The 464,802-nt window shown below is 35.7% G+C and overlaps 6 protein-coding genes, 1 long non-coding RNA gene and 28 other non-coding genes across 40 annotated transcripts; 3 read left to right on the top strand and 32 right to left on the bottom strand.

The window, feature by feature from the left end:
* Positions 1 to 29,603: 29,603 nt before the first annotated feature.
* Positions 29,604 to 30,358, bottom strand: LOC123680419. Its single transcript, XR_006747514.1, has 2 exons — positions 29,839 to 30,358; positions 29,604 to 29,786 (listed from the first exon to the last, which is right to left on the bottom strand). It is a non-coding gene; the product is annotated as an uncharacterized LOC123680419 (long non-coding RNA).
* A 722-nt stretch (positions 30,359 to 31,080) lies between these two features.
* On the bottom strand, positions 31,081 to 31,152 carry Trnaw-cca. The gene has a single exon. It is a non-coding gene; the product is annotated as a tRNA-Trp (tRNA).
* A 5,089-nt stretch (positions 31,153 to 36,241) lies between these two features.
* Positions 36,242 to 36,313, bottom strand: Trnaw-cca. Its single transcript has one exon. It is a non-coding gene; the product is annotated as a tRNA-Trp (tRNA).
* A 213-nt stretch (positions 36,314 to 36,526) lies between these two features.
* Positions 36,527 to 36,598, bottom strand: Trnaw-cca. Its single transcript has one exon. It is a non-coding gene; the product is annotated as a tRNA-Trp (tRNA).
* A 5,090-nt stretch (positions 36,599 to 41,688) lies between these two features.
* Trnaw-cca lies at positions 41,689 to 41,760 on the bottom strand. Its single transcript has one exon. It is a non-coding gene; the product is annotated as a tRNA-Trp (tRNA).
* Positions 41,761 to 41,974: 214 nt separating this feature from the next.
* On the bottom strand, positions 41,975 to 42,045 carry Trnaw-cca. Its single transcript has one exon. It is a non-coding gene; the product is annotated as a tRNA-Trp (tRNA).
* Positions 42,046 to 42,260: 215 nt separating this feature from the next.
* Trnaw-cca lies at positions 42,261 to 42,332 on the bottom strand. Its single transcript has one exon. It is a non-coding gene; the product is annotated as a tRNA-Trp (tRNA).
* A 214-nt stretch (positions 42,333 to 42,546) lies between these two features.
* Trnaw-cca lies at positions 42,547 to 42,618 on the bottom strand. The gene has a single exon. It is a non-coding gene; the product is annotated as a tRNA-Trp (tRNA).
* A 214-nt stretch (positions 42,619 to 42,832) lies between these two features.
* On the bottom strand, positions 42,833 to 42,904 carry Trnaw-cca. The gene has a single exon. It is a non-coding gene; the product is annotated as a tRNA-Trp (tRNA).
* A 215-nt stretch (positions 42,905 to 43,119) lies between these two features.
* Trnaw-cca lies at positions 43,120 to 43,191 on the bottom strand. Its single transcript has one exon. It is a non-coding gene; the product is annotated as a tRNA-Trp (tRNA).
* A 215-nt stretch (positions 43,192 to 43,406) lies between these two features.
* On the bottom strand, positions 43,407 to 43,478 carry Trnaw-cca. Its single transcript has one exon. It is a non-coding gene; the product is annotated as a tRNA-Trp (tRNA).
* Positions 43,479 to 43,693: 215 nt separating this feature from the next.
* On the bottom strand, positions 43,694 to 43,765 carry Trnaw-cca. The gene has a single exon. It is a non-coding gene; the product is annotated as a tRNA-Trp (tRNA).
* Positions 43,766 to 43,980: 215 nt separating this feature from the next.
* On the bottom strand, positions 43,981 to 44,052 carry Trnaw-cca. The gene has a single exon. It is a non-coding gene; the product is annotated as a tRNA-Trp (tRNA).
* Positions 44,053 to 44,267: 215 nt separating this feature from the next.
* Trnaw-cca lies at positions 44,268 to 44,339 on the bottom strand. Its single transcript has one exon. It is a non-coding gene; the product is annotated as a tRNA-Trp (tRNA).
* A 215-nt stretch (positions 44,340 to 44,554) lies between these two features.
* Trnaw-cca lies at positions 44,555 to 44,626 on the bottom strand. Its single transcript has one exon. It is a non-coding gene; the product is annotated as a tRNA-Trp (tRNA).
* A 215-nt stretch (positions 44,627 to 44,841) lies between these two features.
* Positions 44,842 to 44,913, bottom strand: Trnaw-cca. Its single transcript has one exon. It is a non-coding gene; the product is annotated as a tRNA-Trp (tRNA).
* A 214-nt stretch (positions 44,914 to 45,127) lies between these two features.
* Positions 45,128 to 45,199, bottom strand: Trnaw-cca. Its single transcript has one exon. It is a non-coding gene; the product is annotated as a tRNA-Trp (tRNA).
* A 215-nt stretch (positions 45,200 to 45,414) lies between these two features.
* Trnaw-cca lies at positions 45,415 to 45,486 on the bottom strand. Its single transcript has one exon. It is a non-coding gene; the product is annotated as a tRNA-Trp (tRNA).
* A 215-nt stretch (positions 45,487 to 45,701) lies between these two features.
* On the bottom strand, positions 45,702 to 45,773 carry Trnaw-cca. The gene has a single exon. It is a non-coding gene; the product is annotated as a tRNA-Trp (tRNA).
* Positions 45,774 to 45,988: 215 nt separating this feature from the next.
* Trnaw-cca lies at positions 45,989 to 46,060 on the bottom strand. The gene has a single exon. It is a non-coding gene; the product is annotated as a tRNA-Trp (tRNA).
* Positions 46,061 to 46,275: 215 nt separating this feature from the next.
* Positions 46,276 to 46,347, bottom strand: Trnaw-cca. The gene has a single exon. It is a non-coding gene; the product is annotated as a tRNA-Trp (tRNA).
* A 215-nt stretch (positions 46,348 to 46,562) lies between these two features.
* Positions 46,563 to 46,634, bottom strand: Trnaw-cca. Its single transcript has one exon. It is a non-coding gene; the product is annotated as a tRNA-Trp (tRNA).
* Positions 46,635 to 46,849: 215 nt separating this feature from the next.
* On the bottom strand, positions 46,850 to 46,921 carry Trnaw-cca. Its single transcript has one exon. It is a non-coding gene; the product is annotated as a tRNA-Trp (tRNA).
* Positions 46,922 to 47,136: 215 nt separating this feature from the next.
* Trnaw-cca lies at positions 47,137 to 47,208 on the bottom strand. The gene has a single exon. It is a non-coding gene; the product is annotated as a tRNA-Trp (tRNA).
* Positions 47,209 to 47,423: 215 nt separating this feature from the next.
* Trnaw-cca lies at positions 47,424 to 47,495 on the bottom strand. The gene has a single exon. It is a non-coding gene; the product is annotated as a tRNA-Trp (tRNA).
* Positions 47,496 to 50,650: 3,155 nt separating this feature from the next.
* On the bottom strand, positions 50,651 to 50,722 carry Trnaw-cca. Its single transcript has one exon. It is a non-coding gene; the product is annotated as a tRNA-Trp (tRNA).
* A 214-nt stretch (positions 50,723 to 50,936) lies between these two features.
* Trnaw-cca lies at positions 50,937 to 51,008 on the bottom strand. The gene has a single exon. It is a non-coding gene; the product is annotated as a tRNA-Trp (tRNA).
* A 14,043-nt stretch (positions 51,009 to 65,051) lies between these two features.
* On the top strand, positions 65,052 to 236,151 carry LOC123680417 (nitric oxide synthase-like protein). 3 transcript variants are annotated; one of them, XM_045618309.1, is made up of 20 exons: positions 65,052 to 65,390; positions 88,982 to 89,115; positions 103,648 to 103,810; positions 150,851 to 150,942; positions 169,549 to 169,830; positions 189,843 to 190,017; positions 191,365 to 191,661; positions 201,447 to 201,541; positions 201,597 to 201,846; positions 211,557 to 211,627; positions 211,942 to 212,085; positions 215,480 to 215,654; positions 215,876 to 216,031; positions 218,568 to 218,805; positions 225,948 to 226,114; positions 227,018 to 227,228; positions 229,012 to 229,099; positions 229,154 to 229,421; positions 231,926 to 232,117; positions 232,209 to 236,151. In XM_045618309.1, the coding sequence occupies exons 1-20, from the start codon at positions 65,259 to 65,261 to the stop codon at positions 232,314 to 232,316; spliced, it is 3,438 nt and encodes a 1,145-aa protein (XP_045474265.1). In that variant the 5' UTR covers positions 65,052 to 65,258; the 3' UTR covers positions 232,317 to 236,151. The 3 variants fall into 3 exon arrangements, with proteins under 3 accessions (XP_045474265.1, XP_045474266.1, XP_045474267.1); XM_045618310.1 differs by lacking the exon at positions 211,942 to 212,085; XM_045618311.1 differs by lacking the exon at positions 231,926 to 232,117 and having other exon boundaries at positions 229,154 to 229,396; positions 233,502 to 236,151.
* On the bottom strand, positions 78,301 to 88,941 carry LOC123680418 (cilia- and flagella-associated protein 299-like). The gene is made up of 5 exons (XM_045618312.1): positions 88,698 to 88,941; positions 85,967 to 86,144; positions 82,626 to 82,731; positions 79,800 to 79,891; positions 78,301 to 78,486 (listed from the first exon to the last, which is right to left on the bottom strand). The coding sequence occupies exons 1-5, from the start codon at positions 88,847 to 88,849 to the stop codon at positions 78,316 to 78,318; spliced, it is 699 nt and encodes a 232-aa protein (XP_045474268.1). The 5' UTR covers positions 88,850 to 88,941; the 3' UTR covers positions 78,301 to 78,315.
* A 577-nt stretch (positions 236,152 to 236,728) lies between the features above and the next one.
* On the bottom strand, positions 236,729 to 236,801 carry Trnar-ucu. Its single transcript has one exon. It is a non-coding gene; the product is annotated as a tRNA-Arg (tRNA).
* A 2,072-nt stretch (positions 236,802 to 238,873) lies between these two features.
* Positions 238,874 to 269,483, bottom strand: LOC123680205 (CD63 antigen-like). 2 transcript variants are annotated; one of them, XM_045617993.1, is made up of 6 exons: positions 269,274 to 269,483; positions 269,107 to 269,190; positions 245,483 to 245,677; positions 244,158 to 244,340; positions 242,972 to 243,178; positions 238,874 to 239,292 (listed from the first exon to the last, which is right to left on the bottom strand). In XM_045617993.1, exons 2-6 carry the CDS (start codon positions 269,164 to 269,166, stop codon positions 239,218 to 239,220), a joined length of 720 nt encoding a protein of 239 aa, XP_045473949.1. In that variant the 5' UTR covers positions 269,167 to 269,190; positions 269,274 to 269,483; the 3' UTR covers positions 238,874 to 239,217. The 2 variants fall into 2 exon arrangements, with proteins under 2 accessions (XP_045473949.1, XP_045473948.1); XM_045617992.1 differs by having other exon boundaries at positions 269,249 to 269,450.
* Positions 262,164 to 281,891, top strand: LOC123680204 (odorant receptor Or1-like). 2 transcript variants are annotated; one of them, XM_045617990.1, is made up of 8 exons: positions 262,164 to 262,245; positions 262,307 to 262,441; positions 275,549 to 275,798; positions 276,229 to 276,457; positions 280,697 to 280,796; positions 280,853 to 280,957; positions 281,581 to 281,736; positions 281,787 to 281,891. In XM_045617990.1, exons 2-8 carry the CDS (start codon positions 262,421 to 262,423, stop codon positions 281,832 to 281,834), a joined length of 909 nt encoding a protein of 302 aa, XP_045473946.1. In that variant the 5' UTR covers positions 262,164 to 262,245; positions 262,307 to 262,420; the 3' UTR covers positions 281,835 to 281,891. The 2 variants fall into 2 exon arrangements, with proteins under 2 accessions (XP_045473946.1, XP_045473947.1); XM_045617991.1 differs by lacking the exons at positions 262,164 to 262,245; positions 262,307 to 262,441 and adding an exon at positions 269,515 to 269,645.
* A 4,754-nt stretch (positions 281,892 to 286,645) lies between these two features.
* On the bottom strand, positions 286,646 to 447,022 carry LOC123680400 (serine/threonine-protein kinase 32A). Of its 2 annotated transcripts, none has more exons than XM_045618283.1 (11): positions 446,958 to 447,022; positions 416,651 to 416,761; positions 376,203 to 376,258; positions 334,080 to 334,245; positions 326,624 to 326,783; positions 309,983 to 310,020; positions 303,894 to 304,055; positions 302,534 to 302,679; positions 296,165 to 296,290; positions 289,527 to 289,739; positions 286,646 to 287,354 (listed from the first exon to the last, which is right to left on the bottom strand). In XM_045618283.1, the coding sequence occupies exons 2-11, from the start codon at positions 416,697 to 416,699 to the stop codon at positions 286,911 to 286,913; spliced, it is 1,560 nt and encodes a 519-aa protein (XP_045474239.1). In that variant the 5' UTR covers positions 416,700 to 416,761; positions 446,958 to 447,022; the 3' UTR covers positions 286,646 to 286,910. The 2 variants fall into 2 exon arrangements, with proteins under 2 accessions (XP_045474239.1, XP_045474241.1); XM_045618285.1 differs by having other exon boundaries at positions 289,602 to 289,739.
* An 814-nt stretch (positions 447,023 to 447,836) lies between these two features.
* On the bottom strand, positions 447,837 to 448,205 carry LOC123680209. The gene has a single exon (XM_045617999.1). The coding sequence runs from the start codon at positions 448,203 to 448,205 to the stop codon at positions 447,837 to 447,839; it is 369 nt and encodes a 122-aa protein (XP_045473955.1).
* A 14,185-nt stretch (positions 448,206 to 462,390) lies between these two features.
* Trnal-caa lies at positions 462,391 to 462,468 on the top strand. The gene is given in 2 exon segments: positions 462,391 to 462,428; positions 462,433 to 462,468. It is a non-coding gene; the product is annotated as a tRNA-Leu (tRNA).
* Positions 462,469 to 464,802: the final 2,334 nt, after the last annotated feature.

Below are 464,802 nucleotides of genomic sequence, written 5' to 3'. Positions count from 1 at the left end.
TTAATTTCGATTAATTACAGTTATTCTACAATTGAATCCAAATTCAATAGCCACCTTTTCATTCAATCAACTGTCCAATGTGCCTAGGTATCCCACGAATCATGTCATCAATGAAATTTTCAGGCATTAAAATATGTCTGTTCACTTGTCTCCATGTTTAATGGATTTTGAAACCATACCTCTATCAAAAACTGTGAGGTTCAGTTTATTGAAGGTTACAAAAGGTAGTAGTTTTAAGAAGAGTTTCAAGAAATTTTAGAGGAGTATGTCGAGGAAACAAAATTTCTACGGCGAACATAACTACTATACAGATTCCAATAAAGAAGGGAATTTTCCAAGGAGATTCATTGGGTCCCTTATGGTTCTGAATGGGGCTGAACCCCCTTTCTAAACAATTGCATGCTACTGAAAAAGGTTTCAATGTCAAAGGTAATAAAAAAACTATTGCATTTGCTATACATGGATGACCTAAAACTAATAACAGGCAACAAAAACCTCTCGCAAATTATGGTTAAACTCGTGGAAAATTTTTCGAAAGACGTGGGGATGAAATTTGTATTGCACAAGTGTCGTACTACTAGCGTAGTGCGAGGAAAAATCCAAGATGAACCGATCGCTCTTTCCAATGGACAGGAGATAGAAGCAATGAAATCGGACGATCTTTATAAATACCTAGGAATCAATCAAAACCGACGAATAAACCATCGAAGAATGACGGAAGACTTAACAACTGAGTTCATTAGGAGAATCAACAAAATTTTAAAAACAAACCTCAATAGCAAGAACATGACGAGAGCTATCAATACATATGCATGTTGAATTCTAGCATACTCTTTCGGTATAATTCCATGGAGCAAAACAGATATAGAAAACCTGCAACGCGAAATGAGAACCTTGATGACAAAAGCACACAAGCACCATCCAAAAAGTAGCATTGAGAGGACGACACTGCCGAATAATAAAGGAGGCAGAGGTCTGCTAGACACCATGGAACTTGCTCATGGGCAAATTGAATGTCTACGAACATACTCCAAAGATACATCAGGCACGTCAGAGGTCTAAAAGTACTTTGTGAATCAACACCTTTACAACTTCACAAGGAGCAATTGTCATACAACCATTAGACGGAGAGAAAAGACCCTACATGGAAGACATTTCAACGAGGTGAACCAAGATCATGTCGACATTGAAGCGTCGAACAATTGGCTCACATCAGGTGCGATGTATCAGAAACGGAAGGATTTCTTTCAGCCATCCAAGATCAAGTGATCTCAACGAGGAATTATTGCAAGCATATCATAAAGGATCGAACTATTACTGACGATCGATGCCGTTATGGGTGTCCAACGAATGGGACAATCCAACATATCACGGGAGGATGTCAAATGTTTGCAGGGGGAATGAATATAAAGAGAGAAACGATGCAGTAGGAAAGATACTACACTAATAAATGGCTACCAAATAAAAATTAATTCATTTTGAAAAAGTGTCATACTACAAGTACCAACCGGAAACCATCCTGGAAAACGAACACTATAAACTGTACTGGGATAGTATAGTTTTGACTGACACAACAGTCCTTCACAACAGGCCAGATATACTGCTAGTCGATAAATATCAAAAGACAGCAATACTCATCGACGTAGCAATACCAAATAACAACAACATGCGTCAAAAAGAGGTCGAAAAAATTTCAAAATATAGGGACCTCGAAATTCAGATAAAGCGGCAGTGGGGAATGATATCAACGAGAACTATTCCAATTATCATTTCAACAACAGGAATAATACCCAAAAATCTCAAGAGAAATATCGAGCAATTAGGACTTAGTGAGTATATTTGTAATTTAATGCGAAAAGCTGTTTTTTAGGTACCGGAAGGACGGTGCGAAAATTCCAAGGAAGCGACGGACAGGTCCAAGGATCACGTGTAAGGGGATCAGAAGCTCGACGGGAACCAGGGGGACCACAAGGACCGGACACGACCGAGCTCTTCCCTTCTAATATTTTAAATATCTGGTATTGAGTGAATGTTCCTCTTAGCGGGGAGTGAGAAGCCGACGGCGAGGAGATATCCTACGCGTATTTGCTAAAGTCGGTCATAATACAATGATATATCTTTATGATATACATATTTGGTTTATTTTTGTCTTGGAATACAATTCCGATTCTAAAAATGACAATTTGTTACTAAATTTACATAAAGACAGACGTACGTATCGGAATTTTTGTATTTATCAATACAATTTCTCCTCATCAGTGCCTTATAGTTCAAAAAAAAATACTGAATTTATCAACTCACTACTTGTGTATCTACTCCACAAAAATTGCAATTGAAGAACTTATTATCGATAAACTGTTGTTAATAATTTTCAGCGTTGTCCTTCTTGCACTCGATCACCCTTTAATTACTTTTAGAGGTGAAATACCAACATTTCTATTTCATTCACATTTTCCTACAAATTCGTATTCATTTACTTCTTCCACTAAAAATTGATATACCCTGTATCTTAATACTTATAAATTCTAAAAAGAGCGAACATCCCCTCTCAATACGCACAACCTTTTCGCATTTCCAATAGGACAAATCCCGAGTGCAGATGCAACATGCTTCAACAGGTGCTTGTGGATTCAGAGTGGGGGGGGGGCGAGCATGGGCATTGGGAAAGTTTGACAAACTTGAACTGCCGCAAAACGCGCAGAATTAATGCGAGAACACTCTACAAGAGAACTAGCAGGGAGGCTGGTTGCAGTTTTCCTCACGGGTTCGCGGTCTAAACATCGCGGAAAAACAATTTTCGCAGAATGAAAAGTTGCTGAAGAACTTTAGAATTCGTGAAGTAGTTTGAGAGTTTGGTCCTCTGATAGTTGAAATTCAAATCGTTAGAGGTTAAGGAGACATTTCTTTTTGTACGTATTTTTTGTCTTGGGAAAATTCGATAATAATTTTAAGAGAAGTTGCAAAATTAAGTTACGGTCTTCTTGAAATGAGGAGTTTAAATTTACATCTTAGACGTAGCCTCATTATTCAATTTTTCCGAATGAAAAAGTTTAGAAATGAATAATAAGTGAATGCGAATAATCCAGAAAATTTTCCGTTCTTAAAGAAAGTTGTGCCAAGGGGAAAAGCAACTGGTCGAAATTCAACGAAAATACTCGAAATAAAATTTGTTAGTTATTTGAAATTAAGTTTTTTTCGAAAAAAAAGTTGGAAAATCAATGAGAATTTTTCATCTGGAGTGAATTAAAGACACTGCTTATAATGAAAAATTCATATTAAAATCGAAGAGAATTTCTCAATTGAGTATCTCCCTCTCTCAAAGATGGGATGGATCTTACTTATTGTCTTAAAGAAAAAACTTCTTCTCGTCTAATTCAGATCTTCTTGAACTGACAATGAGTTTTGAGAAACTGAGAGTTTGTTAATCATTATATTGATAGCTGCTCATATAGATATTTTTCATCTTGTTAACAGTTTTTTCTCGCTGAGCGGGTAAGTATTTTTTATTGTTCAATTTTCAACCCATCCAATACAGTCAAAATGAAAAATTCAAGTGTTTTTCCCATTTTTTCGAAATTCTGATTGAATGTTCTATTGTTCTGACGATATTTTGCACGAATCTTCAAATCATTATTCTACACACATATACATGCAAAATCTCAACTTGATTGATTTATTATCATGGAAACATTTTTTATTTCTTTTCTAATATTCTTGGAAACTCTGAATATCCAGAATATTTTGAATGATTATTTCAAGCTCGCTGAAAGTTATTCATTTAGTTGAACAAGAAGAACTCTAAAATATTTGCTGGACATATGTTCAGGTGGATTATTGAGCGATCATTTTCCGGAACAATCGCTCTATTATTTCATCACTATCACTGTAAGTAGTTTTCGAATATTGAGCCGAAAATGGTCTCAAACTATAAGAGTTGACTTACCCACTGATGTTGAATCCATTTTCAAATTCGATTCCGAGATCAAGGAATTTAAAATTTTCAGTTCGATTCCCGAATACCGAGACTAAGTTCCTCAATGACCAAAATCCAATCAGGGATTTCGTATATGTGGCCTTTCGAAATTTTGTTTTCCAGTTAGTTTCAAATCTGCTTGTTCAATCATGAGTATTTGCAGATTTAGTATATGTATATGTGATCATGGAATGATTATTGGGTGATTGGGTGTTGAAATGAAACAATTTTTTTGAGCTCCGTGTCTTATTTTGAGCTGATCATATCATTAAAATGCTGCAAAATTCAAAAAGAATATTGGGAAAGATATACTAAATATTTCCCTGATTCACTCGTGTTGAGATTTTGCGTGTAAATACATATAGAATAAATAATTTCAAGCATCATGCAAAATTTTGTATCAATTTTGTATGGAAAATTCAAACAGAATATCGAGAAAAATTATCCAATAATTCCAATATAAAATAAGAATGAGGAAAGCATTGACGTGAATTCAAGAGCTTTGTGTCCTCGTCACTCATTTGTGAATACTTCCTTGAGACCATATAAATTTATATAGGTATATATGTGGTCTCCAAGGATGCAATTGGAGTATGAATGCATGAACACTTTAAGGCTCCGGACTTCACTTCAGTGCTTTTCTCATTTTTATTTGACTATCTACAGTAAAATAAATGTGGCAATCAAAACTATCCTACGAATAGACTGAACTTTTCCAAATGAAAACGAAGAATTCGTAATTTGATATTCAATGATTCAAAACTAGATGAATTAAAATTTCGAACAAAATTCGAAATGGTTTTTATTCTTTTTTTTGGAGTGTATTCGCCAAATACATTACAAAAAACGTATGGTTGTAGATGCCATTGTTTTAGTTGGATGTTTCGTTACTATACAATAAAACGACAAAAATCCACACAAAATGATAACATATTTTTACTTGCGAAAATTCAATACAGTAAACCGCGTACAAGCAAGGAACGATATTTCTGACTTTGAAATTTTTGAGGATGAGGAAGGGATTAGAGAGGGGAATAAAAGGCAATTCCAAGAATGAAATAAGTATATTGGAGCATGGGATTGATCAATCCTACATTAGAAGGTTGATTCAAGTATAATTCCAGGTAATTTCTCTAATTAAATAAACAGTATTCCAAAATTAGAGATGATAGAAAATAGCAGGTGACTTTTTTGAAATCAGCACATCAAATGCACTTGAAATCGCTTGTTGGGTTTTAGGCAAGATTTTTTGTTCTCATTTTGCTGGTATGTGTTATATTTAACGAACCAAGTAAGATTCGATTGTCCTGTTGGTGGAATTTATTCCTGGTATCAGTGGAACACAGGTTGTGATTCCTTTAATAATAAAAAAACCCCTATAAACAAGGGCCTTTCGTTTTTGAGATACAGGGTGTTTCTTGTGATCCTATACTTTTACAGTTCATCGAATCTCTATTAATCTCCGCTACATCAGATTGGGTAAATAAGGACCAAATCTTACAATTAATTTGGTCATCACAGATCACTGACTGGATCTTCCTGAGGATTACTAGAGAATTGTTTGTAATTTTTTTCTCGAAATCGGTAGCAGATACGACATAACTAAAAGGAACTCAAACGTGTAGTACAGGAACACTTTACTCCCCGACTTGAGCCTTTACGCGTCGGATAGAAAAATCTCCTCGCCGTCGGCTTCTCACTCCCCGCTAAGAGGAACATTTATACCCAATCCCAGATATTTAAAATATCAGAAGGAAAGAGCTCGGTAGTGTCTGATCCCTGTAATCCCCCTGGTTCTCGTACACGCGATCTTTGGACCTGTCCGTCACTTTTTCTCACCGTCCTTGCAGTACCTAAAAGAACAGCTTTTTGCATTATATTACATACATATATACTCACAAAGTCCTAATTGCTTGATATTTCTCTTGAGATTCCGGTTGTTGAGATGATAATTGGAATAGTTCTCGTTGATATCATTCCCCACTGACGCTTTATCTGAAATTCGAGGTCCCTATATTATAATATTTTTTCGACCTCCTTTTGACGCATGTTGTTGTTATTTGGTATTGCTACGTCGATGAGTATTGCTGTCTTTTGATGTTATTGATTAGTGATATATCTGGTCTGTTGTGAGGGTCTGTTTTATCAGTCAAAACTATCCCAGTACAGTTTATAGCGTTCGTTTTCCAGGATGGTCTCCGGTTAGTACTTGTAGTATGGCACTGTTTCAGAATGAATTAGTTCTAATATGGTTGCCAATTCTTGGTGTAGCATTTTTCCTACTACATCGTGTCTTTCTTTATATTCATTTCCTGCATATATTTGACATCCTCCCGTGATATGTTGGATTGTCTCATTCGTTAGACACCCATATCGGCATCATTCTTCAGTAATAGTTCGATCCTTAATGTTATGCTTGCAGTAATTTCTCATTGATATCCTTGTGAAGTTGTAAAGGTGTTGATTCGTCTGCTTCACACAGTATTTTGTAGACGTCTGATGTACTTGCTTGATCTCTGAAGTATTCCCGTAGGCTTTCTATCTGCCCATCAGCAAGTGCCATGATGTCCGTCAGACTCCTGCCTCCCTTATTTTTTGGCAGTACAGTCCTCTCAATGCTGCTTTTTGGATGGTGCTTATTTGCTTTTGCCATCAGCGTTCTCGTTTTGCACTGCAGATATTCGATGTCTGTTTTGTCCCATGGAACTAAACCGAATATGTATGTTAGAATTGAAGATGTATATGTGAATGTATGATGTTCTTGCTGTTGAGTTTTGTTTTTAAAATATTTTTAGTTCTCCTAACGAACTCTGGATGTTGATTCGTCGTTGAACTTTGGTGGTTGATTCGTCGGTTCTGTTTAATTCCAAGATATTTGTAAAGATCATCCGATTTCATTGCTTCTATTACCTTTCCATTTGCAAGAGTAATCGGTTCATCTTAAGTTCTTCCTCGCACTACGCTGAGAGTAACTTCGACAATCCAAATTCCATACCTACATCTTTTGAAAAACTTTTCACCAGTTTGACCATAATTATCACCTTGTAGATTCGCATTCAAAATTAGCATAACACATTATGGACTGAAGAGTCGACTGTGGTGCCGAAGGTACCGGGTTCGAATTCTGAAAGTTGTACATGTCTGGTGATGAGTAGGTTTGAAGGCTAATGACCATAGTAGTCGATGCTTTCAATAAAAAAACACATCATGAAATTTTTGAATTCGAACATCTATGCCAAATTGAAATTGAATATTTTTCTGAAGGGAACTTGAAAAAAAAATCTCTAACACCCTCGAAAACAAAGCGTTTGCGGACACATCTTTATAGGACTTTCCTTAAAATGATCCGAATAATATGCTATTTTCGTTTGTACCTCCAATTCAGCAGCACCCTGTATATCTTACAGACATTGAAGAATTCTAATATGAGACTTGCTCCTGTCACCAAGACTGTTATTATTATTGGACAACAATGGGAAAATCTGCTTGAACCCACCCAACTGTTAGCTTTAATAGTTTTATTGCAGCGTCCTTCCCCCCCTTGTTTTCAACGTGAATATTCCTGATCAAATTGTCTTTATCGAATAAATTCGAGAGGTTGCTTACTACGTGCAGACATTCGAAATGTCCGTTATCATTTTTGAAGCACTCGGCACTTTCGCAAGGAATTCCAATATAAAAATAATATTGAACTCAGAAGGACGTCCTGGAACGGTCCACCAGTCATAATATTTTCTTTTATTGTTTGAATTTCTTTCCTACAGTTCTACCGGAGTGGTAAATTTATGTACCTATGCCACGTTTTAGTGATACGGAAGCAGAAAGGCATTCGAGGTTTTACTTGAGATCAATATGATAAGTTATTTATATGCCAAGGGTGTTAAGTAGACGTTTATGTTCGAGGGCGAAGACTTGTACGAGGGTTACTATATATGTATTGACAATACAAAGAATAAACAAGCGATTTTAATGCAACATATTTTTACTGCCTTTAAGATCTTCTTCACACTTTTGGATGCGATTGAAACATCATTCGAAACATTTTTTCCAGTCAGAAGATGGTACTTCTATAACATGCATTTTGAAGGCCTCAACCGCATCTTCTGGCGATGAAAATCGTTGTCCACGAAGTTTTTTTTAAATTTCTGGGAAGAGGAAGAAGTTATTCGGTGTAAAGTTGGGGCTGTAAGGCAGATGATCCACTAATTTGTTATTTTTGTGTGTCCAAATACTCATTCGTTGCATTTGATGTGTGTAAACTCTTGCTTTTGTTATGATGCAAGATGATTCGTCGTTTTTGGTTTGTTTTGTTGTCGTTGTTATAATACAAAAAATGTCTAATTTTACGATGTCAATCAGATTTCACCTGGCAATATCAGTGTTGCCAATTCTCAATACATAAATAGTAGTCCTTGTAAATCTCTCGAGGGTATCAACATCTTTTAATAACTGTGATACATATAGGGTGCTTTTTTTTCGAGGTATATAGTTGGTATTACTGTTCAAGATGGCGACCGATTTAACAGCTGTCAAGTGATTTATTCTCAGTTTGGTTTGGCAATTCATCATGAATAGACTCACGCCTGAACAACGCTTGCAAATAGTGTAATTTTATTTCGAAAATAATGGTTCTGTACGGAATACGTATCGCGAAATACGTCCATTTTATTTTGTTCAGCGATGAAGCGCACTTCTGGTTGAATAGAAAACGTCAACAAACAAAACTGCCGCATTTGGAGTGAAGCTAATCCTCAAGTGTATGTCGAAACACCGTTACATCCAGAAAAACTGACTGCTTTATAGGCTGGTGGAATCATTGGTCCGTACTTCTTCAAAAACGATGATGGCCAGAACGTTACAGTCAATGGTGATCGGTATAGAGCCATGATTACTAACTTTTTCATTCCTGAATTGAACAACCATGATGTCCAGGAGCTGTGGGGCTATGTGAAGTCATTGGTCTCTGCGGATAAGCCACAAACCCTTGACCATTTGGAAGACAACATTCGCCGTGTTATTGTCGATATACGGCCACAAATGTTGGAAAAATTCATCGAAAATTGGACGTCAAGATTGGACTACATCCGAGCCAGCCGTGGTGGTCTTATGCCAGAAATCATATTTAAGATGTTATGCCACAAGATTATCTTGCGGATAAATAAAATTCATGTCAATCGAATAATCCATCGTTGTTTTATTGCAATTTAAAGTTCTATAGCTCTAAAAGAAACACCCTTTACAAACTTTTTAGTTATACCAGTTAACTACTATATTCACATAATCAAACATTCAATTCAATTTCTTAAATCTAGAGAAATTTTGGAAGGAATTATCTCCCTTTATATGCATTTTGGGCCAGAAGTATATTCATCGATTTATACTTATTTTTTCATGTACTTTCAATCCCAGAAAGCTTAAATCAGGGTGATTTAAAAATGTGTACCAAGCTTTCTGGGATTGAAAGTACATGAAAATGATGATCTCATGATCTGCATGATCTCTCACAGGGGTGAGAGATCATGCAGGCCACTTTTAAATGATGTTGTATTCCACACAAAATGACAAGGCCAAAGCAGTAAAATGAAATGAAAATTTGAGTGATATTCTAAATGAAAGTGTGTTTTATTTACTTTACGTTTGAGCGAACAGTAAGTTCGTTGTAATTCACAAACAATTAGAATTCAATTTATTTAATTCGTCGAACGAAATGAGAAAACAAAACTTTTTCATCGATTTGGCTGCCTTTCCCATATCTTGAAAGTCTTGTACAGATGTAATCTACGAACGAAGTTTCGATTTCTCGGGAATAACTGCAGAATAGTCGATTTCCCAGGCTTTTTGAATTTCTTTCTCTTCAGAAGATTCGATTCCCCTCATTTTTGAAATATATTATAAGTGAATTCAGTTATTGTCACTTTGGTAATCTACAATCAATAAGCTTTCATCACCATCTTCTATTATTCCTACACATCATTGATATCAAAGCCACGAATGACTATTTCAGTTTTTCGGATAATTATTCAGTAGTTCAAGTAAAAAAGTGTCTATCGTCCAAAAGTGCATTGGCATACTTTGTTTCAGCCGTTCGTTTTCGAAATTCTAGGCTTTATTGTAAAAAACTGGTTATACATTTATGAAGGACTTCCCATTTCAATGTTTCCAAATATGTCTTGACCACTTTCGCAACATGGGGTCGAGCATTGTCATGCTGTAAAACACTTTATCATGTCTGTCGTTATATTGCGGCCGTTTGTTATTAAATGCTCAGCTTGAACGCATTAATTGCGATCCATAACAATCGCCTGTGATTGTTTCGGTCGGTTTTAACAACTCAGTATCTACACTACGCCGAGCTGGTCCTACCAAATACTGAGCATGACCTTGGAACCGTGAATATTCGGTTTGGTCTTCGACGTGGAAGCATGGCCGGGATATCACTATGATTTTCTCCGCTTGGGATTATCGTCATGAACCCATTTTTCGTCTCCAGTCACAATCCTTTCCGTTTTTGCCTCACAAGCAAACAAATGCCGTTCAATATCCTTCGGCTTCAATTCGTACGGTACCCAATTTCCTTGTTTCTGAATCATTCCCATAACTTTCAGGCGTTTTGAAATGGCTCATTGAGTCACTCCCAATGATCCTTCCAATTCTTTTTGCGTTTGACACGAGTCTTGTTCAAGTGATGCCTTCAATTCATCTCCGAAAACCGCCATGCTGGTCTTCGACGTCAAAATCACCATTCTTGAAGCATTGATACCACTCTCGGACCATTCTTTCACTAATAGCGGCCTCATCAAAGGTATTTGATAACATTCGATGAGCCCCAGCCGCAGATTTCTTCATATTGAAGCAAAAGATAATGACGAGAATTTGGCTAATGACATGTTTAATCGAGAATAACTTTATGATGCAGACACAAATCGACTGATATTCCGATGGCGTTATGTTTAAAAATGCCTAAGCCTATTATATGACATCTACGATCTATTTATTCCGGCTACCACTTACCGCTACAGCTATCTATTGCAAAACGGCGGAAGCAAAGTTGTACACCTAAGATCTCGAACGTTAAGAACTACCGATCTCACACAACAACACACATCGATCGGTAAAATGTCCTTACCGTTCTCCCTACTTAATATACTATTACTTTCAGAACCACGAAATGGATAACCTCTTATCATCTGAGTAACTGATCTTTATTTTTTTTGCTACTATCATGCAAAAAACAAAACTTTATTGAACTATATTTAGTGGAAAAAGAAGTTCTTTATTGCACTCATCTGTCATTCTACTTCAACGTGCTGTCATCATGACAAAAATAAACGTTCAAACCCACTACATATTTATCAGATATGCTGTGAGAATGGCAATACGTTTTAAAAAGTTACATATTTTATATTATTTTGTATTAATGTTAGCAGCCAGAGATAAACAAACAATGCCTTCCCGAGTATAACTCCTTAATCAAAACTGATCCGATTTGTAACCGTCTACCTCCATAGAGCAAACTATCTGTACTATGACCACACCTCATGATACATATTGTACATTTTTTGCTTTTTGCATGAACGTAGAAAAAATGTTGTATGCAACTCGTGCAAAAATTGTTTATTGCACTCGACGTGTTGTCCAACTCGGCCTAACGGCCTCGTTGGACAATTTCCGTCAAGTGCAATAAACATTCACTTTTTGCACTTGTTGCATAAATAACTATTAAATTCAACTCTGAAACGTTTATCGAGTGCTAGTTGAGTAATCTCAGATTTTTCCCTGAAAAAAGAAAGGTAACAGAAGACTAATCATAGAGAAATTGCACAAAATATTAGATGATATTTCGTTTATACACGTTCAATTAAAAAAACTTTATGCTGAGAATGCTGGTTACCACACAAATGAAACTCGTTCCAACAGCGATTTTTTTGTAGATGGAAATTTTTATTATTTATCGGCGATTCACGTGGAAAACTCTTGCAATACATAATTGGGCGAATTTTTACCCATTCAGGAGCTTTGCTTTTCATACATTTCCTCTTTCAATTCATTAGCTACGATTTTGCATACAAATTGAACCCATTGAATAGCGTTAAGTTGAGCTATGAATTCCTGAACAATTTACCTCTTAATTAATATGGAATGAAGAAGTAATTCGGTTTACAATCAAGGTTGGCCCTATGAATCGACTCATATTAGGTGACATCGAAGCGCGAATACCAGTAATAACTAAATTTCAATGAATCATTAATTTTGTAATATAACGAATTTCAGTCAAGTCATTGAAAATCTCTAAAGTATTGAATGAGATTAATTTTTCAGAAATTTCAATATATGCCAGTAAGAGGTAACAACACTACGTGCTGCTCAGTTTAAAACGAAATTAGAGATTTTTCTTCTTACAAATCACCGATTTTTATGGAATTTTCACATAATTTCCTTAAACAATAATCTACATGGAAGAAAGTAAATATGTTCAGTTTGCGATTAAAAAAAAATTGGTAACTTTTCGTTTTTCGGAAAAAAATAATGATATGTACTCTTTACTTTATTTTTAGTCAAGCTCAAGTCAAGTAGTAGTTTTTCAGTCTCAAGTCAAGTCAAGTATTTATCAATATCAATACTTGAATCATTTCAAGCTACTTGATTGTAAGCAGTTTTATTGTCTAGTGTCACATAAAAGAAATGAGAAGGAACCTTGCAAAAACTTTTATTTATTAAGCTTTTTGTATGAAAGAATCGAAAATATCAACTTTTTTGGAATAGAAACATAAATTGAATCACTATAAATCATAACGTTAAGAATGATAAAAAAATAAAATTTCTAGATATTGAGAATCCTCCAGGCTTTGTTTGATTTCATATTGCAGGTATTTGTAACTGTAAGAGCAGCTCTGGAAAATTGTCTTTCAACAGGAGCTGAAGATGCTGACGTTGATAATAAATCCTCAGCCATTTTGGCCAAGTTTGGAAAGATATTTCTGAAACTACCAAAATCTACCAATAGATTTCATAGAAATGTGAGAAAACTACTAATAAAGTCACACTGGCGAATGCTTTATTAGACGCGCGCACGAGATTGCAGAAATATATGCCGTGCGACGCGTACATATACAAATACAAATCTTTTGAACAAGGTATTTCAACTAAATACTCATGCTCAATACTCAAGTAACATCAAGTAGTTTGATATCAAGTCAAGCAATAAATTCCTTAAATCATGTAAGTCAAGCTCAAGTATGTGATTTTTCACGAGTTCGATTTTCAAGTCAAGTACTTGGTTAAAATGTCAAGCTGGCTTGATGATTCCCTACTCCTGACGACAAAATCAGTTCCTTCTTCTATGATTTACTATTCATTTTTTCTAGTTGTTCTAGTTCTAGTTTTCACGTTGAACAATATATTTCTCGCGTGAAATTTTTTTGGAGTGATAAAATTAAACATATTCAAAAAATCTCAGTCAAATTCTTGAAACTAACTACATACATACTAGAACTAACTAAAAACTATTAGTGAAAATATCGATTTGTAGTTCAGTTTCATTTCCAGTTGATAATTACTTCTACATAAACTAGAATGGATTCGTATCAGATATTTAATCTCCTTCAGAAGCTGAAATTTGAGAAGCACGTCTCTAACGATTTGAAATTCAGATGGCTGATGCAGAGAGAGAGAAAGATCCGCGAATTGGCGAAGTGAGTAATTGAGACAAGGAAACAACAAGACTTTTCATGCTAACAACTTCGTACCAAGAACGGTGAATGGGAAAAAGTTCTAAGTTTCAGTTCTCTTTAGGGTAGTTGTTTGATCTATTTTTTTTATCCTGAAGCTAGAATAGAACAAAGCAGCGAAATCTAGAACGAACAACATGCAATTACATTTTGTCGATATTTCAGTTTTAACATGATTATTTCCCCTAATTAAGGGATCTTATGTGGTGTTTATAATGTATTTCTCAAGAAATTATTTCAAGAACACTGCAAATTTCACATTATGATATACAGGGTGACCCATTTTAAAAGGTCCATTGAAATAACTCCTTGGGAAGAGCATGGATGGAAAAAGTTTGTTAGTTTTCAGTGTCACATCGATTGCAGACATACAATGTGACCTTAGAGTCAAGGGCGTAGATCTGATACGATTGTTCTTACTTTATACAGGTATTTCCTAAATTGGAGGTAATAAGAAAAATTACAGATTCCTTGAATAATTTTAAAAATAAAATGTCCTAAACATGAACCCGTAAACGCTTTGTTTTCGTGATATAGGGCGTTTCTTGTAGTCCTACTTTTTTTATTATAACAGTTTATCGAATTTTTATTAATCTTCTCTACAGATTGGGTAAATAAGTACCATAATGTGATCATATAACTGGCCAATCAAAGCTAAAAGGAGGAAGGTACCGGTGGAATGCGTTTTCTTAAAGTTGTTCGCAAAGGTATCAAGAATGGATTCAAAGAAGGTGGAAAAAAATACTCGATTACTTTTTATAGGCCTATTTGAACTCATTTTTAATGCCAAAAAACCAGCAACTCTTAAGCATTGGGAGCCAATATGCAAGCCACCTTTGACGTTATACGATTTATTGGAAAAAGTAGCAAAAAATTTGACTGCCATGCAATGCTATCAAATTATTCACTAGATTGTAATAATGAAAAATTCATTCCAACATAAGAACATTAATAAGAGGAACGGAAATCGCCTTGTAACTGAGGCATTTGTTTTGATGCCAAAATTCGTCACTCCTTGTCTGACGGGACACTATGGCAGTAGCGTAACATAATTTGATTAATTTCGAAATTATCAATTCATGCTCAAAAATAGATTACAATGTAATTTATTTATAAAAATTATTTCGTATTTCAAAAGGGTCAATGTTTTTCTCAGTTTAATGATTTAGCTATTAATCGTGAAGTCATGAAAAAAGGATTCCTGATAAAGCATTCAACAATAAAATGAGGATTCTCCACGCCTAGGGCTCGCACACACAATCGTCTAGCTCGATTGTGATTGGCGACATTGAACTCTCATCTGTCTTTTATTCGGGATCGAGCACAAATGTGTACTTTCCATTCCTTCTACCTATATTCTGAGGTCAACAACTATTACATCTGCGGAGTAAATGATTTTGAATCAAGAATAATGAATTAGGAAATGCGGTTCATCCTATAATAATTGTTATTTTAACATTGCTAATTAGGGTTGGATAGTTCAACTAATGTTGACTTACTATTTTTTTGTCTAGTCAAAAAAAAATGACGTCTGTCAAATCAAACATCAACATCAATAACTGAGTTAATAAAATCGAAAAGTGAATTTTGTATTTTGTAACGAAAATATAAGCAGAGTTGAAGACTCCATTAACATTATATTTCTTTCATTTAAGCAGTTGCACACTGCTATAATTTTATCTGTATTTTCATGAGATTTGCATAAGCTCGCGCTTTACCGCCATGTGGTAGTTTACTTACTGCCAGTTTATATGAAATATGTCCAGATTAACTGCATGACAGATTATTTAAGGGCTCAGATTAACTAATGAATGTAGTAGAATAAACATATTCGTTTAGTAGATCTCAGTGCAGCTGGGATGGCAGATTTAGGTACATTTTGTGATGGGATGTCTCGAAATCCTGAATAATTTATGGGATGATTTTGCCGTTTGATTTCCATTAATTTCCTATTCACTATAGAGCAAATCAGCAGAAAATCTGTTGCAGAATTGATGACTTGTCATAGGATGTTAATGTCGGGTTTAGGTATTTACCATAGAGTAATAAACATAGATTTACCATAGAGTAATAAACATAGATAGAGGGAGTATACGCAATTTTTACATGTTCCCAACATGGTTAGATTACGTGGTCGGATTGTGATATATTTTCATACATAATTTTACTATATCGTTATGAATGTATATTATACGGAATGAAATATATTTAGTCGAGTGATTCCCGATTGAATATGCAAATTTGAATATTTGGAATCCTATGTTTTCCTGATTGTCGAATTAATAATAAGCAGAATATTTATTATTTTCTGTATCTACCTGCTGAAATCCAAGGTTTGGCAACTTTTGCTCTCCTAGTGTCATCGGTTGTTTCACGTCGTTTGGCGCGCTTGAAGTTTGTTTTCTGAATTTCTGATATATTAAGGTATTCATTTCAATATATTTTGAGTTGATATGAAACTTTAATTCAGTATGGGACATAAGAAGTGCGTTCTTTATGGAGAAACTCGGAATTTAGTTAGATATCGTATCACTGATATGTTTTCATTTCCGGGCGCTTAATGTCAAATTTGATAGTTCATGTTGGGGACAAAATTTGGTTACTGAAAATGACATGCGCTCCCTCTCTCTATGTTTATTACTCTGAGGTATTTACCTTTATTGATGTTTACTGCAAGCCTACTCGATGAATCAATTCAACAGAACTATCTTGATTTCATAATTATAAGTTTTCACATCAGATTCGGATTCAGTTTCATATATTGAAAAACATTGAAAGTTTTGATTTTCCTTTCAAATAGAACAGCTATTATTGTAAAACTAAATGGGAGGTATAATAGTTATTTATGCAACAAGTGCAATAAACGATTTTTGCACGAGTTGCATACAACATTTTTTCTACGTTCATGCAAAAAGCACAAAATGATTTATTGAGGTGCGGCACTAGGTGTAGGAAAATGAAAAGCGCAACTTGAATACTTTATTATTAATATCGATTTGCATTGAAACAGGAACTAATACGTTACGAACAATTTAACTCAAATTTTATTTTTACCCTCAATGTTGAAAGTGAATGAACAATTGGTGACAGCACGTTGAAGTAGAATGACAGATGAGTGCAATAAAAACTTCTTTTCCACTAAATAAAGTTCAATAAAATTTTGCTTTTTGCATGAATGTAGAAAAACATAATTCATTAATTATATTTCTCTATTTCAGTATCGTAATGAGTTCATTACAGTTATAAAAACAGTGCTGTAATAAACTCATTACAGCATCGTTTTCGGTTATATTTTTCTTTTTGTGGTTGTCCATACGAACTGCCGATCCTATCAGATTTCAACAAACGTCAATAATTGTCAATATAATATAATTTGGATATAGTGAAATGATTTGCAACATTATTCGCAATTTCTCTTAATTCTGGTGGTGTTAAATCGATTTCGTCCGACATAATTCACGAATTTAATACGTAATTGCAAATTATTTATAAATTCGAAACGTACAATTGATATTCAAATTCCGTAATCTGTCAATTTTCGTAACAGTCACACCAACTGCCAAGATACAATACAAAAGTCACTAGGATATATAATCTAAATTTTTCATTTAATTTCGACTATATTTCACAAAAGTTGACTGAAATAGAGAAAATATCGTTTAATACTCGTTGCAGAAGGCAATTTCAAGACTCATGCGTTCGAAAACTCGAATTTCGCATTCGTGTTGGAATAGGAGCCCATTCTGCAACTTGTTTAAGAATATACTATTAGGTGAATAAATGAAGAACTATCATCCGTTTTATTGACTTCATCTCATTGAAATATTTAATTGATCGTTGAAATCATTACATATTATGATTATTTCCTGTTTCATCATAGAATATCCAAACCTTTATCAAATGAAATGACAAAAACTCCGAGGTGGAGTCAGAAGCGTTTGAGTGCTCGTCAATTAATGCGCAAAGTGCGTCTTTGAAGACCATAGAACTGTACCTATGTAGGTGTATCCAAGGGTGAAACCAGCCCACAAAGCAACGAATTGTTGTTCTATATACAGGGTGATTCATTGGTAAATAGGCGGAAGCTAAGAGTAGATAGAGGACACTGAGGCGAGTTAGAATAACCTCTATTTGAAAGGTCTATCTCTCACCCTGTATATACTAAAAGTTTAAAATAGGTCGGATTTGTGTTCACTATAATATATACCTACTTCTACACCTATACTTATGAAACTTTATCGAACGGTTTTTTTTTTATAATGCATCACGAATTGAAAATTGTTCAATTTAGTTGAATATGCCAAATCGTAATTGAAATCAGCAAAATTGAAGAATTCGTATTGTAAGAAATATGATAAGATAATACTATGAATCAAAAATTAACTCACTAAAAATAAATTGTTAAATTTAATTTTGTTTCATAGCCACCCCCATATTGCAGTTTGTTTCAATTTCGATATTTCACATTTTTGTTAAGTTCTAAAAACATGGTTTACGATTCAGGTATTATAAAAAATCATTTTCATATTTTTTCTGAATTTTCAAACGATTTTTATCTGAAAGAATATATAGAAGTACTAAGTCATTATAATATAATTCAATGAAACAAAATTATCATCAGTTATATCAAGTAAAAAATCACTTGAAGAATATCATGAATGGAGTGATATGATCGGAAACACTTGATGAATAGAAAACAATATATCTATGACAATGTTGACAGATAACGAATGCTGGAACGCGTAATGAGAAGAGTGTATTGTAAAAGATACATAAAATTAAAATCGATTTATTATGTTGAAAAACGTCATAAAATAGAACTTCTTTTCACATTGCAATGATCATTTCTTATCCTCTAAGTCAATTTCAGAACTTACGAATATATTTCAAATGGCTTCGAGGAATTTTCCGCTATGGAATGGATTTATAAAATGAAAAATGTTAAGACTACTGGATACAAATGAGAATTTATGTCCAGATTTTGAATGAGGATGCATGGCAAAGGGTCTTCTGAGCACGTAGTTTAATATAGAACCGAATATATGGGACAGTTATGGGAAAGGTATGCCTAGGACTACCTTAATTACAGTAGTTAGTTTTGCTCTTAGATCCGACAAGAACTCCGAATCAGAAATATAAAGGGTGTTTTTTTTAGAGCTATAGAACTTTAAATTGCAATAAAACAACGATGTATTATTCGATTGACATGAATTTTATTTACCCGCAAGATGATCTTGTTGCATTACATTTTGAATATGATTTCTGGCATATGACCGCCACGGCTGGCTCGGATGTAGTCCAATCTGGACGTCCAATTTTCGATGACTTTTTACAACATTTGTGGCCGTATATCGGCAATAACACGGCAAATGTTGTCTTCCAAATGGTCAAGGGTTTGTGGCTTATGACTTTACATAGTTCCACAGAAAGTAGTCTAGCGGTGTTAAATCACAAGATTTCGGAGGCCAATTCACAGGTCCAAAACGTGAAATTTGGCGGTCACCAAACGTGTCTTTCAATAAATCGATTGTGGCACGAGCTGTGTGACATGTTGCGCCGTCTTGTTGGAACCACAGCTCCTGGACATCATGGTTGTTCAATTCAGGAATGAAAAAGTTAGTAATCATGGCTCTATACCGATCACCATTGACTGTAACGTTCTGGCCATCATCGTTTTTGAAGAAGTACGGACCAATGATTCCACCAGCCCATAAAGCGCACCAAACAGTCAGTTTTTCTGGATGTAACGGTGTTTCGACATACACTTGAGGATTAGCTTCATTCCAAATGTGGCAGTTTTGTTTGTTGACGTAGCCATTCAACCAGAAGTGCGCTTCATCGCTAAAGAAAATAAAATGGATGTAGTGCGCGATACGTAAACGCACAGAACCATTATTTTCGAAATGAAATTGCACTATTTGCAAGCGTTGTTCAGGCGTGAGTCTATTCATGATGAATTGCCTAACCAAACTGAGGATAAATCACTTGACAGCTGTTAAATCATCTTGAACAGTAATGCCAACTTAAAGTTAAAGACCTCGAAAAAAAACACCCTATATAATTGATCTAGTATTTTAGGATTTCATTGCTTTCATATTACTTTTATGAAGTGATGGAATTTTCTAAAGAGGACTTTCAAATTAATGAAAAACACTGGTATAGGAAAATTGATGAAGTATGAAATAATAAACTTTTTAGTGGGATTAAAGAAGTTATACAGCTATTAAAGAAGGACCAACCGCAAATTACATTTTTACAGTTTTGTTTTGGAAACTTCATGTTCAATATAAAACCATCGACGGAACTTCAATGTCTGGCCATTACTGAATTAATTAATAATTCAGTTGAAGTCAATCGAAGTTATTCTGCTTAACACATTCGCTTTGAATGTGGAATAGAATTCATAAATTTGGTGTCTTATACGTTGGCGTAATCGAAATGAATTCGAAATATAAGAAAATTGATGTTTGACTTTATCTGAAGTGCTTTCTGCCCATAGAATATTTATCTAGCTTTCAGTGCTCTCGGTGAAATTCAGGCATCAGAAAGTTACCTTCGTTAATTAGTCTGTTAAGGGAAATATGTACCCTACTCGGAGTAAAAGTGATTAACTTCTACTAGATAATATTTTATATTATTCAAGTGTTACAGTTTATTTAAAGAGCTAAATTGATCTATCGCAAACTTGATGAGATCAAACTCGCCTATTAATATGGTAATACCTACTGAAGGAAATTTTGTGAAATTACAATCCAAAATTTACACTTATCCATGTGTGCGGTTGAAAAAAAATCAGAAAACAAGGTAGATTTTATTCTTGAATATGTTCAATCGTTATACGAAAACAAATGATTCTATGAGGAATAACTTTGAAGTTTTAGGTATAGTATATCCAAAGGCACTCGAAGGAAGCCAGAACTTTTTGATTACACAAGAGTTGTCCAAGTTCCCATTAATTCATTAGGAGCCAGGATATTTATTGCCTAATAGTACTTTTGAATGAACGCTGGTACTATAGGGTTGTCTCTGGAACCAGAATGTGTAGATTTGGATGTGCCTATTAGATAATATAGTCCTCGTCCAGGCTCCACGGCATGCCGATTTGGTTACTTTCATTGACTGCAACTATCCATTCTTTATTATCTTTATCTTTCTTATGATTTGATTACACCAGAATATTTCTAATATTCAAGAGTTCTCCAAGTTCCTAGAACTTGAAATGGTATAAGGTACTAGGGCCAGCAGGGAATGCATTATCTTAGAATAAAGAGTCCTTTTGAATAGATCCCAGTGCTCCATTTCATCGTCTTATGCAATAGTGTGTGTCAATTTGGTCACTTTCATTGCTCGTAATGGTACACATGCTGCCGTGGTCCAATTTGATCGACTTATTGGTGGGATTTGTGCTTTGGGGATTCATTAAGAGCAATTAAAGAAAATTTAATTGAATACCGACGAATGATTCTACGTCATCGAGAAAATGAGTGAGGTTTTCAATGATTTAAATGATGATGTTTGGTTCAATTCTGTGGCACATGTTAATAATATAGTTTATTCAGAAACAGCAGCAAATTTAGATACAAACTCAAAGTTACAATCTTTACTGAAAAAAAAACATTTAATCATTGAGACAGAATTGGTTCTGTCTGTTAATGATGTGGCACATGTTAAAAAACTAAAGATGAATATTTTGTAATCAAATATATTCGTCCAGGTACTCTCAAAGTTGGTAAGGACACATCAAGTTCTGAAAAAATGTTTTCGCATCCTGTCATACCACAGAAAAAAAGAGTTTTGATGCAATACGAAAATAACTTTAAAGTAGGTTAGTTTAGTAGTTATACCTACCTATATACTTAATCATGACCATCTAACCTAAAGCATGACACATTTCATATCTCCAAAAAAAAGGAAAGGGGCAAAATGTTTTCAGTTTTTCAAGAAATTCTCCAGAACAAAATTTATATTCCCTGTTCAAAAATTTTTCGTGATATTGAAATCAAACTCCAAGGACACATTTAATTTCTGAATTCAATATCTCCCTGAAGACTAACAAACTTTTATTCGAAACGTTTTCCGATCCAAGCTGTTCCCAAGAAGTTATTTGAGTGCCTCTTTCAAAAGGGGCCATCCTGTATATGAGATAACCGAAAAGCCAATCATTACTTCGATATTTTCATAGTCAATTACTTCTTGAACTTTTTCTCGATTATGTTCCCCCACGATTTTTGAGGGATAAACCGCCAAATTAATTAACAAACAGAAACCTGCACCGGTATCGGTGAGTTGGCAACCCCTCCAAAATAATTTTTGATGGGAAATTAGCCAATTTCCTAACTCGCTAGGGCGTGCCGATGAGCGACAAAGATAATTGTAAATAATTGCCAGAAAGTTTTTCTGCGGAACAAATTTGACTGTTAATTTGAACGCGAATTCTTGTTATCTGGAGATGCTGATGGTTCTTTTCGAATTTTGCAAACCTGTTGTTTGGAATGGGGGCGAAAACTGTTTACTTTTTCTGTGAGAAGAAGTACTAATTCTTCATTTTCACTGCCCTGAAGAGGCGCTAATTGCTAATGCACTGCGCATTTACATGCAAACTATGCTATTCCCAAGTTCATTCGTTACTAAGTTGCTGGAAAAATTACTTTTACTTGAAGAAATAACACTTTATGTTCTTTCTTGAGTCATGTTAAATTAGGTTATTTTCTTAAACACGAAAATGAGTGTTTTCGGCACTTCAAGACGAATATATTTGTTTGATATAGTATTCAATGTACTCAGATCCATTGCTAGTGAAACTGTAGAGACTCAAATGGCTGTCCTAACAAAAAATTTGAAAACTTTTGATAATGACATATGGGAAATATTCATTAACAAAAAACCAACAATTTCAAAGCTGTTCCAATAATTAAATTCATAAAATTTTGGTTTTTTCCTTCATATATGATTTGTGCAATACTTTGGGTATATCTTGAAAGTTTAAATGCCATCTATTATATATATTATCTCTTACTTTCATTAACTTAATTTGAAGTCCTCAAAACCAAAGGTGAATTCTAAAGTAAGAATAAGATAACACTCACTGTGCATATATTTACAAAAAACGATTAGAAAATATTATAATTGATCGTGGAAGGAAATGGAAACAGTTCATATATTTCTCAATGATAAGATTTTTTAGTAGAATGAAATCGTTTCCCCAATATTTTGCTCGCTGAGGAATCAACTTTTTGATTGAAGAATTGAATATGAAAATTATTCCTGAAGCTTCAAGAAGTTGAGGAAGTGTCCAGCAGAAAAGGATAAATAAGGGTTCAAAAATTCTCCACTGGCGCTTGTATAGCAAAATAGTAATCAACCCAACCAACTCAAGAAGTCGAATATACTTTCATCCTTTTTTTACTTTTTGCTTTATCTATATCAGTACTTTTGAAGTTTCTTATAGGAAACTTCAAAAGTACTGAATTACTAAATATCATATATGAAATTTAACTTCTAGCTACACTTGCGCCACAAATTTAGGTCAGATCAACAGTCACTTTTACTCCTTCCTTGTATCGTCTATAATCTAGCGACTGCCCTGAATATACTTCATAAGTATATATTTTTTCTGGAAAAATTGAAGTACCTGTTTTTTTCAGTCTGGGCCTGTGCTACCGATCAATTTTTAACTATAGGACCGAATATTATTGTTTATTGTCCTAGACTTAATCCTTGAATGCTCACAAAAATCGATAAAAGTACCTATTCAAGAGTAATATCGGTAGAAAGTTTTCAATAAAATGTATAAAGCACCTTGTATACCATAAACGAATGAACTTAGAACAATGCACAGAACAAGCATGTGCAGTTATTCATGAAATACCCTCTCTAGAATTACAATTTCAAGCTTCGTGTTGATAATATCGTCAATATCATAGAAAACTCACGAAAAATTAAAAAAAAAAAAAATTAGGTTTCTAAGCAGTAACGTAAAGTCACCAGGGAGCGTATTCTCAACAAGTGATCTTTCAAAACGTATACGTTCATTCAGTGTTCAGAGCACTGAAAGAACGTATACGTTTTGAAAGATCACTTGTCGAGAATACGGTCCCAGGAGCTCTCGAGCGCTTGTTCTTTCATGCGTTAATTAAGCCTTCGGATAGCACATATAATAATAATAATATAGTTTATTTGCTTTCAGAGAGACCTAGATAACTTGGAGCTTGAATAAACAAGCACTCAACAGCTCCTAACTTCAGGGTAGTGCATTCTTAATTTCGTATTGATCGAATCATCAAATTCATCAAATCATGCGCCAATTGTGCTCTTGGAGACCACATAACTCTATATATGAATTAATGAGATCTCGAAAGATCCCGACTTCACTTCACTGTATTTCCTTATTTTTTTGTCCTATATATTCTTGAATTCAAAATGAAATATTCACAAAAAAATCTTCATGAGTTTATCGGACAATTTGAATGAAGCAAAATTAATTTCCACAAATTTGAGGTAATTAATATTGTTTTAATTCATGTGATAAACTGATTTCTCTTAAGTACAGACCGAATCCATGTAACATTTATGGGTCAATGTCGTGAGACATATTGAGCGTATTATATAATTTTTTGGATAATGAAAGAAATCCCGAGGACCGCTATTCAGATAGTGTATACACAGTTTCCTATATTGAAAATGTAAACAACGACAATGTCGTTTTTTGCCACACTTGAATCTATTTATTTTAACTCAATGTATGATTTTCGAGAAGTGATAATTGAAATTTTATTAATGCCTCACGGAAAAACTGGAAATAACTGGTTGAAAACCTTGGTAACTACGTTAATTGTTATTATACTCCAAAACTAATTCGAAATGTCATGTAAACTCCGTTTCGCATGCATGTAATAGACACACAATTTTTTATGACGTACACAATAAAATACCATCACTTCAAACGCAGTATATATCCGCTTTCAGATTATCAATCCAATCAACTTTTAAAATCTTATCAGGCCTTATCAAGTTTTCGATTAAAAACTTCTCCTATTGAAATGGATAGTGTGATATTATCTGATTTGAATTGGTCTTAATTGAATTTTTTAGGTTTATTCATCTGTTTCAGAATTTTGATATTTCTAGTTTCACTAGATCTTCCACTCTGGAAAAGATCACAAAGCTTCCTTCTAGGTCTGATAGATCCGGATGCAAAATTGAAAATAACTCGAGTCCTGTTCTAGTAATATTCACAAATAACGGGTGTTTTTTTTTCGAGGTATATAACTTTGAGTTGACATTACTTTTCAGAATGGCGGCCGATTTAACAGTTGTCAAGTGACTTATTCTCAGTTTGGTTTGGCAATTCATCATGAATAGACTCACGCCTGAACTACGCTTAAGAATAGTGTAATTTCATTTCGAAAATAATGGTTCTGTGCGGAATACGTATCGCGCACTACGTCCATTTTATTTTGTTTAGCGATGGAGCGCACTTCTGGTTGAATGGCTACGTCAACAAACAAAACTGCCGCATTTGGAGTGAAGCTTATCCTCAAGTGTATATCGAAACACCGTTGCAACCAGAAAAACTGACTGTTTGGTGCGCTTTATGGGATGATGGAATCATTGGTCCGTACTTCTTCAAAAACGATGATGGCCAGAACGTTACAGTCAATGGTGATCGGTATAGAGCCATGATTACTAACTTTTTCATTCCTGAATTGAACAACCATGATGTCCAGGAGCTGTGGTTCCAACAAGACGGCGCAACATGTCACAAAGCTCGTGCCACAATCGATTTATTGAAAGACACGTTTGGTGACCGCCTAATTTCACGTTTTGGACCTGTGAATTGGCCTCCAAGATCTTGTGATTTAACACCGCTAGACTACTTTCTGTGGGGCTATGTGAAGTCATTGGTCTATGCGGATAAGCCACAAACCCCTGTCCATTTGGAAGACAACATTCGCCGTGTTATGGCCGATATACGGCCACAAATGTTGGAAAAAGTCATCGAAAATTGGACTACATGCGAGCCAGCCGTGGCGGTTATATGCCAGAAATCGTATTTAAAATGTGATGCCACAAGATTATCTTGCGGATAAATAAAATTAATGTCAATCGAATGATCCATCGTTGTTTTATTGCAATTTAATGTTCTATAGCTCTAAAAAAACACCCTTTGGTCAATGGCGATGATTGTGATGAAGAATCCGTACTAAAATTTGATTCTGTCCTTCCGTCCAGCAGGCAGTAAACTCGATTCAGGATAGGTTCTGGTCTTGAATTCCGTGGTTAAGTTCGTCAATGAGCATGATTCGACAGGGGTTCCGTAAACAATTTGTTACTTCTTGCAAAATTTCATTTTGATCGCTTCAGCTCAACCAAAAAAAAATTCAAGATGATCGAACAAATATTATCTAATATTTACGTGACCACAATATCGACAGAATTGAGATTTTGGGTGGAGATATAAAATAAAAATTTCAAGTTTCATGCAAAACTACAAGCTGATCATACCAATTGTAGGATATTGAAGGAATATTAAAATAGTTTTTCATAATACAAGTGCAGAAGGCATTGATTTTCTTTCTCGAGTTCAAAACGAGTGTTAGAATGAGCCTTCTGTACGAGTATTATACATAATTTTCTCTAATTCACTGATTTTTTATTGAAATTGATGGAAATCTTCCATAAATATCCTTCGATGATTTTTGAATTGAAAAATGTGTGTTGGCAGAACAGTTTTCTGTATCACAAACCATGCAATCTGTGCGAATCTGACATATTGCCGCAAGATTTTATTCTACAAGCTGGTCCAGAATGAACGGATTAGCCACAGAATTAATCGATACTACTATAAAAACAAATCCAATCGGGCTAGATTTACCGTGTATGTGTATGTATAGAACAGCAATTTTCAAGCTTCGTGTAAAATTTTGTGTTGAAAGCGTCATCAGAAGCACAGGAAATTCAAGCAGGATATCGAAAAATTTATTTGATTTTTCCGTTTAAATAGTTAACCTGGTTAAAATTTTGTTTGTGTCTAATGAGAGGTTTTATTTGGACATTGAAAACAAAAACGAGTTGCTTGACATTCCTGCACCCTTCTTGGCATGGATTCCACCAGGTGATATATTCTCTTCTGATCTAATCTTGCAACCCAGGCCATCTGTGTTTCATGCTTGCGTTTGTAAAGGATTGGCTAATTGCTATACTAGTCTGCTATCCGTCATTTCCCACACATATTCTATAGGTGAAAGATCGGGAAATCTGGGTGTTCACTGCTAGATGTTAGCCTTTTCAATGAAATCTATGGTATGCCTTGCAATGGGGAAACAAGTTTTATTCTTTTGAAAAATCTGGCTTAATAACTCATGAATTGATGAAAGGATATATGATTCTATCACTACATCAGCCTATCAATAATCCTATGGAAACTGTACTGTAACTATGGTTACAGGAAGTCCTTCGTTTTGAGAGCATTGAACACTCTCTCAATGCCATTAATTAAAAACCTTGGTTTCTTAACCTTTTCTTATTTATAACAACGCAGTAAAGAGAATTGGTTATGGTTAAGTCGGTGAAAAACCACCTTCAAGTAATCCAATAATGCGATAATCGAATTCACTGAATAGTTGATAATTCTCACGTTTTCTCACTTACGGCATAAACACTACCACAAAACGTGAGAAAGAACACAAAAATAGAATAATTAAAATAAAAAAAATACCGAGATCGACTTGATAAAGGGTGTTTTTTTCAGAGCTATAGAACTTTAAATTGCAATAAAACAACGATGGATTATTCGATTGACATGAATTTTATTTATCCGCAAAATAATATTGTGGCATTACATTTTAAATATGATTTCTGGCATATGACCGCCACTGTTGGCTCGGATGTAGTCCAATCTGTACGTCCAATTTTCGATGACTTTTTCCAACATTTGTGGCTGTATATCGGCAATAACACGGCGAATGTTGTCTTTCAAATGGTCAAGGGTTTGTGGCTTATCCGCATAGACCAATGACTTTACATAGCCCCACAGAAAGTAGTCTAGCGGTGTTAAATCACAAGATCTTGGAGGCCAATTCAAGGGTCCAAAACGTGAAATTAGGCCGTCACCAAACGTGTCTTTCAATGCATCGATTGTGGCACGAGCTGTGTGACATGTTGCGCCGTCTTGTTGGAACCACAGCTCCTGGAAATTATGGTTGTTCAATTCAGGAAAGAAAAAATTAATAATCATGGCTCTATACCGATCATCATTGACTGTAACGTTCTGGCCATAATCGTTTTTGAAGAAGTACGGACCAATGATTCCACCAGCCCATAAAGCGCACCAAAGAGTCAGTTTTTCTGGATGTGACGATGTTTCGACATACACTTGAGGATTAGCTTCACTCCAAATGCGGCAGTTTTTTTTGTTGACGTAGCCATTCAACCAGAAGTGCGTTTCATCGCTGAACAAAATAAAATGGACATAGTGCGCGATACGTATTCCCTAAAGAACCATTATTTTCGAAATAAAATTGCACTATTTGCTAGCGTTGTTAATGCATGAGTCTATTTATGATGAATTGCCAAAATAAACTGAGAATAAATCACTTGACAGCTGTTGAATCGGTCCTCATCTTGAACAATGCCAACTTAAAGTTATATACCTCGAAAAAAAACACCCGTTATTTCAAGAAACATTCTAGATAATTTTGGTTTTTACAAGTGAAACATCAAATTTTTCATAGCTACTAGGATGTTTTACATTTAATTTTAATCAATCAGAAATTAAATTTTGTTATTGAAAGTGAATTTGAAGAGTTGAAACTCATCAAATTTTTCCGTCAAGTTAGATCAGAATTTTTTATGTCACACACAGAGAAAAAATTTTTAATACCGCCCCTTTTGTCTAACACGCTTAATATTCAAATATGGATTCGCATCTGAATAAGAAATTAAAAAAAAAACAGCATAATACATAATCTATCATGTTCTATTTTTTCTTTCAGGTGAACACTGGAGTTTTCCAACCTCAATACATAATCCTGTGGTTATCATTAGATCGTCTTATTCGTTCATCGCTTCGTTAAGCCGTCATCCTGGATCTTTTTGCGAAAGTCAGGAATTCGTTATGCCCGGAGATCGCAAAAGGAAAAAGTGCTGTTCCCGTTTCTTATGGAAGCATATCGACAACAATTCATAAACACGAAAACAGCATTGCCAATGGTTGTCCTGTTTTGAACAATAGGAAACCGGTGAGACTGAGGAATGTGTGTACCAAAACCGAAGCATTCGACTCTTTACACACGTTGAAACTATGTGGGGTAGGTATCAGTTAGCCACAAAATATTATTTTTTATGTTACGTTATTTTTCTCAACAAGTGAATTATTTTCGAATATTCTCTAGATGTAACATAAATAAGGTAAAATGAAGCTCGCGGCTTAGCTCTAGTGGAGAAGGGGTGGATTCTATAATTTTTTTCTTAATTTAAAATGAACAGCTCAATAAATAGGGGGGGCGCCAGATAGTTTTAATAATATCAATCGAATATAAACAAGATTCCTACTTTTCTGTAAAATTTCCAAAACTACCAAATTACTAAGTACTTGAAGAGAAAAGCGTTATATTTATGATATGAAATGTAATTAATGAATTTGAATTGAGTGCACTTAAGTATGAACAATAATTTAAAAGAATGAATGCCGGCTTTCATTTACAGAGAATTTCACAGATAATGGTATTCAGATAATGGTATTCACAATAAAATAATAAACTGTAGGATTTTAGTTAAATTTCAGAGTCTATATATGATCCAATATGGTTATTCAATATATTCAAAATAAATGATTAATTTTGGTAACTTTCTATAATGAAAATAAAAGGGTTGTACTCATCCAGAGGGAGAAGTCCAGTTGATGGAAATGTTGAATTCGGTTCGCTCCCAACCGGTTAGAAGTTATTCCAACCCTCAGTATAAGGCAATGGGGGTGCCTATGTCCAAGGGATGTCTTTGCATCAACCAACACGCCAATAATTCAGGTTGATCCACTTATATATCGAATCAGTAAAATATTCAGAAGAATTGAAAGAATTGAAAGCCTGCAATTAAAACTCATGAAGACAATCATTTGAAATTTGTACTTTACATTACCTAAGATGGAGGGCGGCTTTTATAGAAATTTCTATCAGAGTATGTAGAATTTTTATCCCGTACAAGACGGAAATTCTGCTTGATTCCAAAACGTGATATAAATATCCAAAATAATCAGCAAAATTATGATATTATCTGCAATTTTCCAAATAATCCAACCCAAATGGTCGAAGACAGAAAATCTTTATTCGGATTAGCTGAGATGCTCTACACTCGAGAAATACCGAAAAATGAGTTCCAATTGATGTATCTATATTTCACAGATGGGATTCAAAACAAGTTTTTGCGACTTGACAATTTGACGAGAAAAGATGTTATATTGGTTGCCTATACTTGAGGAGCGGGAAATGATATATTTATTTGAAATGACCACCCCAACACAATTTCTGGCAATTCAATACCAGAATCGCGAACAAGACAAAAACAATTAGAAAGTGTACCTGACGATTCCACTTCAGCGGTACATTCATTCTCCAAGCAGAAATAATATTAAAATAAAAATGATAAAAAGAAAAAAAACGTTACAGTACCTGCGATTTTTCGGCTTCATACTCATGAATGATTCGCAACCAAAATATTCGCATTAAAATTGAATATTTAAATAAATCAATACAATAGTATTGACCTTTATAAAATCTCAATACCTACTATGTAGTATGTATAACATATTATATGAAGGCGTTTGTTAGAATTATTCATTCAAACGTTTTCTTTTGTGAATATTGTGAGAGCATTCTAATAATCAGTATATTGATTGGATTCATTTCATTCTAATTAAAGCAACTTTTTGATGTTAGAATTCAGGTGATGGGTCTCAAACTGAATTGAAACATATTTCATTCGAAGTATATCACAACGGTAGTTGAAGAATTTTGTGAGTCGTTACAATCAATACGCATCCAGAGCCATGAAGTAACCGAATTATAAAATAGTGATGAAAAAAGATTTCAATATTAACTTCATTTGATAATTCACTAGTAGGATGCGGTTATGAACCGATTTATATTTATATCGTTCTTTGACTGAATTTACAATTGATACGCATCCAAAGCCTTCAAGTAAAAGTATTTTCAAATAGAGATGAAAAAAATATAGAAATATTTAATTTATTAACTATGGCAATAATAGGATGTGATTATGAACAACCGAGTTTTTATTCATATCGTTCTCTGACTTAATTTTGAGTCGGATCGAAAGGTTTTTCATTCTCTCTAAGTCCCAGTGACTGCGAAAAAAATATTGTGACCCCGACGTGATTTGAACACGCAACCTTCTGATCTGGAGTCAGACGCGCTACCGTTGCGCCACGGAGTCGTTACAATTAATACTCATTCAGAGCCCTGAAGTCACTGTATTTTCGAATAGAGATGAAAAAATATACTAATATTGAATTCAATAACTATGGTGGTATTAGGATGCCATTATGAACAACCGACTTTATATTTATATCGTTTTCTGACTGAAATTTGAGTCGGATCGAAAGGTTTTTAATTCCCATCTAAGTCCCAGTGGCAGCGAAAAAAATATTGTGACCCCGACGTGATTTGAACACGCAACCTTCTGATCTGGAGTCAGACGCTTGCTTTTTGCTTTTATAGTCTTTATTATATTTTAATATGTACATGTTATAATGGTTTACATCATTTGTTGTTTGATATTTTAGTAGTTCCTATCTATACATGATTTACCTACAATAATAATAATATTTTGGCTGGACGCTTTTAGATATTCAGAGGTTTTGTTTTTTTTTATGTGTTAAGTTAGCACTAAAGTTCATAGTATTCACAGGAAAATGTAGAGAAAAACCTGTTTTCATTGTTTCCCAGTATCCTGGGCTTAAGCAGTATCAACAATATATAAAATGAGATATAAAAAATAACATCAACAATAACAACAACAAAAACAACAATAATTACAGTAGCAATAACAGTAGTAATTAGCTACATGTTAGCTATTTTTGTAGCTAATGTGTTTTCTATTGAATATGGGTAAATGCTCGTAGGGAAGGGCATGTTTTTCATTGGCGTTTTTCGAGTTCTTTCTAGTCAAAGTTATTTTGTTAACGGGATCGCTCACGTATCTCGTTTTTTCGTAAAAGTTCGCGGAAATTCTATGTGATTTTTTATTGTTTCAATACCTGCTAATTCGTGCAAATCTGTGATTCTTGTGTATCTATCCTTGTTAGTGATAAGCCTCAGCATTCTGTTTTGAAAAATTTGTAACGGTCGTGTCGGCCATGATTTCAAGTGACACCAGGCCGGTGCCGCATACGTTATGATTGGTCTTATTAAGGAAGTGTATATTAATTTTTTATTTTTTTGATTCATACGGCTATTCTTGCACATTAGAAGATACAGGATTCTGATTGCCCCGTTGGCTTTTATTAAAGTTTTTTCAATGTGTTTGTGAAAATTAAGTCGGCTATCTAGTTCCATTCCCAGATATTTAACCGTATTATTAACTGTGATTGGATGGTTGTTAAGTTTAAGAGGAATTGAGATTTTGTTGTCGTTTAGTTTTCGGCTAAACACGATCTGTTCGGTTTTTTTCTCATTTACTCTGATCTTCCAGGTTTTGTAAAATTCGGTTAGTTTGTCGATATTATATTGTAGCAATCTGTTCGCTATTGCCGAATGAAAGGAGTGAGCGTATAATGCAGTGTCGTCTGCGAATAGCGCCATTTTTGTGTTTGGAAAACCTGGAAGGTCGTGTATGTAGAGGTTAAAGAGTCTGGGTCCAAGGACGCTTCCTTGAGGTACACCTGATTTAATTTTTTTGATGGACGATAGTTTATTGCCGATTTTTACTACGTATTTTCTGTTCGAAAGGTATGAATTTATAAGTTTGATGATAAAGTAGGGAAGTCCGAGTTTTATCATTTTGTAAGTGAGACCTTGGATCCAGACCCTGTCAAATGCTTTCTCTATGTCTAGAAAAAGCATGGCTGTGTTCTTTTTTTTGTTGAATTCGTTGATAATGTCTATTACTATTCTACAGATTTGGTGTGTGGAACTATGTTTTTCTTTGAACCCAAATTGATACGGATCATGCAATTCCGTGTGTTTGAGTGTTTTTGTTAGTATTTTGAGAATAATTTTTTCGGAGATTTTACTGAGCGTTGATAACAGACTGATCGGTCTGTAATTAAGTGGTGATTTTTTGTCGCTACTACTTTTATGTATAGGAACAACTAGTCCAATTTTCCATGTATTCGGCCAGTGTTGCAAGTCGATTATGGCGTTGATTATATAATTGAGTTGCACGATTGCCTTTTTAGTGAGGTTTTTGATCAGTTTGTTATCAATTTCGTCTATTCCTGGAGATTTGTTATTTGCTAAGTTGTTAATAATGTTTTTTATTTCTAGTGGGTTGGTATGAAACTTTTTCGATTCATTATTAGTACTGGTATGGCTACTTAAGTAATTTTCTACAATTTCTATGATTTTTTTATCTTCGGAGCTGTTTGTCGGACCTATGTCATGTATCTTCTCATAGGTTTCTGCCAAAAGTTCCGTTTTTTGTTCGTCTGTTATGTAATCGATAGTGTCACTTGAAAGAGTTGGTATTTCTTGTGGTTTCTTTTTCAAGAATTTCGTGAATTTCCACAAGGAACCATTTGATGGATTTAATTTGGATAGTTTCTTTCCCATTGTTTCATTTTTATATTCGCCAATTTTGATTCTTATTCGCGATGTTAAAAGTTTGCTTAGGTCGTTATCATGAGGGTTCCGATATCGCTGCCAGCGTTTACGTGTTCGATTTCTTAATTGAATTAGGTTCTTTATTTCTGGTGAGAGGTCGTCTTTGTATGGATAAATGATCTTCAATTTAGTGGTTCGGTTCCTGGTGTGAATTAAATTTTCCGTGAATTTTGTTACCTCCTCCTCAAGTTTCTCTATCGAGTCAATATTGTTATTTATGACGATTTTATTGTTAAGAATTCTTCGATATTCATTCCAATCTGTGGTCGAATAATCAAAGATTTTCTTGGAAATATCAACTCTACAGGTACTAGTTAAAGTGAAAGTTACTACGTTATGATCTGAGGGAAGGTCAGGTAATGATTCAGGGGTACTTATGTTGGGTACCATTCGGGCTACTATGAGGTCAATTATTGAAGGGGTATTATTGTTAGGCGGATAATGCGTAGGTTCGGAAGGATGATGGATGATGCGGTTTTGTCTATTTTCTAAGTATTCGAAAAGAGTGAGTCCGTTGGTATTGTTTGAAACACAGCCCCAGAGTCCGTGTCTAGCGTTGAAATCTCCTACAACAATGGTTTTATTAGTTTTTAATAGTTCTTCGAGATCGCTTTCACCGAAGTTATTGGTTGGTCTGTTGTAGATGGAGATAAGTTTAAGACCGTTGGCTAATTGTATACCGGCATTCTCTAATGTGCAAGAAATTTCCGGGAGTTCTTTGAACGGAATATCTTTTCTAACAAGGATAAGGATACCCCCGTGTCTAGTGTTACCTGAGCGATCCCTTCTAACAACGTGGAATTCCTTCATCTTAAATTTGTCTGTTTTTATTAGTCTAGTTTCATTTATGAAAAAAATATCTATTGAATGTTCTTCAAGAAAATGTGCAATTTCATTATGTTTGTATCGAATTCCATTGGAATTCCAGGTTGCTAGATTTAACTGTTTTTGGGATTTAAAAACCATGACTAGGAAGATTTTCTAGGAAGTCGTTGAATATTAAGAATTTTTCTTTGAAATTAGTGCATTTATCCATTTTTTGGTTAAGTGCGCGGATTTCTAGCAAGAATTTATTTATATTGATATGTTGATTTAGTTTGTCCATTTCATTTTTTAAATCTAAAAGCGGGCTTTGAGCAGTATTACCCATATTCAAATTATCTGTATTAGTCCTAGCAGCATCTGGTTGGGAGCTTCTTATTTCGTTAATTTTTTTTCTTCTCTCTTCCCATACGTTTACTGCTGGTAGTGGAGCTTCAACGTATGTAGATTTCCTCGTAGGTTGTGGCTGGTTCCTGGATATTCTGCTTTGTAGAATTCTCTGGTACACTTCACATTCAACACTATTTGCCCGATGTTCGCCTCGGCAATTCGCGCACTTATCTTTCTCTCCCGCGGGTTTGGTGCATTCTGCTGTGGCATGTTCGTCCGCACACAGTAAACATTTGTATGCTCTATAGCAGTTACTTCTTGCGTGTCCCCATTGTTGGCACCTCTTGCATATAGTCATTTGTTTGGTCCTATATTGCCTTTCCCAATGTATCACGGTGTAACACAGTGTTCGCACTTCTCTTTTCAATTGTTTGAGTGTCACTTGGCTGCTGGTTATGACGAGGAACATCGGATTTCGTGTGCCTCTCATTTTGTAGATGTCTTTCACGTCTATTTCATAGATGTTCTTCAGTTCATCTATTATTTCTGGGATTTCAATATTGGAATTTAGTCCTTTGAGTACATGAGCATGAGTTTTTTCATTTTTCAATGTGTACGAGTGGAACTTTTGTCCAAGATTTAGGAAATATTCCTTTAGTTTTTTATGGTCCTCCAATTTATTCGTATAAATGTTCGAGGACTCCCGTCCGTATCTTATGTGGAAACTTTTGTTTCCAATTCGTTCCGCTATTCTTTTAACGGTTTGGTTATGATCATCAATAAGTCCTTGAAGAACTATAGGAGGAGGTTTTATTTTTGTTGATTCGCTGTCATCTATTTGCATCTTGGTTTCTTCCACGTGCAGTTTTTTAAATCGATTAGTAGTCGCTATTGGTTCTTCTGCTTCTACTACTTCGGTTGATGTGTTCGAAGGTTGTTTAGCACCTCCGGGGTGGGTTTGCGTCGGATTTATCATATCCTTTATCTTCTTCCTTCGGTTTTCCATTTCGGTTCCTAAGTTCGTTTTTCCATCAACTTTTTCAGGGCTTAGAGAAAATACGGTTATTTTTCTCTTTTTTTCGTTGTCCATTTTGGGGGGTTTGGTCCCCATTTTATAAGGTTTTCTTTTCAGCACTTTACTTGAAGTAATGTCACTGTCACTGTTCACTTTAAACTTTCGTTTGGAATTCAGGTTGGTTTTCTGACTATTCACAATGGATACTCAGGTACTTGCACTACTGGCTCAAGTACTTACGGAGCGTTCAAGACACGTCTTACCTGTTCGGTGTCTCATTGGGAATGAAGTCAGACGCGCTACCGTTGCGCCACGGAGTCGTTACAATTAATACTCATCCAGAGCCTTGAAGTCACTGTATTTTCGAATAGAGATGAAAAAATATACTAATATTGAATTAAATAACTATGGTAGTATTAGGATGCGATTATGAACAACCGACTTTATATTTATATCGTTTTCTGACTGAAATTTGAGTCGGATCGAAAGGTTTTTAATTCCCATCTAAGTCCCAGTGGCAGCGAAAAAAATATTGTGACCCCGACGTGATTTGAACACGCAACCTTCTGATCTGGAGTCAGACGCGCTACCGTTGCGCCACGGAGTCGTTACAATTAATACTCATTCAGAGCCTTGAAGTCACTGTATTTTCGAATAGAGATGAAAAAATATACTAATATTGAATTAAATAACTATGGTAGTATTAGGATGCGATTATGAACAACCGTATTTATATTTATATCGTTTTTCGACTGAAATTGAGTCGGATCGAAAGTTTTTCATTCCCCTCTAAGTCCCAGTGGCAGCGAAAAAAATATTGTGACCCCGACGTGATTTGAACACGCAACCTTCTGATCTGGAGTCAGACGCGCTACCGTTGCGCCACGGAGTCGTTACAATTAATACTCATTCAGAGCCTTGAAGTCACTGTATTTTCGAATAGAGATGAAAAAATATACTAATATTGAATTAAATAACTATGGTAGTATTAGGATGCGATTATGAACAACCGACTTTATATTTATATCGTTTTCTGACTGAAATTTGAGTCGGATCGAAAGGTTTTTAATTCCCATCTAAGTCCCAGTGGCAGCGAAAAAAATATTGTGACCCCGACGTGATTTGAACACGCAACCTTCTGATCTGGAGTCAGACGCTTGCTTTTTTTGCTTGCTTTTGCTTTTATAGTCTTTATTATATTTTAATATGTACATGTTATAATGGTTTACATCATTTGTTGTTTGATATTTTAGTAGTTCCTATCTATACATGATTTACCTACAATAATAATAATAATTTGGCTGGACGCCTTTAGATATTCAGAGGTTTTGTTTTTTTTTTATGTGTTAAGTTAGCACTAAAGTTCATAGTATTCACAGGAAAATGTAGAGAAAAACCTGTTTTCATTGTTTCCCAGTATCCTGGGCTTAAGCAGTATCAACAATATATAAAATGAGATATAAAAAAATAACATCAACAATAACAACAACAAAAACAACAATAATTACAGTAGCAATAACAGTAGTAATTAGCTACATGTTAGCTATTTTTGTAGCTAATGTGTTTTCTATTGAATATGGGTAAATGCTCGTAGGGAAGGGCATGTTTTTCATTGACGTTTTTCGAGTTCTTTCTAGTCAAAGTTATTTTGTTAACGGGATCGCTCACGTATCTCGTTTTTTCGTAAAAGTTCGCGGAAATTCTATCTATGTGATTTTTTATTGTTTCAATACCTGCTAATTCGTGCAAATCTGTGATTCTTGTGTATCTATCCTTGTTAGTGATAAGCCTCAGCATTCTGTTTTGAAAAATTTGTAACGGTCGTGTCGGCCATGATTTCAAGTGACACCAGGCCGGTGCCGCATACGTTATGATTGGTCTTATTAAGGAGGTGTATATTAATTTTTTATTTTTTTGATTCATACGGCTATTCTTGCACATTAGAGGATACAGGATTCTGATTGCCCCGTTGGCTTTTATTAAAGTTTTTTCAATGTGTTTGTGAAAATTAAGTCGGCTATCTAGTTCCATTCCCAGATATTTAACCGTATTATTAACTGTGATTGGATGGTTGTTAAGTTTAAGAGGAATTGAGATTTTGTTGTCGTTTAGTTTTCGGCTAAACACGATCTGTTCGGTTTTTTTCTCATTCACTCTGATCTTCCAGGTTTTATAAAATTCGGTTAGTTTGTCAATATTATATTGTAGCAATCTGTTCGCTATTGCCGAATGAAAGGAGTGAGCGTATAATGCAGTGTCGTCTGCGAATAGCGCCATTTTTGTGTTTGGAAAACCTGGAAGGTCGTGTATGTAGAGGTTAAAGAGTCTGGGTCCAAGGACGCTTCCTTGAGGTACACCTGATTTAATTTTTTTGATGGATGATAGTTTATTGCCGATTTTTACTACGTATTTTCTGTTCGAAAGGTATGAATTTATTAGTTTGATGATAAAGTAGGGAAGTCCGAGTTTTATCATTTTGTAAGTAAGACCTTGGATCCAGACCCTGTCGAATGCTTTCTCTATGTCTAGAAAAAGCATGGCTGTGTTCTTTTTTTTGTTGAATTCGTTGATAATGTCTATCACTATTCTACAGATTTGGTGTGTGGAACTATGTTTTTCTTTGAACCCAAATTGATACGGATCATGCAATTCCGTGTGTTTGAGTGTTTTTGTTAGTATTTTGAGAATAATTTTTTCGGAGATTTTACTGAGCGTTGATAACAGACTGATCGGTCTGTAATTAAGTGGTGATTTTTTGTCGCTACTACTCTTATGTATAGGAACAACTAGTCCAATTTTCCATGTATTCGGCCAGTGTTGCAAGTCGATTATGGCGTTGATTATATAATTGAGTTGCACGATTGCCTTTTTAGTGAGGTTTTTGATCAGTTTGTTATCAATTTCGTCTATTCCTGGAGATTTGTTATTTGCTAAGTTGTTAATAATGTTTTTTATTTCTAGTGGGTTGGTATGAAACTTTTTCAATTCATTATTAGTACTGGTATGGCTGCTTAAGTAATTTTCTACAATTTCTATGATTTTTTTATCTTCGGAGCTGTTTGTCGGGCCTATGTCATGTATCTTCTCATAGGTTTCTGCCAAAAGTTCCGTTTTTTGTTCGTCTGTTATGTAATCGATAGAGTCACTTGAGAGAGTTGGTATTTCTTGTGGTTTCTTTTTCAAGAATTTCGTGAATTTCCACAAGGAACCATTTGATGGATTTAATTTGGATAGTTTCTTTTCCATTGTTTCATTTTTATATTCGCCAATTTTGATTCTTATTCGCGATGTTAAAAGTTTGCTTAGGTCGTTATCACGAGGGTTCCGATATCGCTGCCAGCGTTTACGTGTTTGATTTCTTAATTGAATTAGGTTCTTTATTTCTGGTGAGAGGTCGTTTTTGTATGGATAAATGATCTTCAATTTAGTGGTTCGGTTCCTGGTGTGAATTAAATTTTCCGTGAATTTTGTTACCTCCTCCTCAAGTTTCTCTATCGAGTCAATATTGTTATTTATGACGATTTTATTGTTAAGAATTCTTCGATATTCATTCCAATCTGTGGTCGAATAATCAAAGATTTTCTTGGAAATATCAACTCTACAGGTGCTAGTTAAAGTGAAAGTTACTACGTTATGATCTGAGGGAAGGTCAGGTAATGATTCAGGGGTACTTATGTTGGGTACCATTCGGGCTACTATGAGGTCAATTATTGAAGGGGTATTATTGTTAGGCGGATAATGCGTAGGTTCGGAAGGATGATGGATGATGCAGTTTTGTTTATTTTCTAAGTATTCGAAAAGAGTGAGTCCGTTGGTATTGTTTGAAACACAGCCCCAGAGTCCGTGTCTAGCGTTGAAATCTCCTACAACAATGGTTTTATTAGTTTTTAATAGTTCTTCGAGATCGCTTTCACCGAAGTTATTGGTTGGTCTGTTGTAGATGGAGATAAGTTTAAGACCGTTGGCTAATTGTATACCGGCATTCTCTAATGTGCAAGAAATTTCCGGGAGTTCTTTGAACGGGATATCTTTTCTAACAAGGATAAGGATACCCCCGTGTCTAGTGTTACCTGAGCGATCCCTTCTAACAACGTGGAATTCCTTCATCTTAAATTTGTCTGTTTTTATTAGTCTAGTTTCATTTATGAAAAAAATATCTATTGAATGTTCTTCAAGAAAATGTGCAATTTCATTATGTTTGTATCGAATTCCATTGGAATTCCAGGTTGCTAGATTTAACTGTTTTTGGGATTTAAAAACCATGACTAGGAAGATTTTCTAGGAAGTCGTTGAATATTAAGAATTTTTCTTTGAAATTAGTGCATTTATCCATTTTTTGGTTAAGTGCGCGGATTTCTAGCAAGAATTTATTTATATTGATATGTTGGTTTAGTTTGTCCATTTCATTTTTTAAATCTAAAAGCGGGCTTTGAGCAGTATTACCCATATTCAAATTATCTGTATTAGTCCTAGCAGCATCTGGTTGGGAGCTTCTTATTTCGTTTATTTTTTTTCTTCTCTCTTCCCATACGTTTACTGCTGGTAGTGGAGCTTCAACGTATGTAGTTTTCCTCGTAGGTTGTGGCTGGTTCCTGGATATTCTGCTTTGTAGAATTCTCTGGTACACTTCACATTCAACACTATTTGCCCGATGTTCGCCTTGGCAATTCGCGCACTTATCTTTCTCTCCCGCGGGTTTGGTGCATTCTGCTGTGGCATGTTCGTCCGCACACAGTAAACATTTGTATGCTCTATAGCAGTTACTTCTTGCGTGTCCCCATTGTTGGCACCTCTTGCATATAGTCATTTGTTTGGTCCTATATTGCCTTTCCCAATGTATCACGGTGTAACACAGTGTTCGCACTTCTCTTTTCAATTGTTTGAGTGTCACTTGGCTGCTGGTTATGACGAGGAACATCGGATTTCGTGTGCCTCTCATTTTGTAGATGTCTTTCACGTCTATTTCATAGATGTTCTTCAGTTCATCTATTATTTCTGGGATTTCAATATTGGAATTTAGTCCTTTGAGTACATGAGCATGAGTTTTTTCATTTTTCAATGTGTACGAGTGGAACTTTTGTCCAAGATTTAGGAAATATTCCTTTAGTTTTTTATGGTCTTCCAATTTATTTGTATAAATGTTCGAGGACTCCCGTCCGTATCTTATGTGGAAACTTTTGTTTCCAATTCGTTCCGCTATTCTTTTAACGGTTTGGTTATGATCATCAATAAGTCCTTGAAGAACTATAGGAGGAGGTTTTATTTTTGTTGATTCGCTGTCAACTATTTGCATCTTGGTTTCTTCCACGTGCAGTTTTTTAAATCGATTAGTAGTCGCTATTGGTTCTTCTGCTTCTACTACTTCGGTTGATGTGTTCGAAGGTTGTTTAGCACCTCCGGGGTGGGTTTGCGTCGGATTTATCATATCCTTTATCTTCTTCGGCTCCTAAGTTCGTTTTTCCATCAACTTTTTCAGGGCTTAGTGAAAATACGGTTATTTTTCTCTTTTTTTCGTTGTCCATTTTGGGGGGTTTGGTCCCCATTTTATAAGGTTTTCTTTTCAGCACTTTACTTGAAGTAATGTCACTGTCACTGTTCACTTTAAACTTTCGTTTGGAATTCAGGTTGGTTTTCTGACTATTCACAATGGATACTCAGGTACTTGCACTACTGGCTCAAGTACTTACGGAGCGTTCAAGACACGTCTTACCTGTTCGGTGTCTCATTGGGAATGAAGTCAGACGCGCTACCGTTGCGCCACGGAGTCGTTACAATTAATACTCATCCAGAGCCTTGAAGTCACTGTATTTTCGAATAGAGATGAAAAAATATACTAATATTGAATTCAATAACTATGGTGGTATTAGGATGCCATTATGAACAACCGACTTTATATTTATATCGTTTTCTGACTGAAATTTGAGTCGGATCGAAAGGTTTTTAATTCCCATCTAAGTCCCAGTGGCAGCGAAAAAAATATTGTGACCCCGACGTGATTTGAACACGCAACCTTCTGATCTGGAGTCAGACGCGCTACCGTTGCGCCACGGAGTCGTTACAATTAATACTCATCCAGAGCCTTGAAGTCACTGTATTTTCGAATAGAGCTGAAAAAATATACTAATATTGAATTAAATAACTATGGTAGTAATAGAATGCGATTATGAACAACCGACTTTATATTCATATCGTCCTCGGACTGAATTTTGAGTCGGATCGAAAGTTCTTCATTCCCCTCTAAGTCCAAGGGGCAGCGAAAAAAATATTGTGACCCCACGTGATTTGAACACGCAACCTTCTGATCTGGAGTCAGACGCGCTACCGTTGCGCCACGGAGTCGTTACAATTAATACTCATCCAGAGCCTTGAAGTCACTGTATTTTCGAATAGAGATGAAAAAATATACTAATATTGAATTCAATAACTATGGTGGTATTAGGATGCCATTATGAACAACCGACTTTATATTTATATCGTTTTCTGACTGAAATTTGAGTCGGATCGAAAGGTTTTTAATTCCCATCTTAGTCCCAGTGGCAGCGAAAAAAATATTGTGACCCCGACGTGATTTGAACACGCAACCTTCTGATCTGGAGTCAGACGCGCTACCGTTGCGCCACGGAGTCGTTACAATTAATACTCATCCAGAGCCTTGAAGTCACTGTATTTTCGAATAGAGATGAAAAAATATACTAATATTGAATTCAATAACTATGGTGGTATTAGGATGCCATTATGAACAACCGACTTTATATTCATATCGTCCTCGGACTGAATTTTGAGTCGGATCGAAAGTTCTTCATTCCCCTCTAAGTCCAAGGGGCAGCGAAAAAAATATTGTGACCCCGACGTGATTTGAACACGCAACCTTCTGATCTGGAGTCAGACGCGCTACCGTTGCGCCACGGAGTCGTTACAATTAATACTCATCCAGAGCCTTGAAGTCACTGTATTTTCGAATAGAGCTGAAAAAATATACTAATATTGAATTAAATAACTATGGTAGTAATAGAATGCGATTATGAACAACCGACTTTATATTCATATCGTCCTCGGACTGAATTTTGAGTCGGATCGAAAGTTCTTCATTCCCCTCTAAGTCCAAGGGGCAGCGAAAAAAATATTGTGACCCCGACGTGATTTGAACACGCAACCTTCTGATCTGGAGTCAGACGCGCTACCGTTGCGCCACGGAGTCGTTACAATTAATACTCATCCAGAGCCTTGAAGTCACTGTATTTTCGAATAGAGATGAAAAAATATACTAATATTGAATTCAATAACTATGGTGGTATTAGGATGCCATTATGAACAACCGACTTTATATTTATATCGTTTTCTGACTGAAATTTGAGTCGGATCGAAAGGTTTTTAATTCCCATCTTAGTCCCAGTGGCAGCGAAAAAAATATTGTGACCCCGACGTGATTTGAACACGCAACCTTCTGATCTGGAGTCAGACGCGCTACCGTTGCGCCACGGAGTCGTTACAATTAATACTCATCCAGAGCCTTGAAGTCACTGTATTTTCGAATAGAGATGAAAAAATATACTAATATTGAATTCAATAACTATGGTGGTATTAGGATGCCATTATGAACAACCGACTTTATATTTATATCGTTTTCTGACTGAAATTTGAGTCGGATCGAAAGGTTTTTAATTCCCATCTTAGTCCCAGTGGCAGCGAAAAAAATATTGTGACCCCGACGTGATTTGAACACGCAACCTTCTGATCTGGAGTCAGACGCGCTACCGTTGCGCCACGGAGTCGTTACAATTAATACTCATTCAGAGCCTTGAAGTCACTGTATTTTCGAATAGAGATGAAAAAATATACTAATATTGAATTCAATAACTATGGTAGTATTAGGATGCGATTATGAACAACCGACTTTATATTTATATCGTTTTCTGACTGAAATTTGAGTCGGATCGAAAGGTTTTTAATTCCCATCTAAGTCCCAGTGGCAGCGAAAAAAATATTGTGACCCCGACGTGATTTGAACACGCAACCTTCTGATCTGGAGTCAGACGCGCTACCGTTGCGCCACGGAGTCGTTACAATTAATACTCATTCAGAGCCTTGAAGTCACTGTATTTTCGAATAGAGATGAAAAAATATACTAATATTGAATTCAATAACTATGGTGGTATTAGGATGCCATTATGAACAACCGACTTTATATTTATATCGTTTTCTGACTGAAATTTGAGTCGGATCGAAAGGTTTTTAATTCCCATCTTAGTCCCAGTGGCAGCGAAAAAAATATTGTGACCCCGACGTGATTTGAACACGCAACCTTCTGATCTGGAGTCAGACGCGCTACCGTTGCGCCACGGAGTCGTTACAATTAATACTCATTCAGAGCCTTGAAGTCACTGTATTTTCGAATAGAGATGAAAAAATATACTAATATTGAATTCAATAACTATGGTGGTATTAGGATGCCATTATGAACAACCGACTTTATATTTATATCGTTTTCTGACTGAAATTTGAGTCGGATCGAAAGGTTTTTAATTCCCATCTTAGTCCCAGTGGCAGCGAAAAAAATATTGTGACCCCGACGTGATTTGAACACGCAACCTTCTGATCTGGAGTCAGACGCGCTACCGTTGCGCCACGGAGTCGTTACAATTAATACTCATTCAGAGCCTTGAAGTCACTGTATTTTCGAATAGAGATGAAAAAATATACTAATATTGAATTCAATAACTATGGTGGTATTAGGATGCCATTATGAACAACCGACTTTATATTCATATCGTCCTCGGACTGAAATTTGAGTCGGATCGAAAGGTTTTTAATTCCCATCTTAGTCCCAGTGGCAGCGAAAAAAATATTGTGACCCCGACGTGATTTGAACACGCAACCTTCTGATCTGGAGTCAGACGCGCTACCGTTGCGCCACGGAGTCGTTACAATTAATACTCATTCAGAGCCTTGAAGTCACTGTATTTTCGAATAGAGATGAAAAAATATACTAATATTGAATTCAATAACTATGGTGGTATTAGGATGCCATTATGAACAACCGACTTTATATTTATATCGTTTTCTGACTGAAATTTGAGTCGGATCGAAAGGTTTTTAATTCCCATCTTAGTCCCAGTGGCAGCGAAAAAAATATTGTGACCCCGACGTGATTTGAACACGCAACCTTCTGATCTGGAGTCAGACGCGCTACCGTTGCGCCACGGAGTCGTTACAATTAATACTCATCCAGAGCCTTGAAGTCACTGTATTTTCGAATAGAGCTGAAAAAATATACTAATATTGAATTAAATAACTATGGTAGTAATAGAATGCGATTATGAACAACCGACTTTATATTCATATCGTCCTCGGACTGAATTTTGAGTCGGATCGAAAGTTCTTCATTCCCCTCTAAGTCCAAGGGGCAGCGAAAAAAATATTGTGACCCCGACGTGATTTGAACACGCAACCTTCTGATCTGGAGTCAGACGCGCTACCGTTGCGCCACGGAGTCGTTACAATTAATACTCATCCAGAGCCTTGAAGTCACTGTATTTTCGAATAGAGATGAAAAAATATACTAATATTGAATTCAATAACTATGGTGGTATTAGGATGCCATTATGAACAACCGACTTTATATTTATATCGTTTTCTGACTGAAATTTGAGTCGGATCGAAAGGTTTTTAATTCCCATCTTAGTCCCAGTGGCAGCGAAAAAAATATTGTGACCCCGACGTGATTTGAACACGCAACCTTCTGATCTGGAGTCAGACGCGCTACCGTTGCGCCACGGAGTCGTTACAATTAATACTCATCCAGAGCCTTGAAGTCACTGTATTTTCGAATAGAGATGAAAAAATATACTAATATTGAATTCAATAACTATGGTGGTATTAGGATGCCATTATGAACAACCGACTTTATATTTATATCGTTTTCTGACTGAAATTTGAGTCGGATCGAAAGGTTTTTAATTCCCATCTTAGTCCCAGTGGCAGCGAAAAAAATATTGTGACCCCGACGTGATTTGAACACGCAACCTTCTGATCTGGAGTCAGACGCGCTACCGTTGCGCCACGGAGTCGTTACAATTAATACTCATTCAGAGCCTTGAAGTCACTGTATTTTCGAATAGAGATGAAAAAATATACTAATATTGAATTCAATAACTATGGTAGTATTAGGATGCGATTATGAACAACCGACTTTATATTTATATCGTTTTCTGACTGAAATTTGAGTCGGATCGAAAGGTTTTTAATTCCCATCTAAGTCCCAGTGGCAGCGAAAAAAATATTGTGACCCCGACGTGATTTGAACACGCAACCTTCTGATCTGGAGTCAGACGCGCTACCGTTGCGCCACGGAGTCGTTACAATTAATACTCATTCAGAGCCTTGAAGTCACTGTATTTTCGAATAGAGATGAAAAAATATACTAATATTGAATTCAATAACTATGGTGGTATTAGGATGCCATTATGAACAACCGACTTTATATTTATATCGTTTTCTGACTGAAATTTGAGTCGGATCGAAAGGTTTTTAATTCCCATCTTAGTCCCAGTGGCAGCGAAAAAAATATTGTGACCCCGACGTGATTTGAACACGCAACCTTCTGATCTGGAGTCAGACGCGCTACCGTTGCGCCACGGAGTCGTTACAATTAATACTCATTCAGAGCCTTGAAGTCACTGTATTTTCGAATAGAGATGAAAAAATATACTAATATTGAATTCAATAACTATGGTGGTATTAGGATGCCATTATGAACAACCGACTTTATATTTATATCGTTTTCTGACTGAAATTTGAGTCGGATCGAAAGGTTTTTAATTCCCATCTTAGTCCCAGTGGCAGCGAAAAAAATATTGTGACCCCGACGTGATTTGAACACGCAACCTTCTGATCTGGAGTCAGACGCGCTACCGTTGCGCCACGGAGTCGTTACAATTAATACTCATTCAGAGCCTTGAAGTCACTGTATTTTCGAATAGAGATGAAAAAATATACTAATATTGAATTCAATAACTATGGTGGTATTAGGATGCCATTATGAACAACCGACTTTATATTCATATCGTCCTCGGACTGAAATTTGAGTCGGATCGAAAGGTTTTTAATTCCCATCTTAGTCCCAGTGGCAGCGAAAAAAATATTGTGACCCCGACGTGATTTGAACACGCAACCTTCTGATCTGGAGTCAGACGCGCTACCGTTGCGCCACGGAGTCGTTACAATTAATACTCATTCAGAGCCTTGAAGTCACTGTATTTTCGAATAGAGATGAAAAAATATACTAATATTGAATTCAATAACTATGGTGGTATTAGGATGCCATTATGAACAACCGACTTTATATTTATATCGTTTTCTGACTGAAATTTGAGTCGGATCGAAAGGTTTTTAATTCCCATCTTAGTCCCAGTGGCAGCGAAAAAAATATTGTGACCCCGACGTGATTTGAACACGCAACCTTCTGATCTGGAGTCAGACGCGCTACCGTTGCGCCACGGAGTCGTTACAATTAATACTCATTCAGAGCCTTGAAGTCACTGTATTTTCGAATAGAGATGAAAAAATATACTAATATTGAATTCAATAACTATGGTGGTATTAGGATGCCATTATGAACAACCGACTTTATATTCATATCGTCCTCGGACTGAAATTTGAGTCGGATCGAAAGGTTTTTAATTCCCATCTTAGTCCCAGTGGCAGCGAAAAAAATATTGTGACCCCGACGTGATTTGAACACGCAACCTTCTGATCTGGAGTCAGACGCGCTACCGTTGCGCCACGGAGTCGTTACAATTAATACTCATTCAGAGCCTTGAAGTCACTGTATTTTCGAATAGAGATGAAAAAATATACTAATATTGAATTCAAAAACTATGGTGGTATTAGGATGCCATTATGAACAACCGACTTTATATTTATATCGTTTTCTGACTGAAATTTGAGTCGGATCGAAAGGTTTTTAATTCCCATCTTAGTCCCAGTGGCAGCGAAAAAAATATTGTGACCCCGACGTGATTTGAACACGCAACCTTCTGATCTGGAGTCAGACGCTTTTGCTTGCTTTTATAGTCTTTATTATATTTTAATATGTACATGTTATAATGGTTTACATCATTTGTTGTTTGATATTTTAGTAGTTCCTATCTATACATGATTTACCTACAATAATAATAATATTTTGGCTGGACGCCTTTAGATATTCAGAGGTTTTGTTTTTTTTTATGTGTTAAGTTAGCACTAAAGTTCATAGTATTCACAGGAAAATGTAGAGAAAAACCTGTTTTCGTTGTTTCCCAGTATCCTGGGCTTAAGCAGTATCAACAATATATAAAATGAGATATAAAAAATAGCATCAACAATAACAACAACAAAAACAACAATAATTACAGTAGCAATAACAGTAGTAATTAGCTACATGTTAGCTATTTTTGTAGCTAATGTGTTTTCTATTGAATATGGGTAAATGCTCGTAGGGAAGGGCATGTTTTTCATTGGCGTTTTTCGAGTTCTTTCTAGTCAAAGTTATTTTGTTAACGGGATCGCTCACGTATCTCGTTTTTTCGTAAAAGTTCGCGGAAATTCTATCTATGTGATTTTTTATTGTTTCAATACCTGCTAATTCGTGCAAATCTGTGATTCTTGTGTATCTATCCTTGTTAGTGATAAGCCTCAGCATTCTGTTTTGAAAAATTTGTAACGGTCGTGTCGGCCATGATTTCAAGTGACACCAGGCCGGTGCCGCATACGTTATGATTGGTCTTATTAAGGAGGTGTATATTAATTTTTTATTTTTTTGATTCATACGGCTATTCTTGCACATTAGAGGATACAGGATTCTGATTGCCCCGTTGGCTTTTATTAAAGTTTTTTCAATGTGTTTGTGAAAATTAAGTCGGCTATCTAGTTCCATTCCCAGATATTTAACCGTATTATTAACTGTGATTGGATGGTTGTTAAGTTTGAGAGGAATTGAGATTTTGTTGTCGTTTAGTTTTCGGCTAAACACGATCTGTTCGGTTTTTTTCTCATTTACTCTGATCTTCCAGGTTTTGTAAAATTCGGTTAGTTTGTCGATATTATATTGTAGCAATCTGTTCGCTATTGCCGAATGAAAGGAATGAGCGTATAATGCAGTGTCGTCTGCGAATAGCGCCATTTTTGTGTTTGGAAAACCTGGAAGGTCGTGTATGTAGAGGTTAAAGAGTCTGGGTCCAAGGACGCTTCCTTGAGGTACACCTGATTTAATTTTTTTGATGGACGATAGTTTATTGCCGATTTTTACTACGTATTTTCTGTTCGAAAGGTATGAATTTATTAGTTTGATGATAAAGTAGGGAAGTCCGAGTTTTATCATTTTGTAAGTAAGACCTTGGATCCAGACCCTGTCAAATGCTTTCTCTATGTCTAGAAAAAGCATGGCTGTGTTCTTTTTTTTGTTGAATTCGTTGATAATGTCTATTACTATTCTACAGATTTGGTGTGTGGAACTATGTTTTTCTTTGAACCCAACTTGATACGGATCATGCAATTCCGTGTGTTTGAGTGTTTTTGTTAGTATTTTGAGAATAATTTTTTCGGAGATTTTACTGAGCGTTGATAACAGACTGATCGGTCTGTAATTAAGTGGTGATTTTTTGTCGCTACTACTTTTATGTATAGGAACAACTAGTCCAATTTTCCATGTATTCGGCCAGTGTTGCAAGTCGATTATGGCGTTGATTATATAATTGAGTTGCACGATTGCCTTTTTAGTGAGGTTTTTGATCAGTTTGTTATCAATTTCGTCTATTCCTGGGGATTTGTTATTTGCTAAGTTGTTAATAATGTTTTTTATTTCTAGTGGGTTGGTATGAAACTTTTTCGATTCATTATTAGTACTGGTATGGCTACTTAAGTAATTTTCTACAATTTCTATGATTTTTTTATCTTCGGAGCTGTTTGTCGGACCTATGTCATGTATCTTCTCATAGGTTTCTGCCAAAAGTTCCGTTTTTTGTTCGTCTGTTATGTAATCGATAGTGTCACTTGAAAGAGTTGGTATTTCTTGTGGTTTCTTTTTCAAGAATTTCGTGAATTTCCACAAGGAACCATTTGATGGATTTAATTTGGATAGTTTCTTTCCCATTGTTTCATTTTTATATTCGCCAATTTTGATTCTTATTCGCGATGTTAAAAGTTTGCTTAGGTCGTTATCATGAGGGTTCCGATATCGCTGCCAGCGTTTACGTGTTCGATTTCTTAATTGAATTAGGTTCTTTATTTCTGGTGAGAGGTCGTCTTTGTATGGATAAATGATCTTCAATTTAGTGGTTCGGTTCCTGGTGTGAATTAAATTTTCCGTGAATTTTGTTACCTCCTCCTCAAGTTTCTCTATCGAGTCAATATTGTTATTTATGACGATTTTATTGTTAAGAATTCTTCGATATTCATTCCAATCTGTGGTCGAATAATCAAAGATTTTCTTGGAAATATCAACTCTACAGGTGCTAGTTAAAGTGAAAGTTACTACGTTATGATCTGAGGGAAGGTCAGGTAATGATTCAGGGGTACTTATGTTGGGTACCATTCGGGCTACTATGAGGTCAATTATTGAAGGGGTATTATTGTTAGGCGGATAATGCGTAGGTTCGGAAGGATGATGGATGATGCAGTTTTGTTTATTTTCTAAGTATTCGAAAAGAGTGAGTCCGTTGGTAGTCAGACGCGCTACCGTTGCGCCACGGAGTCGTTACAATTAATACTCATTCAGAGCCTTGAAGTCACTGTATTTTCGAATAGAGCTGAAAAAATATACTAATATTGAATTAAATAACTATGGTAGTAATAGAATGCGATTATGAACAACCGACTTTATATTCATATCGTCCTCGGACTGAATTTTGAGTCGGATCGAAAGTTCTTCATTCCCCTCTAAGTCCAAGTGGCAGCGAAAAAAATATTGTGACCCCGACGTGATTTGAACACGCAACCTTCTGATCTGGAGTCAGACGCGCTACCGTTGCGCCACGGAGTCGTTACAATTAATACTCATTCAGAGCCTTGAAGTCACTGTTATTCGAATAGAGATGAAAAAATATACTAATATTGAATTCAATAACTATGGTGGTATTAGGATGCCATTATGAACAACCGACTTTATATTTATATCGTTTTCTGACTGAAATTTGAGTCGGATCGAAAGGTTTTTAATTCCCATCTAAGTCCCAGTGGCAGCGAAAAAAATATTGTGACCCCGACGTGATTTGAACACGCAACCTTCTGATCTGGAGTCAGACGCGCTACCGTTGCGCCACGGAGTCGTTACAATTAATACTCATCCAGAGCCTTGAAGTCCCTGTATTTTCAAATAGAGATGAATAAATATACGAACATACCCTGACATTTCATGTCTCAAGTTTGTTTCGGTCGAGAGTTATCGTGTATACGGCTTGACGGACGAACATGATCGAATTTGAGTACTTATTTGTTGAGTCGAACCTTGTCATTAGAGACCATCCTCGGTTCAAAATTCGAATATAACAGGCATTTTTGCTGAAGGATAGAGTGACTTAGAAGAAGTAATTTTTTCAATTAGGTACGACTACAACAGTCAACAATGAGACAGTCTTTTCCTTGAATAACAGTTCGGATAATAGCTAATAATGTTAAAATCATTCTTCTGTGAAATTTCTCATCAAATAGATTTTCAACATAAGAATTTTTAATTTTCTGAACGTGATTACAAATTTATCGAAGAAATCAGTTACATCTCATTTTCGTACTTGAGACAGAACTTTAAATAGGTATCAAACTAGAACCTATTATGTATCATTATCCTCATAACGGTTCTTACGATGTTACGATGCATTGAGATGTTCAGTTAGATGGAGGAAGATATGTATTTAGATTCTTAAAAAAAAAATAAGATTATTAAGGTTTTTATTGAATTTCTGGATCAATAAGAAAAGTGAATGTTTTCGAGGGGTTGGATTTTTTTCCTCGAATGATTCTAAAGGTTCGAGCACTATTGAATATAATAAACGAAAATTTATTTCTTTTTGAGGGCTCGTTCTCCAAACCGATCATTTCGTGCAATTTTGAACGGAAAATGGTCTCAAACGACTCACAGATGATGAATCCTTCCTCAAATTCGATTTCATCTGTCCGGCAGTCCGTATACACGTGAGAATTATTGATGAGATGTTCTCCGTTAATAGGTTTCATTAATGGACGATTTCATGTAGGTACATACATAATGCACTTGTTATTTCGGGGTCGATGGAGAAGGTTATTCAATGATAAGCTCGGTTCTTAGTTATACTGTATTAATAATACTTAATGCCTAAGTAGAGCTTAAAGGCGCTTGTTATACGCTTATAACTTATAAATTTTTTCTTCCCACGAAATCCGTTTCAGCTAGAGGACATATAGATTCAGAATTCGTTTGAATTTGCAAGTGCGTATGAAGGGCTTTCTTTTGAACATTCTACATTTCGTAATGCAGGTCCTATATCCTTCCTATCAAATTGACTGATGACTAATTCGCTCATTTGCGCCTGTATGTCCTCGATAACTTCTTGAATTCCATCTTTAAGTTCCTGGATGATAGTGGTGTGGGTTGGGATTCATGAAGCCAAGAAGCTTGACCTTTTAACCAACTACTTGACTTGAAAATCAAGCTCGTGAAAAATTACATACTTGAGCTTCACTTGACTTGATTTTAGATATTTATTGCTTGACTTGATATCGAGCTACTTGATATTACATCAGCTTGATATGCACGCGTCGCTCGGCATATTATTCTGAAATCTCGTGGGTGCTCAAACTCAAAATTCCTCGAGCGCCGAGAGACTGAAGTATTCGCCAGTGTGACTAAATTAGTATCATAGTTTTCTCATACTTCTATCAAATTCATTGGTAGATTTTTGTAGTTTCAGAAATCTGAAAGCTGGAGCCATATTGAAAATAAAGGTTTGAAAAACCATTGAAATTCATTAATGTTTTCATTCAATTTGAAAAAGACTCGGAAAAAGAAAATATTAGAAAAAAGAAAAATATATGAAATTCACTCAAGAAATATTAGGTACACACTCACATATATGTAATCATATAAAAAATTAAAAAGAATGGAATTTTTCTCAGGAAAAAACAAAACGAATTCCGCCGAAGCGGCAAATATTGGAGGGCGGCATTCTCTAAATTTTCCAAGAAATCGGAATTCCTAAGAGAATGAATGGATTGGAAAAATGGCTATACATTTCACATATAGCCAAGTGTTCTAGTTCTTTTATGAATATTGAATCTTTTTTAATTTCAACGAATTTCACACAAGATTTTTCAGATCAAAATTCATCCCCATCATCTCGAAAAAAAAAACAAAATGTTCAAGCGTTTTATAAAATCAAAACTCAGCAGAAGAACTTGAAGCCGCATGGCCCACTCTAGAGGGGCGGCAAATATTGGAGGGTGGTATTTTCTATTTTTTCGAAGAAATAGGAATTCCTAGAAGAAAGGATTGGAAAATGGCTATATGTTACACATATATGATTCATAGTGATTTAATTTATGTTTCTATTTCAAAAAAGTTGATACCTATTATCGGTTCTTTAATATACTATAAGATAAATAAAAGTGTTTTTTGCAAGGTTTCTTCTCATTTCATCATTTTTTTATTGATGTGACCCTTCACTACAAAACTGCTACAAATCGAGAAGCTTCATATGATTCAAGTACTTGATAAATAAGTACTTGACTTGAGATTGAAAAATTACTACTTGACTTGATCTTGACTTGAAATCAAGTCAAGCTTAAGCCAAGTAGCTTGAAAACCGAGCCAAGCCGTGGCTCCCTAATTCGTGGGTCATTGTTATAGACATTACCTTTCACGTGGCTTCAGGGAAAAAAGTTTAAAGGTGTTAAATCTCAAGTTCGCGGTGGCCATTTTAATACCACTTCGAGAAATAACATGACCAGGTAAATTTTTTTGGAAAATTGCGATTATTTCGTTGCTGGTGTGGCTCCTAACGCTGTCTTGTTGCAAATAAACGTCGCCCTCATTTCGGCCTTAAAAACCACTTATCATGGCCTGATTCCCAATATCAACGAGGAATAGACAAATCTGGGTTTACGTCGACACTACAAGCTACACCAGCAATATTCGCAGTTTTTCTTGATCGAAGAATACCGTTTCATCACATTACTAACTTGTATTTTAAATCGACTTAGAACTGGTCATGGTCGTTGTAATAGTACCCTCTTCAAATGGCATTCTATTGATAGCCCACTATGTGAGTGTGGTGTAGAAGAGACCATTGACCACTTGGTGAATGATTGTCCGATTTATAAATTTCATGATGGTTTCCAAGCTATCCATTCAGTTTCAGATTCTTTTTTAGAATGGGTAGTTAACTTCAAATCGATATAATGAAAACTAATATTTAGTACTCCTTTCTGCTTCTTTTTTTTTGTTTTAGGATCCAATTGGAAATTATAGAGTCGTCAACCGAAAAGAGAGGATAAAGAAAATTTTGTTTTGGTTGAAGAGGAAGTCCTTCAATATAAATTGTCAGCTTATTCTGTAAACATTTACACAAACCAGTCACTACACCCATACGGGGAGACAGAGTTTTTGCTGAGGTTTTTATGTGTTCTCTTGTATCATACGTTGAAATGTATGATGCCCCCTTACATTTCCTCTGCTAATACTGAGATTCATCGACACATATGCCTGATTGTTTGAAATTAATATTTTGTATTGCTCTTTCTCAAAAATATATATATATACTAACTTGTGCCAACAGCTCAAATCTTTCAACTATTTTCACACTTACTGGCTTCACAACGACTCAAAACTGCTTGAGTTTATTTTAGTACAAAATTTTGACCATTTTTGTATTGCATTCTAACGCTTTTAATGTGTTGTTGAAGCGTGTACCGCTCCATTTCCAGTAATTTCGTAATTTTTGACCTGTTAAATGTCTAAAAATCAGAGTGACAGCTGCCCAGATAACAGACTATCTAAGACGAAACCTCTTATAGGAAAACCCCTTATGAATAGAAACTAAATAACATTTTATTCTTTGTAAGTATCGAATTGAATACTTTTTCTTCTTCAATCCTTCTAGGATGAGGAGTAGCATCAACAAAATCGAGGCTGTCTTTTTTTTATTTCCTTGAGCGATAATTGAATAATAGAATTTTACCTTCCGAATGCTTTACATTGATTTCCACTGGACTCGTACAGACAGGAAGAAATTTAATTTCTTGATTTCTCGGAAAAGCTACGTTATTCGTTCTGAACAGAGAGCGGATAGTAGAATCGAATTAAGCGATCTCACAAGTTTCGAATCGTTATACCAATCTCTCAGAAAATGAATCACGTTTTCTTTTCCTTGGAAAAAATGTGGGGTTTGTGTGGGATGAAACAGTAGTTATAATTCAGGGATGAACAAAAGCTCGAAAAAACTTATTATTTTTTTCATCTGGCGAAGTATTCCAAATCAAAAGATTTTTCAATAAATAGCGGTTAGTAAAATTAAAAAATCGCCTTTAGTATCGAAGCTGTCGTTGCGAGATCATTCAAAGTCAAAGAAATCCAATAGCTCCTGAGAAAGTATTGAAGAATGAGGTTCTAATGATTAAGGTATTAGTACTATTATCAGAGAAAAATGAAAAATGAATAACATATAATTATTGATTAGAACCATAGCATTACATTACTACAGAGGAGTACAAAGGACCCCGCACGTTTTATATGGGAAATGGCTTTCCGTGAATTTGGCTGAATTTTTGATATGTTGTAGTTCTTGATTAACTGATCAGAAGTGTCCATAGCCACAAAGCTCAAAAATGGACAGTTTTCGAGATATGGAGCTTTGAAAATGGATTTTTTGCAATTTTCGGGGTTTTTGCTCATCAATCGGGGAGCTCTCATTTGTGGTTGGGATGGAATTTGGATGTTCGGCGGCCAGAACCCGACTGAAAAATGATCTTTCTTGGTTATATTAGACACCGCCATCGATAATTTTCTATACACTGCTCCACATTGGCTATGAAATGAGATACAAAATCCAAGATCTTCCATACATCTTTTCATGCCACAAGATGACGCCAGAATAATTCACATGACCGAGAAACGACATATTGTGAGATTTTTTTAAGAGAGACCATAATAACTGAATCCTCATATATCTGATGTCCAATAATATCAAATATGTTAGCCAAAATGTTCATAACCAGGCATCGCGAGCTGTAATGGGGGAAAATGGGAAAATCATAATCATATATCCTCAGGGATAACAATTGTAATCACTATTGATGTCATTTACATATGATATGTGATTTGTTTCTTACAAATCTCGATAATCTGACAATGGGGTGCCAAGACATTTTCCTCAGAATGTCTCGAAATTGATGATAGCATCTCACAGACAAACGAATCCGTGGAAATGTCTGCAGTTTTGATACAATATAGTACTATCCGGGTGAAATATAGAAGTCCAAGTGTTGGAAGCTAACTATGAATGGAACTTCCGATATTAACCCACGAATTCTAGAAAATATATTTTTTTTTATGAACTTTTTGAACTTCACACATACGTATGAATACTATCTAATAATATGATCGTTGGCAAAATGAATGAGTAGATCAATCAAAAACAATATAATAATGAGAGTAACAATATAATAATAATAACAATAATAATAAACAATACACAAATAAACAAAAAACAATTTAAAATTATATTAGCAATCGCATGAAAAGATGTATGGAAGATCTTGTATTTTGTATCTCATTTCATAGCCAATGTGGGGCAGTGTATAGAAAATTATCGATGGCGGTGCCTAATTTAACCAAGGAAGATCATTTCTCAGTCGGGTTCTGGCCGCCGAACATCCAAATTCCATCCCAACCAGAAATGAGAGCTCCCCGATTGATGAGCAAAAACCCCGAAAATTGCAAAAAATCCATTTTCAAAGCTCCATATCTCGAAAACTGTCCATTTTTGAGCTTTGTGGCTATGGACACTTCTGATCAGTTTATCAAGGACTACAACATATCAAATTCACGGAAAGCCATTTCCCATATAAAACGTGCGGGGTCCTTTGCTTCCGCCTTTTTTTTTTTCGAAATTCGAGGCTTGATTGTAAAAAACTTGTTATACATTTATCATTCAAAGTATTGTTCATCGCTGGCCACAACTTTCTTTCATCTTTTGGGCACTGTACGAATCCCGCGTTGTAAAAACTGGACATCTTCTGAAGCGATTCACAAATCGATCCAATTTTTTACTTCTTCATAAGACCAGAAGTGCTGGTCAGCCAGGCCGTGTGCAATTGATTGAAACATGTGTTTGTCCGAGGAAGCAACGTCTGGAGAATACAGCAGGTGGGGTAGGATTTCCCATTTCAACGTTTCCAAGTATGTCTCGACCACATTCGCAACATAGGATCGAGCATTTCGTCCTGTAAAATCACTTTATCATGTATCTCGTTGTATTACGACCGTTTGTCTTTCAATGTGCTGCTCAATTAATTGCGTTCGATAACGATCGCCTGTGATTTTTTAAGTCGGTTTTAACAACTCATAATACACAACGCCGATCTGGTGCCACTAAATACTGAGCATGATCTTGGAAACGTGAATATTTGGTTTTGCCTTCGACGTGGAAGCATGGCTGAGATATCCCCATAATTCTCTGCGCTTGGGATTATCGTAATGAACCCATTTTTTGTCAACAGTCACAATACGATACAGAAATCCCTTCCGTCTTTGCCTTGCAAGCAGCTGTTCACGAACAAACAAACGCCGTTCAACACATTTCGGCTTCAACTCGTACGAAAACCAATTTCCTTGTTTGTGAATCATTCCTGTGACTTTCAGGCGTTTTGAAATGGCTTGTTACGTAACTCCCAATGATCCTGCCAATTCTTGTTGCGCTTGACACGAGTCTTAATCAAGTAATGCTTCCAATTCTGCATTTTCGAAAACCTTCTCTCTTCCACCGCCATGATGGTCTCCGACGTCTAAATTACCGTTCTTGAAGCGTTGAAATCATTTTCGGCACGTTCTTTCACTAATATCGACCTCACCATAGGTATTTGAGAGCATTCGATTAGCCTCAGCCGCAGATTTCTTTATATTGAAGCAGAAAATTGAAACCTCCCTCAAATGACGAGAATTTGGCTCTTAAGCTGACATGTTTAGTCGAGAATAACTTTATGATGCAGACACAAATCCACTAATATTTCGATGGCGTTATCTTCACAAATACTTAAGCTTATTGTATGACATCTACGATCTATTTATTTCGAGTACCACTTACCTCTAAAGCCATCTATTGCAAAACGGCAGAAGCAAATTTGTACACCTAATAGATATATAATGTTTCTAAAAAAACAAAAATCGAGTACAACTTTAGACAAGAATTGAAGAAAATAACATTTATAGATTGTCTGGAAATTCAAATTGTCCCTGTTAGGTGAAACATTCACCCAATTCAAGAAATTCACATGGTTTTTCTTGCCGAAGAGTTTAGATTAGATATGGAAATCCCTGTTCAACAATTCATCATTTCAAATTTTTCTTGGAAGATATATTCCACTTCATTGAAATGCATAAGACTATTTATGTACCACACAATTCCATCGATACAATAAATGCATTATCTCTTGGGATCTATTCTGTGCAAATATCTTCTGATGCTAGAAAAATTTGACCCACCTATGATTCTCACGTCAGATTTGTTGGTAAATATAAATTTACCACTAACATCCTTCTGGTTTACATGCGAAAGTGGAATTACCTTCATGTTTACGTTTGTGCTAGGCCAACCGCATACAATAGTTCAAAAATAACTCCAGATGGTTATGTATATAATTTTTTGATTGTTCATTTTTATACTTGTGATGATACGTTGATTCACTGTGATCACCCATAAATGTCATCATTATCGTGGTAATTGTTTATACGATAATGACATTACAGCCACATTTAAATGACGAGATTGCTCATTTCAGATTTTATATCATGATGAAATTTTTAAGTGATAAATTATGAAAAATGACCGAACGAGGAAAATACCGTGAGCAGCTGACTAATTGAGCATAACAAATTTTAACTTATTATTACCTTATAAGGTTTTTGAACCGTTTGTGAATATACAACTTTTGAATTCCGTTTGTATTTTCCATGGATCTATCAATTACTTCAACTCTAGCCTGTTAAATGTAAATTTTTTGAAATTTATTTCCGTTCAAATAGTTTGTGTATATGATATTCACTAGAATGTTCATGCTAAATTTTGATACTAACCATATAATTAGAATTGAGTATCCTTCAAATATACTGAATATAGGGTATATAATTTCACTTAAAAAATTTGGTTTTTGAGCGATCAAAATTAATATGCAAATATATACATATATATTCTTTTGAGAAATAGCAATACAAACTATTAATTTCAAACAATGAAGCATATGTGTCGATGAATCTCAGTATTAGCAGAGGAAATGTAACGGGACATCATACATTTCAACGTATGATACAAGAGAACAGATAAAAACCTCAGCAAAAACTCTGTCTCCCCGTACAGGTGTGGTGATTGGTTTATGTGTTTGTTTACAAAATTAGCTGACACATTTATATTGAAGGGCTTCTTTTTCATTAGAATAAAATCCTTTCATTCTTCCTCTTCACCAGAAGTTGACAACGCATATATTGCAATTAAATCTGAAAACAAAAAAGAAAAGAACCAGAAAGGAGCAATAAATGTTACAATTTCCATCATATACAACATTGAATGATGACAATTGAAATCACCACAATAAATTGAAGGATAAGAAAGAATCCCATCGAAATTTATAGGCCAAAAAATAACTAATCATTTTCAAAAATAATAAGCCAGAGAACATACAGAACTCAATAGGCAATATATCAATACATAACCTGCTAAAAATCCTCTTTCACGGAGTTGTTCAGTTGACTTGCGGGTTTCTTGAAGAAGGATGACCGCCGCGTCATTGTCTATGACCAATGTCGACAAAATAAATCACTTCTGTTCTTAGAAATCCCTTTAATATTCAAGTAAATGGTACCAAATCTGCTCCAAAATCGGGAGGGTTTATTCAACCAGGACCGATTCTCCAAGTGATGATTTTTCGAATCCTCAGGTGTACCTGGATCGCTACAGGCCCCTTATATTGGGGAATCATCTCCCATAGAATTATACTGATTGTATTCTATTAAAAAAACGTTACAAAAATACAAAGGAAATATGAAAACTTCTTGACTTGAAATCAACTCAAGTTCAAGTCATACATACAAGTCAATACATAAATACTTGACTTGACATTGAAATACTACTTCATGACTTGAACTTGAATTGATTTTGAAAGCTCAAGCCAAGTAGCTTGAATATCAAGTCAAGCTGTGAATCCCTGATTGAAATTAACATTTGGCTGATTCAAACGAAGATCTACCACAAGCAAACTACAATGTAAAGGATTCGAAATACGAAATCCATCAGATAACTCCTTTGATTAATGGGAAGACTTTAGGGTCTTCATTTCAGATTTTCATTCAGAAATCAGAATACTGAATTAAGTATAATGAAGCAGAACTTCAAATGCGAAATAAGATATGAATTTGAAAATGATAGCAAAACCTCCCGTCACTAAGTCAGTGCTTTCCTTGTTTGTCTATTGATTCTTCACATCATTGAAAAAAATCGTTAAAAACTCTGGTGATGCTTGCACATAGAGAGTTATCGGCAAGCACCATAAAGCTCGCCATAAAGGTCATTGTGTACCTATTCATTCTCAGCACTTCCAGGTCTCATCGGAATGGAGAGATCGAAAGCATACTGGCGGAAAATTAGGGATTTACATAAATCACTCGTCAATATGGGCGCTAGCCTTTAATTATTCATGTTTCTTTATATGGGTCGCTTTCAACGTTGGAACAGTTGATTTGCGTGTTTTTGGCCTAGAGCCAGTGCATTTCAACTGCGCTATATCAATCAAAGTATCAAACCCTTATTCCGAGTGTGAAACATTTTTTTATTGAACAGATATACTCGAACAATTTCCATGGTAGCATTTACGGACAAAGTTTGATTTCATTTTGTTCAGGAGATGAAGATCACAGTATTTCTCTCTTGAAGAAACTTCTTCAATACACGAAACTATTTTTAATCTTTTTTTTCAAGCAACAACATGTGTAGCGTCCTTTAACATTCAATATTTCAATTCAGATTCGAGTCTATATTCCGAAAACTTGATGAACACACACTTTTGAAGCTCATCAAAAATGTTTATCACTGGCAGTGCTATTGTGTGACGTGTTATTATATCTTATTATTATATTGGGGATGTAATTTCTCTCATTGAATAGAAGAAATTACAAATTGAAAAATTTTCCTTTCAATAAAAATTGGAAAATTTTGCTTTCTTCAAAGTGGCTAATCATGATTCAACTCTAGTTACGCCACTGCATACTGCAGGAAAATATATTATCAATACACGATGGAGATTTCGGAAGAATTAACAAATCAATAAGCAAAAACTGAACAATCTATTGATATGCACTTTTGAAAAGATTACTTCTTAGCTAAGTGAGCATAATAATTCTTATTCACGTGTTAAGATGACCAAATTTGTAAGTGATAAGTAACTAATTAATAAATTATTATTATTATTATTATTATTTGCAAATGCTATTTGATGATGAAAGTGAAGTAGCAAATTCATCTCATTCGAAAAATTGAATCAATATACCTAAATGAGTGATTGTGAAAAAAAAATTTATCCTCTTCGAATATGCATATGAGAGAAATCCACTCCAGACTGTGAGCTGGTATTTGTCCTCCACATCAGGTTCCCAGGATGATGTCATTTGTTTGACAATGTATGTTGTATAAAACAAAAATTGTTAATCTACACATGTAAAATTCTATTAACGCTGAATTCAATCTTGAAATCATGTGACATATCATTTGTTTATCGAGTGGAAGAACCTGTATTATTTATGAACAAATATCACACATTGTAGCATGACTCCAATTTATGACGAAAATTGTTTGATGAAAGAATTATTCGCAGGAGGATTGTTAAAAAAAATAAACCGATTTTTTTTGTATACTCGAAGTTGACCTGGATTCATATATTTAACCTAGTGGGAAAATCAAATACACTGAATTTTTCAGTTATTATTCAGCTAATATTTTCTTCCTTCAGTAAAACGAAGCTATATGATAGAAGGAAATAATCAATTTGTTTTTGTGGCGTCTTCTATTATCCTTTTTGATTCGAAATTAAAGAATAATGCAGGAGGATTGCAAATATTCTGCGTCAATTGTTACTCGTCAAACACTTGACAAAAAAAATTACATTACTCAGAAAATTCAACTTTTTCAATGATAAATTCATTGTAACAAATTGAGTTTGTATTTTTTCACCAAAACCAAAGAAAGATCATTTTAATATTTGTAATTAACAAGAGAACGATAACATTCGTATCAGGCGTTGAAGTGACATGAATTAACAGTATTATATTATGTCTGAAAAGTCGAATGCAATATGGTAATGAACTTTCATCCAGAAATATATAAAAAACTACTGAGACCAGTTATAATGAATTCTACAAAAAAATTGTCATCCGAAAAGGAAGTGTATGATGATATTTCAATTTGAGTCGATTACATATTAGGATTTCAACTCAAACCGAAAGTGATAAATCATTAAAATTGATGTATTTTATAGCTTTCATGAACTGTTTACGCTCCCAACAAAAAAATTTACTACATGCTAAAGAACAGGAAGTTCCCACTGCACATTGAATATCAATAAATACGATTGTTATCGTAGTCTCACAGATGATGACCTTAGGTGTAACATATGTTGCAAGTATGTTGATGCCTAGAATTTCCGTATATTTTCTATTGGCGTAGAAGTAGGACTTATCTTTCATGCGGCCTCAAAGAAAAAGTGTAAAGGTGTAAAATCACAAGATTGGTGAATTTGGATTCAGTATGAAACACGTTTGTTCTATAAAAAGTATTTTAGGGAAAAAAAATTTGTTATTTCTATATTAAACAGCTGGAAGGCAAAATAAAACTGATGGCATCTTCCCTCCACAAAATATTTAACTTCATTTTGGCATAGATATTTCAATTTAAAGTTTTTATTATGTGATACGCTAATTTTGAAAGCAAGTCTACAAGGTAATATTTTTTTCTGAAATAGTGTCCGCTTCTTTCCTTCAGAACTTTTTTGGTGGACCACTGGTAGCTTGGAAAAATCTAAAGAAAAACATTGGTCCCGTACTATACTTTTTGGTTTCTAGCAGTTTTACCGTATCTGCTACCGCTTTAGAGAAAAAAAATTTGAACAATTCGCTAGGAATCTTCAGAAAAAAAACAAATTATTGTAAAGGTAAAGATCCAGTTCGTAAGCAGTGATGAATAAATTAATTATAATTTTTGGTACTTATTTACCCAATATGTAGCGAAGATTGACAAAGATAAATTGTAGAATCATCACAAAGAAGAATCACCCTGTATCTCGAAAACAAAGCGTTTGAGGTCCAATGTTTATAGGACTATTTCTTCTTAGAATTATCTTAGGAATCTTGTCATTTCCAAATGGATAATTAAAATATATTATTAACTATAACTTTTTTTCTGTCGGAAAACTTCATAGTAGGTACTGCTTTTGAAATTTAAAATCCATGGATTCGTGAATTTCCCTTAATGAAAATTAATAAAATAATAATGGTCTGACTGCAGTTACTCACAAATTGTAAATTATTTCCTAATTCAAAAAAACAAACGTCACAACCAATTTTACTTTTAGCCACATCGCTGAAAAGGTAATCAAATTACCTTTCATTTGATGTATCACAATCCATACATTTCCATTTGAAAAAAAATAAGTAGGGGGGAATGAGAAATATCAAATTCAAAAAAGCACAGGATAAATTGCTCTTGAAATTAAAAATTGACGCGTGCGAGGATTTTCCTTCGCACGAGAATTATTGACGAGTTACGTTACTTTTTTGGCACACTGTATATTAAAGACATAGAGAAAATTCTAAATTGATGAATTATTTTACTACGTACCGGGTTTTTCACCATAATTTTACCCCCCCTTTAACTTTGTTACTGAAAGAGGTAAAAAAAATGTTTTTTGCAAAAGTTTCACGAAATCGACTAGAGTTTGTTAAAATGATTTCAATACAGAAATATATAAAGAATGGGCAACATATTGATAGCAACTTGATTATTTCAAATGGAACACCCTGTATATTTTTCTATAGTTGACTAGCTCTTTTTTCCCTGATTTCGAATATATAACATATTGTTGGGCTATCTCTCTTATTCTGAGTACCACAGAGTTTCAAATTTTAAGAACCATCTAGCATGCTCAGTAATCAGTTTTCAAGTGGTAGGCTGCGATAACTCAAAATGTCCTTTTTTGAGTTATCGTTTTTCACTATAAATTTGAATTGGATGATTTGCAATTCCATATTTTCTCTTCTTGTAGCTTTCTTATTTACATTGTTCTTCACATAAAGTGCAAATATTTCAAATTTTTCCGCTTCTGTGTAGTGCATATTCGATGAATACTTTCATTCAATGGCAAAAGTATGTAATATATCGTTAACAACGAGATAACTCAAAAAAAGAGCATTTTGAATTATCGCAGCCTTCCACTTGAAAACTGATTACTTAGCTTGCCAGGTGGTTCTTAAAATTTGAAACTCTGTGGTACTCAGAATGAGAGATATAGGCCGAACATATGTTATATATTCGAAATCAGGGGAAAAAGAGCTGGTTAAATGAAAAAAAATATGCAGGGTGTTCCATTTGAAAAAATGAAGTTGCAATTAATAAGTTGCCCACTCTGTATATATTTCGTTTTGTGAAATCATTTTAAAAATAATAGTCGATTTCGTGGAACTTTTCTAGAAAACATTTTTTTGTACCTCTTTCAGTAACAAAGTTAAAGGGGGGGTGAAATTATGGTGAAACCCCCGGTATTTCAGGATCAAATTATTATCGAAATTAGCGAAAATGAAAGGAACTATATGATGACAGACCCGTCAACATTTTATTGTTATATAAAATAAAACAAAACCGCAACGGTAATTCCCAACAAAAAGCTCGGCATATTATGAGAAGAAAGAAACCAACAATCGGAAAAGGATATGATGATCAAATAATTCAGTCAGTTTGTGAATACATAAAAATATTAATCGAGATGAATTATCCCCCTATTCAATTCTGTCAACACACACACAAGAAAACTTACTGGTGGGGGGACACATAAATATACCAGAGAGAACCAATTTTCTTCTCGTTGTTTCGTGTTGAGTAAAATAACATTTTGTCGAAGACGCATCCGAATGCTTTCCTGACACACCGTCAATCAGCCAGATTCACAATTCCGGTTGATGCTCGAAGACTTCGAACTATTTTGCGAGATTCCATACATTTCGATCCGACTGTCGTGCTTGTGATACGTTAGACGTTTTTCGATAGACCGAATCCAATAACTTATCCGAAACCATCATGGGCCAAGAAGAACGTGTGAAAAGTGTGAACGGGATGAGGCCTAAGAGAAAGGTTATTTGTATGAGGAACTACGCGGATAGGGAAAAGGATATTTTTGATGAATTGCATAATAAAAGAAATAATCCGATGGTAAGTGACTTAAAATGGTCTAGAATTCTATCATACAACTAAGAGTTTATATTATAATATTATAGATACAAATTTAAAGGTATTTTTAAAAATATTTTAAATAACAACAGAAAGAATAGGACAGAATACAGACAAATTTAACATCAAGAACTATCAGAGGTGCTGTATTATACTAAGTAGTAATATACTAAGTGCTTGCCAAATACTTGAATATTTTCGATATTCGATAATTTGGCAGACAGAAGGGGTATATGGAAGACTACTTCTCGAAAAAAATTTCAATCAATTTTAATTGAAAGACAGAAACAATATACAGGGTTAGAACTATTTAGAGGGGCACTACAAGGATATCGAAAATCGTTAGAAATACAGAGTGGCTTAAATTACAAAAAAAATTGCGTTATTTAAGGATTAGTGTGTTGGTATTAACGGATCCGAAATATCTCCAACTGTTTCCGAGATACCTAGGCTAGTATTTCTTGAATATCTCAAATTACTGTGAAAAAATATGTTCCTACTAGCGTTTCGAAAGTATTACTTTCCACTTTCCACACGCATTGACGTTTGGAAAATAGTGCAAATTCTTGCGGAAAAAAGCCCTGCTATTCACTTTCCGCACGCATATGCATGCGGAATGTGAATAGCAAGGGTTTTTTCCGCACGCAAATATTAAAGAGTCGCATCAATCATAAAATTTGGCATGTCTTTATGCGCCAATCATAAAATTAAAAAATTTCTCTATGCGGCTGAGCGCACAAAATAGTAATTTACGTAACAAGTCCGGAAAATATGTTTTTTTTGGAGGAATAGACTCGCTTATGCTCGTCCTGGAAGTCTGTGAGTCCAAAAAAACATTTTCGGGCCTGTTGCGTACAATATTTTTTCGGCAACCGTGTAGAATAACACTATCGCTGCTGCTTTCCATATTTTATTGCGATTGCGATCAAAAAACATGCAAATTGTTGGCAACTAATTTCATATGAACTGTCAGCCGTTTTCTCGGTTGCTATGGTAATGATCAACTGCATTTATTAAAAATATACCTACTGAGATTTTCATATTCACAATGACACAAACGACGTGATTCTTTTCTGGCCTAGTCCGGGAAGTACGTACTTTCCGGACTAGGCTCATGTGGAAAGTACCTTTTCCGCACTCGACAGCATGACCGACCTACGCTGTTATCACTTTCTTACTACTTTTTCAATTTACCTTTGGAATTGAGGACTTCAAATGAAAAAGTAATTATGAGAATCAGGAAGAATTTCTTAAGATTTGTTCCTTTCGGAAAAACGGCTGGAGATGATTTCGAGAAAGTTGGTCAACGAACTGAAAAAAATGTCTCCAACAGTCCAATTGAAAATTCCCCGGTCTACCATAGTCAAACACATTTTTTTGGCAAAATTCGATTTTATTCTTCAACATAGTTGCCTTCGGGGGCGATACAGCGATTATAGCGATCTTCCAACTTTTCGATACCAATTATGTAGTACGATTTGTCTTTAGCTTCATAATATGCCTCAGTTTCGGCGATTACTTCTTCATTGGCGCTAAATTTCTTTCCAGCGAGCATTCTTATGAGGAGTGAAAACAGGAAAAATCGCTGGGGGCCAGATCTGGCAAATATGGTGGATGTAGAAGCAATTCGAAGGGCAATTCATGCAATTTTGCAATTTTGTTTGCAATATTTTTTTCAGGTTTATTGCATTTGAACAGCTTTAAACACTGCTCAGAATCATTAACACGTTGTTGTTTTTGATTGATTGTGAGCTCGCGCGGCACCTATTTCGCATACAGTTTTCTCATGTATAAATATTCAGATGATATCTTCACAATGTCTGCTATCTCGATCAACTTCATTTTACGGTAATTCAAAATTATTTTGTGAACTTTTTTAATTTTCATTGCGTTCGCCGCCTTCGATGCTCATTTAACCACGTTTAAACTCAGCATACCAATCAATGATGTTTGATTTTCCTGGTGCAGACCCCGGAAACTCTTCATCAAGCCAAGATGTTGCTTCAATTGTATTTTTTCCCATCAAAAAACAATATTGTCAGCAATTTGTATCAGCACACGAAATTCTTTTTTTCCATTTTTTTTCAAATAACAAGTAGCTACACTAACAATGCAATATCTCACAAACTAATGATCGGACTGCTATCAAATTTTGACACGTATCGTTTGAAGGTTGGTACTAACTAAAAATCATATGGATTTATTACTAGCACCGCCATCTGAGCATTAGACCGAGGACCTTTTCAATTGGCCTCATACAACTCAAAAAAATGTGAGTTCTGAGGTTCGATAATGCAGGTGATACGAAGGTTTATTATTTTGACCAATCCTATAATGAATTTAAATTTTTTTGTATAGGTTCGAAATTCTGCTTGACTTTTCTCTGTTTCTGAAAGCGCGATCAACAAAAGATTTTTAGTTACTTATATGTAACTGTAATTTTACATCTAATTGAAAACTTTCATCTGGATCGAATTCGTAATTTGTGATGAAATTATCATAAGTGATTGCACAAGTGCATCAAAATTACCGATAATTTTGCATGACAGCGTGTTGTCATGAAAACTGCATGGCTCTTTCTCCAAAAGTGAAAATGACCGAATGCAGTTTTTCAAAGAAAACACGCTGGAATGCGAAATTATCTGGTCATTTTGATGCACGAGTGTAATTTGGGGGAATATTTCCCTCCTGTCAAAAATTCTATGTATATGGAGAACAATTATCAAAAATTACAGCGGTAATTGCATTGTAAGAAGCGAAACAGCCCTGCGATAATTGCACTGTTCATAGATGCATTGTTTCTATGCAACTTACACAGTTCGAATCTATGGAAATTCCATTCTACATCAGTTTGACAAGTGATGAAACAGTTTATTTGGGAAATATTCAGAATAACAGAACTGTGCTACTCACGGAACCTCTATTTTTGCTCTGTTAATGAACTTATAGAGGCTTTCGAGATTCGAATATATCAGTGTTTCATAGATTGAACATATCATCAATTCTTTTGCTAAAAACGAAAAGTTATTAACATTTTTTTTTATTCGCAAATTAAAAATATTGTCATTCAACAATACAGATTAATGTTTAAAGAAATTATGAAAACCTCGTTTTAATTTTTTCATATCAAAATGATACATCTTATGGTCAACCCTTCAGACATCACTACACAAATATAAAATTTGAGGGAGTATTTCAGAAGATAATCCATTTCGGCATTTCAGGCAATCCTCAGGGAACAATATGCGATCAAAATTTATTGGTTTCAATCAAAGTCAGTTCATCTAGACTCGAGAGAATCGACTATTTTTGAGACTCAATCTGAACTGGCACCCGTGGCACACTTTTATCGCATCGTAAATTGAAATGTTTCCTCTTCCGAAAGTTTATACCTTAATTAATTGCCCATATCCTTAAATTTCGATCAGATTCTCTCCTGTTCTGATTTTTACAGTTATGGAGGAAGGGGGAAGGCACACCATGGAGTCATCGATTAATTTTATGGGCCATAATCGCTTCATTTGAGTTTGGGTATCAACCGGGATTGATATGCCACAGTTGATATGAAAAGATTAGAGTGGGATGAAAATATCGAAGGCGGGTGTCAACTCAGGAATGACAGTGACGCTTTAATTTATCCAAGGATAACTGTGCTCTTTGGGATAAATGGATAAGCACATAAAATATTAACGATTCAATCTTCACATACATATCGAATCCTGAAAAAATTGTACGAATAAAAATGATTCATTTCAAGATTTTTTCAGCTTCAGTGTTCAGAAATAATGAAAATTTCACGAATATTAGGTAACACTTCACTTAATAAGTCCGGAGAATAACCAGTAAATAGTTATTTGTTTTACTAGGCTGTAAAGTGATAAATTATTGACTGCCGCGGCTGATAGGCAGTCAATCCACTCTGCTGCCGAGTTGAACATATATGTTTTTCTTCTTTTGTTTGTAATGATATATGTAGGATATTGTATTTGCAAATTATTACAATTCCTATAATCTTTTTATTTTTCCTGTAGTGATAAATTGAAACGAAATTTTTAGAAATCGAAATTTTTGGTTGATTCCTATGGAAATGTATATGTCCATTATACTTATAGTTTGACAACTAAGATTTGACAACTCACGAAATATATGACAGTTTTTTGGTAAAATGTTGGATATATTCATATTATGGACAGTAATAACGACTCAGAAGAACTTACTCCTCCAGAAATAAGGGAGGTGGCAAAAATATCGATTATCAGATAATGCCGAATGTTTTATTCTCATTGAAAATAATCATTTTGCTGCCTAGGTAGGAAAGTCTTTACTTTGCTGCCTGGGCAGGAAAAGCAATACTTTAATTTTTGTCTGCAAAATTAATATTTGCAATCTGAGAAAAAACCCCTTTCTCTTGAAAATCCGCTTTATTCATCAGCTTACAATTTTATAGAGTTACTTGTACAACAACGCTCCTTCAAATCTTCAATACTTTTCCTGTAGAAATATTCGTCTCTACCTTTATTGGAGCCAAATTGCTATCCCTGGACCATTATTTTGAGGTATCTATCCAAAAAGGTAGTGATCACTGGGTCCCAGATCTGGGGAAAGGGCTTGGTGGTGAAGCACTTGGACGAGCAATTCATTCAATTTGACCATGATTTCCATTGATTTGTGACAAGGAACATTGTGTTTTCACGAAACTGGTTTTTATCCATTTTCACACAAAAAAGTCGAGTAACCTTCAATATCTCGATACATACTCAACTTTATGTTCTGAATCTTTTAAAGCTTGGTGATAACGAGAAAAAAGTGGTAGGGCACTGAGGCTGCCATCTGTGCTCCAGATCCGGGAGACAATATTAGAAAATCGAATCTTCTTCTCCTTGTTCTATGCATATCAGCTAATGGATTTTGAAAATAATATAATTATCAAAATGTTGCTTATTGCAACATCTTTCACTGAACAGACATATTGTATTCAGAGAAATCCACCGGTGCAGATTTGGAATTCATCTCTCCTTTGTCTCATTCCAGTGCTATGTTTCCCTTCTATTTTTCCTTGCAGTATTAATAAGGACAGGTCATATTTCAGCATAATATTTCAAAATTTGTGTTACCACAGTTTTTGGGATTTTGTTTTTTGTTTCATTCTCAACAGCACTTCTTTGTTTCTGATTGTACCAAACCCCCTTGAATCCTTCTGCAAGTCTACATTTCGAAGGTTTCTAGTTCCTTCATGGGGCTGGTAGTTAGTATCCCTGTTTCTACTCCATGAAGAAGGTTGGAGAATACATAGCATCGTAGAGATATTTCGCTATAACATATGGGATTTGCCGAAGGTGTATCTTCCAACTGGTTGTAAAGTACAACCTCTTTCTATAGCTCAAAAAAGGCCTTTTTCTACTCCCTTTACAGAAAGTAACGAAATTTGTACGTCTCGCCAACTCTATAACTGCTTATTTTAATTACTATGCAATGTAAAACTGTGCGATTTACTTTACCGTAAACAAAAAGCACGATCAACAACCAATACGGTAGCATCTGTAATGTAAATCATACGGCAAACAACCAATAAGATGAAACCTTTAGTAGTTCCCACAGAAACGAATTGATAACAACCTGCATTGCCGATAATCTTTTGACCTTTCGTAATTGTGTCTCGATTTGCCAACAGTTTTTGGATTTGCCTAAGTTCTTATGGAAATGATTGCAGTCGTAGAAAAAGTATCGTACTTTGGAAAATTGTTTCGGAAATTTTACTATGTTCCTCAATAATTACATTTGAAATTTGATAGTTTTTCCATAGCAACGATAAGGCGTCCCATAGAAAATTGATACCTACCTATACGTTCACTAAGATAAAATTAAATCAAATAAATTTTTCAAATTTGTAGATATCGTATTCATCTGATATGACAGTTTGTATTAACCATGGGTACTAAGAGATGTTGATGTTTTTGGGCCATTTTCAAACCTTCGGGCAATAGGCCCTTGGGTTTAAAAGTTGTCATCCTCGGATTTAAACATCCACTTATTGCGCTTGGTACAAGTATTATGTCGATAAAATTAATTTTTTCATTTTAAATTTCAAGCTGTCAAACTCGATGATTCATGAGATTATTCGCGCATTTTAATATTCATTGAAAGAAGTTCTCCTCTAGTGAAATTTCAATATAGCTGGAATAAAATTATATATTATGGAAATTAATCACCTAATCTATCTTACTGCCCTCCTGTGGAGTGTTTGCTGCTAAAAAAACCCTCTAGAATATCAATCTCAGATGCAATATGCTGCCATTAAACTTTGGCATAATTTTTTCTACAAGAATTTGAATTAATTCAGTTGATACGATTTGGTAGGTATGCATTTTTAAATATGATTTTATTCATTCAGCACCCAACAGTTGTATGTACATGTTTTAATTTTATCCCTCAAATTTATCAATGTCTGCAACATTTTTTCTCATCAAGGTTTTCTCGAAATATCACCTATAATACTTTGAGGATAAAAGATAATTCAGAATCAGCATATTCCCTCTTTACCTATCAAATAATTCTGATTTTCCTCATGACCTATCAAAAATCAAATGATTTTGTCAAGTTCAAATTTTAATTTCCTCATAAATTTTGAAAGATATTGAAACATTGATGGAATTAATTCAATACGAGTATGTATAGCATTTCAAAGAGTTAGTCGATTGATTTGTATTATTTTCATTGTTTCATGAGGACATTGGCAAACAGGTCCTTCATATTTCCTGAAATTAATAATTCGAAGGATATAATTTAAATTTTGATGAGAAATAGATATTTCGTGTTTTCTTGTTTGTTTGTCCTACGACGTATCATCATCGAATAATGCAATTAGGACAGAATCAATCTCGCTGAAATGAATCATAATCTCACAGAAACCAGATTTTCAACGGGAGAAATCAGAATAGATGCAAAATGTCTCACGTTCGGGAATAATGTGCTGAAAAGAGTGGGAACCAAGACAGAGAAAATAACTTAATTGGTGGCAGGATTAATTCCTCACTGAATCCAAACAGTCAGGCCTGAAGGCTTGTCAAAATTGATTGGGTGAAGATTGCAACATCTGATCTATATCAGGTTTGAAACTTTGGTAATAAACTATACATTTGATAGATCTCCTTGGAATTGCGTTGTTCAATCACTCACATCACTTTCAGTTTGTTTACACACGTATTTACTCCCGAATAGGACGCATGATTCATCTCAACAAGTGGAACAGCATGTTTCGCAGCGTCGCTGTGAAGTTTTTTCGTTAATATTGTAAGCGATCTTATTTTCGTGAAGAATGAAAATTTATGCGATGGAAAAGTGCTTATGTTTTAAGATGATAACAATCCCAGAGTGAAATTTCATATTTTTGGTGCATAGTCTGGACGGGGTTCTGTGAAAATCTAATCATTTTCGAACTTCTGATTCAATCGGACTGTTTTATTAAGATATGAAATTTCAAGGATTATGCAAAATTTAATGTTGATCCAAGAAGAATATGAAAAAATTTAATATTTCGAAGGCAATTGATTAGTTTGTGACTCAAAGTAATAAACATAGATAGAGGGAGAATATGTAATTTTCAGTAAGCAAATTTTTTCCCCAACATGAACTATCAAATTTGACATGAAGTGAGTGGAAATGAAAACATATCAGTGATACGATATTTCACTGAATTCGCGAGTTTCTTCACAAAGAACGAACTTCTTATGTCCCATAGTTAATCAACGTTTCATTTTAACTCAAAATATATTGAAATAAATACCAAAGTATATCAGAAATTCAGAAAACAAACTTCAAGCGCGCCAAACGACGTGAAACAACCGATGAAATTAGGAGAGCCAAAGTTGCAAAACCTTGGATTTCATCAGGTAGATACAGAAAATAATAAATATTTTGCTTATTATAAATTCGACAATTATGAAGAATATCAGATTCCAAATATTCAAATTTGCATATTTCATCCGGAAACACTCAAATAAATATATATTTCAATCAATATAATATAAAGGGTGTTTCTTTCAGAGCTATAGAACTTTAAATTGCAATAAAACAACGATGGATTATTCGATTGACATGAATGTAATTCATCCGCAAGATAATCTTTTGGCATTACATTTTAAATATGATTTCTGGCATATGACCGCCACGGCTGGCTCGGATGTAGTCCAATTTTAGATGACTTTTCCACCATTTGTGGCCGTATATCGGCAATAACACGGCGAATGTTGTCTTCCAAATGGTCAAGGGTTTCTGGCTTATCCGCATAGACCAACGACTTTACATAGCCCTACAGAGAGTAGTCTAGCGGTGTTAAATCACAACATCTTGGAGGCCAATTCACAGGTCCAAAAAGTGAAATTAGGCGGTCACCAAACGTGTCTTTCAATAAATCGATTGTGGCACGAGCTGTGTGACATGTTGCGCCGTCTTGTTGAAACCACAGCTCCTGGACATCATGGTTGTTCAATTCAGGAATGAAAAAGTAAGTAATCATGGCTCTATATCGATCACCATTGACTGTAACGTTCTAGCTATTATCGTTTTTGAATAAGTACGGACCAATGATTCCACCAGCTCATAAAGCGCACCAAACAGTCAGTTTTTCTGGATGTAACGGTGTTTCGACATACACTTGAGGATTAGCTTCACTCCAAATGCGGCAGTTTTGTTTGTTTACGTAGCCAATCAACCAGAAGTGCGCTTCAACGCTTAACAAAATAAAATGGACGTAGTGCGCGATACGTATTCCGCACAGAATCATTATTTTCGAAATGAAATTGCACTATTTGCAAGCGTTGTCCAGGCGTGAGTCTATTCATGATGAATATCCAAACCAAACTGAGAATACATCACTTGACAGCTGTTAAATAGGTCGCCATCTTGAACAGTAATGCCAACTTAAAGTTATATACCTCGAAGAAAAACACCCGTTACATTCATAAAGTTATAGTAAAATCATGAATTTGAAAACATATCACAATCTGACAACGTATTCTAACCATGTTAGAGACATGTAAGAATTGCGTATACTCCCTCTATCTATGTTTATTACTCTTAATTCGTGAAACCAAGTCAGAACTTTTTCCAATTCAGATAATCTTCAATTTATTATAATTGAAAAAAAATCATTTCTCCACAATACGGTATTCATTTTTTAACAGTTTTAATTGATGTTTTCATCAAATGAGGACCAAATCCAACAACTATAGAATTTATAAACTCAATCTGGATTGCGCTTCAGCAATTTTAAGTTGAACAAACTGCACGTCTGCACTAGATAAAACTGTCAAGCTTCCCAGTCGTATTTTTATGTCCCGTTTGTTCTCGTTAAATTGCTAAAGAATGCAGTCTTCCTAAATAATAGAAGTCTATCTGATAAAACATATGACACGTTATATTTGCAAACGACTTCTAATTCAACTGTCAACACTATCATGTATAAAACTCCGTGAAATGGATAAGCTGTCAGATATCCTTCCCCTCTTATTCTCGACTTAATCAACTCCTACCAAATGAAAAATAATGGATCTCGCGAACGAACTCTATGAACACTGACATATCCAGATATATATCCTTATTCAACGTGATAGCTGTACAAAAGCTCATTAATGTTGATGGTATTCAGACGACGAGGAAGTTGATATACTCATAGGACCTACGAGATATTTATTCTAGTACTGGAATATTTTAAGTGCATACTCAATGAGAAGATTACTCGATAACTATGGTTACTAGAGTGTGATAACACAACCCTTTTTAGAGTTATGAACCTGGGTCCTGTGTTAATGATAGTGATCTCAATATAACTGGTTCAAACGAAGATTATTTTTATCGTTGAATAAAAATTCAGTACTGGGAATAATAATAATCTATTTTTTGTAAGAGAAGGAGGTCCATGAAGTTTGATTCGTCTAAATCAACACGTTTTCTTAGATAGGTAACAGATTGTTCCAATATATGTAGGCTTGGTCTAGAGGTATGATTCGATTACCTGGCCTTTCGTCTTTTTCTTCGTGACTTTGTTGGATTTGTAATAATTAAACTCTTTCGAATTATTTACATCTATTTACAAAGCCACAATCATACAGTACAAACTCAGTATTGAGAAGATCTTAATTACGTCTCAATTACAAGTTTCTCACTACGATACTGAATTTCGTCTTTAACTCGTTTGTTGATTACTCGAAACGTCTTCGTTTATCACGTCTTCGTCGTACTTCAAGTTTTCGGTCGTCTCGTCTCTAACTCGTACACGACTCGTCTTAATCTAGTCCGCGAACCGTCTTTTCGTCTTACGTCTTAAGTTGACCGACCGAACTTGACTCGCCTTAGACTCGCCTTGAACTTTACTCGTCTTCGACTTAACTTGAACTGACTCTCTGCCGATTGGAACTTACCCTGTCTCGAATATCGACCTCCCTTCTTTCGGCTTCACCACACCCTTAGGGAAAGTACCATCCCTTTGTCCAATAAGAATTTTGCTGCACCGCCCACAAAGATCTTCGCGGATTCCTGATAATCGAATATTCTCGAAGGACTAGAACCTGATACACAGATGTGACACATCTGGTACGACCGTATTGTCTTCGAACTTTCCCAACCCCCCAGTAAATCTCTTCAAGATTTACAACTCCATGACATATCTTCGACACCTCGAAGAATAACACATCCTTTTTACATTATATGTACAATAACAATTCGTTCCCTGTAAATTCATTGAAACTGTCATGCCCTCGACACTTGAAGAAACTAATAGGTCTCCAAGCATCCGGTTGACCATCTCGATTATTTACAGGGAACAAAAACTGGATCCTACATATATTTTATTGATTTTATATTAAACTTATTTATCTCTATCTTCATCGTTTGTTGGTCAACATAATGAAGGCAATCATAAAATTCATTTTGAATGCTGTTACTTTATAAACTCACATTTTTTGACATTTGACAAGTAGAAACTACGCCATTATTAAAATGAGACGGTTCAACAAAGAATTGAAATCATTGAAATTCACCATACACTATATCACAAATATGGTAAAAATTCTGCAGTCACGGTTCGAAAAACTTAAGCACTTTTGGGTGGAAATATTTGTTCTGTTGGGGAAATAAAGTTAGTGATGTGAAGAATTGAAACCGTGTGCGTCGCTCAAAGTAAACTGAAAATATTTCTGCTGTATGGATTGGCCTTCTGAGCTATGATTTTTTATGGCTGGAATTGAAAGATATTGATGTGAACAGCGTTTATTTCCAACTAGGTGTCACACAAGCAACAAAAAAATTGTAATTCTGCAAGAAAAATTTCCTGGCGGTGTTATTTTACGAAGAGGTTATGGCAATTGGCAAAAGAGATCTTGAGACTTCTGATCTTGGGACTCTTTTCTTTGGGCCAACTTTAATAGGATTTTGCTCATTAAAAAATTCAATAGATCCATAAGAAATTCGCAACTAACCTAAAAATTTCAACTTTCCAAATTTTACATTCGAACAAAATTGAATATGACCAAGAATTCTAGTCTTATCGTTTCATACCATTCTCAGCCTCGAAATACGTCAAATCCAGACATTGCGATCAAATGATATAGCTCTATATTTGGGGAACGACCGCTCGATAAAATTACGTTTCTTAAAATCCTGTGAAATTGACATAACCTTTAGATCCTAAAATAATGAGAGAAAATATATCAAAATTAATTTGAAAGATGAAACTGGTGAATTAGAGTTTAATACTCAAATTTAATGTTCACGGTTTTGAATAGAAATCAGAAATACTCTTGCACAGATCAATTCCAATTCACTATTAAATTAGATTTCCTATAAATCTATAGTTCTCCTGAAATCAACCATAAAACCCTACGCTTAGGATCGTAAGAGGCTTGCATGGGACAGTAAATTGGCTCACGCGTCGCATGTTGCTGCCATCTGATCATAGAAGGAGGAATATTCAAAAAATATAACTTTGAACTGTGTCAGTTTCGAATATACGAATAATTGTGACAAGTGATAAACACAAAATTCTACTCGTATCAAAATGGCGAATGCGCCTGGTTCAAGAAGTTTTTATTCTGGCGATGTTTTATGCCAGAAATTTTACTCAAATCCACAAAAAAAAATTTTCTAAGTCAGTATCGTAACGAGTTCCTTACAGTACTGAAAGCAGTGCTGCAATGAACTCATTACAGCATTGTTTTCTTCAGTTATCTTTTACGTTTTGTGGTTGTCTACACTATGACTTCAAATTTCAACACACGTCAATTGTCAATATAATATAATTTGGATATAGTGAAACGATTTGCAATATTATTCACAATTTCTCTTGATTTTGGTGGTGTTAAATAGATTTCTTCAGACATAATTCACGAATTTAATGCGTAATTGTTTATTATTTCAAAATTCGAAACGTACGATTCAAATTCCGTAATCTGTCAATTTTCGTAACAGTCACACCAACTGCCAAGATATAATACAAAAGTCACTAGGATATATAATCTGAATTTCATTGAAATTTGCCAATACTTGACTGAATCAGAGAAAATATCGTCTAATACTCGTAGCAGAAGGCAATTCCAACATTCAATTTCGCATTCGTGTTGGAATAGGGGCCCATTCTGCAACTTGCTTTAAAATATACTATTCAAAGTTTAATAATAATCATTGATTTTGCAATGTATAGAAGTGAACATCAGTTAAGTGTCATTTGATTGATCGTACTTCGTTCGAGAAAGCCTTCATAAATTTAATATATTATTTTTGTCTTTTCATTCGGAAATTATCGTGTTCACGAAAAGAAGAATGTCCTGCACAAAATTGGGTTGAATGCTTATAAAATATTATATTAAATTGTAAAACTTCATATAGAATAGAAATGATGGAATAATATTATTGTCTATATTCTTTGCCGTACAATATGATCGAAAACAATGAAGTGAGTATACATTTTCGAAGGAACCCTTTTTCTCGTTGTATTGTGTCCTGGTTCACTGCAGGGATCCACGGTTATAACTTTTCTGTCGAATCTATTCTGGAATTGTAAGCCTCTCTCTGTTGTGGCCATTACCTAGAAATCATAGATGTTACAATCCGAACAATACGAACGTGATATTCATGATATCGAATGTTATATTCTCGAGTAACGTATTATTTCAGCCATTAATGTTGATCGTAATTGTAACATGTATGTATCAAGTATATCTCAATTATATTCTGAATACTCTCTTCGTTGAAACATGAGAGTAGTATAGGTTAGGAGTGAAAACTTTATTTCCGTCGTAACAATTGTTTCGCCAATTACATGCTCACCAATTTAAACAGTAAAGGAGAAATGAGTTTACTTGATGAAGGCAATATAATATAAATATGTGCCAGAACCTTCATTATCTTTCTTACATATACTTTTGGTCTAGAAATACAATTCCAACTGACAAAATATTAAAATCAATCAGGAGAAAAATGAATTATCCAAAACTGTACAATTTGGGTAAACAATTGATAAACTGAGGAATTATTGTATTTTTCAATACAATTATTCCTCATCAGTGTCTAATAGCTCAAAAAACTTCATAGGCTGTTGAAATCTTACTCTTCTGTGAAATGAATATGCAAATCAATTGTATTTCTAGTAAAAAAAGAGCATATCAAAAAAATATACCATATTCTTCTGGCAAGTATATGTCATAACTGTAATAGTTATATAATCTGATGTAATATTTATATTAGATTTCTCCCATCAGCTAGACTTGAAGTAATCAAATATTGATTAGAGTCCACATCAACCCATATAAATATAAAATTCAATTTTCTGAGATTGTTATTCCAATTGTAAATATTGAATTGCATATTGAGTTATCAGAAGAGTAAGAGAGACGATTTACGACTACCTTTGGAGATTGCTATTTCTGCTTTCTTTAGTTTTTTCTTCGATCAAATATTTTCATTGCTTTGCTAAGAAGCCTAATTGAAAATTCGAACTACTCCACAATTTTAATGCCTTATTACTTATTTTGAAATGATAATTAACATTTCTGATTCTTCAATAGTAGGGCAAACAGCCTTTGCTCTTCTCGAATCAAATACGCTTAAAGAGTTATCATAATTATTAATTTCATGTGTTAATTCATCTCCTCAATTAGTAGATTAGTATTAAATCAATGGAATTGGCTAACTCAATGATTGCTCATTTCCAAATTAAGTTTTCAATTGGATTTGCGCTTCTCATCAAATATCGAAGGGGTTTTCAAAAAGTGCAATATTTACTTTAAGCTAATACTGAGAAATGGACTTAATGAACAATATTGATATGTTAAACTTCAGTCTATCCTTATATTGATACTTAGTGAATGTACCACAATTATTTGATTTGAAACCACAAACCTTATAATTTTCCGAATCATTAGTTGTGGTCTGATTCGTTTTCCAATGATAGAATCCGAGATCTTGAGCATTTGGTAGAATGAGCATTTGTCCTGAAAGTAAGGAAATTATATAAGTCTGCGATGAAATGTTTTATATTTGTTGTACATGTCGGTTTATAGTGTTCATCTTCGTTCCAGACCTCTTCTAAAATGTTTTACTTCAAGTCTAAATTATTATAAATATAATTATTGCCATCTCAGCATTTATGATGTGATTGTTCAATATATTTCAGATCTAAGTTTTTTACGCGTTTCCAATGAGGATTCATTTCAAACAGCCAGCTATATGGGCAGTTGTCACTTTTGAAGCTGACATTTGATAATTAAACACTATTTTATTGATAAAAATGGAGCAAACGCTTCAATAATTAATTGAAAATCTTAAAATTTAGTAAAAAAATGGTGAAATTTTTGCAGTCATAGTTCGCAAAACTAATGCACTTTTGGATCATCGGGAAGCACATTCTCGGCCGGTAATAGTAGAACTGGTGGAAAAATTTGACCAGGGGTTAAAATAAGCAGCAGTAGCTATGTCCCCACCGGAAATACTAGGTACACGAATCCGTATGTAGGAATGTGGTGAATTCCCTACTCTTATCAAATAATTAAGGAAAACAGAATTCCTATACAGGGTGTCCCGTAAAGACCACGTCAAACCAAAGTAGAATGTAGATCAAAGGATAACCCACCTGCTATGACAAAATTCCCATTATAAAAGTTCTACCGTTTTCGAGATATTTTTTTTTTATTGGAAAATAATGAATTCTTGCCCCTTTCAATAGTTTTGTCCTTACGGTTGGTACAATTTTACACCTTCTTGTTTAATTTTTTCAGTAAAATATTGCTGAAGAATGATTTCAACGTTTACATCAAAAACATCCTCCGAACATTTTGTAGGGGGGCTATGAGAAATATTTTTATTGGAAATTTTGGTAGTGGATTATGTTGTTCATGAAGTTTAGCCCATCGTAGTGGAACCAAAATGTACCGAGCTACTGCTGCACATTACACCAATAAATTGTCTATTTTATAGTGATTTCAAAAATGTAACACACAAGTCATTTGGTATTCGAAGAAAAATGATATGGCTGTTTTTATCTAAATGGGTACGTTTCTGACAAAATCAAGTTTGTCAGTTCTGTTAAGTAATCTCCTATGTTGCATTACTTAGTGAACAATGGCAATTGTTTATGTGCGAAAATATTACTCGCATAATTATTCACCTCAACGAAATTCAACTTTGCCGGATAATTTTGCGAAAACATCATGCAGATCCAGATTTTTTTAATAAGATTATTTGGAGCGACGAGTCTTCCTGTACCAAGGATGGGTACATGAAGACCTAAATCCTTTGGACTTTTAATATTGGGGCTGCTCAAAAGAAACACCCATACGTGATGAAGCCGAATAGCGGATGCGTTTTCTCAATTCGGATTCATTACGTATGGGTGTTGCGTATGCTTTGTCTTTTAGGTAGCCCCAATAATAAAAGTCCATAGGGTTTAGGTCAGGTGAACGAGTAGGCCACAAAATTTCACCTCCTCTTTCAATCCACCGGTGGGAATCAGTTCGATTCAAATGTGCGGTAACTTCGAGTCCATAATGTGCTAGGTATCCATCATGTTGAAACCACAGACTACGTCGCAGCGCCAGTGGCACATCTTCCAATAAAATGGGCAGCTGGTTGGTTAAAAATTCCAAATAATTGTTTGCGTTCAATGATGGCGGCAGCTCGATCGGGCCCAAAATTGCACAATTAAATATTCCAGTCCATAAATTGAATCGATATTGTGATCTATCTTCTTTCACCTCGTGTGCATTTATGATATTCCAGCTATGCGAATTGTGGAGATTGGTATAGGAAGACTTGTCGTTCCAAATGATCTTATTGAAAAAATCTGGATCTGCATGATGTTTTCGCAAAATTTGACGGCAAAATTGAATTTCGTTGAGGTGACTAATTATGCGAGTAATATTTTCGCACGTAAACAATTGCCATTGTTCACTAAGTAATTCAACATAGAAGATTTCTTAACAGAATTGACAAACTTGATTTTGTCAGAAACGTACCCATTTGGATAAAAACAGCCATATCTTTTTTATTTGAATACCAAATGACTTGTGTGATACCTTTTTGAAATCACTATAAAATAGAAATTTATTGGTGTAATGTGCAGCATTAGCTCAGTACATTTTGGTTTCACTACGATGGGCTAAACTTCATGAACGAAAGAATCCACTACCAAAATTTTCAATAAAAATATTTCTCACAGCCTCCCTTTAAAATTTTCGGAGAATGTTTTCAATGTAAACGTTGAAATCATTCTTCAGCAATATTTTACTGAAAAAATTAAACAGAAAAGTGTAAAATTGTACCAACCGTAAGGACAAACCTATTGAAAGGGGCAAATATTCATTATTTTCCAAAAACAAAATATCTCGAAAACGGCAAGACTTTTAAATGGGAAGTTTGTCATAGCAGGTAGGTTATCCTTTGATCTACATTCTCCCTCGGTTTGACGTGGTCTTCACGGGACACCATGTATATTTTTCATGTATTTCACGTGCATCTTTCAAATTCAACGCGTGAATGACCTCGACGAATAGACAAAAATCTGAAACCTCCAGATCGGTAACCGACAGTAGCCGTCAACCAGCGTCAAGCTGAGCTAATACGTTCGTGTTCAGGGAAATCAGTGCTCCAGATTTTCGTGCGTAACGCCTCTAGCAGTCCTGCGTCGACTAATTACGTCACTTGGGTTCAATTTGCGTGAAAGTGACGTACTTTTGAAAAACTGATTCCAATCCCTCCTCTTCAACTGGTCCGCGTAATCGATGTAGCCGGATATCTCCGATCCCGCAGAATTCGAATGCCTCAGGAAGATGATCGTCTGAAAAAAAAAATGAACAGTGTCACATAAACATATTTCTCTGGAGGTGATCTGCACCCTCTTCTCTCAGCTCTTTTTCTGGCCTAAGGCTGCGTTTTAATTCGAGATTCCCCCCCCCCCCCTAGATTTCATCTCGAGAAATATTGTGCGGTTGCCGCGGGCGGTCCGAGATTTCATGGCATTCTTTCTGGTGAAACTCACGAGGATCGGGAATGCTGTTAGTTGGAATGAAAGAAGAAATATACGGTTCTATTGTTTACGAAATCATTGTGCTCTTAATGAGGGATAGTGCGGTCTATTTAATCTTCTATCGGGTATAAACAGAAGTTTTCCGGAGCGGAGAAGATTAGGTGAAAGGTTCAATTATTTTTCTCGCAGCAGTTGGCTTTTCGTACGCACAGAAAATCCTGGAAATAATCATTAGGAAACTTCAGACTGCTGTGAGACTATTTCATTTTGAAATGGTTATTTTTGATATTCGCTCATGGTGGAATTTTTTGGATTACCTAATGACAGCGATACAAAATAGTTTGATGATGAAACAACTATAAACGGTTTTCTTATGAGAGGTTTCATTTTAATATTGAAAAAAAAGTGGGATATTTAAAAAAACATCAATAGATATTTGATTAATTGTAAAGCGGAAGATATTATTTTGAAGATGGAAAACGATATTAGCCAAAAGACCGCCACGAATTTTTTCTTTAAGTTCTTGAATCGATTGTGGAACATTGGCAAAAACCTCATAGTAATAAATATAGATAGAGGGAGCATATGTCATTTTCAATAAGCAAATTTTGTCCCCAACATGAATTATCAAGTTTGACATGAAGCGCGCGGAAATTCAATTCAATTCAATTTATTTGAGATTCCAACCACAATTACAATGTGCTTAAATATAATACAAAATACATATGCAACAATTTCAATGTTATCCCCATCAAGCGAAACAACAACTAAGCAGTGCTTGTTCATGTTGTTCGGACTTTCTGAGGACTTTGAGCACAGGCTTATCAAGTAGTATAAAAAAAAACATAAAACAAAAGAAAACCTTAGATAAGATGAAAGAAGAGGCGCGGACATAGAGAACAACAAACTTTGCACTTCACGGCAAGAATCAATAGCTTAAGGATTCCAAAAAAAAACAAAATGAAATATATCAAATTCACAAATCGAAGGTGAATCGGTTCTCGAACAAAAGTTTCCTGAGCTCCCTTCTGAACCTTTCTCTATTCTCAATTCTTCTAATATTTAGTGCGATTCTGTTATAGTATTTAGGCCCAATATAGAAAATGAAACGTTGTGAGCAACTCTTCCTGAACAACCTAATCTCAAGCGACTCATTGTCCACCGCTCTGGTCACGTATCTTCTTTCTTGTTCGATGAGTAGATGATCTTGGGAGAACATGTACATGAGAGTCTGATAAATGAATAACGTCCTCACATTCATAATCCCAGATTCATAATATAATTCATCCGTAGGATGAAGTAGGTCTTTTCTAAACATTATTTTTATCAAACTGTTCTGTGATATTTGTAGACCTTCTCCAGCGTTCTTAGTAAGACCCCCCCACACAATCACACAATACCTGAGAACTGACTCTACTAAAGAATTATAAAGTAATAATAAGTTTTTCGTATTGAATATATCTCTTAGAACATAAAATTTATGCTGGAGCAATCTCAACCTTTTCATCAACATAGCGGACTGCGCGAAATAAAAACATATCAGTGATATTTCACTGGAAAAATATCGGTTTCCAAATATTCAAATTTGCATATTCAGAAATCACTCAAATAAATATATTTTATTCAATATAATAGACATTCATCATGACATAGTGATATTGTGAATTTGAAAATATTTCACAAACCGACAACGTAATCTAACCATGTTGGGGACATGTAAAAGTTGCGTATACTTTCTTTATCTATGTTCATTACTCTATTTTAGACGTTATATTCAACGTGGCTCCAGAGAAAAAAAGTCTAAAGGTCTCTGTGGCCAATTGTCTTCGAGAAATAACACGGCCAAGAAACTTATGTTTCTTGTTTCGTTGCTTTTGTGGTGCCATCTTGTTGAAAGTAAACGTCATCCACATCAATTGGTTTCAATTTCAGTTGCAAAAAATCCTAAACCATAGCCCAGTAGCGCAATCCATTCACCATAACAGTTATATTAGTCTCATTTTCGAATAAGTTAGGTCCAATCACACCACCAGCAGAAAAACCGTGGCAATGTGACTGCGAAACTTCTTATTGAAGAACCTTTTCTGTTTATTTCTCTTAGATATGTCAAAATAAAGTAGTCTGATATTTCAACATTACCAGTATACTTCATTTTAGTAAGCGAATTTTGTTCACAACATGTTCTAAAAAATTTGACCGAAGGAGTGGAATCCAAATATATTTCAGAAAACAACCTGTTATACGATATTTGACTTCAGTCATAGGTTTTTCCACAAAACGTACAATTTTATGTACCAGGCGAAATTTTCTTGCGTTTCATCATTCCAAAAAGTTTCTTCAAAACTTTGCGAAACTTGATACTGCGAGATCTGAGTAGTATCTGGATCTTAGCAAGAATATGCTGCACCTCCTCAATGAATTCCCAATAAGGCATTGCCGCCTCAAGAATCGCCTCAAAAGAATGAGTCTAGGATAGGAGAAAGAAACTACAATCACCTGGTGACGGCAAGCCTCAACATTGCAAGCAAAATCATAAAAATGCTCTGGATACGATACTTGTAGAAGTGAGGAAGTGACCTCCTTGAAAACATCCCAGATACTGGAGTTCATAAGAACTCTGAAACTGGAGTGCTAGCTGTACCTATACCAGACGACTACTGGCGAGAACAGCTCTGATGGGGGCTCAACAGATTATAAGTTCGCGGTGCAATGAAATCCCCTCAAATCTACAATCTAGGTTGTCATAGATGCAGGGTTATGAAATACTGATGAACTTCAATAATAGCGAAACCGGTCTATTGCTACTCACATTCGATTGCTGCATGTTTCCCAATGTGAACTTTTGCTTACATTCTACTAATTTGACTTGGTCATTTACACTTATGTCGCTTTATCTTTAATGAGGGATTACCCATCGTGTTTATATTCTTGTTTTCATTTAAGGTCTCAATTTGACTATTTTATGACCGAAATATTCGGGAATATCGAAACAAAACCGGATACTAGGACTAGTTTTTGGTGTTATGTGAATATTTTGTTAACTCACAGCTAATATGCCAATTCGGTTTGGTCTTTCTCTCAGAGCCAATTCTCTTTGGGCCGGATCTCCTAACAAAAGACCAGTACTTGCCATACTATAAGGTTTGTAGGGGGGATGAAGATAATTGATTACAGCTGCACGCCTTCTCTCGAATTGTTCTCTGCTGAGCGTCTCTCCACAAGTTCTTGAAAAAACGAATACTTCAAAAATTCAATCCGATATATCTCAGACGTATCTTTCTTCGTTACATGATCCGCTTAAACAGAAATCAATTCTTCTATATGGATGGTGACTGAATTGGAAGAATTAAGATCTTTTGAAAGAAGCAGACATATTTCTGTTGACCTGAACTGATTAGGTTTTTTCATTTTTCTAATACACTCTTTCTCGTTGAAATTATGTTGGTTCAGAGAAGCAAAAATAAAAACTTGAGTCATCAATAATAAGAGTATTCGAGAATCCAGAAAGTCAGAATATCCATATTTATACTTTTTCTCTAACATTTCAAAAATACTCATTTGTTCATAAATAGGTATGTTAGGATTAAACAATTTTTAGAAGAAAACGTGATCTTATCGATTGTTATACAAATTTCGCCAAGGAAGAATATAAAGCTATTGTAGTAGATAGTTTGTTAGTTTTATTGAAAGAAGTTCTTTAATTCAATTCAATAATTAAGAATCTTGACCTCAAAAAAGTGGCGCTCCAAGTTATCCCATTCTTCAACTACAGCGTTCTGATTGCAGAACAGTTCAAAACTTGTATGATGAACTTCTTAAAGATTGTAGCTACTATGCTGGAAATGTGGGGACATGCATTACCATGCATTAAGATGAAATTATATCCAACAAATGGGTCAAAGGGTACCTATGACATGTTCTTGTGAAATATCCCTTTTGTACCTGTTGGTAGTTAATTAATCAGCTTCTGCCATTTTGTACGTCCCCTTCGAAGAGATACATTTCCGACGCATAGTGGAGCCATCCCAAAATTATCATAGCGTCTGATGTTGAACTGAAAATAACGCTGGCTTATCTATGCAATAGATACCCCGTTCTAAATTGTAAAAGCGAAATCTTGATTCATAAAGGGTGTTTTTTTTAGAACTATAGAACTTTAAATTGCAATGAAACAACGATGGATTATTCGATTGACATGAATTTTATTTATCAAGATAATCTTGTGGCATTATATTTTAAATATGATTTCTGGCATATGACTGCCACGGCTGGCTCGGATGTAGTCCAATCTGGACGTCCAATTTTCGATTACTTTTTCCAACATTTGTGGCTGTATATCGGCAATAACACGGAGAATGTTGTCTTCCAAATGGTCAAGGGTTTGTGGCTTATCCGCATAGACCAATGATTTAACATAGCCCCACAGAAAGTAGTATAGCGGTGTTAAATGACAAGATCTTGGAGGCCAATTCACAGGTCCAAAACGTGAAATTAGGCAGTCACCAAACGTGTCTTTCAATAAATCGATTGTGGCACGAGCTGTGTGACATGTTGCGCCGTCTTGTTGGAACCACAGCTCCTGGACATCATTGGTGTTCAATTCAGGAATGAAAAAGTTAGTAATCATGGCTCTATACCGATCACCATTGACTGTAACGTTCTGGCCATCATCTTTTTTGAAGGTGACGGACCAATGATTCCACCAGCTCATAAAGCGCACCAAACAGTCAGTTTTTCTAGATGGAACGGAGTTTCGACATACACTTGAGGATTAGCTTCACTTCAAATGCGGCAGTTTTGTTTGTTGACGTAGCCATTCAACCAGAAGTGCGCTTCATCTCTAATGGACGTAGTGCGCGATACGTATTCCGCACAGAACCATTATTTTCGAAATAATATTGCACCAATTGCAAGCGTTGTTCAGGCGTGAGTCTATTCATGATGAATTGCCAAACCAAATTGAGGATAAATCACTTAACAGCTCTTGAATCGGTCGCTATCTTGAACAGTAATGCCAACTTAAAGTTATATACCTCGAAAAAAAACACGCTTTATATTTATAGAATGTCCCCAATAATATGTTCCATTACAAGCCTGTAACAAGCTACGAGGTGTTTCCTAGTGAGCAGATTGATGCTACTCCAGCTCAACGTTTTTTTTCGCGAATGGTAGACTTCGGACGACCTGTATTACTTTGGTCTTCCACTTGACTGATTGTTATGCAACTAATTTGAAACGTACTCCTGACTTATCCATCTGACGTCCTGACGTCCATCCTTGATTAGTTAATGATCCTGATTTTTCGATTTTGGTTTCAGTTATTCCTCATGCTTCTAAGACGTTCATTTCTAAATAGTAGAGATCATAAACTGATAATAATACCAGGCAAAGTGCTCGAAAAACCAACATTGAAAATTGCACTCTTTTCAATATTTTTTGAGATCAGAAAGAAGTGGGTAAACATTATACCCATTTGTTTTCCTTTTGTTAACTTATAAACCGAATATTTTTATTTTTTGAATCAGGTGAAATTGTGGAGTTGATGATACTGTTTTGGCGTGTATGTAATTTGTTTAGGAAAAAGATACAAACTATCAAATGTCGAGTATAAAATAAGATAAAAATACTGAGTATTAGCATTAAAATAGGTACTTGACAATCGTTACAATATCAGTGCTACTTCATTAACACATGCCAAAATTAATTATCACATTTTCTTCATAAAAGCAATATTGCATTGTTCAACTTTTTCTACTAAGTCCCAGTATTGATCTTACCTATATCCTAGTTCAGCAATATGTCTTGCAACTAATCTGTTTGGAAGCAAGCATTTATCGAAGACCGTAACCATTGAATCCAAGTAATCTTCATATGCCTCAAACTTGAGGAGGCGCCTATCTGCTTCGATTTGTGGGTTGGTTTCCACCATATTGAAAGTATTAAAAAATATTTCACGGAATTATTGTCATGAAGGCATTAGGCTGAAAAGAAATTTTGACATTTTGTCATTCACGTCAAAAGTGTTTAATCGTTAACCTACATGTAGTCTTTTTTATTTCAGACTACACCATGCACTACAAACTGCTGTCTTGGAAGTTCTATGGTTTTACCAAATCGTACGTCAGTGAGAACTGCAGAGGAAGTATTGGATGACGCAAAAGACTTTCTGGAACAGTACTTCACTTCTATCAGAAGGTAATATTCATATCTTCATAAAATTAGTAGGGATAAACTCTGAGATGTTTCTCAATTATGGGTATTAGATGTGAAATGTGAAATCCTGGATACGCCACTGTACGAGATCATCATATGAATACAAAAATGCATACAATTTGAAGCTATTCTATTATGAATTGGAAAGATGAAGCTCAAAAATGTTGTGATCCTCAAATTTCGCAAATTGTATCTTAACATAAAGTAAAAAAGATTAATAGTTGGAAGCTCACTTTCTCGACTGGACTTCGTTACGCTATGTAAAGAAATGTTGAATGAATCCTTAAGGTTTTTTCTGAACAGTATGCCATTTGGCTAATTGAAGACCATCATTAGAATGCAAGAAGTGGGCTACTGGGAAATGTAACGAATGTTACAGCGGAAATCTAGCAGCAGGATCTCACATGAAAGACGAGATCATCTGCTGGGAGAAGAAAATATTTCTTTTTTCTTTTTCAATCTTCAAGTCCTGTTCCTCTGACAACTCGGTAGGAATAAATTTAAAATTTTTCGCAATTAATCTTAGGGTGGTTGGATACAGGAGTAATTTTCCATGCAAACAGATTTCGACTATCTCTTTAACATTCTTCATTCGGAAAGACGAAACAGGAGTGTACTTTACGATATAATTAAATTCTGAAATATTTTATAAAGAACAGAATACAGGGTGTACCGCAACCATGTCAGCCGTAGTTCATTGATGCGAAGGATCTAGATCTCGCGAACTTGAAAATCGTGAATACATAGACGTACAACTTTGCTGCCACCGTTTTTCACGAAATTCGAGGCTTTATTGTAAAGAACTGATTATACATTTATGATTCAAAGTATTGTCCATCGCTGGCCACTACTTTCTCCCATCTTTCGGGCAGCGGACGAATCTCGCGTTGAAAAAATTGGTCATCTTATGAAGCGATCCACGAACCGATGCATCTTTTTCCTTCTTAAGACCGGAAATGCTGGTCAGCCAGACTGTGTGCCATTGATCGAAACAAGTGATAGTCCAAAGAAGCAACGTCTGGAGAATACGGTGGGTGGGGTAGGACTTCCTATTTCAACGTTTCCAAGTATGTCTTGACCACTTTCGCAACATGAGATCGATCACTTTATCATGTCTCTTGTTGTAATGCGATCATTCGTCTTTCAATGTTCAGCCGAAATGCATCAATTGCTTTCGATAACGGTGGCCTGTGATTGTTTCAGTCGATTTTAACAACTCATAATACACTATGGCGAGCTGCTCCCACCAAATACTTGACCATGGAACCGCGAATAATCGATTTGGATGTCGATGTGGTAGCATGGCCAGGATATCTCCATGATTTTCTGCGCTTGGGATAATCGTAATGAACCCATTTTTGTCTCCAGTCACAATGCGATGCACAAATCCCATCTGTCTTTGCCTTGCAAGCAATATCTCTCGGGTTCAAATCGTGCGGCACCCAATTTCCTCGTTTCTGAATCATTTCCATAACTTCCAGGCATTTTGAAATAGCTCTTTTCATCAATCCCAATGTAATGCCTCCAATTCTGCATCTTCGAAAACCTTTTCTCTACCTCCGCTATGCAGGTCTTCGACGTCAAAATCACCGTTCTTGGAGAGTTTAAACAGCTTTCGGTACGTTCTTTCACGAATCGTGGCGTCACCATAGGCCACCATAGGCATTTGAGAGCATTCGATGAACCTCAGCCGCAGATTTCTTCATATTAAAGAAGAAAATTAAAACTTGCCGCAAATGACGGAAATTTGGCTTGCAAGCTGAAAAGTTTAATCGAGGATAATTTATGATGCAGATAGAAATCGACTAATATTTCGATGGCGTTCTGTTTAGAAATACCTAAGCTTATTATATGACATCTACGACCTATTTATTTCGACTACCACTTTCCGCTACAGCCAAAAAAGTTGGACTTTCCCCAATTATTGTTGCACAATTTACTGATAAGATTCGGCTCGCCAAAGCGAAATGAGGTTTCAAGGATTCCCTGGAGGAACAGTTTTTATTCTTTGTGAGGAAAAAGTTAATTGTACCAAATTCTAAAACAATTATTTTGTCTGAGAAATATGTAGGTTTTTCTGATATTCGGCTGTTGCCTCATCACTTGGGAACATCCGCCTATATTATAAATAGCAAAACAGAAAGTCTGGTTGCAAAATTGTGGAACGGTTGAATGGAAAATCCTTGTTTCCATTCCACTATCCGGAAAATTTTACGATTCATTCGGCGCAAAACGTTCAGAATATTTCCGGCTATAATAGCACCTTTTATAACGACAATGGAACCGCTCCCCAATTGCCTCCTACATGCGCTACAATTCTTTATATAGCCAGGAAGATTACAGTCTTGCAGGCTTCTCGGTATTTACATAATTATGCCTTTTTTTAATGTTATCCAACCCCGAATAATAGGACAATAAGACGATAAAACATTACTGCAGGAATTCCCATTTCCCTCACTCACAATATTCCTGTTTATTTCTTATGGATAGCATAAAAAACTTTAGTTGTAGTTTTGTGGATAAATCATAGTGGAGATCTCAAATTTCAAAGGAGATTAGAATAATTCCTATCATATTTGATAGCATGTTTATTGGATCTATAAAGAAACTATCATAAACTCAAAATTTACGAAGTGGTCACCATCACCATGACCTTATGCACAAAACCATGAAGCCTGTTTCGAAAATATGCATATTTTAGATATTACTTATCTGGTTAATGTTTCGACAAAAATGCAATCCACATAACCATTATCAAACAGACGATTTCCACGTTATAACGTAGGAATCAAAATCGAAAGTAACCCAAGGAGAATGCAAGCCATCGAAGGAGAGTAGCGAAATACCGGTTTCCCTTTTTTTAGGGATCATCAGTACCGCATAATTCAACCCAAGATGACATACAAACGAAATAGCAGGCAACTTGTCCGCTGAGTGGTGCATCGCAGAAATCATATTGCTTTGCATCTGCCATCGTTCAATAAGGTGCCTGCTATTTGTAGACTTCCCTCACTATCGTTCATTCTTTTCACTGCTTCGTCTGTTTTATCTAGCCACTTGATACTATGACCAATCATTTCTTCCCACGTGGATATCACATCGTGAATCCTGGGTAATCTAAGAGCACTTGTCAGACCAGCTGAGAAATACGTTGTGATCAGTAAGGAAATGAAACAGCACCAAAGAGAAACGAATCTCATGAATGTTTGTCTCTGTGGTGGAAACGGTGGGACACCATAAGATGTCACATAGCCTATAACTAGAACCAAAGTGTAAATTAAGCTGTATTGGCGTCCAAAGATACGTGAGGACCATTTAATGAGAAACGCCATGAAAATTGAAATCAGAATAAAAATCAGCCATAGGTGAGTTTGAAAGAATTGGAAAGTGACGGTTGCGTCTGGAGAAAGTTGTCCTCTGTGAACCAAGAACGTGTTGCATTGTGAAGTATAAGGATACGTGGTAGATTTTTCACCACTGAATTCCGATACACCACTGACAATATCGGATAGATAATGATTTTGAAGTGTTCTTTTTGGATCTGGTGAAAAGAGAAATCAAAATATTTTCGAAATATCGATCTCATCAGTTATAGTCAACAAGGATATCTGTCTAATCAAACTACAAATATATGACAATGAAATTTAATATGATAATAGAAGAGCTCCGTTGAAGATTTTTCATCCATCATCTTGGACTATTTTTTGATGCGTCGCCGTCGTTGCATGGGGAGGCCTCTCATCTTTCTTTTCTTCTTTTTCTCCTTCATTTTATATACGAAAAATTCATAGAACAATCCAACTAATCCCAGAAAGCATCCCAAACCTAATAGAAGGAAACAGCCAATCAATTTCTGCAACGTAAACAGTCTATTCCGATTATTTTTCCTTTTGAAAAAATACTGCATAAAAGCTCGTTCAGGATCATCTGACAAATCTCTAAATACGAAATCCACGAAGCCCGCTTCAACAATATGCAGTATTTTCGAATTTAAAAAATTTGCTACAGCCGAGTTGTAGTTGATTTCGAATTGAATCGGATGTACAGAAAAGCAATTGTGAAGAATTTTCAAATAGTCACGATCATAGTTGTCTAATTCACCAATTACATTCAAAATGTTCCTCTTGAATCTCTCTACTCTTATTGCGTACTTCTTTGTCTTCAACTTTTCCGACATCGTTTTATAGTTCTTTGCCAATTCGAAGGAATCAACCAGTGTTTGTAGACTTCCCTCGCTATCGTTCATTCTTTTCACTGCTTCATCTGTTTTATCTAGCCACTTGATACCATGACCAATCATTTCTTCCCACGTGGATATAACATCGTGAATCCTGGGTAATCTAAGAGCACTTGTCAGACCAGCTGAGAAATATGTTGTGATCAGTAAGGAAATGAAACACCACCATAGAGAAACGAATCTCATGAATGTTTGTCTCTGTGGTGGAAACGGTGGGACACCATAAGATGTCACATAGCCTATAACGAGAACAAAAGAGTAAATCAAACTGTATTGGTGTCCATAGATACGAGAAGAACATTTGATCAGGAAGGCCATGAAAATCAAAATCACAATAAAAATCAACCATAAGTGAGCTTGAAAGAATTGGAAAGTGAATGTTGCGTCTGGATAAAGTTGTCCTCTGTGAACCAAGAACGTATTACATTGTGAAGTATAAGGATACGTGGTAGATTTTTCACCAATGAATTTCGACACACCAATCACCATATCCGCTTCTGTGGAATTCACATAATAAATAGGGTGTTTATGTATATACGATACTTTTCGCTTGCTATCTCTCTTCAATAACTTGAATTGAGTTGGCCATCCCTCGGTGAGTAGCTTGGCGACCTCAATATCAACTCCAGACAACCTATCACCTTTTCTGATAATCAAAGGTGGATAGATGGAGAAAGCAATGCGGAACTCTCTTTTTAATTTCTTCAACATGAAGATGGGTGTCCACTTTGTGCGAACGTAAGTGAAATTGGAGAAACAATCAACACTTAAAGAGCAGTTTATAAGAAGTTCATTCCTTATAGCCGAAAAAATTTTCAGTTGGTTCTTAACAGCCCTTGGTGGAAATAGTGAACTCAGTGCCAATCCTCTAGCTATTATCACCTCCAAGTTTTTCTCTATTGCAAAGTTTTGATACTTTTTCATATTGATCTCAGTGGACCCCCTAAACAGGACAAGTATTGTAGAATGCACCAGAAAACGAAGAATCTTATTCTTTTTGATCAGCATGGAGTCCAGGATTTCTTCATCACTTGCTATTAGAACCGAATGCCCACACTCTGTTATTTTCTTTGTCTCTTCTAGTTCGTTGAAGTTGTATGTTTTGATATTTCTTGTTGCCATTCCATTTATAACACCGATGTTGTTCAACTGATTGTTATGTACAACACAAAGGAAGTATTTATCTTTGAAAAATGTATCTATTATTATTCTATTGAGTTCAAATATTTCCTGAGTTTTCACAACTGTTAAAAGAGCAACGAAAAAAATGTATTCCATTTCGTGCTTCCGCGGACTATCTGCTTCGATTTCGTTTTTTTCGTGAACATGGCTCAATGCCAAGTTCTGATAACAGTTCCTATGATTTATGCCTTCGATGTTTGATATTTCTGTAAATATTTATAGCTACCTGAATTCGAATGGATGCAGATGGCATTCAATATTTATTCGGGTATATTCGGAATAAATTTGTTTGCTTAACTGACATCAAATACAACGTGTGTGAATTTTTTCGGTTATTTATACCATAGAAAAACTTGACATTGTCACGGTAACAACTGATGGGTTTTGTAATGTTATATTATAACAGATTGGTTCTATATTTGGACTTGATGTCAAGATTGCCTCATTCATAAGAACGAACTGAAAGGAGACTCTGAGAGTGAGATTCCAATTCTGTAATCGGAGTAGATCTCGGAGTAGATTAACAACTAATCATGGACGATCCGGTAAATTTAATTAATCCCAAATTGAAATATTATAATAAATTATTGAATGGAGAAAATATTTGAATAGAAGTTTAAAATAAGGAGGAGAGAAATGAGCTATTTAAGCTATATAATATAATTGAATATCATCGAACCAATATGAAAATATAATTCGTTTCAATATGCTCATTCATTGATGGATATTAATTGAAGACCCTAGAATTATACAGGGTGAGTTAATAGAATTCGATCAACTCTTGTAAATTTTGGACTAGGAGAATGATTCAAATTTTGATGGAATCGACAGTACTCTACTTCAATTATTTTCATTCCACAGGCTGGTCCGAAAGTGGTGAATTACGATACCACCCAGTTTTTTCGAGTAGAATACCCAATTTTATATGAAATGAAGTTCTGATTTCGAAATATCCCACTATCATTCATCTGTGGTACTTTTTGACGTAGCACACTTTTTTCGAGAAATTTCATGGGTAAAAAAGTTTAAACTGAAGATCATATCTTGAAAACCGAGATAATTGTATGATTTTTTCTTTGACTTCACGAAAACTTTTCGAGTCTTCTGCGAATTACTCGTATTACTGCGTATTACTCTAGAGGTCGTCCGAAAAACACTGCAATTTTTCAAAAATGACCTTCAAATGAGTCCAATTATTCAAATGGCATGCCCTGAATTTTTTTTGTAGATACCCTAGTGAGTATCCTTCACTTTTTGTCGAGACATGTTGGAGCTGACATTTTTATACTCACGGAATTTGTCGAAAGAAGTGGTTTACGTCAAAAATTATCAGAAATATATGATGACCAGTGGAGTATTTCGAAATCAGAATTCAATGAAGATTATTTATTACTATGATATAAAATTCTTATACTCATTAAAAAAAACAGGGTGTTGTAGTGTTTCACCACTTTAGGATCAGTGAGTAAAATAATTTAAGCTTATGCACTGAGATTCTGTCAAAATTTTAATCCTTCTACTAGCTCAAAATTTCCAAGAGTTATCGATCGATCGAGCACCTCTATTGACTCACCCTGTATACAGATCGTTCCACGGTAGAAGTTTAGAGTACGGATTATTGGTTTTATAACTGAAAATCTGTTAAAGGGGTTTACGCTTTTGATCTATCGACCTGAAATATTTTTTATTATTCGACGTTGCCGCTTATTCGAAAATTTACTATGAATTCAGTTAATCGAATTGAAAATTTTGTAGCCAAAGTTCGCAAAATTAAAGCACTTTTGGATTGTCATGAAGTACCTTCTCGGTAGGGAATAATGATACTGGTGAAAATATTTGGGCTGTGTGAAGAATTGAAACCGTGTGCGTCGCTCAAAAACATCTGACAATATTGCTGCTGTAGCCCGTATTGTTGACGAAAACCCAGATTTCTCTCTACCACGCTATGATAATTGACGTTTTATGGACGCAAATGGCAGATATTCATGTGACCGACATTTATTTTCAACGAGACGATGCTACATGCCACACAAGCGACGAAACAATCGCAATTTTGCAAGAAAAGTTTTTTGGTCAGTTTATTTCTTGAAGTGGTGTTCACAATTTGCCACCGAGATCTTGTGATTTAACACTTTTAGACTTTTTTCTGTGAACGATGAGGTCTATGCCAATGCCCCCTTATCGATTCAAGACCTTCAAGATGCAATTATCGAGGACATAGAGATGCAAAGAGATCCTTGAAAAGGATATGGCCCTGAAACCATAACCGTGGCTGTCATTTGGCCGATATCGTTTTCCATCTTCAATGGCATACTTTTATTTTCAAAATAAAATTAAAATACATTTTTTTCTCTTGAAATATAATCCTCTTAACTTAAAAATGAAACTATTCATTGAAAAAACCTGTATAACTAAATAAACTTATGTAGTCTATAAAGGTCGATTAGAGCATAAATTAACGAGCGTTCAAAAGCTCCTGACCTGCATTCCTCATTTCTATATAGTTCATTCGAAAATGTCACCCGAGATACAAAATAACTCCAGGAGAATTTTCTAAATGAACCTAAGTCTGATGACGTTCCTATTTCCAATGAGCAACATCGAAAATAACCGTAAATGCTGAATGCAAAAGAAGATTACATTGATACCAAACCCGCCTATTTGCCCTTTTGCATTGTCAGATCGAGTCATTCAGAGAATCTCATTCACAATAGCAGTAACAGGGTACAAAGCACTCTCCAAGGACCAGTTATTTTTCTCGGCTTGTCCTATAGAGGCGTTTCTATTCTATTCGTATTTGTCCACAGCGAATCCTTTGTTCTCTTTTCAATTCTTAGCATTTATTCCTTCTTTCAGAATTTTCCAGGTATTCTTTTTCGTAAAAGGAGGTTTTCCATATTTCCTGAAATTGAAAATTTCAATGTTTTTCAATACAATCAGGTATAATATGCTTATAAATGGTATATACGTATTAAAGTGGAATTAACCTCAAATGAAAAATTCAGTCTGATAGAATACTTGTTCTCTATGGAAAGAAACTCAATTGGAGTCAATATTTCAGCCTCATCTCTCGAGAGGGAATACCACCAAGTGACATTGTCATGATCTGTGAATGTTTGCCAAGAGGAGGAGGGACAATACTAATGTTTCTTCACCCCTCTCTTTTCAAGAACGGTTGACGATTTTATAATTGCCAATTGGATCCTAAAACAAACAAAAAAAAAGAACCAGAAAGGAGTACTAAACATTAGTTTTCATTATATCGATTTGAAGTTAGCGACCCATTCTAAAAAAGAATCTGAAACTGAATGGATAGCTTGGAAACCACCATGAAATTTATAAATTGGACAATTATTCACCAATTGGTCAATGGTTTCTTCCACACTCACATAGTGGGCTATCAATAGAATGTCATTCGAAGAGCGTACTATTACAACGACCATGACCAGTCCTAAGTCGATTTAAAATACAACAAATTTTCCTAGAAAGATTGAAACCTAGAACTATTTCTGAAGGATCAACGATAAGACTTTTGTTGAAGACGTTAAAAGAAGTCCATTCTGAACGCCAAATTTCCTTGTCGCTTTCATTAGATTGAAGGAAGGTTTTAATCCATAAAAATCTGCGTGATTTCAATCTAGCAGTTCTAGATTCTGGGAAGTAGGATACAATTGGAAATAAGTTCGGTTAGAAATGAAATTTATCCCAAGATTTCTTGACTGCAACCTGTCGTCGAATATGAGGCGGAACTATATGTATATGTGATAGCACCGGTAACCAATGTAAAGGTGTAGATCTAATAGTTACACTCATAATTCTCATAGAAACGTTAAGCTGTGCATCAATTTTATGAACATGAGCACTTTTGAACCAAACAGAACAACAGTATTCAGCAGCAGAAAAAACCAAGGCCAAAGCTGCTGTACGAAGAGTGCTGGCAACAGCACCCCATGTAGATCCTGCTAATTTTTGGAGGATATTATTCCTCGACTTCAATTTCAAATGCAAATTTTTCAAGTGAACCTAGAAATTCAAAGGAGAATCAAGTTTAATTCCAAGATATTTGGGAGCAAAATGATGGATTTTAGTTGATATTTCTACTTGATTCTATTGATGACATCACATGAAGAAAATTTTGACTTTCATACTATTATGTGGGATCAGATCATTCCATAAGATCCCGAGAGATTTTAGAGAAGTCAGACCGAGGCATATAATACAGAACAGATTCAATAAAAAATATTTCATCCTTTCGAAAAAGTCTGATTAATGTTGGATCCAGTTATTGTTCCCTGTAAATAATTGAGATGGTCAACGGGATGCTTGAAGACCTATTAGTTTCTTCAAGTATCGAAGGCATGGCGGTTTCAATTTATTTACAGGGAACGAATTGTTATTGTACATATAATGTGAAAAGGATGTGTAATTTTTCGGGGTGTCCAAGATCTGTCATGTCGGTTATAACACTTAAGAGATTTACTGGGGTTGGGAAAGTTCGAGAACAAGACGGTTGTACCAGATGTGTTACATCTGTGTATCAGGTACTAGTCCTTCGAGAATATTCGATTTCCAGGAATCCGCGAAGATCTTTGTGAGCGGTACGGCAAAATTCTTATTGGACTAGGGGATGGTACTTTCCCTAAGGGTGTGATCAAGCCAGAAGGGGGAAAGGATATTCAGAGTGAACGGGGTAAGTTGCGGTCAGGGGACGAAGTAAGTTCCAATCGGCAGAGAGTCAGTTTAAGGCAAGTCTAAGAAGAGTTAAGTTCGGTCGGTAAACTTAAGACGTAAGACGAAAAGACGGTTCGCGGACTAGTTTAAGACGAGTCGCGAACAAATCAAAGACGAGACGACCGAAACTTGTAATGAGACAAAAACGTGAAATATCGAAGACGACTCGAGTAATTAAAACTAGAGTTGAAGACGAAATTCAGTACCGTAGTGAGAAACTTGTAATTAAGACGTAATTAAGATCTTCTCAACACTGAGTTTGTACTGTACGAGTGTGGCTTTGTAAATAGATCTACATAATTCAAAAGAGTTTGATTATTACAAACCCGAACAAAGTCACGAAGAAGAAGACGAAAGGCCAGGTAATCGAATCATACCTCAAGACGATCGATTAACCAAGCCTACATTAATACCAAATTTTCAATTCTCATTCTGATTGTCAATTGAATGCATAATTTCCTTAGTTTGTTCGGCTAAAACCAGAACAAATAAAAATATACTCACATTTATGGGGAATCTGAATAATGAATCCTCGCAACTGCATTCAATCCGAGATTTAATCTCAGAAAGAAAAAAAATTTAAAAAAGAACGAGATCAGAAACATAAGTCAAATTCTTCGCATGTCCCTTTTAAATTCTGTATTGTTCAGAGAGATGAAAAGGGACTGGAAATGGGAATTATATATTTCATTATTAAGGTTTGTCAAACATTCGTTCCTGACTATCTCAATTTTGGTTCTATGCTTGGGGATATTATTTACAGAGATAACTTGAATATCCAACAGCGAACTGACAGGTTCATTAGGGTTTGTCAAAGAAAGCCAATTCTGGTTGGGAATTTTGAAATGATGTTTTATTGAGTTCATGAAGTGGAAAACGTTGAGCATCCATCGTGAATTCTTTAAGGAAAATCAGGACTGGATTGAAACGAGAGTTTTCAATAAAATAGCAAATAATTGTAATAACTTAATTGATAAAGCATTGTTTTAATTATACATAATCCATTATGGGTTTCTTCGTCCATTTTATTGGTTATAATAAAAAGCAAATTTCTGGAATAGGACTATATATTTTCTTCCCTTTGTATGTATAATAATAAAAGGCAAACCTAGTCCTATTCCTGGAATTTGTTTTTTATTATTATACATACAAAGACGTTCAACTCTGCTTCGACCATTTTTTTCCGAAATTCGAGGCTTTATTTTAGAAAAACTGGTTATAGATCGATGATTAAAAGTATTGTCTATCCCTGGCCACTACTTTTTCCAATCTTTCGGGCAGCTAAGGAATCCCGCGTTGCAAAAACTGGTCATCTTTTGAAGCGATCCACGAATCGATTTAATTTATTATTTCTTCATAAGGCCGGAAGTGCTGATCAGCCCTTGATCAAGGCAAGTGATAGTTCGAAAGCAACGTTTGGAGAATACGACGGGTGGAGTAGGACTTACCATTTCAACGTTTCCAAGTAAGTCATGACCACTTTCGCAACATGGGGTCGAGCATTGTCATGCTGTGAAATCACTTCATCATGTCTCTCGTTGTATTGCGATCGTTTGTCTTTCAATGCTCGGCTCAAATGCATTAATGTCGTTCGATAACGATCGCCTGTGATTGTTTCAATCAGTTTTAACTACGCTGATCTGGTCCCACCAAATACTGAGCATTACCTTGGAAAAGTGAATATTCGGTTTAGCCGTCGACGTGGAAGCATGGCCGGGATATTCCTATGATTTCCTGCGCTTAGGTTTATTGTGATGAAGCCATTTTTTGTCTCCAGTTACAATGCGATGCAGAAATCCCTTCCGTCCTTGCCTTGAATAATTCCCATGACTTTCAGACGTTTTGGAATGGCTTGTTGCGTCACTCCCAATTATCCTGCCAATTATTGTTGCGTTTGACATGAATCTGGATCTAGTAATGCCTCCAATTCTGCATCTTCGGAAAGATTGTCTCTTCGACCGACATGCTGGTCTTTGACGTCAGAATCACCGTTCTTGAAGCGTTTAAACCACTCTAGACACGTTTGTCCGCTAATAGCGGCCTCTCCATAGGTATTTGAGAGCATTCGATGAGCCTCAGCCGCAGATTTCCTCATATTAAAGCAGAAAATTGAAACCTCCCGCAAATGACGAGAATTTGGCTCGTAAGCTGGCAAGTTTAATCGTGAATAACTTCATGATGCAGACATAAATCGACTAATATTTAGATGGCGTAATGTTAACGAATATCTAAGCTCATTGTATGACATCTACGATCTATTTATTTTGACTACCACTACCGCTTACCACTACAGCCATCTGTTACAAAAAAGTGAAAGCAAAGTTGTACACATAATATTTGGATAAACTGGTAGAAAACGTTTTTTTGAAAGAATAACAGACGTTGTCAACGAGAGATATAATCAAATTACGAGTTGCGATAAACAGAAGAACAATTGGACCATTTTCAGCAAGAAGCTTAAAAGCGTAACGTCAATTTATTCAGCATTCCTCAGATAAACAATGAAGACATCACAAAAACGTTAGCGTCAATATGTAAAGATAAGGGAGTTGATATTATCGAGCAATCCATATATGAATGTCATCGCTTGGAAAGGAAAGTAAACAATGAAATCGTCCTATAATTCTCTGCATAATTCATGCAGCAATCCCAAAGAAACAAATTCTTGTTATCGAGGAGAGATTTAGCGAAGAATGGAATAAGAATTAACGAAGATTTAACAAGGAAGGGACTAGAACTGTACAGATGTGCTGTTTTTGGATGCAATTTTATCTGTTTCGGATCATAATTAGATCAGGTCGAATTTTTCAGGTATTACTTGATTATTTTATGTGTTTTGAGTTCTCAGAATTTGGTGCCTCATTTATCTGAAAGTGTAGTTATTAGTTTTTTATGCGCATTTCGTACAAGAGATATTATAGACGGTCAAAATTTAGTGAGTCGATGAAGGGTTAAATTTTAACAGGTGTTTTTTTCGAAGTATATAACTTTAAGTTGGCTTTACTTTCCAAAATGGTGACCGATTTAACAGCTGTCAAGTGATTTATTCTCAGTTTGGTTTGGCAATTTATCATGAATAGACTCACGCCTGAACAACGCTCGCAAATAGTGCAATTTTATTTCGAAAATAATGGTTCTGTGCGGAATACGTATCGCGCACTACGTCCATTTTATGTTGTTTAGCGATAAAGCGCACTTCTGGTTGAATAGCTATGTCAACAAACAAAACTGCCGCATTTGGAGTGAAGATAATCCTCAAGTGTATGTTGAAACACCGTTACATCCAGAAAAACTGACTGTTTGGTGCGCTTTATGGGCTGGTGGAATCATTGGTCCGTACTTCTTCAAAAACGATGATGGCCAGAACGTTACAGTCAATGGTGATCGGTATAGAGCCATGATTACTTTTTCATTCCTGAATTGAACAACCATGATGTCCAGTAGCTGTGGTTTCAGCAAGACGGCGCAACATGTCACAATCGATTTATTGAAAGACACGTTTGGTGATCAACTAATTTCACGTTTTGGACCTGTGAATTGGCCTCCAAGATCTTGTGATTTAACACCGCTAGACTACTTTCTGTAGGGCTATGTAAAGTTATATTTCTATGCGGATAAGCCACAAACCCTTGACCATTTGGAAGACAACATTCGCCGTGTTATTGCCGATATACGGCCACAAATGTTGGAAAAATTCATCGAGAATTGGACGTCCGGATTGGACTACATCCGAGCCAGCCGTGACAGTCATATGCCAGAAATCATATTTAAAATGTAATGCCACAAGATTATCTTGCGGATAAATGAAATTCATGTCAATCGAATAATCCATCGTTGTTTTATTGCAATTTAAAGTTCTATAGCTCTAAGAAAACACCCTTTATTCTTTATATCTTTTCACTTTGATATGGTTGAGTTTGACTATCTACACGAGACATCGCCACAGCATTGTTATCCCAATATTGTTGTCTCTTTTCATTGTACACGATGTTCAATTTAACTTTCAATTAAGTCGAATTATTATTAGTAATAATCCTTGGTGAGTTTATTATAAACAGCCATACGAAGGTTTCTTCAAACATTGAATATGCACTGAAGAACCTAATAAGAAAGATAGTTTACACCCTTAAAGAGTAAACCCACGAAAGCAATGAATCAAATCATAATTGAGAACTTTTCAAGGGGTCCAAAGCGATAAATAACACCACGAAAAAATTGTTCCGATGCCAACGAAAAATCTCGGAGATATATCTCACGAATTGTCTCCTTCGGGAGGTATCTCAAACAGATAAAACATCTCTCCCTACCGACCACCCTCTACGTCGGCGGCTATTTAACCGAGATAATTTTCTTTTTGTTTTCAGGCTGAACAGCACTGCCCACCAGGCGCGTTGGGAGCAGGTCCAGGCGGAAGTGAAAGCAACTGGAACCTATCAGCTGACTGAAACCGAGCTGATTTATGGCGCCAAGTTGGCTTGGAGAAACGCCGCTAGGTGCATAGGCAGAATACAATGGTCCAAACTACAAGTGAGTGCTTTCTGTTGTACATTCTAGCTGGTAATCGACAATGATCCGACCATCGAACTCGATTCATTATTCTTTATATTATGGAGGGAGGTGGGGAGAGGGAGTGAATGGAAGCTGCTAAACAAGGGGTGAATGAGTTATGTTTGTGGTATATTGGGTGGTTGCTCTTAACCTTAAGAAACATTCATTACAGTACTGAAAACAGTGCTGTAATGAACTCATTACAGTTATATTTTCCGTTTTGTGGTTGTCTACACTGAATTCCGATCCTATCAAACTTCAAAAAACGTCAATTGTCAATAAAATATAATTTGGATATAGCGAAATGATTTGCAACACTATTCATAAGTTCTCTTAATCAGGGCCCCCGCAAGGGACATCAACGCCCGCGTGCGGAACATATTTTGGCGCCCCTTAAAGGGGAGAGGTGGAGAAAAGCACTGCTGGATAATCGGAATTTTTTTTTTTGTTTTGTTAAGAATTTAGTATAGAATGGTTGAAAATCTATCAGCAACCTTCATTGCCTTGAGAACTTTATGGTGTTAGTTGTAACATAATACATTTCAAATGTGTTTCACAAACTTAAGCTGTATTCTTCTATAAATTATTCATAAAGGCATAAACATTTAATTAGGATTAATCCAGAAATTGAATGGATGTTTTTCTAGATTTGGCTGCTGCAAATTCTTTTATATTATCAATCAATCAATTTTATCGAGTATCTCTTGCTCTATATCTAAGATTGCCAATCCAGAAAATCTTTCTTATGACATGGTAGACTTCAAATAGTTTTTAATTATTTTCAATTTAGTGAATGAAATCTCACCAGAAGCAACAGACAAAGGTCACAGGTAAAGTGAGAAGGATTCTTGAGGCAATACGAAGATTCGGTAGAGAAGAAGTTAGATTATTTGCAATATATTGTAGAATTTCAATAGGATTTTCGCTTCAGATAATGAAAACAATCTTAGGGCTTTTATCTCGTTGAATAAATCATTTTCTTTCACGTCAGCCTCTTTTTTTTTCCTGTCAGTTAGCTTTTGTTGAAGAGCATGGTAGCATTTTAATAGATATTTGTCATTTAATTTGAGTTGAGAATATCACAAATAAAACAAAAAACGTTAACGTTATCTACAATTTAAGGAACTTAGTGTTTGATCAATTATTTTCAAAAAGAAATTTATTTTAAAAGCGATTTTTGAATCTTCAGGTGACTCATCCGTCTGTTCATAATAGAACAATTTTGGTTTATACTTTCGTCTTACAGTATATAATGGAGAAAAACCTTGATCTATCTCAAGAGCAGCCGCTAGTTTTTCAGCTCTCGCAAGTTTTTCCTCGAGAACATTATCATTCCTATAATTTTTGAAATGATCAACTAAATTCTTCAAATAGTTTTGGTACACTTTAATGTCAATCGCTACACTTTGCATCATTTTGCTCACAATATTAATCTGGAATGAAACATCATAAGAAATTATTATACTTCAAATAAATTTAAAAGTATCATTTTCTGCTATTTCTAAAAGGCTATCACATATTTGAATGAAATGAAACTTTAGCATCAATTCGACTTGACCATCTAGTATCACTTAGGGGTTTTAGATGTAACTGAGGATCATGCTTTTTTATAACATTCCAATCTTTTTGTGGATGAAGAGAAATATATATATAAATATATATAAATATATATAAATATATATATATATATATATATAATATATATATAAGTTCTTGTACAATATCAAAAGAATCCACTATTTCATTTGAAACCTTAGCAGTATCATTTTCAGTTAAATTTAAGCTGTGTGCAGCACATGGCGCAAAAAATACCCAAGGATTAGCATGGAGTATGCGTTTTTGTAAACCAATATCTGGCTATTTCATACCGATTTCGACGTTCGGAAATTTGTATGAATTGTAAGAAAGAAGTTTGTAAAAAAAAATTGTTGAAAAAATTTGAAAGAATCTTTTTCGAAAACCTTTGGTCCATCGGTTCTTCATGCGGTCTATAAGAGGTTTTGGCGCCCTTTCAGAGTGGCGCCCGCGTGCTGTGCACGCGTTGCACGCGCGGTTGCGGGGGCCCTGCTCTTAATTCTGGTGGAGTTAAATCGATGTCGTCAGACATAATTCACGAATTTAATGCGATATCATAAATTATTTCAGAATCCGAAACGTACGATTCAAATTGAAATTCTGTGATCTGTCAATTTTTGTAAAAGTTACACCAACTGCCAAAGTACAATTCAAAAGTCACTAGGATGTAGGTATGATCTGAATTCTCAATTGAATTTCGACAATAATTCATGAAACTTGACTAAAATAGAGGAAATATCATCTACTTAATACTCGATGCAGAAGGCAATTCCAGCACTCGCTCTTTCGTGGCTCGTTTTAGAATTTTGCATTCGTGTTGGAATATACTATTAGCTATCTGGACAACTGAAATGATTGAAGCTGAAATTTTTTGACATATGACAATTAAAAACTACCCCATTACTAAAAATTGAACAACAGCGTATTGAAATTATTCAAATTCACTAGAATGGAGACATACTTCACAAAACTAAAGTACTTTGGATCGTCTTGAAGTGATACTGGTGGAAACATTTGAGCGTTGGGGCAAGTTAGTGATGTGAAAAATCAAATCCATATGCGTCGCTCAAGTACAACTGTGATTATGGCTGCTGCAGCCTGTAGTGTTGACGATAACCCAGGTTTGTCGATTCCTCGTTGATCTTGGAAATTACACATTTCACAAATGACATCACACCATATTTTGACTCAGGCCTTAAGGCTATTCAGGTTCAGTTAACACAAGAACTCAAGCCAGTCGATTGCTAGCAAAGTCATATCTTCGCTGATTGGATCCGGATTTTCATCAAAAATCAATTTTTAGTGAAGAGGCTCATTTTCAGTTCGGAGGCTACGTTAATAAGCAGAACAGTCACATTTAGCCATTTGAAATTTGGCCTCTCCATAATCGACCTTAATTATTCGAAAATGAGGCTGGTGCAACTGTTACGGTGAACGGATTGAGCTACCGAGCTCTGATTAATGAATTTTTATGATCGGAATTGAAAGATATTGATGTGGACGACGTTTACTTTCAACAAGACGGCGCTGAGTGCCACACAAGCAAAGAAACAATCGCAGTTCTGCAAAAACTGTTTCCTAGCTGTGTTGTTTCTCGAGGAGGTAATCTCAATGGGCTATCAGGATCTTGTAATTTAACAATTTCAAACTTTTATCTTTTGGAGCCAAGTGAAAGATAAGGTGTATGCTAATACTCCGCAGTCCATTAAATACTTCAGAGATGGAATTCGTGAATTTATCTAGGATATATAGCCGCAAGTGTGCGAATTCGTCATGGAAAATTTTATGGGAATAAAATGGTGCTGCAACCGTTAATGTGGCGGCCATTTGGCTGAAATCGTTTTCTTTCGTTATTAGCATATCTTCCTTTCAACAATAAAATTATTCTTTATATCTCTAACATGGTTATAAATTCAAATTAAAAAAAAAAATCTGACTTTCACGGCTATCATACACGGAATAGGAATGGGCTTGCAATAGATTTGCATAGATCGAAGAAATTTGAACGCTCACCGAATTATGTTGGCAAAAAGGTAATAAATGCTCTCCCCGAGAACGTCAGGTGTCTGCCCTATGATAAATTCAAGTTGTGCTTGAAGAAATTGTTACTGTCAAGGGCATATTATTCACTTGATGAATTTTGTAATGATATGTGTGTGTAATTGTATTTTCTACTTGATTTTGTGAATTGACGTGTACATCTGTGTGAACAGCATAAGTACCTACAAATAAAGATGATTATGATTATGATTACATGTTATGAGTACCTATCATATAACCCAAGAAAATTACTGAAGGAGCATTGTAAAATTTAACGAATGTATCGAAAAAAAACCAAGATAGGTATAGCGAAATATTTGAAACAGTATTTCTTCAGAAACGCCCTGAACCTAACTCAAGAAAGAATCAAAATATCTGTGATCTGCTGTCTGACATCTTTCCTAAGTTTTTATGGAAATGAATGTTATCGTAGAAGAATTATGGTGCACGATTTAGGTTGTTAGACGATTACGCACTCCTAGAATTACGCAATTATCTTTTTCTAGTCGTGCGTAATATCCTTCTCACAACTCTAGTTCTGTAATATACTTATTTTCTACTCCGCCTTTAGAAAATGACGAAATATGTACAACCCGCCAACTACGTAACTGTCTATTTAAGCACTGTTCAACGTCAAACTGTGCAATTTACTTTAGATTAAACAAAAAGCACGATCAACAACCAACACGGTATCATCTGCAAAGTAAATCCTACGGCGAATAACCAATAAGATAAAACCTTTAGTAGTTGCCACGGAAACGAATTAATAACAGCCCGCGTAGCCGATAACCTTTTGACATTTCGTATTTGTGTCGCGATTTTCCACCAGTTTTTAGATTTGCCTAATGATTGCCATAGTAGAAATACATGTAGGCTTGGTTAATCGATCGTCTAGAGGTATGATTCGATTACCTGGCCTTTCGTCTTTTTCTCCGTGACTTTGTTGGATTTGTAATAATTAAACTCTTTTGAATTACTTACATCTATTTACAAAGTCATAATTATACAGTACAAACTCAGTATTGAGAAGATCCTAATTACGTCTTAATTACAAGTTTCTCACTACGGTACTGAATTTCGTCTTTAACTCGTTTGTTGATTACTCGAAACGTCTTCGTTTATCACGTTTTCGTCGTGTTTCAAGTTTTCGGTCGTCTCGTCTTTGATTTGTTCGCGACTCGTCTTAATCTAGTCCGCGAACCGTCTTTACGTCTTAAGTTGATCGACCGAACTTGTTCTGTCTCCCGTCATAGACTTAACTCCAACTTTACCCGTCTTCGGCTTAATTTTAACTGTCTCTCTGCCGATTGGAACTACCCTCTCTCGAATATCGACCTCCCTTCTCTCGGTTTGACCACACCCTTAGGGAAAAGTACCATCCCCTAGTCCAATAAGAGCTTTGCCGTACCGCCCACAAAGATCTTCGCGGATTCCTGGAAATCGAATATTCTCGAAGAAGGGATAGAACCTGATACACAGATGTAACACATCTGGTACAACCGTCTTGTTCTCGAACCTTCCCAACCCCAGTAAATCTCTCAAGTTTTACAACCCTTTGACATCTTCGACACCCCGAAGAATTACACATCCTTTTTACATTATATGTACAATAACAATACGTTCCCTGTAAATCAATTGAAACTGTCATGCCCTCGACACCCAAAAGAAACTAATAGGTCTCCAAGCATCCGGTTGACCATCGCAATTATTTACAGGGTATAATAACTGGATCCTACATACATTACTCGACTTGTGAGACAATTACGCACATCTAGAATCACGCATAATTGAGCATAACTTTTTCAAGTCGTGCGTAATATGCTTCTTACAACTATTGTTGTGTAATATACTATTACGGCCGATCAACGGTTACAACTGCACCAGCACTATCACCCACATTCAGTAACACAAACGCCTTCACTCGTTTTCCTTTACAACGCGGCACATTAAACCCATTTTTGATATGCAACTTCCACATCCAACTTGATGAATAGCATGTACCATTTCGCGAAATGATTGATGGCACATTTTTCCAATACAAACGTAAGGACACGAGACAATAAATTCCTACATTTATCGGCACCTATCTCTATTGGTGCGTTCTGGCAAACGCGAACAATTTTTTTCGGCAGGCCCGGACGCTTCGCGAATCAATTCACTGGCCGATTGAATTCGGCCCGTTTGACGACACAAACGCGAAAATATGTCGTATATATCGGTGTTGCGTAATAGCGTAATCCCCCAATGCACAACCATAGTTTTTCCATCCTTTCGGATTCATCGCGATTTATCGGAGATTGGAGTGTACGTATATCGCTGCCGATTAACGCGCGATATGGGGTATTCATACGGACGGAACGAATCGAATTGATTCATTTTGTGCAATTCTATGGGAATCTAGGTGTATATATGTTATTGCGTTTGTAGCCGCGGGATGGTCGTTTCAAAGTCCGTAGAGAGTGGTGCCATTTACGGCTTGTTTTGTCAATTATGGTTGGCGAAATTTAAAGCCGAATTAATATTATCGGTAACTCATCTGTTATCTAGTTATAACAAGTGTATCCGGGGGAGAGGGGAACTGAAGTAAAGTCTCACACAAGTTTCTCACAAAAAGGCCCGAGCCTTCCTAAAATTTTGCTGACCTCACTTAGAATTTGACATACTAACGCTAAAATAATTACAAGATCAACAAAAATTCACTCAATATCTGAAACGAAGATGTTCAAGTCTCCCTCCCAGAAGACGGGCCTGGATCCGGGCCTGAGTTATAAACAGTATTGGTGTGACAATTATTGTATTTCTTTTCAATCTTCCTCATTTCATCAGGTCATCACTAAGAGATTATAACATTTTTTTTATAGAGGAAATAATGAGGGGTATTGTAGAATAAAAAAAAAAGTTTAAGGACACATTCCTCATAGACGTTTTGTTGACTCCATTTGTTTGTTATTTCCCACCAAGTGAGGGCCTAAAGCCCGAAGCATGTGTCTACGGTTTGCGCTTCTTCTTGAGAGATGTCTTGCCTCATTATTTTCTCTCTATGTTTGTTCTTGAACTGGGATGTCACGCAGATGGCTATAACTGGCATTGGTTGTTGCCCTGTAGTCCATAGGGTCTGCCATGGGGAAACCATAATGCCCGCCACTCACGAAGCGTTTCTTCCAGCGTTTGGTAGCTAGCGTCGAAGAGATTTCAGTCGGGCAGTCAAGTTCATACTCTGATTTACAGTCGTACGGCCGTGTCCCGAGCTGTCTGACTGCAATCTCTTCGACGCTAGGCTACCAAACGCTGGAAGAAACGCTTCGTGAGTGGCGGGCATAAGAGAGCGTCTGGCTTCTGTTGTTGACTTCGTTTGTTTGTTGTTTCCCACCAAGTGTTGCTCATCCCGACACTTTTTCACCTTACTGGTGAGGGCCGAAAGTCCAAAACAAGTGTCTACGGTTAGCACGTTAGCACGGTTGATAACGTTTTTATGTGATACCAGTTTGTTATATTGATTCTATTGCTTAGTTACGAATGTGATTGTTAATATTATACCATAATCTAAATCAGTGGTTTCCAAAGTTTTTTTTTCGTAGAGTTCGTAGACTTTCATAGATTTACTGGTTTCGGTGGAAATACATGAAGGCATCTACAACCTTCTTTTTAGTTGCAGAATTTCTTGAAGAACCCAGTTAAGGGCTATAAAATTGAATTCCGTAAAGACGGATAACATTTCTGTCCACTATTCAAGTTCCAGATATTATTTAAAAACGTTGAATATTTTCGAATAACAGCTTGTTGAGTGAAGCCAAGGCCAAACCAATATTTTTGTTATTTACATTCGAAACCAGAAAAATTTTCGTGGACCCCAATTTGTTCTTCACAATACCGTGGACCTTCTTCAAGTCCCTCGTGTACATATTAAGGTTCACCTGGCCCACTTTGGGAATCACTGATCTAAATGAAGGGTTTTCTATTAAGAGGCTACATCTTGATATTGAAAAAAGAATATATCTTGAGATGAATCGATTTATGATATTTCATTGTGAAGAGGAGGTTATTCCCTTAAGGATAGAAAACGATATCGTCCGAAGGACCGCCACGGCTACAGTTGGAACACCATATCTTTTTCTTGAAATTATCCATGACACATTCGCACAATTGCGACTGTATGTCCTCAATAGCTTCACGAATTCAATCTGGACATAAAAAACCATAAACCATAGCTCGGTAGCGCAATGCATTCAAAGTAGCAATCACATCAGCCTCATTCTTGAATAAGGTTCGATCACAACACCAGACCAAAAATCTTACTAGAAAGTGACACGCTGCGGATGATGAGGCTTTTGAACATTCATTATCAAATTTCCGAGCTCCAATTGGGCCAATTCTGCTTGATAACTAAGGTGAAAATGGCCTCATGATGAAAATGATTGATGAAAATACGGATCATTTTGATTTGATGCATTTCAAGGACCCAATCAGCGAAGATACGACTGGATCGAATTCTTGTGTTGATTGAACTTGAAAAGCCTCAAAACCTAAGTCTTTATGTTGTTTATGGAATGCCTAATTCCCAAGATCGACGAGAAATCCACAAAACTGGTTTTCCGCCAACACCACGTGCTACTGCATCAATATACCAAGTTTTTCTCACACGATGCACACGGTTTCAATTCGCCACATCATTTACTTGTCCAAACAGCTCGAATTTTGCATCATGATCACAATTGCCTGCCAAGAAGGTCCTTCACGACACCCAAAATTGCTTCAGTTATGCGAACTGTTACAGTGAAATTTTCACTATTTTGAAGCGAATATTAACAACTTAATTGCGTTGTTGAAGCATATACCGTTCCATTTTTAAAAATGGCGTAGTTTTACTCATCTAATTCCGAAAGATAACAGCTGGCCACATACCGTGATATTCAATATGAAACCTCTTATTGGAATACCCTGTATTATAAACACATATTTTGATTCCTGCCATAATTTAATTGTTTAGTCAGTATCGGAGTTTCCCACACGCCTTAGATGAAAAATAATATAATATTTGTACACCTTCTGGAATATTCAAACAACATTCGGAATCATCTGCGTGGAGTTTTGCCATTGTATTTCAGCTTTATCTTCGTGAAACTCTACGAGTATTCACTAATTGTTACCACTCCATCACATGTTGCCATCAAATACCCACTCCACATCCTTTTGAGTAAATGATTTGGCTCCATTTCGTTTCCAGGATTATGTGCTGCAGATATTGTGTTGAAGAGAACACAATATAGCCTACCGTATTGTATGAAAGAGAACAGAGAATATAGGTAGCATTATGTATGTTTCAAGAGCTAGACGAAATACGTTAATAGCAAAGGAAGACGAAATACACAATAAATTTCTCACTGTAGTTTATTATTCCTTCCAATTTATATAGAAGAAAATTTATGGTGTTTCTAAATTAGTGTTACAAAGGAATGGGAGGTTCCTTGAATCATTTTAAGCAAAAAAAAATCCTATAAACATGTGCCGCAAAACGCATTGTTTTCGAGATACCGGGTGTTTCTTTCAGTCCTATATTTTGTGATGATTATACCAGTTTATCGAATCTTCATTAATCTTCGCAGATTGGGTAAACTTATACTTACAATTAATTTATTCAGAACAACTAATTAACTGAATATTAAAAATAATTTGGATTTTCCTGAGGATTACGACCTAATTTTTTGAAATTCTTTTTTCAAATAGGTAGCAAATACGGTAGAACAACAGGAAACCAAAAAGTATACTAGTGGTCCAAAGTTTTTTTTTACCTTTCTCTTTACTAGTGTTCAACCTGAAAAAGGTTCTGGGGGAATAGGAATTCACGGCTTGCCTTGATTTTCAAGCTACTTGACTTGAGCTTGACTTAATTTCAAGTCAAGTAGTAGTTTCTCAATCTCAAGTCGAGTCAAGTATTTATTTATCAAGTACTTAAATCATATCAAGCTTCTTGATTTTTAGCAGTTTCATTGTGTAGTGTCACATCATTGAGAAAATGATGAAATGAGAAGGAACCTTGCAAAAAACACTTTCATTTATTATTTATTGCATAAAAGAACCGACAAAATCAACTTTTTTGACATAGAAACATAAATTAAATCACTATAAATCATAAAATAAAAAATAATAAAACAGAAGTTTCTCAATATTGAGAAACCTCCAGGCTTTGTTCGAATTCATGATTTTTCATTCAGGATCTAAGACACATTAGGCATTTTATAGATAGGCCGCTTTACCTATTGCAGGTTTTTGTATCTGTAAGAGCAGCTCTGGAAAATTGTCTTTGAACAAGAGCTGAAGATGCTGGCGTTGATAAAAAATCCTTGGCCATTTTACCACGTTTCGAAAAATATTTCTGAAACCACCAAAATATACTGATAGATTTCATAGAAATGTGAGAATCTACTGATAAAGTCACACTGGCGAATGCTTCAGTCTCTCCGCGCTCGAGGAATCCGCTTATTTTGTCTAAGCGCGCATGATATTGCAGAAATATATTCCGTGCGACGCATGCCCATCAAGCTCAAGTAATATCGAGTAGCTTGATCTCAATTCAAGCAATAAATATCTTAAATCAAGTCAAGTCAAGCTGAAGTATGTAATTTTTCACGAGCTTGATTTTCATGTCATGTAGTTGGTTCAAATGTCAAGCTACTTGGCTTGATGAATCCCTATGGGGGACAGACTCTTTCAGAAAAAATATCATTCTGTAAATTTGTATTCAAAATTAGGATATAACATTACTTGAAAGAAGGAAGGTGCTATGAGAAGGAAATTAAACTTTAAAACCCTGTATCTTGAAAACAATGCTCATGTTTAATGGGCTTTTTTTCTCAAATTGAAACGAGGAATATATAATTCCCATTTGTATCCCCTATTTAGTAACAGCCCATATACATATAAGTTAAAATAATCAGAGAAATTTGTTCCAAAAATATTGATATGTCATAAAACGACATCAGCATTTTTCTGATCAAATGATGATTAATTTATATTTGTAAACCTATGTGGTTCCGATAATCTCAACGATGATCTTACCTACAACCGTATCCATATTTCTTCACTCTGTCCATCTTGAAGTAAACAAGGACTTTTTGCTTCGATGTATTTGTTGTATGTGGAGGATCCCCCATGAAGGGCAAAATTGGCGCATGAATAACGAACGAACAAAATCTTTACTGACTTCACGTCACTGATTTTCACATCTTTCACTTCAGAATAATTTACAGTAGACCTTAAATAAAATGCTATTCTATTGATTATCCTCAAATTTTTTGGCACAGTCAAAGGCATTTTTTCAGAAGAATTTCAATGAGTTAAAATGTTCCACCAAAGTGGAAAAGCTAGCGGGGTCGAATAAGAGCAAAATTCTTTGATGGGAATTTTCCCCTTGCACTTGGATATTCCTGGGGGTGTACATATATATCTACCTGAGGCTTTTCAATCCCGGATTTTAATGATAGTCCTCAATTAACTGGATATAAGTACCACGTTTCATAACCGTTGCTGATTTGATGGCTAAAAACGAATTCAGTAATGAGTCTTTTCCATGAATAGACTCAGGGGGCAAGAAATGAGGAAAATTAAAATCTGGATTTTTTAAGTAAGTGCTTACCCACTTAATAACAATTTTCATTTTGGAGATATACAGGGTCTTCCTAAATTGGAAGTGAAAATGTAAATAGGGGATTCCTCGAATAATTAATGGAAAGGAATGTCCTATAAACATCAGCAAAAAATATACAGTTGAAAAAAAAATTTCATTATCATTTTATCATTTATCATATTTGCTGTGCACAGTTAATATTTTGAACTTAACTCTACAGTATTATACAGTTTATTTATTTAATATTCTGAATAAACTCTTATTATTATTATTCCGGAAAAGAGGAAGATATGACAACAATGTAAATACCACCATATCACAAGATACTGGCATACTGAAATCTGTAAAAATTGAATCATAGCATTTTCCAGCAAAATTAATCAAATTCTTCTGAACCACATAACATTTTTCGGTGATCCGACTGAGTTGTTATGTATCGAAAGTTATCTACAGCTCATTTTCTAATTTACCCTATATACAGGGTGTTCCTAAATTGAAGTTTCAAAGAAGAATGAAAGATTTCTTAGAAAATTTTTGACAGTTCGAACAACCAATTAAATTTTGTCATTTTGTGTCATTGTGGAACAATTTGACCCAATCATGTCAATATTAGGTATCCTGAAAATTGCAGTGCAATTATGATTGCATTTGTAACTGTATGTTATATTTCTGGGAATTTTTCTTTGATTAGCGCATTTATATTTTGTCATTCTTTGAACATACGTATTGCCAAATTTTGAAGTTTCGAAATTTATTAGGAAATAAATGATCGAACTCAATCGTGTTGTCATAGTGATTGATAATTATTATCAATCACATTATCAATCATAGTGATTGATAATTATCAATCACTATGGCAACTTTTTTCCAAGTAAATATCAAAACTTCACGATTTGGCAATGAGTATGTTCAAAGTATAACAAGCCAATCGCGCTAACAAAACTAAAAATTTCCAGAAATACAACACACAGTCACAAATATATTTGCGGACTATTCATGAATTTTTGTTGCGAGAATTTTAATTGAATGAACATAGGAGTTCAGATGAATTGACTTTGGTACTAAAAGATTGGGCAGTCAATATGAGAAAGAAAAACGGGATCGAATATAGAGAAGCAACGATGAAGACAGTGTGAAACATTTTGGGCCAACTCTTGCGAAAAAGTACTATAATGACTATAACATTATGTTTCACCCGTATAATAATATAGTATTCAAATCAGCCCGAGATGCTCACGATGCAATGATAATAGAACATCTACAGTAGAGAACAGCAACGAATCCAATGTTTAGTTGAATTCACTGAAATCATAAATTATCTTTCTTCAATTTTTAATGTACTGATACTGATAATTTCAAGAACAAAAAATGTACTACAAACATGGGATCGAGACAACATAAAAGAGTGATTTTGCAGCATGACAATGCTCAACCCCATGTTGCTAAAGTGTTCAAGACATACTTTTGGCATCGTTGATACGCAAAGAACTAATACACCTGCCGTATTCTCCAGACGTTGCTTCCTCGGATATTCACTTGTTTCGATCAATGGCACACGGTCTGGCTAACCAGCACTTCCGGTCTTATGAAGAAGTAAAAAATCTGATCGATTCGTTGATCGCTCGAAAAATGACCAGCGAGATTCGTACGCTGCCCGAAAGATTGGAGAAAGTAGTGGCCAGCGATGGTCAATACTTCGAATCATCAATTAATTGGGTGTTTTTTTTCGAGGTATATAACTTTAAGATGGCATTACTGTTCAAGATGGCGACCGATTTAACAGCTGTCAAATGATTTATTCTCAGTTTGGTTTGGCTATTCATCATGAATAGACTCACGCCTGAACAACGCTTGCAAATAGTGCAATTTCATTTCGAAAATAATGGTTCTGTGCGGCATATGTATCGCGCACTACGTCCATTTTATTTTGTTTAGCGATGAAGCGCACTTCTGGTTGAATGGCTAAGTTAACAAACAAAACTGCCGCATTTGGAGTGAAGCTAATCCTCAAGTGTATGTCGAAACACCGTTACATCCAGAAAAACTGACTGTTTAGTGCGCTTTATGGGCTGGTGGAATCATTGGTCCGTACTTCTTCAAAAACGATGATGGCCAGAACGTTACAATCAATGGTGATCGGTATAGAGCCATGATTACTAACTTTTTCATTCCTGAGTTGAACAACCATGATGTCCAGGAGCTGTGGTTTCAACAAGACGGCGCAACATGTCACACAGCTCGTGCCACAATCGATTTATTGAAAGACACGTTTGGTGACCGTCTAATTTCACGTTTTGGACCTGTGAATTGGCCTCCAAGATCTTGTGATTTAACACCGCTAGACTACTTTCTGTGGGGCTATGTGAAGTCATTGGTCTATGCGGATAAGCCACAAACCCTCGACCATTTGAAAGACAACATTCGCCGTGTTATTGCCGATATACGGCCACAAATGTTGGAAAAAGTAATCGAAAATTGGACGTCCAGATTGGACTACATCCGAGCCAGCCGTGGCGGTCATATACCAGAAATCATATTTAAAATGTAATGTCACAAGATTATCTTGCGGATAAATAAAATTCATGTCAATCGAATAATCCATCGTTGTTTTATTGCAATTTAAAGTTCTATAGCTCTAAAAAAAACATCCTTCATAACCAGTTCTTCACAATAAAACAAAGTTGTACGTCTATATAGTTATATATAAAATCACTCCATATTTTAGAAACACCGACGTAAGCTCCTTCTTGTCCAATACCTGTCGGAGGAAAAGCTGATTATACCGAATCAGCATCTCGTTTGCTCCGTTTTATCTTGTTTCCTTGGATATTAGCTCGCACGTCCACTACATCTCTCTTCCGATTTAGGGGTTGATAGGAATATTTCTCGCAAGATTTTAAGGATTTCGGAGAGAAAACAGACCTTTATGGAATAGCGAAGGATCATCTCTTGATCCAGATTCAACGGAGTTTCAAGGGCAGTCTCCTGAATTTGTCGCTGATATTACGAAATAAATACATTCAGGGCTCTTATATTTTTCGAGATGGTTCTTTCAGACGGAATGGAATTCACCTATACCAACTGAAATTCGTAAATTGCAGTTGTCAGAAATTTATTTTATCTACGACTGTTTCATTTTGCTGCATTCGCGTTACGTGATGAAACTCATTACATAACTAAAATTTCATAACGTAACGTTTTTTTTCTTGGAGAAGAATTCAGACAATAAATTAATATTCACCTTACCGACACTGCTTTTTCTATATAGGATAGAAGTCTTTCTGAATCACTAATTTCGATCAAACACATCAAATTCCAGCCGAAAATTTCACTAGAAATGCATTGTTACAAACTTTATAGACGTGCAAATTTATATTTGGATGTAAAGGAGTTTTCAATTTTAAATAGCGCGCTTTCTAGCAGCTGTCATCTTTTGACATTTGACAAGTAAAAAGTAAGACATTACTAAAAATGCAACGATACACGCTTATTGGGAGTTCTTGGGACAAGTTCTTGATGTGAGAAATCGAAGCCAGGCTTTCATCTGCTCCTATTGAGTTATAAATTCATTATTCAACTGCCCTTGAGCGATCAAAAGTATCTTATAACAAACAACGTGAGTTATAATAACTCGCTGTCATAACTCACTATGATAAATCGGAAGAGATGGCTCTGTGCTTCTATTCGGTAAGCCGAAAGGGAACATTCTATTATTATTATTGTCACTTTGATAATTTTATTCGTAACTTTTGGGGTTTGTCAATAGCACTCTTTTTCTAATCTTGAATTTTAGTATTTATTGTTATAGACGTAGATAATAGTATATTATTCAACGAGTGATAATGTAGGTCATAACTCACGCAGATAAAGTTTGCATCACGAGCCACAGGCGAGTGCTGTAATTCATCAAGTGAGTTATGACCATTACCGCAAGTTGAATACTATACTTTATCTACTCCTATTGAATTATATATTCATTATTCAACTACTATTGAGCAATTAATAGTATCTATTAACAAACAACGTGAGTTATAATAACTCTCTGCTATAACTCACTATAATAAATCGGAAAAGATGGTTCTGTGCTTCTTGACTTCTGTGCTTCCATTCAGTTGGCTGAAAGGAAAAATTCCATTTTCGTTATTGAGGGGAGGAATGTCACTTAGATAATTTTGATGGTTATAGGTAACTTTTGGAGTTTGTCAATAAAGTTCTTTCTCTTTTCTTGTATTTTAGTATTTATTGTTGCAGTCGTAGATAAAGTATAGTATTCAACTTGCAGTAATGGTCATAACTCACTGGTTGAATTACAGCACCCGCCTTCGGGTCGTGCTGTAAACTTCATCTGCGTGAGTTATGACCTACATTACCGCTCGTTGAATAATATACTATTAAAGTTCAGTCCACACATGAACAATAAAAAAAAACATCCCATATTCGCTGATTGGGTACTTTGAATGCATCAAAATGATCAGGATTTTCATCGAAAAATAATCTTCAGTGTGAAGCCCCTTTTCACCTCGGAGACTACGTTAATCAGCAGAATATTTGCATTTGGGTTCGGAATATTCAAGAATAATTATAGAGAACTGAGAAGCCTTTCAATTCTCAACGTGTCACGGTTTGGTGAGGTTTTTGGGTTGGTGAAGAGATTGAACCATACATATTCCAAAATTAGGCTGCTGCAATGGATTACGCTACCGAGCTATGATTAATGATTTTTATGGCCGGAATTGGAAGATATTGATGTGGACGATGTTTATTTCTTACGAAATGACAGCCACATAAACAACGAAACAATCACATGTTGCAAGAAATGTTTCCTGTTTTCCCTTCACATTATTTCTCGGAGAGGTAATCAAAATTTGACACCGAGATTTTGTGATTTAACATCTTTAGATTTTTTTTTAGGGGTCTCGGGAAAGATAAGGTCTATGCCAATGCTCCACAATCGATTCAAGACTTTTAAGACTCAAGACAAAATTCGTGAGGACATACACCACGAATGTGTGAATCGATCATGGAAAATTTCATGAAAAGAATATCGTTTTCCATCGTCAATGGCATACCTTCCTTCTAAAATAAAATAAAAATTCGCTGATTTCTCTCGAAATATCGTAAAAACTTTTTAATATCAAAATGAAACCTCTTATTGGAAAACCCAATAAAAAGAAAAATAGAAATTACTTACTTAATTTACTTTGAGATAAGCGCTAATTTTCAGTTCAGTTACATAAATGTATACTCATTATTAATGAACAAAAACACAGCTCAAAATTTCGCTCTTTCATTTGTGTGTGTTCAACTGTTCTGTTCATAGGAACTACGTTGAGTACAAAACCAAAAACGTTATTCTACATACCGATTCAGAGTTAGTCATTACCGGGGATATTTGTATCATTTAATAAGGAAGAAATTAATAATGATAATGAGCAACAACCATCAGAATAATGTGGCTATATCCGAATAATAGAAGATGAGTTATAAACTGCTCGAGTTTCAATATAGCCAACTTGAGAAGTTCTATCAAGCTTCTAATAGATTAAATTGGATTCCTTGATGTTCAGCTCTAGACCTAATTCGAATGTCTTATGAGAAAGTGATTGAGTAAAACGTTTCTCCGTGATAATTGCAATTTGAATTGAGATAAAAAAAATCAGGTATTGATGTTATTTTCAAATGCATTGCAACCAAAGGTGTAGTAAAAAGAAATTCAATAATTTCGGATAAAAAACAAGGCTTTAATTACCATAGTTAGAATGAGCTGATTCAGCTCAAATATGCGCCGTTTTGTTCTATAATTTGTTGCAATTATCAAGGTAATATCTTTATACCTCTGTCATAGAAGCCTTCGTCCTTATTGGCAAAAAACTGAGACAGTCTATTTTCTTTGTCGAAGCAAATTTTCACCAGCAAAATAATTCGCCATGGACAGGAACCTATGGTAATCACTTGGGGCCAGGTCCGGACTATAAGGTGGATGCATAAGAACCTCCCAACCAAGCTCTCGGAGCTTCTGGCGAGTCAATATCAATATTTATGGCCTGGAATTGTTCTGATGGAACACAATTCCTCTCCTTTTGGTCATTGCTTTATTCAGACGGTCCAATTAATTGACAGTTGTACCGTAGGGGAGCAGCTCATACCACCAAAACACAGAGCAGAACTTACGTGACTATCAATCCTAGCTTGACCACCGTTTCCGCCGGCTCACCGCGTTTCGACCACGACCGTTTTTGCTTGACGTTGTCGTAAGTGATCCAATTTTCATCACCAGTCACCAAGCGCTTCAAAAATGGGTCGATTCTGTTGCGATTCGCAGATGAAAAATCGGTCGATGAGGCTTTTTTGCGTAAACTCGTGTGGGCGTGTGGTACCCATACATCGAGCTTCTTCTTAAGACCAGCCTAATGCAAATGGTTTCAAAGGGATTTCTTCTTCATAAATTCTATTTACATTTTCAGCCGCCTGGCTTGAATTTGACCACCTATAGCTGACTGAGGAGGTGCTTCAAGTGCTCTAGTTTTTCGAACTGTATCCGCAGAATTTTCAGCATTTTGAAATTTTTTTTTCACAATTTCAGTGCGTTGTTGAAGCGTTAATCCTTACATTTTTAGTAATCGGGTAGATATTACTTGTGAAATATTAAAAAATGACAGCTTCAAAATGACAACTTCTCAGATAGCGAACTGTTCAAAATTGAACCTCTTATTGAAGAAACCTTCATTTCATCAATGTATCTCTGAGTTCTCATCAATTCGAACTTTAAAATCGATTATTTTGTTCAGACAGCTCGGTTATATGCAGAATTTTATAGTTGGAGGTAAAATATAAACGTCTCTGTTACATTCCGGCTACATCGTATTGAAGATCCCGGGAGCCTAGGATGGATTTCGTTTCTCATTTTGGTGTCTGTGTTCGTTTTATGGCCACTTTTTAACGCTGACATTTATTTCGTTTTCTCGAAATTGCGATTCAATGAATAACTCGATTAGAAACAATGTATTGTATAGTTTTTGTACCAAAATTATTTTGCCTGATCTAGTTTTCATTTTCAATTACTCTCGACCTGAAGAATTCAATCAAGTAATGAAGTTGCTAACAATTTTATATAATAAATAAAAATATCTGACTTTCAGAAATCTAGGTCAAGGCTCAACCACCGGAAACTATGTTGACTGTCAACCCAGATTTCTACTAGTTGCTCTTCGTTAAAGTGTTATTATTTTTGAGATAGCATTAACCTTATAATTCAAGAGTTTGATATTGTATTCAGGTTTTTGCCCTGGTTGAAATGAAAGATACAATTTCAGAACTACTTTTTTAGAGACGTTTCTTTCAAATTATTCAAACGATCAGCATGGTTGGATGGTATTACTCTTAGTAACTGCCTCATTCTTGATTGAGAATAAATTCCGATTAAATAGGATGTTCTATGATCGAACTGCACATGTTTTGTTGTTATTCAAATGGATAAATGAATTGCACAGAGATAAACTGTTCAGTATTTGCAATGATTTGAAGTATATTCGATGATTGATACTACATAAAATGTTAATAGAAAATGTGAAAACATTGAACGTGTATCGTACATTTTTTAGGAATGGCGAGAGTAGTGTGGAACGCTCAATTTCAAGAATCGTCTAGCAATCGAGGAATCAGGGTTTTGTCAACAATATGGACTACAACAGCAATATAATCAGTTGTTCTTCAGGGTCGCACACGGACACAATTTCGATTATTCACTTCACTAACTTGTCCTAAAAGCTCGAATTTTTTCGACCGAGGAAATAATTTTGCCAACTGCTACTGCTAAATTTAACAATTTCAATACGTTGTTTGAAGAATGCAATTTTCCATTTTCAGTGATGGCGTAATTTTTACTTGTCGAATGTCAAAATATATAAGCTTCAATGCTGTTCAGATAGCGGGCTATTTTGATGAAACCTCTCATTGGAATATCTCTCATTAATTTTATAATCTTCAGTAAATATTTGGCTGAAGTCATGGATACAATATTTCCTTCTCAATTTGCATATCAATTGGCCGAGGTTCATCTCAAATGTGCAAGCGTGCATGCAACCAAAGCTATTATGCACCCTTGTTTAATTTTCAGTTTAGGACGAATGACGAAGTAAACTATCTTCGGACCTTTCTTTGCAGTATTCCTCTCCATTTTCGATTTTGATAAGATAATTCTTATTTATAAACTGTCACTGAGAAGTTTCCTCTTTCAAACTAACAAGAAACCGCAAAATAGCCAGAAATAATAGCTTTTGTGTTGTAGAATGATTCTATCTTACTCAGTTTTGTTTTTCAACATTGTCATATCGCATTAAAATTCGGAATTTGAATAGAACGAACCCGCGAAACTTCTGACCTAACTTCTAAAACAAACATCTCATGAAAATTCAGTGAAGTTTCTGGGAATTCCATTATGAAAATGGACCAATTAAGATGTTAATGAATGGGTCATATAGCGACCACAACACACGAGTGGGAACCAGTGTCAAATAACTCTTGTGATATTCAGATCTAGAGGATGTTGTACGAAAATTTATGGATGACTTTCCAGAAAAACACGTGTTGGGATAGAATGTTAGGTCAACTGCATAGTGCCCGGTCTTATGCACAGATGGCGATGCTAGTCTAGTATTAAATCCATATGATATTTCGTTAGTCCTAACCTTCAAACGATACGTGTCCAAATTTGACAGCAGTCCGACCATTAGTTTGTGAGATATTGCGTTGTGAGTGTAGCTATTTCGGTTATTTGAAAAAAGATGGAAAAAAATAATTTCATGTGCTTATATCATATTGCTTTTTGAAGGAAAAAAATACAGTGGAAGCAAAATCTTGGCTTGATGAACAGTTTCCGGGGTCTGCACCAGGAAAATCAACCATCATTGATTGATATGCTGAGTTTAAACGTGGTGATATGAGCACCGAAGACGGCAAACGCAGTGGACGCCCAAAAGAGGCTGTCGAAAAAATTCACAAAATAATTTTGAATGATCGTAAAGTGAAGTTGATCGAGAAAGCGGACATTGTGAAGATATCATGTGAACGTGTCATTCAGACGAATATTTGTACATGAGAAAGCTGTGTGCAAAATGGGTGCCACGTGAGCTCACATTCGATCAAAAGCAACATCGTGTTAATGAATCTGAACAGTGTTTGAAGCTGTTTAAGTGCAACAAACCTGAATTTTTGCATCGATATGTGACAATGGATGAAACATGGCTCTATAATTTCACTCCGGAGTCCAATCGACAGTCAGCTGAGTGGACTGCACACTATGAACCGTATCCAAAATCCAAAGCGAGGAAACAAAGAACAGTCAGCTGGCAAGGTTATAGCATCAGTATTCTGATATGCGCAAGGTATAATATTCACTGATTACGTCCAAATAGGCCAGACCATCAACAGCGAATTTCATATAGTGTTATTGGATCGTTTGAAGGATAAAATCGTTAAAAAACGGCCACATTTGAAGGAAGAAAAGGTGCTGTGTCACAAATCAATGAAAATAATGGCAAAATTGCATGAATGAAGACCTCAAAAGAATGCTCGCTGGAAAGAAATTAAGCTACACTGAAGAAGTAATCTCCGAAACTGGGACCTATTTCGAAGCGAAAGACAAATCGTACTAGAAAAATGGTATCGAAAAGTCGGAAGATCGCTATAATTGCTGTATCGCCCTCGAAGGCAACTATGTTGAATAATAAAATTATTTCGGAAAAATTAAACTATTTCTTGAATATGTATAATAACTAGGTATACGGTTTTTCAGAGTTGCATGCTCCGGCATTTACAAAATTAGGGGACAATTTGATGAGAAATATTTGAAGCATTTTTCTGAAACACCCTGTAACTCCAGAACTACGATCTGATTTTTGATATCTTATTATTTTAAAAAAAGAGAACGGGAGTCCTTGAAGATTTTTTCTCTAAGTCTTATAGTTCTCGAGATGCTTTCAGTGAACATCGAATTTGGGACACCCTGTATAGTTATTAATTTGCTAACAATTTTTCGATTATTATCTATTTCGAAGGTCGAATGAAATTAAAAATTTCTTTGAGCTAAAAGGCTTCATTCATCATTTATTTCGTCAATAATTTGTTCAATTATCAATCTAAGGTTTGATAAAAATTTGCTCTTTGGCATTAGGTACTGGATATTTTCAAATTATCGCTAGTTAAACAGGAAATAATCTTCACAAATTTATTTACGAACTTATATATTTTTCTTCTTGATAAACGTACAAAATGAGTTCAGACTTTTAGATAATTAATAACCTAATATATACAGTTTTTTGTTCTATGCATATCATCATTTCGGGAATAAATTGAAGATCGAAGTACTTATAAGAAAATTCTGACTAATTCCAAAAGAATCAAATTTAATCCAATTTTATCTCTCAGATCTGAAATACTATTTTTGTATAGACATTGGAAGCTTATTCTTAGCATGACTTTTTCTGTATCTCTTCATTCTTGATCCATTCAAATCTGAGTCCATTCTCGTGTAAGTCTTTTATTATTGACGTTTCAGATAAAAGAACTCCAGGCGTTAACACTCCTTTTCTCTTGGGAAGCTTTTCAGGTTCTGTAAGCAACATAATTCCTGACAAAACTAAACACAAACTAGTCAACCTATACGCTGTATTATATCCTTTAACTCTAGCCACTAATTCTGTATCAGGAGGGTGTTTAGACTGATCCTTTGCATCCTTCCATCCTCTACCTACTAAGGTAAGGGTACACCAATTGTTCTCCATCTTTTCTTCGCTTGGTTCCTTATTGGAATAAATTCCTCCAGTGATCAGAGCAGGATATTTGTGTAGTAATTTTCTTCCCCATTTAATTTTGCTGAAGAGAATCAAGAGTCCACCACTAACGATAAAGAAGATTACATACAAAATATAAGGGAATACAATGTACGAATTTATTTGTACTGGTCTCTCGTTCCTTTCTTTGTACCTATGTTGTTGAGTTCTGCGCATCACTGAAAGATCAGCTGTTGGAGACGGAATAGCCCAACCTTCCTCATTTTCAGGCTTGAATGGAATCACCCTACGTCTTAACCTAGGTTTGAGCATCGGCCAGTCTTCTTTTCTAAGCTTTCTTAGTTGTTTTAACTCATCAGTTCTACCAAGCAGCTCGATCATAGAGTTCCAAGTGGATCGGTTGAATTCTGGTCCAGGAATACCTCCTTTATCGATACCATACCTTAAGTAAGTCTCTACGGAATTCAACAAACCTTTCAGCTTCCTTTGGATGAACACAATTCCCATTTCGTAAGACACTGAATCGTAACCACATGAGTTAGACACATATACACCTGCTTTTCTAGCTTGGTCATCGTATTCTAGTTCGATTTTTTCGATGAAGTTAGGTTCGGCACTCAGGTCCAGATAGTGAGTTCCAAATTCTATACAAGTGCGGATGACATTCTCACCGTGATTGAGGAGAGGACCACAGAAGTTCAACAATATTCTGGTATTCTTTACCATCTTTTTTATGGACTCAGGATCTTGCATATCTGCCAGAAACACCGGTATTTTGGGTATCCTCTCATCTTTAGTTTTCTCGTGCAGTTTTTGTAGTTCTTTACGGATTTTACTTTCAGTTCTTCCGGCTACGCCCCATTTTATTTGAAGTCCTTTTTTTGTCGTTAGTTCATAGAAATAGTTCAAGCCGTATCTGCCACAAAGACCCGTAACTCCAAACACGATAATATCCAATTTTTTATCGGTCATTGCGCTTTCAAATTCAACAGTTTTTCAATCGACACTTATGTCTAACTGCCATTGTTCTGGAATTGTGACCTTTATATATGTAATAAAGCTGATAGTATTTTTAGATATTATGGAAGAGATATCTTGAAGAATTTTGTCTGATTCAAAATCCTAATTGAAGCGAAATGCCGAAGTTGATATTGATTTATCATTTTGGAAATAATCACATTCGCTAGAACAAAGTATGATATGTTGCACAATAAGTAAGTGATGTATTTAATTTATCTTCTTAATGGAGCATAACAAACGTTTATCATCAACTATACATAATTCATTAAGGTCCCACTTCGGGGTTTCAAATAAGGACTTCGAGACCTCCTGACAATATTATAATCGATTACGAATCTTCAAATAGCGATACATGTTATTTTATTATCCCATTCTAGAAATTTGATCTAATTCCAGACAAAATTGTTACATAGGTATACAAAGTCGTATACAGAGTGAGAACGAAAGGTACGATTTTATCGAAAATTTGATTTTTTGGTGAGGAACCACTGCTCTATCGATCTAAGATATTTTCAGCGGTGCGGTGTTGTCGCTTATATAAAAAATTACTGACCACTAAGATAGTTCAAATAGAACACCCTGTATAATATTACTTTTATCGGTTTGCCGTAGCCTCTTGATTATTTATGTATTAACTTCCTTGTCCTTATCTCTAGAAGTTTTTGAGTAATTGATTGATTAACTTTTTTTTTTTTGCAAAACTTACAAACTTCAAACATTCATCACTTGAGAACTTGGAACCCTTGAAAGTGGAAATTTCGAGTATAGATCACAAATATCCCGTGTAGTATCCCATGTGTTATAAAATACGTCCCTGATTATTCAGAGTTGTTCAAAATCGCAAGCATCAACGATACATACTAAAACAAAAAAAGGTGTTTTCACAAATGGATCAAGAACGATGATTTTGATGTCAAAAACCAGCAAGTTGGTGAAAGAGAGAAGGTTTTCGAAGATGCAGAATTGGATGCATAACTTGATCAAGATTCGTATCAAACGTAACAAGAATTGGCAGGATCATTGAGGGTGATGAAACAAGCCATTTCAAAACGCCTGAAAGTCATGGGAATGATTCAGAAACAGGGAAATTGGGTGTCGTACGAGTTGAAGCAAAGAGTTGTTGAACGGCGTTTGTTTGCTTCCGAACAGCTGCTTGCAAGGCAAAGACGTAAGAGATTTCTGCATCGCATTATGATTGGAGACGATAAATGGGTTCATTACGATAATACCAAGCGCAGAAAATCATGGGGATATACCGGCCATGCTTCCACGTCGACGGCCAAACCAAATATTCACGTTTTCAAGGTCATGCTCAGTATTTGGTGGGACCAGCTCAATACCATGTTACGAAAGTGGTCAAGACTTACATGTAAACGTTGAAATGGGAAGTTCTACCACAACCACCGTATTCTCTAGACGTTGTTCTCCCGGCCTATCGCCTGTTTCGATTAATGGCACACGACCTGGCTGACCAGCACTTCCGGTCTTATGAAGAATTAAAAAATTGGATCGATTCGTGGATCGCTTCAAAAAATGACTAGGTTTTTCTACGCAGGATTCGTACGCTGCCCGAAATATGGGAGAAAAAAGTGGCCAGCGATGGACAATATTTTTGATCAAAAATGTGTAACCAGTTTTGCTTTTTAAAATAAAGCCCTGAATTTCGGAAAAAAACGGTGGAAACGAAGTTGTACGCCTAAGTAATTGAAGCTGTAATGCACAAGAAAAAATTAAATCAATCAATTACTTGAAAACTGCTAGAGGTAGGGACAAGGAAATTTATACATAAATAATCAAGAGGCTACTGCTAACCAAAAACAGTAACAATTTACAGGGTGTTCTATTTGAAATATCGTAGCTGTTAGTAGGTAGCTTTTGATATACCTAATCGGCAACAATGCAGCGCTGCAGTCAATTCAGATTGATAAAGCAATCCAATCCCAAGAAGCCAAATTTCCAATAAAAACGTACTATCCATCCTCCGTAAAAGTCCAACCATGGTCCACCCTGTATACTCCCAAGAAAATGGCGGTAAACTTGTATTTCTGTGACAGTTTCTGAAGTGATCGACGCTATGCAGATTCCAATCCATCAGTTCAGCAGCGCCGCTCTCCACTTCTTCGCTGAGAATGATTACAAGAAAATTTATCTCGGTAATCTCCTGTCTATTTCGAATTACTTCGCCAACTAAAAGTTCTGTACTTCATTAAGCTCTGTATCCCAGGAAAGTATGCACCCTGGGAAATTATAATCAAACACTTCGATACAGAATACGCTCGGAAGTTCCGATACCTTTCTTGTCCTAATTTTGGAGTTCGCGGTCTGAAAAAGAAGATGATTAACGGTTTTGTACTCTTGGAACATGGAAAATGAGAAGGGTTGCTCCGGAATTACGCAACACAGCAAAATTCTGAATGTAACCATCAGAACAAAACATTTCCACTATGATTTTCGATGATGCGTCAATAGGAACATGATCAAAGCTTCAGTCTGAAAGGAAATGACATCTTTCAGATAGGAATTTAATCGATTCTGCCTCCAACTTTCGATTAATCATACTTCGAGAGCTAGATAATGATGATAAACCCTGCATTTTTCACATAAATTAAAAAAACTGATGAAACACTGACGTAAACTGAACAGGTTCTGAAAGCCGACTGGACAGATTGGTCATACCTGCTAAAATTCATAAATTGCAGAAATTTTGAAGAGAACACAGCGATCTGTTTAGAGTACGGTGAACTACCTGCCCAAAAAAATTAACGCACAGTATGGAAATCTCAAATTTATTCTACAACTGGAGGTGTTCTCAATGATAATTATTTTTATCAGAATTATGCATGCATATGTTATCCACTTTCAACGTTTTTCTTCAATACATATGTTTTTTCCCAGCAGGAATAACAAAAGATGAGATTATCAGATTTTGAATGTATTGGCTCTATTCTGAAATCAGTTTTTCTCGATCAGTTCTAGTGATCAATAGTTTTTCTTTCGTTTGATTTTCTACACTCGATCGCTATGCTACGCGAAACACGCAATTTGACCCAAGAGGAATGTGCCCAAGCGGTAGTTTTGCGAGAAGAAGTGTGGACATACACAAGAATTGCAGAAAGGTTTGGAGTTTCCCATACAAGTGTGTCCAGAATGTTGCAGCGATTCAGGGAAACAGGTATGAATGTCCGAAGACCAGGACAGGGTAGACCACGGGTAACAACTGCCATTCAAGAACGTTACTTGAGAGTTTCTTCGTTGAGCCAACGGTTTGCAACCGCTCGCCCCCTTCAAAATTAGCTTGAGCAAACTCATGGGGTGCAAATTAGCACTCAGACAATAAGAAATCGCCTCAGAGCATATGATTTAAGGCCTCGTGTCGCGGCAAGAGGCCCAGCTCTTACCCCAGCCCATCGAAGGGCGCGTTTGGATTTTGCGAGAGAGCATATCCATTGGGAAGAGGCTGATTGGGAAAGAGTTCTCTTCACAGATAAGTCTAGATTCTGCCTCTACCATTGTGATCGATGTTCCCTTGTATACAAACGTCCACATGAAAGATATGCTCAGTGCAATTTCCTGAATACTACTAGTTTCGGGGAGGATCGATTATGGTATGGGGTGGAATATCTTTGACTGCTCGCACAGACCTAGTGGTCGTTGATAATGGAGCTATGAATGCTGATAGGTATATAAGGAACATTCTTGAAGAGCATGTAGTGTCATTTGCCCCATATATTGGTGAAATTTTCATTTTTATGGACGATAATGCCAGACCCCATCGTGCGCGCATCGTTCAGGAGTACCTTGAAAAGGTATCAGTCTTTCGAATGGAATGACCAACAAGAAGTCCAGATCTCAATCCGAGCAGGTTTGGGACAACCTCAATAGAAGGCTGAGAAGTTCAGAAAATCATCCAGGTACTCTTAATGAGGAATCCAACTCAGAGAAGTCTGGGAAGGATTAGATCAGAACATTTTAAGATCACTCATTTTGAGAACCGTCGTTGCCGAGCTGTAATTAACGCAAGGGGTGGAAATACCAAGTATTAAATCACTTATCAGCATTCCAGTATTTTGAAAATTGTTTATATCTCTTCTTTCATATAAGATTCGGTGAAGTCCTGAATTTTTCTTCCATTCAATGTGTCAAAGTAAGTTAACTTTTATTTAAATTGAGATTTTCAGAATGTGCGTTAATTTTTTTGCGCAGTGTATTTCTTATTTGATATGAATTTGTATCCAAGAAACATTTCATCACCTTCCTCCTTCACAATCCCAATGCGACCACTGGCTAGCTCGGTAGAGATCTAAAAGGGCGCCACCGATTCAATAATTAGACAAGCGACTACCTCAGGGAATGAGTTGTGTGAATCGGAACCTGGAATACTACAAGGATGGTATATAACAGTGAATCGCAATCACTCAAACTTTTACCAGTCCAAAAACGGTGCAAAGATAGAAGAACAATAGGATAGGTCAAAAAAATGAAACAGAAACTATTCAATCTTTGTCAATAAAACATAATTGAATACTCTATAAGGTATTGCAAGAAAGATATTTACTTCAACTTCTGTTAATAACTGAGTAGGTACAATAGATGGCAAACATTTCATTGGGCTTATTAGGTTATTCTTGAGGCAGCTGCTATTACAAATAATAAATAATTTGAATAGTTCGATAATAAAGATAATTACAACTTCAGCTGTAATTCATCTGTAATATAACCGGCTGTAGAAAATCAGGTGAGAAGTATCTTGCCTTAGGAACGGCTTCAGGCGTAGCGAAGTGCAACTTTCCGCATTATAACAAATGATGTACGTTCTTGATTTTATGGAAACATTTTGTATGGAAGTTATTATGGATTCGTGTATATTGAATTACGATCTTATATTTTATATTTCGATCTTGTAATTCCCTAGAAATATTCTGAACGGTGGAGGTAGGATTTTTTTTTGTGAAATAGAAAAAATATTCATTATTTCCATAATAGATTCAAGTGAATGAAAATTAATAATTTCGAGCTTTGTATAAACTTTCGAATTGACCATGTCTTCAGAATCATGGAGAATTCGAACAAAATATATTGAAAATAGAAGGACTCTACTTCTATTTCTGTCAAACAGTGAAATATTGATTCATGCCGTAAATACGGAGGTTGAAATGAGACTATTCTTGCTGTTGGCTTCTAATTAAATTCTAATTAAAATCTTGTGAGAGAATAATTGTTTTTTTTTCTAAGTTTGATTTCTTGCCATTTCCTCAGGTTAAGCAACCGGCATTGCGAAACAGCGAACCGTTGTACCTCGTCCAAAAAAAGTTCTCCTCGATTGATTCGAATTTGAAATATCTCAGTCATGCATCGAAGAGTCTTACAAAGCGAATCACTTTTCCAATTATTATTTGCAAGATATGAACACAATGGTCAGAAAAAAAGCACAAACTCTTTTCATGGACCCAGAACTTTCAGAACTTTTCTGTGATATAGGTTAATGTATCTACAAGAAAGAAAAACACTCTGATGGAATCTTGCTGTATTGAATCATTCCAAAAAATTTCTTCGAAACTTTGATACTTCGAGATCTTAGCAAGAATATGCTATACCTCCTTATTGGATTTCTCACAGGGCCTGCCTCAGAACGCACCTCACGAGACTGAGTCTAACAGATAAAGACGAGTGCAAATTCTGACGGGAGGAAACTCAAGATCATTTGCTATCGAAATATCTCGCCATCGCTAGCCAAAGCAAAGAATTCTTCGTAGATTTATAGAAATGCGAGAGTAACCTCTTCGAAACCATCCCAAATACTGGAGTTCATTAGAATTCTGGAACTGGAGGGGGAGCTGTAGACTATGACGATTAATGTAGAGAACAGCTCTGCTGATAAGGTTACAGTGCAATAAAACCTTCCTTAAATTTACTACTACAATAATATTCAAGACATGTTCAAACATTGTGTTATCAGTATCCAGTAATATTCATAGAAGGATATAATTGTTGCTGTTTGGAAAACTAACTACTCAAGCTAATTATTTATTTGAGTTTGTCCACGCATTCACCCACATATGGTACCAGACTTGTTTTGTATAATAATAATAATAATATACACATGATCGCTTGTATTATCAATTTCTCGCTATTATTGCTCACCAAATAGTCGCTGTTTCCTTCTATTATGTTGAAAAAGACAATTTTCTCAATGTTTACGCTATAGACAAGAATGCATGCTTAATTAATAGGATTACACTGAACACCTCTTCATTTTAAGAAGCTACAACAGACATTTAATAAAATTAAGGGTCTCTGGTGTAGTATATTCAAAGTCACTTGGAGGAAGTCAGAATATTTCGATTATACAAGGGTTTTCAGAAATTCCTTTGGGGCCAGTGAATTTATTGCCTTACAATAATTTCAAATAAACCCCGGTATTTAGCAGATCGCGGTGTCCACTCAAAGCCAAGCTTTTTTATCGACTAGTTCGAGTGACTTTGGATATACTATACCATCGCATACATTTGGATAAAGATACTGTCCATTTCTCCTTACCAACCTGAGATGTCGCTTTTGCTGACAGTTGTGAAATGAAAACAGCATAATGAAATGTTACAGTCAATGGTGATCGGTATAGAGCCATGATTACTAAATTTTTCATTCCTGAATTGAACAACAATGATGTCCAGGAGCTGTGGTTCCAACAAGACGGCGCAACACAGCTTGTGCCACAATCGATTTACTGGAAGACACGTTTGGTGACCGCTTAATTTCACGTTTTGGACCTGTGAATTGGCCTCCAAGATCTTGTGATTTAACACCGCTAGACTACTTTCTGTAGGGCTATGTAAAGTTATATTTCTATGCGGATAAGTCACAAACCCTTGACCATTTGGAAGACAACATTCGCCGTGTTATTGCCGATATACGGCCACAAATGTTGGAAAAATTCATCGAAAATTGGACGTCCAGATTGGACTACATCCGAGCCAGCCGTGGTGGTTATATACCAAAAATCATATTTAAAATATAATGCCACAAGATTATCTTGCGGATAAATAAAATTCATGTCGATCGAATAATCCATCGTTGTTTTATTGCAATTTAAAGTTCTATAGCTCTAAAAAAACCCTCCATAACTAGTTCTTCACAATAAAACTTTGAAATTCGGAGAAAAACGGCGGAAACAAATGTTGGAAAAAGTCATCGAAAATTGGACGTCCAGATTGGACTACATCCGAGCCAGTCGTGGCGGTTATATGCCAGAAATCATTTTTAAAATGTTATGCCACAAGATTAACTTGCGGATAAATAAAATTCATGTCAATCGAATAATCCATCGTTGTTTTATTGTAATTTAAAGTTCTATAGCTCTAAAAAAGACACCCTTTATAACTAAGTGTAGGAATTACTAAATATTCATCTCATAGTGACGAAATTCTGAATTATTCCAAATGGAAATAAATTCATCCCTCTGCAACTTGAAGCACAGTTGAGATTAGATTGATTCATCATTATTCTATGCACTAACTGATATCATCAACGCAGGGGCAACTTCCTCCCTAAAGTAAGTACAGCCATATGAATGGATCCTTCAAGCGGCTGTTTATAGACAGAACCTCGTCCAGCCAACGAAGTTTCGAACTTATAAAGTAAGCGTCTGATTAGATTTCTGGCAATTTAGAAGTTTCGGGGTAATGTGTCAGCGGAAGTTTTCACACGGAAATTCTGGACTGGAAGTTATGAGAAGTGGCGTCGACCAAATGAAGACTTTCATTGAGGAATAATTCCGGTAATAAATTTTCATTCATTGGGAGTAGGTACTCAGAGTTTAGGGGGAAAAAATTAGTGAGCTGGATGCTCTATCTGCAGTAATAACTAGAGTTGAAAATTGGAAGAATAATTTCGACTGAAAATTTTTTAGCGCTCGAACTCCAACCAGATAGTTTTATGCAGTGACGGCTCGTCATGGTCGGCCGGGCCGACCCAAAAATTATCGGGAAATAGAAAATAATTCTAGATATTCAATTCATTCAAACTCAATCGGAGTTATCGATTTCGATATCCAAATTCCCTCGGTAATGAATATTTCCACTCAGAACAGGAAAATATAACTTATACCGGCCAATTTTTTCTTTCGGACCCACCTAATATTCGATTTCCAAAGCATCCAGCGTTGTTATTCCCTTTCATAAATTGTAACAAACCACAATCGTAAATGGTTACTTTTCGTAACATCACCCCAAACAGGTTATTCCAGAATTGTACGTAACACCGTAACATTTGGTCTGAAATGTAACACAAATGTTACAATTATACAATTGCAACCCCTGGAATGTCACTGAAAGCATCTCATCACGTTAGGTCGGCCAAGAGCCGATGGCGGAACCAGCGCTACCGAGAGCGCTACGTAAAGGAAAAGATACTACGACATACGCCCAGAATACGACCACTCAATAGAACGGCACAACAACTCGATGTAAGGTCTCTTCCCAATACACAGGGTCGGCTGGCCGGTTATCCTATTGCAGAGCGTCAAGCAGCAACTTTTCACAGTTTATTTCAAATATTTGATAATTAAATGAATGGTTGATTTATGTATTTATTTATATTTTTATTAAATTATGAGACATTATGTCTTAATCAGAAAAGAACTTATTTATGCCGTTCGATAGTAGCTATTGATTTTCAGATCATGAAAATATAATTAATATATTCAAATGAATGGTTAATTATGGGATATTACGTCTTAATCAGAAAAGAACTTATTTATGCCGTTCGATAGTATTTAGGTATTGATTGTCTGATCATGAAAATATAATTAATATATTCCTAACTTTGAAAACATCATGATTTCAAAAGTTCTGTAATTTCGAGGGAGAAAATTCGCGAGGAAATGAATAATTCTGCGTGCTTTTCTTGGGAAATAGACGAAACAACGGATGTTAAATATTTTTGTCAGATGTCAGTAATTTTCCGCTTCGTTCGAGAAGGTAAAAATATCCGAACGATTTTGGGGTTTTTTCGATGTTAGTAAAGGTCGAACCGCGAATGATATTTTCAATACCTTGTTGGACAATTTTAAAGATTTGAATTTAGCGACTAAATTAGTAGGTCAAACATATGACGGGGCAGCTGTGATGGCGGGGAAATTAATGGGTTACAAGCGCGAATAAAAACAATTGCTCCTCAAGCACTATTCACGCACTGTTATGCACATAAATTGAATTTAGTGTTACAAGATTCGACCAAGAAAATCAATGAGTGTCGCGTGTTTTTTTCGAATCTTTCAGGATTTTCGTCGTTTTTCACTAAATCAAGTAAACGCACTAATATTCTAGACGAAATTTGCAAAAAAAGATTACCCTCTAGCTCGGAAACTCGTTGGAATTTCAAATCTCGCACTGTAAAAACAATATTCGATAAGAGAGAAGAATTAATTGAAGTTTTTGATCATATCAGCGACAATTTAGATGAATGGGATGATATTACAATACGTGAAGCTACCGGTCTGAAGAAAATGTTGAATGATTTCGAATTTTTGTTCATTCTCCACTCTTTTAATTTGATTTTTACATACACAGATCCCGTTTTTTCTATAATCCAGCATAAGTTATCAGATATAACTTATTGCAACGCCAGAATCACTTCTTTATTATCGACTCTGAAAAAATTTCGCACAGAAGATGAGTATTTCATTCGCTTATATTCAGAAGTAGAAAAACTCCCAGAAGTAATGCCACCGAGTGCTAGACGTCGAAAACGTAAAATAGATTCCGAAATTCAGCTCACGGATAATTCCTCAATGAAACGGCTTTTTTGTGAAATTCTGGATTTAATTATAACTCAAATTGAAATAAGGTTTAAAGACATTTCATCACTTCATTTTTTGGAACTAATGAATTTTAATAAATTTGATATATACGTTCGTAATTTTCCGGAGTGTGGCCGACCCACATCTCGAGGGCACGAGCCGTCACTGGTTTTATGATTCAATCATGATGTCAATTCTACTCGCTGAAGTTGGAATTTGTCTTCAACTTGAGTTATATCCTTCCGATCGTAAACTTGAGTCAAAAACTTGAATTTTGGATCTAGGATGCTTAAGTTGAGTTCGTTATTGGTCAATATCAGACTTGTGGTACAGATTCTAAATGCAATGCAATGTTGCATTTAGATTTGATAGCTAAGATTACGGAAACGGTCATTCTGAAAAGATTGAAGACAATTACGGAAGAAAAGGAGATCATACAGTTAGAACAGTTCGGTTTTCAAAGCCAACACTCAACTATGCAACAAGTACTCCGAGTAGTGGAACAAATCACGGATGGATATAACCGCAAAAAAGTCACAGGAGCTGTGTTCTTGGATGTAGCCAAAGCGTTTGATAAAGTAAGGCACAAAGGACTTCTATAAAAACTGCTTGCGACAGGTTTCCTACTCTCCATGGTCCAACTTTTATCTTCTTACCTGCATTTTCGCAATTTAGAGACAGAGTTGACGGAGTATTGTCTTCAGAGAGGTCTCTTTCAGCAGGAGTTCCGCAAGGATCTCTGCTGTCGCCAATATTGTTCACAATATATGTATCCGGCAATGCAAAAACGAAGAAAACCTCCATGGCACTGTACGCTGACGACACCGCCATTCTTGCCAGTTCTTGGTGTCCCAAAATGGCAATAAAATACCTACAAGAAGCCATCTACAGACTTCAATCGTGGTTTGCTCGATGGAGAATTGAAGTGAACCCTGGGAAGAGCGAAGCCGTTCTTTTCAGCCGAAAGGAAAAAGATCCTCAAGGACACGTCGTAATGTTCGGTAGGAGGATCGAATGGGAAAACGGTGCCAAGTATCTGGGAGTGATACTTGACAAGAAGCTCACTTGGAAACAACACGTCACATCAGCTGTGATTAAGGGAAAGACAGCAGCGGCAGCATTGTCCGCTACTTTGCAAAAGCAGCAAAATGTCTTTCTAACAAGCTTCTTCTCTATAAGACCACTATTCGGACGGTTATGTCTTTCGCATGCCCGGCTTGGGGATTCGCTGCAAAGGTGCATCTGCAGAGACTTCAAGTCGTGCAGATTACGATCTTGAGACGAGCCGTAAATGCACCATGGTTTTTCAGCAACGTACAGATACATGAAGACCTGCAAATACTATTCCTAGACGACCATTTTAAAGATATGAGCGTGAAGACATGCGAACCCTCTTATAAGGAAGGCTTGCGACTATGATGAAAAAGCCCCTAGAAAACACAAAAGACCGACGAAGATGGCACTTCCTTAGGAACTGTAAGTTAAAGCCAAACTCTTACTGGCACAGATATTCTGTAATGATTACACAAACCTTCTGAGTGGCATATTGCCACCTGCTGGAGAAGATCAAAATAGCTCGCCAGAGGTGAATTATATTGAGATTGTGCAGTAAAAGGCTTATAGCCTTTCTGCAAAAGAGGAAGAAGTTCCAATTTAGATTTGAAATAACAATTTTGAGCTCAATGAAAAATTTTCGAGTTGATCATTCGATCAGAATCGGAAAGAATATCGAAACACTATACCTAAACCATTATTACACTTACCACAACCCAACTGAATTGAGGTTTTCTTCGAATCAACTGCTAATCAAAACAGTAGGCAATTGGAGCAACAACAATTGTGAAAAAATACGAAATATGGTATATCTTGTCTCGTAAGTAACTTCTCTTCAGAGAAGAACAGAAGCATTTTATGGATATTTCAGATTTAAGGGGAGTTTCGTTGCACCACGACCTCATAGTCTATCAGAGGTGTTTTCGTCATCAGCAGTCGTAGTCAACAACTCGCGCCAGTTCCAAACTTTTAATGACCTTCAGTATCTGGGATGTCTTCAGGGATGTTATTATTATTATTATTTGAACTGAGGTCGTTGTGGCTCGGCAAGCCTTCCGGGAACTGCGACCATGTAGATCTTTTGTTCTCTACCCTACTCATTCATGGAAACCCAAGGAAGTCGTCAATGGCGTTGATAAAACCGACAACCTCCTTAGGGGCCTTGTCCGTTACCTCTCGGGTATCCAGGAAAGGCTTACCCATATGAATGGTTCTTAGGCCACCCAGCTCTGGACACTTGCATACCATGTGTTCAGCTGTTCTTCAGGGATGTTACTTCCTCACTTCTCCAAGTCTCTTGTCCAAAGCATTTGTTGCATTGGTTAGCGAAAGCGAGGTATTCAGTTACCAAGTGATTCGGAGTGTCTTGCTCCTTCTCACAGAACCTGCAATTGTCGTTTTCTGCTAAACTCATTCTCATGAGGTGTTTTCCAAGGCAGCAATGCCCTGTAGGGAATCCAGTGAGGAGGTATAGCATATTCTTGCTAAAATCAGGATATTTTTCATATCCCACAGTATCAGAGTTCCCAAGAAACTTTTTGGGAGGATCCAACCCAGGAAGATTCTAGAGTGTTTCTGTTTCGGTTTTTTCCTTCTCCTGACACTCTTTCTTGTAGATTTATCTACCTTTACGACAGACGGATTCTAGGCAAATAAAAGGAAAGTGTGCTCCATAAGTGTGTTGGCCTCTTCATTTCCTTTAATTCCTGAGTGCAATGAGGATGATGGAGCACTAATCGTAAAGTTAGAAGTTTATAGATGAAAATTGTAATTAACATGATTGTGACTAAGGTATCATAGGCGGCAAATTTGTAAATCCGCAACTGATGACCTCTTCAGAAGATCATGTCGACTTACCAACTACCCTAATAAAAATTATTCTGATCGATAAAACTATAATACGAAATACACACATCGAAAAATTCTCCGTTCCGAATGTTCACTTCATTTCCATACGGGTGATGAAGCCCTTTCAAATCCAACAGAAAAGGTGGAGCTGCACCTTGTCCGCGGCACTGTGAATGGAAAATCAAGCATTCAGTAGGGATATAATCCATAGATCTCTGGAAGGTCCATCAATGGATTGCGGTTGATAGGTATTTGTATTGCCTATAAATAGGATTTCGTTTTGTGTTTCTCACAGGCGGAAGCAATTCTGTGGAGTAGAACTGAGATTTAGAATTTGACTGCCGACGATGTTTGATGATACTGCATTCGAATTGAACTTTTCATGCATACGCCGTCTAAGTTTTGGAGTGTTATAGCTTTGTTATTCGGATTTATATGGCTGTTTGTCTTTCTATAGTTATGAGTTTAATCGGAGTTGTAGAATTTGATGCATTCATATATCTTTGTTTTGGGTAATTGCTGACATGGAATAGTTTAGAGTGGATCAAGATTTAGTATTTTTTGAATACCCATTGGGTATTAAGGGTTATCCATTTATTGGTTTAGAATGTGAAAGAAAATAACACACATCAAGAATATCGATTCTTCAAGAATTATGCTTGGATCTTGCCTTTAGGTGTCGAATACAACATCATTCAAATGTTTATATGATTTTTAAAGGACTCGTGACGTTTTTTTCGATGTCTTGCCGGCACATTTCGGGCAATGTCTTACCAATTACTTGACGGATGTTGGCTTTCAGATTGTCAATAGTCTCAGGATTATCGAACATTCGCTAAACATGACCCTTTGGATGACAGTTCTGTTTGACATATATCATTGAAACAGGGCTGTGAAATCCGGATCATGACATGGATAACCCAGTATTGACAAAATTCAAACACAAATATTATTTTATATCATCCAGCTTTCTAGAGTACTTAAGGTATCTGTCCCCAAGATTGTACGCCTTGTTTACTGGTTGCTAAGCCAAGGGCGCCTGAGATTTCAAGATACAAACAATGCACAGACTATTCCTCATTATAGATGCGCCATGATATGTATCGAACCTCACCAGAAAAAAATAAATCAATGATCCCATTCATCAATGAAATTAAAAAACGATTGAGCAAATACCATCAAAATCTGGCAGGACATGAGAATAGCTTTATAGATTAGCTGGAAGAAAACCCGTTCATCAGTAGAATATTGAAATAATATAGGCTGATTCATTTATATCTTCTTCTTCTTGATCGATTTCAATTTAAGTATTGTGAGGAGGTTACCTTAATCTTTGATAACTTCTTCATGTCAGCTTATATTACATCAGCATAACTTCATACCGAAGATTGAGAAGATATAAATAAGGGATAAAAGAAAATTGTACAATTGGTTTTTGGTAATGCCTCGTGTAATATTGAAGTACGTAGTCACTGAAACTGATGTTGCAGCAATATAATTTTTATATGATTGTCTTTTTTGACTTCACAGTATTTGGGTAAAAATTATTTATAATTAATCTTTTATTGTGGAAATGAAAAAACAGAGACTGAAATAACGAAGAAATTAGATTCATCTTGTTTGATAATGTGAATAGTCATCAAAAAGATGCTAAATCCTTGTGAACCATATAAATTCATATCCTCCTTAAATATTCAATAAGTTCTCATATGTCCTGGCGATATATCATCCATTCTCTGAGGATAGCTGAGTTGTGTACAATCTTTCTGTCCGAAAGTGGTGCCAGCCTATTCATCATCCAAAGTGTCCAAAAACAATATTGCTACATCATTTTTCACTGTAGCTCTTTTGAGAACGCGTCTTGAACTCAACAGTTAGTTCACGTTCCATCAATGAAAATGAAGAAAAAATAGCTTTTTTTTATCACAAAACTGCGAATTTTATTGAACAATTTCTCATATCATAAAGTGGGTTAGTTGAAAATTTTACCCTTTGGTTTATTATTTATGTTTTCCTATGGAATATCTAAATGGTTCAAAAACGAGCAGAATATCAAAAAAATTGGAGAGAAATGAAGTCAGGATCTTTGGATCATTCGTTATTCATATTATTATTATTATTAATTCACGCATGGATATGTATATATTCAGCATAGATATTCCAGTTTAAAACTTTCATTTCGTGATATGCTTATTTTGAATGCAAATCTGCAGGGAGATCTTTTTTTCTGGAACAGTCCCCGCTTCTTTCCTCCATCACTTCTTCTTGGTGGACCACTGACTTTGGTCATGTACTACACTGTTTTCTTTATTGAACTTTTTTTCGTATCTTCTACCGATTTTGAGGGAAAAACTTCTAACGATTTTCAGTTGTCCTCAGGATAATCCAAATTATTATAAATATCCAGTTAGTCAGCTGTAAGGACTATTATTTATTTAAATTGGGCTCGTTGTGGATCGGTAGCCTTCCGGGAACTGCCATCATGTAATCTTTTGTTCTCTACCCGACCCATTCATGGAAACTCAAGGAGGTCGTCAATGGCGTTGATAAAACTGACAACCTCCTTAGTGGCCTTGGCCGTTACCTCTTGGGTATCCAGGACCGGTTTCCCCATATGAATGGTTCTTAGGCCAGCCAGCTCTGGACACTTGCATATCATGTGTTCAGCTGTTTCTGCTTCTGATCCACAGAGCCTGCAAATATCATCTGCTGACTTTCCCATACGGTACAAATGATGTTTGTACCGACAGTGCTCCCTCAGCAGTCCCACCATCACCCGAAGCTCGGCTCGTGACAGCTTCAAGAGCTTTTTGGCGTAGGTAGGTGAAATCATCACGAATTTCTTCGCCTGAGTAAGCCCAGGAGTGTTTGTCCAGTGTGTTATCCTATTATTCAACTCCAATTGCTGGACTACCGCCTTATATTGGTCTTTTCCTAGCCCACAGAAAGGCTAGTGTCAACCTTGATGCACTTTTAATCGGCTTTTTCATTTCCTTCAATATCACAGAGCCCAGGAAGCTATGAGGTCTGAATAATTTTATGTTTTGGTACTTATTTATCCAATCTATAGTCATCACAAAATTGAAGAACTACAAGAAACAGCATATAATTCGAAAAAAAAACGTTTGCGAGCATGTGTTCATACTGTTCTTAGGACTTTCTTTCCTCAAAATGATCCAAAGAATTTCCCATTTTTCTTTGTACCTTCAAGATATAAAAAATTCTGTGGTATATAATAGGTGCATGAATGAACAAGCGGTGAAAAACTTCAGCCACCGAGCCATTTTTTTCAAATGCTAATATTTAATATTAAGAATAACCAAAAAGAAAAATTCAATCTGCGAAAGATATAATCTTAAAAAATCTCAATTCTGGAATCAATTATAAAGGAATTTTAATATTGTTCATGCTAAAACACAAGCGGAAATGAAGATTCTTTATGGATATTACCGATGATAAATATCTCAGGAAGAGTTCCACCCTTCCCGATTTTATTTAGGAATCCCAAAGTTATTCAAGAGTTATTACGTAATTTAATCCATCTCATCCAATTCTCATTCCACGGCTGAGCCAGCCCTTGGAACTGTTATGAGAAACTTTTCCGGAGCTTGGTGGAGAAATATAATGAATGGGGCTGTTCATCCACATATTCGTATTCGCTACTGTGTACAGACTAGATCCTATGTAAGCTCCAGAGCGCGTCGACTTCATTGTAGTAGTTTTCTACTCTTTTACTTTGAGCCTGTTCCTGAATGAACCCGCTAGTCGATTTGGTGTGAGGGATCCGGATGGCGTTGAAATCATTCATTTTCCTTCTGGGAACTTGAATGATCTTCAATCAGGGCCGTAGCGACCGGGAGGGTTGAGCTTCTTCCCTGTTTGAAGATTGGTTTTCGACTACTAAAGGGTGTTTTTTTGTAGAGCTATAGAACTTTAAATTGCAATAAAACAACGATGGATTATTCGATTGACATGAATTTTATTTATCCGCAAGATAATCTTGTGGCATAACATTTTAAATATGATTTCTGGCATATGACTGCCACGGCTGGCTCGGATGTAGTCCAATCTGGACGTCCAATTTTCGATGACTTTTTCCAACATTTGTGGCCGTATATCGGCAATAACACAGCGAATGTTGTCTTCCAAATAGTCAAGGGTTTGTGGCTTATCCGCATAGACCAATGACTTTACATAGCCCCACAGAAAGTAGTCTAGCGGTGTTAAATCACAAGACAGCCAATTCAGAGGTCCAAAACGTGAAATAAGGCAGTCATTAAACGTGTCTTTCAATAAATCGATTGTAGCACGAGCTGTGTGACATGTTGCGCCATCTTGTTGGAACCACAGCTCTTGGACATCATGGTTGTTCAATTCAGGAATGAAAAAGTTAGTAATCATGGCCATCATCGTTTTTGAAGGAGTACGGACCAATGATTCCACCAGCCCATAAAGCGCACCAAACAGTTATTTTAACGGTGTTTTGACATACACTTGAGGATTAGCTTCTGTTCAAATGCGACAGTTTTGTTTGTTGACGTAGCCATTCAACCAGAAGTGCGCTTCATCGCTAAACAAAATAAAATGGACGTAGTGCGCGATACGTATTCCGCACAGAACTATTATTTTCGAAATCAAATTGCACTATTTGCAAGCGTTGTTTAGGCGTGAGTTTATTCATGATAAATCGCCAAACCAAATTGAGAACAAATCATTTGACAGCTGTTAAATCGGTCGCCATTTTGAACATTAATGCCATTTTAAAGTTATATACCTCGAAAAAAAACAGTCTATATTTAATGTAGGTACCATAAGACAAATAAAAGAATTGAATATCATAACGCTCGTCATAACGGTTTCTTCATTTCAATTTATATGCCAAGATCACATTATTATGACCACTTCAAAGATATTCTTATCACTTCCTTTCGTATCACAAAAATATGTTGTGAATTGAATCTGAGTACGATCGGAACAACTGACAATAAAGATAATACCCCTACATAAGCGCTATCTTGAAATGACATCGTTCACATTCGTTGATTTTTCCCTTCAGCAGAGCCAGTGTAGAGAACGTCCTAATTTCAACGTAGACATGACTAAAAAGGTGAGGGTTGAGGTTGAGTATCTCGCAAGACGTTCAATCCTCACAGAGGGAGATATAATTTAGATCTCGACTGTCGTCGGCATACCAAAAACACGCAATCTGAGGGATTACCAACGGTTAAAACGTAGTCCGCTGAGGTGGAAGAAGAATTTATCAGGCGGTGAGCATGGTTGCCGTTGTTATTTGACAGGGGTAGCTTCTGACACCGGATTTTCAACCTGATGAACTTTTTTACCGACTTCAAGGAGTAGGAAATCCCCTTCGAATGTTCCTTGTGTCTGCTCCATATAAATGATTCCAATGTGGTAGAGAATCTCATATGTATTAGAAAGTTACACAGGGCGTAACATGAGTGACTGGCCTGAGCCTATGCTTGATCAAACTGTGAATTCTTTTGAAACTTTGAATAAAGTAGTAAATTGATAACAATTTGACGCAAATCATCATGAAAAATGTAAACCATGAGTGAATTTGCTTTCCAGGAAGAATAAGTCTTGACAATTAGTTTTTTGAGAGAATTTATATCTATTAGGCCATTTGAAAATCTGAAAAGTCCCCGGTCTGATGCAGAGATGGCGGTGCTAGTATCAAATTTATATGATTTTTAGTTAGTACCAACCTTCAAACGATACGTGTCGAAATTTAACATCAGTCCAACCATTAGTTAGCGAGATACTGCGTTGTGAGTGTAGCTTCTTTTGTTATCTGAAAAAAGATGGAAAAAAAAGGATTTCGTGTGCTGATAAAATATTGCTTTTTGAAGGGAAAAATACAGTTGAAGCAAAATCTTGGGTTGATGAAGAGTTTCCGAGGTCTGGACCAGGAAAATCAACCATCATTGATTGGTATGCTAAGTTCAAACATGGTGAAATGAGCACCGAAGACGGCGAACGCAGTGGACGCCGAAAAGAAGCTGTCACAGACAAAAAAATTAAAAAAATTCACATAATAATTTTGAATGATCGTAAAGCTAAATTCATTGCGATAGCAGACATAGTGAAGATATCTGAACGTGTACATTATATCATTCACGAATATTAATTCATTAGAAAGCTGAATGCAAAATGGGTGCTGCGCGAGCTCACAATCAATCAAAAGCAACAACGCGTGTTAATGATTCTGAGCAGTATTTGAAGCTGTTTAAATGCAACCTGAATTTTTGCTTCGATATGTGACAATGGATGAAACATGGCTCCATCATTTCACTCCGGAGTTCAATCGAAAGTCAGCTGAGTAGACTGCACACGATGAACCGAATCCAAAACGTGGAATACAACATTCATTAAATATCCTCCGCGTAATGTCTTATAGAACTCAATCCTTGCTTTACTTCTCGGGTCAACTGAATCTTATAATAATGGAGATGCAAAATACGCCACAGCTTGACGTCACAAAGGCCCAAATATTGTGCGCGCCGAGAAATGGATGAATTTTCACTTGCAGCAGCAATAATTTTGTCGATCATTGATTCCAATTATTTATGCACCCTATCAGTCAGTAACAGATCCAGTCTTAAATAATCCCCTCTTTCTATACGTATAATTAACTGAAAGAATAAAATATATAGGTTTCAATATTAAAATCTTTAGTGCTTATGATTTTGAGTTGTCCAATTTTATGATCTTTTCATAGACACCATGTACATTCAACATATAATATTGACAGGATCGAAAATTGAAAAGGTTTTTTCGAAAAAAGCTTATTCTGCAGAAATGTTCAAAAATGTGTGTCCTGATGGTCACCACTATTTTATTTTATAAGAATTGTTATGTTGGCGGCGGTGAAGTGACATCCGAATGAATAAAGTCAGAAAAAAGTCATTGTTGAATTTTTTGCTGGACAATGACAGTAAAATACGACGGACGACTCAACAAAGACAAAAAGTTCAACTAACGATGTTTCTTGTTATGCCATTTTATAATCTATAGGGCTTCAACAAATTTAACCTGACAGGTGATCCTACCCAGTTCTTTTGTTATTGCTCTGGTGGACATAGTCATAGAAGTAGTAAAAAGCAAACATCAAATAACTTGTTTCCAGACAGCATGCAAAATTCACCCTACATGTTGGTATATTATGATGAGAAACGTTATGTCTAATTTCTTCTTATGAAGGTTTGTAAATATTTTGAGATTATTTTTCGATATGTCTTAGGAGAACTTTGGTAAATGAATAAAGACCACCATTTTATCGAAATAAACCAATAAAGTTTCACTAATAATTTCCTTCAGCTAATATTTTTTGAGTCGATAAAAACATAAATCCAAATAACGAAACACTCTTTGCTGTGACAAGAATAATCCAATCCTAAAACTTCCTAGGTGTACAAGCTTTATTTTCCGAAGTAGATGTTCAAATTTACGATTTTTTATTAAATATACCCGAAAGTTTTTCGGTACATCTAGTGCTCCGAGGAACTTCGTAGAAAATGGCCTCTAAGCTCACGCTTCCCATAATGTACTTTTTAGAGGAGGATCCAAGACAAGGAACGCTTTTGAAAATAGGCTTTCTGCAAGATTGGACGCTATCGTAGAGGTTAGTGAAGAAGCTCGTCTTTTTGTCAGTGGATTAATGTCACTTCGATTCCCCTCATGCTGTAACAACTGACAAGTAGAGCTCAAGTATTAAACCTGCTTCGGTTCAATCCACATCAATTTGAAGCTGAAATCTACTTATGTCGCTTATAGTTTCGTCTTCGATGGATTAACTGCAACGGAAAAAAGTATATTAATACCACATGTTATAAAATGTTTTTCATAATTTTTTGCCAAATAATATACGATATAATAGTGCATTACTACTGTGTGTGATTTAATCTCATACATTTATCGACAATTTCACATAAAACTGATTTGTAACTATTCTTGTCGGAATCTTCCGCAGTTGACAGCTTTCAACTAAAAGTTAATTACCTACATTATGAAGTGCTAATTTTAAGTTTTTCCAATCACTTATGCGAAATACATAATATTCATATAATAATAGGTGTTTCTCATATATAATGTTTTCTTCGAAGAAGAATATCGTATAATTATGGATAGATAATGTTGATGTTGATGATTAATTGATAAGTGAGCTTGCCTATATTAAACAGCAATGGAATTAGGAAAAAATATATTTCGGTAACGTAGAGTAACTTCCGTCAAATCAATACCGAAATAATTAAATATTATAATTAAATATTTTGGAATCGAGCATAATATAAACATATTAAATGGAGGGATTAGAAAGTAGGAACGATTTCACAATTTTTCATATTCTGTTACGTTGTATCCTCAATATTTGAATAAATGAAATAATTCAGGATGGTTAAACTATATATATTCTATATTATTCTCTTCTATGAGTAATATCTATACCTCTCATCCAAAATCATCAAATTTAGGATGTTTGAAAACTGACTTAATATCACGGTTATGCCTATTCATACAGAAACTATAGTTACGTATGCAATATTTTATACGCTATTTTATGGCCAGTTATAAAGTGATATGTTAGAATTATTCTTCCCATGTTAGATATATCGAATGGAGGTAGAGATGAGTATATACCAACCAAATCATGTGCAATATATTTCTCCAAGCTAAAAAGGAGAACGGATAATATTTTATCTACCATAATATGAAATATTTCATGGAATATTGCTCTGCATCGATGCTTTCTTCAGAGCGAATTCTCAGACTGTCAATGCATAAAAAGAGCATTTCCAGAAGTTTCTTGTTCAATTTCTTCAGCAATAATTGGAGTTTCAATGATAATTATAAAATTAAACATTTTAATGAAAATATGCCAGAACGAGATGTTGTGTAGCATGTTTGCTCGAACCACATGCATATCTTCCAATTCCATATCATTAATTTTAGGTCAAAAAATTCGGTAATCATTTGGCTATAACGATGAGCATCATTTTCAAAGTACAGGCCACTCAACCTGACCAAATTGCACATCATACACTGAAGTTTTTGGTTTTTCACAGCCAATGAGTTCATGAGGATTTTCACTGCTACATATGAGACAATTTTGCTTGTTTATATAGCCACCAAGTGAAAATTTGCTTCGTCACTGAAGAAAAATTCGATGCGAAAAATCGTCATCCAAACATTGTTGTTCAAGCTCCCTATTGGCATATGTTCTTAGCATTCTATGGTAAGCGGGCTTTAGTTTCTGTATCAACTGAACCTTATAGGGATGGAGATGCAAATACAGTTGCAAAATACGCCATAGTGTGCCGTAAGAGAGGCACAAATATTGTGCGCGCCAAAGAACGGATAAATTCTCTTCAATACTTTCACTTACAGCAACAATATTTTCGGTTTAGCGTGTATTTAGATGATGTATGAGCCTGACATCAGTGACAGATCCAATTCTTCACTGTTTTACTAATTGTATGCTAATATGGACGAACATGTCGACTATAATCTGCATTGCACGAAACGTACTTCCTATAGAATCATTATTTTAGTATTGTGTTTGGTAATTTTCTAATTTTCAGCAGGTTAAGCAATAGATAAACGATCCATATTGTTAATTGGCTAACCTTCAGCATAACGTTTGACGCTTCGGAAGGCATAGGGCTGGGAAATCCTGACATGACATGAATAACCCAGTATATCTTTCCATTGTTTCCAACTTTTTGATGGAAAACCTCTGTTTCCATAGAATGAACATGAATTCTTTCAACCTTCAACTTATTTCATTTTACAATACTTAAAAAAGTGTAAAATAGTATATTCTAAAACAAGTTGCAGAATGGGCTCCTATTCCAACACGAATGCATGAGTGTTGGAATTAGTATTCGAATCAGAATTCGAGTATTAGACGATATTTTCTCTATTTCAGTCAAGATTTGTGAAATATTGTCGAAATTAAATGAAAAATTCAGATTATACGTCCTAGTGACATTTTTATTGTATCTTGGCAGTTGGTGTGAAAATTGACAGATTACGGAATTTGAATCGTACCAGTCGGCAGACCCCCTAAGCGCTGGAAAGACTCCTGGATATCTACATCCACCGAGGACTAAAGTGAAATATACAAGCCCTAGGCTTAAATTAAGACGAAGAAGAAGAATAATTTGAATCGTTCGTCACGAATTCTGAAATAATTTATACTAACGCATTGAATTCGTGAATTATTTCAGACGAAATCGATTTAACACCAACAAAATTAAGAGAAATTGCAAATAATATCGCAAATCATTTCACTAAATCCAAATTATATCATCTTGACTATTGAAGTGTGTTTTGAATTTTGATAGGATTGGAAGTCTGTGTAGACAATCTCAAAACGGAAAATATAACTGAAAACAATGCTGTAATGAGTTCATTACAGCACTGTTTTTAGAACTGTAATGAACTCATTTCAATACTGAAACAGAGAAATAATTGTACAATATCTAGTATACAAAATAATAGCAGCCATTTCACCGAAAAATGTTTTCAATTATCTGTTGTTGTTTGAATTGAATTTAGGAGATTATTTCAATAATTTATTGCATTTAACGACATATATGAAAATTTATATGAATTTTAAATGCCCTCTGAGCTGTAATTAAAAACAAATAATTTGTAGTGTCCGTGATTTTGTTTTTCTTCGTGTTACTACTGTACAGATGTATAGTATATCCAAAGTCACTTGGAGGAAGCCAAAATATTTCGATTATACAAGGGTTGTCTAAGTTTCCAGAAATTCCTTTGGGGCCAGTGAATTTATTGCCTAATACCTTCAAATAAAACCTGGTATTTAGCGGATCGCGATATCCACTTCAATTTCATCTGGCCAAGCGTTTTAATATGGACTAGTTCAAGTGACTTTGGATATACTATACCTATCTTGTTTTGATTATAATCTTCATTTTAAATTGAAGTTAACTGTAGTTCCATTATAATATTTGAATATTATAATCCATCAATCAGTGTCCACTACTAAACAATGTGATGATAAAATGTGTAAAATTTTATCGATTTATCTCATTATTCAAAGGAAATTGATGAAATCTAACCATGCAAGCACCTTGAAGGTTCCCTTATTTCACAACCAAACCCCACGCAATGCAGCTTCTGAAGAACCTTCGTGCGTTGAATTCCTACACAGAAAGGGAATACAGACACATACCTTATCCAAACCGTTGTAAACCATATTTCATGCCATATTCCTATTGTTTCAGGTATTCGACTGTCGATACATGACCACAACCAGTGGAATGTTCGAAGCGTTATGCAATCATATCAAATACAGCACCAACAAAGGAAATATAAGGTGAGAACACTATAATTTTGCATTCAGATATCGTGAAATTGGTGGTGGAAAGATTGATAGAGTACGAGAGTGGGTTGTGCGAGCCATTGGAATTGCAAGTAGCGTGCCATATCGGATTGGGTTAATTAATTTGATATTCTATGAGCTATAACACCTCCAATTTAGATGGTTCGTGTCATTAATTGATGTCGTGTTTGGCAGAATACGGCGCTGATTGATCAGTTCCTATATATGAACATATTTGGTGCCCCAAAAAAGGTTATATATGTAAAAAAACGAAAAAAAGACGATTATTGATTATGATTATTAACTCTCTTTGGGAATGTGTCTCTTGAAATAAATAATGCTGTCCAAATGTCTACCTTATATATAACACTAAAATTCCTAATAACAGCTTGCCGAGTATGCTACGGGATATTGCGGCTATTTCATGGCAAAAAATTTTGCTTTGACTGAGCCAGGACAGTTGGTTTACCTTCTGGGAAACCAAATCTCCCAGCTTTAGATTTAAGAAGGAACACCACCATGTGACTGCTTAGTTCAGAACGAAACTATAGACTTTTCCTCTTTCATCCACTGATTTTTATGAGGTTTTCACCTAATTTCTTGAAACAATAATCAACATTCGAATGAAAATTTAATTACGAATGAAAAAAATGTTAGTAACTTTTCGATTTTTTCCGAAAGAATTCATATTTTCAATCTACAGGGTATCCGGGAAAATGTAGGATTCTGATGAAATATAAAAATTAGATGACAAGTTCCCATCATTTTTTTTTCTAGCGGCTTTCACTACAGAAATACGACCTCCTAAACGATGTCACTGGAAATCCATTTTACTGGAATAAATTTCTAACTACTTAATAAAATTTAAAGGAAATTTAATATCGAAGTAGAGGATCAACAAGTTAACAATAATCAAAGATGAGAAGATTCAAAATTTACACGTCAATACAAATAATTTATTACTTTGTAGTTAACATAGTAACGTTTTTATCCCTCTTCAGTTGATCTTTCATTGTGATGTGATAAGAAATAGATTTTGTCGGATTCGAACTTTTTTGTTCCATGAATAACTTTCGTATCACACTTTGTTGTCGACAAAAAAAATCAAAATTAATGGTTCTTTTTAATAGAAATGAAAAAATGAATGCCTTCGTTATTTTGTTTTTCGAAAAGGGTTCATTTTATCGACCATAGAAAAGAGTAGCTTTTTTTAGCTTAATGTTCAAGCTATCCAAATGTGTTTTTTCACTCCTTATCATACAGGGTATTGAAAATCTAAGCATTAAAATGTACAACCTACTCTGCCCCTGATAAATTAAAAGAGCTAATTTAAATTTGAGGGCAGTATTTTAAGAGGTCCTTACTACTGTTCATCATATCAAATATTCTTTAAATTATATTTTATTTCAGAAGCTTGAAATTTATTCCAGTAAAATGGATATCTCCGTAGGGAGGGCAGCTAGGAAAAAAATGATGGGAACTTGTCATCTTATTTCTTATGTTCTATCTAAATCCGAGCGATTTTCCACATTTTTCCGGACACCCTGTATAAAGCACCAATATATTTTTAAAATATTCGTGAAAAAAGCCCACAAAAATCATTACGAAAGATGTAAAACCGACATTTTTTTGAAAAATAATCGATCATCGTAGGTACAGTGCTGCCCTCTACTTATATGTATCGTACAAAGTTTGATCATCGCAGAGGGGAAATGAATGGAAACCTAATGGATGACTGATGCGCGAAAAACCACGTGGTGGGAATTGATTACAATTCTTGAGATGTAAAAGTTATCCAAACATCGAATTTTCGTTTCTTTCTGTGTTTTCCGGATATCACAGACTATTTCACACAGTTAGAAATTACGGTTTTTTCTCATTTGAAGTTCTTCCTCGATAACTCTTGAATTTTTTTATATTCAGTATCAGAATGAATATTCAATTATATATAGGTCACCTATTATTATAACTTTCTCGACTGGTGGCGGGAAATGGTGAAATATTTCTGTTTTCTAAAAATACTTGTTTGATTTTTCGATCTGGCTACGTACCTGCTATTTTGACGTAGCAAATTAGAGGGACTCAAAGTCATATGCCTATTCTATATGATTACTCAAACTAGTAATAACATTAATAAAATCAGAAAATGTAATGAAAAATTTGTTGGTTAATCCCACCAAGTCCTTTTCGTATTTCACCAAAATTTTTTCTTCAGTGGTATGAAGATCTTTGGAATGCGAAATAATTTGCTTGAGAACTCGTCATATCAATTCTGACTTTGAAAGTAAATGGATAATAGATTTCATCGCAAAATATTCATCTTTCTTACATAAGCCATAAAATTTTGACAAACATCAAAGTCAAAATCATTAAAAACATCATTCACACAACGAACTCAAACTAAGTAAAAATGCATTTCAATAATACCCCTATGGATCACACTGGTCTATGCGAATCATTAGAAAGTAATTGAGAAGTGATAGATGCAGCCAATGAGTAGAACCAAAAATGCCCCCGAAGTGGAACGGGGAATATTCAGTCTATAAGAAAAACCAAATCGGAACATTCTTGTTTCCAAGAGGATTTGCTAAATACCGGGGTTTATTTGAGAGTATTTTTAGCGAAAATTTCATAAATTCCAAAGGAATTTCTGAGAACTTGGACAACCATTGTATAATTCAATTATTCTGGCTTCCTCCAAGTGACTGGATATACTATACCTACCTCCCATTTACCTAAATAAGTGAAAGGTTCGTTTATAAAAATTTCAGTTATTGAAAATGTAAAATCTAAGAAAGCTACTGTGTGTCGAAACAATTGTTATTTCTTGAATCAAAACGTGGAAATGTAATTATTGTCATTTCATTTTCAATTTGAAATTTATGAGACTCAATCTATATGAATTGAAGTAAGAAGTTCGTTGTAATCAGATTTTTGTCTTAAAGTTTCACATATGAGCCATCTGTGAAGTTTGCCTACAAAATGTTAAATCACTTTGCGTCACAATAGACACGAATATAATAAAACACAGAATGTTTCCGCAGTCATGGATTAAAATCGAGAGTTAAATGAAGAAAGTAACAAAAAAAACGTATTGGCGTCAAAATAAAAACACGATATTTCAATGGACAGATAATAAATCGACAATGAAAATATGTATGTCGATGAAACACCACAGTAATCAGAGTTTAGTGACCACTAACTCAGCTTTCCAGCTGTGTTTGTATCACCATTCACACACACAGAGCCCCCCAACATTCGGCAATAACGATTATTCTGTCATTTCTGAAACCAGAATGTAGGGGAAATACTTCTATGGTAATGGTCAGATATAAAACAGCCATTATGGCCAATGTTAAGAGTCCCAGGTGTCTTACATTACCCACCATATTATCGGAATCGCATTTGCCCGAAGCGTTCTTATTTATGTTCAATAAGGGGAGATATAATTTCATATTTCATAATATTGGAGATGTCTGTCTCTGTTATAGATGATCATTCGATGTCTGGAAATCTTCGTTCACAGAAAAGTTGTTTTGACTTCCTCTTCAATTTTCTTAGTTTGAGCTTTTGAATATTTAGGATACCAAAATTTAATGAGCGAATTTTGAAAAAGATTGAGATCTTTATTTCAACACCAGATTACACTGAGTTGAGATTCTGCAGATCAATTTGAAATAAATAAATCAGAATCATGAAAGATTTCAGCAGAATACCGAAAAAAAAAATCAGGAAATCATAGACTTTCAGTCAGGACTTGTTTATTAGGCACCAATTTCGCCCTTGGAGATTCAAAATTCGATGCTCCTTGAGATCATCTCGAGAACTAAAGGGTGTTATTTTTAGAATTATAGAACTTTAAATTTCAATAACACAACGATGGATTATTCGATTGACATGAATTTTATTTATCCGCAAGATAATCTTGTGGCATTACATTTTAAATATGATTTCGGGCATTTGACCGCCACGGCTGGCTCGGATGTAGTCCAATCTGAACGTCCAATTTTCGATGACTTTTTCCAACATTTGTGGCCGTATATCGGCAATAACACGGCGAATGTTGTCTTCCAAATGGTCAAGGGTTTGTGGCTTATCCGCATAGACCAATGACTTTAATAGCCCCACAGAAAGTAGTCAAGCGGTGTTAAATCAAAAGATCTTGGAGGACAATTCACAGGTCCAAAACGTGAAATTAGGCGGTCACCAAACGTGTCTTTCAATAAATCGATTGTGGCACGAGCTGTGTGACATGTTGCGCCGTCTTGTTGGAACTACAGCTCCTGGACATCATGGTTGTTCAATTCAGGAATGAAAAAATGTGGTCATCATGGCTCTATACCGATAATCATTGACTGTAACGTTCTGGCCATCATCGTTTTTGAAGAAGTACGGACCAATGATTCCACCAGCCCATAAAGCGCACCAAACAGTCAGTTTTTCTGGATGTAACGGTGTTTGGACATACACTTGAGGATTAGCTTCACTCCAAATGCGGCAATTTTGTTTGTTGACGTAGCCATTCAACCAGAAGTGCTCTTCATCGCTAAACAAAATATAATGGACGTAGTGCGCGATACGTATTCCGCACAGAACCATAATTTTCGAAATAAAATTGCACTATTTGCAAGCGTTGTTCAGGCGTGATTCTATTCATGATGAATTGCCAAACCAAACTGAGAATAAATCACTTGACAGCTGTTAAATCGGTCGCCATCTTGAACAGTAATGCCAACTTAAAGTTATATACCTCGAAAAAAAAACACCCGTTACAAGATATAACGAATCTTTGAAATATTTTTCATAAATTCCCTGTAACTCGAAAACGAATCAAGATTTCTATGATCTGCTTCCTGATATCCGATAGGTATTATTTCGAAAAAGACATCGAGGTCCTTGAAGATTTTTTCTCTGAATCTTATAGATCTCGAGATGCTTTCAGTGAGTAGCCTGTCGATATTCACTCGTGATATTATACAAGCATGATAGTTATAGCCCGAGTCCTTGCCAAATACTCGGATATTTTGACAAGAACTAGAATAAATAAAATCTTTTCGACAATCATACCGTATATTTTCGATGACTTAAAACATCACAAAAATATTCAGTTATAATATCACAGGACCATAAAGAATATTCGATTATACACCGATTCACGAGACGTAGTTCTCGAAATATCACGAGAGCGCAGCTCGAGTGGTGTTTCGCGAACTACATCGAGTGAAGAGGTTCGTGTGATCGAAATATTATGTGTATGGTCGAGTTAGTATTCGTTACGATTATATAACAAATAATTTCAATTGGTCCATTAGAACGTGAGTTATAACATCACCTAAAGCATACGTGCAAATACCTGGATATTTTCACGCTGCATTGATATTCAGTAGTTATATCCCAGTGCTAGCCAAATATTCGATAATTTGGCAAGCACGAGGGGTATATGAAGGACAATTTCCCGAAAAAAAAATTTCTCAATTTTGATTGTAGGGCAGAAATAATACAAAACGAAAAATTATCAATTTTGGATGAATAGGACAGTCATGGTTTAAAACGTCACAAAAATATTCACCAAAAGCACACAAATATCCGAATATTTTCACGCTGCATTAATGTTCAAAAATATTGGTTCTTTGCTGAGTTATTCGTATCATATACATTTATATGATTGTTTGAATTTTTTCGAGGGAAAAAGTCGTTAATATTCTCAATTTGAAAAGGTTTTAATCACTGTGATCCAGTATTAAGCTCTTGTTCCTTCGATGAAACATTTCTGTATGGAATTATAGCGATTGCCAAAGATCCTTTCTACTCGATTCAAGGAACAATTCCTTAACTGCATGTATAGCAATTTCGGAACAAAACTGCGATATAACCTGGAAATAACAGAACCTAATGAGTTCATTTCCAGAGAAAATCTGGAAGCTCACCTGAAGTTCTGACGTAGAAATAGAAAATCCCCACGTGAAGCTTGCCAATGAAAATAGTCCAGGAGATTTTGACTGCGCTTTTCCCAAACATTTTAATCCTCCACGATCCTCCTGTACCAATTTCAGTTGTTCTTTCCGAGAAGAAGTCACAGTGACGTCGTAAAAACAGAAAATTAATATCCAATTTGTTTCATGGGTTCATTTAAGGAACAATTTTTTTTCATCAAATTTTGTAAAAGTGCATTCTGAGTGTTATCGTATGGCCGTCTCTTTTTCAAGCTAAATAATGAGATAACAGAAAGCATATTACAGGGCATTTCTGAAGAATGAGTATTAATATTTCGCTATATCTTGGTTTCTGTTCGAAATATTGAAAAAACTCTAAGAAGTTTTTTTCAGTAGTTAGTTTTTATGGTTTATATGATACTCATAATATATCGTGAATATTAATTACCGTTTTAGAGATATAGAGCCAAACTCTTGTTTCCTAAATTGGACACTCTATATTTTTGAACGCAGTTTTTTAGCCCAAATTCTTTGGAAAGTATTCCATTATCGGTTTCTCAAAAATTTCATCGGTTTCGAGTTTTAGGACTTGATTTTTTTATGGTACATCCTATATATATAAATATTTTTCATTCATTACGAGATCTAGTTCATTTTGTGTTCATCACTGAATAATTAATTTCTAATTGAATGGGAACACCTATATACAGAGTAATTTAACAGGATGGCCTATTAGACGTTTACAGAAAGAAAACTAATCATGAGTTTGTGCTGAAAATTTGCATATTGGGGTTTGAGACAATGATCTTTCTCCCTGAAATATTTTCTGATCTCTACAAATTTCGGTCATACCGGAAATAGACTACTACTTCTTCATTTCAAATGGCACATTCAGTATATTATTGCATCATTAGATAGCTTTTTTGATGACAATTTCAGCAATATGCCATACCTTTATGTTCATAAGTTTAAAGGATTCTTATGGAAGAAATGGTAGTCACGAAGACTCAATTTTTTTTCGATATTTCAGCAGAAAATTGTTTTTTTCAAAAAACTTTCATTTTATATGCTGCAAGAACGTAATTTTGTAAATCTTATTCCGGAAAACACAGGCAGGAACTAAAATTCGATGTTTCGATAACTAAATTTGACATTTATATTTATATATAAAAAAATGAAGTTAAAGGACTCAATATATTTTGAACGGATAGGAGTCTTCATTTTTCTGTTGGAATATCTTATACTTATATTAATATGTTTCATTTATTTCGAGATCTTATTCATTTTGTGTCCATTGTTAATCTAGACCAAGTCTTGTATAGGGTGCACTATTTGAAAACCACCAACTCTCTACTCAATAGCTAAAACGGTCATAAACTGTATATATTATGCGTAAAATATAAACAATAAAAATTACTGAAAAAACGTTTAATATTTTTTGAATATCTCGAACAGGAACCAAGATAAAGCGAAATATTTGAAACGGTCTTTTCTAAGAAACGCTTTGTAACTTGAGAACGAATCAAAATATCTATGATCTGCTTTCTGATATCTAATTATTTCGAAAAAAGAACTAGGGGGTCCTTGAAGATTTTTTCTGTTAGTGTTATAGTTCTTGAGATGATTTCAGGGAGCATCAAATTTGGGACAGCCTGTACCCAATTTCATCATAGTACTTCTGCGTAATCTGTGTAAATATTTTCTATGTGTAACCCTTTCTATTCTATGGCATCCTCAGAGTCTCCCTAGAGTCGGTGAATTCGATTGTGCGTCTTTCAGACCAGATTCAGCAAACTGGAAGATTACTCATCATGAGTTGCTCACTGTCTCCATATAAAGAGTGTTAACTAACTTGGTTCAGTTCGAGCTAATCGGGTTGAAGACAATTAGGGCCCTAAGTATGCTGCACGGAATACAAAGTGATCATCGAATATCCCCAACTAGAACTTCGGAAGCCATTTTTCATTCTTATCGAAGTTGAATTCCTCGTCTCTGGAGTAACCAACATCGAATCGAAAATATATTTATGGTGCATCCAATAGAATCTTCTGTTTACGCGTTGCAGGATTTAAAGTTTCGATTTGGAATTGTCAGCTTAGATGAATGGTTTAAAGTTTATTTCATCGTTTAGTGTTGAAAGATTTGATTCTTCAAGCGGATTTCTTTTCTAACTTACTTCTCTTCATAACAAAATAGATATCAAGCTCATTTTAGGCAACTGCAGCCACAAATTCAACAACCCATTTCAAACTTTATGTTGGAATCCTAAAAATAAGAGACGACGAAAAGAGTTCTTTGACAAGAATATAAAAAAAGGAAAAGGAAATCACTAAAGTGAAGTCAAGTGCTTTTAAATGGTAGTACACCCATGCGCTACTTTTTCTCTTGGAAACAACAAAAGTGTATCTATGTCATACTTACGATTTTTTATTATGTTTTCTAATTACGGAATGAATATTCATGAAATATGAAAAACAGTTTATCTTCCTTATATCTGATTTGTAAAAGTTAAGGTACACCTAAATATTATTTCTTGTCATTTGAACTTGAAAATGTTGTACACGAAGATGCCGTAATTCAAAAGTGAAAGTCAGAAATCAATAAAATATTAACCTGGTTCAGTCCATCTGCTCTTATTTGTTACTTCCTTCTGAAGCAGAGTAACTTCCGTTGAGAGGAAAATTTCCTTCCTTATAATTTGCAACGAACTTGGGAGCTTTTCCGGTCTTCTCATAAAGCAATGATATATTTAGTGTATACATGCACACTTCTGTAGTATTTCATGTAAAGGGCTTTCCATTTTGTAGTAACGAGAGTAAACGTAAAAGAAAACATACTTTCATATAAAATATTGATCAAATTTAATTTCTTTTTGAGGTAATTTTCTATGACTCGCCGGCACATTTCGGGCAATATCTCAGCAATCACATGACGAATGTTGGTTTTCAGATATTCAATAGAGTGAGGATTATCGGCAAAAACATCATCCTTTGCATAATCCCAAAAAAAAATCCAAAGGCTTCAAGTCCCAAGATCTTGGTGACCAATGCATATCGCCTAAACGAAACATCCTGAAAATTCTTCTTGCGATAAGGACAAAACGGGTCGTGGCAAAAAAAAATCGGTAATCATTGGGCTGAAGCCATGAATATTGACGGTTTGAATGACATCTTCATTTTTAAAGAAGTAGGAACCAATCTTTGCACCAGATGAAATTAGATGTCGATTTGCAATTTCATGAGCATTTTCACTGTCACATATGCGAAAATTTTGCTTCTTTACATAGCCACTTAGTGAGGAATGTACTTCGTTGCTGAAGGAAATTCGATGTAGAAAGTAATCAGCCAAATGTTGGTGTTCAAGAACCCAATCGGCGAATGTTCCACGCATTCTATGGTTAGTTCTGTGCCAAGAACTGATACTTATAAAGATGAAGATGCAAATCCAAATGGAGAATACGCCATAGCGTGCCGTAAGAGAGGCCCAAATAAATAGATGAATTTGTATCTTCGTCGATACTCTAACTTACAGCCTAACAGCAGGATTATTTCCGGTCGAGCATGCATTTCAATGATGTATGGGCCTTAAGACATCCAGTCCTTTTGAATAGTTTCACTGTCTTTTCAATTGTATGCTCAGAAAGACGATTATGTCGACCATAATATGCCTGTAATGCACGAAAGATACTATACACTGTGTCCGTAAAGTATGGAACAAATTCATTTTTAGCTAAACAGACCATTTCAAGAAATAATCCTGAAACACGTCAATTTTTATTTTAAATTACCGTATTTTCGAATAATAATCTAATATACAGGGTAAACAACTTTCGAGTAATGACGTCACCGTAATTCTTTTCAAATGGAACACCCCCATTTTGTCTGAATTTTCCGATTACTCTAGCTGAGCTGACTCCAAAAATGTATCACATGTTGATTCCAATTGGTACAGGGTGGACAAAAATACAATAGTTTTGTGTGTCCTCATGGAGTAACGCGTAACATTCTTTCGTAGTTAAATTAACAATATTATCAAAAATACTCATTGTCTAGCGGCAATTGGTTTGAATGTAACACTGTGCAGTTTGTTACATTTTTAGATCAATAAAAATGTATAACAATAAGAAATAATTTCTTTCATAAATCCTGTCTGCTAGACCACAAGTAACAAACATGTTCTAAAAACCTAAAAATGTAACAAACCACAGGGTGTTACATAAACACCAATTGCCGCTAGACAATAAGTATTTTTGGTTATATTGTTAATTTAACTGATAAAGAATGTTACGCGTTACTTTATGAGCACACACAAAACTATTGTATTTTTGTCCACTCTGTACCAATTGGAATCAACATGTGATACATTTTTGGAATCAGCTCAGCTAGAGTAATCGGAAAATTGAGACAAAACGGGGGTGTTCCATTTAAAAAAAAATGACGATGACGTCATTACTCGAAAGTAATTCACCCTGTATATTAGATTATTATTTTGAAATGAGGTAAATTAAAATGAGAAATCGACGTGTTTCAGGATTATTTTTTGAAATGGTCTGTTTAGCTAACAATGAATTTGTTTCATACTTTACGGACACAGTGTAGAATCATTATTTTAGTAGTAAGTTCTCACAAGATCAGGAGTTGAAGAAAGAAAAACGATTGTTACATGGCTAACCTTCAACTCAACTTATGACGCTTTGGTTGACAGTTCTTATTGACAAATGTCATTGAAGTTATTGACATAAATCATTGAAACATGGCTGTGAAATCCTGACCAAGACATGGGTAACACTGTATATCCTTTCATTGATTGGAGCATTGTTTTCACTTCTTTAATGAAAAATCTACTGTTTCCTTAAGATGGAAATTAATTCACCACCGATATCGAACTGGCGCACACTCTAATTGGCCTGGGATCCTCAATCAGCAATCCCCAACTAATTTTTCTGACCCACTATCGGAGGGCCTTTTAATTTGTGGCATTCCACTCGGATGATTCAGTTCTTATTCACCCTTCATTTCCACAAATTTTCCACGACTTAGCCGCAACCTTCGAACATCTGGGAAGAAATTATTCAACGCCTTCTGTTTATTCAATTTATCTTCTTGGAGAACGGAACGAGCTCGACTCTATGAAACTCACTCATTCCTCTCCATCTGCAACAACAAAAACAGCCACGCCGTTGAATCGGGCCAATAAGCAATAAGTTAATGTTTGCCTAATTTCCAGCTCTCGACGTTGCAACGTCGAAAAACGTAACAGATTGAAATTCTAGCTGGATTTTCCGGGAAATTTCCCGTTTACGGATGAAGCCGATTTTTCTCACGTCTTTCGGGCCTTTTGTTCGTCAGGCCTTTCGACTCACCCAAATTTATTGATAACTGAGTCGCTTATTCGAATTTCAATTTGAATTCCTTATCATTTCACACATTCTCTTTCCGCTCTGGGGCTAGGTTTCGGTGTTAGGGGTCTGATTGGAGTGGACCACAGGCTGTTCGAGATGCTTCCTAAATTTCCTATGTAGTCTTATTGAAGCAATCAACATATGATATTCTACGCGAAGCTGAAAACCCTATTCAATACAAGTTATTTATTTGTCAAGATGCCGTATTGTGATTTCTAATGATTGAATGGATATTCATCATAGAGAAATGATGGAAAGAGTAACAACTCAGTGATAAAATAAATAAGCGTGATTGTGGTGCCCTTATGGGCAGGGTATTGAACTAACGATGCTAATTCTGTGCGTTAGACGCCTTAAATTATAATTCTTAACAACTTCACAATTTTGCCGTACCGCCTCCAGAAATCTTCGCGGATTCCTGGAAATCGAATATTCTAGAAGGACTAGAACCTGAGAAACAGATGTAACACATCTGGTACAACCGTCTTGTTCTAGAACTTTCCCAACTCCAGTAAATCTCTTCAGTTTTACAACCAACATGACACATTCTTCGACACCCCGAAGAATAACACATCCTTTTTACATTATGTACAAAACTATTCGTTCCCTGTAAATTCATTGAAAGTGTCATGCCCTCGACACTTGAAGAAATTAATAGGTCTCCAAGCATCCGGTTGACCATTTCAATTAGTTACAGGGAACAATAAGAAATTGGATCCTACATTAATATAAGTTATGCGTAAATAAATGAAGTGTAATAATAAATGATGATTATTGATGGGATTTCAAATGAATTGTTTATTTCCATGAAACTAATATTTGTTTGTCCATATATCCTATAAATGATTTATTAACTATAATGCATTTTCGATAATATCAAATGAACACTTCTCTCAGTGTAACAGATTGAAATTCTAGCTGGATTTTCCGAGAAATTTCCCGTTTACGGATGAAGCCGATTTTTCTCACGTCTTTCGGGCCTTTTGTTCGTCAGGCCTTTCGACTCACCCAAATTTATTGATAACTGAGTCGCTTATTCGAATTTCAATTTGAATTCCTTATCATTTCACACATTCTCTTTCCGCTCTGGGGCTAGGTTTCGGTGTTTGGGGTCTGATTGGAGTGGACCACAGGCTGTTCGAGATGCTTCCTAAATTTCCTATGTAGTCTTAGTGAAGCAATCAACATGATATTCTACGCGAAGCTGAAAAGCTCTTATGGGCAAGGTATTGAACTAACGATGCTAATTCTGCGCGTTAGACGCCTTAAATTATAATTCTTAACAACTTCACAATTTTGCCGTACCGCCCCCAAAGATCTTCGCGGATTCCTGGAAATCGAATATTCTAGAAGGACTAGAACCTTAGAAACAGATGTAACTTATCTGGTACAACCGTCTTGTTCTAGAACTTTCCCAACCCCAGTAAATCTCTTGAGTTTTACAACCAACATGACACATTCTTCGACACCCCGAAGAATAACTCATCCATTTTACATTATGTACAATAACAATTCGTTCCCTGTAAATTCATTGAAAGTGTCATGCCCTCGACACTTGAAGAAATTAATAGGTCTCCAAGCATCCGGTTGACCATTTCAATTAGTTACAGGGAACAATAAGAAATTGGATCCTACATTAATATAAGTTATGCGTAAATAAATGAAGTGTAATAATAAATGGTGATTATTGGTGGGATTTCAAATGAATTATTCATTTCCATGAAACTAATATTTGTTTGTCCATATATCCTATAAATGATTCATTAACTATAATGCTTTTTCGATAGTATCAAATGAACACTTCTCTCGGTGTAACAGATTGAAATTCTAGCTGGATTCTCCAAGAAATTTCCCGTTTACGGATGAAGCTGATTTTTCTCACGTCTCTTGGCCTTTTGTTCGTCAGGCCTTTCGACTCACCCAAATTTATTGATAACTGAGTCGGTTATTCGAATTTCAATTTGAATTCCTTATCATTTCACACATTCTCTTTCCGCTCTGGGGATAGGTTTCGGTGTTAGGGGTCTGATTGGAGTGGACCACAGGCTGTCCGAGATGCTGTAGGAATTAATTGAAAAAGTTCCGAGTCTACAATGCCTTTTCTCTTTTGGCGTGGGTTAAGCCAACAGGAATTCAATTGAAGTTTTGAGGCTTTACATTTCAGGTTTTGCGATACTACAAATACGAAGTATTCGGCGGTTTTCTGAAGATATCTGAATAACCAGAAGCTGGGTTGATCTCTTGGATCGCCTAATTCATAGTTTGATATTTGCTCTTCTTGATTCGAAATCTGATGAGCTGATGAACTCCTTTGGGAATACATTTTGAATAGCAATAAGAAAATGTCGTGAAGGGTAATGTCTCCTATGAACTTGTCAGCCAATCTGGACTGCAGGACAACGCTAATGATTATCCAAGCGTGTTTGTGATTAACTATCAATTCGAAGATAAGCTTTTATTGAAATAAGACTTCATCGTCAAAAGATAATTTTCTATCTGGTCTAAACTTGAGTTAAATTTATACGGGGTCATCTCACAGAGGAGCTGTGCTCCACATCCCTAGTTGGGGAAGAGATAGAAATCAATATTTTCATCGATATAAGGTGTGTAGACTTTTTTGGACAGTTCCTAACGTTTTTCAATATGAAACAGTTTTTTTCTACATGAAAAATAACGAGTTTATTATATCAATCCTAGGTTGAAAAAAAAATTGATGTTTTCGAGATATTTAGCATGACATGTTTTTTTCTTTTAAGATCGGGTGTTTTTTTCGAGGTATATAACTTCAAGTTGGCATGACTGTTCAAGATGGTAATCGAGATATTTAGCATGACATGTTTTTTTCTTTTAAGATCGGGTGTTTTTTTCGAGGTATATAACTTCAAGTTGGCATGACTGTTCAAGATGGTAATCGATTTAACAGTTGTCAAGTGGTTTATTCTCAGTTTGGTTTGGCAATTCAACAGAAATAGACTCACGCCTGAACAACGCTTTCAAATAGTGAAATTTCATTTCGAAAATAATGGTTCCGTGCGGAATACGTATCGCGCACTACGTCCATTTTATCGTCTTGTAACTTCTGGTTGAATGGCTACGTCAACAAACAAAACTGCCGCATTTGGAGTGAAGCTAATCCTCAAGTGTATGTCGAAACACCGTTACATCCAGAAAAACTGACTGTTTGGTGCGCTTTATGGGCTGGTGTAATCATTGGTCCGTACTTCTTCAAAAACGATGATGGTCAGAACGTTACAGTCAATGGTGATCGGTATAGAGCCATGATTACTAACTTTTTCATGCCTGAATTGAACAACCATAATGTCCAGGAGCTGTGGTTCCAACAAGAAGGCGCAACATGTCACACAGCTCGTGCCACAATCGATTTATTGAAAGACGCGTTTGGTGACCGCCTAATTTCACGTTTTGACCTTGTGAAAAAGTCATCGGAAATTGGACGTCCAGATTGGACTACATCCGAGCCAGCCGTGGCGGTCATATGTCTGAAATCATATTTTAAATGTAATGCCACAAGATTATCTTGCGGATAAATAAAATTCATGTCAATCAAATAAACCATCGTTGTTTTATTGCAATTTAAAGTTCCATAGCTCTAAAAGAAACACCCTTTACAAGGTGTTAGTGAATAAGTGCGACAAATTTCAATAGGAATTGGAACTTTTTTCTCGAAATCGGTAGCAGACACAACAGAAACCAGAAAGTGTAGTATTGAATGAAAGTTTCTTTTTGAATTTTTCTAAACTACCAGTGCTCCAACAAACAAATATTAGTCGATTTGTGTCTGCATCATAAAGTTATTCTCGTTTAAACATGTCAGCTTGCGAGCCAAATTCTCGTCATTTGCGGGAAGTTTTAATTTTCTGTTTTAATATGAAGAAATCAGCAGCAGAGGCTCATCGAATGCTCTCAAATGACTATGGTGAGGCCTCTATTAGTAAAAGAACGTACCGAAAGTAACGCTTCAAGAATGGTGATTTTGACGTCGAAGACCAGCATGGCGATGGAAGAGAGAAGGTTTTCGAAGATGCAAAGTAGGTAGTATTACTTGATCAATACTCGTGTCAAACGCAACAAGAATTGGCAGGATCATTGAGAATGACGCAACAAGCCATTTGAAAACGCCTGAAAGTCATAGGAATGATTCAGAAACAAGGAAATTGGGTGCCGTACGAGTTGTACCTACTAGTAAAAGTTGGGGGGAGACACAATTCAATAAACGACATTTCATCAGCAAGCAAAGCGTTGAAAAGTTTGAATAACTTCATTTATAAATTAGCGTACAAAATAACGTGACTTTTTCAGTATTCATTATGAGCCGGCTAAAATTTAACGTGTGAAGAATAATTTGCATACACTGGTTGATAAAATAGGAACTGGACGAAAATCGAGTCAGCTTTCCCCTGGAAAAAAATTGATGCAGTGAGGCAGAGATATGACGACGGTCTGGCCACCTGACATCTAGGCCACACACACAGGAATTCGAAATGTTTGATCGCGCTCGTTGAAAATGCTCGAAAAGATCTTCATTTTCTCTTACATAAAGGGTTCGGCACAGAGGACGCATGTATTTTAAAATGCTGGTTCTTTGCGTGGGCGTTCGATAGGATTTGCATACGTATCGTTGTGGAGCTGATGAGTTGCAGTTCAGTTGGCAACATGTTGTAGGGAACGGGAAACCTGTGTTTGCGTTGTAGGGACCTTACGAAAATACAGGGTGTGATGGATACACTGCGGAGCTTGAACTCTTCTGTTTTTAAGTTTTTTTTTTCTGCTTTAAAAGCATCAACATTGGGAATTTCGTCCATCCTAAAATTCATACTTGCTCACTACAATAAATATCTGCAGAATGATAGCAAAATTTGATCCGTTACGAACCGATCACTTTATAATTTCGTCACAATGTATGTAGTTTTTTAATTTAGAGCCAGAAATGTGATGAATGACATTGTGTAGTAAAAGTTATTAGTTACTCCAAAACTATTTTTCCTACAACTGCAGGTGCTATGAAAAGAAGAGTATTCTTCCTCATAGCTTACTGAACTTGACTATGTGTCGCTCTCACTGTGAGAATATAATTCCTCACGGCTCTTTGCACACACCTCGCTGATAGACAAATGGAATTAGGCTTTTAAAGAGTTGTTCCTATGAAAACGCAAGAAATGGATAGGTACTGTTAACGAATGCACAATATCGTATTCCATGGCAGATTGATTGATTAATTAATTGTAATCAATAATGATTCAACTTCAGCGATGCATATTTTGAAGATTAAGAGACTAGAAAATATAGACTTCATCTCGACTGTCCACTCAAATGTCAATGAACTAAAAAGTCGCTAAGGACCCGATAGAACATCAAACTCGTCCTCAAGCCACAAAGAAAATTTTTGTTCAAAGTTTTGAGAGGGCAACTGATTGAATTATATCAAATGTAAGGAACAATTAGATATAATCCAACCTATCGATCGATTTTTTATAACTTCGTCAACTAATTCCAAATAAATCGTGTACAGGGTGTCCCAAATTCGATACTCACTGAAAGCATCGCGAGAACTATAAGACTTAGAGCAAAATCAACAAGGGCTCCCGATCTCTTTTCGAAATAACAATAATGATACTGATAACAAATCATAGAAATTAATTAGAAATATAGAGGAGACTTGGTGCCTCTGAAATAAGATACCCTATATTTTTCAACGCAGTTTTTGAGACACAGATTTGTTAAAAAGCATCCCGTTATCGGATTTTCGAAAACGTCATATTTGTCTGAAAGATCCATCAGGTTATTTCTTGAAAGTATATCTTGAATGGTTTGGAAATAAAGTTATTATAAAAATTCCTTGTCATCTGCAATGACCTCCAATTATTCATGCAATTCTGTCATTGAAATGAAGAACAGGAGATCGTGGAGGAAATAAGACTCACACCAAGATAGGCATCCTAGGGTGAAATCGTCCTTCCTTCTGGTTGAAGTGGGTTGATAGTGGGGGTGGAGTTGCTTCGAGATATCGCACAAACAGTTGAAACTCATTGGGAGTTCCTAGAACACACTCTGGAGAGTTTGTACCTATTCAATAGTGGACACTATTTTTCAGTTTCTTCTTCTCGAAAATCCATTGCGACTGCCAATTATCATTTACAATCCACGAAGTATATTTTCAAAACGAATTTTGACCTCCCAAGAAATAGAAGGACAACTATGGCCCTCAACAAGGCTCGATACTGATTCAATTCGATTATCACTTAAATATTTGCATAAATTGGACTTTCTTCAGATGTGAATCTCTTTCTCATAACAGAACACAAAAGATCGCCTGGCAGATCACTTAAATAATTCAATTTTTCATTGCTTATCGTAAATGAATTTCCAATTTAATCAGATCGGCAATTAGTTGCTAAGCTGTTACCTATTGATTTACGTAAATTATTCAAATCTGTTTGGAATTAGTCGACTAATTGAACGGTGCTCAATTAATCTTCTAATCTTCTATCTAGTCAAGTCAGCTGGTGCCATGAATTTACCTATTACCTACCCACTGAGTATTATTAATTCATTTCACTTAAAATAAAAACTTGTAGTGACAAGAAGGAAATATTGCTGACTTCAGATATTTTGCACAGTAAAATGTTAACTGTTTGCTTCACTCGATGTTTCTAATACTCATTTTTTCATTGTATTCAAGTCAATAAAATTATTTTTGCTCCGTATTTTTCACGAATTAATTTAATGATGTTTTTTCGATAAAGAATATTAGAGTACCCATGATCGGCAGCTTATAATCTGCCACGCCTTTTTTTTTTGGTTATCTGCCTAATTATTTGAAATTTTTCTAGCGCAGCCACCAAGGCTCAAATATTCAAAGATTTTTCTCAACGGACCCTTAGAAGTAAGCACTAAAAACCAAGATCTGTTGGTTGACGTTCCAAAAATTAAGTCACTCGCTGGTATTTTGATAGTTTGAAAGCGCAAGCACTAAATCACTTTAGCTAGCTATAGCTAAATATTTATACTTACAGAATACTTACAGAATAGCATAACGTTGAATTGAAATGAACTAAAAAACTTTCCAAGAAAGATATACCCGTATTAAGAGTTTCATATACCCGTGAAGACTTAAGAGGTACCTATAGAAGGACAGTCACTATTGATGATAGTGCTAATAATACCTAGTATTCCTACTAAACATGAAATACTATAAAGTTTGTTTTTGAATTCCTCATAAGTTCATAATTTGATTTATTTTCACAGATCTGCAATCACCGTATTCCCCCAGCGTACCGATGGAAAGCATGATTTCCGTGTATGGAACGCTCAACTATTTGGTTATGCTGGTTACAAACAACCTGATGGATCCATTCTGGGAGATCCCATCAATGTGGAATTCACGGAGGTTTGTTTGAAGCTGGGCTGGAAAGGCGCTGGAACAAAGAGAGACATCTTGCCCTTGGTACTTTCTGCTAATGGTCACGATCCTGATTATTTCGACATTCCTCCAGAGCTACTTCTTGATGTTCCTATCGTTCACCCAACGTGAGTAGTTGACTATTAGTTACATACATAGACTTATTGAGCTAGTCATCTGATGCAAGGTGAGAGAATCTCTAACAACTCTTACGTTGGATGCAAAAAACTACCCTCTGTATGGTACCGATAAGTTTTATTTTGTCCTCATGAACAATTTCTTGATTTGTTTGAATCTTAAAATATCAGTAACCATTCATTTTCAAAATATTCCGAACATTCTATTGCTCATATTGCCTTGCTCAGCAATTTGTTTTATCGAACAAGTTGCTCTAGTACTAATTGCAGCTGCACACACACCTACTTCTTTTTCAGACGAGTTTTGTTAATGGTTTGTCAATCTTTCAATGTTGGCAAACATTTTTCGAATTTCTCAATAATTTCACAAACATCGGAAGCTGTCGACCTATCTTTAAAGGCAACAATAAATTATTTGTCTTTTCAATTGATTGACAGTGCAATTTTTCAATTTGAGTTTTCTTCAAATAAATATTTCGATTAACGAATATTCTACTTCATCTACTTTATTTTGAACCGCTATAGTCTCTTATAATGCATCCAACAGTTGGAGAACGAATAATTAGACGAATTTACATAGCCCCACAGAAAGTAGTCTAGCGGTGTTAAATCACAATATCTGGAGGCCAATTAACAGGTCCAAAACGTGAAGTTAGGCGGTCACCAAACGTGTCTTTCAATAAATCGATTGTGGCACGAGCTGTGTGACATGTTGCGCCGTCTTGTTGGAACCACAGCTCCTGGACATCATGGTTGTTCAATTCAGGAATGAAAAATTTAGTAATCATGGCTCTATACCGATCACCATTGACTGTAACGTTCTGGCCATCATCGTTTTTGAAGAAGTACGGACCAATGATTCCACCAGCCCATAAAGCGCACCAAACAGTCAGTTTTTCTGGATGTAACGGTGTTTCGACATACACTTGAGGATTAGCTTCACTCCAAATGCGGCAGTTTTGCTTGTTGACGTAGCCATTCAACCAGAAGTGCGCTTCATCGCTAATGGACGTAGTGCGCAATACGTATTCCGTACAGAACCATTATTTTCGAAATGAAGTTGCACTATTTGCGAGCGTTATTCATGATGAATTGCCAAACCAAACTGAGAATAAATCATTTGACAGCTGTTAAATTGGTCGCCATATTGAACAGTAATGCCAACTGAAAGTTTTATACCTCGAAAAAAAACACCCGTTATTTAGATCGTTGCACTGTTCTTCTGAACCATGAGTGTTCTCTTGAATAACGTTGAATATTCTATCATACCGAATGTATTTTCCAGATCCGTATAGCTGTTTAACGAAAGTGAAACCATTTGCGGAAACACGTCTAAATCTAGAACTAATAAAAATAAAGCAGTCGGTAGAGTGTTCTAGATAAATCATATATCTTGAAAAGGCGGGATGCTATATAACCACAATAATATTTGTCTCTTTCGTCTTTCGACATCACTGATGAAACTCTTTTGCAGATTTATCGATGCGCGGCCCTCAAGATTAACAGCTTCTTCAGGGAGCTATTCTTCGGCGATTCGGAATGAAAAGTCTCCCTCTCGGGAACCTTCCTATTCTGTTTTGTGAATATTTTGGTATTCGAAACGTGAAAACTTGTGGGGTGAATTCACTCCAGGGAATTATATTGATGGCGTCATGTTTTTCGCGATTGTCGTCTGTTTTTTTGACATGAGTTAATACAGCACAGTAGGGAAATATCATATTCAAAAAAATGACAACGTTATCACTAACATATTCTTTTCCAAAAGTTGTGGATACCTATGATATAAAAATTTGGATTTTTTTTGTTGATGTGAAATAACATATTTAAGCTTGATGAGATTTTTCGTGATATTCACGTTATTCTTAATTTTTTTTTTATAAGTGTTTAATTTTAATTTTGTAGAACTCAATCAATTTTCATCTTCTGGAAGTGAAAATAGATAGAGTGGTTTATTTCTAATTTTCTCTTTGTTGATACTTCAATATTTATGAGATGCATCTAGAAAATGGAACTACTTCTCTAGCATTAACAACATCAAAGTTTCGCTTTCTGTTCTCGTGAAAATTATAATTATTATTTGTTAGAAGAGGCTAATATGTCTATTTTGCTGCATATGACCTCAAAATAACAAAATGACTTTATGGAGTTTTCAAAACTCAATTAAATGTGAAGTGATATTTACCAGCCGGTGATTCAATAAAAGCTTTGAAGGTATGCATGCATATGCACCCCTTCACTCGATTATTTCAGCGGAATTCATAGATATTAGACGTCCGCAAAGCGTTCATAATTGGTTTATTACAATTATGGTTGAATTGGAGACATAAGCTCATGTCTTTTTTTTTTTCGAGAAAAAATCGTGTTCTTTCCACAACTACCTACCCAATAAATTGTCATGAATGTTTTATAACATTAACTATTCATATCTGTAATTCGGAAGTTTTATAATCAGGTACATCCGGTATAAAATGAGGATCTTCAGTGAACTGAACCAGTAAAGAATAGGTAGTGTACAAATGAGGGTGTACTGATACATACTTGCATTTCTAGGAACTTCTATAAACTTTTATTTATTGAATTGAACTAAAGGTATTGCTTGTGGTAGAATTGTTATATTTCAGTAATGAAAAACCATAGTTGTTCCAGGAGGTTTGATTTTTTTTCAAAAATTTGCTCTTCCAAATTCCGTATAACGGTAGTGCTTCGTAGTAACTTCATTTTTGCTCTACTTCAAAGTATACTTAAAATTTAATTCACAATGAATGATTGAATTATTTTTTCAATATTTTCATCTATTGTTGAAATATCGAATCACTCTTAAGTTTCATGTAGATAATGTAAGCTTGTAGACAAACGTTGTTCAGACTTCGCATGAGTATCTATTATAGAAGTGGAATAAGTTCTGCCAGACAAGGCAATGACTTTAGATCATCGAGGGAAGGTACCGGCAATGAGATTATTAGAAATCAGAGAGCCTGGTCATTTCTGGCCAACTACGTACCATCAGTGGATCAAACCAGTAACGATAAGATAAAAACAGCCATCACTACAAAGGCTGCAATCAAAACATTGAGCCCACATATTATCGATTCTAAGATGGTATTGAAGTGGCGAGAAACACTCAATGATATTGGCAAGAATAACAATTTTTTTTCAGTCTGGGTTCCCGGAAATTAAAGAAAATGAAAATACCAGCAAACTTTCCAGAAAAAGAGTACAAACTCCTTCCATTTCTCAGAACCTTTCTCTGGTATTGGTAAATGTTCTTACAAGAAAGAGTTTCAAAGAAAGAGAAGAGAAAAAAGAAGGCAAAAACCGAAAGAGGAACCCTCTGGCAGAAACTTTCTGGGTTCAATCTTTCTTAAAAAATTTGGTACTGCAAGATCTAAGAAGTATCTAGTTGTTAGCAAGAGGATGATTGACTTGCTCACTGGATTCCTTACGGAGCATTGCTGTCTCAAGAAGAGATCAGTCTTGCAGAAAACGACGAGTGCAGATTCTGAGAGGGGGAAGAAGAACCTTCGAATCAGCTGTTTACGGAATGCCTCGCCATCGCTAGCCAATGCAAAAAATCCTTTGGAAAAAAGACTTGCAAAAGTAAGTTATGTAAGTACAACCTCCTCAGTATCCCAGATAGTGGAGATCATTAGAACTCTGGAATTGGAGGGTGAGCTCTAGATTACGACGACTTATGACGAGATCTACTCTGATGGAAGGCACAATAGACCTTAAGTTCTTGGTGCAATGAAACATCCCTTGAATCTTAACCTAAATCTAGGATTGTTTTTCTAATGGTAAATTCCCTGGAGTTTGTCGGCTGGTTGTGCACTTTTATTATCATTGAATAGTGGAGGCAAGGCCAATAACCAAAAAAAAAAAAAAGAAAGATATTCAAGATGAAAACAAACTAGAACTCTAAGAAATAAAGAAAATAAAACCTTTCTGTACAATTCTATCAAATATTCCCATTCACATCTAGAATTTACCCTGAAATTCTCAATCGGGTATTTTTTAAGGAAACCAATTAAGAATAATAGAACAGTCTTTCTTTCGGGTGATTCATCACTGAATAATATCCCGAGGAAAAAAATATTTCATTTCTCGTACAGCTCCTCAACACATTTATCATATTTATTTTGAAATTAGATCAAAAGCGAATCGTGTGAAATACGTGTTCAATCAATACAAATAAATATTCGAACACACTGATGACCCTTATTCGTATAAAATCAAACAGAAACACATAAACATGATTCGTCGAAAGGGGAGGACTTCAAACGACTCAGTGTTTTCCTTTTTCCGATTTCCCAACCTGAGAAATCCCCCGGATTCTTTTGAATCACGGTTCGGAAGTAAGAACATAAAGAAAATCGGTATACTTTCAAACACGCGAATAAGGAAATGTACATATCTGCCCGAGAAATCTATTTGTGCAGGATGGCAAATAAACTCCATGTTTCGTTACCGTCCTATAGATTCGATCATTCAGATCCCCACGGTCAATGAGAAGCAGGGTGGAAAATGCGAACGGAAAATTACGAAATCGAGAAACTGTCGCGAAGTTGTGCGACGTGGAAAGTATAAAATAGTTGAACTTGAATTCAAACATTTTGTTATGTACAGGGTGGGCAAATTTCGATGTTTTAGCTCTACAACTTTTGAACCAGATGATACGATGTTATATATTTTTGAAATCAGAAAAAATTAAGCTTTCAAAAAATGGCACAAAAATCTAGTGTTCCCATTTGAAAAAACATAACTTTGGGTCATAGCTTCGTAATTAAAAACCTTTTTGAAAATACGAGCACGCCACTGGATTCCACGTAAAAAAGTGCCTGTATAATGTTTTAATTTCAGAGCTCTATCATCAGTATTAGCGGAGATATAAATGTTTTTCGATATCGCCATTTTTCCAATTTTCGCTTATAACTCGAAAACAAAAGAAGGTGGCCAAAAATGAATATTACCCTTGTTAGTTTCTCAGAAAAAGAGACCAAGAATGGGGTATCAGATTTTATCTATCTCATCTGGTTCAAAAGTTGTAGTGCTAAAACATCGAAATTTGCCCACCCTGTACTGAGATTCGATTGTGAATAGGAACAATCTGAATTTGAATGTCCTAAAAAATAATTAACCATTAAGGTAATTTATTTTTCTTTCTTCATTGAAGTTTCCCACTTCTTCTGAGATTTGAATATAACGAAGTACAAAAATGATGAAAGCACTAACATCAAGGCGTATAAAGTGACTCTACTAAAGGTACCAGGGTACTGTGGTGTTGAAGGAAATGAAAAAGCCGATGAACTTGCAAAAAGTGCATCAAGGTTAACACCTGCTGAACCTGAGCCTTTCTGTGGGCTAGGAAAAGACCAATATCAGACTGTGGTCCAGCAATGGGAGTTGAATAACAGGATAACTCATTGGACTAACACTCCTGGACTTACTCAGGCCAAGAAATTCGTGATGATTTCACCTACCTACGCCAGAAAGCTCTTGAAGCTGTCACGAGCCGAGCTTCGGGTGATGGTGGGCCTGCTGACGTGACACTGTCGGTACAAACATCATTTGTATCGTATGAGAAAGTCAGCAGATGAGATTTGCAGGCTCTGTGGATAAGAAGCAGAAACAGTCGAACACGTGGTCTGCAAGTGTCCAGAGCAGGCTGGCCTAAGAACCATTTATATGGAGAAGCTGGTCCTGGATACCCGAGAGGTAACGGCCAAGGCCCCTAAGGAGGTTGTCAGTTTTATTAACGTCATTGACGACCTCCCTGGGTTTCCATGAATGAGTAGGGTAGAGAATAAAAAAAAATCTACATGGTCGCAGTTTCTGGAAGGCTGACCGAGCCACAACGAACCCAATTCAAATAATAATAATAACGTCAAGAGCATTGCTACGTCATTCATGAGACAATTGGTATATCTATATACCCATATCGTCAAAAGTCCCCATCGTATCAACTATCAACTTTTTTATTGTAACATGACAATTTTCTGTGTGTGGTTTCTTCACTATCTCATCATTCAAATGTAAACAATAAACCAGCAAAAAATGTTTCTTGTTGGGGAGAATACAGATGTATTCGAAGTTTTCAGATAATAACGAGAGTTGTAATATTGAGAATATTCCGTGGAGAATGGTGAGACATCCAATTCCTCAGTTTGACCGGGTCAGAATAGTAGCTTTACATCAAAAAGCTTTGTTGAACCACCAGATTGTACCTTTTCCTGAAAACCGGCAGCGTTGCCCGGAGACCGGTATCTGGTCGACCCAGAGTAACATTCACAAGGGAAGACCATTATATCGCAAATTTCACTCAAAGGAATCGAACGATATCTGTAACAGCCCTTCGAAGTCATATTTTGGAAACCTATAGACGAGCAGTCTCAACCATTACCATAAGGAGACGGTTGCATTACCCAAATTTAAGGGTAAAAAGACCTTTAAGAGCACCTCGGCTATCACCTGTACATAGAGCTACCCAGAATACCACTAAGACTGGCTTTTACCACAATGGCGCAACCTACTTTTTTCGGACGAGTCACGATTCGGTTTACAAAGTGATAGACATGGAAAAATAATTACCTCAAGACAGAGAGTAAAGTTAAGATCTATAAAACGATGGTAAAGCCCGTATTGACTTACGCTGCGGAGACACGAGCTGACACGAGTAGGACTAAACAATTATTACGTACGGCCGAAATGAGTACACTGAGGAATATAGTTGGAAAAACCAGAAGAGATCGCATAAGGAACTCGGCGATAAGGGAAGAATGTGGAGTGATAGACATCGGGAAATTCGCCAGGAAGAGGCGCAGAAAATGGAAAGATTATGTTGGTAGAGCGGGCTATGAAAGACTTATAAAGATAGCACGAGATCGAAAACCCACTGGAAGGAGAGACGTAGGAAGACCAAGAAAAAGGTGGTTGGAGAGCATCGTAAAATTTGCCTACGTTATAGGATTCGAGCATTTCAAATAAAAACATAATCTAGAAAATGACAACAGAAATAACTGGTAGGATATAAAGGTTTTCCAATAAGAGTTTTCATACTTTCAAAAAAAGAAAAGTATTTGAAATTCCATTAATTCGGGCAAGTTTCTTGACCAACCTCGGACGCCGTTGCTTGCACTTGCCTACCAGTACCTTATACTGTGAGTATATAATAAACTTATCAAATTAAATCGCCTCGAAAAAAAATCACCGAAAATTGCTCATATGATCAAATTCTAAATCGAGAAATTCACGAAACAAGTGGATAAATGAAAGAATAACAAGCTGAATAAGTCAATTCCAGTTTCCAATTTGGGATACCATAAATTCTGCTTTGAATCGTTCATGTTCCAGGTTCCAAAGATAAACAAAAAGGATTTCTGAATGCAAATTTTAATTCAAACGCAGAAATTCCATAGTTCTTTAATATGCGGTGAGCACACATGAACAGAAAAATTCAGGTCAAGTAAATAAATATTCAAAAGATAATTATTTCTAATTTCACGGATGTTGCTCTACCAACTCAGTGCACCCAAAAGTTCAGGTCCCTTGTCTGGAATTTAAATGTATTCTGACCCGAGAACACGCTGAATAATGTGAGTATTTCCTCTCGCTATAGAAAACATAATAGAGTTGCTGTCAACATAACAGCGAAAATTACTCAATATACTTACTTTTGCATTTCTACTCTCCTCCTCCTCTTAGAAAAATACTCTCTGCCATACGAAATAAATCTGTGCAACAACCTAGGAGTTTTCATTTTGAATAGACTGCTTTCTGGCCAGCATTCATTTTCTTACATTTGATAAGTTAAAACTAAGCGATTACTAAAATGGAAAGATACACGATTCGAAAAATCATTTGAAATTCTTCAAACTCACTCCAAAACTGGTGAAAACTTTGCAGTCACAGTGCGCAAAATGCACTTATGGGTCGTCCTGAAGCACCTTCTTGGTCGGCAATAGGAAAACTATCAAAACAATTTCAGCTGTGAAGGCAAGTTAGTGATGTAGAGGATGCGACCCTGTGCGTCGCTCAAAAACAACAGAGAATATTGCTGCTGTAGCCGGAGCGTTGAAGAAAACCCAGGTTTGTTGATTGCCCGTCGATCTTGGGAATTAGTCCTTCCACAAGGGACATAATGCAGTATTAGGACACAGATTTAAGTCTCAAGGCGTTTGAAGCGCCGTTCAACATCTCTCGGCTTCAATTCATAAGGCAGCCAATTTCATTGTTTCTGAATCGTTCTCACGACTTTCAGGCGTTTTGAAATGGCTTGTTGCGTCACTCCCAATGATCCTGCCTATTCTTCTTGCGTTTGACACGAGTCTTGATCAAGTAATGCCTCCAATTTTGCATCTCGAAAACCTTCTCCCTTCCACTGCCATGCTGCTCTTCTACGTCAAAATCACCGTTCTTGAAGCGTTGAAACCCCTCTCGGCACTTTATTTCACTAATAGCGGCCTCACCATAGGTATTTGAGAGCTTTCGATGAGCCTCAGCCGCAGATTTCTTCATATCAAAGCAGAAAATTAAAACCTCCCGCGAATGACGAGAATTTGGCTCGAAGCTGGCATGTTTGATAGAGAATAACTTTATAACGCAGACAAAAATCGACTAATATTTCGATGGCGTTATGTTATCAAATACCTAAGCTTATTGTATGACATCTAGGATCTATTTATTTTGACCACCACTCACCGCTACAGCCATATATTGCTAAATGGCTGGAGCAAAGTGTATACCTAATTGTGAAAAATATTGCTTAAACTCTAATTTGATCAACGTAACGAATTATTCATACTGAAATAATTTCTATTACTGCACGATCTATTTGTCGATCCCAAACCTACAAATCCGCTTATCCGATTAATCATTCATTTCGGAAAAGCTACTCTCATCAAAATGACCCGAAACTCCGAAATTTTACGTCGAATCTCCTCGTCCCTTCAGCCATGCATCAGTAATGAGTCTCGAACGAGATAGCCTCCGGAAATGTTGAAGCAAACGATTCTCTCAAACAGGTAATTCGATCAACCAGTTAGATAAGACGGAATGTAGTATTTTCTCAAGCGCACCCCTCATCAGATCTGCTCGTTTTTCGAGTCACGAACCCTTGCCTTCCCATGTATGATAATTTTATTCTTTCTGCTCTGAACTATCTCCGTTCAGAGTCGAGAGGTGGTTTCGAATCGCGGGAATATACAAATATTGACTTGGAAAGACACGATGAGAACTTCAATATTACCATAAATATCGTGTGATAACAAATATAGAAATATTCGTTGTTCGAGTAAAGTTGTAACTCGAAAATTCAAAATGAAAATAGAAGTGCACTCGATACCAATAGGTGGTTTCAAGCCGAATATAGAATGTTGTGCAACGAAAAGATTCTAAAAGTCATCTATAAAAGTAATTTGGAGTGATTGCAGAGATTGAAGTCTTTTTCAAAAACGAAAGCGATTCTGCCTACAAAAAAGTTATTGCAAAGTTAAGGAGCGTTCGAATACATGTATCAAGTGTCATTTTTGAAGGTGACTATGTTAATGATTAAAGTCAAATTTTTAAGAACAATATATGTAGGACCCAGTCTATTGTTCCCTGTAAATAATTGAGATGGTCAACCGGATGCTTAGTCTCTTCAAGTGCCAAGGGCATGACAAATTCAATGAGTTTACAGGAAACGAATGGTTATTGTACATAATGCACAAAGGATGTGTTATTCTTCGGGGTGTCGAAGAAATGTGTCAGGTCGGTGGTAAAACTTAAGAGATTTATTGGGGGGTTGATAAGGTTCGAAGACAATACGGTCATACCACATGTGTTTCATCTTTTTTCTCAGGCTCTAGTCCTTCTAGAATATTCGGTTTCCAGGAATCCGCGAAAATCTTTGGGGGCGATACGGCAAAAGCCCTGATTGGACTAGGGGGATGGTACCTTCTCCTAAGGGTGTGGTCAAATCGAGAGAGATCTATATTCGAGAGAGGGTAGTTCCAATCAGCAGAGAGCACAGTTAAGATTAAACCAAAGACGTGTACAGACGGTACAGTTTAACTCAAATCAAAGACGAGACAAGTTCGGTCGGTCAACTTGAGACGTAAGACGAAAAGACGGTTCGCGGACTAGATTAAGACGAGTAGCGAACAGGTTAAAGACGAGACGACCGAAAACTTGAAGTACGACGAAGACGTTTCGAGTAATCAATTAAACGAGAGTTAAAGACGAAATTCAGTACCGTATACCGTATCGTAGTACCGTATACCGTATAGTAGTATATACCGTATAGTAGTAAGAAACTTGTTATGAGAACGTTATTGGGATCTTCTCAATACTGAGTTTTCACTGTATAATTGTGGCTTTGTAAATAGATGTAAATAATTCAAAAGAATTTCATCATTACAAATCCAACAAAGTCACGGAGAAAAAGACGAAAGGCCAGGTAATCGAATCATACCTCTAGACGATCGATTAACCAAGCCTACATATATGTCTTTACTATTTACTAATCCTCGGGACTTATTGAGTGAAGTGTAACAGAGACGTCATTCTAAAACAGAAAGCCAACAATTGAACGTTGCTCGGTAAAGGATAACAAGAGTGTCAGAGTTAATTCAGCCGCATAATGGAATTTTAGATATAACTCTCACCCCCCTTCAAGAACTGGCTGCTTCGAGATCTCTTTTTTGAATGTGATAATAACGTTCCCGAATAGTCCATAAAGATGAAGGAAGGCACTACTTAATAACCGCCTAACCCAAGACTGCAAATAGCGAGGCACTAGGATTAGGACGAAGAGCGCCATCCTGACAATTAAGTGAACGAGTGGGGGAATACGCCATATCAACTTTGCCAAATTAGATATCTTGAAAGTTGTTGCGACGTGGAACGTCTGGGCCAATTCGTTGCGAGTTCATAACGAGTGAGGGAACGATCGGACTGCGTTATGCCCCGCGTACACGGCTAACGATGCCTCTATTTGATTATTCCGAGTTTTCGGCGAGAGAGGACGTATGGTCGAGATTTATTCAAATGAAGGCGAAACCCCAGGAGAATCAATTGGCGTTATGTAGAACGCGGTGAGTCCCTGTTCTGTACAGTAAAATTCCTAGGGTCTTTTCATTATGTCATGCCTTTGGAGCTGAAAAATATACTGACTGACAAAGAAACTGCAAGACCCAGAAGGAGCTGTTGAAATTTCAATTTTTTTTTGGTGAAACATAGATGGTATAGCAAGAAGTAAATGAATTAAATCTGGAGAAAAAAACGAAGAGTTTACAATTTTTCGTAATCAATTTATGAATAATGTGTTGGTCCACTGCGATTATCTATGTAGGCTTGGTTAATCGATCGTCTAGAGGTATTTGTAGATATTTGTAATAATTAAACTCTTTTGAATTATTTACATCCATTTACAAAGCCACAATCATACAGTACAAACTCAGTATTGAGAAGATCCTAATAACGTCCTAATTACAAGTTCCTCACTACGGTACTGAATTTCGTCTTTTACTCTAGTTTTAATTACTCGAAACGTCTTGGTTTATCACGTCTTCGTCGTATTTCAAGTTTTCGGTCGTCTCGTCTTTAACTTGTTCGCGACTCGTCTTAATCTAGTCCGCGAAACGTCTTTTCGTGTCTCTGCCGATTGAAACTACCCTGTCTCGAATATCGACCTCCCTTCTTTTCGTCTTGGCTACACCCTTAGGGGAAAGTACCATCCCCTAGTCCAATAAGAGCTTTGCCGTACCGCCGACAAAGATCTTCGCGGATTCCTGGAAATCGAATATTCTAGAAGGACTAAAACCTGATAAACAGATGTTAGACATCTGGTACGACCGTGTTGTCTTCGAACCTTATCAACCCCCCAATAAATCTCTTCAAGATTTACAACTCTTGACATATCTTCGACACTTCGAAGAATAACACATCCTTTTCACATTATGTAAAATAACAATTTGTTCCCTGTAAATTCATTGAAAGTGTCATGCCCTCGACACTTGAAGAAATTAATAGGTCTCCAAGCATCCGGTTGACCATCTCATTAGTTACAGGGAACTAATTGGATCCTACATCTATACATTCCCTAACGCGTCTCGGCATTGATAGAATAAGATGGTCTATTTCTTCTTGAAGGATACTATTCCAGGCTACCTGTACTTCATGTCTCAGAGTCGTTAAAGTCAGTGGAGCTGGGGTAAATTTCCAAGCCTTCTACCCATAATGTCCCAAACAAGCTCTATGGGCGAAAGATCGGGGGATCTGGGCGACCATGGCAAAAGATTCTCATGGTTCTCATGGAAAAAGTTTAAACTAACTCTGATAACACGATGTAGAGCATTATCTTGCTGAAATATTGGATTCTCTAGCCGGTTAAGGTAAGGGAGAACATATGGCTCCACTATTTCTTGAAGGTAAGGCAGAGCTGTCATGTTACCTCGAATAAAGACTGAAGGTGACCTACTTGCATGTGCAGTAACACCCATACGGTGTAAATTACGCTCAACATCAAACTGAGGTTCACGTCTTTCTCCCCGACGTTGTCTAACCCTTCTTCGGTCATCATGTGCACCCAAGAATAATCGAGATTCATCAGAAAAGACAACTTGAAGCCATTTCACATTTCAATTTTGACGTTTTCTGCACCACTGTAATCGTTGCCGGCGATGATCAACAGTCAGAGGTAACACAAGATGGGGTCGATAATGCTGCAGTCCAAAAGACCTTATCTGGCAGTAAACCGTTTGGACAGTTACAATATGGCCTTGTTCTCAAAATTCAATCATTCACTCCTTGTTATACTATCTATGTTCTACCAAAAAAAAAAAATTAAATTTAAACGACTTCTTCTGGGTGTTGCAGTTTCTTTGTCAGTTAGTTTACTAAGCTTCTCCCATGTGAATAAGTGTGTGAGGGAGAGTGACAGAATGGTCTGCTGCCGAATTATTTATTCGCCTTCTATTTAGCATGAACCCGCACAAATCGAGGATTTCGAATGTATTATAAAAACTTTATGTAAAATTGGAGGCGAAGAGGTTTATCAATTCTGCAGGAGTTGTACACTTCGTAAAATTGAATTTTATGGCCTACACATTTTTGTATGTTCCTATTCTCCTAAGTAGCACAAGCTCTAATCTTTTGAGAGTTGTCTCAGGTGCTTATGGAATTGTCGGTTTAGATAACATTTAACAGTGAACATTTAGGATTGACATTAAATCAAACTCCAATTTGAGGAAAAAACAACTAACACTCGAACGATGAACGAGCGGAATTAAATAAACAAACCAAATCGGACTAGGAAAAGTCCAAACTATTATTACTGATGGCAACAACTGTGATTTTGTCTTGCTGAAAATGAACGTCATTCACATCACCATCTTTCTTCAATTCTGGCAATGAAAAATCATTAACCATAGCTCGGTAGCGTATTTCATTTACAGTAACAGCTGCACCAGCAGCCTAACATTTTTGAATAAGTAATGTCCAATCACACCACCAGCTCAAAAACCGTACCAAATAGTGATCCGTTGAGAATGAAAAGCCTTTTCAACAAGTAAAGGGTGGTTTTTTTAGAGCTATAGAACTTTAAATTGCAATAAAACAACGATGGATTATTCGATTGACATGAATTTTATTTATCCGCGAGATAATCTTGTGGCATTACATTTCAAATATGATTTCTGGCATATGACTGCTACGGCTGGCTCGGATGTAATCCAATGTGGACGTCCAATTTTCGATGACTTTTTCCAACATTTGTGGCCGTATATCGGCAATAACACGGCGAATGTTGTCTTCCAAATGGTCAAGGGTTTGTGGCTTATCCGCATTGACTAATAACTTTACATAGCCTCACAGAAAGTAGTCTAGCGGTGTTAAATCACAAGATCTTGGAGGCCAATTTACAGGTCCAAAACGTGAAATAAACACAATGGCTACAGCAGCAATATTCTCAAATGTTTTCGAGTAACTCATGAGGTTTCAACTCTTCATATCACTTGTCCAAACAGCTCGAATTTTTCCACTAGTGTCAGCCGAGGAATTTCTTCATGACAATCAACCCAGAAGGTATACTTTGGCCTTGCAAACCGTGACTGCAAAATTTTCACTTTTTTTGTAAATAATGTTAACAATTTAATTGAGTGCTTGAAGCGTATATCATTCCCATAGAGTAATAAACATAGATAGAGGTATTATACGCAATATTCGCATATCTCCCACTACATAGTCAGATTACGTAGTCGGATTGTGATATATTTTCAAATCCACAATTTTACTATATCGTTTTGAATGTATATTATACAGGGTGGCCATTTGAAAACGAAACAGACGAGATTACAGACGAAATAAAGTTTTTCGATAGAAATGCTCGGACAGGTCGACTCCTGTTTCGAGGGGGACAACTTAAGATGTAGGTTACGGACGCATAGCGATTCAACCCTTGCTGCTACAACCCCACCCCCAATTTTTGAATAGGGAAGATGGGGTGAGTGATACCTCAATTTAAAGGTATTTTTATACTGATTTCAGCACAGTAATTGTTTTTTCATTTTATGCATTAGTTGTCGAAATATTCATGCGTTAGTTAGTTAGGAAGGAAGCCACAGTCATGGTTGTTTTGAAGCTCAAAATGTCGATTTTTCACAAAACACTACAAGTGCCATGAAAACACCACTTCATTTTCAAATACTTAGTTAAGAATATTTTGAGAACTAATGCATAAAATGAAAAAACAATTACTGTGCTGAAATCAGTATAAAAATACCTTTCAAATGAGGTATACTCACCCCATCTTCCCTATTCAAAAATTGGGGGTGGGGGTTGTAGCAGCAAGGGTTGAAGCCCTATGCATCCCTAACCTACATCTTAAGTTGTCCCTCTCGAAACAGAAATCGACCTGTCCGAGCATTTCTATTGAAAAACTTTATTTCGTCTGTAATCTCGTCTGTTTCGTTTTCAAATGGCCACCCTGTATTGAATGAAATATATTTATTTGATTGATTCCCAATTGAATATGCAAATTTCAATATTTGTAATCCTATCTTTTTCCTAATTCTCGAATTTATAACAAGCAGAATATTCATTATTATTTTCTGTAACTACCTGCTGAAATCCAAGGTTAGGCAACTTTTGCTCTCCTAGTGTCGTCGGTTGTTTCAGGTCGTTTGGCACGCTTGAAGTTTGTTTTCTGAATTTCTGATATATTTAGGTATTTATTTCAATAAATTTTGAGTTAATATGAAACGTTTCACTACGCGACATAAGAAGTGCGTTTTTTGTGGAGAAACTCACGAATTGAGTGAAATATCGTATCACTGATATGTTTTCATTTCCGCGCGCTTCATGTCAAATTTGAGAGTTCATGTTGAGGACAAAATTTGCTTACTGATGACATTAGATGCTCCCTCTATCTATGTTCATTACTCTGAGAGCATTCCATTTTTAGTAAAGGCGTAGTTTTTACTAGTCAAATGTCAAAAGATAGCAGCTTCTGAAGTGACAACCGTCAAGAAAGCGTACTATTCAAAATGAAACCTCTTATTGGAAAATTCAGTATTATTTGATCTAAGACTATTTCATTATCTTCCCCAACGAAATGAATAACAAAACGCCTTCGATATAAATCATTGTATATACGTTTGTTGAAACACCCGCTTCAGTTCCAGAACAAATATTTAGAGCTACTCTGGCTTCACCCTGTACTATACTAGAAGGGATTTGTGGTCTCCTCACTGCAGAATATCGAGAAGCTTTGAATCTCCCCAATTTGCATTATCTGTGTTAATGGCTCCAAGGCATATATTTACATTATTTAAAAGCATTATCTTGATTTATGTTCTCCATGTAGGAACGAAGATAATGATGGTGTGATTGGATAGTTTCCAATTCATGAAGTGATGTGGAATAGGATCATAAAACATGTATAGTGATAAAATTAATACTCGAATTTTATAGTTTCTATTCCAACGAGATGAGTTTTTCGAGAAAACGCAGAGACAGGTCATTTTTTAGTTAGAGGGGATCGTAAATTCATGAATGTCGTTACCTGGGAATTTGAAATCTTATAGAGGTTGCGTGATACATCGTTCTGAAAGTACCTGGATTGATTATGGCTAGCTGGAAGATGTCATGTTAACACGTATAAATAAAGGGTGTTTTTTTAGAGCTATCGAACTTTAAATTGCAATAAAACAACGATGGATTATTCGATTGACATGAATTTTATTTATCCGCAAGATAATCTTGTGGTATTATATTTTAAATATGATTTCTGGCATATGACCGCCACGGCTGGCTCGGATGCAGTCCAATCTGGACGTCCAATTTTCGATGACTTTTTCCAACATTTGTGGCCGTATATCGGCAATAACACGGCGAATGTTGTCTTCCAAATGGTCAAGGGTTTGTGGCTTATCCGCATAGACCAATGACTTTACATAGCCCCACAGAAAGTAGTCTAGCGGTGTTAAATCACAAGATCTTGGAGGCCTATTCACAGGTCCAAAACGTGAAATTAGGCGGTCACCAAACGTGTCTTTCAATGAATCGATTGTGGCACGAGCTGTGTGACATGTTGCGCCGTCTTGTTGGAACCACAGCTCCCGGACATCATGGTTGTTCGATTCAGGAATGGAAAAGTTAGTAATCATGGCTCTATACCGATCACCATTGACTGTAACGTTCTGGCCATCATCGTTTTTGAAGAAATACGGACCAATGATTCCACCAGCCCATAAAGCGCACCAAACAGTCAGTTTTTCTGGATGTAACGGTGTTTCGACATACACTTGAGGATTAGCTCCACTCCAAATGCGGCAGTTTTGTTTGTTGACGTAACCATTCAACCAGAAGTGCGCTTCATCGCTAAACAAAATAAAATGGACGTAGTGCGCGATACGTATTTCGCACAGAAATATTATTTTCGAAATAAAATTGCACTATCTGCAAGCGTTGTTCAGGCGTGAGTCTATTCATGATGAATTGTCACACCAAACAGAATAAATCACTCGACAGCTGTTAAATCGGTCGCCATCTTGAACAGTAATGCCAACTTAAAGTTATATACCTCGAAAAAAAACACCCAATATATTCTTCTTTGATTTCAAACAACAAAACGTTGTAGTAGTGTAGAGGACATTAGTATCAATTTAAGGACTACATATTGATGTAGGGCTATTATTCTTGCCCGATCAAGATGAGAAATTGGATGTCTTGGCATTTCCCACGAAATATTCTCAATATTACAACTCTCGTTATCGTCTGACAACTAATTAACTTCGAATACACCTGTATTATTCAGATTAAGAAACATTTTTTGCTGGTTTATTGCTCACATTCAAGTGATAAGATAGTGAAGATTCCACACATAAAGAATTATCATATTACATTCAACAATTCGAGAGTTGATAGGGGGGCCAAGACTTTTTACGATGTGTGTATTTAGAGCATAGAGAAGGTGGAACAATGTGTATATTAGGGGCATATGATTAAAAATGAAAAAGAAAATCAAATCTTGGAAATTGGTAGAATAATACGCTTAGAATGGGCAGCCTTCGGCAAACTGAGTTTCAACTTTAAGGACAAAAATATTCCTCTACACTTAAAACGCAAAACCTACGACAGCTGAATATTACTAGTGGCAACTATGGCAATAACGAAAAAAGTGGCAGAACAACTGAGAGTAACTCAAAGGTCCTTGGAAAGGATGATGCTGGGTATAAGCTTGAGGGACAGAATTCCGAACACCGAAATACGAAAAAAGATTAGAGTAACTGACATCATGAGTAGAATAGCGAAACTTAAGTGGCAGTGGGTGGCACATGTTACAAGGCAGAGTGTGCCGAGATGGTCACACGAAGTGACGTTTTGGAGACCTCGAGAGGCGAAAAGAAGCATAGGAAGACCGAGAAAAAGATGGATAGACGACATAGTCGATGCAGCCGGCAAGCAATGAATGAGAACAGCAAAAAACAGAGAAGCATGGAAAAAGCTGGAAGTGGCCTATGTCCAACACTGAATGAAAGAGGGCTGAAGAAGAAGAAGTGTATTTAGTAAAGAACAGGACGAATGATATTTCGAATCTTGTGATTTATGGAGGAATTCTGCATTGATGGAGCTTCAGAAATCGTAACTTTAAAGGTTATACACAAACGACCACATTCAATAGAATATTGCTCACAAATGACGTCAATCACCCTGTTTCTCGCTTATGCTTCGAAAACGAGGTATATGCCATGAGGCAAATATGTTTCTCCCTTGTCATCTACACGACTATATACATTTGTCCAGTTTATGATTAAACACCCAGTATACATAACAATGGGAATGTGAAATTGTTGACCACGAAAAGGAGTAGAGGGAAAAAATAGATTTAATATTATTAGTGGGATCGGGCACTCGAAATGAAAGTCTGGCATTGTGCCTTCTGCTATAATCCACCTCCACAAAGACAGAACTTGAAACTCTATTATGTCCCCATTTATTCCCTCATTCTCAACAGAAATTTAGTCAACTAGGGATTTCATCCTTTCGAATTGTTTCTCAAGTGGCGCGTTCCAGTTCAACGCATAAACCACCCTCCAGTTGAAAAAGAAGGTGATATCTCCGCTCACTGAAAATGGATCATTGGGGAAATGTACGGTGTTCTGCATTCGACGAAAAAAAGGTTATTCTTCTGAAGTATCCTTCAGGATTTTTTGTGGAAGAAAAGTTTCGGTTTTCATAATCATATCCAGTTTAATGATACGAATTTCGGAGGTGTGGGTATTTGGAAGAATTCATTAAGTGAAATCAGTTCTTAAAGGTTATTAATAGAACTTCAAATTGCAATAAAACAACCATGTATTATTCGATTGACATGAATTTTATTTATCTGCAAGGTAACCTTATGGCATTACATTTTAAAAATGATTTCTGGCATATGACCGGCACGGCTGGCTCAGATGTAGTCCAATCTGGACGTCTAATTTTCAATGACTTTTTCCAACATTTGTGGCCGTATATCGGCAATAACACGGCGAATGTTGTCTTCCAAATGGTCAAGGGTTTGTGGCTTATCCGCATAGACCAATGACTTTACATAGCCCCACAGAAAGTAGTCTAGCGGTGTTAAATCACAAGATCGTGGAGGCCAATTCACAGGTCCAAAACTTGAAATTAGGCGGTCACCAAACGTGTCTTTCAATAAACCGATTGTGGCACGAGCTGTGTGACATGTTGCGCCGTCTTGTTGGAACCACAGCTCCTGGACATCATGGTTGTTCAATTCAGGAATGAAAAAGTTAGTAATCATGGATCTATACCGATCACCATTGACTGAAACGTTCTCGCCATCATCGTTTTTGAAGAAGTACGAACTAATGATTCCACCAGCCCATAAAGCTCACCAAACAGTCAGTTTTTTTGGATGTAACGGTGCTTCGACATACACTTGAGGATTAGCTTCACTCCAAATGCGGCAGTTTTGTTTGTTGACGTAGCCATTCAGCCAGAAGTGCGCTTCATAGCTAAACAAAATAAAATGGACGTAGTGCGCGATACGTATTCCGCACAGAACCATTATTTTCGAAATGAAGTTGCACTACTTGCAAGCGTTGTTCAGGCGTGAGTCTATTCATGATGAATTGCCAAACCAAACTGAGAATAAATCACTTGACAGCTGTTAAATAAGTTGCCATCTTGAACAGTAATGCCAACTCAAAGTTATATACCTCGAAAAAAAACACCCGTTATATCGCTTCATTTCCTTCAATTTCAACATCCGATCGAAACATTTCAAAGGCACAATATCAAGGAGTTATATTTGACAAAAAAAAAACAATGTCTGGTGCTCTTCATTCTTCCGGCAAATGCATCCTTGAAAAACAATGTACTCAATAACTAGTTAGGTGTACAACTTTCATCATAATTGACAGAAAAATTGTTATTTTTCTATATTTTATATGAACTTTTGATATATGATTACCAGATATAACGATATTTTTCCATATTTATCATTCCTTCATTTCTTCTAGGTATGAGTGGTTCGAAGAACTGGACATTAGATGGTACACTTTACCAGCTGTGTCCAACATGATGTTCGATTGTGGTGGAATCCAGTTTACAGCAGCCCCATTCAATGGTTGGTACATGAGCACGGAAATCGGCTGCAGGAATATATGTGATCCACATCGTATGAATATGCTTGAGGTACGTGAATGGTTTGTCGTAGTTAGTCTTGTGTAATATTGCTTCCGAGTATACTGGTAGACTACAGAAGAAGCTTTAGTGGTGAAAAAAAATTTTTTTTCTTCTGAAAAGTGTAATTATTCAAGGATTTGTTTCATGAAAGATGATTTCAAATTCCAATTTGGTAACACCCTGTATATCACCAGAAAGACAATTTAGTTTACGAATATTGCAATATATTTGATCTTTTTCCTGGTATGTGTATTTCTGAAAGTATGTAATTTCATGTATGTAATATTGTGAATTTTCTGACTCTTTCAGAGGAGAAAACATAATTTTCAGAGCTGGCATTGTTTTGATAACGAAAACGAGTCAGGTCATTGAATGGTTCGAAAAAAATTATTTCTATTTCAGACAATATACTAACTGAAATATTAATCACGTTGTTCCTTAGAGAAATGTTATTATTCATTGAATTTCAAACTAAAAAAATTATTTGTTCGACGCAAATGCACACAATTTGCCGAACATTAATAAAACTTTCATCTGCTGATACATCCCCTAGCTATCTCTCGGGAAATTTCCTGTGTGAAAGTGAAAAATAATGAGTTTTTCCTCTATAAGTAACATCCAAATATTTTCATTCAATTCTGAGGAAAATTCGGCTCGAAAAGAACTGAATCAGTTAATATTTACCTTGGAATATTACTGTTGAACACAAAATTCACAGAATCAATCTGAATTTTCCGACCAGAAATTCGTTAGAATAGGAAATTCGGATAGAGAATGTCAGCTTTTCATATCGGGCCAATACGGCTGTCATAACATTCGATGTTTCGAATAGTTTGAAAGAAAACATTCACCTCTTACATTCGTCACTATACGTAGCAATAGAAATTTGGGTATGCACAGCAAAATTTATGTTCCACGTTTTTTTTAACTTTTAAAAGCGTATTTATTTCCTTTGATTTTTCAGGATTTGTTTCATCTGATATGAAGCCTTCAATACCTACAAATTGCTTCATAATTTAGAATTAAAATCACTATCCAACATAGAATTTGACTCAAGCCATTTTGAAATTCTATCAAAAAAACCTATTTATGTTGAACTACTCACTTTATATTGAGCAATGTTATTTTATTTTGATTTTTCGATATTTTCAGAAAATTGTCAGCTGGATATATTTTGACTTTGAATTCGCGGAATGATTAATACTTTTTTAATTATTACTTTTTCTACAGCCGAAGATATGATGTTTGGTTCTGAAATATTTAAGAAAAATACACTTTCGCTTTTCCTTTAAATTTCAAACAAGTTCTTTTAGAATAAGAATATTGTAACTTACTAGCTCTTTTCTTTCTCTTCAGACAGTAGCTTTGAAGATGGGTCTGGACATAAGAACACCAGTATCCTTATGGAAGGATAAAGCAATGATAGAATGCAACGTGGCTGTGTTACATAGTTTCCAACTGAAGGGAGTTACCATAGTGGACCACCATACAGCTTCAGAGTCCTTCATGAAACATCTGGACAATGAAAATAGGCTGAGGAACGGATGTCCTTCGGATTGGGTTTGGATCGTACCACCACTGTCAGGATCTGCCACTCCTGTATTTCATCAAGAGATGGCCTTGTATTATTTGAAGCCCTCTTATGAATACCAGGTAAGAAAAAATAGTGATGGTTATCTTTTCGAATGACCAAATATAACGGACTGGCTGGTTAGAGCAAGAGGTTACCCCAGAGGAAATCTCCTTCCATCAGAGGTGAGGTTGCTCCTTTAAGAGCAGTATCATATACTCCAACCAACGGTGACAACCAAATGATTTGAAAAAGCTAAGCCGGTATATCGCAACTCACCTCCTATTGCAACACGTTTCCATGTGGTTAACTCTTGATCTATACTTCTACCAGTTCGATATTTTTGTTTATTTTTCCTCAGTTCTTCCCCATTGGAGCTTTATTCTTTGTTATCATTCTTCTTTGAAATGTTTTCATTTGATAAATAATATAAAATTGGCTAAAACCTGCACTTGGTAATGAATGAAGAGAATACAAATTTCGTTTGTTCGTCATCTTGGGTTGAGTTATGCGGTACTGATGATACCTAATAACCGGTATATCGCTACTCTCCCTTGATGACATGCATTCTCCTTGGTTTACTTTCGATTATGATTCCTATGAAATAGCTTGGAAATCTTCTGTTTGACAATGATTATGTTGAGGGCATTTTTGTTGATACATTAACCAGATAGATAATTAATATCGTATGATATTACACACTTGGAAATCGTACTTCTTCTCCTTTTTGTATTTTCTTGTTTTCATTTGAGTTGATAGGTTTATACCTCAGAGTAATAAACATAGATAGAGGAAGCATATGTCATTTTCAGTGAGCAAATTTTGTCCCCAACATGAACTATCAAATTTGACATGAAGCGCGCGGAAATGAAAACATATCAGTAATACGATATTTCACTCAATTCGCGAGTTTCTCCGCGAAAAACGCACTTCTTATGTCCCACAGTGAATCGTGAATCAGCGTTTCATTTTAACTCAAAATATATTGAAATAAATACCTAAATATATCTGAAAGTCAGAAAACAAACTTCAAGCGCGTCAAACGATGTTAAACAACAGATGACAGTAGGAGAGCAAAAGTTGCCAAACCTTGAATTTCAGCAGGTAGATACTGAAAGTAATAAATATTCTGCTTATTATAAATTCGAGAATTAGAGAAATATCGAATTCTAAATATTCAAATGTGCATTTTTAATTGGGAATATGCGGATTCATTATGCACTGAAAATAACAACGAAAAAAATCTCAGATTAAACATTATTGTTTATCATTTATTTTTCTATCAAGACACAATACTTTTCAGATGTAAATATCAATCCAACTCGGCCTACCAAGATGAGAATAATTTTTTCTTTTTGACTCCAAATTGAAAGAAACTCGTTTTTTTCGAAGCATGTCATAAATAATTTTAGAATAGTCACCTTTATATCCTTGATCAACATTGTATCTCAAAAAAATTTCAATTCATTCGTGCATTTGATAACATCAAATTATTCTCATGAATAATTAATGCTTACGAATTGTGGTTAAGATTGAGGATATGTATACAGACAATTCACATAATGATAGTCATGAAATTAGTACCTAAATAAATAATTATGGTCGATATTTGAATATCTCAAAGTATTTAACTATTCGAAATTATCGATGAATAACCATGAATGAATCAGCAAAAAAAACGTTTTCATGAATTCGGTACCCCATTACAAAATTGTAGATTTAAGCCGATTTACCACTGAAACTCCTTGAGAAAAAGACCCAAATATTGATAAATGTATTTTTTCGGTTCAAACCAGACGGGTCCAGCAAAATTGGGGATTTCTGAATAGGAATCGTTCGAATTATACTCCCCCTATTTCAGAAAGGTTCACTCTTTCACGAAATTGATGTAAATTCTCATCGAAACTATTTCCTTCAATTTCTGAAATCCCTGTAGAATGAAGGAGAAGGCAGTGGTAGCTGCGGGATAAGAATTATTCAGGAGAAGCTAGAAATATTCAGGGAAATGTTTTCACTGAAGAAGCTGAAGGATTTGAACAGTTTTCATAGATAATTATGAAAACAAATTTATTCCTCTATACAGAAATTGAGATAATATTCCTTCAGGTTCGCAACATTCTGATAATAATAACTTCATCATAACATATAATAATGATAATATTATGAGATGTACAACTTTACTTCCACCGTTTTGAAATAGATGGCTGTAGCGGTAAGTGGTAGTCGAAATAAATAGATCGTAGATGCCATACAATGAGCTTAGTTATTCGTAAACATAACGCCATCGACATATTAGTCGATTTGTGTCTGCATCATAAAGTTATTCTCGATTAAATATGTCAGCTTACGAGACAAATTCTCGTCAAATATCGAGAAAATTAAAATCTCCCGTAAATACGGAAGGTTTCAATTTTCTGATTTGATATGAAGAAATCTGCGTCTGAGGCTCATCGAATGCTCTCAGTTACTTATGGTGAGGCCGCTAGTAGTGGAAGAATGTGCCGAGATAGGTTTCTAGGCTTCAAGAACGGTGATTTTGACGTCGAAAACCGAAAACCGGCATGACGGTGAAAGAGAAAAGGTTTTCGAAGATGCAGAATTGAAGGCATTACTTAATAAAGGGGGGAAAGTAGTGGCCAGTGATGGACAATAAGTTCTTTACAGTAATGCCTCGAATTTCGGAAAAAAAAACCCCGGAAGCAAAGTTGTACGCCTATATAAAAAAGGTCTTCATTTTAACCTCAGCGAAGTCAAGCTAGTAACTTTTCCACTCAACTGAGGACCATAATATACATTCAACAAAGTCAGCATAATATATTGATAATGCCCAATTTATTTGGTCTCTCCTCTCTTTTGAGCTCCTATGATATTCTGCAGAACCTCGTTCAAAAGCTTGTTATTGATTCTTAATCGGTTTATGTTCTATACATAGGTAAGCTTATTACGAAGTTCCCTGTCATAAAATGTAGAACACTTTTTCACTTAGGCTAATGTTCTTCCACTGCATCGATGTGGTGAATACTCTTAATTGAATGTTGAATATTATCATTTCCTGAAAAAAAATTCAAGGGTTTTTATTGCAGAACATCAACTTCATTAATATTTAAATTATAGCATTCATTCTTCATAAGGATTATAAATACTTGTGTGGGAATTTTTATTTTCATCTATATGGATACAATGAATCATTTACACTTATGGTTATTGATTAAGATAGAAAAATAGAAACCTGATATACAGTGTGTTTCCCCATTGATAAAAATAATTTCGTGGAGAATAACTTCGTTCTTGAAATTATTTTATCAATGGGGAAACACACGGTATAAAATGGGGAAACACACTAAATACTGGGTGTCTCAACATTAGAACCATTTTTATTTATCGGTGCATATTGTGGGTATATCATAAACAGTCTAATTTCACTGTTAAAAATACGAGAACAACTAGATCTACTTATAGGAAAAATTTGAAAGTTGTTTTTTTCAGCAAGTCTTTAACACAAAGGTCTCTTATGCTATGGTTCGAAACTGTTCAATTTTGTTCCAATTAATTTGAGAGGAATAAAGAAAACCAAAGAATAAAAGAAAAAGTTAAAGAATTCATTTTGAAACATAATGAGAGGTTCAAAATTGATTGAGTGAGTTCATGTGCTGCGGGTACTTCCTCTCCCTTTTCTCTCTTGGTCCATTTCATTTTGAAATTGGATATTTATTCATTTTCACTTCACTTTGGTGACATTCATTCGTAAACTGATTTTTTTTCATAATTTTGTGTAGATTAATTATATTATTGGTTGAGAAGGTATGTACAAATAGAAAATTCAAAAGGAATATTCTTCTTCTTTCTTCAAAATAGGCTTGTGCCTGTTCCTCATCGTAACTCGCCCTATGCAGGTAGAGGAATATTAAAAAAAAAAAAAATTATCACATATTCATGTAATTACGTAATATTTCACACCTATGGAGAAGGAGATGAGATATTTGGAGTTGATATGAAATAAAAATCTATGTTTCGAGTGGAATTAAAATTTAATCCAGTCATCAGAACCACAGAAGGATCAAGAAGATTATTGGAAGAAAAAACTCTTAATTTCTTGGAGTAAAAATAAAAATAGATATGATATGAATTCGGAAGCTTATGAGCACTAGTCAGTCATGCGCGGATTACAATAAATATACCTTCATTTATATACTTTCAACTCAAGTTTATGTGGTTTTTACGAGGTAATGAGTGCTTATGGATGAACGAGCGCTCATAAGCTTCTGACTTCAAGTAAGAGCTTTTCTGATTTCAACTTCAAGAAATGGAGAACCTTAGTAATAATCAGAGAAGAGAAATCTAATTTGATTTAATAGAGGAAATATACACTTCTACAGCAAATTAATTCAATAATGCATAAATTGAAGTATTGTGCAGTAGGATAATTCGATAAATGAAGAATGATATCCCAATTCAACTAAGGAAATAATTTTCAGCGAAGTCAAAGTCCAAAATCCTTTTTACTAGGTTGTGAATGTCTACAAGAGATCACCGTTAGGCCATCAAGAGATAAACATAAAACCAGATCGGGCGAGTTTTATATACAGCAAGAGAAATGGTCCATAAAAAACCCGTATATCAGATACCAGTATGACCAAATATTGTTAGGTGTCGAAAGGTGGAAAGTCATAAATAAAATTATGCCAAATTGAAAAGAATTACTCTTTTAGTTCGTTGATCCATCTATCCTACCAATATTTGCCTTCTTCGATAACAATATCTTCAATCGGGTTATGGAACATTATTTTCCATCGGATATAATGGAAATAATTCTGAAAGATGTGCTTCTTTCTATTTTTGAGAGACTGAATTGAATTGAATTTTCTAAGGTTCATTTGGTAAAGCTAACTTTTCACGAAGTTGAAATGACTATTCTGTAAACACACACAAAATCTTATTCTGAAAGGATCTGATAAAACATCGAAATATTGAATATAGTAGGTATAGTTTGCGATCAATCTGAAATTTTGCTAATTTTCATCTCGTTTGCATATGCAGTTTTGAAATTAACAATATTTCGAACGGATATATTTACGGAACCCCTAGCCGGATTTTACTCATTAAAAAACTTAACTATGGCAGTGAAGATTTGTACGTAGCCTGAATATTTAAGATTCTAGGTTTGAGAGCGGATTAATCATCAGCGGGTGAAACCTTTTAATAAGAATAAGAATTAGAGCTCAAAAATGAGACGAGCACTGACATGAAGTTTATTGATGCTCAAATTGCATCTTTGTAGATTAAAACTATAGATATAGGTATATTCAAGAACGTATTCGGCTGATGAAAAAACTAGGACTAGCCACAAATTCTTCTGACTTCACGTCATCTTCTTTTCACGTCATCTCATTTTCACCTCATCACTGAAGAGGTGATTGATCAGATCAATATTTTGTTTTGGTTTCGTGGTCAAGAAAATATTGGTTAATTTTTTTAACCAGAAACATAAAATTTTGCAGTACATCAGTATTTTCTCGGCATTCCAATAATCTTCATTCTTCATTTTGAAAGTTGACAACTTTATAATCAAATCCTAAAACAAAAAAAAAAGAAGGAAGTACAAAATGAAAGTTTTCTATATAATATATTGATTTGAAGTAAGCGACTCATTTTAAAAAAGAATCTTTAACTGAATGGATAGCCTGGAAACCACCATGAAATTTATAAATTTATAAATTGGACCACGTGGTCAATGATTTCTTTTACACTACACTCACAAAGTGGGCTAACAATAGAATGCCATTTGAAGAGCATACCATAACAACGACTATGACCACTGACCAGTCCTAAGTCATTTTAAAATACACCAAATTTGATTGAAACCTAGAACTTTCACTGAAGGATCAACTATAAGACTTTTGTTGAAGACATTACATGAACTCCATTCCAAACGCCAAAATTGCTTGTCACTTTCATCGGATTGAAGGAAGGTATCAATCCATAAAGGTTTGCGTGCATTCAATCTAGAAGTTCTAGTATCTGGGAGGTAAGATACAATTGGAAATAAATTCGGGTAGAAATGAAATTTATCCCATGATTTCTTGACAGCAACCTGTCTACGAATATGAGGCGGAACTATATGTGATAGCACCGGTAACCAATGTAAACGTGTAGATCTAATAGTTCCACTGATAATTCTCATAGAAACGTAAAGCTGTGCGTCAATTTTATGAACATGAACACTATTGAACCAAACTGAACAACAGTATTCAGCAGCAGAAAAAACCAAGGCCAAGGCTGTTGTACGAAGATCGCTGGCATCAGCACCTCATGAAGAACCTATATACCTACCATATAAAAATACTTGTGATGATCTATTTGAAAAATCACCCATTTGCCGAATACATTTTTTTGGAAACACTGTGTGTAATAAAAAATAATTTCCTAAGATGCAGAATTGAAAGTTCAACGAGTCTTATTTTCAAAGAAATCACACAGATGTCTGGTTTGGCAGCTTTGAAAGCGCAAGTAACTATTTCAAGACCATGTATATGATTATTATTTTCACTGTGTACTGCAAAACGAACCGGTGTGCTTACAAAAGTGAATTGGCGCATCGAGTGAATTGACGCGTCGAATGGGGCTTTACATGTATGGACACAAGGCCAATCGACGCGTCTATCGGGTCTAGCTAGCATTGCGTTGCGTCGACTGTTGAATGGTTCAGCCTTTATCGTATTTTCGGCTTGTCAGAATTCACTTCGAAGATGGATTTGCCATTACTGAGTCAAACATTACCTTTGATACTATTCTCGTCTCAAAATTCAAAAAGTACAGACATCCTTATGCCTCAAAAAGCACCCTTTGTGTGAGTGCATGTTCGAAACATAAGTATAAAATTATACAACTCTTTTTCAATGGAAAATCTCACCGAAAAGTATTATCTAAGCAATTCTGCTCTTCAACCAGAGAACATAACCCAAATGTCCAAAAAAATTGTCTTGTTGAACTGAACTCTCTCATTTCCTATATTTCCACCATCTCGAGTACTCTAAACGTTTCGCCATAAACGGCTCCTCAACCGACAATTTGTCTGAGAAGGCGCCATTCCTCTCTAAACCTGCGAAAGATTCGTACAGCTTTAAACGCGTTATGGCATGATTATACGGTTCATATAGTTCCGATTCAGCTGAATATGCGAGACGTATTGAATTGACGCAGGCACCTATGCGGAAACGTTACTGGAAATACGTTTGTTGTTGAGGGAGAGAAGGGTGAGAAAAGGTGTTGCAACACCTGAAAAATTGGTTTCGGCTTATGTGTTGAACTACTCGGGAAAATTGGAAATATTTCACGTTGGTTCGATATTGATTCACAACGTTATTATAATCTTTTCGCATGTACAATTTGAATAGCACCTTCTATTGATAAGCTGGCGCCAGTTCGAGAATTGATCGATTGGTTTTCAACAGATTTAGATGTTGTGACATAGCAAGATTATTTGACTTTGTGGGTTTCAAATAGCAGTACTTCTCAATTAGTAGCAAGGTGTTTTAATTGAACGATGTTTTTGACTTTATAAAATTGCTCTTCTTACTTCTTGTCAATTCTTCCAAATCTTTGCACCAGTCAGTGAATTTGAGTCATGGAGGAAACTGGCGATAGTTCTCATCCCTCTGAGTATGTATCCAGGGCCGACATTAGGTCTGAAAAAGTGAAGTGACAGTTTCAAGCGTTTCTATTTGGGGGGCAGCAATTTGGCCCAGTTTCCTGGCGACCTTTCATTTCATCCTTGATTTTTGAAAATAACTTGAGGTTATTTCGATCCACTGTGTTTATCAACATTCCATTCAATAAGAATCTCAAAACCGCCTTCACTAAGCTGCTTGTAAAATAAATAACACATGGAAGACCAACCAATATAAACAGTATTCCCTATTACCGTCATTGAAAGACGGTTAAATTCATTATGTATTTCATAAAGAAGAAGAACAACACTACCTTCGCTTTCAAATTATTCAAGAATATATACATATCTAACAAATGGAAAATTTCTAAGATTTGGCTTTCGAAACTAGTTTACGTTTTTTCTTTACGCGCGATTGCAAGATTCCTCATGGAATGAAGAAAGTTCTGCTGTTTTTTTTTTGGGAAGCACTTTTGGGTAGTCGTGAAGCATCTTCTCGGTCGGCAATAGTGCAACTGGTGAAAAAATTCCAGCTCTTGTAATGTGAAGAATCGAAACTGTGCGCGTCGCTCAAGAACAAAAAAGAATATTGCTGCTGTAACCGGAAGTGTTCACGAAAACCCAGGTTGGTCGATTCCTCGTCAATATTGGGCATTCCACAAATGACATCACAGCGTAATTTGCATAAAGACATAGATTTTAATGCTTTCAAAGTTCAGTTAACACAAGAACTCAAGCCGGGCGATCATCAGCAACGTCATATCTTCACTGATTGGGTCCTTGAAATGTATCAATATGATTCACGTCATGAGAAAGATAATGTATATGCCAATGCTACACAAACGATTCAAGATATTGAAGATGGAGTTCGTGAAGTGAACCAGTACATACGGCAGCGAAAAAAGAGGATATGGAGCTGCAAACGTAGCCTTGACTGATATTTGGCTGATATATTTATCCATGGTTAACGGCATACCATCCTCTTTGTTTTTAGCAAATGTAAGTGATCTGACTTCTTCTATTGTCTCATCAAGTGCATCCTATGCGGACGATGTCAAGTTTTTCGGAGAGGCTGAGACTTGCTATGGACAACTCCAAGAGGATCTTAATAGAGTTTCCCTCTGGTAATCTCGTTGGCTAATACCTCTTAACCAGTCAAAGTGTCGTGTTCTCTATCTGGGTGCAAACAATCCCCGACACAGTTATTGTATTGATGGCCTTAGAGTGGAGGGTTGTACCACACACGTTGACTTGGGTGTGACTACTATCAGTGATCTCTCCTGGTCAAGTCACATAACCGAAACGCTGAACAAAGCAAGAAGACTCCTCTTTATTATACAGAAATCGTTCCAGGGATGTGATGTCGCTACCGTAGACCCGATTTATAAAACATACCTGAGGTCAATTTTAGAATTTGCCGGCCTTGTTTGGCACCCTTGGCTCAGAGGCGATCTGATGCTCTTGGAGGGGTTTCAGCGCAGAGTGACTCGTCTGCCTTATGGTGTCTTAAGACCATCGTATCCGGAGAGGTTGGAGAGGATGGGGCTGTCTTCACTGGAGGATCGACGGCTGCGCGGGGATTTAATCATAACCTTTCGTGCGATCCATGGAATGTTCGGTACCGATATCTCGCATTTATACCAACTGAACACAAACAATCTACGTGGTCACAGTTTAAAACTCAAGCGTGAAAGTTTTCGTGGAAAGTGCCGCGAATATTTCATTTCTAATAGAGTGTTCAGTCTATGGAATAGACTCCTCGGTGACGTCGTGAATGCACCTTCCGTAAATGCCTTCAGGAACAGACTTGATGCCTGGTTTGAAAATGAGTTTCGCATCTGAACATTCTGTTTATGCTCTTATTTTTTTGTTTGGTACTGGTTCTTAGTTCTATTACTGTTGTCTGTATATATAGTATGTTCAACTATTTTTTCACCTTTCTTTGAGTTCATAGGCTTTTGCCTCTACTCTGTAATTTCTTTAATAATAATAATAATAATAATAATTTTAATGGAGGAGTTTCTCCTATTGCCTTGATTTTTGAATTTTTTTGAATTGACACTAGGAAACTTGAGTACGAATACCTTTCACATTATTGCATCAATTGATAAAGTCCACGACCATTCAATTAAGGTCAATCATTTTCTGATTGGTAAGACATTCGAACTAAAACAGGGTGTTTGATAAAAACTATTTTTCCAGGATCCGGCTTGGAAGAGCCATGTATGGAAGAAAGGCAGAGGAGAAAACAGAGCAAGAAAACCTAGAAGAAAATTCCACTTCAAACAGATTGCTAGGTAAGATCTCAATTATTATTATTATTATTCCTTCCTAACCTCATCCATTCTCTAGGGCTGTTAAATTCACCTCCAAGCTTTTCGGGAAGGCCCTGTCTAAGCGGATCAAAGCAACCATCTTGTACGCAACAGAGACTGGAAAATCAGAAGCATACGCACAGAAGTTGGTGGACATTTTCGGTCATGCCTTCAATGCCCAGATTTACTCGATGTCGGAGTATGACATTTCTAGCATTGAACATGAGGCTCTTCTTCTCGTGGTAACATCCACTTTTGGAAATGGTGATCCTCCTGAAAATGGAGAGGTGAGTACACTTGAACCTTATCAATTTTGTTTTTTGGTTATTTTACAATCTTAAATGCTTGGTCAACAACATCATGATATGTGGTAATAACAACATGTGTTGTTAACAAAAACACATGTTTTTTCTAGATGAGCTTCTTTTTGATTGATTGACTTAAATTCGGAGCGACGTTATGACATTTAATTTTGTATCAACTGCGGCTTATGAAAAGTTGAAACATACAGATGGTAAATATTTTACCTGAGCTGAAGTTTTTTGCTAGAAAAATCATTTTTGTAAGGCAGACAATCCGTTGAAGATGAAAATTGGTCGATAAAGCTTTCAACTTCGAAAACCAATGAAATTATAGAACGTGTGTAGGGATACACTAGTCCCAGTAACAACAGACCGTCGTTTTACATTAGGAATGTTAGTTGAAGACTCAAATTAGAACATATTTAGCGTTCATTAACTTTCCACTGAACATTTGCACATGCAGAAGATCTGAGTTCAAAATGGTGTCTCTCCATATAGAATTTTTCACTTCAGAAAAATTTTTTCTGGTACTTCAGCCTCCCCATTCATCTGACCTCAGTCTCTTTGATTTTTTTTCTTTCCGTAAACTGAAAAATGTCTTCAAAGGTCGTCATTTGAGACTTTCGAAAACATCCACGAGAGTGTTAGTGTTATGTACATACTGAAGAATATACCGGTCCAAGACTTCCAGTGCTAAAATAACGTAGCCACTTAAAAAAAAAGTTGATTTATTGTCTTTACTTTTAGATCTTCCTATCTTTCACCTGTTGAATTCGTATGGGACATTATGGATCAAATATTATTATTTGTTTAGATAACATTATTTATTTTTAGTGTTGAATTTTTCTGGAATTTCGATCCTTTGGCAAACAAATCGAAATACAAGAATTTGTTATATTGAATTAATTACTACTAGGCGTTCTTTTTTCTGTCACTCCGTATTATATAATCTATTTATCCGGCATCAATTTTCGACATCTTTCACCCATGAGAACTCTGTCCATTATTCAGAAGTTATGGAATTAGGACAGGCAGACAACTGATGAACAGCTTCAATTGGCATAAGAAGAGGGTAGAACCCCTTAACCATTTTCAATTTATCATTCGGAGAAAATACGTGTATAGATCTCATCCAACTATTAAACTTTAAATGATTCCTTGAATCTCAATTTGGATATACCTTGAACATTAATGTATTCTTAGGAAGTTCGAACGGCAAATTTAAATTAATTGAATTCTGCTTAGTTATCAAGAAAGCAAATCAGAATCAGATGCATTCAAAATAGCTATCTATAAAAGGAGGTATTCTTCACGAAATTGTGTGAAAGCTATTGTCGGCACCAATGAATCTCCCAATAAATTTCATGGGATAGAAATATGACAGATTTTAGAAAATGCTGAGAAGATTCTCATTTCTGAATCATCCAAATAAAACAACGACTAGCTTTCTTGAAAGGTATAATATGAACTGACAAGACGGGTAGAAAAATGTAATTCGCAGACATCCACCATTTCTCCTCATTTCAACTGACATCATATATATGCTGAGACCGAGATTGTTGAAATATTGGGACCGATTCGTAGAAGGAATTTCTGCTAGTTTCTCAAAGTTACCACCTTTCTCCTTACAGAAATTACAGTGGATAATTCTTATGAAGGGAATTTTTATTTGTTGGTACAGTAAATACTCAAGCTATTGTATAAAAAAGATCAGTCCGTTTCGATGGTTCGGTTTGTCAATGGATAAAATTCGACAAGGAGTTCCGTAGAATCGAAATTTTGTTCTCGTGTTCATTTAAAACTGTTGATTTGACCTAGGGAGTCCCATCCCGCAAATGCGGGATCCTTCTCAAATTCTGCGGGATCAAAATTGCGGTATTTTCCATTCAGGATTCAATATTAAAATTGCATATTAGACAATAAAATTGCAAACATCTTTTGAAACGTCCCAGAAAGCAATAAACCACTCATGAGTTACGGACGGAGATGCAACTCTAGTTACTGCAGAAACTACTTTACGATTCATGATCAGCAAATTGGATCAAATCAGCAAAGTCGAACACTACTCATTAATGACAAGCATGGTACCGAATTTAGAAAACCCAGGCAAATATCTGGAATTTCTGGGATGACCGTCAATGTCTACAAATACTTTTGTACTTCATAGCAAATCAACATTACGAAATTAAATCAAGAGTTTGACTGACAGGTTATATAAATACATATAACAATTTATACATTCCAATTGTTATTCATTCATATAATTCGCTAATTATATTCAAATCCATAAATGAATATTATAAATATTAAATGTTGCTCGTAAAGAAAGCACACATCGACTTCTGAAGTATTAGTATGAGAAGCTTAGGAGCAAGGACTTTCCTCTAACACTAGACTCGACAAGGAATAAGTGTACATGATTAAATTTCCGACCTTTCATCAAAATAATTTATTTAAAAAAATATCAGGTCATAAAAGAAAACGCGATCAATGTATATTTGGTATTTACAAAATTAATGATTGAAGGTTTATGATTATATATTTCTAGTTTGATGAAAAAAAATACTTTCAAAGGAAGTTAATAGCATTTTATCGGGATGTTTGTGCCTTACTTCCAAACAAGATTACAAAATATAACTTAAATGTTACTGAAATGCATAATTTACAATATTTAAAGCAAATAGAGATGTCTTCAGCAGAAGACAACACACAATCTCAATCCGAAGACTATTTCACTTATGCTACTGAGGATGAAGCACCTTTATCTAATCTAGCAACGAGACACGAACCATCGCCTTTGAATTTAGAAGATGGATCGAATCAAGGTATTCGTACTGCGTAGGTATCAGAATCAAAGGCTGCAAATAGAGATGTCTTTAGAAGACAAAACACAATCCCAAACCAAAGACTATTCCACATAGCAAATCAACATTACGAAATTAAATTAAAAGTTTGACTGACAGGCTGCAAATAGAGTCTTCAGAAGCCAACACACAATCTCAATCCGAAGACAATTTCACTTAACCTGCTGAAGATGAAGTACCTTTATCTAATCTAACAACAAGACGTCTTTGAATTTGGAATAGGAATCGAATCAAGTTATTCGTACTGCGTGAGAACCAGAATCAAAGGCTGCAAATAGAGATGTCTTTAGAAGACAAAACCAAAACCAAACCGAAGACTATTTCACTTATGCTGCTGAGGATAGAGTACCTTTATCTAATCTAGCAACGAGACGTGAACCATCACCTTTGAATTTGGAAGAGGAATCGAATCAAGGTATTCGTACTGCGTGGGTACCAAAATCAAAGGCTTCTTCTATGGCTGTACGAGCACGAGCATGAACAATATTTGGCCATGAAACATGCAATGACCCTTTTGAATGCAGACGGAATAGGGGTACAGGTAGGTACATACTTGGAAGCTGTTTACAACTACGACCTTGGACTTGATACCCACCGATCACAAACGCTCAATTTTGAATAACAAATGGTTTATAGTTGTGAAAAACTTTGAGACAGCGCTTGTCGGTAAATTTTTCGAGTTTACCCGCGGCAAAAGTTGACAGCTGTTGCCATGAAATGAACACTTTTATACTATAATATGTCTCTAAAGGCATAAGACTCTTTTATGAGCATGTTTAATAGTTTGAGTATAAGGAGTGTTTATAACTCTTAACAATACCGAATTCTTGCGGATCCGCGGGATTGATATTTTCATATTAATCGCATAACCAGAATCACAGAGAATTCAAACAGATCGAGACTAACGACAAAGTTGAAATTTTGAATGTCGATATGCAACCGTCAGAACCATAAAAAATTCAAGCAGCTTCATATCAAACAAAAATGAGTAATGCACGTTCATTCATGATCCAATTGTGCCCTTGTGGGCCACACATTCGTTTATACAGTTCTGTGGTCTTCACGCAAGAATGAACGAGCGCTCCTAAATTCTCGTCAGTCTCTCTCTCTCTCTCTCTCTCTCTCTCTCTCTCTCTCTCTCTCTTTCAGATATTCACCATCCACTCCTGAATGAAAGTCTCCTCCATACTCTTCCACATTCGTCTGGCCTGACTCAGCCAGTTTCTACCTGTTATCTCTCGGATGTCGTCCACCCATCTTCTTTGTGGTCTGCCACTACTTCTCCTGGTCTCACGAGTTCTCCATTGTAGTGTTCTTAGTGTCCATCTGCTGCTGTCTTGTCTGGCTATGTGACCAGCCCATCTCCACTTTTTGCCCGCTATTTCCTCCATGACATCCCTGACCTTGGTTCTCTCCCTGATTTCCTTGTTGCTGATTTTGTCTCTCAATGATGTGTTGAGCATAGCACTTTCCATTGCCCTCTGTGCTACCCCTAGTTTATTTGAACTTTTAACTGTGAGGGTTACGGTCTCCATCCCGTATGTGGCAACAGGTAGGATACAGGAGTCAAAAACTTGACATTTAAGATTTATAGGGATGTCCGCATTTTTTAGTATATATGCAAGGTTTCCAAAAGCTGCCCACATTAGCGATACTCTCCTAGTGACCTCTGCTCGCTGATTATCCTTTCCCAAAGTGAAATTGTGTCCCAAATATATATAATGAGAAACATTTTCTATTTGTTGCTGCTCTATCGTGATGGCAACATTTTCCCCGCTCATAATTTTGGTCTTCTTATGAATTTTTTTCTCCATTGTCAATTTGATTCATTAGTCGTTTCAGATATATGTCGTGAATTAGACGATTTCAATGAGAATTTGCGATCGGAATTGCCAATATTAGTTAGCACTAGAGGTCAGACCTATATTCTGCTGTATGGTTTTTGGGATAACGTACGTTAATCAACATCCTATTGAATTATTACTCTGCTGAATTGTAATATATGAACTCATTATGGGGCATTATTTGTATAAAGGCGCTGTTCCAGGGTCCCCAATATATTGATTTAGTAACTGGTGGTCCCTATTATATTCAGGATACACGTAAATAATTGAAAGATGAAAGCTTGTTGGAAGCACGTATTGTAATTTCAAATTGACTGGAACAAGTACTTGTTAAATTATTAGAAACGTACCTATATATCATTATAAAATATTTCAATAAATTCAAATTTTGTTCAACAAAAACCACATCCATCTGAGCATTGATGATCATCGAAAAAATTCGAACAAAAGCACAGAATTAAATGTCAGCAGCTTTTGAGCCTTGGTTCAATAATTTTCCTATCGCGCATTATCTTTATTAGGGATTCTGATGTTGCTCCTGCAATTTGACATTAATATTGAGTGTTTTCATTGAATATACGAAATTAATTTCATTCTGATCGAATATGGAATAATTGGATACATTTTTTCGATATTCTTCATGATTTTCTATGAGCACATGAGCAGCACGAAATTTTGCATGAAGCCTAAAATTGTTAGGTACGATTTTATTGAAAATTTTGTTCTTGGGTGAGAACCACTGCTCTATCGTTCTAAAATATTTTAGGCGCTGCAGTATTACCGCTGTCATCGAAAAGTACTAACAACGTCAGTATTTCGAATGGAACATATATTATATATTATTACTTTTTTCGGTTTCCCGCAGTCTCTTGATTATTTATGTATTAACTTCCTCCTGTCCACAGACTTTTTATTTCGTAGATAGGAGGAATTTAATGCTCACTGAATACTGCCATATTAAAAAAATATTCAACCATATCACACAAACAAAAAAATATATAGATTTGCATCACAGAAGCAAGGAGCAGAAATAATTTGTTGAATCATTTTGAAGGATTTGAGTTAATTTTATTATTGACCATATTGAAGAATTATAATTTGGTATGCTGTGTGCTCTTATTACAATACCTACCAATATATATTAACTCACAATGAAACTGCAACACATAGAAGGATTGTTTAAATTTTAATATTTTTTTGGTAAAACATAGATAGTATAGCAAGGAGTGAATAAATGAAATTTTTAAAAATTTGTTTACAATTTTTTTCAAATAAATTTGTTAATAATGTGTTTGTCCACCGCGATTATCTATACACTCGTCTCGGCATTGATGCAATAAGATGGTCTATTTCTTCATGAGGGATACTATCCGAAGCTACCTATATTTCATGTCTCAGAGCCGCCAAAGTCCGTGAGGGCTGGAGTTAATTTCCAAGCCTCCTACCCATGATGTCCCAAACATGCTCTTTAGCCGAAAGATCGGAGGATCTGGGCAGCCATGGCAAAATATTCACTTGAGTCGCTTCGAAAAAGTTTAAACCAACTCTGGCAACATCAGGTCGAGCATTATCTTGCTGAAATATTAGATTCTCGAGCCGATTAAAGTAAGGGAGAACATATGGCTCCACTATTTCTTGGAGGCAACGCAGCGCTGACATGTTATCTAGAATAAAGCATTAAGATGACCTACTTGCATGTGCAATAGCACCCAATACCATAAAGCCTACTGTCCGGTGTACATGACGCTAAACATCAAACTGAGGTAAACGTCTTCCTCCTTGACGTCGTCTAACCCTTCTTCGGCCATCATGTGCACCCAAGGAGATCGAGATTCATCAGAAAAGACGACCTGATGCTATTCCATATTCCAATGTAGACGTTCTCTGCACCACTATAATTGTTGCCGGCGATGCTCAACTGTCAGAGGTAAAACCAAATGGGGTCGATAAAAGACCTAATCCGGCGGAAAGCCGTTCCGACAGTTACAGGATGGCCTTGTTCTCCTACCACTCATCAGCCAAAGATCGAGTTATCGCAAATCGGTCTCTAATGGCCATAAGTCTTAAATGTCGATCTTGAACTTCATTTGTGATCCTTCGACGTCCGGTGCCTACTCTCCTTCGATTTTGGGCATTATCAAACCACGCCTAACAACATCTCATAACAGTAGTTGGATTTCTGTTCGTACGGTTAGCGATTTTTCGGATGACAACTCTGCCTCCCCTAGACCAATAATTCGACCTCTTTCAAATTCACTAAGCTGGCGATTTTTCCCGCTTACACGTGCTCCAGGCATTTGAACAACAACTAAACATCGACTTTGGATCTCCGAGAACAGCTGGTTCGTTGTAAAATTTAAAAAAACTGACTACAATATTTAAATTGTTCTAATGAAAAAACCTTGACGATTTTTTTCTCCAAATTCAAGCATTTACTACTTACTATACTCTCTACTACTATGCTGGGTGTAACTCTGAGAGAACACATTAGAAATGAAGACCTATGAAGGAGAACTGGCGTAGAGGATGTTATCACCGTTGGGGCCAAACTTAAATGGAGCTGGGCAGGTCATGTCACATGAGACGAGACGGGAACAGTGGACAAAGCGATTGCTGGAGTGGAGACCACGAGCAGACAAGAGAAGTAGAGGAAGACCGCCTACATGATGGACGGACGACATAAAAAGAATATCTAATAACTGGATTCGGACAGCACAGGACAGAAGCGAGTGGAATAAAATGGGAGAGACCTATGTCCAACAATGGACGCAAAGGTAGTTCTATGATGATGATGATGATGATGATACTCTCTATGGGGTGTGGGGGTTGTGCTGTAGAGGTAGTACCTTTCATCAAGGACGGTCGGACTCAATGACATAGTCAGTGAGTAGTCTGCGATGACTGGTCCTCACAGGGCTCCCAATTCTCACTTATGGCTCCTCGTGCCACACCCCGGGCAACTGCATCGACCTGCAGGCTAAACTAAGTGAGGATAGCCAGATATGGCGAGACTGCAGCGTTTGACCCAGAGTGGGCGGCTGCAAACAGTGACTGTTCTCCTTGTTAGGAGCGGCTGAACATAGAGCAGTGAAGGCAATGGGAAACCACACTCCTAAACTTTTCCCCAGGATATTGCTATGGCGACAAACACAAATGCTTTGGCCCCCAGTCCTGGGCAGCTCTTAAATTATCAAAGGGTGCTAAGAATCTCCCGGCTCAAAGTAGCAAAGTCCAAACTAAGGATCGACTCGTGAAACGTAAGAAGCCTGTATGCTGCAGGCATGTCTCATCTAGGAGGCTGAGCGGATGGAAACAACGTTTATAGTTATCAGCGAATTACTCTGGCCAGGCTCTGGAACATGCAGAAGTGACGAGGGCATTTTATACTACTCAGACAGCGAAGACGATGATACTCAACACAGAAATGGTGTTGGTGTGCTCATAAAACCGAAATAAGAAAGATTCGTAAAACAGGTTATCCCTATAAATGACAGGTCATAATAATTCAACTAAATGCCAGCCCATTCAACATTAATATCCTTCAAATATATACACCCACAGCGGAGAAGATATACGATCGAGAAGTCGAGATTTTATACCAACAACTGGACGAAGCGCTTAGTCGCTTCAAACAAAATGAAATCAATCTTATTATGGGAGATTTCAACGCTTAAATATATAAGGGCCGTAGATCTCACCTTGTAGGTGACGAATAATAAAAACCAGATAGATTACTGGTGGCCAAACGGTTTAGAAACTGTGTCTTGAAGGTGACCACCTATCCGGGTGCAGACATAGGATCGGATCATAACCCACTAGTCGCCAACACAAAAATTAAGCTTAAAAAAAATAAGTAAGAACAGCAATTAACTAAAGTTTTCCATAAATGATATGGTCACTATAAAATTGGAAAGGGAACTAAATGACAGGCACGACACAGTGACAGTGATAGAGAACAAAACTGTGAATGAAACATGGAAGATATTCCAAGAACACGTCACCAATGTAATGGAAGAGAACACAACAAACAATAGGAAACCGAGAAAACAACGATGGATGACTGAAGAGATCTTAAATCTCATGGAGGAAAAACGAAGATGCAAAAACAATACAGGGGAATATAAGAGCAAGCAAAGAGAAATAAAGAATAAAAGCAGAGATGCAAAAAAAAAGTGGATGATGGACAGATGCACAGAAATGGGAGAACTGGAGAAAAGACATGATACTTTCAACATGTACAAGAACGTCAGGGAGGTAGCTGGCCTGTTTAACAAAAAATCCCCGAGTATCTTAATCGACAACACAGGCAAAACCATTATATATGAGGAAGAAGTTCTTAGTGCATGGTGCCAATACATAGATGATCTATTCAAAGACAGTAGAGCAATCACGATGAATATCACATTTCTATTCAATATAAAATCTGCAAAAACAAAAAAAATACCGGGACCGGATGACATTATGGTAGAACTTCCTCAAATTATCAACGAGAAAAACATAGATATATTGGTTAGATTTTTTAATGATATATACAATACAGGAGAAATACCATAGAAACAATTGTTTAGAGTGGCTGAAAGCAGAGATCAACTCGCCATCGTGTTTGCCAACGTCAGGGGGACCTGACGGGGCACATTGAAGAAGAAGAAGATACTCTCTATGTTTTACCAAAAATAATTTTAAATCTAAACAGCTTCTCCTGAGTGTTGCAGTTTCTTTGTCAGTTAGTATAATTTAGTGACTTATTACTACATAATTTGCTATATGTTTTTGAAATTTAATTTGAAAAGAAGTCAATTTTTATAAGTGGTATGTAGTGTTGATATAGTTCTTTCGAAGTAATTTATCAGCTATCAGTACCTAACTAAAAAAAAACACAAATATTCAAGCGAACCATAACAAAATAACGTGTCGGATACAACACATCTAGAAGTTTTAGGAATCAGCACTCAATCGATAAACTATGATAAATATTTTATTTTTACAGGATTTCGCCAAAAACCTATTCGCCTTGAAAGTTGCAGAAAATGAAGAATCTAAGCATGGACAAAAACTGAGGTAAGTAATTATTTCATTATTTTGCTGCGTACTTTCGAGTTATTCTGTAGTGTTCGAGCCACGAATATAAATTGTACCTACTGATGTCAAATATGGTAATCAAATGTATGATAACGTGACGTTTTAGTTTCGGTTATTTATCTTTCTTTTCTTCATCTGATGTCTACTCAACTTACTTCAGAAAATTTCATCTTGCTACCTCTCATTAAACTTTAAGTTTTTCTGTTACAGAATTGACCTCGAATATAATAACCAATTAAATTCCTCTCCACCTAAACTAACAATTTCCTTTTTCTTCTTGGTGATGGTTTTAGTATGGCTTCTTCGAAATCTTTTATCAAGGCGAATAGTCAGAGTGAATTTGCTGTTTTGAAAAAATTAAACAGATTGGATTCTCTGAAAGGTTCTACGACTGAGACTCTCTTGGAAGACAATTTCGGACCTCTGAGTAATGTAAGGTATGTTATAGAATGATGAAAAGAGATCAGTATATCAATATTGGTATATTATTTAATCCCAACAACACAATCATTTAGTTTTATTGGGATGTCACTCCACGAGAGAATAAGAATGAAAAAGTATTATAAAAACCCTAAATTATTTGGCGCAAGTCGGAAAGAAATCTTACATAGTGATCCCAACCAAAACATTTTTTTTTGTCCAATATTCAAAATTTCTTTGATTTGACAACTAAAAGTGTTATCTTCTTCAGGGAAAACCAGCGGACGAAAATTGAATGAATACCAAGTTGGGTATTCATATTTTGAATGTACCGTTTCCAAATTCTTCAATAAAAAAGATTTTTACACAACAATGTATCTAGAAGTATTTCTCCCTTTTTTCAAGAATAAATATTACTCATATATTATTCAATAATATAAAAAAGGAAACTGACAGTGTGTCCCTCTTCAAGAAAACGGCAATTGCATAGGCGTACATTTTTGCTTTCGCCGTTTTTTCCCGAAATTCGATGCTTTATTGTAAAAAAACTGGTTATACATTTATGGTCCGACATATTATCCATCTCTGGCCACTACTTTCTCCCATCGTTCGGGTAGAGTACGAATCCCGCGTTGATAAAACTGGTCATTTTTACTTCTTCATAAGACCGGAAGTGCCGGACAGCCAGCCCATGTGCCATTGATCGAAACAAGTGATAATCCGAGAGAGCAAAGTCTAGAGAATATGGCGGATGGAGTAGGACTTCCCATTTCAACGTTTTCAAGTATATTTGGACCACTTTCGCAACATGGGGCCAAGCTGTAAAATAACTTTATCATGTCTCTCGCTGTATTGTGGCCGTTTGTCTTCAATGCTAGGCTCAAACGCATTAATTGCGTTCGATAACGATCGCCTGTGTTTGTTTCAGTCGGTTTTAACAACTCATAATAGACTATGCCGAGCTTATCCCACCAAATACTGAGCATGACCTTGGAACTGGGAATATTCGGTTTGGTGGTCGACGTGGAAGCATGGCCGGTATATCTCCATGAATTTCTGCGCTTGGGATTATTGTAATCAACACATTTTTCGTTTCCAGTCGCAATACTATGGAGAAATCCCTTCCGTCTTTGACTTGCAAGGAGCTGTTCAAAAGAAATCAAAAGCTGTTCAAGATTTCTCCGCTTCAACTCGTACGACACCCAATTTCCTTTTTTCTGAATAATTCCCATGACTTTCAGGCGTTTTGAAATGGCTTGTTGCATCACTTTCAATGATCCTGCCAATTCTTGTTTCGTTTGACACGAGTCTTGATCAAATAAAACCTTCAATTTTAATTCTTCGAAAACCTTCTCTCTTCCACCGCCATGCTGATCTTCGACGTCAAAATCGCCGTTCTTGAAGGGTTGAAACCACTCTCGGTACGTTCTTCCACTAATTGCGGCCTCACCATAGGTATTTGAAAGCATTCGATGAGCCTCAGCCCCAGATTTCTCCAAATTAGAGCAGAAAATTAAAACCTCCTGCGAATGATGATAATTTGGCACGTAAGCTGACATGTTTAATCGAGAATCACTTCATGATGCAGAGACAAATCGACCAATATTTCGATGGCGTTATGTTTACAAATACATGAGCTTATCGTATGACATCTACGATCTATTTATTTTGACTCACCGCTACTGCCATCTATTGCAAAACGGCAGAAGCAAAGTTGTACACCTATATTTGAAAGAAAATTATTCCAACTCACCTAATAATATCGATGAAACCGTCAACAATGAATTTCACATAACGTTATTTGATCGATGAATGGCAAAAAATCAAAAAAAAACCTGAAATGCTAAAGTAAAAATTCTCTTTGATCAAAACATTGTTCCTTGTCACAAATCGATGACAACTATGGTCAAATTGAACAAATTGTGCTTCCAATTGCGAAATTGGTCAATGCCAAGGTTGATTCCTATTTCGCAAGCAAATACTTTTTTTTCTTCAAATGGTATACCGATGGTTCAAAATCAGATAGAGGGTATATGGAAATTAGGACTTCTAAAGCCTTGGGAAGTGAGCCCACTATTTTAGTCGAAACACTAGCTGTATATACGTGCGCTCAAGAGTGTCTTAAAAGAACCCTCAATGGGACGCATATTTATGTCACTGAGGACAGCCAGGCTACGCTGAGGTTCCTGGAATCATAAAGCCAATGATCTTTATATCGCTCTCTAATGGCATGAGAGTGTCGTCATAACAAAAATCAACTGACCAGAGGCAATAAATCAACTCAACTATGGGTACTGGGGCATCGTGGTATTGAAGAGAATGAAAATGCCGATAAACTTTCGAAAAGAGCATCAAGGTTAACATGTTAGCCCTGAGGCTTTCTCTAGGTTTGGAAAAGACCGATATAAGACATCGGTCCAATATTGGGAGTTGGACAACCCTCTGGAGCAAATAAATCTTTTAGTGCTTTCACTGACCTAGACCATAAAGATCTTGAAGCTGCCGAAGCTGCCATTAGCTGATCTTCGGGTAATGGTGGGACTGCTGACAGGACCCTGTCAGTGCAAATAACCTTTGTACCACATGGAGAAGTCAGCAGCTGAGAGTCACAGCTCTGCTGAAAGGAAGTAAAATAGCTGAACACGTGGTGTGCAAATATACGAATACTGAACCACTCATCAGGGAAAGTCAGTACTGGATACTACTGGTAACTCAAAAGGCTAACTAAGCAGCAAAATTCCCGATTCAAATAAAAATAATAAAATCGAATTTTACTCCTTAGTACAGGGACTTATTGAGTGAAGTGTGTTATGTCCCAACATTATAAAAAACAAATACAAATTTCCTGAATCATAAAATGGGTTTCATAGAGTTTTGGAACAATAGGAAGTTATGCTGTCGTGGCCTGTATATTCAAATACAAAAATAGAAATGGGATTACAGTTTTTCCAAAGAGCGCAGATTCGAACCGCGTATGTGATGTTTATTCCTTCCATTCGAATTGATGAGCCGATATCTACCTATACGTCATGATTTAAATCCCCGAAATTAATTCAATTTATCTATTCAGCTTTCGGGAATTTAAATGATTCAAGGGATTTTCAATTGGATATTCATATATGATGAGTGCCGGCTGAATTATCATTAATAATAATTTTTGTTTGTCTTGCGATGGATGCACTGTCAGTTTCCATTATTATAATATTGGATATAGCTTGATTATCATGAAGGTTTGTTCGCATATTCTTCCTTTTTCAACATTGTGCTCGGATGTGCTTGGTATATTTTCATATCTGTTATTCTCTTCACTTACTTCTGATATTTTCCGTATATCTCAGAGTTGTCTGAGTTCATTGTCTCTCATTTTCCTATTTTACGTATTTAGATCTAAATGATAATGAAATTTACTAGGTTTGCTGTTTTTGCCTTGGGGTCAAGTGCCTATCCCAACTTTTGTGCTTTTGGACAGTATGTTGACAATCTCTTAGGTGAACTAGGTGGCGAAAGACTCCAGAAAATGGCCACTGGAGATGAGATGTGTGGTCAGGAGCAAGCATTCAGAAAATGGGCACCACAAATTTTCCAGGTAACTATTTCTATTTATGTATGAGAAGAATAGATACGTATTTCCATTTTGTATAAATTTAAATCACAATAGCATCTGTGATATTATTCAAAAACTATGAAACTCTTGTTATTGGCCTAACTTCATTGTTATTTACTATTTGCCAATGCGTTCTCAGACAATTTTCATGGTGCGCCCTGTATCTGTTCTGTTTCAGTCCTTACTTTTGCTTATTGTTTCAGATCGCTTGTGAAACATTTTGCCTTGATGATGATGATACACTCAGCGAAGCCACAAAATCCCTGCAACTTCAGTCTTTGAGTGAGAACACTGTTCGTTTTGTAAATGGTGTTACAGAAGACCGAAAACAAGCTCTTACTAAAATACATAATAAAGAAGTGAGTATTCTTCCTTTCACATTCAAACTATATTTTTTTTCTGAATGAAAAATCTATTCTGGAAAATGTTGACCATATAAGCAAATGTCATTTTTTCCTACTAACAATTATTTAATTGAATGAAAAATGTTTATGAAATTCGCAGCGGTTTTCAATTTCATTTATTCTCATATATCAAAAGTTTATCACCCTAATTCCGGTGACCGGCAACTTCAAGAAAAAATTCATTCCATACGAAAATGTGCCTGAACACTGCGTATCCCTCTTTTTCTCGTAGTCATCATTTCATCTGAGGCTTTTCTCCAACCTGAGACCAACGCAAAAAATTCATTGAAGCGACTAAAACGCTCTTAAAACGGATTTCGTTGGATCTTTCTCTCCACATCCAATTCCCAGGAAGTTATCATTTCCAACAACATCGTTTCTCATTCAAATGAGTTTCAGGGTATTTTGCGCAATTCATTTCCATTAAAAAAAATTTTTTTTCAATAATCGCGGAAATTACTTTGGTGTTATCATTTTGCGATAGTAATTTATTTCTGGATAAATCAAAAGGATTTTTTTCACTTTCTCATTTGATGGTTGTGATGACTTGGTTTTAATATCAATAACAGGTATAATGGAATTTCTATACAAATGGAACAAGCGAATTCTTGTGAAACATTCAATGTAAGCTTCGATTTTTTGATGAGGAATATTATTTTTTCAATAATATAATGAATCTTGAAATAGAACAGGCTCAAAAAGTACTGAATTCAATATATTTTTTCAAGAGAATTTGACGAAAAATCATGATGATATATTTCCCAAACGAAAAATGTATTTGATGCTTCTAGTGAGATGATCCTCACATGATTTGCATGAATATCATATTCCTAAGTTACAACAAACTACTTACTCAGTTCGAATTCTGATGAGCCGTTTTTTTCTATTATTTGTCGTCGAAATCACTCAATATATTATGGGGTAGAAGCAGAATCATTCAAATTAGATAATTCAAGATGACGATATCTATTTACGAGTATAATCAAGCAAATGATTGAAATTTGAAGAAAAAACAGAGGGTGTTCAATTTTTTTAATAAATTTGTTTAAAACGTGTTTGTCCACCGCGATTACATGTATACACTCCCCAACACGTCTCGGCATTGATGAAATAAAATGGTCTATTTCTTCTTGAGGGATACTATCCCAAGCTTCTTGAAGGTAACGCAGCGCTGTCATGCTAACATCATCATGGTGCTAAAGGTGACCTACTTACATGTGCAATAGCACCCCATGCCGTAACGCCTACTGTCCGGTCTACATGACGCTCAACATCAAACTGAGGTTCACGTCTTTCTTACCGACGTCGTTTAACCCTTCTTCGGCCATCATGTGTACCCAAGGAGAATCGAAATTCATCAGGAAAGACGACCTGATGCCATTCCACATTCCAATGTTGTCGTTCTCCGCACCACTGTAATCGTTGCCGGCGATGCTCAACCGTCAGAGGTAACACAAGATGGGGTCGATAAAGCTGCAGTCCAAAAGACCTCATCCGGCGGTAAACCGTTTGGACAATAACAGGATGGCCTTGTTCTCCTAACCACTCATCAGCGAGTGCAAATCTGTTTCTAATGGCCCTAAGTCGATCTTGAACTTCAATTGTGCCCCTTTGAAGTCCAGCGCCTACTCTTCTTCGATTTTGGGCATCATCAAACCATGCTTGACAACATCTCACCTCAACAGTAGTTGGATTTCTGTTCGTACGGTTAGCGATTTCTCGAAAGGACAACCCCGCCTCCCGTAGGCCAATAATTCGACCTCATTCAAATTCACTTAGCTGGCGATAAATTCCGCGTACACTTGCTCTTGGCATTTTAACTACACTAAACATCGACTTTGGATCTCCTCGAACAGCTGGTTTGTTGTGAAATGTAAAAAACGACTACAATATTTAAGTAACAAAAATTGTTTACATGAAAAAACGATTTTTTTCTCCAAATTCAATCATTTACTCCTTGCTATACTATCTATGTTTCTTTTTGGTTCAGTCACACTATCTTGTCAATAGTACGTGGGGCAGAATAGACTATTTGACTGGTTTGAGTTGAACAAGGACCAAATAAATACACAAATTCTTATAAATGATTTGGAAATATGTATAACGGCGGTGAAATCTGATGTTCCAAATCTCGAGATTTTTGATAAACATCGAGTAGTTTTCGGACTAGCTAAAATAAGCAGTTACATATTCATTCCTCATGAGTAATGATCTCAAATTTATGAGTCTGGTGTACAGAAGGATTCAAATTCGATTTTTAATGATGACAGCAGTTAAAGAAAAATGGATTGCACATTTTCTAGCTCGATAGGAACTGAACACCACATTGTCTAGCAGTGAACTCTCCCTTAAACATAATCTGACCGGACCCACTTGCACAGTTATCAATTCTTTCGTTTCAATTTCCCATCGAATATCATCACATCCCTTAATCTGCCCCGTTTCTAATACCTTTTTTTGTCTCCTGCTGACGCAAAACACAATTTTCCAGATCCAGAGCACGAAGATACTGGGAAGGATAAATCTCCATGGCGAGAAAGCCTCGAGGGCGACTTTGTGGGTCCAGTTCGAGAACATCCACATGTCCTACAGCCCAGGCGACCATATGGGGGTGTTCGCCGTGAACCGGGCGGATATCGTCGACGGCGTCCTCGAGAGGCTTCAGGGGGTGGACGACGCTGACGCACCCGTCGAATTACAGATTCTGCAGGAGTTGCAAACGTCCAACGGTAAGTGTGACGACGGTTAACGAGTAGCATCGGTTTTTGTATAGGCAGATCGTGCTTGTTGATTGTAATTGAGGAAGTTGGCGATGCGGGCCAAAACGAAGGCGTATGGGGTACGGAATTTCGATTTGGGACCGCTGGGTATACAGGGTGGTTCAGAGAAATTTTGTTGTTTGTCAATTTTGAACAGGAATAGGTTTTTCATACAGTCTTTTGTTGTATAAAATTAATATGAGGAAAAAGGGGGTAAAACTGATGAAGAAGTTTATGAATAAAACAGAAAATATGTAAAGGGTTATACATTTTGTAGTTCCAAAAGTACACGTAAAAAAACACTTTCATTTAGAATAATTTAAATGTTCTTTACGATGATCTATTACAGGACTTGATCCTTGTGAGGTAATTTTGGATGAGTCGCTGGCACATTTCGGGCAATATATCATATCAATAACTTTACATGTAATGGTTTTCATATCGTCAATAATCTGAGTATTATTGGCAAGAATTCGATTTTTCGCATAACTCGAACGCATAATAAAAAATCAAAAAAACATAAATCATAAGATCTTCGTGGCCAATTCACATCGCCCTAACGAGAAATTACGCGTATTGGGAATTTTTCTTGGAATAATACGGGTTGTGTTGGATGTTGAACCATTTTGCTGAAAATACGTTACTTCTATTTCCATATCATCAATTTCAAGCCAAACTTGGTGAACTAGGATAACGTCAACATTCGCTCAAATCAGGCTCCAGCATCATATCCTTTTCATGAAATGTTCCATGACTAATTCGCATTTTTGGGGCTGTATGATAATAATAATAATAACTTCAAGAAATCCATCTTTAAGGGCTTAAATCAATTATGGTGCATTGGCTTATACATCATCTATCACGTGGGCTAAAAAGAAATCTTAAAGTCTGAAATCACAAGAGCTCTTCAACGAACTGTTCTCACAAAATTGCGATTGTTTCATTGCTTGTGTGGCACGGTCCAAAAATAAGGATCGATGATGCCGCCAGCGGGTTAGCAGCACCAAGTAGTCATTTGTTAAAGATCTAATGTTGATTCATAAATAGCTTGAGGATGGTCTCTGCTACATATACGGAAATTTTAATTATTGATGAAGCGAGTCAACCAGAAATGAGCTTCATCACTAAACACAATTCTTCAATGAAAATGCTCATCTTCGGCCAGTTTCAAATTAGCCCAAACAACAGACATTCGACGTAAACATGGCATTTGGCTTCATTTCTTGCACGAGCTTTGTCACGTAGTCGAAGTACAAAGGCTAACAGTTTGAGAATAACGATGTATTGACATTTCGGCGTCTTTTTAACACAGTAAAAATATTCTCTTCAGTATCCACATTTCTTTGTATCGAAAAGAAAAATTTTGAATCGAAAAGAGTAATATTAGCGCGAAATATTAGCTAGGCCGATTAGGTTGACTGTAAAATAGATGAAGTGCTCTATAAACTCCACGAAAAGATTTATTTTTTCAAAGTAAATTTCCACAATTTGGAAGCGCTCTGGCGTTCAACGATTCATGCCATTCATTGCCAAACCTCATTCAACAGAAATGTCAACACAGTTTGACATTGTCAACTGTCAAACCATAGAAAACAACTAAGATGCATATAATCCCAGGTGTGTGTACTGATTCGATTTTGTTTCAGACTTTTTGAGATGTACACCTGTTGCTTTGGTGTTCTGCTTCACCAGAGTTCTGTAAGGTGGCGCTCTTCAGAAATTTTCGAATTCCAGCTATCTCCCTGGCGCCGTTTAACAATGAAATACTGATTTTAGACTTTACAAACTTTCACAATAAATTACAATTCAGTTCCTATCGAATCTTTAATGAAGTCAATGGAATATATAATGACAGAGTATAGAAGATTGTTACGAGGCTACGAGCATGGAATATAAAATATTATTGTTGTATACTCAAAGGTCACGAGAGCCGAGAATCGAGAGAAATGTCAAATATAAACGATGTATTTTGAAACATACGCGATCCCTCGACATCAAGTTGGTATAAATCTGAAAAATCTCCCGTTTTGTGTGAAAGTTTTACTGGTATAAGTAGACATACCAGGTTTTCTATGCATCTTAGTCAAACCTTCCTAAACAGAAATGCCAACACAGTTTGACATTGACAACTGCTAAACCATAGAAAATCGAAACTTCTCATAATCTAAAAAACACCTCTTTCTATTGCATTTTTGCATCCTCCACACTTCAGCATCAATGTTTCCTCGCCGGAAACGATACACCGAATTCCTTATCACATCGAAAGGATATCGGCATCGTTAGGAGACCGTCCAAATGTTTCCCGTCTACGGAGCAAATCCCGAAGTCTCAATTTCATTCTTGAACTCCGCAAGCCATCTCTCTCAATAAAACGAAACACATAGTAAATTGCAAAACATTAAACTGTATAGAACGTGAACCCTGATGCCGTAAATTCGGATTCGTAATTATGTATTTTATGCCCTCGTTTCGATTGTTCTCCACCCCTTTGCCCCCCCTGGGAAATGAATACATAGATTCCGTTTGCGAGACGCCTCTTGTACGGAACAGGAATCGATTCGTTCGAACCGATCGCCCGATCACATGTGCTGATTATTTTCCATTATTGGCGATAATTTGACTGGTAGATTTACGTTCGGCTACGAATTGAATCATTGAATAATAATTGACAATCAGGGTTCATTTGTCTGAATTTAGTCGCATGCGGATAGCTTATTAGCGACTATTAGAAGTGCTGCCGTATATAAGAATTGCATTTGTTGCGGTTTCGGCTTGTTTGATGTTATTGTAGCAGCTGTGCAAAGGACCATTTAGTGATTTATGGATTGCGTAGAGGTGGAGATTTTACATGGAAACCCATTTCAGATTATAACATGTAACTCAATTAGCCATTTTCACAAAGAAGGATATCATTCTATAATTTTGGCTGTGATCAGTAGCAGACTCAGTCGTGTAGTGATCCCCTGTTCACGAGTTATTGACGCTAAAAAAAAACACATGCACTCATCAGGCTTGTCGGCGTTTGCTTCACGTTGCCGAATTTTATTGCCACTTGGGGTTCTAGATTATTTTCTTTTCAATTCTCTAATCAGAATGTTGATTCCTCAGTATGGAATGCAAAATAAAAGAAAACAATTCCATTTCATCACTTTCAACTGATCCTTCTTAAGAAATATAAGGAGTTTCATCATTTCATAGCACATTCCATTATTTTATAATATTTTCAATTTTTATATCAAATTATCTAGTACTCAATGATCTCAAACAAAGAAAAAACAAATTTTCGAGCTTTTTCTGAAATCGATACTGAACTAGGAGCCTGAAACTGCAGGCAAATAATGGAGGGTGGCATTATCTACTTTTCCTGGGAAATCTTGATTACTGGAAGAACGAATTAATTTTTTTTTTTCATTTGAACAAATTTCAAAAATGATTTTTTTATCAAATTTACCAATCTCAAACATCTTTGCATCGTGAATATCTGTAACATCTATTTGGATTCAAAATAATTGTTCATTCGCATCATTCGGTTGTTTAATTCAATCATACCAAAGAAAAAAAACGAGATGTTCGTACTTTCTGGTAGCATTTCTAATAGCCTCATCCTTTCTAGATTTCCTTTTTGGTGTTTCGGATCCAACAAAATCACAGAGTCAGATGAAACGGCATCTTATTACATGGTTTCTGAAAAAGCTATATGATGTCATGGTTGAGCAAAGAAGTATCTTAAGGATAATGCAGAAATGAAATCCCTTGAAACATGCAAATGTCTATTGTTTCTCCAACAGAATAGACATTATATCGGTGAAGATCCCAAAAAACTTCATACTCGAAATCTGAAAATACCGTAACCAAAACATCGTCTCTCCTAACCTAACCTAACCTAACATGGACATCCACCCAAAAATCTCGATAGCTTCTGTCGGCATTTGTTGGGTAGTATGAGGCTCTCCTGAAGGGCATACTCACTAAAAACCTCCATTGACACCTTGTTGAAAACATAGAAAAAAGTTCCAAGGATGCCATCCTTCCTCCACGTGCTCAGTCTTAGTGTCACTGGGTCACCAAGGATTTGGTTTTTTTCGGCGGAATGTCCAGATTTGTGGAAATCTGTCCAATCCTAGTGGAGTATGGGCTAAGGTAGAAGCAATTCGTTTCTGGTGGTAGAATCTAGGTAGCCTAAAAAGCGTGAGGCATCTACCTACCTATGAGCTCCTTCGTTCCGTGGTTTCCATCATAGCTCTGATTACGGAACTCAAGCCTGAGGTAGTTCCCCGCACAAACTTGGTCGGCAAGCCTCCTCCCCTAAAACTCAATCAAAGTGAAAGGAGATGCCTTTTGACCCTGATCTCGAACTAAGGGTCTTGGGACCGTTGCGAACTAGCACGACTAAAGCAAATCCTAACTCCTCACAGCATTGGCTTCATCTTAGTTCGTGCCGGGATGTTAAAAGTGTGGAATTTTAGTAAATTTCAGTAATTTTTACCATGAGCAGTGGCGTTGAGCTGAGAGCTAACATACTTTTTTGTTATCCTCGTTCCTATGATTCAAGGGCATTAAAGCCGTTGTTACTCCTCGAATAGTGTACCAAGAATTACACTCTAGGTCCTTAACTGTAGCCCGTTGATACATAAGCAGCCCCTATTCTACCACGTACTCACAGCCAAATGGTGGTATTTCCTTGCTTCCTTCTCGACCTCTTATGTCTCGTTAAAGACCTGTCAATGATTTCCACCTACCTTTATGGCATCTGTCTGGTCAGTTCTGCTCCTATATCTCCACTTTGGTGGACCTAGCCAACATGCTGACTGGCTGCTCTACTTCTCTTCTCGTTTTGCTCGTTCTGCTAGAAACTATCGCTTTTGAGGGGTAGAGATTTGAGGATGTTTTAGTAGTTTGTGAGGTATATGCAGGAATGTATGTTTGGAGGAACATGGGATTGTTGAGGTATGGGGAATGTAGCAGGCTGGTATTAGGCATGCCACATTTTCTAGTCAGTCATAGTTTCACTGCCTACTTTACAGCACGCAGTTGCTACAACCCCTCCCACCACAGCAAGGTGTTGACCTCGGGAGAGAACCTAACCTAACCAAAACATCGTCCCTCATTCACTGCAAACTGTGCCCATTACTATTGCATAAGATACTTCGACAAGTTGCTTCTACAACTAAGAAGAGAAATTATATAGAATTAATTGTTCTGCTGTCTTTTGAAATTGGAACAATTTACAGTAGAGAGATTTTTAAGTTGAAAAATATATTAAGCAGTTTATTTTGATGATATTTCGATTCAAAACTTTCAATTGTGAGAATTTTCCTTATGAAATAAATAGCATTTATTTATTTATTCAAAAATGAAGATCTTTATTATAAAACTTCAGAATACAAATTTATTTACACTTTTGTTTTTTTGATGCACTAAGATTCCATCTTTTTCATGAAGAGTTATGGTTCGCTAAAATGGAAGAACCGACTTTTCATTCAATATCGTTTCATCCCTATTTGTTCGCTTAGGATTTATTATTTTGAATGAGAACATATTGAATTTTCTGTTTGGAAATCCCAGTTTTGAGTAGTAATCCATCTAGTTACAGAGTGATTCAGTCAAGCCACTGTCGTGGCTTGGCTGCATAATTCATTTCTTCTTATATTCCTTTTTTAAGCTTCTTGGTGTCGTATGTATCAAAGAACTAGAACAGTATTTGCATCGCATAGAAAATTGATGGTGGGAAAAATAACACATTTTCAAACAGTACTTATACATTATTGAGAGAGATTTCGTCGTGTTTCCTTTTCGCAGATATAAAAAATTTAATGGCCTTAAGAAACCAATGGAATCACCCGAAGTATTAATTCTAATAAGGATCAAATGTTTTATTCACAATGGAAAAACGCTTTTGTACGAAAAGTTAAAGTTCAAAAGCGATCAATATTCGAAACGAAATTCTTAAGTCCATAATATTAATTAAGGCTGATTCTTGGATCGGTAGACTAGAAAGTCTAAAGAAATCACTTTCAATGTTCTCATTTCCTTCGTAGGATTAATAGAATTGATATCTGTAATATTTCACTGCTGTCATTCAATAATTCTTTTATTTCTCATCAATTCTATTCGTGGAACGTTGTTAACGAAAAGTTGAGATAATATTTCTTTCAATAAGGGAATGAGAACGGATTTATTTTATTGTTTCTAAATTTAATATCAGCACAAAATTAAATGAACACGAATTTTCGAAATTACATCAAAACTCGGCTTGTGTACAGATGAGTTGTACACTGAGTGTAATAACATTATCATGAACAAAATTAAAAAAGAACAAGAAGAAATAATGTATAAAATGAAATGAATTGTAACATATTATATACATCCCAGTCACATGAGCGTTCAATCTTTTTATGTGGAACATCCATCCTTTGAAATGTTAAGCGAATGATAGTTTCATTTAGTTTATGTTGAGAGTTAGAAAAGAGAGTTTTTTTTGTTCGGAAATTCAATTCTTTGGGCCTATGGATTCTGTAATTTTTCAGTTAAAATGTAAATCACGTACAGGTCATACCTCCGTGTGGAACGTTTATACTGTATTTCAGAATAAACTATTATTATTATTATACAATAGGTAAAACTCATATAGGTACCTAGATCAATGTGAAAATAATACTATAAAGAAAAGTTTTATCCCTATGAAATGTTTTATCCCTATTTATGTGATGTTAATCTGAATGGTGGTGTGACTGTTTTTTCAGTGTTATAAAAATGATTTGTATTTCTCTTCGTTCCTAAATGAAAATCATACACATTGGGGAAGTGATCCTGTGTTCATTTACTCTTTTTCTTGAGGGTGAAATTTTGAGTTTTTTGTAACGATATACGTAATCTACATTGTCTTGGGTATAATTGAAATTTGAGGAACCTCAATTAGCTGGTAATCCAACCTTTGTAGGGCAAAATACCTTTTTTATAAATAACCAATTCTGGTAGTCCGACCAGGATTGAAAATTATTCAAGGAATTTATAAATGTTTTCTAACTTCGGTCATGACATATTTTTATGATTGCTGTGTTATGAAAAAACACATTTCACTTTATCAATAATTAAAATGATTTTTTTCATAGGTGTCCAGAAGAACTGGAAGCAACATGAAAAACGTCCAATATGTTCAGTGAGAGAGATGTTCACAAGATATTTGGACATCACAACACCACCACCTCCTAACTTGCTTCAACATTTCGCCTCCATCGCTGTTGGTGAGGATCGTAAAAGGCTAGAGATCCTTGCTACTGTAAGTTCTGCTCAATGGACTAGTTTTCATTTTTTTTGTTAAAGATTAATTCTAAAAATTTAAGTAAAATGAAACAAAAATGTGGAAGAATCATTGAATTATCTCTAGAAATGAAAAAGTTATGGAACTTTGAAGTTGCGCTTGGAAGAATAATTTCATAGTACGTGTAAGTGGCGTGACGTCACACACTAGACGACTGGTATTCGCAGAGTGCTTACGAATTCATTGGTGTACAATCACTTGTTCCGTTCGTGTCGTGTTTTGTTCGTTTCACGATGGCTGAAATAACTTACTATATACATACATATAAATTACTTTTTTTTCTTTTCACTTTTAACTCCTCACATAAATATGTTTTGCCATTGATAGACTTCAACAACCAGTACTCAACTACAAACTGTTTATGAAACTTTTTTTAAATAAATCATCGTTATAAGTTGAACCATGATGAAGCAAACTCAAAAGTAGGTACTTACTTGAAAAGTTTAACTCCTTTTATTTCTGCACTGACATAAGATGGATTTGAAGAAAAAAACTCCATCAGTCCATCACTGCGAATATATCTATTTTAGGCAAATTGTCACTTTGTCCTTTCACGAAGCCTTCTTCCATTATGGTGACATAAAAACAAAACTCGAGTTAAAACTACACAACTACAAACGGCGCCTTGGCGCGACTAAGTATTCAAACGTAATTTATGGTGTAGCGATTACAGGCAAGAGCCGTGACGTCACAGACCAAAGACGTTCCGCGCTAAAATACGTAAATTTGAATAATCTATTTCTCAGTCAGTTTTGCTCTATATTTTAATTCTATCGTGTCAAATATAGTATTATCAACATCACTAAACTTGTCCATTCCAAGTGCGGTAGAGTGAAAATCAATCTGAACTCTCACTTTCAGGAATCAACTGAATATGAAGATTGGAGGCATTATAATTTCCCGAATCTACTAGAGGTCCTTAAGGAATTTCCAAGTGTTAAGCCTTTCGCTCCCCTTCTGATCGCTCAGTTACCTGTTCTACAGCCTAGGTTCTACTCAATTTCTTCCAGTCCTCTGAAACATCCCAAAGAAGTTCATCTTACTGTTGCTATTGTCCAGTACAATACACAAGGTTGGTTATTTTCATTTTGAGTGTTTGAGACCCGAGCAGAACGCTATGTCAGTTATTGCATGTACAGTTATTCGTAGATCACACTATTGTACAGGGTGGGCAAATAAGCGAGGTAAGCGGATTCATCTCACGATCCACTCATCGTAGAGACTTGCGTTAAAAATTTTTACGTCTAAAGTGTACAAGAAAACTCACTGGAAATTGTTTTGAAGTTCATACCTCTACCGCTAGAGGCGTAATAGCTATCGTCGAGTAGAAAAATGAATTTTACTCGAAAATGTTTCATATCAAGTTGAAGAAAAAATATCATCACTGTAATCCTTGTAAAATTCTCTATCTTTTTGAATTGTCACTTTCGATTTCACGACATCAAATAAGGGTAGGTGAAAGGGAGAAATCTGAATCATTGAAGTGCCCTGTAACTTCAGTTTGGCGCAACATTTTTAAGAAAATTAGATATCGCCTGAAAGATAATATCTTGTTGATTGAGGACAAAATATACTCATGATAAATTTGTGTTTTCTGCTTTCGATAGGGGGCGCTAAGTTATAAGTTCATTGTTTTGTTCATTTTATTTCGAAATTTCAAATGTAATGATAGAATTTTCTTAACAGAAACAGAAATTTCATCAAATGTGCATGAAAAAACGTGCAGGTCGCAAAGCGATAGTTTCAGGCGTTCTGAAGTTTTGGCCGAAAGAAGATATTCTTCAACTGATGCACGGCGAAAAACTAAATTGTGTCTTTAAGTTCTGACAGAAACAGAAATCCCATCAAATTTGTATGGAAAACCTAAAAGGTCGAAAGCGATAGCTTCAGGCGTTCTGGAGTTATGGCCGAAAAAAGATATTCTGATGCACTGAAAAACTAAATTGTTGCTTCTTTCGGCCATATCTCCAGAACGCCTGAAGCTATTGCTTTGCAACCTTCTGGTTTTTCCATACAAATTTGATGGGATTTCTGTTTTTGTCAAAACCTAAAGACACAATTTGGTTTTTCGCATCATTTGAAGAATATCTTCTTTCGGCCATAACTCCAGAACGCCTGAAACTATCGCTTTGCGACCTGCATGTGTTTTCATGCAAATTTGATGAAATTTCAGTTTCGGCCATAACTCCAGAACGCCTGAAACTATCGCTTTGCGACCTTCAGGTTTTTTCATGCAAATTTGATGAAACTTTTGTTTCTGTTAAGAAAATCTTATCTTTACATTTGAAATTTCGGTGTAAAATGAACAAAACAATGAACTTCTGACTTAGCGCCCCCTATCGAAAGCAGCAAACATAAATTTATCATGAGAATATTTGGTCCTCAATCAACGAGATATTACCTCTCTGACGAGATCTAATTCACTCAAAAAAGTTGAGCCAAACTGAAGTTACAGGCATTTCAATCAGTCAGATTCCTCCCTTTCCCCTACCCTTATTTGATGTCGTAGATTGGAAAGTGACGATTCAAATAGATAAAGAATTTTCCAAGGATTACAATGATGATATTTTTTTTCAACTTCGTAAGAAATATTTTCGAGTGGAAATTCATTTTTCTACTCGACGAGAGCTATCACGCCCCCTAGCGGTAGAGGTATGAACTTCAAAACAATTTCCAGTGTGTTTTCTTGTACACTTTAGTGGTAAAATGTTTTACTGCAAGTCTCTACGATGAGTGGATCCTGAGATATAGCCGCTTACCTCGCTTATTTGCCCACCCTGTACATATATTGTATTGCATCAGTTCCAAGTTGATCTGAAAACAGAATTCCATTAATGTGTTTAACATATTTGCAGATGGAAAAGGACCAAGACATTTCGGAGTATGTTCTAATTTCTTGAACGAAATTGAGGTAGGAGAAGAGGTTTGTGTTTTCATCAGGAGGTATGTTAATTTAAATTATTCATCCTCATAATTTCTGACGTTCTTCGATTTTAGGGCACCCAACTTCCATCTCCCAGAAGATTTGACCAAACCAATTATTCTTGTTGGACCTGGAACTGGCATAGCACCATTCAAAGGATTTTGGGAACATAGACTCATGTTATCGTCCTCACATAACTACCAACTAGGAAAGATGCTGCTTTTCTTTGGTTGTAGAGCGAAAGAACTCGATCTTTACAAATCTGAAAAGGAGGACATGGTTGCGAAAAGAATAATTGACAAAACCTTCTTGGCCTTGTCTCGTGAACCCGGAAAACCCAAGGTGAATAATGAAACCAGTTCTAGACCAAAATGCTCAGGGAGGTGGCCGGTACAAACTTCAATGATAAGACAGAAAAAAATATTATTTCATTTGATATTTCAAGTTAGATTTGAAATTCACAAATCGATCAGTTCCTTCGAAATACGAAGATAATGGTGAATAGCTATTAGGATTTTTTAAGGAGGTTTCATTGCACCGTGTCCATATGGTCTATTGTGCCCTCCATCAAAGCTGCTCTCGCCATTTAGTCATCATAGTCTACAGCTCACTCTCCAGATCCAGAGTTCTAATGATGGCTTCTAGGAGGTTACTTCCTTAATTCTTCGAGTCTCTTGACCAAAGCATTTTGTCACCAGGTGATCCGAAGTTTATTCCTCCTCCCTGTAGAGTCTGCACTTGTCGTTTTCTGCTCGACTCATTCTCATGAGGTGCTTGCTGAAGCCGCAATGCCCTGTGAGAAATCCACTGAAGAAGTGTAGCATATTTTTAAAATCCAGATACTTCTTAGATCCCATGTATCAAAGTTTAAATACACTTTTTGGAATGATTCAACCCAGGAAGATTCCTCCTGAGAGTTACTCATTCGGTTTTGTCCTTCTCGTGAAACTTTTTCTTGTTGGTACATTTACCTATATTACAGAAAGGTTCTGGGGACAACGAAAGGAGTTAGTGCTTTTTTTCTGGCAAGTGTGTTGGCTCCCCATTTCCTTAGCAGACATAATATTTCTCGCCTATTCAGTCGAGTTTTCTTCAGCACTCAAATACCATCTTAGATGATATGTGAGCTTCATCACATTTCTGATGGTTTCTTACTAGGTTCATTTCTACACATCTTTCGACTGCATGTATCTCTGCCTAAAAGACACTCGGATAGCGGCCTAATGAGTGAGCATTTGGTTCCAGTCCCGAATACTCTAGCGCCAGTCTCTGTCGTAGTTTTAGAACTATATGTGTACAATTTATAGTTGAAATTGTGTTAAAATTAATATTGAGATCGATAAATAGTCCAGTATATGAGTACATTTTACCTGGAAAAAATTCCGAACTCAATGTAACTTCTACATGTTGTTTCGGGGTGCTGTGGGATGATTCTGTCAAGTTATCCAACACAACGACCCTGTACTAACTTAAGGAGGGGCTGAAGAACCTCAACATTCTCGGACTTTTTTCGGTTTTTTGCTTATAAATTTCAACTTGATTAGTTTTCGATTCAAAGTTGTAGATAATTAAATTCTTTATAATTTCGTTTCGCGAAATTTTTTTCTAAACCATATATCAACCGAGATACAGCCAATCAAAATTACAGGAATTTTCTCAAAATGTCAAAAATTGGCAAAAAACAAAGATCTAACTAACAATTACCAGCCGTTCTATGGTAATTATGATCATTACTTATCAATATCGACATATTGAACCTAGGGAGGTGGAGAGGGGAGGTAGCTTTGACTAAAAATAGATATTTAAATGTTATCGTGGCATGTTATCACCTTACTGTTAACTCCTATCAACCCATAATTATTTTGAACCTTAGAAATCAGATCAACTCGGTAAAATCAATAAATAATAACCAAGAATTAATTGAAAATAATGATTGTATATAACCCGTAAAAAGTCCAAAAATGTTGGGATTCTTCTGCATGATATTTTCCAAAATTTGCCCGCAAAATTGAATTTCGTTGAGGTGAATAATTATGCGAGTAATATTTTCGCACGTTAACAATTACCATTGTTCACTAAGTAATACAACATCGAAGATTTCTTAACAGAATTGACAAACTTGATTTTGTCAGAAACGTACCCATTAAGATAAAAACAGCCATATCTTTTTTCTTTGAATAACAAATGACTTGTGTGATACCTCTTTGAAATCACTATAGAATAGACAATTTATTGGTGTAATGTGCAGCAGTAGCTCGGTACATTTTTTTCCACTACGATGTGCTAAACTTCATGAACAAAATAATCCACTACCAAAATTTCCAATAAAAATAGTTCTCATAGCCCCACTTTAAAATTTTCTGAGAATGTTTTTAATGTAAACGTTAAAATCATTCTTCAGCAATATTTTACAAAAAAAATTAACCAGAAAGATGTAAAATTGTACCAACCGTAAGGGCAAAACTATTGAAAGGAGCGAAAATTCATTATTTTCAACAAAAAAAAATATCTCGAAATTGGTAAGACTTTTATAATGGGAATTTTGTCATAGCAGGTGGGTTATCCTTTGATCTACATTCTCCCTCGGTTTGACGTGGTCTTTACGGGACAGCCTGTATATACGGACTCGCCACTTTATTATCAAAATATTTAGGAATTTATATTCATATAGTTTTAAAGACAATAATTAATTTTACATTGGGAAATTTATATTCATATGATTTCAATAAAAATAATTAATTTTATATTTGTCTCTACACATTATTTATTTAGCTTTACTTTTTATATAACCCTAATTCTTTCAGTCCCTCTCCTCTCAATTCTCATCAATAAAGTTTTATTTTCAGACATATGTGCAGAACGTCATCATGGAACAAGCAGCTGAGGTGTTCAAAATCCTCTTCTTAGAAGAAGGACACTTTTACGTATGTGGTGACTGTACAATGGCCGAAGATGTCCTCAGAACACTAAAAGGGATTTTACAGAAATTCGGCAACTTAGATGAAGCAAAAGTGGACAAATATCTGTTAAGATTGAGAGTGAGTATCCGAAACATTGTAAATATATATTTCAATGAATCTTGAGAAAGTATTATTCAACTTGAGATTAATTTTTGTCTCGATTTCCCAGGATGAAAACAGATACCATGAGGACATCTTCGGCATAACTTTGAGGACAGCGGAGATCCATAAGAGTAGCAGAGAATCAGCTAGACAGAGAATGGCTTCAGAACCTTGAGAATTCGAAGAAAAATATGATCTATAATAAATTTTATATTGTGATAAATTTAGGCCAATGGTTTGGATCAATTATTATGATAAATATAATTAACACTCTGAATTTCAACAGTTTCGTGATTTTTAATGTATGCATCTCGCAGAAGATTTGACCAAACCAATTATTCTTGTTGGACCTGGAACTGGCATAGCACCATTTAAAGGATTTGGGAGCACAGACTTATGTTATCGTCTATGCAGAACTACCAACTAGGAAAGATGCTCCTCTTCTTTGGTTGTAGAAAAAACTCGATCTTTACAAATCTGAAAAGGAGGACATGGTTGCAAACAAAATTATTAACAAAACCTTCTTGGCCTTGTCTCGTGAACCCGGAAAACCCAAGGTGAATAATCAAACCAGTTCTAGGGCAAATACTCAGGGAGGTGGCCGGTACAAACTTCAATGATAAGACAGAAAAAAATATTATTTCATATGATATTTTTAGTTAGATTTGAAATTCACAAATCGATCAGTTCCTTCGAAATACGAAGATAATGGTGAATACCTATTAGGATTTTTTAAGGAGGTTTTATTGCACCGTGTCCTTATGGTCTATTGTGCCCTCCATCAGAGGTGCTCTCGCCATTAGTCATCATAGTCTACAGCTCACTCTCTAGATCCAGAGTTCTAAAGACCTCCACTATCTGGGATGGCTTCAAGGAATTCTACGAGTCTCTCAACCGAAGCATTTTGTCACCAGGTGATCTGAAGTTTATTCCTCCTCCCTGTAGAGTCAGCACTTGTCGTTTTCTGCTCGATTCATTCTCATGAGGTGCTTGCTGAAGCCGCAATGCCCTGTAAGGAATCCACTGAAGAAGTGTAGCATATTTCTGGTAAAATGCAGATACTTCTTAGATCCCATTGCATCAAAGTTTAAATAAAACTTTTTGGAATGATTCAACCCAGGAAGATTCCTCCTGAGTGGTTTACATTCGGTTTTGTCCTTCTCGTGAAACTCTTTCTTGTTGGTACATTTACCTAAATCACAGAAAGGTTCTGGGGACAACGAAAGGATTTAGTGGTTTGGATCAATTATTATGATAAATATAATTAACACTCTGAATTTCAACAGTTTCGTGATTTTTAATGTATGCAATCTCCCAGAAGATTCGACCAAACCAATTATTCTTGTTGGACCTGGAACAGGCATAGCACCATTTAAAGGAATTTGGAGCACAGACTTATGTTATCGTCTATGCAGAACTACCAACTAGAAAAGATGCTGCTCTTCTTTGGTTGTAGAGCGAAAGATCTCCTCGATCTTTACAAATCTGAAAAGGAGGACATGGTTGCAAACAAAATTATTGACAAAACCTTCTTGGTCTGGCATAGCATCATTTAAAGGATTTTGGAGCACAGACTTATGTTATCGTCTATGCAGAACTACCAACTAGAAAAGATGCTGCTCTTCTTTGGTTGTAGAGCGAGAGATCTATACAAATCTGAAAAGGAGGACATGGTTGCGAAAAGAATAATTGACAAAACGAATTGAACAAATTGAATAAATTGTATACAACTGTTCCTTGTGACTGATATTCCTCACCATCGAATTGACAAAACCTTCTTGGCCTTGTCTCGTGAACCAGGAAAACCCAAGGTGAATAATGAAACCAGTTCTAGGGCAAAATGCTCAGGGAGGTGGCCGGCACAAACTTCAATGATAAGGCAGAAAAAAATATTATTTCATATGATATTTTTAGTTAGATTTGAAATTCACAAATCGATCAGTTCCTTCGAAATACGAAGATAATGGTGAATACCTATTAGGATTTTTTAAGGAGGTTTTATTGCACCGTGTCCTTATGGTCCATTGTGCCCTCCATCAGAGGTCCTCTCGCCATTAGTCATCATAGTCTACAGCTCACTCTCTAGATCCAGAGTTCTAATGACCTCCACTATCTGGGATAGCTTCAAGGAGTTCTACGAGTCTCTCAACCGAAGCATTTTGTCACCAGGTGATCTGAAGTTTATTCCTCCTCCCTGTAGATCCAGCACTTGTCGTTTTCTGCTTGACTCATTCTCATGAGGTGCTTGCTGAAGCCGCAATGCCCTGTAAGGAATCCACTGAAGCAGTGTAGCATATTTTTGGTAAAATCCAGATACTTCTTAGATCCCATTGCATCAAAGTTTAAATAAAACTTTTTGGAATTATTCAACCCAGGAAGATTCCTCCTGAGTGGTTTACATTCGGTTTTGTCCTTCTCGTGAAACTCTTTCTTGTTGGTACATTTACCTATATCACAGAAAGGTTCTGGGGACAACGAAAGGATTTAGTGGTTTGGATCAATTATTATGATAAATATAATTAACACTCTGAATTTCAACAGTTTCGTGATTTTTAATGTATGCAATCTCCCAGAAGATTCGACCAAACCAATTATTCTTGTTGGACCTGGAACAGGCATAGCACCATTTAAAGGAATTTGGAGCACAGACTTATGTTATCGTCTATGCAGAACTACCAACTAGGAAAGATGCTGCTCTTCTTTGGTTGTAGAGCGAGAGAACTCGATCTATACAAATCTGAAAAGGAGGACATGGTTGCGAAAAGAATAATTGACAAAACCTTCTTGGCCTTGTCTCGTGAACCCGGAAAACCCAAGGTGAATAATGAAACCAGTTCTAGGGCAAAATGCTCAGGGAGGTGGCCGGTACAAACTTCAATGATAAGGCAGAAAAAAATACTATTTCATATGATATTTTTAGTTAGATTTTAAATTCACAAATCGATCAGTTCCTTCGAAATACGAAGATAATGGTGAATACCTATTAGGATTTTTTAAGGAGGTTTTATTGCACCGTGTCCTTATGGTCCATTGTGCCCTCCATCAGAGGTGCTCTCGCTATTAGTCATCATAGTCTACAGCTCACTCTCTAGATCCAGAGTTCTAAAGACCTTCAATATCTGGGATGGCTTCAAGGAGTTCTACGAGTCTCTCAACCGAAGCATTTTGTCACCAGGTGATCCGGAGTTTATTCCTCCTCCCTGTAGAGTCAGCACTTGTCGTTTTCTGCTCGACTCATTCTCATGAGGTGCTTGCTGAAGCCGCAATGCCCTGTAAGGAATCCACTGAAGAAGTGTAGCATATTTTTGTTGAAATCCAGATACTTCTTAGATCCCATTGCATCAAAGTTTAAATGAAACTTTTTGGAATGATTCAACCCAGGAAGATTCCTCCTGACTGGTTCACATTCGGTTTTGTCCTTCTCGTGAAACTCTTTCTTGTTGGTACATTTACCTTTATCACAGAAAGGTTCTGGGGACAACGAAAGAATTTAGTGGTTTGGATCAATTATTATGATAAATATAATTAACACTCTGAATTTCAACAGTTTCGTGATTTTTGATGTATGCCGCTCTAATCTAGTGAATATTTTTTCTGATTCATCCTTTTTTTTACATAAATTTTGAATATGTATTGAATTTTCAATTATGTATTATGTTTGAGGAGCGGTATCATCGTATCTTTTCTGACTAATTACTATTAAGATTTTTTTAGATTTGCATATATTCTCTACTCTTGTTGTAATCATCAATTATTTTATCTTCAATCTAAGAATCTGACGATTAATCCGCAAAAATGAGACTTATTCTGATGAAACAAGTATAAGACCTAAATATAGTATTAAGTCTAATCAGTTTAGGAGGTACACTTCCTGTATATAAATGCACAAAGTTTAATTCTATGTTGAAATCAAATAAAAAAATTAACTATTATTCTACTTGTTACATAAATCATGTCATCGAATTTATCTAACTCATAAGGGAAATATTGAATAAATTATGTCAATCAAATTTGTTTTTCCTCATACCGCCTTCTTTTTGCCCTATATCGAACTTATTAGTTTCATTCGTGATCCGATTTTTCTTCTGGAGTTAGCGTGTTTACGACCGACCGGACAGAATTGAATTTGAACATGAATTCTTCATCAGGAAATCGAAACTTATCGTTTAAGACTATTTCAAAATTCGAAAAATCCAGACATCGTCACGAAATGATAAAGGATATGTCAAGGCACTCCATATTTAGTTGAAGCCAAAGACACAGCACATTTGGTTACCTTATTTTTGAGAATAATAAACCAAAATCACATTTCGAATTAGAGCTTTGAGTGAATATCTCTCTAAAATACACTCAAAACCCAGGCAACGTTGAGATTCTCAAAACCACCCTGCTTGAGGTGAACAAAACTAAACCATTATCTCAGACCGGTTTAGGCTGAATCGGTAATTTTTTTCTCGAAATAAAATGGTTCAGATCCACGAAATATAAGATTCAATGACATATAGCGGTTGTCGTTCGTAGATAATTTCATTGGACTTGGCAATTGACGAAAGAAAGATGAATAAATATATACCGAAAAAAAAGAAGCATCCCTGGCGGGGATCGAACCCACGACCTTTGGATTAGAAGTCCAACGCGCTATCCTCTGCGCCACAGGGACGGATGGCGATGGATCAATTCCACATTTATTCATACTACCTATAAAAATGTTAGAGCTAGTTCAACAATTTCATTTATTTCTCGGTTTATTTATAATTTGGTTCGAAATAAACTAAAAAAATCTCTATTTTCAATAATTTATTAGGTTATAATCAAGCAAAGAATTGGAAGAAATGGATATGAGTCAATTCATATATTTGGTATTCCATGTCTTGGCTCTGAGTATCTATCCTATTAATGATTTCTTCACTGAAATACATTGATCTACATTTTCCCATATATGAATCTTTCGATAGTTAAAATCAACTAATAAAATATCACGTTAAGATTGTAATGAGAGAATAACCTCTATTCCCCAGATTGATCTACAGTTTTGAGTACCTACATTATTAATGATTGCTTCACTGAAAGACACTGATCTATATTTTCTCATATATGAATCTTTCGATAGTTGAAATCGATTGATACAATTATCACCTTGAGATTTTAATGAGAGAATAACCTGATTTCCTCAGCTTGATCCACGTAATGGCCTGATCCCACTTTTCACATTTTCGGTGGATGCGAAACCTCTACAATGTATGTGAAATTGCTTAACTGTTGTAAAGAGCAAAATTAAATTAGGTTTGGTTGAAAAAACTAAAAACACGCTTTGATAGTAATCGGAAATAAAAAGTTGAAATCTTTTTTTCATATTGGTATATACCTATAAGGATGGGATAAATGGTATCAAGAAATTAAAAAAGCGTTGAGTGCTACAGTCAGCTATTGAAACTCTTTTTGATTATTAGGCAAATATTACTGAATTATCCTCACACTTCTGAAACCATTATTTATAATACTTATAGGGGTCTTTGTAATTTTTTTTATTATAATCCATTCTTCACATATTTGCACCGGTTGAGTGTAAGAATAGCCTAAAAAAGGCAAAATAAAGACGTTTTTTATTATTATTATTATTCCGAACTGTTGCAGAAGCAGTTTTTCTAACTACTTATAATATCGTTCAATTTTATTAATTTTTTATCCCTCTCCAGAAGAAAATCTTCAATTCTAACAAAATTATTGTAGTCATCGGTTCTCTATTTCTATCAATATGAATTGTGAACTGAATTTTTAATATGGGTGAAAATTATTATATTTATGAAGACTCCTATATAGACATTTCCTGGTGAATTGTTCTATTGTAATGTTTCACAAAAGACATCAGTCTTTTGTCTTTTCATACTTAAATACCTACATGAAGCTTCCTAAAACAAATTATGTGAAGGAATGAAAATTCACCATGTACCATTGATTGTAATTAAATTAGAGTTATTCTATTTCCACTTTTAATTTTTTAATATAACAAATGTTTCGCTATACAGTAGCTTCTTCAGATATTTTACATTTTTGAATAAGTTCCACTTTTAATCATTCAATATAACAATTGTTTCGCTATACACATACAGTAGCTTCTTGAAGCATAGTTTGTCGGTTGTCGCTATACACCAATAACTATTCGCGTTATTCAAAAATGTAAAATAGCTACTATGTATAGGTAGCGACCCCCGACAAACAATGCTTCTTGAAAGCACAATTCGTCAAGATTGACTGAAGAAGACTTGGAATAGTGAAATATGTCCCAGAGGTGCGGTTATTGTCTCTCATTTTTCAGGCAGTAAATTTTACTCCTGGGTTGTCACCTAAAAATGATCAACTAAGGGGTTAGGGGAGAACAGTACCAAAATGTGCGAAGGTTGGAGTCCAAACCAGAACAATTATTAAGAGGTGTTTTTCATCTAATTTCAGATATATCTTTTGATTGTTTTGAAATTGTGAGGGATTCAATTTTTTTAGGTTGAGAAATTATTGTTTGTTGTAATTTTGCTTTCTGTGATTACCATCATTATTGTTGTTGGTGTGGAAATAAAATAAAGTAAACAGAAGTAGACATCACAGTTTTTCCACCAATAGAAATGGGGATGAAACATATCTGATTCGAAACCCCTACCAACTAGAAAATGTGCATTTTTTTCAATTGAAACATAAACAACATCAAAGTGTGAGAAGTGTATAATGAAAAAAAAAACATCACATTTAAATCTATATTTGAAAAAGATTCATACTATACAAGTTCATGTGAATACGTATAACAAGAATATCCAAAAATATAAAACTCTAACATTCATATAAATGTGATGATATCATTAATTAGTAAGGTACTCAAATAAATATAGTTCCTTATAAATTAGGTTTCAACAGAAAACTAAAATTTCATAATTGTAATCAAATACTTATTCATTATTATTAACACAACAAATCATATGAGTTCAACTCGATCTCGAACTATTTTAAACCCAGAATTTTTTTCTGATAAATCTTATGATACAACTCAAAATATATGATTTATACATTTACACTTTTGGCGCGTCTACTCAGGCGTAGATGTTTCGTCGATAATGGTTCCTGATGGAGCTAGCTAGGCAGAGACCGAAGAGAGCACCCAAAATCTGAAAATAAAATTATTACTGTTATTCAACACATGTCTCAAGGCAACAGAAATATTAGGCCAATTGAAAAGTCCCCAATCTGTTGCACAGATGGCGGTGCTAGTATTTAATCCATATAATTTTTAGTTAGTACCGAACGTCAAACGATACGTGTCAAATTTTGACAGCTGTCCGACCATTAGTTTGTGAGATATTGCGTTGTGAGTGTAGCTAATTTTGTTATTTGAAAAAAGATTGAATAAAAAGAATTTTGTGTGCTGATAAAGTAGTGCTTTTCGAGGGGAAAAATACCCTTGAAGCAAAATCTTGGCTTGATGAAGAGTTTTCGAGGTCCGCACCAGGAAAATTAACCATCATTGATTGGTATGCTAATTTTGTGTAAGTGGTGAAATGAGCACCGAAAATGGCGAACGCAGTGGACGCCCAAAGGAGGCTGTTACCGACGAAAAAATCAAAAAAGTTCACAAAATAATTTCGAATGACCGTAAAGAGAAGTTTATCGAGATAGCAGACATTGTGAAGATATCCTAACGTTCACATCATATCATTCACGAATATGTGTACATGAGAAAGCTGTGTGCAAGATAGGTGCCGCGCGAGCTCACAATCGATCAAAAGCAACAATGTGTTAATGATTCTGAGCAGTGTTTGAAGCTGTTTAAGTGCAATAAACCTTAATTTTTGCGTCGATATGTGACAATGGATGAAACATGGATCTATCATTTCACTTCGGAGTTCAATCGGCAGTCAATTGAGTGGACTGCACATGATGAACCGAATCCAAAGCGAGGAAAAACACAACAATCAGCTGGCAAGGTTATGCATGCCATCAGTATTCTGGGATGCGCAAGGTATAGTATTCATTGATTTCCTCCAAAAGGGCCAGACCATCAACAACGATTATTATATAGCGTTATTGGATCGTTTAAAGGATGAAATAGTTAAAAAATGGCACCATTTGAAGAAAAAAAGATGCTGTTTCATCAAGACAATGCGCCGTATCGCGAATCATTTAAAACAATGGCAAAATTGCATGAATTGATATTCGAATTGCTATTGCATCCACCGTATTCGCCAGATCTGGCCCCCAGCGACTTTTTACTGTTCTCAGACCTCAAAAGAATGAAAAGAAATTTAGCGCCAATGAAGAAGTAATCGCTGAAACTGACGCCTATTTTGAAGCCAAAGACCAAAATCGATATAATCGCTGTATCACTCTCGAAGGCAACTATGTTGAATAGTTAAATCGAATTTTGCCAAAACAATGTGTTTTATTATGGTAGACCGGGGAATTTTCAATTGTCCTGTTAAGAGGCTTGTCGTGGTCATCTAGTTGGGAAAATTTTGTATTATCACTGTCCGATAAAGTATAAATTCGGGAATTCGTGTTCACAACGAAAAAATACATAGTTTTTGTATCAAATTTATCCAAACAAAAGCAGTCATTCATAACCCTTCGATAAAAAGATTTACACTGAATTCAAAGAAAACTATTCAACTGAGAAGTTCTTTGTACAATCCAGTAAAAATTTATAAAGATATTTTCAATAGATCAAGAAGTAGAATTCTCTCTATTTCGTAAGTATGATAATGCCTACAAATGCTTTTAATTTCAGGTTTTATAAAAAAAATGCTTTTGATTTCATTGGTGTGCATTGGGTTAATCGATCTTATTTCTTATATAAAGTTTCGGTTTTACTATTCGATTGTTATATTCGTTTAGTTTCCGTTTAACTGTTCTAAAATCAAGACATTCATAAATTCGTGATAGGTTATAGCAATCTCATTATTTAGGACTGTTCACGATTGAATTGATATCATTCAACTCTAACCTACTCATTTTTGGTTACACTTTGTACCAGCCAATTATTCTAATGGGTTTTATAGGAAATTATTATTCACTGCCCGACAGATTCTGAAATAAAGAATAAAGGAATAAAAGAACACTTTCGTTAATAACTCATTTCAAAGAAGAAAGATTTCAATTATTGATTGATATAAGTATTTTTGATAATATTGTTAATTTAACTAATAAAGAATGTTACGCGTTACTTTACGAGCACACACAAAACTATTGTATTTTTATTTTTGGAATCAGCTCAGCTAAAGTAATCGAAAAATTGAGACAAAATGGGGGTGTTCCATTGAAAAAAAAATGACGGTGACATCATAACTCGAAAGTAATTCACCCTGTATATTAGATTATTATTTTAAAATACGGCAATCGATGTGTTTCAAGATTATTCCTTAAAATGATCTGTTTAGCTAAAACTGAATTTGTTCCATACTTTACGGACACAGTGTATAATTCAAATGTGTATTTGACTGCTTATTTTTTTTTTATAAACGCCTAAATAGCATATTCAATAGACAAATTTGCGCATAAAAATAGTGGCCGACTAAAAGAAGAGAACTATTTCAAACGTTTTACCCCAAAAATTACAAAAAGAGGGAAGTAGAGTTAAATCATTCAAAAGTAACTAACCTTCTTTCAAAAATTAGGTTAGGTACCTGTTCCATCCGTATCCTAAGTATTTTTTCGTTTGCAACGGACTCTTAGGCGAAAGAAGAACTGTCAGTTACTGTTATGTACTTCATTGTTGAAGTTGCATTATTTCGTTCAAAATTTTACCTCAGATACACGAGTGAATGGTGACAAAAGATAAGGTAATATTCTGAATTTTTGTTGAAGTCAAAAATAGTGGAGTGTAATGTTCATTCAGCAATATTCGTTTATTCCATTCCTATTCAGGAACCATTGACGACTGACGTTATACAGTTGAAAATTTAGATTTTTTTTCGAAATATTATCATTAGGTTCCATCAGAGATACCTTCTCAAATTGTTTTGGATGTACACAGTGTCTATCAAAAAAATGTGAATGACAAAACATGTTTTATATTGAATTTTCATATTGCATAGAATTAATGAATCTAGGTTTGTTTGTTGGAAGTTACATATGCTTAAAACTTAACGTTTTTGACGTATTTCGATTCTATAAAAATTGAAGGGTTTTTGGAAAAACCTTCGAACTTCGAAATGAACGCATTTATTTGAATGAGATTTTGAAAGTGAACATCAGAAGAACGTTCTGACTTTTTGATAATTATTGAGACTTCTACTGAGTGTCCAAAATGCGAAAATTCATTGATGACTTGTTCAAACTTTGATATTGGACTCATTCCAAATTTAATTTTCTCATTTTGTAGAGAATAACGAAATTTGCTAAATCTAATAATAGAATAAAATACAGGGTGTGTCGTTTGGAATCAGCCCGATATTAGGTAACGTTTTCATGAGATAACAATGAATCTTCTAATTTTTTTTTATATAATGGCTGAACTTTGTTATTCTAACAATGGGTTTCATAAACCTTTGATTGACCGATCAACTCGTTGATTGTAGTTTCAAATCTATGGAAGTTTTAAAAATGAACTGAAATTGAACACAGAAATGTTTTGATCGAGCAAATATCATCATCATCCCCAAATAAGAAATGTAAACCTACTCTGACAATGTAAAGTTTAGAGAGTTATTGTGATCACGACCGGACGGCACCACAGAATACAAACTGTCTCGCTCAAAAACAAAATAATTCCGGCAGGTAAACCGGAAAAACATCTGAAGATCAAACATTTCTCAAATTCATTCAACTTGCAAAGTAAACCCATCTTTTTACCTCTGTAGCAGCAATTCCGATAATGACATATGCCAAAATTTTTGCAGTCTTCTCTAAGAAATTGAATAGTTTGTTGACACATCCTTCGTGGTAGATTGATGGACTAGCGGAATAACAGTTTTCTGGTTTGCCAGAACAACAACTCAAAGGTACACTTCCATTTGAGAAATGCCAGTATTGAGGTCCATCGATACCACAGCATTCCAACTGAAAAAAAAAAAACAAAGATTCAATTATTTTCGGATACAATTTTTTTACATAAAATAATCATGTAGATAACGGGTGATTTTTTTCGAGGTATATAACTTTAAGTTGGCATTTCTGTTCAAGATGGCTACCGATTCAACAGCTGTCAAGTGATTTATTCTCAGTTTGGTTTGGCAATTCATCATGAATAGACTCAAGCCTGAACAACGCTTGCAAATAGTGCAATTTTATTTCGAATATAATGGTTCTGTGCGGAATACGTATCGCGCACTATGTCCATTTTATTTTGTTTAGCGATGAAGCGCACTTCTGGTTGAATGACTACGTCCACAAACAAAACTGCCGCATTTGGAGTGAAGCTAATCCTCAAGTGTATGTCGAAACACCGTTACATCCTGAAAAACTGTGGTTCCAACAAGACGGCGCAACATGTCACACAGCTCGTGCCACAATCGATTTATTGAAAAACACGTTTGGTGACCGCCTAATTTCACGTTTTGGACCTGTGAATTGGCCTCCAAGATCTTGTGATTTAACACCGCTAGACTACTTTCTGTGGGGCTATGTAAAGTCATTGGTCTATGCGGATAAGCCACAAACCCTTGACCATTTGGAAGACAACATTCGCCGTGTTATTGCCGATATACGGCCACAAATGTTGGAAAAAGTCATCGAAAATTGACGTCCAGATTGGACTACATCCGAGACAGCCGTGGCTGTCATATGCCAGAAATCATATTTAAAATGTAATGCCACAAGATTATCTTGCGGATAAATAAAATTCATGTCAATCGAATTATCCCTTGTTGTTTTATTGCAATTTAAAGTTCTATAGCTCTAAAAAAAAACACCCTTTGTATCAATAACTGTCAACAATTATTATGAATAACTTATTAAATTGAGCTGGAATTGTAGAAAATAGAATAAAATGTTATCACCTAGTTGAAGATATAATTATGATGAATTCAAATATACTCACGAAATGTTGAGTGGCATCCACTGCTTCCATGGCTTCTTTGTTGTTCTGGTCATACCGGGCGAAAGCTTTATCTAATCCTTTCCTCAATTCATTTTTGTAGTCATTGCTATCCTTTACTTGAAGGAAAGTGAACACACCAATGGCTACTTGAACGATGAAGATCGACAATAGAATGACAGCATACTGAAAATAAAGTCACATTAGACAACATACCAACATTGAATGAAGAATGAAGTTTCAATAAATTTCTTATATTTCATATATGTATTTTTTGTATTTATAAGACGTTTTCAAAATTATGATTTCTATAAATACTTTTATGCACTCCTATTTGATTGTAGCATACAATAATTTGAAGTTATATAACATATTTCAACTTTAAATTTTTCATTCTTACAATAACTTATCACCTATATAATTAAACTATGTTGTCACCAAAACGTTTTGTTATACTAGTATTGTTTTATATTCCTAGTCATTTACTTCCACATAATTTTGTCTTTCAATTGTGAATGGTGATTCAATTGAGAATTAGATCAAAAGCAATAGGATTAAAAAAGTTAATTGAATATTTCAACTTCACAACAAAGATCAAATGCGATCTAATAATAAGAACCACATTGGAATATGACGTTCTGAATTATAGGAAGTATGCTCTAGCTAGAAGATCAAAGATCATTCACGAGCAGGATGTTGAAAAAGTTTTGCAGGAAAATTCCAACATGGTGTGCTCAATCCTCAAAAAAGGTTCAATATCAGTGTAGAGATGTAAAGTGTATGTACACGTAAGCGAGTCACTGGATTTTGAACAAAATTCAAAAGTGAACCAACAATATGATAGTATTTTTCACGGACTATACAAATATGAAAGAAAAAAGAAAAACTGTCGAACATATAAATGGAAAGTTATTTTGGAAAAATAATTTTCCCAAAAAAATCGGCAACTGTTTTTCAAAATTAAAGGATATAAAGACAATTTCTGACCATTTTCTTGTTAACATTGTAATGCGTGGCCTCACAAAGTAAGTAGAATTGAGAAGAAGGCCTTTTTGTGAATAGGATTGTTTATAAATAGGAATATATTTTCAAATATTCCTTAACATTTCCGCTTATATTAAAATCGAGAAAAAAACAAAATTTGGCAATCAAGCATTAATTGAATCATAGACAATTTAATTATCCGAATGATAACTTCGAATTTCTCCAGTCTGATATGTCATGGATGTGAAGGTGATCAATTTTGCAGAGTACCACTACTGATGATTCGCTATTAAAACTACAAAGCAGTTTTGATTACCTGATTTAAGTACGTTAGATTTTCTTACCGTCGTAAGCATGCATGTGCTCTCCTTTATAGCTCCGCAGCATCCGAAGAAGGCTGTGATGAATACAACGGCTCCTACAATAATTGTCAAAACTGGTGCTATACCAAACTCTGTCGGTACACCATCGGTGGATACTTTATTCAAATAGTTGAATTTGAAAACTACTCCGATGATTATGAGTGCAAGACCAGCAAGCTGAAATTGAAGAAACATAATATAAGTAAGATCTTTAAATAAGATAGCAAAAGGCACAGGTGAAAAAAAAATTATCATTGAGAGCCTCTTTGGCCAAAAAATTTGATTATCTGATAATGGTTATTTGTTGATTTGTGGCACAGATCTAAATGCTCGTGCATACAAGCTGACTTCAGATTCAAGAGATGAAACTCCCCGGAACTTGGATACACAGATCTTTTATATCAGTTCTGACAGCATTAATCAACATAGAGTTATAGAAAACGTAGGGAATATCTTCATTTTGTCAATACTGAGAACATTTAATATATGATATGAGTACACAGCAAGACCACAGTTTTCTATATATTCAATTTCAAGAATTTTAATCTACTGTCAGCAACATGGTTTGAATTTTTTGGAAGAGGTAAGATGGCCCGTAACCTGTTATTTGAACCTTTATGTACAACATCCTAGTTTATAAAGAGTATTCGCAAAGATGCGTCTTGATGCAATAGATATTAGGTGAACAATTTTGCTTCCGCCGTTTTGCAATATATAGCTGTAGCCATTTCAAAACGCCTGAAAGTCATGGGATTGATTCAGAAACAAGGAAATCGGGTGCCGTACGAGCAACTGAGAAATGTTGAACGGCGTTTGTTTGCTTGTGAGCAGCTTGAAGCAGCTGCTCACAATTTGAACAATTTCCCTTACAACATCGCTTTGAGGAAAGAGTGATACTAGTATACGTGTTCGAAATTATTCTGTCTTGATTTTTTGAATACTGAGTTAGGGTCAGATCCTTAATCCATGCGAAAAGGCTGCTTTTTGGTAAAGAGCACTTATCGAAAAGTCGCCTTTGAAAGCAGTTTTAAAGTGACTCCGGTTCCATAAATATCATCTGACTGTATTTTAGAAAAAGCTATCAAGTATCCAAGATTTGTCTAATTTATGAGGAAAGTATTTAACGGAAAGTAAACGAAGGTAATTGATCTAGGCTTATGTTTCGTAGTCATAGAGCATAGGTAAACAAAAATGATTCTTTTTTGCCATAAAGGGCCAAAATGATGAAGGACACTTCAATGATGTATCCTACAATGTCAATAAACAACATTATTTCGGATACGTGTTTAACTCCGAGACAAGTGAAGCACATTACTAATTTAAAATGTGGGTTAGATAATTGCTTGTTAGTACATTCACATTATAGCGTACGAGCTAATGTAGTGTAAATTTTACACATTAGTTTACTATTTCCTGGTATGTAATCATTGTAGTCAAATTTTAGATTGAAATCCAAATCTATAAGGACTTCAAAATGAAAAAGATTGTATTTATATCGTACTTATGTTGGAGTTTATCATGTATAGTTTTCTAGAAGTTCATTGTTGAATTTATTTAATTAATTTCTCCTTATAAAATTATAATCAACTAATATCTCTAGCGCGTTTCATGTAATTATTCTTGAATAGTTTTGAATACAAAAAATCGAAATATTTCTTCGATAAGGAAATCTCCTTTAATATATTTTCGAATCCCATTAAATCGCGTCCATCGATCTTCAGTACGAAAAAAAAATCCATTTGTATTATGATATTATCTCCTCCCGAACTTGTAAGGCTGACCTTGACAATGCAGTGAATAGAATCTCACCGAATTAAAGTTCGTCTATTTTTAAAAGTGATATCACTATCCAATTATAATTCAAACTTTAATTTCTATTATCATGATGAATAAGATGAAGTACAGCAGAATATGTTGTGTGCCTAGTTTCTAGGGGAACTTGCGATATGATTCATATAAATATGGTTTGCAGGTATTTTATAACGATGACCTCAATGAATTAAATCATGGGCGTAGAGAAATATGACGGCGAGGAATATCTTGTGATCATTTTGCAAGAAATCACAAGTCAGAATTTTGTGTATGTGTATTCGTATCGGTCTTATCATGAATGAAGCCCGTTCGACGATATCATCTTTCATAATCAATCAGCTTATTTGGTTAATTATGAATCTTGAGTAGAATTTCCAGACTGATTCATTTTTAGATTTCTCATGAAAATTTGATATTACTGATTACTTATCAAGGTATATCGAAAGCGGAAATTTCAGATAATGATATTAACATGTTATTTCGAGATAAACGTACATATTCATGTTTTTTGGGAAATCTGATTGTCGAGTACCTGTTCTAAAACAATGAACGAATATGAAATAGTATTCTTTCCTGTGGAATTGAATAAACATTGTAAACAAATAAATTTCGACACAAAATACAAATATGTATTATTATCATTTACTATATTCTGTCTCCAATATAAATTCCTCAAATTTCACCAAATTTGCGAAATCGGAACAAAGAGTTCAGCCAATAACCTTGTATTTTGAAAGTTTGTGGTACGAAATTTTCTTATATTGCATTATGAAACATTTTTAGTAGTAGGTATGATTTATTTCTCCAATATGAAATATACATGCTCAACAAGCAGAATAGTACTGTGAATAAATAGAGTAAAAAATATATTTTGGGGTACATTCTTCGTAAGTTGAAGGTCCGAGTGATTTTCCACATTTTCATTGTGAAGCCGGAAAATCGAGGTGTTGAGTTTTCGTTGGATCACACTGTATCTATGGATATTATGTTAGGGCATCATTATTTTTTTTGTTGTATTCATTACTGTCATGAGAAGGTTTATACAACAAAATATTTTGGAGGAAATCATACGGAAAAGGAATAAGGTTTTCCTCTTTCCTCCGATCGAGGGAACAACCATAAAGCATAATTTGACAATTCGAAGGATGTATTTTGGGTTGCCTGACAGAAAATAAATAATTTCCTTTTAAAAATTATATAATGCTGGAGCATTCAGGAACACATTTTTCTGTTAATTGTGGGAATAAATTATAGAACACATTTTTGTTCAGGTTTCTCGAAATCGAGTGATAAAGGAGAAAAAGAAGATTACCATGGGCGCCCGCAGAAATTTTTCTCAGGGGGGGCAAAATGAAAATTATTGAAAAACGATAAGACGTCCATGATTGTCGTAGGCGACATCAGTATTCCGTTTCTTTCTATTTCTGTATTTATATTTATCACCAGCGTCTACTCTGAATTTCAAAAGATCACTAGAATTGGTACAGGGTGGACAAAAATACAATAGTTTCGTAAAATAACGCATAATATTCTATATTAGTTAAATTAACAATATTATCAAGAATACTTATTGTCTAGCGCTTATTGGTTTAAATGTAACACCCTGTAGTTTGTTAAATTTTTAAACTAATAAAAATGAGCTGTTTCCAAACATGTTTGGTACTTGTGGTGTAGCAGACAGAATATGAAAGAAATTATTTCTTATTTTTATACATTTTTATTAATTTAAAAATGTAACAAACTACAGGGTGTTATATTCAAACCAATTGCCGTATTTTTGATAATATTGTTAATTTAACTAATAAATAATGTTACGCGTCACTTTTTGAGCACACAAAACTATTGTATTTTTGTCCACCTTGTACCAATTGGAATCAACATGTGATACATTTTTGGAATCTGCTCAGCCAGAGTAATCGGAAAATTGAGACAAAATGGGGGTGTTCCATTAAAAAAAAATTACGCTGACGTCATTACTCGAAAGTAATTCACCCTGTATATTAGATTATTATTTTAAAATACGGTAAATTAAAATAAAAAATCGACGTGTTTCAGGATTATTTCCTAAAATGGTCTGTTTAGCTAAAAATGAATTTTGTTCCGTAACCGTTAAGGTTACGGACGCAGTGTATAATAATAATAATAATGAAGGCCTTTATTTATAGTATAGGATGAATTTATAAACAAATTGACACTCATGGAGTGCTTTCGGTTCCATGAATTTTCTTCACCCAAGAAGTGGTCAACGCGCCTAAAAAAGTTTTCAATTCAAAAAATACCTCTGCCGATTATGGATTATATGTATAGTATGTAATTCCATTGAGAACCGGAAATAGTTGTGAATCTATTACTTTCCTTTTTTCCTTGCCCTTTGGATTGAGAAAGTAATATGAGGGTGTTGTGCTGAAAAATAAGGCATCCAAAATCTCAGGGGATGCCATGGCCCCCCCTGACCCCCCCCTGCGGGCGCCCATGAAGATTACAAAGAAGAAGTGACACCACCATTGCGGAGCCGGTCGGGCAGCTAGTACATTAAAAAATATGCTAGCCCCTCTCCTGCGATGTGTATATGGTAGTCACAAGCACAATTTTAAATTATTTTCATATATACTGTATATACAAGGTGTTCGAAAACAAAGATATAGACCAAAGTTACACTTTTCTCAATGTTACACACTGTATATGAATTCAGAAATGGAATGGCAATGTAAATGACGTTACATTTGTTGTTTGAAAAATGGATAAAAACGAGTTTCGCGTTCTGAGACAACACTGTTTTCTTATGAGAAAAATACTGTGTAAGTAATGCAATGGTTTGATAAGTGTTATTCAGACTCTGGTGCATCGACAACAAAGGTTGAAAGGTGTTATTCTGACTTTAAATGTAGCTCTAAGAAGAAAGTACTTGCCGATATTGAAGCCTATTTCTAAAACAAATTCTAGAGAAAATATTCTAAAAAGTAAGGGGATAGTTAGAGTACATGTAGCACTCTAATTATGTTGACGAGTAAAGTCGAATTTTCAAGGAAAAATCATAAATATTTTCCTCAATTCATCACTAGAAACCGAAAGTAGGTATACCAAAAATGCAAAATGTGTCAAGGTCACCTCGAAAACTTTGACATCATCGCATGTATTCTGTATGAAATGACTCATAGAATGTTGTGAAAATTTTAAATTTTATCGTTGCACGTTACCGCCGTCATGTATGACGTGTGATGACGTGTCTACAAATGATTAATGTACCCTCCCATGTGACAATATAGGTAGATAATAATGAATTGTAATAAAACAGAGTTACTCGGAGAAAAAAATTAATTTATTTCTGACCTACATTAAAAAGGATAATGGGAAAGTAAACCCCTTCATCTTTTTATATCCACAATATTGATTAAAACAAGTCTTATAATTTCTCTGCTATTACTATCAATAAAAATTGATATGGACGATTTTAGGATTATAAAGTATAACCACGCAGTTTCGAACTTCATTCAAGTTCATCTTCAGACATCACAGGTTTTATAAATAGTACAGAGTATAGAAAAAGAAGTGTATAGAAAAAACCAAAATTTGGTGAAGACGGAGAACGGTCAAACATGTTCGGTTTCTACTTGTATCTTTTTGTACCTGGTTTCACATAAATACTCTGTACTTTCTATAAAACCTTCAGTTTTTGTTTACTGTTTGAAAATTGAAATAGAATCAGTTCAAAAATGTGCGGTTGCACAAAGTAAACCTAAGGAGTCAAAATCCAATTTTACGGTTGACATAGTTCAATGTCCACAATATTGTTCTAAAATAATCTGATACATAATTTCCATTCATAAAATCAGTTCAATGTTATACTCCATGGTCTCCATGAATCTATGCGTAAATTGACAATTCGATTAATAAAAATAAAATTAATGAAGACATGTTATCATCGAAACGAAACTCATAGGAGTTGATTTTTTGAATGGTCCACTAAATTAAAATTCTAAAAGTTAAAATTTTGATAATAACTGTATTCTCAATCAATTATAGTTTTCTAGCAGACCTTTATTTAAAAAAAGATTATTATTGTTGAATTTTATTATTTTTTTTTCAATTCACTTATAAAATAATATGTAAATCCTTGAGAAAATACCAGAAACGAATTTCTTGTACTATGTACAAAATTTCTTATGAGTTTGCACATCGACTATTTGATTCGATAGACAAAAGTAGCTATATACAAATGAATTATTTCCCACAAAAGGAACCAACGATTTGTTTCGGTTGAAAACAGATCATTTCCTGCACGAAACATAAGGAAAAAAACGAAGAAGCAAGCTTCAATTTCATGGTTTTTGCACATGTCGCAATTGTAAGTAGATGAAAGAGAAACCAAAAGATCATTGTGAGGATATTCGCTATTTTTGAATTGAGGAGGTTTCAATTCGCCTCAAAGCGAATTGAAAGGTATCAAGTTTCATTTGATGAATTTATAAGTTTTATTAGTAGATGCATGTTATGTTCGAATAGAGCATCTTCGGATAATCTGCATCTCTTACTCTATGCGAAATCTCTAAAACTTCTCGTAACATCTTCGATTGAACAAAATTAGTTTTTGATAATCACTCAAGTCAATGTATATCTAGTCTAGTTTGCTTCATTTGTTATTGTCTGAATTTCAATATTCCATGAACATATAAAAACAAATTGCAGCACGAATCTAATAATTTTTTTGGAAACAACATATTAGAATTTCAACGTTCTTGGTATACCTACTTAATTCTTTAGAGCAACGTACCACAAAAAGTAATTTTGAAATACAACTAAACGAAAATATACTTGAACCTGGTTTTTTTTTTATGAAGGAATAGATGATTAATGAATGAGTTGTTTTCAGGAAATGATAATAGTTTCTTCATTCAAGTAAGTATACCCATGGAAAGTTTCGTTACCATAGTTTCGACGATTGTAATCGAGTACAAATGAACTCCGGCAACAGAATTGATTTTCAATTTTCTTCTTGGACATTCCTAAGAATTATATCCATAATAGTAATTTGATGAACCAAAGAACCAATTGGTATATGTAATCAATTATAAAATCTATATACCTATCTACAACGAATAATAAACAAATTTTTTGCACTCAATTATCAATAACAAAGTGCTATTCTTCCTAAACCTAACCAGGCGAAGTGAAGAATTTTTGAACAATTTTTGAACATCCACAACAAACTTCTTGATATTTTTGAACGAGTTGTAATGTTCTGCGATAAAAAATATCATCAGGAAATATATGAAAACTTATGAATGATGACTATAGCATCTGGTTTATTGGCAATGATCAGAAGAATAATAATTTCGAACTTTCCATAAAAATAGCGAAAACGAAAATTTGTCAGAGTGCTTTGCTTTGCAATTTACGTTTTTCTTTTCGAGGGGGTATGAAAAGATTTGTGATGTCAACATTGGCAGCTAGCAGCTGCAATTTACCTCTACATCCAACCAACATATGCTCCGATTATATGTATCAGCTGATGTATCAGCTGCTGCCCAGGATTCAAACTAGGATATTGAAGGATAAAGACAAATCCTTCAACAAGAATGAAATCGGTGATTTATTATCAATGACTTGGGCCAGTAATATTTGTAACTGGTTGTTATTTTCAATTATATTTCGAATAACAATCCAAGTGATCCAAATCCATTATTATGAGAAGATACAAATGTCAAATGTATAGGTACTTGGAGGTGTCACATCCAGAAATTGAATAAAAAATTGTACCGACATCAACAACTTTACTTCGGTCGTTTAGATAAGCACAATTAACATGATATTTTGTCGAAAATCATAAAGATTAAAGGTCATATATGAACATTTCCCGAAACCAAGCGATGAACACATATAAACTGGAATTCCCATATCACTATAATCATTTCTTATCGTAACGTTCAAAAAATCTCTTCAAATAGCGAAACAAATTGGATACCTACATAAATTTCTGTACAAAAATCCTACTATCCATTCGAATATGACAGGATGAAGTGATAACTCTCCCATGATAATTTTTTGAAGGATAACAAGGGAAATTTCGAAAATATGAAAGACATAGACAGATATATAGACTCAGAATGAAGAAATGAATATTTGAATTTGAATTAATTTAAAATAATAATTTTCAAGAATATTTTTTGGACTTCTTCTAGAAATGATTAATGTTTATTATTTTGAACTCATCCAGGTACTTATTTCTGTGTATTTGGAAAGGAACAAAATGAGATATAATAATTTATTACAGCAATAGCATGACTCAGCGATCAAAGGATCCTTTTACTGTTTACAAAACAAATTTTGAGATTCTATTCCGAAAGTATCATTGTATACTGGAATAATAATTATTATGATTCATTCAATATTTTATATAAATACTGATAAAAATGAGTAGAACAGATGAAAATTAAATCGAAAACAAACAAAGTCATTCCTTTTTAAGAATGAAATAAATATGCACAATCAGAATAAGTAAACTTTTTCTGATAAATAATGTTTATTAATGATTATGAGATGAAAACTCAATAATATGTACACAGCCGTCATTATAAAGACGACTATGATATTCATAACAGAAAACTCAATACTAACAAGCTTCATTAATATTCATTTAGTGTATATTGATCAAATTGAACAAAATAATCCTCATTATTGTTATTCATTAATTATTATGCTCAATAATGTTTTTTAGTGTTAATATGTATTAACACCCAGCTATATTTATTTCAATGAAATGCCTATTTCTTCAGCATTATTAGATGCAATTATGCGTAAATGAATGTTGTGTCATATTAAATTAATAGCTATCATTAATTAATCATAATGCATGTTCGATAGTACGAAGTAGATGATTCTCTCTGTATATCGGCAACATAGCACAAACTTTAGAATATCCCTCGATTTTGTGTACCTTTTCAAAATGTACACAGTTGGCATATCTGATTCGCCATCTGTTACATCATGCCATTTCTAAAGTAAATATACTATATGAACGTAATAAATGTATATTTCTGAATCAACTCATTGTATTTCATAAGTAACAAGCAATACCTACAATGAAATGAAACAAATTCACCTTAGTTTCCAATGTTGATCATCTACACCACTTACGTATAACAACAATTTGTGGTCATTATATGACTCATTCCTTGAGAAGGAATATTTCATGGTCAAATTTATAGGAATAACCAGAACTACCGCTTCATGTTCTAAGAATAAAATAAAATACCGCGTTCGATGTTTTGAGAACCTGTATCGATGTGTTTTTGATAATGAAGATTGAATAGGAATAGTTTACACACTGAAACGCATTACTATTTGAAATATGGCACCTGTGTTTATTTCCATACATACCCTCCTAACTGTAATTTAATTTTAGACATTCATAACCATTGATTTTGGCATGAAAATTAATTTCAGATTTCACTGAATCAGTTATAACAACAATGAAGATAAGATTGGAAGACTGGTCTTCTTCCATTATTTCTATTCTAAAGGGTGTTTTTTTAGAGCTATAGAACTTTAAATTGCAATAAAAAAACGATGGATTATTCGATTGACATGAATTTTATTTATCCGCAAGATAATCTTGTGGCATTACATTTTAAATATTATTTCTGGCATATGACCGCCACGGCTGGCTCGGATGTAATCCAATCTGGACGTCCAATTTTCGATGACTTTTTCCAACATTTGTGGCCGTATATCGGCAATAACACGGCGAATGTTGTCTTCCAAATGGTCAAGGGTTTGTGGCTTATCAGCATAGACCTATGACATTACATAGCCCCACAGAAAGTAATCTAGCGGTGTTAAATCACAAGATCTTGGAGGCCAATTCACAGGTCCAAAACGTGAAATTAGGCGGTCACCAAACGTATCTATCAATGACTCGATTGTGGCACGAGCTGTGTGACATGTTGCGCCGTCTTGTTGGAACCACAGCTCCTGGACATCATAGTTGTTCAATTCAGGAATGAAAAAGTTAGTAATCATGGCTCTATACCGATCACCATTGACTGTTACGTTCTGGCCATCATCGTTTTCGAAGAAGTAGAATAGAATACATTTTATTGAACGATTTCAACATTTACAGAGTTAATATAAATTTTCAATGGTAATTTATTGCACCTAACTCCTGGACGAGTTGTTTTGTGCCTGATTTGTACAATTTTGTTGGTTCAGATATTTCATGTGAAAGAATTCACCATATTACATTACTTAACTTTGAGAAAAAAACAAACAACAATAGCATAGATCTATCATTAGTTTTTTGTCTTTTAGGTAATCTGGAAAAGGTCTTTATTTGATATAATCAATTGTTTTAGTTTTTTGGAGAAAAGTCTGAAATTCCTTAAGTTCTTCAGCTCCTCAGGGATGCAGTTGAAATAGTGTTGTATTGACCTGTGGTATCTGCAAATTTTGTCTTTGTCTTGTGTAGTAAACATGTGCATTTTTGATTGTTGTCATTTTATTTTGGTACATAAAGTGCGGACCAATGATTCCACCAGCCCATAAAGCGCACCAAACAGTCAGTTTTTCTGGATGTAACTGTGTTTCGACATACACTTGAGGATTAGCTTCACTCCAAATGCGGCAGTTTTGTTTGTTGACGTAGCCATTCAACCAGAAGTGCGCTTCATCGCTAAACAAAATAAAATGGACGTAGTGCGCGATACGTATTCCGCACAGAACCATTATTTTTGAAATAAAATTGCACTATTTGCAAGCGTTGTTCAGGCGTGAGTCTATTCATGATGAATTGCCAAACCAACCTGAGGATAAATCACTTGACAGCTGTTAAATCGGTCGCCATCTCGAACAGTATTGCCAACTTAAAGTTATATACCTCGAAAAAAAACACCCGTTACATTGAAAAGTGTAATATATTACATGCACAAAAAGTACTCTCAACATTCGCCACAGTTACTTTGCGATAGTACAGAAAGTATTTGATGACATATATCCCAAAAATGAACTAACTTATATCGATATTAGCAAATCAAGAATGTAATCAATATTTTGAGAAAATAACCCTGGATGAAAATTTTGGTTTTATTCACTAATTTTACGGTATCTTCTCGACAAAGTGAAATTTGAAGTATTCCAAGACATTTGAAAAAGCTACAATATGTCTTTCAAACATCGAAATCTGGTGAGATCTTCAATGATCAATTAATTCAAAGGCGTATCGTAATTCATACAAACATTTTACGACAACCATTCCCTTGTTTGATTAACGATAAAATACGTGGCAACATTTCTTATCTGGTTTGCAAAGGAAATCTAACATTTTATAGCGTTGAAAAAGTAACAACCTTCATGTGATAACAAATTATATTCTGCATAAAACTATGAACCACTAGGTATAGTTTAATCGGAAAATACCACCGATTCGTGTGAATTATGTTTTTCCTGATATTTTAATATATTTTTCCAACAATAAACGACTAAAGTAATTTATAGGAAAAACGTTCAAGTTTTATCATTCACGCCTCAGTCTATTTGTTTTATCATCGTTAATTTTCCTGCTAAATCTAATCTTCTTGATGATAAAACTTGTATGAAGGTGTAGCATGTTCTTGACGAGATTAAGAATTATTCAGATAGAACAATTTCGAAAAAGTAATATATCGGTTAAAAGTTGGTTTCTTTTTTCGTCAAATATCCGTTCGATGAACTCAAATTGCGAAATAATCCTAAGAAAACGAGTTATTCACTCACACCAAGGTTTATGATGAAACTTCGTTGGCTTTTTCAATCTTTTACGTGTCATTCTGTACTGGTTTGAAAAGGATATATCTTGTAGTTTATGAAACATTAGGTATGATCAAAAATTCTTTTTTGGCATTGAAATCCTAACACAAGGTGGATGCGATGGAATTTTACTCAGCTATAAAAAGATCGTGCAGTTTTTTCATTGAGTCATATGACATAGTTACTCCAAATCAGGAAAAAAATCTTTGTAGTGGTATATTTGGGTACGAATTTATCTTTTCGTAATTCATATTTTCACTCGTGAGAAATTATCTCAAAATTAATTCACAGTAAAAATTATTCAAAAGAATTTCGTTAGCTTTATCTGAAATTATATCTTTTTTGCTAAAAAATACTATTAACGAAAAAAATTTTGATTATATTAACCAGAAGCAATTATAAACTGTACTCATTTAATATTCTATATTCCAGAAAGAGAGATATTCAACTCTATCACTATTATTATCGAAAGAAAAATATCCCAAAAGTATTCGAAAAAATAGCTGAAAATTTTTGGCTAGCTAATATAAAAAAAATAATGATCATCAATTCTGAATCAAACTCTCGGATATCAAAATGATTGACGCAAATCACCGAAAAAAAACCTGAAATTTCACACAATGATTTATTATTTTCTCGTAGAATATCTCAGATCATCGAAAAAAGAGACCAAAAACAATTTACTGTGCAGTGCTGAATTTTTAGTAGTGAAAGACGTCGAAGCAAAGTACCACAACAAATTGTATATTTTTCTTCATTTTAAATAGTTGAAATTGTGGTTAATCATTATTTTATTGATTAATAATAAAAAGTTCCATCGAGTAAAGACCTAATCAACAAAATGATCAGCTACTAAATACTAGTATGTATAACTTCCGTTCAACATAATGAATATGTTTCGACAAGAACTTAAGTAGGTATAATTATTGAACTATTCACATTTTTTCGAATGTTTCGTGTTTTGCAGACGTTACCCATCTGAGGAAATGTTCGATGGATTTCTACATCGCTGACTATAACTTTCCATTTCACCTATACATATTACAGTTTCGATTTCGTAATAATGTTGAACAATCATGATCATTATACAGATTTTTATGCAAAGTATACGAACATTTGGGTAAGTATATAATGAGTGGGTTCCAGGTTGATTTATTTCAAGATCATCAAGCTGTAGGTTTTACCGAACACAATGATTCGAAGGATTGCAATATGAATTTCGAAGTAATCACCGAATTCGACCTCTCAGATTTTATTTTACTACCGACGGTAGAGGAAGCATTGTAATCAATTTATGGATAAAAATAATTTTTGCTCTCCTATTTCAACGATTCCGATGGTAAAATTCATTTCAGGCCGATTTGAACGTTTTGACTTCATTTGGGCATTTGTCTGTTGGTATGTGTACGCAAACTTTTTTAACAGCCTTAACTTCTTCAGTTCTTATCCAATTGCAATATGATTTGGTGTGGGTAAATAATTTGGCCGTAGCGTAGATGGTCCCATATAAATTTCAACATTTCCAGAATGAGGATGTGCATTGAGCATTCCCAAAGGGAAATTTCCTGTTTTTTCGTATATATTTTTGGATGAACGGCAATTTCAGCTTCTTTGGATAAAGTGTTGGCATTCCGATTTGTCGAAATGGATCTAAGATAATTTCATAGAAATTTCAGTTTTTCCAACTATACAGGATAGTCCAGATTTTAGTGCAATTACTTTGGCATCGGATATACAGGGTGTTTCCTAAACATGCGGCAAAAATTCAGGGGGTTGTTCCTTGGACTATTTTAAGCATGTTTTGTCCTTGGATGATTTTTGAAAAACCTTTTTTTTTTTTTTTGAAAGGGTTCGGCAGTCAATGAGGAGAAGATTGGATGCTTGTATGCTGGCTAGAGGTGGTCATTTTCAACAGTTTTTGTAGGTTGAGTTGAATTTTCATGTAATTTTTCATAATAAAATGTTATTATCTGAAATTTTGTTTCCCCTATATCTTCGAAACAAATAGGTTTTTCAAAAATCATCAAAGGACAAAATATTCTTAGAATAGTCCAAGGAACAACCCCCTGAATTTTTGCCGCATGTTTAGGAAACACCCTGTATAGAGGGGGGATACGCAATGTTCACATGTCCCCAACATGGTTAGATCACGTCGTCGAATTGTGACATATTCTCAAATCCACAATTTTACTATATCATTATGAATATACACTGTGTCCGTAAAGTATGGAACAAATTCATTTTTAGCTGAACATACCATTTTAAGAAATAATCCTGAAACACGTCGATTTTTTATTTTAATTTACCGTATTTTGAAATAATAATTTAAGATACAGGGTGAATTGCTTTCGAGTTATGACGTCACCGTCATTTTTTTCAAATGAAACACCCCCATTTTGTCTCAATTTTCGGTTTACTCTAGCTGAGCTGATTCCAAAAATGTATCACATGTTGATTCCAATTGGTACAGGGTGGACAAAACTACAATAGTTTTGTGTGTACTCATAAAGTAACGCGTAACATTCTTTATTAGTTAAATTAACAATATTAGCAAAAATACTTATTGTCTAGCGGCAATTGGTTTGAATATAACACCCTGTAGTTTGTTACATTTTTAGATCAATAAAAATGTATAAAAATAAGAAATAATTTCTTTCATATTCTGTCTGCTAGACCACAAGTACCAAACACGTTTGGAAACAGCTCATTTTTATTAATCTAAAAATGTAACAAACTACAGGGTGTTACATTCAAACCAATTGCCGCTAGACAATAAGTATGTTTGATAAGATAGATCTATCTTTTTGGAAGAATGACCTCAAAATTTTTTTCATCAACTTGTTAACACCCTGTTGTTCTGAAAATGTACCGTGCCCACTTTTGACGCACACATTCAACACTACCTTTATCAAACGTTCTGTCAACAGAATCTTGGGTAGATAAACAATAACTGTTACACAAGTATCGATTCAATGGTGTTCCAATTACGGTATGGAGAAAGAATTGAATTCGTAGCATAAACCGATATTGATCCATACTAGTAAAGCAACTAGGGGGAATAGTTAATAACCTAAGATTGAATCTCATTGTGTATTTTCTGGTAATACTTGACGTGTGCACTGCTCCACTTAATGAATATTTGAGAAGGGAATAAGAAGTAGTAGTATTTGGAACACGAAAGGGAAATAGAGCATCTGCAGGACACTTTTTTATTTTTTTTAATCAATAACATCAAAGGTAACCAAATAATTCTACGATAAGAAGAATAGAGATGATGAATAATAAAACGTTGTGTGATGCCAAATATTTTGATGTTACAAATAATCTGAGCATCAGAGTAATAATCTCTGATGAAGGGAGCATAATGTCATTTTCAGTAAGCAAAATTTGTCCCCAACATGAACTATCAAATTTGACATGAAATATATATGATATGAAAACATATCAGTGATACGATATTTCACTCAATTCGCGAGTTTCTCCACAAAGAACGCACTTCTTATGTTCCATAGTGAATCAACGTTTCATATCAACTCGAAATATATTGAGATGAATACCTAATATATCAGAAATTCAGAAAACAAACTTCAAGCGCGACAAACGACGTGAAACTACGGACGACACTTGGAGAGCAATAGTTGCTTAATCGTGGATTTCAGCAGGTGGATTCAGAAAATTATAAATATTCTGCATACTATTAATTCGACAATTACGAAAAATATTGGATTTCAAATTCACATCCATGATGATATAGTAAAGTTGTGGATTTTTAAATATTTCACAATCCGACAACTTAATCTAACCATGTTGGGGACATGTGAAAGTTGCGTATACTCCCTCTATCTATGTTTATTACTCTACGATCATAGCAAATCGCAAAAATTTATTATTGATTTATCTTCTTTGATAACAAGTACCTATATTTTCACATGAAATTTTATTTTGAAATGTTTCTCCATATGCAGATGCAGAAAAAACACTGGATAATTTATCCGAGAATGGATTAGTTTAACTTTGTTGAACCTAATCCCAAAACAAATTTGATTTGCCCTAATTTTCGTGGAAATTTACCCAACATCGTTATCAATAGATAACACTTATTGGTTGTTCTCTCTTCAACGAAGGAATAATTAGACATTCAGAGGTTCTTCTTGAATAATACCACTATTTTATTAAAATTTTCTCCTTCTACGCATCTATCATGTTGACACAAAGTTGATTTTCTGTTCAGTATTGTCCATTAAATCTTTAGAACGATAAAAGAAAAATCATATCCATCACATTGAAACAAAGAATTCAAGTAGTTATAATTAACAACCGGCAGTTGTAAGATCTGAAAATATTTTAAGGAGAAAGATCATTGTCTCAAACCCCAATATGCAAAATTTCAGCTCAAAATCAAGATTAGTTTTCCATAAACGCCTAATAGGCCATCCCGGTGAATCACCCTGTATACTCGAATATTCTTCCAAATTCCATTAAATTCAGAAGAATACAACGGCAACAATTGAGATCATGGCGTATTACTAGATAAAATTTAAAAAAATTGTGAGATGGAATCCGATCGTAAATAATTTTGATATTAAATGCTGATTGAATTTATCAATACACTAATACAGTTTTCACTTTCATAGGAAGGAAACCGATAGCATACTTTTCCTCTTTTCACAATCAGTACTGATTAATTTTATGACTTTTCTGCATAATAAAGAACATTGCTAATTTTTCAATACCATTTATTATAGCTTCCTATTTATATAATAGAATAGTTCAATTTGTATCGAAAAAATTATTTTATATCATAAATACCACGATGTGTGATTTCAACCTGATGTTGTTATTTCAGAAATCTCAATGAAATATTCAAAAATTCATAGCTTATATTTATTAACCCTGCTGTTGAAAAGAATATGTTTATGTAGTCTGATCGTAGCAATATTACCTATGTGCCTCTTTTTTGAATTTTGAACTCGTGACAGAATATCAATAGAATATTTCTATGAATATCGATTTTTCTAATTGTAAAATGATGGTTGACACTGTTGGCAGAACTACATCACAAATTTGACAGATAATAGGATGAAATTTCAAATGTATCTACTTTAAACTTTTCAGCATCTAATATTCAATGTTCGATTTTCAATTTTCAACTGGTACGTTCGTGATTGATTTATCGTTCAATCGAATGCTTCTTTATCAATGATGAATTTTCAGGGTTTCAGACTTGTCGACTTGGAATTCTCTAATGAATCTCTCATGTAGTAGATATACAGGTTCCACTTGACTATCCAATTTAGTATGATTCTACCCCAACTCATTACATGAACGATGATTGATGAAGCAAATGAGGTATTGAAAGCATGTTTTATATCTCTCCTACATATCATATATAAATGTACATTTTCATCACTTCATTATCGAGAATAACTCGGGAATTTTTGGACAACTGATTACTTCATTAAAATGCGTCAAGCATATCTCTTTCCTGTTACACAATTGAAATATGATTCACAAAGACTAGTATACGTATCAATATTGTCATCAATATCTAGGTGATCTGGAGTATTTGCTAACTCTTAGGTCAATGAAAATACATTGAATATTATGCCGGGTGATTTTTTCAAGTTAAATCAAAAAAGCAATATTTTACGGAAAAACGTTTCGAATAAATAATAAATAAAAATTTCATGGTTTTGAGGAGGAAGTCCACTTATTCCAAAACTTTCCATTCCATTGGACATCGCAAAATGCGAAATTATTTGTTTTCGGTTCGAAATACTTGCTATTAATTAATAAGGCTTTATCAATTAAAAGACTATCATTTGGAATCTAGTAGAAATTTCCATCAAGTCGTCTATCTTTATGCGCAGAACGTTTTCCATTATTTCAACGCATAAATGGAGAATTTACGACTAAAATTTTATGTGAATGATTAATGAAATTCAAACTCGATTACAGAGCCATCTTTGATGATTCGAGAAAAATTGTTCGTACAAAGCTTTTGTCTTTTTTTTGCCGTACAATTCGAATCTGTTATGAAAACAGGGGTTTCCAATTGAAATTCCAAAGTACCCCTAGTATCCCCATTGAATAAATTCAATGAAAGGAGTTCTGGTGAAAGTGGACTCTCTTTCAAATCATCAATCTTTCATTCAAAACATTTTCCTGTAAGATGTTTCCTCTTCGAAATTTTTATTCAACTTGAAGAAATCAGTCAGTGTTATATTAGGCCAATTGAAAAATCCCCGGTCTGATGCACAGATGGCGGTGCTAGTATTAAATCCATATGATTTTTTTTTAAGTACCAACCTTCAAATGATACGTGTCAAAATTTGACAGAAGTCCGACCATTAGTTTGTGAGATATTGCGTTGTGAGTGTAGCTACTTTTGTTATTCGAAAAAAGATGGAAAAAAGAATTTCGTGTACTGATGAAATATTGCTTCTTGAAGGGAAAAAAAAAGAGTTGAAGCAAAATCTTGTCTTGATGAAGAGTTTTCGGGGACTGCACCTGGAAATTCAATCATCATTGATTGGTATGCTAAGTTTAAACGTGGTGAAATGAGCACCGAAGAAGGCGAATGCAATGGACGCCCAAAAGAGATGTCACCGACAAAAAATCCAAAAAGTTCACAAAATAATTTTGAATGACTGTAAAGGAAAGTTGATCGAGATAGCAGACATTGTGAAGATATCATCTGAACCTGTACATCATTCACGAATATTTGTAAATGAGAAAGCTGTGTGCAAAATGGGTATTAATGATTCTTAGCAGTGATTGAAGCTGTTTAAGTGCAATAAACCTGAATTTTTGAGTCGATATGTGACAATGGATGAAACATGGCTCCATCATTTCACACCGAAGTCCAATCGACAGTCAACTGAGTGGACTGCACACGATGAACCGAATCCAAATCGAGGAAAAACATAACGGTCAGCATGCAAGGTTATGGCATCAGTATTCTGGGATGCGCAAGGTATAATATTCCTTGATTACCTCCAAAAGGGCCAGACCACCAACAGCGATTATTATATTGCGTTATTGGATTTTTTAAAGGATGAAATCGTTGAAAAACGGTCCCATTTGAAGATAAAAAGGTGCTGTTTCATCAAGACAATGCGCCGTGTCAAAAATCTATGAAAACAATGGCAAAATTGGATGAATTGGGTTTTGAATTGCTTCTGCATCCACCGTATTCGCCAGATCTGGGCCCCAGCGACTTATTTCTTGTTCTCAGACCTCAAAAGAATGTTCGCTGGAAAGAAATTCAGCGCCAATGAAGAAGTAATCCCTGAAACTGAGTCCTATTTTGAAGCGAAAGACAAATCGTACTACAAAAATGGTATCGAAAAGTTGGAAGATCGTTATAATCGCTGTATCGCCCTCGAAGGCAACTACCTTCAATAATAAAATCGAATTTTGTCAAAAAAATATGTTTTACTATGCAAGACCGGGGACTTTTAAATTGGCCTGTTATAGTCAAATATAAATGTTTGAAGTAATGAATATAATATCAAGACGAATTTTTTGGTTTATTTTGTCCGATAATAATTTGAAACATTTTCTTTTAAACCACTCTTACATTTTCAGATTCTCTATAGAATTAAAAATCGAATCAGGTGTCCAATTTCTGTAATCTCACTAATTTATCAAGATAATTTCCGAAAGATTTTTTCCATTCAAAACTTTTACGATGATAATTTAATTGATGTTCATAATCAATTCAATATCCTATTATATTTTTCAAAAAAAAAAGTGAGTGGAAAGGAAAGATCAGTATCTATCTATAATTCTAATCTTTAAGTATAAATACCGTTATTTCCATGGTAATTCCCCAATAATCTTGCAGACATTTCTTTCCAAAGAATTAATTATTCAGCGTACAGGTTCAATTGATTGACATTTTACCCTTGAACTACTTTCCATTCAGGGATTCATTACCTTAACACAGATCTATACGTTATTGAGTCGTTCAATGGGAGGTTCAAGTCAATTTGCAGGAGAAAATTAACTAATCAAACTACTAATTCGACGCTTATGCGTCACAAGAAAAACAAATATGCATGAGGACCGAATTTAGAAGCGTCTGATTGGAGGAATTGTTTGGAAATCCTGATTGTAAATAATGTTTTACTATTTTCGTACTTTTATCTTGTTGTTCCTGATATTTAATCTGAGGATGATTCCCACAATTTGATAAGTTTTCAAAAATACGAATTTTGATTAATGCGATTTTCCAGATGATATCGAGTGAAATGACTTCTACTTATAGTATGATATGATATGAATATCTAAAAACACTTGAAAGTAGGTACCCTTGAAAATTTGATTGATTTTTCATACCTTACACATACATTGTCGCAATGTTCTAGCTCTTCTAGCTTAGGATTTTTCATTTTTTAATGATCTATTTTCAGTAGATATCCCTAGGACATTGATAATAGAGATAATTTTATGACAATCGAAAGCTCGTTCCTTGGTAACAGCCCGAAGCTCAAGGCTGAAAGCTGTTACCAAGATACGAGTTTGAGAAATTTGTCATAAAATTTTGAGAAATTTGTCAATGCCCGAAAGATATTCGGCGGAAACTTGTTTGACAAAAAAATTTATGACCTTATTCAAATTTAACTAAACAATAGATTCGTTGCCGTTCTCTTCTATAGATGATCTATTATTACCGTTGGACATAGCTAAAAAAAACATTTTTGGTTTCCGATTATAAAACGTCTATGAACTTCTAAAGTGCTCTTCAGATCATCTTTAACAGCTTAAGATTTCGTGTCTGTCTGTCTATCTGTCTGCCTTTTGGTTGGCACATACTTATAACAACCTTGATCAATTCAATTTCAATAAAATTTGATAATGGTATACAGTTGGGGCCGTAAATGGTCTCATGGGAAATGCAGCTATCCAGGTATTTCTAGTATGGATATTTGGATCAGGCTGTATTTCCATAAAAATTTCAGTTCTTTTGTTATACTTCCTCATGCACAAACGTGAAATATCCGGAATCTATATATTTCAAGCTGTAGTAGTACAATTCTGATGAAATTTGGTATGTATATTCGAGTTGAGACGTTGGAGGTTCTTTAAGAATTTGAACTTCATTGAAAATACCGTGTGCGTTGGCTATGTATGACTCAGAACTTCTTGGGAGATATTGAAATTACATGACCGAAATAGTGTGGAGTGCTGATTTTTAAGGAGAGGAAGATGATTCATAGAACAACAACAATTGGTAGACTATCAGTTTTATTTCTTAAACCGCTTCTCATTGAATTAAGTACCAACAAGGGCATCATTCAATTTATCCAATGCCGATGGTCTGTTGACATAGATAAACAATATTTGAACAAATTCCACAAGAATTGATAAAGAGAACGTACACAGAATTGAAATGTCAAAATTTAAGCTAAAGATCAAATTATTGATTTCACCATACGTTTTGAATATTTGCCCGAAGAAAACCATATTTGAATCTTTTGAACTCGCTTTTGAATATGTTTTTTGTAAGGCGTCATGAAATATTTAATGAGTACCTTTTTAACTACATGTGGAGCTCTAAAACAGAAAATAAGAGCAATCTTATAGCACATACGGATACGGAGATATTCTTCTCATTTGAAGTGTATAATGATAATTTACAACTTATATGGTGGATTTCATAAAACGTTTATCAAATCACTTCAATTTTAGTTAATTTTTGACACTTCCATAGATTTCAAATCACAATCAACGAGTTGATCGGTCAATCAAAGTTTAATGAAACCTCCGACTTTAATCTTTTAATTGATTGATAATGGACTAGTCATTGTTTTTCAAGAGTAGCATTGTTTGTTATTTTAATGGAATGGTTGATGGTCAATCCATAATTCTCAATATGTTTTTTATAAGACTGCTACAAATTATTTTCAAATGAATATATACTGGGAATATATTTGTAAATATCGTCATTTGTAGGTACTTCAAGGATAATCTCATTCTTGGTTGTTTTGTGACAGTATGTCTTCTTTCTCATAAAATCTTCACTCTCATTCGAGTGTGAATTTTATTATAAATTAATATTTACGAATCATTTTAACAATAGGTGTCGATCCATACTAAATATAATTTTTTACTCTACAATCTGCATGTTGCCAAGAACAGATATCAACATATTCTCAAATATTATCAAGGTCATGTCAGTGCTATATATTTTGAATCCACAGCGATAGCATTGATGTAAACAAATATAAAATTGACTGAATGTGAACGACTGTAACAATATGTATGGAACAGATGTCGAAACAAAATATGAATATGATACAATGTAGGTACAACGAGTATTTTGAATTGTTTGTGATAGCATGTGGAAAACAGTACGCAATTGCACCCTTGAGACCACATATATATCGAAAAACCACACAGTTATGTGGTCTTCAAGAGTTCAATTAGCGGATGAATGCATGAATACTCAAAAGTCTGTAACTTAATTTTATAAGATTATGATGTAGCTATTAGCAAGGGACTTGAAATTGTTATTCATTGTATACTTTCAGAAATCAGAATATCAACTAGGTCGGATCTATTTTTACAGAAATACATATAAGGTTTATTTTTTCAGTATTCCTCTTGAATTTTCTGATTCTGATAAAGCTATCAACACAAAATTTTGCACAAATCTGGACATGGCTATTCTGTACAAATAGGGTGTTCCATCTCAGGCGAGCCACGCCGTATATTTCTTATCCCACAGTGATTGCAAGAATTTCCCGAAACACATCGAATGATTTTGTTTGGGGGACATCTTTTGACGTATATTTGAGGCTTGAACGAGCAACCCCCTAAAAGGGGGCGCTTCAACATCTCAAATTGAATAGGGTAGAAGGGGTTGAGTGATATTTCATTTGAAAGGTCTTGGAAACATCTTTACAACAGTTTATGAAAAACGTAATTTTGATGAAGAATTTTCGACTCGGGATGATTTTAAGAAAACAAAAGTTCTAAAACTAAAGGTCCCCAAACGTTTTGTTTTCGTGATACAGGGAGTTTTTTTCGAATTTTTTTCTCATAGAACTTTCTGGTTATTTGAAAAAATGTGAAAAGAAATTTTTGCTGTATCTGTTACCGATTTCTAGAAAAAATTTCGTATATACATACAATAGTTGTGCGGTTTTCAAAACGCTCGTGAATGATGAGCGCTCAAAAGTTTCTGAGTATTTCTCGATTTTTTCCATAATACCTATCGACTGAGCAATAAAAAAAGCTTTGAAACCTTCATTAACCAGGAAAGTCTTATAAAGGAAATATGTAATAGCAATACAGAAATAATATTTACATTAATAAATTAATGCAAGCAAATAATAAAAAATAGGTGTAACATATCTAGTTAGGTATTTGAAAGAATAATTGGGAGAAACTGATCAAATAGGATATCAGATCATGATCCATCGAAAATTACATTACTGTATCAACCAAAGTTGAGTAGCAATACTAACAAATCTATTATTCTCCATTTTGCAACATACTGTTAAAATTCGCCAAATTCTTCATTTCTATAACCACACTTCGCTGTCAACTTTCTAAATTGAAATCAACGCGAGTACCTACACGATGAGATCACCAATATAAAAAAACAAACACATAAGCAAAACGAAAACGTACGAAAAACGCTATTTCTCTAGTTCTAGTTTAACGATCATTCAATTTGTTGCATGACGAGTCTTCGTCAGAGATTCCTACGGAAAAGATTATACAAATTATAAGCGCTGAGATGACTTCATGTAATTACACGAGAAAATGCCAGTAAACACCTTCAGGTCAGCCTTGAAACTTCCAACATCGGAGCCAGCAAAGATTTTGATTTGATGGAATGATTCAAACAATACGTTTCGACTCGGTTGAACGAGGAAGCAACAATGCGAATTGAGAGAATAATCCCCGATGATGTGACACCTGTTGATTCAAGACGCAAAAACAACACGTCACGAGAGGAGATGAAAAAGCGTTGTAAATAAAATGAGTGTACAACTTACCGCGAAAACGAGATTCGCCAGAAACACCAGGTATTTGACCATTCCGGTAGCGCAACCCATTTTTCCTTATTGTAAATGTTGGCACTAAAACACACAGAACAAAATCACAAGATATTACGAAATGGTCGAACAGTTATCCAACCTGTTACAGAGAACTGATCGGGTACCTTGATTCAAACTCGGTGCGAACTGAGTTAAAAGAGCAAAAGCAGGATGGGATCTAAATTTAAACTGGTTTTGCCTTTGACTCGGTTGTGTGTAGTACGACTGTACGAGAGGCAACAGGCGCAGTCGATGAATGCTAGTCAACTTTTGCCGCCGGGTTCACGTCATAGAGGACTCGGTACACGATGAACTCGTGATGTACACAATGAACAAGTTCGAAATGCCCAGTGAGATTGCGTGGGAGTGTGCCTATATCATTCTACTTCAATTGCGTTATAAGTGACATGTAATTGGGTCGATTCGTATTTTGTCGCCTTCCCCATAGCTCACTGTGTTAATTTTTATGAACAAACAAAACACGTTCTTCGTCTGAAGTAGGTATACGCAGTCGGTCAGGTCCAGATCTTTCTACGAGAACTATTTGCTTTCTATTCAACTATGTAGTAGCTTCCGAATTTTGCAAAGGTAGTGGATGGTTTGTGATCACCTTCGAGATAACTGCATATTCTCTGTGCCGGCGTTAGGGGTAAAACAGTGAAGCGACCGTTTCAAGCGCCTTTATTTGAGCGACGGCAATTCGGCCAAGTTTGCTGACCGTTTTCTCATATTTCATAATTTATTCTTAAAAATAACATAACGTTTTTACGCCTCGCTGCGTTTGTAAACATTCCCTGCAATAAAAATCTCGAAACCGTCTTTTCTAAGCCGCCTGTGTAATAAATAACACATGGCAGCTCAACCAATATAAACAGAGTTCCCTATTACTCTCATTGAAAGAGGGAAAAATCATTATGTATTTCATAAATACGAAAAACAACACTACCTTCACTTTCGAATATTAGGAAGCCGATGTTTATACACATTCAGTTTTCGAGGCAATACTGAAATATTGCATGCCCTACCGCCCTTTGTTTCTTATGGTGTAATAGGTTCCTAATCATTTTTCGATCGTACGCAGTGTTATATGAATGTGAAAATTAAAAAAAGTTATGTTGTACATAATTGATGCTTTTTCAGCAGGGGCGCCTGAATATTCTTTGCTTCGAATGCCAAAATTGCATTAAGTGCATAATTCAGTCAAATCCTAAACAGCTTTTTATAACCTTTTATGACCTATTCTACTACCTACCCAACCACCATGGAATACATCTGGTAAGAATAGTTTTACTTGGCAGCAAAGTAGTAAATTGACTGCCAGGGATGATAGTTTATAACCGAGCCTAGCCAGGCTAGGAATTCAGCCAAGGCAGTCAATCTACTTTGCTGCCGAGATAAACATATAATTTTTTCTTCGATTGTTTAAAATGATATAATATGTAGGATATTAAATTTGCAAATGATTACAATTGCCACAATCTTTCAATTTTTCCTGTAATGATAAATTAAAACGATATTTGATGAAAATCGCAATTGTTGGAATGGTTGGTTGCTATGGAAAAATCCATGATAATTATAGTTTGACAAGTTATGAAATATCTAACAGTTTTTTGGAAAAATTTCGGATATATTTATATTATGAACAGTGATAGCTACTTAGAACTTACTCCTCCAGAAATAAGAGAGGTGACAAAAAATATTGATTGTCAGAAAATGACGAATATTTCATTCGCATTGAGAATAATAACTTTGCTTTCTAGGCAGGAAAGTAGTCACTTTGGCAGGAAAAGTAATACTTTGCTGATTGATATATGTCCACACCCAGTGTCAAAAATGATTTCAAAAGCACCTTCTCGCGTTTTCAAATTCAAAGAAATTGCTGGTGGAAAGATTCCACTCCCATTGCACCCGATTGTTACAATTGTTACATTCCGATAGGGCACCTGAATTGGAGCTGCAAACTATTACGCTCAACATTTCGAACTTATTGCCCAAATTGTCAACGATTTGGATCCAGAAGAAGCGAAAAGCAGGCAGGATGCTCAAAATGAACGGAGATTTAATTTTCCGAGGCTATTTTTGAATTGAAAACCAAGAGACATACTACAAAAAACACACAACTACAAATTGTTGACAATGTATTCGATAGATTGCGTTAACTAAATAATTGTAGTCTTGTATAAACATTTATTATCAGTTTTAGATAAAAATGCGGATATAGATTTTTTTTAATATTCGGAAGATCTTACAAAATGGAGAAACTGCTTTTATTCCTGTTATCAGCATATGATTTGCCGTGAAAATTTGCGGCTGTTACTTTATTTCCATGAAAATCAATCAAAGCATTCAAATGTTATCGCAAAAAACTTATGTCTTCAGATGGCTCTAATTTGAAAAGGAAACATTTTCGTATAAATGTCTATGTTAACTTTTTTCTTATTCTAATGAGTACCTACCTACTATCACCTCCTCAAGTTTTGCCCCACAATTAGGAAACATCCTGCATACATAGTTATTAATAACAAAATATATTATATAAATAATCATTCAAAACATATAACAACTATTGGTTTATCAACAATGAATTGAACAATTGTCTACCTTGTGGTGATATCATAACTGACATTGACATTGAAAAAGGACTAATATTCTACAAATATCAAATTTGAGAATGCACTTTCTTTTTTTTTAGTCGAAACATCATCATTGAAATACCATTTTCCTATTATTACCAGATTACCAATTATTGGAATCTATAATTATTTCTATTGAACATAGAAAAGAGTAAATTGAAATGAAACACTGGAAATTCACAATCAACCCTCCCATACTTTTCATTTAAGTCACGTAAACAAAAGACGCTTCAGGGGGGCAATTATCATCTGAATTTTTCAGTTTTAATTGGTCGTTTCGCTGAAAAGACACATCTGCACCTGGCAAATGAATTAATTGCACATAAAACACAATTAGGGGAAAAGTCGAAAAATATTCAGTTCTTTGCAAACATTCGAATCTATCGTTATGAGCAGAATAATCAAAGAATCTTTCGATCCGAATTTCAAACTCCTCAAGTTGTTTGCACTTTATCCTCCAGACAAAAATTTTTGTAGCAGAAAGACGTTCAGAACTTATGCATTTACGCATCAGTTTTTTGTCACCATCGGTTTTCCTTTTTTAGGGATTTTCCAATTGATGATTCAAGATGACATGGATATGTATCGAGTTGTGGATAGTCTTTTTGTTCTTTCCCAGTTGTCTCTATTTCCCTTCAAACATCTACCATTTCTGTTATACAATGAAAGTCTAGACGCTTTGGTAAGATTTCTTGTACTTAAGCTTCAAGCTACGTAATATGTTTGATTAATGAATTATTTTTTTCTATTCAAAAGAAATACGAAAATATATTGTGTTGTGAATAGAATTTTTTATTCTAGCTAGTCATTGTAACATTTGAAAATTTGGGATTGAGTTCAGCCAATAAATTTCTGTGTAATTGCTATACATATATTGATGTGACATAATATTAGGTTCACAACTTTGCTTTCGCCGTTTTGCAAGAGATGGCTGTGGCGGTAAGTGGCAGTCGAAAAAAATAGATCGTAGATGTCATACCATGAGCTTAGGTATTTGTTAATATAACATCATCGCAATATTGGTCGATTTGTGTCTGCATCATGGAGTTGTTCTCGATTAAACATGTCAGCTTACGAGCCAAATTATCGTCATTTGTGGGAGGTTTTAATATTCTGCTTCAATATGAAGAAGTCTGCGGCTGAGGCTCATCGAATGCTCTCAAATACCTATAGCGTGACCGCTATCTGTGGAAGAACATGCCGAGAATAGTTTTAACGCTTCAAGAACGGTGGTGTTGAAGTCGAAGACCAGCGGTAGTAAAAGAGAGAAGGTTTTCGAAGATGCAGAATTGAGGGCATTACTTGATCAAGACTCATGTCAAAGGGAACAAGAATTGGCAGGATCATTGGGAGTGATGCAACAAGCCATTTCAAAACTCTTTAAAGTCATGGGAATGATTCAGAAATAAGGAAATTTGGTTCCGTACGAGTTGAAGCCGAGAGATGTTGAATGGCGTTTGTTTGCTTGTGAACAGCTGCTTGCAAGGCAACGACACATCACAAAAAGGGGTATTTTGGCAGAATTTGGTGGGACCAGCTCGGCGTAGTCTATTCAGAGTTGTTAAAATCTAGATCGTTATCGAACTCAATTAATGCATTTGAGCCGAGCATTGAAAAATAAATGGCCACAATAGAACGAGAGACACGATAAAGTGATTTTACATCATGAAAATGCTCGACCCCATGTTGCGAAAGTGGTCGAGAAATAATTGGAAACGTTGAAATGGGAAGTTCTACCTCACCGAATGTATTCTCTAGACGTCGTTCCCTCGGACAATCACTTGTTTCGATCAATGTCACACGGCCTGACTGACCAGCACTTCCGATCTTATGCAGGAGTAGCAAATTGGATCGATTCGTGAATCGTTTCAAAAGATGACCTCTTTTTTCAACGCGGGATTCGTACGTTCCCAGAAAGATGGGATAAAGCAATGGCCACCGATAGATAATACTTTGAATCGCAAATGTCCAACCAGTTTCTCACAATAAAGCCTCGAATTTCGAAAACGGCGGAAGCAAAGTCCTACACCTACATATATATTTTGATCAGCTATGTTTTCCATGTAATTTGAACGAATTTCATGCAATCATGTAATAAAAAACTCTTTCATAAATTCACTCATTCACTTAATTGTTTTTGTTGAATGTGTTTTTCACTTTCACAATGAGAAGTCCTGAATAAAAATAATGGGGATAAAAATAGACATATACAGAATAACTTCAAAGATCATCCAGATGTGTAATATTTTTACGATAAACAACAGTATGCGTTGAAGCGTGGAGTAGGCCAGCAGGAGTCCAAATAGGATCCAACACAGGACTCGATATTACGCACTTGGAACAAGCGAGAGATCAGCGGCCTTTCATTCTTGTCCAAATGTTTAATATTTTTTATGTGGTTTTTCTGGACCTCTGTAAAACTTCGCAGAAGCTAAAAAGAGCTTGAGTGATATAGGAGAACCGGTTGTGTTATTTGAAAGGCTTTGTTACTGTGTCCCATAGCCACTTCAGGCATAGCACTGTTAATTTTTTTTCAAACAATGAATGGTCGAACGGTTCCCTATAACCAGTACGAGGATCGTACTCCTCAGGGTCGGTGCGAGTAATTTTAAAGCCTGAAGCTGGAAGCAAAGAATTTTTCGGCCCCCCCTCTCAAAAGATATGAATAACAGCAGCACCTCCTGCTATGATAAAACAGAACTTCTTCCGATGAATAATATTGCAGTCGTGCATAAACAAAAATGAATTCTATTGAATGAAGAATATTGAACGCCGATATGAATTGTACGCAAGTACTATAGGTATCTGATTTTCACATTCACATGAAACTGCGAAACCATCGAAGAATGATTAAATACACCACAAGATACAAAGGGCGGTAGGACATGCAAAATTCCAGTATTGCTTCGAAAACTAATGAAGATTACAAACATGTGTTCCACTGAAACATTTGTCATAAAATAGAAATTAGTTTCGAATGCAAAATCGTAGGAATTTTTCATATGACGAATGATTAAACATTGGCTCCCAAATAATTCGAGAGCTATAAGGAGGTTTTTTTTTTTGTTTCTATGATATACATAACGAATGTATCCCTCTTTCAATGAGGGTAATATAGAATTCTGTTTATATTGGTTGGGCTACCAGGCGGCTTCCATAAAAGACGGTTTGGAAATTTTTATTGCTGAGAATGTTCACAAAAACAGCGGAGCGGAACAACCTTATGCTTAAAAATCAAGGTTGAAATATGAAAAGGCGGTCAGCAATTTTCTTCGAATTTTGAACCGAGAGTGATATCAAATGATTGATATAAACATACCTAGTAAGAGTTCGAGGACATAATCGATTAGGTCTGTATGGCTACCATGTACAGGTCTACGATAACTCTGGAACTGGCTGTGCTAGAGAATTTGCATGGTAGGTTAGGGTCCAAACATCTCAGTTAAGTTCATTAACAAGCGGAATCAGTTGGATCGTTCTGGAGTTCCAATCACATCTGAAAAATCATCAATTGAAATTCCCAGCAAATTGTGAACTCTGGAGAGTACTCGTTTACTTCATTTTTTATATTTTATCCATATTCAATAGATCTCGCATCCACCATTATCGAAAACTTCAATCATTTTTTTAACTCGGTAATGCCGTAAAGTTTTTACATATGATCTCACCATTCAAAGAGATCAAGAACTGAATTATTTCACCATTGAACCTTATTTTTATTCAATATTTATATATGTATCTTCAATTTTGATAGAGTTTTATTTCAGGTGGGAAAACTGCAGTGCGAGAGTTTTGTCAACATTTTACCCCAACAGAAGAAAATTATAGACGATTCAATCCGAATGTGCAGATTGATTTTCAAGGTTCTATTCTGGATGTGTGTGGGATGCTGCTTATTCTATACATTGAGGCCGGTTTACTTGAATATTTTAATTCCGACACAAATATGGTGGCCAGTCAAAATTGAGGCACCTGATTCGACTGCACGATACGTGGCTTGGTTTTATTGCCTATACTGTAGGTATTTTATTGCTCCTTATTGGAACAAGTGGGAAAAGAATGCTTCTTTTTACACATGTTGCATATAATATTTTTTCACGTTATGAAAAAAAAACAAGATGAAAAGCATAATGTTGAAGATCGATATATTCAATAATTACTCAGCATTAATTTACGCCCAATTAAACTCAAATTCTTCAGAAATTGGCACGATTCAATATACAATACATTCTCATTGAAACAAACTGAAGATATGAAGATAATGGATTCGAAAGTATCTAATGAAATTTATATTGTCTTATACTAGTCTTCTTCAGGTGATCATAATTCGAAAGTGTTTTATTTTTGTATTCATTACAGAACTAGTTTTTGCACTAATAGATATTTTGATTTTCATAAGAACGTAGAAAAAATATTACCAAACCTTTAATAACTGATGATATTCAAGGTGGAAACCATGGAGTCATTGCCACCTCTGCAATTGATCCATTTATATCTGGATTGATAATCCATGCAACTGGCCAAGTTAAAATTTTAAAAGATAACTTACGTTTTGCTGGTATTAGAGCTGAAAGTGAAGTATCTACATTGCCTGAAGAAAGAAGAACACTAATGAAGAAAAAGCTCATCAATGAGAAACTTCTGCAGTGTGCAAGTCATTACAACGATATAATTGAGTAAGAACTTTATTCTACACATGGCATAGCGTTCAGGGACCGTATTCTCGACAAGTGATCTTTCAAAACGTATACGTTCGTTCAGTGTTCAGAGCACTGAAAGAACGTATACGTTTTGAAAGATCACTTGTCGAGAATACGGTCCCAGTCAAGAGAGAACGGGGAAAAGGCTAGATGACAGATTTTGAAGTCTTCTTCTATAATATAGGAACAAGTCCAAAAATCCTTCTTATTTCGGCTGCAAACTTCAGTGAGAAGGCAAATTATGGCACTTTTTTTCATTTCATTTGAGGTATTATGGTGTTCGCTTATGACGCAACGCTAAGTTAAGTGTGAAGAATCTGAACCATGTGCACCACTCAAGAACAGCTAAGAATATTGCTGCTGTGGCCCGTAGTTTTGACGAAAACCAGGAATTCTGATTCCTTGCCAATTTTAGGAACAAAGCAATCCACTATACAGGGTGTCCCATAAGTGGCACGTCACAGTGACACCGGAGGGAGGTCAGCTAAAGAGGGACCTAACCAGCCTAACATGACCCCAGTAAAAGTTGCATGGTTTTCGAGTTATTACCAAATTACGTTTTTTAGTGAATTTTCACCTTTTTTAACATTGTCAGGGTCAGAATTCTGCTGGAAAGCTCTCGAAGCTTATTTTTTTTGTTGTAATGGAATCTTAAATAGTTATTTAAGATGACATGAGTATGATTCTGTCAAAAAGTTATGTAGATTTCCGTAAATTAATGGATAAATCTTGATATCAATTGCTAGCAAAACGAGAACTTCGACTTTGGACACCTGCTGTGAAAAAAAAATCCTTGAAACAAAACGAGCAAGTAACATCAAAAAATTGGGCATTTTAGACAGATTTAGAAATGGTACAATACACGAATCTTATGCCCATAAAACTAGGTATTTTCATCATTTTATCGATGCCCTACTTAACTAAGTTGAAACTAGGAACCCCGCTATCAGGTAATTTTGCCGCTTGCTATGACATTACATTTGATACCGGGCTTTGTTATTATTTGTTAAAGTCACAATAGGGAAAAAGATGGATTAGGGGAAGCGAAAAAGGAATATTATTGAAAAAAAAGGTAAATTAATTGAAAACAGACTTAACTTTCGATTATTTATTTAATTCTTAAATCTAACTTACAGTAAATGTTCAAACTGTTTCCCTCGGACTCTAATGCATAAATGACACCGTTTTATAAAATTACGATTCAATTTTCTTAAACTAATTTCCGATATGGTCCGGGCTGCGTCGAATACGCGTGCACGCAATTCTTCCTCGCTTCTTATTGGTTTTGCATACACTTTGTCCTTTAAACATCCCCAATAAAAAAATCCAGTGGATTCAAATCCGGGGATCGCGGTGGCCACAGTATGGGTCCTAATCGCCCAATTCACCTGTCGGGGAATGTGTTGCTGAGGTGCTCGCGAACCCGCCGAGCGTAGTGTGCCGGGCAGCCATCTTGCTGGAACCACATCCTCTGCCTGAGTGCCAACGGCGCGGCGCGTCTTCCAATTATCGTGGCAGGTCATTTTGAAGCATTTCCAGGTAGTTTGCCCCGTTTAAAATAGCTGGCAACTCGACCCGTCCACAAATTGATTTTGAATTGGTATTGGGACCGGTCTTCTCTTGTTTCGTGCGGGTTTTCTAGTTGCCAGCTATGGATATTATGTAAGTTGGTGTATCCGTCCCTTCTGCAGGCCGATTCATCGCTCCACAACACTTCATTGAAATAGTTGGGATTTTCTCTCCACTTTTGTATCATTTTTCGACAAAATTCAACACGCGGTGCATAATCAGTCGGCTGTAGAGTTTGTACGCGTTGAATGTGGAAGGGATGGTATTTGTTCCTGTTCAAAATTCGTTGTGCCGAGGATTTGGGGACTCCAGTACGGCGTTCAATATTTCGCACTGAAGTTCCTGGCTCCGCTCGCACTTCTTCTAAAACGACGTTGTCGTCAATCGTTCGAGGTCTTCCAGATCGGCTATTCGTCCCTGGTAGTCTGCCCTCGCGATAAGCATTTACAGTTCTCAAAATGACTTCGTAGTTGGTAGGATTACGATTCGGATATCGTTCCAAGTACAACCTTGCAGCCAATCTTGCATTGTAACTCACATTGCCTCGATTTGAAACACGCCTGGTTTCGCCGTAGATTGAGTGCATGTCAGCGTACTCACTATGAGTAAACTTGTGATTCGCCATGGTTGCATACACAAATCAGTGTCCGATAGAGTGCCGAGTTGTCACTTTATTCCACAAATAAAGAGTAAATCAGAGTCCAGAGAAATGCCAAGTCGATTTTAGTTAAGGAACACACGAAAACAGAGACACGGAGAACACGGGGATCGCACGAAACGCAAGGTAACGAACTGATTTGGTTTGCAGGGCCATCGCTGCTCGTGCTACATGATCGAACAAAGCACTCTATCCATCCCTTTCTTTACCAAGTAGATAAAGAGAGACAGAACAAGTCTCTCTCTAGGGACGGCTAGCGAGGAGCATAGTTTTAAATTAGTTACATAGGGCATCGGTAAAATGATGAAAATACCTAGTTTTATGGGCATAAGATTCGTGTATTGTACCATTTCTAAATCTGTCTAAAATGCCCAATTTTTTGATGTTACTTGCTCGTTTTGTTGCAAGGATTTTTTTTTCACAGCAGGTGTCCAAAGTCGAAGTTCTCGTTTTGCTAGCAATTGAAATCAAGATTTATCCATTAATTTACGGAAATCCACATAACTTTTTGACAGAATCATACTCATGTCATCTTAAATAACTATTTAAGATTCCATTACAACAAAAAAAATAAGCTTCTAGAGCTTTCCAGCAGAATTCTGACCCTGACAATGTTAAAAAAGGTGAAAATTCACTAAAAAACGTAATTTGGTAATAACTCGAAAACCATGCAACTTTTACTGGGGTCATGTTAGGCTGGTTAGGTCCCTCTTTAGCTGACCTACCTCCGGTGTCACTGTGACGTGCCACTTATGGGACACCCTGTAGACATTACATTATGCATTATTCTGCATAAAGACTAAAGTCTTAACCTTAAGGTTTTCAAAGATCAGACAACATAAGGACTCAAGCCGGTCGATCACCACCAATGACGTATCTTCGCTGATTGAGTCCTTGAAATGCATCAAAATGATTCTCATCGAAAAATCATCTCCAATGATTAGGCTCATTTTCACCCCGAAGGCTGAGTTAATAAGCAAAATTGTCGCCTTTGGGGCTAAAAATGATGATTGCTGTAAGGTCTCTCCATCAACCTCTAAATGTTAAATGCAGTTTTTGGGCTGGTGGTGAGATTGTACCTCACTCATTCGAAAATGAGACTGGTGCAACTGTTACGGTGAAAATATTGAGCTACCGAGCTACAATAAATGATTTGTCATAGCCTGAATTGGAAGATATTGATGTGGAGGATGTTACTTTTTAATAAGACGGCTCTATGTGCCACAAAAGCAATGAAATAATCCCAACTTTCCGAGAAAAGTTTCCTGGCTACGTTAGTTTTCGAAGAGGTCGAAATTGGCAACTGAGATCTTGTGGTTTAACTCTTTCAAACTTTTTTTCAGGCTACGTGAAAGAAAAGAGGTCTATGACAATTCCCCAGAATGGATTCAAGACCGTTAAGATGAAATTCGTGAAGTTATCAAGAATATACAGCGACAAATATGCGAATTGGTCATAGAAATTACATGAAAAAGATATGGTGCTAAAACCGTAGCCGTAGCCATTGATTTGTCTCAAAATATACTCATTTTTTTCCAAAATACAAATGGAACCTCTTATTTGAAAACACTCTACTACCTATATCTATGGATTACAATAAAAATGACGTCTTTCGTTCTGATTGGTATTTCAGATAACAAAGATGATTTCATATTCATATTTCATTGAAAATCTTTCCCATCTCATCAATGTTTGAATCAAAATAGAGTATTTCTTGAGAATCCTCTTTATACATGTTATTTTCCACGAAGACCATTAGTTCTGGGATTCTTCAATATGTGCTGCCATCTAGCCTATTCAATTCACCAATTCATACGCTTCAAAATATTGCTGAAATATTTTTCATCGATAAATTAGTGTAACTACACCTAAAGCAAAAAATCTTGTCGAACAACTATTGCAATTTATGTTACATTGACCATTTCTGTGTAGGTACTTTTCTTCATGCTGAATTGAAAAAACTTTTAATATTTTTATATTCATTTCAGATTCAGCAAAGGTATACAGCATCTTCTATCAACTGCAGTTTTTATTCAAATTGGTGGAAGCAGTGTTGTTATTTGTATGATGTGTTACAGTTTAACATTGGTATAATTTATTTAGAAGAAATTTTTGCAATATTACTAATTTGATATGAATTTTAGGTGGACCTGTATTCAGTGACTGGTATATCGTTCACTGTTTATATTGCTTCTATGCTTGTTCAAATCTTTGTTTATTGCTTCTTTGGGAATGATTTGATAGTAGAGGTAATTTTGTTCTCTTTAAATCTACTTTTCAAGGAATGTGGAAACTTACCTGAATTATCTTGGACTTGGATCTCAATTTATTTCTTATCTACATGAGAGATGTGGTTTATTTCAAACAGTAAAGTTTTTCCTGTTTTTCCTAGATAGGTTAATTTTTATTTGCTCCCTTGTGATAGCGAAATGTTATTTTTTGTAAATGTTTAAACTGATGAGTCGATAGAGATTATGTAGGTAGAATGATAATTTCAAGTCTCAAATTCATGTTAATCGCTCAACCAATAACAAATAATATCAGGATGAATAATAATCAAGAAGAATGTAAAAAAAATAAGTACTCAACATTTCAGAGACTACAAAATAGTTGAGATTTTAGTGATGAGGGATGGCAGATCCAATCAAGATGAAATTTTGAATTTTTCAGAGCTGGTTCATTTATTCCCTCATTGCGCCCTTGAAGACCACAAAACTGGACTCGTATATGTGCTTTCCAAGGGCGCAAATGGCGTATGAATGAATGAAAAAAGCTTCCAGAACCCTCTGAATTCACAAGAACTTTTTTTTTCAATAATTTTTCAATAAATTGTGTTCATATCGCCAAGTCAACTGAACTTTTGATTTTGCAGAGTAATGGGATAACCGAAGCCATATATATGAGCGATTGGTATACCTATGATAGTTCTTCAAAAAAAATTCTGATTTTGATCATGGAACGAGCAAAGAAACCTCTTGTTCAAAGTGCGGGAAACGTTTCTGTCCTCTCACTGCAACTCTTCGTTATGGTAAATTTTCGAAAGCTTCACTTTTCGTTATGTAATAAGTTGAATTGCAGGTATTGAAGCATGCTTATTCCCTAATGGCGGTACTCCAATCTCTATAAAAAATAAACATGGACAAATCTTTGTGTACATTTCAAATGATTAAAATCATGGAAGCACCAACTGATTAATTTTTCTTTATTACAATATATTTTTGTTGAATATAACGAATATTAAAGCATCACCTTTATACATTTCTCAATAAATGGAGAGTTTTTGATTTATTGATACCTATGCAAAAATTATATAAAGTGGAAGAAATAAATTCTATCAATTTTCATATATTAAACTTTTCAAGATATCACTAAATATTACCAACAAAATTTACAAAATTCACATGATGCAACAATGTTAATGTGAATTGGAAATATCCATTAACGCCACCTATGTGTTTCAACTGGAAACAATTCCAGTTTCACTCAGGTTCCTAGACATACGATCCCAATCCTCTTCCTTCTACACATATAGTGTTTCACTTTTGAGTCGTATGAGATTTATTCACCTCCTTTAAAATGTTGAGTTTATGGTTTGAAATGTGCAGATTCAAATAATCGAATAAGGAATCTGTACGCTACTCCAAGATATTTATTCGGAAACTATTAAGGTTTCATATAATTTTCTACAGTACATAATAGATTACTGTACAATAATATTGATTATTTTGGAAATTTGATCTAATCGCAAAAATATTGATTTCAACAAGAGCCTAGGAACATCTTAATTCACGTTTGGTTTTCTCACCTTTTTCATTCGATCTTTGGAGTATTCATTATCAAAAAAATTACATTCATTTTGATAAAATTCAAGACTAATTCAATTCCATAGTGCCAACAGCTAAAAAAAAACGCCATCATTCAGTAGTTTTACAACAGAATACATAATGTTTCAAAAATTAACATATTAACATTATCATTTCTTCACGATGTCTAAATTTTCAGAAATTTTGGCCGAAAATGAACTCAAGCAGAATTTTCTCCTAATTGCTGAAAAACACTCCACAAAAACAATTATGTCCGTCCGGCTGATCGTCCGTCAACACGATTACTCTCGAATGGAAGATCTTTGAAATTTTTAGTGTAGTTGCGAATTTCGCATTTGAATATGACAGTTCAAATGTTGTCCTCATGATGATTTCAAAGTGTCTATTCAGAAAAAAGATAAATTTAGATGTAAAATAACAATTTGAAATCTTGTTCAAAATCGCATGAGGATTATATCCATGCTTGGGAGGTTTGATTCTTCCCTTTTTGATATTTGATATGCACTGTGTCCGTAAAGTATGGAATATGGAACAAATTCATTTTCAGCTAAACAGACCATTTTAAGAATCAATCCTGAAAAACGTCGATTTTTTATTTGAATTTACCGTATTTTGAAATAATAATCTAATAAACATGGTGCATTACTTTCGAGTAATGACGTCACCGTCATTTTTTTAAATGGAACACTCCCATTTAGTCTCAATTTTCCGATTAATCTGGCTGAGCTGATTCCAAAAATGTATCACATGTTGATTCCAATTGGTACAGGGTGAACAAAAATACAATAGGTTTGTGTGTGCTCATAAAGTAACGCGTAACATTCTTTATTAGTTGAATTAACAATATTATTAAAAATACTTATTGTCTAGCGGCAATAAACAAATAATGACATTTCACAAAAAACTAGACGACTATGTTTTTTTAAATTGATAACAAATATTTTCTTTCATATTCTGCCTGCTAGACCACGAGTACCAAACATGTTTGGAAACAGCTCATTTTTATCAATCTTAAAATGTAACAATAGTTTACATTTTTAGATTGATAAAAAAGCTGTTTCCAAACATGTTTGGTACTCGTGGTCTAGCAGGGTGTTACATTCAAACCAATTGCCGCTAGACAATAAGTGTTTTCGATAATATTGTTAATTTAACTAGGTAATGAAGAATGTTACGCATTACTTTATCAGCACACACATAACTATTGTATTTTTGTCCACCCTGTACCAATTGGAATCAACATGTGATACATTTTTGGAATCAGCTCAGCTAGCGTCATCGGAAAATTGAGACAAAATGGGGGTGTTCCATTCAAAAAGAATGACGGTGACGTCATTAGTCGAAAGTAATTCACTCTGTATATCAGATTATTATTTTAAAATATGGTAAATTTTAATCAAAAATCGACCTGTTTCAGGGTTATTTCTTAAAATGGCCTGTTTAGCTAAAAATGAATTTGTTTCATACTTTACGTACACAGTGTATGTATTCCATTACAAATCAGCACCAAATCATATTATTGATTATCATTAGGTCATTCTTCATTCAAATTCAAAGAAGCACCGTTTTGTTGAGAATAAACGTCATCATCAATATCTTTCAATTTTGGTCTTAAAAAAATCATTCATCATAGCTCCAATCACACCACCAGCCTGAAAACCGCACCAAACAGTGACACGTTGAGGATGAAGAGATTTTTCAACAATCATTATTGGATTTCCAAGCCCTAAATGCGAAAATTCTGCTGATTAACTTAACCTTTGGGGTAAGAAAAGGCCTCATACCAGAAGATTATATTTTCATGAAAATCATTTTGATGCATTTTAAGGAACCTATCAGCAAAGATACGACATTGGTTGTGATCGACTGACTTGAGTTCTTGAAAACCTGGGTTTAGGTCAACATTATGGGCTAAAGCAGCAATATTTTCTCTTTTTTTGAGCGACCATTTTTGTAGTGAACTTTAAAAATTTCAATACGTTGTTGAAGCATGTATCGTTCCATTTTTAGCAGTTGTGTAGTTATATTTGTCAAATGTTTAGAGATGATAGCTTCAGAAATGATAGTTGCCAAAATAGCGTGTTATTCGAAATGAAATCTCTCTTTTGGAAAACCTTTTAAATGTAAAATAATCAGTCGAATCTTTCTAGATGATTTCATCAGAACTCCTTATCTAGATTAAATCACTGACAAAATGACATCATAATGAATCAAATAATATATTACAACAGTTCTGTGGCCTCCAATGGGTGCATGAATGAACAAGCACTCGAAAGAGTTTTATAAGCCAATATATTTTTGAAAATGAAACACATTATTACAAAAATAGAATTTAATGACAGCAATTAAGCATCATACATCATCTCAGGATTGGTCGGTAATACAAAGGATATACATATATAAACAATAGTGATTTACGCATCAAGGACGTAAGGACGAAAAACTGTCTATTATAGTCGAGGCTTGAAATTGGTAGCTGAGCCCCATAGCTAGCAATCAAGCGAGACCATAGACAGTTTTCCGCCGAAGTGCATATCACATTTTTTCGTAGACCTCACCTCATATACTTTTTTTGGAAGAAGACACTCACCAGTTTGATGACCTCGAACACGTACCTGTTCGAAATGAAGACTCGATCATGATTTTGATGGATATAAACAATATGTACTCTGATTTCAAGTGTAACAACTATACAGAGTGGCCACTTTTTTAATGGGATTGTATTGGTAACTTTTAAACCATAAGAGTTAGAAGGTCGGTCAAATGGAGAAAAAGTTGCATGCATAGAAGCATTATCAAGCAGTTCAAACAAATCGAGATTATCAGGGCCGGTTATTGAGATATCATTAGAAAAGTAAATTCTGTCATTTTGATTTTCCTTTTTTTCCCACTTCATTTCAAATATTATGAAAAAATGTTACAGGAATTTTTTATTCTACATTAAATTGTCCTCAATTTAAAGTAATCAGCTTTCGTATGCAACGTTTCGTACTCTTTTGGCCACCCTCAACCTCATTTTTTTCAATACGGACCTGCATATTTTATGACACTTTTCGAAATAACTTTTAACGCTGAATTCAACGATATATCATACAATGTTATTCAAAGTCGATTTTCAGGTGATTTTGACCCTTATCCAATTTTCTTTGGGTCGGATCTGTATTACATTTAGGTACCTTTAGTTTAATTAACAACAAGCAATACATTTCGATAAGAAAATCAACTTACCCATCTTGAACTAAATGGAACATATGAGAATCAAAGCAAGAAAGCATTAATAATTATTTACATATTTCAATTCATAATAATTAAACGAAAGTATCCTCTAATGAAAAAAAAAAAATCAAATGATTATTCGAAAGTGAATGAAAATTAATGAAGTAAGTGTTCGAAATGTTCACCATTTTGTAAAATGCACTTTACGTTTCTGGAACCCATACTTCTTATACATTTGCTTGTTTCGTCTCCTTGAATACTTTCCAATACATTCTCAATCTTCTCGCAAAGAATCACTATTGTTGGATTTGTCGTTTGTTCCATTGAAACAAATTACAGAATCGAGCTTTATTTTGAGATCATTACGATATATTTTTTGCAAGGCTTGGTATTCAAATTTAAAATCATTGTATTCGCGTCTCTTGACTATTTCATTAACAGCAGTTTTCGATAAATTCCATTCACTGGCCACAGTTCTCGATTTTGTTTTCTGGGTTCAATTGAATTTGGGTCAGAACATTGATATCGTTGATAGACTTGTTTTTTCTTACATACACACCAGTAAATTTGGATAAGTGTCAAAATCGCCTGAAAATCAACTTTGAATGACATTGTATGATATATCGTTGAATTCAGCGTTAAAAGTTATTTTGAAAAGTGTCATCAAATATGCAGGTCCGTATTGAAAAAACGAGGTTGAGGGTGACCCAGAGAGAACGAAACGTTGGATACGAAATCTGATTACTTCAAATTGAGGATAATTTACTGTCGAGTAAAAAATTCCTGTAACATTTTTTGATGATATTTGAATTAAGGTGGGGAAAAAAGAAATTTCAAAATGACATAATTTACTTTTCTTATGATATCTCAATAACCGTCTCTGATGATTTGTTTGAACTGCTTGAGTGCTTGAATGCTTCTATGCATGCAACTTTTTCTCCATTTGACCGACCTTCTAACTCTTATGGTTTCAAAGTTACCAATACAATCCCATTAAAAAAGTGGCCCGCATCATAGTAACCGCTGCAGACGAAAAGTGTTTGCAGACGAAAAATACTTGCTTTCCATAAAAGTCGATTTTTCAGTCCGAATCAGGACGTAAAATATCACTTTCTTTAGAGGTCGACGAAAAACATATTTATTATATCTGAATAAACAAAGTCTACTGATTGGTTGTACTTTTTTCACTGGGGGATGGGGTTCTATCGATGAAATCAAGAGTCTGCATCCTATTCTGATCGTCGATGACTTCGTTCTCCTCTTTCTCTGTTATTTTTAGCAAAGGTCCACTACTCGAGTGCGGTTTACCCTTAGCTTCATTGAGTGAATCGTGATTTTCGGTTTTAGCAGGAGCATGACAATCTGATTCTTGTAATTTACTCGAGCAACCAGCAGGAATTTCCTTTGCAGGAATTTTCTTTGCAGGCATTTCCTTTGCAGGGGGTGCCCAAGAAATCGGATCTGATAAGTTCATTGCGTGCTCCAGTTCTCTTTCCCAAGCCGCTTCCTTTTCCTCTCTTAGTTTTTTGGCCATTTCTTGGTACCTGTTAAATACTTTGAAATCTGGGATGTATGCTAGGGGTGAATCCAGCGGTGATTCTGAATCCTACAGAAACAAAATGAAGTTAGATTATTGTTGGCAACGAAAAAAATTCAATGTATTGATAAAATCGGTCGAGTTTTTCTAAGACAACCGCGAACATACAGACAGACATACATTTAAGGTGTGTGCATCTATTTTATTTTTTAACTTTAAGCTTTTTGTTTATTTTTGCCGTTCATAAACCTCTAGCTAATGCCAAGGAAAAATTTCATTCAACTAGAGTATGGGGCAGTGTATTGATATTAATAACATAATTTATCTCATGAAGTCTTTTTGATTTAGAGTCCAACGAAGTTGGTAAAAATATTCTTTTTTGAAATTCACTTATGTTTCAATGAATTGTGCTTGTTTTTGTGCTGAAAACGAATACATAGAGATTTGATGAGTAGTGGCTGCGCTTTTGCAGGAAGGACGGAACTGCTTGGGACAACCAACCAAAGTCACCACGTTCCGGTATAGTGATGAAAGGTGTATATGGCAGGGATACCATAAGTGGTCCCGGGATGACTCGCAATCCTCTGAAAGAGAGCGCACCTAGAAAATTTTATGAGAACGCCCCTCCAATGAGTTTTCAATAGTATTTTAGTTCAATTATTCGGTGTACAACTTTGCTTCCGCCGTTTTGCAACAAATGGCTGTTTCGGTAAGTAGTAATCGAAATGAATAGAGCGTAGATGTCATACAATAAGCTAGGGTATTTGTAAACATAACGCCATCGAAGTATAAGTCGATTTGTGTCTGCATTATAAATTTATTCTCGATTAAACATGTCAGCGTACCAGCCGAATTCTCATCATTTGCGAAAAGTTTTAATTTTCTGCTTTAATATAAAGCAATCTACGGCTAAGGCTCATCGAACGCTCTCAAATACCTATGGTGAGGCCGCTATTAGTGAAAGAACGTGCCGATAATGGTTTCACGCTTCAAGAATGGTGAATTTAAAGTCGAAGACCAGCATGACGGTGGAAGAGAGGAGGTTTTCGAAGATGCATAATTGGAGGAATTAATTGATCAAGACTCGTGTCAAACGCAACAAGAATTGGAAGGACCATTGGGAGTGACGCAACTAGGCATTTCAAAAAGCCCGAAAGTCATGGGAATGATTCAAAAACAAGAAAATTGGGTGCCGTACGAGTTAAAAACAAGATATGTTGACCGACTGAAACAATCACAGGCGATCGTTATCGAATGCAATTAATGCGTTTCAGCCGAGCTAAGAGACATGATAAAGTGATTTTAAAGCATGAAAATGCTTGACCTTTTGTAGTGAAAGTGGTCAAGACATACTTGGAAACGTTGAAGTGGGAAGTCCTACTCCACCCGCTTTATTCTTCAGACGTTGCTTCCTCGGACTATCATTTGTTTCGATCAATGGCACACGGCCTGGCTGACCAGCACTTCCGGTTTTATGAAAAAGTGAAAAAATGGATCGATTCGTGGATCGCTCCAAAAGATGACCAGATTTCTCAATGCGAGATTCGTACGCTGCCCGAAAGATTGGTGAAAGTAGTGATCAGCGTTTGAATGTAAAACCAGTTTTTTACAATAAAGCATCGAATTTCGAAAAGAACGGCGGAAACAAAGTCGTACGCCTATGTACATACTGAGTTTTCATTGGTCAAAGTTGTCTAAGGATTAGCCATACGAAATGTTTGTCTTGATAATTCGAGAAATATGAATTTGATTGAATCAGTACTTAATATTATCTAGTTGAAAACAGGAAATCCCAGGATAAATTTTGTGAACAGCATGATACTGAAAACATATTTCTCTGGAAAGTTCAATATCTCTAAATCTTTTTGCCAAATGTCATTGAATAACATTCTACAAATTAGAAAATAGAAGAAAGGAAACAGAGGAAAACTGAAAAAAAACGGAAAATTACCTGAGTACTAAACGGACTCTTCTGGTTCAGAAAATGTTGTTTTGATGTTATAATACTGTTTTTCGTTTTATACTTTGGTACCAGCACAATTTTCAGCTCCTAAAAATCTTTCTCAGGAAGTAGAATTCGTATAAAGATGTCGATCCAGGGCTGTTATGGAAATTTTCTCAAAAAATGGTACCTCTTTGTTTGTTGAGTATCATTCGTTAGTCATTGTCAAAAAAAACTTCAAAATTGATACACACTCCGGTTACACAGAAACATTCATACACTGTTACGTTCATACATACACAGAAAATCCTCTGCAGACGGTTGAAAATTAGTGCCACACTACTTTCACTATGTGAATTGGGCATAGACCTTACCAATTCCTGGTTAGCGGGATTTTGGATTTCCCGAATAGATCTCTGTTTTGCCAGCCTTTTCTTCTTTTTATGTAACGGTTTCGTTTCTATGATCATCTCTTCCAACTCGAATGAGGGATCACAGTTGAGATGGTCTTTCTGTAAAAGGTTTTCTTCATATTATTATTACATTCTGTTATTCAAAAAACAATAAGAGTGTTTTGTTTCAATGAACAAAAAATAAAAAATGTTAATGAAGCATTCTTGCAGTGAAATTTGTTAGTTTTGAAAAAAGCAACAACCAGAATCTTTACTCTGTAGTGATTTGTGGTTCACTACTCGAACAACATTTGGGCCTGTCTTACGACACGGTATGCTGTATTTTGGATCTGGATTTCAATCTACATCTTTATATTAGGTCAATTGAAAAATTCTCGGTCTGATGCACAGATGGCGGTGCTAGTATTAAATCCAAATGATTTTTAGTTAGTACCAACCTCCAAAAGATATGTGTCAAAATTTTGACAGCATCCCGACCATTAGTCTGTGAGATATTGCGTTGTGAATGTAGCTACTTTTGTTATTTGAAAAAAAGAATTTCGTATGCTGATAAAATATTGCTTTTTGAAGGGAAAAAACACAGCAAAATCTTGGCTTGATGAAAAGTTTCCGTCTGCACCAAAAAAATCAACCATCATTGATTGGTATACTAAGTTTAAACATGGTGAAATGAGCACCGAAGACGGCGAACGCAGTGGACACCCCAAAGAGGCTGTCACCGACGAAAACATCAAAAAATTCACAAAATATTTTGGATGACCGTAAAGTGAAGTTGATCTAGATAGCAGACATAGTGAAGATATTATCTGAACGTGTACATTATATCATTCACGAATATTTGTACATGAGAAAGCTGTGTGCAAAATGGGTGCCGCGCAAGCTCACAATCTATCAAAAGCAACAACGTGCTACAGATTCTAAGCAGTGTTTGAAGCTGTTTAAGTGCAATAAACCTAAAAACCTCCAAATGGCTAAACTATCTAACTGACAGCGATTATTATATAGCATTATTCATTCGTTTGAAGGATGAAATCGTTAAAAAACGGCCCCATTTGAAGAAAAAAAGTTGCTGTTTCATCAAGACAATGCGCCGTGTCACAAATGATTGAAACAATGACAAAATTGCATGAATTGGGCTTCGAATGGCTTCTGCATCCAGCGTATTCGCCAGATCTGGCCCCCAGCGACTTTTTCCTGTTTTCAAACCTCAAATGAATGCTCGCTGGAAAGAAATTTGGCGCCAATGAAGAAGTAATCGCCGAAACTGAGACCTATTTTGAAGCGAAACACAAATCGTACTACAAAAATGGTATCGAAAAGTTGGAAGATCGCTATAATCGCTGTATCGCCCTCGAAGGCAACTATGTTGAATAATAAAATCAAAATTTGCCAGAAAAAAATGTGTTTTACTATGGTAGATCGGGGAATTTTCATTTGGCCTGTTACAGTACTGTTTGTCAGTTTTATTCGGAAAAACTTCACTATGAATGATATAGGTATGCACCAAAACCACACGATAGCAATCGTGAAAGAGGTGTAAACACAGAGGGTCAAAAGGTTAATAGGCAAATAGAGGCTCGGAGCGAAAAGCCGCAGGTTAGGTTAGGTTTAGTGAGTAGGTCTTGTTCTTCAAACACGGAATCCCACACCGTCTAACCCTTAGTAAGGGTTGTTCGTCGATTAGGGTTCTTCCTGTATAACCAAAAAAAAGTTGTATTCGAGGAAGTGGTTATTGGTGTTCAACAACATCTTAATCAATTATAATAAAAAATAAATATTGATAGAAGTAACAGTAACAAAAATGCTAGACGCAATTGTGAAGGATTCAGAGGTTATAGCATTTATCTGTAATAATGAGAAGGATAAGAGACACTTCAACAACTCAATTCCAGCCATGCAATTGACAGTACAGTACAGTTGACATAAAAACTAAAGCCAGCTGACGATGGAAAGCGTGAAACATAAGCCGACTGGGTGCTTAAACAACAACGTTTGGATGAAGTACATTCTTTACTCAGTGGTTATGTAAAAAGGCAGAATTGTCGCATATGAAGCAGTGAAAATACTAATATAACTGCTGAGAGAGCATTACATCACCGAAATATTTTTTAGTACGGTGTGCAATTTGGACTTGTGTGACGATTGACTCGAAATTTTTTGAAAGTGGAGAAAGGTCACTCTAAAGCGTCATTTCTCCTCGCTATAGCCGAATGATCACAGATGTTTCTTAGCTTAAAAGTATTGATTTGGAATTGGAAACGATGTGATTCCAGCAAAATAGTGCAACAAGCCTCACCGCATGACTCCTTATGGCTTTACCGCAAAAAAACATTACCAGAATGCTTCATTTCTCGTTTCGCCGATGTGAATTGTCCACCAAAATCTTGTGATTTATCGTCTTTGGATTATTTTTGTGAGGTTATGCGAAGGACCGTGTTCATGCCGATAATCCTTAGACTTCTAGCTATCTGAAAATCAAAATCCGCCGGAATATTGGAGAGATATTGACCGAAATGTGCCGGCGATTCATCTAAAATTATTCTATTATCTTATTTTCGGAAACACTAAATGAATACCTCCTCATGAAAAATTGATAAAATATACCTTTATTGGTTACTTTTCATGAATAAACGTCATGAACTTCATCTGGCTCGTAGTAACGAATATGTTCCATATAAATTATACCTTTAATGAGTTGAAATCAGCACGTAACAAAACAATTATGCCGCAGAAAGATTTGAATTGGAAATATTTCCATCCGCAGTAAGATTGAGTATGTTATTTTAAGCCGAATTTCCCAGTTCCCTACAAAGGTGGATACCTGAATCGAATTTATGAATTCGAAACTGAAGACGGATTGCTCCACGCAAAAAAAACGATAGCATTCGCTTTACAGCGGTAATAACAGTGATGCTACGTTTGGAACACAACCTCGTCGAGAACGAACGGTGAAATCAGTAACAAAAGGAAAACTAATGAATTGTAGGCGAAATTACAGCTATTCTTTCACAGCACAATGTAGGGCGAATGCTCTCTTGATATTGCTTTGAATATGTTTGTTTTCATTCAATATGAGTCCTATGTACTATGTAGGTACGTATACTTGCTATATCAGAGGGAATATTTGCCATAACTGATGATTGGCAGTAATAATTTATAGGGGATATTCGAATGAGAGGTTTCATTTTGAATAATCCGCTATCTGTCACTTTTGAAGCTGTCAACATTTGACATTTGACAAGCAAAAACTACATCCGAGGGCATAGAAATGGGGAGGGGGTACTGGAGTTAATTACCCCCCCAAGATTTTCAAAATATAAGAATTCAGAAATCTCGGATGGCCGACGAACGAAAATTTCTCCAATAACTGAACCAATAATAATCATTTCACTTTCCTTTGAAATCGACACGTCAGTAAAATATCGGATCCCCTTACGGTTTATGAGTTTATTGTCGCTTTAAAGATGAGTATTTTTGTTGCAAAACGAGATCGTCTTTGTCCGAGGTTTATTATTTTCCTTTATCTATCGGCTTTCTCGGCATCGCCCCTTATTTGCCATCTCTGATTTTTGCATTTGTCATCGGTATACATGAAGGATCCGAATTCTTAACCAATGATACGCTACTGACTTGACGATACAAAAACTACGCGATCGATCCTAAAACGGTGGACCATGCAGATTTATCGATATAGGGAAACGTAAGGGGAAGAGGTACTTGAGACTTAAGACTGAGACTGGAGTACCATACATACAAACGAGGGTGGTATTCGACGTTAGAGAATAGACGAACATAGTTAGGATTCGACGTTACAGATTAAACGGGAAAAATTAAATAATTCGACGTGATAGACGCATATGATTCGACGTGAAATATATTAGACGCAGCTAGTTAAATAATTCGACGTTAGATATAGACGGATCTACTCGAATAATCAGACAATTAGACGATTAAGAATTAGACGAAATGAAATAACTTCGTTAGACGAAAGTTCAGTGGCTGTACATTCAATTGAAGTTGAATTGTACATAGTGTAAATAAACAATAGTTAAGTACCGGCGGCCTTTTTTATAACCCCTAGACAACGATATAAAAAACTGTACATACATTTACCCGTTGTTTCGCTTTTTTGTATCATTCTCGTCACAAAATTTCAATATGTACCTAGTTATCAAAGAACTGAACGAGTAATTCTCATCGAAAAATTGTCTGGGCTGTGTTGAATACTTCATTGTGTTTCATTCAAATAGCAAATTATATGTGAAGACATCAGTTTTGAATCGACTATATCTAAAGGGTGTTCCTAAATTGGAGGTACAAATGAAAATGACAGATTTCTTGGATCATTTCAAGAAAAAGTCCTAAAACATGGATCAGCAAACGCTTTGTTTTTGAAATAGAGGTGGTAAAGTTCAAGTTTTTCTCTCATAGCACATTCCCTTCACAAGATATTTAGCTTGAATTGGTATTGATATTACAATTTGAAGTTTTCATTATGTGATATCCAAATATTGAATGCAAATCTACACGATGAATTTTTTCTGGAAGGGTGCCCGCTTCTGTCCTCCAGAATTATTTTTTTGTGAACCACTGGTAGTTCAAAAAAATTTGAAAAGAAATTCTTGTTCAGTACTACACTTTTTGGTTTGTTGTAGTTTTGTCGTATCTGCAATCGATTTCGAGAAAAAAATTCAAACAGCTCTTCATAGTTATTCTCAGGTATATCCAAATTATCATAAAGATCCAGTTAGGTAGCTGTGATAAATAAATTAATTATGAGTTTTTGTACTTATTTACGAACTCTGTAGCGAAGATTGATAAAGATTCGATAAACTGGTTAAGCATCACAAAGAGTAAGACTACAAAAAGCACCCTGTATCTCGAAAACAAAGCGTTTGCGGGCACATGTTTATGGGCCTTTTTATTTTTAAAATTACTCAAGGAATCTCGAATTTTCTTTCGTAGCTCCAATTGAGGAACACCAAGTATAAGATAAGAATAATCGAATTGGTAATAAAAAAAATATTTCGAGTAATTTGGTTCAAACTTCGTTATCAGACCTGTTTCTTTCACATTATAGATATGAGTAAGCATGTCGTCAAAAAAAATTTTTTCTATTATAACCCCTCCTCTTCCCTTGACTACATCATCACTAAAAATGAAACGAAACACGCTTCAACAACACATTGAAATTGTTAAAATTCACTACAAGGATGGTGAAAATTTTGCAGTCAAAGTTTGCAAAACTAAAGCACTTTTGGAAGCACCTTCTCGGACTTTTTGGGACAAGCTAGCTATATGAAGGACAGAAACGCTCAAGAAAAACTGCTGTAGCCCGTAGTATTGGCTAACACCCAGGTGTGTCGATTCCTCGTGGATCTTGGGAATTAGACATTCAGCAAACCACATTACACCGGAATTTGCATAAAGACTTAGGTCTTAAGGCTGTTCGAGTTCAGTTAACACAATAATTCAAGCTGGTCGATCACCAATTACATCGTACCTTCGCTGATAGGGTTCTGCATGAAAATGATCGGGATTTTTATGAGCCCCATTTCCACCTCTGAAGCTACAGTAGCATTATTGTTGCATTGAGGCTCGAAAAATCAAAGAAAGATTGTTGAAAAGCCTGTACATCCTCAACGTGTCACTGTTTTTGACTGGTGGTGTGATTGGACCTTATTTATTCGTAAATGAAGCTGGTGTAATTGCATACAGTGTTATAAATATCCATTGATTTTTCACATAACCCGAGTGGTATTTCTTAATCTAACACGTAAAATAATTTCTTTTTTTATATTTTTTTTTCTATGAACTGGCCATGAAAATCATGAAAATTTTGTTGAATATCAGCAAAATATTTCATTCAACAAAAAAAAAAAAAACTCTTTTGAACCGTTGGTTGTTCCGTACATAGACTATTTAAACGGATAATAGTTTGTCTATGGATCATAGTTTGTCTATGGATCATAGTTTGTCTATGGTTCCGTACGTCACTTTTTCCCTTTTATGAAATACAATCAGTTATAATATCACAAGAGCATAGACAATATTCGATTATACACCGATTCACGAGACGTAGTTCGCGAAATATCACGAGAGCGCAGCTCGAGTGGAGTTTCGCGAACTACTTAGGAGTGAAGAGGTTCGTATAATCGGAATATATTGTCTATGTTCGAGTGGTATTCGTTACGATTATATAACGAATAATTCCAATAACTATAACCAAAGCACTGTATTTTGATAATTCAATGACATTTCACTGAGCTTGACTTTTATTTTTTGGCGAACGTCTAAGAATGTTACTATGGAAATGATCACAATATGGCAGGAGGCGAAACACCAAAACGATTATACTACGTCGTCAATTGGTCTTTTCACTTATCAATACGTCGTAACTATGTGAAATTTACGGATTCTATTGGTTCATCAAAACATGATTTATATAATCAGTAATATTCCAATTAAAAGTTGAAAGCTAAAACCCTTATTGAGTATTAAATTATTAAATGCTGTCTTCTTACCGGAGGCTGGAATGGTGGTTGATAAAGTCTTTGGAGTAAAGCTTCCACGTCGTACTTTTGCAGGCACTTCACTTGTCTCAATTCAACAGCGTTTGATATTCTCATTCCAGGACTCATACAGAGAAGCTGTAGACAAAACAGATCATTGAAAAATGAGTTTGTATTTTCTTTTGATGAATGGATAGATGACAAAAATTTTTTATTTGCTGTCCATTAGTTATTTCAAACTGCACCTCATAGCAACTTACCAATGAAGTATTTATTTATAATTAACATAATTATTTAAAAAATAAGAGAAACAAAACGAAATTTTATTTGACGGTGTGTAGCAGGTAAGGTGATATTGCAAAGAAATTATTCGCTAGAATATATGATGTAGTTTTTTTGTTGTTTTGAAAAAAACAGACTACTCTTGGCTTGCAAATTAAAAATAGAACTCACGGGGTCTCAAATCTGGGGGACGTGGAGGCCACTGAAACTGCACGTGTAAAGAGATTACTTAGCTGTGAAACATATATTAGATAATATAGCTTGGACGGCAGGCTGTGTGAAAATTCTCTAGTAAATAACCAAAAAAAAGTCACTGTAATGGTGACGCAACTCTCTCAAAGGCCTATAACCCATTATCACGCTATCATGTGACTTTTGGAAGTGGATGGATATTAGGTTGAGCTCTCGAGAGTAGTTAGTGGCTTACTAACTGCAATTTTGGTCATTAACATACCCAGGGAATCGGCCTCATTGCTCAACAAAATCACAGTCGGAGAAATTACTTGATGTATTACATGACAGTAGTGAACACGCCGTTACCATTTCCTTGGCAGACAATTTCTATAGACAACTGTGCTCTTGAATGAGGTCAATAATATGCATGATACCTCACTGTAGCCTCTCAAATTCTAAAACCAAGATAATGAGACACGGGCGTAGCCAGGTTTCATTTTTGGGGGGTTTCAAGATGCAGATTCTACTCGGACGACCGAGGAAGCGATGGAGTTACAACTCAAGACCAGACTTAAAACTTGTTTCTCTTTTGCAGTCAGGCTATTAGCCTTTTACTGCTCCATCTCAATATAATTCACCTCTGGTGAATTATTTTGATTCTGGTCTAGCAGGTGGCAATATGCCACTCAGAAAGTTAGTGTAATCATTACACAGTCTCTGTGCCAGTAAAGTTTTGGCTTTAAGACACACTTCCTAGGGAAGTGCCATCTTCGGTCGTTTGTGTTTTCTAGGAGCTTTTTCATCGTAGTCGCAAGCCTTCCTTATTAGAGGGTTTGCGTGATTTTCCATTTTGATGAAGGTCTTCATGCTCAGATCTTTTAGATGGTCGTCTAGAAATGGTCTTCATGTGTTCGTACGTTGCTGACAAACCATGGTGCATTTAAGGCTCGTCTTAGGATCGTATTCTGCACGTCTCTGCAGATGCGTCTTTGCGGCGTATCCCAAGCCGGACGTGCGTAAGATGTGACCGGCCGAATGGTGGAAGAAGAAGCTTGTTGGAAAGAGACATGTTGCTGCTTTAGCAAAGTAGCAGTTGCAACGCTGCCGTCTTTCCCTTCGTCACAGCTGATGTGACGTGTTGGTTCCAAGTAAGCTTCTTATCAAATATCACTCCCAGATACTTGGCCTCGTTTTTCCATTCGATCCTTCCACCGAACATTACGACGTGTCCGACGGGATCTTTTTTCTTTCGACTGAAAAGAACTGCTTCGCTCTTCTCAGGGTTTACTTCAATTCTCCAACGAGCAAACCAAAATTGGAGTCTGCAGAGGGCTTCTTGTAGGTACTTCATTGCCATTTTGAGACACCAAGAACTGGCAAGAATGGCGGTGTCGTCAGCGTACAGTGCCATGGAGGTTTTCACCGTTTTTGGTATGTCGAATACATATTATTGTATATAATATTGAAGACAGCAGAGATCCTCGCGGAACTCCGGCTGAAGGAGACCTCTCTGAAGACAATACTCCGTCAACTCTGGCTGTAAACTTGCGAGAATGCAGGTAAGAACCTGAAAGTTGGACCATGGAGAGTGGGAAACCTGCCGCAAGCAATTTGTATAGCTTGTCAAGACCAGACTAAGCATGGTGACGAAGCAAAAACAGGCAAATGCATAATTTTAAGTATGAAGAAGAATAAGATTATCTACTGCGGCTGCGTAAAGTTTGGTCGCACGTTAGCACGCCTCTTTCTTTTTTGAAAAATGGTAAAATATTTCCTTCTAAACGCCTCTCTGGCTACGCCCGAGATTGGGTAGAGTCTAGAGGCACTAGCAATGAAAGATGAGCCGTCATCCTTCTCAGTAATTGTAGTTCCTGCTGTTTCTATCTTGCGCTCTCATGACAAAATTGTACGTCAAGCGTTATTTTGGGTTTCTAAAATGCAGTTGAATTTTTCTTTTCAAGTAAAAAGCACCAGATGACATAGATTAGGTACTTGATTTCACACTATATGACATTTCAGAAACTCAAATGGATTTGACATCGCTGATAATTTGAATGTTGTACCTATTAGTTAAATAAAGGTTTGATCAGTCTTTCAGAAACCAGGAGTCAGTCAATCCATCTCTGATAAGGACTGTTATTTGAAATGTTGGAGCCAGCGGTGGTTCAGAATAATTTCATTCAATTTTCAATCGGTATTATCATGTAAGATATTCAGTTCATTCAATAAATATCCAGAAAATGATAACGACAAGACGTTTTCTCTTCAAATTAATTTCTTCACAGAAGTATATCATTAGGAGTGCTCATTAATCTCACAAACCTTCAGAAGCATTTTCACTATTTGCGATTAATTTTTACAATCTGAATAAATAAAAGTTTTACACAACTGAAAGTCAGAATTTAATCTTTATTTTTATGGCTATGCCTGCACACCTGACCTAACAATTCTCCGCTTCTACATCCGGAGTGCCATAAAATGCGAAGATGGTTTACAGCAAAGAGTGAGTATTTTCAGAATTGCCATGAAAATTTTACAACCTATGCTGTTCGGGGCAATGTCATGACATATGAACTAATGAATAATTACTTAAATTTTTGTATTGCATAGTCAAATTAATTCTTTCTTTCGTTTTTCACTTATTATTATTTTGAAACGAGGCAAGCGAAGAGAAATTTAGTTGGTTACTTTATTTACCGCATTTTTTTTCAGCTATCTCATATATGCAACGAGCGTATATTCATAGTTTTGGCGATTGCTGGTACGAATCGAAAGATCGTGATTTTATGATATCAGGAGTTCATGATGTTCATGTTGGAACTCTTCCTTTATTTTATATCAATATCAAATATGTACTTAGAACGGCTTAGAATTATTAGAGGAAACTGACTATAGAGAAAAAAAAAGAAATCCATTATTTTTCTGAAAGATAGCTTTAATTATCTCTATCTCGCGTTGTGAAAGTGCGATCGGGTTTCATCAGATGGCGTCAGAAATGTGAGGTTTCGTACTACAAAAACTTTTTGACAGTTTTGTGATTAGTTGACTCAGTTTAGTTTGAGCGTAGGTCAAAGATGAAGCACTAGAAAAAAAACTATATTTCGAAGTTTTTCTTCGATAAATACGAAAATATAAGTCAAGCGGCTGAAAGTGGAAATAGTTATTATGATCTGACACAGCCAATAATGAGAAATTTTTTTTTCGTCGATTCCATTCCGGTACTTCCGATGTCAACAATGCATTAAACGCATTGAAGGCTTGTCGAAAGTGTCGATAAACATATTAACACTGTTTCGATTACCCAAGAGCTATTGATTGCACAAATAAACGTTTGGAATCATTTGCATCAGGCTGGTTTCAAGAAGAAGCTCGATGTATGGGTACCACACGCAAAAAACCTCTTGGACCGAATTTCCATCTGCGAATCACTGCTGCATCGCAACAAAATCGACCTATTTTTGTAGCGGTTAGTGACTGGTGATGAAAAGTTGACCACTTACGACAACGTCAAGCAAAACCGGCCGTGGTCGAGACCCGGTGATCCGGTGGGAACGGTGACCAAGCTAAGATTAACGGCCAGGAATGTTTTGCTATGTGTTTGGTTGGATTAACAGAGAATTATCTACTATGAGCTGCCCTCCTATCGCACAACTGTGAACTCGGAACTGTATTGTCAAGAATTGGACCGTCTGAATGAAGCGATAATCGCCCAGAAGCGGCCAGCTTTGGTTAAAAGGAGAGGAACAACGACAGGCCACACACATCGATAGTGACTCGCCAGAAGCTCATGGAGCTTGGTGAGGAAGTTCTTATGCATCCGACTTATAATCCGGACCTAACAGCAAGTGATCACCATCTGTACCTGTCCATGGTTAACATTTTTGCTGGTAAGAATTCGCTTCAACGGAGGCTTGTGAAAATCGACTATCCCCATTTTTTGCCAATAGAGACAAGGGCTTCTATAAGAGAGTCATATAGTATATAACATTACTAGCAAGGTAAGAGGGTTTTTACTGGCGAATGGAGGATATAATTAACGAGCCGCAGGCGAGTCAGTTACCTCCTTGAGCCTGTAAAACCCGTTACCGTGCGTGTATTGTTTTATATTTTATTTGTTTCTCATTTGTGAAAAGGTTAGATAAATTCCAAAAAAATCTCAATAATTTGTCTCAAATGTCGTAAGCTATCATAGACATAAGTCTATGTAAGCTATGGAAGCGTTGCCATGAACATGTCTGTTTATTTTTCTTTACATTTGTTTTGGCGAAAACGAGAATGAATGTACCAAAAGAAATTATTCAGGCAGCCAGTAGTGTAGCTTCAAGTTTATTACCTGCAAAATCAGCTTCAAGGTACGAGCGAGAATACGACGACTTCAAAAAGTGGCAAAACAAAAATAGTGTGATTGGGGTAACTGAAGATGTTTTGTTGGTCTACTTGAATCAACTATCAGCTAGATTCAGCCCTAATACTTTATGGGCGAAATGGTCTATGCTGAAAAGCTGCTTGGAAATGAAAAAAAATGCCCCTGTTCGCAGGTTTGTTTTCTTTAAAAAAATTATTGAAAAATATGACGTTTAGTTGTCATTTGCAGATTTCAAAAGGTAATAGCGTTTCTGAAACGAAAAAATGAGCGTCATACGCCAAAAAAGGCCAAGGTATTAAGTAAAGAAGAGGCTGAACAATTTCTTTTACATGCTCCTGATGACCAGTGGTTGCTGGCGAAAATTGTAACAATATTTGGGATTTTTGGATGTTGTCGATGTGACGAAATTCTCTCCTTAAACATGAATGACGTAGAAGATATGGGAAAATACATTATTGTGACATTGCGGCAAACAAAAAATTTAACAACAAGAAGATTCACCATAACCGATGATGGCTGCAGCTTCAAGCCTTGCATGTTATACAGAAAATATGTAAATCTTCGGCCTCCTGGAACAGAAAGCCTAAGATTTTTTTTGACATACCGACATGGAAAGTGCATTTCCCTTAATGCTGGCCAGCACACTATTGGTGGTATCCCAAAGCAAATAGCGAAATATTTAGGTTTAAAAGACCCAGAGTTATACACCGGCCACTCTTTTCGCAGAACTGGAGCCACTATGGTTGCGGATTCGGGTGGAGATATTTCAGCACTGAAGCGTGCAGGAGGGTGGAAGAGCACCGAAATTGCGATGAGTTATGTAGATGATTCGGTCAACAAAAAAATCGAAATGACTAGCAAATTATTTGGTAGTAAGGAGAGTACAAATGTTCTGCAGTCCTCGAGTTCAGCAGTTTCTGAGTCAACAGATGGTTCATCATCTTCGGTATCAACTCTTTCAGCATCAAAAATCTGTGTTACTGGACATAACAATTGTACTATGATTTTCAACATATATGACGATAAAACAAAATTTTCTAATGTAAATAATACTACTAACTTGTAAAAATTTTGCAAGTCAACTGTCAGTTTTACAAGTGACTTGATAAAATAAACTTTCTTGATTAATATTGTGTTTTTGGAAACTGATGTTTACAAATGAGAAACAATAAATGATATTACCTTCGCAATGGTAATAACTTATCGAACAAAACGGGGCATATTTGACCTGAATCGGATCATTCTAACTATAGTAATTAAAGCCTTGTTCTTCATGCAAAAATAATGGATTCATATCGACTGATTCTAGTTTATAACGATAATGATCCCCCATGTACAACAAGTAGATTTTTCGGCATAAAATAAATGTTGGCATTGGTGCGTGTGCATATATCCAAATAATCGGTCATATTCTGGACAAATTAAATTCATTACGCACTATGGGCGCTTAACAAACTTAGTTAGCTTTCGCCAAAGCGATTCGAATTCGGTGCGCGTATTTTTATTGGTTCTGCTCCGATAGCAATACGTTTCAGACATCAAAATAAATTTTCGATTACCCTTCCTATGAGATCCACTATTGATTCACTCCACATCCGTGGATATTCCACTCCATTCTGGAACATAACTCGAACCTCTTGCATTGATGTGGTGGAGTGTATATCGAACGGTCTTAATCCTCTCAGCATTTCGTAAGCTGAAATTCCTGAAACCAAGAATTTTCGTGATTTTTCTTCGATAATTATAATTATAAGAATCTCGTCAATTATTTATTCTGCAATCACCTATAAATAAAAGCACTATTTAACTTCGCCTATATTTATTTTTACTACATAACAAGCTTGTGATTATCATAATGAGGCGACCAAACATAGGAAAAATATTCATGAACTGATAAAGTCATTAAACATAGGCATACAACTTTGCTTCCGCGGCTTTTCTGAAATTTGAGGCTTTACTGTGAAAAACTGGTTCTACATTTATGATTCAAAGTATTTTCTATCCCTGGCCACTACTTCCTCTGAGACATTTCAAGCTTTCAAGTATGCCTTGACCACTTTCGCAACATGGGGTCGAACATTGTCATGCTGCAAAATAACTTTATCATGTCTCTTGTTGTACTGCAGCCGTTTGTTTTTCAAGGCTCGGCTCAAACGCATTAATTGCGTTTGATAACGATCGCCTGTGATTGTTTCAGTAGGTTTTAACAACTCATAATACATTACGCCGAGTTGATCCCGCCAAATACTGAGCATGACCTTGGAACCGTGAAAATTCGGATTATCGTAATGAGCTTATTTTTCGTATCTAGTCACAATGCGATACAGAAATCTCTTCCGTCTTTTTCCGCAGTGCTGCTTTTAACATACTCCATCGTTTTAGTGCTCCATTCATGGTGTGAGTATAATGCTCACGAAAATTTAGGTTACCATTCAAAATCACGCAAAGATCTTTCACCCCAATATAATAATAAGTATAGCCTCGTTCAAGAGTAGAGAAGGCTACACAGAACTCAATCGGTTCTTTCAAATCGGTATAAGATCTGAGCTTCTCGTCACACACAAGCTTAGGAGAGTCGGGATAGAAAACATTGAATATTCGCCGTGTTATTGCCGATATACGGCCACAAATGTTGGAAAAAGTAATCGAAAATTGGACGTCCAGATTGGACTACATCCGAGTAAGCCGTGGCGGTCATATGCCAGAAATCATATCTGAAATGTAATGCCACAAGATTATCTTGCGGATAAATAAAATTCATGTCAATCGAATAATCCATCGTTGTTTTATTGCAATTTAAAGTACTATAGCTCTTAAAAAAAACACCTTCTACTTGCTACAAAAAAACGCCTAGGTGAAACAATGAGTCTATAGAAAGATATACCACATACATAAGTTTTTCAAGCAAACTTTACTGACCTAGAGACCACCAATCTACGGCGTAGGAATATCCTAAACACATCTCCATGGCACACTCGAATATCTCTGGCGCAATGTATGGCTTGGTACCAGACATCGAAGTGGCAAGACGATTGTCATGGAGTATTGTCGCTATGTTGAAGTCAGTTATATGGAAATGACCTAGAATTAGAAGTGAATAAATCTAATGCTATCAGATTATAAAATAGGGTTGAAAAAGTTCATATTTCTTGAAGGACTTGAAGATCTCAATTATAGTATATTCACAATAGTTTGGTGCTCTTTTGAAACCTCAAACTTATACCAACCATTGTAGAATACCTAAAAGTAATTGTTTATCTTCGAATTTGAAAATGCCAAGTGTTATGCCAGAGATTTATACCCTGCGTTTAAAATAAAGCTAAGACCACACCCTGATACAATTACTTGTCAAGGAAGGAGACTAGCTAGGTGCCTATTAACAAAGAAATTGGAGACTTGGTAACACACCACCTAGGTCATGTAAAAGGTGTACGCATTTTATAACTTGAAGTAGTGCCTATAATGTAATATAGCTTATTATTTTATCGGAAACTGCAAAAATTAAATTACGATGTAACAAGAGTTAAGGAAGTTCCAAAATTTCTTGACCGTTTAAAAAGTTGACGATTTTTGACCACCAAATGTTCATTTATGAGAAATGAAAGTTTTACTTTCTTAGATCTCAATTGGTTTTTGCTCTTTGAATCGAGAATCGAGGCGATTCTGAGAGCCTTTTCAAAAACCTCATATGATCGTATATCGTAAACGTGCTAACTTTCGAGATATATGGTAATGAAGTTTCCAGAAAAAAAAACAATTTTTTTATCACTACAACGACGCTATTGCAGATATTTCTATGAAAATTGGTAAATGATTTCACTGCAGCAAGATACCTACATTTTCTGATGTACAGACAATTTTATTATTTTCACCAATGGCGTCTGTATGCAGGGCTGACGCGATCAATTATAGAGCCTAAAGCAAAGAATTTTTTGGTGGCCCTATTGAAAAAGTATCAATAAAAATCCGACCCCCCTCGAAAAAAAAACATCACCTGCCCCGATGATGATTCGCTATTTTTGATTTCTTTAGCGTTTTTGCTAATCGTTTCTTCCTAAAGTTGTTTCCACTGGGTTTCTTTTTCTTTCGGACATTTTCACCTACAATAAATTCCTGGCTTTCTTCGACGCCGGTGAACAATGCACAAGTAATATATCTGATTCTCACATTCACAAGACACTACGTACGATCGATGAAAGATTACCTATCACACCACAAGATACAAAGGGCGGTAAGGCATGCAAAGCTTCGAAAACTAAATGGGATTCAAAAAATATGTTCCGCTAAAAACATTGAGCATTTATCAGTAACTAGTTTCGATTTTGATAGTTAGAATCGTTGGAATTTTCCATATGTAGCATGTGTAAACAACTTCTACGTAATTCGAAATGTTGTTTTTCGTCTTTGTGAAATACATCCCTCATTCAATTAGGGTAATAGGCAATGCTGCTTATATTGGTTGGGTTGCCATGTGTTATTTATTGAACAGGCGGTTCAGTAGAGACGGTTTGGATAAACGCAGCAAAGCAGACCAACCGCATGTTGTTTTTGAAAATCAAGACTATATTTTCTCAGAAATATGAAAGGGCGGCTACAAACTGGGTTGAATTGCCGCCTTTCGAAAAGAGGCGCCTGAAACAGTTGCTTCACTGTTTCACCCCTAACGCCGGCCCTGTCTGTATGGGTGAAACGACATTGTATATCTTCATATTCAAAATCATATTTGAAATTCTCATTCATTTTTTAACGTTATAATTGCCCATGAGACTCTAAAGACTAATTTCTAGGGGTGGTTTGGCTTATTTGGCAACAAAACTCCTACTCGACTCCTTCCCAGGTTTTTACAAATTTAATAGAATTGAAATATACAATGATCGATCCTTTTCACTCTAAACGAATAATGAAATAGAAACCTAATTCAAATCGGTTTTAAATGAGTTACTCTGCTATTAGGATGGAACACCAGATCTTATGATATCAGGAAGCTTTAGTACTCCAATCCCCATTCAACGAAGTTGATGTGATAATGCCAGGTAATACGCAGGTATTCTTTCAGATTCAGGAACTAAAGTGGTTTAACATACGTACTATTCCAAATTATGTATCCCAAGGGAGTACTTCTTGATATTTTTCAATCCCAAGAAAGGTTTCTGTTGTTCCAATTCCACGGGAGGTGCGAGAATCCCGACACAATTCTCGCCGATAAATTAGATTCCAAATCTCAAATTAAATTAATAATGACTGGAATCATAATCTTAGGTACGTATCTTTGCTGAAGTCTCTACAACTATTGAAAATCTCTCAGAAGATTCTCTCTAGATCCGCGCATCCGCGCTCCGACCGATGGTACACGATCAACTGACAAATTACCGCGTCTTCGAAAATTCCAGTAGCATAACATGAACCGAAGCGTGCAAAATCCTTGCAATTTCAGGGACAATTTTCCAAGGATCAATTTCCATGCGATGGTCACTCCATTACAATCATATAAATGTGTCCTTTAAGTCAGTATGTTTAGGTACGATATACGTTTTTATGGAGTTTTTTTGATGGCTCGAAGAATCACCTCCTTAAATATTAGCATATCATCAAGGAAAACCCTTGATATTCATTACTCATAAATGAACCTCATCAGGTTTTCCCTATAATTCTATACGTTCCAGTAATATTTGGTAAACACTGACTCGATGAGAGCGAAATACACCAGAAATACAAAATGATATTGGAAATAATATTATTGTTGAAAATGCGGTAGCATTTAACACCAGAAATTGTATTGTCCGCCAGTTTGGTATAAAACCACCAATCAGATTATTTCGAAATCTATAAACAACAGTTAATTATCGAATTAACTGTTGGAGAGTAATCGTACTCTCCAACTCCTGTTGATCCATAATAATAGACCGAATGAAAAATACTTGTGATGACAACAAATACACTGCGCAAAAAAATTAACGCACATTCTGAAAATCTCAATTTTAATGAAAGTTAACTCTTCATTGACTTTATAACTTATTTTTTATGTTCTCTCGGGAAGGTTTTGAACGAAACAAGACACATTAAATGGAAGAAAAATTCAGGATTTCACCGAATCTTATGTGAAAGAAGAGATATAAACAATTTTCAAAATACTGGAATGCTGATAAGTGATTTAATACTTGGTATTTCCACCCCTTGCGATAATTACAGCTCGGCAACGACGGTACTCAAAATGAGTGATCTTCAAATGTTCTGATCTAATCCTTCCCAGATTTCTCTGAGTTGGATTCCTAAGTCATTGAGAGTAGCTGGATGATTTTCTGAACTTCTCAGCCTTCTATTGAGGTTGTCCCAAACCTGCACAATCGGATTGAGATCTGGACTTCTTGCTGGCCATTCCATTCCAGAGACTTCAACCTCTTCAAGGTACGCCTGAACGATGCGCGCACGATGGGGTCTGGCATTATCGTCCATAAAAATGAAATTTTCACCAATGTATGTGGCAAATGGCACTACATTCTCTTCAGGAATTTTCCTTATATACCTATCAGCATTCATAGCTCCATTATCAACGACCACTAGGTCTGTTCGAGCACTCAAAGATATTCCACCCCATACCATAATCGATCCTCCCCGAAACCAGTGATCACAATGGTAGAGGCAGAATCTAGACTCATCTGTGAAGAGAACTCTTTCCTAATCAGCCTCTTCCCAATGGATATGCTCTCTCGCAAAATCCAAACGCGCCCTTCGATGGGCTGGGGTAAGAGCTGGGCCTCTTGCCGCGACACGAGGCCTTAAATCATATTCTCTGAGGCGATTTCTTATTGTCTGAGTGCTAATTTGCACCCCATGAGTTTGCTCAAGCTGAATTTGAAGGAGGCGAGCTGTTGCAAACCGTTGTCTGAACGAAGAAACTCTCAAGTAACGTTCTTGAATGGCAGTTGTTACCCGTAGTCTACCCTGTCCTGGTCTTCGGACATTCATACCTGTCTCCCTGAATCGCTGCAACATTCTGGACACACTTGTATGGGAAACTCCAAACCTTTCTGCAATTCTTGTGTATGTCCACCCTTATTCTTCGCAAAACTACCGCTTGAGCACTTTCCTCTTGGGTCAAATTGCGTGTTTCGCGTTGCATTGCGATCGAGTGTAGAAAATTAAACGAAAGAAAAACTATTGATCACTAGAATTGATCGAGAACAACTGATTTCAGAATGAAGCCAATACATTCAAAATCTGATAATCTCATCTTTTTTTATTCCTGCGGGGAAAAAACATCTGTATTGAAGAAAAACGTTTAAAGTGGATAACATATGCATGCATAATTCTGATAAAAATAATTATCATTGAGAACACCTTCAGTTGTAGAATAAATTTGATATTTCCATAATGTGCGTTAATTTTTTGAGCAGTGTATTTCGATATCCATTCAATTTCATATTCAATTATGTTGACTTAATCCATCGAGTGAATAATCGTGCCGTCAAAATGCATGCTAACGCTATTACGTTTAGGGTTTCAAACTTCTATTGTTGTGTACTGCATTGTTACGTTGAATTATCGTTTAGTATTGTTGACTTTTATTGTTGTTTACTAGTTTACTTGATGAGTGCTATCCGATAAGGACATTAGTTAATCAGGCTAGGGGTTGAGTAAATATGACCGTTCGAAATTTTGTTTTTTCGTTAGTCCAGAATTGTATATTCGATCATTTCGATCGAATGAAAATTTGCATTTAACTTCGCGCGGAAGTTCATGTAACTTACGTCACCATAAACACAGAAAATTCAAGAAGAATTTTGTCCAATACATTTTTGGGTAGATTATTATAAAATTTAATACACATATGCTTGGTATTTTTTTTCAGTTAATGTCATTTTATGTATCGGAAATCTCATGGATCGAATTTCTATCAGGGAATCGATGCTGAATCGCAATAAGAGGACCCATTTTTGTAGCGGTTGGTGACTGGTGATGAAAAGTGGACTACCTACGACAACGTCAAGCGAAAACGGACAATGCCAGAAGCTCCGGGAGCTTGGTTGAAGTGATTACCATATGTTACTGTCGATGGCGAACAATTCTGCTGGTGAAAAATTCGCTTCAACAGAGGCTCGTGAAAATCGACTGTCTCAATTTTTAGCAAATAGGAACGGAGGCTTCTATCAGAGAGGCATAATGATATCTTCAAAATGGCTAACAAGCAATCGAACAATTTATGTTATGATAATTTGTTGTTTTTCTTGCAAAAATAATAGATTTATTTTCACTGCACCTTAATATGTATGTATAAGAGATTGTTCATTTTCAGGTAATAGATTTGAACTCGATAATTAAATTTCCGAACTATTCGCATTCGGACCACTATCTTGAGTTCAGAGTGATTGAGTATCTCCAAAAATACCCACCACATTTGTAGACGAGACGTCAAGAGAAGAACATACCTGCCTACTACTGAAACGCTCGTAATTTTTTTACTCTCTAGAATAATCTGACCTTGAAAGTTTTCAGAATTATATTCTTGATATACATATCTCATTATAAAGTAAATTTCCATCAAACAGCAAACATTATATATCCCTGGAAGAAACCCCTTTTCACAAACAGTAGATGGGATTTAAAATTTAGTTTTCTTAAAGTACTTCTATCAATCCAGAAAGTTAGATCAAATGATCCATAGCAAGCAGATTAAGCTTATTAACTATCAAAGGTAGCCATACTCGAATAGTCATACTTCATCAATTCAATTCAGTCAATTTCCCGTCAATTAACAGATCCTTAAAACTTCAAATCCCTTCATTCTACCGAGAAAATTGAACAAATCTAAGTTATTTCAGACCCTCTCGAGTTCATCCCGAAAAGATTACGAAGTTCATCTCAAGCAATCTTGGGATTGACTTCGGACATCGAGTTCTTTCCACTATTTTAATAAATGTACCTAATTTAATGTTCAATCCGATCAAATCTAATCGTGATTCTGAAATGTTTTTCGATATAGGGCAATATTCATGTTGATTTCCACTTACCCAAACCGTCGAGTAATATATTGTCGGGTTTGATGTCTCTGAAAAAAAAATGTTCATATTAAAATCAGGAAAAAATTTCATCGCTACCATTCAAAATGTCGAAAACGTGATTAATTGCATAGTCACCTATATCCATAGAGGATGGAGTATTGGAGAAATACCTTTGAAATCGTATTGCATGTATCGTCCAAATATAGGTACAGAGTTCCCGATATCGAATTGTTGAATTTGAGTAGGTAATGGAGTTCAAATTTATTATGAGAATGGTATTTCGGAAAATCACTGACAAGTTCAATGTACAGGGTTAGAACTATTTGAACTATTTAAGGTATATAGTTTACTTAAGTAACCCTCACTTTTGTAAACGTAGACTCAACTGAAATAATAAAGGGTGTTTTTTTTAGAGCTATAGAACTTTAAATTGCAATAAAACAACGATGGATTATTCGATTGACATGAATTTTATTTATCCGCAAGATAATCTTGTGGCATTGAATTTTGAATATGATTTCTGGCATATGACCACCACGGCTGGATCGGATGTAGTCCAATCTGGACGTCCATTTTTCGATGACTTTTTCCAACATTTGTGGCCGTATATCGGCAATAACACGGCGAATGTTGTCTTCCTTGTCTTCCTTGTGGCCTATCCGCATAGATCAATGACTTTACATAGCCCCACAGAAAGTAGTCTAGCGGTGTTAAATCACAAGATCTTGGAGGCCAATTCACAGGTCCAAAACGTGAAAATAGGCGGTCACCAAACGTGTCTTTCCATAAATCGATTGTGGCACGAGCTGTGTGACATGTTGCGCCGTCTTGTTGGAACCTCAGCTCCTGGACATCATGGTTGTTCAATTCAGGAATGAAAAAGTTAGTAATCATGGCTCTATACCGATCACCATTGACTGTAACGTTCTGGCCATCATCGTTTTTGAAGAAGTACGGATCAATGATTCCACCAGCCCATAAAGCGCACCAAACAGTCAGTTTTTCTAGATGTAACGGTGTTTCGATATACACTTGAGGATTCGCTTTACTCGAAATGCGGCAATTTTGTTTGTTGACGTAGCCATTCAACCAGAAGTGCGCTTCATCGCTAATGGACGTAGTGCGCGATACGTATTTATACAATTGCATTACTTGCAAGCGTTGTTCAGACGCGAGTCTATTCATGATGAATTGCCAAACCAAACTGAGAATAAGCCACTTAACAGCTGTTAAATCGGTCGCCATCTTGAACAGTAATGCCAACTTAAAGTTATATACCTCGAGAAAAACACCTGATATTTCGACTACCACTTGCCGCTACAGCCATCTTCCGCAAAGCGGTGGAAGCAAAGTTGTACACCTAATATTAGGGGTAAAGAAATATATAGAAATTTCAGGAAAATATGACAAAAATATATAATTCCGTAATGAAGCCAAGCACTGACACTGACACATACATTTCTGGCTAGTTTTAAATGATCCGAAAGCTTGAGAATCCATTGAACATGGATTAAATTTGTTTGACACGAGAAATTTATCAGATCCACTATGTAAGCAATAAAGTTATCAGAGAGGAATATCAAGGCACACTTCATTTCATAAACCCAAAAAGCGACAATTTCTCCTGAGTGAAAACATGCTCGTTGATCGAAAAATCTGATCGTGTGGAAATCAATCATAACGCGAACAAGATAATCATGAATTAGAATATACAGGTTGTCCCAACGAAAATTTGACACCCCTATTTTCCGGCTTCAAAATGGAAATGTGGAAAATCGCTCGGACATGTCAATTTCTGATTCGAGGGGGAACAACTTTTACGCTCTTCGCATCCCTGTAACTTCAACCCCTTGACGAGGGTGGGTACAACCCCTTGATTTTGAATAGGAATGAGGGGTGTTGCGATACCTCATTTTAAAGATCTTATCGAGTATTATCTGATCCTGAAATTTTGCTTCAAAATTTCCATCGATAACGAAATGACAGGTAAAATAGTGCAAAAAACTTCTATATAACTTTGAAATGTGTCGGATACGAATAATATTCTCGAGATAAATTCCACATTTATCTCTTTCACTATTTTTGCTATTATTTCATTATCGATGAATATTGAACCGAAATTACAGGGTCAGATAGTACACGATACGATTTTCAAAATTAGTTATCACACACCCCTCATCATTCAGAATCTAGGGGTTGTGCTCACCCCCGTTAGGGGGGTTTAGGTTACTGGGATGAAAAAAGCGGAAAAGTTGTTCCCCTTCGAATCAGGAATTCACGGACCCAAGCGATTTTCATTTTGAAGTTGGAAAATCGAGGAGTAAAGTTTTCGTTTGATAACTTTTTATAAGTTTCATGTTTTAACTATTACAAGGATAGTTTTAAATTCACAATTTATTCATAACGGCGAAGAAGAGGTGTTGAAATATCTTCGAAACTCTTCGAATCGATATCAAACAATTCGAATCGGCTTTACCTTGTTAGCGTTTTTTTCTAGGCTACACACGTTTGAAAATTTGATAACGTTTAATTTGATATCATATTTCTATTGAATGTAAATTGTTTTTTAATAAGAGGTTTCATTTTGATTGGAAAAAAAAATTATATTTTAGGAAAAATCAATGGAAGTTTATTTCATTATAAAGATGCCATTAATGATGGAAAACGATATCTGCAAAATTTCCGCCAAGGCTACGATTGTAGCACCATATCTTTTTCATGAAGTTTACAATGACCAATTTCCACAATTGCAGCTGTATGTCCACATAACTTCACGAACTTCATCTTTAGAGTCTGGAATTGATTGTGAACTATGTAACGTTACAATTGCTCATTAGACACTAAGACTGATTTCTAGGGGTGGTTTGGCTTATTTGGCAACGAAACTTCTACCCAGGTTTTTACAAATGTAATAAAATTGAAATATACACGATCCTTTTCACTCTAAACAAATAATATTGAAATAAAAACTACGCTTGAATCAATTTTTAATGAATTACTGTGTTATTAGGATGGAACCTCTTTTGTAGATTATTTTTAGCCTTCTAAACACTAGATCTTAGCAGGAAGCTATAGTATATATATATGTATAGTATAGTATGTCCATTCTGCGAAGTTGATGTAATAACGCCAGGTATTTCGCAGGTATTCTCTGAGTTTCAAGAACTAAAGTGGTTTAACTTACGTACTATTCCAACTTCTATATCTCAAGGAAGTACCTCTTTATAATTTTCATTCCCAAGAGAGGTTTCTGTTTTTCCAATCCAACGGGAGGTGCGATAATCTCGACACAATTCTCGCCGATAAATTAAATTCTAAATCTCAAATTAAACAAGTAATGGCTGGAATCTAAAACAAGGTACGTATATTTCCTGAAGTCTCGATAATTATCGAAAATCTTCCAGAAAATTCTATCTGTTTCTCTCTCTAGATACGCGCATCCGCATCCCGACCAATCGCATACCATGAGTTGACAAATTAACGCGTCTTTGAAAATTCCAGTAGCGTAACATGAATTGAAGCGTGCAACATCATTGCAAGCATTGGCCTAGATCATATCAAACACCTGACCCCAAAGAAAAAATTTTATAGGTGTTATAGGTCAATTGTAATCATCTTTTCGAGAAATATACGGTCATAAAACCGAGCATAAAACTCTTCTAACAGAATTGGTATTATTTTATTGCTTGTGTGGCACGTTCTCCTGTTGAGAATAAATGTCGTCCACATCAATATCTTCAAATTCCGGCTAATTCTTGGATTTTCCGAGCCCAAAATTCTGCTTTTTAACGTAGCCTCCGAGGTTGAAGTGGGCCTCATCACTGGCATGCCTTAATCCTAAGATCGATGAGGAATTGACTAACTTGGGTTTTCATCAACACTGCGACCTACAATACCATTATTCCAAGTTGTTATTGAGCGTCGCAAGCGGTTATGATTCCTCATATCACTAACTTATCCCAACAGATAAAATTTTTCCACCAATTTCACTATTGCCGGCCGAGAAGGTGCTTTATGACTTGAAAGTGCTTCAGTTGCGCTATTTGTGTCCAGATAGTGGGCTATCCAAAATAAAACCTCTTATTGAACAATCAATTATATCTCCTTTTTTTGGGGATCAATTATATTCTCAAAAAAAGAAAACTTTTCTGGGTTTTTGAAATATTATATATTCCTGTAATATATTATGCCACATTTGCGTTCCATCCAAAAAGTTCCATTAGAATTCTTCATCCAGAGGAGTATTCACAAACGAACTGCAATACGAGAAAAAGGACAAACATTCCATCGAAAAGATGGAGCCATCACATATTTCACGCAGTCTGACGGAAAATATCTTTCCTATGATTGATAACTTGATCTGATGTAATACATCAACAAAACGTCAGAACATATTTCGAGTTCACGCGATCGTTGAGAAGGACTTAATCGAATCATCTATCACGAACGTATTTACATGATGTTTTGAGATACTTCAAAATGATGTTATTACACGGAAAGGGAAAGATTGAAGATATGACATGATAACTAAAAATTATATATGTCTTTCTATACCCCCAAACATTCTATATTTGTTTCTACAAACCGGCTTCAGAGGGTTAACTATGTTTGGATCGATTTTTGAATGAAAAAATACATTTGCCTAGGGAGACTTCATTGGACAGAGAAATAAATCCAATGAATAAAAAATGAGGTAAGGGTATTGTTCATTCATGCGTCAATTGCTCTCTTGGAGGCCGTATAACTGTAAATGGGTGTATATGGTTTCTAAGGTTGCAATACTTGCAATTGACGTATGAATGAACGAGCACCAAAAGCTCCTGACTTCAGATCAATCCTGTCATATTCTGCTTGAATGGTTTGGTAGCCGCTATTGACATGAAATGTTGTACAAAGCATGGAATTGCCATACAGGGTGTATGAAAATTCAACGTGATGGGGTCATTATTTTTATTATTATCATTTGAACTAGGGTCGTTGTGGCTCGGTAAGCCTTCCGGGAACTGAGACTATAGAGCTTTTGTTCTCTACCCTACTCGTTCATGGAAACCGAAGGAGGTCGCCAATAACGTTAATAAAACTAACAATCTCCTTAGGGGCCTTGGCCTTTACCTCTCAGGTATTCAGGACCGGCTTCCCCATAAAAATGGTTCTTAGGCCAGCCAGCTCTGGACACTTGCATACCATGTGTTCGGATGTTTTTGCTTCTAGTCCACAGAGCCTGCAAATCTCATCTGCTGACTTTCCCATACGGTACAAATGGTGTTTGTACCGACAGTGTCCCGTCAGCAGTCCTACCATCACCCGAGATCGGCTCGTGACAGCTTCAAGAGCTTTTTGGCGTAGGTAGGTGAAATCATCATGAATTTCTTGACCTGAGTAAGTCAAGGAGTGTTAGTCCTGTGGGTTATTCTGGTATTCAACTCCAATTGCTGAACCGCAGCCTTATATTGGTCTTTTTCTAGCCCACAGAAAGGCTCAGGTGTTAACCTTCAAGCACTTTTTGCAAGTTCATCGGCTTTTTCATTTCCTGGATGGGTCAGACAGCCCCAAAGAATCTAGGAAGGATGCCGTATTTTTATGATGATCATTTATAATTTTGAAAGAAATAAGCTTCCGAACTGCGCAAATACAGTCTACTCAGTCCTTATCATCGTAACTCTTCTTTCATTTCAATTGCTTTGCGATTTTGGCGGTACACTCGTAAGTTATCGAAAATATACAGCAGCAAATGTGCGAATTGGTCATGGAAAAGTACTTTTGGCTGATATCGCTCTCTATCGTTAATGGCTTACCTTATCTTTGCCTGAAACGGGGATCTCTAGATACCTGGAGCCCATCTTTCAAACCTAGACTCTAGTGCCTAAGAGTGTCTCAAAAAAACCTCAAAGGGGCGCGTATTTGCATCACTACGGCAAAGCCTCACTGAGATCCTTGAAAACAAAACGCTAGGGGTCTCTTCTGACATGGGAGTGCAGTAGTACCATAAAGCAACTGGCCAGAGGGAATAAAGTAACTCTACTATGGGTACCGGGGCATTGTGGTATTGAAGAAAATGAAAAAGCCGATGAACTTGCAAAAAGGGCATCAAGATTAACACCTGTTGGTCCTGGGCCTTTCTGAGGATTTGGAAAAGACCAATTCAAAGCAGCGGTCCCACAATGGGAGTGAAACAATAGGAAAACTCTCTGGAGAAAAACTCCGGGTTTTGCTCAAGAAAGCTCCTGAAGCTACCGCGAGCCGAGCCTCGGGTAATGGTGGGACTGCTGATAGGACACTGTCGGTGAAAATACCTTTTGTGGCGTATGGTTAAGTCAACAGATGAGATCTGCAGGATCTGTGGAAAGGAGAAAAAACAGCCGAACACATAGTGTTCAAATGTCCGGGGCTGATCCTGAGAGCCACTCACATGGGAAAGTCAGTTCTGGATACTCACGAAGTAATTGACAAGGCTCACCTGGGTTTGTATGAATAGCTGGGGTTAAGAACAAAAGATCAATTTGGTCGCAGTTCCCGGAAGGCTGATAGAGCCGCAACGACCCCGGTTGAGTGAATAATGATAATACCTTCCCCTTTACAATGAAATTAACATCCGTTGATTCCTCTTGGAATATATAATCATTGTTTTTTATATCAAAATGAAACCTCTCATTGGAAACACATTATTACCTTTAGCCTAACGGTAAAATAGATAATAGAATAGAATTTAATCCTTCATCTTTCTCAGTGGAAGGATGAATTCTATTAGTTTTCCTCATCAAGTAGACTCACTCTACCTATATTTATCCAAAGTGAACATTTTTTGATTAGAGTCGCCATAAACCAAATTGAATAATCGTATCAAAATAATGATTTTCACATCCATTTTCAGTGATATTTTTCAAATTCGAAACACTTATGAGGAAAAATTGTATTTCTTTTGGACGATTTTAAAATTTTGTCAGTGGAAATTGTATTTCTAAAAGAAGAAATATATATCAAAATGATATATCAGATAGTGAAGTGGTACAATTATATCATAGGAACTCAAATAAGTCTCAGAACCTTGCAAATAATACTTAGTATTCAACAGCATTCTATTCCTAGTTTCCAATCGAAACATAATTGTTCCGAAAAACTTTTTGTTTGGATGCCTTTTTGTTGTAACCAACACTCCAGATGCGAATTCAGCAACACTGAATGAACTGAAAAAGTTCTATCCAAACACGGAAAGTTTCCAATCCAAATACCCTTTCACCTCAAAAAAGTGGGAAGCTTCAGGCTTCGCACCGCATTAGTTGCAGATTAATTCAAGAGCAATCTTATTCACGAAATTCATTTTGCTCAAAGGCAAACTCTTCACACATAGAATCAATAACCGTTTTCCTCATGATATCGCATTAATCTCGTGACTAGGTCCAGGTGAATCGAGATTCGGGACTTAACAATTTGCAATTTAAACTACCGTAGATGTCGTGCCTTTATTCGTATAGTTCTCAGTTTCAGAGGACTTTACTCAGGTTTTGTTGATTTGAATTTTTCGCTACTGTGAAGTTTTATGATTTTATATCTGCTTCCTCATCATTATCTGGATTGGAAGAGCTGTTATTCGATGCATTCAACTCAGTGGAAGGATGAATTATATTTGTTTTCCTCATCAAGTAGACTCAGTTGACCTTTATTATTCATTCAAAGTGATCATTAATTGATAAGAGTCACCATTAACCAAATTAATTTTTTGAAAATATTCATTTCAATATTACCCAAATAATGATTTGCATATCCATTTCACAAAAGAGTAAGAACGAAGATCTATAAATATACCTGTTGGGATTGCTATTTCTGTTAATCTTACTGGATGAATTTTTCTTTCAGTTTACCTACTGTGTTCTCAAATGCCACATGTTCTCAAAGTAGAGAAATTAATAGGAGCGTTGTGAGTTTGTAAATTCCGTGAGATTTATCAACTTCGCAACACTTATGAAGAGAAATTTCATTTCTTTCGGTCGATTTTAATATTTTGTCAGTTTGAATCGTATTTCTAAGAGAAGGAGTATATATCAAAATGATATATCAGATAGTGAAGTGTCACAATTAGGTCATAAGAACTCAAATTGAATAAAATTAGTCTCCGAACCGTGCAAATAAAATGCTCTTAGTATTCAATTGCATTATATTTGTGGGTTGTGGTCCTTATACTGTGACCAAAGTAGTCCACGGCCAAGGACAAATTAGGGAAATAAAAGAAGGGGATAAAAAAAATGTATTCCATTTATTTCCAACCCACTGAAAATGTTTGAAGAAGATGATATTTAGATCTAATCGTTTTTAAGGGTCGTTGCGGCTCGGTCGCAGGTACCTTTTCGCCGGTCTCGGGAACAGATGTGAAAATCTTTACTCTTCTCGTTGTCGGTGCAAGTGTTGCACATATGTTGTAGATGTAGTTTCTCGTAGACTAGTCTGAACTCAATTGAATTATTCGCCCTGAAATGCCAATTTTAATGGGCATTCAGGCCGTTTTCCATTCGACCGTTAGCAAGGCCTTTCTACGCATCCCTTGTGGGTGTGGTTTTGAAAATGAATAAATAAATAAATAAATGACGTCTTTATTTCACAAAAAAAAATAGAGAAATACATGAACCCCAAGATTGTACACCGAGTTCTTCTGTTTTCAATATTTTGGTTCGAAATTTAACTTAACTCGAATATTTTCGAGGGAATCGATAGATTTACTACATATTCTTACTTTCCAATCGAACCAGAATTGTTCCGAAAAACTTTTTGTTTGGATGCCTTTTTGTTGCAACCAACACCCCAGATGCGAATTCAGCAACACTGAATGAACTGAAAAAGTTCTATCCAAACACGGAAAGTTTCCAATCCAAATACCCTTTCACCTCAAAAAAGTGGGAAGCTTCAGGCTTCGCACCGCATTAGTTTCAGATTAATTCGAGAACTAGATAATTCACGACATCCATTTTGCTCAAAGGCCGATACAGATGGAAGTGTCCGAAACTCTTCACACATTGAATCAATAACCGTTTCCCCTCATAATATCGCATTAATTTAGTGGCTAGGTCCAGGTGAATCGGGATTCGGGACTTCACAATTCGCAATTTAAACTACCGTAGATGTCGTGCCTTTATTCGTATAGTACTCAGTTTCAGAGGACATTACTCAGGGTTTGTTGATTTTAATTTTTGCTACCGAAAAGTTTTTTTCACTTCATTTTCACTTCCTTATTATCAGGATTGAAAGAGCTGTTATTTAATTGATGCAATTCAGTAAAAGGATTAATTATATTAGTATACCTTATCAAGTGAACTCATTTGACCTTCATTATTCATTCAAAGTGATCAACAATTGATTGAAGTTACCATGAACCAAATTAACTTTTTGAAAAATTTTATTTCAATATTACCCTAATAATGATTTGCATACCCATTTCACAGAAGAGTAAGAAGGAAGATCTATGAATTTTCCTGTTGAAATTGCTATTGCCTTATGCATTTTCCTTTAAGTTAAACCACGGTATTTTCGAATGCTAGTAAGTGAAATTAATATAAACGTTGTTAGCTTGTAAATATCAGTGAGATTTTTTAACTTTGAAACACTTATGAGGAGGAATTGTATTTCTTTTGATCGATTTTAATACTTTGTCAGTTGGAATTGTATTTCTAAAAGAAGAAGTATATATCAAAATAATATATCAGATTGTTAAGTGGCAGAATGATGTAATAAGAACTCAAATTGAATAAAATAAGTCTACGAACCGTGCAAATGAAGTGCACTTAGTATTCAACAGCCTTCTATTCTTACTTTCCAATCGAAATATATTTGTTCCGAAAAACTTTTAGTTTGGATATCTTTTTGTTGTAACCAGCACCGCAGATGAGAATTCAGCACCACTGAATGAACTGGAAAAGTTCTATCCAAACACGGAAAGTTTCCAATCCAAATAACCTTTCACCTCAAAAAAGTGGGAAGCTTCAGGCTTCGCACCGCATTAGTTGCAGACTAATTCAAGTGCTAAATAATTCACGGAATTCATTCTGCTCAAAGGGCAATACAGTTTAAAGTGTCCGAAACTCTTCACACATAGAATCAATAACTGTTATCCTCATGATATCGCATTAATCTAGTGGCTAGGTCCAGGTGAATCGGGATTCGGGACTTCACAATTTACAATTCAAACTACCGTAGATGTAGTGCCTTTATTCGTATAGTTCTCAGTTTCAGGGGACTTTACTCAGGTTTTGTTGATTCGAATTTTTGCTACCGTGAAGTTTTGTAACTTTATCTTCGCTCCCTCATTATCTGTATTGCAAGAGCTTTCATTTAATGCATTAAAATTCATTCAAAGTGATCATTAATAGATTAGTGTCACCATCAACCATTATCCAAATTAATTTTCTGATAACTTTCATTTCAATATCACCCAAATAATGATTTGCATATCCATTTCATAGAAGAGTAATAAAGTAGAACTATGAGATTACCTGTTGAAATTGCTATTGCTGTTAATCTGATCTGATGACTTTTCCTTCAAGTTAACCTAAAGTGTTTTCGCATGCAAGTTAGGGAAATTGATGAAAAAGTTGTGAGTTTGAAAAATCAGTAAGATTCTTCAACTGTGGAACACTTATGAGGAAAGATTGTATTTCTTTCGGTCGATTTTAATATTTTGTCAGTTGGAATTGTATTTCTAAAAGAAGGAGTATATATCAAAATCATACATTAGATAGTGAAGTAGCACAATGATGTCATCAGAACTCAAATTGAATCAAACAAGTCTCCGAACCGTGCGAATAAAATGCACTTAGTATTCAACAGCATTCTATCTTTTCTTTCCAATCGAAATATATTTGTTTCGAACAACTTTTTGTTTTGATGCCTTTTTGTTGTAACCAGCACCCCAGATGCGAATTCAGCACCACGGAATAAACTGGAAAAGTTCCTTCACGGGAAGTTTTCAATCCAAAAACCCTTTCACCTCAAAAAAGTGGGAAGCTTCAGGCTTCGCACCGCATTAGTTGCAGATTAATTCAAGTGCTAAATAATTCACGAAATTCATTCTGCTCAAAGGCCGATACCGTTAGAAGTGTCCGAAACTCTTCATACATTGAATCAATAATCGTTTCCTCTCATGATATCGCATTAATCTCGTGGCTAGATCCAGGTGGATCGGGATCCGGGACTTCACGTTAACCGCGTTTCGGATTTCCCAAATTGCATAAATCCAGATTGGGTGGTTCCATTGGGATAGTCCGACGGGATTTTAATTGGAAAATGTTATACATCCTGATTAATCTGTCTGATGCGGGTAAGTTTGAGTTACTTGAGTGTCGGCGTAGGTATTGCTTTTGCAATGTAGCGCCCTGCATGGCTAACAAGAAACAGTAAACTATGAGTTACTCAAGGTCGTTTAGGTCTGGAATATGTAATGGCTGTCTGCTACCTGAGGTCGTCCCAGGCTCCAGGTAGAGATTAATTGGAAACTTGGGAGTCCTGAGAGGAAGCGGAATCGTATCTAGGGTTTGGTAGATTGCTGATTTATGGGAGATACAGCGCATTGAACTTTTCCAGAAAGGTTTTCATTTTTGTGTTTTTTTGTAAGCACCTGGATTTATACGTTATACAGCTGAACAAGTCGTGCTCTTCGTTAGTATTCTATACTTTCAGTATTTTGAAAGTCATTATTGATTTCACGAGATATCTTACGTTGATATACAGGGTGTCCCAAACTCGATGCTCACTGAAAACATCTCGATAACTACATATGCATACACTTTTATTGTAAAAAACTGGTTATACATTTATGATTTGAAGAACTTCCTATCACTGGCCACTACTTTCGCCCATCTTTCGGAAAGCTTACGAATCCTGCATTGAAAGACTGGTCATCTTTTGAAGCGATCCACGAATCGATCCAATTCTCGACTTCTTCATGAGACCGAAAGTGCTGGTAATCCAGGCAGTATGCCATTGAACAAGTGATAGTCCGAGAGAGAAACGTCTGAAGAATACGGTAGGTGGAGTAGGACTTCCAATTTCAACGTTTCCAAGTGTGTCTTGGCCACTTTTGCAACATGGGGTCGAGCATTGTCATGCTGTGAAATCACTTTATCATATCTCTCGTTGTATTGCTCAATGCTCGGCTCAAACGCTAAAATTGCGTTTGATAAATCGCCTGTGATTGTTTCAGTCGGTTTTAACAACTCAATACACTACGCCGAACTGTTCCCACCAAATACTGAGCATGACCTGGGAACCGTGAATATTCGGTTTGGCCGTCGACGTGGAAGTATGGCTGGGATATCCCCATTCTGCCCTTGGAATTATCGTAATGAACCCATTTTTCGCCTACAGCCACAATGCGATGCAGAAATCTCTTCCGTCTTCACCTTCCAAGCAGCTTTTCACAAACAAACAAACGCCTTTCAACATCTATCAGCTTCAACTAGTACGGTACCCATTTTCCTTGTTTCTGAATCATTCCCATGACTTTCAAACGTTTTGAAATGGCTTATTGCGTCACTCCCCATGCCAATTTTTGTTGCATTTTTCACGAGACTTGATCAAGTAATGCTTCCAATTCTGCAACTTCTCTCTTCCACCGCCATGCTGGTCTCAAAACCACCGTTCTTGAAGCGTTAAACCACTCTCGGCACGTTCTTTCACTAATAGCGGCCTCACCATAGTTATTTGAGAGCATTCGATGACCCTCAGCCGCATACACAAATCGACTAATATTTCGTTATTTGACGTTATTTTTACAAATACCTAAACTTATTGTATGACATCTACGATCTACCACTTACCGCTACAGTCATCCATTGCAAAACGGTGTAAACAAAGTTGTACTTCTAATATATGAAAGTGTGGATCAGCATGATTCCAATGAATATTCCGCGATGATGAGACCCTCAGGGATCTTTTCTGAGGCCCTTATTATTCATTACATTTGTGGATGATATACCCAATTATATGAATAAGTATTACTCATCACTTTATTTTCCCATTAAGATTTTGCTCTTTGCAGATGATACCTCACTTCTCATCAGAGCACTGAGTCTGACGGAACTCAAGATGAGGTGAGAGATGTTAGTGTAAATCTGTTCTGAATGGTGCAACAGGAACTCTCTCATATTCGATATCATTCGTTTGGTATGAGTGATCTGGTTGTGGCTTCCAGGATATTAATTATGACTTCGAGAGTATTTGTAATAATAATAATAATAAAAAAAAAAAACAAACCTCAAGAGCAAGAACATGACGAGAGCCATCAACACATATGCATGTTCAATTCTCACATACTCTTTCGGTATCATTCCATGGAGCAAAACAGATATGGAAAACCTGCAACGCAAGATGAGAACCTTGATGACGAAAGCACACAAGCACCACCCGAAAAGTAGCATTGAGAGGACGACACTGCCGAGGAATAAAGGAGGCAGAGGTTTGCTAGACATCATGGAACTTGCCCATGGTCAAATTGAATGCCTACGAACATACTTCAAAGACAAATCAGGCACGTCAGAGATCTACAAAGTACTGTGTGAAGCAGACGAATCAACACCTTTGCAACTGCACAAGGAGCAATTGTCATGCAACCACCAGACAATCCAAGAAAAAATGCAAAGATGGAGAGAAAAGCCCCTACATGGACGACATTCCAACGAGGTGAACCAGGATCATGTCGACATTGAAGCGTCGAACTATTGGCTCACATCAGGTGCGATGTATCCAGAAACGGAAGGATTTCTTTTAGCCATCCAAGATCAAGTGATCTCAACAAAAAATTACTGCAAGCATATCATAAAGGATCGAACTATTACTGACGATCGATGCCGTTATGGGTGTCCAACGAATGAGACAATCCAACATATCACGGGAGGATGTCAAATGTTTGCAGGAAATGAATATAAAGAGAGACACGATGCAGTAGGAAAGATACTACACCAAGAAATGGCAACTAAATTAACACTAATTCATTCTGAAAAAGTGCCATACTACAAATACCGACCGGAAACCATCCTGGAAAACGAACGCTATAAACTGTACTGGGATCGTACAGTTTTGACTGATAAAACAGTCCCCCACAACAGGCCAGATATTTTGCTAGTTGATAAACATCAAAAGGCAGCAATACTCATCGACGTAGCAATACCCAATAACAACAACATGCGTCAAAAAGAGGTCGAAAAAATTTCAAAATATAGGGACCTCGAATTTCAGATAAAGCGCCAGTGGGGAATGATATCAACGAGAACTATTCCAATTATCATCTCAACAACAGGAATAGTACCCAAAAATCTCAAGAGAAATATCAAGCAGCTAGGACTTAGTGAGTATATATGTAATATAATGCAAAAAGCTGTTCTTTTAGGTACTGCAAGGACGGTGAGAAAATTCCTAGGAAGCGAAGGACAGGTCCAAGGATCGCGTGTAAGAGGACCAGAAGTTCGACGAGAACCAGGAGGACCACAAGGACCGGATACGACCGAGCTCTGCCCTTCTGATATTTTAAATATCTGGGATTGAGTGAATGTTCCTCTTAGCGAGGAGTGAGAAGCCGACGGCGAGGAGAAATCCTACGCGTATAGGCAAAAGTCGGATAATCTTTATTGGTCCCTCAAGACACCTTAGTGTATGGGACAAGTCAAATACAAATATATATATACATTTCAATTTACATCAACTATATGGGGACAATCCTGGTGAAATGCCTGTACAGAGTAATAACACTTAGATAACAATGTAATTCTCACCTTTCTCTTAAACGCTAAGAAGTTGAGAGATTTCAGAAATTTAGGAAGAGAATTATACATTTTTATGCACTGATACATTGGGGATTTTTCAAACTTTTGAGTTCTGTGTTTAGGCACAAGTAAAATATCTTGGTTCCTAGTTCCATATTCATGGTTATTTGACAATCTGGTCCACCTTTTTTCATTTTCTTTGGCATACAGCAAACATTTAAATATGTAGATACATGGCAGAGATAAAATATTATTTGCGATCAAAGTTGGCCTACAGGATGTACGAGAACATAAGTTGAAAATTCTACGAATGATGCGTTTCTGAGCGATGAAAGCTCTATTGATATCGGCACAGTTACCCCAGAGTAATATGTTGTAGGAAAGTAAACTATAAACAGTGCTATAATAGACCTGAATCAATGAGCTGAGTGGTAGCATATCCCTTACTCTACAGATGGCAAAAAATGAGCTATTGAGTTTTTTACAGAGCATATCAATATGCGTGGACCAGCTAAGTGTCCTATCAATATATACACCCAAGAATTTACAGCTTACAGCCGATTTTATCAAGAAGTTCGAATGATAAATTTCCAAAGTGTCAACAGGATTATTTTTGATACCGAAGTGAATACAAACTGTTTTATTAACACTCACTATCACTCTATTCGACCGGCACCAAGCAACGAACTGGCGTATAATCGCCTCGCACGCGTAACGAAGCTCCTCAGCAGTCTCCGCTGAGACCACAACGGAGGTGTCATCGGCAAAGAGAACCAGCATAAATTGAGCCAAGTGAATGGGCAAGTCGTTTATGAACAGCAAGAACAATAGTGGTCCCAGCACGCATAATTTGAGCTTCGCATAATTTGAGGTTAAATATCAACAAGTGAAAATATTCTATGGACTCTCGCCCATACCCTATAGTTAGGGACAGTCTTCAAGTGTTCGTTGGTGGTCAGCCTCTCACCTTGCTTTTTGTAGGCTTGTGGCAGGTATTTTGAAGACCGCGTTTAACCGCCTGAGGCTAGTTTATGGTTGTCGCTTTTCAATATCAAGAATAGTTGAATCTAGGATTGTGAATTTATGGATTATTTCGATGTGGTTTATGGAACCTGTAACAATGCCTGTGTTTGTAATGGTATCCGGCTTGTTCAAAACTAGTGTTGCCGCTTCATTTTCGGCTTGAGAAAGTTTGATCATGTTTCTTATAGAATTTGTGAGTTGGGTTGGTTGAGGATGAATGATAGCAGATTGCTGCATTTCCGCCGTACCATGTATAGACTCCTTGTAACTCAGTATTGTGCTGCTCTTTATGGAAGGCTCATCCCTAGAAGAGTGGTGCATTCGGTAAATTATTTTCTTTTACAGTTCCTGAACATCGTGCTGCTAAATTTCAAAGATGTTTCTCATTCAATGCGGTAAATTATTGAACAATGTGGTCAGTAGTATTTTCACGCTTACATACCAGCAATTCAAGCGACACATGAAAAGCTATCTCTCAGAAGATTGATTTTCTTGTTTATATATTTTTTTGTTCTTCTTCTACACTATGATTTTTTTTTTAAAAGACAACCGAATGGGGTTGAGTATAGGACGAGTCCAAGACTAAACTCCGCTTCGGTTTGGTTTGTCTAATAACTCATTTTTTTATGTGACTAACCACTATTCCCAAATCAAGATAAAGACGATTTATTATTATTACCATTATATGGATTTCGTCAAAACTTTCGTACATATTTACTTAGTAATTGTTATATTGGAACTCGCGATATTTATGATTATTTTTTGTATTGGAACTGAAGAATTTTCGAAAATTCAACTCCATGATCAAAATGTTTATCGTTTTCGAATTGAATTAAAACATAATATTTTTGGGTAAATTTTCAAACAACTATTGAGGAAGAATTACCTGTGAATTATGTTCTTCGATTGAAGATAATCAAGTGCTAGTCCCATTTCGTAGATCATCAATTTCACACCATCTTCCGAAAAATGAATTAAGTGTGATATGTGATATCTGAGATCTCCACCCAGCAATAGATCGGTTACCATGAAAAAATCTTCTTCGTCTAGAAAAAAAAATTATGAATGAAATATTGCAGAATCTCCTACATGAAGATTAATGAATAAGTATTACAAAATTGAAGGATAGCAGAGATGTATAAGATATGGGAGAGTTTCATAGAGATACATTCGTTCGAATCATCAGAGTTCTATTGGTTTCGTCACCAGCCTATAGAACTGTGACCTCAAAAAGATTATTGAGACGTAAAAAAGTCAGAATCATATACTTGTACACAGTTGCGCGTTCTCTGAGGGTTCAATTGAGACATGCATGAACAAGCGATGACTTCAGGTCAGTACTTTCTTCAATTTTCATAGATTCTGGTTCACCAACTCATTTTATGTTGAAGGATAAAATTAATAAAATCGAACAGAAAATGAACCATTGGCGACTGATTATAAACCATTAGAAGTTATCTTTGGAATTTATTTCATAACTTCAGCTTATTAGGTTGGTTCAATTCGATTTTAACAGTTTGAATACCGCAAGTAATATCTTGTATGATACGTAAGAATTTCACAGATATATCAACTCGTTTGATAATCTATTCTAGAACGATGAAAGTTTCAACTTCATGAGTTAGTTCCTGATGAACTTGTGCAGTGAAAAAAAAATCACTCATAGTTTTGCCAAAAAAAATCTTGTGTTAAATAACGCACAGCAAGGACATCCTGGTATTCAGAAAATTTGAGAATCGATTGCAAAGTAAAATTTGGTGGCTTGGTATTTATGAAGCGAAACGAAGAGTTTTTGCAACTGTGTTTAAGAACAGATGAACGTTTTTATAGTACTTTCAATATATCAGAGATTAATTCAAAGGCGTAGATCTTTTTTTTTCCTTGGGGTGTTAATCGAAAAAAAGTTTTTCGATGACATTGTTCACTCATATTTATGATATGAGAAAAAGAAGTTCGAACCAAATCACCCGAAATAATTTTTTTTATTACCAATTCGATTGTTCTTATCTTATACTGGGTGGTCCCGAATTGGAGTAAGGAACAAAATGAGAGATTTCTTGGATAATTTCAAAAATAAAATGGCCCATAAACATTAGCCCGCAAACGCTTTGTTTTCAAGATACAGGGTGTTTCTTGTAGTCCTACTTTTTTGTGATGCTTCACCAGTTGTCGAATCTTTATTAATCTTCGCTACAGAGTTGGCGAATAAGTACCAAAACTTATAATTTATTTATTTATCACAGCTACCCAACTGGATTTTCATAATTATTTTAATTTTCCTGAGAATTACTGTAGAGAGCTGTTAAGGTTTAGGAGCACCCTTTAGATACAGTCAATTCAAAACTGATGTCTTCACAAATGAAGTGCAATTCGAATGAAACACAATAAGTTGTACAGCACAGCCCAGACAATTTTTCGATGCGAATTACTCAGTTTAGTTCTTTAATAACTACAGTATTGAAATTTTGTGACGAGAATGATACAAAAAACCGAAAACAGCGGGTAAGTTTATACCGATGACGAATGCAAAAATCACTGATGGCAAATAAGGGGCGATTCCGAGAAAGCGGGTAGATACAGGGAAATAATAAACCTCGGACTAAGACGAGCTCGTATTGCAATAAAAGTACTGCTTTTGAAAGCGATAATAAACTCATAAACCGTGAAGGGTTCCGATTTTTCACTGACGTGTCGATTTCAAAAGAAAATAAAATGATTATTATTTGTTACCTACAGTGCGAATCGACCTTCCGAATTATTTAATTGCTTGGATGTAGGTTGTTTGGATGTTATTACAAATTGGATAATTTATCGGTTGGTTTGCTAACAGTAGAGTTATGCATTCGAACATAAAATCAATAGCACTTGTTTCGATACAATAAATCCAATATCGAACAAATTTGTCAAGTTTCAACAGATACAATCAAGTGAACTACTCAGCGTGCTGTGAAACTTTTTCAATTTATTCTAAATGGATAGAGATAATTAGAAACACTGGAAACTTCATAAAATGGACATGAGTTCAACTTCGTAGATAAGAAATTACTATATTCTTTGTTTTCAATATTTAATTATGTTGTGCGGTTTTTGAGGAGAGGATTTTTTGTTAACCAATTCGTTGATTTACAAGATTTTAAGGATTTCTTTTTGAGCTAAGATGGTCGTTGCGGTAATGGAAGTGACAGAAACAATAAAATCTAATTTTTCTAAAAAAAAAGTTTTAACATGGTAGATTGGGGATTTTTCATTCGGCCTGTTACGTTCCGTATTCTTTTACAAAGACAAAAAATATAGCCGCTATTACATACCGCGGAATATATTAAATTAAAATGAAATAGTAACGCCCATACTTTACGCCGCCTCTGGTAATCAAAGCCTTGTTTTTCATGCAAAAACAATGGATCTTTTCACTATTTCTTATAACGGGTGTTTTTTTTCGAGGTATATAACTTTAAGTTGGCATTACTTTTCAAGATGGCGACCGATTTAACAGCTGTTAAGTGATTTATTCTCAGTTTGGTTTGACAATTCATCATAAATAGACTCACGCCTGAACAATGCTTGCAAATAGTGCAATTTAATTACGAAAATAATTGTTCTGTGCGGAATACGTATCGCGCACTACGTCCATTTCATTTTGTTTAGCGATGAAGCGCACTTCTGGTTGAATGGCTACGTCAACAAACAGAACTGCCGCATTTGGAGTGAAGCTAATCCTCAAGTGTATGTCGAAACACCGTTACATCCAGAAAAACTGACTGTTTGGTGCGTTTTATGGGCTGGTGGAATTATTGGTCCGTACTTCTTCAAAAACGATGATGGTCAGAACGTTACAGTCAATGGTGATCGGTATAGAGCCATGATTACTAACTTTTTCATTCCTGAATTGAACAACCATGATGTCCAGGAGCTGTGGTTCCAACAAGACGCGCAACATGTCACACACCTCGTGCCACAATCGATTTATTGAAAGACACGTTTGGTGACCGCCTAATTTCACGTTTTGGACCTGTGAATTGGCCTCCAAGATCTTGTGATTTAACACCGCTAGACTACTTTCTGTGAGGCATTGTAAAGTCATTGGTCTATGCGGATAAGCCACAAACCCTTGACCATTTGGAAGACAACATTCGCCGTGTTATTGCCGATATACGGCCACAAATGTTCGAAAAAGTAATCGAAAATTGGACGTCCAGATTGGAGACTACATCCGAGCCAGCCGTGGTGGTGATATGCCAGAAATCATATTTAAAATGTAATGCCACAAGATTATCTTGCGGATAAATAAAATTCATGTCAATCGAATAATCCTTCGTTGTTTTATTGCAATTTAAAGTTCTATAGCTCTAAAAAAAACACCCTTTACAACGCGTCATATCGGTAGATCAAGTACTCATTCTTGAAGAATATCCAATAATTATACAATACCGATATAACATGTTATAACCGGTAGTTACTGAGTGAATATAATATTATGTATCTAACTAGGTACTTCAAATTCGTAATACATAAGACGTCTTTGGATGACATAGGTTCAAAACAACTTCCTATTTGCATTCATACCGTATCTACTACATTTCCCATCGAGTAAATTTCATCATGTTGCTCTTGTTATGTTATCAAAACATCAAATAGCATCTTATATCAACAGGGAGTAATCATGCTGATCGTTGACAAGCATCTCGCCTGCTATGTACACCTCGGTTCATTAAACGTTGAGTATTGCCATTTTGTCAACCGTACACTATTCCGAACATGCTATGAAGTTTAACTTTCCGAAGGAGCAAATCTAGCGACTCAACAGAAGATAATTCTTGTTGATGAATGAAGAACAAGTTCCCTTCGAAAACTTCCCAGATTGTCCCTATTTCCTGATATATTGGGCGAGTTAGAAGTTAGCTACCTACGATCAATTGATGTTCTACAAAGGGGAATTAATTCGCCGATAACTTGATTGGTTGAACGTAATTTAGAATTATTGATATAATGATTTCCAGTCATTCCAGTATGAACGAGAGATTTTTTTTCAAAGAAGCATAATATTAGGAGTATACAGGGTGGGTCACGGTCGATGGAATTCTACGGATAATATAAGATACGATTTTATTGAAAATTTGGTTTCTTAGGTACGAACCACTGTTCCATCGATCTGAAATATTTTCAGCTTATATTAAAAATTACAACTTTGATATTTCAACAATAATTATCATTATTGTTATTATTATTATGAATGATTCTCTCATTATTATATTGTTTTTGATTGATCTACTCATTCATTCTGCCAACGATCATATTATTAGATATTATTCATTCGTATGTGTGAAGTTCAAAAAGTTCATTAACAAAAATAGTATTTTCAAGAATTCGTGGGAAATATCGGAAGTTCCATTCATAGTTTGCTTCCAACACTTGGACTTCTATATTCTACCCGGATAGTACTATATTGTATCAAAAATGCAGACATTTTCACGGATTCGTTTGTCTGTGAGATGCTATCATCAATTTCGAGACATTCTGAGGAAAATGTCTTGGCACCCCATTGTCAGATTATCGAGATTTGTGAGAAACAAATCACATATCATATGTAAATGACATCAATAGTGATCACCATTGTTGTTGATTTTCCCATTTTCCCCCATTACAGCTCGCGGTATCTGGTTATGAACATTATGGCTAACATATTTGATATTATTGGACATCAGATATATGAGGATTCAGTTATTATGGTCTCTCTTGAAAAAATCTCACAATATGTCGTTTCTCGGTCATGTGAATTATTCTGGCGTTATCTTGGGGCATGAAAAGATCTATGGAAGATCTGGATTTTGTATCTCATTTCATAGCCAATGTGGAGCAGTGTATAAAAAATTATCGATGGCGGTGCCTAATATAACTAAGAAAGATCATTTCTCCGTAAGGTTCTGGCCACCGAACATCCAAATTCCATCCCAACCAGAAATGAGAGCTCCCTGATTGATGAGCAAAAACCCCGAAAATTGTAAAAAATCCATTTTCAAAGCTCCATATCTCGAAAACTGTCCATTTTTGAGCTTTGACACTTCTGATCAGTTTATCAAGAACTACAACATATCAAAAATTCAGCCAAATTCACGGAAAGCCATTTCCCATAAGAAACGTGCAGGGTCCTTTTGTGAAAAATGATGAAATATGTCAATTTATATTTCTGATTATTCAATTTTTGACATTCATGTGAGAGAGATGGTATGGTCATTGGTATGGTCTTGATGACGTCATCGGCTGTTTTTTTGAATGGGAAATTGTGTCATGTGACACCCCAATTTGAAGGTCTTTCAATTACCTACTCAATGGTACAAATCATGTAAGGTACATACATACAGGGTGGATTCAAACCCTCAATTTTTGTAGTCTCTTTCTTCTTTCATTACAGTACTATTATTGATCATGGATATTACAATAAATGCCCAAACTGACGGGACATTACATCTTCTTCAACATTAATCAAGACGTCAGTTATTTGTGACATCTTATATCGAATTTATCTAATTTATCTGGTCGCTTTTCAGATATCCCCCATAGAAAAGACTCCAGCGGACTCAAGTCTGGGGACCTTGGGGGCCATTTAATTGGTCCTCTCCTCCCTATCTACCTATTTGGAAAAAACATTATCTAAATAGGCTCGTACGTCAACAGCAAAATGTGGAGGCGCCCCGTCTTTTTGAAACCATAAATCATCTCCACCAGGAAATAGTCTATTTAGCTCTGGTAACAGGAATTTCTGAAGAAATTGTAAGTATCTGTGTCCATTCAAGGTTCCTTAAAAAGAGTAGGGTTCTATTATTCGGTTGTTTATAATTCCAGCCCAAACATTTATCTTTTCTGGGTACTGAGTTTGGCACTCCTCCATCCAATGAGGATTCTCTCTTGACCAGTATCGATAAGTTTGGAGATTTACATGACCGTTCAAGTGAAAAGTGGCTTCATCAGAAGCCTAAAAAGCCTAAAAAATCTGCATTTCTGTTGTTCATATTCATCGAAGTCTCGCAGAATTCTATCCTCCTGTCAAAGTAGTCTTCCATCAGCTCTCGCACCAAATGTACCTTGTAAGGTTGCAGCTTCGCTTTGTGTGAAGTTCTAAGGACTGTGGAATCATGTAAATCAGTATCCAGTGCTACATTTCTCGAATTTTTTTGTCCTCAGAAATTGGCTTCCTACAAATTTTAGGAAGAAATTTGACACCACCCGTTTTTCAAAATTTCTTCTCAATTTTATTAACTGTTGATTGGAAAATAAATTGCAAACTTCTTTTTGGGTTCTCGTTTTATCCCCATAGCCAATCATAATTTAAACTTCGATTCGTTCTTGATATGTCAATCTCATTTTCAAATTGAATTGATATTTGATTTGAATATTGACTGTTTGTTATTCGGACCGCTGCATTTTGAAAATAAAAATGAACAAAAAATTTGTGTTGATTTTGTGCATGTGAAAAAATTTTAATTTTTTATTTTACTGTCGTTGAAAATACTGCGTTCAAATATCCCTTTCAATTTCAATAATAATAATAAATGGAAGTATCTACTTCAATAAGAAACTATGAGACTACAACAAATAAACATGTTTCTATCCACCCTGTATGAATGAACCTTACATGATTTGTACCATTCACATGATTTGTACCATTGAGTAGGTAATTGAAGAAACTTCAAATTGAGGTGTCACATGACATACTTTCCCGTTCAAAAAACAGCCGATGACGTCATCAAGACCATACCAATGACATCATTTCTCTCGCATGAATGTCAAAAATTGAATAATCAGAAATATAAACTGACGTGTTTCAGCATTTTTCACAAAATCTATTTTTTTTGAAGAAAATGAATTTATTCCATACATTTGCACCATACTGTATATTAACTTCCTCGTCCCAATATCTTGCCGTTTTCGAGTAATTTATTGATTTTTTTTTTTGTGCAAAACATAGCTTCAATTAAACATTCATCACTTCAGTAGGTGAACTCCTAGAAAGTTGAAATTTCGGGTGGAATATCCCGTTTGTCATTTACATGTAATGAAATACGTCCCTAACTATACAGGGTTGTCCAAATCAGAGGATCAACGAGGCATACTAAAATGATAAAAAGTGTGTTTCTCCAAATGGAATGACCTGATTCAATATCCTCAAATTCAAATGGGATTTCGATTGTTCTTTGAAAGTGAAGGTTACATGGCATGGCACCTTCTTGCTCTTTGATAGCCATGCCAATCTTTATGAATCAAGTTCGAAACGAATATTTAATGATTAAAATAAATCCCAAGTACACCAATCGTATTCATCTGAATGGAAATGAATAAATACTAACCTTGGAAAGAGAACCACATATTCACTAGAAAAGGATGTTCCAGTCTAGTTAATATGTCCACTTCACGGATAACATTTTTCAGAGCATCCTTCTCCATACATTGGTTTTTGTTCATGTACTTCATTGCGAACATCTGTTTTGTGTCTCTCTTTTGCACTATGCATACCTGAAAACAAAAGATCCGTGATCTACCAAAGAACTAAAGAATAGGATTCGAAAAATATATAATTATTCACAATTTAATAAGAGACAATGCTAGATGAAAGTTTGTTGCTTTCGAGAATTTTCAAGTGGGTTAACAAATGTCATGAGTTTTGTTCGTCGGTTGTTTTCGTCATGACAAATTCACCCGCCCAAACGACTTTTGATTTTGTCCAAACGATGTAATGTAGCTAAAAGAAAGTGCTTCAGGAGTAGGAAAACACCGATAGAGAAACAATCTAGCGGAATCTTCCTGGGTTGGATCATTCCGAAGTTTCTTCGAAACTTTGACACTACGATATCCAAGAAGTATCTAGATCTTAGCAAGAATATACTACACCTCCTCACTGGATTCCTCACAGGGCATTGTCGCATTAGGGAACACCTCATGAAAATGGGTCAAGCAGAAAATGATGAGTGCAGATTCTATGGGGAGGAGGAAGAAACTCCGGATTCCCTGGTGCCGGAATGCCTCGCCATTGCAAAATCTGCTTTGGACAAGAAACTCGTAGAAGTGAGGAATTAGCCTCCTTGACTACTGGAGTTCATAAGAAGTGGAAGGCGAGTTGTAGATTACATAATGGGCGACAATAGCTCTGATGGGGGGCACAATAGACCATTAGGTCACAGTTCAACGGAACCCCCTTGAATTTAAATCTAATCTGAGGAGCGCAATTGCCAAAAAGCATCATTTTTGAACCTCTAGAGACTTTTGAAGACAAAATTTCGTTCATATCCTAAAAAAAAATGTAGACGGCAAAATTTTGACATTTGCGAAAAGTTTGCCTCTGAAAAACCAATATGCCAGTTCTGCTGAGATGAGTAGGAGATAAGTAGTTTTCCACTAACAATCAAATAAAGAATCGCTATAATATTTTGTCAATATAATACACGCTCCTTTTTGAGTATATATGTAGGCTTGTTTACTTCAATCGTCTAGAGGTATGATTCGATTACCTGGCCTTTCGTCTTTTTCTCCGTGACTTTGTTGGATTTGTAATAACTTAACTCTTTTGAATTATTTACATCTATTTACAAAGCCACAATTATACATTACAAACTCAGTATTGAGAAGATCTTAATTACGTCTTAATTACAAGTTTCTCACTACGGTACTGAATTTCGTCTTTAACTCGTTTGTTGATTACTCGAAACGTCTTCGTTTATCACGTCTTCGCCGTACTTCAAGTTTTCGGTTGTCTCGTCTTTGATTTGTTCGCGACTCGTCTTAATCTAGTCCGCTGACCGTCTTTACGTCGTACGTCTTAGGTTGATCGACCGAACTGTCTCGTCTTCGACTTGAGTTCAACTGTACCGTCTGTACCCGTCTTCGGTTTAATTTTAACTGTCCTCTCTGCCGATTGGAACTACCCTGTCTCGAATATCCCTTCTTTCGTCTTGGCCACACCCTTAGGGGAAAGTACCATCCCCATGTCGTCCAATAAGAGCTTTGCCGTACCGCCCACAAAGATCTTCGCGGATTCCTGGAAATCGAATATTCTAGAAGGACTAGAACCTGAGAAAAAGATGTAACACATCTGGCATAACCGTCTTGTCTCGAACCTTATCAACCCCCCAATAAATATCTTCCAGATTTACAACTCTTGACATATCTTCGACACCTCGAAGAATAACACATCCTTTTTACATTATGTACAATAACAATTCGTTCCCTGTAAATCAATTAAAACTGTCATGCCCTCGACACTAAAAGAAACTAATAGGTCTTCAAGCATTCGGTTGACCATCTCAATTCGTTACAGGGAATAATAACTGGATCCTACATATATATGAAAAACAACGCTACTAATAAAAGTCGAATAAAGTTTATCAACGAAAGTAATTTCTGTAGGAAGATATTTCTCCGAAGGTTTTTACACTGACACTGCAAAATACTTCTCACCCTTTTCGCAGAACCGGCGTGAACTTGGCAGCCACTTTTCAGCAGCCGAATTCATTCCAGCAGCCAAACGACCAGTGGCGTCGGTAGAATTCAAAACTAACGAATCGATCTGTTTTTGGGGTGCAACGCAAGAATTTACTTTTTGAGTTTACTTGAACGACTTCAGTCAAGTTTTAAGAACATTTCAATCCACAAAATAATATTATAGATGAACTTGAATTACGCTGATCAATGAAACGACGGGGTATATACAAGTATTTTCACGAATGAAACCTTGAAAAACGTTTAGCCAAGTTGATATTTGGAATACTTACTCCTCAATAAAAACAGAATAACATATCCGAAGCACATTGATTTGCAGGCCGTCTAAGGTTTAGTTTACACTTGTGAATTTTTCGGAATTTTCAAGAATGACCCATTCAAAAATGTTTAGCCAAGTTCATATTTGATATTATTACTCCTAAATAGCTAAAGAATAACATATCCGAAGGATTTTGATTTGCAGGCCGTCTAAGGTGTAGTTTACACTTGTGAATTTTTCGGAATTTTCAAGAATGACCCATTCAAAAATGTTTAGCCAAGTTCATATTTGGTATTATTACTCCTAAATAGCTAAAGAATAACATATCCGAAGGATTTTGATTTGCAGGCCGTCTAAGGGGTAGTTTACACTTGTGAATTTTTCGAAATTTTCAAGAATGACTCTGTCAAAAATGTTTAGCCAAGTTCATATTTGGTATTATTACTCCTAAATAGCTAAAGAATAACATATCCGAAGGATTTTGATTTGCAGGCCGTCTAAGGGGTAGTTTACAATTGTGAATTTTCTCGAAATTTACGAGAATGACTCTGTCAAAAATGTTTAGCCAAGTTCATATTTGGTATTATTACTCCTAAATAGCTAAAGAACAACATATCCGAAGGATTTTGATTTGCAGGCCGTCTAGGCCGTCTAAGGGGTAGTTTACACTTGTGAATTTTTCGAAATTTTCAAGAATGACCCATTCAAAAATGTTTAGCCAAGTTCATATTTGGTATTATTACTCCTAAATAGCTAAAGAATAACATATCCGAAGGATTTTGATTTGCAGGCCGTCTAAGGGGTAGTTTACACTTGTGAATTTTTCGAAATTTTCAAAAACGACCTTGTCAAAAATGTTTAGCCAAGTTCATATTTAGCATTATTACTCCTTAATAGCTACAGAATAACATATCCAAAGTACATTGATTTGCAGGCCGTCTAAGGGGTAGTTTACACCTGTGAATTTTTCGAAATGTTCGAGAATGACCCTGTCAAAAATGTTTAGCCAAGTTTATATTTGGTATAATTACTATTGAATAGCTAAAGAATAACATATCCGAAGGATTTTGATTTGCAGGCCATCTAAGGGGTAGTTTACACTTGTGGATTGTGGACAGTCTTCCCACCGCATAATTGCGTGCTATTGTGGCTCATTGTTGTGCAACTTGTGAAGTCTATTTGGGTTTATTTATCTTGAATCCATATTCCATATGAGATTAACATAAAGGTAACACAACCAAATATTATCATGGCTAAAAATTTCTGACAGGGTCATTCTCAAAAATTTCGAAAAATTCACAAGTGTAAACTACCCCTTAGACGGCCTGCAAATCAATGTGCTTCGGATATGTTATTCTTTAGCTATTTGGGAGTAATAATACCAAATATGAACTTGGCTAAACATTTTTGACAGGGTCATTTTTGAACATTTTGAAAAATTCACAAGTGTAAACAACCCCTTAGACGGCCTGCAAATCAATGTGCTTCACATATGTTATTCTGTAGCTATTTAAGAGTAATAATACCGAATATGAACTTGGCTAAACATTTTTGACAGGGTCATTTTTGAAAATTTCGAAAAATTCACAGGTGTAAACTACCCCTTAGACGGCCTAGACGGCCTGCAAATCAAAATCCTTCGGATATGTTGTTCTCTAGCTATTCAGGAGTAATAATACCAAATATGAACTTGGCTAAACATTTTTGACAGAGTCATTCTCGTAAATTTCGAAAAATTCACAAGTGTAAACTACACCTTAGACGGCTTGCAAATCAATGTGCTTCGGATATGTTTTTCTATAGCTATTTAAGAGTAATAATACCAAATATGAACTTGGCTAAACATTTTTGAATGGGTCATTCTTGAAAATTTCGAAAAAGTCACAAGTGTAAACTACCCCTTAGACGGCCTGCAAATCAAAATCCTTCGGATATGTTATTCTTTAGCTATTTAGGAGTAATAATACCAAATATGAACTTGGCTAAACATTTTTGACAGAGTCATTCTCGTAAATTTCGAAAAATTCAAATGTGTAAACTACCCCTTAGAAGGCCTGCAAATCAAAATCCTTCGGATATGTTATTCTTTAGCTATTTAGGAGTAATAATACCAAATATGAACTTGGCTAAACATTTTTGAATGGGTCATTCTTGAAAATTCCGAAAAATTCACAAGTGTAAACTACCCCTTAGACGGCCTGCAAATCAATGTGCTTCGGATATGTTATTCTGTTTCTATTGAGGAGTAAGTATTCCAAATATCAACTTGGCTAAACGTTTTTCAAGGTTTCATTCGTGAAAATACTTGTATATACCCCGTCGTTTCATAGATCAGCGTAATTCAAGTTCATCTATAATATTATTTTGTGGATTGAAATGTCCTAAAAACTTGACTGAAGTCGTTCAAGTAAACTTAAAAAGCAAATTCTTGCGTTGCACCCCAAAAACAGATCGATTCGTTAGTTTTGAATTCTACCGACGCCACTGGTCGTTTGGCTGCTGGAATGAATTCAGCTGCTGAAAAGTGGCTGCCAAGTTCACGCCGGTTTTCGCAGATGATATTGTGCTCATCAGCAGCGACTTGGACGAATTGCAGGAAATACTTTCAGAACTGAACACAGCTTCAGAGATAGTGGTCCTGACGATGAACCTGACGAAGACTAGAATCCTGACACCAGGAGAAAGACAAATTCAGATAGGTGAGCAAATAAACTGGAAATAAAAAACCTGCAAACCGAAATTCAAATGAGAATCTGTATAACTTCATGTTACGATACTGGAATTTTCAATTCATCGTATGCCATTTGTCGAGATGCGGATGCGCGCATCTAGAGAAAAAACCAAGAGGGAATTTTCTAAAAGATTTTCAATAATTATCGAGACTTCAGGAAAGATACGTAACTAGTTTTAGATTTCAGCGGTAAGTGTTCACATTGAAAAAGTGATAATCTCACCACGAATTGATTAATTTTAAAACATTAGTTTTTTTTAGTCATCCATCTTATAGAAACGTATTTTAGGTTTGGTGGAATTCTTTTTGTGTCAAATAATTTCAACAAAGCTCCTTCTCAGGTTCATTTCAAGATAAATGTAATCATTTCTTTATAATTTCTTGGTTAGAAATCCGAGAAGGTGTTGTAAACTCAGGTTTACATATTTTAATATCGTTGTCCCTTTTCCCTCAGCACCTCCCGTGGGATTGAAACAACAAAAATCTCCCTTGGGATTGATAAATATCAAGAAGTACCCACGTTAAACAACTCTAGTTCTGAACCTGAATCTGAGAGAACACCTGCGTAATACCTGGCTTCCTACAAAGATCTGGTGTTTGAAAGGCTGAAAATAATCTTTGGAAGAAGTTCTATCCTAATGACACAGTAAATCATTAAAAACTGATTTAAGTTAAGTTTGTTCTTATTTTGATATTATTTGTTTGAAGTGAAAAGAATCGATCTTTGTATATTTCAATTTTATTGAACTCGTAAAAACCTGGGTAGGAGTTTTATTGCCAAATAAGCTAATAAAATAAAAATACTAGTTGCTACCTATACCGGAATTTTAAAAATTCAAAGTCTATCGGTCTCATCGAATATGTGGCATACCCAGGTTTCTGTGAAACTATTTTAATCATTTCTGAAAATTCGCTATCCTAGCTTATCAGATAGTAAGGAATTCCTTCTAAATAGCCTGAAATTTCATTCAAACCGACAAATAATGAACAAACCCGACTCAAGTAACGACAATGGCCCTGTGGAAGGAAATGCACGCGTTTGGACCATGTAAATTCGATGTAGGAATTCGGGGTGAACTCCAAACGGGACGCTAACAAAGACCTTCTCTGGCCTAACCATTGGAATGTAAACATCGGAGTCTTGCTTTGTTGATATCGATACGAAGAGTTAGCCTTTGATATTTCAACAAGCCAACATTCATCTCCATTTTCGAATATCGAATCGAAACCACCATTGAAATGGTACACACGTGGGTAGTATTTTTTTTTTTATGAATCCGTCTCTAATTGGACATAATTCCGAGACTCTCTTGTTACGAGTAGGGGAGACTGAGTACGGTTGTAACAATTTGGCTTTAATTGCTCATTGTCAATACCAACCCGAACACCGAATTAGATAGGTCGTGTTTCTATCTACCGATTGACATAATCATTTGAGAGCTCGATCTTCTAGAGTTTGTGTGAAATCAAATTAAAAATTATAATGAAGTTGTTTCAATTGTCCCCATGCCAAGGACGGTTGAAACAGGGATTGGGGTCAATTGAAACATATGCAAATATAACGAAAGGTTATAATTTAGCAAGTTTTATTGATAACTTAGAAATATTCATGAGTAATCGTGGCATCGCCAAATGTTATTAATTATCACCCAACTTATTAGTGAAGGGTGTTTTTTTTTAGAGCTATAGAACTTTAAATTGCAATAAAACAACGATGCACATGACATGAATTTTATTTATCCGCAAGATAATCTTGTGGCATTACATTTTGAATATGAGTTCTGGCATATGACCGCCACGGCTGGCTCGGATGTAGTCCAATTTTCGATTACTTTTTCTTACATTTGTGGCCGTATATCGGCAATAACACGGCGAATGTTGTCTTCCAAATGGTCAAGGGTTTGTGGCTGATCCGCATAGACCAATGACTGTACATAGCCCCACAGAAAGTAGTCTAGCGGTGTTAAATCACAAGATCTTGGAGGCCAATTCACAGGTCCAAAACGTGGAATTAGGCGGTCACCAAACGTGTCTTTCAATAAATCGGTTGTGGCACGGGCTGTGTGATATGTTGCGCCGTCTTGTTGGAACCACAGCTCCTGGACATCATGGTTGTTCAATTCAGGAATGAAAAAGTTAGTAATCATGGCTCTATACCGATCACCATTGACTGTAACGTTCTGGCCATTATCGTTTTTGAAGAAGTACGGACCAATAATTCCACCAGCCCATAAAGTGCACCAAACAGTCAGTTTTTCTGGATGTAACGGTGTTTCGACATACACTTGAGTATATGCTTCACTCCAAATGCGGCAGTTTTGTTTGTTGACGAAGCCATTCAACCAGAAGTGCGCTCCATCGCCAAACAAATTCGCTTATGAAAATCGGGAACAACGGCAATCTCATTTTCGAAATGAAATTGCACTATCTGCAAGCGTTGTTCAGGCGTAGGTCTATTCACGATAAATTGCCAAACCAACCTGAGAATAAATCATTTGACAGCTTTTGAATCGGTCGCCATCTTGAACAGTAATGCCAACTTAAAGTTATATACCTCGAAAAAAAACACCCTTTCATCTAATCAGTCTTCGAACAAAATGCAATGTTTTCAATTAAAAAAAGTAGATTGTAAATAAGTAGTGTTTCTAAAATTATAAGAAAATACATATTTCTCTACCAGAAGTGTTGAGGATTCTAAAATAAAGAAAATAAAAATTTCTGGTGCAGACCCTTGAAACTCTTCATCAAGCCAAGATTTTGCTTCAACTGTATTTTTTTTCTTCAGAAAGCAATATTTTACCAGTACACGAAATTCTTTTGTTTGCATATTTTTCCAAATGGCAAAAGAAGCCACACTCACAACGCCATATCTCACAAACTAATGGACGGACTACTGTCAAATTTTCACACGTATCTTTTGAAGGTTGGTACTAACTAAAAATCATATGGATTCAACACTAGCACCGCCAACTGAGTTTGTGTTGTTGTAGAGAATAATAACCGTCTTCCGCCTAATAAAGACGGTTATTATTATTATTATTATTATTAACTGTGCATCAGACCAGGGACTTTTCAATTGGCTCAATACATAACAGTTAGCTCAGGTGTTCTCCACAACAACACAAACTTAGAGGGATTTGATGTCCCCATTGGAAAATATCAATGGATTCAAGTAAACAGTCTTTTGGAATCCATTAGAATGGTGCTGTGTAGGTTGAATAATTATCAATAAAGTGAAGTTAAGTATATCCAATGTTGATTTATTTTATTTTCCCCTGAATTTTTCATTATCCCCTGGTTCATTAATTATGGAATTATTTTGGGTTGCATACAAAATGTAGGTCATTTCTCCTTCAAACGACTAGATTAAAACAGATATTGGATACTGTTCAATAACATAAATTGAATCAATATATTCCATTATTTTAAATTGAACAATATCATCAATTCACAAATTATTAGGTACCAACGATATTGTTTTGAAAATATCAAATATTCGACTCGATATCACTATTAGCCATAGAACAACATAGGTTTTGACTTGATACATTTCTTCTAGATGAAACAGATTCTTTAAATGAAGACTTTGGAAGTTATCAAAATATTTTTCAGGTATGTCGTACAAACATTTTTAACTGCATTAGTAAAGAAAATAATTCTCTGTGGCATATGGAAAAGCAGATGTATATTGTAAATTTTTGCCTCTTCACTTACAAATGGAAATAAAGGACAAATAGAATTAGAAGATCTAATTTGACTCGACCAAAATCATCAGTGTCTGGCTGAACCCTCTCAGTTGCTATTGTTTCCGTAGTCAAGCTTAATAGCATTTCATCCCATTAATTAAACTGAAGACATCAGTTAACGTTCCCCAGTAATGAATTTGAGATCGTTCCAGTTTGAACCTTTGATGGATCAAGTGCTCCAAGGTTAACGATAACTATTTATCTGCACATGACATATTGTGAAAGATCAAATTCCCCCGAACTTCGAACCAGATCTTCGATTTTCAGGAACAATAATCTCTCTCTGAATCATAAAAGCACGACTAACATCGTAGATCCTCTGAAGTTGGGTATACGAAAATCTGTGAGTGAATGCATTTGATCGTAATGTTAGTTGGCAATAATTCCTATGAAAGAATTTTCGGAATACATACTGGAAATATACTGCTCCACAAGAGTTAGGGATATCGTATTCAATGGTTTTGAAAAGAATGTTATCTTCGAGAAAATCGCTGTAAAATCATTAATAACATAACTTGAATCGATCATTCGATCCAATAAAAATCAGTATGAGAAATTTCGTCAATCTGGTCGCCTTTTTTCTGAAGTTTGTTTCTTTGTACCTATATGATTCATGAATGTTCTTATTTTGAAATGGAGTCAGTTTATCAACGGCTCCGATTTGAAACGAGTTTTCTGAAAATACCAAGACGTAAATTAACAAACGCTGAGGCTAATAGGGCTATTGGAATGCTACAGAGTGGCCTAACTCAGGTTGTTGTAACGGAAAGGCTCCAAGTCAGCCAAAGAGTGATATCTCGACTTTGGAATAGGTTCAGGTAGACAGGTTCCGCGTTGGAAAGACCAAGTCTTATTGGGCGACGAAAAACAACACCGGCTCAGGATCGTGACATCACTGTTTCGGCGAGAAGAAACCTTACATCTACGTGTAGAATGCTACGGAATACTCTTCAAAATGCAGATGGGGTCCAAGTTTCCATCGAAACCATCAGACGACGTTTGAGAGAGGTGAATCTAGGTTCTAGACGTCCATTAAGAGGAGTTCCATTTACACGTGACCATAAGCGTCAAAGACTGGAATGGGCAAGGCAACGTATCAATTGGAACGATCATTGGCGTAGTGCTTTTTTCACTGATGAATCCAGATATGGACGATTTTCAGATTCTCGAAGAATAAGGGTATGGACAACCCCACGCATACACCGTAATCGTCGCTATGTCCAAAAAGTCCATCCATTCCGAGGGGTTAGTGTTATGGTATGGCCCGGGATATGTTTCAACGGGCGCACAGATCTACACATTTGTCCTGGGATTCCTGGGAATATGGGCGCTTTACACTATAGAGAGCATGTCATTGACAATGTTGTGCTAACTTTTCACGTTGCTTTTGGTGAAACTTTTCAATTTCTAGACGATAACGCTAGACCGCACCGTGCAGCCATAGTTGAGAATGCGCGCGAGGAGCTTGGTATTCCACATTTACCAATACCTCCGCAGTCATCAGATTTGAATTGCATAGAACATGCATGGGATATGCTCCAAAGAAGATTAGATGATCATCAACCTACCCCAGAATCCTTAAATGATCTGAGAGAGCTTCTGTCGCGTTCGATCAACGGCACGCGGCATGGCTGACCAGCACCAGGTTTATGAAGAATTGCATCGATTCGTGGATCGCTTCAAAAGATGATCGATTTTTTCAACGCCGGATTCGTACGCTACCGAAAGATGAAAGAAAGTAGAGGCCAGCTGTGGAATATACTTTGAATCTCAAATTTATAACCAGTTTTTTACAATAAAGCCTCGATTTTCGGAAAAAAACAGAGGTAGCAAAGTTGTACACCTATGTAGCTTTTATCTTTTTTTTTTTTTTTTTTATACGCATCTCTCGGGAAAAGACTGAGCTTATAACGCCCTTTCAAGCGCCCCGAGATGAATTTAGAATAAATCGGTTTGTGCGTGTCTTAAACTGCTGTAAGTTGTAACCAAGGGGGAATACATCTTGAGGTAGGGTATTCCATAGCCTTGCAGTTCGGTAAAGAAAAGCCTTCTGATACACCGATGTCCTAGCTGTAGAAAGATGCACGACAAACTGGTGACTATTATTGGCTAGCCTTGTTCGTCGATCAAATTGAGCCCCTGGAGGAATCATGGAGGCAGTGGCAGCAGAACACCTTCCGTGGTAGTATCTGTAAAAAAGGCATAAGTCTCCAACCTTCCTACGGTGATCGAGACTATGAAGGTTGGCAGTTAACGTTGGATCGTCTATTAGGCGCATTGCTCTTTTTTGAATGGAATCAAGTAGGAGTAACGAGTGCTTAGGAGCTCAACCCCAAGCATGAGAGCAATATTCCATAGCTGGACGCACTTGAGCCTTATAAAGTAATAAAAGCTGCTTTTTATCGCTATGTTTACTTCGAACACACTGTAACTTCGGAAATAGCGTTTAGTCTTCTAATCAGATCTTCTTGTTAAAGACAAAAAGGTCTACAAAAAACAATACTAACATTTTAAATCAACTGGTAACCATTTTTCATGCATTCAGGTATACAATATATACATTGGTCCTCTGGCTATAACAGAAAAATGAAATTTATTCGACTGAAATGAAACCATAAATCATAATAATGTTTGTTACGAATGAAATTTATTTCTCATATAACATAGCTCTAGGCAGATGCATAAACTTTCTCGTATGTTAACGTACACATCTTACCTAATAAGAAACTGAAAACAAAAAGCGTCTAAATTACTTTTTATTGAAAAAAAAAACGACACCAACAGCGGGTCATTTTCAGTACAACGTTTGATGTTGGTATACACTACTCCACAAAAGTTAAGGAAGTTCAGAAATTTTGAGGCTATTTCAAAAGTTTCTATTCAATTTGTTTTCATTATGAGAAATTAAATATTCATTTACGCATCTAATCCATTCCTTTTTCTATTTCTTTATGAGTGTCTTACTTTCAGGTGAAAATTTATTTTCAGTATGTGTAGAACATAATCAGTTTCTTCAAAAAATTAAAAAAATCAAGTTGAGTAAAGAGTATGGCCTCCACGAACATCAACCACAGCCTGACAACGCTTTTGCTTGCTCTCGATCAGATTGTTGAAATAGCCTTGTTGAATTCCTCTCCAGAATTACGATAAAAGCCGTCTGAATTCTTGAATTATATGTGGAGGTTGTTGATGAGAATCCAAAGTTCCAGGACCTAATGTGGAATTGGAATACCATGGATTTCCAGAGCTTCATCAATAATTCTCGCACAATGAGGTGGCGCATTATCGTCCAAAAATTAGAAATTTGGCTGAATAGCAGCATGAAACAAAGGAATTATTTTGTCAATGGCTTGATCTATGTGAATTTGTGCATTCATGGTAGTATCAAGGACCAACAATCCTGTACGCCCGTTGAAACAAATGCCTCCACAAACAGTAAATGTACAACCTCTGTACGGATGAACTGCGATTCCCGGACATCAGAGTATGGGTTCATATTCGAACACGCCGATTATCCGGAAACCGTTCATTATATCGACTCATTTGTGAACAATACAGACCTACATTGATCGTTCATATTCACGTACTCATTGGCCCATTCCAATCGCAGTCGCATATGATTTTGAGTTGATGGAATACTTTTCAAAAGACGTCGAGAACGTACAGGGTGGGCAAATAAGTGAGGTAAGCGGCTATATCTCAGGATCCACTCATCGTAGAGACTTGCGGTGAATAACTTTACCACTAAAGTGAACAAGAGAACACACTGGAAATTGTTTTGAAGTTCATACCTCTACCGCTAGGGGGCGTAATAGTTACCGTCGAGTAGAAAAATGAATTTTACTCGAAAATGTTCCATATGAATTCGAAGAAAAAATATCATCACTGTAATCCTTGGAAAATTCTCTATTTTTTTAAATTGTCACTTTCGATTTTACGACATCAAATAAGGGTAGGTGAAAGGGAGAAATCTGACTGATTGAAATGCTTGTAACTTCAGTTTGGCTCAACATTTTCGAGCAAATTAGATCTCGTCTGAAAGATAATGTTTTGTCGATTGAGGACAAAAATACTCATGATAAATTTGTTTTTGCTGCTTTCGATAGGGGGCGCTAAGTCAGAAGTTCATTGTTTTGTTCATTTTACTCCGAAAATTCAAATGTAATGATAGGATTTTCTTAACAGAAACAGAAATTCGATCAGATTTGCATGAAAAAATTTGAAGGTCGCAAATCGATAGTTTCAGTCGTTCTGAAGCTATGGTCGAAAGAAAATATTCTCCAATTGATGCACTGCAAAAAACCAAATTGTGTCTTTAAGTTCTGACAGAAACAGAAATCCCATCAAATTTGTATGAAAAAACCAAAAGGTCGCAAAGCGATAGCTTCAGGCGTTCTGGGTATGGCTACTTTTGTTATTTGAAAAAATATGAAAAAAAAATGAATTTCGTGTGCTGATGAAATATTGATTTTTGAAAGAAAAAAATACAATCGAAGTGAAATCTTGGCTTGGTGAAGAGTTTCCAGGGTCTGCACCAGGAAAATCAACTATCATCGATTGCTATGCTAAGATTAAACGAGGTGAAATGAGCACCGAAGACGGTGAACGCAGTGAACGCCGACAAGAGGCTGTCACCTTCGAAGGCAACTATGTTGAATAATAAAATCGAATTTTGCCAAAAAAATGTGTTTTACTATGGTAGACTGGAGACTTTTCAATTGACCTGTTACAGTACTGTTTGTCAGTTTTATTCAAAAAAACTTTACTATGAAAGATATAGGTATGCACCAAAACCACACGATAGCAATCGTGAAAGAGATGTAAACACAAAGGGTCAAAAGGTTAATAGGCAAATAGAGGCTCGGAGCCAAAAGCCGCAGGTTAAGAGTCCGTTCACGCGGCGCAAATTCAGGCGTTTTCTTAACTAATTCGGTCTTGATTTTCTCAGGAACGGTAAACGCTATCGAGATGATTCAAAACAATATTGGAAGGTCTTAATCCCTTGTATGTTCGTTAGGTAATAATTTCACTTTAAGTTGCAAATTAATTGTTTTATTGAAGTAGAAAGTACGATTTTCAATACCAATTTTGAATGATTTATTGACGCTTCAGTTGACCTAAATTCGAAAATCTAATACAAATTGGTCATAGCCTATTTCTTCTTCTTTCCAATGATACCAATTAGAAATATATTACATCATAGTTACTCAAAATTCTCTGAGACGTTGTAAATCTGTTTCGAGTGCCAGAATGGTGAACTAAAAATCGTTGCTCCTCCCTGAGGGGCGTGGCTTGTAGCTATCAGGACCGTCTCTTAGGAAATATATTCTTGAAAACCTGAATTATTTGTCGCGAACAAAAAAAATATTTTGTCGTTTAAAAAAAGCCATACGACCGATTTTCATGTTACTTTTTCGAATGAAAAAATTTATTCCTCGTGGAAGATTTTAGATCCAATAGTCAACTTATTACTTCGGACCGAAGGTTTCGTAAGTTTGAGAAAAAGGAAATGTTTGTTATTGAAGGAAAGCGATTTGGATTTAATGATGTCAGGCAAATAATCTTGTGTTTACCATATTTCATATAATACAGAATTGAGGTAGTTTTGAACCTCTCTCAGATTAGGTATTGTACTTTGAAAGTAAACAAGAAGTGATTTCGTGTAAATTTATTTGATTTATATCAAGATTTTATTGACCCATTAGATAAACATCAGTTGTAAATAAGGGTTATTCGGTACTCTTTTGTGTACGTATTATTTCAATGCTGGACAATTTGACAGTTTCTAGGTCGGTTCAGCATTGCATAGGTACCTGAAAGAATTCAATTTCGAAGTAAATAAACATCAGTTGTAAATAAAGGTTATTCGGTACTCGGTATTATTTCATTGCTGGACAATTTGACAATTTCTAGGTAGGTTCAGCATTGCATAGGTACCTGAAAGAAGGCCATTTCGGAGTAAAGATTTAAAATGGTCTATTTTTGTACCGATACGTATATTTCTACTTACTCAATGATTTTATGTAGAAATGAAGAATATCAACTATACCTGACATTAAAATAACGCATTTTCAAACTGAAATTTCGAGAATGGTACCTATTTTCAATTTGGGGTTGAGCTATTACTAGAAGTTTTCATATCTATTTGGCCTGTGCAGTTCTTCTTATAATTTTGTTAATGTGTATTGAATCGAACCTTTTTCGCTGGGAAATATCTTTGGATGAATTCCGAATTGTTTATATTCTGCAATTCATAGATTATCTGAAAGAACTTTCTAATCATTCCGTTTTTTTTTTGTAATCAAATTTATCTAATATGCGTTTGGTGAAGGAAATGAAAATTGGGTTTCAGTCGAAATTAGTTTTTATACGTGATATGTGTAGAATTTCGAAAACAATATTTACTTGTCCAGAACATCCAGAAATACTTGATATAAGCACATCCGCCGTCAGTAGTGTCATGAATCCTGGTGATGGTTATGCACAGCTGAAGAAAATAGAAATGATATGAATTTCCCTTGTTTTTCATTTTCACTGTAATAAAGAAAGAAGAAGAAAGAAAGTTCATTCAGAAGTAGGTAACAGAAAATCATTCAAAATTTTTTAAAATGATCATAAATATAATAATTTCAAAATAAAAGAGTACACAATGAAGTATGTAATGCCTGGGAACAGATAGCGTTGAAATCTATGGAAGAAGCCGTAGCAGAAGAAGTGAAATAAGCGATCGAATGTGGAAGTATCGACATAAATGGTACACCTTCAATAACGGTATTTTGTGATGGTAGTTGGGCTAAACGATCTTATCGAAACTGGGGAAATTATAATTAACTCCTGGAGCTCCTACAATTGTTGGGATGCAAACTGGAAAAATTTTATACTTGGGTGTGAAAATAGTAATTTACGTAACAAGTCCGGAAAATAGGGTTTTTTTGGACGAATAGACAAAATTCCAGGACGAGCGTAAGCGAGTCCTGGAAGTCTGTGAGTCCAAAAAAACCATTTTCGGGCGTGTTGCGTACAATATTTTTTCGGCAACCATGTAAAATAACACTATCGCTGCTGCTTTCTATATTTTATTGCGATTGCGATCAAAAAACATGCAAATTTTTGACAACTAATTTCATATGAACTGTCAGCCGTTATCTCGGTTGCTATGGATTCTATGATTCTTTTCCGGCCTAGCCCGGGAAGTACGTACTTTCCGGACTAGGCCGGGAAATGCTACTTTCTCAGAGAAAAAACGTCCGGGAAGTGAGCACTTCTCGGACGGTTGCCGAAAAAAAGTATTGCATAATATGTCAAAGAGTTCAAACTAACAATGACACACCAACAGAGCATACATGCTATAAAAATTGGAATTCATCTTCGACCGCCATGGCAGCTGAAGGATTTTGTTTTTTGTTTGTGTAAAATGCCTCCTATGTCAAGTTATTGCTCAACAGTTGAAAGCATTTTATATAAACATTTTTCTGCAAAAGCTATAGATTGGGGAAAAATAATGAAGATCGCGCGAAGCGTCTTTTAGAGAATGAATTGTGCTCGAAGATCACAAACAGTGGCCTTTTTATTAATAAAAAAAAGTCTAGGTCCTTCTCCAGATGGCATTTTTGAAAAAAGTAATCATTCAATTAAAATCGAATGCCCTTTTTCAGCAAGAAAAAATATGATAAAAGATGCTATTAAAAGGAAACAAATCACATATTTGGAAAAAATTATGATCAGGAATATCGATTGAAACAAAGTCAGAATTATTATTTTCAAGTTCAGGGACAATTAAATATAGCTGAAAGAGAAAAATGCTTTTGTCGTGTAAACTTTGAAGGACACTTTATTCATCGAAGTCAACATCGATGAAGAGTTTTTCGAAGGAAAATTTCATTAGAACTGTGTTTTACCTGTAATAATTGACCTAAGACATAGAGGCTTAAAAATAAGGATCCTCAATACAAACTAGATCTTCAGGATGAGAAAAATTGAAGAAAACAGAAGGCAATTAGAAATATATCATTATGAACCAAGCTGATTTTTTTTTAATTATAACAAAGTACTATTCCTTAAAACTGTAGATATTTATGGAATGAGTTCATCAAAATTCTCAATGAAACTTTTTATTTCAGATTAGATATTCAAAATTCATTCCATTTAATTCATAAGGGTTTTTAACAATTCAAAAAATGAGGATAATGGTATATCAAAGCGTATTTGAATTCTCAATTCGATATCAAGTAATTATGGAAAGTAGAGTCTTTTTCAAAACCTAAAAGACAGTTCTTGTTTCTAAACTCTGTTCTTATTATAAAGAAACCGTCTTTACAACCATAATCGTAGGTGACCATTTGACAATCATTTCATTTCATCAAAATGTCGAAAATGCGGCTGCATATTCCGACACGCACTAGTAGAACTCGAGAAAGAAACGAGATCATCCCAATGCGTTACAAATTCATTCAATCTGGGCTGAGGGCCTAATACGTTCACTATATTTTTACTACGATAGACCACGCCCACCCGCTCTTGCCCCTTCACGTTGCGACCCCTGTGCTTCCCAAGCAGTGTGGTGTAAACAGACTCTTAAGTTAGGTTTATTGAGTAGGTCTTGTTCTTCAAACACGGAATCCCACACCGTCAAACCCTAAGTAAGGACTGTTCGTCTATTAGGGTTCTTCCTGTTTGACAAAAAAAAAGGTGTATTCGAGGAAGTGGTTATTGGTGTTCAACAACATCTCAATCAATTATAATAAATAATAAATATTGATAGAAGTAACAGTAACTAAAATGCTAGACGCAATTGTGAAGGATTCAGAGGTTATAGCATTTATCTGTATTAATAAGAAGGATAAAAAGCACCACAACAACTCAATTCCAGCCAAGCAATTGAAAAATTGCAAAATTGCTCTAGATTTGATATACATCTAATTGAGATTTTCACTCCTATATTGGTTCATGTAACCAAAAGTATTTACTATAGGTATATTGAAGTTTCGATACAAAATACGTTAAAATAAGAGGTTTTCCAATAAAAGGTTTCATTTCGAATAGCCTGCTATCTGTGCAGCAGTCATTTTTGAACCTGTCAATTGTTGATATTTGACAAGTAACTACCGAGGCATTACTAAAAATGGGACAATACACGCTTTTAAAACCTATTGAAATTTTTTGAATTCACTGCAAGACGTCAAGAATGCTGTTCTGCATTCACATGTCGCAGAACAAAAGCACTTTTGGGTTGACGTGAGGCAATAACTAAGAATAACTGAGAATATTGCTGATGTAGCTCACAAGAACTCAAGCTGGTCCATCACCAGCAAAGTCGTAGTTTTGCTTATTGAGTCCATTGAAATTCATCAAAATGATCCAAATTTTCTTCGAAAGATCATCCTCAGTGATGAGGCCCATTTTCACCTCGGAGGCTACGTTAATAAGCAGAATTATTGTATTTGGGACTAGGAAAATCCACGAAAGATGATGAAAAGCCTCAGCTGCTCAAAGTGTCACTACTTTGTTTTTTTTTTAATACACGCTCCAACAACTAGGTTATTAGCGTACATATATACATACATAGATACTACCTATCATATTTTAAAATTGATGTCAATGATGAATTCCAGGGTATTCTGCACTTGAGGGTTATTAATATTGAGGGTGTATTCTATCTTCGAAGGAACATCGTGGATTTTTCTCTTAGTATGTAAGCATGGACACTGGTTTAAAATATGCACAACTTAGAGATGGATACTGCAAAAGGTGCATTTGGGTGCGTCTTCTTTTTTAAAAATATAAGAATGTTTTGTTATGGTGTGTCCGATTCGTGATCTCTGTAGTGTAATTAGATCTCCCCTATTGGTAACAAAAACGGGTGGAACACAGAATGGCAGCAAACACTCTATAAGATGAGACAGATAGAGCCAACCATCAAAAACCACACTTCGAAATTTGTAACTACTTAGATTTTGGTATGGTGGTGTGAACTTTTCCTATTCCAAGATGAGGCTGGTGCGGTGAATGGATTTCACTACCATGATATGATTGATGGTTTTTTATAGCCAGAATTGAAAGTTTGCAAGAAATGTTTCCTGACTCTTATTTCTCGAAGAGGTTATCACAATTGGTTATCGAGATATTGTGATAACTTTCAGGTATATTTCTGTTGAGCTACGTGAGAATTTGAAGTCTATGCTCTATGCCAATGCTCCACAATCGATTCAAGACCTTAAAGATAGAATTCTTGAAGTTATCGTGCGGAATACGTATCGCACACTACGTCCATTTATCGTCGACAAAATCGTCCATCAGAGCAGTTAATTCCATTAACCATGGAACGTTTTCGCACCACGTTTACTCTTATTGATAACTCGCATCCGCAGAGACGCCGTACGGTGTACAGAAGAAGCTATTGCTGCTGTAGAGCGTAGCATTGAGGAAGACCCGAATAAGTCTATCCGCCATCGAGCACAGGAATTGGATCTGTGTCCATCCACTTTATGGAAGATTTTGCGGAAGGATCTTGGTTTGCGTGCTTACAAAATCCAACTCGTGCAAGAATTGAAGCCAAACGGTCATCAAGTAAGGCGTAGATTCGTCGAATGGGCCCAAAATGAGATTGCCGTTGTTCCCAATTTTCATAAGCGAATTTTGTTTAGCGATGAAGCGCACTTCTGGTTGAATGGCTACGTCAACAAACAAAACTGCTGCATTTGGAGTGAAGCTAATCCTCAAGTGCATGTCGAAACACCGTTACAACCAGAAAAACTGACTGTTTGGTGCGCTTTATGGGCTGGTGGAATCATTGGTCCGTACTTTTTCAAAAACGATGATGGCCAGAACGTTACAGTCAATGATGATCGGAATAGAGCCATAATTACTAACTTTTTCATTCCTGAATTGAACAACATTATGTCCAGGAGTTGTGGTTCCAACAAGATGGCGCTACATGTCACACAGCTCGTGCCACTATCGATTTATTGAAAGACACGTTTGGTGACCGCCTAATTTCACGTTTTGGACCTGTGAATTGGCTTCCATGATCCTGTGATTTAACACCGCTAGACTACTTTCTGTGGGGCTATGTAAAATCATTGGTCTATGCGGATAAGCCACAAACCCTTGACCATTTGGAAGACAACATTCGTCGTGTTATTGCCGATATACGGCCACAAATGTATGAAATGGCGATCATATGCCAGAAATCTTATTTAAAATGTAACGCCACAAGATTATCTTGCGGATAAATAAAATTCATGTCAATCGAATAATCCTTCGTTGTTTTATTGTAATTTGAAGTTCTATAGCTCTAAAAAAAACACCCTTCATATGCTCCCGCAACTGTAGAAGTGGTAACCATTGAGCTGATATAGTTTTCCATCTAATCGTTGATGGCTTACCTTTCTCTTCACAATGGAATAAACATCAAACGATTCCTCTCAAAATTTACTCGTTTAATTTTGATATAAAAATGAAACCTCTTATTTTCTTCCCGATGAGACTGAAAAACCAATAATTATGACGGGTATTATTATTATCCAGAAGGAATATCCCTATTAATATCTCTATAACACGGATATAAAATGAAAACAGCCAAGCCAACGTTGCATATAAATATACAGGGTGCAGTTTGAGAAAAGGTTCAAATTAATGATGGGTTTGCCAATAAGAGGTTCCATGTTGATATTACAAAAAAAACAAGTTCATTTCAAGAGAAATAGAAGGATCTTATTTCCATTTAAAATGGAAAAAGATATCAGCCAAATGGCACATTTGCGGTGGATGTTCTCAATAACTTCAAGGACTCCATCCTTCAGGTCTTGAATCGATTTTATGGATGTATGGATTATATAACGCACAAAGCTCAAACTAGAAACATTGTTGAAAACAACATTTGGAACAATTTGGGTTCAAGCACATTACGAGAATCAAATATGTTTCACAAACTATATTCTCATACCCTAATTTGATGTGCTTGATAATAATGGACTATTTGGTGAACCGTATTTTGAGTATTTCCATCGGTATTTCTATCATCATAAAGAAAAGCACAATCTTAAATTTCCAATCCTTGCCAGATATCGTCAACTGATTTCTAGGGATTCCAAACTGAGAAGTGGCAAAAAAAAGTTCAACCAACAAAGTCACACAACTACAAATATAGATGTAAGCATAAGAACAGATATACAAAACAGTCCAAACAAGCCTCGCTCACACGTAGAATTATTCTGCCTGTCTCACTCCAAAAGTTGTAGCCTCGAGTGAAGCCATGGGTAGAATTATTTTTGAGTAAGAAAACTGTGTTCAGAACTGCGTTTCATTCGAAAAAAAAATTGTTCGCGATTCAAAATATAAATTAGCAAAGGGCATAATACCATTTTGAAATCGTTATTGAATGCGTTCTTCATTAATGTCATGTTTTAGTTTTGATTCTTTAGTTGGACAAAAACTTGAAAGCTGTAGCATTTGATTTTGAATTTCGAATTGAAAAAAGCAGTATTCCGGATTTTATATAACCAAACAAAATGAGTACTTAAAAAAGTAAATATCTGAAGTCACAAGAGTAAAGGAAATCACATGATTTAGATTTTGTTTTTTTTTTTTCAAATGTCTATGATTTTTAAAATTCATAATTGCCAGCCTCTGCATAAAAAATCTAAACCTACAATAATATATGGCATTGATATTTACCTCATATTCTTGGATAAAATCGATATCATCATACTAGCAGTTAATATTTATTATTTGACTTCAATTCGTTTCCGCTAAATGGAGCTAGGTATGCTTTGAAATCTCTCGAAAACCATAACGAAATTGAGTAAGACCCATTCTCACCACATGGCACTTCGTCATTTGGGAATTCATACCTTTGACAGCCCCTTAATTAATTTCTGTTCATGAATAGATCAATTCCTTTGGGTTGATAATTCGATGTTTACATTTCAGCTTCATCGAATAGAACAATAATGAAAATCTGAGGAATGAATGAAATTAGAGAAGTAGCTTAGGAAGAACCGAATTTCGGATTTAATTTGAAGACTATTGATATTCACCCAATTTATATTCACTAACTCGTATTTTCCATGATTTGTTGGTGTTTTAATATATGTCAATTGATAAATACGATAACTATCAAAGAAAAAACTTTTTCAGGTTGAGTTATGAATATATAGGGTGTTTTTTTCGAGGTAAATTACTTTAAGTTAGCATTTCTGTTCACGCCTGAACAACGCTTGCAAATAGTGCAATTTTATTTCGAAAATAATGGTTCTGTGCGGAATACGTATCGCGCACTACGTCCATTTCATTTTGTTTAGCGATGAAGCGCACTTCTGGTTGAATGGCTACGTCAACAAACAAAACTGCCGCATTTGGAGTGAAGCTAATCCTCAAGTGTATGTCGAAACACTGTTACATCCAGAAAAACTGACTGTTCGGTGCGCTTTATATGGGCTGGTGGAATCATTGGTCCGTACTTCTTCAAAAACGATGATGGCCAGAACGTTACAGTCAATGGTAATCGGTATAGAGCCATGATTACTAACTTTTTCATTCCTGAATTGAACAACCATGATGTCCAGGAGCTGACGGCGCAACTTGTCACACAGCTCGTGCCACAATCGATTTATTGAAAGACACGTTTGGTGACCGCCTAATTTCACGTTTTGGACCTGTGAATTGGCCTCCAAGATCTTGTGATTTAACACCGCTAGACGACTTTCTGTGGGGCTATGTAAAGTCATTGGTCTATGCGGATAAACCACAAACCCTTGACCATTTGGAAGACAACATTCGCCGTGTTATTGCCGATATACGGCCACAAATGTTGGAAAAAGAAAATTGGACGTCCAGATTGGACTACATCCGAGTCAGCCGTGGCGGTCATATGCCAGAAATCATATTTAAAATGTAATGCCACAAGATTATCTTGCGGATAAATAAAATTCATGTCAATAGAATAATCCATCGTTGTTTTATTGCAATTAAAAGTTCTATAGCTCTAAAAAAAAACACCCTTTATATGTCTATCTATCTATTTGTGTGTGTAATTGGCCCCAAGGATCTCTGTAATGTTGAGAAATAGAAAATATGTTGTTTATTCTTTGAACTGAGGGATTTATTGATGGTGGAACACTCCATATATCAAAATTCAATAAAAATCAAGTGAGATTAATAGAATTATTTTTTTGCCATAAGGTCCATTTATTCACATCAGTCATGTTCAAACTTCAAAACGTCCCACAATGAGATCTCGTCAAGTCGATTGAAAGGGAAAATGTGGAAAACGAAGTTCATAAAAATGTGGGGCGTAGTTCGAAGAGACAATTTGCCATTTACGAAATGGTCCAGAAAGGCATCGGAAAAGGGAATATGTAATCTGATTTTCCAGAGCACTCTTTCCGATTTCGAAGACACAAAGCAACCCTCGCATCATACTCGGACCATTAATTCGTAATGGGTCGGATGATGCTGATGGAAGATTTAATCCCATTTCGATTGATAATAGAGCGCGGTATGTCAATGTTTACATTGGGTAATTTGATGAAGTAAGAAGCTGGATTCGATTCGACTTCATCGTTCATAATTGATTATGAATAGAGTTGATTGTCAGGGTTTTTACTTGATGAGAATTTATCGAATTGGAGGATAATGTGGAATTATAGTCCGTTCAGGAATTATTGACATCTCGAGTGGCTATTGAAAATCGAAATTAAGTTCATAATGGCTCATTCAGTAATATTTTGAATTGGAGAATTCAGGTTGGTAGGTATTGAAAATGTCATTGACAGAAGGTTCAAGTTGATTCAGTTTGTGTTATTGATAGAGCGCTTTTGATCCAAAAAATTGTGAAACTTAATTGTATCAATTTCGAATACCCATTGATTAGTTATAATAATAATAATAATAATAATAATTATACAATGAGAGCTATAGAAGAAAACAGGATAATATGATTTTTGAAAACTCCGAAAGAAAATTTTATAGAATGTTAAACAACAATATGTCAGCAACACCAGGAAGTTATCAAATCGTCGAGCATATTGAGAATTTTTGGACAGATCAACTGGCTTCACCAACCCCCTACAACTCCCAGGCTAATTGGATAAGAAGTGAAGAGAAATCCTGTGAGACAATAGAACACATGCCGCATAACGCAGTTTCTATAGAAGAATTCCATGAAATATTGAAAAACGCACACAATTGGAAATCACCCGGCCCAGATGGAATCCACAACTTTTGGTTGAAGAAATTTTGGTGTATACACGGCAGGCTAGTTGAAACCATAAATGAGGTTATGAGGAATCCAATGGAAATGCCCAAATTTCTAACAACAGGGACCACTTATCTCCTACCGAAGGATCTGCAACACACAGCGGATCCATCGAAATACAGACCCATTACGTGTCTACCAACAATATAAAAAATCATCACATCATGTATAGCATCTCGTATCTACAAGCATTGCGAGACAAATAACATAATGACAGCACAGCAGAAAAGATGTTCCAAGAATGCACTAGGATCGAAGGAACTGCTGATCATAGATTCCATCATATGTAACCAAGCCTTCAAAAAACACAGAAATCTTTTTATGACATATTTTGACTATAAGAAGGCTTTCGACTCTATTCCACATGGGTGGCTGACAAAAATTTTGGAAATATACAAAATCGATCCAATTACAATAAACTTTCTGAAGTATGCAATGTGCAACTGGAGAACGAATATCGAACTCTCTAAGGCGAAGATAACTACTAAAGAGATTCCAATAAAAAGGGGAATTTTCCAAGGAGATTCATTGAGTCCCTTATGGTTTTGCTTGGCGCTGAACCCCCTTTCTAAACAACTGAATGCTACTGAAAAAGGTTTCAATGTCAAAGGAAATAGAAATACCATTGCACTCAATCATTTGCTATACATGGATGACCTAAAACTCATAACAGGCAACAAAAACCACTTGCAAATTATGGTCAAACTAGTGGAAAATTTTTCGAAAGACGTGGGGATGAAATTCGGATTGGACAAGTGTCGTACGATTAGCGTAGTGCGTGGAAAAATCCAAGATGAACCGATATCTCTCTCCAATGGACAGGAGATAGAAGCAATGAAATCGGACGATCTTTATAAATACTTAGGAATGAAACAAAACCGACGAATAAACCATCAAAGAATGAAGGAAGACTTAACAACTGAGTTCATTAGGAGAATCAACAAAATTTTAAAAACAAACCTCAACAGCAAGAACATGACGAGAGCCATCAACACATATGCATGTTCAATTCTCACATACTCTTTCGGTATCATTCCATGGAGCAAAACAGATATGGAAAACCTGCAACGCAAAATGAGAACCTTGATGACGAAAGCACACAAGCACCATCCGAAAAGTAGCATTGAGAGGACGACACTGCCGAGGAATAAAGGAGGCAGAGGTCTGCTAGACATCATGGAACTTGCCCATGGTCAAATTGAATGCCTACGAACATACTTCAAAGACAAATCAGGCACGTCAGAGATCTACAAAGTACTGTGTGAAGCAGACGAATCAACACCTTTGCAACTGCACAAGGAGCAATTGTCATACAACCACCAGACAATCCAAGAAAAAATGCAAAGATGGAGAGAAAAGCCCCTACATGGACGACATTTCAACGAGGTGAACCAGGATCATGTCGACATTGAAGCGTCGAACTATTGGCTCACATCAGGTGCGATGTATCCAGAAACGGAAGGATTTCTTTTAGCCATCCAAGATCAAGTGATCTCAACAAGAAATTACTGCAAGCATATCATAAAGGATCGAACTATTACTGACGATCGATGCCGTTATGGGTGTCCAACGAATGAGACAATACAACATATCACGGGAGGATGTCAAATGTTTGCAGGAAATGAATATAAAGAGAGACACGATGCAGTAGGAAAGATACTACACCAAGAAATGGCAACTAAATTAACACTAATTCATTCTGAAAAAGTGCCATACTACAAATACCGACCGGAAACCATCCTGGAAAACGAACGCTATAAACTGTACTGGGATCGTACAGTTTTGACTGATAAAACAGTCCCTCACAACAGGCCAGATATATTGCTAGTTGATAAACATCAAAAGGCAGCAATACTCATCGACGTAGCAATACCCAATAACAACAACATGCGTCAAAAAAGAGGTCGAAAAAATTTCAAAATATAGGGACCTCGAATTTCAGATAAAGCGCCAGTGGGGAATGATATCAACGAGAACTATTCCAATAATCATCTCAACAACAGGAATAGTACCCAAAAATCTCAAGAGAAATATCAAGCAACTAGGTCTTAGTGAGTATATATGTAATATAATGCAAAAAGCTGTTCTTTTAGGTACTGCAAGGACGGTGAGAAAATTCCTAGGAAGCGAAGGACAGGTCCAAGGATCACGTGTGAGAGGACCAGAAGTTCGACGAGAACCAGGGGGACCACAACGACCGGACACGACCGAGCTCTGCCCTTCTGATATTTTAAATATCTGGGATTGAGTGAATGTTCCTCTTAGCGAGGAGTGAGAAGCCGACGGCGAGGAGAAATCCTACGCGTATAGGCAAAAGTCGGGGATAATAATAATAATAAAACCACAAGGACCGGACACGACCGAGTTCTACCCTTCTGATATTTTAAATATCTGGGATTGAGTGAATGTTCCTCTTAGCGAGGAGTTAGAAGCCGACGGCGAGGAGAAATCCTACGCGTATATGCAAAAGTCGGAGGATAATAATAATAAACATTTTTATTCTCCAAAAATCATTACATACTCTTCTATACAATAAAATTTGACAAACTTCAAAAGAAAAACCAAAATACAAATCAAATTAATCAATTCAATCCTAAGAGAAACTCTGAAATATTATAAGGTTCTTGATAAAGCAATAATATGTAGATCTCTTTCCGAAACAATTTGAAATCACTTATTTCTCTTATGTGTATGGTAGTGAATTGAAAAGCTGTAAACACATATATGTTGGAGATTTTTCAGTAGATGCTAGTAGTATAGGATCCCGATATAGAACGACCTTCACCGAGATGCTTATTTGATAAAACGTATTTTATATTTAATTCAACATGTTAATGAATATATCACATATGGGTTGCCTAACAAATTTTAGTCCAGAGTAGGTTTAATTAATAATTAAAAAAAATTTTTTTTTCGAACATTTCACCGGTTTGCTTATTAGATAAATTCTATACCAATCGAAAGTATGAAGCCCATAGAATGTGCAAACGTTAGGTTGCCTATTTTTTTCCGGTCACAACTCTCGGTTGCCAGATATAAACAGGTCAATCTATACTAGCATTTTGCACCGGTCTGACTATTTAATCAAAATCAATATGATTAAAGATTATTTTATTATGAACACGGTGGTATAGGGTTGCCTGCGAAAAATCAGTCCAGAATCCCGGTTGTCGAATTTTAAAAAGTTAAATATTGCTGCGAGTGAGGACACAGCATAGCAGCTGTTTGAAGTCCGTCCAGTGAAAGAATGCTATTTGTTCTTGGAAATGAAAAGGATAGCGATAGACTCCTAACCTTGGTATAGAATTTATCTAATAAGCAAACCGGTGAAATGTTCGAAAAAAAAATTTTTTTTTATTATTAATTAAACCTACTCTGGACTTAAATTTGTTAGGCAACCCATATGTGATATATTCATTGACTTGTTAAATTAAATATAAAATACGTTTTATCAAATAAGCATCTCGGTGAAGGTCGTTCTATATCGGGATCTTAGACTATAGATAATGCCGAGGATAAAAGAAAAAATTATGTCTCGTGTTGTGGAAACCTATCTTTTTGAACTTAAATATAAACTGTAAACACTTGTAGATGTACAAAACTTGTTAAGTGAGAATGTTATTTTCTTTGAAAATGCCTCGACAGGTTTCTCGAAACTTCAAGTTAAAAATACACCGCATGGCAATACACAATTTGATTCTTGACTACTGCCCCAGATCAACAGTCCATAACTCATGAGAGCCTGAAAGTTTGAATAATAGATCGTTTTCAAAAAATCTATATTAAATTCAGATTTGAGGACACGCAAGGTATATAAAACTTTGTTACGCGATTTACAAAGATGTTGAATATGTTCAAACCAATCAAGGTGTTGGTCCACAATAACTCCCACAAATTTGGTACTATATTTCAGTTGTATCTCTTCGTCCAAAAATTGTAAGCCCTCAGGTACCTCAGTTTTACGCAGCTTATGTGAGAATAGTATAAACTCAGTTTTCTCAGTATTCAATTTTAAATTGTGTGCCTCACACCAAAGGTTGATTGATGTAGCAGCTGTATTAAGAATGTTCTGAAGGTTTCTATGATCTTTCGCACGAAGGATGTTAGTATCATCGGCGTAATTCACAAAATTCTCCCTGATCGATGGCATGATGTTTGGCATTTCGTTGGTATAAATCAAAAACAGTATGGGTCCGAGGTGGCTGCCTTGGAGAACACCCTCAATGATCTTGGATATTTCCGATATATATTCTTGACCTTCGACTGTTATTGAAAAAATTGAGTACGTTGTTGTAAATAGCTTTTGAAAAGCTGCAACTGGTTTCCTCTGATGCCATATGCTTCTAGTTTTTCGACCAGAAGAACGTGGTTAACTAAGTCGAACGCTCTCGAGAAGTCCAAGAAGAAACCCAAAAGCATCATCCTCCAAGCCCTCGTATATCATCTGCGTCAACGTATAGAGAGTCCGTACTCTCCCGCTCTCTAAATCCAAGCTGTTATTCACTAAATATTTTGAACTTTTTGAAAAAACTTAGAAGTCGATTACACATAATCTTCTGAAAGATCTTCGCAAAATTGTTCAACAAACTGATTGGTCATATCAGTTAGGTATTTTTTTAAGTTAATTCGAGTATTTCTTCCAGTACTGTCAGAGAAATGAAGAAGGCAAGCCATTACAGCCTGGATTATTAGTGGAAGAAAACCTGTGCAGTTCGATTTCACCTTCACAACATTACATGAAATTAATTGGATACGAGTTCAAAACGGTTAATAAAAGGAAAATTCTTATTGATAATCAAAAATATAGTATATGGAGTACGAATTTATGTTATTTACAGAGAATATAATTGATCCCATCTTGTGTTACCTCTGACGGTTGAGCATCGCCGGCAACGATTCAGTGATGCAAAGAACGTCAACATTGGAATGTGAAATGGCATCAACTCGTCTTTTATGATGAATCTCGATTCTCCTTGGGTGCACATGATGGTCGAAGAAGGGTTAGACGACGTCGGGGAGAAAGACGTGAACCTCAGTTTGATGTTGAGTGTCATGTACACTGGACAGTAGGCGTTGTGGTATGAGGTGCTATTGCACATGCAAGTAGGTTCCTAGAGTCTTCATTCGAGGTTACATGACAACGCTGAGTTGCCTTCAAGAAATAGTGGAGCCATATGTTCTGCCTTATCTTAACCGGCTCGAGAATCCAATACTTCAGCAAGATAATGCCTGACCACATGCCAGATTCAGTTTGAGCTTTTTCGAAGCGCCCATGTGAATCTTCTGCCATGGCCGTCCAGATTATCCGATCTTTCGCCCATAGAGCATGTTTGGAACATCATGGGTAGAGGGCTTGGAAATATACCCCAGCCCCCACGGACTTTGGCGGCTCTGAATCATGAAGTACACGTAGCTCGGGATAGTGTCCGTCAAGAAGAAATAGACTATCTCATTGCATCAATGCTGAGGCGAGTTGGGAAGTGAATAATCGCGTTGGACAAACACATTATTAACAAATTCATTGAAAAAATTGTAACACCTTCGTTTTTTTCTCCAAATTCCAATCATTTACTGCTCCCTAATATATATGCTTTACCAGAAAAAAATTAAATTTAAACAGCTCCTTCTGGGTGGTGCAGTTTTTTTGTGAGTTGGTATATACGAATCCCTTGATACTCTTTAACCTAGAAGATTTGATATGATTCTTTTCAATTTATTATGGTCATTTCATTTGTTCTCATTTAATGTGGTCTATAATGAGAACTATAACATTTATTACTCTTTTCTAGTTCTTTTCTTTCTCTTTTCAGATTTAATTATGACTTATGCGTCGTCAACTTCTGGTGAAAAGGATGAAAGGATTTTGTTTGTATGAGGATGAAGCCCTTCACTATAGGTATGTCAGCTTATTTTGTAAATAAATACACAAACCAATCACTACACCTATACGGGACAGACGTACAAAACGTTCTAACTTCTAGTCAATATTTTTCTCATATTTTTTTCCATTGTCTATTTCTATGACGGCAAATCAGATTTAATTGAAATATTAAAATTTTCAAACTTGATCAAAGAGTTTGATCGCATTAATCAGAAACTATGGATAATTCAAGCAGAATATCGACAGGCTTGGAAAGTTTCCCTGTAGATGTAAATAAACAAACACTTTCGTAGCTTGTCAATAGACAATAGCAAACTCTGCGCTTTTTTTGAGATGATACACGTGAGGACCATCTTCTTTCAAAGTCTTGCTCGCGTGCTCCGCTTATATTCAATTTGTAAATTATGTTCTTCTTTCATTTTGAGTTGGTGCGAATATTCCATTCGCTCGAGATTCCATTACGCTTAATCTTGTTTCTCCTGAGAAGTAGTGGGAACAAGGATGTGTCAGGCTTCTGAGGAATTGAAGTACCGAAGCTCGCGCATTACCATGACATTAGGTAGCTGTAAACAAACACTTTACACGCTTATTCAGTTCTACTGTGAATACGTGGCATAATAATTGCGCGACTACCGAGAAGACTACACACTTACGACCATAAAAAAAAACATTGCAATTCGAATGGAGGGATCATAGTGGGTTGATCAGATTTTTGTTGAAATGGATTTTTCTCAGAAACAAAGCGAGATCAAGAAATTAATCAATCCAAAGATTTGAAGGTTTTAAGATCATTGAAATTTTATACGGTCCACTCTAATCCAATCCTAAAACATTTGGTCCTTCGAGCCGGATTTTGACTATGGATCATTTCAATTATATTCAAAGAGACTCCTCATTATCACAAATAAGCATGCCAAGTATTATTGAACTTTCCAAAAGGCTTTTTTCAGGTGATCGATGAAGATCTAAATTTTTTACATTTCATCCCAATTCTTTCGTTACACCACCCTCTCGTGGCCTGTATTAATCAACTGAAAAATTCAGGGTATCACAAAAAAAAATTCGGATATGTTTTCATTCAAGATTTCAAAATCAATTTTCATCAAATAAATATCAAGAGAATCAAACATCAGAAACTTTTTTCATTAAAAAATTATCAGGTTATAGAAGATGTATAGCGGAAATAAACAATAATTCCTTTCTCAATACAGGGTGAGTCAGCAGTTCTCGAACTGTCAATAACTCCTGTAAATTTTGGCCTAGGAAAATGATTCAAATTTTGACGAACAGACAGCAGAATTTCATGGACATACTGATTATGATATAGAATTGTGAATTCCCATTGATAAGAACAGGATGCAATCATGTGTCACTACTTTAGGACCAACCTGTAGGGTCAAACATAATTTAAGCTTATGCGGTAAGCGCTGTCGATTCCGACAAAATTTGAAACATTCTTCTAGGTAAAAATTTAGAGGAGTTATCACCGATCGAGCACAATTGACTCATCCTGTATATATAGGTATGGAAGTTTTTATGTAAAACATTAACAGCTCACTTGATATATCAATTTCAGGATCACGTCAATGGAGAGAGAGAGGTCATTACTGAAATTAATCAAAATTCGAATAACAGAACATAACAGGGCATATCAATTGATGAAAAACTTCAAAGTGAGGATTTATGAACAAGGGTTTTTCAATGCCCAGTGTTGGCAGTTCTGTTTATTACCGGACGAATGAAAATATTCATCACCACTCATTATAACTACTGGTCCTCTGACGCCGGAAAAATCCTGCATATGCTTTAAGCCTCCTGGTTACAACACAAAATTTTTCATATCCTATCCATCGAATAGACCGCTCTATCATTTCATATATTTTCGAATTTTGAACCATACGGTAATATTCCTTTGGCCATATAACCGACGAAGTTAATTATTTAGGTTTTCATATAAAATGACCATTTTAATTCCGTGCTAAATTTCAAGCTGATGATTACATCAGAACCGAGCTCAAGAAGAGAATTGAAAATGAATACAAAATATTTCCGCTATAACTGTGTTGATTGGGTTATTAGAACCATAGAAAATTAAAGTAGAAAATAAACTAACATTTCAGTGTCAACTCAGTTGAGATTTCGGATGTATATGCAGTATTAAAATTCCAAGTTGCTTGCACACTTTTTATGTTGATAGTACCTTTCCGTATGAAGATAATCCAAAATTTAAATAAGAAAACTTTTCGCAAAATGAAGTGAAGCGAGAAATTTTTTAAAAAACACTAGAACTCAAATAAAGTAACTATCAAAGAAACTGCAATACCCAGAAGGAGCTGTTTTTATTTTATTATGAGTAAATGATTGAATTTGGAGGAAAAAAACGTGAAAAATTTTTCATGTAAACAATTTTTGTTACTTGAATATTTCAATCGTTTTTCGCAAGTTTTTTAAATTTTACAACAAACCAGCTGTTCGAGGAAATCCAAAGTCGATGTTATGTTGTTGTTAGAAATGCCTAGTACATGCACGCGAAATTTATCGACAGTTAAGTGAATTTGAAAGAGGTCGAATGGTCTACGAGAGGCAGGGTTGTCATTTCGAGAAATCGCTTACCGTACGAGCAGATCTTCAAATACTGTTTTGAAATGTTTTCAAGCGTGGTTTGATAATACCCAAAATAGAAGAAGAGTAGGCACCGGACTTTGAATGGGCACAAATGAAGTTCAAGATCGACGTCTAAGACTTATGGCCATTAGAGGCCGATTTGTGACAACTCGATCTTTGGCTGATGAGTGACAAGGCCATCCTGCATCAGATCGTCTTTTCTGTTGAATCTCGATTCTTTTTGGGTGCACGTGATGGCAAAAGAATGGTTGGACGACGTCGGGGAGAAAGACGTGAACTTCAGTTTGATGTTGAGCGTCATGAACACCGGACAGTAGGCGTTATGGGGTGATATTGTACATGCAAGTAGGTCACCTTGAGTCTTTATTCGAGGTAACATGACAGCGCTGCGTTACCTTCAAGAAATAGTGGAGCCATATGTTCTCCCTCACCTTAACTGGCTCAAGAATCCAATATTTCTGTAAGATAATACCCGACCTCATGTTGCCAGAGTTAGTTTAAACTTTTTCGAAGTTAATCTTGTGAATCTTTTGCCATGGCCGCCCAGATCCCCCGATCTTTCGCCCGTAGAGAATTTTTGGGACATCATGCGTAGAAGGCTCTGCTATACTATCAATATGACTCAAACAACAGTAAATGGGACATACTAACACGTTCCCCACGATTTACGTCTAATTCAGAAACATCCTGTTCAAAAACAAACCTTTATACTAGACAGCCTGTATAGAGGATATTCCATCATTATAAACCGAAAGTCGAACTGACGGAAATCCTAAGGAACACTTTTCACGGAATATGTCCTCCAAAAGTATACATAATTCAGTATCTGTTTAAACTTTGTTTTTCACAATGCACGTTGGAGTTGAATAGCTGCTCATCTATGCTGTACGCTGTAAATTAGTCGCTTGTTCTCGCCTGTCTCTACGCCTTCGCGAAAATTTTATTCTCGTGCTCAGAAATTGCAGTCACTGTTCCACCATATTTTCGTGAATACGATTGTTCTATTCGCTCATTTTACGAGAAGCACGCTTCCATGCTGTGCATATGAATTGTTTCGACACATGTCGTTTAACTCACGGATTCGTCTAAATTGAACCTGTGCTTTCGAGCTAAGGATTATGGATGATTTTATTTCCAGAAATGTAAGAAACTTGCAGAGGATTCTTTTCTCGTTTTCTCGATATTCAAAATATTGTATGGTAGGAAACTTGTATGCTATGCTGATATACAAGTCAAATTTCCTATACCAAATCATGAGAGGTTAGCGAAGATGGATGGACCAAATTTCGGATATCCTAGTGGAAGACTGTATTAAGAATCTGAATTTTTCCGTGTAAGAAAACTTTACTGCTGCAGTCTTTGGAATTATCAACATAAACAAGGTAGAGGGTTCTAAAATGAGAGGTTTCATTTTGATATTGAAAAAAAGGAGTATATTTTGAAAGAAATCAATGAATGATCATGTCATTCCAGAAGAAGATATGCTATTAGCTATGGAAAATGATATCAGCCAAATGGTCGCTATGCATGGGTACGATTGCAACACTATATCTTTTTCAAAAAATTGTCTATGACCAATTCGCACATTTTCTTTAACTTCTTGAATCAATTGTGGTACATTGCTATAGACCTTATCATTCAAGTGTCACTGAAGAAAAAGTCTGATGGTGTTAAATAACAAGATCTCGTTCGCCAATTGTGATCACCTCTTCGAGAAATAATAGGTCCAGGAAAGTTTTCTTGAAAATTGTATGGCGCGTCTATTCAAAAATGAACCTTGTCTACTTCAATATCTTGCAATTCCATTCATAAGAAATCATCAACCACAGCTCGGTAGCACATTTAATTCACCGTAACAGTTGCACCAGCCTCATTTTCGAATGAGTAAAATCCAATCACACCACCAGCCCAAAAACCGCACCAAACAGATATACGTTGAGTAAGGATTCATCAAGCCAAGTAACTCGACATTTTAACTAACTACTTGACTTGAAAATCAAGCTCGTGAAGAATTACATACTTGAGCTTGGCTTGACTTGATTCGAGATATGTATTGCTTTATTTGATATCAAGCTACTTGATATTACTTGAGCTTGATATGCACGCGTCGCATGGCATATATTTCTGCAATCTCGTGCGCGCATAGACTAAATAAGAGGATTCCTCTAGTGCCAAGAGACTGAAGCATTCGCTAGTTTGACTTTATTAGTAATTTTCTCACATTTCTATGAAATCTATTCGTTGTGTCTAGTAGTCTCAGAGATCTAAAAGCTGAAGCCACATTGAAAATATAGGTTTAAAAAAACCATTGAAATTAATTATGCAATATGAAAAAAGACTCAGAAAAAGATAATATCAGAAACAAGAAAAATATATAGAATTAATTCATGAGATATAACACGCTTATATATATTTATATAACAAACTGAAAAGCATTTTCTACTTTTTCCGTCAAATCCAGATTCCTAGAAGTACTAATGTATTGAATGAATTTATTTAATTCCAACGAATTTCACAGATGATTTTTTATATCAAATTTACTAGGGTTGGGCGTGGGCGCATTCGAATTTAAAATAATGGTTTATCCGCATCATCCGATTGTTTCACTCAATCATCTCAAAGAAAAAAAAAACAAAATGTTCAAACGGCTTATAAAACCGAAACTCAGCAGAAGAACTTGAAGCTGCAGGGCCCGCTCTAGAGGGACGGCAAATATTGGAGGGTGATTTTCTTCTTTCTCCAAGAAATCGGTATTCCTGAAAAAATTGATTGCAAAAATGGCTATACGTTTCACATATAGCCAAGTGTTTTATTTCTTTTATCAATATTGAATAATCTTTTTTGATTTCAACGAATTTCATACACGATTTCTTAGATCAAATTAACTAGTATTGGGCGTGGGCGCATTTGAATTTAAAATATTGGTGCATCCGCATCAACCGATTGTTTTACTCTATAAATGAAAAAACAAACAAAATGTTCAAATGTTTCATATTTTCCAACCTCGGCGGAAGAACTTGAAACCGAAGGGTTTTCTCTATAGGGGCGACAAATATTGGAAGGAGGCATTTTCTACTTTTTGACTTGAGATTGAAAAACTACTACTTCATTTGAGCTTGACTCGATTTCAAGTCAAGTCAAGCCAAGTATTTTGAAAATCAAGCCAAGCCGCGTGAATCCCTAACGTTGAGGATAGAGAGGCGTTTCAACTTTCATTCTTGGATTTTCCGAAACACAAATGTGACAATTCTGCTTATTAATGTAGCCTTCGAGGTGAAAATGGTCGTCATCATTTTGATTTTTCGATAGGAATCCGGATGCATTTCAAGGAACCAATCAACAAAGATACAACGTTGCTGATGATCGACCGGCTTGAGTTCTTATGTTAATTTAAATTCGAAGCCTTAAAACCTCAGTACCTGCACATGCAAAATACGGTGTAATGCCTAATTCCCAATATCGACCAGGAATTAACAAATCCAGGTTATCATCAAAACTACGAGATACAGCAACAGTATTCTTAGAATTGTTTTCACCAGTTCCACTAAGTATTGCCGGCTGAGACCCAAAATAGCTTTCGTTCTAGAACTGGAACTGCAAAATTTTCACTCCTTTTGTAGTGAATTTCAACAATAATGAAATTTTGTTGTTGAAACCGGTATCGTTCCGTTTTTAGTGATGGCGTAGTTAATACTTCTCATGAGATCAAATGTGACAGCTGTACAGATAGCGCATTATTCAAAACAAAACCTTTTATTGGAACACCCTATATTTAGCATCGAAAATGCCTTTTAAATTACGCAGACCATTAAACACCCAACAATGAAAAAATTGGGGGTAGGATGGTGGTTTTCTGCCTGTTCACAAAATGTCAAAGATGTGTTTGTGGAGAGTGCATTCCTAATCTCATCAAATGGTAGAGGGAAAGAAAAATCCAAGCGTGAGATAGGAAGAGCAGAACCATTGCTGCAAGGCAAAATTGGATAGACTGGAAAAGGAAACAAATGAACTTAGAAAGAGTCGCTCGCGGGAGTTTAAGAAAAAAGGTCAAGAAATCGATTCGGGTTCGAGAAGATAGTTGGTCCGTACGCAAGGGAACAAAAAAAGATATATGATTGTTATAATCAGGGTGGTTTTGAAAAGCAGGTCGAAAGAATAATTTTTGGAATGTCAGTAACAAGAAAAGGACATCTAAGTAAGTGATTCAGTAGATGAGTTTTATTTATTCTTTCGAGTTATACTTTTAGTTCTGTGATGGATTCACGGTGGAATCGACAGATTAGAAGATTAATGTGATAGGCTATAATAGCATGGTTTTGTTTAGTAATTACTTAATGTTCAGGATACATTTTGAGAAGGTGTAGTGAATAAATAATTCCTGGTCTTTTGTTCGTGAATTAGTTCATTATTTTACCATAAATTTGAATGGATTAACCCCGAGAGGATAGACTCTAGATATAGAGATCTCCTCAAAAAAATATATAACACAGCTACAATTCAAATAAATATCGCAGAAAACCTAGTTACCCAAAAAATAAGAGTTGAAAGAGGAGTTTGACAAGGGGACACCATATCCCCAAAGTTATTATAACTGGCATTGGAAGACGTATTTAAAAAACTGAATTGGGTGGAATGAGGTATAAAAATCGACGGACAACATCCCCCATCTAAGATTTGCCGACGATATTATACTCATAAGCATAAGGTGGAAGAGCTTCAAGAGATGTTAAAGGAGTTGAAAAAGGTGCCAGAGCAGGTCGGCTCAAAGATGAACCTAAGCAAAATAATAGTATTGACTGAAGAGAATATTAAAGTCGAAATAGATGGTAATGAGATCGAGATAGTTAAAGAATATGTATACCTCGGACATACAATAACACTAGGCAAACAGAAAACAGAACTATACTGCTGAAATCACGAGGAGAATCCGTATGACTTGGGTCGCAGTTGAAAAACTTAGAAATGTTCTGAGAATTCCAGATTTTCCTATAAATTTGAAGAGAACAGTATTCAACACCTGTAGGTATACTTCCTGTTCTGACCTACGGCGTAGAAACGATGACACTCACGGTCAACTCAGCAAAGCGAATGAAAACGACACAGAGATCTATTGAAAGGGCTATGTTAGGGATATTCTTGAGAGACCATATTCGCAATGAAAAGATCAGGAGAAGAACGAAGGTAGAAGATGTAATAATCGATGGACTAAGAGAATTGTACATTGGACACCACGAGAACATAAACGAAGTGTAGGAAGACCACCAAAACGCTGGTTAAATGACATTAAATCAAAGTTTCGACGATGTTGGCACCACTTGGCTCAAGATAGAGGAAATTGGAGAATTCAAGGGGAGTCCTATGTCCAGGAGTGGATTCAGACAGGTGGTTGAAGAAGAAGAAGAACCCCGAGAGAATCAAAGCAATTCATGATGAACGTGGGGCAGCTTACTTTCGGATCACTCTTTATATGCTTAAAATCGGTAATTGAAGGTATTGTTTCAGTTGATCATACAATTCCCAATTAATTCAATTTTTAATAATTCTAAGGACGTAAAACATAGATAAGCTATTTATTATTGAACAATACATTCAATATCTGGCACTCAGCTAATTATACCAGTTTTCTAACTCTAGAATTGAAGCAAACAAACTGTATAATCAGCTTTTAGGCGTTCAGTACAATATTGAATTTCTGGTTTTACTAAAGCAACAGACAAACTTAATAATGCTAAATATATTGAAAAATATCCAAATCCGTAACTATAAATATATTATCAAATATCAACGAAAGGTATCAAAATTATCTTTTTAATGAATATTCAAAATAATATAAATAATTGAAACTTGACATAGATATCGTTAGTAATAAACTGAAATTCAATCTTATCCCGGCATTGATATTACCAATCTATCCAGAGAACATATTCTCATTCAATCTTCGGATATCATAAACTCGATGCTACTACTAATGAAATTCTGGGCTTTATAGCTCCATAAAACTATTTACACTAGGAATAAAGGATTATTCAGACTTCGAAAACAATCTATTGTTCAAATGAACTGGATTTGAAATGTTAGGAAGGCTGTTGGTGAATTTTTGAAATGGAGATAAGCGAAAGAAATATCCATTTTGAAATAGTTTTATGGAATAATAGAACAGCAATCACATTGCCTGACAGCTAAACGCTAGTAAAGATAGATGAAAACAGAAGTTATTGAAATGAGAGCCAGCAGTAGCATATACATATTTACGTTGTATACGTTGATGCGAAACCTGGCGTACAAATACCTAAGTGTTCCCATTCGCTGTGTGTCCCAAACACTTGTGATAGGAAAACGAATGTATGCAGATAGCCAGTTTCTGAGTCACCATTATTATAGAGAAAACTTTGTTTAGACGCCAAGTATCGCATCAGCGCATACAACTTTAGTCTTACTGCCGGCTTTCAATAAAATAGTTTATTTTTCATCGATGTACAGTTAGGATAAGCTCTCCAAAAAAAAAAGAAACCTTCAATGACAGCACACCACAAAATATTTATATTAGAATAGGAAATAGTATACAGTGTGTCAATTCAAGACAGTAACACCCTTAATACTTGTATCTGAACCCTCAATGCTAAATCAAAGAATAAATGCAGAAAAAGATAAAGTTTGGTTCATAGAGGGACATTCAACCAATTTGTATCAACCCTCCGAGCGTGATCAGAGCAAACCCTAAAATCTCAAATGGATGACACCTTGATTTGAAGATTATTCGATGGCCTTTTCAAAAATGCCATTTTCTCAAACTTTTTGTTAGTAATTTCGAAAAGTAAAAAGAAAAGTATAACAGTTAACACTGACACAATCAAAAAATCAAAAAAACAACCAGATCACAAAAACTGATCATTCCCAAGTGAGATGGATTAGTAGAAGATGGCCAATTGAATAGCCACCATGCCCCCCAGACTTGACAGCTTTTGATTTTTTCCTGAGGAGACATGCGGTTGTATATAAAACAAAGCCTCGAAAAATGGAAGAATTGAAGTAAGAATTCACACAGCATGGCTAGAATGTCAAATTGAATTATTCCGAAACGTGTCTACAAAATAATGGATTACATTTTGAGATTCTTTTTTACGTTACATTGCAACTCTTGCTATCATAACTATTCTACCTTTTTTTTAATTTTTTTGAAAGTAAACAGAAAAGGTAAGTACATATATGACATTTTTCAAATGTCAAATGTCGAATTACCTTTAAAACAAGGTGTCAGTTGGCCCCCTTCCCATCTAGAGCTTTAGGGTTTGATGTCATCATGTTCACAAGGTATTGGAACCAACCATATAAAATATCCTCCTAAGAACCAAAATTAACCTCTTCTTGAAAGTTTTCTGATTTTGCATGGGGGCCGAGATATAATGGTGTTACATTCACAAATTGACACACTGTATATTCATCTACTAAAGTTTCTCAAGGAGTTTTCGTCTAAAGCTAATCCCCATTGTACTTGGAGAACATAATGAGGTCGAAAATAGCAGTTTAATATGAATGAACATTTAAGTGTTTTATTAATAATTCATGGATTTCCTTCCACCATAATGTCCTTAACATCGAAATAACCTCTCAGCAAACTTTGTATAAGTATCAGCGTACACCCATAAAGATATCACGTTAATAGGAGTGAAGTTATCGATTACTTGTAAAAAAAATAATGTACCTGAAAATTCAGCTTAAACTCAAAAATGCAAGATGAGACTATAAAGGATTCTTGAATTTATGAATATCATTTAGTATACAAGGTGTCCCGTAATAAGAGGACCAACGCAATGTCGGTGATAGAGGGGGTTATTATATAAACACAGAATAATCAATTTTTTCCTAGGCCCAATGGTTTCAGAGATATGACTTTTACAAAATTTCAACCAATTTTCGTTGCGTTCCATTATCAATTATTTTTTGAAATGTTATTATTTTTTTGCTTTTATATTGGCTAGGATTTTCGATAGAACGTTCGTCCTTATAGTCAGAATATGAAAATTTAAGGAGGAAAACTTGTCCATGTTCGCAATAACAAAACCTAACGAGTGATTTTCGAATTATACTAGTGTCAAAAAAATCTGAGGAAACCTTGTGGAACATAATGTTGAAAAATTTCACGATTCATACAGATTCTTAAAAGGTTAAATTTATCAGAATTGATTCTGGAACTATTCAAAGAACACCTGGTTTATCATTTTACATTTTTGCTCATCGTTCTGAGTTCAACTGGCTCAAAATTTGAGAATTACAGATATTGATATAAAAACAAACTTAAGAATCACTTCTAATCCGCATAAATGTTCACGAAGATGTCAATGAATATATTTGAAGAAACTTTATCCTGAAAACTATGTATTTTAAGACATTTGTTTAAAGGAACGTATTGCTATGAAAGTATCTGATAAACCATCTCTTTCAATATTGCCGTGTCTTTTATTAACACAATTTTGTTCTGCATATGATCTGAACAAAAATGGGTCTAATTTAATCCTATGACTAGTTTTCGAGATACAGGGTATCGATGTTGGAAAATGACATTTCTTTAAAGTAACATTTTTCGTAGAAAAACATCTTGAAAGAAACACTTTCGCGCGACAAATATTAATCACCCATAAGGTAATAGTTTTGAACTGGTTTTCAATAAAAATTATTGTCAAATACGGGTGAGTCAAACATGATTCAAAATAAAATTCGTTTATTTCATAATTCACCCTGGAATTTAAAAAGTGTATTCGAAATAGTAATTTTTCAGAAACACCCTTAAGCAAGAGAATGAATCAAAAGATCTAAGTATCTGCTTTCTGATCTCGCAAAAAGTAATCGGGGGTCTTCGAAGATTTCTTCTCTGTTATTATTCTTGTTCTTGAGATGATCTCAGTGAGCATCAAATTTGGAAATTGGGGAATTTCATTTTGAATAATGTTTGGCTCACCCCGTATCTAACAATAATTTTCATCAAAAACCAGTTCAAAACTAGTACCTTATGGGAAAGCAATATTTTTCGCGAAAAAGAGTTTCATTAAAGATGTTTTCCTTCGAGAAATGTTACTTTAAAGAAATACCATTTTCCTGTTCAGGAGGTCATATTCTACAACATACGAAAAGTTCAGAAAAATTAAGAATGTGATAATTTTTCCATTGGGCTGCTGCATGGTCCAATTTAGAAGCGTTGTTCTTGCGATAAACTATTCATGATACATTGCCAAACTTTACTGAATAGAAATGTCAACACATTTTTACATTCTCAACTGTCAAACCATAAACAACAACCATCGAAACTTATGATTCATCTAAAAAAACAACCGTTAGTATTCGAGAAATATTCGTTGGAATGGATGCCAAACGTCCGTTTTTTTTTCATTCAATGTTAAGATCATACATATCGAAAAACGTAAAATAACAGGAGGACTCAATTTTTTTTCCTTAAATGTTCGAAAAGTAATAAATTAACTTACTTTGCCGAAGCTTCCTTTTCCAATGGCTCTCAGGATTTGGAAGTGATCAAAATTCACTGAAACAACAAAATATATCACAAATTTATTCCATAGTACCTAGTTATACAATTTCTCATTTCGACATGATTAAATTCATCATTCATCTGCATAATGCCTCTTGCCAAAAGTCCCCCTCAAACGAAAACCTCCGTTCAAGGACTTTCCACGTAAATAACAAAGTGTATACAATTTCTAATTTGAATAAACTGAATATCAACCCCGCTGTCGCAGACTCCGCACTCCAATTCTTCTGTCTACATGACAAGTGACAAAGAGCGTGAAAATTGTAGGGGACGAATGTTGAAAGGACTGAATGTCCTCGGATAGCTCAAATATGACGCTTTTGGAACGTTCAAACAGAAACAACTTCAGGTTCAACTTCGCGACAAATTGTCGAATCACGTTATTTCTATGCACACAATGTTTTCACTAATTAACGTGACCCGTAGAAAATTTATACCGTGGAAGGGACCTCATGGCGGCAAAGGGATGCTCGGATGTAAAAACTATCGGGGGTGTAGATCAAACGTGCCGCTCAAACGGGACAGAATATTAAAAGGCATAAATTAGAATTAATTAAAACGAAATGTAGATTTTAGTCGACTTTATTCTCCCTCTAAATTGCCTGTTTCGTGTCTTTTTTGACGTATATTTCCATGCCAATTTTTTGCTAGCCATCTATCGCGATTGATAGAATATTATTTCATAACGAGAAGTGTCACTTTTTATCGCAAGCCATGTTTATTGGCCCAACATAGCGAGGCGCTTATTTGAAGGGAGCAATGAGAAATATATGATATTTTGTTTCAAACGTTTTGAACTTTATAAAAATCTGGAGATCATCTTTGAATAAGATTCATATCAACGATCGTTATAATTAATTGATCAATGGGATATTTGCCTAGTTACAGTTGTCATGCTAGATTAATTTTGATAGATGCATTATGATCTATACTTATATTATAGAAAGGTAACTTTTGTTCGTATGTTTGTTTTTATATTTGTTGTGAATATGCTCAATATCTACTGAATCAATTTCAAAAATTCTTCCATCTGTCGAAAAGTTCACTATCGCCAAGTTATTAATATAGGCTTAGTTTTATCCCGATATTCCCACGGGATCGGGAACTACGCGAGTTTAACTGGAATAAGTCGGCGAAAAAAGTGTTATCATAATCCTTTTCACGTGTGCGCTGGAGTTTTGATTGATTGAAAGTAAATACAATGTTCTACAAAAATGATTGTTTTAATTTTGATCTAAAAAAGTCCGCAAAACCGTTTATTTCATAAATAAGTCACAATTTGGCGTTTTGTATGAAATAATATAGAAAATTAAAAGCAGAATGAGCTCCTATTCCAACACGAATGCGAAATTCGAAAACGAGCGACGAAGAAACGCAAGAGTGTTGGAATTGCCTTCTGAAACGAGTATTAAACGATATTTTCTCTATTTCAGTCAAGCTTTGTGAAATATTGTCGAAATTCAATTAAAAATTCAAATTATAGATCCTAGTGACTTTTTTATTGTATCTTGGCAGTTGGTGTAACTGTTACGAAAATTGACAGATTACGCAATTTGAATTTGAATCGTACATATCGAATTCAAATAATTTGAAATTATTCATCAAATTCATGAATTATTACTGACGAAATCGATTTAACACCACCCGAATTAAGATAAATTGAGAACAATGCTGCAAATCATTTCACTATATCCAAATTATACATTATATTAACAATTATTGACGTTTGTTCAAGTTTGATAGGATTGGAAGGCAGTAGAGACAACCACAAAACGAAAAATATAACTTGATAACGATGCTGTAATGACTTCATTACAGCACTGTTTTAAGAACTGTAATGACCTCATTACGATACTGAAATAGAGAACTTACTATTACTATTATATATCACTACGAATGAAGTGGACGTGGCGTGACCGCTGGTGAGAGTATAAATACCAAGTTACGCTCTCCGATTCTAATTACGAATCTAGATTTGGACGGGGATAATAGTTTTTCTCAGAAAAACAATTGATAAGTCTCAGGAACAAGCATTTTCACTGGTCGCCATCGACTTAAGAAACGAATGATTCTCTCATGGGCAACTATACGTAAGTCTGTCTCGCGTCGGATCTCCGCAAAATCAATTTATTCTGATAGAAAAAAGTAGCACATCGAATTAACATCTACTTATAATAAAAAACTTCTGAAAAAATCGGTTCATGAAACAAGAATAGTAGAGTGATTTAGTTATTGCCGGGCTATCGAATTGTGTTAAGCCATATAGTTAAGGGTAACAAAATGCCTCGAGTTCGAAAACATTGAACTTATCACTATGTTAGGGATTTTAACAGGGTTAGAATGGAGGTAATCGTGTATGAAATTGCCGCAAGAGGCGTTAGTGTTCTATAATTCTTGTATACCTTCGTGAGCATAAATCTGCTATAGAATAGACCGTATTGGAGAAAGGCATTGATTCTTTTTGATGTCGACGTTTTCGATTTCTTTCTCTTGAAAACATCTGATTTCTTTTCTAGGAAAACCTACAGTTTAGGATGAGTAGAAATGTTAACGTTATCATGGTTAATGTTTATTGTAGACCTTAGCATTGAGTGAATTGACCAAAGTGACGATGGCTTCATTCCTTTGAACAGTTCTTCAAAATATGCTAACATAACATTTTCCAAGGATGATTTGATATTGACTTTCAGCTTCAAGTCCATGAATTTTTGATGAATTGTTTCGTTTCTTTCACGAGATTCGGAGGGTAATAAATTATATCAAGCATTTTCCGCTTTATTCACTGTATCGGATGGTGTACACAATTGGCTGCTACTGGATATTCTTCACAACAATTTTTATTTATTATGGGAGATTTAGATGAAGAAAATTAATATATAAAAAATAATCTTGAAGAATGCGAAAACTGGTAAAAACTCTCGATACAATTACGAAACGTTAAAAAGTTAGAGGATATACGCGTGCTGTTTCTCGTTTCCGTGGCAAATATCAAAGGCTCTCTTATCTTATGGGTCATTCGCCGTATGATTTACTTTAAAGATGCTTCCATAGGTATTGGTTGTTGATCAAGTTCTCTGGTTACGGTGAAGTAAACCGTACAGTTTTATGTTACACAATGCTTAAATAGACATTTAGATACATAGTTGGCGAGTTCGAATTTTTCATTTTCTGTAGGGGAAGTAAAAAATTTAAGTGTCAAAACTGCAGGGATGAACATTAATTTCGGTGCTGAAGGCATATGCATTTAAGACAATCATTAATTTATATTCTTGAATTGAGGGGAAAGATTATAATCCCGTTCTCTTCATTCACTCATCGTGCACTGGTTATAATGTATTATATTATACAATACCTCAGCGATGTAATCAGATCATTAGGCAGAATAAACTTTCTTCTTCTTCAGTTGAAATCCGTAGTTCTGTTGAAAAAGTTGTTGTTTGTTTAGGCCTTTCAAATTTCATCAATATTATATCATAAAAACAAGATTAATAAACAAAGCTCAGAAAATATGAAAGGGTTCTTGGCAGAAGATAGTACTGACATTAAAGGCAATCAACGTTGACACTGTTTTTATACGTGTTATTTTTGAAAAACTTCATGTTTAGTATTCCTAAGTAAGAATGTCTGAATTTTTCAAATGCAACATTCTTTTTTTTGTATTACACAGGCGTACAACTTTGCTTCCGCCGTTTTGTTCCCGAAATTCGAGGCTTTATTGTAAAAAACTGATTATATATTCATGATTCAAAGTATTGTTCATCGCTGGCCACTAATTTCTCCCATCTTTCGGGTAGCGTACGAATCTCTCGTTGAAGAAACTAGTCATCTTTTGAAGCTGTCCACGAATCGATCCAATTTTTTACTTCTTCATAAGACCGGAAGTGCTGGTCAGCCAGGCCGTGCGCCATTGATCGAAACAATTGATAGCCCGAGGAAGCAACGTCTGGGAATACGGCGGGTGGCGTATGACTTTCCATTTCAACGTTTCCAAGTATGTCTTGGCCACTTTCGCAACTTGGAGTCTAGCATTATCATGCTGTAAAATGACTTCATCATATATCTCGTTGTATTGCGGTCGTTTGTCTTTCAATACTCGGCTCAAACACATTAATTGCGTTCGATAACGATCGCCTCTGATTGTTTCAGTCAGTTTTAACTCATCATAATACACTTCGCCGAGCTGTTTCCACCAAATACTGAGCATAGCTTTGGAACCGTGAATATAAGATTCGGCCATCGACGTAGAAGCATGGCCGGGATATCCTCATGATTTCCTGCGCTTGGGATTATCGTAATTTTTCATATTTAGTCACAATTCGATGCAGAAATTCCTTTCGTCTTTACCTTGCAGGCAGCTATTCACAAGCAATCAAACGCCATTCAACATCTCTCGGTCTAACCCGTACAGCACCCAACTTTCTTGTTTCTGAATCATCTCCATAACTTTCGTTTTGAGGTGGCTTGTTGCATCCTAATGCACCTGCCAATCTTAGAAATCTTAGAAAACCTTCTCTCTTCCACCGCCATGCTGGTCTTCGACGTCAAAATCACCATTCTTGAAGCGTTCAAACCACTCTCGAGACGTTCTTTCACTAATAATGGCCTAACCATAGGTATTTGAGAGCATTCAAAAGCCTCAGCCGAAGATTTCTTCATATTACAGCAGAAAATTAAAACCTTCCACAATTGACGAGAATTTGGCTCGTAATCTGACATGTTTAATCGAGAATAACTTTAGGATGCAGACACAAATCGACTTATATTTCGATGGCGTTATGTTTACAAATACCTAAGCTCATTATATGACATCTACGATATATTAATTTCGACTACCACTTACCGCTACAGCCATCTATTGCAAAACGGCAGAAGCAAAAGTGTACATCTATATCAGTGCTTTGTACAAAGTAAATATCAATTTTTTTCCGAAAAGCGCAAATCAAAATTAGTCACTTTTTTCCATGTTGATAATTGCTTTAGAAAATCATGCGAAATTCCCGAACAAATCAGTGATTTGTAAGAAGAAATATCTCTAATTCAGTTTTGAACTGAGCAACCACGAGGTGGTGTTCCCTCTTATGTTCGAAAATAAGCAAAAACTACTCAACCAATTTGGATATCAAATAACAATTCCAAGTTGATCACATCTCGAAAACCATAAAAAATTCAAAAAGAATAAATCTCTTTAAAATTGTATTCATCTCGTCATCCGCAGAGAAATTAACTTCTAACCTAACATTCCCGTAATCACGAAATATTCCATGGAATAATTCTTTTCATTACGTTTCCGAGTTCTTTTGCGAATTATGCCCGATGGGAAATCCAGGGAACAAATTTTATTTTTTCGAGTTTTAATCAATTGTTGTCTCGTCGATCCTTTGTGTCGGTTAGAATCTGGTAGAGTCTCTTGCGGTTTATCCACAAACCTTAATTAATGAACAAGGTGAAGTTTGCGAGAGAGGTGTTTGAGTTAGCGCCGAATGTGATGCGAAAATTTTGTGGGGTTCAAGCATGTCAGGAACCCTACAGGCGACTTGATACCGTTTCACACGTGTATGAATTTTTGCTGACTTGGTAAGTGGCGTAGCCGAGGGTTTTACCCATTATCTGAACGCACGTCACTGCGTCAGTACGGATTAAGACAACTGGAGGGCCCCAAGTAGCAAGGCAAATCTGACCTCCACCCTAATCTAGAACTTCACAATCGGTTCGAGTGCAAGGATGAAGTGATTCGCATATTACACTTTGGTTTATGTGCAATACTCGGTATGCAAGGTATGAATAAAAATTTCAGGAATATGAGGATCCCCATTATTGTTTCCTGTGAATAGTTTACGTATGTCACCTGCATAAGCTTACGCTTGAAAAACTACTAGTATATTAACAACGGAAGCTTTACAACTTTGCTTCCTTCCTTTTGCAATAGATGGCTGTAGCGGTAAGTGGAAGTCGAAATAAATAGATCGTAGATGTTATACAATAAGCTTAGGTATTTGTGAACATAACGCCATCGAAATATTAGTCGATTTGTGTCTGCATCATAAAGTCATTCCCTATTAAACAGGTCAGCTTACGAGCCAAATTCTCGTCATGTCATCTTGAGGTAGGTTTCAATTTTCTGCTTCAATATGAAGAAATCTGCGGCTGAGGTTCATCGAATGCTCTAAATACCTATGGTGAGGCCACTATTAGTGAAAGAACGTTTTGAGAATGGTTTCAACGCTTCAAGAATAGTAATTTTGACGTCGAAGACCGACATGGCGGAGAAAGAGAGAATAGTAGTAGTAATAGTAGTAATATATATTAACGTCATCAATGAATTACATGACATGTCAATCAGAACTTTTTACAATTATGTAAATACTTATGAATATAATATGTATATATAAATTCTCGCTACAATGCAATAATCTGCGATAAAAAATACAAACACAAATTTGGTACGATATACATAATTAACTATGATAAAAAAATATAAACACAAATTTGGCACTATACATAATCTAAAACAATGCAAGTACTAACGAATCAGTCAAGGAACTCATGTAAAAACAATATAGTGTTCTGCAGCAACAAACTCTTTACTCGTTTATGAAATTGCAATTTTCCCAGGCTCTTCACTTCATCTGGAAGCTTGTTGTAGAATTTGAGTCCCCAGAAATTTGGACCAAGTTCCTCCTTCCTCATTCTTAGACGGGGTAATGTATATTTATGTTTCTCTCGAGTATTGTAGGTGTGATAATACGAGTGCTTTGTGTACTTCTCCTTGTTTGCGTGAATATAATCTACACAAGCCAATATGAACACGGAGGTTATGGTAAGTATGCCTTCTTTTTTAAAAGTTTCCCTGCAGCTCTCTGTGCTTCGCATATCATACAAGGTTCTCAAAGCTTTCTTCTGTTTCAGGAGGACTCTTTCGGCATGACTACTGTGTCCCCAAAGAATTATTCCATAGACTGCCAAACTATGGAAGGCACAGTAGTAGGTTTGCTTAGCTGTTGTTTGGTCAACTATTTCTCTCATTCGACGTATCATAAATATCGAAGTTGACAGTTTTTTGCAAAGTGTGTCGATGTGAGTGGCCCAGCCGAGAGAAGACTGGAACTGCAATCCCAGGTAAATCAACGAGTTCTCACCAGAACCAGAATATTTTCGAATAAACAGGATTGGAGGCATTAGATCAAGACTCGTGTCAAACGCAACAAGAATGGGCAGGATCATTGGGAGTGACACAAAAAGCCATTTCAAAATGACTGAAAATCATGAGAAAGATTCAGAAACAAGTAAATTGGGTGCCGTACAAGTTGAGGCCGAGAGATGTTGTACGACGTGTGTTTGCTTGTGAACAGCTGCTTGCAAGGCAAAGACGGAAGGGATTTCTGCCTCGCATTGTGACTGGAGATGAAATATGAGTTCATTACGGTAATCCCAAGTGCAGAAAATCATAGGGATATCCCGGCCATGCTTCCACGTCTACTGCCAAACCGAATATTCACGGCTCCAAGGTCATGCTCAGAATTTAGTGGGACCAGCTGGGCGTAGCGTATTATAAGTTGTTGAAACCGACTGAAACAATCATCGGCGATCGTTATCGAATGCAATTAATGCATTTGAGCCGAGCATTGAAAGACAAACGGCCGCAATACAACGAGAGACATACTAAAGTGATTTTACAACATGACAATGCTCGACCCCATGTTGCGAAAGTGGTCAAGAGTCGACTAAGACGAGTCGCGAATTAAAATAAAGGTCAAGACGACAGAACTTAAAAGACGTGATATTCGACAACGATTTTGAATTCCGTTTATTAACGTAGCCTCGGAGGTGAAAAGGGGCCTCATCATTGAAGATTTTTCTATGGAAATACGGATCATTCTGATATATTTCAAAGACTCAATTGACTGGCTTAAGTTGTTGTGATAAGTTAACTTTAAGAAACTTGGGAACTGAATCTTTATGCAAAATACGGTGTGATGTTGTTAGTGGAATGCCTATATAATTCCAAAAATCGACCAGGAATTGACAAACCTGGTTTACGTAAACATTACGGACTACATCAGCAATATTCTCAGTTGCTCTTGAGCGTCGCACACGATTTCTATTATTCACATCACTAACTTGTTCCAACAGATCAAATTGGTCCACCAGTTTCACTATTGCTGACCGAGAAAGTGCTTCACGAATACCAAAATTTGCTTGAGTTTTGCGAACTGTGAATACAAAATTTTCACCATCTCTATAGCTTCAATAGTCACAGCTGCCCAGATATCAGGCCATTCAAAATGGAATCTCTTATTGGAAACCCCATTAGTTTCGGTGCTACAGGATAATTTCCATTTTCTTCCATTTTTAGGCATCTCGGCCATTGCGAAATATTTGAGACGGAAATTTGAAGTAATTGGTTCTTTCGTATACCACTTGTTGCATATCATCCGCTGTTTCAGATAATCACCCTAATGATCTGCAGTAAAGCTTAGTCCAAGCGAATCATTATATTGAATAACGAGAGACTCCTCGGGATCAATTCTATCGCATTTTGATAGGTATCAAAAAAATTGCCGTAGCGCCAAAGATGAATACCTAAAGGGTCCATGAAAAATCTTACTCAAATATGCATTAAATTTGTTTTTTTAATGATAAATTCATTCGAAATTCAAAAGCAACAATTACAATATCCTATGAATATTCTCAGCTGATCAAAATTTTACAGTCTGGTTTATACCATGACTATGTAATGAGATTAAATCCAGAACAGATCAATATATCCCACATATCGCAGATGATTTCCATGAACAAATAACTTCGTTGGAATTGTGATTGTTTCATCCAATGAATCCAATTATCGAAACACAAATACGAATCGAAAAGTAGAGTTGTTATGGCACATCCACCAATCAAAATAAAGAGTAATTCCAAACGAGGGTCAAATACGAAATGTTGCAGGTTTGACTGCATTAAAAAGGGGAGAAAAATTGAAATTTCCCCTCTATGTGTCAGTTCAACAACCAGTAACAAACCCTACACACCACACAAAAAAAAAATTATAGAAGGTAAAATAGCACAACATATGTATACATGAATTTTTAGAATCATCTATACGATATATATAATTTCAACCTATTCAGATCCATCATTACTGAAATATTGGGATTTTCTAATGATTCACATGAATTTTTTATGATTCCAGTGTCAAGGTATACAGATTTTAACATGAAATCACAAGACCTGGCCATTTATCTTCGAAGGGAAGATATTCTGTGAAGAATCATCTATAAAATGATTTTCAGAAGATGTATTTCCATTTCATTGATGAATCATGAAAATATTCCAAAAACATGTTTTCCGATTCTGTCTTCTTTGCTTCTTTCTTACCCATAAAATGAGGATAATATTCAATATTTTCCATGTATGTATTATATACTTTGATTTCTGTGGCAGTATTATAGTATGAGCAGATATAATAATTATTTATAAGTATTTTGAACTTCCAGGTCAGATTCGCTTGATGCATCTATCTTTGTTAGTTTCAACGCTAAATACAGGGTGAGTCTGTAGGAGCGGGCCAAAATCCAGGAGCGTATTGTACACGTGGAAATAATTCGAAAAACCGCATATATTCTTATACGATTCTCATTGTTTTTTCAAGATACAGTGTGTTAAAGTTAGAATTTTTTTCAAGTTTTTCTCTTATAGTATCTACACTACACTAGATATTCAACTGAAATTTGACATAAATATTATGATTGATAGTTCACACCATGTGACATGAATTTCGATAGCAAATCCACAGGGTGATATTTCCTCTGGAACAGTGTCCACTGTTTTCTCCAAAAATTTTTTTTGGCGAGCCACTGTTCATTTGAAAAAATGTAAAAAATATCTTTGATCTTATACTAAACTCTATGGTCTCTAGTAGTTTTGTCGTATTTGCTACCGTTTTCGAGAAAAAAGATTTGAACTATTCTAACTTCAACACACTGTATCTCGAAAACAAGTGAGAATCGTATAAGAACATAATTATGAGTTTTTTAAAATTATTTTCACGTGTACAGGGTGGGCAAATAAGCGAGGTAAGCGGCTATATCTCAGGAACCACTCATCGTAGAGACTTGCGGTAAAAAATTTTACCACTGAATAAAACAAAGGAAAACACTGGAAATTGTTTTGAAGTTCATACCTCCACCGCTAGGGGGCGTAATAGCTATCGTCGAGTAGAAAAATGCATTTTACTCGAAAAATTTTCATATTAAGTTGGAAAAAAAATATCATCACTGTAAACCTTGGAAAATTCTCTATCTGTTTGAATTGTCACTTTCGATTTTGCGACATCAAATAAGGGTGGGGGAAAGATAGAAATCTGACTGATTGAAATGTCTGTAACTTCAGTTTGGCTCAACATTTTCGAGATCTTATTTGAGAGACAACATCTTGTTGATTAAGGAAAAAATATACTCATGATGAATTTGATTCAGCTGCTTCCGATAGGGAGCGCTAAGTCAGAAGTTCATTGTATTGTTCATTTTTCTCTGAAATTTTAAATGTAATGATAGGAGTTTCTTAACAGAAACAAAAATTTCATTGAATTTGCATGAAAAAACCTGAAGGTCGCAAAGCGATAATTTCAGGCGTTCTGAAGTTATGGCCGAAAGAAGATATTCTTCAACTGATGCACTGCGAAAAACCAAATTGAGTCTTCAAGTTCTAACAGAAACAGAAATCCCATCAAATTTGTATGAAAAAACCAAAAGGTCGCAAAGCGATAGCTTCAGGGGTTCTGTAGTTATGGACGAAAAAAGATATTCTTCAACTGATGCACTGAAAAACTAAATTGTCTCTTCTTTCGGCCATAACTCCAGAACGCCTGAAGCTATCGCTTTGCGACCTTTTGGTTTTTTCATACAAATTTGATGGGATTTCTGTTTTCGTTAGAACTTGAAGACTCAATTTGGTTTCTCGCAGTGCATCAGTTGAAGAATATCTTCTTTCGGCCATAACTTCAGAACGCCTGAAATTATCGCTTTGCGACCTTGAGGTTTTTTCATGCAAATTTGATGGAATTTCTATTTCTGTTAAGAAACTCCTATCATTACATTTGAAATTTCAGAGAAAAATGAACAAAACAATGAACTTCTGACTTAGCGCTCCCTATCGGAAGCAGCTGAATCAAATTCATCATGAGTATATTTTTTCCTTAATCAACAAGATGTTGTCTCTCAAATAAGATCTAATTTGCTCAAAAATGTTGAGCCAAACTGAAGTTACAGACATTTCAATCAGTCAGATTTCTATCTTTCCCCCACCCTTATTTGATGTCGCAAAATCGAAAGTGACAATTCAAACAAATAGAGAATTTTCCAAGGTTTACAGTGATGATATTTTTTTTCCAACTCAATATGAAAATTTTTCGAGTAAAATGCATTTTTCTACTCGACGATAGCTATTACGCCCCCTAGCGGTGGAGGTATGAACTTCAAAACAATTTCCAGTGTTTTCTTTTGTTTACTTTAGTCTTACAATTTTTTACCGCAAGTCTCTACGATGAGTGGTTCCTGAGATATAGCCGCTTACCTCGCTTATTTGCCCACCCTGTACAATACACTCCTGGAGTTTGGTCCGTTCCTCCCAACTCACCCTGTATATTGAATCAAAAATGCATATGACATTTTGAAAACTGCAATTAATATGGCAATCTATTAGATTTACAGTACCTACACTTATTTTTCTATAAAATTTTTGGATTGTATTGGGTGTCCCAAATTCGATGCTCACTGAAAGCATTTCGAGAACCATAAGACTTAGAGAAAAGATTTTCAAGGACACCCGATCTCTTTTTTCGAAATAATTAGATATTAGAAATTAGATCAAAGATTTCTCGATTCATTCTCGAGTAAGAAGGCGTTCCGGAAAAATTACTGCCTTTTAATATTTATAACATCCCGTTTTCGGTTTTTCAAAAATGTCACCCGTTTCAGATATAATGAGTTTTTAGTCAAAGTACCGAATCAGGGACACCCTGTATACTCTCCGAAACGTATACAATGAAGATTTCAAAGGGGTTAATTTTTTCCTTCAAATGAACTCTAGAGTTTATTTATGGAAATAAAACTAAAACCGATTCATCTTGAGAGAATTATTGATCGAATTCCAAGATATTCGCTCAAAAATAAGCCTCGAATCCTCAAATAATACTGATGATTATAGTAATGATAGCCATTACTTAGAAAACACCCCAATCGACAAATGAACTGAGCAAAATCGGATTATGCCGAGATATTTTTTATCCAGGGCCGGCGTTAGTGGTAAAACAGTGAAGCGACAGTTTTAGGCGCTCATATTTGAGGAGCAGCAATTCGGCCCAGTTTGCTGATTGCCTTTTCGTATCTCTTCCTTGAATCTCAAACAAAACATAAGTTTGTTCGGCTACGCAGCTACGCTGCGATTGTCAACATTTCTGCTATAAAAATTCTCATAGCGCATTTACTAAGCCGCCTGCATAATAAATAACACATGGCAGAATTCCCTAGTACCCTCATTGACAGAGGGATAAAATGATTACGTAGTTCACGAAGATGAAAATAACACTACCTTCACTTTCGAATTATTTGGAAGCCGATGTTTACACATTCAAAATATGGAAGATTCCTACGATTTTGCATTCGAAACTAGTTACTGTTAAATGCCAAATATTTTCATCAGAAAACATGTTTGTAACCTCAATTAGTTTCTCAGGCAATACTGAAATATTTCAATATTCTTCATTCACTATTTTTAGTTTTTATTTTATTATTGTTATTATTTTTTTAATTTTTCTTCATGGGAAGAAGAAAGATCTGTATTATCATCGGAGCAGGTGCTCCGTTTGCTGGCCTGGTATGGTTATGAATGAGGTCATGTTATCATTGCTTTTCAAGCAAAGGTGCCGAAAAATTCTTTGCTTCAAGCGCCAAAATTACTCGCGCCGGTCCTGTTATCATCCGAAATGAAGGTAATTCCCATTCACCCAAAGCTACGTCCCGAATCCAAAAATTAATGATGGTTGTTTATTACAACAGAAAAATCGTTTCCAATTCGACTAAACAAGAATTTACGAGGATTAATACTCACGATTTTCGTAACTTCCATATATGAAAAAGGTGTGATGGATTCAGACATCTATTTATGGATGAAATTATTCATTTTCCTGCTTCTCGTGGATATAAATTATCCTAGTTTTTTATGGGAAGTGTAGTCATCAATCTTCAGTGTAGTATCAGATTACAAGGGTATTTTCTTACAAATAGTGCGTGGATTATCTCTGAGTTATTTTTTGGCAGCTCACTTCTTTTTGAATTTTTTAACAATTCGATTTATACAAATTCTATGAAAGTAGTCAATTATTATTGTGGAATAGTTTGAAATGGTCATAGACAAAACTGGATTTTAAGTTGTTCACTTCATTTTTTCTTGACACAAATGCTCCAAGAAAAAATTATAAACGCTCTTGAAGACCAAAGCTACTTCATTATAACGTACTCGGAGCCTGGCAAGTTTTCGAATATGAGTTATGAAACAATTTGAATGAAAAATTATCGGATGATATAAGACTCAACAACGATCCATAACTAACTCAATTTAGAAAAATTCATTATAATCGAAAAATTTTAGAGTTTTCGGTGAACAGTAGCCATAATTGTACAGGGTTTGCCAATAAGAGGTTACATTTTGAATAGACCACTATATGGGCAGCTATCACTTATGACGCTGTAATCTTTTGATATTTGACAAGTAAAAACTACGCCATTACTACAAATGGAACGATACATGCTTCAACAATGCACTGAAATTGTCAAAATTTGCTACAAAAATGGTGAAAATTTGCATCAATGCTAACTGAAGCAAATTTGGATTGTCGTTAAGCAATCAGTCGGCAATATTCCTTTAAAGCGGTATGCGTGGAGAGTATACTGCCAGCCTCCGTAAAAACATTGAATTCTAAGAATATCTGTAGGCTTGGTTAATCGATCGTCTAGAGGTATGATTCGATTACCTGGCCTTGCGTCTTTTTCTCCGTGACTTTGTTGGATTTGTAATAATCAAACTCTTTTAAATTATTTACATCTATTTACAAAGCCACAATTATACAGTACAAACTCAGTATTGAGAAGATCCTAATTACGTCTTAATTACAAGTTTCTCACTACGGTACTGAATTTCATCTTTAACTCTAGTTCAATTACTTGAAACGTCTTCGTTTATCACGTCTTCGTCGTACTTCAAGTTTTCGGTCGTCTCGTCTTTGATTTGTTCGCGACTCGTCTTAATCTAGTCCGCGAACCGTCTTTACGTCGTACGTCTTAAGTTGACCGACCGAACTTGTTCTGTCTCCCGTCTTAGACTTAAGTTAAACTGTACCGTCTGTACCCGTCTTCGGTTTAATCTTGACTTGTCTCCGTCTTCGGCTTAATTTGAACTGTCTTCTCTGTCGATTGGAACTACCCTGTCTCGAATATCCCTTCTTTTCGTTTTGGCCACACCCTTAGGGGAAAGTACCATCTCCTAGTCCAATGAAATCTTTTGCCGTACCGCCCCCAAAGATCTTCGCGGATTCCTGGGAATCGAATATTCTAGAAGGACTAGAGCCTGAGAAAACAGATGTAACCCATCTGGCATAATCGTCTTGTTCTGAAACTTTTTCCAACCCCATAAATCTCTTAAGTTTTACAATCGACATAACACATTCTTCGACACCCCGAAGAATAACACATCCTTTTCGCATTATGTACAATAACAATTCGTTCCCTGTAAATTCATTGAATTTGTCATGCCCTTGGCACTTGAAGAGACTAATAGGTCTCCAAGCATCCGGTTGACCATCTCAATTATTTACAGGGAACAATAAACTGGATCCTACATATCTATTCATTTAAGGCACAAATGAAGACCACCCATTCCACTAGGGCATCCAACAGACAAAAAAAAATTCATGGCCCGCAATTTGAATAAATGGACTTGTAAGATTGTAAGATGTCTAAAACACCGATGTGCTCACTTACTCTTGAAATAATACAATTATCACGAACGGTTTTTAAGATATGATATCTAGTTTAAACTATTATATCCAGTCGAGAAAAGTGGCCTACGTCAAAAAATACCACAGATACATGATGATGAGTGGGTTATTTCTAAATCTGAATGTCATGGAGATAATGACTAGGAATATTATATAAAAATTGGACATTCTCTTTTGAAAACTCAGGGTGGTATGGTATTTTACCACTTTGGGAGCAGCGTGTAGAGTCAAAAATTTGAGCTTATGCGCTGTTTGCTATTGTTTCCAACAAACCAGTCAGTGAATCATAGTCCTAGCTAAAAATTTCGAAGAGTTATGACTAATCCTATATCTAGTGGAATCAGTTCTGCCTTAGCGTTGCAAAATGGCGAAGTCGCCGGTTCTTTAGAAATGAAAACTATAGAAAGGGAATACTCAAAAATATTGAAAATTTTCGAAATCGAAATGCTGATTCTTATATTATGTTGTGAATTGGAAATATATTTGAATTCAAAAAATCACTTCAGTATCAGGTGTCTCAAGTTCGTTGTCTAGTGAGAGTATTTCAGAATCACTTTGAGCTAGGGAAAAAATGAATTGCAGATTTTTGGGCTCGATTTTTGATTATGTGTAAACCAAAACCTTATAAGTTCAACTGTTTTCAAGTTATAAGAGATAATTGGAGATTAGCGTGAAATGAAAAGTTCTCATAACTTCTTTATTATTGGTGCTATCAACATGAAACAAAAACATTATAGAGGCACTTTTTCAGTAGAATCCATTGACGTAATAATTTATTTTTCATTACCATTAGTTTCGAAGTTATAATACAAACTTGTGTTTTTCAAAAGTAAACCATAACAATTTCTATGACAAATAAAACCGCTCAATTTTTCCCTTCTCGAAAATATATAGCAATTGATAAGAAATTCATATATCATGTTCTATATTTTTGAGGAGGTGAAAATTAAGCGATTTTTTCCGTTATAGAAATTGTTATGGTTTAAATGAAATACCATCAATTTGTATTATAACTTCAAAACTAATGGTAATAAGAAATAAATTAATACACCAATGGATTCTTCTGAAAAAGGTGCCTCTATAATGAATTGTTACGTGTTAATTGCACCAGTTAGGAAGAAGTTATAAGAACTCTTTATTTCACGCCATTTTCCAATTTTCTCATATAACATATAAAAACAGTTGAACTTAAGAGTTTGCGTTTTCACCAAATTTTCTCAAAAATTGATTCCATTCATTTCATTCTAGCTCAAAGGTGTTTTGAGATCCCCTCACTAGACAACGAATTTGAGACACCCGATACATCCTAAGTAAATTCTGAAATAACAACTATATTATACGTGAAAAATATTCAGATTATATGAACTCTATTACAAAGTTCTCTAATGCAGAAACTATTACCAAGTTTGCGAATAATCACCACAGGAACGCCTGTTGAAAAGTAGGTGAAGTTTCGAATAGAAATCCTGAGACAGAACTGTTCTCCTGCTTCACTCTTACCATGGAGGAATCAACATCAACATCATGCTTTGTTTGTTGTTGTTATAGAAAGATGCTAGAGATTCAACTGAACGCTCTGTGGTGCAAGTTGTTTATTATTAAAACGTTCGTAGCTTATGAACTAAATTAGTTGATTTATTTGCTTCAATCACAAAATGTTGCCTAGCTGTATGCAGTTTGAGGTTGATTTCTTTTTTGCTGAATATTATTCTTCAGTGTATACACCTGAGGTATTTTTGTTGATTACGAAGGACAATGCATAGATCCCATTCAAGTATTAGTATTCGTATATATTTCATAAATTTTCTTCTCCTAAATTCTTCATTTTTCAACTTTTTGCTTTATCAACCACCTGCCTGTCACTTCCATGGAGATTTTTGTATGTGAATATTCCATAATCGCTAACTATACCTGTGAAAAATTTCATCACGATCAGATGATTCCTTTAGGGGGTGAAAAATAACGAATGAACACACATTCGAATAAACTAAACATCATATCTTGAAAACCATTCGAGATCAAACTAAATTTAACATAAACAATACTATTACCATTAACAGTTTCAAATGCAAAATCGTAGGAATTTTCCATATGTTGAATGTACCTATAAACATCGACTTCCAAATAATGCGAAAGCGAAGCTAGTGTTATTTCCTTCTTTGTGAAATATATATTGATTTTATCCCTCTATCAATGAGGGTAATAGGGAATTATGTTCATATTGGTCAAGCTGCCATGTGTTATTTATTTTACAGGTGTCTTAGTAAATGCGGTATGTAATGTTGAACAACCTTAGGTTGTGTTTAAGAATCAAGGAAGAAATATAAAAAGGTGGACAGCAAACTGAGCCAACTTGACGCCCCTCAGAAATAGATACCTTCAATGATACAATGTTATGAAATAGTTTGAATTCATCTTTTCCGTCTAGAAACAAGAATTAAATTTTGATTCATACAAGCATTAGTCCAGTGGATAAATACATTTTACCTGGAAAAAATTCCGAACTTAATGAAACTTCTACAGGTTGTTCGGGGGTGCTGCGGCATGACTCTGTAGTTATCCAACACGAGGACCTTGTGCTTACTTGAGGAGGGCCGAAGAACCTCAACATTTTCTGACTTTTTTCAGTTTTTTGCTCATAACTTCTAAGCTAAGTAGTTTTCGATCAAAACGTTCATATTCAAATTTGTAGATCATCAAATTCTCTACAATTATGAATTCAAAGGCTTTTGCGTAACCCCAATATCAATTGAGATACAGTCGATCAAAATAATGGTCCAGTGACAAAGCAAAAAAAGTGAGATCTGCTGGAAAAAAAAATCCGAACTTAATGAAACTTCTATAGATTGTTTGGGGGTGTTGTGGGATGATTCTGTCAAATTGTCCAACACGTTGAGCCTGTGCTACCTTGAGGAGGAGCTGAAGAACCTCAATATTTTCGGAATTTTTTCGGTTTTTTACTTATAACTTTCAACTTAATTCGATCAAAACGTTCATTTTCAAAGTTGTAGATGATTGGATTCCTTATAATTTCGTTTCCCGAAACTTTTTCCAAACCTAGTATCAACCAAGATACAACCAATCAAAATTAGAGGAATTTTATCGAAATGTCAAAAATTAGCAAAAAACAAAGGTTTTGACCCTCTAACTAACAATTACCAGCCGTTCTATGGTAATTATAGTAATTACTCATCAATATCGACATATTGAACATAGGGAGGTGGAGGGGGGAGGTAGCTTTGACTAAAAGCCTATGTTTATATGAAGAATGGATATTTCATTGTTAACGTGGCATGTTATCACCTTAATGTGAATTCCTATCAACCCATAATTATTTTGAACCTTAATTATCAGATCAACTGGGTAAAATCAATAAAAAATAATCAAGAATTAATTGAAAATAATGATTGTATATACCCCGAAGAAGTCCAAAAATGTTGAGGTTCTTCTTCTCAAGTTAGCATAGGGTCCTCGTGTTGGATAACTCGACAGAGTCATCCCATAACACCCCCGAACAATCTGTAGAAGTTTCATCAAGTTCGGAATTTTTCCAGTAGACCCCACTTTTTTTGCTTTGAATACTGGACTATAAATTTGATCGATTATATCTCAATTGATATTAGTTTTACGAAAAAGTTTGTGAATACGAAATTGTAGAGAATTCAATGATCTACAACTTCAAAAATGAACGTTTTGGTCGAAAACTACTTCGTTTAGAGGTTATGAGCAAAAAACTGAAAAAAGTCCAAAAATGTGGGGTTCTTCGGCCCTCCTCAAGTAAGCACAGAGTCCTCGTATTGGATGAATCGACAGAGTCACTCCACAGCACCCTCAAACAACCTGTAGAAGTTTCATTAAGTTCGGAATTTTTTCCAACAGACCCATTTTTTTTTGTATTTGTCTACTGGACTATACGAGTTCAACTGAAATTCCATACCTTTTGTGAAAAATAGCATTCCACTATTCTCCTCATAATGAAGTTGACAACGCTCAAAAAAAGAAAAAATCCTGGAATTCATATTCCACGATAAATATTTCAAGGTGGGTAGACGTATACTGCGATCTGTCCGACAAGATTTTAATGATGAGCTTGCATAAAAACGTACTGCGAAAATGCATGTAGGACGAATAATAAATTCTCTAGCGAATCCCTGATTAATATTTCTCCGATATTACATTCCATCTCTATTTCCCGTTTTCTCTGATTTATTCATTACAAATTCTTTGGATTCTACAGTGAATATACATAGAAGGAGAGGAATGGTTCATCAAGGTCATGATTACGGAAATAATTGGAAACATGAAATACGCTATATCTGTTCGATATCAAAGTAGAATTTCTAAAGATCCACATGCTGACGGCATTGTTGGTGGTTTGGTTCACTTCTACCTCCAACTTAATTTGTATCTGCTACGCTGAATGCTTCATCTGTACTCGCAGTTCCCTTCTCATCTCATATTTGTAATAATAATCTAGGAATTCTCGTTATATTGTATGAAAGGAAAACGTTACTGCGGCTTCGGTATACATAATAGTTTGAGTAACAACTTTCTGAAGAACAGATCAAATTGTACCGTTGATATAAAAGGCAATCAATAATTAAAAATCAGTACTCGATATTAGGTGTAGCAATAAGAAATTAATTATTTTTCGAATAGATGGCTTCAGTTATCTGTATCTCGCGTTGTATGAATGTGATCGGATTCCATTAGAGGGCATTGGAAAGATTATATGTCGTGCTACAAAAGCTTTCCTGACAGTTTTGTGATTAGTTGAATTAGTTTAGTTTTAGCGGACGTCAAAGATTGACACTAGCAAAGAGAAAATACGCTATATTCCACAGTTTTTCTTCGATAAAGGCAATATTGCAAATCAAGAGGCTGAAAATGTAAATAGTGTTTATGGTCCTCATACTGTAATGGCCAAACACTCGCAAATTCATTTTCGTCGATTCCGTTGCAGCAATTTCGAAGTCAAAGATGCACCACGCACTAGTAGACCAATTGTCGAAAATGTCAAAAGCTAAAGATTGCACAAAAAACCTTTTGGAAATTTTGCATGAGGCTGGTCTCAAGAAGAAGCTCGATGTGTACCACATGTGTCAACGCAAAAAACCTCATGGACCAACCTGATTTCCATCTGCGAATCGTTGCTGGATCGCAAGAGGATCGACCCATTTTTGAAGCGGTTGGTATCTGATGATGAAAATTATATGACTGACGGCTATGTCAAGCAAAAACGGTCATGGTCGAAACGCGGTGAGCCGGTGGAAACGGTAGCCAAGCTACTGTCAACAATTGAACCTCTAAAGGAAGCCATCGCCCAGAAGCAGCAAGCTTCTGCAATCAGGACAAAACACATCCACCTTAAAGTCCAGACTTTGCATTAAGTGATTACTATCTGTTCCTGTCCATGGCAAACAATTTTGGTGGTGAAAAATTCGCTTCAGCAGAGGCTCGTGGAAATCGACTGTCTCAATTTTTTGCCAATAGGAACGCGGGCTTCTATGAGAGAGACATAATGAAAAAATCTTAAAAATGTTCAACAAGTTATATAACAAAACGGCGTATATTTGACCTAAATCGGATCATTCTAACTATGGTAATTAAAGCCTTATATTTTATGCTTAAATAATGAATTTCTTTTTACTACACCTCATAAATTGGTACGACACTGGCAGTGCTAGGTATCTGTGCGCTAGGCCTGGAGCAAAAATGACAAAAATGAACTTTTCCTACAACTGCTATGGAAAGTAGCGTATTCTTTATAGCAATTTCAAAACTATGTATTGCTCATACTGTGGGAAGTATTATATCTCATTGCAATTTTCCTACACCTCGCTTGGTAGACCAATGAAATTGGGCTCTTGAGTCGTTTCTATGGAAACGCAATAAATTAGTTCATACTGTCAACGAAAGCCATTTTGATTTGAATCAAGTCCATTACTTGAATTATTGAAATTTGTGCAGTTGTAGGAAAGTATAGTGTGCAACATGTGGAGAAAGTCCTTTTCTCGCTCGTGTGTTCCATACTCGCGAGAAAAGTTGGACTTTCCCCACTTGTTGAACAATATACTATTTTCTACAATCTACAACTGCTATGAAAAGTAGCGTATTCTTCATAGCTTACTCAATTTCAGAACTATGTTTTGCTTATACTGTGGGAAATATCATTTCTCCCTGCACTTTGCCCACACCTCGCTTGGTAGACCAATGAAATTTGACTTTTGAGTCGTTTCTATGGAAACGCAATAAATTAGCACATACTGTCAACGAAGGCCATTTTGATTTAAATCAAGTTCATTACTTGAATTATTGAAATTTGTGTTGTTGTAGGAGAAGTATAGTGTGCAACATGTGGAGAAAGTCCTTTTCTCGCGAGAAAAGTTAGGCTTTCCCCAATTGTTGCACAATATACTATTCTCTATTTCTGTATCGTAATGAGTTCGTTACAGTTCTAGAAAGATTGCTGTAATTCACTCATTACAGTATTGTTTTCAGTTATATTTTTCGTTTTGTGGTCTTCCACACTGACTCCCGAACCTATGAAATTTCAACACATGCCAAACTACCAATATAATATGATTTGGATATAATTAAATGATTTACAACATTATTCGCAATTTCGCCTAATTCTGGGGATTTCGTCAGATATAATACACGATTTTAATACGAAATTATGAATTATTTCAAAATTCGAAACGTGCAATTCAAATTCAAATTCCGGGATCTGTCAATTTTCGTAACAGTCACACCAACTGCCTCGATACAATACAAAAGTCGCTTGGATATGAAATCTGCATTTTTTATTGAATTTCGACAATATTCCACAAAACTTGACCGAAATAGAAAAAATATCGTCTAATACTCATTGCAGAAGGCAATTCCAACGCTCATGCGTTCAAAGCCCATTCTGCAACTTGTTTTAGAATATACTATTAGCAACCTGCGGGCTAATAGGTAAGGCCTTTTTGAGTGTTTTCTGCATCTGTGAGATACAATTGTTTTTCCTATACCATGAAAAAAGCTTTCATTCATCACAATTTACTAACTGGATTTTTTTGAATTTGTGGAGTTTCCTGAGGATTTCCAGAGAATTGTTTAAAATACTACAAACATCAAGAAACCAAAAAATTAGTACTAGATCAGAGTATCTTTTCACACTTTTTTGAACTACCAGTGGCTCCCAAAAAACTTTCTGGAGGAAAAAACGTGCACTATTTCATGACAAATGTCACCCTATAGATTTTCAATAGAAATAGTCATGTCAGGTGATTCAAACTCTAAGATGGAATATTTGTACAAAATTTGTACTTGTGAAGTACAAATACGATGAGAAAAAATCAAACTTCAATACCCTGAACCTCGAAAACGAATAACTTCCAATTTAGGAATACCCTGTATTTGTGTCTCAGAATTTTATCCAAATATTTTCTTGCAGATTAATAATTGGTTCGTCCGTATGAACCTGAATGTATTGAATTGCGTTCCTATACAATACTCGTTCAGCTATTCAAGAGACATGAAGAACTCATTTATTTTCGATTTATGCCTCTTTTCTCCTTTATCCGAAGATGTTCCAACAAATTGCTTTCTGAAGTATATCGAATAATGGGGAGACAACATAACAATATTGGAATATGCAGTTTTGTATGAACTTATAAAGTTGCTATAGGGATAAATATGCCTGATAAGTCGATACAATACAGCTTCTTCTATAATTGGGAAGACTGTAAAAAGTTCACAATGTCGTTTCATTTTCTCAAGATTGTGTTGGCGTATATGACATTGTTCCACAAATAGCTCCAAAACGACATTTTTGTCGGAAAACACAGTTTTCATACAATTGTTTACCTCTCTCCTTTACGTCCCCTAAGCTTATCGAACAACAGGTTATTTTTTTCTCTAATTCTGTGGTTATTCCGTTCATTCTTCCACATCTTGTAGAACAAATTCGTGCGAGAATATATCAGAAATGCAGAGTGTTCATGTTTATATTTTATTAGTATATGTTGGTACTCCGAACTTTCTGCCACGGCTTTATCTGTCAATTCATCAATTTGCCTTAAAGAAATCAGTTCTGCCAACCAGCATTTTTCAATGCAAATATCACTAAATGATATTTATGGAAATATACCATGAATTTCAATAAAAATGCAATGAATTAGAGAAAATAATGTATAATACTCGTACATAAGGCTCATTCTACCACTCGTTCATTCAAAAACTCGCCACTTTGTGGCTCGTTTTTGAATTTTGAACTCGTGGAAGAATATCAATGCCTTCTGCACTTGTATTATAAATAACTATTCTCTAATTCTGTGGTTATTTCGTTCATTCTTCCACATCTTGTAGAACAAAATTGTGCGAGAATATATCAGAAACGCACAGTTTTCATGGTTATATTTTATTATTACATGTTGGTACTTCGAACTTTCCGCCACGGCTTTATCTGTCAATTCATCAATTTGCCCTAAAGAAATCAGTTCTGCCAACCAACATTTTTCAATGCAAAAATCTCTAAATGATATGAATGGAAATATTTCATTAATTTCAATGAAAATGCAATGAATTAGAGAAAATAATGTATAATACTCGTACAGAAGGCTCATTCTACCACTCGTTCATTCTAAAACTCGCCACTTCGTGGCTCGTTTTTGAATTTTGAACTCGTGGAAGAATATCAATGCCTTCTGCACTTGTATTATAAATAACTAATCCAAGCTTGGTATTCGTACTTTCAAATAAAGAATTGGATATCTACCTCCACCGAGGACTAAAGTGGAATATACAAGCCCTAGGCTTAAATTAAGAAGAAGAAGAAGAAGAAATAAAGAATTTAATTTTCAAGAATTATCCAATGATTTTTGTGAATTCCAAATTTACATAATATTAACAGCCAACCAAAAAGAAATTCAGAATATCCAAAACTTAGTTGGTTATTAATATTTTATCAATTTGGAATTATACAGGGTTGAAACTATTTAGAGGGGCAGTAGAGGGATATCGAAAACCGTTAGAAATACAGGGTAGTTTAAATTACAGAAAGTTGCGTTATTTAGGAATTAGTGTGTTGGTGTGAACAGATCCAAAATATCCCCAATGGTTCCCTAGATATCTCGAAAAACTTGAAAATCGAGATTTTCTTTTTTTTCTTTATAACTCATTTGGTTTTGGAGATAACTTCACGATATTTGGTTTGTAGCTATTATTCAATATAGAGATATACATGGTGTTTTCAGATTTTTTCTGTTTTCCATTGTTTCAGACTCGTCAATTTTTTTTTATGGACGCCATATTGGTTCTCCCTATGGGGTGATAAAGAAGTAAAACACGAATTCAAAAATGTATCACACTCTAGAAAATATCGAGTTTAGCTACGCAAATTTGAACTCCATTCTTATTTTATTGTTTAAGTAGTAGGCTGGAGCCAGAATTGTCAAATCACTTTGTTGAAAATTGTTATGTGAAACCATCATTCGAGGTTTTTTAAATCATGTAGAACAATTTCTACAGAAATTGCCCGTTGTACGCTATGTAGAGTGTGAGTATCAGCATGGTTTTTCTCCGTGACTTTGTTGGAATTGTAATAATTAAACTCTTTTCAATTATTTACATCTATTTACAAAGCAACACTTATACAGTACAAACTCAGTATTGAGAAGATCCTTATTACGTCTCAATTACAAGTTTCTCACTACGGTACTGAATTTCGTCTTTAACTCGTTTATTGATTACTCGAAACGTCTTCGTTTATCACGTCTTCGTCGTACTTCAAGTTTTCGGTCGTCTCGTCTCTAACTCGTTCGCGACTCGTCTTAATCTAGTCCGCGAACCGTCTTTTCGTCTTACGTCTTAAGTTGACCGACCGAACTTGACTTGCCTTCAACTTTACTCGTCTTTGACTTAACTTGAACTTACTCTCGACTCGAACTTACTTCGTCTCCTGACCGCAACTTACCCCGTCCACTCTGAATATCCTTTCCTTCTTTCGGCTTGACCACATCCTTAGGGAAAGTACCATCCCCTAGTCCAATAAGAATTTTGCCGTACCGCCCACAAAGATCTTCGCGGATTCCTGGAAATCGAATATTCTCGAAGGACTAGTACATGATACACAGATGTAACACATCTGGTACAACCGTCTTGTTCTCGAACTTTCCCAACCCCCAGTAAATCTCTTCAAGATTTACAACTCCATGACATATCTTCGACACCCCGAAGAATTACACATCCTTTTTACATTATATGTACAATAACAATTCGTTCCCTGTAAATTCATCGAAACTGTCATGCCCTCGACACTTGAAGAAAGTAATAGATCCCCAAGCATCCGGTGACCATCTCAATTATTTACAGGTAATAATAACTGGATCCTACATGATTATGTAACTGATAGGACATTACTCATCAAACAGATAACAGGTTTTCACAAAACTCAAGTTATGATTCCACATAACAACTGAACCAAGTAATAATTTATTTGACAATTCTGGCACCAGACTACTACTCAAACAAAAAAATAAAAAGTAACTTTACACATCTGCGTAGCTAAACTGGATATTTTTGTAGATACATTTTTGAATTCACTATTTTTTTCTTTATCGCCCAATCAATTCCAAATTGACAAAATATTAATAACGATCCAAAAGAAAATTTAAAATATCCAAAACTTGGTTTGTTTTCAATATTCCATCAATTTGGAATCATATATGTATGTATATCATAAGATAAATCATTTTGTGAAGGTTCAGGCATCATTGTCCTAATTTTCGATTATCATATTAAATTACCTTCATCAAGTGTTATCATTCAACATTTTAAAAGAGATTTTTTGGAATCTAGTAGAACTCTTCGTCAAGCCGTCTATCTCTATGCACAGAACGTTTTCCGGGAATAGTTGGACAATTTACGTCTAAATTTTCATGTGAATGATTATGGAAAGGACATGTTAGGATCGTTTTGACGGAATATTCAAACTCGATTACAGATCCATCTGTGTCGAATCGTGAAAAATTATTCGTACAAAAAATTGTTTTTTTTTTGACGTAGAGTAAGAATCTGTAATAAAAAAAGGAGTTTCCATAAAAAAAATCCTCGGGTATATTAAGTTTATATACGGTGAGATATATTGAAAAGTATCTTCGAATAATCAGGCTTAGGTTTTAAATGAAATTAAAAAATTTGTCGACCCAAAACTACTTTTCACAATTGACGTAAAAACCTTCTTTACATAAACGGAATATTCCAAGCTTCGACGTGCTACCCTCAAGAATGCAAAATAAGATTGCAGGCTCATCGATATTCCAGGAGACACTTTGGGAAGTTGATGTTGGAGCAAAAAATCCGGGTTTTAAGATTTATACGCATCCTTGAACAACTAGATTCCAAAAGGCCATTTGAGACCTGTCGAACCCTGCACTAAACGTCTATTTTCATCCACATCACAGGCAATCAATCCGAGGAACGCGGGAGATTTTTCCAGATTCAACAAACCTCGAACTGAAGAGAAATCTCTCAGCCTCCCACTCGTTTCGGACCGAGAACATTCGCAGTTTCCGTTAGACCCGAACTTTTCTCAGAAATAAGTTGTCGTTCTGTTCACAGTTGTTCTATGTGACAGACATAAAACGGGTGTATTTTTGACGGCTTGAGAAGTTTCTATGGTTGTTGTCTATGATTTGACAGTTGAGAATGTCAAACTGCGTTGACATTTCTGCTCAGTAAGGTTTGCAAATTCATTGTGAATTGATTAACGCCAGAACAACGCTTTCGAGTTGTTGAAATTCACTTTGAGAAAAGTAATCTGTTCTCGAAGTTCGTAGAGCATTTTACGGTTTACATAATTGACCTAAAGAGCATACAATTAGTGCAGTTATTGATCGTTTTTGCACTAGAGGTCACTATTCTCGATTCGAAATCATCAACAAGAAATACGCTTACCGAAGAGAATATTACTGCTGTAGCGCGAAGTGTTGAAGGAGGCGCCGAAATGTCGATAGGTCGCCGTTCTCTACTTGTTGGCCTTTGTCCTGATGACGAATTCTTCCGAAATTATTTTCTATTTATATTATTATTCAACTTCTACAATTTTTATCCTATTTTGATGGAATTAGTATAAATATTCTGCTTGAATATTATATACTATCAGACTAAGGAGAAAAAGATCGTGAAGGTTTTTTCATGTAAACAATTTTTGTTACTTGAATATTGTAGTCGTTATTTTCAAGGTTTTTGAATTTTTCGACAAACCAGCTGTGCGAGGAGATCCAACGCCGATGTTCAGTTGTTGTTAAACTGCCTAGAGCACGTATACACGGAATTTATCGCCAGCTAAGTGAATTTGAAGAAGGTCGTATTATTGTTCTACGGGAGGTAGGGCTATCATTTCGAGAAATCGCTAACCTTAAGAACAGAAATCCAACTACTGTTATGAGATGTTGTCAAGCGTGGTTTAATAATGTCCAAAATCGAAGAAGAGTAGACGCCGGACGTCGAAGGGGCACAAATGAAGTTCAAGATCGACATCTAAGACATATGGCCATTAGAGACCGATTTGCGACAACTCGATCTTTGGCTGATGAGTGGTTAGGAGAACAAGGCCATTCTGTAAATGTCCGAACGGTTTACCGCAGGATAAGGTCTTTTGGACTACAGCATTATTGACCCCATCTTGTGTTATCTCTGACGGTTGAGCATCGCTGGCAACGATTACAGTGGTGCAGAGAACATCAACATTGGAATCTGGAATGGCATCAGGTCGTCTTTTCTGATGTATCTCGATTCTCCTTGGGTGCACATGATGGCCGAAGAAGGGTTATACGACGTCAGGGAGAAAGGCGTGAACCTCAGTTTGATGTTGAGCGTCATGTACACCGGACAGTAGACGTTATGGTATGGGGTGCTATTGCACATGCAAGTAGGCCACCTTTAGTCTTTATTCGAGATAACATGACAGCGCTGAGTTTCCTTCAAGAAATAGTGGAGCCATATGTTCTTCCTTACCTTAACCGGCTCGAGAATCCAATATTTCAGCAAGATAATGCTCGACCTCATATTGCTAGTGTTAGTTTAAACTTTTTCGAAGCGACCCTTGTGAATCTTTTGCCATGGCGGCTCATATCTTTCGCGCATAGGGCATGTTTGGAACATCATGGGTAGAAAGTTTGGAAATTTACTCCAGCCCCCATGGACTTTGGCGTCTCTGAGACATTGTGTACAGGTAGCTTGGGATAGTATCCTTCAAGAAGTAATAGACCATCTTTATGCATCAAAGTCGTGACGTGTAGGGGAGTGTATAGATAATCGCGGTGGACAAACACATTATTAACAAATTTACTAAGAAAAATTGTAAATCATTCGTTTTTTTCTTCAAATTTCAATCATTCACTCCTTGCTCTATCTATCTATGTTCTACCAAAAAAATTTAAAATTTGAACAGCTCCTTCTGGGTGTTGCAGTTTCTTTGTCAGATAGTATATTAGAATTTCAGCTCTTCCAGATTATGGTGGGCACTGAACATCTTCAAACGTGAAATTCCTGGGATTCTCATAGTTTGCGTTCTATTGATCCGATTCAAGTAAGCTTTGGCATGGATATTAAAATCGGATCATAAATGATTCCTGAAAAATTTCAATCTATGGGAGAGTAAACTACCTCATTTATCACATTTCTTTCAAATTATTCGACTGACCATTTGCAAGTTTTAACTATATTACCCATTTATCATACTATTTATTAACTAAACATGTTAATCCATGTGGAATGAGTTCGTATGCAGGATACTCATCTGGAACGAATGAAATGAATGATTTAGAGTTCCTAATTTCTCTCGGTGCTATACAATGCAGTCGGGATTCGAAACTACTCATTCTGTTGGCGTAATATTTCACTCCAACTTTTCAGAAATCTCATTATGTTCAATTATCTTCGTTTTGAGCTAATGATCCACCAGTCTCACCTAGTGTAGAAATAATTTTATAACGAAACGAGAGGAAAATTTTCGAATTTTCGGCAATCTAACCCTTTTATTAACTTACGTTTTTATCAAGTTGAACCTCAGAGTTATAAACATAGATAGAGGAAGCAGATGTCATTTTCGGTAAGCAAATTTTGTCCCCAACATGAACTATCAAATTTGACATGAAGCGCGCGGAAATGAAAACATATCAGTATTACGATATTTTACTCAATTCGCGAGTTTCTCCACAAAAACGAACTCCTTATGTCCTATCAACGTTCCATATTAACTCAAAATATAAAAACCTAAATTTATCAGAAATTCAGAAAACAAACTTCGCCAAACGACGTGAAATAACCGATGACACTAGGAAAGCGAAAGTTGCCAAACCTTGGATTTCTGCTTATTATAAATGTAGGCTTGGTTAATCGATCGTCTAGAGGTATGATTCGATTACCTGGCCTTTCGTCTTTTTCTCCGTGACTTTGTTGGATTTGTAATAATTAAACTCTTTTCAATTATTTACATCTATTTACGAAGCCACACTTATATAGTACAAACTCAGTATTTAGAAGATCCTAATTACGTCTTGATTACAAGTTTCTCACTACGGTACTGAATTTCGTCTTTAACTCTTTCGTTGATTACTCGAAACGTCTTCGTTTATCACGTGTTCGTCGTACTTCAATTTTTCGGTCGTCTCGTCTCTAACTCGTCTTAATTTAGTCCGCGAACCGTCTTTTCGTCTTACGTCTTAAGTTGACCGACCCAACTTAAACTCGTCGGCTTAATTTTGACTGTGCTCTCTGCCGATTGGAACTTACCCTGTCTCGAATATCGCCCTCCCTTCTCTCGGCTTGACCACACCCTTAGGGAAAGTACCATCCCCTACCATCCAATGAGAGCTTTGCCGTACCGCCCACAAAGATCTTCGCGGATTCCTGGAAATCGAATATTCTCGAAGGACTCGAACCTGATACACAGATGTGACACATCTGGTACGACCGTATTGTCTTCGAAGTTTCACAACTCTCCAGTAAATCTCTTCAAGATTTACAACTCCATGACATATCTTCGACACCTTGAAGAATAACACATCCTTTTTACATTATATGTACAAAAACAATTCGTTCCCTGTAAATTCATTGAAACTGTCATGCCCTCCACAAATCAAAGAAACTGATAGGTCTCCAAGCATCCGGTTGACCATCTCAATTATTTACAGGGAACAATAACTGGATCCTACATAAATTCGACAATTAGGAAAATTATCGGCTTCCAAATATTCAAATTAGCATATTCAATCGGGAAACACTCAAATGAATATATTTTATTCAATATAATATACATTCATAATGATATAATCAAGTTGTGGATTCGAAAATATATCAGAATCCGACAACGTAATCTAACCATGTTGTGAACATGTAAAAATTACGTATAGTTCTTCTAGCTATGTTTATCGCTCTATGAATAGAACAGATTCTAAGGTGTATAATAGTCTCAGTTATTCCTTGAATTGAAACTATATTATACTTATGACCTTTTCGACCCTCGTTCTCCGAAGCTTTAGCATTCTATGTTATATCGAAAATGTGAAAAAGCTGCATTCAGAACAGAAATATCTCGCTAAAATGCAACAGTATATAAGTACAGAATAGAAAGCGGTCGTACCCATCTAAAATAATCTTCTGTGGAAATATCAAGAAAATCTTCGAGACGTGAGAAGGCATCCCTCTTATCTACCTATTCGCCTCGATATTACGAGAATATAAGAGGTTAACATCCGTTCATGCGAATGGAACATCTCGTTTACATGAAAATTCAATGCGGGTTTATTTTGAAATGAGGTTCAAAAAAGTTCAAGGACTCTACTGGAGAAACCTCAATGGTAGATTGCTCGACAATATTTTTTCACTGAAATAAGATGCTGCTATATGAAATATCTTTTTGAATTGAAAAACTATGTGAATTTTCCAAATGTTATGTATAAATTGCGATCGTCTAACTCACAAGAAATCTGATACCAAAATACTAAAAATTCAGAGAAAGTATGGAAAGGAACGAACTCTAATGGATTTTCGTTTATTAAAAAGGCATACAACTTAGTTTTCGCCGTTTTTTCCCGAAATTCGAGGCTTTATTGTAAAAACTTGTTCTACATTTATGATTGTCCATCGCTGGCCACTACTTTCTCTCATCTTTCGGAAAGCGAACGAATCCCACATTTAAAAAAACTGGTCATCTTTTAAACCGATCCACGAATCCATCCAATCTTTACTTCTTCATAGGATCGGAAGTACTGGTCATCCAGACTGTGTGCCATTGATCGAAAAGTGATAGTCCAAAGGAACGACGGGTGGGGTAGGACTTTCCACTTCAACGTTTTCAAGTATATCTTGACCAAATGAAGAATAAAAATGAGTACAATTTGCAAGTGTAATAATATTTTTTTTCTTTTTCATTTCATCATTCATTTCCAAATATCAGCCGTTTTATTTATTATATCTTGACCACTTTCGCATTATGGGATCGAGCATTGTCATGCTGTAAAACCACTTCATCATGTCCATCGTTGTGGCCATTTGTTTTTTAATGATCGGCTCAAACGCATCAATAGCGTTCGATAACGATCGCCTGTGATTGTTTCAGTCGGTTTTAACATTTCATAATACACTACGCCGAGCTGGTCCCACCAAATACTGAGCGTGACCTTGGACCCGTGAATATTCGGTTTGGCCGTCAACGTGGAAGCCAGGGCTGGGATATTTCACCCAATATTTAAGAAAAGAAATATTGTGATTAATTAGTTAATTGATAAGTTTGATTTTCTTCAATCAAAATCCATATAGGGCATCGAAGTCATCTCCTTATATAAAATGTCAATCTATCTTCTATTTGTAGTTGGATACAACCCAATCTAAAACTACACCGAATTGAAATTTTCTCCTTCCCCAAGAAATAATGAATTCGTCGAATTTAAAATCCTCTTTTTTTCGTTTCATGTCCTTCCATCAAAATTTCCCTAATTCTTATTCGAAGATGAAATTTGAAATTCAAATATTTTAAGTGCTGACACACCGAGCAAATAATCAAATTTTCAATTCTGGAACGATAATCAAGAGAATATCCGCTTGAATTTTTAGACTGGTCCTGAGGCGAACATGAACTCGAAAGGAGTGTCGATTTCTGAATTAATATGAACTTTTCCGGAAAAGCTCGGCTCTGAAAATATATTTCAGGAGTGAGTGTTCAATTTTATATTCAATTCTTGGAAAGAAGAAAATCTGTAGTTCTTAATATTCTTTTCGATAACAGTAAATCTGATAATGCTAATTTCAAAAAAGAATTAAATTGCCAGGCTCTTTCCCCAGCACAAAATATCATTACGAAGTGAAAATTCTCTTGGACCCTCTCTTTATTGTATGGTTCTTGATTTATTTCTCTCGCATTAGGAGATTTGGCAATTTTTTAAATTGTAGGAAGTTGCTTCTGTTATTTTAAATTTTGGCATTTTCATCAGGACGTTTTTTATCTCATTTATGAGTTCGGTGAGTTACCACAATTTCTACACCCAAAAGTAAGGTATACAATTTTGCTTCCGCCATTTTGCAATACATGACTGTAGCGGTAGTGGTAGTCGAAATAAATAGAACGTAGATGTCATACAATAAGCTTGGGTATTTGCAAACATAACGCCATCGAAATATTAGTCGATTTGTGTCTGCATCATAAAGTTATTCTCTATTAAACATGTCAGCTTACGAAAAAAATCTCTTCATTTACGGAAGGTTTTCATTTTCTGCTTCAATATGAAGAAATCTGAGGCTGAAGCTCATAGAAAGCTCTAAAATAGCGTGAGGCCGCTATAGGCTAAAGAACGTGCCGAGAGTGGTTTCAACGCTTCAAGAATGATGATTTTGACGTCGAAGACCACCATGGTGGAAGAGAGACGGTTTCCAAAGATGCAGAATTGAAGGCATTAATTGATCAAGACTCGTGTCAAACCCAACAAGATTTGGCAGGATCATTGGTAGTGACGCAACAAGCCATTTCAAAACGCCTGAAAGTCATGGAAATGATTCAGAAATAAGGAAATTGTGTGCCGAACGAGTTGAAGCCGAGAGATGTTGAACGGCGTTTGTTTGCTTGCTGCTTGCTAGGCAAAGACGGAAGAGATTTCTGCATCTCATTGTGACTGGAGACGAAAAATGGATCCATTACGATAATCCCAAGCGCAGAAAATCATGGGGATATTTCGGCCATGCTTGCACAGTCGACGGCTAAACAGAATATTCACAGTTCTAAGGTCATGCTCAGTATTTGGTGAGACCAGCTCGGCATAGTGTATTATGAGTTGTTAAAACCGACTAAAACAATCATAGGCGATCGTTATCGAACCCAATTAATGCGTTTGAGCCGAGCATTGAAATACAAACGGCCTCAATACAACGAGATACATGATAATATAATATGGCGCCACGCAGCAACGTCGTTTCGGATATGTCGTGCAGAAAATGCTCGAAAGAGGTGAAAATATTTATTAGTTGTGGAAAGTGTGACTCTAAATACCACCCTAGTTGTGTATTGAAGATCTGTGGCACCTTTGTCAATTCTGAGGGTGTGGTTATATGTTGTGAAAACCGAAAGGATTGTAAATGTGAGGTTAAGGATAGAGAAATCGAGGAACTAAAACTGAGAATTTCTGGTATAAATGAATCTTTATTCGAAAAATCCCTAGCATTAGATCGAAATGGCTCCGATGTCGTTGAACTGAATGGAATATGCGACAGTAAAAATGAACAATCAATTATTATGTATGGGAATGAAAGTAAGTTCGACTATCAAGAAATGTTGATCAAACAAAAAGATATGCTGATTTCTGAAATGAGCGATAAAAACGAAATATTAAAGAAGCACGTCCTCCTTCTCGAAAAGTTTCAAAATATGGAATCTCCCTCGATCGAAAACCCCAAACAACCTGAACGAAAAATAAATAATAACATAAATACAGTAAATAAATCAAACAACGCATGTGGAAATGCCGGGGATCCGTATTCGAATTGCGATAATAATGAATTAGATAAGGATGATTCAAATATCACATCGCCAAGAACATGTGAATCCCAGGAATCCTATAAATGGCAACAAGTGAAACACAGGGGTAACGGAAACAATAACAAAGGAAGGAAATCTTTTACGGGAGTCTTTCCTGTCCAGTCTGTGCAAAAATCATCATCGGTGAGGGATGTCAACAAAAAATCTCGTCCTGAAATAGTAAAAGGTACCGGAAAATCCGATGGAGAGGTACAAGAGTTCTGCAGCAGTAGACCCAAAATATGGCTTCATGTTGGTAGGGTCAGCCCCAATACGACTGAGGAGTCCATTATGAAACATTTGAATAGGACCTTCCCAAACCGACCTTTCACTGTTGAGGCTCAGCCAACAAATGCGAACTCCGAAAGCATATCATTTAAGGTAGGTGGAGACGTTGATTTACAGGAAGACCTGTATAAAAGTCATAATTGGCCGGAGGGAGTGACTATAAGACGGTTCACATTTTTTCGAAAAAAAACTATTATAAATAAAATGAAAAATAAACAAACTAAGCAGATCACACTTTTAAATTTTAATCTGCAATCATTAGCAAATAAAATTGACAGCGTTCGACAACTTCTTGAATCGCGTCATGTTGACATAGCGTGTTTTACAGAACACTGGCTTACAGCTGATATTATTTCGAAAATTAATCTGGGAAATTATGAAGTAGCTAGTTCTTATTGCAGACAGTCTTCACGACACGGAGGCACAGCTATTGTCCTCCGTAAGGATTTACCTTTCAAGGAATTATTGGAAGTAAAATCTAACTCTGTTGAAGGACAAATAGAACTTGCTGGCGTCCGACTGACGAAATACAAAATATTGATACTCTCACTGTACAGGCCGCCATCTGGTGACGTGTCACAGTGCCTTGATGTTTTGACAAAAGTACTCGAATTATGTCAGGCCTTATATCCGACCGATCGATTGTTTGTTTCGGGAGATTTCAACATCGACTTCGGGAAGAACTCGAAAGATCGACAAAAAACCATCGAGGTCCTCAAAATGTTTAACCTGGATGTGGTTTTCTCTGAGCCGTCACGTGTGACTAACATATCAAGCTCGTGTATAGACAACATTTTCTCCAACATCGGCATCGGTTCTGGCGGGAGATTCACTTTTCAGCCTTATCTTTCAGACCATATGGCCCAAATCGTGAGATTTTCAGTTTGCAACCTTGAGCCTGAAACAAGAAAATATAAATTCATACGGGAATTCAACGCAACCAAAACTCACCATTTTCTAGAATGCATAGGAGTCGAGGACTGGACGAAAACATGTTCGGATAGTGCGATTGTTCAGTTCACAGAATTTCACGACCGTTTGTTGGATATTTTCCGGTCATGTTTTCCTGAAAAAAAAGTAATTGTCAATAAAAAAAAGAAAAAATACTCTGTAAGTCAGGAAATAACAACAATTAAGGATAGATTGGAGGCAGCTGACACAATAGCAAAGGTTAAGAAGGATCAGGCTAGTGAGGAGCTGTGTAAGGTCTTGAGAAGGTCTCTGCGGATGAAAATCAGGGAAACAGTAAAAAAGAAAAATGCCGATAAACTGTCGATATCGAACAACAGATATCAGACTATGTGGCAGTTGATTCGCGAGGAAACGAATAAAAACGGATCAGCAAGGACAGAGAATAATCTCACTGCCGATGATTTGAATAGATACCTGGTTTCTGTTGGCACGAAATTCAACTGTAGTTCTGACATTTCCATCGAAAAATCAGAAAGCCTGCTTAAAAAGAAACATGAATCAGTTCAGACATCCATGTTCTTGTTTCCCATAACGGAATTGGAAATTGCAAATGCGTCCCATGACCTCAAAAGTAAGAATTCTCGGGACATTAATGGAATGTCAGTCGCTTTGATGAAACAAATGATTCCTTTGCTCTTAACACCACTGTGCAAAATTTTGAACGACTGTATGACACAAGAACGTTTTCCTGAAGAACTAAAAATTGCTAGAGTTTGCCCTATTTACAAGAAAGGTGATGTGGATGATGTCTCCAATTACAGGCCCATATCGATATTACCAGCATTATCGAAAATATTTGAGCTCATAATGAAGAACCGCCTTGTTGAATTTCTGGAAAAGCACTCAATTGTCCATGATTCCCAACATGGTTTCAGACAGAACAGATCAACAATAACAGCAATGATCGAGGTGCTCGAGGAAGTTATGACGGCATGTGAGAGAGGGGAGGAGGCTGAGTTTACGTGCGTGGACTTGAGTAGGGCTTTCGACACGGTGAATCACGAAATCCTTCTGAATAAGCTCCATCACTATGGTATAAGAGGAAAAGCAAATAATCTATTCCGTTCTTATCTTTCGAAGAGGAGGCAGGTGGTTGATTGGAACGGTGTGGTGTCGGGATTCGGGAGCTTGGGGAGTGGAGTTCCGCAGGGGTCCATACTGGGGCCGGTGCTGTTTATTTTATACATAAACGATCTATTTCCAAATGTCAACTCCGATAAGACCGTATGTTATGCTGATGATACTGGTTTTATAAACAGATCAAAGTGTCCCGAGGAGCTCCACAGATCGTCGATAACTTCAGAGAGAGATGCACGTTCATGGTTCGCGGCTAATGGTCTGGTGTTCAACGAGGACAAAACACAGAAATTGGTTTTCACCGGTAGGGACTCTGGTGAGAACTCGTTGATTTACCTGGGATTGCAGTTCCAGTCTTCTCTCGGCTGGGCCACTCACATCGACACACTTTGCAAAAAACTGTCAACTTCGATATTTATGATACGTCGAATGAGAGAAATAGTTGACCAAACAACAGCTAAGCAAACCTACTACTGTGCCTTCCATAGTTTGGCAGTCTATGGAATAATTCTTTGGGGACACAGTAGTCATGCCGAAAGAGTCCTCCTGAAACAGAAGAAAGCTTTGAGAACCTTGTATGATATGCGAAGCACAGAGAGCTGCAGGGAAACTTTTAAAAAAGAAGGCATACTTACCATAACCTCCGTGTTCATATTGGCTTGTGTAGATTATATTCACGCAAACAAGGAGAAGTACACAAAGCACTCGTATTATCACACCTACAATACTCGAGAGAAACATAAATATACATTACCCCGTCTAAGAATGAGGAAGGAGGAACTTGGTCCAAATTTCTGGGGACTCAAATTCTACAACAAGCTTCCAGATGAAGTGAAGAGCCTGGGAAAATTGCAATTTCATAAACGAGTAAAGAGTTTGTTGCTGCAGAACACTATATATTTTTTACATGAGTTCCTTGACTGATTCGTTAGTACTTGCATTGTTTTAGATTATGTATAGTGCCAAATTTGTGTTTATATTTTTTTTTTTTTATCATAGTTAATTATGTATATCGTACCAAATTTGTGTTTGTATTTTTTATCGCAGATTATTGCATTGTAGCGAGAATTTATATATACATATTATATTCATAAGTATTTACATAATTGTAAAAAGTTCTGATTGACATGTCATGTAATTCATTGATGACGTTAATATATATTACTATTACTATTACTATTAAAGTGATTATATATTGATAAATTTGGGAGAAAGTAGTGATCAGCTATGGACAATACTGTGAATCATAAATGTATAATCAGTTTTTTACAATAAAGCCTCGAATTTCGGAAAAAACGGCGGGAGCAAAGTTGTACTCCTATGTAGTAAATACTATCTGAGACTTGTTATTTCCAATTATAGATATTTTTGTGCTCTCGCCTCGAACCTATGGTTCTATCATTTCTTCACTATGTCTCTATTTCTCAAATTTTGAGCAGGAAATTATTTCCGAAAATTAAATTTTTTTGGAATAAAATTCCAAAATATTCGACGTATTCAAACAATACCTGAAATCCTAGACATTTTCAAAACCATCAAAAATGTTTTCTCCTTCTTTAGTGAATTATTTTCCCCGAAATTGTGCAGTTACATATTGCAATATTAAAAAATTTTTGGCTGTAAAAACAAAAAGCATAAGGTTTCACAATAAAAAATTCTGAAGCTGTCGTCTTTTGAAATTCGACAAATGAAAACTTCGTCATCACTTAAAATCACGATACGCGCTGCAACAACGCATTGAAATTGTTTAAATTAGCTACAAAAATGGTGAAAAATTTTGCAGTCACAGTTCGCAAAGCTGAAGGACTTTCGGAATAGCAATAGTGAATTGATTAATCTTCAACCCATCCTGCAAATATCAGAAAAAAATCGAATCAAATCAGTGCGTCATCGGAAGTATGAAGAACTATTCCTATAATCAATTCAAAAATTTCAACTGAAAGAATTAAAAAAATATGTACTATCAAGAGTTTAGCTTTGAACTAAAAAAAATTTCCAAAATGTTTTATTACTTTTTCTACAAGTTATCAAGGACATATACAATTGTTATACTCCTCGTGCACTACATTTAATGCACTTCATCAAAAAATATGAAAATTACTGACATTTGATCGAAAGGAACAAATTCGCAAGAAACAATTTTCCAAAAATGGTGTCAATAACTCTGTCCTTCCCATTCCAAATCATTCTTGATATTCACTGAAACCCTCTCTGTTAGCTCAAAAAAACAGTTAATTATATTGAGCGCAGTTGAATTACGTGTGTTGAACTTGAACCAAACGCCTATCTGTTAATGAACACATTACCAAACTTCTCAACTTCCTGTTATTCCGGAATCTTGATTTTCCGCTTCGAACATTATATAACTATCCAAAAAGTTCGAGGCAACATCCATAGATGAAATATAACATTTGAAGGCCCTTGAGTTAATAATCAAGTTTCTGACCTGGTTCCTAAGTGATGAGACTTATGTTTCCTTAGGATATATCGATGGTGTGTAACAAGATGTTGAACTGTTTCACCCATTACGTTTTGGTAGTTGATCATAATTGAAGCAAGTTTTCTCCAATAAGAGGTTTCATTTTGATATTTAAAATACTAGTATATTTTAAGGAAATCAATGGGTGTTTATTTAATTGTGAAGTAGGGATTAATCAAGCCAAGTAGCTTGACATTTTAAGCAACTACTTGACTTGAAAATCAAGCTCGTGAAAAATTACATACTTGAGCTTGACTTGACTTGATTTTAGATATTTATTGCTTGACTTGATATCAAGCTACTTGATATTAATTGAGCTTGATATGCACGCGTCGCACGGCATATATTTCTGCAATCCCGTGCGCGCTTAGACTAAATAAGAGGATTCCTCGAGCGCCGAGAGACTGAAGCTATCGCCATTGTGACTTTATTAGTAGTTTTCTCACATTTCTATGAAATCTATTGGTGAATTTCGGTGATTTCAGAAATATCTTTCTAAACTTGGCCAAAATGGCCAAGGATTTTTTATCCTTATCAGCTCCTGTTGAAAGACAATTTTCCAGAGCTGCTCTTACAGCAACAAAACAATGAACTTCTGACTTAGCGCCCCCTATCGAAAGCAGCAAAAACAAATCTATCATGAGTATATTTTGTCCTCAATCAACAAAATATTATCTCTTAGACGAGATCTAATTTGCTCAAAAATGTTGAGCCAAACTGAAGTTACAGGCATTTCAATCAGTCAGATTTCTCCCTTTCCCCTACCCTTATTTGATGTCGTAAAATCGAAAGTGACAATTCAAAAAGATAGAGAATTTTCTAAGATTACAGTGATGTTTTTTTTTCTTCAACTTTATATGAAACATTTTCTAGTGAAATTCATTTTTTTACTGGACGATAGCTATTATGCCTCCTAGCGGTAGAGGTATGAACTTCAAAACAATTTCCAGTGGTAAAATTTTCAACCGCAAGTCTCTACGATGAGTGGATCCTGAGATATAGTCGCTTACCTCCCTTATTTGCCCACCCTGTACATGATTTTAAATAAGAAACAAAAAGTGATAAGAAAAAATAAAAGAGGGCTTTTAAATTTGGTAAACAAGGAGACAAATTTTTGACCGTTCTGCAAATGACTGAGTCAGATATGATTTGAACGCATTGATTATTTCGGTATGTTATAACAAAATATTCAATGCGTTCATAGGTAGATACGAGGGTAGATATTATTTCACTGGTATAATAATCAACAGAAAAATGTAAACAAAATTTCACAGTTCTCTCCAAAAATAATTTTTGAGCACTGTAATTTTATTTTCTTTAATTTCCATTTTTGCCAGCAGTCCTTAATGAAAATATTCGTTTAGTAGGGCATGCCCTAGTAGTAGAGCATTTTTGAGTATATCAAAGTATCTATCAATATTCCAAAGATTAAACGAGTATCAATAAGATGAATTTTTTTCTTACCTTCCTCCCCATAGATCTTTTCATTCCTAGTAGACTGATTAACTCCCATTTCGATGTACCTTATTAGTTGATGAATTTCATTTTTTCCTAATCCTCTTCTCAAGTGAAAACCTGAAAGAAAACCATTTACAATCAGCAATTAAGTATCGTTTTGTTTGTCTCTATAGAAAGAGAATTGTGAGAGTTGACGCTTGAGCACCAGATCAGGAATAGTTATTTTCCTATCTATTTAATGGATATCAAAATAAAAGCGGTCCCAGAATGGATTCTTGTGGAACCCCATAATCAACCCTTTCTCACTTCGATCAAAAGTCATTAACGAAACATACTGAAACCTGTCTGAAAATATGAGTTGATTAAATCCGAGCTGTCGATGGAGCACCCACAGTCGCCCAGGAGCACAGAGCACAATGAGATTAACATGTAGGATATTCAATGTAGTTTATTGTGTTGAAAAAAACAAAAAAAGGTACTATATATATATAACAAAAAAAAAATCGTTTCCTTATTTTGGTCTATTGATTATCAACTAGAGCTGAATATATTTTGATATTGTTATAGAATTCCTCCTTGATATTCAATGGGAATATGAGATCCGAAATTCGATGCTTAATTGTAAAATAGTATATTGTGCAACAAGTGGTGAAAGTCCAACTTTTCTCACGAGTGTGAAAGTTTGTAGCATGAGCCTGAAAGGCGAGTGCCGCAAACACACCAGCGATAAAAGGACTTTCTCCATATGTTGCAAACTATAATTTCCCTACAACTGCACAAATTTCAATAATTCAAGTAATGGACTTGATTCAAATCAAAATGGCCTTCGTTGACAGTATGTGCTAATTTATTGCGTTTTAATTAAGTGGTTTCCATAGAAACGACTCAAAAGCCCAATTTTATTGGTCTACCAAGCGAGGTGTGGGCAAAGTGCTGTGAGAAATCATATTTCCCACAGTATGAGCATTACATAGTTTTGAAATTGAGTAAGCTATGAAGAATACGATACTTGTCATAGCAGTTGTAGGAAAAATTAATTTTTCTACTCGACGATAGCTATTACGCCCCCTAGCGGTAGAGGTATGAACTTCAAAACAATTTCCAGTGTGTTTTCTAGTACACTTTAGTGGTAAAAGTCTCTACGATGACGATATAGCCGCTTACCTCGCTTATTTGCCCATCCTGTACAATTTTTTTGTGAAGTGTGAAGAGTCCACGACATAAGGCGGATAAAATGGCTCCACAAATCTAAACTAGACTGAATCAAAATGTTCTCATTTTCAAACATTCACAAACTTTCGAAGATTTTCTAGACACTGCCTGCTACCACATGTACCCCTGAGAGGACTATCTCTTCTCTGAAACTCCTCGAAACTTATTTAAGAAACTCCAGAGGCCAGGAAAGATTAAACGGTTTGGCTTTGATGTCAATCCACCCCAAAATTGACATCGACACCGAAGATTTAATTGATTCGTCGTTGCGAAGAAAGTTAGAAGACTAAATTTAATTTTATAATAAGGTATATCTTTCTGTCATGGTTTTCTAATAAAAACAATTATAATAGATCATCAGACCATTTGTTTTTTTTATCAAAACTATTTGATGTTTTTCTACTATTCCATCAGACCGGACCTCCACCCGAAATCAAGGGCGTAGATCTTTTTTTTTCTTGGGGGTAATCGAAAAATTTTTTGACGACATTGTTCACCTACTCATATCTATAATGTGAGAAAAAGAGGTTTGATAACGATTTTTGAGCCAAATTACTCGAAATAATTTTTTTTATTACCATTTCGATTGTTCTTATCTTATACTGGGTGAATTGGAGTTATGAAGGAAAATTAGAGATTCCTAGGATAATTTTAAAAATAAAATGGTCCATAAACATGAGCTCGCAAATACTTAGTTTTCGAGTTACAGGGTGTTTCTTGTAGTCCTACTTTTTTGTGATGCTTAACCAGTTTATCGAATCTTTATTAATCTTCGCTACAGAGTTGGTGAATAGGTACCAAAACTTATAATTAATTTATTTATCACAGCTACCTAACTGGATCTTCATAATAATTTGGAATTTCCTGAGAATTACAATAGAGAGCTAATTGAATTTTTTTCTCGAAATCGATTGCAGATACGACAAAACTACAACAAATCAAAAAGTGTAGTACTGAACCAGAGATTTCTATTCAAATTTTTCTACTTTCTAACTACCAGTGGTTCACAAAAAAATAATTCTGGAGGAAAGAAGCGGGCACCTTTCCAGAAAAAGTTCACCCTGTAGATTTGCATTCAAAACTAGGATATCACATAATGAAAACTTTAAATTGGAAAATCTATGCCAACAATTCAAATTGAATATCTTTTGAAGGGAAGGTGCTATGGGAGAAAAACTGGAACTTAATTATGGGACTTTTTTTCTTGAAATGATCCGAAAAATCTGTCATTTTCATTTGTACCTCCAATTTAGGAACACCCTGTAGATATAGTCAATTCAAAACTGATATTTTCACAAACGAATTGCAATTTGAATGAATCACAATAAATTGTACAACACAGCCCAGACAATTTTTTTAATGCGAATTACTCAGTTCAGTTCGTTGATAACTACATATTGAAATTTTGTGACGAGAATGATACAAAAAACCGAAAACAACGGGTAAGTGTGTACCGATAACGAATGCAAAAATCAAAGATGGCAAATAAGGGGCGAAGCCGAGAAAGCGGATAGATGAAGGAAAATATTAAACCTCGGTCAAAGACGAGCTCGTAGTGCAATAAAAGTAGTCATCTTGAAAGCGATAATAAACTCATAAACCGTAAGGAGGTCTAATTTTTGTCTGACGTGTCGATTTCAAAAGAAAGTAAAATTATTATTATTGGTTCATTTTATGGAGAAATTTTCGTCCTTCCTTGTTGTGAGATTGCTGACATTTTATATTTTGAAAATCTTGGTGGAGAGGAGGGGTAATTACCCCCAGTACCCCTTTCCCCATTTCTACGCCCTTGATCGAAAATTTTTCTGGGAATCGTTCAAAGGAATGGATTGCGAATACCGATACAGACTATTCAAATTATTCTGTAGCATGTAGAGTTCATGAAAGAGCTCGCATAGGGATTACCTAATTCCTTTCGAATTCTTTTCATTGATATACCATTGTAGCATCACATCACAAACAATAGGAGATTAAAATATTGATTTGTACCCTGAACCGTTCGTAGAAGTCTATTAATAGTTCCATAGAAACGGTATCGAGAGGAAGTCTGTGGAAAATGACCTGTCACTCATTCTCAAATGGACAATAAAACAGAGAATAAGGAAATGTATCTGAAGGAAGTCGATACCTGTGTCTAAGACATATATCATTACTGTGCTGAAGAGGAAATTTCGAGTCTCTCGTAATTTTAATATTTTATATTTACTGCTGAAAATATGGTAATTTCGCTAATATTTCCCTTGTATAAGGAATTTTTCATTACAAGAATGTAATTACCCAAATATTACAATGGTAATCAAATAACGAGCTTTCGATTTACATAAAATTATCTCATCTATTATTTATCAATGTCCTAGGAATTTTACCACTGAAAATTTTTTGACTGTTCTAACAACCAATCATATTTTATCATTTCGTGTCATATGAAACAATTCCACCCAATCATGTCAATTACATTCAGTGCAATTATCAATCACTATGACAACACGACTGAGTTTCACTACTTTATTCTAAATAAATTTCAAAACATCACATTTTGGCTATGCCTACGTTCAAATTATAACAAAGAATAAAGGCGCTAATCAAAGAAGAATTCCCAGAAATACAACATACAGTAACAAATATATTTGGGGAAAATTAATGGATTTTTGCTGCGAACGAAAATATGAATTGAATGAACATATGAGCTTATAACAATTGAAGTTGATACTAAAAAATTCGGCGGGCAATATGAAAAAGAAAGACAGGACCGAATATAAAGAAACAACTTTGAAGACAATATGGAACGTTTTGTGAAAACTTTTGTAAAAAAGTTCTATAATGACTATTACATTATGATTCGTTTAACAATATAGTATTTAAATCAACCCGAGATACCCACAATGCTATGGTAATAGATCATCTATGTATAGTAGAGAGCAGCAACGAAACTAATGTAACTGAACATTAGTTTCGTTGCTGTTCTCTCAAATTTTAATAAAATCATAAATTATTTTGTCAAAAAATTTTCCGCCAAATATCCCTCGGGCATTGACAAATGCCTCATAATTTCATAACAAATTTCTCAGGCTCGTATCTTGGTTATTGCACTGCACAGCAAAAATTGCACTAAGAAAACATTCCGTTGCCAATGACATCACAAATAATCCTGGAAAATGATTAGATATTCTTTAACGAAAACAAAGAAATTGAATCTGTGTATTGACTATAATTGGATCATCTTTTATTATAAATGCAAAATAATGAAATCATGAATATTCCCTAGTGCAAACTCGACAGTATATTCCTTCTGCACTTTCCGATAAGGTACCAACATCTATTAAAACATAATGAATACCATTTGGCGTCCATCTTAAAAGTATCATCAGAGTACAACAGGCCGAAGTAAAATGTTCTACACTAATTTTCTAAATTTTTTCCCCTATTATTGACATTTGTACCTAAGCGTTTCACCCTCCTCATCGGCTACACCACTGGTAATGTTTTCCATATTTTAGTCTTCTGCTTCGATGATATTGATAAGAAGTCAGAAGAAACTATAAATAAATGCATTACTTCTGACTTTTCCACATTGTCAATCCAATTTTTGTATTTTCTGTAGATAACTTGACGCCTCGTTAGTGAAGATAATGAGCAATAGGTAAATCGAGAATTTCATCAATGAATCCATCTCCTTTACGTTCAGTTCGATGAGCCGTCAGAAATTGCGTTAATTGGTGCAATTTCATTGCGAAATATTGGGGAATTTAGCCATTTCGATTCCTTTCTATTTTTGTGAAGTAAACTAATATCTTGACTTATTCTTGACGAACAAGAAATCGAACTGAAATTTATATGGATTGGAATTAAATCAACCACTTCTTATGTTATATCGCACGTTATCAATACCGATATACTACTAATAATCATTCCATTATATTAGGCCAATTGAAAAGTCCCTGGTCTAATGCACAGACAGTAGTGATAGTATTTAGAAAAAAATAGAGTTAAAGCAAAATCTTGGCTTGATAATGGGTCTGCACCAGGAAAATCTACCATCATTGATAGGTATGCTAAGTTTAAAATGGTGAAATGAGCACTGAAGACGGAGAACGCAGTGGACGCCCAAAAGAGGCTGTCACCAACGAAAAAATCCAAAAAGTTCACGAAATAATTCTGAATGAACGTAAAGTGAAATTGATCGAGATAGCAGACATTGTGAAGATATCATCTGAACGTGTACATCATATCATTCACGAATATTTGTGCATGAGAAAGCTGTGTGTAAAATGGGTGCCGCGCTAGCTCACAATCGATCAAAAGCAACAACGTGCTAATGATTCTGAGCAGTTTTTGAAGCTGTTTAAATGCAATAAACCTGAATTTTTGGCGTCGATATGTGACAATGGATAAAACATGGCTTCATCATTTCACTCCCGAGTCCAATCGACATTCAGCAGAGTGGACTGCACACGATGAACCGAATTCAAAGCGAGGAAAAACCCAATAGTCAGCTGCCAAGGTTATGAAATAGAATAAACAAAATTGACCGAGAATAGTGCCGTCGATAAAGTTGAAATATTTCTGTACATATGTATGTTCACAGAAAATTGGGAAATCTCATTCCGAATTTTTCGTTCGATTTATCAATAAAGAATGCACAACGTGGCCAGTAGGAAAGAACGTATTTGTCATGTTTCCAAGAAAAATAGCAGATTTCTTAACAATGGAAAATGCAAAGCCTTATACGAGATATAGTTTTCGTCGAACATCTGCACTTTTCTCCAGATTCTGGAGCAACAATAGACGTATTGATATGGAGAACGAAAATCCTCTAGGTTGAAGGATATGTTGAAAACTCAAGAAAAAAACAACATTTTTTCGGGCATCCATCTCATACAGGGTGAGTCTTTGACTTGTACATATATTCAACCGAAGATTCCTGAGGTCAAGGAAAACACTTTTTTCTTTTACCAATTTTTCCGATTCGGCTCGCTTGAAAAGATAGATCCCCGAGAGATTGAATGTTACACTTCAATCCCTCTACTGAATGACATAGTTGTACTAAGATTTGTGCAATGGGGGATTCAAAAAACACTTTGCATCTAGGTACTAATACTGTAGTCGATATTTAAGTCGGAATCAGTGACCATTATCCTAGATTCCATCCTGGGTTATTGCCCATCTCCATTTTGAGGCTAACCAACCTTCGTTGAAGAAATTTCTTTATGTAACACTCTCAAAACTCATGGAAAGGCGAAACAACACCTCAACCGATCAGTCAGGCAATCCGACAAATCTTCTATCATATACAAGCGTCCATAACTCGTACTCCAAATCGAATCTTACACTGTGGTACTCAATACCCCAACTTTTAATTCATGTAACCTTTCTGGAAGTCCACGAAAAGTGACAGCCAATTCCATTTCTCGCCTTTTTTCAGATTGAGATTAAGGAGTCTAACAACGGATTTCATATAAAACTTTGATTGACCGAACAACTTGTTGATTGTATTCTTAAGTCTATTATTATTATTATTATTTGAACTGTCGTCGTTTTGGTTCGGTAAGCCTTCCGGGAACTGCGACCATGCAGATCTCTTGTTCTCTACCCTACTCCTTCATAGAAACCCAAGGAGGTCGTCAATGAAGTTAATAAAACTGACAACCTCCTTTGGGGCCTTGGCCGTTACCTCACGGGTATCCAGGACCATGTGTTCGGATGTTTCTGCTTCCGATCCACAGAGCCTGCAAATCTCGTCTGCTGACTTTCCCATGCGGTACAAATTATGTTGGTACCTACAGTGCCCCGTCAGCAGTCCCACCATCACCCGAAGCTTGACTCGTGATAGCTTCAAGAGCTTTTCGGCATAGGTAGGTGAAATCGTCACGAATTTCTTTACCTGAGCAAGTCCAGGAGTGTTAGTCCAGTGGATTATTCTGTTATTCAACTCCCATTGATGGACCGCAGCTTTATATTGGTCTTTTCCTAGACCACAGAAAGGCTCAGGTCCAGCAGGTGTTAACCTTGATGCACTTTTTGCAAGTTCATCAGCTTCTTCATTTCCTTCAACCCCTCAGTGCCCTGGTACCCATAGTAGTCACCTTATTTTCTCTGGCCAGTTGCTTTATGGTGTTACGGCACTCCCAAGTCAGCAGAGACCCCTGGCAACACGATTCCAGGGATCTCAGCGTGGTTTGGCTGTCCGTGGTGATGTAGATATGCGCCCCCTTGAGGTTCATTTTGAGACACTCCCGAGCGCATACATAAACAGCCATTATCTCGGTCTGTATAATCGATTCTTTAGTCTATGGAAGTGTCATAAATGAACTGGAATTGAACACAGAAATTATTTGATCGAGCAAAACACCACTATAGAAGTTTTATGAAACCCACCATATTACTTGAATAATCCAAACAACTTGTAAGGTAGTCCCACACTACCTTTTATAAGGTAACAACGTAATACCCAGAAAATATAAAAAAAACAACACCCAGAAAATATTTCCGATTAATACAAACTAGTGAACGAATCAACGAATGAAACTAACTAAGAACTGAATTGTTACAAAGCAAAATGTGGATTGGATACAGTTAAGTGATGGCATAATTTCATTTAGCACTTACCGTCAACAAAGTAAAACGTTGCTACGAAAAGAAAAAGAACAAATTTGTTTAGGATGAACCTTTGTCCGTATATTCGAAGTTGGTAATGGCAAACTTTTCCGCTCGAGTTGGGAAAATGGAATAAATTCAAATATTGTTCCAACAGTAAAAAGTTCATCCAGTTCGAAAACTCTCTTCTCAGAATCTGCATAGTTTTCTAAATAAAGGTAGCTATAATTAATCAGAAGAAAACAATAAACCATTTAGATTTCGTATGATTTCAATAGAACGAATTTCCATTCGCCAATACCGGCAGTCTTACTTTTTCCAATTTCATTGATCAGTGTTTTGATGTTTTTGTATTCCTACTTCGCTGAAATTTATAATTATGGACTTTGGACATTTTGTTTTCCTGTATAGATATTCGATTTGAATCGAAATATTGCACAATTTCAAGTAGCATGCGAAATTTTAGGTTTATCACGTGACAAAAACCATAGAAAATTCGAAAATGAAAATCGAATGCATTTACCTAATCTTTCCGTTGCCACATAATCGAATTGAAATTTTTGTTTGGTGCGTTTTATGGGTAGGTGGAATCATTGGTCCGTACATCTTCAAAAAAGATGATGGCCAGAAAGTTACAGTCAATGATGATCGGTATAGAGCCATGATTACTAACTTTTTCATTCCTGATTTGAACAACCATGATGTTCAGGAGCTGTGTTCCCAACAAGATGGCGCAACATGTCACACAGCTCGTGCCACAATCGATTTATTGAAAGACACGTTTGGTGACCGCCTAATTTCACGTTTTGGACCTGTGAATTGGCCTCCAAGATCTTGTGATTTAACACCGCTGGACTATTTTCTGTGGAGCTATGTAAAGTCATTGGTCTATGCGGATGAGCCACAAACCCTTGACCATTTTGAAGACAACATTCGCCGTGTTATTGCCGATATACGGCCACAAATGTTGGAAGAAGTCATCGAAAATTGGACGTGCAGATTGGACAACATCCGAGCCAGCCGTGGTGGTCATATGCCCAGAAATCATATTTAAAATGTAATACCACAAGATTATCTTGCGGATAAATAAAATTCATGTCAATCGAAAAATCCATCGTTGTTTTATTGCAATTTAAAGTTCTATAGCTCTAAAAAAAACACGCTTTATATCACAATCCGACAACGTAATCTAACCATGTTGGGGACATGTAAAAATTGCGTTTTCTTCTTCTATCTATGTTTATTACTGTATGATTTGGGAGAATCAAATGAATTTGAACAGCTTCAGTTACTTCCTTAGGTATTTTAGAATAAATATCACGTAAAGAATTAGCATCGTCGTTATTGCTGGGTTTCGAAACGTAGAAACATACGATTCATACCGTAGAATCACCAGCCCTCTAAATATTCAATAGTTGATATTGTTCAGCCTTTCCACTTTCTCAAGAAGGTGCTTTTCATGGCTTTTTCCAATCCGCAACCACTTGGAGCCATAACAAAGAACTCACGAACAAATCTTCAAAGGGAATCAGCTGAAATTCGTTGCCTGAGAGAATAATCGATGTAATGTTGGCAAGGAAGCGATACTTCCATAATGTCGATCTGTCTCCAAGGTGTCTCTGAAATGCAGATTTTTTTCTTCTCGCTCGTTATTTCCATATTTTATTGGTAGGTACTGTGAAAACAGTATTTCAACGGGATTGAGACGCAAGAGACATCTAACATCATCCCACTTCACTGTAATAATGGGTGTTTTTTTTCGAGAAAAATAATTTTAAGTTGGCATTACTGTTCTAGATGACGACCGATTTAACAGCTGTTAAGTGATTTATTCTCAGTTCGGTTTGGCAATTCATCATGAATAGACTTACGCCTGAACAACGCTTGCAAATAGTGCAATTTCATTTCGAAAATAATAGTTCTGTGCGGAATACGTATCGCGCACTACGTCCATTTTATTTTGTTTAGCGATAAAGCGCACTTCTGGTTGAATGGCTACGTCAACAAACAAAACTGCTGCATTTGGAGTGAGCTAATCTTCAAGTCTTTGTCGAAACACCGTTACATCCAGAAAAACTGACTGTTTGGTGCGCTTTATGGGCTGGTGGAATCATTGGTCCGTACTTCTTCAAAAACGATGATGGCCAGAACGTTATAGTCAATGGTGATCCGTATAGAGCTATGATTACTAACTTTTTCATTCCGGAATTGAACAACCATGATGTCGAGGGGCTGTGGTTCCAACAAGACGCCGCAACATGTCACACAGCTCGTGCCACAATCGATTTATTGAAAGACACGTTTGGTGACCGCCTAATTTCACGTTTTGGACCTGTGTATTGGACTCCAAGATCTTGTGATTTAACACCGCTAGACTACTTTCTGTGGGGCTATGTAAAGTCATTGGTCTATACGGATAAGCCACAAACCCTTGACCATTTTGAAGACAACATTCGCCGTGTTATTGCCGATATACAGCCACAAATGTTGGAAAAAGTCATCGAAAATTGGACGTCCAGATTGGACTACATCTGAGCCAGCCGTGGCGGTCATATGCCAGAAATCAGATTTAAAATGTAATGCCACAAGATTATCTTGCGGATAAATAAAATTCATGTCAATCGTATAATCCATCGTTGTTTTAATGCAATTTAAAGTTCTATAGCTCTAAAAAAAACACCCTTTATCAGTCCAGTCAACTTAATAATTATCTCAGAATTTGAGATATCCAGCTAGATACTTTCATATATACGTGTATTTTAACATTCTAAAAGTTGTCTCAAAACATACATATGGACGGTGCCCGCGACCATTGAAATCTAAGGTCAAAGATCACAAAATCGGTTTTTTGGATTTTTTTGCAAATACCTCGTTTCCTATAGGTTTTTCGCTATTGTCATAATCAATGTTGTAGAAAAAAATCCCTACAACTTTTCTTGCAATAAAGACAAAACGATCGGTTTGAGTGGCTTATTGCTGGAACCACATCTCTTCCAATTCCATATTCTGCTTTCTCGAAAATTTTTGAAAAGTTCTTGGTGGACAAATTAATTAACTTTTTCCATAAATGTGGAATCTTCTCGAGAAACCAAAATGGTTATCTGCTGGAGTGAAAAACACTACCACTGCTCTTTATGAGTTGACTATCGGGGTTGTGGACGCACTTGAACATGGGGGGTACCCATTGGACTTTTTATTTTATAAAGGATGAAAATTTGAGGCAAAGCCTATAAACTCAAAAAGTTATGGATCTATTTAAGGCGTTTGACAATGTGAACCATGAAAAGCTATTACAAAAATTATATTTGCATGGCATTCGAGACTCCCAACTTGTATCAATAACTATCTGAATTCTAAAGAATAGAAAACAAAGAGTTTCACTCAACACTGGCGACAGCATTCATATATTTGACGATGAAATTGTTAAAATAGGGGTACCTCAGGGTACTATTCTGGGGCCTCCTTTTTTGTGTTATATGTAAATGATCTGCCAGAGTCTTTGTTATTTCTCATATAAGAGTGATAAGGATACTGTTGTTTGTTGATATTGATGACGCCAATGCCCTAGTGCGAAATAAATACATGAGATCGTGCATCGAGCAGACTCAGACAGCTTTCGATGCAAGAAGTAACTGGTGTAGTCGAAATGAGCTTTCATTGAATGTCAATAAAACCGAATATGTTATATTCAGAACTTCTCTATCTGAACAAAACTTTCCGGAAACTATCGATTCCAATGCATCACTATCAACGAAGTTCCTGGGAATTCAGGTTGACTGCTTTCTGAACTGGCATCTTCATATATGTGAGCTGAGTAAAAGGCTGAAAGTTGTTTTGTACATGATGAGAGTATTGTCTCGGCGAGTGGATGGTGCGATTCTGAGATCTGTTTATTTCGAAAATTTCGAATTTCTCATGAGATATGGGATTGTCATATGGAGTGGTAGCTCTGATAGCAGTACAATTTGTATACTCCAAAAATCCGCGCTGTGTCTCAAGTATCAGGAGTCTTGTAGAGGCAGATTCAGACAAAATAAAATTCCCACGACACGAAAAAAGAAACATTTTCACTACCCTATACACTGCCTGTCATTAACAGAGAAAAACACATAGTATATTCGTATGAAAATTTGTAATGAACTACCTAAATCTTTCCTGAAAATAATCAATTTAAAACGAAAATATACTGATTTAATTATAGAAATTGAACCTTATTCTATATCAGAATTCTTAAGTAATTTTTTTTTTAAATTCACAGATTGTAATCTGAGTTTTTCTCTATGTTTTATTTGATGGTTTCTCATTTCCTTGTAAATCAAATTTTAAATTCACAGATTGTAATCTAAGTTTTTCCCTATGTTTCATTTGATGGTTTCTCATTTCCTTGTAAATCAATGATTCTGAGAATAAAGTTTTGTTGATTGTCATCATTAATTTCAGGCCAAAAAAATCGGTTATCATTCAGCTACAGATAATTTGATGCGAAAAATCTACATCCCAATTATGTTGTTCAAGCACCCAATCAGCATTTGTTTCACCCTTTCCATAGTCAGCTGACTTTAGTTCTTATGTCAGCTCAACCTTATGGAGATGCAAATCCAGATTCAAAATAATATTCTTTAAAATATTTCCTTTTAGCGAAGTACTATTTGCTTTTAATAACAAATAATTACTTTCATCAAATGAAATATATCTTCGAAAGCAGAAATTGAAGAAAATAGGTCATGAATATTACCAACACAATCACGTTTATGCAAACAAGTCTCATTTTGGCCTGGAATTTACGGCCTCAAAACTTGCACCCTGTATGAATAATGATTTGAAGATACTTCGCGAAATATGACGAAGAGCTGAATGCTTGCATATTTGAAATTTTAATTGGATGTCAAAAAATATTTATATTTCTGTATAGTATTCACCAATTAATCATAAGAAAATTTGCCAAATAGCCTTCTTTCGGTTAACATGAAATATTATCACCAATTAAAGTTATATACCGAGCATAGAACTGCGTAGTGGAAGTATTCTCTTTCAAGTGAAGTTCTTATTTGTTAACTAAAGAAGATTTGGATAACTGATTCCCCTTTCATTTTGTGTCAAAATTTTAATTACTATGAAATATGCTTAGAATTTTATGCAGTCAAGATTGTGGCCGTTTCCAGTCGTTTCATTTGAATTATTTCTCTGAATACTGCCTTTGAAATCCCCTCAATTGTGTGTGCCATCCAGATTCTCCACAAAATTTAAGAAGCATTCAGAACAGACAATGAAGATCTATCTAAGCGGATATTCTTCTAGTTATTCATAGGGATTCAGGGCTTGGATTGATTTTCCATCTCAAGTCGAGTCAAGTATTTATCAAGTACTTGAATCATATCATGCTACTTGATTTTTTGCAGTTTATAGTGTAGTGCCATATCAATAAAAAAATGATGAAATGAGAAGAAACCTTGCAAAAATAAACTATTACTCATTAAACTTATTGTATGATTGAACCGAAAATATCAATTTTTTCGGTACAGAAACATAAATTAAATCATAACAGAATAAAAAATAGAGTTTCTTATTATTGGGAAACCTCCAGGCTTTGTTTGATTTCATAATTTTCCATCTAGGATCCAAGACACATGAGGCATCTTATAGATTTGTCGCCTAAATTATTATCAATAAATATATTATTTTGTAACTGTAAGAGCAGCTCTGGAAAATTGTCTTTCAACAGGAGCTGAAGATGCTAGCGTTGATAAAAAACTCTTGGTCATTTTGGCCAAGTGTAGAAGGATATTTCTGAAATTACCAAAATATATCAATAGATTTAATAGAAATGTAGAAAACTACTTATAAAGTCACACTGGCGAATGCTTCAGTCTCTCGGCGCTCGAGGAATCCCCTTATTTAGCACAAGATTGCAGAAATATATGCCGTGCATATCAAGCTCAAGTTATATCAAGTAGCAAGTTATAAATATCTAAAATCAAGTCAAGTCAAGTTCAAGTCTGTAATTTTTCACGAGCTTGATTTTCAAGTCAAGTAGTTGGTTAAAATGTCAAGCTACTTGGCTTGATGAATCTTTAGTTGTTCATGAAGTGCATCTCCAACAAAAGTAAAATCTAATAGTGATCATGTGATGGTTTCTAGCTTAGCAAAAGGAAGTGATGAGTGAATTCATCAATACAATCAACTTTTTCATTAAATTCATAGTCAATTGTACGATTCACATAGGACATTAAAACAATAATGGATTAAATGCATGTATGTTAATTTTTGGTTCGGTGCATAATTTTCTATTACAACTTTTCAGGTTTCATTGATGGTTCCGAGCGAAAAGAACTAGAACTTATGACCGCAGGTTTCTTTCCAAGTAATGTAATGCTTTGTGGAAGTGGGAGTAGAAAAAGTCATTAAATATTTGAGAGGAAAGAACTTGATTAAAGCTGGTGCCAATATGGCTAGAGGTTTCCTGCAATAGCCAGCCTGATAACCTAAGCTTCCCCGCATCCGATCGATATTGAGATTCAGAATCACTTGTTAAGAGAACAATGTGTTGAAATTGAGCTCATACGGTATTCATAGCACTTTGATCAATACTACCACCATGGGATCACAAAAACACGCCATGCATGTTTATGTTTGGACTACATTGAGTATTGTAACTCATTTGATGGTGAGGTATGGAACATACATATGCTATATGTCGTGATATGAATTCATAACGGTCACTGTGCTTTCCAATAACAGCTTTCTCAGTACAGATAGTCCGGGAGCCAGGTGCAAATTTGGTCAATTGTTTCCTCTCGAGTGGTAATTGGTGAGTTGCATCAGAGAATAGTTTTATTAAGTCCCGTGAACGTCAGCTGCGGTTAGGTGGGGGATGAGTAGAGCAGCCCCCTACGCACAAAGAAAAAAAATACATTCATTCAACCATTTCCTCCCATTATAAAAGTTTAATGAGTCTACTTGTTGAAGGCTATTTAATATATTAATATTAAAAATAAACTAAATATATCATATAGATATATTATTGTGAAGGATTAGACACAAATGTGTCAAATTATTTGATATATACATTTCCTCCCAGTCCCAACTGAAAATTTGTCAAATTGTAGCTAACTCAATATTTCGACGAAAAAAAACTCAATTGGCTATATTGTCCAATAGACAAATAAAGGGTGTTTTTTTAGAGCTATAGAACTTTAAATTGCAATAAAACAACGATTGATTATTCGATTGACATGAATTTTATTTATCCGCAAGATAATCTTGTGGCATTACATTTTGAATATGATTTCTGGCATATGACCGCCACGGCTGGCTCGGATGTAGTCCAATCTGGACGTCCAATTTTCAATGACTTTTTCCAACATTTGTGGCCGTATATCAGCAATAACACGGCGAATGTTGTCTTCCTAATGATCAAGGGTTTGTGGCTTATCCGCATAGACCAATGACTTTACATAGCCCCACAAACAGTAGTCTAGCGGTGTTAAATCACAAGATCTTGGAGGCCAATTCACAGGTCCAAAACGTGAAATTAGGCGGTCACCAAACGTGTCTTTCAATAAATCGATTGTGGCACGAGCTGTGTGACATGTTGCGCCGTCTTGTTGGAACTACAGCTCCTGGAAATCATGGTTGTTCAATTCAGGAATGAAAAAAATAGTAATCATGGCTCTATACCGATCATCATTGACTGTAACGTTCTGGCCATCATCGTTTTTGAAGAAGTACGGACCAATGATTCCACCAGCTGGATGTAACGGTGTTTCGACGTACACTTGAGGATAAGCTCCACTCCAAATGTGGCAGTTTTGTTTGTTGACGTAGCCATTCAACCCGAAGTGCGCTTCATCGCTAAACAAAATAAAATGGACGTAGTGCGCGATACGTATTCCGCACAGAACCATTATTTTCGAAATAAAATTGCACTATTTGCAAGCGTTGTTCAGGCGTGAGTCTATTCATGATGAATTGCCAAACCGAACTGAGAATAAATCACTTGACAGCTGTTAAATCGGTCGCCATCTTGAATAGTAATGCCAACTTAAAGTTATATACCTCGAAGAAAAACACTCGTTATAATGCGTTCAGCAGAAAATTCATAGAATATTGACAACTGTTCCACCACTGTTGAGTCTGCTGAACGCGCCCAATGAATCGTTTATTTCCAAAACATGCTAAATATTATGTTCATTCAAATAAAACTGAATGTTGTGTTCAAAATTGTTCATGAAATATTTCTCCGTAATTTCGAAGTCGTTAGTTTCAAAGAGGTGAGCCAAGTTATAACTTTAATAAAAACTGAGAACATGTGCGTTCCAGGAAAATAGGTCGAAAAAGCTATATTAAATATTCAAAAGGAAGCCGTAGCCGGTCTAGTCTTAAATCATCGCGTATGAAAAAGATAAATTGAAATTCTGCCTGCAAGCGTTCCCTTTTTCATCTATTCCTCTTTGTTTACTGTACACTTCTTGGTTCTGACGTACCTCTGCATAAAATTCAATTGATCCTCAAACCAGAACACCGGAATAACAGTAATATCTCATCATGAAAAGGAATCTTAAATAATGAAAACATAATTGAAATCAAAAGTTCGAAATACCTTATACACCACAAAAAATTGATATGCAGATCAACAAAATTCAATTATATCTTGTTTATAGTCATCTTGAATTGAACTCTTGAGCTCAATCTCGATGTAAATCGACTTCGTGATTAATTTGATTATATTCCATGCTAAACTTTTCATTTGAAACCACTAACAAGATTTCCTTGGATGAATCAAAATCCTAATGGAATATTTCAGAGAGTTCCTTTCTTTGTCAACAATTAATTCATTGTCTACTGACCTGTACTCGGATTATGGAAAAATAATCATAATTTTGAGCTGAAAATTTGCATATTGGAGTTTGAGACAATGATCTTTCTTCCTAAAATATTTTCAGATCTTCACAACTTCCGGTTATACCAGAAACAGGCTACTACTTCCTAATTTAAAATGGCACAATTGCACAATTTCGGAAATATGCCATAACTTGGGAAAAAACATTACTATTCACGAGTTAATGGGATTGTTATAAAAAATTGGTGGCGCTGACGACTCACATTTTTTTTTAATATTTCGACATGAAAAGCTTTTTTCGATTTTTTTCTTTTTCGATTTTGCAATTACGTAGTATTATAAGAATGTTTGCGGTTTTGTCCAAAAATATACAGGGCGTTAATAAGAATATCATGAATTTGGACCATCAAAACTCAAGATTTTCAAAGAAGAACCTATATTTTTTATTATTTCAGTCGATCCTAGATACAAAAATAACAAACCCTTTACCTGAAATGAATACTTTAAGAGTTATCTAGGAAGAACTTTAAATGAAGAAAAACCGCAATTCCTCACTGTAGGAAGTAGTCTGTGACTTCCGGAAACACAGAAAGAAACTAAAATTCGATGGATAACTAAATTTTATACTTCATGAATTATTATTAATTTTTAGTAATTGAAAATTGTATTGGTTTATGAATTTCTCAACAATCCCAACGAAAAATTAATTATAAGTAATTCATGAAATGTAAAATTTAGTTATCCGAACATCGAATTTTAGTTTCCTTAGACAAAACATTCTAAAAGCACTTTTTGCTGTAGAATTCATCATTTGTTTTTATCATTTCAATAAGTTTCGGAGTAATAATACACTCGTATTTTTGCTAAACCAAACCATCAAAATTTCTATTATTACAAATAAAATCGCTTCTTTTCTCTCTTCAAAAATATATAACATGATAAATAAATTGGTTATCGAACGTCAACGAAGTTTTTTTCACATGGCAAATCAACTCAGTGCCTACCTAAGATAATCTGTCTTAAAATATTAGGTGGCCACCAAGGTATCCGGATTTAACACCGTTAGATTTTTTCACCATTTTCAAACTAATGAATGTTTTTCTTCATTTATGACCATAAGAGAAAACAGCCTCAAATCGCAAAGAAAAAAAAGGAACTGCAACCAAAAACAATGCCGAAATCGACTCATTATTTCAAGGACTATACCTGGTAATTGCTATTTTAACAAACGAATTGAAATTCAATCAATTACATCCTTCAACTAGTTAAACATTTTTGTCAAGTTTGGTCACAAATTTCAAAGCCTTCTTAGTGTTATAATACATTTTTTATGCCACAGAGTATATATTTAACCACCGTTCTATGTGCATAACCCCATCCGGAACACCCTTTTCATCATGTTCGAGTTCAAACCATGAATACCCCAGAATGAAAAAGAAACCTTGCTCGTATTCATTCTAAGGAGATCTTTGTACCCTTCTTGAGTCTATATCGACCGATCTCATCTCAGACTAAGGATGGACCTTTCGTATCGAGTTTATTATCTCTTAGAGAAACTCCAGTTGAAACTGGTCTAGGTGCGAATTTTGAATCTGTACTTGTGTTGATAAAAATGCTAGACATTATGTCTTATTTTTTTTTTAATTGGTCAGTCCAGTTTGAAAAGCGGAAAATCCAGTATCAGATATAGAATTGAAAATACATAATATGAATTTGCTCAATGAGCTATATCCTGGAAACGATTTGTTTACAAAGTTACAAGTTTGTTTACAAGCTTGATTGAAAAAAATCGGAGTTATTTATCTTTGCCAAACGGCTGGATATATTTGACCGACATTTTCTTTGCCTCGATTTTCAGCTTGGTAGATTGTAATGGAATAATTATTCATGATACAAGTAGAGAAGGCATTGGTATTCTTCCACAAGTTCAAATTTCAAAAACGAGCCAGCGAGGTTTTTAATGAACAAGTGTTAGAAATTAGAATGAAACTTCTGTACGAGTATTATACATTTCTCTAATTCACCGAATTCTTATTGAAATTAATGAAATATTTCCATGAATATCGTTTAGTGATTTTTGCATAGAAAAACGTTGGTTGAGAAAATGAATTGAAAGATAATAGATAAATCCGTCAGAGTTTCGTCTACCAACCGGATATAATAATGAAATATAACCATGAAATCTGTGTGGAACTGAAACATTCCAGCATGATTTTGTTCTACAGTATATGGCAGAATGAACGGATTTGCCACAGAATTAGAGGAATTATTTTCTTGTCCTGCCAGTGGTGTCCGTAATAGCACATGAGTGTGTTGAAAAAAAATTTCGTGTGCTGATAAAATATTGCTTTTTGAAGGGAAAAAATACAGTTTGAGCAAAATCTTGACTTGATGAAGAGTTTCCGGGGTCTGCACCAGGAAAATCAATCATCATTGATTGATATGCTAAGTTTAAATGTGGTGAAATTAGCACCGAAGACGGCGAACGCAGTGGACGCCCAAAAGAGGCTGTCACCGATAAAAAAATCAAAAAAGTTCACAAAATAATTTTGAATGCCCGTAAAGTGAACTTGATCGAGATAGCAGACATTGTGAAAATATCATCTGAACGTGTACATCATATCATTCACGAATATTTGTATAGAGAAAGCTGTGTGCAAAATGGGCGCGAAGTTCGAAATTGGTCAAAAGCAACAACTTGTTAATGATTCTTAACAGTGTTTGAAGCTGTTTAAGTTCAATAAACCTGATTTTTTGCATCGATATGTGACAATGGATGAAATATGGTTCCAACGTTTCACTCCGGAGTCCAATCTACAGTCAGCTGACTGGACTGCACACGATGAACCGAATCCAAAGCGAGGGAAAACACAACAGTCAGCTGGCTAGGTTCTGGCATCAGTATTCTGTGCTGCGCAAGGTATAATATTCATTGATTACCTCCAAAAGGACCAGACCATCAACAGTGGTTATTATTTAGCGTTATTGGATCGATTGAAGGATGAAATCGTTATAAAACGGCCCCATTTGAAGAAAAAAGGTGCTGTTTCATCAAGACAATGCGCGGTGTCACAAATCAATGAAAACGATGGCAAAATTGCATTATTTGGGCTTCAAATTGCTTCTGCAACCTCCGTATTCGCCAGATCTGGCCTCCAGCGACTTTTTCCTGTTCTCAGACCTCAAAAGAATGCTCGCTGGAAAGAAATTTAGCGCCAATGAAGAAGTAATCGCCGAAACTGAGGCCTATTTTGAAGCAAAAGACAAATCGTACAACAAAAATGGTATCGAAAAGTTGGAAGATCGCTATAATCGTTGTATCGCCCTCGAAGGCAACTATGTTGAATAATAAAATCGAATTTTGCCAAAAAAATGTGATTACTATGGTAGGCCGGGGACTTTCCAATTGGCCTGTTAGGTATTCCATATCCTATCGTTTCCTGGATTTTTCACCCTTCAAACTAGACCGGCCTGTATAATCGATGTGCATCAATAAGGATAAGAATATTTGCAAAAGAAATTTTGCAATCAATCAACTGATCTGTAACTGGAAAGAGACTATATAAGAACCTATAATATTATGTATTCGAAAATAATATTTCCAACGTTTCTTCTTTTGATGATTTCAGAGTGCTTCTCCACAGGTCAAGCTTACTGTAGACGTCTCAAAATTAGATTTTGTCCTAGCCGTATACATACTCATGATACTTAACTCTAAAATCTTACAAACTCAAGTTTCAGAGTACGTTCGATTCCCGAATGTCACGGTTAAGTTCATTACTAGGAAACTCCTTCTAGAAGTTCCGTAAATACTTTTGACCTTTCGGAAATTTGTTTTTTTAAAGCTAATTTAAAAACTGCATATACCACTGGAATGAAACATAAATCGACAGAATGGAGCCTTCGTGTTTTATTCGTAGAGTTCGATAAAAGGTAGTAGATACTTTCCCAGGAGTGATTACATCTATTTCTCATTTATATTTCCACAATAATTCCATTTATATCGTGAAATATTGCCCTTCTGGGATTTGAACTCGACATGCTCGAATACCATAACAGTAATTCAATTCATTTATTCAGGAATGAACAATCAAATAATATATGAAGAAATATAAATGAAATATTTTTTCTGATCGCTAACAAATTGAATAGAAATCATTTTATCTCTGAGGATATCGCCATGAGACTAGAAAAAAATCAAGAACAATGTTAAAAAAAATATATAAAAATGCACCTTGATTCCAACAATTGTAGTGTTATAAGTAGATAATGTTACTCACAAACTGACGTAAGAAATAGAGGAAGGTGGAAATGATTTTTCAAAATTAATTAAATCGAAAAAAATCAAACTATTTATGCTACCAAAAATGGAATTGGGCAAGAAAATCAGCTCTCAAACCAAAAGAATATGTGGAGAAAAGATGTATGGACAAACGGAACCCTAGGTTATGTTAGGTTAAGTTTTGTCGTTAGAAGAAAATTTCAGATCTCACAAGGAGAACACCGGCAAACTGGACATTTTGCCGGGGCGCCAAATTTGAGAGGCGCAGTCACTTGATGAAACAAGACATATTTTTTGACTCAAAAATGTTTTCTTAGTGAAAAAACCACTCTTTGTAGTAAAAATAATAAAATTACCAATAGCCAAATTTTTTCAAATCGAAATAAGATAGAAATAGTTATGATAATACAAATAGGTACTAAAATGTACCTTTAGGAATTACGTCGTATTTTTACTATAGACTTATAGAGCATCGTCCTTTTAAACAATGCAGGACGTTTTTTGATGAAATCAACGAAAGTCTTTTGATAAATTGAGTTGGGAAGTTGAAAAATATGATTTCATAAGAAATTGAAACGATGCCTGAGGGGAATAACAGAGGCTCCTGCAAAGAAAATTAAATAAATAAGGCGGCAAAAATTTTATTTTGCCGGGGCGCCAAAATTTCAGGTGGCGTCTCTGATCACATATAGGAGTGAAACATCGATTGCAAATAAAATAAGTGAAACTGTGAATTATCCAAACATTCCCCATTTAAATGAGCAGTGCATCTCAAACAAAGTTGAACGCATTGAAGGTGTAGTTTAGTGAACAAACTACGAATGTTGTTTGCATTGTAGAGCATTGGTGTGGTAGTGACAACGTTGAATCTGTCAACTTACCTGGATACTTGTTTAATGTTCACTTTTGTCGCTCAACTAGGTATCATGGAGGATCAATGATTTTCATTCATGCATGTTCAGAGATTCATTGCGAAGTTTGTGCCGTTAGTTTGAGTTTCTAATATCAGAACTTTAAAATGTGTCTAAATATACTAACTGACAATGAAACTGCAACACACACAAGGAGCTGGTTGAATTTAAAATTGTTTTTTTGTTAAAACATAGATAGTATAGCAAGGAGTACATAATTTAAATTTGTAGAAAAAAAGGGTTTACACTTTTAATTAAATTAAAATTAAAAATTAAATTAAAATAAATTTGTTAATAATGTGTTTATCTACCGCTATTATCTATACACTCCCCAACACGTCTCGGCATTGATGCAAAAAGGTGGTCTATTTCTTCTTGAGGGATACTATCCCAAGCTACCTGTACTTCATGTCTCAGAGCCGTCAAAGTCCGTGGGGGCTGGGGTAAATTTCCAAGCCTTCTGGCCATGATGTCCCGAACATGCTCTATGGGTGAAAGATTGGGGGATCTGGGCGGCCATGGCAAAACATTCGAATGAGTCGCTTCGAAAAAGTTTAAACTAACTCTGGCAACATGAGGTCGGGTATTATCTGAAATATTAGATTCTTGAGCCGGTTAAGGTAAGGAAGAACATATGGCTCCATTATTTCTTGAAAGAAACGCAGCGCTGTCATGTTACCTCGAATAAAGACTTAAAGATGACCTTCTTGTATGTGCAATAGCAGCCCATATCATAACGCCTACTGTCCGGTGTACCTGACATCAAACTGAGGTTCACGTCTTTCTCCCCGACGTCGTCTAACCCTTCTTCGGCCATCATGTGCACCCAAGGAGATTCGAGATTCATCAGAAAATACGACCTAATCCTAATGCCATTCCAATGTTGACGTTCTCTGCACCACTGTAATCGTTGCCGGCGATGCTCAACCGTCAGAGGTAACACAAGATGGGGTCGATAATGCTGCAGTCCAAGAAAACTTTTCCGGTGATAAACCGTTCAAACAGTTACAGGATGGCCTTGTTATCCTAACCACTCATCAGCCAAAGATCGAGTTGTCACAAATCGATCTCTTATAGCCATGAATCTTAAACATCGATCTTGAACTTCATTTGTGTCCCTTCGACGTCCGGTGCCTACTCTTCTTCGAATTTGGGCATTATCAAACCACGCTTGACCATCTCATAACAGTAGTTGGATTTCTGTTCGTACGGTTAGCGATTTCTCGGAATGACAACCCTGCCTCCCGTAGACCAATAATTCCACCTCTTTCAAATTCACTTAGCTGGCGATAAATTCCGCGTACACGTGCTCTAGGCATCCTCGAAAATCTGGTTTATTGTAAAATTTAAAAATCTTGCAAAATACGACTACAATATTTGAGTAACAAAAACTGTTCACATGAAAAAAACCTTTACAATTTTTTGCTCCAAATTCAATAATTTAATTCTTATTATTCTATCTATGTAAGAAAAATCAATGCAGAAATATTCGAAAAAATATGAGTCCTCGTCGCCACCATTTTTTTTCATAAGAATCCCATTAACTCATGAACTTTTGAGTTTTTACCCAAGGTATGGCATCTTGCTGAAATTGTCATCAACAAAAACTATATAATGATTCGATAATATACTGAGTGTGACATTTGAAATGAGGAAGTAGTAGTCTGTTTTTGGTATAACCGGAAATTGTAGAAATCTGAAAATATTATAGGGAGAAAGACCATTGTCTCAAACCCCAACATGCAAATCAGTTTTCTATGATCTCATTATAGGCCATCGCGGTGAATCAGCCTGTATATTCGATCTTATCAACAGGATATCCATTTCGGGAAAGATGAAATGAAAACGCAGAGAGTGTAATCAATAGTAAAGATTTGATTTAGACTCCGCAGAGTACCTTCATAAGGAAAATTTCTCTGAGAACCTCAGCATCTACCTATTACGTAGATGGCTAAAAAATTAGACTGTTTCAAGAAGCTACTTGCAGCAATTTGTTTGAGATATAGTGATCGAGTTTCAAATGTATAGAAAATAGAATTATTCAATTATCATTCAGGAATAATTGACTCATTTGGAAAAAATATAATTCGAACGATTTAGAACTGCCAGAATTTTTGCTACTAACATTCGATCTACGAAGACGACATACATCTCCCTGAACCTCATCCTCCTCACAAATCACACAGCCTGTGGTCCTCCAGGGTAAGCTGATTCAATTAAAGTCCGCAATTCTAAAATTATTTCGGTATGATATAATTATTAAATTCATGACGCTCTCTAAACGTTTGATGTGTGTTGTAACGTGGATTCCAAACCGACGATGCAAAATTCAATTTGCTGAAAACAAAGGAAACATCGTCAGCGTAGTCCTATTCGTTCTGTACAATTTATTGTCTTCCGAACGTCAGGACGCGTTCCTAATCCAAATGAAGCCAACCTTATCTGCCATGGGATCTGCTTTGTGAATGTTACATCTCTATCTTAACCTGAAAGGATACAACTATAACATGCCATGGGATCTATCATTCCTATGGCATGAAGGAAATAGCATAATAAACTTAATAACTTCATAAATCGGCCGCTCAATATATCATTTCAATATGGAATAATTTCAGAATAATAAACATAGATAGAGGGAACATATGTCATTTTCAGTAAGTAAATTTTGTCCCCCCAACATGAACTATCAACTTTGGCATTGAGCGCGCGGAAATGAAAACATATCAGTTATAAGTTTGCAACGATTTTGCACGCTTCAATTCATGTTTCGCTACTGGAATTTTCAAAGACGCGGTAATTTGTCAATTCATCGTATGCGATTGGTAAAGATGCGGATGCGCGTATCTGGAGAAAGAAACAGCGTAAATTTTCTGAAAGATGTTCAAGAGTTATCGAGACTTCAGGAAGGATGCGTACCTTGTTTCAGATTTCAGCCATTGTTGATTCAATTTGAGATTTGAAATTTAATTTATCGGCGAGAATTGTGTCGCAATTATCGCACCTCCGGTGGGATTGGAACAACAGAAGCCTCTCTTGGGATTGAAAAATATCAAGAAGTACTTCCTTGAGAAATATAAGTTGGAATAGTACGTACGTTATACCACTTTAGTTCCTGAAACTGAGAGAATACCTGCGTAATACCTTGCGTTATTACATCAACTTCGCTAAATGGGAATTGGAGTACTATAGCTTCCTGCTAAGATCTGGTGTTTAGAAGGTTGAAAATAATCTACAGAATAGGTTCCATCCTAATAGCACAGTAATTCATTAAAAACCGATTTAAGTTAAGTTTTTATTTCAATATTATTTGTGCCTCTGTACAAAAAAGGATCGATCTTTGTATATTTTAATTTTATTGAATTTGTAAAAACCTGGGTAGGAGTTTTGTTGCCAAATGAGCCAAACAACTCCTAGAAAATAGTCTTTAGAGTCTCGTGGGCAATTGTAACGTTACACTTTATTTCACTCGATTCGCGAGTTTCTCCACAAAGAACGCACTTCTTATGTCCCAAAGTGAATTAAGCTTTCATATTAACTCAAAATATATTGAAATAAATACCTAAATATTTCAGAATTTCAGAAAACAAACTTCAAGCGCACCAAACGACATGAAACAACCGATGACACTAGGAGAGCAAAATTTGCCAAACTTTGGATTTCAGCAGGTAGATACAGAAAATTATAAATATTCTCCTTATGAATTCAACAATTTGGAAAAATATCCGATTCCAAATATTCAAATTTGCATATTTAACCGGGAATCACTCAAATGAATGTAGGATCCAGTTATTGTTCCCTGTAAATAATTGAGATGGTCAACCGGATGCTTGGAGACCTATTAGTTTCTTGGAGTGTCGAGGGCATGACAGTTTCAATGAATTTACAGGGAACGAATTGTTATTGTACATATAATGTAAAAAGGATGTGTTATTCTTCGAGGTGTCGAAGATATGTCATGGAGTTGTAAATCTTGAGGAGATTTACTGGGGGGTTTTGAAAGTTCGAAGACAAGACGGTCGTACCAGATGTGTCACATCTGTGTATCGGGTTCTAGTCCTTCGAGAATAGTCGATTTCCAGGAATCCGCGAAGATCTTTGTGGGCGGTACGGCAAAGCTCTTATTGGACTAGGGGATGGTACTTTTCCTTAGGGTGTGGTCAAGCCGAAAGAAAGGAGGTCGATATTCGAAACAGGGTAAGTTCCATTCGGCAGAGAGACAGTTCAACCTAAGTCGAAGACGAGTAAAGTTCGGTCGGTCAACTTAAGACGTACGACGTAAAGACGGTTCGCGGACTAGATTAAGACGAGTCGCGAACAAGTAAGAGATGAGACGACCGAAAACTTGAAGTAAGTACGACAAAAACGTGATAATCGAAGACGTTTCGAGTAATTAAAACTAGAGTTAAAGACGAAATTCAGTACCGTAGTGAGGAACTTGTAATTAGGACGTTATTAGGATCTTCTCAATACTGTTTTTACTGTATAATTGTAAATAGATGTAAATAATTCAAAAGAGTTTAATTATTACAAATCCAACAAAGTCGAGGAGAAAAAGACGAAAGGCCAGGTAATCGAATCATACCTCTAGACGATCGATTAATCAAGCCTACATAAATATATTTCATTCAATATAATATACATTCATAACGATACAGTAAAACTGTGGATTTGAAGATATATCACAATCCGACAACGTATAATCTAACCATGTTGGGTGCATGTAAAAATTGCGTATACTATCTATGTTGGTTACTCAATGGAGATAATCAAATCTGACTGATCCTTGAATTATTTTATATTCCAGACATTCAGAAGTAGAGCACCATATCTCAACCGAATTGCCGCAAGTAGACTCTTGAAACAGTCTATTTTTTAGCCATCTCCGCAATAAGTAGATGTAGAGGTTCTAAGAGAAATTCTCCTTGTGAAGGTACTCTGCGGTGTCTGAATCAGATCTTTGTAATTGATTCCACTCTCTGCGTGTTCGTTCCATCTTTGCAGAAATGGATATCGATTTTATGTTGATTAGATAAAATATATCGGGTGTTCAGAAAAAGGGAACTCGCAGAGGGCAATGGACTTACTAGTTATAGTCACCTAAATTATGTTGAACAGAATCTAATCAGTAAACACATTGGTATTTCTAGTTAGAGCTAAGATTTTCGTTAGAAAAAAATGGCCTATCGTCAGCTTGTTTCCTTCTAGAAACAAATATATTAAATATCAGTTAACTAAACACTATGGTTAAACGTTTTATGTTGATATCAGTGGTATTCTCACTTTTGATAATCTTGCTATTCATTTGTACAGATGATGAATCCTGGAGCAACATGATTATTTCAGATTGAAATGGTTATTCGAGAATCTCTTCGATGATTAGAGTATAACATCATTAGGAAATATATTTCCTTTCGGTTAGTCGTCCTTCATTCATAAAGATATTTCAATGATGATCAACAATTTCCAATATTGTGGTTTTGTTTCAATCTATCCCATTCATTCTTCTCAACATAATGTTTGAAATCTGAATTTCCTGCTCTCTTGAATTTCATAATATGTAAACCTGAAGTTCAATCATTATGGAATAAAATTACTCAATTGATGTGGAAAAAGTGACATGTCATAAAAATATAGAATAAGGGTACCTACCTACGTTTATCACAGTGTCATTTATATTTTGCTGAGGCATTCTCAGCCAATTTCCCTGCCCCTCTCTCGAAGCATTGAGGTATTTTATCTCGGGATCACTGATGGAATTATCAGTTTTGCTTTCAGTGATCCCTGCCAAATACACCTTTGCCGTAGAACGATCGGGTTCATATCCCGAAAGGTTTGGAACTTCGAAAGATGCACAGCCCAAGGCTATGTCTCTCCGGGAAGCAAAGAGTCACTACAATATACAGTGTGATCCAACGAAAACTAAACACCTCGATTTTCCGAATTTAGAATGAAAATCTGGAAAATCGCTTGGATCCGTCAATTTCTGATTCGAGGGGAAACAACTTCTCCGCTCTTCGCATCACTAAAACTGAAACCCCCCAAACGGGGGTGAGTACAACCCCTTGATTTTGAATAGGGATGAGGGAAGCAGCGATACTTCATTTTGAATATCTTATCGAATACTATCTAATCCTGAAATTTCGCTTCAAAATTTCCATCGATAACGAAATGTCAAGTACAATAGTGGAAGAGTAAAACTATTAAATAACGGGTGTTTTTTTTTCGAGGTACATAACTTTAAGTTGGCATTACTGTTCAAGATGTCGACCGATTTAACAGCTGTCAAGTGATTTATTCTCAGTTTGGTTTGGCAATTCATCATGAATAGACTCATGCCTGAACAACGCTTGCAAATAGTGCAATTCCATTTCGAAAATAATGGTTCTGTGCGGAATACGTATCGCGCACTACGTCCATATTATTTTGTTTAGCGATGAAGCGCACTTCTGGTTGAATGGCTACGTCAACAAACAAAACTGCCGCATTTGGAGTGAAGCTAATCCTCAAATGTATGTCCATACACCGTTACATCCAGAAAAACTGACTGTTTGGTGCGCTTTATGGGCTGGTGGAATCATTGGTCCGTACTTCTTCAAAAACGATGATGGACAGAACGTTACAGTCAATGGTGATCGGTATAGAGCCATGATTACTAACTTTTTCATTTCTGAATTGATTAACCATGATGTCCAGGAGCAGTGGTTCCAACAAGACGGCGCAACATGTCACACAGCTCGTGCCACAATCGATTTATTGGAAGACACGTTTGGTGGCCGCCTAATTTCACGTTTTGGACCTGTGAATTGGCCTCCAAGATCTTGTGATTTAACACCGCTAGACTACTTTCTGTGGGACTATGTAAAGTCATTGGTCTATGCGGATAAGCCACAAACCCTTGACCATTTGGAAGACAACATTCGCCGTGTTATTGCCGATATACGGCCACAAATGTTGGAAAAAGTCATCGAAAATTGGACGTCCAGATTGGACGTTTAAAAAAAAAGACCTAGAGCATCTCGTATTATGTCCCCTCTTATGCCAGACAATCAACATTTCAGCCGAGTCATCATTCACTAATGGTCAGTGCTTTCATAACTTTTCTATGAATTTTTCACGGTTTTGATCCCACTATTAACACCAAATTTGCATAAATCTTGGAATTGCTATTCTATATATATACACGCAAAATTTAACTCGTTAACTGTTATCAACGAGCGAACAAAAATGATTGTCCTGTAGTCATCCACACGTCTATACAGGATGTTCCTAAATTGGGGGTTCAAACAAAAAAATGACAGATTTCTCGGATTATTTCAACAAAAGAGAGTCCTTTAAAAATATCTTAAATAGATACAGGGTGGTCAAGTTTGATTTTTCTCATAGCACCCTCATTCCTTTCACAAGATATTCAACTTGAATTTCACATAGATATTACAATTTGAAGTTTTCATATCATATGCTAATTTTGAATGCAAATCTACAGGGTAATATTTTTTTGAAAAATGCCCGCTTCTTTCTTCCAGAACTTCTTTCTGGTGGACTACTGGTAGTTTAGAAAAATGTAAAAAGAAACTTTGGTCCAGTATCTGCTACAGATCGAGCAATGAAATTTCAAATTAGCATCTAGTAATGCTTTGGAAAATCCGAATTATTATGGAGATCGAGTTAGTAAGATGTGATGAATAAATTAATTATAAGTTTTGATTGTTATTTTTTCAATATACAGGGGAGTCTTTGACTTGTACTTATATTTCAACTGAAGATTCTTGAGGTCAAAGGAAACACTTTTTTCCTTCACCAGTTTTTCCGATTCGGCTCGGTTGAAAAGATACAGGCTGTTGAAAACCCATTATAAAAATGTAATTTTTATTTATATCTCGCAAATGGAATGAAATCGACGGAAATGATTTTCGCAATATAGTTTTTTATTGATGTGCTGAATCTTTTCCGAACATAAAAATTCATCAAAGTCCAGTCAACTCCAGAATGCCAGCTATAATGAGTAAGAAAAAAAAATAAGGGAAAAGAGTGTTTCCTTCGGCCTCAGGAATCTTCGGTTGAAATATATGTATAAGCCATGAACTCACCCTGTATAGCGAAGATTAATAGATATTCAATAAACTCAATCCCAAAAAAGTAGGACTACAAGAACCACCTTGTATCTCGAAAACAAAGCATTTGCGTGCTAATATTTTTAAGACTTTTTTCTTAAAATTATCCAAAGAATTTCTTATCTTTTTTTGCACCTCCAATTTAGGAACACCCTGTATATTTTTGTCTAATTCATGGTGAACTACCCTGTGAATCCCCGTATCAACTCTATAAACAAAAACAATAAATTAAGATTTTTTTCCAACTCTTATTAATATTTCAATAAAAATAACTTATAGTCAATAAAAAAACGAAAGCAGCTTCTCCATCCATGACCTTCCCAAAACAATGTCAAAGAAAACCAACCCCCAACAAATGACTCACCTGTTTTTCACAAACACGTGTAGCGCAGAAATGAGCACGTACACTCCACACCGTACAGCTCGAGGACAGAACTGCAACTGGAAAACAAACTGACTTCTCTGGACGCCTTCCGTCGCGACGTCACGTGTGAGGCGTTAAGTGATCGGTTATCATCGTGCATGTTCGAACGCGGCGTCTCTTTCGCCGTTGGTCTTGTTTACAAGAACAGGGGAAAAAAGAGATAATCATTTTCGAAATTGTGGTTGCATTGTATCAGGGGAGATTACCCCCTAAGGCTTGGAGTAAGGGTAGGTTGGGATTAGATGCCGTGTCGTGGATGTGGGTGACGTGAGAATTATGATGGAGGTATGAGCCTAGGGATGAATGGCTTTCGGGGCTTTGTGCCCAGTTTGGAAATGCCAATAGCAATCCAGACCAGAAGCGATTAAATCGGTCTTATCCCATCTTGTTGTTTAAAAATTAGAAAGACACTGACCTGAAGCCAGGAGATTTTGCCAAATTATTTCCTTGGAGACTACGTATACATAAATCTTCAAACTATTCTGTTGTCTCTAAGGGCACAATTCGAGAAAGAATGAACGAGTTCCAGTCTTCATGTCAGAGCTTTTTTAATTTTTTCTTGGTTTATTATTTCTTTTATTGTATTCAACATATTGTGTATGAATTAATACCAATATCAAAACAAATGACACCTCCAATTTAAGAACACCCTGTATTTTTCTGTCTAATTCATGGTGAAACACCCTGTGAATCCCCGTATCAACTTTATATACAAAAACAATAAATTTAGATTTTTTTCCATCTCTTATTAATATTTCAATAAAAATAACTTCTTCTTCTTCTTCCTTCTCTGGTTTAGGCTTGAAGCCTGTTCATCCCTCAGTCATCACCCCTCAGGCCATCACTCCACCTTTTCCTGGGTCGCCCCAAACTTCTGCGTCCCCTTGGAGATCTATCTCGAGCTATCTTTACCACTCTTCCCTCGTCCATTCTGCTAATATGTTCATCCCATTCTTTTCGCCGTTTTAGTACCCAGTCATTCACATTATCCACCCCGCATGCACCTCTTATGCTTTCGCTCGTGTTTCTGTCCTTGAGTCTTTTGCCCGCAATTCTTCTCAACACTCTCATCTCTGTTGTCTCCATTAAGCGTTTGGTCTTCGCTGTTTCTGGCCTTGTTTCGGCGGTGTATGTCAGGATTGGTCTTATAACCGACTTGTTTATTCTGGATTTGACCTCAGTTTTCATATTTTTGTTGCACCATATTGTTCGACTAAGACATCCAGCTATCTTTGCTGCTTTCGCTACCTGTTCTCCCACCTCCTTCTCAACGCCATCACCACTCGACAGTTATAAAAATAACTGATAGTCAATAAAAAATCGAAAGCAGCCCCTCTATCGATGACCTTCTCAAAACAATGTCTAAGAAAACCAACCCCCAACAAATGAATCACCTGTTTTCTACAAACACGTGTAGCGCAAAATAATGATTTTTTCTTGGTTTATTATTTCTTTTATTGTATTCATCATATTGTGTATGAATTAATACCAATATCAAAAAAAAAAATGAAGAAAGCACTAGGAGATTCTGAAACTCAGGAGATTTTGTACAAATTAACATTGATGTAATTTCTTCAAGAAATGTCGTATGAACTTTCAATCCATTCTCTGACAACCTTGTATTAGATTTGTGCTTGATCTTGTTCACTATTATAAAGATATTCAAAGTCATACTGTCATGAAGATGATCAACGTTCTCTAATATTGTAAATTTTTGCTTCAATATATTCTATTCAATATTCTGAACTCAACTCTCAACTTGGGAGTCTGGACTTCCTGGTCTCTTAATTTTCAAAATTATGAGCCAGTGGCGATGCTAGGTGGGCTAGGTGATCTCTTCCGAGGTTAGCACCTTGTCGTGGTGGAAGGGCTTGTAGTAACTGCCTGCTTTAAAGTAGAATTTGATAACCTCGAATCTAAGTACTCTGCTGAACCCCACTGCTCACAGTCAAAACTACTGAACTCTCTATAAAAACCCCCATCCTTATAACTTCCCTGCACAAACTGAGGCTGATTCTACGCTGTGAAGACTAAGGGTTTGCGTTAGTTGAGCAAGTTCGCAAATGTCGCAAGACCAGAGTCAATTGTTATGCAACTTCCGGTTATATAGAATGACAATTTTAAGTTCTGGATTTCTGTAGGGTTCTTTTGAAGTCAATCGATTATCTTCAATGAATCACCCTATATATCGCTAAGGGTAACTGTTCATGAAAATAATCAGGTTGTTAAACAAAAACTCCATTTGAAATGAAACATATTGAAATATTTCTTTTATTTAGATTAACTGGAAATGTAGACCAAAGCAACCAGGCATTTTCGGGGAAGCAGCAACAAAATATGCAGCAACCCTCAAATGGATTATCAAGAGGAAACATCGCTTCTGTGGAACCTTATAATCACATTCCTTTACAAACATGACAACCGCTTAGAGAAAACAAAATGCAAGAGGTAACAATTTAACATAATACAAGAGCAATCTAGTTCGCTCCGCTTTGATACATAGACTCCTAAAGAAATAACCCTAGATTTTGATTGACTGTTTCTTCACCTAATAGATATCCATTTAAATTAATATTGAGTTACAGTTATTCTATTTCTGTTTACTAGATAAACAACTTCACTGCACAGAACCTTCTTCAAATCAGTATCTTGGTGATAAGTTCTAAGGCGGGAGGCTTGCCGACCAAGTCCCTGAAGTGAAATACCCCAGGCTTGAGTTCCTTAATCAGAGATATGGGGGAAACCACGGAACGAGGGAGATCATTGATGGGTAGTTGCCTCTCGCTTTTTAGGCTACCTGCTGAATGACTCTGCCACCTTCAACGAATTGCTTCTGTCCTATCCCACACTCCTCAGGGCAGGACAGCGTGAAACAAGAAGGACATTCCGCTGTAGAGTACCAAACCCTTGGTGAGCCGGCTGCACTGAGGCTGAATGCGTAAGAGGAAGTTTGGCGTCCTTGAAACCTTTCTCTACGGGTTCGGCGGAGGTGTAATGGAGGTTTTTAGTGAGTATGCCCTTCAAGAGAGCTTCACACTACCCAGCAGGTGCCGACAGCAGTTTTACATTTGTCGAGATTTGTTGGGTGTCCATAAGGTGGATTTCCCTCCATTAAAAAAAAAGGGGGGGGGGGGCGTTTGCCCCCCCTAAAATTGAACATACTAAGGCAAAAATAATTACAAGATTAGCAGAACTATAATTTCGATTTACTTTGCCCTCCCCCCAAAAAAGGTCTGGCCATCCCTATTTTTGAAAGCTGGCGTCGCCACTGATATGAGCCCCCGAAGATCATGAAATACAATTACTCAATCGATCTGTAAAGGGACATTCCATGCTAAAATAGAATTAAAGTTCCAACTCTCAACACAATGTCACTTATTACTTTTTTTGAAAAATTTTGTTGAGGAAACGAAAATGCTTTTGACAAAAAATTCAAAGTACCTCGCTTATTTATATACCAGTTTATAAAAAAGGAGACCAAGAACTGTGCCACAATTATAGACCAATATCACTGTTGCCAGCAATGTCAAAGATATTTGAGTCCCTCATAAAATCTAGATTGGTCTCATTCTTGGAGAATCATTCGCTACTGAGTGATCATCAGCATGGATTTAGGGGGAGTAGGTCTACTACCTCTGCTCTGGTGGAGATAATTGAATTCGTCTTGCAATCGTTGGACGATTCAGAGGAGGCAATACTAACTTGTATGGACTTGACGAAGGCTTTCGATTGCGTCAACCATGAAAAACTACTATCTAAACTGGAGTATATCGGCATCAGAGGCCCAGCATTCGAACTTTTTCGATCATATCTGCAAAATAGATATCAGATAGTAGATATTAGTGGAAAGAAATCTTCAAGGAGATGCATTGCTACTGGTGTGCCCCAGGGGTCTATATTGGGTCCGTTATTGTTTTTAGTATATATAGACGATATGATATATAACGTTGCCGCGGATGAGAGGATCATTTTCGCTGATGATACATCCTTTTTGAATAGAGCACAAAATAATAGAAAACTCCAGCAAAAAGCTGAAAAATCTGTTCAGGAAGCTGTTGAATGGTTCAATGGAAACAACTTGAAGGTGAATCCTGATAAAACACAAAGGCTAGTAATAACAACCAAAAGCCATAATAAAGAGAGTATTTCTTTGCTCGGGATGTGCATCAGTGGAAATTTGACTTGGACTGATCATGTGACTGAATTGTGTAAAAGGCTTTCCACATCATTATTTGCAATAAGACAAATAAAAAATATGCTCACAGAAAACGAAGCACTCCTCACCTATCACGCTCAGTTCCATGGACGAATGACCTATGGTATTATCCTGTGGGGTGCGTCGTCGGATGCACTCAGGGTCTTTCTGAAACAGAAGAAAGCGATAAGGTTGATAGCTGGAGTTAATCAAATGACAAGTTGCAGATCGCTGTTCAAAAAATACAAAGTACTTACCGCCCCATGCTGCTACATGCTCGAGTGTCTGCTCTACGTTCATGGAAAAAAACTCCCGAAACACTCAAATGTTCATGACCACCTTACGCGATCCAGAAACAAAATTGTGATTCCCAGCCACCGCATTAATAGAACACAAAATACGTACATCTTCAATGGTGTTAAGATGTACAATAAACTTCCCGATCACATGACATCACTTCGTGGAGCGACCTTTAAAAGGCTTGTGAAAAACTTACTTATTGAAAATGTCTTCTATTCCATAGAAGAATTCATGAACCATCAATTCTAGTCATTATATTCACTAGTCAATTTTGTATATGTATTATATATTTATGATATATGTGTTTAAATGTTATTAACGTGTGTACTAATGTTCAGGACATCTGTAGGTATACTTTGTCTTATATTTTATTGACCTACCCTGTAAAGTTTTGAGGGAAATAAACGAGTATGAGTATGAGTATGAGTATGAGTATTATTTCTCCTGTTTCGTCAGACAATCAATGAATAGTCTAGAAAAAATTATCCCTCTAACTATCATGGTTCAAATTATGTATCGGAACATTTCATCCAAAACCGGGGAGGTTGTCGCTACCTAACCCAGCTAGTTTGACCCACGGACGATCCACTACAGAAATAGAGTATTTCACGTCAGTACTTTCTTACTTTTCCGATTCGTCTTCTATAGCCGCTATTAGCAGAACATTCTGAACGAAGCTTGGAGCTCGTTCTCTATATACATGGAAAATCTCATTTAGATCGAATCTGTAATCACGGAAATATTGGATGCTTCTTTTCTAGTATTCTTGTTGAATTTTCTATGGTTTTGATAATGTGATCATCATAATATTTCGTTCAGAACACAACCGAACAGCTTTACGGAACCCCTAATCGAATTTGGTCGAGAATTTGGTTCATTAACCAACATAGTTTTATATCCGAATCTATCCTGAAAATTTCAATGAATGTGGCAGATACACACTGGAGCTTTTTTGATCTATCCTGCAGCAACCATGGTCTTTGGTTACCAATAGGTAGAAAGTTTTTGTTGGTAAATGTTTGTAAATGCTCAATTACCTGGTTTACGAATTCTAACCGCTGAAGGCCATCTTGAGTTTTCAATTATTGCACCAATTGAATTTTATAGAGGGGCAGCTTCAGATATTCTCGCAAAATGCGGTATATCGAATTCACAGTGAAAGCACAGATCGATTGATACTTTCCACATTCTTTTACGTTCTCAATAACCTTGGACACTCGGGTTTTGGTTTATCTAGTGTGGAATCGGTCTCCTCAAACTTTGTAACCCATTTCCGAATGATAGGAATGCTTGGCGAGTCATTTAAGTAACGAAAACCTCGAATATTGGAGACATTTCTTCGCGCTACAGTCACAGAATCACAGTTTTCGTAAATTTCTAGTACGCACAACGCTCGATCCGCACCCGAGAAATACTCCAGAGCGACTAATTAATAAATAAATAAATTCCCAATATTGAGGCTACCATTTGCCATATCATCTGCGCGTTGCGTTCAAGCTGTAAACTGAACGCATATAAACGTTCTCTTGAGACACCTTGTATAAGGTATTCTCGATAAAGTTCAACCCCATGTGACCTCCAATATTCATCCAAATACATCCAGTCAACTCGTATCCTATTTCAAAGCATTATATCAAGCTAATACAATTTTTCTGATCCCTAAAATTGATGAAACGAGAAGTTATCAATCATCAAACCTCATTGGGTGAAGGTAAGGACGATCTATCAAAAATACGAAGATATACTGACATTTCAGCAGAGTCAGTAATTGGACTATTGATGTTATAGAAAATCTTCTCGATGACGTTCAATTCCTAGCGATCTCCTATGTTTGATACAATTAATTTCCTTCAATCCTTTCTCATTTTGAAGCAATGTATATTTATGCTGAGGTCTCAAACTGATCTCACTTAAAGTAGGCAATAATAACGAAATCGGTTATTGGAGGGAATAAAAGAAAAAATTCGAAAAAAAAATGGATATTCGAGAGGAACCAAAAATTATATACAGCGTGAGAGATTCCTTGGATAATTTTAAGAAAAAAGTGTTATGAACAAGCTTTGTTTTCGATGAAAACTATAAACAAGACAAGCACGCAAGAAAAATCATCCTTGGAGACTATTAGTTGCAACTGTTTGTTCCAAATGTATGAATTCGATGGATTGAACTAGTCCTACAGGAACCTCAACATCTGCTCATTAATTATTCTAATTATTATTCAAGATGTAGTACGAGAACAAAGATGCAGAACAGCGAATCGATGAATCTCCTGCACAATAATATTCGAATATAATTGACAGTGTACTGTCAGAATTCAATTACATGCTGTCAATGAAAACTAGGTCGAATAAGATGATGAACTTGCCAACGTATGCTTCAGTGATAATAATTTCAGGAGCGTTGGTGCATAATATCTTTCAAGCGTTGGATACGTTCTGTGATTACAAATTTTGCATTTATTTAAAGAAAAGCAAGTCTTAGCTTCGTTCGGAATCTCGGAAACATGCAAATTGTTGACAACTAATTTCATATGAACTTACAGCCGTTTTCTTGGTTGCTATGGTCATGATCAACTGCTTTTATTAAAAATACACCTACCGAAATTTTCATATTCACAATGACATAAACGACGTGATTCTTTTCCGACCTAGTCCGGAAAGTACGTACTTTCCGGACTAGGCTGGAAAATGCTACTTTCTCAGAGAAAAAGCGTCTGGGAAGTGAGCACTTACTGGACGTTGGCCAGTTAATTCATTACTTTCCTTTCTTTGCTTCTTTCTCCTTTCAAATCAAAATCTGCTGAAAAAAAACATGTGACTGCATTCTAACTAAAACTTTTTTAGGAAATGAAGAAGGAATTTGGCAAGTTTTTAAAATTATTTTGTCATACATGAATTGTGGAATTCGACAGTTGCAGTCGAATTTATATTAGAAATATACTATTCTTTTCTTCATATAACAACTTTCAAATCATATTCATTCTTATTCAACATCTAATACAGCATAGTTTTGCTTTTTTCATACACATCATATCCTTTTCTGATGAAAATAATCAAAAATTTGAATCAAACTTGGTCAACATAGAAAAAATCTACTAAAAATGAAGGTGAGAAATTTTTTGAAAAACACAAGAACTCAAATATCTCGGAAACTGTTGATTTTAGGTTATCAATAAATATGACTCAAACGACAGCAAATGAGTGATACTAACACTTCTTTCAAGGTTCACGTCTAATTTGGAAATACCCTATATAGTATATATAACTTCTTGAGGACCATAGAGAATTTCAGTTTCTGTTGGAATGTCCCGTTACATAGTATTTTGACCCATGTAAGTTTGAGAGATCCCGGGTGACAGATTAGGTCACCCGAATATATAAACTGAAGTGGAGTTGAGTTGGTCACTTAACCAGAGTGTCAGACAATCGCTGGACTCGCAGAATTGTGGAATGGCGGCCACGCAGCAATTCGAGAAGTAGAGGGCGACCGCAAACAAGATGGACTAATGATATTAAAAGACTTCTAGCACAAACTGGAGACAGCAAGCTCAAAACCGGGAAATTTGGAAGAAGTTGATGAAAAAATATATAGAGAGATGGACAAAACTAAGGGAGGGTTAATCCGACAATGGGTTGTTAGCTGAAAATGATGATGAAGTTTGAGAAATGATTCTTCGCCGATTGTGCGAAGATTGTCAGACGGAAGATTAGAAATAATACGAGATGAACGAGGTATTTTCGGTATTTTTCTCATAAGCGTTTCTTTTCCTCATCAAAATATTTCCAACAAAGTTATAAATGACATCGTATTGAAAGTAGGTAGTTGGGCCAATTGAAAAGTCCCCGGTCTGATGCACAGATGGCGGTGCTAGTATTAAATCCATATGATTTTTAGTTAAAACCAACCTTCAAACGATACGTGTCAAACTTTGACAGCAGTCCGACCATTAGTTCGTGTGATATTGCGTTGTGAGTGTAGCTACTTTTGTTATTCGAAAAAAGATGGAAAAAAAAGAATGTCGTGTGCTGATAAAGTATTGCTTTTTGAAGAGAAAAATACAGTTGAAGCAAAATCTTGACTTGATGAAGAGTTTTCGAAGTCTGCACCAGGAAAATTAACCATCTTTGATTGGTAAGCTAAGTTTGTGTAAGTGAGCACCGAAAACGGCGAATGAAGTGGACGCCCAAAGGAGGCTGTCACCGACGAAAAAATCAAAAAAAGGTTGACAAAATAATTTCGAATGACCGTAAAGTGGAGTTGATCGAGATAGCAGACATTGTGAAGGTATCCTAACGTTAACATCATATGATTCACGAATATTTGATCATGAGAATGCTGTGTGTAAAATGGGTGCCGCGCGAGCTGACAATCGATCAAAAGCAAGAACGTGTTAAAGATTCTGAGCAACGTTTGAAGCTGATTAAGTGCAATAAACCCGAATTTTTGCGTCGATATGGAACAATGGATGAATCATGGCTCCATCATTCCACTCCGGAGTCCAATCGATAGTCAGCTGAGTGGACTGTATACGATGAACCGAATCCAAAACGAAAAACACAACAGTCATCCGGCAAGGTTATGGCATCAGTATTCTGGGATGCTCCAAAAGGGCCAGATCATCAATAGCGATTATTATATAGCTTTATTGGATCGTTTAAAGGATGAAATCGGTAAAAAACGGACCCATTTGAAGACAAAAAAGGTGCTGTTTCATCAAGACAATGCGCCATGTAACAAATCAATAAAAACAATGACAAAACTGCATGAATTGCTTCAGCATCCACCGTATTCGCCAGATCTGGCCCCCAGCGACTTTTTCAATGAAGTATACGCCGAAAACGAGGGCAAGTCGTACTACAAAAATGGTATCGAAAAGTTGGAAGATCGCTATAATCGCTGTATCGCCCTCGAAGGCATTTATGTTGAATAATAAAATCGAATTTTGCCAAAAAAAAATGTGTTTTACTATGCAAGACCAGGGACTTTTCAATTGACCTGTTAATTCAATTTTTTCTTGTCATGTGACTTTTGTAGATCAATTCGTATATTGTATTCATTAATAATTGAATTTCGTGAGGCGTACATTCTGAAAAACAAGATAAAAGATAGTTCAATCTTGAATAATATTGAAAGTTACATTAGTAATCTACAAAAATTTAGCATCAGAACGTGAAGACTTTCAGCATCTAAGACAAACTAACATTTTGACAAAAATCCTCGATAAAATCCATTCACTAGATTGAATAGTCTTGTTTTCCTTCCACGATATTCGACAAAGTAAGTGTTCAACAAGTCTATTTGAATGGAAATGAGCTTCATCAGTTGTTATGGGAAGGGAAATGAATTTGCACCGCTTCATGATTAAATCCTTCAAATGAGAGGCATGTTGAGGGGTTACTTGGTTCCTCTGAAGTCTCAATAATTACAGGGAAATAACACTAATTAATATGCATATTCGTTATAAACTCTAGCATTGCTCCTGGTAAGCTTTGTTAGTATCAATGATAAACCTAAATTCGAATGTAGAACATAGTCACATAGAAGGTCTGCATTTGATGTCTCCTTGAAGACTAAGAATAGTATTGAACGCAGTTTCACTCACAATGTAGTAAAACTTTTTAATTCCTTCAAACCGGAACTATCAATACCAATAACCAAATTTAGAAAAGTCATTAAAAATTAACTGCTGGATCGAAAAAACTAGCCACATTGTTGTCGCATTCTATTTTTATATTATAGTATTTACTAGTTTATTTGTTTTTTTTTCTCTTCTTCTACTGATAATAAAATCAATATTATTGAAATTGTAAAATGTAATTTTTTATATTATTTTTGTTATTTTGCTTTTTTTTTATCTTGTAAACTGAAAAGATCAAGAGTTTGAGAGTAGCTTTAGCTTATCTTCGCCTTTTCAGGGCAAATGTATGTACATTCGTTGAATAAAGTCGATTTATTATTATTATTATATTCTAAAACAAGTTGCAGAATGGGCTCCTATTCCAACACGAATGCGAAATTCGAAGACGAGCGACGAAGGAGCGAGTTTTCGAACGCATGAGTGCTGGAATTGCCTTCTTCAACGAGTATTAATTGATATTTTCTCTATTTCAGTCAAGTTTTTCTGGAATATTCTCGAAATTCGATGGAAAATCGAGAGTATACATCCTAGTGACATTGTATTGTATCTTGGCAGTTGACTGTAAGATGCATCTTAGTTGACTGTTACCAAAATTGACAGATTACGGAATATGAATTTGAATCAAACGTTTCGAATTTTGAAATAATTTATAATTACGCATCAAATACGTGAATTATGTCTGCCGAAATATCCAACACCAACAGAATTAAGAGAAATTGCGAATAATGTCGCAAATCTTTTCACTTTATCCAAATTACATTATATTGACAATTGATGTGTGTTGAATGTCTGTATAGACAACCACAAAACGAAAAATATAACTGAAAACAATGCTATAATGAGTTCATTGCAGCACTGTTTTTGGAACTGTAATGAACTCATTACGACACTGAAATAGAGAAACAAATTTCGGAATGCTATTCTCCAGGAGTTATTTAAGCGGATCTTTTGAAATGGTTCACCCTGTATGGGTATCAATCTTTCACAGAGGTATTTATCAGATTTTTTTATAAAAATATGTCCACAAACGCTTTTTTTAATGATCTACAGAGCCATAAGCATTTTTATTTTTCTTTTCGTAGCTCTTTCAGTTTTTGAATAATTCAAATCAAAATTGATTGGAATAGGTTACGTTTTATGGTTCACATCATCCAGTAAAAATCGACAAAAAGACATTAATATTGGATAATCTGGGTTCAGGGTCCGCTCTAGCGTTTCTGCCGGCAAAAATACAAGTCGGCACTCTTGCAGGTTTGGGGTTTTGTACTAAGCAAAAGAGAAGTGGGAGATGGTGAATTTGCATTCAGAAATTTCGTGTGAAAAACTGAAAAGTATTTTTGGAAAGAAAAAATGTATTATTAGTGAAATTATTTCTTCTCTATTTCAGTATCGTAATGAGTTCATTAGTGTACTGAAAACAGTGCAGTAATGTACCCATTACAGCATTGTTTTCAGTTATATTTTTCGTTTTGTGGTTGATCAATCTTACTTACGATGCTATCAAATTTCAACAAACTTCAATTGTCAATAAAATATGATTTGGATATAGTGAAATGGTTTGCAACATTATTCGCAGTTTCTCTTAATTCTGGGGATGTTAAATCGATTTCGTCAGAATTCACGAATTTAATGCTTAATTATAAATTATTTCAAAATCAAAAACGTACGACTTAAATTCATATTCCGTAATCTGTCAATTTTCGAAACAGTCACACCAACTGACAAGATACAATACAAAAGTCACTATGATGTATAATCTAAATTTTTCATTAAATTTCGACAATATTTCACAAACTTGACTGAAATAGTGAAAATATCCTCGTTGCAGAAGGCAATTCCAACATTCATGCATTTCGCATTCGTCTTGGAATGGGAGCCTTTCTGCAACTATTAGAATATACTATTATGGATTCAAATTTAATTTTTTTGGGAATGTGGAATGTAACAATAAACGAGCTCAACTGAATTCAAATGATGCGGATGTACCATCATTTTTGATTCAAAAAAATGTTGCAGATATTCTCGATGTTTAAGATTGATTTGAAAAATCATCTGTGAAACGTTGAAATTAAAAAAAATATATATTCAACACATTTTTCAAGGAATCCAGATTTTGCGGAAAAAGTAGACAATGCACCTTCCATTATTTGCCGCCCTTCTAGAGCGGACCCTGCGGTTTAAGGTTATTCTGCTCTGTTTCGATTTTATAAAAACCTTGAACATTTTGTTTTTTTCTTTAAGATTATCGAATAAGACAATCGGATGATGCGGATGAATCATTATTCTCAATTCGAATTAATTTGATATGAAAAATGAAAGATAATATAATATAATGGAATGTGGTAAAATAAAAAACTTTTATTTTTCTTAAGAAGTATGAGTTGGTTATGGTGAAATGGAATCGTTTCTCGTATATTTCGCATTCCATTCTGAGGAATCAATATTCTGATTGGAGAATTGAGAAGAAAAATAATCCAGAAGCCGTCCCAAGTGGCAATAAAATTCAGCAACATTTAGCAAAGCGGACGCCGACAAGCCTGATGAGTGCATGTGTTTTTTAAGCGTCCATTAGGAACTCGTAAACAGCACTTTGAGGGGATAACGTGGTTATTTATGTTATGTATTATTTATTTATGAGTATAATGAATAATGTGGCAACTTTGATGGTTTTTGATGTTAATTAGATTTATCGATATTCCTTCCTGTTGTAAATGACCGAATTGAATGTCATTCGGCACTTTGAATTTCTACACATGTGATTTTTGTTGATCAAGTCGCCCTATGCGACTGCCTACCCTGCCTCCCCGACGTCCCTGACAGTACCTATGACCTTTATTCCATGCCAACTTATCCTGGAGTTGAATATTTTTCAATTTCCATCCATTTCATTCCATCTTTCATTAAATCTCAATTTCATTTTCAAATAGGTAGTTCAATTTTGTACAAGATGGCTTCCTTTCAATTTGGTGACACAGAAAATGGACCAAAATGAATGCAGCTCTACTGCGAATTGTGAGATAACCATTTGGAAATGAAAACTCTATTGCTTCCAGAAGTATCGGCATCTTGAATGCATATCTAATTTCCTACTGCAGCAATTTTAAAAGGATCGGATGGCAATGCCCCGTTGGAAGGAAAACTTTTAACATTGGAGAGTTTCACATTTTCCTAATTTGAAATTGAAATGAATTTCATCTGCTTTCAGTTGATTAAATTTTCTTGTAATATTATCTAACGAAACGAAGTATAATTGGAGTATGGAGTATTATGAAATTTTGTGTAAATATCTGGACAAGGGTAAAATCTCGGGTAATAGTATCCCATTATTATAGTTGAGTAAGATTAAATATTGTGTTTTTCTTGCTAATCCAGCTCAAGGAATTCAGTGTTTGTTTTCGAAATTCTCATTTGAATTCTCATAATGCTTGTAGTTTTACGAGATCATTTTTGGGATCTCTTAATCCATTACCATGGGTTTGAATATCCTCAATATAATTCTAAGGTGTCATTATTTTCACCTGCGAAGTTACATTTCAAACAAAATTCATGATGATTCAAATGCTCCTGTATGTTTTCATTTACTGAGCTACATTTTAAACATTGATTTATGATTTACCTACTGTTTTATCCATATGGTGGTCCGGATTTGGCAGCCCTGTTTCAATGACATATGTCATACAGAACTGTCATCCGAAGCATCATATATTTAGTTGAAAGTAAGCCTTTCAACACTACTGATCATTTCTCTAACACTGAACGTGTAAAAATTCTGAAAACTTACTGCAAAAATAATGATTCTGTAGTAAGTACGTTTCACTCAATACGGGCAGATTATGATCAACATAATCGTTCATCTCAGCGTAAAACTGTTACTGGTGTTTTAAGGCCTCTACATTGTCGCTGTAAGTTAAAATTTTGAAGAAGATTTATCCGTTCCTCGGCGCGCACTACATTTGGGCTTCTCTTGCGGCACGATAAAGCATATTTTGCGTTTGGATCTCTGCTTCTCCATTCTTAAAGTTCAGTTGATACAAAAACTTATCATGGAATGCGTAGAACTTAATATGCTGATTGGATGCTTGGACGACAACGTTTGAATGACGATTTTTTGCATCTAATTTTCTTCAGTGACGAAGCTAATTTGTCACTCAGTGGCTATGTTAACAAGCAAAATTGTTGCATATGAGCCAGTGAAAATCCTCATATAACTGCTGAGAGACCATTATCATAAAAAGTAACTGTATGGTCTGCAATTTGGTTTGGTGAAGTGATTGGCCGTACTCCTTTGAGAATGAAAAAGTCAAACCGTCAATTCTGATCGCTATAACCAAATGATTACCAATTCTTTTCAGCCTGAAATGACTGATATGGTATTAAAATTATGTGGTTCCAGCAAGATGGTGCAACAAGTCACATAACACGAACCGTTTTGACTTTATCACTACTCTTCTTGGTCTCTTGTAGTTTTTTCGTATCTGCTATCGATTTCGGTAAAAAAGTCTCTAAAAATCAAGTTAGTGAGCTGTGATGAATAGAATAATTATAGGTTTCTACTAACTTATTTACCCAATCTGTAGCGAAGACCAATAACAATGTGATAAACTGTTATAATCAACACAAAAAAGTAGGACTAGAAGGAATATTTTTTTTCTTGAAATCATCTAAGGAATCTTTTATTTTCCTTTGTACCTCTAATTTAGGAACACCCCATAGAGAGCGATCTGTTCAGGATATGAACATTCAAAAACTAGTATGTTGAAGAATCATGAACGCGCCTTCCTTCGCTCCACAACAATAGAAATTCGGATTATATCTTTCAAGGGAAGAATAAAAGTATTCGAAAAAAATGGGGAAAAGACTGACGTGAAGTTAGGAGATTTTAAGCGTTCCTTTTTTCATGTGCCAATTGCACCCTTGGATATACCTTATACAGTTACAAGGTCTCTAAGGGAGCAATTGACGCATGAATAAACGAGCGCATAGAAGTTCCTGACTTCACTTCAGTAGTTTCCAAATTTTTTCGAATGAATTCAGGCTTAGAAAACAATAGGTGTATCGCTTCTAAACTGCAAATAACGTGGATTGAAATAAGGTAAGTATAATATCAAGCGGAATTAAATGAATTGAAGATCGCTAGTTGACGAACTCCGCTCGTCCGAATAAAACTAATCGGCCTTGAAAATGACGTAGTGAATCGATATTCTCGTTTATGTTTCTGTTTCAACTTCCATCTATACAACGGCTCGTTAGCTCAGTTGGTTAGAGCACCAGGCTCAACAGAAAACTGGCGGTCGTGGGTTCAAATCCCACACGAGCCCTCCTTTTTTCGTTTTTCTATGAATCCCTATTATTTTATTTTTTTTTTCGACGTGATCGATAATATAAGAATGATAAAACTGAATTAGTTATGTCCAAAAATAATTATCATTCCAAAACAGAACTTGTTAGGTACTATATTATTGTTCTGAATAACTGGTTTTTCTTCACAAAACTTTCGATATTAGTTTTTCTGAAAATTCTCCACATATAGATTAGTATGGCCACTTCTCGAGACTGTATCTTCCACTTAGTTTCTGATAAAAACATTCAAAATATTTCTGCATTTGGAAACCTCTCACACATAGTGAAATCTGGTTGAATTCTGTTGAAGAAGGCACTCGAAATATTGGAATAAAAAATTCCTGAAATTAATCCATCAAATATTCATTCCTTTTGATCATCTTCGGTACTGAAGGAAGACCTGATTATGTATTTAAAAAGCTATCCAATTCAACAAAGACTAGAAATAAAATAAATGTTTCAATTTAATTCGAATTTCCCTCAGGGCTCCAAAGCATAAACATTAGATAAACTACATGCATTATTAGTGACCGGTTTCTGTTATCATTCGAAAAAATGAAACCATTTTTTTCAATTCAATAATAGATACTAACCGATGAACAACATATTGTTCAAAACACAGACTGAAAATGATTAGGAAATTTTAAATTTTCTAATAAAACGATATTGAAAATCCAACTGAGGATTACGTGAATATGGTCATTCGAAATTTTGTGTTCCTGTTCAAAATGGCAACTTCGATCGAGATGAAAATTTGCATTTGTATGAAGAATGACAATTTGAAAGTACTTGCAAAACTTCATATTGATTGCAAACTAGAACTCTAGAAAATTGATGGAGAATATCGAAAAAAAATCACCCAATAGTCAATGGAATTGAGACTTTTATAATTACTAATTAGTAACTAGTTAGATCTTCTATCTTACTATTCTATGAATTGGATATGCAAATCATCAAAATTTACAATTTGAATCACAATTTTCGAGAATTATTTCATCTTTTTGTAGATGTTGACTCTAATCAATCAAGACTCAGGTACCTAATTATCTTCTATTTTACTATCTTGCTATTCTGTGAAATGGATATGCAAATCAACATTTACAATTGGAATAACAATTTTCAGGAATTTAATTTCATCTTTCCTTTCTCTTTGGTTATATTGACTCTAATTAATCAATAATAAGGTATATATAATATATAAAAGCATATTATTATTATATTATTACCTAATTATTGATTGATTAGAGTCAACTTCAACCAAACTTACAACTTTTATATTCATTTAAATAACTTGCGTTTGAGAACACCATAGGCTAATTTAAACGAAAGTTTGCCAAGATAGCAATCTCAAAAATTAGATCTTCTATCTTACAATTCTGTGAAATTGATATGCAAATCAAAATTTACAATTGAAATAACAATTTTCGGGAATTTAATTTCATCTTTTGCTAATTATAATGATAAGGAACCTAATTATTGAATGATTAGAGTCAACGTCAACCAAAAGATGAAATTAAATTCTCGAAAATTATTATTCCAATTGAAAATTTTGATTTGACTATCTATTTCACATAATAGTAATATAGATGATCTAACTGTTGAGATTGCTATCTCTGTATGATTTTCGTTTCAGTTAGCCCTTGGTGTTCTCAAATGAAAGTCAGTGAAATGAATATAAAAGTTGTAGGTTTGTGAATTCAGTAAATTTTTTGAAACTTTTATAATTAGTAGCTAGTAATAAGTACCTAATTATTGATCGATTAGAGTCAACGTCCACCAAAAATGAAATTGAATTCTAGGAAATTATTTTTCCAATTGTAAATTTTGATTTCCATATCCATTTCACAGGATAGTAAGATAGAAGATCTAACTGTTGAGTTTGCTATCTATGTATGACTTTCGTTTATGTTAGCCTATGGTGTTCTCAAATGCAAGTTAGTTAAATGAATATAAAAGTTGTGAGTTTGTAAATTCAATAAGTGTTTCGAACTACGCACTGATTAGGAAAAATTTTATGAAGAAATACAAAAATTCCGAAACGTTCGTCTGTCTTCATGTTAATTTAGTTACATAATCAATTTAGTAGTCGTTTACTCAATTTGTACAGTTTTGAATATTTTTTTTTTTTTTGGTTGATTTTAACATCTTTTCAATTGGAATTGTTTCTCTAGACCAAAAGTATATCAGATAGTGAAGGTTTTACCACAATCATGTCATAATTTTGATATTTGAATTATTCTGCGATTACAAATTCGATTCGGTTCAGACTTTGTCTTCGTATAAAGAATTACGTTTCAAAGCTTAGTGCAACA

This window comes from Harmonia axyridis, chromosome 5 (assembly GCF_914767665.1).
Source record: "Harmonia axyridis chromosome 5, icHarAxyr1.1, whole genome shotgun sequence".
Classification (NCBI taxonomy): Eukaryota; Metazoa; Arthropoda; class Insecta; order Coleoptera; family Coccinellidae; genus Harmonia; species Harmonia axyridis.
This window is presented reverse-complemented; position numbering and strand designations above follow the sequence as displayed.

Excerpts from the sequence above, each read along its gene's own strand:
- LOC123680417 (XM_045618309.1), top strand. The coding sequence starts at position 65,259 with ATGGGCCAAGAAGAACGTGTGAAAAGTGTGAACGGGATGAGGCCTAAG. Across the intron at positions 212,086-215,479 it reads GGACCTCTGAGTAATGTAAG|GTTTGCTGTTTTTGCCTTGG; the intron begins GTATGTTATAGA and ends GAAATTTACTAG. Across the intron at positions 232,118-232,208 it reads AATATCTGTTAAGATTGAGA|GATGAAAACAGATACCATGA; the intron begins GTGAGTATCCGA and ends TCGATTTCCCAG.
- LOC123680418 (XM_045618312.1), bottom strand. The coding sequence starts at position 88,849 with ATGGTGGAAACCAACCCACAAATCGAAGCAGATAGGCGCCTCCTCAAG. Across the intron at positions 79,892-82,625 it reads TTGGAATCAGTTTTTCAAAA|GACAAATGCTCATTCTACCA; the intron begins GTACGTCACTTT and ends CCTTACTTTCAG. Across the intron at positions 78,487-79,799 it reads ATGATTCGGAAAATTATAAG|GTAATGGCCACAACAGAGAG; the intron begins GTTTGTGGTTTC and ends TATGATTTCTAG.
- LOC123680204 (XM_045617990.1), top strand. The coding sequence starts at position 262,421 with ATGATTGATGAAGCAAATGAG. Across the intron at positions 262,442-275,548 it reads TGATTGATGAAGCAAATGAG|GTGGGAAAACTGCAGTGCGA; the intron begins GTATTGAAAGCA and ends GTTTTATTTCAG. Across the intron at positions 281,737-281,786 it reads CACTGCAACTCTTCGTTATG|GTATTGAAGCATGCTTATTC; the intron begins GTAAATTTTCGA and ends GTTGAATTGCAG.
- LOC123680205 (XM_045617993.1), bottom strand. The coding sequence starts at position 269,166 with ATGGGTTGCGCTACCGGAATGGTCAAATACCTGGTGTTTCTGGCGAAT. Across the intron at positions 245,678-269,106 it reads TGGCGAATCTCGTTTTCGCG|CTTGCTGGTCTTGCACTCAT; the intron begins GTAAGTTGTACA and ends CTTCAATTTCAG. Across the intron at positions 239,293-242,971 it reads TCGGAATTGCTGCTACAGAG|ATTTTGGGTGCTCTCTTCGG; the intron begins GTAAAAAGATGG and ends TTTTATTTTCAG.
- LOC123680400 (XM_045618283.1), bottom strand. The coding sequence starts at position 416,699 with ATGGGAGTTAATCAGTCTACTAGGAATGAAAAGATCTATGGGGAGGAA. Across the intron at positions 334,246-376,202 it reads GAAAAGGAAGCTTCGGCAAA|GTATGCATAGTGCAAAAGAG; the intron begins GTAAGTTAATTT and ends TTTTGTTTTCAG. Across the intron at positions 302,680-303,893 it reads CGTAGATTGGTGGTCTCTAG|GAATTTCAGCTTACGAAATG; the intron begins GTCAGTAAAGTT and ends TCTTGGTTTCAG.
- LOC123680209 (XM_045617999.1), bottom strand. The coding sequence starts at position 448,205 with ATGAAAACTGAGGTCAAATCCAGAATAAACAAGTCGGTTATAAGACCA.